This window comes from Malaclemys terrapin, chromosome 2 (assembly GCF_027887155.1).
Source record: "Malaclemys terrapin pileata isolate rMalTer1 chromosome 2, rMalTer1.hap1, whole genome shotgun sequence".
NCBI classification, from domain to species: Eukaryota; Metazoa; Chordata; order Testudines; family Emydidae; genus Malaclemys; species Malaclemys terrapin.
In genome coordinates this window covers 60,954,580-61,531,295 of record NC_071506.1, presented here as the reverse complement: position 1 = coordinate 61,531,295, position 576,716 = coordinate 60,954,580, and the positions used below count along the sequence as shown (strand labels likewise).

Here is a 576,716-nt window from a genome sequence, read left to right as displayed (position 1 = left end):
AGTACTTTATGTCACCTGAATCATAATTATCATCCCCCAATGTACATGTTTCTAAATACTGCAGAGCACCATTTATCAATAAGGCAAACCCTGTGTATATTCAACATGTCTTAATTGTGCAGAATAAACAGGGAATTACTGTGTAAATAATGCAGCATGGGTATGTCTTAAACCAGTCAGAACATAAAAACAGCCATAATGGGTCAGACCAATGGTCCCGCCAGCCCAGTATCCTGTCTTTCTACAGTGGCCAATGTCAGATGCTTTAGAAGGAATGAACAGAACTGTGCAATTATCAAGTGATCCATCCCTTGTCATCCAGTCCCGGCATCTGGCAGTCAGAGGCTTAGGGACACCCAAAGCATGGGGCCGCATCCCTGACCATCTTGGCTAATAGCCATTGATGGACCTATCCTCCATGTAGTTCTTCTTTGAACCCCATTATAGTTTTGGCCTTCACAACATCCCCTGACAACTAGTTCCACAGGGTGACTGTGCTCCTTTTGTTTTAAACCTGCTGCCTATTAATTTCATTGAGCAACCCCTAGTTTCTGTGTTAGGTGAAGGGGTAAATAACACTTCCTTATTCACTTTTTCCACGCCTTGTATGATTTCACAGACTTTTATCATATCCCCCCTCAGTCATCTCTTTTCCAAGATGAACAGTCCCAGTCTTTTTAATGTCTCCTCATATGGTTCCTAACATTCTTAACATTTTTTGACTGCCACAGCACATTGATGTTCTCAGAGAACTATCCAGAGTGACTCCAAGATCTCTTTCTTGAATGGTAACAGCTAATTTAGACCCCATCATTTTGTATGTATAGTTGGGATTATGTTTTCCAATATTCATTACTTTGCATTTATCAACACTGAATTTCATCTGCCATTTCGTTACCCAGTTTTGTGAGATCCCTTTGTAGCTCTTCACAGTCTGCCTTGGACTTAACTATATTGAGTAATTTTGTATTGTCTGCAAACTTTGCCCCCTCCCTATTCACCTCTTTTTCCAGATCTTTATGAATATGTTGAACAGCGCTGGTCCCAGATCAGATCCTTGGGAGACATTGCTATTTACCTGTTTCCATTCTGAAAACTGACAATTTATTTCTACCTTTTGTTTCCTGTCTTTTAACAAGTTACTAACCCATGAGAGAATCTTCCCTCTTATCTGCTTACTGTGCTTAAGAGCTTTTGATGAGGGACCCTGTCAAAGGCTTTCTGAAAGTCCCAGTACACTATATCTATGGGATCACCCTTGTCCATGTTTGTTGACTCTTCAAAGAATTCTAATAGATTGGTGAGGCATGATTTCCTCTTGTTTTTTGTTGGGGAAGAGCAGTATTGACTCTTCCCCAACAAATCATGTTCATCTATGTATCTGATAATTCTGTTCTTTACTGTAGTTTCAATCAATTTGCCTGGTACTGATATTAGACTTATTGGCATGTAATTGCCAGGTTGGCCTCTGGAGCCTTTTTTAAAAATTGGTGTCACATTAGCTATCCTCCAGTCATCTGGTACAGAAGCTGATTTAAGTGATAGGTTATATACCACAGTTAGTAATTCTGAAATTTCATATCTGAGTTCCATTAGAACTCTTGGATGAATACCGTCTGGGCCTAGTGACTTATGACTGTTTAATTTATCAATTTGCTCCAAAACCTCCCCAATCTGGAAAAGTTCCTCAGATCTGTTACCTAAAAATAATGGCTGAGGTGTGGGACTCTCCCTCACATCCTTTTCAGTGAAGACTGATATAAAGAACTCATTTATCTTCTCTGCAGCAGCCTTGTCTTCCTTGAGTGCTCCTTTAGCAGCTCAATTGTCCAGTGGCCCCACTGAATGTTTGGCTGGCTTCCTGCTTCTGATGTACTTAAAAAAATTGCTATTAATTTTTGTGTCTTTTGCTAGTTGCTCTTCAAATTCTTTTTTGGCCTGCCTAATTATACTTTTACACTTGACTTGCCAGATTTTATGCTCCTTTCTATTTTCTTCAGTCAGATTTGACTTCCAATTTTTAAAGGATGTACAAATGAATCTAGTGGAGGCCTGATTCTCTTCAGGGCTGCACGTGTCTAAAAGAGGCACAAAAGATGGGGAAGTGGAGCTTCTATGATGGTAATAAAAATGCATTTAATTAATTATAAACTTCAGAACAAGTCTAAAAAGTTTGGTTAATCATTTAGGATCTATCCTACTCCAGCCATAACTGACATGGCTCAACACTTATCTATCACATACCTGAAGATGTCAACTTAAGCAGCATTACTGAAGATATTTTTTTACAAGGCTGGCCTCATCTTGCACATTTACTGTAATGCCATCTGTACAGTCCTAAATTCCCCGAGTATATAATACAGTTTTATTCTTTGCCCATTCTTGTTTTACCTGACTTAAGTATTGGAGATAATTGTGATTTAATATGAAGAAAGTCATGGATCACTGAGAATGCAAGATCACATTCCACATGTACATCTTCTGTGGGATGCAGTTTAGGAATAAAGTTCCAATAATCTATTTTCACAATTCTCTCTCTCAAGAATTAAAGATTGCATTCCAAGAAGAAATGATCCAATGAATGGCTCTTGACCCATCTCCTAAAATGTTGTAGAAGTACCGATAGAAGATTGTCAAATGTGGGCAAAGTATTTAATCAGTTTAAGGAGACCCAGCTGGAACAGATTTTGCTGCGGGGGAGGCGCTGAAACCAATTGTTCCCTTGTAATCTCCAAAAACAGGAGTATTTACCTATTGATGAATAAAGACCAGCATAATGACATAAGGATTGAGATTGGTAGATACTGAAACACCTGAACTTCCAAGACACTAACTTTAGTATCACCAAAATACCCACAAGCAATGCCACCCATGCACTGCAATCCAACAAGTGTGGGTTGGGTACTCAGTCATCACTGGAGTTAATGGAAGACAGGACGTTACAGTACCTGTGACACACCAAACGTCAATGTTAGATTTTTATTTTATCATATTATGGAATATTTTTTTTAAAACCTCAGTGTTACTGTATCAGTAACATCCCTAAAACTTAATCTATTCACTGTGCCCTTGAAATAATGCCCCTACAAGCTTTAATCTGCAGCCCAGCCTGGAACAAACTAATTCACCCACCACAGATAAGCAAATTTGTTTAGAAATTTGAGGGCTATTAAACAAAGTGAATTTCCCCAGTGAATCAGCACAAATTTATTAATCCAGGTGTTGCTGTAATTGTGATTCATTGGGGAAATGTACACTGGTTCAGCAGCCATCAAACTCACATTTCCATTTAGGGATATGTGAACACACAGGACTGTAGGCTGCTGGCTGGCTTAAAACTCTGTATTTGCATTTGTTGCGTGCCGTTGTTTTTATTTATCTGGGTTTGTGATTCTATTTTTATTTATTTTTCAAGACATGAGAGATTTTATAAGGCTGGTTTTTCTCTTGGGAGCCTTCTAAGCCTCTTCTGGGTAAACCTATATTTATATACTAGTTGTGTTCCTTTATTGCTGCCATCATAACACTAACATTTAAATATGAATACATTTAAGTGATGATAAAAGAACAGCCTTCTGGCCCCATTTCCCATTACACCTTTGCTCATGCACTCTTAGCTTAGTGTATTTGTTATCTCCTCCATCTTAACACCACTGCCTTTTTTCAGGCTCCCCAGTATGCCAAAACAGCCTCCCTGATCTGGTGTACCAAGCACCCACACTCTACTCTCATGTCCCCCCTAAAAGCTGACTTCTCACCTAGCCTTCGTTTCTAATTATCCTTTTCCACTCTCTTGACTACAACATTATAAATAGAATCACACATACAATATATACACACAAAGTTTTGAAATAGCAGGACACAATAGGCCTGGTACACCTCAACAGCGCATAGTCACGTGACTGTAATACCAACTACCCCCGTCCATACATTTTCTGACTTCAATTGTAAGCATGTGTAGGCAAATGCTCTGTGTTGCAGATGCCTGTCAAATACGACATACGCCTCAACCACAGTAAAAATGTTTAAAAAATAATTATACGTCAAACAAGCACTTACCCCACAAGTCATAGGTGTCTACTGGAGACGTAGATGAAAATGGGATGGCAAAAGTTTTATACTTACCATCTATTCATCCCCAAGATTCTGTTTTGTTATAGGCTTAATCTTAGTTTTTGAGACATTGGACTGAAAAACATCTGCACCTAAGATGACCCAGATAAAAGTAGGGGAAAGCTACTGCTCACAAACAGGGAAGAATTGGTAGGGGAAGCAGAAGTGGGTGGCAACCTAGGCAGCAGGACCTGTCTGGTTTTAAGATTAAGCTAGATAAGTTTATGGAGGGAATGGTTTAATGGGAACATGATTTTAGTCAAAGGAACAGCGTGCCATCGCTGGTAAATAGTATAATGGCCAATGAGGGTCTGGCTGGAGAATCTTGCCTACATGCTCGGGGTTCTACTGATCGCCATATTTGGGGTCGGGAAGGAATTTTCCTCCAGGGTAGATTGGCAGAGACCCTGGAGGTTTTTCGCCTTCCTCCGCAGCATGGGACGGGGATCGCTAGCTGGAGAATTCTCTGCTAATTGAAGTCTCTAAACCACAGGATTTGGGGACTTCAACAGCAGAGTCAAGGGAAAGGGTTGGGACGGCTTTGTGGCCTGCATCATGCGGGAGGTCAGACTAGATGATCAGAATGGTCCCTTCTGACCTTAAAGTCTATGAGTCTATGAGTCTATGAGATGGTTGAGTTCAGGATCCTGACAAAAGGAAGAAAGGAGAAGAGCAGAATACAGCCTGGACTTTAGAAAAAGCAGACTTTGACTCCCTCAGGGAACTGTGAGGCTAATATGCGGGGTAAAGGAGTCCAGGAGATCTGGCTGTATTTTAAAGAAGCCTTATTGAGGGTGCAGGAACAAACCATCCCGATGTGCAGAAACAATAGCAAATATGGCAGGCGACCAGCTTGGCTTAACAGAGAATGCTTCAGTGAGCTTAAACATAAAAAGGAAGCTTACAAGAAGTGGAAACTTGGACAGATGACTAGGGAGGAGTATAAAAATATTGCTCGAGCATGCAGGGGTGTAATCAGGAATGCCAAAGCGTAATTGGAGTTACAGCTAGCAAGGAATGTGAAGGGTAACAGGAAGGGTTTATACAGATACGTTAGCAACAAGAAGGTGGTCAGGGACAGTGTGGGACCCTTACTGAATGGGGGAGGGAACTTAATGACAGATGATGTGGCAGAAGCTGAAGTACTCAATGCTTTTTTTGCCTCGGTCTTCACAGACAAGATCAGGTCCCAGACTGCTGCACTGGGCACGGGCAGTATAGTATGGGGAGGAAGTGATCAGCCCTCAGTGGTGAAAGAACAGGTTAAGGGCTATTTAGAAAAGCTGAACATGCATAAGTCCATGGGGCCAGATCTAATGCATCTCAGGGTGTTGAGCAGTGAGATGGCTGATGTGATTGCAGAGCCATTGGCCATCATCTTTGAAAACTCGTGGCAATTGGGGAAGGTCCCAGACAATTGGAAAAAGGCAAATATTGTGACCATCTTTAAAAAAGGGAAGAAGGAGAATCTGGGGAACTACAGACCGGTCAGCCTCACCTCAGTCCCTGGAAAAATCATGGAGCAGGTCCTCAAGGAATCCATTTTGAAGCACTTAGAGGAGAGGAAGGTGATCAGGAACAGTCAACATGGATTCACCAAGGGAAAGTCATGCCTGACCAAACTGATTGCCTTCTATGATGAGATAACTGGCTCTGTGGATATGAGGAAAGCGATGGACGTGATATATCTTGACTTTAGCAAAGCTTTTGATACGGTCTCCCACAGTATTCTTGCCAGCAAGTTAAAAAAGTCTGGATTGGATGAATGGACTATAAGGTGGATAGAAAGCTGACTAGATCATTGGGCTCAACGGGTAGTGATCAATGGCTCGATACCTCGTTGGCAGAAAGTATCAAGCGGAGTGTCTCTGGAGTCTGTCCAGGGGCCGGTTTTGTTCAACATCTTCATTAAAGATCTGGATGATAGGATGGATTGCACCCTCAGCAAGTTTGTGGGTGACACTAAGCTAGGGGGAGAGATAAATATGCTGAAGCGTAGGGATAGGGTCCAGAGTGACCTAGACAAATTGGAGGATTGGGCCAAAATAAATCCGATGAGGTTCAAGGAGGACAAGTGCAGAGTCCTGCACTTAGGCCAGAAGAATCCCATGCACTGCTGCAGGCTGGGGACCGACTGGCTAAGCAGCAGTTCTGCAGAAAAGGACCTGGGAATTACAGTGGACGAGAAGCTGGATATGAGTCAACAGTGTGCCCTTGTTGCCAAGAAGGCTAATGGCATATTGGGCTGCATTAGTAGGAGCATTGTCCGCAGATCAAGGGAAGTGATTATTCCCCTCTATTCGGCACTGGTGAGGCCACATCTGCAGTATTGTGTCCAGTATTTTGGGCCCCCCACTACAGAAAGGATGTGGACAATTTGGAGAGAGTCCATTGGAGGGCAACAAAAATTATTAGAAGGCTGGGGCATATGATTTATGAGGAGAGGCTGAGGGAACTGGGTTTATTTAGTCTGCAGAAGAGAAGAGTGAGGAGGGGATTTGATAGCAGCCTTCAACTACCTGAAGGGAGGTTCCAAAGAGGATTGAGTTAGGCTGTTCTCAGTGGTGACAGATGACAGAACAAGGAGCATTGGTCTCAAGTTGCAGTGGGGACGGTCTAGGTTGGATATTAGGAAAATCTATTTTACTCAGAGGGTGGTGAAGCACTGTAATAGGTTGCCTAAGGAGGTGGTGGAATCTCCATCCTTAGAGGTTTTTAAGGCTTGGCTTGACAAAGCCCTGGCTGGGATGTTTTCGTTGGGGTTGGTCTTGCATTGTGCAGGGGGTTGAACTAGATGATCTCCTGAGGTCTCTTCCAACCCTAATCTTCTATGATTCTATGATAGAGGTGCTATGCCAGGGTAATAAAGGCTATACAATATCTCATATATAAATGGACTCTGAACTTTTTAATGCAGTTTCTCTCTCCCCCACAAACGAATCCTTTCATCTCAATGGGATTTTATTTGCTATTAGATATGAAAATACTCCATGCTTCCTGACATGGGGTTTTCAGTTTTCCAAACCAATCCATCTATAACTCAGGATACAGTGGGGAGAGCTGGCTTATTACAGTCACTCTCAAATGATTAATCTATACTGCTCAAACCAACTGTGTAGGAAAACCCGTCAGAACAGAGATGAATCCACGAAGGTTAAATTCTGATGACTAGAACAAGAAGAGCTGGGGGTCTCTGTAATTGTGTGCATTAACTATATCATGCTGGAAGCAAGAAATTCCCAGGCTGATGCTCTGAATTCAGAATGCAATAGTGCTAAAATGAGCTAGCTCCACATCTCCTATCTATGGTTTCAAGCAATCCATAATTTTCAGGTTTCTTTCTAGTGTGTGTGGGGGGGGGGAGAGGGGATGTATTTTAAACATGTTATCTCATGTCATGAGTTCAATATAAAATCTACTATATCTTTGTTTGGGGGGCCTCCAATTTTCCCTCTTTAGTTTCCAGAGGGTTTATTTGGTGTAGAAGGCCAGATCAGTCTTTGAAACAGATTTTTAAACTTACTAGCTGTATCACGCAAATCAATGTTTTACTACAAAAAAGTAACTACCATAGATTTTTATTATATTTCAGCAGCACTGTGGTATCACGTAAAAACAAAGTATTAGAATTGTGTAACACAGAATGCTCCTCTATTTTGTTTCAAAGAGCATAGTAGTCCATTAAATCCTTCTTTGGCAGAAGTGGGCCAGGATGACCAAAACATCAAGGCCTACCTTGCAAATCGCCTGACACTTTTGCTTCGCAGGATTAAGCATTTGCTATGGAGTAGAAGAAATGGTGTGGAAAACTATCCACAACTATGGGGGGATATTTATATATACCACAGAGTAACAAGTATGGAGAATTGCTTAATGGCATATAATGAAGAGTAAACAGGGACGAAAATAAGAACAGGAAAACAAGCTGAATGTCAGGAAAAGCTTTGACAGTGAGATCTGTCAACCTCTGGCATAGTCTCTCAAAGGAAGTGGTTGAAGTTCCATTATTTAAGACACTTAAAACTAGTTTGGATAAATGCTAATAAATATAATATAGGAAATACCCTTGCACTGGCAGGGAGATGGGATAGATGAACCAATACTGCTTTTCTTTTCCACCTTTGATTTCTATGATTCTGTGACTGGAGAGGATGGTGGAGGTGAGGCAAGGAGAAAAGACAACTCCTGGTGGGGCAGGAGATCTGAACTTGGGAGTAGGGTGGCAACTGCTCAACCAGAGAACTTATACAGGTCTCTTATTTAAATTCCTATTCCAAGTCAGCTATGTCTTCTCATGTCATGTTAGTTTCTTTGGCTGGTAGTCAGATTGTCTTTGTTTTGTCTGTCACTGTCAGTTGATGTGGAAAACATTGCGGTTGTCTGGCCCAGAAATAAGTAGGAAGTCTCATCCTATTTCTTGCCTGAAGATCTGAAGTGTTCATTTTTAAGAGTATTTAGTAATAAAATTCCAGAGCTTGGGAACTAGAAATACTGTACAAAAGTCTAGCAAATTCTCTTAATCTCACTGACTCCTCAAACAGATGCTAGAAGAAGAGATCATTATGCAGATTAAAAAAATATGCAGTTCATGGACCACGTTGAATTGAAACAGAAAATTCTCAAAACCCCACAAAAAGAAGGACAATTTTCAGAACCTCTTGCAATCTCAGATACAAAATTAGAAAGCCAAATAACCTTAATGTGAAAAAGAGAGTTAGAATCATAGAAATGTAGGGGTGCAAGGGACATCGAGGGGTTATCAATTCCAGCCCCCTACACTGAGATAGGAACAAGTAAACCTGTTCATAAAAACCTCCAACAATGGGGATTCCATAACCTTCCTTGGAAGCCTATTCCAGAGCTTAATTACCCTAATAGTTGGAAAGTTTTTCCTAACATCTAACCTAAATCTCCATTGCTGTAGATAAAGCTCATTACTTTTTGTCCTACCCGCAGTAGACATGGAGAACAATTGATCATAGTCCTTCCTATAATAGCCCTTAACATAGCTGAAGACTGTTATCAGGTCTCCCCTCAGCCTTCTTTTCTCAAGACTAAACATGCCCAGTTTTTAACCTTTCCTCCTAGATCAGGATTTCTAAACCTATTATTATTTTTGTTGCTCTCCTCTGGATTCTTTCCCAATTTATCCACATCTTTCTTAAAATGTGGTGCCCACAACTGGATGCAGTAATCCAGCTAAGGCCTCACCAGTGCCAAGCAAGAGAGTTACATCCCGTGTCTTACATATGACATTCCTATTAATACATCTGTCGCGGGGCTGATACACCCATCACCCTTTGGGGGGCGGGGTGGGGGCGTTCCGGCCCCGTGGTTGTGCCTGTAGGGCTGCCCCCGGTCTCAGGGCTGTGTGGCCCTGTGACCTTAGTCCAATGATCCTTGTGATCAGGGCAGTACGGCCTGATGGCCGGAGTCAATGATACAGCCTCTGTTATCAGGGCAGTCTAGCCTAGTGGCCAAAGTCAGTACTACGGCCCCTGCTGTCGGGGCAATACAGCCCAGCGGCCAGAGTAAGTAATATAGCCGTTGTTCTCAGGGCAATGCGGCCTAGTGGCCAGAGTCCATAATGAGTGAGTGGGGTTACCACCCCAGTGTGGATGGTGGCCGGGATAGGGGGACCCGGGCCCGCCTTCTCCACCAGGTCCCAATCCAGGGCCCTATCAGTGGCAGGGTTGCCTGCCATCAGCTCAGTGGGGCTCCAACTGAAACACGCAGAGCCTTGCTCCAGTTCTGTGACTGTTTCCTCACAAAACCTCCCTGGGTTACTTCCTACCCAAATCTCTGGGATTGTCCGTCTCTGGGATTCACCAGTTTCGCCACTGTCTGCGCCGTCCCAAGCCAGTGTGTTGAGGTCCGTCTCGGACTGGCTGGCCTCCCTCAGGAGTGCAGGCGGTCCTCCCTCAGGAGCTAGCGATGCACCTTCTTCCCTGCCGGTGGTCAGCCCAGACTGGCTTTTGTACCCTGCTTCCGGCTGGAGCATGCCCAGCAGAGCCAGGGGTGTGTGGCCTCCTTGGCTAAAAGAGAAGGGTTAACACCTGCTGTACCAGTGGGGCAGTGATACACCCTGTCACAATGTGCCAGAATGATATTAGCCTTTTTTGCAACTGCACCACATTGTTGATTCACATTCAATTTGTGATCCACTATAGCCCCAAGATCCTTTTCAGCAGTATTACTGCCTAGCCAGTTGTTCACAATTTCATAGTTGTATATTTGATTTTTCCTTCCTAAGTCTAGTACTTTCCACTTGTCTTTATTGCAATTCGTCTTGTTAAATTCAGACCAATTTTCCAATTTTTCAAGGTCATTTTGAATTCTAGTCCTGTACTCCAAAATATTTGCAACCACACCCAGCTGGTGTCATCTGCAAATTTTATAAGCATATTCTCTACTCCATCATCAAAGTTATTAATGAAAATATTTTGTAGCACCAGACCCAGGACAGATCCATGCAGGACCCCACTGAATGCACCCTAGTCTGACAGCAAATCATTGATAACTACTCTTTGAGTATGATCTTTCAACCAGTAATGCACCCACCTTATAGTAATTTCATCTAGGCCACCTTTCCCTAGTTTGCTTAGGAGAATGTCATGTGGGACAGTCAGAAGCCTTACTAAAAATCAAGATATATCATATTTACTGCTTCTCCTCTATCTACTAGGCACAAAATGCTGTCAAAGAAGGAAATTAGGTTGGTTTGGCATGATTTGTTCTTGACAAATCTATTCTATCTATTATTATAACCCTATTATCCTCTACAGGATTACAAACTGATTATATAATAATTTGTTCCAGCATCTTTCCAAGTATAGAAGTTGGCAGACTGGTCTAGAATTTCCTGGGTCCTCTTTGTTCACTCTTTTAAAGATAGGTACTGTGTTTGCCCTTCCCCAGTGCTCTGGGACCTCACCCATCATCCATGAGTTCTTGAAGATGATTGCTAAGGGTTCTTGGATTACTTCAGCTAGTTCCTTAAGTACCCTAGAATGAATGTCATCAGGCCCTGATGACTTGAATACATCTAATTTATTTACATATTCTTTTAACATTTTTTTCCCTATTTTGACTTGTATTCTTTCCCTGGAAGAGAATATTATTAATTCTGTTGAGTATCAGGTCATTATTAGCCTTTTCAGTAAAGACTGAAGAAAAATAGGCATTAAACAACTCCGTCTTCTTGATGCAATCAGTTCAAGTTCTCTTTCCCTACTCAATAGAACATCTACACTTCCCTTTGTCTTTCTCTTACTCCTAATGTGCTTAAAGAACCTCCTCTTTTTGCCTTTTATGTCCCTTGTTAAATGTAACTCCTCTTGTGCCTTAACCTTTCTGATTTTGTCCCTACATACTTGTGCTCTTCTTTTGTAATTGTCCTTAACAATTTGTCCATGTTTTCATTTTTCTGCATTTTTCTGCAGAATTCCTTTTTGGAATATTGGCCTCTTACCTTCACATCGGGATATTTTGCAGTTGTGCATTTAATATTGTCTCCTTGAGAAACTACTACTCTCCAGAAATCCTTTATCTCTTAGATTTTCTTCCCATGGGACCTTACCTACCAGTTCTCCGAGGTTTGTTTAAGTTTGCTTTTTTGAAGTCCATTGTCCTTATTCTGCTGCTCTCATTCCTTCCTTTCCTTAGAAACATATTTCATGACCACTTTCACCCAACTGCCTCCCTCTTTCAGAGTCACAACCAATTCCTCCCTGACAGTCCGAATCAAGTCTAAAATAGTTGCCAACCTCAACTTGTAACAGGTGAAGTTGGGTAATTGTGGGGAGAGAGTTATCATCAGCTTTGGTGTTTTTTTATTTATATAAATTATTTTTGATTGATTTGACTTTTGTGCTTGAAAACAGGAATGCAAGATCTTCGGGGGGGGGAGGGAGGAGAGGCTGAATATTTGTCATTTTCTGTCATCCATTTTTTTACTCAGTAAAAGAAAGGTATTGACCTTGTCTGAGACTTATTTTCTATTTGCTATTCCTCCTCTTGTTGAGGACAGGAGGAACTTCCTGAAAGCTGACCAGCTCACAAGTGAAGTAATTCATATGCACATAGCATACATCAAGTGACACTGGATGAGCTTCTAACATTTGTTCATCAGTAAATTACTCAATTCAGTGCCTAAAAACTAGTTTAGGACAGTAATGATAACATGCTAACCTAAGTCAATACTTCTAATGCTTTGTCAGACAAGCGACTAGTCACAAGTCTTTCATCCAACAGTTTCTAGTTTGTATAACAAACTAAAACTATCAAGTGACAGTTAAAGATGCATTGGGACTCATCTTGAAAGCAAGAAAATAGGAAGTTAAGAAAAAATCTCCAGCATTATTTGCCACCATCACATCACCTACCATCCTCCTAATAAGACACTCCAGCATTCAATAAGGCATTAACTTCTGTCTCCAAGAGATAGTCAAAAGCAACTCTCATGTACAACCTTAAAAAGTGTATGACTATCACACCGTCCATTCATTTGGAAAGTTATTCTAACTTAACATCACTGTGGTCATGTAGAGAGGTTAGCCCGGGCTCGTCTCTCTCCAGAGCGACGGGGAACCACACCGCCTTACCACACTCTGTTTATGTATTGGGGAATTAGCTCGGCCGCGGGAGTCCTCCCCAGGCAGCCCTGGTTGGGGCAGAAGTAAGTACAGTTAGGCTGGGGCCCTAGGTCAGGGCAGGGCAACAATGACTCAGGCGCTCAGGCCCTCAGGCAGGGGCTGAGCAATAGCGCTATAGCAGTAGCAATATAAACAGCAGTAAGCCCCAGCCCTAGGGCAGGGCAGGGCAATAATGAGTCCAGAGCTCAGGCCCTCAGGCAGGGCTGAGCAATAACAATAGGCCCAAGCCTCCAAAAGGCCTGGGAGAGGGGGAGACTGCCACCCACGAGTTGGGTGGCAGGGGGGACGCAGACCCTCCCACTCCACTCGTCCCAGCCTGGGGCCCTAGCAGGGGCAGAAGATCTGGTGCTGTGTCAGTGGGGATCCTGGCTGCAACACACTGACATGGGCTCTGGCAGTGCTGCAGCCAGACTAGGGTCGGCTGCCCCCAGACTACTTCCTAACTCCCCCTCGTGTGGTATCTGGGTTGGGGTGGTTTCCTCTGGGGGGTCCAGCACCATGGGCTCCTCAGGGTAGGTGGCAAGAGGCAGGCCTGGCAACTCCTCCGGGTAGCGAGCGAGGGCAGGTAGGGCCAGTCCTTGCATGGACCGCGGATCACTGATGCTTCCCAGTTGCAGCCTAGGCCAGAGGCATCTGGCCTCTCCGGCGGCTTCTTCCCCAGTGAGCGTCTGAGGTCGAGCCTTTATACTTCCAGGGCACCATCTGACCCTCTGGGGGACGGGCTCAGAGCTCACTAGCTCCGCCCACTCTGGTGTCCGGAGGGGCTCGTCTGACTCCCACCCAGATCAAGGCTTGTATCACCACAGAGCATAAAGAGAAACAGCCTGTATTCATACTCTGAGCTAAACTAAGCTTGACTTTCCAAAAGTTGAGAGTTTCATTAAATTTAAATTAATGTAATGTTTTTCAGATTAATTTAAAATTAATTTGCATTCAGGCATTTGTGCAGCTTTAGCAGTATCTTCTCTTTCTGTCATTTCCATCATCTTACAGACAGTGGAAACGTGAAATGTATAGTTAAGATTTGCTGTGATAAAGTAAGTTAGGAAGATTTAATTACAGTAAGTCATTACATATCTTGCCTTTGCAAGCATGAAAAGAAGTAACATAAATTTGTCAATGATTAGAGATGTGAAATATTAGGAAATCCTAGATAAACGTAGTGTGTACTTTTGAGTGGCATAGCAAATCAGATTACTAGTATTAATGCTACAGCACTATATGTGCTGATAAGTGGGAGACTTAGGGCACATCTACACTGGCAAAGTTACAGCGCCGCTCAGAGAGCACAGAAGGGAAACCGCTGTTGTGTGTTCACACTGACAGCTGCCTGCGCAATAGCATGTTCATAGTGACGGCACTTGCAGCGGTATTCGGAGTGGTGCACTCTGGGCAGCGGCAGCTATCCCACAGAGCATCTCTTTCTCTTTTGCGCTAAGACTTGTGGAAAGGTCGGGGGGGTCACGGGGAATCCTGGGTCCTGTCTCAATGCCCCATGATGCATTGCTTTGCATCCCAGCAATCCCTGTGCTTCCGTCCGCATTTGGTGCTATCTTTCAACAGTTTGTGTACTGCACGCCCTGCCTCTTTTGGGCAGCAGGAATGGATCCCAAACTGCTGGCCAGTATGCTGCTCGCTCTGACCAACATGTCACGAATGGCAGTGGAGTTATTCCCAAAACTACAAAGGCAAGAGGAGTGCAACTTTGATCTCTCCACTCATAGTAGCTATGACACAAGATTGCTTGTGGCATTCACGGAGGTGCTGACCACAGTGGAATGCCACTTTTGGGCTCGGGAACAAGCACTGAGTGGTGGGATCACATAGTGATGCACATCTGAGATGACGAGCAGTGGCTGCAGAACTTTTGCATGAGGAAAGCCACATTCATGGGACTGTATGATGAGCTCACCCCAGCCCTGTGGCGCAAGGACACGAGAATGAGAGCTGCCCTGTTTCTGGAGAAGCACGTGGGACTGCACTGTGGAAGCTGGCTACTCCAGACTGCTACCACTCAGGCACTAACCAGTTCGGAGTGGGAAAGTCAACCGTTGCAGTTGTGTTGATGGAAGTGCAGGGCCATTAATTGCATCCTGCTCCAAAAGACCATGACACTGGGCAACATGCGTGACTTTGTGGATGGCTTTGCACAAATGGGCTTCCCTAACTCTGGGGGGAGATAGATGGCACGCACATTCCAATTCTGGCACTAGACCACCTAGTCACCAAGTACATTAATCGCAAGGGGTATTTCTCAATGGTTCTCCAGACACTTGTGGATCACCATGGGTGTTTCACAGACACTAACACAGGCTGTTCTGGAAAGGTGCATGACACATGCATCTTTCAGAACACTGGCCTGTTCAAGAAGTTGCAAGCAGGGACTTTCTTTCTGGACCAGAAGATCACCATAGGGGAAGTCAAAATGCCCATTGTGATCCTGGGAGACCCCGCCTACCCCTTAATGTTATGGCTTATGAAGCCATACACACGGCAACTTGACAGCAGCAAGGAGCAGTTCAACAACAGGCTGAGCAAGTGCAGAATGACTGTTGAGTGTGCATTTGACCATTTAAAAGCCCATTGGCGATGCCTGTATGGGAAACTGGACCTTGCCAATGACAATATTCCTATGCTTATAGCCGCGTGCTGTACTTTCCATAATATTTGTGAAGGTAAGGGTGAAAGCTTCACTCAAGGCTCGACCGCAGAAGCTCAGCTCCTGGAGGCTGAGTTTGAATAGCCAGAGACCAGGGCTATTAGAGGGGCACGCAGGGCCATAAGGATCAGGGATGCCTTGAGGCAGCAATTTGAAGCTGAAAGCCACTAATATTTGTTGCTATGCTCAGGATTGTAGTGTTTGTAATGCTAGGAGGTGATTGGTGCACATGATGCAAAAAGGGGGCTTAACATTATTGTATGTTGCTTTGCAGTGCTCTTTTTGCTTTCACTTCTAGAATAAAGATTGCTTTCAAACCAACACAATTCTTTTATTAAAAGACAACAACTGGAGGAGAGAGTCAAATGAAAACATTCATCAGTAGGGAAGGGTGGAAAGGGGGGAAGGGAAAGTCTCAAGAGGAGGAGGGGTCCCAGGACGGCTACAGATTTGTGTATGTTGAGAGATCATACCCAACCTTCTCCTTTGGAGTACAATGCAGTGGGTGTTGTACTTCAGCAGGTGGGTGTTGAGTGCAGTGGATAGTGGGAATCCACAGTGCTAGACTGTGAGGAGGGAGGAGTGGAATGCTGCTGGTAGAGAGTGGACCCGGGAGGTTGATAACAATGTTTTGGCAGTGTGTGGGGGGCACATGGGAAAGAATTTTGCGACAGCCACTGCAGGGGAGGGTGGGCACGGACCTCAGTTTGAAGAGCTAGTATCGCCTGGAGCATATCCACCGGGTGCTCGATAACATTTAAGAGCCGCTCCATGGCTTCTTTCTGGTGTGCCATGTTCTCCTTTCAGTCCCTCTTCTTGCTGTCCCGTCACTCCTTCACTTCCTGTTTCTCGGTGGTGGAGAGCATCATAACCTCATGAAGAAAGTTCTCCTTAGTTCTTCTTCGCCGCTTTCTAAATTTTGCACAGCTGTTTCGCTGCCAATAACAAAGAGGGAGTGTGGGCTCCCAAGGTCATCTCTGTGAAGTTTAATTGCAACATTTTACAGAAGCCGTGCTTTAAAACACAGCCAGTACTCACACACCTGTCACTAACTGGCTGACCCCAGGCAAGCACACATGAGCCACAGGACCCCCAAAATGATGAGTAGCTGCAGGGGCAGGGTAAATCACTCTTCCCGGACCCTGCTGTACACTGGGCATGTGGCTCTTGGGGAGAGCCAGCACTGTAGGGGGGGCCTGATAAGCATTCCTGTCCCCACACTTTCCACAGGATGTGATCATTATGGAAGATCTCTAGCTGCCAAGGGTGAGCAGGGAATCAATGGAGGGTCTTTTCCAAGCCTGCAGCTTCCGCCCTGGCTCCTATGTGGCTCGCCTGTGTGCAGCAATGCTCCCACCCCCCTCACCCCGTGACAGCAAAGTGGTGCAGGAAAGATGTGCTTTGCCTTTTTAAGAATAGCACCCTTACTTAATAAGCCAACCAAGCTATTCTGCTTGTGACAAAAACTAACTGACATATGTCACTGACTATAGGAAAAAGATTTCCTTGACTGGGGATTAGGGGAAAAGAGAACAAGAAAAATACATATCTAGCGCCTGGAGTACTGCTGCACCTGCTACAAAATAGTCTACTAAGAATGACAACTCATGCTAAATCATTTAGATCATCCTACCCAATGTGCTCTCTCATAACTCTCAAAATAAAACACTGTCAATCTGAGTAATAGAAAAAGCAAATATGGAAATCATACCACAATATTTACAAATGTAAAACAATCAACAAACTATTAGAATGGGCCTGTTGACTTGAGCAAATGGAATGTAGCAGAACAGCTGTTCGCTTTATCCTATCCATAAAGAAAAACCTTTGTGAGTCACTTAGGGCTTTATGAATTATGAGCTTTTTCTCATCACTGGTACAAATAGAATTCCTCAATCCCGTCCATTCTTTAACATATATTTAAATGATACGTGCATGTACTGGCAAGTCCTGTGGTATGCTAACTACCCTCTACAGAGAAATAAGAGGAGAAATTGACTAAACTATTTTCAAAATAGTTAATAGCCATTACGTGATTTATTTTTCACCAATAGGCAGAATGAACAAGAGTTTTGGGAGCCTTTTCAGCTTCCATATAAAATGTAAAGAAGCCCAGTGGGAGCACAAATGAAGTCCCACTGACTGACACCAGGAAACATTCTTACTCAAGTTTTCTGAAACAAAGGTCTTGTGCTAGGTGTGGCTCTGTGGAATAGTTCAACTTTAGATCAGTGTAGTGACCTCCATGTAGTCACCACTTTAGCCAATGATTTTAGTTTATTATCCATTTATTGTGTGATGCTATGATTAATCATGTTATATCATATATATTCATTGCATGTCAATTAGAGTTAATTTGTAGGATTATAAAAGTATAAGATTAATCAGTATTTAGAGGCACCAAATATTAGACATAAAACAGACAAGCTGAAACGCAAAAATCTGTAGGCTGAGGCCTGCAAGACTTTAGCTTAGCTATTTTAGGCCTTGGAAATGAGAAATGATGACATAAATTAATGATCGAGAAATGACCTGAAAGATTATGGGAAAAGAGGAACCAATTGGTAATATTGCAAAAGTCTAGCTGGGAAATTAAATTTTAAATTATAAAATGTTGTAATGGCAAATAGTGTCTCCAACATGTGTCTTAACCACACGATAAAGGCGGTACATCAATGTTAATGAGAACCTACACAGCCTATAGAATTCAGGATCCCTTGTGTTTCTATGGGACACAGACCAATAAGAAAGAAAGGGTTGACACTTTCATGTACATGCACAGAATGTAAGTATACACCAAATCACAGTATAAAAAAGGGTGCCCAGAGCAGGGAAAATTGAACTTCCTATGGGAAACTCCAGCAGAAACCACCCCTGTATTGATGATCAGCCCATAATCAACAGACCAACAGACTCTAACACCATCTAGGAGGATGTCAGTATATCTAGTTATAACTGGTACATAGATATATTTAGGAATTGTATATGCTGTGGTATTTATAACTTTGTTGGTAACTTTAATAAAACTGCTAAAAGGTAGTAGACCTTTGTTCTTGTGATTGTATGTGTTACTTGCCTGTGGTTCCATGTGTTCCTATGGGCTCTGGAACCAGAACAAACAGAGATAACTCTATTGAACTTGAGACTGTAGCTGCCAGAGCCTAACACACTGTAGTATATTAACATTTAATATTATATATTAACAATTAACATATTAACATATAACAATTAATATACTAACAATTAACATTAAATAAAAGGCTACACCACTGGGCCTATGTCTGTATACAATGAACAGTATTATAGAAATGCATAATAAAAATAGTTACAAAATCACCTCACATTTGGTCATAATTCTTTCTGCTCAGGATTGGCTATTCCTGGAATAGTAGAGAAGTTCCTTATCAAGTCAGATGTTTGAGGAAGTTTACATAGGGCCTATATGGACAGTATGATTCATTAGTGTTCCATCACTGGGGCGGTGATTTAGGGGAGAAAAGACTCTTCAAGTAACACCAATGAAAGAAAGAAAGACATATTTTAGTTCCTCTAAGGCTTCTACTTTTCTAGAAAAAAATAAGTTTGTTCTCAGGGTAAACCATTGGTTTCACTACTCAGACTGTGTTGAATATACTGTGTGCATGAACAGTCGAATAATCCTGAGTGTGTTGTGTAGTAAAATAGAATATATTAAAATTGCTCCATAATTTCAATAACCACAGGCACTTAGGGCAACAATGTTAGACCAGGAAAATGTATTTAACAAAGCACTTCTGTATTCCAGTGGGTAAAAGGAAGTCAAGGTTTCTGCCAAAAAAGCTTTTGTTGCATGACCTTCATTAGCACAATGAAGACCAACCATTGGCATAGATGATGACCTGGCCCCTACATTTTGAGAGTGCTGGGATCTGGCCCAGAAACTCTCAATGGGAGTTGTGTAGCTCAGTCACTGCACAGTGCTTTAAATTTTTAGGAAGAAGTTTTCCGGAGGAAGCTCGGGGAAACCAAATAGACTCACCAAGAAGCTCTTACAATGAGTATGAAAGACAAAAACCTTGCAAGAAACTGCAGGGCAAAAAAGAACCCCAATCTAAAAACAATATATACGATCTTCAACAAGTTAAAAAAAAGGGTGCCCAATTAACATGCTTTAGAGCATAAAGTGAGCTGCTACAGGAATCAGGAGGGAACTTTTCAATCTTCCATAGACAGCCAGTTGAATTGTGATATGGGAGTTCTTTCTTCCTCTGAGGCATCACTTGTTGGCTATTGCCAGAGGCTATATGTCACAATGGATAGATCAGGCACAATCTATTTTCTTATCCAACTGAGATCATTCCCAAGGCCCAATATCAACTTATAGGATTGTTTTTATTTTGGAGCTGGAGCCATTTGTGGGGAACAGAACAAGCACTAGTATAAATGTTATCCAAGAAGAAAATGGGTGTAGGTAGCATCAATACACACATTACATAAAGGGTTAAATTTGAATAAGATGCTGATACTAGAGTTTAAAAGCATACAAAGTGAGTAGTTGGTCAGCTAATAGCAGTGAGAACACAGATTTCTTCAAGCAGAGAAGACATGCTGTGCCTAATATTACTCATGCATTGTAATGATTCTCTGTGTCCTTATTCCTGTAGCTATCATGGCCTCAAACAGACCAAGTCACTGCAGGTCTTTCTAGTTTCTTAGTCTTCATTGTGCCTGGTATTAGGTAAAGAGAATGAGTGGGTCATCTCAGAGCATGACAGCGATCTCTTTCTGGAGACTGTTCAGCTAACATATTAGAGGAACTGGGAAGGGCTCCTAAAAGATTCAATTTAATAGAGCCATATTGCTGAATGGCACGTTCCAGACAGCATTTCCATGGGCTAGTACAAAAGTAGACTGCATGCTGTCACTAAGCAACAGCACATGCCAACTTAACTTGAATTAAATCCAATAGAATCAATAGAAACCAAAGGGCTGAAGAGCAGAAAGGCTCACACCCAGAATACCAACTTATGGCATCTTTCCTCCACTTTACGATCATTTTTTAACATTGCAGGAGTGAGTTTGATTGGAATGGACTCTGCATAAGTAACAGCAATTTTGCCAATTCTCCTTAATCCCACTTCATTGCATTGATTGGTAATGGTAACATATTAATTATAGGATTTGTTCATGAATTGTGAATTCAGCAAGAAGGAACACATTGCTGTACAAAATGTTCCACTCACACCAACATGTACTCACCCACCTACTTTCTTCCCATTTGAATATTATTTTCCATGTGTCTCCCAGTATTGCCTCTTTTTTAACATATTTGCAGATCATTCCTGCTGAAGGTCTCATGATAATACCATGGTTTTAAATGGACACTGGTCAAATATTAAAACTGACTTTGAGAATAAAAGCACTGCGTTTATTTGTTTTTGTGAGGCTATGCTGTTCACAAGCATTCAGAATGATCAAGGAACTCTTGAGTTTCATGAGGATTCTCCCAAGTATGTGAATTTTAACATAAATTGTTTGTCCAAATATCCATACCATGTGTTATTCACTATTAATCTGTTATTTTCTAGCTGTAATAGTTTTAGTCATCCTATCAGGGAGAAGAAACAAAACCATGTGATTTCAGTGATTGATCCCACATGAATGGCAAATAGTTTAAGTGAACAAGTTGATCCGCTCTGTTCATAGAATCATAGAAGATTAGGGTTAGAAAAGACCTCAGGAGGTCATCTAGTCCAACCCCCTACTCAAAGCAGGACCAACCCCAACTAAATCATCCCAGCCAGGGCTTTGTCAAACCGGGCCTTAAAAACTTAAGAAAATGTGGCAAAAGACCACCTTGGCTTAACCACGAGATCTTGCACGATCTAAAAAATAAAAAGGAGTCTCATAAAAAATGGAAACTAGGACAGATTACAAAGGATGAATATAGGCAAACAACACAGGAATGCAGGGGCAAGATTAGAAAGGCAAAGGCACAAAATGAGCTCAAACTAGCTACGGGAATAAAAGGAAACAAGAAGACTTTTTATCAATACATTAGAAGCAAGAGGAAGACCAAAGACAGGGTAGGCCCACTGCTTAGTGAAGAGGGAGAAACAGTAACAGGAAACTTGGAAATGGCAGAGATGCTTAATGACTTCTTTGTTTCGGTCTTCACCGAGAAGTCTGAAGGAATGCCTAACATAGTGAATACTAATGGGAAGGGGGTAGGTTTAGCGGATAAAATAAAAAAAGAACAAGTTAAAAATCACTTAGAAAAGTTAGATGCCTGCAAGTCACCCGGGCCTGATGAAATGCATCCTAGAATACTCAAGGAGCTAATAGAGGAGGTATCTGAGCCTCTAGCTATTATCTTTGGAAAGTCAAGGGAGACGGGAGAGATTCCAGAAGACTGGAAAAGGGCAAATATAGTGCCCATCTATAAAAAGGGAAATAAAAACAACCCAGGTAACTACAGACCAGTTAGTTTAACTTCTGTGCCAGGGAAGATAATGGAGCAAGTAATTAAGGAAATCATCTGCAAACACTTGGAAGGTGGTAAGGTGATAGGGAACAGCCAGCATGGATTTGTGAAGAACAAATCATGTCAAACCAATCTGATAGCTTTCTTTGATAGGATAACGAGCCTTGTGGATAAGGGTGAAGCGGTGGATGTGGTATACCTAGACTTTAGTAAGGCATTTGATACGGTCTCACATGATATTCTTATTGATAAACTAGGCAAATACAAATTAGATGGGGCTACTATAAGGTGGGTGCATAACTGGCTGGATAACCGTACTCAGAGAGTTGTTATTAATGGTTCCCAATCCTGCTGGAAAGGTGTAACGAGTGGGGTACCGCAGGGGTCTGTTTTGGGACCGGCTCTGTTCAATATCTTCATCAACGACTTAGATATTGGCATAGAAAGTACGCTTATTAAGTTTGCGGATGATACCAAACTGGGAGGGATTGCAACTACTTTGGAGGACAGGGTCATAATTCAAAATGATCTGGACAAATTGGAGAAATGGTCTGAGTTAAACAGGATGAAGTTTAACAAAGACAAATGCAAAGTGCTCCACTTAGGAAGGAAAAATCAATTTCACACATACAGAATGGGAAAAGACTGTCTAGGAAGGAGTACGGCAGAAAGGGATCTAGGGGTTATAGTGGACCACAAGCTAAATATGAGTCAACAGTGTGATGCTGTTGCAAAAAAAGCAAACATGATTCTGGGATGCATTAATAGGTGTGTTGTGAGCAAGACACGAGAAGTCATTCTTCCGCTCTACTCTGCTCTGGTTAGGCCTCAGCTGGAGTATTGTGTCCAGTTCTGGGCGCCACATTTTAAAAAAGATGTGGAGAAATTGGAAAGGGTCCAAAGAAGAGCAACAAGAATGATTAAAGGTCTTGAGAACATGACCTATGAAGGAAGGCTGAAAGAACTGGGTTTGTTTAGTTTGGAAAAGAGAAGACTGAGAGGGGACATGATAGCAGTTTTCAGGTATCTAAAAGGGTGCCATAAGGAGGAGGGAGAGAACTTGTTCACCTTAGCCTCTAAGGATAGAACCAGAAACAATGGGTTTAAACTGCAGCAAGGGAGGTCTAGGTTGGACATTAGGAAAAAGTTCCTAACTGTCAGGGTGGTTAAACACTGGAACAAATTGCCTAGGGAGGTTGTGGAATCTCCGTCTCTGGAGATATTTAAGAGTAGGTTAGATAAATGTCTATCAGGGATGGTCTAGACAGTATTTGGTCCTGCCATGCGGGCAGGGGACTGGACTCGATGACCTCTCGAGGTCCCTTCCAGTCCTATAATCTATGAATCTATGAATCTATGAAACTCTAAGGATGGAGATTCCACCACCTCCCCAGGTAACCCATTCCAGAGCTTCACCACCCTCCTAGTGAAATAGATTTTCCTAATATCCAATCTAGACCTCCCCCACAGCACCTTGAGACCATTGCTCCTTGTTCTGTCATCTTCCACCACTGAGAACAGCCTAGATCCATCCTCTTTGGAACCCCTGTGACACTCTGTACCACAGGGAAACACCCAGCACCCCCATATTCATCCTTGTAAAATGATTGTGTGGTATCCAATGCAAAGTTTGTCATGTCAGGTGTCTTTGGAAGGCTCATGATGCACTGATCATTGTTGTTATAGTAATGTTATAGTAAGGTTATAGGTTGTAATTTCATGTATGTAATTATGAGGCTGAAAATGTATCCTCATGGCTTAAAATAAGCCCAGGAAAAACTCTAAAAGAGCTGAAAGGCAGTTCACACATCATCAGGGCATATATGGGACAAACCTAGCCCAGCCTCACAGGAACAAAGGATGCTGGCCTAGGCAGCAACAAAAGAATCATTTGGGCTCTCGAGGGAGTCAGCCCCCTTCCTTTGGTCAGTTTGGAACTGTGATGAGGTAATGCTCACCTGACTCTGAAGTGGGGGGGCAAAGGCAAGAGGGAAGAAAGGACATGATAAAAGGGAGAGACATTTGCCAGGCTCTCTCTCTCTCTCTCTCTTCCACCTACATCTACAGACACCACCACCAAGCGACTGAAGCGCTGATCAAAGGGGACAGCCTGGCTGAAGAGCAACCAGCCAGCCTGTGGTGAGCAGCATCTAAGTTTGTAAAGGCATTGAAAGTGTTAAGATCAGCTTAGAATGCGTTTTGCTTTTATTTCATTTGACCAAACCTGACTGTTGTGCTTTGACTTATAATCACTTAAAATTTATCTTTGTAGTTAATAAATCTGTTTGTTTATTCTACCTGATGCAGTGCCTTTGGTTTGAAGTGTGTCAGAGACACCCCTTGGAATACCAAGCCTGGTACATATAAATTTCTTTGTTAAATTGATGAACTCATATAAGCTTGCATCGTCCAGCTGGCATAACTGGACACTGCAAGATGGAGGCTCCTAAGGTTGTGTCTGGGAACGGAGATATTGGCTAGTGTCATTAAGTTGCACAATCCAAGGAGCAGCTTACATGCCAGAGGCTGTGCATGAACAGCACAGGAGTGGAGGTTCTCACAGCAGAGCAGGGTAAGGCTGGCTCCCAGAGTCAAGGATTGGAGTGACCTAGCAGATCACCCGTCCAGACAACACCAAAGGGGAACGTCACAACTCCCCTTCATATAGTTGAAGGCTGCTATCAAATCCCCCCTCACTATTTCTCTTCTGCAGACTGAATAAGCCTGGTTCCCAGTAAATACAGTCATAGAAATCAGAATTAGTCACAAACAGAAAAAAGGGGATAAGCAGATAATGACCATTATTCACAATTATTAATTCAGCCAGCTCTAGTTCTAACCATTTCCCTTTGGTAAGGGCAACATTGAAAAGGTTTGATTAATATATTCCTCCTGGGATGTGCACATCACCCCCTGAAGGCCACAAGCTCGCAAGTGGTTGAGTGCCTTCAAGTGCTGTGGTAATTGTTGATGCTCAGCCTCATCCAACAGGATCAGGCCCTTATAAAGCAGCACAATTGACGACAGTAAATTCAGACTAGTGCAGTTAAGGAATTCCACTAAAAACCTTGCATTTCAGAATTTTCAAACTGAGTGATAAGTGTTTGCCTTGGACTGGACCATGAATTGCCAGGTCCTACAACATGGCACTAAACAGTTTTACTGTTTAAAAATCAAATCTGGGGTCATTGTACCCAAATCCCCAAATATGGCTGTGACACTTGGGATTAGAGGCAGTGAGAGTCTGTTTGAGACTCATCAAAATGAGTGGGTTTACTTCAGAAAATGCACCCCAAGCATTGAACTGATTTTTACTAGGCAACTGATCTGCTTGCTGAGTGTACTGACCAGAGATCACTAGCAATGCCTGGTCTTAGGCAGGGACATATTACCTTCCACTCGTTTGGGGAAGGGGTGCTCAGCAGTATTTTAACAGCCAGAATAATTGGGAGAATAGAAGACCCTTCACTACCACGTTGGACCGTACAAGTAAGAAGTAAAATTTAACATCTTCCCAAGGACCACATTGAGGGGGTGTTAGAGAACACCTACTTCTCCCCCCAATAATCCCGATCACTGTAAAAAGTAAGAGGAAAGGACTCAAAAGCGTAGTCAAATAGGGACTTGACTCTGAATCCCAATCTGCCCAATGTGACAGGTAGTTCATTTGAGTTCTCAGATTCCATTCCTGTGCACATTCCTCATCCAGACAATATGACACCATCAAAGAAGAATCAAGATGATGCAGTTAAATGTAGCCTTTGTGATCTATTGTTTCAACCTGTGTTTTGAAAAAATGCTTAAACTCGCAAATTTCTCACTAGGAACTTCCAAAATGAGTACAGCACTTACACCACAATGCAAGATTTGAAGGACAGATGATAACAATGGCAAAGATAAAATAAGGTAGAAGCATTAAAAAAATAGTACATGTAACAAAACACAGCTACCTATTGACTACAATAGCTGTTTTGGACCATCATACTATAATAATTTTATATATGCAACATCTTTATGGTTAGATGACTCAATACACTGTGTACAACTTAATGAAAATAGAATAAAAAGCCTAATAAGACCATTTCTTAATGAAAATAGAATACCACAATAAGGCTTTACACAAATCTAAATTCTTATTCACTTCACAACTTAGTTACCTTTTTAACAACATTTAAAAGCCAGTAGGAAATGTAAAGACAATATGACAGACGTAATAACAGTCTGATATAAAAGTTTAATGGGCACACCTGGAAGGTATGTACAGCACCTTGAAGGAGAAACACAGCAATTTATAGAATCCGAGTCACTAAATCTGTACATTAAATGCCCAATCCTGAAATCCCTACTCACAGAAGTAGTCCCACTGAGATACTTTTAAATAAATGTAAATGACAAACTTACAGCTAGACATTCCATTAGCCAGCTGGACTGGTCCTGTTAGTAAGGCTAGTTGCATGAGTAAAGGCTGAGGGACCAAGCCCTGAAAAATTATTACATTCAGATTTAATACTGACACAATTTCTTATTTCATCCTGGGATTGGCAACTTTCCCCAATGGGGAAAGTTACCAAATTGAATGGCAGTGAGCTAAGGGCAGAGTGGCAGCCTTATTTCTGAATTCACTGTTTTTTGTCAGTTTTTGTTACAATATTAAGATTATTTAAATGTAATGGGGTTTTGTCTGTGAAACAGACAGACCATTGACACTGTATGACATGGGTGACTGGGGGAGATTTTGCATGTCAGAATATATTTGCAGCTTGACTATTCTACCTATGGATAGATATGTTTTTTAAAGCTCTAGTTTAAGCCAAGTCCTGCAGGCCATTTCTTTGAGTCTGAAGAATGAGTTTTATAGGTTTTTTTGTTTGTTTTTTTTAAACATAACTTTTACCACCAACTTGCAAACATGAAGATGTTGTCAAAGATTGATTGGTGTTGATTTATGGATTTCCTTTTGAAGTTGTACAGAATTATCAACTAATGAGTTGATTTCTTTGATGGTTCTTTTATAGTTGGGGGCAGCTGGATGAGAATCAACCACAAAGGGATCTTTATTTTGTTCATCGTTAATTCTGACTTCAACAGATGAAGTCTGGCTACCATTATCACCTTCACAGTTTGCCTTTGTGTTATATGAAGCTCATATCCTCAATTAACAGACTAATTAGCAAGTTCTTTAATTCTTCAAGTAACTTTTTCCATTATTGCCAATACATCAAATCCAATGAGCGGACTATAAAGTATACTGGTTTTCTGCTTGCTATAACAAGATTGACAGTGCTAGTGTCAGTGAACACAACAGTGGACTTCTATGAACCTACAGATACAATTAGCAAAGCATCTGAACCAGGAAGGCAAGAGTAGAAGGCTAAATCACATTTTAAAATAATTTCAGGGAACAGTTAATATTTAACATTGTTTGACCTAGCATCAATTTTCTATATTCAATTGTATTACTAAAAAGGTTTCTTTGGTTTTGCTTATTTTGTCCAAAATCTGAAGTTCTTACATAAATAGAGGGGAGAGAGTTATGTGACATTTCATTGGAAATATGTAGTTTAATAAGCTATGAACAAATATGTTCACAGCAGAGATGAGCTCAAATCAGAATAGATAGCCCAACATTCCTGAATTTGGGGAAAGTTTAGACCTGGCTCTGAACTTGGCCACTCATACTAATCTCTATTTCACAATAAGTGTATGTCAGATCCTTACCCATTTCTCTTCTGTATCAGAACAAGTGAAGGCCAGTTGATGATGGGAACCTCACAAGGTTTGGAGGGCTGGTTCAGATAAGCTTGAGTTGTTATGATCAGAAGCTTGGATGTTGATTGGAATTCATGTGATCTAGATCTGAAGACGAAAACTATACTTAAAATAGTCTCTTGTGGTTCTAGCCAAACTGGAAATACAAAAATATCCTGTCTTGCATTATGTGGGTATGACTGCTTCTGATCTCAGACAAAACCAGGAAGCATGTGTGCATATGAAGATAGTTCAGATTTTTTACCAAGTTATTTCAAACCTTTAAAAAAAACAAACCAGGGGTTAGAGTATTTTTAGTTTAGTTTTGTTTTTTTCCCAAACACAGATATGAAATGAACCATCCAGCATTGTTCGGATATGCCAGAAAGGAGGTTATATACCAGCTTGCACACTAATCACCCATAGGTAAAAGTAAGACTTTCTTATTTTATTAGATTACCTTTATAAAACAACGTGTAAGAAGAGCTATGAACCTCTTCCCCATCCTCGCCTTTCTGAAAACTTTCCAGTTTGCCAAGCTGAAGGATCACTTTGTGACATCATGTCACATCTAGTTGCATTGTTAAATCATGTTCCCATAACACAATGTGAATGACCCCTGCTACCTTAGTGTCTGAAAGTTCAAATGCACAAAACTTTATTTCCAGTTCAGGGAAACTGATCTTTGGCTTCACACTGGTAGATGGAATTAGCCATGGAGGTATGTTTCTAGACTGAACTCTGCATGCATCATGCAGGGATCAGCAACCTTTGGCACACGGCTTGCTAGGGTAAGCACCCTGGTTGGCCGGGCCGGTTTGTTTACCTTCCGCGCCCACAGATTCGGCCAATTGCGGCTCCAGGCCAATGGGGGCTGCAGGAAGGGTGGACAGAGGATTCTGAATTCTTTGGAAAAACATGAAATGTCTTTTAAAAGGTGGTGAAAAGCAATCATGGTTTTTCAGGAAAATGCTAACACTTTTATTAGTGCTTCTAAAGGTGGTATACTTTTCACTTATATAGCACTATCTACCCAGAGGGATCCCATAATACTTTACAGATATTAATGAATTTAGTTCTGACACACCCTCATGAGGCAGGTAAATACTACTATCCTTACTATAAAGATAGAGCAGTGAGCCACAGACAGGTTAAGGGCCTAATCCAAAAGTCAATGGAAAGACAGAAACAGAACCCAAGGGTATGTCTACACTACGGGATTAATCCGAATTTACATAATTCGAATTTTGGAAACAGATTGTATAAAGTCGAATGTATGCAACCACACTAAGCACATTAATTCAGCGGTGTGCGTCCATTTACCGGGGCTAGCGTCGATTTCCGGAGCGTTGCACTGTGGGTAGTTATCCCATAGCTATCCCATAGTTCCCGCAGTCTCCCCCGCCCATTGGAATTCTGTGTTGAGATCCCAGTGCCTGATGGGGCAAAAAACATTGTCGCAGGTGGTTCTGGGTACAGCCTCACCCCTCCCTCCATGAAAGCAACGGCAGACAACCATTTCGCGCCTTTTTTCCTGGGTGAACACTGCAGACTCCATACCACGGCAAGCATGGAGCCCGCTCAGCTCAAGACAGCAGTCATGAACATTGTAAACACCTCGCATGTTCTCGTGCAATTTATGCTGAGCCAGGACCAAAAAAACGAGGTTAGGAGGAGGAGGCGATGGCAGCGCAGCGACAAGAGTGATGAGGACATGGACACAGAATTCTCTCAAACCACAGGCCCCGGTGCTTTGGAGATCACGTTGTTAATGGGGCAGGTTCTATCCGTGGAACACTGATTCTGGGCCGGGGAAACAAGCACAGACTGGTGGGACCACATAGTGTTGCAGGTGTGGGACGATTCCCAGTGGCTGCGAAATTTTCACATGCGTAAGGGCACTTTCATGGAACTTTGTGATTTGCTTTCCCCTGCCCTGAAGAGCCAGAATACCAAGATGAGAGCAGCCCTCACAGTTGAGAAGCAAGTGGTGATAGCCCTGTGGAAGCTTGCAACGCCAGACAGCTACCAGTCAGTCGGAAATCAATTTGGAGTGGGCAAATCTACTGTGGGGGCTGCTGTGATGCAAGTAGTCAAAGCAATCAATGAGCTGCTGCTATGAAAGGTAGTGACTCTTGGAAATGTGCAGGTCATAGTGGATGGCTTTGCTGCAATGGGATTCCCTAACTGTGGTGGGGCAACAGATGGAACCCATATCCCTATCTTGGCACCGGAGCACCAGGGTACCCAGTACATAAACTGCAAGGGGTACTTTTCAATGGTGCTGCAAGCACTTGTGGATCACAAGGGACGTTTCACCAACATCAACGTGGGCTGGCTGGGAAGGGTTCATGACACTCGCGTCTTCAGGAACACTAATCTGTTTAAACGGCTGCAGCAAGGGACTTATTTCCTGGACCAGAAAATAACCGTTGGGGATGTTGAAATGCCAATAGTTATTCTTGGGGACCCAGCCTACCCCTTAATGCCATGGCTCATGAAGCCATACACAGGCAGCCTGGACAGGAGTCAGGAGCTGTTTAACTACAGGCTGAGCAAGTGCAGAATGGTGGTAGAATGTGCATTTGGCCGTTTAAAAGGTTGCTGGCGATAGTTACTGACTCGCTCAGACCTCAGCCAAACCAATATCCCCATTGTTATTGCTGCTTCCTGTGTGCTCCACAATCTCTGTGAAAGTAAGGGGGAGACCTTTATGGCGGGGTGGGAGGCTGAGGCAAATCGCCTGGCTGCTGATTACGTGCAGCCAGACACCAGGGCGATTAGAAGAGCACACCAGGAAGTGCTGCGCATCAGAGAAGCTTTGAAAACCAGTTTCATGACTGGCCAGGCTACAGTGTGAAATTTCTGTTTGTTTCTCCTTCATGAAAACCCGCCCCCTTTATTGACTCATTCTCTGTAAGGAACCCACCCTCCCCTTTCCCCCAGCTTGCTTTCAAAGGAAATAAAGTCACTATCATTTAAAAATCATTTATTCTTTATTAATTGATTATAAAAAGAGGGAGAGAACCCGGGTGGGGTTTGGGAGGAGGATCGGAGGGAAGGAAAAGGCTACTAAAAAAAGGTTAAAAAAATGACAGCCTTTTGCTTGGGCTGTCTACTGGGGTGGAATGGGAGGGTGTACGGAGCACCCTCTCCCCCCCCCCGCGTTCTTACACGTCTGGGTGAGGAGGCTATGGAACATGGGGAGGGGGATTATACAGGGGCTGTAGTGGCACTCTGTTATCCTGCTGCCGTTCCTGAAGCTCCACCAGACGCCGGAGCATGTCTGTTTGCTCACGCAGCAGCCCCAGCGTTGCATTCTGCCTCCTCAGATCTTCCTGCCACCACCTCTCATCTCGAGCGTCTCTCCTCTCCTCACGTTGGTCCCTCCTGTCCTCACATTCACTGGCTTCTTTCCTATACTTTGAAACTGTGTCCTTCCACTCATTCTGATGAGCTCTTTCACTGCTGGTGGATTCCATGATTTCTGCGAACATCTTGTCTCACGTCTTCTTTTTCCGACGCCTTATCTGAGATAGCCTTCGGGACGGAGGAGGGAGGCTTGAAAAATTTGCAGCTGCTGTAGGGAGGGAAAAAAGGGGAGAAGTTTTTAAAAAGATACATTTTGCAGAACAATCCTTATACTCTTTCACGGAGACCAACACTATTCACATTACATAGCACATGTGATTTCTGTGCAAGGTCGCATTTTGCCTCTTAATATTGAGTGCTTGTGGCTTTGTTGCTAGAGATCACAGACGCAGGTCCAGGCAACAGAATTCGGCTTGCATGCGGCCATGGTAAGCCATTGTCTTTCGGCTTTTGCGCCCTCCTTTCCCACATACCAAGCAAAGCCTGTTGAGTGCTGCGGTTTTCCTGTTAACCTTCAGCAGCAGAAAACAAACTAACCTCCTCCCCCATCCAATTCTCTGGATGATCGCTTTATCCCTCCCCCCACCGCGTGGCTGGTATCAGGGAAGATCCCTGCAGGAACCAAACTAACAACCCCCACCCCGCCATGAGTTCTCTGGGATGATCGCTTTACCCCTCCCCCCACCACGTGGCTGGTATCAGGGAAGATCCCTGCAGGAACCAAACTAACAACCCCCACCCCGCCATGAGTTCTCTGGGATGATCGCTTTACCCCTCCCCCCACCACGTGGCTGGTATCAGGGAAGATCCCTGATAGCCAAACGTGAAAAGCTCAGGGCCAATTCCCCCCCCCCCCCCCGCCCCACGCTCGGCTAACTGCAGGGAAGGATTTCTTTTCAGCCACAGGCAAACAGGCCAGTAGGAACGGCCACCTCTGTCCCATTAATTAAATTCCCATATTTCAACCAGGTTACCATGAGCGATATCACTCTCCTGAGGATTACACAGCGAGATAAAGAACGGATGTTGCTTGAATGCCAGCAAACACCGGGACCATACGCTGCCAGGCTTTGTCATGCAATGATACCAGATTACTTGCTGCAAGCATGGCATGGTCAAGTGTCCTACCATGGAGGACGGAATAAGGCTGCACTGCCAAGAAACCTTGTGGCAAGGCTTTTGGAGTACCTCCAGGAGAGCTTCCCTGGAGGATTTCCGCTCCATCCCCAGACACATTAACAGACTTTTCCAGTAGCTGTACTGGCCGCGAATGCATCCCAAGTCCTCAGGGCAAAGTAATCATTAAAAAACGCTTGCTTTTAAAACAAGTTTTATATTTTAAAAGGTAAACTCACCTGAGGTCCCTTCCATGGGGTCATGGTCTTGAATACTGGCTTGGGAGGGTTGGGAGGGTACTTCAGTCAGGCTGAAAAAAAGATCCTGGCTGTTGGGGAGAATGGAGTGCTGTGTGCTCTCCACAAGCTCGTCCTCCTCCTCCTCCTCTTCCCCGTCCGCAGAATACTCAGGTGTAGCTGATGAGATTACCCCCTCCTCGGAATCCACGGTCAGAGGTGGGGTAGTGGTGGCGGCCCCCCCAGAACTGCATGCAGCTCGACGTAGAAGCAGCATGTCCGCGGATCTGACCCGGAGCGACCGTTTGCCTCCTTTGTTTTTTGATAGGCTTGTCTGAGCTCCTTGACTTTCACGCGGCACTGATCTGAGTCCCTATTGTGGCCTCTCTCCATCATGCCCTTGGAGATTTTTTCAAAAGTTTTGGCATTTCATCTTTTCGAATGAAGTTCTGCTAGCACTGAATCCTCTCCCCATATAGTGATCACATCCAGTACCTCCCATATGGTCCATGCTGGTGCTCTTTTTCGATTATTGGCCTGCATGGTTACCTGTGCTGATGAGCTATCTGTGGTCACCTGTGCTCTCCACACTGGGAAAACAGGAAATAAAATTCAAATGTTCGCGGGGCTTTTCCTGTCTACCTGGCCAGTGCATCTGAGTTCAGATTGCTGTCCAGAGCGGTCACAATGGTGCACTGTGGGATAGCTCCCGGAGGCCAATACCATTGAATTGCGGCCACACTAACCCTAATTCGAAACGACAATATCGATTTTGGCGCTACTCCGCTCGTCGAAATTGATTTTAAGAGCCCTTTATTTCGAAATAAATGGCTTCGTTGTGTGGACGGGTGCAGGGTTAATTCGATTTAACGCTGCTAAATCCAAATTAAAGTCATAGTGTAGACCAGGCCCAAGTCTCCTGTGCTGTGCCTTAACCACAGGCCATCCATCTGCCTTATAACACAGTAAGTATTAAAAAAAAATGGGCCTCCTTGTCCGTCACTCATCAAATCAATAAACAGATACCATGCAGATTCTAGAAATCACAAGGCTTCTGTCATTGATTAGCTGCAGGGCCGGCTCCAGGTTTTTTGCCGCTCCAAGCCGGAGTGCTGCCGCCGAAGAAAAAAAAAAAAGTCGAAGTGCCGCCCCTTGAAAAGGGCCACCCCAAGCACATGGAACGCTGGTGCCTAGAGCCAGCCCTGATTAGCTGCATCATATACATTTTAGCACATTAGGTCACAGGTCTTCTCAACACATAGGTTTTGCAATGAACAATATCAGAAAGCTGTACTGCCAGTAAATTAGATCTATGTGCCTTGGCGCCAAATCCTCAACCCAGGATGCAGACTGAGTAGCCCAGCTGTGTGCTGCGCTTCTTTGTGAGTGCAGGAAGCCTTCCCCACCCAAGTTATGGAGTAGCTGCTCCAAGGTTGCTATATAGCAACTTCATCGATACCCTCTCTCCCAATGCATACTGTGCTAGAGTGGCCAGTGGATCTGCATAGTTGGAGATTCAACCCATCCTCACTTCTTCTCAGCCTGTCCCTCCTCACTCCCCAAAAAATACCTGCATGATGCAGTCCAAGGAACACTCCTAGAACAGGGCTGTATGATAGGAAAGGAGGCTGCAGACTCCATATGGAAGGTCCCCAAACTTTGTCCTCTTTTCTATAGCAAAAGTTCATTACTTTCTCTGGTGCACAGCCCTCCATATAAACAGCTTAAGGAGTGGGATTTGGCCCTTGGACTTAAAGCTTTAGAAATAAATTTGAACCTGGGTATTTAGAACACTTTTTAACACTGGGTATTTAGAACACAAAGTGTTCATTCATGAATCAAGTTTCTTTGTCCAATAGAAACAGATCATCTTCTTTCCTCCATTCTTCAACAGAAGTTTGCATTTACCATCATATAAATTTACAAGAAGAGAGTCCATAACAGTGAACGATATCAGGTATATTACATCAAAACTGTATGACATATTTTGCACACAAAAGATAATTACCTGCTTATGAGACATAAATCCCTCAGAATAAACCTCACTCCTCTATTGATGCGTCTCTTCAACCTTTGAATATAGGTATAAAGCTTATTTTATAAACATTTTTCTTAAAATAATAGTATATTAGTAACCTTTGTCTATTTAAAGTAAACTAAAAAAAATTACTACAAAAGCCAGCTTCTTGGAAGTCATACACCAACTCTAGTGTGCATTTCATTCACCAAAATCCTGTACTGAGTCCAAAAGGTACAGTTAAAGCAACACATTTCCCTGAAATGGTAATGAAGTGCAGCCAAAATAGAGATAATTATTTTAATTAATGGTAATGATTTTAACGGTTGAACATTTTAACTAATTAATTATGATTGATTGCTTGTTACTAATCAAGGAATGTGATTCAAAGTTCTAATTGAAAAACTGAGCGCAATGGGTACTAAAGTGAGTATGATATACTTCTGCTGAGAGTAAAGGCATTTCCTTTTGCTATGAAACATTAACTAAAATTATTTCGCAATGTTTGAGATAGCCACAAAGTAATGTATGTTAGCTTTATTTTAATTTAGATTTTTTTTCACCCATAGAAATATGAATTTTAAAATAAATAGATGACCAACTACCATGAAAACTGAAAATTATTTCTGGCCACTTCTGAAATCTGCTTAACCCTTGAATGCTATGCTTACTGCTAAGATGGCATGGGTCATTCTTCTAATTATAAGCAATGGAGGAGCATGCTATATAATACCTTTTTCTTATATAAATCATTGAAGTTCCCCAAAATTAGGCTGTGGTAAAGATCCCAGTGATTCAATCAAAGAGTTTAAAAGGTCTTGTGATCCTTTTTTTAATATTCAATAAAGTGATCTGTCAACCACATACTGACTCTAACTACGCTAGTCATTTCTGAAAATCCCTCACCACTGCACTACTGCCATCATGGATGACTGCTAGCCTTTCTTCCACTGACTCATGAACCTTAGCTCAAAAATTCCAATAATAGCACTTCCTGTGTTGCTAACAAAAAGGTACTGCAACGGTGACAGAATTCCCAGAGTACTCAATGTAGCAAATAGATACTTATCAGATCAGAGCAGAAATGATAACACGTGGTACCTATGTGGCACTTCTTGTTGAAGCATCTCAAAGAACTTCACAAATACTAATCCTTATAACACTTCTGTGCGATAGCTCAGTATTGTCCTACAGATAGGGAAAGGGGGACACAGGGGACACAGGTCAAGTGATTAACCCAAGCTGCACAGATGGAAATAGAAACTCTCAGATCCCTGCTCTACACCTGTGGACCTCGCACTCTCCCAGGTAAACTTTAGAGGTTTGATTTTAAAGAATCACCCAAAAGCTTGAATGCTTAAACTATCTGAAACTCTTGGTTCTGAAAAAACTGAGATAAAAAGCTCAGACTCTCTTGTGAGATATCCTGTACTCCTTGCTCCCAGCCAGAAGTACCATGGAAACAGCCTTTCTGACAGTGTTTTGGCACTTACACTTTCTGTCTTGGCTGAAAACAGAAGAGCATAGCCATGCAAAAGAGCTAAATAGTCAAATTTGGGGTCAGGCTGTCTTTTGGGTAAAGGAGCAGGGGTGGTAGGAAGAAAGGGATTTTACCTAAGTCAGTTCCCCTATACCAAATCCTAAACATTTCCTTTTATCTGCTACAAACAAGCATCACAGGCTTAACAACAATTAATTTGTACCTACAACTTGTCTCCCTCTGTTTTGTGTTCCCTTGATAGTACTTCCCTAGTTAAAATAATGGTAAAAATTGTATACACTAAATGAAAAAACAAACATATGCGCTAGTTGTCTTTTGAATACATCACACAAATCATAGATTGGCACAACTTGATATGATTCTCCATTTCTGATCAAGAGAAGCCCAATACAGGAATGTCAAGGGAGTTGCAGGTAACAAGGGGTATATTGGTGGTGCTGTGTGGAAATTTGCACAGTGCTTTCCAATACTATGCCTCAGTTTCATTAGTACGACCCGATTTATTCACAATTTAATATGTACATATATAGATACTTATGTAAAAGTAACTAGTTCTAGGCAGATAGCTTTAAAATAGAAGCTAACTATAATTTCCAGTTGCAAATATTCAACAGTAAGCTAAACTCTGCCCCTAGTTACAATGATACAATTCCCAATGGATTCTTGTGCAGTTTCACCAGTTTAAGAGAGCCGAATTTTGCCCAATATGTAGAAGGTAAAATGTAGTGATATCTGCACATAATTTTATCTCAAAGGGAAACATGATGTCAGTTTCTACTCTGTAAGGAAAAGGTGTCTGGACTCAATTCGGATTAAATATTACTGAAAAATAGTGGCTAGTAAAATCAAATGTCTCTCACTGCTTTGTATTGCCCTGCATGCATGCGGAGAATGAGAAAGTTACCTGTAGTATCTTTTATAAATCTCATGCTGCATATGGAGAATGAGAGAGTTACATGTAGTATTTTTTTTTTTTTTAATCTCATATGCCCCTCGGGTTATCTGTTTCATACTAACCAGCCTGACTTCCAGAAATAAAATCAAAGGAGGCCATTAAGGGAGAAACCAACAGGAAATGAAACAATTGCAAGATAAGACACCTGGGATAAATGGCTTTAACTATGTCTGGGTCATTGATTGGGAAGTAGTTACCTATCTGGCTCCCTCCAGGCTGGCATGGTTTATTCTTCCCAGACCTCTCAGGAAGGATGGGGGCTGAGTGAGTTGTCAGCAGACTAAAGCGGACACCCTAACTGACAGAGACACAGGGACTACAGCAAGCAGGCTAACCGTCTCAGCCCAGAGATGGGAAAAAATTGGACCTACCTGAGCTATGGAGAGAGAGATTAAGCTTAAGTAAGGAGATATGCAGCGAGGGCTTTTGTTGTTTTTACCCTTTGTTCTCCAAATGCTATGTAACTTTGGAAAAATAAATAAAGAGTTCATTGTTTTGAAAAAGTTGGTTTTGAGTCACTTTAATCAGCTGATATCATGGGCTCCTGCAGAAAAAGGTACCAAACAAAGCTGGACCTGGGTGATTAACATGGTTGAGAAAGCTGGGGTTGGCACCCAGAGATGAAGTCCCAGAGTGGTTGGACTGTATGTTCCACCCAGAGAGGAGGAAGGTAGAGAAACCTGGCCCCAAAGAGGTGTAACTCGAGATGGACTGAAAGGGGTCTAAAGCATAGTTTGCACTGTAACATGACACTAACAGGCCTGGAGATTTGAAATGCCACCTATAGTTCACAGAAGAATTTAGAACTTTAAGAAGTTGTTTTTCAGGTTTGACAATGGGTTTGGTCCCACCCTTTCTTACTCAACATGAAGAATCCCCAGAGCACCATTTGGCACTTATTTTAAATCAAAATTGCAGGGGTAGTGCTGTATCTATAATCAAAGAATACACTAATCCTCACAATAAACCTTGAGGGGAGATATATGTGGAGCAGAATGAAGACAATCTGGGATCCCAGACATACCCTTATATAGTCCCATATATTAGTGGGACCTTCCAGGGCAACAAGGGCAGGCACTGCTCTGATGGTGGTGATGACGTCTAGTGGCTTCCTCCCTGAAAGCCTCCTGCACTTCCCTCTGCTGGAAGCTGTCTGCAGACTCAGAAAAACACCACTGCATTGATCTACACCTGGTTCATGATTTCAAGCTCTTCTTTGCGACCATAAACTTCTCTGCAAAGCTGCAGCATTTCTAGAAGGATCAGGAAGATCTGTGGTGAGGCAATGCCCTCTCTTGCCCCATTAGTAGGTTGGCTCAGGAGAGCGGGATTTCAACAGGTTTTCATATTGATTATTTTGTGTTTGAGTGAAGAGCAATTTCCTGACAGCTTTGATTCCAAATTTCAACATTATGTCACTTGGTAAAGTATCAGACACATCATTAACCAGCTCTAGCAGGTTTTGTTACATGATGAGTCAACATTGGCCTAGAGGATTTAACCCATTTGTTCCCCTTTGTACATTCTGAATGAGATCTGCCCTGAAAATTTCTGCCTTGTTTGTAAAGCAATTTCTATTTGAATCGCTAGAAACCCATTTCTATTAAACTCTGTGGATGTCTTAGTCCTTACTGAACACTTACTCTATTTAGTGCTTTACAATAGTCAAATTGCTTTGTACACCAACTTTAATCACAACACCTACTGAGGCAGCTAAATATTATTTTCCCTATTTAACTGATCGGGAAATGGAAGTAGAGGGATTAAAAGCCTGAGCATCTAAAATGCCCATTGACGTCAATTGGTGTTGCAAAGGGTCAGACCCTCTGAAAATCAGAGACACATTGCAATACAGTGGCAAAGCTGGGAGTGACTAGGACCTGGGTGTTCCTGACTGCTAATACTATGTTCATTCTTGTACTGTTCACTTCCTCTTTCATGATGTACACTCTCTACATTAACCAACTTTAAAAGGAAACCACAGTTGTTTTTTAAAGAAAGATTTAAAAAAAAAATCATATTCCGCCAAGGACAGATTGGATGTTTTAGATACCAAAGGTTGACATGCAGCCACACTTTTAAAGGATTTACTAGATGTGCTGGACATTATAGAAAGCTAAGATCAAGCTGATTTTTTTTTAACTGCATTTTTGACTTGTGAAAATAGCAGCTTTGCAGCCCAAGAACTGCTTAAACTAGAGATAGGCTGTTGTCACATTTGGCTTTATCAAACTCACTGATTTTGGTTTGGGATACACAGGGTATAGGAAAGTGTCTGAAACCTCATATTCCAAGTTTCTCCTGCTCATTTGTGGTGTTATCAAGCTAAATAAATCCCCAGTCCCCTGTGATATAACTTTTGCCCAGATTCTTGGGCTGAGACCACTGAACCAACACACACCTGGTTCAGCATTACTAATCCACATAGCAACACACAGTCAGTTCCCAGGATTGCTAAAATGCAAGCAGGAAAATGTGTTTTTGGTGGGGGAGGAAAAGGCAGTGTATTGTATGCTCCGTCACTAACCACTTTGTTGGCACTTTGAGACATAGAAAAACTGTTTAACTGGGTGAACTAGCATGGGACAGAAACAGTGCAGGGGCCTTGTTAGAAATAGGCTGAGGCAGTATGCTGACTTGGATTTGGGTTAGGTTAGGGACTGAATTATGGCTAGGATTTCAAGGCCCTGATGCAAAAATCTCTTGAGTACCTTCAAGAGTTTGCAGAAATCTTGTGAGATTGGGCCCAGTCTTAAAATCCGATATTTTTGACTGCATCTGAATTGTGAGAATGTGCCATGTCCTGAGGAATGAGAAAAGGAAAACGTAACAAAAGGTAAGAGTGCTTACCAACAATAAAAGAGGGAGACGCAACAAGCAGCAGCCAGTTACAGAATGGCCACTTTAGGTATGTTTGCTAAATTTAAAGAGCTAGCCACAGAAAGGCATGCTGGGAAAGTCCTGATAAAATGGCAATTCTGCATTAAGGAGCATCACTAGGGACTAGGCAGTCACCAAGGAAGGTGCTTCTGTGTAAAGAATTGTTTCCGTATTGTGCATATTATGTAAACTGAAACTGGAAAATAGGCCTCTACCATATTTAAATCTGGCTTAGAATCAATGAAAAACATGTTCTAACCTGGGGATATGAACCTTCCTCCATGACCCTCAAAATTCAAAGTGATCTAAATTCCATCACCAATCTCTATAGTTTACAGTAATCTCTATGTTTCTTGCTGGAGTTATTCCATTTTGTATAAATTAATTATTCATTGGGCCAGAGAGAGAGAGAAAAACTGACTCTATAGCCCAGTGTTTAGGGCAATCACTGCAGATGTAGAAGATCTAGAGTCAAGTGAAGATGAAAGAAACCCAAGATCAAGATACCATGGATTAAACAGATATGAAGACTGAAGCCTTTAACCCCTAGAGCAGTGTTTCCCAAACTCGGGACGCCACTTGTGTAGGGAAAGCCCCCGGTTTGTTTACCTGCCCCATCCGCAGGTTCTGCCGATCGCTGTTCCCACTAACCGTGGTTTGCTGCTCCAGGCCAATGGGAGCTGCTGGAAGTGGCGGCCAGCACGTCCCTCGGTCCGCGCTGCTTCCGGCAGCTCCCATTGGCCTAGATCAGCGAACTGCGGCCAGTGGGAGCTGGGATCGGCAGAACCTGACGACGGGGCAGGTAAACAAACCGGCCTGGCCCAGCCCGGCCCACCAGGGGCTTTCCCTACACAAGCGGCTCCCAAGTTTGGGAAACGCCCTAGAGGTAAATCCTCCAATGGAAAAACTGAAGTACACATGTGGGACAGCATGAGGAAGTTTTGGTTGTCACTGCCCGTGCTGTACCTATCCAAGGGATAGAAGACCTTCCAATCTCTATAGTTGTCAGTCTGACTCCCTTCTCAAGCAGTTTTTTCCTCCGGAAAATAGTGGCACAGCATGAAAGATATACAAGAATAGCATTCTAGTTGGTCCACACAGTGCTAGTTTTGGATCTCAAAGGCATAGTGGAAAGGTAAGATCTGATGGAAATAAATCACCATTTTGTGAAGCCTGAAGTGAAAATTCATGCAAACTGCATTGGTTTTTTGAATGATTTTGTTTTGTGGCAGATAGCAATTTTTGGAGTCTTCTTAGAGGTTAATTTCTCTCTCTTACTTTGGAAAAATAATTAATTTAGTCAATTAGGTGATACATATGGTATTAACCTCATGTTATGTATGTATATACCAGTTTAAGTAATCTCATTTAAAATATTCCAGTAAGAAAAGGGGGTTGTTTTTTTCTAAGAAAAAAGCAAGGAAGGTGAACTGGAAGGAGAAAAACTTACTGTGAGGAATGTGTTAGTCTCTTTGATTGTTTAATAGATAAGAATGAATGTTGCTGTTTAACTAGATCCAGTCTCTGAAATATCTAATTAAAACTGATGTGCTTATTTAGTTTCCAATTCATCACAGGTGGGCCCACATTAATGTGAAAATGAAAGTAAATTACCAGCATTTGGCAATCTCACTGAATGTCATTCACATTATTAGCTGAAATCTCAAAATGCATTTTAAAATATGGTTCATAGGTAGTGCTGTGTCTCAAGTAAAACTTTTGGTCTCCAGCTTTTAGTATTTTACCTTCCTTCATATATCAATCTCAACTTTATTGCAGGAGCTGCTAATTAATGTACATTACATGAACTGCAAAATCAAAAGTGCTTTTAGGCAGAACATTCTGGGGAAGTTTCACTCACTTTTCTATCACTAATGTCACCTGGGAATTGTTGTTTAGATTGGGCCAATTCTTGCTTACCCCTCCAACTAGAACCTCATAAAATTTTCAAAACATTTAATTGTAAACAGATTCCAAGATTACACATGGGAATGTTTCCCTCCCACCACGTTTCATTTTCTTTCAAACCTTTATGGAATTCATACAGATTTTTTTTATATCAAATAACTTTCATGTTTTGATCAGAATGTGTTTTACTAGCTTCATAACTGTACAGTAAGATGGGACAAATAGAGAATTACCATTTTTAATCATTCCAAATATATTAGGATATTTTACTAATATCTTAGCTTGTCTTTGTCCCAATCAATGAAATCAAAAATAATTTTACTATGTTTGGTTGTAGAAAATTCACATGAATCTTCAGAAACATGTTCACATATTATTTGAACCACACAGATTTGGATATTGAACATCCCAAGGTTCAGGAGTGATTGGATTTTACCATCAGGAATCATCTCTGAAAATTAGATGCAGGTCCAGAGCCAGTTTAAAAAACTACTCCAAAGTGCAGCAATGTTCTGATCCAGCTTTTAGGTTGGTCATTTCTAATAAACACATACATTTATTTCTGTGATGAGTGAAATCTTTAGAGTGGCTTATGTTACTATAATTCTTGCAACGTTGAAATAATTGGGCACGTGAAGCCTAGAGAAGGAAATGCTGAGGGCATGTGAACAGTCTTCAAATATGTAAAATGTTATAAAGAAGATGGTGATCAGTTGTTCTCCATGTCCACCAATGAGGTGAGGTTAGATCAGGGATAATCTAGGTATACTTATTCCTGCCTCAGCGCAGCAAGGGGATTAACTAGAGGACCTCTTGTGGTCCCTTCCAGCCGTACATTCTATGATTCTATCTTGTAAAAACAGCTGCTTTAGCACACAGGTGCTCAGTAAGAGATGGTATAAGATACACACTGGTGCAAAGCCATGTATATATGAGCATTGGATCAAGCCCTTCACATACAATTATTTTCTTTCAAACTTAAGCTCCTCAATGGATCAAGTATTAGTGGAACAATAGTAAATGGTAACATTGTCAAAAAATGCAAATCACTTTTTGCAAAAAAAATTGAAAAGTTCATAATTTCCCATTCTGTATGTTTCAGAAAGGCCTCAATACTTTTATTTTTCAAAAATGAAAAAAAAACTTATTCAAGTTACATTTTTAAAACATTTTCATTCCCTCCCTGCCATTTCCATTTTGCCATTGAAAAAAGGGGGAACAAGAGGGAAAACAAAAACAAAATGAGAAAATGAAAAACAAAGTAAAAACTGAGAAGATTTTGTTTTGTTAAAAAAAACCCAGAACATTTAAGGAAAAATATTTTTGCTTGTCTATGAAACTTTTCATTTTTAAAAAAGGCCATTTTCATTAAAAATATTTTGAACAAAAAAAACTGACCAGCTCTAATAGTACATTAGCGCAATGATTTAATTCCCAATACTCAAATATACTGGGCTTGCCTCAGACACACAAGATACTTAGAGTTGAGAGCCCGAGCTCCAGCCCAAGTCACAATGTCAAAGTAATGTCTACACAGCTATTTTTAGTCCACTAGCACAAGCCCACCAGCACAAATCCGTGGACCCAGGCTTGGAGTGTCACTCCCAGATGTAGAATAGACATACCTAAAGGGATGGAAGTACCCCTTGACATCTCCACTGGATTATGCACAGTACCTCAGCCTACAGTGGAGTTGGATAAATCACCTCTCTTCTCAGTGACTGACAGGTCAAGTGACTAGCTCAGGGATCTCAACTCACGTGCATTGACTGACACTTGTCAATCTTCCACTAGCTAACGATCTAGAACACCCACAACAGCTGAACAGGCCTTGTGCTCTAAATTGCTCCCTAAAACAACTAAAGGAGAGAGGGAGGAGCAAATGAGAGTAAATGGAGGGGAGTGAGGAAACATACTGAAGCTAAACATACAGAGAAGGAGAAGTCAAATTAGAAAAGAAAAAAATTCCTTGAAAACATTTTAGATAAAAAATGAAAATATAGAGAAGGTGAGATGTTACAGACAAGGACAGCAATGCAAGAGGAGGAGAACAGGAAAGGGAATAAACAAGCGAAATGTAGGATTTTGTTTATTTCCTTGGGATATTTTGGATCACCCTCATTTTGTTTGATCAGTTAGTTAGAGGCCACTGGCTGACTCTTTCACAAGACTGCAGCAAGAGCAGCCTGGCTAGAGGGCACGAAATGCAGTTTGAATGACAACAATGCAATGAATTTTTAGGTCCCTGCATTGTATATAGGCTCCGGCAAGCAAGAGGAGGAAGAAAAATTCACAGTACTACTAGCACTGACAGGACACTGATTAGGGATTAAGTTTTCTTCAATACTGTCTCCACCCAACCACAGAGTGTCATTTTGAAGAATCATTTGCAGTAAATGAAGGGAGAGGAGGTACAAGGCCAAGAAATTGGTGGAAAATAATAAGAAAGAAGTGCAGTAGTTTGATGAGGGTAATAGCCTTTCTAACCAGTGTCCTACAGCATTAAGTTTTCCATGAAATTACTTAAAACATCAGGGAATCCAACATCTCCACTTTATTAACCTCTAGCTTGTTGAAGAAAATCAGAAAGTTATTTATGGGTCTTGGGCAGCAGATGAACTTGGTGTCCCAAACTATGTCAGATGGAGCTATGGCACTTCAGGAACACTGCCTTGTGTTGATAAAGAACAGCACTCTAGTAAAGTCCCTGATTCAGTAGGACTGGAGGCCAAAGCCGCGTGTTGGCCACCAGGCTTTACTTTTTCCTTTTTTTGTCCAGTTGTACAATGAGCAGGAAACTCTGATTCATTCTGATAACAGAAATATGTAGAGCTGGTGATAAAATTCTAGTATTAGGACAGCTATTGCGGTATAGCAATACAGATGTGAGTAAAGTATACAAGTAGAGTTTATTACATGACTACTGCATTAGATTTGCCATATTCCTAGTACTTTTAAAGTCATAATGCAATCATTATTAGAGCTAGTGAAATATTTTCATCAACATTTTTTTTTTACCAAGCTAAAGAATATTTATGAAAACCCAGAAACCCCAAACTGAAATTTTTACAATAAAACTTTTCAGGTTTTGATTTTCAAATCTGACATTTTTTTTAACCTACAATGGTTAGAATTCATATCATAAGTGACAATTCACAAATAAAGTGACCAGGTCTAATCATATTTACTAAGTAAGCCTCTGAAATTATATCATGGTCAGGACCATCCATATTATCATTCAAATTATCCTTCCTTTTTGCTAGACTGCTTGTGAAGTAATTTGACACCACTTTCTTAACATCTTAATTATCATTAAGACTAACATGCAGTTTAGCAGGGAAAAGCACTGATTTAGTAATATCTGACAAAAAGTGAATTCAGATTTCAATATCAAAAGTTTTTCTGACATTCTTGGCTAGAAAAAAATGTGGTTTTCTTCATTGTTAAAATATATCCTTTCTTCCTGCAGGGAAATGTGTATGACTTCTTTATTTTTCAAGTTTAATAGGCTACAAAATATGGAGGATTTTTTTAAAAAATAAATGGAAGTCATTTAAATGTTAATTTTGAAATATTTGAACATTTGGAGGGCAGGTTCAAATTTATTATGGTTTATTTTTGATGTTTGTATAGATCTACATACATCAATTAATGGTAGCTCTGAATTCCAAAGCTAGAAATACAGAAAAGGGCTTTAGTGGCATCATAATGAACAGCTGTTTGTGGAGACTATGCCTTCCTCAACACCCAGAGGAAGAGAGGGAACGCTGAAGTGTTGCCTGAATATTCAAAAATATTCCAAAGACTAAAGCTCTCTGAAAACAAAATGTGAGTAGCACATTTTTGCTTCTAATTCTTTGTGGGTGAAACTGCAACCTGTATTTGATTGTGTATTTTATATTAATTATATGCACACATATACATGCATTTTCAAGAGAGGTTATTTTGTATGGCTGGTTTTGGTTTGTTTTATATATATAAAAAACTTATTACTATTTCAGTGTCCCTAAATGGCACTGGTGTCTCAGTGAGAACAGCACTGCACAATTGCTTAAGTGCATTATAGACGTTTTTGCCATCTTTTGAAGAATTACTTATTAGCCCTGGGGGGAAGGACACTGGACTTGACAAAATTATGAAATGACCTGGTAAGATAAAGTCTGGTGGCTGACATTTTTAAAAGAGCACAGAGGATTTGCCCACACATCTTCCAGCAGAAATTGCAGTTCACCACTTGAATGAGAAAGGCAGGAAATTTTAAATTGCTGTAAGATAATTTTTAAGAAATATATTACTGATTACTTACATTACGTTAGTAAAGAGGCTCCAGTCAAAGAACAGGGCCCTGCTCATGCTAGGTGCTTTATAGATATCTAGTGAAAAGGACAGATCCGACCCCAGATAGCTTACAAGCCAGGTTTATGACAAGACAACAGATGGATGTAACAGACAAATATGTAGGAGGGGGACTAGAAGATAACAATAAAATGAGCATATTTTTGCATAATAAAAAGTAAATTTAAGACTTGATTTAACAAATGATTTAACCAAAGTGCCTATGCAATAAATTATCTGACAACTTTGAAAGTACCTTGCCTTTCTCCTGTACTCATAAGTTTTAAGTCTCCATACAGTACACATTCTACTCCAGTATTTTACAAGAGCTAATTTATTTTTATGTAATGGTCACCATTAAAAAGTCAATACTTACCAATAGTCACTACCCAAGGGTATAGATACAGCAATTATTTACATTTCCTATAACTAGAACTATAAATTATGGCACTATTTCAGACTACCATGTGGTAGCCATTGGTAAATGCTAATTTTATAGGTGTCCATTGTACTGTCCTACATCAGTTCTCTATACCACTTCGTTATATTTTCACAGTGCTTTGGGGTACATTGGTATGAAAAGTACTAGGTACCTTAAGTATAAATTATTATTATTATTCTAAGTTATTTCTGTGGCGGAATGGGCAAAGCTAGAGCTGTCATTGGCAACAACAACAAAAAAGAATTAGTTCCACAAGGGATTGCATTTTCTCTGCATAAAGGTGTTTCAGAAACATTATACATAAAGGCAAGCTCTATGTTGGTTCACTCATGATTCAAATGAGATACTGATGTGGATAAATGTACAGTCCTTTACCTGCTTCCCTCAACTCCTGGTTTTACCCTTCACATAAAGATGTCCTTCCCTATAATTCAATTTCAGAAATATTCAGTCATCCCTGGCCAGAAAACTGGGTATTAATGTATTACTAAGTACACTTAATTCCACCTCAGAAGGTGAAATTAAATATGAGTCAGATTTTAGCTGCTGTCCCGTTAGGCCCCACAAGATACTTACTATCAGAGGAGGAGCAATCAGTACCCCATCCATACTGACACCAAGTTCACATTGAAATATATGCTGTAATTGGACGTGCTGCCAGAACTGATTTGGGTAGAATTGAAATTCATCTTGCAGATCCAAGATTTAAAGATATTGAAGCAAATTAATGCCTGATGTAAGCTGAACAAAGTAGGTAGAGTTAAGACAGAAATTAATTTGGCCCATTATTATTTTTAAGTGAACGTAGTGTTCTTGAAAGGTCCTATATTATATCAAGTCCTTTATTTATCCAAAGGGTACAACACGAGCAGCAATGTTGCCTCTGGGGACCAGCTCAATTGAAATCTTTGAGCCTATTAGGCTAGGCCAGTCAGCAAGAGCACCAGTTAGTGTCCTCTGTAATGGTGTTCTTTGTGATGTGGACATAGCCACAGAAATTTGTATGAGATCGATTGATTTCACACAGGCTGCTGAAATTCTAGTGGATGGTAACAACTTTCAGTCTTGACCAGTATGGTTCAGATTTGAACCTAATGATCTTTAAACTAAATCAAGAGCAAAAGGTAGGCTCATTCTTCAGAAAGTCTTTAATCCCTCACTCTTTGTTTGTATCAAGTTCAAGGCCCTACACAAACTCCGCCCCCTCTACTCATCCACTCTTGCCATTGATAACAACTACCATGTAATTACATGTTCCTGTAGATAACATGCACTTAAGAGAATTATAACCCTTTTAGAGAATTTTTAAGCCATCATTCTATAGGAGGGATATTATTCTCTATTACATTCCACAGGTTTTTTATGTAATTTCGATAGAAACCTATTAGTCTCATCCCTTTTAAGTTCTATAAAATATTTCTCCAAGGGAAGATGTAAAAGTAATTATTGGGTAACTGGTCATCAGCAAACTGGCCAGGTGTATACACATATACCTGACTTGTGAATGCACGCTTGATATTTATACCCATAAGATGTTGTGGTAAAAAAATATGCATATGTCTGACTTTGAAGCTCTGGCAGACTAGTGAAAAGGATGGCATACGGCAGTGGTTCTCAAACTGCAGCCTGCAGATCACTTGTGGCCCAATCAGTACAGAGCTGCAGCCCATGTGACATCCTTAGGGCCATACAGGTAGTATTAGATGTGGCCCACAACACACTGTGGGCCCACAATGGTAAATAGGTTGAGAACCACCGGCAGAAGGCATGCATCTGTGCCACCTGAACTTTTGGTTGGAGAGGTTATTCTAGCCCTAATGCATAGCACTGGGTTCCCTATAGTTGTGGAAAAATAACCAGGTATGTTTAATTGACACAGCCTTGGCTCTGGGGAGTGGAGAACCCATCTATATATCTGCAGAAACTAACAATTAATTTGAGATGCTTGCACAGCCTCCAACTTCACATGATAATTTCTAGGAATGGACAATCCTTGGGGTTCAACCTGCAAGCTCTCCACACCCAAAATTCCAGCTGAAGTCAATGAAAGTTTTGAGATCACAGGGGTCGCAGGATTGGGTCCCTTGTGAATGACTAGCTACACGAGCTAAATTCGGACCTTGGATAGAAGCCTGCATCCTTTTGGATGAGTGTCTGAGCATGGGTTTCAGGGTGGAATTCGGCTCTATCTTATTAATGAAGAGGAAGATGATTTACAAGATATTTTGCCCCGTTATCCATACTGCTTTTGGTGCATTACATGACACCTTTGAAAATACTGAATTCCATATAGTTTGTCCATTATTTTTCCAGAATTCAATCTAATAGGCAAAACATTTTGAACAGTAGTGGGTTATACTGCAACAGAAGAAATACCTCCATTCTTTTGTCAGTAACTTCTGCCTGGAACCTCTTAAATTTTTTCATTTATTACAGTGATATTTGCAAGCTTCAAAGAGCTAAAGGAGAATATCATTCAGATCATCCAAGGAAAGGACAAACTAAGCCAAATTCATCCTGGGTATAACTTGAATGAAATCAGCTGAGTTGCATCAGGGATGAATTTGGTCCACTATCGAGAAATACAGAGTTGACAAAAAGTAGGAATAAAAATGTGCTGGTTATGAACTCTGGAAGGAGGCTGTGGGTGGGGGGAAGGGGAGGAAGAAGGTTTCATAATTCAGAGAGTGGCATATGAAGCAGTGCTCAGAAAGCTGCCAGTGCACATTTGAGTTTCTTGCAGAAGCCATAAAATTCAAGCAGCTATTGAAAAAGCCAGGATAACAAAATGAGGGAAGAAATGCTGACCAACTACCTCAGGAAAAAAAGTAGAAAAGCAGGAAATTGAAAAGAAAGTATAAGAGTTTAATAATTGGTTGAAAGAGGAAGTAGAAGACAATTAAAGCTGGGCAGGAAACGGTTTTCCCATCGCTTGAGTATTTTCAAGAGCTAAAAAAATTTTCCCCGCCTCAAAATCATGACAAAAAGTCAAAATCTCAAATGTTCATAACCTGAGAAACCAGAAAAACTTTGGTTCAGGTAAAAACATATTTTGATTTTTGACTTTTTAAAAAACCTTTTTAGTCTAATTAGTATAAATTCTAAATGACTTTTCCTTGTGAATCAGAAAAGTGGAATTTGTTTCAATTTTGAAACTTATTTTCAACTTTGTTTCAAGTTGGGAGATTCACTCTGATTTGTAAACAGTTTTGGTTTAGACAAATCAGCTGTTTTCCATGAAAAAACATATCGTCAAAAAATTCCCAACCAATTCTAATGAGAAAAATTCTCCACCCCAAAAAAACATTTGTATGGTGCAATTATTTTTAATTAGGGTTTCCACACTTCTAGGAAGAGTAGGAAGTACTAAGGAGGACATTCTGCAGGGAAATACAACTTAATATCTAGTGCTTTCTCTCTGGAGATGCGTGAGAACACATTTAATAATCTATTTTAGCTGTGGTCAATGATAACAAAGGCACAAACAACAAGCTTCCAAAGTCTGTTATAAGAAGAACAGGAGTACTTGTGGCACCTTAGAGACTAACAAATTTATTAGAGCATAAGCTTTCGTGGACTACAGCCCACTTCTTCGGATGCATATGCATCCGAAGAAGTGGGCTGTAGTCCACGAAAGCTTATGCTCTAATAAATTTGTTAGTCTCTAAGGTGCCACAAGTACTCCTGTTCTTCTTTTTGCGGATACAGACTAACACGGCTGTTACTCTGAAAAAAGTCTGTTATGTATGTTGCAAATGCTATTAGAGATTTAGACTAGAAAGAAGACAATAATCTGTAATGATCACTGTGGAAAATAAAGTATCTAATATAAGATTATTGCAATTTTGATGGGGGAATGAGCCACTGACCATCCATACTCCTTCCCAAGTCAGCCAGGACAGCTAAAGCCAATGGTGCCAGAGGTGAATCCTAGCTTTCCAGCTCCTCACATGAGATGCAAGACCTACCAAGGGCACTGTGCTCACCAGTCCCCGCTTCCCACCACCACATCAGGGACTTCAACAGCAGTATTACTTTCACAGCCTCCTGACATCATACTCCCTTTATATACAACTTTCTCTTATGTAAACAATTCTGCCTCTTCCAAGCTGTATCTGTAATTCCCCCTTAAAAATTTTTTAAGGCTATGCCTTTGTACTGTAAATAAAAGCAAGGAATGAACAAGAGGTGTGTGCCAGCCACCACCCTGATCACTGGGTAAGTTTGTTATATGCATTCCCTCCTACAACTGGGCACTAGCTTTTTAGAATACAAGCTCTTCAAGAAAGAGGCTATCTTCCTCTCTGTTTGTTTTGGGTGCCACCATAACAGAAACACTTCTGTAGAAGGGTGCTGTACACTGGGAGAGTCCTTAGACCAACTTCTCCTTTCTCTTACACAAACACAGCCCCATTGAATTCAACACATGTCCTCAGTATAACTTAAGTGATACTTTGGCCTCTTCTGCTCCACTACTGTTTTCACTGATGAGCCCATACACAATTTTAATAATGATTATAGACCAAAACTTTCAGGCTTCCACAGTTTATGGGGTCAAGTTGTTTAGATGAAGCATTTTAACCTCATTTTTAATCAGATGTTTGATCTCTGTGCCTACATTAACCTCCCTTTTAAACAGAAGTGTGCTATGCATGTTACTTTCATATGCTGGTAAGGTGACGGTATCAGAATGTATGTAACATATGAAGTATTTATTCTTCTTACTTTAGTTTAAGCATATGCTTTCTCTTCCCTTGAGCATTAATCTTCCACCTTCTATAGAGATCACCCAGTGTAATATCTTTTCAATTAACACAAACAAAAATGCATCATCAATGGCATCATCAACAACAAATGGCAATTACGGCCTAGTTAAGCTACTTGTTCTGTCTTTTGGGTGGCATGCATACTCATGCTGATGATGATGATTACAACAGCAAAGGTCAGGCTTGTAGTCTCTCAGTACCCAGTCATCCAGGCTATTACCATAATTGACAGTTTTTGCCAGAAGCACATTTATTGAAAGCAATGTGAATGCCACAAGGACTGTGTATAAAAGTAGAGGAGATTTGTCTGCAGTCTTTCCTCATCTCCCGATTGCCAATTGTAATTAGATCTTCAGGCTGCTTTGTAATCAGCTATCAGTTTCAGAGTATAAAGACCTCTGCAACAGAATATGTGTTCTATGTCTTTATCAGCCTGCATCCCAAAGCCTCCGGAAATTGCCCACAATGTAAATTTCTGCTCAGTGTAACTTATGATGTATGTGAAAAGGGAATTATCACTACATGCACCAGAGTTTCCTCTAGTAGCACTAGCAAGAAATTGTTTGATTGAATACATAGTGTTATTGCTGTGTGGTGTTTGCCTTCAGAGATCTTTAAGGATAAGGATGGATTCTTAAAAACATGAATGCCATGTAAGCTATTATGGTGGAGTTTTAGGGAGGTCTCTTGCTTTTGTCTGGATGGCTTTGCCCCTCTTTGAAAAAAATTTATACATTTTGACCAGCAATCTATGAAACACAACCCTAAGTTAATGGAGGTGATAGAGGGATATAGAGTGAATCCTACATCATATGCCATAAAATCCCCACCTCTTTTTACATTATCAACAAATGTTGGGCCCTCCTTCAGAAAGTGTAATTACCATTTTGTATTAGTTCTGTTTATGTGCTAAATCCCTGGGTAAAGAGAGTTTTGTGTTTTCTCATGGTCTTTGTGGCTCTTATGTGGGTTTTTCTATATAAGGGTCTAATGATGAGCATGAAGATCCAGATCCAACTTTATTCCATTGTTCTAAGATGCAAGGTATCAACAAGATTTCAGACTGAGTTAAAAACAATTTGTGCATGAATGAAGAAGTGGGGCAGCTATAATTTCTTCTCCTAACTGATCAAGGTTCTCATATATCTAGCTATTTTATTGCTTGTTACTGAAAGAGCTGCATGTTCTGATTTGTACCTACATATATTGAGTTGGTTCACACCATATGGTTAGTTGTTTTGAGGGACATACACAAAAATCTTCTTATTGAATACAACAGAAAATCCAGCCTGCTTCCTTAATTTCCCCAAAAGGGGTCTCTTTGGATAAAAGAGCTCTCACTTATATCAGTTTCCTGACTCTCAGCAAAATGATATTGAATAAGGAGATCTGAAAACCTGATACTTGCCCAATCAATCACTTTCTCTTTTGAATTGTAGCCAGTAAGGCAGAAATCTATCCTAGTTGGTATCAGAAATTTACAATGGGATACTATTTGCCTTTGTCTGAAACTTCCAATCCACTCTTACCCTGGACGGAACTTTGATGAGAGAGAGCCAACAACATGACAAAGAAATTGGGAAAATATACACCTTCAATAAATAAATGCACTCAAAACTGACAAAAGCTATGGGGCCCACCTTTCTAATTTAAACTTTATTGTTTGTAACAGAGCAAATCTAACAGACGACATTCAGCAGATGACTATTGGGGGAAAGGGGTCTCTCTTTCTGTCATGCCTGTTCTGCAGTGTTGTTGGCAGGTCACACACACACCCCTCTCCTTGAATGGTGTCAACAGGGACTCTCCCTGTCCTCTGACAAAGACAAATCCCAGCCCCTTGGGACACAGAAGCTGCTGTGGTCAGGAAAGTCCTAGCCTACACAAACAGAAGTAGCAGCAGGTCCACAGACCAGCTGAGTACATGGCTCTTGTGTGAGGGCTCCTACCACTACACCCTCAAACAGGAGTGGGCTCAGAAGAGGCCATGTGACAGATTGCCTTAATCTGGCCCTGCTCCTCGGGTTTTATGGGCCTTGGCTGATGATGTCATTTTGGCAGCAGTGGTTGAACCTCACCAGCAGTAGTAGTGAACAGTAAAGCATTTAAGTAGGATCTCATAAGACTTAAAAAATGTAATGGCCAGCTCTTGGAGTAGAAATGTTAGTTTCAGTACATTCTCCTCCTGTTTCACTGTGCCCATCTGACTGTCCAGATTCATTAACTGAGCAGCCACATTTTCTAACAAATTTCCTGCAGTGATTGAAGTTTGTAACACTTCTATTTCTGCATATAGCAATTCCAACACTTCTCAGAATGATCCCTCAAAAGCCAGACTTGTGGCAGATTGTCTTTCCAGAGGGACAGCACAAGATGGGCTCTGATATGTGTCTTGATATAGTGGTAAAGTACATTAAAATAAATCAGCAACTTACATAGTGTCTTTCATCACAGCACCGTATGAGCTGTGCACTGTACAAACTAGGCCTTACAATACCAGTCTCTGGGGCAAGACTATGTAGAGTAACTCTGTGAGAATAACTGATTTCGCAGTTTTGTGGCAGCTCAAAATAATTGAAAAAAAAAAAGTTTCATGTCAACCGAAAACTGAACTTTTTTGGAATTTTCAGAAAATAAAAAATTCAAAATATTTGTTTCATTCAACCTGAAAAGCAGTTTCATTTTAATTTACAGTTAACAACAGGCTACAATTCCTTCCTCTCTTTTCCAGCACTAGGGCTGCAAGTTATGCCTACCATTGGCACCACAGTCCATGGGAGAACACAGTGCCAATTTTGCCAAGTTCCTTTAGGGAAAATGACATTACAGCAGCAGTTTCCAGATCTCTGGTAAGCTCCACATATTGTACAGACTGCTCTGAAGTTGCCTTTGGATCTGTCAGATGGCGCAAGCAGCTGGTGATGAGCAGGGCCGGTTCCAGGCACCAGCTTAACAAGCAAGTGCTTGGGGCAGCCAAGGGAGAGGGGCGGCACCTGCGGCAATTCGGGGGCAGCAGGTCCCTCACTCCCTCTAGGAGCGAAGGACCTGCGGCTGAATTGCCACCGCCAATCGCGGCTTTTTTTTTTTTTCCAATTGCCGCCGCCGATCGTGCCCTTTTTTTTTTTGCTTGGAGAGGCAGAAATGCTGGAGCCGGCCCTGGTGATGAGCCATATGAACTGTTTTGACCTCCTCAATGCCATTTTCCTTTGGCTTCCTTTCCCTAGAACTAGGCCTCTGTTACGCAGCTTATAGGATCACTACACACAAGTCCTTTTCCAGTTTGAAGGGATTGATTTTTGATCTTGGTGAATAGGAGTACAAATCAATAGTTTCTCTCCTTGACACATGGGAAATGCTTATTTTCAATGAGCTCCTTATTCAACCCTACGACCAATGCAGAGAGAACAGGATGGGTTCCATTAGTATTACATTGAGGATTTTCAGTCTCTGTTCCACTGTACTGTCCTTGTCCCATTTTCACATTGTCAAAACCTGGCAAACACGTACAACAAATGGTTTTACTTTCATTTAGAGAAGCAATTTAAATAAATAAAGCATTTGACTTTAGGAAGAGTTTAATTATATCCGGCATTCACAGGTAACAAGCCACTTGCCAACATTTTTACACATACAAAAGTGTCAAACTATACGATGCTGCAGAAGGTTTTTGGAGGACTTCTCCCTCAAACAAGAAACTGGGTCATCATTGTCTCATGCTGTGTTATAGCATTTCTGAGGTTTTTAGTTAGGGTCCTGTGGTCTCCTCAAATGTACAGTAGAATACTGTCCCTCAAAACCAAGTGGATTTCCAAGTGGACATTTTCAGAAGATGTGATGCTGCCTCTCTACAACCTACCCCACTAGAAAAGGATGCACAGGGGTGCACAGGGAAAGAAAGCATATAGAAGCATGGTTCTTGAGTAAGCCATGGCAAGAGGACACTGGTGAGCAGAGAAGAGCATCCACCCGTCCATATGGGAGGCCCAGAGATTTAGGGATGGAACTGAATTTCTATGTTAATACTCTACATCATTGCAAGATAAAGTCCACCTTCCCTATCTCTTCCTATATGATTATAAAATCTTCCCCGCACAGGGAAAAATGCTTCTGAAACTCCTTAAGTCTTAACTTGCAATGTTCAGATTACATATCCTATCCCACGTTTTCTAGGCAAGAAAAAAAAATACAGCTCTCATGGCCAAATTCTGTCCTAACTAAACAGCCTGTGTTGCCCACTGAAAACACTAAGGGCAAAATTTGATTCTTAGTCTTTAGGTTTAGAAACTTATGTTTTGTTTTAGATTTCCGATGTATGGAGTGATTGAGAGTTGATATTTCAAATCTTTTCCAAAATCTATTTTAAGGCATGGTACATTAATTCTGTATTGTTACATAAGGTTAGCAACATTTTTCAAGTTATCAATCAACTTGTTTAATCAAAGTTTGTAAAAGGTTTGTGCACCTTAGGAAGTGTCACACATGCTGAAGTACCTGTTGAATTGGGGCCTCTGCGAGCAACAAACATTTAAAATGAACAGGTGCCCAGTGACCTAGATGTATTCATTAGGGCTAGCTGGAAATACACCAATTCTGTTTGGGGGAAAATTTGGAGGTTTTGACATTTGTTTTTATTCTATTGCAACATGAAAGCGAGACCATTTGAAACTTTTCACAAAAAAATGACAACAGTAGACTAATGGTTAAGGCATTTTAGTAGGATGGGGGAGACCCACGTTCTAGTCCCTTTTCTGCCTGATTCAGAGTATGTATCTACAGAAATATGTGTATGAAGATTTAATTAATATGAGTAAACAGCTTTGAACTCATGTATGAAAAACACTATATACAGTAAGTGCAAAGTATTGTTTTGTTTATCCTAGATCCCAAGGGGTGATAGCCACCTTAGAAATACCTAGCTGCAGGCTTATTGTTATTCCCTTAAGTGATAGCCACAAAGAATATATTTCTAGTGCACTCAATCACAAAATTAAGATTCTTTCATTAAACCGGTTAAAGGATAAATCCTCAGAACATCAAGCTGTGACATCAATACAGGTAAGTTTTCTTAAACACTTATCTGACAAAGAACTAACCACTTGGGAGTATATTTACCACATATGTAACTATTTAAAAGTTTTCCACTGTATGTAAAAAAACAAAAAAAGCCACCCTAATAAATATATCTGATAAATAATGATGATAGTCTCCATATTTCTTTGTTTAATTCTCAGTTTTCTTGCAAGACCTTCTTGAAGTTTGGTTGTAATGGATCATTACGTCCATAATGTGCTCAATGTTGGAGTGAATTTTGAACAGTTTTTAGGCTGCATACTGTTTTCTTCCAGATAATTTACTGGATTAAAATTAGCAGTGTGAAAAGCTGTAGAGAAATCTAAATGCCTGCCAAATCAAAGAAATAATCACATTTTTATGAATATTTAATATCATAGTCATGGCAAATAAGGCAAGTAATTAGTACTTACCATAAATTTGCAAAGTATTATTTTATGTAAATGTTACATTCTACTAGTTTGATATGAATTATTCATTGTATTGCCAGACACTGACACAAACCAGTAAACATTTAAATCTATGTGTTATTAGTTTACTTACCTTTAATGATATTGTGTAGAGTGCATTTTTTTATATAGCTAAAAATTTTCCAAAAGGGGATGGAAACAAGAAGAAAGTCAAAGTCACTTAGTATACAGTCGAATATAGGAGAAGCTTAAGATGCAAATGTACAAAATGCAAGTTCTTTCATGTGTACAGATGAAGAGCCTCTCAGCTATGCCTCCAAAGACCGCACAGGGTCACATATTAATGAGATAGGGTACGGGATGTTTACAAAAATAATGGAGGTAGGAGAAGAGGAACAATTTAAAAAAAAACCTTCCCATAATACCTCCCAAACACAGGTCAGACTCCTTAGGTCAGTGGCAAGGTCATTAAAAGGAGGTCTAGATTCATCTTAACCAAGCAACATCAAAGTATCGTTTTAGGAGACGAGACCAATGCAGCCCATCTGTAAGTGCAACTACAGCATTGGACTGTTCACGCCCTCGCCCTGAGGCCCAGTCCTGTGAGCTGTTGAGCATCCTTGAGTCTCATTGAAGTCCTTTAGCTCTTCTGATTTGTGCCTTGCAACTAGTAACAATTGAAGGCATAATCCCTTTTGACATGTTCAGGCATACGCTCACTACTTAACTATATTAAATTGCATGAACCACTTTCAGCCCATGCCCCAGGTTAGATGCAAGCACATTCTTTTTGGTATTAGCAATTCCTTCCACCTTTGTGTCATTGGCAATTTTGCACATTTCACCACTATTCCTTCTTCAAAGCCATTGGTGTACAGTGTGAGTATGATCCAACACAGATTGTTAGAACACTCAAGTTTTCACCTCGCTGATAGGTAAGTAAGTAGCTACCCCCTGCATATGCCCTCTATTTACCAAGCCAGTCTTTATCTAATCTTTCATTAACAATACCATACTTTTTAGTCTTAGGCATTAATCTTATGCAGTACAGTATGGAAGCCTTTTTTAAAATCCAAGTAAACTAAATCTGCTACTTTGTGCCTGTCCACTGTCACTGTAAGCTCCCCCAACAAAATTTAATTAATTTGATGATTCTGTGTCCTTCCCGTTTGTAAGTCCATGGTGAGTCTCCAACCAATTTGAATCTATCCTCACATTCTCCTATAAAAAAAGCAACCCTTTCCTAGAATAGATCAATTATATCATTATTGTATCTTTCAGACAAACTGTATCTACTGGAGAGACAACCCCATTAGTTGGTACATTATAGATACTTAAGCCTTCCTATTGCATATGCAGACTTTGGGCTCTTGTATGACATTACAATCTGCATCCACCCTTTCTAAAGGATATTGACTTTCAATGGGGGTTGTGCACCTTGCTGCTTTAGTCTCCTTTGAAAAATCCAGCCTACATGGGGATCTTTGGCTCATTTTGAAAGGATGTGTACAGCACTGGAGTCTGTAGCCTATCGGTTCAGGGTACATATGGAAAAAGTTACTCTCTGTCTTGTATGCAGATTGACCAGTTTGGGTGGGGTGATTTGGGCAGGATGAAGTTTTCAGAAGCTAATGGAATAGTGGAGAGGGTCTTTGTGGACCACACATGGATGGCAATGTGAGACAGTCTCTGGCCAATATTCTGGAGGAATGGGTCCCCATAGCATAGCTGGGAGGTGAAATTTAGATTACAGGCCATTATGTACAGTTTTCTCTGGGCCAGTTGGTATCTGTCAATCAAACACAAAAGCTCTCTGGGGGATGATTGGTAGTATTAAAGGGGAACACAGTACATAAAAACATAAGAATGGCCATACTGGGTCAGTACTGGAAGATTAAAAGACAACTTTAACTGTGTCTCAAATATTTTTAATCTAAATACATATCAAATCTCTCCATTTTGTAGCACTTGGAGTTTTGATACAGAGAGGCAAATTCAACCCTAACGTAACACCATCAGAATCAATGGCATTACAGCAGGGATGAATTTGGTCCAGTAAGATTACTGGTTTACATGACTGGCTGACAATGAGACTTTGTAATGTCTATTTTAAAAAAAAAGTAAGAAAATCAGACTGAAAAGTTATTATAGCCCATTTGTTTGAGATCAGTATAAGAAATGTGTTTCTTTTAAACTGACCATCTTCAGGGGGTGGGGGTGAGGGTGGAAGGGGGGAAGGACTACAACACATAAGCAGAGTGAACTATTTGATGGTAACAAACACGTTAGTTCCACAAACATTTTTTTATGAGATTATTTAAGAGGGATGAAGCTAAATGGAAAGAGAAGGGAGGAGGGGTGAGGAGGAGAGGGCAAGAGAGAAGAGAGTAAAAGGGGCAGGTGTGGAATGAAACTGGGGTGAAGAGACTATGACAGAGGGTAAGAGAGAGGGTTGGAGCAAACAGACAATCAGCACAGGGCAGAGAAAGGCCAGGCAAAACTGTAGAAAGTTCTGTGAATACCCAGAGGTCCCTGCTTTCTGCTCCTACCAGCTGGAGTCTCTGGCTGGCTCCTCTGCAGTTTTACCTCAAGGTCACATGACAGGGCGAGAGGAGGCACCACCTGTGTGGCAGTGCCACCAGAATGGAGGGGGTCTCTCCCCTGCACAGTTCGGGGTCCAGGGGTCCTACTGGGGGGAGGCAGCAGTTCTGGATGGGTGCCCTAAGATGAATACAGGTGACTCCCACTGACCATAAAGGGAGTCTCATGTATGCATGTAACGGCTTAATATGGTTCCCTAGAAAAGCAGAAAGAAGATCATTGTAATGCTCAAAGGAATATGCTGAAGAAACCTTCTAACCCCTAATTCCTCCAACATTCTACACACAATCTCTTTGCTTTCCCCTTCTCCCCAGTTCCCCCATGCTAATTCTGAATAACTCATGTAATGCAGCCAAGGAAGGGAAGCACATTCCTTGCACAACCAAAACGATGGGTGAGAAGACATAAGAAGTCACCACTGGGGACCATAAAAATGTGGTTCACATAAATGTTTGTTTTTGCTTTAATATTTTAAACAAAGATTTCCTTCCATTTGGACTCATCCTGATCTGCAATCTCCACCTGGTGTTTTTCAAACCAGATGGAAATGTAAATTATTTAAAATCATGTACTTCCATTAGCAGTTGCGCTTAAAAAAAATTCCAGGATTCCAAAAAAGCAATTGTGATACCCCTGGGAGGAAACGAGGGATGCAGTGACCACAAAGGAGGATTTGTGAATCCTCTGCACACAACGACAGGGGTCTCCAAGCCCATGCTGATTAAGCTTTGAGCAGATCATAGAAGGACAACTGTATCCATATTTACGTTGATCTAGTGGCTCAGAACACCTGGTACTGGGGCAATGGCCACAGTTCATTATTATAATGGAAGTTGCAGAGAGGTTGTGATCCACTCTGTGTTCTGCAAGTTGGAAGACAATTCGATCCTCACCCTCCAAGCTCCTACTTTGGTCCCTAAACAAAGCCTATTTCCTTGGGTTCTGTGCAAGAACAGGGAGAGGATTTTGCCTGATGAAATACTCTCTCTCTCTCTCTCTCTCTCACTCTCTCTCACACACACACACACACACACACACACACACACACACACACACACACACACACAAATAAAAAAAACCTTGTTTTTTTCTAAAACCAACTAAATGCCTATAAGCCCAGCACTCAGCAGATCCAGCCTGCAATATAAAAGCCAAAGGTCAAATACCGGGGAGAGGGAGGAACACTTACATAAGAAAATATGCTGAAAACTTGAAAGGAGCAAATAGAAATAAATGACAGTGAAGAAAGTTATATTATTTCTTCCCGTGGAAAAAAATACCTGAAATATAAAAATACCCCCAGAACTTTGGCAATGTAATTTATTAATGTGATATTTGAACATTATGCTCACTTCCATCCCATTATTATCTGTTGAGCATTGTAAAATATATACATAAGCAAGCAACATACCATATGACAAATCATGTAATTATTCGAAGATATCCACAGGCTTCAGGTATCCCACAAAGACAGAAGATTGAAAGCTACTTGCATTCAGTGTGCTGAGAACTGGCACATTCCTGATTGATAGAGAATACAGCAAAGAATGGATTGAGTTAACAGAACATACCCACTCTCATATTCTCACTCCTATCAATGAGAAGATTGCTTCTCTTCTTGTTGGAGATGCTACTCTGTTCTCTTTGCGGAACATAACATTATCTTCTTGTAACTTTGAAATCTTCTGAACAATGGTTGGTTGGTTGGTTGGTTGGTTGGTTGTACTAGTTGTCCACCCCACATCAAGACAATTAGAGTTCCCCATGTACATGGTGTCTTCTGATTAAAATTGCTCAAGAGTTGATCTGAGTATTTTTCATTCTCACTCTCCTTCAGTAGCCATCTATACTGACATTCCATTTATAAAAATCACCACACCAGATTTCAGTTGCACCCACCAACTCCTAACCTCCCATATATTGGTCTCCTTTAAGTGGCAAAAACAGTGCCATTTTTAATCATGATTTCACCTAGCAAAGTTGTGCCACCAATGTGGATATGACATAACTTTGCAAAAATAGTTTTAAACAGGATCATTAAATGTAGAGTGTAGCCTAGTCTCAAGAAAAAAAAATTAAAACTATTAACAAAGTTAAGTGTCACACCTCTTTGGGGCATGGACTGAAGCTGATTATATGTTTGTACAGTGCCTAGCACAATGTGAGCCCACCCTGGTTTAACTCTCTAGGTGCTACTTCAACAAAAATGCTAACTAACAATAACCACATTAACAATGGAAATGGTTCATAAAAACATCTAAAATGAAGATTTTGCACTCTAAATGAAGTATATTAACTTCTCAGATCTTCTTGCTCAGATCCCATACTACTGCATTTCTGTAAGCACATTTAAGTATTTGACCTCTGAGCCAGTAAATTTGAACAGCATACATTTCCCTAGTGTGACTGAAGCTTACAAAACATAACCTCTGATTAGCTAACTGGAGACATAACATATCTTCCAATCATGCCTAAAACACTGGTTTGATGGCATGGGAGTTGTGCATGAGAATTAAAGGCACAATGCAAGCCATGGCATGTTTATCTAAAATTCTTGGTATTTCATGCCATAGCAAAGGCAACCTCTTTTTCTAGAGAAACTTTGTGCAATATTAACAAGAACTCCTTAAAAATACCAAGAAGTGGTGTACTACCAACAATAGGCAATTCTCCATATCTCAGCATTCGCAAGCTAAATTCAGTTTTCATAGCAAATGTTTCATGGAGGAGAAAAGCTGGTTGCTTCACACAGCTCTGCTTTTTCTTATTGCCTAATTGAAATGCAGGACATATTCATGTCATGGTCTTTTGACTTTGTGATTCCAAAGAAAGAAACCAGTGCCTTTGGTTACGGTGAAAAAGCTGAGAGAAAGATCATCCTTATAGTATATCTAATGGGAAAAATCACCTGGCCCTTTATGGCTGAAGTTGAAGTCAGACAAATTCAGACTGAAAATAAAGCATAATTTTTTAACAACGTGGGTAATTAACCATTGGGACAATTTATCAAGGGTTGTGGTGGATTCTCCATCAGTGCAATTTTAAAATCAAGATTGAGGGTGTATTTTTTAAAGAGATGCTCTAGTTGGAAAGGAATTACTTTGGGGGAGTTCTATAGTCTGTGTTTATAGGAGGTCAGACCAGATGATCACAATGGTCCCTTTTGGCCCTGAAAACTATGAACCTATGAAAAGAAACAGTGTTTTAGGTGCAAAAGAAGAAGCAACTTGGTGGTGGTAATATTTTAAGGTAACACACCACAGAAGTAATCTGAAATGAATCACAAATGGGTAAAATTTACTCCCACTGCAGTATAACAACCTCCTCTTTTTCCAGATGTAAGGCCTACATGCTTCCCTCGCACAGCAAGATCCAAGGAAGCAGGGGCATATAGTCTGAAATCTCCACGGTTTCATGCAGAGCATTTAAGTTTTTCCTTGTGGTTTGCAGCAGTTTGGTGGGGCTGCCCCATTAGCCCTTTGGAGCCCCTGAATGGACAGGCAATACTGGGCCCAACCCAATGGATCTGGGATGTCCATGAGGACAAGCTCTTCAATCCTCCCAGCCACTAGGCCTCACTCAGGAGAATTGCTTACATTAGCTTCCAGAGCTGAGTCCGTGTATTTCCTTCTCTCCAAGAGGAATTAGGGTTGCCAACCTCCAGGATTGTCCTGGAGTCTCCAGGAATCAAAGATTAATCTTTAATTAAAGATGATGTCATGTGATGAAACCTCCAGGAATATATCCAACCAAAATTGGCAACCCTAAGAGGAAGATGAGGAAAGAAAGAAACTAAGGTTTCTAAAAGCACTTTACAAAGGCAGGCAAACATTAGCCCCATTTACAGATGGAGATTTAAGCAAGGCCATATAGTGAGACAGCACCAGAGCTGGGGGAGGGGGGAAATTGTAGTCCCAGTCAGCTGCTCTAAATTTTGAACCATACTTCCTCCCGTGCTGCCATATAATACATTATTTTATAACATTTTTCTTCAGTAGATCTCAAAGTTCTTGACTAAGGCTTTGTATACTACCGCAGTAAGTTGAGTTAAGTTATGCTACTTCAGTTATGTGAATAACTGAACTGAAGTCAACATAGCTTTGGTCGACTTACCGCGGTGTCTACATTGCTCTGTGTGGACAGGAGACGCTCTTCTGCTGACTTACCTCACTCTTCTTGGGGAGGTGGAGTACAAGAGTCGATGGGAGGTGTTCTGCCATCGACTTACAGGGTCTTCACCAGACCTGCTCAATTGACACTGCTGCATCCATCGCAGCAGTGCCAATTTACCCATAAGTGTAGACATGCCCTAAGGAGGTAACCATCACTATCCCCATTCAACAAGATGGGGAAACTAAGGCATAGGGAGGTGCAAGTCACTTACACATGTTCACCCTGATGAGCTGGGACTAGAACCCAGGCCTCTGACATACCAATCGAGGGCTTTAGCCACTGGGTCATACTACCTCCATATAGAGATATACTCCCCTTCTACAGCCCCTATGGGGAAGAAATTGGACACCAAATGAGGAAAGAATGCCTCACAGTGAAGAACTATTGCTCATGCTCTTGGCTGGAACCTTTCTCCAAAAACAAAATGGATCCTCTCCAATGTTCAACACATCTAATTTTGGGACCAGGACAATTCAGGTCCAGATGAGACCCAGTTCAGGGCCAGTGGACTGCAGCAGTTTTCATTTATACAGAGACCATTCAGAGTTTATAAACAAGTCTCTAACTGGGGAAGAGGGGAATCAATCACTGAAGCTGCAGTAATAACTGAACAAAAAAACAAACTAATAATTCTCTGTGTCTGCCACAAGCTTCACTTTAACTAACTGAGACCTATTTGTAAAGAAATGATGTGAACCCCCTTCCTCCCCAGCTTCCCACACCAGGGACCATGTGGAGAGAAGAAGAAATCACGTTATTTCTAACATGATGCAGTAAAATATAAATACAATCAAAAGGGGTTAATCTAATCCTTTTGTGAAGCACTGAGTCAGAGAACAAGACAAAAACAAATCTGTGATCTGGAACTTCCTGAGCACCCACTCAGGGTGGATTAATGAGGAGTACACGGCTGTGAAATTACGTGCCCTCTGAGTCAGGAAAATGGTCCTAGTGGTGCATGACCTTGAAATGAGGGGAATCAAACTTCACCTGATCCACAATTATAAAGACCTAAAAGGAGGGGGAATAGGAGGAGGGAGAACACATTAAAAGCCTGGAAAATGTTCTGAATATGAAACCAACAAAATACTAAACAAATCCAAGGCTTGAAACGTGAATTAAATGTAGCATTAAAAAAAAATCAAGGGGCTTTACAAGGATAGTGGCATTTGTGCTTGAGCATTATGAGGAAAGCTTGTCTTCTTCATTTACATGAAGTAGATATTTTGTTGCTGTTGTGATGGACTTAGTGATGTTTGTCTCGGTTCAATTTTCTCTTTGCAATGAAAAATTGTTGCGAGATGATTTCTAGTCTTAGCAGCTTTACATGACAGTATTATCAAGGATTCATCAAGAGGCCATCTGTCGAATTTATGAAAAAAAATGCAAAAAACAAAACAGATGAAAAGGAAAGAGCAAGACAGAGACTGGTCCAGGGGAAGATCGATGTGGCAGCATGTGCCTCAGTGTGAAAATTACAACATTTAAATACTGTGGAATAAATTACTCTGCCGAAAAATTAGTGAGCTCTCCCACTTTAGATTCTGCCCTTACCATAGAAACATAATGAAATATATCACATACCAAATCACCCTTTCCTATGACTATTATTATATTATAATGAAAAATTAAAATGGGGTAGAGACCTCAACCCGTTAAGGAAAATCAAATAAGCTTATCTACTGAGTCAGTTGTTAGACAATCCCAAAATGTACATCTCATATGGAAACAATATATTCATATATATTTATACATGCATGATCAATTAATTGAACTTAGAAATAGACAGACATATGTGATAACATAGTAAATATATTGGAAATACTAAGAATGGGCCCATCTCATTATATCATGATTGGACAGTATAACAAAGTACAATTTAAATATAAAAATATATTACCAAGCAATATGTTTTACAAAATGAAACTTGCCCAGTTTATGTATTTTCTGAATTGGCTAATAGATATTTTTACATATTGTATATGTGAAATGAAGTTGAATCAAAATGTGCTAATTCATTGAAAATAAACAATTAGTTTCTCTTTGACCAGCATTCACTACTTACTGAGAAGGAGAAATGTAAGGGCTTATGTATAACTTTCAAAAACAATTCTAGTCTGAAATGCAGAAACAGAGGAGACACATACACATAATCTTGAATCTCAGTTCAGTTATGTGATATATAAACTGATGCAACATCCCAAGGATTGTTGCTTCTTGATTTATACAAGTTGTTGAATTCCAAAAACATTGCAGCCTTCTCTCCACAGCAAGCATGACTTTCTTTCTTGCTTCCTATGACTTCGGTTTGTAAGGACAAAATCACTACAGTCACGTATGTAAATAAACATAAACAAGAGAACTAACCTGAGTTATTTGGTTTTGGTTTGCACCAGAAAAAGGGGTGGGGAAGGAGAAGCTTCATAATTTTTTTCCACCATAACCCTGAAGACATTTACAATAAGCAGTCCTGCACATCTCCACCAAAAAACAAAAGCAAACAAAGCAAGAATCTAGCCCTATACCCAAGAACGGAGATGAGCTGAAGGCCTGCAGAAGTTCATTATGGACCTTTCCCCATGGGAGACAGTCAGGCACTATGATAATAAATGCCAGTACAAAATCCTGCTCTGACTAGCTAGAAATACAACGTGGCTACACAACTACACAAACACATGTTTCTGCAGATTGCTTGGTGATTATACTTGGTACATACAGAAGAAAATATCTTGCAAGCTTCAATTTACTTCAAAAATCAAAATAACTATTTCTTTTGCTTGGGATTACATTGCAACTACCAGAGAAATACTGATACATTTGTAGTTTAATGGTCAACAATCATCATGAAAACAAATTGTGCACATATTATGTTTGTACAATGTAAAAAGAAACTGCTTCCAATGCTTAAACTCTAATGGCCTCCCAATTCTGCAAAAGATTTTATGCATATGGACCCTTACACAATCCCACTAAAGTCCATGGGAGTCTGCATCAATTTCAGAGGTCTTGCCTTTATACAACTGAGGTCTTTGGGCCTGATCAGGCAACCAATTACTTATGTGCAGAGTAATTGCACTGATTTCAGTGGTACTCTGAGTGTGAGGGTCAGCCTATATGAATCTCTTTGGAAATTTTATGGCTCCAATCCTGCACTCTGAAACAGTGTCATTTTTACAATTATACAAATATATAAGCACACTGTAGTTTTATGATCAACTCTTTATTCACCTGATAAATATGATATAATTACATGCAGAGTGGATAGTTATGATTTTTAAATGAAGTGACCCTTTTTTCTTTTGAATGCACCAAATGCAAAGGCAAAGCAGTCTGAACTCACTAATCACACATTTAAAGTGATGTGAATGTTTGCAGGATTGGAGTCTTCATTTTTAATGAATTACGAATAAGTCAAGTCCTCCTTTATCTGAGCGGAGATGCCCAATAACAAAATCATAAGTACATGACTTGTCAGTGATCAGTATACTTGCTTGTGAAAATAAATAGTGTGTGAAACCTGAGCTATCAAATGCCTATAATGTGACAAAATATTCAACACTAAATTGCTACACTGTAACTGATGAGAAATAAAAGTACTAGTTGACACTATAGCACTGTAGGCATTTTGGGGCTTCATTTCATTTCATCGCTAGGAACAGAAATAACAAATGGTGCAACTGAAATATTGCAGCAAGCAATAGGTCTGCTTCCCTTCATTGGAAGAGGAGGGGAATTGGGATGGCTTTGTAAATATTCAGCACTTACATGTCCAGCTGCTCTGTTGACACCATTACCCATTTCCTTTTCTGTACAGGTTGCTAAATGCTGCAAAAACACATACGAAAAACTGACTGTGTTGGGGCAGAACTCCCATCAATTTCAGTGGATGCCCAATTGAGCCCTTATCCTTCACATACATGCAGAGCTTTGCAGCAGACAGATATATAGTATGTTCACCTCTCTCAACATGTCATTTATGTGCTTTACCTGTGGTAAACTGTTAAAGCTAAATTGTGCAAAAAAACTGCTTCAGGAACAATTGGCAAAGGAAGGTCTTATTGTTTATGTTCCTTATATATTTATGGTCCAGCTTTGGTCCCTTTGAAAGTAATGAATTGTTCTTAACCCTAATTAAACATATTCAAGTTAAAAGGCAGTGGTTTTGGTGGCGATGAGTTTAATTTGGGTGCTAGCTGTGTGAGCACCTGTGCTCCAGAACAATCTTGTCTTGGGAAATCATGAGCCCTTGTGTCCCTCCTCACCTGTCCTGCATTGCTCTGTACCTGACAGGAGAATTATTCAGCAAGAGGCCCGAGCAGAAGAACATGAAAATACATCCCATTAAATTAGTTACTCAAGTGTGTAACACGACCATACAATGGACTCAATTACCCTGATAGTACAGCTCTGCCCCACTCCCTATAACCATCTGACTTAAGATCCATTGTGTAGTAATAGCCTGCAATAAGGTGTCAAGGAAGGACAGTAGAGGTCCCTGAAGCAATGAGCATTAACTGGGTACAATATTTTCCCTAGGCCCAGTTTACTGGAATAATCTTTGAACTATTCAGATACATGAACTCCCATATGAAACAAATATCCTTCCATCTGCACAGACGTGGGTTCTGGAGAACAGGCTGAGAATATATGAGAGGTAGAGAGCTATTTTAAATAGCTGTTCCACAAAATAAATATTAAGCACACAGCTCAGCATTTCAAAAACTGTAAAATAAATCATCATCAAAAAGCTTATTTTATGAACCCATAAATCTCCTGAAAATAAACGTTTTCTCCATCTTCCTGTGTTTTAATAAAGAATTCCCCTTTTTACTCACTCAATTACAATATCACTATCAGTTCAAATTACAGGTCAGAGATATGGAGCTTAATGTATGTACAGCCAGTTCTCTTCTCCTAATAACCTGTCATTCCCAGGATTTGAATGTCAGAATACAGCCTGCTGTGGTAATGCTATTCGGCAGCACTGTGATGAAAACTTTGGACAAATCATGAAGAACATTCCAGATCCAAATCATCAGAAGGTTACTGGGGAGAGCCTTTCATTCCGCTTTGACCCCTTGATCTGACAAGTGACACCTACAAAATGAACAGCTCTCCAACTTAAATTGTTTAACTGTAGCCTGATCAGTTTTATTATCTTGCTAATCCGGATATCAGCCGTTTCATCAGAATGGAAGATATGCATATCATGAATTATTTTGACACCAAGACCTTTTAATTTTTGCCAGCAATATTTCACCACACCAATCAGGGCCTGCAGTCAGTGATGCTGCTCGCCTCCTGGGATGTCAGAGGACAGTGCACTCCTGACAGCACCAAATCATCTGGGAGCTGTAACGAGCTATTGCTGCAATTATTATTATCTCCTATACTCATGCATTTCATTACAGTGCAGGCAGACAGAGGTTTCAGTTTCAGGCCAGTCTTATTTAGGAATCTCTGCCATTTTATGGGCTGCAGGGCTCTGTAGGGTAATTTCTTTTCTCCTCAGTAGTCAAGGATAGGTGAATTTCTAATAAAAACAAAACACTAGCTAGGTACTATAGAAAGAGTGAGCACAAGACAGTACATTAACCAGTGGTGAAATAGTTTAAATGGCCCACTTGTAGTTTATGAAAGCAGTGGTTAATCTGCAATATGGTTTGCTACAGAGAGATTGAACAGTTTTTTTTATTTTTTATATATATATACACACACACACACACACTTTCTCTAAATTACTGAGCACTAAACTTTTTTTCAGTGTTATCTTGAATATTGAAGAGACAGTGATGTGGCTATTGAGGGGGATTTTGTGCTTCTTTATAAATATAAACTGAAATACTCCATTCAAAAATAATAAGTAGCCTGCTTTTGTGTATCTAAACTACACATGGGCCATTATGACTGTGCTTACAATATGTGTGTATGTGTGTGCACACGAGTGAAAGGAGACAGTTTTCTTGTTTTTATCATTTAAGGGTGATAAATGTTCAGAGATGGAATTTGCTGTGGGCCTTTGCTCAGCAAAGTAAAGCAATCATAATTTTACCTCACACCAAAATGGTGGCTCACAAGAGAATGCCACAGCAGACATGTGCTGAGTGTCCTTTGCGAGGTTTTGCCATTGACTTTCCTGGACCTAATTTTAAAAGAATGAAAAGTGATAAACACATTAATGGTGAAACAGACACTCATAAATGCAAGGCTGACATTTTCCTGGATACCAAGCTCTCCTCAGTCATTTGATATCTACCATCGGCTATATCTCTGTGCTTGCTCCTATTTCTCCTACTCTCATCCTTCTTTGGCCTCATCCTCTCATTTTCAAGGCCCTCTCCCACTCTCCTTCAGGACCTCTCTTCGTACAGGTCTCTCTTTCTCATTCTCAAATCCACCTATCTTTTCTTGCAACTCCAGGGCTAAATTGGCTTCACCTGACAAGGCAGTAGAAAGAAAAGAAGCACCAAGAGGAAGGGGAGTAGAATAAGGCTGTATCCATTCTCCCACGCTTTCAGTGATGCTACCTGCTACCCTGAATGAGAACATTCCTTCCACAAGTGTGGCAGGTTCTATTGGCAAGAAAAACACCTTTCAAGCTATTTGCATCCAATAGAGCATAGATATCAACCAAGGAAACTGACTGAGCATCTTGGGAGTTTAAAATTAAAGCACTATTTACATAGCAACCAGTTACTGCGGTAGGAAAAAAAAAAAGACATGCAAGGCGATTAATTTGAATGGGAGAAACAGAAGAAGCACAAATGAAAGAGAGGCTGAATTTAGCAATCTCCTATATGAAGTTTTCTCAGACCCCTTTTGCCTCCCACCCCTGAAAAAACCCAAACACACACTCACAGAGATTGGACACAGCAACTTCATTAGCTGAGGGTGTAGTAGACATCGACTACCGACAATCTGCACTCCCCTTTACAAGTATATTATTCTGGTGACAAGATTAACAGAGCTCTGCATATTAAATGGGAAGTAACATATTCTGCCACATCTTTTGTGTAAAGACAGATGATACTGTCAGAAAGTTTGGCACCAAAGGCCAAGTACCATATTTTCAACCGCCCACACACAAAGCCTTTCAATAAGATCACTAGAGACCCGACTGTGAAATTTTCAGACATTCATGGCTAGCAAAAACTAATAGTAACGTTCCCTGTTGTAGCCAATAACTTCATTTTACCATTCATTTATTGTGTGATGTTATGAACTAACATGTCGTATTACATACACATACATTCACAACAACATCTAATATTCTTTATCAATTTTATTAAAAAGTTACCAGCAAAGTTATGATTATCCAAGCATAAAAATTGTACACCATGAGGGACTCTCTTCATGAAAAAGCAATTCCTCAGCTTTTTTACCCCATCTATGTCATGAGAAGAGAGCCGAAAGGCTTTGCATCATCAAAGATAGACTGTGATGTCCAAAGGCAGAAAAACAGAAAACTGAGGTATGTAATGTTTTGTTTATTTAAGGATGTGATATGAATTCCTTGCTAGCTGAGGGTTAATGACTGAAATTAGTGGCCCTGATGCTGCAGACCCTTAGTCAGGTGAATTGTTCCACTGAAGTCAGTAGGACTTGCCAGAATAAGGATTACTTACATAAATCAGTTGTAGTAGGATTTGGCCCAATCCTGAGAGGTGCTGAACACCAGTTGCCATTGACTTCTATGGGAAGTTAAAGCCACTCAAACCCCATGCAGGATAGTGCAACAGAATATTGAGTAGTAGTTATAATTCAGCTTTGTGAAAATTATTTAATTGAGAGGTCTCTCAATGCTCTTTTAATCCCAATTCTACCCATGGATGTGTGCATTTCAGTGGGCGCTCTCCACATGCATTAAAGGGCAGAACATGGACCTACATACTCTGTTCAACTTACAGTTCTCTTAAAATTTCTCCTAAGATTAAATGTCTAGTCCTTTATAAATATACTATTAGTTCTTAGCACTTTTCCCTTTCAAAACAAGCATGAATTAACCTTTGCAACACCTCTGTGAGGCAGATAAATATGTATTATCCTCATTTTCACAGGCAGATAAAAATAAGGCAGAGAGATTTGAGCCTTATTTTGAAAGGTGTCCCAAGAAGACCTTCAACTGCATATCCACAATCAGTTGCAGCTGCAATTTGCAATCATAAAATTGGCACTTGGATGTCTAACTACCCAATTTGAGGATGCAATCAGATGCCTGAGCATCATTCCTAGCGCCTACAAAACTGTGGGTGAAAAGCTGGAGGCATCTGTAAAAATCTGGCTTTAAATTTGCCCTAGGCCATAACTGGAGTCAGTATAAGAGGCAGGGTTAGAGTTCAGTTCCAGCCTCCCAGACCTGTGCTTAAGCCATGCCTTCATTTTCCATGTAACTCATTCAAAATCTGTATACAAGAGCTCTCTTTCTCTTCCCCAAAATAAAGGTTTGTATCTATTCTTGCCAGGATACAAATTCAGGTATGTCCAGTGTATCTCAACAGCAAGAATAATTTTCATTTTTGTACTAATAAAACTTCATGCCTACGTAGGGTATGCAGTGTGTATAATCTTGCTTAAATTCCAAGTGCCCATACGTCTGGTGAATTTAACATGGAGACAATAAAATGTTTTGCAATTTATATTTTATACAAAAACTCATTTTAAAGGATTTTGCAGCTCATATCACACAGACGTGAGCAAACTCATTTTAAAGTAGAATCCAAAAATCTGTAATTCTAGAATGGCCTGAAAAGGCTTGGGTCAAAATTTTCAAACTTGATGCCTAAAGTTAGGCTTTTAACCATGGGGGGTCAGGATAGCTCAGTGGTTTGAACATCAACCTCCTAAACCCAAGGTTATGAGTTCAGTCCTTGAAGGAGCCACTTAGGGATTTGGGGCAAAATCAGTACTTAGTCCTGTTAGTGAAGGCAGGGTGCTGGACTCAATGACCTTTCAAGGTCCCTTCCAGTTCTAGGAGATAGGTATATCTCCTTTAATTTAAATATTTATTTAACCATTTACATAAAATGGTGTCATTTCCAGAGATGTTGAGCACCTGCAGTTCCCATTGATTTCAGTGGGCGCTAAAGTCACTTTTATAAAGGTGCCCAAATATGGATTTTAAAAGCCTAACAGGCAGAAGGTATAAACAGTTCTGCCTATAAACTTTGAGTGTATTGTTATTTTAAGTGCTCCTAAATCCATATTTCCTCTTTAAAACCTTGCTTTCTTTTTCTTTGAATATTTGAAGTGGTCCTCTGAATAGTGCTGAATTTATCATATAAAGATTAAGGTCATGATGATAAAACTATTTAAGTTCTTAACTTTACTCACATGAGTAGAGTAATCCCATTGACTTCATGAGATCAAACTATAGTAACTAGAATTATTTCAATTCATTGAGTAAAGTTTAACACATGAATACGTGTTTTCAGGCTTGGGGGCTAAACTGGGAAGAGCTAAAGTGACTTATTTTAACATTGCTGTCTGAAAGTAGAAAATCACTTATTAAATACTAGTAATAGTAGCCAACACTCACTTCTATGCTAAACCCTAAGGGGATTATCATAATTATTATTAACACTTAAAATGTAATAATTGAACAATCATTGCACCTGTAAAGTTTTGCAATATTTCCTTAAAAGCTTGCTGGGATCCAAACCCAATGGAATATTTTCAATCACTCTTACTTACACTTGAGGAGAAGGGCCCATCACGATTTAATAGGCTCTCCAGGGCTGGAAGATGCACCCAAGATTTGGGGCACAAGTTCTACGGGACAGCTAAGAAGAGAACTCAGGCGTATCCAACTTGAGCCAACTATTTGTGGAGCAGCTGTCATATTTACAGAACATTTGCTTTGTTCTGTATTTGCCAAAATTGCATTTTCCTGTTAAAACTAGAGTGTATAACATGCCTGTGAAACTGCTCAGGCATTGCATTGGACACAGAGGCTTATTGCCATAGTTCCTAAGAAGAGGGATCATTTGGCCCAGCTACTTTATATTCTAATGGAGGCCTCTGAATGCAGAGACCTATTTTTCTTGCTTGTAGTAATTCACTCAAGCTAGCTCTCTCTCTCTTTCCTGTCAGTCTGAATTAACTCATATACTACTGGGCAGACAAATTTGTAATTTTGTTTTACCCTGAACAATATGTTTCTCATTAATAATTAAAAACCCTCTGGGTTTTATGAACCTTGATTGGTATAAACCAGTTGGCCCGATTCACTGTCGTCAGTCTGTAGACAGTGTAGTCTTATCTAACTCCCTTAACTACCTTTTAAAAACTAAAGTTACTCCTGATGGGGGAGGAGTCTGTGTAACTGTAGGAAGTTAATTTTATAATACACATTAGAATCCTGAGAGAGGACTGTTTGCCTTTTTTGTATTCATTTGTATGTGGCAATCAACGTTTGTAACACCCATGCTGCAGGATCCAGTTTTTGCACAGAGAGGCCAATTCTATACGGCCTTGCACCTTGTGTAGGGTTGCCAGGAGTCTGGTTTTCAACTGGAACACCCAGTGAAAAAAGACCCTGGCAGTTCCAATCAGCACTGCTGTCTGGGTCATTAAAAGTCCAGTCGGCAGGGCTAAGGTAGGCTCCCTGCCTGCCATGGCTCCGCACAGTTCCCGGAGGTGGCCGGCATATCCCTGTAGTCCCTAGGCACAGGCACAGCCAGGGAGCCTCCACGCACTGCCCCTACCCCAAGCGCCAGCTCCGCAGCTCCCATTGGCCGGGACCACAGCCAATCAGAGCTGCAGGGGCAGTGCCTGCAGGCAAGGGCAGCGTGCAGAGCTGAGCCACCTGGCCACCCTTGTGCCTAGGAGCCAGAGATCATGTTGCCACTTCTGGGAGCTGCCTGAAGAAAGCGCCGCCCAGAGCCTGCACCACACCCTGAACCCCCTTCTGCAGCCCTGAGCTCCTCCCACAGCCCAACTCCCTCCTGGAGCCTGCACCCACTCCCGCACACCAACTGCCTGCCCCTGGCCTGAGTCCCCTCCCCTCCCACACCCAAACTCCCTCCCAGAGCCCACAACCTGCACCCCCCCATGAACCCCAACCCCTTGCCTGAGCCCGGTGAAAATGAGCATGTGAGCGAGGGTGGGGGAGAGCAAGCAACGGAAGGCAAGAGGGACAGAGTGAGTGGCGGAGGGGCCTCGGAGAAGGGGCGGGGCAGGAGGTGGGGCAAGGGTGTTTGGTTTTCTGCAATCAGAAAGTTGGCAACCTTAACCTTGTGTAGTCATTACATATGGGCCAAGTTAATGTATAACACTTCCAATCAAATCTGGCAGTGTTTTACATTCTTTTTTCACAGGTCAAAGGCCCTGATGTGCATGTACTCAACTGTATGAGTAGTAAAGTTGACTTTGATGAGACCACTCATGTTTAAAGTTAAGCACGTGCCTGTCTTTGTAAGAGCAGGATATAAATGACCACCTAAGGTGCCAGGCACTGGAGAATCAGCCCCTGTGCCTTTATTTTCTGTGTGAAGCTCCATGTGCGCCTATGAAACTAGATAGAAATGTTAAATAACAATTGTAACAAAATAATTGTATATTGCTTTTATTTGTGATGATACTGCCATATCTGGTTCACAGTTCTGTATTTTCATTAGCAAGCTCACAAATTACAAAGCTAAAGCATACAACCTTTCAAGATTTGAACTCAGTACCTTTGACATACAGGCCAAGCACCTCATCCAACACAATCTTTGGTTAGCATCTGTGAAAAATTTTACTAGGCTAAACAGCATTTTATTATGAACCATGGAATTGGTATGTGTTAACTTAGCTGCAGAAGGTCTTCCAGACCCTGAATGCAGAAACATATTGAGGATAGTAAGGAAAAAAATTATGAGGGACACAGAGTTCAAACAAAATTTGTTCTGTAGTTCATAGCAAGATTTATTTACATGCAAAAAATATGCAAATCAGACAGTCTACTGTGGGCCTATTTCTGCAAGAGTTCAGCACACAGAACTCCCTTTGAGAATGAGAATTATGGGCCAGAGAAGGCCACATCCTCCATGGAGTAAAGCCAGTTTTCACCACCTGAGAATCTGGCCCAGACTGTGTACAAGACTGGACCTGTTCTTCAGAAATTGAGTAAAAAAAGAATAATTTCCTTTTAATTTTACTTCAGGGTTTCCCCATTAGCGAGGCACATACTAAAGTGAGATATGTGGGTAACAAAGGGACATAACAATCAGATCAAGACAAAGCAAAAATAATAAAGGGCCCAAGTCTTTGGGGCAAGCTCTTCTACTCTTGGCACAGCCTGGGTTGTGAATGTGTGTAGAGAAGGTTTTAAGCCTTGGGTCACTGGGCACTAGGCTGGCCTTAGGAGCAACTTACAGCAGCCTTCGGGCTGCTTTAAACTGCACCATCTAATAGCCCAAAAACGCCAATATGATGGTGACAGATGCCTGTATAGTAGAGGACCAGGACTCTGGCAGCCAAGGTTCACAAGAGGGCAAGGGTGTTCTTACTACACTCCCTAAATGAGAGATGGGAAGGGATGGAGCTACTAAACTGACTTTGCACCACCCACAGATTGCCATAGACAGGGGAGAATCCCTGACTGGCTGGTTACTCCATTTTCAAGACTGCTTTGTGCTGCTGAAAGCAGCCTTAACAAGGCCAAGAATCCAACCCATTGTAGTCCAGTTTGTTGTTACACACAATGGGTGAGTCTACATATTGTGCATTGTATATTCTGTTTGATATCAGTTTGCAAATGCTGTTCTGCTGCCTCGTATCTGAGTATTGAACTTCAAGAACTGCAATAACACTGTATGTTGTGTTCAGCGATGGGTGTTGGTACTGTATTACTGCAGTCTATGAATGAGAGGTATTTTTTGTTAAGTGCACATTTCTCCCGGATTCTGGCCTTTTCTGAACTACTCCGCCCCTGCGAAGTTGGACTCCTATTATCATAACGATTCTAGGTGATGTAAAAGCAGTTTGATGAAGCATGAGGAAAGCTAATTGACACGGAAAAGGAAAATACACAGTCCATGCTTTCTCCTGTGGAAATTATGTAAAATTGTTGCTGCTGCCGTTATTTGTACAACAAGTCATTTTGATACATATACTTGTCTTTTCTTTGTGAGTATTTATTCAGACATCTTACTTGGTTTTTTTTTTTTTAAATGGACCTATTATTTCTTGCTATACATTGACAATCATTGTAGTAAGTTGGAAGTGCACCACAGAGGAGAACGTTTCCCCCTACACACACACATTGCTCCACAATCTAATATTACTGCGTGTTCACTGTTGTATATGTTCAAAACCATAATTTAAAAAAAAAGTTTTCAAATTGATTTGAGATTGGATTTTATTTTACAGACTCCAAAGATACATTTGACACATCTGCATCTATGAGAAACATATTAGCAGTGCTAAATAAGTGACACCTGGTAATCCAGACTATGTTCACATTTCTTCTTTTTTTCAGTACTTAGTCTACAATATACAGGAAGAGATTTCCATCAGTTAACGAGAGGCTAGATTATCCCTTCCCAAATCTCAGATGTTCTCCTTTTTGGCCCAACTGTAGCCATTGGGCACTTCACTGCCATGACACCCACACACCAATCTTGCGGGAATTTGTTACATTTCCTTATCTCAGCATATATCCTTAAATAGTTTACATACTAACTTAAATAGCAAAGCCCATTATACTTTTAGCACTGATCATATTAGTCATTTAGGACCAAATCTTGCACGGTGCTGATCCCCCCAATTCCCATTGAATACAGCAGAAGTTAGGGGCAGTTAACACCATGTAGAATTGAGTCCCAAACTTCTGCTAAGTGTCCCGACTAAATTTATCCAGTTGTCATTTTAGCACATTAGTTTATTGTTAGAATTATTTCAACAGGTCATTTCCCCATTCACAGCAAGTATATGAGGTATGCTGAAGTTTGCTCTGAGTAAAGCTAGAGTTCCTTTGATTCACCATGTCCTCAGAAATACCAAACATATTGAGCTATTTGCATCTTCATTTTAACCACTTTAAAATATTTAAGAGAAATGTCATGGAATATATATAGGAAATAGAACACAGTAAGTGTCTTTTTGGTAGTTCAGTAAGATGTTGGAATCTGGTCTTTGCAAAAGATGCACAGAATTAGAGGTGGGCTTAAGCAAAGAGATAATCATGATACGGTAGATTCAGAAGAAGGAGTAAATTCTGCAGCTGTGCACTTACGTTCTGTATTCTTGAATATTTGTGACTTTGAAAGAGGCCCCAAAGCCATGATACACCTCACGTGAGTGGTTCCTCTCGGGAGAAGTCCCACTGAGATAAACAGTGACTAAATTTCAGTAAAGAGCCTGGACCAGGTTTCTGACTCCTGTCTGGAAGCAAATTCCTGAGCTGATAATAAAGCCTACTGTACATTAATACAGTTTGCACCAGTGTCACTATATCAACATAGCTTACATTAGTGTGATTTAGGCTATGTCTACATTCTAGCTTATATCAGCAGAACTTATGTCGCTCGGGAGTGTGAATAAACCACCTCCCTGAGTGACATAAGTTACACCAACATAAGCGCCAGTGTGTCCTTAGTCTAGTTAATTACTGGAGTATGCGACACCAGAGTCAGACCCATTTTCCTTCTGTGCAGTATATTTATATTAGGGGCCAGCACTGCCAGCTTAGTGACACCAGTGCAAATTTCTCTAATGTAGACAACACCTAACATGCTATAGCCCTAGACTTTCTGAATACATCTCAGGTAAACAGGTGAAGCTTAAAAGGATGCTGGACTCACACAGGAATTTGCTGACTAGATGCCAGGATTAAGCAGGATAAGGAGAATGTGGCTATAGATTGGTTTTTTAAAAAAGAATTTGGTTGTGGGGAGGAGAGGGGGGAAGGTAAATTAATTTGAGAACTGAGTGTTAAGAGCTGCTGTGAAGATCAGCCTGAGGAAGTCATTTGCAGTGCACACAATAAGCTTTATTGGGCCTACAAAAGCAAGGAGCTATGCTGCATATTCTTGAGTGCCATCTACTGGCACTTTAATCTATTACCTATTTAAGTATACACTGATAGAGTTCCTGTAATAGTGAGGAGGGGTTTATCCCTGCCTTGCTTGGGAGTCCTGAGGAGTTTCTTTCCTGCTGCAAGAATCCTCACCCTGTCACACAGTGCACACGGAGTCTAAAAAGAAAAAAGGGTGGGTGTTACAGAAATGAAGTATGCACCACAAACGTATTAGGTGGAAAGGGCAACCAGGCGCTCTAGTCCTGGTTTTTTGAACATATCAGGCTAAGATGTTATGTTTATTTTTTTAACATATCTTCAAGGAAAACCAAATAAGGATATTCAAAAATAATGGTAATGCAAATATAGAAGCTTCCAAAAAGGGAGCACTAGCCAGGTCTGGCACAGATAGCTAATATGACAAACAAAGCAAACCACTGGCTAACATCATATCATACCTTAAAATCTTATCTTGTTTGATATTCATATCAACTCTTAGTTTGTTTCTAGAAGCATTGAAAGCAAGAGCTCAAGTGGCCTTTCTGTTCCATTGTTATCACAAAAGGAATAGGAGTGGCTTGATGAAACACAGTGGATCAAGATGAGTGGTAGCACACTTACAACCTTATGACTATAAATATACAGTAACAACTAATCACAATGACTTCCTGGCCTCAGATGGTTTACATCCACAAAGTAGAGATGCCCTTTATATCCTATATCCTAACATTTGCCCTAAATATTGAACCTCTGTCTGCTCTCATACATCACTTTAACCATATCATGAGAATACAAACTTCTATTAAAATCAGATTACGTGCGGCAGGTGTTCTCTTTTTGTTTTTATCTACAAGATAAAGCCACATTCTGTGGCTTTTTAGCAAATCAGAGAAATAAACTGGGTTGGACTGTTATATGTACAGAAATTAAGCAGCATACAAGAGAAATAGTACCCTTTATGGGAATGTTCCATAGAATTGAATAGAGAAGGATAGCATTGCTATGCAATTTTTAAACCAATTTACAGAGTTCTGCAGCAGGGATCGCCTTCTCTATTAAATTCTTCATGTTTTAGATAAATTTCTAAATAATTCATTTGGTTATAACTCTATTAAATGTGATCTGTTTCGTGAAGAACTGGGAGGTAATAGCATAACATTTGCCTTTCACTTTTTAGTATATGGATAACTACTGTTTGTCTTTCACAATCTTTTTATGTTCTACCATCTGACCAAAGACACAGGGGTAAACTTCTACCCTAAGGCTACATCTACACTATGAGCTAGGGTGTGATTCCCAGCTCACAGAGATACTCATGCTACCTTTCAACTGAGTTAGCATGCTAACCCAATGGGTCATGGTATGTTTAAAGATCATACAGTCACACAGGATCTCAGTTTTTAAGGTCTCATCTTTACTCTGAGCTTAAGCACACAAGTTCTGATCCTTCTCTAGACTCCATAAAGGTGGACTTCTGTACCCAGGTTAAACCTCATTGACTTCAGTGTGGATTCTCACAAGCAAAGGAGTCCAGCTACATAGACTTATGGATTGGGGCCCTAAAGTCGCTCCTGTCCCAGCAGCTGTGACAGACCCCTGCACTTTTGCTTTCAAGTAAAATTGCTTTCTGAATCATTTTTCTGACTGGCAAGTTGTGCATGAGTTGAGATGCGAAGGCAGACCACATAACGTGATCTGAAAAATATTTGCCTGAAAATAAAAATCTCACTGTTTTAATCTCTCATCTGTACCAGGGTTTGCTTTTAACAGCTGTCCAAGGATCCCAAAAGATCAAATAATCTTGTTCCATCTTCAAAACAAGCTGCCGCAATCAGAATGAATCCCCTGTTAAGATCCAGCTATTTATTTTCAGTGATTTCTATTTTTTTTTTCAGAGCACAAATAGTTTAATTCTATCCACCAAGCAATTAATATGTTCTACTAAACAAATCAGAACTGGAGAACCAAATTAACACCCTTCAAGAGTGATATATCAGTGCCTGATTTCACAGAATGCTTTATGACCCTTCCACCTACTCTAATGGAAAGATTTTAAACATGAGAAAGCCCTAACATGGCTTGAATATGAACATTTAGACTACTGGTAAGTATGTTGCACTGATTATATTGTATTTTTTATTAAACCAAGTGGTAACCTCTGTGTCTCAAAACATTTTTCTACTTCCTGAAAAACCTAGTGAAAGATTTTTATTAAACGATCGATTAATTGATTATTATACAGTGCATCTATGGATCTTTTTATTTAACCCAGTCCAGCAGAGGAATTTTTACTATATCAATATTGAGTACATATCAAAATTATTTATAATCCTAAAATAAACCAAATATTCAGCCTTTATTCAATATATAGCATTACCCAATCAAAATTGGAGAGACCAATCACTATTTTTTCCACCAGCCTTTCCTCCAAATTTATTAGCAGTTTTAACAAAAGGGAACATAGAATCAAAATAAATGATTCATAGGTAGGTATGTTCATTTAAGCAATAAAACTGTTCCTATGTAGCACTTAAGAAAATAAATGATTGATTAAACAATTAAACTCAAGCTTTAATCAATAGCAAAAACTGTTTTTTTTAATGTTTTTGAATTAATATAGTACAGTGTTGCCAACTCTCATAATTTTAGCACAAGTCTCATGATATTTGATGTTTTTGATTAGGCTCCACCTTCAAGAGTTAAGTGATTAGGAGAGATGGCTTTCATTTGTAGAAAATAGTTGGTTGCAAAGGGCAGCTTATAAACATGAGAAGAATAAGAACCCCAAATTATTTTTGTTTTAAATTTCATTATTTTAAACCAATCTAATGAGCTTTTTAGGCCTGGCTCATTATTTTTGACAATGCTGAAATTATACAAACACCTCTACCCCGCTATAACGCGGTCGTGGGGAGCCAAAAATCCCTACCGTGTTATAGCTGAATCCCTGTTATATAGGGGTAGGGGCGGCAGGGCTCCGGCGCTGATTTGAAGAGCTCTGGGCTTCGCTGCAGGGAGCCCCAGGCCCTTTAAATTGCCGGTGGAGCCCCGCTGCCACAGCCCCAGGGTAGTGGCGGCAGGGCTCCAGTGGTGAGTTAAAGGGCCCAGGGCTCCCCGCAGCAGCCAGAGCCCCGGAGCCTTTAAAGCGCTGCCGGAGCCCCGCTGCTACCACGCTATATGCGAACCCGTGTTATATCGGGTCGTGTTATAGCGGGGTAGAGATGTATATCCAAAACATCATGCAAGTAGCAGTGCTCATGACAGGTGCCAAATTGCATAGTAGACAAGTTTCCTATCAACACAAGATACAAAATGGGCCGCAGCAGTACAAGCACCTTACAATTGAAAAGGTGTTGTCACTTTAAGTATGCTTTCCTAGATAAATCAGCACCAGTTTCAAGTGTAGACCAGTCCCAAATAACTGTGTTTAGACAGATTTGAATCAATGACCTACAAAGTGGAAGGCTCTAAAATCTATTACCAAGACTCTGAGCCATTCAGTTCCTTGCAACAAAAAGTTTTACTAGATTTTAAGTGATCAGTAATAGGCAACAATCCATAATATCTAAATGAAAAAGCTGTTTCTCTCTTTCGAGCTAGTTTGAAAGTAGTCTGGTGCTAATAATGACCTATTTCTTGCACTAATTATGTATGTATTTGACATGCAGTTCAATTCTTTTGAGAAGGAGCAAAATTAAATAAACTGAGATTTTCCAAGCTGACATGGGGATTTCACTACACATTTAATTTAAATAGGAGTTGTGTGGCTAAATATTTGAGTCAGCTTTGAAAATCTCAGTAACAATGATCAAGAGCAGAATTTTAAAGAGAATTCCTAGACAAAAATCTTCATGAAGCTAAAGAGAAGGTTTTATATACATATTGATAATGTAAGCGTTAAAATAACTTAAGGCGCACTATTAAATAGTTAACATCTGAATACCAAAAAATACAAGGTTGAGGTTAAATTTTAAAAAATTCCCATGTTTGGAAGTATGGAGATGCAGAGTTAAGGCAGCAACAACCTTCCCCATTTACATACAAAAGCCAGGTATTCAGACAACCAAATACGGTATTTGAAAATATAAAAGGCTATTTGTAGAAACTCTGAATATTCTATTTTGGAGGCAGTAATTGACAATTTGGGCCATAATTTATATGGTATATCATGTCCTCCATTATAAGAAAGGAAAGAGGTTCTCCATCAGAGAGGCCATTTCTAGCTCATAATTTATAGAAAGCTTTAAGACTCACAAAGCTACTGCTGACATCATTGCAATCTTTATCAGAATCGCACAACCGAGAAATAAACTTCACACTGAATTCAGACCACAATAGTTTGTCACTCATGTTAGTCCTGGAGATGGGATATCATAATGTGATACAAATCTTTTAGAAGTCAAGATTTTACACACGGAAAAAAATTACTTTGTTAGACAGCTATGGCTTGTTTTATTAGTATTGGTTAGTTCTAAGTAGAGTGAGAAATGAAAAAAGAATTGTTTTTCACTTTTAACATTTCCTTCTCCAGTTAGTTCCCATCGTCAATTGCTGTGATCAATAATATTTTGACACACCATTTTTAATCTCAGGAGGGGGTTGTTTTACTTTTTTCCATGTTACTTTCTAGTCCAATACCAGTTTTGACAACCACATGTCCAGGTTTTTACCAAAAGTTATGACCTGACCATTCCTAGCATTGTTTACTTAATACAAAGTTGACATATGGCCGCTATTGTGCTTTTAATCGTGTAATTTTGTTTGTGCTGTGTTGTTGCTATCTCATCTCCTGAATTTTCTTCAGGCAATTACTGTCAAAGGCATTTAATTTCTTCTGTTATGTATTAGCTAATTGCCAACATTCCCTTTCTTACAGTATATGGAGACTTTTTAATGAGGCTGGAGTAATATTATCACAACATGTTTTAGGTATATGCAGCTATATGCAAAGTTACCTAAAAATATTCTGGTTATTCACTAAAGAGAGGTAAAGAAGCTGTGGAGATAATAAAGCTGTTCTTCCTCCCACCCTAAGATGTCATGTAGCCATAGAAAACATGCTGGGTTGCTTTTCAGCTCTAATATGTTGAATATTTGCCTGTGGTTAATTACACTGCATCGTGGAAAGTGCCACAATCAGACATAGGATTAAACCAGTTGAAAGTGATGTGAGGAAACAGGGGGAAATAACTCAGGTATTCACACAAAGCAAGTGCTAAGCCACTAACCAAATGTGGTGTAACATCACATAATTAACCACTTTGATGCTGTGCAGACAGCAAATATCCAGACAACAGACAACCATATGAGCTAGTGAATATACATTGTTCATTCTTCTATTTATTCACTCCAATGTAGTAAACAATAGATTTGCCTTTAGCAAGCAAGACTGTAGAAACTCAATAGCCATATTATAATACATATTTCAGTCCATTGTAATTTAGTCCAGCTATGACAAAACTGCAAATATAGAAAGATAATGTCACCATAACATAACTACGTTGTGCCCTCGTTTCTATTGCACGGTAAACCTCTATTTTACAGTTTCTCCATTTATAAAATGGAAATATGCCTTCCTTACCTCACAATGCTGTGAGAATTCAGGTAAATTTTCAGGTAGCTGGTCTCTTTTTTACAGGCATAATTTTTACCCGCAAAATTTGCATCTGCAAAATGGATTGCAGCCCCAAATCAGCTAGCTAGAACTATAAGTATCCAGATTTGTTCCCACTGTTCATTTTGCAAACAAAGTCCAAATTTTCAAATTGCACCCACCACAGACAGACAGGCAGGCCCCCAGCCCTACATAAAATGTACCTTTTGATTTGTTAGGTTAGATATTTGAATAGAAAGCAGGAGAGAAATGTAATATATTGCTATATTTCAAAGCCTGCCAAGTTTTGCGCTGAAATTTAGGAGGCCATTACTAAACCATAGCAGGACTCTGGATATTTACAGAAAATAAATGTTACTACTGATTTCTTTCAGAAATGCCAATATTTTTCTTCAAAAATAACCAAAGGAATATTAACATGTGAACATAGTGAGCATGGGTGGCAGTCAGACGGACACAACAGATATTGACAATATCATAAAAGCAGCAGTTATGCTTGAGCTGGGCAGTTATATGAAATGGTATCAATGTCAGCTAATCAGACAGCTGGGTACCAATTTATAAACCAGTTTATTCATAAAACAAAATGTATCATTAAAAACAAGCAGCTGTATGACTAGTATGTGATTATATTGGTTGAAGCAAATCCTACAATAAACCTGTTCTCAACGTGTATCAGAATTCAGCTATACAATAATGGTTCAGTCACCAACTGTCACTATTTTGCTCAGATATTGGTTGGACAAAATGACAGCCTGAACTAACTGGGACCTGTGAAAATTCACAGCTTGTTAGAATGGTGATTATAGAGCTAACTCCATTTCCTCCTTCCTCTCTCCCCTCCTTCCACTCCTCTTTTCCCTGTTCTGCTCTCTGATAACTTCTTTCTGCAGTGGTATGATTGACTGAGGTAAACTGGTGACAAACAACAGTCCAGGGTAGCATGTGATATACAAGTTTTATTAGCACCTATTTGTGATGGTCTGCAGAACTACACCTGGTTAAACCTTGGGAAAGGTGCAGTTCTGTAGACCAGGAGTTGTCAACCTTTTTCTCTCTGAACACCTCGCCCCCCCTCCCCCCAACATGCTATAAAAACTCCATGGCCCACCTGTGCCACAATAACTGGTTTTCTGAATATAAAAGCCAGGGCCAGTGTTAGGGTCTAGCAATCAGGGCAATTGCGAGGGGCCCCTATGAAGCTACATTGCTCAGGCTTTGGCTTCAGCCCCGGGTGCCAGGGCTCAGGGCCCCAGGCTTCAACCCCATACTGTGGGTCTTCAGCTTTATGTCCTGGGCCCCAGCGAGTCTAACGTTGGCCCTGCTTGGCGGACCCCCTGAAACCTGCTTGCGGCCCCCCAGGGGGCCCCGGACCCCTGGTTGAGAAACGCTGCTGTAGACCATCACAAATGGGTTCCAACAAAAATTGTAAACCATGTGCTACATAGTTTTTATATACGATATATATATATAAGTGAAAATCAGGCCCTGTTATTTTATTTCAAGAGAAGAAAGAGTCGCCTTAGGCCTGGTTTCTACATTTGGATTTCTCACTGGCTGGAATGTAAGGGCGTAACTGATTTAAACATCCTGTTTATACTCTGAAACCAAGTTTCAATATAAATTAAAAACACAACATTTGCCATAAACATTACTCTCTTCTACCACTGTCATATTCTTGTCTCCTAACTGAAATATTTGGTCTAATTTTTCTTGCCTCATTGAGCCATTTTAAGTGATACTTGATTATAAGGAAAGATACCACAAATTTGCTGAAAATAAAGTTTTTTTTCATTGAGGCAAACATTCTAATTTTAAAAAGGGACTAGAATGATCATTTAGTCACCTAACATCATCTGGTTAGTTTGAAAATTAATTTTTCATCAACTTCCATATCCTAGGTCATAAATACTCTGTTGCAGATTTTCCACTAAAGTTCCAACAGTACTAGTCATAACACGGCTCCTACTAAAAAACAAGTCTCTACATTACTATTGCTTTAATATAACCTCAAGGGATAAATAAAAGTTCTGAGGGAAAAAAGTCCATTTTCACCTTTTGAACAGAATCAACCAGAACTTCACCCATGGCTCTATTTTGAGCCACTAAATACAACTATACACATTACTATTACTAAAGCCCACTGAAGTCAATACGAGTCTCCAATAGGCTTTACACCAGGTCTTATTATTCATAGGTTTCAGAAACTCTGAAAGTAAACTGAAACTGTGGGCCAGACTGGTCAATTCAGTCCTCCCCACCCCAGCAAAAAAAGAAAACTTTAGAGATCCAAGTTGCAAAGCTGACTGTGGGGGAAAGGCAAGGAGAGTTCATGATAATAAACACCCAAAGTTACACACAACATGGGGATGCATTGGACTTAATTCTTATGCATGGCCCAGAGTAGAAGGAAGGATATTACCAGACTCTACCACACACTCCATACTTATATACGGGGCTCATACGCCCCCATCATAAGGAGTTCTTCAAAGAGGTCCCACAGCTTCATTGCTGCTGTTCCCCAGCATAGGATATTCTCTTTTGTGGGGGGAAAGCAGAGGAGTTTTCAGACTGCAAAGCATCATTTTTAATCTCCCTGGATAATTTTTTTTTTAAAGAAAAGAAAAAGGAACTTGGGTCAAAACCACTCTCTCATCTTCAGGCAGTCAGGGAATGGCTAAGTGGATCCCTTAACACCATTCCAAAGAGCTAATTTATAGAAATCGGGCTGGTTGGCCCTGGAAATGGCGAGACTGCAGAATGTCTGATATGTTATTCTGGGCTATTTTGTTACCCTTCAGAACTTTTCAGCTGCAGAGTCCAAGAAGCACACAGATGAATTTGGGCTGGCACAATAAAGAGCTAGTCTACACTAGAAGGGCTATAGCAGTGCAACTGAGCCACTGTAGCACATCTGCTGAAGACGCTCTATGCCAACGGGAGAGAGCTCTTCCGTCAGCATAATAAAACCACCTCCACAAGAGGCGGCAGCTATGTCAGCCGGAGAAGCTCTCCCGCCAACATAGCGCTGTCCACACTGGCGCTTAGGTTGGTATAACTTACATCACTCGGGGTGTGTGGTTTATTCACACCCTGGAGTGACATAAATTATACCAACATAACCTGCAATGTAAACAAGCCTGGATTACTGTCAGGGAATCTTCCTGACATGGTTGGAGCTGCTAGAGGAGATGGAAAAGGGTCAGGCCAATGGAAAGAACCATCACTGGGTTTAGCAGGAACAGCTCAGCCATCATGCTGAACAGTGGAAACAGTCAAATGGCTATTCTAGGGAAACTTAGCAAAAAGAAAGGTTAAAAAAAAGAAAGTGAGAAACTCCATTTATGGGTTTTCTATTTTTTCAGGACATAATAAATGTAAAGACTTAGTTATATCAATGAATTAGGACCTGGTTTCCATCAGCGTCTAGAATCCAATTTGAAATCATCATTCCATTTTCCAAGTAATAGATATAAAAGTTTACATAGGAGACAAAGCACCTGAACTTGAATCACATCATCAGTTTTGTGCTGATGAGACATTGGATGGATTTTCTATTACATATCTAAAGAGAGAACATCTGTCTTACCAGAGAGCTTATTCAACCTCAGCCAAAAGCCTTCATACTCAAGAATACATGTCATAATTTGAGACTACTGAACTGAAGATATTCCGGAGAGGAGACATGCCAGCAGGGTATATTTTAACACAGCTGAGATTAGTCTTACATGAAAAGGATACTTGGAGTTTCATTTTTTTTAAACTTAAATTTTTGCCCCGAGTTACTTCTATCTCTTTCCATTTTTAGCAGGTACTTAGTGCCCATTGTAGCACTAATAGTGGCAACACCATCCTGCAGAACAGATTTACAAAAAATTAAAAGATCCATAAATTGGCATGTTGCCATTTGGTGATTTGATGAGTTGCATCAGGAAGAAGACCATAAACCACCATAGAGTAGTCCTGCTAAAGCTAGAGCTACCTGCCAGTTAGTAGCAGCGAATGCTTGAAAAATGCCTACCTATTCATGGTCTGTATTTATGTGGCATGGCTGAGATACAACATGTCCATAAGGCAGGGCCTTCATGGAATGACATTATATTATAGGCCAACTAGCATTTCCAGCAGGGAAATTTCAAATGCAGAGATACATCTTCCAGGGCTAATATGTCCAGGAACAAAATAAACAAACATGATGGCATCCAAAGTTTGAAGGTAGGGTAGAACATGAAACACTCAACTACTCTCAGTACAGTGTTGGATTATCCCCTTGTCCTTGTGTTGCAAAGCCCAGTTGTCCAAAGCAATATGTCTAATTTCTGGCTATGGTACAGGCATGAAGTGGTAATGCATTCAATTAGGCTTTTTAAAATTGTTTTCTAAACACAATGTTTTTTAAAAAAGCATTGTAACCAGCAAGTCAGTGGCACACACACTCAATATTAAATTCCAGGCCTGCAATCCCTTCCTCACGTGAGTGGTCTCATTGATTTTAATGAGGCTACTTGTATGAGTAAGCGTTTTCAGACTGGTGTCTTTATTTCATACAGTGCCTTTCAAACAAATTGTACCCTAAAACGTTTTATGGAATTAAATAACCCAGAAAGTGGACAGTATATGACATTAATTATAGAAAGCAATGTCATAAAGACTGTGTGGTGAATAAATTAAGCCATTCAGTCATAAGGCCAACAACCAAGGGAGAGAGAAATTAAGAGACGTAGGCCAGGGAGAAAAAGATATGTTTTAAGATGAGATTTGAAAAGAGAGAGTCAATGAGGCAGAGAGATACATTCCTGCAAGAAGATTGCATACCAAGAAAAAACTTTCAGATGGCCAGATAAACCAAGCATGGACAGGTTTGAGTAGATGCATGGTACATGGAGGCGATCCCTACACAAACAGCAATTCTCACGTCACAAACTAATTACAAGGAGAAGCCTACTGCTTGACTGGTCTACTACTTGTAGTGTATCTAGTTTTTCAGTTCACTGCTCTATAAAAGTTATTTATACTAGCCCCTAGCCAGGAGAGATCAGAGGAACATCCACAACTCATAAACCAGAGCTCATCCACCCGTTTCTCCAGAGAAGGAACATTTGTGTTAGATTCACTACATCCCTATACAGATATTTACACAACTAGAAAACACTACACTTTAAAAACCTGAGCTTAACAGTACTATAAGTGGACAGTATTATTGTACACACACACACACACACACACACACACACACACCTCAAAGCACCGGGGTTCAATTCCCAGCTCTGCAACAAACTTGGTGTGTGACCTTGAGCAATTCACTAAATGTCTCTGTGCCTCAGCTCCCCAGCTGTAAAATGGGGATGTTGGTACTTCCCTGTCTTACAGGGTGATGTGACATTGATAAATGCAGAATGATTGTGAGGCACTCAGATACAACAGTGATGGGGGCTGTATAAAAACCTTCACAGGAATATCTTTTGTAACATGCACCTAATACATTCAAGATGGTAAAAAGTCAATGAAGAGACTAATAACCAAATGGCACAATTTGAGAAAGTGCAAGACTAGAGTCAAACGACTGCAATGATTATGAGCTGAGTCATGCACTTTAAGGCTTGAGGAGACTGAAAATTTCTACTAGATTTAAAGGAATCAGCTCTACTACTATAAAGCACCTTTACACTGACATAATTGCATCTACACTAGAGGATCACATTGGTTTAACTATATCTGTTTCTAAACTTGAGAAAATAAAACTGGTACAAAACCTGTGTGCAGATAAGCCCTTAGACGTGTACACATCTGATGCAGAACTACTTGGTTGACTCCTTTTTGCTGATGCCACCACCTTTTCAGACTGACTCATGTTCACATGGTACTTAAGTGAAGACTGATCAGTCACATGAAGGAAAAAAAACTGAGTCTTGGCACCACTTCACCCCTGCCTAAATTTCTGCTCTCATTCTCAGTCTACTTTCTTCCCAAGCCTCATGTTCCCTTTTTGTTCCCTTCTCCCACCTGTGCTTTCACATCTTTTTCCTTGCCACACCCTTTGATTTCAACTGGATGTGCGGGTGCTCAGATCATCTGAAAACCAGGCCCACGGTGTCTCAAGTTGATCACACAGAAATGGAAGCACAGAAAATCAGTGACTAATTTTGAAGATTTGGACCTTAACCTCTTCACTACTTAGGCTATGTCTACACTAGCACTTTTGTCAGTCAGGGGTGTGAAAAAAACCACACCCTTGACCGACATAAGTTTCATCGACAAAAGCACCAGTGTGGACAGCACTATGTTGGTGGGAGAAGCTCTCCCTCCAACATAGCTACCGCCACTCATTGGAGGGCACTTTAATTATGCCAATGGGAGAGCTCTCTCCCATCAGCATAGAGCAGCTACATGGGAGAACTTACAGCCGCACAGTTGCAGCAGTACAGCTGTGCCGCTGTAAGGTCTGTAGTGTAGATATAGCCTCAGTTTCCTCATCTTTAAAATTAAGGGAATTGCTGTCTAGCCTCAGAGAGGTGTTATGAGGCTGAACTCATTAATGTTTGCAATTATGTTAAGATCCTCAGATGAAGCTGCTACAGAGGTATTCTCAAATAACAAATTCTTCCTAGATGAAGAAACATAGGCAAGACACATGCTACTTCTTGCTGAGACTGACTGTTGAAATGAAATCCTGAAGATTGCATGGCATATGGAAATGTTATGCCTTTGCAAAACTGACACATTCTTAGAGTGTTCTTTAAATGGATGCTCACTAATTCTTCGTTAGCCTGCTGCTTCCTGTGCATTAAGGGATGAAAAGGGCTAAAGATTTTCCCATGTAGCCTGGGAACCACTAGGTCAGCCCTACTGAATGGAGTTATTGATAGAGTTAGAGTTCTAATTTATGTTGTGTGTTTTAACTAATAAGACTGCTCCTGTTTTAATTAGTGTTCTAGGATTAGGAGGTTATTCTTTTAAGTGAAGGAACTGAACTCACCTGCTGAGAGACAATCTAGAGCATTTCAATAAAACATTCATGGCTTCATGCCTCCTCTGTTGCACTTAAATCTATGTTAACTGTTTCCAAAAGCTAAGCAGCCAGGCCTATGCTCTACAGTGATCAATAGTCCCATGGTTAGATATTAGAGTATTGCGCTCAGTAGGATAAATGTTCAATCTTTGGTAGATTTAGTGGTGGGTGAAAATGACAGATGGAACGTAAGTCTTTTGTTCAAAAGCTTTGTTCTCGAGACTCTTTGGTATAAAGAATTTCTCTGTGATATTTCTCTCTCTTTTTAAGAAACAGGAAGCACCAAGCATTATGCTTTGTTCCCCTTAGGAAAGCCACTCTTGTTTTCCCAGGATAATTTATTAACAATGAGATTAGGTCAACTTAAAATAAAACAAGGCTCCACTCACTAACATTATTCTGAACCGTCAACGTTGCCACTGTCTGAATAAAACAACTGAAATATGTGACAAATGACCAAAATATGGATGTGACCCACACACCTCTTGGTGCCAATAACAGAGGGCACAGGGTTTTAGATCCTCTAGATTGGATATACACCTAATAGTTCACCAGAGGGTGGCATGTGAGGTCTCTACTGAGAACTAGGAGCCTACTGGTCATCAGAATCCTTGTGAAATGCATGTATGGATAATATTAAAGAAGTTAAGAATCTATACTAAAAATTGCATTCTTAAGGTCTTGGAGTTAAAGCAGGTCACCAGGAGGTGACATGCCTCTGACAGGTTCCTTTCAGGCAGGAGTTAACAAATGCTTACCTCCCTGTCTGATTGGGTGTGTGTTGTCTGCCTTACAATGGAGGCCTATTTGCTGGCTGAGCCAGGTACCAGTCAAAAGGTTGCAAAATCTACACAGAAGAAAATCTACACAAAGAAACAAAACAACAGGGATACGTCCTTTTATGAATGAAGACAAAGGATGGGACTTGTATATCTTGGGAGGCAAAGGAACACGCTGGATCCTTCCCCGAGGAGGCAAGCTAACAGCATGTTTGTTTTAGCAAAGGAGGGTCATAGCCAGCCTGGCTGTAAAATGCTGCAAGGATGAGCAACATTCTACAAGACCTGAGAGTATCTTAATTAAGTCTGGGCTCTAAAAAGCATGTTATGATTTTGTTTTACATTTAAACTATTTGTTTCTAATGCTTCTACTTGCTATTACTCGAATCTCTATGCTTTGTTAAATAAACATATACTCATTTCACTATAAATATATCTAAGTGTCGTGTGTGTTAAGCAAAGCAGCAATCTAAGATGAAACTGGTAAGCAGAGGTGTACTGTTTCTTTTGGATGCAGCAAATCTGTGAATACTGTGAGTGTCCAGTGGACTGGGTTTGGACACTTGAGGGAGATGCTTGGAGGGCCCAGAGATTGGAGTCTGCCTATTGTTAATCTGTAGAAAAACAGCAGGGCCTCTGTAGGCCTAGAGGGCAGTGCTTGTGTTGCCTGCCCATGGCTGGCAGAGTTGGGGAGCTGACCCCCCGTCAGGCACTTGGGGCTTCCTCATGATAAGGGCAGGTGGCAGTGATGTGTCTCGTAACCCTGGGGACCTCTGGAAAGCCTCAAGGATTGAACTCACAACCCTGGGTTTAGCAGGCCAATGCTCAAACCACTGAGCTATCCCTCCCCCACTTACAATTGAAAAGGTGTTGTCACTTTAATTGCTAGCAAAGCTAGGTATAGGATCCAGAACTCTTCATTTCCAGTCCTGTACCACACATCTGTACATCCATCCATCCATCCGTCCATCCAACTGACCCTGCCTAGATTATAATTGGCAATTGAAGGTTTTAAGAAACAGAATATACAGCTATAAGTGCTGTTAAGATTCAGACAGAGCTTTACAGGATGAAGCCATCATACAGTGGAAGCTTGCGTTGCTGTTGAGTAGCCCCTATTGGCCAGTTACACTATAGTATTAAACTCCAGAGCATAATGAACCCTTTAAGCAGCTGTTGACATAGGTAAGGAAGATTGGGGACCATAGCAGGCAAAACTGGTAAACTAGAGTGAATTTTCCTGCAGACATCCTACCAACCTACAGAGAATGTGGTATAGCTCTATAAATGCCACTTTGGAAATGTGAGAGCCTCCTATGCTGGATCAATGGACATGGGAGGTGGGGAGGCAGCACATGAAAACAATAAAAGAAGGGGCAATAGGTTCTTAATTCCACAAGCAAATGAGCAGTCTAGCCACAGCAGACGGTGAGTGTTTTCCCTCAGGAAAAGTGGAAGACAGGCTGCATTCCGCAAATAAACATGTTATTAGTATAGATCTTGCACTTACTATGATTTATTGGTGTCCTGTTTACCACGTGCATATTGTTACATTTTTCAAATTACTTCTTGGGGAAAAAAAGTGAGAAGAGTGGTTAATAGATTCTATATACATACCTCATGGATAGGTTTGTAAATTCTCAATCCCATCAATACCTTTTACATGTGCAGATATAAATTCAGATCTCTCACATTTGAGCGAAGAGAAATACCAACTAACCACCACTAATCCAAAATTGACCTAATAGAATTTTGCAGTTTGCCTGTTGTCAAGAAATAAACATATAAATTATGTTTTTTGCAAGCAGGGCCTCACGAAAGTCCATGGTGCCAGCAGTTTCCTGTTCAAGATCTGACATATCTTATCACTAGCACCTTCACAGTGATTGAAATTAAAGAAATCTTTCATTAAATCACTAAAGAGTATGTGACACTAGTTTCAGTATGTCTGTCTGAAATAATGCCAGCGTTGTATCCTGCCCATGTGATCTCCGCTTTATTGCGGGGAGCAAAGTGTCCAATTTTCAAGTTCTGCACTCTTAACAGTACCACAGGATTGTAACTCAGACTGTTTTTACACACTGGCCTCTCATGACAGAGTCTTAAAGAGAAAGGAATTGTGTTCCTGCCACCTCAGTACTCTGGGTTGCATGCTCTAAAGTGAGCCATTAAATAGAACTTTGAATATTTATAGACATGTGGTATACAAGTCATCAATAACAATAGTGGGCTTTACTTTATTGGGCCATTCATTCACACCGTGTTTTTAAAGCTTTTTCAGGTAATTCCGTGTTTGCAAATAGCAGAGACGTAGAAAAATTTACTGATACTGTACCAAGGAAAACATGAGGAATTGTGAAGACAGTTTAATCAGAGAAGGGTAATGATGTAAAATACAGTTTATGAGTTTTAATTTCAGTAAACACAAACCTGTGTCTATGGAACAAAAATCAATCAAGAGGCAGAATATGACTGAGTGGTAATTTACTAAAGGAAATTCAGAAGGAAAAGATCCTAGAGGTAACAGAAAACAGGTGCCCAGTTTTCAATGGCAAGAGAAAAAAAGAAGACAAATATAGTCCCAAGAAATTACTTGAAAATCTAAGAAAATTACAGTAAGTCCCTTTAAGAAGGCCACTCGTGAAGTAATTTGTTCAGTGCACTGACCCTGAAGACAGACATTCAGGTTTAAAAGCAAGTATATCAAAGGGCAACGAGGCTCATTTAGGGAGCAAGGATTTCAGCAGTGGAATAGGTTTGGCTCTGAGATAAGGTATCTAAGTGTGTGCAGTGCATCATTATTGTATTTCAAAATCAAAAGGAGGTCAAATAAGCATCTAAAAGACGCTGCATTTGACTCATCAGGAAGAGGTTGTCACGAGCAACATTTTTTAAATTGCTTTCTAATTTTGGGTGCCTCAGTAGGAAATGTGATCACTCAGCATCTTTGAAAATCATTCCCAAGCTGTCTAAAAACAGGCAGCCAAAATTAGAAAGCACTTGAAAATTTTGGCATACACGTGGCCATAATTGGAAATTGATGAGAGACAGGTTTAGGGTAAACATCAGGAGGGTTTTTTAGCTCAAGCTGACACAAAAACAATGTGCAATAAGTGAGTGATAAAAACTCACTAATCACCCTATTATATAGAGCATATGGGCATATCTCCCATAAGTCAAAAGTGAAAAGACACAAAGGGAGATGGCAAACCTAAGGAAGACAAATATTCTGCGAATGTATCTCTTTTACATGCAAGGCAAAGCGAAGAACAATATTGTTAAATATTTACTTATCACCCACTAGCTTATTAATCATTGTTGCATCAAATACAGCTGACAATATAGAGTGTGGGCAGGGATATTCTTTACCAGTAAAATGTCAGGAGTGAGCCTCATAGGTGAAAAATGCTGTAAGAAAAAGTGACTCAGCTGTATTAGGAGCAGTCAAATACCCAAACATGGGCTGGCATTCCAGAAAATACTTACATTCTCTTACCTTTTTGTTAATTTCCTTCATCCGATTCCCAATGTTGCCTTGTAGTGAAACATCCCAGAATTTGTATTTATATAGCACCAACACTGTGCTAGCTCTTGCCATGCACTAAGTTCTTGCTCCAACATGAACTAAGTGACAGCAGACCGTCAGCTGATCAGAGCTCAAGCAGGCACTTTAAAACTAACAGTAGAAAAAAGTGCATTAACTTTTATTCAACACTGAGTGTGGATTTCTATAGACCATCTAAGGGGCAGTTCCACCATTGTAGCACCCAGATCTTCCATTTTTGAAGAGCAGGTGCTGATGTCAAGTCCAGGCTGCTGCTCACAGCCGGATCATCAAGCAGCATTAGGATGGATTCTGACCTCTGAAGTCACTGAGACAAGTTTGAATGTCAAAACTTCATTGAAAAAAAGAGTTCTGGATAATATATGGCAAAACAAATGATATGTATATAGGGAGGAAAACGAGTTTTGTATTTATAGCACAAGACAGCAAGTCAGAAGAACAGAATCTATTACTCATTGGCTGCAACACAACCTCCTGCATGACTCTGGGCAAGTCACTTGGGTGGGAAAATTTAGACCCAATTTTGGGTGCCTCAGTTTTTGGATACCCAAACTTGAGGCGTCTAGGATATGTTTGTCAGAAGGGGTGAGTACTCGCCACTCCCAGTGAAGTCAACTGGACTTGTGAAAAATCTTACTTTACATTTTCATAACACTTTATATGTTCAAAGCACTGTTCAGATAATAACTAAGTGATGCTCACACACCTTTGTGAGAGGGTCTGGAAATATTTTTATTCCCATTTTATAGAAGGGAAATGAGACAAAAGGTGAAGGGATGTGCTCAAGACCACAGAGTGAATCGGGAAAGAGCCAGGGTTAGAACCCAGGACCTCCTAGGAGTCTCGGTAACAAACAGGAGGAAAATTTAATCTAGTTGGTATTACTGAAACCAATGGTTATACTGAAATCAATTATTATAACCTATTTAGGAAAAAAGTTGACAAACGGGGAGGGGGAGTATGTAAAAAATGGCATTACCTGTTTCCAAGTCACTGAAAACTCAAAAAAAAGTGATCTTGAATGCTTATAAATCAATGTTTTAACAGATAAAGCACAAGATGGGGTATTAATTACTGTCTGCAACAGACCACCAAATCACACTAGGGAACAGAATGACAGGCTCCTTACACACCTATATATAATGGGTAGGAAAAAAGCTCTATGATCATGGGGAACTTCAATACGAGCGACATATGCTAGAGGTCTCATGCTGCCAGTACTGAAACATCTTGGAAATTCTAAATGTTATAGATGACAATTTCTTAACTCAAGAAGTGTTGCATCCAACATGGGAGAATTCTATTTTAGGCCTTGTCTTGACAGATAAAGAGGAATTGATCGCAGAAGTAAAAATTAATGGTAGCTTAGGTACATGTGATCATGACTTGATCACACTTATAACGAGCAATCAGAAGGAAGTTCAGACCAGTAATATATCCACTTTTAAAAGGCCAGTTTCACAAAGCTGAAAATAATTATAAGCCAAATCATCTAGGAAGAATTTAATCAGAAAAATGTGAATGATAATTAGGAATTGTTTAAGAACACTTTATTAGAGACCATAATCCCACAATCAAGGAAGAAGGCTAAAAACACCCGACCTGGCTAGAGGAAAAGTGAAGGCAACTATAAAAAATATTAACAAATGGAAGAAAGAGGTGGTTGATAGTAATGAATATAAATCAGAAGCTAGGAATTGCAGAACACTAATAAGGGAAGCAAAGGGACACAAGGAGACATCTATAGCTAGCAAAGTTAAGGACTATAAGGAGGATTTTTTAAGTATATTAGGAACAAAAAGAATCCTAACAATGGTATTGGCCCATCACTACATGGATATCATAGAATTATCAGTAATAATGCAGAAAAGGCAGAAGTGTTTAATAAGTATTTCTGTTCAGTATTTGGGAAAACAGATGTAGTCTTTTCATATGATAACACTCTTCACGTTTCATTAGTATATCAGGAGGATGTTAAACAGCAGTTACTAAAGTTAGGCATTTCTAAAATCAGCAGGTCTGGATAACTTACATCCAAGAGTTTTAAAAGAACTGGCTGAGGAACATGCTGGACTGTTAATGGGATGTTCCAGAAGACTGCAAGAAAGCTAATGTTGTGTCAACATTTAAAAAGAGTAAATGGGATCACCTGAGTAATTATAGACCTGTCAGTCTGTCTTTGATCCGGAGCAAGTTGATGGAGTGGCTGATATAGGACTTGATTAATAGAGAATTAAAGAAGGATGATATAATTAATGCCAATCAACATGGATTTATGCAAAATAGAGCCTGAAAAACTAATTTGATATCTCATTTCTTAAATGAGATTAAAAATGTAGGTGATAAAAGGTAATAGTGCTGATATAATGTGCTTAGACTTGTGTAAGGCTTTTGACTTGGTACCACACCTTTTGATTAAAAAAAAACCAAGAAAGATATAACATTATCATGGCACACATTACATGGAGTAAAAGCTGGCTAACTGATATGTCTCATAATTAGAAAGATAAGGCGGGTGAAGTAATATATTTTATTGGACCAACTTTTGTTGGTGAAAGAGACAAGCTCTTTTGTTGAAGCTTGTCTCTTTCACCAACAGAAGTTGGTCCAACAAAAGATATTACCTCACTCACCTTGTCTCTCTAATATCCTGGGACCAACATGACTACAATTACACTGCAAACAATGGAAGTTCTCAAAATGTAATTGTAAATGGGGACTCATCAAATACATGTGTTTCTAATAGATTCCCACAAGCAGCTGTTCTTGGTCCTGAGCTATTTAATATTTTTATCAATGATCTGGAAGAAAACATAAAATCATCACTGATAAAGTTTTCAGAGGACACAAAAATCAGGAGAGTGGCAAATAATGAAGCTGACAGGTCACTGACAGAGAGATTTGGATTGCTTGGTAAGCTGAGTACAAGCAAATAATGTGTTTTATTTAGGCTAAATGTAAGTGTGTATATCTAGGAACAGAGAATGTAGGCCATACTTACAGGATGGGGGACTCTATCCTGGGAAGCAGTGACTCTGAAAAAGATTTGGGAGTCATGGTAGGTAATCAGCTGAACGTGAGCTCCCAGCGGGGCATGGTGGCCAAAAGGCCTAATGTGATCCTTGGATGCATTAACAGGGGAATCGCGACTAGGAGTAGAGAGGTTATTTTACCTCTGTATTTGGCACTGGTGCAACAGCTGCTGGCATTCTGTGTCCGATTCTGGTGCCCACAATTCAAGAAGGATATTGATTAATTGGAGAGGGTTCAGAGAAGAGCTATGAAAATGATTAAAGGATTAGAAGACATCCCTTATAGACTCAAAGAATTCAATCTATTTAGCTTACAGAAAAGGTTAAGAGGTGACTCAATTATAGTCTATAAGTACCTACCTGGGGAACAAATATTTGATAATTGGCCCTTCAATCTATCAGAGAAAGGTATAACACAATCTAATCGCTGGAAGTTGCTGCTAGACAAATTCAGATGGCAAATATAGCATACATTTTTTAACAGTGAGTGTAGTTAACCATTGGAACAATTTACCAAAGGTCGTGATGGTTATCACTGACAATGTTTAAATAAAGCTTGAATATTTTTTCAAAAGACATGTTCTAGGAATTACTTTGGGGATGTTCTATGCCTTGTGTTATACAGGGGAGTCAGACTAGATGTTCACAAAAGTCCTCTCTAGCCTTGGAATCTATGAATGACTCTTCTGACTCCCTATACTATGCTCATTCCTTCAGTAAGCTGGGAAACTGAAGTACAAGTCCACCCAATTTAGGCTAAATCAATTTTCAACTTTATTTATAAATGTTTAGACAGAATCATTGTCATTTATAGTTTCTGATCATATACATATGACAGGCAATAAGACAGATAAGTTGGAACAAGTAGGGCCCAAGTTACCGAGTTCTGGGATACCAGAAAGCACGCTACTTCATGATGGTCATCTCAGTTTCTGGACCACTGTTCTCCAACTTTGGCCCTTGTTCACTTGGGCTGTTTTTGTACATTAATATGTCCTTCTACACCATCTATCATTTCACAGACCCAGTTATACATTTTCCCAAAGTGTAATAATTTTTCATTCTCCATTCTATGTTATTATAAATCATTAATATTATATCATCTATTCTTTTACCATTCAACATATATTTTCACAAAATATTAACATTAAACTAATATTTAGCCTCTATTTTTACCATTCAGCCATTTTTTAAATATTATAGTTCAGTACAAGTGTATCATCCTAAATTATTTAATATAACTTTTATTTTCCTTATTTGAATAAAAAGGTTATTAAAAACACCATTACCTAATGTCAGCATATTCTTATCTTTTCCAGACATGGGTTTTCAGGGAACTTTTTGCTCAAAGCTTACCTATATTACTAAATCATTCTTCAGTTACCCCACGAAAGCCTGGCCAGCAATTTTGCCTGCATTTCTAAAGGTGCTTATTCAGTTATGAGTTATTCAGGGCCCAGTTGTTTAATTGTTCCCCAATGCTCCAAACCACACTGCCTTTCAAAATGAGTCCCTAGGTATCTACAATTGGGTGTTTAGGAATCTAGGCACCCTAAATGACTGGACACTTCTGAAAATTTGAATCTCCATTTGTGTTTTCTCCTTATTATACTGGGATGTTGAAAGGAGAACATGAGAGAGAATGTTTGACTGTTGCCAGAGTAAAACCCTTTTTCACGTCAGGAATGGCTGTAACTCAGTATAGCTGAGGAAAGCAAAGCGACAAATGAATTATGCATGGTCATCCCTATGGAATGAAAATAAGAAGTATATTATTACATTGCCTACCATTACATATTATATTTAATGATACCATGGCCAAGAGGGGATTTCTCTACAGCAAATGTAGATGTAAAATTTTTACTAATATGGTTGTAGGGATATTATAATTTATTGCATTTTTCCCATTGGTTAGGTTTAAATATATAAGAGAGAAATTAATGTACATGTTTCTGAAGGAGACAGACCCCGGGAAAATGCTTAGAAATAATCTGAAATGCGGCCACAGTATCTTTATTTTGTATCTAAGGCATCTTCCCAGTCAATGAACCTCTGTGAAAGATTAATGTAGTTTGAACTTTTATTGAGGAATATCATTCGTGTACTGTCACATTTAGCACAAATGGTGCTTCAGTCACAGTTCAGTAATATTCCAGCATATTATTTCCAAGGCATTTGAGAGTTTAGAGAATTATTGAAGGGCACACTGTACTCATTTGGTACTAAGGCAGAGTGCAGTTGCAGTCTCCATATGATTTCAGCAAATGGAATCATTGTTAATTTCATTGTACATAGCAAAATAATGGTGATAATAACCCAGGTGAAATATCCCACTGGAGAAAATAGATGGGCTATATAGTGCTCTATGAAATCTCCACTCAGAGTCCTAGGGGCAATATGGGAATGAGAAGAATTAGACTTCATTCCTATGCATTCTATGAAAAGCTAAACTATTTTGTTGTACAAACACACATGTCTCAGAATATCTTCATTTCCATTTTTTGAATGTGCTGCAGATGAAAAAATTCAAGTGCTACAAAAATCACTTGTCAGAAGGTAGGTTCAGATATTGCAACTTGGGGATCATTATTTGTATTAAATATATCTCAGGCTGATTCTGAAAATAAAGACCAAAGCCAAGATTTGAAAGAGATGTTGTCTTTACACCAGGAGTTGTGTGTTTACTCTGTCCTTATACATTGTAATAGAACTGGTCTAATTTTTAATTAAAATAAAACAAATGTAGTCCCTTTTCTAAATTGTTAAATCATTCACAAATTGAGTCTGATTTCTGTGAATGTGTTTGTTTTTTCCAAGTATTCACTGCATAGTTTAAGCAAACATATTTTAGCCTATTTACTATCTGTGGTGTGTGACTGGTCATCTAAATCACATGGGATTGCTTCTGCTTTCTGATTGGATGACAATCCTTTTAAACAGGAGAATAATGACAAACAATGAGCAGTGACTAACAAATACTCTTATTTGTGCACAAATATCCATCTTGGTACTTGTATTGCTTTCATCACCATAGCATCTGAAAGCCTTTTTCACATGCAAATACAGGTATTCATATGACAACAATAGCCATTCTCCAAATTTTCATGCAAACTAAAGTGAGTTGGTCTCAATTAACAGGCCACAAATTCTGTTGAACCAAAAAGCCATTGAGAATTCAGACGAACCAAAAAGCCATTGACAATTCAGACTAATGTTTTCACCTACTGTTTTCACAATTGTGGACCAGACATTATCTACATGAATCAACCCCGCTGATGTCACTGATAATTAGGGTAATATTTGGCCACGGCAATTTTTAAAAAAATTCACTGGAGGGCTATGGTAAGAGTCAAAAGTACTAAAAACACACACACTTTTAAAGAGTCCAAAGCTGCAGATATAGGTTTAAGATATAAGATACAACCGCATTTGCTCCAATCCCTTAGACAGAGACAAACACCTACAAGATCTCTATCAAGCAAGCATTCTTAAAACTACAATACCCACCTGGGGAAGTGAGGAAACAGATTGACAGAGCGAGATGGGTTCCCAGAAGTCACCTACTACAGGACAGGCCCAACAAGGAAAATAACAGAACATCACTGGCCATCACATAAAGCCCCCCAGCTAAAACCTCTCCAGCACATCATCAACAATCTACAACCTATCCTGGAAAACGATCCCTCACTCTCACAGGTCTTGGGAGGCAGGCCAGTCCTTGCTTACAGACAGCTCCCCAACCTGAAGCAAATACTCACCAGCAACTACACACCACACCATAGAAATACTAACCCAGGAACCAATCCCTGTAACAAAACCGTTGCCTTCTCTGCCCCATATCTACTCTAGTGACACCATCATCGGACCCAAACACACCAGCCACACCATCAGAGGCTCATTCACCTGCACATCTACTAATGTGATATATGCCATCATGTGCCAGCAATGTTCATTGGCCAAACAGGACAGTCTCTACGTAAAAGGATAAATGGACACAAATCAGACATCAGGAATGGTAACATACAAAAGCCAGTAGGAGAACGCTTCCCTGGACACTCAATAACAGATTTAAAAGTAGCCATTCTTCAACAAAAACTTCAAAAACAGACTTCAAAGAGAAACTCTGAGCTACAATTCATTTGCAAATTTAACACTGTCAATTTGGGCTTGACTAGGGACTGAGGGTAGTTGGCTCACTACGAAAGCAATTTTCCCTCTCTTGGTATTGACACCTCCTCATCAGTTATTGGGAGTAGGCCACATCCACCTAGACTAAATTGGACCTCGACATTGGTTCTCCATTTGTAAGGTAACTCCCTTCTCTTCATGTGTCAATATATGCCTGTTTCTGTAATTTTCACTCCATGTATCTGAAGAAGTGGGGTTTTTACCCACGAAAGCTTATGCCCAAATAAATCGGTTAGTCTTTAAGGTGCCACCGGACTCCTCGTTGTTTTTGTGGATACAGACTAACACGGTACCCCTCTGATATTAGATATGGGTTTGTACTCTATGCTCTTTGATTGTGTAATATTTAGAAGCTTGTGAAATATGCAGGTCTATTGACCAAAGTTGGGGAAAAGCCCCGGACAGGGTCCAGCTACAGAGATGACATTGTCCAACCACAAAAGAAGGGGAGAGATATGAAAGGTGCAGGACTGGCAGTTTTGGAGACTAGAGTCTTCTATGTATCCACAGAACAGAGAGCATTGCAGCCATGCAAGAACACCAAAATCACTGTGTTTGATTCAGCCCTGCTATAGCTTCCAGCAGCATATCCCAGGGTTACAGGACTACATTTAAGGGCAGTTTTCTGGGAGGGGTTGAAGGAGGCTGCAATGGAGCAAGATATCTCACTTCATTCTCCCCTCCCCCCGCAAATACTGGGATGAGTGTATCACAGGAATTTAGTTTTGAACGTAAAAATCAGAATCTATGAATCCAATGGCCACTGTGAGGTGGTAATCAAATCCACTTACACAAACACGTATTCCCCTCCTGTGCCTGCATTACGCCTAAGACTTCCTTGTCAGTCAAGTACAACGTTAAACAATAAAATAATTGCACATTGCTAGCACTCTTCCATATTAGTTCTCTACCTTGCATAGAAGACGGCATGCTGCTCACAACTATCTATGGGAATAGATGAGTGTTCTGGAGAGAATAATCTTCTTACTGAAGATTGCAAACTATAAAAATATGTGAACAGAAACTAAAGATCGGAAAAAAATCATTTTTTTTAAGTATAAAACAAATGTTTCCATTTGCCAGACCAAGTCATTTTTGTTGTGATTTTATTTTTTGGAGTCTTTCAACCTCATTCCCAAAGATGATCAGGACAAAGTCAGTGACTAAAAGCTTCTATAAGGTCCAAAGCAGCTTGAAATAAATGTCTGACCAAGCATATTATCAATAGGTCAAATCCTAAAGACCATAGTATTTAGTCAGACAACTGCCATTGAGGTCAATAGGATTTTTGCCAGAATACAGGATTTAGCCCTATGAATGGCCAGGAAACTAGTGTAATATTCCAATCAAGAAGTACAATGCTAGACTTCTGAACTAAACAGTTTCCATAATAAGGATCCATTTTGTTATATGGATGTTCACAAAAAAAATCCTCTCAGTTATAATTAGGGCTGATATGAAGATTTAGTAGATATGTAGAAAACTTCCATTTTAGTCTTTAAATATGTAGTACTGGCAATGGGAAACAGTTTTTGCCTTCATGCAGGTTTCAGATGGAAACTGTGAAAGTTTAATTTTGAAAATATTCATATTGCCGACTCTCCAAGCAGCAGGCTGGATTCAAATCATGTGATAATGATGTGTATATGGGACCCTCCAACCAAGGATCCCAAAGTGCTCCACAGACTACACTATATATATCACTTTGAAGAACATGACAACAATTTAACAATACCCAGTGATTCAGGGCAGGAGAGGAACACTACATTCATTTGAAACTACAGGTGAAGTTTTAAGATATACACACTGTAATTACACAAGCTGCATTGTCAACCAGGACATTAACTCCACTATTTCTGCTCTTGCAAAAGATACCATAGAAACTTCCATGGTTGCAAGTAGTCAGAACTTCAGTTTTATACCATACCTAAACGTCTTCATCTATACTATACAGTACCCCATACCTAATGTCATGCTGGGGTATCACCTACTAAATGTCCCACACAGTTTCCTTCACCATCTCAGGTTTTCCTTGAAGTTTTCCCCCCCAAATACTGTCCAAATCCAGCAGCTCTTACTTCAGGAGATCTGAGGAGATTACACCCAATGTGATCAGTAGCATTCTTTGGACTCACAAAGGAGAAAAAATTGAAAGGAAGAGATTTCAAGCCCAATCTTGAAAGAGATACTTTGAGAAAGTAACATAAATTGGTAAGGGTCAAAGTGAGGCACATTTCTTTGGTTCCCAACTAGTTTCTAAAGGTTTTCTGTGTGTTTTGTTGGGTGAAAGAGGTGATAAGGTAGTTGTGCATGGAGTGACCAGCACAGATTTTGTTTACATAGCCCTATTGTACTACACATCATGTTTAAACTTCTTGTCCTTGGCTTTGGTAACATTTTGACACACTGTCAGGTTGGTTTGCTTGAAGAATCTATAGGCAGTAGCTTTTTACATAAGAAGTCATTTCAGGCAGAGAGCGATTGAGGCAAAGAATCAGTGCTACTGGTGATATTATCAGCTTCTAAATAGAACTGCATCAACAGAACAAATTTCTTGAAGATCTAAATGTCTCTTTATTTGTTACCCTGTATCTGAGGGGTGTGTGTGCCCCAAGCTAATTGCAACCATATTATGTGCTTCAGCCACCATGAATTAATAAAAATAGAATACCACATGGTATATGGGTAATTTGAAAGCAGGCTTTTCAAGGCTAGGTCAAAACTAGTTGGGAATTTCTGCTAATGAGAATTGGAGGGGGGGGGGAGAAAAGTCAACAATTGAGATTTCATCCACCAAGTTATTCAAACCTTGGATTTAAGCACATGTGATATAGAAGTTTATTATGATTAAGATTGTTAGGAATGTTTGTTGATAAGTAATTTATTGAACATTAGAAAAAGTGATGATTTAGTAGGGGGTCACTATGACCTATGCGTTTTGTAGAAGTTATAAAAGACTAGTTAATATAGCGTACTATGAAGCAGTCCTCTGAAGCCATCTTGAGAGATGTTTTTCCTGACATCTTTTCTCCCCGGTGGGTGAGCAACTGGTCCCTGCAAACCTGTTGTTAATTACTCAATACCATTCCAGATTTTAGGTAAATATTTGGGATGTTCTAAACCTATTGCTTATGTCTGTGTGTGCTTAAATCTAATAGCAGTTCTAGATAGTGCACGCTTACTTGCATTAATCTTTTATCAGACAGAATTGCTGTGTTCCATTGATTTATTCCTGACACTGCCTGGAGTGAAACAGGTAAGTTACCACTTCTGTGAGTTCTGAAAACCCTGGGTAACACAAAAAAAAGTTTAAGCAAAAACTTGTTAGAACAATCTGGCAAATCCCAATATTATTATATTCAAGGCCTTCACACAGCCCTTGTCAACATCTCTGAGCTGGTCTTCTTTGGCATTCCCTGGCCTTTTCTGTTCCACTAATTATGTCAGTCTTAATACTACTGATCGTCTGTCAACCATCTCTATACCTTCTCCCAGGCTCCCCTTATATTTGGACTGCCCTCCATCCCGTTCAACTGAACCACTTATCCTGAACTCATCAAAATCCCTCCTATAAACTCACTTCTGTCATTGCATTGTGAAGCACAGGGATGAAAAAATAAGTAATGCAACGATGTGCACATGCCTCACTGAACTGAGTGATTATGTGATCTTACTGGTGTCATCCTGATCCCCCCTCTTTTTGCCTGTTTATTACTCTCCTCCGTTGTGTCCTGTCAATTGAGTCTGCTGCAGGAATTGCATTTTTATTTGCTCTTCTGAGGTACACCTCTACCTCAATATAACGCTGTCCTCGGGAGCCAAAAAATCTTACCATGTTATAGGTGAAACCGCGTTATATTGAACTTGCTTTGATCCACCAGAGTGCGCAGCCCCTTCTATCCCCCCTCTCCCGGAGCACTGCTTTACTGCATTATATCCAAATTCATGTTATATCGGGTCGCGTTGTATCGGGGTAGAGGTGTATTAAACATATTTTTGGGTGCTCAAAAAATAAATGAAATAGTGTCTGATATGGATACATCCTCAAATTTTAAAAAATGGAAAAGTAGATTAAGCTTGGGCCTGGTCCAGTTATAAGGACTTTAGGAGAAAGGAAAAGCTACCTAACTCTAAACTAGCTAGCTAAGGTACTTATATGCCACTATTACTGTAGTATCTGAACTTCTTTAAATGTATTTACCCCCCCCCAACACCCCTGAGACAGAGCAATGTACTGTTATCCCCCTTTTATGGATGGGCAACTGAGGCACAGAGGGACTTCAGCCCAGATCCTCAAATGTATTTAGGCACCTAACTCCCATTGACTTGCCTGAAGTCACACTGTATGAGCTGCTTCTATCATCTCTTCCTTTGCTTCTGGATGTAGTGAATGCCTGTGTTTCTGGAGACAAAGTGGATTGTGCTTGTACTCAGTTCTCATGGCTTCTTCTTGATCTTGCTATATTAACACAGAAAGGGTACGTTTTACATAGACACCCAGGATTTGCCAACCTTCTATATTGTGCTTTGATTGCTGTCTAGTGTTGGGAAAGGGACCATTATAGTTGGTGTGCCTACCAATTCTTTCATAGAATAACAGGGTTGGAAGGGACCTCATGGGGTCATCTAGTCCAACCCCCTGCTCAAAGCAGGACCAATCCCCAGACAGATTTTCTTTTTAACCCCAGTTCCCTAAATGGTCCCCTCAAGGATTGAATTCATAACCCTGGGTTTAGCAGGCCAATGCTCAAACCACTGAGCTATCCCTCCCCCCAGTTCTACATATGTGAAGTCATACATACACAATCCAGTGGAACATTTGGGGGGAGATTTTCCAAGTCACACACGGCATTGACTTTAAGTGGGATTTAGTAGCCTAATTGCCATTTGTGCCTTGGAAAATCTCCACCAGAGTTTATTTGACCCATATATATCTGAAAGGACTGTTGGGAACAAGACAATAAGATTTTCACTTTACTAATATATTACTGTTCTAGTTAAATAAAGAAAACTGAACAAAAGCATAAACATCGGGCTGTATAACTTCATTTAAGTCTCTGGATCACAAACTTCTTGACCTTTTGGTAACCACTGCCATTTTTTATTTAATGGCACTTCTTGCCATTTGGGGCATTTTTTGAAGTTATGGTTTAATTCTCTTTTCACTCTGCCTCTTGGGAGAAGATGGTCTCTTTTCTGTGATCCCTCAACCCAAAACGGGAGACCTGAACTTCCAACATCTACATAATATATAATGCTGTGCCCAGCCTTCCGAAATCATGTTCTGCTATGCATGCTGCTTTTCTATTCTACATCTGTTGTGGCACAAGCTCTTATCCTGACTTTCATTCTCTGACTCAGTATTTGTACTTCTGTCTCATATGGTGCTGAAAACATCTTTAGCTGCACTACACTGTAATTGGTATCAAAATATTTGGTAGCACAGTCAATAACACCCACAACTTTCATTTATTGCATCTGTCAGTATAGAATGATGGTGTCTTCATACACTTTTTGTGGTTTTGGCTTATTTTCTTCTAAGAAACAGATACATCTCTCTCATTTTAATGGTAGAAATGCTATTTCTGAGTAAGGGAATCTTCTCTCTCAAGTTTCTTTTCCAAAGAAGTGCTTTGGAGGACCATGATGAGCATTGGATCCCGGTGAAAGCAACAGCAGCAGCAGCAAGTGTACCTGCATGTTCATTTGTAGTCTCCAACAGTCAGTAGGTATGACATCAGTACAGAGTGGAAAAAGATAGATCATAATACAAAGACACACTGGGTTCTAATATGGAATATTGAAGCCTTTGCAAGTGTGGCAATCTGACGACGTACAAGAACCCTAAAATATCAGATAAGACTGGAGTAGAATGTTGGATTTAATATTTTGGAGACAAAACAGGTACACCGTACTTTACCAACCAGGGAAAGTCCAGACGACATCATGATGAGCTCTCTGAAATCTCTCTCACAGATGTGTGCATATGCACCCTGAGTAAAAGTTGCAGAACTGATCTCTCTGAAGCCCATTGTAAATGGTACCTGTACAAGCCCCAATAGGTAAATGCATATAAATAAGGTGGGCTAATTTCTCAGTGTTGGAGAATTCATTGTTTGGCATAGAATTTGTATATTATATTTGTCATGCTGTGTGGAATGGCTCAAGACTGAGTGCCTACCTCAGAGCAGACTGTCAAAAACAGGACAATTTGGTGGTGTGTGTTCTACTATTAGATTTCACCAAACCAGTAACAAACGTGAACTTCTGGATCACTATAATAGTCTTACCATTCACAGACAGTCCCCTTAGACTCTCCAGTCTATCTTGCCACCCGGACAAACCAAAAATTACACCACATTCAGGTTGCTTCCAGTCCCAAGAGACTCATCACTTACCCCAGCTCAACTGGTGCCCTAGTTCTTACAACATACCTGTAGCCAATCCTGTAATAAACTATCTAAAGGTGTATTAACTAGGAAAAGGGAATAAGAGTTATTTATAGGTTAAAGCAAACATATGCACACCAATGAATTACCATCTACAAAGCTGTAGTGATCTGTACATTCAAATTGTCTTTCGGGGCAGATCCAGGAGGCAGTCCCTGGGGCTCTCTGGCTTCAGTTTAGAGTCTCTGGCCCTTCAGAGTTCAAACGGCCAAAAAAGATGCAGTTTCTTCTTGTCAGGGATTTTTATTCCCTTCCCCCACAATTCAAGATGATGGGACAAGTTGACATGCACATCTCCTCTTCACAAGTGGTGGGGAGCAATCAATGAAGTCTTTTGCCCTCTGATGTTCCACAGTGTCTGGTGTCTATGGACCTTCTTTTGTTGGGCAGGAGATAACACCTCTTGGGGCAAACTAGTGTTTCACACTTGGTAATGTTTCTCTCCTGACTGTGGGGTTTACAGTTTCAGAGCAAGCACTTAAATATTAACTTATGACATGGAATATAGATATTACAAGTGAGATTAATACACACAGCAACACACAAACATTTCAAAGAGTCTAAACACTGAATATAATTCTTACAAGAATTATACCAATTTTGAGCAAAACTAACCTACAAGTGACCTGGTCTGGTCTCCAGCTATGAGGTTGTCAGTTCTTAGCTAATGCCTGCAGCCTCGGTAAGAGCTGGCATCTGGCCTGCCAGCGTCACAATATTGACAAGCAGAGATCAGCTCATCTACTCTGGGTCTAGCTGATACACTGCCAAAGCTAATTAAAATCCCTTACTGACTGCTGCAACATGCACTGCCAAAGAAAATGAAGAATTTGGTTTGCTCTGATTTCATAATTGAGGAACCCACTTTTCTTGAGTGCTGTCAGAGAGAAGTAATCTTTGAACATCACATACACAGCAGTGCAATCTCAATCTCAGGGCTTGTCTACACAAAAAAGTTGTATCACTTTAACCATACTGGTGTAGCTAAAGCAGTAAGATTCTTCCTAGTGTGGATGCAGTTACACTGGTATAAAAGAGGCTTGTATTGCTATAGTTGGCACCTCATAGGGAAGGGAGTAAGGTATACCAGTTGAAGCACGATTATACTGGCATAACTGCATCCACAGTAGGATACTAATATGTAACCAGGATACAAACCAGTATATAGGCAAAACCTTGGTGAAATGATTTCATCTGAGAAATACTATAAGATGCTGTGTGTGTGTGAACACACCCTCCTGCTCCCCTGGGTACCAAAGGCACAATCCCTCCTAGAGCTCTCCCCCAGGGTGGGGAGCAGCCCTACACTGCCCCCAATGCAGGCGAGTGACTTTATCAAAATAGGTACACACACAAAACCTGGACCTCAGTTGAGGTTTGGAAAAGTTTAATCCCCCATCCCATTGTTGTTGTTTTTAATGGCTTCATTTCCAGGTTCCCATCTGTACCACTTGAAGAGAGAGGAAGAGAGAGAGATTCTTTTCATGGTATAATGTTTCCAGTTCAACCAGAAGAAGGAAATTCCAGAAATAACATGAGAAGGGCCATTGCACAAGACTTACAGCTCAATTTTCCACACCCAAGACATATGGATTAGACAGCCAGACTTGTGGGTACTTATTTATATGAACTGAAACACCGTTGCAATCTTACTGGGCTTCACCAATCAAAGCTGTGACCTCAACACAAAGCATCAGTCTAGGGCTCAAAGGGTATGGTACCATTATCTTCATAATATCAAGATAATCCAGAACTTCAGTGTTTATTTACAAAGAGCCTGGGCTAAATTCTGCTCTCAGTTACACCTGTGTGAATCCAGAGACACTCCATAATATCAGCTGAGTTACTTTACATTTAGATTGGTGTAAATAAGATCAGATCAGGCCTTCTGCCACTAAAAGTAGATGGAATTTACAGCATGAACCCCCCCACCACCACCACCACACACACACACACACACACACACATATATACAAGCTTTTTACATTTACAAGATGATTCAAAACTTAGGTTAAAGAAAGTTAGTTTGCTTATAACTAAAAATACTACCTCTGTAATTAAAAAGAGAAACTCAAGTTAGATGAAGTTTGCCTCTGGCCCATGCAAGTTATCCATGTAAAAAATAAGACGGAGATCTAACAGTGAAGAACAAAGGAACTGAATATTCAATCACAATTGCACCAAAATTTAGTAGCTAAGCAAAGGCAACTATCAAAGGGAGTTAAAGATGGAAAGTAATCCACTACCTTACGTTAAAGATGAGAAAAATGGTCTAACAGTTCATAAAAATAACCCCTCTGCCACCTACACCCACACTTTTTTGGCATATCAAAATGCAAGGGAAAATTATACCATTCTAGAGTCAAGTTCCATATCCTCTAGTATTGTGACAGGGCTTGAAATAATATTTCTATGCTGCCATCTAGTGCACTGCTCAAAGAATACAGGCTTGTTGTGTCTGGCTAAAACTAATAAGGAGAAAAGCTCTCTCTGCCCCCTTTTCCACATATAAATGACTTATTTTCAGTGCCCACCAAACAACACAACTTTACAAGTTCCCTGCTATAGCAATTATTATGTATACGTTTCATTTGGCCAATAGTTATATTGAAGTCCATATTTTGATACAAAATTCATTAGTATTTCTTCATGCCCAGTTTTCAAAACAATATTTAAAAGAATGCTGAAATTCTTTTCTGTAAGTGTGCATGATTATTAACTGATTATAGTCAGTTCCTTGTATTAGGTAAAGATATTGTAAAGGTCCAGTCCTGCAGCCACTACTGAGTTCAATAGAACTATGCAAACAAGGAACAGCTATAGGATTGAGCCATGTGTAGAGAAATACAAATGTGGAGAAGTGGAAAAACCTGAAACTTGGTAGGCCCAAGCTGTTCCTTAAAATTAGAGTGTGTTTATACCCCATAGGAGATCAGCATAATCAGACAGTCAATAAAAAGAAGGCAAGAGGGAGGAGTACAAAGAGCTAAAGAAAGAGTGTGCCTTGGAGGAAGCAAGTATTTGCTTTACAAGTAACTGATTTTTCTGAATGTTTTGTCTGTGTGGATCCCATTTGTGGGGTGTGTGCACCTCACACAAGACTGGAATCTCTGACCAGCACAGTCTGTTGGGGCTGCATCTGCACTGTGTGTCTCTTCATGTCTCCCCACTCCAGAATACATAGGGCAGAATGGGCCTGATGGAGGCTCCTGATGGACTGTGAAGTAGCAGGAATGGTTGACTGGGCATAGGATCCACATAGGCTAAACATCTCAAAGCACCACAGTTACCTGAAGGAAAGAAACTGTTCTCTTCCTCTTCAAGTCTTTGTAGATCCCACATGTGGTGGCTAGTTGTCAGTACCCCTAGGAACAGAAGTGGAGGAGACCTCTCTCTGTAGCTAACTAAATAAGGATTGCAGAACTGCAATGCTAAATTTGGCCAGATCCAGGATATAATGCTTTGAAAAGTATGAGCTGAGCTCCGTGGAGCTGCTCTGAGAGAGCCAATAGGCAGTGCTTAATTTGTAATGAAAGAGGTGCTGGGGCTCAAGCAATTTTTTTACTTTCATACTTTTTACTGACATGCCAAGCCCAGAGGGGCTGGGGCTACGAACTGCCAAGCCTTGAGTTCCCATGGCTCAGCCCTGGCAAGCCTTGGCACAAGCCTTGGCTTCAGCCAGTGCTGAAGGATGCAAAAGGTCTGGCTCACTAACCAGCATGGATTGATCAGGTTTTTGGGGCTGAGATTTAAAACAGTCAGAATATTCATGACTCTATTCCTCCTCTTTGGTTTCTCATGCTCTGAGAAAGAGGGTCAATGCTGACAGTCACCCATGATACAACCTTCTGATCAGCTCAGTCTTAGTGAAGTGGAGGTGATACCAAGCTTCAGAGCTGAGATCCCAACTAGCGCAGAGCTTGATTTGGGGAACCAAAGGCAGCTTGTTGAAGGGGTGGAGGGTCCCTTCTCAGCACTGACCAAAGGACTCTTAGGGATAGAGGTCCCTACTTACTGGGGTGCTGAAAGAATGGGATTTTTGAGAGGATAGTCCCTTTGGGGGAATCAGAGGGACATCTTTCTAAATCTCCCTTCACTGACTGTTCCAACAGAAAAACAGTTTAGCCAGGTATCTCTGGAGTGAGGGGTTCTGTTGGAGGAAGACTGGCACAGCAAACAATGGTCTGGAACATGTCCCTTACCCAAACACAAAAGGCAACAGTTATGACCATCCAGAGAAGGAACAGACCATTGCAGGATGGGCAGGGCTTGATGCCCAAAGATTTGAGCTCAACCACTTGGTGGGAAGGTAGACACTGCTGAGTTTTCTCTCACTGCCACAGGCAGGAAGACAGCACTGAGCCAGGGCTTCTCTGTCCTAGATGTTCTCAGATGGGGAGATGAAGGCATGAAAGGTATAGGTGCAGCCCTAGAAACACTGATGGTCAAGAGATTCTGATCTCACAAGCATACATACCACAAGCAGAATCCCCATGGAGAAAGATTCCAAGAACTTTAGTGAAAGAAAGAGGCAAAATTAGAGGGGGCAGAAAGGAGGAAAAGGTGATAGCAGGAAAAACAGGGGGAGGGGGAAAAAAGAGGCAAAAAGGAGAGGACAGAGCAAGAGGAAAATGCAGGGGATGGGAACAAAGAGTAAACAGAAATCAGGAGATGGAAATGGAATAAGAAAAGAGACTCTGAAAAATTCATTTTAACTCTACATTATATAGTACTATAGTGATCCTACAGTAGTTAGAACCTTTAATGTAGGATTCTGTAGTATTATTAGATAAGTGCAAGTAGGCGATAAGAGTAAAGACTAGAGGAAAGGAGAAAGTTAGAGACACAAGAGAGGTTAACCAGGAGAAAAACTTGTCTGCTAAACTAAAAGTACAGAGCCCAGTCTTCAGTATGTTTGTAGCTACATATTTACATGGGGCTGAAAGCCAATAGCCGTTAAACCTGTTACTAAGGGGATAACAGGACCCACTATGGTTATTTCAACATCAGTCATTCTGGTACACATATTCTCTGTACTAGGCTTTGGGGGATGTGCCATGATAAAAGAGAAAACTAGAGAAAAACATAAGAGGAGTTAAAACTTACTGTGATGGAAGAATATGTTCTAGGAATTATTTTGGGGAAATTCTAATGGTTGTATTATACAGGAGATCTGTATAATTAGATTATCACAATGGTTCCTTCTGGTCTTGCAATCTATGACTCCATGAAAAGGCAATGCACCAAGCAGCCACTAATTACAAAATGGCTACTAAAGGGCTACAGCTGCTTTCCTCTGCAGGATTTAAAGGGCTAGTCCCAGAAAGGTATGCTGGAAAGAAGTTCCTACCAAAAGGCACTTCCGTGCTAGAGAGGGTTGATTCCAAAAGGAGTGATTGCTTTTATATACTATTACTGCATTGCAAAGTGTTATTTTATTAACAATCAATATAAGAATGGATCACAGGCGTGGACTCTAAAAAATTAAAAGGAACATTTATCAAGATGATCACGTTTATATTTCCTTATCTGTGTTACTGTTCAATTTTATATCATTAACATGAAAAGCATTTTTAAAACATAACTTGATATTCATCATTGTATTTGTTGCATATATTGCATTTGTTTAAGGATTTTACTCATATCAGATGGTGGAACTAGACCAGTCCGTTTTGCTTTCTGATTTTTATCAATTTGTAAGATGTTTCAGGTTTCCAGCACTGCAAGCTAATTTTGTCTGTTTTCCAATCACTGTTTTTATTTCTTTTATAAGTATTCATATTATATCATATGCCTAGTTACAGTCCCACGTATTTAAAAAGGAGTCACATTGGGCCCATTCTGAATAAAGCAATGGTCATTAAAAACAAATATGAAAAAATATAAAAATTACTTAAATATCTCAGTTGAGACTTTGACACTTGAATATATGTAAGCTACCAAAGGATCACAGCAACTAATGTGCTGTATTTGAAACCTGCTTCATAAATTAGTGTACAGGTCTAAATGCCACAACATAATTTGCATTATCTTTTAACCAAATACATACATCATTTTTAGTAGTGGAACATCATTTATTTCTACAGCAGAGAGTATTTCAATGGCAATGGGTCTTTTGTTTATATTACAGTGGAGGATATTGATAAATTAGCATACTTCTACTCCAACAGTTATGCTAAGGGACAACACTGCTATATGCAACAGCATTATATGTGGACATTTTCATCAGCACTGACAATTTTTAAACTGTGCAAATGTTAGTGTTTAATAAGGACATGCATTCTATACAGATGGAGGACTTATTTTGCATTAATGATGTAAAGGAAAATTGGACTGGGTCAGTAGTTGATATCCAAACTGATGCTAGCTACCACTTCTATCTAGAAGTAGGTAGGTACTAGAGATGGACTCAAGTCACAATGCCTGGATTCAGATACAAACTTAACAAAGTTCACTGATGTTTAAACCCAGGGTTCTAGTTTGACCCATTGTAGAAATGGGCTCAAACCATAAAGTTCAAAACCAGATCTTCATTTTCCCAAAGCTTTGGCTGTTCATCTGTAGGATTTTGGTTGAGACACACCTCTCGTACATCACCTGGTAGCATATATATTTTTACATCAGCCATTGACAGGAGACTTTGGCTCAGCCTAACTGGCCATGGTATGCTATTGTTCTTTCACTAGAAATACAGCTATTAGTGCTTTGATATTGATTGCCCATATGGTGACTCATAAATGCTCATTTTCTGAACTATGGACTTTATAAGCTGCCATGTTGACAGCTAGAATATTATTCCTAGTGGAAATAATGTCTGCAATGATCCAGCTAGCTCCCACCAATGCATTCTTCTTCATTCAATGGGAGTTGCACATGAGCAAAGTCTACAGGATTAGGCCTGTCCCCTCCTGTTTATGTTTTCTCCTCTCCAGTCACCCTGTGACAATTCTCTATCCCTTTGTATATATGACTCTGCATCTTCTGGTAACGCACCTGTATCGGCCAGGAAATTAGGAGTAGAGCTAAAGTACCGCTTTCCAAATAAGAAATGCAGTTAGGGCTTCATTCTATGCCAGGCCCAACTGATATCAGGGTTAGATGGGACTTTGTTCAGAAAATTGAGGCAGCCATTCGAGCTTGCTTCAGGAGGTTGTGTGTGAGAGATGGGGTCCCTAGAAGAGCAGGATCTAATGTAGTTATATCAGTCATACAGACTTAAGGCAGTTCCTGTTGAATTTTTCTCTCTGCTAATTTGATTTACTTAAATAATTCAGTTAACATTGCTTTGTACATAAGATATCTTTTCCTCTCCAATAATACTACCTAGTTCTTATATAACACTTTTCATCAGTAAACCTCAAAGTGCTTCACAAAGGTCCCTATCATTAGAATATATGATTTCCCCAGTGTAGGTTTGTCGAAATAGCTCAATAAAATATATTTTAACATATTTATAATCGCAGTTACTATTTTAAAAAATCTTAAGCCACTCAGTGTTCTCTCTGAGAACCACAGCTCACTTTTCATAGTTTACAAATGTCAAATTATATATATGATAATGGATGTACGATTTTCATCATTCAATTACACATAGGAACTGTTGCTCAATTCCTTATTGCCTATGAAATTACAGTGCTGCAGCACTGATATCAGATTCAAAACTCATTTTACTCCATAGGTTGAGAATGGCATTGTTAACTACTCATTTTATCAACTGTATGGGTTGATGAAATGCAAAACTGCAATAAAAGAAGCACTCAGATCCTCATCCCACCCCTGCCACACACACACACTATAAGTTGAAAAAAATTAGAATAGCACAATATACTAGAATCTTGGTTGACTGACATTGGACACACCAATCTAAGGCTTGGTCCACACTGGGGCGGGGGGATCGATCTAGGAAACGCAACTTCAGCTACGAGAATAGTGTAGCTGAAGTTGACATTTCCTAAATCGAACTAAGTTTACTTACTGCGGGTCCACGCGGCGCAGGCAAGATCCCCTGTCGCTAGTGCTTCCTCCTCTCGGTGAGCAGGAGTTCCGCAGTTGACGGGGGAGCGCTTCTGGGATCGATTTATCGCGTTCAGATGAGACGCGATAAATCAATTCCAGAAGATCGATCTCTACCCGCCGAATCAGGCAGGTAGTGTGGACCTAGCCCAAGTCACAAACAAGCCACTAAGGTCAGTATGTTTCCAGGAATTCCAGATTGGTGAATAGCCCTTACCAGGTTTAAGCTACAATGCATGCACACTAGAATGGATAAAATGTACCATTCTGTATTTTGTAATAAATAATGGAAGGTCTCATCTTAAGAAAGAAGTTATTTGAAAATAACTTACTTGTTATCTTACTGAAGGTTTCTATGTACAAGCACCATTTAATCAATTCTGTTTTTTCTTAGAACAAAATTTTTCAGGACGGCATGAATCTTCATTATTGAAATTGTTACTAATAAAAGCGGTTTCAACTATATAGTCTTTATTAACTTTATCTTTGTTTACTAAATTGAAGGGTTTGGATAAACCTTCATTTCAATCAGGCAAAATAGCCCTGCAGCTCATGTAATTTACTGTTACAAACAGCAATGCATATTATGTACCAATACATCTATATATATGCAGAAACAAAACTGGTTACATTCACTTTAATGAGATTGCTTCTCTAGCATAAATGATAGTAAATGCTCATCTATGTTAAATGACTGCTATTTTTCCCTCTTATAGTCAGAGATATGTCTTCATTGTTTCAGTAATGTAGCCAACGATTGAGAGTTAAGTAGTAGCCACTATTCACTATCAGTAAGCTTTACAGGTACTTTATACACCAAGAAATAGACTTTTTAAAATGTCATTTTACTATGTCTCACTGAATTACAGTATATAAACAATAATGGTTATTTGCTAAAACATAATAGCATATATTTATTGTAACAAAAGAGATAACACCATGAAAATGTATACATTCTTTATTTTATAAGCATGTAGAGAATTTGTAAAGGGATTACTATATCACTGTTAATCATGGCATTTTTGCATTTGCAGTATAATTTTGTAATCACTACGGTTCGTGTAGGCTTTTATAAGCCAGTGTTTTGAGGTAGTTCATGTTTTATTAGCAAAAGTAAATCTTGTAATAATACCAATTAAACATCATCTTTATACCATTCTTATGTAAGATTAAACTAACTTGGCTCCTGTGGCACAAAGTCTGCTAAAAGGGTAAAGCTCATGTGTACAGGCAATGGTGCTTTCTCTTAAATGCTGGTCCAAGAGTATACAACTTGCTCCTGCAGAATCCAAGGACCACCACAAACCTTGGCGCTTTTCATTCCAAGTCTTCAAGCTGACCTTAATAAATAAAAATCCATATACAATTTTCCCCCTAGGAAGAACGAAGAAAGAACCACATTACATATGCTAGTCACATTGCCTAATGCATCACTGGAAAGTGCTTAGATACCATGGTGATGGGGCACAGAATAAAAATCTTAATAGAAGAGATCAAAAGCCCTTTGAAATTTCTACCTACATTTACTGCTGATAAGGTAAATGCTGGTGTCCAAAGTGTCTGAAATACCCTAATTAGAGAATATGGAAAGGTACTGAGGGATCAGAACCACCATTTAGGGGAAATCATGGAGAGTGGAGTGGCTGTTGCCACAGATTCTTCCCTTCATAGAGCTTGAACAGCACAAGTGTCTAATTTGAGAAGAAAACTAGCTTTCGAGAATGTCTGTTTTGAAATGCAGCATACAATGATCATTCAGTAGGAAACATGTAGTCAGGCATACCAGTAAATGAATTTTTTCACCCTGGGCTCGAGTCTTCTGGGGAAAGTGAAGAAACCTAGGCCCTTTACATGGGAGACTGCCCACTGTGTGATCGTGGGTGAATTTCTTTAGGTACCTCAGTATCTCCATCAGTAAAATGAGGATAATACAAAAAGACAATTGTAAAGGACTTGGAGATCCTCAAATGGGAGGTGCTACATATAAAAAAAATATTATTGCATATTGGACCACTTCCCTATTCCAGGCATTTATGGTATGTTTATGACTATGCTATCTGAGCACCTGGTTACAAGATCAGTCAAGATGAAGGTGACAGCTGAAGAAGGCAGTGACCCCATAGAAGTATTATGGAAGGTTTTTGCGGTATTGACTTCTGCTTTGTTTCAGATCATGCATTTAAAAGAGCCGTTTGGGTAGCATGTGCACATTTTAACCATTCATTGCTCATATTAAAAATGCTTTCTATATATTAAAATTGATGCTAGACCCATTTTCACTATCACTCCCTGGAAATCCATAAGTACTGTATGTCATACTAGCATAAGCACTAAGTATTGGCTAGAGCCATGTGCATTAGCCCAATATTAAAATTAGGATAATGTTGTAAATTATTTAGATGTGGAGGCATTTTAACTCTCTAACAAATTGAAAACTATTCTGGGCAGGGACCACGTCCCTCCTTCTGTTTGTACACTGCTCGCTCCAGATTGTAGTCTTTGGGAACTACCCCAATAAAACAACCTGTACCGTTGCATTTACAAAAAGAAATGTGGTACAAGTTGGATATCCATTCACAGCTGTTTTCAAAGCATATCTTCAACATTCCCACTGACTAATTCAGCTGATCTAAGATTTATTTGGTGGAGAGGCTCAGCCTTACTTCTGCTCACGAAGGGGCTTGTCTACACACAGAGAATTGCACTGATTAACTTAAATCTGTTTAAAAATGGATTTAGTTTATGAAACACAAACCCTTGTGTGGACACCCATAACAGTTTAAATGTGGCTTATATAGATATAACTTGCACCTTAAATGGATATAAGGCAGATATAAACTGATACAAGTGTCAGCACACAAGGTTTAAAATCATGCTTTTAATTAGATTGCTACAAGTTTGTGTGTAAATTAGACATAATATCAGTGGTGTTTGCTCTATGTAAACTGTAAGAAATAAGGACAGATATATTTCATTCTTGTTTTAACTTAATGAAAGGCTATTGCACTAAGTTTTAGAACAGAGATTTGAGCAAGTCTCACCCTCATCCTAGTCAGATGCTGAACTTCACTGAAGCAGTGACCCTCCAACTAAATAATGTGCACTTAACTATTCCTGGAGAGTCACAGCCATCATCTATGTGAAAGGGGTGGGGTGTATTTTCTTCTCCATCATTTGTTTTCAATGCTTAGTTTTAATAATTTGTTGTGTTTGCATTTCTGGGCACTAGAAATAGTGGAGGATGCATGATTCAGGCCTCCACAAGGGAAATATAGCAAAGGCTGCTGCTGCTGCTAATTTTTATTAGATGTATTTGTAAACTCCACTAGTTGACAGCTGGAGAGTTGTTCTGGGGCAAAAAGGAGAACCCACATTTTATTTTCCTGTGTACACAGTTATAGGAATATTTCACACCTGCCAGTTTATATCTGCCCAGGTATTCAATGTTCACTTTCGAATTAGCCCCACACACTACTCTCCTCCTCAGCTTACATATCCTATGGCAAAACTAAGCAACATCAGCTATTTTTGTATAAAACAAGCCATAGGTGTTTGGGGAGTGGAGAAGCAACAGCCTATATTGTACTTCATTGTGCTGTAAACATTATACAGTATTTGACAGCTATCTACATGGAGGCACATTTATGGGTCTTGATTTTGCCTCTACCTACCCTATCAGCATTTATTCTCATTATGAAAGAATATGGTAGTGATTACTACACTACGCTAGCATAGGGCTACACCTTGAGACAACCCAGGCTCTTTAACTAGGACAGAAGGTAGCAGCCTGCTTGGTAAGCAGTGCTTTCCAAGGGGAGCACATGACACCTATACTCCTTAATACTTCTTTCCCAAGTTGAATTCTTTTCTGAGGCCCCTGATTTTGCAAGCTTTTTATTTTTATTTTAACTCCTTAACCCAGCTTTGAAGGACTTTCTTATCCCTCATTTAGGACCTAGGCAGTACAGGGAGCAACTCATAACTTCTAAAGTTGACAACCTTTACTCATTTCTTGCATTTTGCCAAAACTAGGGATTGGAAAGATTATCCAAACCTTTTATGAATTAAATGTGTTCTTTTCTGAATTCCTGTATCTGCTCCTGAGCTTCCCCTCATTATCAAAATCCTGGTTTAAAACCAAAAATGAGTTCCTTGAGCCCATGTCCTTACACTAACATGTGCCTGATTACTCTTTACAAAAAGGAAGGTTACTTACTTGTAACCGGAGTTCTTCAAGTTCTACATATTCACACTTAGGCATTTTGCGCCACCTGGTGCAGCTCACAGGTTGAACCTACTTCCAGCAGTGCCTGTTAGAACACATGTGAACCCACTCCTGTCCCTGCCCCCTCACATCTCCAAATGTTCTGAGGCACGGCTATATTATGGGCACTGCATACTCTACTACCTCAGCTCCTTCCACTGCCAACCCAGAAAAACCACAATAGGACTTTGAGAAAGAGGGGAAAGTTGGTGGGAAGTGTGAATATGCAGTCATCTCAGAGAACTCTTGGTACTAGTAATGTCATTTCTTCTTTGAGTGGCTCTGCCTATTCACACTTATGGGTAGTTCGGCAAGCAGTGCTGAAAACTCAGGAGGAGGGAAAGAGTCCTAATTAAATGACTGAAGCCCCAGTTGACCAAATCTAGCAACCGCTCTTGAAGGTAAATCCAAAGCATAATGTTTAGTAAAGATATGTATTGACTTCCAAGTTAGCAGCCTTACAGATTTCTCCAGTAGGAACATGCTGTTATTTGCCGAGACCTTACAAGAGTAGGCACAGGGACAGCTACTAAGTTGTTATATTCAATGACCTTGTTTAACTCATCTGGAAATAATCTGACCAGATACAGTATAGAGACAAAGTGAGGGAGGCAATATCTTTTATTGGACCAATTTCTAGTGGTGAAAGAGAAGCTTTCGAGCTCTCTTCTTCAGGTCAGGGAAAAGTACTCCGTGTCACAGCTAATACCAGGTGGAACAAATTGGTTAGCATAAAAGACGGTTACTCACCGTTGTAACTGTTGTTCTTCGAGATGTGTTGCTCATATCCATTCCATTAGGTGTGTGCGCGCCGCGTGCACGATCGTCGGAAGATTTTCTACCCTAGCAACACCGGCGGGTCGGCTGTGGAGCCCCCTAGAGTGGCGCCTTCATGGCGCTGAATATATACCCCAGCCGACCCGGCGCCCCCTCAGTTCCTTCTTGCCGGCTACTCCGACAGTGGGGACGGGGGGCGGGTTTGGAATGGATATGAGCAACACATCTCGAAGAACAACAGTTACAACGGTGAGTAACCGTCTTTTCTTCTTCGAGTGCTTGCTCATATCCATTCCATTAGGTGACTCCCAAGCCCAACTTAGGTGGTGGGGTCGGAGTGAGACATTGCTGTGTGCAAAACCGCTGATCCAAAAGCAGCATCGTCTCTGGACTGCTGCACTAGTGCATAGTGAGCTGTAAATGTGTGGACTGATGACCAAACCGCCGCTCTACAAATGTCCTGGATCGGAACATGTGCCAGGAAAGCAGTCGAGGAAGCTTGGGCCCTCGTGGAGTGAGCGGTGAGGTGCGGTGCTGAGACACCTGCCAGGTCATAGCAAGTCCGGATGCAAGACGTAATCCAGGAGGATAGGCGTTGTGAGGAGACCGGTGAGCCTTTCATTCGGTCGGCCACTGCAACGAAAAGTTGCGTCGTCTTTCTAAAGTGCTTTGTGCGGTCAATATAGAAGGCCAGGGCTCTGCGTACGTCCAGGGAATGCAAACGTTGATCCTGGCGAGTGGCATGTGGTTTAGGATGAAAGACCGGGAGAAATATATCCTGGTTGATATGAAAAGGAGAAACCACCTTAGAGAGAAAGGCAGGATGTGGACGAAGCTGCACTTTATCCTTATGAAAAACTGTGTAAGGGGGCTCAGATGTAAGCGCCCTGAGTTCAGAAACGCGCTTTGCTGAGGTGATGGCTACGAGGAAGGCTGTCTTCCAGGATAGGTACAGAAGTGAACAAGTGGCCAGTGGCTCGAATGGAGGACCTGTGAGCTTGGAAAGAACCAGGTTGAGGTCCCACGTCGGGACGGGCTGACGTTGTTGTGGGTACATCCGGTCTAAGCCCTTGAGGAATCTAACGACCATCGGGTTAGAGAATACCGAGGACGCGAGTTCCCCTGGGTGAAAGGCCGATATAGCGGCCAGGTGAACTCTAATTGAAGATATCGCCAACCCCTGCTGTTTTAGGGAGAGGAGATATTCCAAAATGAGAGGAATGGGTGCCTGCAACGGGGACGTGGCTCGTTGTTCGCACCAACAGGAGAACCGCTTCCACTTGGCCAGGTACGTGGTGCGTGTTGAGGGCTTCCTACTGCTCAGCAGAATCTGTTGGACAGAGTGCGAGCATTGCTGCTCTGCTTGGGTGAGCCATGGAGCAGCCACGCCGTGAGGTGGAGTGATTGCAGGTCGGGGTGACGCAGCCGGCCGTGGTCCTGAGAGATGAGATCCGGACATAATGGAAGCGGGATCGGTGTCTGAACCGAGAGCTCCAACAGTGTGGTGTACCAATGTTGTCTCGGCCACGCTGGAGCGATCAGAATTACCTGTGCCTGGTCTCTGCGCAATTTGAGCAGTACCTTGTGGACCAGAGGAAACGGAGGGAAGGCATAAAACAGGTGGTCTTTCCAGGGAAGGAGAAACGCATCCGAGAGGGAGCCCGGAGCTCGACCTTGTAGGGAGCAGAACACGTGGCACTTCCTGTTGCCTCGAGATGCAAACAGGTCTATCTGGGGAAACCCCCACTTCTGGAAGATGGAATGTATGATGTCCGGACGTATAGACCACTCGTGCGTCTGGAAGGACCTGCTGAGTCGGTCCGCTAGAGTGTTCTGGACTCCAGGGAGGAACGATGCCGTGAGATGGATTGAGTGGGCGATGCAGAAGTCCCACAGGCGAATGGCCTCTTGGCATAGAATTGACGAACGTGCTCCTCCTTGCTTGTTGATGTAAAACATGGCCGTGGTGTTGTCGATGAGAACTAACACACAACGGCCACGTAGGAGATTGAGAAATGCCTGGCACGCCAGGCGCACCGCCATCAGTTCCCGAACATTGATGTGCAGGGCTAACTGGGGTGCAGTCCATAGGCCCTGGGTATGGTGTTCGTTGAGATGGGCGCCCCAACCCAGAGATGAAGCGTCTGTGACCAGGTGCAGAGAGGGTTGTGGGGTGTGAAAAGGCATCCCCTCGCAGACCACATTGTGATCTAGCCACCAGGTGAGGGAGGTCAGGACCGAATTCGGGACCGTGACCACCATGTTCAGGCTGTCCCGATGTGGGCGGTATATTGATGACACCCAGGTTTGAAGTGGGCGAAGCCGAAGTCTGGCATGCCTGGTTACGTACGTGCAGGAAGCCATGTGACCCAGCAGGGTGAGGCACGACCTCACCGTGGTAGTTGGGAAGGTCTTGAGCCCTTGAATGAGGTTCTTGATGGTGCCAAAGCGGTTGTCTGGCAGGATGGCTTGTGCACGTCTGGAGTCTAGAACTGCGCCGATGAATTCTATTCTCTGGGTAGGTTCTAGAGTGGATTTGTCCTTGTTGAGGAGGATGCCCAACTCGTTGAATGTGTGCACTATTATGTGGACGTGAGCTTGAACTTGCTCCTTGGTGCGACCGCGTACCAGCCAGTCGTCTAGGTACGGGAACACCTGTATCCCTTGTCGACGAAGGTACGCTGCCACGACAGCCATACATTTCGTGAACACCCTTGGGGCCAAGGATAGGCCGAAGGGAAGGACTGCGAATTGGTAGTGCACCGTGTTTACCACGAATCGCAGGAAGCGTCTGTGAGGTGGGTAAATTGTGATGTGAAAATATGCGTCTTTCATGTCGAGGGCGGCGAACCAGTCTCCAGGATCGAGGGAAGGGATAATGGCCCCCAAAGAGACCATGAGGAACTTCAACTTTACTACGAATTTGTTGAGTCCGCGCAAGTCCAAGATGGGCCGCAGACCTCCTTTGGACTTGGGGATCAGGAAGTAACGGGAATAAAATCCCCTGCCCCTTAACTCTATCGGAACCTCCTCTATGGCCCCCATGGCCAGGAGCGTAGAAACCTCCTGTATAAGAAGTTGCTCGTGAGAAGGGTCCCTGAAGAGGGACGGGGAAGGGGGGTGGAGGGGGGGGGATAGAAGAAAACTGGATAGCGTATCCCCTCTCCACCGTGCGGAGGACCCAACGGTCCGAAGTTATAAGGGACCAAGCACGGTGGAAGTGGGAGAGGCGATCCCGAAAGGAGGGGGCTGGATCCTGGGGGATGACTGGGGCGCCGTCCTCGACCGCACCTTCAAAAGTTCTGCCTGGGGCCTGAAGGTGGTCTAGGTGGCCCCTGGTTCTGGCCGGGTTGAGGGCCGGTCCACCTTCTTCTACCACCTCGCCCTCGCCTCCGGGCCGAGTCCTGTCTCTGACGAGGCGGGGGGGGGTAGAAGCGCTGAGGCTGCGGCCTAAATGGTCTGCGCTGAGGGCCCGCAACATGCATCCCCAGGGAGCGCATGATTGTTCTCGAGTCCTTGAGGCTCTGCAGGCGAGAGTCCGTCTTGTCCGAGAACAATCCATGTCCCTCAAAGGGCAGATCCTGTAGGGTTTGCTGCAGCTCCGGAGGCAAACCCGAAACCTGAAGCCAGGAGATCCTGCGCATAGCGATACCCGAAGCCAGGGTCCTCGCAGCTGAGTCTGCTATGTCCAAGGAGGCCTGCAAGGAGGTCCGAGCCACCTTCTTACCCTCCTCTACCATGGCTCCAAACTCCTCCCTGGACTCTTGGGGAACCAACTCCTTAAACTTCCCCATAGAGTTCCAGGAGTTAAAGTTGTAGCGGCTCAGGAGCGCCTGCTGGTTCGCCGCTCTAAGTTGCAGCCCTCCGGCTGAGTAAACTTTACGGCCAAACAAATCGAGTCGCTTAGCCTCCTTTGATTTAGGCGCTGCAGCCTGCTGACCGTGGCGCTCTCTTGTGTTCACTGATGCCACCACCAGTGAACACGGTTGGGGGTGGGTATACAAGTACCCGTAGTCTTTAGACGGGACAAAGTATTTCCTTTCCACCCCTCTCGCTGTGGGTGGGATAGAGGCGGGAGTTTGCCATATCGTAGCTGCATTGGCCTGTATCGTGCGGATCAGGGGTAACGCCACCCTCGATGGGGCATCCGCTCCGAGGATGTTCACGATAGGGTCCTGCACCTCCACTATCTCCTCCGCCTGCAGGTCCATATTACGGGCCATCCTACGCAGGAGATCCTGGTGAGCCCGAAGATCTATCGGAGGTGGACCTGTACATGATGTGCCTGCCACTGCCTCATCCGGAGAGGAAGAGGAAGATGCCTCCGGTGGTACAGGATCCAAGGGAGGGTCCTGGTCCCCCTGCTCCTGGGCCGGAGCATCACCTGTGCTTGGGTCCATGGTGTCGGGTGGCGTGGACACGGAAGCCTCCATGCCCCCTGGCGGAGGCCGAGAGATGGTGGACTCCGGGGCCCTTCTAACGGAGTGGCCCGAGCGAGAGGTCGAGGGTATCGGAGCCCCTTGCTCCTGGTGGTACGCCCACGGGGTCCAAAACGACCAGTGAGATGGGCCATGAGAATGGTCCTCTGTCATCTCCTGCCAATGGCCCAAGTCCCGTTCCTCGGCTTGCCCTTGAGGGGGGTATGCCGATCTCGACAGGTCTTCCGAGGAGCGAGACACCGATCTTGATGGCCATGGCGGTGCCGAGATAGACGAAACGATCCCCGTGGGCTGCGGTGCCGCACGGTGCCGGTCCGGAGATGATCTATCTCTACGCGGTGCCGGCGAACGGTGCCGGGACCGCGATCGGTGCCGATGACCTCGTCGGTGCCGGGAGTCGGATCTGGACCTCGACGAGGACCTGGAGTATGCCCTGTGCCGGGAGCGGCCTCTCGACGCCGAGCGTCGACCGTAGCGGTGCCGAGAACTACGTCTCGACGTTGATCGGTGCCGACGATCATAGCGGTGCCGAGACGTAGAGCGGTGCCGCGACGAAGATCTTGGCCGCGAGTACGACCGGTGCCGAGGTGATATTCGGCGCCGGGACTGCGAGCGGCGTGGGGACCTGCTTCGGGACCTGGACCGGTGCCGAGGTTCCAGCCCTTGCGATGGAGGGCGCATCAAGGCAGGTTTCCCCCTCGACTGGACCGGGCGAGTCAACGGTGCCGTCGGTGCCGGTGGTTGAGGTGGTGCCGGCTCCGTGAGAGCTATCAAGTCTCTCGCCGCCGCGAAGGTCTCTGGAGTCGACGGGAGTTGTATCACCGCCGGTCTCGGTGGAGACGCTATCTGCACCGGACTCAACGGCCTCGGCGCCGGAGTCGACAGTGCTGGAGGCACCTGTTTTCGGTGCTCCACCGGCGGACTTGGCTCTACCCCCGGCACTGGGGGAGCCGGCGTCTTCGGCACGGAGGCCCCCGTCTTATGGGCTTTTTTATGCCCCGGGGATAATGACCGGCGTCGAGGCACTTGCTGCGCTTGCGGTGCCGACGAGGTCCGGTGCCGGGGAGGCTTGTCCGACGCCACTCGCGTGGTTGGCATGGCCGGTGCTGCCGGGGCACTGCGCACCGAGGCGCTAGGTGCCGGGGCCTGGCTTGTAGAGGGAGTGTCCGGACTAAGTGCCGCCTCCATCAGGAGTTGCCGGAGCCGAAAGTCCCGCTCTTTCTTGGTCCTTGGTCTGAAGGCCTTACAGATCTTGCACTTATCTGTTTGATGGGACTCTCCCAGGCACTTCAGACAGGAATCGTGCGGGTCGCTCGTGGGCATAGGCTTAGCGCAGGAGGTGCACTGCTTGAAGCCGGGAGCGTTGGGCATGAGCCCGGGCCCGCGGCCGGGGGAGAAAGGGGGAGACGACCCCCTTAATCCCCTGGACTACTATAACAACTATGACAACTTTTTTTTTTTAAAAACTATTTAACTATTTAACTATAAACACTAGAACTATAACTATAACTACAACTGCGAATAACTAACTAAGCTAGGGAGAGTGGAGAACAGCTATGCCGCGCTCCACAGTTCCAACGACCGTCAGGGGCGGTAAGAAGGAACTGAGGGGGCGCCGGGTCGGCTGGGGTATATATTCAGCGCCATGAAGGCGCCACTCTAGGGGGCTCCACAGCCGACCCGCCGGTGTTGCTAGGGTAGAAAATCTTCCGACGATCGTGCACGCGGCGCGCACACACCTAATGGAATGGATATGAGCAAGCACTCGAAGAAGAACTAGTTAATACATCTTCTAAGAGACCATTGAAAGTGAAGTGGCCCTCTGCAGTTAACTCCTCTCCAGACATTGGACAAAAAAAAAAAAAAAAAAAAGGAGGGCTAGTGGATTACAGATTGTTGTAATAAGCCATAAAACCAGTGTCTTTGTTAAGATCACAATATTTAGTGTCTAGCAAAGTTATACATTTAAGCTCCCAGGCTTGTCTTTTGACAGTGTTGTGCAGGTTTCCTTTGAGGAAGACAACTGAGAGGTTGGATATGGAGTCATCAATTTGTGAAAAGTATTCGCCCACAGGTAATAGGATCTTTTATCATTTTTCTGTGTGAGTTCATTCAAGAGCATAGTGATTGTCTAGTTTCATCCACATAGTTGTTGCAGGGGAATTTAGTGCACTGGATGAGGTACATTGCATGTTGTGACAGGCATGTGTAGGACCCTCTTCAAAAGACAAGCCTGGGAGTTTAAATTCATAACTTTGCTAGACATTAAAAATCATGGTCTTAATAAAGACACTGGATTTATGGCTTATTATAACAATCTAACTCACTAACGCTCTAGAGGTGTTAACTGCAGAGGGTCACTTAACATATATTTTAAGAGATCGTTCAAGGTGAACGACTTATTGTAAACAATCTGTTCTACCTTGTACTTGGCTGTGACAGTGAGTACTCTTCTCAAACCTGAAGAAGAGCTCTGTGTAGCTCAAACGCATGTCTCTTTCACCAACTGAAGTTGGTCCCATAAAAGATATTACCTCACCCACCTTGTCTCTCTAATATCTTGGGACCAACACAGCTACAACATCACCGCAACCGGATATACTATGACACACATGATTCTTAGCATAAGAAACTTAGATGATTTCTTAGAATTCTAGTTCTATTTAGACAACATGCTAGAATCTTTCTAGCATCTAAAATAAAGATTCCTATTTATTAGTATGCAACTTTGGGGAAAAATACCAGTAAATTAATAGTCTGATACGAAACTCACACTGTTTGTGGTAAAAAACCTTGGATCAGGTCTAAGAACCCCCTTGTTTGTATGGAAAATAGTAAATGGCAGATTAACCATCAAAGAAGGCAATTTGCTCACCCTTCTGGCTGATGTTACAGCAATAATAAACACAGTTTTAATAGATAAGTATAATAAAGAACACTCTGCCTAGGGTTCAAAAAGTGGCTTCATAAGTATAGATAAAACCAAATTAAGGTTCCATTTGGAACCAGATCCCTCAAAGGGGGATACATGTAGACAACCCCTCCATTAACCTTTGAACTATATCACAAACAAAGATTAAAACATGATAAACTAAAAGAGCTGCCCAATGAACTCTTATCTAATTCTTCTTAATCTTCTTCAGACTTTAAAATCATTAAATACTATAAAAACACAGGAACAGAAACTTTAACTGGTTAATCAGATTTTCCCCACATCCAAGAAACAAATTTAGTCCATTTCAAATAATACATTCTTGCAGATTATTTTCTAGAACTGAGCAATACATTTTGAACCAACAAGGAACAGGACTATTCAAGATCAGGCAAAGTCCGATAGATCAAGCTGTCAGATGGAAAGACTATGGATCTGGATGAAGGACCCTGTTCACTGCTGAAATATCAGGTGTGAGACAAAGTGAGACACTTGCAGACTCTGTCTGACATCTGAAGCAAGTCCATGTACTCCTACTGTGTTGGCCAATCTGGGGCAATCAGGATAATCCTTTCTCTGTCATGATTCATCTTCTTCCCTGCTTTCTGAACTAATGGAAAAGGAGGGAAAAGCATGCAGAAGGCCCTTTCCCCAATGCAGCAAGAAAACATCTGAGATGGACTGATTGTCCCTTTCTGCTCTTGAACAGCGCAGACGACACTTTGTATTGAACCTGGTTTCAGCCAAGTTTTCATTGGGCTGACCCCAGCTGGAAAAAAATTAATCCTTCAGGAACCATTCATGCATCTGAGAACTGTCCCTGCTGAAATGACAGCTAACATATTGTTCTCCTCTGCTAAATGCAGGGCTACCAGATGAGACATTGTGAAGAATGCACCAGTGCCATAAGTTGACTGCCTCTGCACATAACAGGGAAGAATAAATATCTCTTTCCTTGTTTATGTAATACATAGCAGTTGTATTGTTCACTGCTATCTGAACAACCTTCCCCTTTAGGTGAGGAAGAAAAGATCTGAGAGCCAAATAAATGGCTCCTAATTAAAAAATATATAAATTATATGTAAAGTACTTTTCTTGAGACCTCCAGTAGCCTTGAACTGTAAAATGATGTGGATGAGTTCCCGCATCCCTTGCCGGATACATTGGAAATTATTGTGACAGACAGCAAAGAGAGATTGAAAAGACACTTCTGAGAACATCTGATCTGTCTGTCCACCATATCAACAAATTTAGAACATCCTAAGACATGGGTGACAAACATCTGAAGCCTGTTCATATGGGGTCTGTAAACTTGTGACATCCAAATGCTCTCATTCTGAGAGTAATGTAAGTGGTCACTGACATAAGACCTATTAGACCCAAAGAGAAAATAATTTTTTGTGTGAAACACATTGAATCTTTGAAAAAGGCGGTTTTATCTTCAAAAAAATCTTTCTTCCCAAAGGAAAACTCTTCCAGCTACTGAGTCCAGTATACAGCCTTTTCAATGAATTCTCTCAGTCAAGTAGAGATTTGACTTTTGACATTCAGAAACAGTCCCAAAGCCGTAAGAAGGGACATTGTAAATTTGATGTGAAATAGGAGATCCTCCTGTGAAGATGACTTTAGCAGCCAATCATCCAATGTGGGTAAACAAAGACACTCTGTTTTCTTAAATGTGTTGCTTCTACTACAGAAAGGCACTTTGTAAAGACTCAATGTTGTAGAAACGTAAAATAGTAGGACTTTATACTGAAAACATCTTTGTGACATTACAAAACAAAAGGTACTTCTGATGATTTGGCTGGACAGAAATATGGAAATATGCATCCGTTAAATCGAGAGTTGTAAACCAATCCATAACTGGACAGTGAGGGAATTATGGAGGCTAGAGTTAGCATTCAAACCAAAACTTCTGAACAAACCTGTTCAATTTTTTAAAATCTAAAATTGGATGGAACCCACCCAATATTCCTTCTGCACTAGGTAGTACCTTGACTAAAACCCTTGACTCAACAGAGGTTTGAATACCTCTCAACAGCACCTATCAGGAGCAATTTCTGAAATTCTGATAGAAGAATGATCTCATGAGAAGGTTCCCTGAAAAGGGAAGGATAAGGGAAATTGAAAGGGGGTAACTTCTGCTTGTATTGCATTGACCTTTTCTATAACTTTTAGGATCCTCATGTCTGATGCAGTAAGCATGCATGAATAAAATCAGCTGGCATGTCTCCAGACGAAGAAAGGGATGCATTCTCACCAATTGGTCAACAACTGTTGATCCTCACATCAAATTTGAGGCCTTGTATTCAGCAAAGATGAAGAGGAAGGAACAAATTGTTTTGTTTTAGGTCTGGATTGGAGTTATTTCTTTTTATGCTGAGACTGTGATGAAGATGTAGTGTGTAGATGCTGTCCCTCCATCAATAATGCATTTGCCAAGCTCCTCTTATCATCTGAGAGATTCTGTACAAATAGTGTCCTCTTCTCCCACAGATGGAATTGGTAATGGGCTATCACCCTTCTGGTAATTAACCACACTAATTCGAAAAGATGAGGAAGAACAAAAATCTCTCCCCTCCCCAGGGCATCAATATTCTTTTCTTCCCTTCTCTGTCCACAGTTGAATGGGCCTCACCAGACTGGAGACTATTATTGGCAGCAGCAACCCCTAGAGAGTTGGGCACAGGGTGAGAATGAAAATACAATAACCCTTATAAGGGATCCAATACAACTTTTCAGCTTTCTAGATGCAGGCTGACAAGAAGCATGGGTAGCCCAAATAGTCTCAGCAGGCTGAAAAAGACCATCCAGGACAGATGGTAACACTCATCACCTGAAAATAGCACCAAAAACATTGAATACCAAATGTGACGTCTTTGCAACAAATGAAGGTAAGTTCAAAGTGGCTGCCATAGAATCCACAAGGTCACAGAATTGCAAAATGTTCCCAAAAGGAGATGCCACAGAAGCAATACCCATATGTTCATCAGGTGCCAAACCAGGATCAAACTCTGTATCCATCTGATAGCGTCTCTTGTTGAACAGTATCTCCTCCTCCTCTTTACGCTGAGAATCAGGCACTATTGCTGAGCTGTACATACACTCTAATGGGCACTGCTGGGAGAAGGTTCTACCATTTGGCTGCACCAGGTAGCAGAAAACCTATGTTAATATGCACAGTCACTCAAAGAATACTGTTTAAATAAAACCACATCCTAAAAATATTTGCCACATGCAGGACATAATACACTAAAGAAATGGTTGCGCATGGGTCATTTGATATCATGATGACGCATTTGTGTTTCTCTCTCTTGAAATCCAAAAATAAAGAGCATGAGCTTTTGGAAGTAGAAAACACAAGAACATAACTGAAGGCAATTGTCATTACTACATCCCAAAAACTACAGGACGCAGGAGTATGTTTAGTTGAGTTATATTACCCTTTATTATTTTACAATATATTTCAAAAACTCGTACAGATGCCTTAACTGTTCTACAAGACCTGCAATACTGTCAAAAAATAGCATACTTAAAGATTGAACACACAAACTGTAATACCTACTTGTACTGAACCATTAATATCCAAAGGGGTATAGTAATTTAGTAAGTAGATGTGCAGTAATGCAAAATGCAAACAAATGTTAACAGAGAAAAGTAAACTTTGCATTCATGGCTATAGAACAGAGAGCTTTTGAAACACATTTGGTATTGTAACATTCTAGACAGCAATATGAGTAACATTACATATTTAAAGCAATACATGCCCTGGAAAGCTTGTATTTTCAATCTGTGCGTGTAAACCTGAATCAAAATGAGCTAGATACATTAAAAAACAGAGACATCTAGTCTGCAAGTAAGCTTTTTCATCCCCAAATGACACTGAATTTGAGTGGGTCAACTCTGACTTTTGTTACTGTTGCTATTTTACACTATTCTTTCCTGTACACTGTTGCATTAATATGACAGCCTGTGAATGATTTTTATTCCCTGACCATGACACTGGGGAGTAACTTTTATGGACCAAATGTTTGTCTCACTCTCCAAATTGAAAATGTAGCCAATGTTATAGCATGGATGTCATCACAAAAACCACATTTTTTCATCAGTTTTATAATAGCATTACATTTTTTTAGCTGTATTCCTGTGAGGCAACAAAGCAGTACTGTAGTTTTCAGAACATTGGAAAATGCTTACTAATATTCCAAATATCTAATTTCATAGATTCTACCTAATTTTGTTATCTTTTCTGGTCACGAAACAGAGAGAAGATGTTAATGACCAAGACACCTTTAAACTTACACTGTCTGCAAGCAACAAGGCAAAGCCAATTGTTCAGGTATGGTTTTTGTCTTATCCACGTTGATGCGTTTTCGTGGGAAAATCATGAAAGGCAATATGAGGAAACAACAACTACCGATCAGATTTCTGCCAAGCAATAAAAGTTTAAAGACAAAATTTATGAGAGTGGCACTGTGGCAGAACAGGCATTCAATTTGTTTTATTTTTCAAGTTTATAAAGTTTCAGTTACCACTATATTCACTTATAGTGGACACTATGTGATAACTGAGTAAGGCCAACAAACCACCTTCTATCTCAGAAGAAACTGCAATAGATCATCACCTGAGCAGATCACAGCTGTTGGGCTATGATCTTCTTAACCAGCCTAAATGGCAGTCTGTAGCATCTGGTACTATATACACAAAGTCACTCACACCCATCATTGAAATGATTTTCCTACAGCAGTTTACTGTATAACATATGCATCATATTTCTTTCTGCTCATTTAATCCCTTATATCTCATAGCTCACCAGTGGTTTAAGGGCTGAAAAATATTTCAGAAAACATAAGGGGTTATACAGTTCAAGTGTGTAACAATTTTATTTTAATACAGAAAATTAATATGAAATGCTGGTTCTGAACATGGTTGGCAAAAATAAAAGGCAAAACAAAGGCAGGGTATATTTTCATCTGGAGTCAATGTCTAGAAAACCAAAAGAAATAAATCTGAAATAAGGCAAAGCAAAAAAGGCATTCTGATTCATGCACAACTAGTAGTAATAAGAATTTCCTTTCAGAGGTCCTGAGACTTGAGTTGAATGGGTTCTCCCTATCGCTTGCTTCGTGTGAAGTCAAATTTAAAGCTCCATAAGCATAAATGTTTGGTTTTTAATAATGGACCCATTTAAAAAAGGAGACAATAAAATGTACATGAAAGCAAACAAAAGCGACTTGATCTGAGGCCTCTGTCCTTTGACCCGCCTAACAGGCTAAATGGCCAATAAAATGTAAAATGCAGCATACATTTGTGTAATCTAAAATCTTTTCGTGATAATTTATTGCAAATTGCACTTGGCAGTTCCCCACACCAATGGAAAACTGGCCACCCTGTCGGTTGTTCATGCAGTCCTTTAACCCCAAACGCAAGTCACCAGTAGAAAGACCTGGACAGAAAGTTGGCCGCTGTGCTGAGCCAGCTGGCTGCACCTTCTGGGTGTGACCCAACCCGGGATACTGCTTTGTCTTGTTCCTTTGTAGGGCTTTCATCCTCTGGCAAATAGTCAGGTAGATCTGTATTTTGCTCTACTTCTACAGGAGTATCTTGGAATGGAACCAGCACCTGATTGAATAGAAGAGTTCAAGAAAATGTCAATGTTGTGAATCAAAATGAATTAAAAAAAAGATAAGGGCCTCGTCCTGAGAGGCAATGAACACCTCTTAGAGTCACTCCCTAAATAACTGCCAGGGTAGATATTAGGTATTGTCAATCATTTTATTTAGACCATATGCAAGAAAAGTACAGGTTTAAGGTAAAAACATACAACCAAAAAGACCATCTCTCTCTACAGCTGTGAAATAAAACCACATCATTGGTTTCTGTCAAGAAGGCAAATCTCAGTTTCCAGACTCATCTCTCCAGGTCAGGAGATTCTAGTGTCAGAAAGAGATGGCCGTCCTGTACGGTTACATCTCTTGCTAACAGTTCAACAGTAATTTCTAGCAATACTATTATATGGATGCACATCTTTGGGCAGGATACATTTTAACCTCTTTATGTTGTGTATGAATCTCTGAGAAGTACAACAATGTACTGTTCCTTAGGGACAGAAATGATGGGCATGGTAGTACAGGTATCAAAGATCCAAGCCAGATCCACCTCTATTTAGAATGAACTGTATCTCACCTCCTCTCCACTTTCACTTTTCACAACTTGCTGTGCTTTCATAACTTTGGTTGATGCTATTGCTGATGCCAAAGCCTACAAGAGGGAGAAAATACAAGGAAAATAAAGGCAGACACTTAGTGTTATAGAACTGCAACAGATGCATAGGTCTTAAAGCAAGCACAGTTGTAAGTACTTACTTCTGCTTTTAAGTCTGAGCGAATTCGGACCACACATCTTTGAACCGCCATTTGAAATGTAAAGCTAATAACGCCTTTAATTTTCAGCAAGGCTTCTTCACAAAGATTCCTTCGAGACTAAAAAAAAAAAAAAAAAAGTATTAACATGCAAAGGCCATATAAAAATATTAACCATGGATGTTATGACAAACTCCTGCATCTTTTAAGACAGCTGGTAAATAAGGTAATTTTGCAAAAGAAAAAAAATAGTGCAGGTTACAATTATTTTTAATACACATATACTGACATTTAATATTGCTACAAATCTTGTCATAACAAAATTTACAACATTTTTGCTTACATTTTAAACGTCAAACAAGGATAGAATCAACTGTAAATAATCAGGAAAAAGTGCTGAAAAGCAAAGAATGTTTTTCTCCGTATGATAAGCTAAACAGTCCCCTGAGGTTAAGTCCGGATTGAGTGGAGTGCTCATTGATGTGTAGTTAGTGTTTAAGTTGCTATTTATCAGACACCTTGTATCCATACTGACTGAATGCATCAAAGCAGCTGTTGTATCCTTCAGCTACCTCATCTGTGGCAGCTCATGGACATCAAAGCAAAGCATAATCTTAACTCTGATTTCAAGGGAAAAAATGTTTGCTTAAAAACAACAACGGAATGTTATGTTTAAAGCAAGTGACAATGCCTACTGTGCGATAACATTATATTGACCTATACCAGTTGCATCTATTCTACATTACCTTAACATGTTTTATTTCTCAATATTTAGAAAACAAGACGGTTATTACAAAAAGAGTAAAATATCTATTGGGAGATTGCTACCACAAACAAGCTACATTGTAGTGGATTACTATATATATATATGTGTGTGTGTGTGTATGTGTATATATATATTTATTATATATATATATATACACACACACACACACACACACACACACACACCCCTTGACAGTCTTATAGACTCAAGTGTTAGGTTCAAAATCAGATTTCTATATACCTTAGTATTTAATTTTAATTGAAAAGTGCTGTGAGATCTTTGAAAGAAAGGCACTATATAAGCATATTAATATTATTATACAGTAATTACTGCTCAATACTTAGATAATAGTGGTTTCAATATAGGAAGAAGCATATTCATTTCATCGATCTGCTAACAAATTGCTTCAGCTAGACTGGGGTGACCAACCTGTGGCTCCGGAGCCACATGTGGCTCTTCAGAAGTTAATATGCAGCTCCTTGTATAGGCACCGACTCCAGGGCTGGAACTACAGGCGCCAACTTTCCAATGTGCCGGGGGGTGCTCACTGCTCAACCCCTGGCTCTGCCACAGACCCTGCCCCCACTCCACCCCTTCCCGCCCCCTTCCGAGCCTGCTGTGCCCTCGCTCCTCTCCCCACCCTTCTCCCGATTCTCCTGCATGCCATGAAACAGCTGATTGGGAGGTGCGGGGAGGGAGGGGGATGCGCCAATCAGCAGGACTGCCAGTGGGTGGGAGGTGCTGGGAGAGCTAATGGGGGGCTGCTGACATATTACTGTGACTCTTTGGCAATGTACATTGGTAAATTCTGGCTCCTTCTCACACTCAGGTTGGCCACCCCTGGGCTAGACTACACAGAGGCAAAACTCAGCTTACTTCCATGCACATATGAATGTCAGAACATTTTTGACTATATTAAAGTACATTAATAATTAGAAGTATAGTAATACAGTAGGCCTGAGCTAAATATCTTAACACAAAACAGTGTGTATGAGAGAGAGAGAGAGAGAGAGAGGGAAAACGGCATTGTACAAGTGAAAGACAAATAAAACCACCTCTGGCCACAAGGAAGGAAGGCACAAGAGGGTGAGAGGCAACATGGTTTAGTAGACTAAAAAAGGGATGACTGCATGGATACATATATCAACTGATACAGTCTCCCCTTCTGAGAGCTTGGTCAAATCATATAATCTGTGCCTGTTTCCCTAAATGGGGTAATACCTATTCCACAGATACTTTACTACTTTAAGTTGTAAAACACTACATGAATGCTCAGCCTCACCAGAGTGTGTACAAATCCCTTCACTAGCTGGAGACTTGGCAACCTCCAGCTATTTGGACACCTGTCCTTTGCATTGACAGGTATGAACAAATCCCAGCTGGGCAATCCTTCTACCACAGCATGGAACCTAGGGTTGGGGAAAATAAAACCTAAAAGGTAAGTCAGGTATCCATGTTCTACATAATGAATCAGTTAAGTCTGAGATGCATATCAAAGACTCATCTTACCAACTGTTCCCAAAACCATCAGGCCAACTCTGTGTACTGTGAAGTAATTATTGTAGACAAGTCATTTACAGTTGGTGGGAGAGTGGGAGGGATAACAAAAACTGGCCCCAAAAGTGCTAAGGTTGCCTCTAGTGTAGTGTTCTTAAAAATTAATAAAATATTCTGATTATTTGGAGCTGACAAAAAATCCTGCCAACTCTGGCTAAAATTATATGGACTACCCATTTGTTACCACTATGAAATCTTATTGGGAAGATTAGACTGCAGTAGATCAATCAACGGACTTCTGTTGTATTGCTCTTTTTGTTTTTTGACTGAGATCATTATCAAACTCTATAGACTGTAGCTTTATTTTGAATGAACTGATCAAGAAGTACCTGAGGTCTCCAACAAGTCAAGAAAGATTTACAGGATTTCCAATTACAGAACATGAACTGCTCAAGAGCTTTAAGTAGGTCAACTCTGACATATGAATTCGCAGGCCCCCAAAAAATCAGAAAAGTCTATTCAAAACTTTGAATTCCTGCAGATGTGTTTGATAGATTAGATAGTGCTTAAGTTTAAAAAGAAAAACAGACTTTGCTATTTATTCATGTGACTAAACAGAAGTAGGTGATGGATCAAGAATCAATTATGGGGGCAGGGAAGAAGTATTGGAGACAGAAGTTGTTTTGTTTGCTTTAATTTTGGCAGGGATGAAGTTAGTTATTTGACAGCAAGAATGTTTCACAGGCCTGGAAAAAAATGCTAAGGCCAGCCATGCATATGCATACACATACATGAAGTTACACACTTAAAGGAGGTAAGTGCTATATAAAGTTAAGTTATTGTTCACATCCTCTGCCATTTTATAGTTCCCAACTTATTCTAACACTTAAAACTGCTTTGTAGGGATGTTTTACTGCTGCTGTGTTATACCAGGCACCTAGAATATCACTAGGGTTTCTTTGATAGTCTCATAAAACTCAGAACTGTGTACATTAGCTAATCCAGCCAGCACACAGCTAGATTCTTCTTTTCCTTTAATAATGAGCTGAGAAAACACGCTGGTGTACTCCAGGCAACCGGAGAAGCCTGAAGTTCTGCTCTCTGGATTCAAACATCTAAATACTTTGTTATACACTTTTTACTAGGATAGCAATGAATATCTTTGCAATTTCACTTTTTTAAGCATTGCGGCAACGCGCTGCATTAGCTCCATTTGTCAGGGTACACAAATAAATGGTCTTCAGACCTGCTGGCCTCAGTCCATTTACAGGATTGCATGTACTTGAATTGGCAGACAAAGGAGAAGTGGATAGAGTTTATCTGGGTTTTAGAGAAGCTTTAGAGACTCTGATGCACAAATGATCTACAATGTTAGTAAACTTCATAGGAGCACACTATTGGAATGGATTAAAAACTGGTTTGAAGATATTAAAGCAAGCGTTGCTGATAAAGTTTTGCCTGTCTATATCACGAACAAGTAAAGGGTTCCAAGGTAAGTATTAATTTCTTTACTACCCATGTAAATGACTTGGCATACAATCTAATTTCAAAAGAAGCTAAATGTACTCACAAGAAAATATGAGGAGGGAATGCTATTGATAAACTAGGTTCCAAGACATGCTTACTTGGCAAAATATAAAGCAACAAAACAAAGGATCAGGTTTGATCATTTAAAATGGGTACAAAGCTGAAGATACAGAGACCTGAGGGCACTTGTGAAGAACATGCTTAAACGATCTACATGCTGTTTGGCAGCCGTAAAAAGGCAAACATAGCCCTGGGGTGTTGTACACAGGGGTATGGTGAATAAATCTGTAGAAGTTATTTTGACATTACATAAAGACGCAGTGAGATCTCACTATCTGAAGTGCCAGTCTGGTCACTATAGTAGAAAACATCTCACGGACTACAAAAAGATGTAGCAAGAGGGAGCTAACAAAATTCAACATTCCTTACATTAGTTATAATAGAAGATTAGTCAGTGTCTAGACACTCTCGTGCTGTACAGGCAATTGTGAAAAATAAGGAATGATTTGATTCCAATGCTCTGACCACAGAGAGATATCATGAATCAAGATTGATAAAAGGCAGTACCTCATTTATTCTAAAGGTGATTGAAACAGGAAACAAAATTGGCAAAGATGGAAATGGAATTATTTAAAAATACAAAGTTACAAAGCAACTAGCCATAAATATTTCTTGTATTAAGCCTCTTGGGTGAATTTAAATTATATATCAGTATTTCAAAATATGATTCACAGGAGTTGCTGGCATACATGAAAGTAACACAAGCATTCCTTGAATGCCCTTCTTTTTTGGTGCGAAGTATGTTTGAATATAACATGCATGCACATTATCACAGTATTTCCCTATCATTTCCAGTCTGATTCCTAATGATCATAAGTACTTAAGATTTACTTACTGAATCATCAAGGCCATCTATATGTAAAACCACTGTTTTAGCACGTTTATTTGTACTGCCCAGGAAAAACTGAGCTTTCCGCCGGCAAGAATTCATTTCATTCACACGGTCCATGTCTGACATGTTGGAAGCTTGAAGGATGTCATAGATTTCAGAGGCTAAAAGTTTAGTCTCTCCTGGTGTAGTAGTCCTTAAAGAAAAAATAATAAATTGAGATTTATAACTATCTATTTTCACAGTGTTATTTCAAATAGCTGCCACATTTATGACTCAGTATCTTGAATGATCAGCACACTACGGAAGCATTTTATATAGCTAATATGCAGTTAGAAGAAAAGATTTCTTAATTAAAAAAAAATAAATAAAAGAGAGGGTCTACCAAAACCACTTCCATCATCCATATGCCAGTGCCATTACCAGCCTGAAACTGAAGCCAGAACCCTTGTGTCTATGTTAATTTTATACCTGCGAGCTTATTTTTAAACGATGTATCAAGAACTTTTTTAGTTTTTATTTCTCTCTCTGCTATGTGTCATATCTATTTAGAAACCTGCAAACACAATAATTAAACTGATTGACAAACTTTGATACCCCTCCCCCCACAACATGTTGATTAGGATACACAATGCAACCATGTTGTGTTCTAATTCCCTATTTGCTTAATAGCATAATTGATTAATCTCAGTTCCCAGAGCTATGTTGACATAGCTGGTGCTACAACAAGAAAGCAAATGCAGCTGTATATATGACATAAACAGTTGCCCCTTTAATCTTCTGTAGATCCTTGCACGAGAGGATATCAAAATGCCTTAGAGATAAGTATCCCATCTCTTACCTACCTTGTGGGGTACCATTCCCATTTTACCTGGAGTTTTACATTTTAAATAGAGTCGCAGAGATTAAGTAACAGGTCGAAAGTTATGCAGAAAGTCAACAGCAGAGCAGGGACTAAAACCCACAAGTTCAGACTCCCAGGTCCCTGCTCTAACCACCATTCCACACCCCTTCTTGACTGTGTATCTTTAAAGATAGCATTGTGGAGATATTCCCTATTAAATAAGTTAAAAGTAGGTCAAAATTGGTGGTATAAGCTATAGGGTTGTATTCCTTTAAAGGAAACGGATTTAGATATTAGACTGGACATCTTTCATTATTTTCTTATACTTAATCACAACTGAATTTAATGGGCCAAATTCATCATTGAAGTAATTTCACTAAGCTCAATGGAGGGCAGGATTTGACTCATCATTAATAAACTATAATATTTGGAATGAATAAAAGCAACACTACAGCAACATCATACAATTCATCTTACGGTGGCCAATCATAGTTTTGCTTGTAGGCATAAATATACTGGAGTAAATAGCTACATTTTGCCTTTGAAGCTTTCTTCCTTACTATTTCATCCCAATAACTAGCCTGGGTCAAACATCACCTCCATCCCAATTTCATATCATAGAAGAATAATGTTGGAGCAAAAATCTTAGTCAATTCCCTCCCTCTAGGTCTCCTACTGAGTCTTGTCTTCTCTTCCCTGTGACTGTCTTTTAGATTGTAAACTCTTCAGAGAAGAACTGTCGTATTTGAGTGTCTGTACAATGCTCAGCACGCCTGCGCTTAAATTAAAGTGATACTGTGAGGTTTATCTTAAAGATGATAAAAAACAAGACACTGGGGCCTGCATCAGTACAGCATTTAAGCAATAACTTTAAATTAGGCACGTGCTTAAGTCCATCCCTCTACAGGGAAGCACATACTTAAGTCAATCGGGGTCATATAAAAAAATGCATACTTTTTTTTCCATGATACTTAAATTCACTGGACAAAATGTGTACATGTGGTTTACAGCTTGAAGTTGAAGGATGGCATCTATATTTAGGTGCTAAAATTTGACAGCAGTGCCATGTGACCAGATGCCTCAAGGAACGATAAGTTAACTTTCAAGAAGATGACAGCTTAACAGGGCACCATAACACTAAACAGCCGTTTATTATGTTAAATTGTGTTCACCAAAATTAAAAGACACAAAAGCAAAGTTTTCTATAATACCTATTTCCTTTCAAATGTAGTTTGTTTTCCCCTGGTCAGTTCACAATCAGTATAACTTTTTTCCAAAAGCTTTTTCCTAAATACGGTAACTCCTCACTTAACGTCATCCTAGTTAACGTTGTTTTCTTGTTATGTTGCTGATCAATTAGAGAACATACTCATTTAATGTTGCACAATGTTTGCTTATAATGTTGTTTGGCTGTGGGGGCTTGGACCCAGAGTGGGCCAGCAGCTCCCCTCACCCCCCCCCCAGTGCCTCCCGCCAGCCAGCAGCCCTGCGGATCAGCAACTCCCCCCTCGCCTCCCGCCTGCAGCAATCAGACGTTTCGCAGAGTTCAGGAGGCTCTGGGGGGAGAAGCAAGGACGCGGCACGCAGCCTTCCCCCTCCCCCCTAGAGCCTCCTGAACGCCCAGAAACAGCTGATTGCTGCGGGCGGGACGCGCGGGGAGGAGCGAGAACGTGGCGCGCTTGGGAGGAGGAGGTAGAGCAGGGGCGGGAAAAGCCAGGGCGGGGGTGGAGCAGGGGCTGGAAGAGCTGGGGGTTGAGCACCCCCCGGCACTTTGGAAAGAACAGCAAGAGGAGCAGCTGGACAATCCACCCTCTTTCACCCTCTGACTCCACCACCTCAACCAAGCTTCACAATCATCGTTGCTGAGTACAGCATTAAATTGTTTGTTTAAAATATATACTGTATATGTATCTAATGTCTTTTGTCTGGCTAAAATTTTTCCCTGGAACCTAACCCCCCCCCCCAAATTTACATTAATTCTTATCGGGAAATTGGATCATCTTAACATCGTTTGGCTTAAAGTTGCATTTTTCAAGAACGTAACTACAACGTTAAGCAAGGAGTTACTGTACAAGTTTCTTAACTTAGCCTTAGAGTACATCATGGAACACAAAATAATCAGTTCAGAAAAGACAGAGACCACAATAATAAAAGTTAATTAAAAAAAAAATCCCACTAAAAACATTAGCCATAAGAAGGCACAGAAACTTAAAATTCAAAGTTGAATGGTATGCTATCTAATAATGAAATGGGACTTAATGTATAATGTAACAGTAAGCTGCATATATGTTTAGTGCTCCCAATATCACAGCTGGCAGGAATTCTGGTATAATTCCAGCTATCTTCATATAACTTCATTACTAAAATAACCTGCTAATTTGACAGCGTAAAAAGCAAAATCTGCTATTTTTTAAAGACACATTAAAAAAGTATTCTCTAGGTTGTCCCCAAAACAATCCTTTTTTAAAAAGTAATAAAACTGCTATGGAAAAACATTGAACAAATGTCTGGTTTGCAATTTCAGACAATTTATTATCATTAACAACTTCTACTCATCGCTCTGCAGGGGAACACAAACTATCTTCCCATTCAAGGTAATAGCAGTTGGGATTGGGTATCAGAGTCTCTGTTCACACAAAGATGATAAAACATAAGAGGAATTACTATTTTTCAGAAAAAGTTTAGACACTATTTTAATACTGAACTGTAAATCAATGCATTAAGAAAGCTTATTAGTATAAATTGTAGATAACTAATTTTCTAAAAATGTAAAGGGTTTGTAGCAGGTTGCCCGCAAACATAAGTATTACTCGATGGAGCCAGTTGCTCAACAAGATTCAGCTCACATCACGTATGTCCTATAACAGAAGCAGTAAAATGAAACTAAGTAAACAAACAGTCAAAGAGAGATAAGCTGAAGTGATACCACCATTGTATAAAATCAGAGACACAAGCCAGAAATAGGAATATCAGTCAAAGTAAAGTTATATGAAGTATCCATCTATATAATGCAATACTGCCAATACTTACAATAACTAAGTTACAAACAAAAACAGCATTATGCCAAATACGTTACAGTTTCTAATTTGCTGGTAAAATAAAGTAAAATCTAAGACTTGCACCAACCTGTTGCTGATTCATTAAAGGGACTAATAATATAACATCACCACATAATTAATTAAGGATGAAAGTATGAAAAACTAATACAATCATTACAAAATTAAACACTTTTTGGCAGAAAAATAGGTTGATCCTGATCAGGGAAATACACTCTATATATTGTAAAACCAGTACCATATTTAAAACTTCTATGTTCTTTTGTGTTTGTATGGAGCCTAGCACACTGTGGGTGCTACTGGAAAAATAAAAATAAAAAACATAAAAACGTAAACCACTAATACACAATATAAATACAGTAAAATGTAAACAGGCAAGACAGTCTAGCAAAGACTAAAATACAATGAAGTTAAATCAAAGCTCTAGCAGTACTGTCAACACTGGATCAAAGTAGTATGTGATATGTCAGGAGAGGATGTGTGAGATAATTGCAAATACAGTACACCGGATCTAAGGTTTTTTTAAACCCCAGAGCGATAGTGTATGCCAGAGGTGGGCAAACTATGGCCTGTGGACCGTCCTGTCTGGTCCCTGAGCTCCTGGCCTGGGAGGCTCGCCCCCAGGCCCTCCCCTGCTGTTCCCTCTCCCCCCTCAGCCTCAGCTCACTGCAAGGCCGGCGCAATGCTCTGGGCAGCGGAGCAGCGAGCTCCTGGGGCATCGCAGCTGCAAAGCCAGGGCCTGACCCAGTGCTCTGTGCTGTGCGGCGCGGCTGCCTGTCCTGGTGCAGCTGTGCCGCCAGCCATCGGTGCTCCAGGCACCGTGGTAAGGGAGCAGGGGGGTTGGATAGAGGGCAGGGGAGTTCGGGGTGGTGGTCAGGGGGCGGAGGTGGGGATAGGGGTCGGGGCGGTCAGAGGGCGGGGAACAGGGGGGTTGAATGGGAGCAGGGGTCCTGAGGGGGCAGTCAGGAAGGAGAGGAGGGGTTGGATAGGGTGGAAGGGAGCAGTTAGGGATGGGCGGCAGTTAGGGGCAGGGCATCTGGGGGCAGTCAGGGAGACGGGGTGGTTGGATGGGGCAGTGGTCCTGGTCGGGCAGTCAGGGAGGAGAGGGGGGGTTCGATGGGGCGGGGGCGGGCAGGGGACAGAGAGCAGGGGGGTGGATGGGGCAGGAGTCCCGGGGGGGCCGTCAGGAGGTGAGAAGCGGGTGGGGGTGGGGGGGTCAGATAGGGGGCAGGGGCCGGGCCACATCTGGCTGTTTGGGGAGGTACAGCCTCCCCTAACCAGCCCTCCATACAATTTCAGAAATCTGATGCAGCTGTCAGGCCAAAAAGGTTGCCCGTCCCTGGTGTATGTGCTCAACTGAATTTGTACAGTTCATCACAGGGTTCTTATCTTTCACATTGTGATGGGGTGTATCTATTTCACCCAGATTTTTCAAAGCCATTCATTCTACAGACAGACGCCTCAGAAGTGGGGTTTGGGGCCTTATTGTCACAGGAGCTGGATGGGGAGGAACGCCCCATGCTCTACCTGAGCCGGAAGCCGTTCCCCAGGGAGACTAAATATGCCACCATTGAGAAAGAGGGCTTAGCAGTGAAGTGGGCGATTGAGGCCCTAAGGTATTACCTAGTAGGTGGCCCCTTCCGCCTCATCACAGACCATGCACCTTTCCTTTGGATCAACACCATGAAGGACTCGAATATCCAGATTATGTGGTGATCAACCTCTCCCTCCAGCACTATAAGTTCAGTGTACTACACCATATAGGTAGAGCTCATGCTAATGCAGACTGCTTTTCCTGAATGGGAGGGGAGGATGAAGGAGAAGGACCCTTTCTGGGTCCTTGCTTGAGGGATAGGGTGTGTGGCAGGGTGTACCTACCCCGCACTGACCCCGCTCGGGTTAACCGCACTGTGGGCCGAAGAGGCCACACCCACTTACCTCTGCTGGGCATGCTCAATCAGGAGACAGGATATAAAAGGGAGTGGTCTAGCTCAGTCTAGGCTGGCTGAGGAGGAGAGTGGACGCACACTGCAGGCTCCTGCCAGGGAGTTGCAGGGGCTACAGATCATGGAGGTCAAGCTGCTGGGATCAACGGCGGAACCACTAGACCCTAGAGGATGAGAGTGAATCGGAAGGCTGACACCCCCAGAGTAGGAAGCAACCATGAGAACACAACTGTTAAAATAGGAAACTGAGACGAACTGCAGACTCCTGGTTTCACAGGGCCCTGGGTCAGGACCTGGTGGAGAAGGGTGGGCCAGGGTCCCCCTACCCTGCCCCATAGCTACCTCAGGGTGCAGGCACGAAGCCACACAGCCCTGCGGGCCAGGGCAGCCCCAAGGGCTCTGCCCACGAGGCCACGCTGCCTTGCTTTATAGGCTAGGACAGCAGTATCTACTCTAGCCACTTGAGCTGTAACCCATTATTTGTCGCACGCAACCTGACACCTGGTATTGGGGTGTATCTACCCCATTACACACACAAATATTTAAGAGGTTAGTGCGTAAATTTGATATACAGAGCAAGTAACGGATGAGTAAATTTGATATACAGAGCAAGTAACGGAACCTACAAACACTGTTGTCAATGGGATAACTTATGGTAATCAAAGCTATTCCAAATGGAAAGTGTCTGTATCCTAACATTTTAAAGGTAAGTTTCATTTAATGTAACCCCTCCTTTGCTACTCCATGAGTTTATATATTCATGGAAAACAGCACCTGTTATCAGTCCCAGGGAAGCTGTTTACGTTCATAGTACTGAACCGACTGAATTACTGTCTTAACCCTAAAATGAGAGCTAACAAGTGTGGTTTCTGCACAGGTCGATTTACAATCCATGTTACATATGGTCTGAGGAATCTTACTGAAAAGTCTGAAGCGTTGATATAAAAACCTCACATTTAACCTGCCCTTTTATCATTGAATGCTTCAACTGAAATCAGTAAAGAAATATATAATATGAAAGGACTCAGTAAAGCGTTCTCTCAATACATTTGGAGAAACCCATTCTTACAATGAACCTCACGAGTCTTTCCAAACAACATTTGGGAAAGTGTGTGTTTTGGTAGAAGTCAACATTTCCAGAGGATCACAATGCGTATTTTTATATTGAAATACAGTAATTAGAGACCTCAGGAATGGAGGTTGTTCATAAATATGAAATGTTCATAATTCTGAAAAAAAGTTAGGGTTCTTTCAAAAGTTTACAACTGAATACTGACATAATACAGCTTTGAAACTTTACTATGCAGAAGAAGAATGCTGCTTTCCCTTTATTTTTTAAGAGTTTACATTTAACACAGTACTGTATTTGCTTTTGGGGTACGGGCGGGGGGGGTGTCTCTGCAGCTATCTGATTGTGTACTTCTGGTTCCAACTGGGGTGTCGTAACTCTAGTGCTCATAACTCTGAGGTTCTACTGTATAAATATGCTTGACAGAGGCACTCTCCAGTTAAATATATGTATATAAATGTATAAAACAACACTTCAAATAAGGGTTATAATTTTGTTTTATTAAAATAATAGGATAACAAATCTTTCTATATACACTTTAAATATAGGCTTATATCAAGTATACCCAGCAGTCCCTCAATCTATTCATTTTCAGATGGCCAGTTTCTCGTAAGCTTCACTAGTCTTATGTTCAAGATAGTTTCAGTCAGTAGGATCGTTTTGATCAGCACTAAGGTGCACAAGATTGAATACTCCAGGGCATGTTGATGGCAATCAGCTAAATAGGGAAAAGTTGCCAATCCTTGTTTCCAGAAATGGATCTGTCACTAACATTCGCTTGGTGAAAACTTACAGCACAGATGACAATCCAAAAGGCAGAGCACAATACTGAAGACAACTTGCAAGACCAAACCATAGGTATTACTGCAGCTTGGGGATTATGTAAAAAGGAAGCAAGCATTTTGGAGGCTAAAATATTACTTGGTATAATTGCTAAGGACACTGAATTGGTGGACTCCATCTGGGGTCCAAATGGAACTCTAAGATAGGACAATCATTCTGAGATCTCTTTTCAATCAACAAAATTGATCAGGATTCTGAGAGTTTCTCATCATTGCCTCTATTGCTGAACAGGTACTGAATAATCTCTTTATATTGGATTTCTTCTCCAGGAGACAAGGAAGCAGGACAACAGGGAAAGATGCAGGAAGTAACTGCTTTTGACAACTGATCCAACTCTTCTGTCTTAAGAAATGACCCTCCACTAGTGTTGAAAGCAAAGAAGCACGTCTTCAATTTGAAGTATACTCAGGATACTAAAATAGTCAAAAGGATGTTGTGAAGGCCAAGACTAAAATAGGGTTCAAAAAAGAAATAAATACATTCATGGAAGATATGCCCATCAATGGCTATTAGCCAGGATGGGCAGGAATGGTGTCCCTAACCTCTGTTTGCCAGAAGCTGGGAATAAGGGACAGGGGATGGATCACTTGATGATTACCTATTCTGTTCATTCCCTCTGGGGCACCTGGCATTGGCCACTGTCGGAAGACAGGATACTGGGCTAGATGGACCTTTGGCTGACCCAGTATGGCTGTTTTTATGTTCTTATGACTTTTTATAGGACTGGTGATGGACACTGCCACCACAAGCAGTACCGCAGACCTGATAGGAATAGGAGCTTCTTATTCTTTCTGGTATATCAAAAGAGGAGGTATACCTGAAGTCTGGCTGGGCATGAAAATAAGAACTGGAAATGAAAGCTTCCAACTTTTCCTATGTGATAGGCATGTTATTCACCTTTTTATTTTCTTCAGGTCCTAGTCTAAAGGTTCCCTGAACAACTGGCTGCCACTATATGGGAGGGCCATGACGTCAAATTTAGCACAACTCATCAATGATCCAGTTATAACTTCAGTCATGATGGTGGGCTATCATGTGCCCAGCAATAAATCAGGTGGAAACATGGATGCCATCCTGCAAGCTATCAGGATACTCTACAAAGGGAAAGAGCCTCTCAGGAATGTAAAGAGCAGCTTTTCAAGAGGGTTGATCTCAGCAACATGGTCAATTAAATCTAAGAAGTGTAGAGGGAGTAAATTAAAAGGAGTAAGTTATGATGGGAAAATTAAAATAAAAAAATCTTACTCAATTCTTGTCCTAAGACTAAGATTTCAGTGGGTAAAGAATTGTTCAAACCTTGCCATGAGGAAGCCTGTATAGAGAATTAGCAAGTGGAATAGGTATGCTAGGCTGCAAAGAAGTTATTTATTTCTGGACCACTTGTTGGAGAGCAATTACATAACTCAAAAGTTACTAGTGTTTGAGATTCCCTATAGGAGACACTCCATATTATTCCTCCACAGAATCAGTAGGCTCTCCAAGAAAATAAAATTGTGATTTGTCTGGAACCGCTGCATGGAGACAGTTATTTGAGAAATCTGGTAATTCAAATCCAGCCAGGGCCTGGAGACAAGTCTGGAGTAGCTGACAGTTGAATCTAAAGGTACGTCTATACTTACCTCCGGGTCCGGCGGCAGGCAATCGATGTTCTGGGATCGATTTATCGTGTCTGGTCTAGACGCGATAAATCAATCCCGGATGTGCTTGCGTCGACGCCGGTACTCCAGCTCGGCGAGAGGAGTACGCGGCATCGACGGGGGAGCCTCCCTGCCGCATCTGGACCCGCGTTAAGTTCGGACTAAGGTACTTCGAATTCAGCTACGTTATTAACGTAGCTGAATTTGCGTACCTTAGTCCGAAGTGGGGGATTAGTGTGGACCAGGCCTAATGCTCTGGTACCCTTTTGAACCCAGTTCCTCAAAAGGTAAGTAACTTCTTAGAAGATATGGAAATCACTAGGAAATTTAGAGAATTAATTAACTTGAAATTAACTAGCATGTCAGAGGGGGATTTTTCAATAGCTTATTTGCCATCTGGCTCTTTGGATTTTCACCACAGTGGATAAAGGATCCCCCCACATAGTACTGGGAAGAAGAGAGGTCTGAATTAAAGGATGGAAAGGGAAGACAATATCCCATATGGTAACCAGACCCCCTTTGTATCTCACATTACCTGCTAGATTGACCATTGGCCTTTTGAACATGCTGTTGCTGATGTAAAAGTCCAGCCTCTCCCAAAGCCATGACTACCAGAAGATGATCTAGAGAGGTTTGACACATTAGGCAGAGAGATCTGGAGGGCCCAGATTGCATTGCTTCAGCAAGAGAGGAGCATTTGTTTTCCTCTTCACCTTCATCAGTCTGTCAGTAACTGCACAGCTGCCTAGGTTTGTTCAGCTCCATATGCTCATTAGATACCTTGAACAAAATGAGATATTTGCATATAACCAAAACCTCTAGCTTTAACAGTATGAGTACCCATACAGCCCTACTGAAAAAAGCCCTCTGCTTATCTATTGGGCAGAAGCAGAGCAACACACTGCCCAGCCGGCATACCTCAACCTTTAACTGGAGGAACTGTCTTTAGAAGTAACAGGTGGGACTTATTCCATGGCCCATGAAGTTCTTGGCCTCTCTGCTGAGTCTGCCAATCAATGCAAAGTGTGGTAGTTACTTTATGACCATATGGGAGCTGGAACTGAGACCCAAACTCATCTCATAAAGAGGGCTACCAAGCATCCATTAGAAAAGAACTTTTAATCCCTAACTGCATTGGGCTGGTGTAAGGAAGGAAGGAAAATATATATTTTGTAGTTTAACTAAAACAAAGGAGTTTTTAGCAACCATGGAAATGCTTTGAAAACGGAAGGGTGGGGTGGGGGAAGAGGGGGGAAAGACTGTAACAAGGCCTTGAAAATAATGGGTTTAAAAGGCTAGAAGGCATATGGCATCTAGCAAGACAAGTTTTGGGAAGAATGCGGAAATTAAAAGGTAACTGATAAGATAGGAGGAAAAGTCCTTGAAAAACACTCTAAATTATAGAAGATGGTCATGAACTGATTAAAGGTGTTCAGTAATGCACTGATAGTGTCCTTTAACATACCGATGTTATCTTGAAGAAAGCAACCCAGTTATAATTCTTGTCTAGTCCAGGCCTAAGAAAAGAGTCCAACCCCAGAGTGCCCAAATCTGTTTCATAGCTAAGGTCAGCAATTGGCAATGACATCACTTGTTTGTTAAAGAGTGAACTCTTGAAGGGTTTAAGCACCCAGGTCTAGCCCTTTCGTGAGTATCTTGATCAAATGCTTATGAATGATTGTTACTGTATGGAGGTAGGCATTGCTTATTATGTAGGATTTTTAGACATGTTTAGAGCAATTGTATAGATATCATTTGACCTTTGGATTTAATAAAGTAATTTATGGTTCAACTAGTTTTTGATGATATCCTGTATTGATAATATTAATTCCAGTGTCTGGATTCATATTGGTGACCTACAGGCAAAAGTCTCTGAAGCTCATTAGCAATGCCCAGAGGCATCCAGTGCCCTAATAAGTGCTACTATTACACCTTCAGGAGTGAAGTTTTCTGGAAAGAATATTTATTAAATCAAGATCTGACCTTTCCAGAGCTTACCCAGGCAGGGTCTGCACACACCACCACCATCTCCCATACACTGCTTTCAATCTTCTTCAAACATACCCTTATACATGCCCCCCCACCCTGTTCTTAAAAGCACTGCACTCATTAACCAAAATACACTAAAAATAAATATTAACTCAACATTCAAATATGTTTTGCAATGCAAAATCATTTCAAAAACTACACCGCTACCTCGATATAACACGACCCGATATAACACGAATTCGGATATAACACGGTAAAGCAGTGCTCCGGGGGGGGGGGGGGGGGGGGGGGGGGCTGCGCACTCTGGTGGATCAAAGAAAGTTCAATATAACACGGTTTCACCTATAACGCGGTAAGATTTTTTGGCTCCCGAGGACAGCGTTATATTGAGGTAGAGGTGTATATATTTTTCCTCAGGAGTCATCATCCAAATTTGAACCTACAACCTTCAGATGCACAACTCAGAGCTCTTCACTTCAGTTACAGGCATAAGTAATGGAAGCATGCTGTTGGGATGTATGAGGAGCATCCTAAAGAAGATGACAACTATTTGTGAACTAGCACTAGAATATTGGCTACCAGTATTCCAGGTTTCTACTCCTGACTCTGGGGACGGAATATGGGCCAGTGGTTTAAATACAGACAAGTGTAATGATACCCCCGAGTCAGCTGCTGAACCTGGGATCTCTAGAACTAAAACATGTACTATCACTTCAGCAAAAGGACCATTTTCACTAGCATGGAGGCAGTAACCAGACTCAAACATCTCTAATTTTGTGGGCTATTAGAGAGGGAAGAGAGCCACACTATGTTATTTCCTAGAGGAACCTAGCCTAATTTAGCTTATTTCTCCTAACAGGAAGCATGGCAACATGGATGAGACTTGGGTCTGTCACAGTAGAGATCTGAGTTCTATCCTAGCTCTGCCTGACATAACCTTGCCAAACCTCTCAGTTACATTAGCTGTATGCGTGACTGGTAGTTATACCTCCCCTAAGGTAGAGGCATGAAGTCTTGGCTAGGAAGGGTTGCAAAGTATACAGAAATATTAAAAGCAGTCAGTAGAAGAGCTAGGATTAACGTGCCTTCCCCGAGGCTACAGGGTATTGAAAAAGAGAAAATTTTACTGGTCACGAAGGAAAGGCATGACAGAACTGCAAGATGAATTAGAAGCAGCAGATCTGTTATCTCTTTACAATACTAACTTTACAAATTACCTATGATATCCTAACTAGGGAAAGTTTCAATAAGAGCATTTTAAACTGCATTTAAACTGTCCGTTTTGTCCAAGACAAAGACAGTGTGCTCAAGAAATATTTTATGACATTTACATAATCACTCTAAATTTCTGCAGTTTCATTGATCATCTGTTCCCGTTCTATTATGACATGAGTATTAAATTGTGAGATGAACCTGTACACTCAAAGAACCAAATGTAGGTTTTTTGTATGCTATATCTATATTCTTACAAATGCTCTTGAAAGCAATAAATTATTAATTCCCCTTCTTGTATAGCGTTAATAGTGCAAAACCATTAATCTCTTGTTATTGCAATGTAATTATGTTACTATTTAATAAAAATACACAACACTAACTAGGCATCAAGAGTGTTCTCTAGTTCAGCCTATTATCCTTTTATCACCAGAAAAGAACACAAACTTTAAACCATAGTGTAACAATAGATTTAAACAGATGCCATATGCTTATCCTAGCTATTTGTCCAATTTTATTTAACTCTTGCTATATACACACACTAAAAGGAAGGTCAGTATTTAAACTTCCACGGCTTGGTATCTACCATATAGACAAATTCCAACAAAATCAGGCCCTATTACTCAATGAAATTTCAGGCTTTTAGCATTTGCTAGATAAAATTGGGCCTAACAGACATAGAACTTCAGTGTTGTTGTAGCCATGTCAGTCCCAGGATATTGGAGGGACAAGGTGGGTGAGGTAATATCTTTTATTGGACCAATTTATGTTGGTGAGAGAGACAAGCTTTCAAAAAATATTACCTCACCTACCTTGTCTCTTTAATAGAACTTCATGCTGAGTTTCACAGTATTTAGTTCAAACAGCTTGTCCCAGTAGTGAACAGCAATCACTTAATGTAACATATGTTTATGCAAGAATCATTTTCATGGTACTTCTGCTATAATGATTCAATGGTAACATGAGGAGCACCTCCTCTACCTAGCCCTCCCCACTTCATAACATGAATGAACAGAAAAAGCCTGATACCAGCATGCAGTTATAATAGCAAGAAGCTGTGGGCTTTCAGAATCCTGAAGGATCAAGTTGTGGTACTACTACCAAGCATCAGCATCATGGTCTATTTCTATTCGTTCATGATGAAAGTGTCCACTTGGCTAGCTGTCACTGAAAAGAAAGGGCTTGTTATTTGCAGAAATATCTTTAAAAAAAAAAAAACAACAACACTGAATTTTAATTACTTCATTTCACACATGTATGTTGTAACTTTTGCTTATGTTGGGAGTTATTAGGCTAAATACTGTAGCTAGGATTTATTCAAAAAGACTTTCAATGTAGAAAACTCTGGAAAGAGTTAAATGCAGAAACAGATTCCGCATTTAAGTTTTCATGCTCCTGGAACATTGAATTGGAGCTCAGTTCCCACAAAATAAAGTCTTGCTCTCATAGAATTTAAAATTACCAGAAGAAGAAACTTGTGGTAAGGCAAGAGAGACAAATAGTTTTACAATCTAGAAAACTTTCAAATGGGTAGATGATTAACATTAATATATATATATATATATATACATATACATACACACACACATCTCATAGAACTAGAGGGGACCCTGAAAGGTCATCAAGTCCAGCTCCCTGCCTTCACTAAGTAGGACCAAGTACTAATTTTTGCCCCAGATCCCTAAGTGGCCCCTTCAAGGATTGAGCTCACAACCCTGGGTTTAGCAGGCCAATGCTCAAACCACTGAGCTATCCCTCCCCCCGATATGCAATATACAGAATGTACTTGAAAATGAAGATTGTTTAGGTAATAATATTATTTCCTGTTTCAGTGCTCCTAGAACTACTTCCACACTGATACCACAATGTGTACTTTTATGATAAACCTCACATTTCCAGCTTCACAGTTGGCCAAAAAGACTAAGGGAATGGATCTAGAGCAGCGGTTCTCAGCCTGTTTATCATTGTGGGCCGCATATGTGGTCCACAATGTGTTACGTGGGCTGCAGGTTGAGAACCACAGCGCCCTCCTCCCCCACCCAAAACCGCCCACAGTCCCCTATGCCTAGCACCCCCGCCCAGAGTGGGGCCATGAACGGAGCCCTGGGCACGGGCCAGGCGGCCAGACCCCGAACCCCGGCGCGCAGCACCAGCCAGTGGCCGGAATCCGCTGTGCGGTGCTGGGCAGCAGCCGGCCCCGGACCCTGCCATGCAGGGATGGGCAGCCGGGACTCAAGTGCTGCGGTGCACAGAGGGGCAGCCAGGACCCCTGGCACCGGGCCAAGAGCGGAGCACCCGGCACAGGCCAGCAGCCTGGATCCGAGAAGGGGGGCCAGGAGCAGAGCCTCACCTAAAATCTGGGGGTGCTGTTACACCCTGGAAAACCCTTAGCTCCCAGCGCCCCCAAAACCTTCCCACAGACCCACTCTCCCACTCTCTGTCCTCCCTATGGCACTCACCAGCCCTCTGATGGCAGGAGCGCTGGTGCAGACTGCAAGATGCTGTCTCCCCCTAAGCCAGCCCCGCTCCCTGCCAGACCAAAGAGGCAAATTTTTGATTTTTTTAAGCACGCAGCTGGGCCACAGCTGTGAGGTAATTGGGCCGCATGCGGCCTGCAGGTTGAGAACCGGTGATATAGAGAATGGAACATGAGCCAAAACTTCAAAAACCTTCTATACCCCTCGGTGGACTGGATGATTCTCAGAGGATTGAACGGTAATGGAACAATTTACTGACAGTTATGGAGGAATCTGTGTCACTGGCAATTTTAAAATTCAGATTGGCTGTTTTTCTAAAAGCCATACTCTAGGAATTATTTTCAGGAAGTTCCACGGTCTGTGCTCTGCAGGAGGTTAGACTAGAAGATCACAATGTTCCCTTTTGGCCCTAATGCATGAAAATAGGTCACCATTGTAATTTGTCCGAAGTTGTTACTTCGGGCTTCTCTACATGGGGAAATGGATTGGAATAACTATTGCAGAATACTTCAGTGTGTGTACACATTATTGAGGAATAAAAGTGTGTTCTTTCAGGAATAATTATTTCACTATAAACTCTCTATTCCAACATTAAAAATCACTTTATTCTGGAATAATTTGAGTGTCCACATGGGGAGCTATTCGAGAATACCACAATAGCTATTCTGGTCTGTTTCCCCATGTACACAAGCCCTTACACAACATTTCCATCATCATTTGCTGGGTTGTGTACAATAAATTAGTGATCTCAGTCCACTTCCTAGTAGACCTGCATCTGCTTCATAAAAACCAACACGACAACTGGCACTTTTGTTGGCCATCTCAACAAAAGGGGCCAAGGATTAATGGGGCATGGAGACTGGCATCACATGTGGAGATACTCCCCACAAGCTAGGGTTGGAGGCACAATACTTGCAAGGAAGGGTGGGGAAACTTGTACTGCCAACTGCCTGCGTTGTTCCTTTTTCACAGATAAGTGACTTTGGTCTCCAACACTATCAATCTGGCACCTTTCCTGGGTACTAAATTCACTAAAAAAAAAAATCAGCTGCCCCTTTTAAAAAAAGTATCTTGGCAATTTTTGTTCTGTAAGTCAGCATATCACAGAAGCAGTGTTGCCAACTCGTGATTTTGTCATGAGTCTCATGATAATTGTTTCAGAGTGGTAGCTGTGTTAGTCAGTATCAGCAAAAACAACTAGGAGTCCTTGTGGCACTTTAGAGACTAACAAATTTATTTGGGCATAAGCTTTCGTGGGCTAAAACCCACTTCATCAGATGCATGGAGTGAAAAATACAGTAAGCAGAATATATACTATAGCACATGAAAAGATTGGAGTTGCCTTACCAAGTGGGGAGTTAGTGCTAACAAGCCAATTCAATTAAGGTGGAAGTGGTCTATTCTCAACAGTTGACTACAAGGGGTGAATACCAAGGGAGGGAAAATTACTTTTGTAGTGCTAACTAGGCCAATGCAATCAAGATGGCCCATTTCCAACAGTTGTCAACAAGGTGTGAGTCTCAGCAGAGGGAAAATTACTTTTTGTAGTGACCTATCCACTCCCAGTCTTTATTCAGGCCTAATTTGATGGTGTCCAGTTTGCAAATTAATTGCATTTCTGCAGTTTCTCATTGGAGTCTGTTTTTTAAATTTTTTTGTTGAAGAATTGCCACTTTTAAGTCTGTTATTGAGTGTCCAGGGAGACTGAAGTGCTCTCCTACTGGTTTTTGAATGTTAAAATTCTTGATGTCCGATTTGTGTCCATTTATTCTTTTGCATAGAGACTGTCTGGTTTGGCCAATGTATATGGCAGAAGGGGATTGCTGGCACATATATATTATATTTTTTCTGCTTACTGTATTTTTCACTCCATGCATCTGATGAAGTGGATTTTAGCCCACGAAAGCTTATGCCCAAATAAATTTGTTAGTCTCTAAGGTGCCACAAGGACTCCTTGTTGTTTTTGATTATAATCATTGTTTTTCTTAAAGCCCCAGCTCCTGGAGTCAAGTGGATATGTGATGTTTTCAGCCTTCATTCTTAAAGAAAAAATAAGTTTTTAGCCCTTGTGGCTGTGAAGAAAGCTTCAAAATGTGACCCTATTTCACCCTAAAGGCTCAAAAAGCTGAAGGCAAATAAAAAGAACACCAAATCTATTATCTTTACATAATCTCATGATTTTCGGTGAGCCTGACTCCTGATTTTTTGCGTTGACAATAGTGCCGAAGAACCTGCCTCAGCATTTTGTCTTGTAAATTGAACAGCTACCAAGGAAGGACACTGTACTTCTATAATGTATTTGACATTGGCTGACTGCAAGGTTTAATTAGTGTTAAAGACACTCTGTGTTCCTGTCATTAAACCTTCCTCTCTGCCAATCTATATGAGTCTTCCCTTCTCTTCCACATTCCAATGTTGAATGCACAACCTTCCTTCTCCCCACAGAGACAGACAGAATGGATGCAGGTTTTAGAGATGCAAATAAGTCTTTTCCCTGGAATGCCTTTTAAAGTGAATCTTGACACATTAAATTCAGCACATTAGCAAGATGTTTCTTATATGATCAGCAATTAAAAGAGTTATTTAAATTGTTTGGTATCAGCTTTTACATTAAAGAGATGAATGGATTGTTCATATACATCAAAACTATTTCTTCAGTCTGTCCCTGAAGATTAGGGAAAACCGTATAACATTGATTACATGTAGAAAGAAAACTTCACAGATAAAAGGGGTAGACACTTGTTGTGATGTAAAATGAAAGATTAAATGCTGAAGAACACACTGAAAATTCCAAATTACATGGAGATCCCCTAAATTAATGCTACTGGTTGGTCCTTGTCAGTCGAGTTTCTAAAACAGCAGATTGAAATCATCAACAAGTTTATTTCTATTATACCAGTTCAGATTTAGTACTCTCTTGCAATAAATTTAAAATCTCACTTTTCTATTTTGAGATTATATTTAACCACTTCACAAAATTCCTTGATTGTGACCAAGGATTATGTTTAAGCTGCTAGTCCATTTTGCAATTCTATAGTCCTCTTTACATTTAAATATGAAGGCACAGAGCTCAAACTAAACAATATGAGCCTTTCTCTGCCAATAAGTGAATACAAGAATAATGTCCACTTTCTTCAGCAACCATCACAGAAAAAGCCTTTATTCATTTAGCATCATACAGCTTGATAAAATGGTTGAGCAACAGCTGTTTTGACCATAGTCATGGGATCGTCACAAACTGTTCCATTTTCAGATTTTGCCCAGTGATCACCTCTCAGTTTCAAACCTTGCTAATTTTTCATTTATTTTGAGATGCATAATTCAAGATATGGACAATAATGAAGGCAACTCAGATCTGTTATAATAATCCTTGCAAATACAAATAAACCTCTTTTAATCTTTATGAAGATATTAAATGAAGATCTAAAATTTCAACTGTCTACCATTTTAATGTGATTGCTCTTGCAGTCTACCTTTTATGCATCCATCCTTTTCTTTTTCAAATCCCTCCTCAAAAACCACACTCCTCCCATGAAACCTACTAGAGTTGGCTATCAAACCCTGAACTGTTAGGATTAACATAACACCTGTTGCACTACCAGGAATCTTCACTGCTTGGCTATTCAGTGCTTTACATATATAATTTTAGTCCTGTCATGTGTCTGCTTGAATTGTAAATGTGCTACGGCAGAGAGTGTGATTTTTTGTATGTTCTGCAGGAGCACTGAATGCAGAGACATAGCACACTGACAAGAAATATTACACAAACACTCCCTATGTCTCCAATGAGAGATACTGAACAAACGGATGTCACATATATTGCATGACATTTCACTGGGCTTTGATCACAGAGAACATGTGATTTTGCAACTGAACTTTAGCTTTGCAAAATTGTTATTATTTACCAGCCCAGCTACAAAATCTACTCTACAATGCTGACAAAAACAAAAGTATTTGATTCACTCTTCAAAACAGTTGTTCAATTCAGGTCTTATGAGGTTACTCTGCTTATGGTCAGAGACTAGTAATAGCAGCATCCTGGGAATACTTGACTAGACATTAAGTAAATGCATTTTAGGCATACCCCTGGATGACAAGAGCCTTACCTTCATTGATTTTGCCAATGATGTAGTGCTAGTTGTTGAATCAATGGACAAGCTGGTTGTGGCACTTTACCATGTGAAAAGTCCATGAGCAAAAGTCAGCCTGAAAATGAATTAGGGCAAAACCACAATTCTTTTGGTCAGCAATTTTGAACATGTGACCACACAGTTGAGAGTGCCGGTAATTTCACCTACCTCAGCTCTGTTACGGATAACACCGAGAAAGAATTGAAAGCTGCACTGCAAAAGCCTTGTTAACAGACATTTCATCAACAGCGTCTTTGCAAACTAAAGATTTTTATAAGCAGAGGACAAAATTGAGAATAATACAAAGGCTTCGGTGGTCAAGATTGAAAAGAAGTTGGACATTATTCAGATGAAGCATCTCTGAGTGATTTAAAACATTGCGTGGTTCAAATTTAAGCCACATGAAGAGATCCATCTTCTAACTAAAGAGGTCCAGCTCTCAGTCGTCCAAGGCTCTCTAATGTGGTAAGATCATTTGCTTGGAAAGTCTACCAACTTCCGTGCAAGAATCATCTTTGACTTTGACCCAATGATGGAAAGAGACATGCCAGAAGACCTAAAACATGATGGTTGGAAGACACCACCACACACCTGTTCCCTGAAAACAATCTACAAGTACAATCTCGTAATGAGCCAGTTTATGAGACAGATCATCACAGAAATGCCTAACATGTTTGCTGTCCTCTATGATGCCCAGACAGCCTGAGAGCCAACTAGCTTGGAACACTACTACATTTGAAGTCTTGAAAAACACTCTTTTTAATCCAATACCTGCCGTAATCAGTAGGCCTAAAATTTGACTTACTAGAGTTGGTTCCAATTAAAGATCAAACAAGTATACAGAGTGTCTTTCCAGCTCCTTGCTTTGACCAACTAATATTAACAGTTATGTTGCGATAGTACCTAAAGGCCTACTAGACAGGGTCTCCCATTGTGGAAAATGATCATCCCTGTCCCAAATAGGTGGATGAGACAAACAAACAGGTTAGGGTGTGGACCAAGAAAAGCAGAGTAATACGAATAGGGCAGTGGTTCTCAAACTTTTGTACTGGTGACCCCTTTCATATAGCAAGCCTCTGAGTGCGATGCCCCTTATAAATTAAAAACACTTTTTAATATATTTAACACCATTATAAATGCTGGAGGCAAAGCGGGGTTTAGGGTGGAGGCTGACAACTCGTGATCCCCCATGTAATAACCTCATGATTCCCTGGGGGGTCCCAACCTCCCAGTTTGAGAACCCCTGGAACAGGGTTTGCACATCTACATTATGCTTGTACAAGGTGATATGTTGTAATTACCAAACTTCAGCGTCAAGCATTTCAGAGAGCAGGTGCTTCATCAGTTTCTATATTCACAAGAATACTGAAGATGGAGATTTACAAACATGCAAGCTCCCACACAGAAAATGCAACAGTTTGTTAGTATATGCCCACAAACACTGCACAGTTTTGCTTTATCACCAACTAGTATTTGGACTTTACTCTGTGTTCCCCCCCTACCCCCAAGTGTTCTCCCCTTCTCACAAAATCAAGAGGAAGACATTATACAATGAACATAAATAAAACCGATGCGATTCTGTATCTCTTACTGTATCCGTTGCAGCAAATATTACGTGAATTACTTTTTTTTAAGCTAAACAGAATACATCTAAGCTTTGCCAGTTCCAGAGAGTAATTAAATTTTCAAAAACTATAGGTAATTAAGACTACCCAAAATTAAAATCGAATAAGAAGTAAGGAATTACAAAAGTGCATGCATTTCACCATATCTGCAAGGGGCTCTGTGTAATTAAACACATATTAATTGCCCTAATCGTCTTAGGCAAGTAATAAATTGGAAGAGCTGATTAATACCCTGGATTTAGTTCAGCTTGTTAAATCTGACACCCTGGCAAAGGAAGACTATCTTGAAAAGCTCTTTTAGCTAAGTAATTGGAATTTTACTCTCAGCAATTTGCCATTCTGTAATAAGAGCTATTTGGTATATTGATTCCCCATCAGTATTTTTTTTTAAATATGTCAGTTATATTGAAAGAGTACCATTATGATGCTCATAAAGATTATGAAATAATTGTGACCTTTAATCTTTACTGTCCATCAAGAGTCACTTTTATTCTGAACACAAAATGAGTATATTTTCTTGTAGGCTATAAATCCTAATTAATTCTAGAAGTTACTAATAACATTTTTATAAAGTCCAAGTAGATACCTTAAGTTCCCCACACCACGAAGCCAATGACTACATCAGTATGTAACATTAAAGAGCTGCTGATGCCTCCTGGAAAACTCTGAAACACTTTGTTTTGAGACAATTCTCCATTCCTCCTCTTTTTAATTATTGTTATTATTTTAAACACATACACACACTCACTCTCTCTCTCTCTCTCTCTACTTGGTAGAGATTGCTAAAGCTTTCCAGGACAGGAATCGTGTCTTCCTATGTATATGCATAATGTGCTACACAAGGGGGCCCTGGTCCTGCTGAGGACACTACCACTACAAAGAATAAACAAACTGAATGGAAACAAGATTTTCATTTAAAAGTGTTTGCTCCAGCTGCTTATTCATCACCTGAAAAGACCTCGATTTCCAATTATAACACAACTGGTTGCTGAGGAAAGAACAACATCACAAAGAATTAGGGCTACAAGGGCTGGATTCTCATCTCACTATGCTAATTTAAGTCCATTAAAATGAAGTTACTCTTGATTTACACAAGCATAAGGGAGTGGAAAAATCAAGCCACAGTACAGAACAATCAGCAGGAATAGAAGAACTACTGAGGAGCTAAAATATTGTTTTCATACAAATCTTACTAATACAGAAGAATGTAGAAAATATGGGACATGTAGACAGAAGTGTTTCTAAATACAATGGTTCTTCAAAGTTTTCTACGAAAACATGCAGGTTTAACCTGGATTTCCCATATGCTATTGCAACAAGCAGTATTTTATAACAAACTTCTTATGAAATATCCCAGAAAGCTTTATAAAACATATTCCAAATCAAGGTAAGTCTGAAAGAACCTAATAAACCCCAAACATGTCTTTAAACTCCACTTTACTATTCCACTGAGTTGACATTTCGGGTTTCTGCTGACATAGGACTCTAGAGCTGAATGACTCTAGTTCCCAACATTTACTATTATTTCTATGCTAGCAAGAGACTAGCAATTATGTACAGTGCAAAACAAAATAATAGCGAACCTAAAACACCTTTTCAGTTCCTTAATTGTGATGTAATATTAATAGTGAATCAGTACACTAGCCAGTTTAAGCAGTGGAATAACCTTAACAATTGAGATGTAATGCCTATTATTAAAAAAAAACAAAACACCTTCAAAATCTGAGCAGAGAATTCTACGGGCCCCGTAATTTGTGAAGTGAAGCATAACACAGACTTCTAAGAATGACAGTAAGCAAACTTGGATGTCTCACAAGCACACATGGGTGCACACATGCAAAAATATTTTCTACCCATTTTCTGTGATCCACTGATACCAATGTAGACTGTACAATCCTAATCAAGATTTCTCTTGCCCTCTCAGAGTTCCTAGGAGTTAGATTTCCTGTTTCTCTTCAGATGAGCACTTCCCTAGCTTGAAATGAACTCTTATTTAGATTGTCAATTCTTTGGGACAAGTGACCATCTTTTTGTTCCATGTTTGCACCTACACAAGGGGGCTCCTAGGCGTTACTACAATATAAATAAATAACCAACCACCGGAGGGATAGCTCAGTGGTTTGAGCATTGGCCTGCTAAACCCAGGGTTGTGAGTTCAGGGGCGATTTGGGGATTTAGTTGGTCCTGCTTTGAACAGGGGGTTGGACTAGATGACCTCCTGAGGTCCCTTCCAACTCTGATAATCTATGATCTATGAACTCAGAAATGTTTAACCATTGATATTAATGATTTGGAAGTTTGCAGAACACACTAATTTGCTGAGTTGTGGAGGGATCGTGGAACAGAAGATGATGTGGAACAGTGTTTCTGTGGTCTGGATGTCTCTGATGCAAATTTCAGAGTAGTACTCACTCAGACAACTAAAAAACTCACATGCACCTGAGTGTCAATTCATCTGAAAGCAGAAGAGAGCTGGAAGTCTGACTACACCTTTGTATGGATCAGAGTAATAGATTGGTCACAGGTCACTGAACAAATATCACATCCAACAAGACCCGTTGGATTTATAACTGCAGAATGAGTGTGCAGCCTTGTGGCTGCTTTTAAATAAACAACAAAACAAAAAACAAACCTGGCCCCCTTGCTCTGCCAATGATGCAATCTGGTAGACTGGGAAACTGAAAGGGGAGGGTTGGGAGTTATTTAGGGGAAAGGAGAAAGTAAAAAGGCAGTAGGTGAGAAATTACAAATCTTTTTTTAGATGAAAAAGTGAATTAGGTTCAGGCTCCCAACATTGAGGGCCTAACCTTATGTCAGTGATGAGAAGCCAAAGGGGCACTGCCTACAAATACCTGAACCTGAAGGATACTGATATCAAAACTTTCATTCAGTCCTACCTGCAGAATTTCCAGACTATTTGGGATGGCACCATTATTGTTCTCAGTTGCTGTGACATGACATGAATTCTGTCAAGATTGTATTGCATGCTACAAAAGTCTTATTTTTGAAAAGGAGTATGGAAAGACCCTTATCTGGGGTACCCAATTCTGGTTTAGCATATTCCTATTCACAAGTCAATCTGACAGCTTTAGTGAGGGGGCAGGAAAGAAGAGGCAGATTTGGATGCAGGAGAGTGCACAGAAACAAGTGGTCTGAGATTAGGGGAAGGAATATATAGAGTTCTAGCAGCGTTCTGACCCAATTCATGAAGGAGCACCTATGCCACTGGGATCAAGGTAATCTCTTTCACTTTTTAAAATTTTCAGCTGCTAGCAGGATGGGAGAACTTCCTTAAATTAGAAAGAATTTCCAAGAAACTGAAAACATACCCAGAGTTACAGTCTCAATATCACCAAGTAAAAGCTGCAGAAGATAGAGACCCATCTATTTCCTCTTTAGGCCTTTCTTCCTACATCTAAGCCTACCATAGTTTGGTGACAAAATAATATTTCATCTACTATCTTTCTCCACATTTCTCCAGGCAATAGAAAAAAAACCTTTGGCTTCAGCATTTTGTGTCAACACTATAGTTTCAATTCCTGACAAGAGAGAGACAATGACAGGCAACCTTGTTTGAAGATGCTCTGTATTTCAATTTTCATGATAATACAATTTCCAAATGCTATAATGATCCAAATCATTTTCCTTGCCTTGCCACAGGGCTACCCAGAAAAAAAAAACATCTGCAAGTTTTCCAGTGACTCACTTCCCCTTTTCTGCAACTGTCTGCAAGATCCTGAACCTGACCCTTTCTGTCCTTGAATTTTAATGATAAATTAATAGTGGATAATTTTTCCTGGCTTTAAGATTTCATTTCTTTAGACAACTTTTATACACCGTTTTGATTATACAATCACATTTCACAATAACGTCATGTTTTGTTTTTATCCTTAGTTATATTTCAAATTGTAAATCTTGAAACACTGATTACTTCTCTCCTCACACTAAATTCCTGTGAACAACATTCCCCACCCACTCAGTGGTATTTTATGGATGACCATCACCTGCTTTAACTAAATGTGGCAGATATACTAGTAGCTAGGGATAGAGGTGTATTGCCTTTCTTTTCTTTGCTGTGTGAAAACTGCCTCACACTTGGAAACCCTATTTTCCGTTACACACAATTTATAACACTATTACTGTTTTTCCCTCCTCTCCCGCAACTCGACTGTCAATCAATTTCTGCTATTCATAAGTAAGGCTATGATTTAATCACTGAGGTCACAGCAGTCATCGATTCCGTGACTTTACCGGATCTCTGTGACTTCTAGAGCTTCAGGAGGAGGCAGTGGGACTGTGCGCTCCTGCCCTGCAACTGGGGCTGGCTGGAACCAGGACTCTGCAGCCCCAGCCCCACTGCTTCCTCCGGGGAGCTGCAGCCGGGGCAGTGCGCCCCAGCCCCGTGTCCTCTGGGGCTTGGTGGGGGCTGAAGCAGGGGCTGTGTGCCCCAGACCCATGGCTTTTGCCAGGGGCTGCAGCCAGGGCCATGCACTCCAGCTCCGCCTTGTCCTGGGCTTGGCGGGGGCCGGGCATCCCAGCCCCAAGGGGTCCCAAGTGAGGCGGGGCTGCAGCCGGGGCCGTGCGTCCCAGCCCCACAGCTCTTGCCATGTGCCCCCCTGCAGTCAGGACTTGGCAGGGGCTGCACACCCCTGTCCCATAACTGGGCCAGCTCTGGAGCAGGGGCTGTGTGCACCCCATGGCTGCGCCCCCCACCTGCAGCCACTGGAGTCAGGGCTGTGACCCCCCCCAAGGTGGGGGGCTCAGCCTGTCAGTCCCCCCCATGGGACTCCATTCCTACCCCTACCTAGCCCTGCCGCTGGTTATTTGTAGTAAAGTAACAGACAAATCACGGGATCCAAGATTTATTGTGATTGCCTATGACCTGTTTGTGATTTTTACTAAAAATAATCATGAAAAAAATCTTAGCCTTATTCATCAGTGATTGCCCCTCAAAGTAGATTTTTCCCCCAAATTAATTTTTTTAGTCATGACCTTTTTTGTTCTGTTTGTTGACATTTCTCAATTGGTAGAACCACAGATACACAGTCTACTCCACATACATCTGCATATTTTCCACTATTTAGATACCAAATTTTATTTTTAAGATTACAAGAAGATCAAACACAACAGTAGGCATTCTCTTACTTTTATTGTTTTAGCATCCAGCATACATTTTCCAGACAAACTGAAAATTCTCTTTCCCTGCTTGGTTCCTTTTTGTATGCTTCTCCCCCACACTCCTCAACGCCTGTCCCTATGGATATGAACTGCAGTTACTCCTTTGTGGTGAATTCTTCTAATTATTAAATAGCAACAAGGAATTGGATCTTAATTTCACTAATGCCACAAGAGGTCACATTAGACAAAGTTCCTAAACCTTATAAATAAATGTCAACAACTTTGGTGTACTATGCAATGCACAGACCCAGGACGAGACACGTTGAAAATCTCTATATTACAGTTTGTTCTATACTTTGATAAAAAGTTAGTTTGCTGTAATCTGGCAGCACAAGGTCCAATTCGTAAAAAGTAATACACCCTTTATTCACTTTTGGGATAGGTAACATATCTCACTATAACTGGAATAATCTGATCTTCATGAGGACAGGACTTTGAAAGCTTAACTAATTAGATGATTTTTCCATCCTTTACAGAAAAGTCCTTCTCCATGAGCTTCATACAGTTATTTCATATAATTCTAGAGCTGAAGATCAACCAATTTTGGAAATGGTATGAGTCTTGTACAGCATCTGCCCCATGCAGTGATACTACCAAAAAACAAGAACACTACCACTACAAAAACATGGAAATTGTCATAATGGATCAGACCTGTAATTCATCTAGTCCGGTATCCTGTGTCCAATGGTGGCCAGTGCCAGATGCTTCAGAGGAAGGTGCAAATACCCTACAGTAGGCAGATATGACATAACCTGACCTGCAAAAAGGTCTCTCTCATCCTATCCCTAACAGCTCAAGACTGGTTTAAAGCCTAAATAATTCCTTTGACTATTTTACCAGTTGAGTATTAATAACAGACTTCCAATGGTTTATATGAAAAAAACTGGGTGGTTTCAGCTAACCATTTTCCAACCTTGTGAGTCGCTCATTTTAGTGAAATTTAAATTTAGAATATTCTCAAACAAATGCAACCAGTTGGCTCAAATATTTTTCTCCAAGAGTTTCTGGAAATGTTTCACTAGCTCTTTCTGAATTATCACTGTTGACAACTTCAACATTTATATTAATATTTATAACTTTGATATGACACAAAAGTATCACATTAAAGGTGTCCTGCTCAACTATGTCATTCTGAACAACTAAGACAGCATCATATCTTCGCAGGCAAATAACAATGGTATATGTGAATATGAGGGAACACTCACTTACTACACGGATTACAAATGTATTCCTGAAATAGTTGGATGACTACTACTAAATATCTCAACAATGAGATTTAGTAACTAGATAGAAGTATTCTTGTTAATAATAAAAGAATTCCCCCCCACCACCACCTCCACACAAAAAAAGAGAGATTTGACACCTGTACAACTTAAAGGTTATTCTGATTTCTTTTCTTTTTAAATAAGGACTGTTCAAATTCTGCAGCTCAAATTAACTTTCAATGGGTCCAGCATATCTAACAGATTCTCTAAAGTTCTAGGATGAATACAGTAGTCAACAACTCTGCTCCTGAGGCACAATGGAACTTTCTGCCATAAGGGTAAAGCTAATCGGTACAGGAGACACAGCCATCCCACAGGTTGGTCCAAGACCACGAACTAACGCCCACAGAAATTAAGGACTATCACAAATTTCACCACCTTCTGCTTCAAGTGCAAGGCACATTTCAACCTTGATTTCTCAAGAACATAACAGCAGGTACACAAAAACCCACTCAAACAAAACATGACACTGCACACACAAGTCTCCCTCTGGGGAGGCTACGAGGGAAAGAATGAACCACAAGTGACACATGTTAGTCAAGTCACTTAATTCACTACTGGAAGGCACTTGGATGCTACAGTGATGAAAGCGATACAAGAACCTATACTGTATAGAACAGAACTCTGAGCAGCTGAAACCTCCCTCAATAGGCAAGCTCCTTTCAACTGGGCATTTGTAGTGTACTAACATTTAATTGATCTGCTATACTGAATAAAATTCAAACTAGTAATAGCTTTAAACCATAAAATCCAAAGAGGAACAAATGCATACTATACGGTCATGAAATTCATTACATAAATTCAGGTAGTAGAGTTTTATTTGATATTAACTTGTTATTACACAAAAGAAGATGGCCTGACTGTTTTCAGATCTGGCAGCCTCTACAGACTTACCTTTGTATTACAGTTTGTAAGCTCAGCATCATACCCAGTTCACTTTTCATCTTTTCTCTGTTGGCCCGGCATTCTGCCAAATACCGGAGAGCCTAAAAGAAAAGAAAGACAATAGCCATCAGAAGCTGCTTCTGTTATTTCATCATTATTTTCTATTTCTGATGTCTCAAATAATTAACTATTTAACAATTCATAGTTTCTAAAAAAGAAAAAGGTGTTGGATAGTTAGAATATGCAATTTCAGTGCTCCAGCTCCACCTCAAAAGACATTTACCACATCGTGCCAGGTGCAAAAAAGAAGCAGCAATTACAGGCACAAGATGCCTCTTTAGAATATTCAGACAGTACCTGGAATAGAAGATTGCCACCGCTACCACCCTCTTTTGTGAGTATTAGGGAAAGTCTGAACATCGTTAATAAATACAAAGAAATAGTTGAAATATACCCTGAGATTCACAAATGCAATACCCATTCTGGAAGCGGGGTCCCAAGAAAAGAAAATCTTTCTGAGACACTCAAAGTTTGCATTTAAGAGTTCTTATACTGATTATTCCCATGGGTCTCCTCTTTCATGGAATACGGAAACAGTTGGCCGAACTCGTGAAAACCTTAAGCGTAACTCAATGGCATCTCTAGTTGTTCGTATGTATTTTTGAACACCGGATCCAATCAATTCCAAAATTTCAGAGAACGTTCTAGGCATCAGTGTCCAGAGCCCTGTTTGTTTGGTTTTTTGAGGGGATGGGGGGGGGGGGGGAAGGAGAGAAACTGGTGAACACATGATCATCTGTTTAGCACAGCTACAGCTTTAAAGCACCTCTGAAATTGTCTATAGATCTATCAATTGGTTGACAGCAGTCATTAAAACCTTCAGGTATAACAATACCGCATCTCATTTCTGCCTACCCCCAATAGAGTTTAACATGTTGATGCCCTGAATGAGTTATCTCTCAGACAAATAATAATGGTGGGGAGAGGAAGACGAATGTGAGTGTGTGCACAGACTCTAGCACGGGGGAGAGGGAGAATGGAGAAATGGGTGGGCACACAGAATCCCTGGAAGTGAGGGGGGAAGTTAGGGTACTCTGATATGTGGGGAGGGTGGCACCCAGAGTCCCTAGCATACAGGTGAATAGGGAAATGGGGGACACACAGAGATCCTACCATGGAGAGAGAACTAGGAATGGGGGGCACAGAGACCCTGCCATTGGGGCAGAATGGGGGACCATGATATGGAAGGAGAGAGGAAGCAGGGAAAGGGATGCACATAGAAACCCTGGTTTGACAGGGAAAATGGGAGACCCATGCTGCCCTTCATGCCCTTTGGAAAAGCTCCCCATAGATATTTGCAAAATTAACTCAGTATTCTCCTTCAAAGCCCTCCTTTAAACTTCAGTTTGCTCAGAGGCCTACATAAACTTTGACCACCAGTTATCACACTGACCAATACTGTCTCATTGCTTTGTTGTATCCCCCAATCTGGCTGTACCCAGCTGTTATCCCTTATCATACACTTAGATTGCAAGCTCTTTGGGGTAGGGATTGTCTTTTTGTTCTGTATTTGTACAGTGTTCTGTATTATAGGGTCCTAGTTCATGCCTGGGACTCCTGGCTGCTATGATAATACAAATGATAAATAACTGTAATAATGGTGGAGGGGTGAAATGAAGGATACAGACTCGCTGGTGGGAGGAAATTAGGGAAACTTGGTACAGGTGGAAGGGAGGAATGGGGGCACACTGAACCCCTATTACGAGAAAGATAGGGAGGAGTTTCAGGGACCCCCTGAAATAAAGGGGGATAGAAGGGTGGCACACAAGGAGCTTATCGGGGCATGGAGGAGTGCAATGAGCCCCTGGTGTATGCTATAAGCTCCCCCCCAAAGAAGTGTGTGACCCCCTAGTATATCTATTGGAAAAATGTGCCTGTTGGTGCAGGGGATTAGGAATCAAGGCTCACAGGGTTCTATGGAAGAAACATTGGTAAAGTCACTTGGTTTCTCTGTCCTTATTTCCATTTTATAAATGACAACACAGCTTAAGTATTTCACAGGGGTGCTGAAGGCTTGTTGTAAGACTGCATGTGCAACACCTTAACTCAGGCATTTCCTCACTTGTGCAAACTTACCCACAGAACTGTATTTTGATTAAATTCTGTTAAGGATATGCTACAGTATTTATGGCATTCCTTATAGATTTGTTATTTTCTCTTAAAAAAAAAAAGTATAATCTGGAATTGTTTGGCAAGGGGGATCTCCACCTTGTTTAATGTGTTCCTTGAACAGCAAGATACGGGTACCTGTGGAACCCTTCTTGGGAGCCTACATCTTGTGCCATTGCAATATAAAAAGCAAAATTTTCAGTGTTGTAGAAATATGGATGTGATGCACCGCCCACACTTTTCAGCTGTGCAAGCCAAAACACTTTGAACAAGGCAGGGCACCACAGAATCTCTGCCTCATTCAACGTGAAAGTTTCAACTAAATTTGAACTTTTAGAACACAACCAAATTAACTACAATATATGCACAAGGCAGCCTATCCTCCATACTAGAGAACTGCTGTAAGAAATATTACTAGAATATTAATCTACTGCCCAAGTGCAGTGTGCAACTTTTAAGGCTCAAAACTCAATGAAAATATAAACAACTTTCACCAGAAAACTCAAAGGGGCTTCTTCCCTAATAAGCTTCTGCCCTCAGTCACTTCACCATTACAGCCATAAAAAAAGCCATATTTAAAGAAAAAACTCTTAATGAGAGAAAGTAGTTTATGTATCTACTTTCTGAACACTCAACAGCAGCTCTACTGTTTATACTCATACTTCAAAAAAAGAACCAATATTTCAGAATAATAGTTTGACTCCAAACATAGATTTATCAAGGAAATCCTTGAGTAGCCTTAATCATTGCTGTTGCCAGGGATCCACTTCCAATAAAGAGTGATTTTGTAAGATTTTGTGCCTGCCACAAAGAGGATGTTTAGATCTTGCAGCCTCAAACTGAAGAAATAAATCAAAAGAAGAGCAGTAAAATGTGCCACAATGTACAGAATAGATATTGCTCTTTTATCAAAAAGCTGTTGAAGCAAAAAGAGGAGTACTGAAGTGGGATGGAAATACCAGACAAAAGAACTCTGATTTTTCAGCCTCCAAGTCTCAATCTATTTGTATTACATAGTTTCTCCATTTTTTTGGCCAACAGCTAGAAAGTGAAAGATGTATCTTGTTCCTGGGATTCCTGGATATTATATGTAATGTTCACCTGATGTGTTTGGAATCATTGTTCACGATGCCATAACTTTAACAGCAATTTCATTTTATTAAACTACCTAGAGGGCAGATTGCTAATTACTCTCCTACAACAAGAAAAAAAGAAAAATCTGAAAAAAGTTTTTAAGAAGAAGACTGCAGCAAAGCTTCAGAAGAACCTTACAGCTAATGATTTGATAGTTTTAATTTATTTTTATCCAAGTAGAGCCTCGAGATTGCTGTTCCCCAAGCCTGTGATATGGATTTGTTTGCTGCCCACGGTTTTGTTTTCTTGTCTTTACAGATGAAGTTTTCTGCAAAATTTGATACTGATGACTAGGGGTTTCCAGGAATTGAATATTGGCACTGCTTTGTTTGCAACACCACTTTCTTGGTTAAAATCTCAAATTTCTCAGTTGATGAGATGTATTGTATTTCCAGTGTTACCTTTTTTGGGGTGGGGGAGGAGGGAAGGGAGGTGGTTCCCAAGGTCAATATAGTATTGTGCTTGAAGGGTTTCTTCTATACACTGCTTATCTACCTGCATTCCAGGACTGCACATGATATACTGACACCTGAGATATACCCAGGTAGCTAAGGACCTTGCACTAGTACTCAGTGTGTTACATAATTGCTTTTGTGATAATAAATTATGAAAGTTTACTCATTCCCTAAATGGAATCAGACAACAGGTCTGTTGCTCAATGAACACCTCACAACAGTGTGCCTAGTCCCTTTCTCATTTTTATGGTAGCTATATATTGTTCTTTCCAAAGATGTATTTCTAACATTTATTCTTAAATCCTACCTTTATTTTTGCATGTTTTATAGTTAGAATGCAAGGCCATTTTATTGCCATCTGAGTAATCTAAAGTCCTGTAAAGTCTCTGGTTCTACATTTATGACAGTTTAATTACACCTTTGCTGTCAAGGTGTAGAGACTCATATACTTTTATCATACTCTACTAATCGTCTGAGTTTTCCTGCACCGCCATTCAAACACTTCTAGAAGTCTATCTAAACTGTCATTGGAATTAAAGATCTGAGCACAGTATTTCCATGTTGAGAAAAAACCATCTATTCGCAAAGCAATAGATTAATTGTTTTGCTTATATTAACCTCTCCTTTGGCTCACTATCAATATCACAGATTTTTAGTTCAAAGCACACCTTCTATAATACTACATGATTTGATACAAATGGGAGCTGCTGGATGTTCAGTCAGTACTTTCAAAAATTAGATCATTTAGGGCCTGATCCAAAGCCCACAGCGCTTGCCCACGCCACTTCTCGCCGCCCCCATTGGCCGGGACGGTGAACCGCAGCCACTGGGGGCCGCGATCGGCCGAACCTGCTGCGTCAGCAGGTAAATAAAACTGGCCCAGCCCGCCAGGGTGCTTACCCTGGCGAGCCGCATGCCGAACGTTGCCGACCCCTGAAGAAGAGACTCAAGATATCGCTCATTTTAAGCTCTTCACTCTTGGGTTGCTGTATTTCAATATTTATACAGCTTCTTCCATCTGAGGATATCAAGTCACTTTACAGATATTAACACACATTAATAGATACAATACTCCTATGAAGTAACTATAATCCCCCCCCTTTTGGCAGTGTTTTCAACATCAGGAGCTAAGATTGTATTAAAAACTTAGTGACATAAAATCTTTGTGACTTCAAATAGAAAGTGCTTCAGTGTTAACAATGAAAAGTTCTTTAGACTTTTAATACAGTTAGAGTGATTTTTTTAAATACATGCAGGCCAAATTTTTGAAGAAACAGGAACCCAAACTTATTCTCCAAAGACATTATGATGGCACCTGCAGGTGGAATTTTCAAAAGCACTTAATGGGACTTGTGGTCCTAAGTCATCTGACTTCAAATTGCAAACCTTGATGGAGAAGCATAGCAGGTGGAAGCATTTCAGGTTTCTTGACTTGTGGAAGTTCACTATATTTGAGGGTGAAGTTTGTTGCAAATGCAGCACAGACTATATTGATCTATGTTTATGAATTTGGTGTTTAAGTTTGTTTTGTTTTTATAATAAGGCCATGGAGTTCTCCTTTTCAGCACAGATGAGCTTTTAAAGTATGGAACTTCTTAGTAGGAAAAGAAATCTATTGTAAAATCTGAAACTCTTAACAACAATTAGGAAAACTAAAGAAACAATCTAAACAAAAGAAACAAAGAAGAAACAAAACTAAAAAAAACCATCCATTTTAGGAATTTAAAACTATAAAATGGGAAGACAGGAAAAAGCTAGCACTATATACATAATATAATATGAAGTAAAATTTAAAAAACTATTTAAATAAAAAAATTATGATTTAAAAAAAAAAAATCTTGATTTTTATTCACTCACTTCCAATCAAGAGAAAAGGCATTATGTCAGTGTAGTACTTAGATTTTAAGAGTCACATTGTCCACATTCATCACGTACAAGCAAAGTCTGAAGAGAAGCATGCATACAGTTACATGTGATAAGCTACATTATAGTTTTTCCCTCTGCATACCCAAAGTTAAAGGGCTATCTTCTAAAACACACAGACCCACACAGAGTAAATTAAGCTATAAAAACTTGTTCTCCAATTTCAGAATGATTTTGTCACTCATTAATTGTTGAAATGGGGGTGGCAGAAAATTAAGCACGACAATGACAATAATTTGACATGAGGTACAAGCAGCAAACAGAGCAAATAAAAAGCCCATTGATCTAAAAAAAAAAAAAAAAAAAAAAAAAAGATTACTTACTAGTAACGCTGAGTGAACAACTGGAGGGCTGGGGTGATCCATAAACAAAATAAGGCCTGGCAGACATCCCTGATCCTGAACGATGGCTCGTCTATTTAAGGGGTCAGCTGCTAGGTCTCGCAGTTGGTTAACTACTGCTAGCGCATCAGGCTCCTCACTCATAGTGGAATTCATTTTCCTATGCCAACACCTGTTAAAAAAATTCTGTATTAGTAACACTTCATTATTAATGAATATCTGATTAAACTGTAGTCAATATAGACTGCAACACTTTGTCTTGTTCTTAGGGGAATACAGACAAATAGAACTCACAAGATGTGGGCTCTATACCTGTGAAACTGGAAATTTAAGAGTCCATATATAGAGAATGAAAATTTTTGTTAATTGTTTACTGGTTCAATCTTCATGTATATTTTTTTGGCCTGACAACCTTTACAGAAGATACATAGACAATAACTGATAAAAGTATTGTCAAATAGTGCATAGACCAATTATGGTCATAGATGAAGAACCAACAGTTTATTAATGATGACACTGCCTATGGAAACCTAAAACATATAATCCCAATTCTGTATTATATCTAAAGTAAATCTGTAAAGAAACATACAATCCATGTTTCCATAATAAATGTTTTAAACTGCAAGTTTCAGCTTTCATATTAATCTCTTACACACAACAAAAGTGTACCAAAAAAGCAAACCAAAATTTGTATCCATGTCATCAGGCACTTCTAACGTTTTACTTCATTCTGGAATTACATATCAAATATGTATAACCCAGCACAAATTCAAGCCCCTTACAAAGTATCTTTGGTATTCTCTCTCTAATGAATATTTTTGGTATTCTCTGTCTTAAAATACATAAATAAGGTGTGGGCTTCATCTTGCTCCTACCAAAGACAAGGGGAACCAGTTTGATTTCAAATGAAGCAGATGTTGGGTTGTTGGGTGGACAGCACTGGACTCTAAAGCTGCCTAAAGAGAGAACAGTTACATCCTGGATAGCAACAGCACAAATTTCCCTACAGGATGCCCCTCAATAGTGGAGGAACCATATCTTGGGGCAAAAAGTTAGTTAAGATCAAAAGACAGATCCTCAATTGTTCTGAGACTGGTAAGTAGAGTACAGACAGCGGACCTGATTCTGCCAGCACTAACTCAAGTACTTAACTTTAATGCTCATGAATATGATTAAAGCAACATTGTCAACTTGACTTTTCTTTTTAAATGGATTGATTTTTTATACCAAAAAAAAATCCAAGTTTCTAACAGATCACTCTTTAAACAGTATGTCCTGTTTTTTAAAAAAAATATATGTTAAAAAAATTGTATAAAGTTTCTTCTGCTCTCATCTTGAAGTTTATAAAGACCTTTTCAGAAAAAAAAAATGTGGAGGAAAAAGTGAAACTGATCATATCAGGGTGGATTTGATTTAAATCAAATTGATTAAAATCATGATTTAAATCACAAGTCAGGAAGACTTGATTTAATCATGGATTTCTACGTAAAAGTTCTTGTTGGTTGTTATAACCTTAATATATATTCTTCCCAACTCAGAGATAGATGTAGGTTTCATTTTTAGAAGGTATAGACTATACATTTTTAAGTGATTTATTTTGAAAACTTTTCAGATTAATTTTATAGCTATATCAGAAAATGAATGATTGTTTGGTTATTTAATTTACCAAAGATAACTGAAGCAGATATTTATGAAGTCATTGGGAGGTGAACTATCTCCAATTCAACAGGTTAATCATTAATATTTGGAGGATTTTCTCCTAATACAGCAAGGCAAGGAGAACATCACCAGACAGACATTTAAATAGATTTATTTAACTAAAACAGCAATATTATGCATTCTGGTTTTTGTCAACAGCAAACATATAATATTTTAACAAAACAAGCATATGATTTTTTGAATTTAATTAAACATTCAAGTTTTTTAAAATCAGGTTTGTTTTTGTTAAAATTGTTTTTAACTAAGTTAAATGAAATATTTCAGTACATCCCTCGGCCTGCGCCGCTTCCAGCAGCTCTCATTGGCCTGGAGCAGCAAGCCAGTGGGAGCCGCGATCAGCCAGACCTGCAGATGCGGCAGGTAAACAAACCGGCCCAGCCCGCCAGGGGCTTTCCCTATACAAGCAGTGTCCCAAGTTTGGGAAAACACTGATCTAGGCCAATATCCTGTCTTCTGACAGTGGCCAGTGCCAGGTGCTTCAGAGGGAATGAACAGAATAGGTAATCATCAAGTAATCCATCCTCTGTCACCCATTCCCAGCTTCTGGCAAACACAGGCTAGGGACACCATCCCTGCCCATCCTGGCTAATTACCATTGATGGACCTATCCTCCATGAATTTACCTAGTTCTTTTTTGAACCCTGTTATAGACTTGGCCTTCACAACATCCTCTGCCAAAGAGTTCCACAGGTTGACTGTGTGTTGTGTGAAACAATACTTCCTTTTGTTTGTTTTAACCTTCCCTTTTACCCCATAACTGCTTACTTTGCTTAAAACAGTGTTTCTCAACCAGGGCTCCAGGGCCCCCTGAGGGGCTGCAAGCAGGTTTCAGGGTGACCACCAAACAGGGCCAGCATTAGACTTGCTGGAGCCCAGGGCAGAAAGCCAAAGCCCTGCCACCTGGGCAACATAGCTTTGCGGGGCCCCCTGTGGTGCGGGGCCCCAGGCAACTGCCGTGCTTGCCACCCCCTAACGCTGGCCCAGGCTTTTATATGCAGAAAAACAGTTGTCGTGGCAAAGATGGGCCATGGAGTTTTTGTAGAATGTTGGGGAGGCCTCAGAAAGAAAAAGGTTGAGAATCTTTGGTGACGGACCTTGTCAAAGGCTTTCTGAAAATCTAAGTACACTATATCCACTGGATCCCCCTTGTCCACAGGCTTGTTGACCCTCACAAAGAATTTTAGTAGATTGGTGAGGCATGATTTCCCTTTACAAAAACCAGGTTGACTCTTCCCCAACAAATCATGTTCACTTATGTGTCTGATAATTCTGTTCTTTCTGATAGTTTCAATCAGTTTGCCCGGTACTGAAGTTTTCAGACCAATGTGAGTTTCAGCGTGATGGTGTCCATTTATGTTACTAATATTTCCTTCACACAGAGTGTTAAAGTGAAGAACTGGTGCTAGTGACCAAACTCAAGGTTAATTTTTCATTAACACCATAAGATCTATACAGATCAAATAAGAAGCTACAATTTCACATAATAATTAGCATTTTACGTTTGCAAAGCCTTCTGCACACAATTTTCACAAAATCCCTGTAAACCAAGTAATTATTATCATTCCTATTTTATAGATGGAAAAACAGGCACAGATACTTTAAGTAACTTACCTAAAACCAGACATCAAGTCAATTACAGAGCTAAGACTGTAAACAGAGTGCTTTATTTCCAATCCCATGTTCAATGCATCAGATCATTCATACCCTTTTATTATACACAAATAATTATTTTATTGGACCAACTTCTGTTTGTGATAGAGACAAACTTTTGAACTTACACAGAGCTCTTCTTTCAGGTCTGAGAAACTAACTTAGGCCTGAAGAAGAGCTCTGAGTAAGCTCGGAAATTTGTTTCTCTCACCAACAGAAGCTAATCCAATAAAAGACAATACCTCACCCACCTTATCTTACTAACTTATTGGGACCAACAAGGCTACAACAACACTGCATACAAATAATTCTGTTATTTTTATGCAATGTTTTTAATTAAAAAAAGGCAAAGCCATGTTTCTAATTTTTTTCCCAGAAATAGCAAGAATTTGGGGATTAAGTTAGACAAATTGACTGGACATCATAACTCCTACATTATTTTCACATGGATTTTCTATGTGATCTCAGAAAATAACAATCTCACTCTGCTTTAGTTTCTTCATCATCTGTACACTGGGGATATTTACTGACCTCACATGGGTTTTGTGAGAATACATTAGTGTTTGTGAAGTGCTTTGAAATCCTTGGTTAGGGCATCCAGAATGTAGTGTTATTACTCATACTCTTAGAAAAGCATCCGTTTCAGGAACCCATCCCCAACACCGCTTTTTTAAAAAACCTCGTAATGCGGTAATGTAGAAACTAGTAAGGTTGTTGCATATAAGCACCCAATTTGCAAAAGCAGCAACAGATGTTTTAGTCCAGAATAACCCAGTTACTTTCTTCCCTCTTCGCTAGTGGGCGAAAGTGTTGCTCGAAGGAGCAAAAAAAAAAACCTCTAGGATTTGTATAGATCTTGCCACTGGACCTAGTTGGCTAACTCAGCAGCCCCCACCCAAGCCTTAAACTACAGATTCTGCGCCCCTGTCCATACCATGCTGCACAAAGGCCAACCCAACCCCTGCGGCGATCACTCTCCCCACACCCCTTCCAACCTGAAAAGTGTGTGCTCGGGCCACAGCCTTTAGACCCACTGCTCCCGCCTCACCGTCTCCAGCTGCCTCCTCAGCCGACCCGCTCCTTGGGCAACTTCGCTTCCCCTTGCGCCTGCCCCCTGCCCCATGTCCCCTCCAGCTGCTTCACCCTCTTCTCAGGACCCGACCCAAGCTCCTGCCTTGTTCCGCCGGGACAAGGCGCCTTGCCCAGCCACGACAGAGGGGGAGCGAGCTCGGCCCACTTACCGGGGCAGGAAGGTTTCACAGGCCCGGGCGGCTCAGCATCCTGCCGGGGCCGGGCTTTGCGTCGCTGAGGCCTGGTAACGGGGGACAATAAGGGGGGAAGGAATTCAGATGCTCTACACACACAGCACCCACCGGGACCACCTACCGCACCCCGATTGGCTGAAGCGAACAGCGCCCCTCCGCCATTCACAGCAAACGTTGTTACACCGCTGTCTGATTGGCCGCTCCCAGGGCATTGTGGGTACCTTAGAGTCAGCCCAGGGAAACTACACGTTCCAATGCCTGTGCCTGGCGCGCTCTGGCTCCCGCTGGAGAACTGCATGGTGGGATAGGTACTCTCGGTGGGGCTATGGCTCTAACAGGAGCAAGGCATGCTCCGCAGTGTAATTTGTTGGCCATTCTGGTCCAGCGGTGCCTTGCGTTTTGCTACCTGTCGTTTACTGACCACTTGCATGCAGCTGGAACATTGCATGCTGGGATCCGCAGTCTCTGTGAACCCTCAGGAACGTTGCATGCTAGTACCTGTAGTCTCTGCATGCTCAAACCCCTGAAGTTTGTATAAGTGGATTTCATCTAGGCAGTAGTGGGCTACTGTGGATAACCCTGATATGCACGGGAGGTTACTGCTTTTACTGAAAATGTCATGCAGGGCAATTTGTGGTACAAAAGGCTTTAATACAGTCAACCTTTCCATATATGGCAGGGGATGTGCTTCCGTTAAAGTGACTTAATTGTGATCATAGAACAGCTTCCAAGTAGGGGAAAGCATTCAGTGTCCTTTGTTCAGCTCTACAGAGGATGAAACAAAATCCCTGGTTTCATAGAACCAATCCTGACACAAAGAGTGCACTGCAAAACTAGAATAGATCCGGTAATCTAGAATCCTGTCAGAGATGCAATGTGCAAAACTACCTAATTTTAAGATCCGTCACTTTGCAGATCTAAGGAAAATTAATTTGATTGAAATGCCTCTTTAAAGACCACTGTCAACTAAACAAACAAAACTTTGCAGACAAATATCTTTACCTGTATTTCTAGATTTTAAAGTTAAATAATTTTACAAATCCTGTTTGCACTATTTATGCTTTTTGTTTGCTTCTGCACTTCTCTCAGCTTGTACAATGAAAAGTTTCAAATTTGAAACTGACAAGAAACAATCAGGCTCTTTTCTGCTATAACCATTGCAGGTGAATGTTAATTTTTTTAAACAAAAGTTTGCATTTTTGTTTGATTTTTTTTATTTGTGGAAACATTTGTAATTTTTTTTAGGTTTTATAAAAGCTTGTTTTATCAGCATTTAAATTTGCAGCTAAATTTAAATTGACTGTTTAATCCAATGTCCATGTGTTCCAAATTTTGGAAAGCTGAACCTCTCTCCTCTTTTTGGAAAATGAAACCAATTATGCCCCTCTTGCAACCTTGGTTTGTGATGATAGAGGCCTACCCATCTTAATGTATACATCATCTGCACCCTCACAGCTAGCTAGAACTTCATGGAAAAAACGTATGTAGATTTTCATAATATGATACTTCTTTCCTTTCTTACGTGCTTTCTTGTGCAGTGAAATTGTTAGCAATATTGACATATAAAGTATCACTGGCATTTCAGTTAGCACCTATTGAAAAGAATGGAGCAGTTCACACCCTTGCAGATTATATGGATATCCACTTAAAATTTTCCTTGCAAACCCTGATAGCTAGAAACCATTTTTTTTAATGACAGTTGAGATTCTGAACAAGTAAGGGATCTGTGTGTGCACCTCCTGCACCTATTAGCCCCCTCTCTCTCTCTAGTGGTAAGTCTTACACTTTGAAAAACTGCTTTACTCACAGCTCAGTATGTTGGGTTTAAGAAGTCCAGCAATACTATTAAACTGCATTTTTTTGTCTTATGAGTGGTGTCAGAACAGAATAACTTACACAATAACCTATGAAAAGGCCAATTTGAAGAGACAAAGAGGGATGCATTTTTCAATTCAATTAAAATAAAGCAGACCAAGAGAGCTGTCCTAGTTTCAGGGTGAACTGCACCTTTGATTCCCACCCCCACCTTCCTCCAGGGCACCTACTTAAGATTTCCGGCTCCAGCCATCACTTCTGTCAGGCACAGACCCACATCTCTCCCTTGGACCGGGGCTTTAGGCTTGCAGTGCCTCTGCACCTCACTGTGATTTCCTCAGCAGTTCTGACCAAGTCCCAGCACCTGTAGTTAACCTTTCTCCAGGACCTACAACAGTGTATGTACACCAGTTACCAGCCAACCTTCACAAAGCACAATACATTTATTCTTAGAGTCAAATCATCACAGAGAAAACATACAAAAAAACAGTAAACTGATTTAAACACATTAAATGTACCAGGAGTTATCAATCAGTCTTATGGAGCTCAGTAGACCACAGTCTTTCCAATCCTTCCCCTGTTCCCCTAGAGTTGCTCCCCTTCCTTGGAAAGGAACATTCTGTCTGTGCGGGGTCAAGCTCACCTTTTTATGCCAAAAAAACACAGTTTGAAACAATATATGGCGGTACCTCTCTCGAGGCATTTACAACTTTAATGACTCAACCTGAGTGACTCAAGCACTTGATTGAAGCACTTGGAGGAGAGGAAGGTGATCAGGAACAGTCAACATGGATTCACCAATGGCAAGTCATGCCTGACCAACCTGACTGCCTTCTATAATGAGATAACTGGCTCTGTGGATATGGGAAAAGTGGTGGATGTGATATATCTTGACTTTACCAAAGCTTTTGATACGGTCTCCCACGGTATTCTTGCCAGCAAGTTAAAGAAGTGTGCATTGGATGAATGGACTATAAGGTGGATAGAAAGCTGGCTAGATTGTCAGGCTCAACGGGTAGTGATCAATGGCTTGATGTCTAGTTGGTAGCAGGTATCAAGCAGAGTGCCCCAGGGGTCGGTCCTGGGGCCAGTTTTGTTCAACATCTTTATTAATGATCTACATGATGGGATGAATTGCACCCTCAGCAAGTTTGCAGATGACACTAAGCTGGGGGGAGAGGTAGATACGCTGGAGGGTAGGGATAGGGTCCAGAGTGACCTAGACAAATTGGAGGATTGGGCCAAAAGAAACCTGATGAGGTTCAACAAGGACAAGTGCAGAGTCCTGCACTTAGGAAGGAAGAATCCCATGCACCGCTACAGGCCGGGACTGATTGGCTAAGCAGCAGTTCTGCAGAAAAGGACCTGGGGATTACAGTGGATGAGAAACTGGATATGAGTCATCAGTGTGCCCTTGTTGCCAAGAAGGCCAATGGCATATTGGGCTGTATTAGTAGGAGCAGTGCCAGCAGATCGAGGGAAGTAATTATTCCTCTCTATTTGGCACTGGTGAGGCCACACCTGGAGTATTGTGTTCAGTTTTGGCCCCCCCCACTATAGAAGGGATGTGGACAAATTGGAGAATCCAGTGAAGGGCAACGAAAATGATTAGGTGGCTGGGGCACATGACTTACGAGGAGAGGCTGAGGGAACTGGAGTTATTTCGTCTGCAGAAGAGAAGAGTAAGGGGGGAGTTGATATCAGCATTCAACTACTTGAAGGGGGGTTCCAAAGAGGATGGAGCTAGGGTGTTCTCAGTGATGGCAGATGACAGAACAAGGAGCAGTGGTCTCAAGGTGCAGTGGGGGAGGTCTAGGTTGGCTATCAGGGAACACTATTTCACTAGGAGGGTGGTGAAGCACTGGAATGGGTTATCTAGGGAGGTGGTGGAATCTCCATCCTTAGATGTTTTTAAGGCTCGGTTTGACAAAGCCCTGGCTGGGATGATTTAGTTGGTGTTGGTCCTGCTTTGAACAGGGGATTGGACTAGATGACCTCCTGAGGTCTCTTCCAATCCTAATCTTCTATGAGTCTATGACTCAATTTAATCACTCCCTGCTGTTTTTATTTCTTAGAGAAGCTGTGGTCACCCTCCTGCCCTGCAGTTGCATATAATGCTCACAGTGATACATACATAAACATGGTCCCTAAAGATATCACATGCAGTTAAATATCTATCACAAGAGTTTTTAGAAGGGTCAAGAATAGATTTTTTTTGCTACCCATATAGATCAGCCTCCTTTAATTTATAACAAACATGCATGCATGCCGTTTCTCACCAACTAATGGATATATAAATCATCCCAAGCAGGGATGTATTCAATAGTAGTCAGAAAAAAGGATAAGCTCAACCGGGCTTCCTGTGGTACAAACCCAGTGTCACACCATGCCAATGAGCCATACAGTTACAGAGCAGACAAAATGCTTTGCTTTTCTGTGCACGCAAACCATGAATAGCGAAAGGGAGGGATTAATTTTAGCCCCCAGATTAATCTTTTGTTAAAATAATAATAAGACGAAGAGAAATATGTTATGGGTTTAGAATAAACCATTCACTGACTTTTTAAAAAATAATTATTTTTGTGCCTTGCTGGAAACCCAAACACAACAGCACCCAGCGCTGGAGGAGACCAACCCGCAGCAGAACTAGTCCCAGAGCGAAGCTGATCCGACAGGCGGGGACAGGACCAAACAGGCAACAAGGTCCATGTGCCCGCAGGGATCTCTGTGTCGGTGCCACCCCCAATGGGTGCTTTGCCCTTGAATCCTTCACCGAGGCCAGCAGCATGTCAGCACTGCGTACAGGATCTCAGGCCCGCGCGCACAGGCTGAACAACCAATCAAGGCTTGCCGGACCGCCCAGGAGACGACGTCACGGATTTGGCTCTTGGCAGGCGCCCTTCAATCACAGGGCGTGGGCGGGGGCAACTCGTCACACCCAGACCCGAGGCCGGCGGCTGCCGGTTAGGCCGCGGCGCCCTGTCCCACGAATGAGGTGCAGGTTAGGTCCCGCCTCTCGCAGGCGCGGCGGTGATTGGTCAGTACTGTGCCTGTACGGCTCGGGATTGGCTGTGCGGAGAGGGCGGAGCTCCGAGTGGAGCCTGAGCCGCTGGACCCGAGGAGCCGGTGACCGGCGAGTGAGCGCAGAGGCCCTGGCTAGGGAGCTGGTGAGTCTGGGCGGGGTTATTGGGCGCGGCCAGCTGTGCGGGGACCTCTCGGGGTCGGTGTGTGACTCCCGCTCCCGAGAGTCCGCACACGCTGCCGGGGCCGGGAGCCTGATGGTCCGGGGGGCGCGGCGCGTTCGCGGGAAGCAGCCGCGGGGCATCAGGGCCCGGAGCCACGGAGGTGGTGGGGACGCGGTACAGCCGGGTACTGGTGCAAGGGCGGGCAGCTCGGTTCGGAGCTCAGTCTGAGTGCCGATCCCCTCCCCACAGACTCTCCCTCCCGCTGAGCGGCGGGGGGAGCCGGGTCCGTACCCCCTGCACTGGTCCCCTACCACACGCTCCTTGGCCTGCCTGGGTCCGAGCAGACCTCCCGCTCCAAGCCCCTCTTTCTGCCCCCGGCGGGCGGATCCTTCAGGTCAGGCGAACTGGGGGGAGGGTAAACTCCGAGCCAGAGGGGCCCTCGGAGGATGTGCGCGGGGGTCCCCCGCTTCCGTGGCCCAAGGCGCGCTCCTTGGCTGACGGCACTTACATGGGACCCCGCCCTTACCAGTAACTGTTAGCACGGGGAGCGTCTGCGGCTTCTGCCCTCCCATAGTGCGTCCCTGTGTGAGCCATAGCAGAGCCCATCGGTGCTAGTAACAGCCACGTGTAGCCTCAGCTCACTGGAGCCTGCCTGATGTTTGCCTTTCTGATCAGCTGGTCAGGACGGCAGACTAGAAACGAACTTCACCTGCAACTCTAGGGAGCCCCTGCTTCAAGCATGGCTGTTGCTATTACAGCTCCAGCCTTAGGATGAATGGGACCTAAAGGCGATCCTGGATGAACAGTGTTTAATACAGGCATACACACCAGTTGTCTTCCTAAATTCCTATTGCTTCTTTGCTTACTAGAGTTACGGATCTTCTTTGCCTTCCCACTTTGCTGATCCCATGAGTGTTGACAGAGAGCTCTGTGTCACTGTGTAGGCGGAGCGGGGTCATGTGGTCACTGCCATAGAGACCTTGCAATCTAAATCAGATACAAGTACGAGATTGTAGGTAACTGTTAATATTTTAAAAAAGTAATAACCTTGAGTTAACATCTGCAAGTTCTAAGGAGGCCTTTGAAGGAAGGAAGGGAAATAAGTGAAAGGCATTATATGTGAAAGAAAGCGTAGAATCAAATAAAGTAAAAATCATAAATGAATCAAATTTGTTAGTCTCTAAGGTGCCACAAATACTCCTGTTCTTTTTTTAAATGAATCAAACTGTGCCATAGAATCTTTATGGATAGAAATTCCATGCTCTAATAAGAATATAGCGGTAGGAATATATTACCGACCACCTGACCAGGATGGTGATAGTGACTGTGAAATGCTCAGGGAGATTAGAAAAGCTATTAAAATAAAAAACTCAATAATAATTAATAATAATGTGGGATTTCAATTGTCCCCTTATTGACTGGGTACATGTCACCTCAGGATGGGATGCAGAGATATAGGGTATGTCTACACTACCCGCCGGATTGGTGGGTAGCGATCGATCTATCAGGGATCGATTTATCACATGTAGCGTAGGCGTGATAAATCGATTCCTGTCGACTGCTGAACTCCAGCAGTGCGAGAGGCAGAAGCAAAGTCGACTGGGGAGCCGCAGCCATCAATCCCATGCCGTGAGGATGCGAAGTAAGTAATTTTAATTCGATCTAAGATATGTCGACTTCAGCTACGCTATTCTCGTAACTGAAGTTGTGTATCTTTGATCAATTTCCCCTCTTTCGCCCCCCCTTCCCCCCAGTGTAGACCAGGCCAAAGTGTCTTGACATCTTAAATAACTGCTTCTTGGGGCAAGTGGTCCTGGAACCCACCAGAGGAGAGGCAATTCTTGATTTAGTCCTAAGTGGAGCACAGGATCTGGTCCAAGAGGTGAATATAGCTGGACCGCTTGGTAATAGTGACTATAATATAATTAAATTTAATATACCTGTGACAGGAAAAACACCACAGCGGCCCAACCCTGTAGCATTTAATTTCAGAAAGGGGAACTACACAAAAATGAGGAGGTTAGTTAAACAGAAATTAAAGGGTACAGTACCAAAAGTGAAATCTCTGCAAGCTGCATGGAAACTTTTTAAAGACACCATAATAGAGGCTCAACTTAAATGTATACCCCAAATTAATAAAACATTGTAAGAGAACCAAAAACGAGCCACTGTGGCTAAACAACAAAGTAAAAAAAGCAGTGAGGCAAAAAGGCATCCTTTAAAAAATGGAAGTTAAATCCTTATTAGGAAAATAGAAAGGTGCATAAATACTGGCAAATGAAGTGTAAAAATACAATTAGGAAGGCCAAAAAAGAATTTGAGGAACAGTTAGCCAAAGACTCAAAAAGTAAGTACATCAGAAGCAGGAAGCTTTCTAAACAACTAGTGGGGCTACTGGACGATTGAGGTGCTAAAGTATCACTCGAGCACGATAAGGCCATTGGGGAGAAACTAAATGAATTCTTTGCATCGGTCTTCATGGCTGAGGATGTGAAGGAGATTCCCAAACCTGAGTCATTCTTTTTAGGTGACAGATCTGAGGGACTGTTCCAGATTGAGGTATCATTAGAGGAGGTTTTGGAACAAATTGATAAATTAAACAGCAGTAAGTCACCAGGACCAGAGAGTATTCACCCAAGAGTTCTGAAGAAACTAAAATGTGAAATTGCAAAACTACTAACTGCTGTAGTCTGTAACATATATCATTTACATCAGCTTCTGTACCAGATGACTGGAGGATAGCTAATGTGACGCCAATTTTTAAAAAGGGCTCCAGATGTGATCCTGGCAATTACAGGCCTGTAACCCTGACTTACGTACCAAGCAAACTGTTGAAACTATAATAAAGAACAATATTGTCAGACATATAGATGAACATAATTTGTTGAGGAAGAGTCAACATGGTTTTTGTAAAGGGAAATCATGCCTCACCGAGCTACTAGAATTCTTTGAGGGGGTCAACAAGCATGTTGACCAAGGGGATCCAGTGAATATAGTGTACTTGGATTTTCAGAAAGCCTTTGACAAGGTCCCTCACCAAAGGCTCTTACACAAAGTAATCTGCCATGGGGTAGGAGGGAAGGTGCTCTCATGGATTGGTAACTGGTTAAAAGATAGGAAACAAAGTGGAGGTATAAATGGTCAGTTTTCAGAATGGAGAGAGGTAAATAGTGGTGTCCCGCAGGGGTCTGTTCTGGGACCAGTCCTATTCAACATATTCATAAATGATCTGGAAAAAGGTGTAAACAGTGAGGTGGCAAAATTTGCATATGATACAAAATTACTAAAGATAGTTAAGACCCAGGCAGACTGCAAAGAGCCTCAGAATGATCTCTCAAAATTGGGTGACTGGGCAACAAAATGGCAGATGAAATTTAATGTTGATAAATGCAAAGTAATGCACATTGGAAAACATAATCCTAACTATACATATAAAATGATGGGGTCTAAATTAGCTGTTACCACTCAAGAAAGAGATCTTGGAGTCATTGTGGCTAGTTCTCTGAAAACATCCACTCAGTTTGCAGCGGAAGTCAAAAAAGCAGAATAATTAAGAAAGAGATAGATAATAGGAGAGAAAATATCATGTTGCCTCTATATAAATCCATGGTACTTTCACATCTTGAATACCGAGTGCAGATGTGGTCGCCCCATCTCAAAAAAGATATATTAGAATTAGAAAAGGTTCAGAAAAGGGCAACAACAATGATTAGGGGTATGGAACAGCTTCTGCATGAGGAGAGATTAATAAGACTGGGACTTTTTAGCTTGGAAAAGAGACGGCTAAGGGGAGATATGATTGAGGTCTATAAAATCATGACTGGTGTAGAGAAAGTAAATAAGGAAGTGTTGTTTACTACTACTCATAACAAAAGAACTAGGGATCACCAAATGAAATTAATAGGCAGCAGGTTTAAAACAAATAAAAGGAAATATTTCTTCACACAAGGGACAATCAACCTGTGGGACTCCTTGCCAGAGGATGTTGTGAAGGCCAAGACCATAACAGGGTTCAAAAAAGAATTAGGTAAATTCATGGAGGATCAGTCCATCAATGGCTATTAGCCAGGATGGGCAGGAATGGTGTCCCTAGCCTCTGTTTGCCAGAAGCTGGGAATGAGCGACAGGGGATGGATCACTTGATGATTACCTGTTCTGTTCATTCCCTCTGGGGCACCTGGCACTGGCCACTGTCAGAAGACAGGACACTGGGCTAGATGGACCTTTGGTCTGACCCAGTAGGGCCGTTCTTATGTTACAAAAGCATTCCAAAATAGGAGGTTGCAGGCACAGTCATTTTTCCTGTCTGAGGACATCTGGAACCTTGTATGCAGATAGCAGTGTTTTATTTCAGTTTGCCATATGTAAGCACTACATGTGACTGCATCTAGCACAATTCAGATATGGAAGCTAGGTGACTTGAGATTCGTAACAGGATATGAGGGCTTTCACTAGCTTGATTCCAGTCCAGTTCATATAGATTTCAAAGTAATGACTAAGTTATTGCAAGTGGAAAATGATTGTGGCATGTTTTGTATGATCTCGCAACATGGTGTGGTGGTAATTTATAGATCATTAGTTAACTGCAGAAATTGAATTGTAGTTCTGTTGTGTTTGGAAAAAACAGATGCACTTGAGTGTAAAAGCAAGAGGAGGAGTCTCTTTATCAACATCAGATAGCAAAGTTTAGATCTGTGATGAGCAGATACTTCTGAAGACAAGTGGTCAAACGTCTAAATTCATATGGGTTTTTCTTTAAATTGCTCTTTGTAGCTAGCAAAATATGACACTGTCATTCTTCTGTACTTTGAGGTACACTAACATGACTGTTATGCTTCTGTTTTATAAAACTTTAACATAAATATCTTACTGTTTAAAATATATTGGAACACTTGTTTTTATTGGTTGGAATCTCTCTGGAAACTAGAGTATAAATAGACACCAAGACTGTTACTCTGGTGCTCAGATATAAATAGATCCTACCGGTAGTAGTGACTGTGCAAACTCTGCCTACCAGTCATGTCACCCTTTATAAATATCTAGTCTGCACTAGTTTGGGAAATGGATAGTCTTCAAGCTGGTCCTACATTAAAAGATTCTTGATGGCTCTTTAGTTTACTGCTGCAGTGAGTTTTTTGTCTGAAATATTGTTCTTTCTTTGACACTCAGGCCTGGTTTACGCTTAAAATTTAGGTCAGGGGTCGGCAACCTCTGGCACACGGCTCACCAGGGTAAGCACCCTGGCGGGCCGGGCCAGTTTTACCTGCCGCGTCAGCAGGTTCGGCATCCCAGGCCAATGGGGGCTGAAGGAAGCGGCGCAGGTGAGGGATGTGCTGACTGTGGCTTCCTGCCACCCCCATTGGCCTGGGACGGCAAACTGCAGCCAGTGGGAGCAGCGATCGGCCAAACCTGCCAAACGTGCTTACCCTGGCGAGCCGCGTGCCAGAGGTTGCCGACCCCTGATTTAGGTAAATGTAGCTACGGTGCTCATGAGTGTGGAAAAATCCATACCCCCAAGCACCGTAGCTATGCAGACCTAACTCCTAGTATAGACACAGCTAAGTTCATGGAAGCATTCTTCTGTTGACCTAGCTATCATCTCTTGGGGAGGTGATGTTCCTACAGGAAAACCCCATCTGGTGCTGTAGGCAGTGTCTGCCTTATGGGGTTATGTGGCATAGCTACGGCGCTGTAGGTAAGCTGCTATAGTTCCCGAGGTAGACATGACCTCGGTATACACCTCTACCCCGATATAACGCTGTCCTCGGGAGCCAAAAAATCTTACTGCGTTATAGGAGAAACCGCATTATATTGAGCTTGCTTTGATCTGCCGGAGTACGCAGCCCCCTCGGAGCACTGCTTTACCGCGTTATATCTGAATTCATGTTATATCGGGTCGCGTTATATTGGGGTAGAGGTGTACTTGCTTTTATAGGTGTCATTTCATCAGATGTTGTTAGGGCATATGCCAGCATTAACAACTGCAGACATGCATTCCTGCTAAAGTGGGTAAACCTGATTTTTAAGGTGCTTTAAAGGGAGACTGCCTTCTTCAAGATCATATTTCTCTTAATCTTATACCTTCAAGTAACACCTCTGTTCTCTATAAGGGATTAGAGAGGTTTTCCTCTATTTTTTTTCTTTTTGTTTAATTTGTGCATTTGACAACACTTTATACAAATACAGTAAATTGATTGTATGTAGTCAGTTTCTTCTGTTGCCTGCATAGCTTTCACATAAATGGGTGTGAGGGGGACATTTTTTAGGAAGGAAAATGTGACTATTTCACTTTAAAAGGTGGAAAATGACAACTGTGGACAGAGACTCGGATAGATAAAAGACTTGAAGCTACTTTTTTCATAAATGTGTCTGTCAAGTTGGTGTCTGTTTTAATTTTTTTTTCTTCTCTCCATTTCTGTGTAGCACTGTAAGGGCTTGGTTGAGTGTTTCATTATAACTTTTCTCCATGGTTCATTGTTTTCTGTTTGAATCTGAAAAGTGCTTTTAGATTTACTCCTCTAGCTTGTTATTAAATAATCAGTATTATTTCCCTAACTTATAAATCAGTGTCTGATATAAAGGCAAATGTGAAAAATGTGGGAAGCGGCGCATAGCAAGGCTCGTGTGAAAAATACAGCCCTCCCTAGGGAGTAGAAGTGTGTCTGGATTTCCTTCCAGGATAGGGTCACTGAACATTGTGTCAGTTTCTGGCTAATCAGGTGTCTATAAAGGAGGAGTTCCTGCTGTTGTGGGGAAGAGGGGGAGAATTTCCCTCTCTTTCCCTCCAAATTTACTTAGTTGGGGTGGGATATTAATCTGCATTAATTCTCTCCCAGTTCTGTTAAGAGTCTTCCTTCTCTGAGACAACCTGCTTATAGCGTTCACAACCTGAATTAATAACTACCAATGAAGCGCTGCATCTTACAGCAGTGGTATTGCAGTATTCTGAATTACTGTAAATATAAAGGAAAAATTGACATGATTCTTGTCAGTTTATCTGCAGTCCCCAAGGTTGTGAATGCCCTTTGTCAGACTGACCAGTCTCTCTTCACTTGCTTGAGAAAGCTATGAGCAGCAGCAGTCCTTGAATCATTTTGTTTGCTAACTTAATACTTAGAGGGTTATTTTGCAAACATAAAAGCTAGAAACTTTTTAAATGAACACCCAAAGTCTGTAAAAACAGGTTGCTTGAGTTTCTCCTCTCATGAAGGGTAAGTTGAGTAGACTCTCAGTGTATTACTTTTATTTCTTAGGCACTTGGCAGCAGGAGTTTCTAAACTGTAACCTACATTTAGGAGGTGACTGTCACTTGGTCATGCTGATAAGTATGTCAGCATTAAATATTATCCATGTCTGTAGTTTCAAGAGAAAAGATAAGATAGAAAACTGTGCTAAGTAACTTTTGTTCTTTAAGATAATACTTTAAGTAGCAGCAAGATATTTCAAATGAAGATTTTTGCTAGGGTTGGTAAAATGAACAAATGTTGAATTTCTCCTTCTGAAATTTGGCAGCTACATAAAGTACAGGTGAGACACATTCTAGGAATTTCCATTATTGCTGTCTAGCAATTTCATTGAGGATTAATTCTTGGGATATCAGTAGATTGTGGAAGGGTTGTGATTCTACTGCACTCTACCCTTCTTCATAAATGGTATGAAGAAGGGTCGAGTGCAGTAGAATCTAGGTAAAACAAATGTCTTTAGGGTGGTTGTGATAACTCTAGAAAACAAATGAATCTCATAAAAACATCAAGGTGAAATATTTTTTGAGTATTTTGTCTTAGATGACATCTTAATTGGAGATTATGAAAACATTAAGATTGTCTGTTCTGGGTTAATGTAGTGTTCTAGAGAGGGATACTCAATGCTAGCATGCAGTACATCTGAAACAGACTTTCATGCTTTAATGGTTCTGATTCTGTTGATGTAAATGGTACAATTTGCATTAACTTCTGAGAGAGCCAGATCAAGACCTTCTTTAGCAGGGAATTAAATGATGTGAAATTGGTACCCTCAACCCTAGAATGCCTTATTAAGTATCTAAATTGGTGATACTCAGACTGAGGCTTGAGTGCTGCAAGTGGCTCTTTAATGTGTCTCCTGTGGCTCTTTGTAACATGTGATATTAAAACGTTGTGTGATTTAACTATTAATCAGCATGCTTTTACTATGTTATTTTATCAGTGGCAATTGGTTAATAAAACTTGGTCAGTCACTTTGCTGTGATAATTATGAATATGTAAAATAGTAAATAAAACAATGAATTCACACTACTGTGGTTCTTTTGAGTAACATTGATCGCTAATGTGGCTCCTGAACCACTGAGGTCTGAGTATCACTGATCTAGACATTGCTTAAAACCAAAGTGCTTACACCCTGAATTATGAATAGCCAACTTCTCTAAATAGAACAATTATTCTACAGCAGAGCTATCAAACTTAATTTCTTTCCAAGCGCTAAAAAAATCTTAAACATCTAAGCTACTTGTGGTGGTGGTGAGGAACTCAGTCAAACCAGCTTTTTTTAACCTTGCCTTAAAAAAATCTTTAGAGCTGAGTTCTTGGTAATAACTCCATATGGAAACTTGGCATTGGAGTTGTAAACTGTTGGGGAAAAAAACATGTTTGTAATGGAAACACTGGCAGTCCTAACTGTTGTAATGCTTGCAGGCATTCTCAGGTCTCTTCTAATCCTATGACTTGAGCATATTTCCTGCATATCATTTCTTTCCCATTACTTAAGCATTTTTTTTTTTTTTTTTTTTTTTTTTTTTTTTTTAGATGGTGACTAAGGAATTTTACTAGCTTCCAACAAATCAATATGTATAGTTCATACTACAATATTCCAGTTCAGGATGATTCAGTGACTTAGACTCTGCATATAAACTGTCAGATGAAGCTAAAAATGATCCTGAATCTACAGTGATAACTAATTATTGTTGAGTGACAGCACAAACACTTCTGTGATAAAAGAATGAGGTTTGGGTTGGACTTTTGTTCATCTTCTACTCTGGCCTTTGAAGCAAACTTAAAACAACACAGAGTAACACAGTAAACAAGATTGTGAGGATAAATACTTGTTTCTCTAATCTATTTACTGTAATCTTAGTTGTAACACTTACTAGGGAAGGGATTTGACAGATGTTATTTTTAAGCTGATGGTGTCCAAAATGCTATTCGTTGTTTACAGATGTTCCCAAGTGACCCTTGCTCACTTACTAACTATCAGATAATTATGTTTAGGACCTTCTCCTGCTTATTGCTGAAGTAAAGTCATGGAAATGGTTACTGCATTCTGCAACAGCAGTTTTAGTACCTTAAATGTGACATGTATATAATTTTTAAAATCTAGAACTATATAGAAGAAGTGGCTATTGTGAAAGTACCGGGAACAGTTGTTGCTGAAAAAGTCTGCATTCAGAGACAATTTGTACTGATCATTGTTGGAATTGGACTTCAAGAAAGCCTTTTACAATGTTTGCCTTTTATTTCAGAGGGACTATGGAACCTCAGCAGCCCGGGAGGTTTGGAAGGTTTAAATACCAGTTTGTGAAGACTTTTTGCCACTCCAGATGATCTGCTGGATTAAACGTGTAATTAGGATGGCTTTTGCACAAGTTGGACTAAACATGGAATCAGTAAGTGTTTCAGCTTCACTGAAATTCTATCGAGTTCAAATATTTCAAATGTAATCCACTTAAATATAGAGTTCACACTGAGAGCATATGGGACTACATTTAAAATTTTATGCCATGTTGGTATAATTCTTACATTAATTAATCTAACTTGACTGGCATAAGGTTATGAAACTTAATGCTTGGGTATATGATCATAGTTGCTATATAAAAAGTTAAAACAGGCTGTTGCGTTCCTGCTGGCTTTAATGACAAAATATATAACTTATAATGTAACCTTGCCATTCAGAGTGCACAAATTAATTCCTGAAATGCTTGTAAACACAGTGGTACTTAGCAGATCTTTGAGGGTATGTCTACATGTCAAAAAAAAATACCTGCAGCAATGAGTCTGAGCTCTGGACTACAGACTCAGGCTCTTACTAAGGGCATGTCTTCACTGGCAATGTTAAAGCGCTACTGTAGCCGCACTTTAACGTGGCTTGTAGTCGCGGCATAGCGCTGGGAGAGCTCTCTGAGGTAAAAAAACCACCCTCACGAAGGGAATAGCTGGTGCACTGTCTACACTGCCACTTTACAGCACTGAAACTTGCAGCGCTCAGGGGGGTGTTTTTCACACCCCTGAATGAGAAAGTTGCAGCACTGTAAAGTGCCAGTGTAGACAAGCCCTGAGATGCTAAAAATAGCCATGTGAGATGTTCAGACTCTGAAGCCCAGGAAAGTGGTTGGGTTTCAGAGTGCAAGAACGTCTGCATGATTTTTTTTACTGCTGTAGCATGAGCCTGAGTCTGTAGACCTGAGCTCAGACTCACTGCTGCCGTGTAGACATATCTGTAGTCTGTTCAGTAACATCCCTTTCTCCCATTCTAGTAGGTCTGAGAGCTGCAGAAGTGGTACTCTTCTGGCTTCATCTATCCCAAAACCTTTCCCCACCTCAAGGGAGGGGCAATGGTGATAGAGACCATTCTTGACCTTGTTTTGCACATGCTGTCAATCAGCCAGCCAGCCAACCACACCATATACTTTTCCCCTTTGCCCCTCCTCCACACCCCATAAAATTTCCTGTTTCATTGTAACCTTTCTCTCCTTTCCCTCCTTCCAGGAGCCCATAACATATTCTTATTCCTGACATAATTTCCAAGCCACCAGCAAAGCACCTCAAAACTACTGTGATCCTAATTTTGTTGTCCCTGTTTCTCTTTTTGAAGGCTGTGCTATGTGCAAGAGCAGCAGAGCTGCACTCTCTGATGGGAAGCAGAAAGCTTTATTGTACTTGTGACTTTTTGTTTGCTCAGAATCCTGCATGTGGTTTTGGACATAAGGACTTTTATTGCTATAAATTGAAAATATTCCACCTCCTTGGAATATTTTAAAAGGTCTGGTCATCTTCTTTTTTTAACAATATAGAATATTGTTGAATCAAACCAATGCAAAGTCCCCATGGAAGAATACAAAAGGAAGAAACCTGATTAAACTGCAGCAGAAAGCAGTTCAAATGAACAGATGTGCTGAAATACTATGCACACCTTCATGTTCACTAGGTATGATGAGAGACTTGTCATGATTGGAAGCATCCTGTTCTCTTCCTAGAAGTCTTTTCTCCTTCCCTTCCCATCACCTGCTTGCCATTTTTTTTTCATAAACTGTAAAGGAATCCCACAACTGCTTGGCCAATCTGCTTGGCCACTTGCTGCTAGTTGGTAGTGATCCTAGCAGCATCAGTGTGCCTTGTGCTATATGATACACAAGTAAAGGCAGTCCCTGGCCCAAAGAGCTTTCATTCTAAGGTAAGAAAGAGAATGTGCTGGGAAACAGAGCTAGGGATAACTCTAGAGTTTTTTATAATTATTAAACTCTGGTTTTGTCCATGTCTTGGAACAAGGTATTTGACCTACTTCAAATTCTTTTTCCTCCCCAAGTTAACATCCTTCATCTATTTAAAAAAAAAAAAATTAAAAATAGCTCTGTTCTGAGTGTTTCAATGTGTTGTGACTTGAGGTCTGTCACATAGAATGTGAATTCCTTAGGGCAGAAGACTGTCTTTGAATAGCACTGAACATGCTGCAAATACTTAAAATCAATTATTTGTGCTGATGCAAGCAAGTTAAAATATGACTTTCAAAATAGTGTGGGTGACCAGTATGAATTTGAGTTCATAGCATGTCTTCCATGCTGCAGGGGAATATGTAATTTTGGTATGTGTACACTTAAACATTTTACAGTACAAATATTGCTGGATGGAGCAAAATATACAATTAAGATACAATAAAATTATTGGGTAAATGATCTAACAAATACTATAACAGTTCACCTAATTTTTTTTCTTCAGGTGCTCTGGTCAGGCAAGTCTTATGGTTCATCTCGAAGTATTGTAAGGAAAATTGGTACTAACCTCTCTCTTATCCAGTGCCCAAGAGTTCAGTTTCAGGTAGGAATTCTGCACAGTTTAAAATCCTTCTTAAAATACTTTTCCATTTTTCTCTATGGCATTTGTTTTGTGTTAGAGGACTTTAAAGTTGATTTGCAGGTGCATTTAAAACTAAATGTGTAGGTTGTCTTGGATGCTTCAAATAAGCAGAGTAGAAGAGGCCCCTCGTTCATACCAAAGAGAGTTTTCCTCCCTCCTCCTCACTGTCTACCCCATGTCTTGCCAAAGTCTAGTCTCTTCAGTTTCTATTGATACCCCAGCAAATGTTACATTGCTGTTACACCATGAAACTTCCAACAGACTTCATCCAGCCTGTAAGAATGTTAATTTGTAAAATAGCACTGTGTGGCTCTTGTAGAGCTTTGTCTGTAAAATGGTCACTGCTTTTAAAACTAAGCAGTATTTCAAAGAGCCCTACTTCAACTGGTCTGCTCCAATCTGATGTTCTGTGGTAGTGGAGCTGTGGTAAAATTGCTACTGCAGGGTATGATAGCTCATCACAAAAGTGGGAGTCCTCTGGGTTGACTTCTAAGGATGTAAAAGGCAAGTTCATAATTTCCTGAATGCCTTTATTGTCTGGGGCATTCACCACAGAAGAGACTACAATTTATTGTATGTTGCTCTTTTAAAAAAACAAAACAAAAAACCTCTTCAGGAAAACTTAACAGCTTGACATTCTTGACTGCTTTCTTCCAAGGCAAGAGACGTGTTTGGTTACAAAAGGAAAAAGCAAACTCCGCTGTGGACAAAAAATAAGTAACATCAGAAATAACTTCCAACGCCATTTTTAACTGATAAACCTGAGTAATGGAAGTGCAAACAATGTTACTTAAGAATGAGTGGAAAGTAAATACATGTTGCTTATGCACATGATACAAATTCTCTGAAGGTGAACACGGTAAACAAGATAGTGTGAGCTCGCTATTTGTTTAGTCTTTAAATATAGACTTGAACTGTGTAGGTAAAAGAATGTCAAATTCTGTGCTGCACTCTGAATTGTGCACTTCTTATGTGAACAGATTAGAAAGTTAGGGGTGGTGGTAATGACATAAACAAGAGGTGGTTATTTCCTCCTCCTTGTGTTGTAACAACAAGTCTTTCTGAAACAGATGGAAAATACAGAAACTGCAACACATGCTTTCTAAAACTCTGTTCTGGATAGCAAAGAAAAGTTTCCAAATAGGATAATTTGGAGGGGCTGCAATTCTTGAGCTGAGAAAGAAACCGCATCAATCTTTTTTGAGAGATGTGGGAAGAGGGGAAGAAGGCTTTGTGTAAAAAGTTTGCTGATTGGGAAATGTGTCCATTTTAAGGCTTGGTAATGCAAACAAATGTAGGCTTTTCACTTCTTAAAACAGTGGTTCTCAAACTTTTGGCCTGGTGACCCCTTTCAGATAGCAAGCCTCTGAGTGCAATCCCCCCTTATAAATTAAAATGTTTTTATATATTTAACACCATTATAAATGCTGGAGGCAAAGCGGGGTTTGTGGTGGAGGCTGACAGCTCACGACCCCCCATTTAATAACCTCATGACCCCCTGAGAGGTCCTGACCTCCAGTTTGAGAACTCCTGACTTAAATTACACCTCTACCCCGCTATAACGCGGTCGTGGGGAGCCAAAAATCCCTACCGCGTTATAGGTGAAACCCCATTATATCAGGGTAGTGGCGGCAGGGCTCCAGCAGTGATTTAAAGAGCCCAGGGCTCCGGCCACGGGGAGCCCCAGGCCCTTTAAATCATCGGCCGAGCCCTGCTGCCGCAGCCCTGGGGTAGCAGCGGCAGGGCTCCAGTGGTGATTTAAACGGCCCGGGGCTCCCCACAGCAGCTGGAGCCCCGGACCGTTTAAAGCGCCGCCAGAGCCCAGCTGCTACCGCGCTATATGCGAACCTGTATTATATTGGGTCGCGTTATAGTGGGGTAGAGGTGTATATTTGCTTCTCTAATTTTCTTTAATAGCATAGGAGTTAATTTCATGTGTGATGTTGATAGGAAGATCTCCCTCTGCTATTAAAGAGAAAGTAAGTTCCTTACCATTTTATTAGCCAGATAACTTCATTTCTTGTAGCGTGAGAGAAAACCCTGTGTCTTGTATTGTCTTCTTACAATAACACTATGCCTGTAGGAGCCCTAACTTGACTTTCCTGCTTCTTATATGAATCAAATATTAATATCTCAATCTAGACTTTGCATTATTATTAATGAAGTGTTTGGCATTTCCCAGACATTTTGAAGAATAAACTACTTCAGGAATAAAGTCACTCAAGTTAAAAATTTGTATTTACCTTTAGTATATAAATCTGATTGTGATAATACAGTGAATGAAAGATGATGATCTGAAGAAGTAGAAGCACAACTGTTCTAGTGAACTGACTTCGAAATCTTGTAAATACCTGAGCTTTAGTCAACAAATTAAACCTTAAATCCCATTAAAGTTGTTTGTTTAAAGCACTGTATACAAGCCTTTTGCTCTTGTCCAACGTGTTAGAGATGCATAAGTATGGTTTCTATGTGTTTGACTCAAAAGATGGAATTCTGAGTGTTCTTTTCAGCATCTGTCTTGACTGTTTTCCTTTGAGACTGTTGCTATGCTGAAACTTTCCTATAGATATCTCTCTCCCTTTTTTCTTTCCTGCTAGCATTAGCTATAGTATGAAAGGAACATGCACTGAACCTGCTGTAAGTTAATTTTTTTTTAATTAATTGCTTCAGCCATTAGTGCATGCCTATAATCAGTGTGTCTTAACTCCAGCTAAGAACCATAACCCATATTTTCTACAAGTCTTCATTTCACCTTGAACTTCTGATAAACAGGTTGGAGATATGTTACTGCCTTGTTCATATGTGCTTTACCACATGACAAGCTTTTATTCCACCAATCTTAAAACAGTAGAAACTGACATAGCCTAAATTTTTATTTGAGGGTTTAATATCTTAGGGCAGAGGTGGGCAAACTACAGCCTGCGGGCCACGTCCGGCCTGGAGGACCGTTCCCCCCTGGCCCTTGAACTCCTGGCCGGGGAGGCTAGCCCTGGCCCCTCCCCTGCTGTCCTCCCTCCCCCGCAGCCTCACCTCGCTGTGCTGCCAGCGCTTTAGCACGCTGCTCCTGTCGGGCAGCACGGGTGGCATGGCTGGCTCCAGCTGGGCGGTGGGGCTGTGAGCTCCTGCTGCTCTGAGCAGCATGGTAAGGGAGTGGGGGTGGGTGGGTTGGATAAGGGGCAGGAGGTTCCGGCGGGCAGTCAGGGGACAGGGGGCAGTTGAATGGGGTGGAGGTTCTGGGGGGAGCAGTCAGGGGACAGGGAACAGGGGGTTGGATAGGGGGTGGGATCCCGGGGGGGCAGTTAGGGGTGGGGGATCCTGGGAGGGGGCAGCCAGGAGATAAGGAGCAGTGGGGGTTGGATGGGTGGGGGATTCTGAGGTGGGCAGTCAGGGGGTAGAATGTGGGAGGGGGCAGATAGGGGGAAGGGGCCAGGCTGTTTGTTTGGGGGGGGCACAGCCTTTCCTACCTGGCCCTCCATACAGTTTCGCAACTCTGATGTGGCCCTCGGGCCAAAAAGTTTGCCCACCCCTGTCTTAGGGGTTAGCTATTGCAGTAGCTTTCCTTTCTAGTGGTCTCGGACGATTTCACTGGAATTAAAAAAACAAGTAATGGCAGATGCAGTTGACTTTCCATATTTGTATGCGAGGCTCATAGTATTGAGTAACCTATAATGTCGCAGCTTAATAAGGCAATACAACAGAACCTATTTTATAAGCAGTTTGAATTTGTTTGGTACGGGGCTCACAGGGACAGACAATTCATTAAAACCTTAGTGTCGTGTCCCCATTCCCTCCCGTCTCTTCCCTCCCTCTTGTACGAAAAGACTTGTATTTGTTGGACTGGGAAGTATCAGTAACTTGCTCACTTGTGCCAGTTGTTTTCAGTTTTCTAATTTCTGCAGTGGGCATGTAAATACTAACTTCTTTCAAGCCCTGACATTTGCAGAGAGAACATCAGTTTTGAAAGGTGGAAGGGGCGAGTACCATAATTAACTTAAAATATTTCACTTTCAAAATAAATTACATTAAATAAATCTGATCAAAATAGGAAGTTCTAGTGACCCTATTAAAACGTTTGATTTAGTATAATTAATTGAGTGGTGACTGTTTGTAGACTTAGAATACTTTGACTACCTGTGCAAGTGAAATACTTTGTTGCTTATCTCCTATATAACAAATAACTTACATTGGCTTTATAGTGCTAAATAAGCTGGTTATATACCCTAGGAAACTTGCCTTTTAAACCTTTTAAATAGCAAAAATAATCTCTGTAAAAACAAGGGGCGTGATCCAATGGAAGTCATTGACTTCAGTGACAGGTTCAGAATGGTAGCTGTGTTATTCTGTATCAGCAAAAACAGAGAGGAGTTCATGTGGCACCTTAGAGACTAACACATTTATTTGGGCATAAGCTTTCGTGGGCCCACAAAAACTTATGCCCAAATAAATTTGCTAGTCTCTAAGGTGCCACAAGGACTCCTCTTTGTTTTTATTGACTTCAGTGGGCTTTGTATACTATCTTAGATAGTGCCAAGTATGCTAAGATCCCTGGTGTCTTGTGTGTATTCTTAATAGCTACATGCAGTATCAAGCTATTGTACTCTTTCAAATATAACTGTAAAATAGGTTGGAGAGTGCTTTCAAAAGCAACAATCCCTTATTAACTTTTAAAAAATGCAATTTTGTCTTTAAAATTCTAGGTTACCTCTCACTCTGCAGAAGGAAACCATTCTAAGCAGCTCAGAGAAGACTCAGTAGCCTCTTTTGCAGATGTGAGATGGGTTGCTCAAGAAGAAGGTGAAGTCTCTACAAGGCTCAGGTATGTTTGTTAAATCTCCTTGATTTCATCATAGGTTCCCCTCAAATCGTAGCACTTGCTATCTAGCGTATTTAACACTATAGGTGTGCAAGCATTTCAGTATTGTGGAGGAAATGGAGGGAAGGAACTGAAGTCAGGTTAACAGGATTATGAATGGAAGGACCAAAATTTGAGAGCGGATATGGGACTTTGATCCAGGGAAGGAAGGTTCTGCACTAGATAATTCTAGCATTGCAGGCGCCCATATCACTGATGTGTCCCCACACAAATTCTCACTGTGATATGGGACCATTGTCAGCACTCTTGTTTTTTTTTTTGTTGTTGCTGCACTTGCTTGAGCAGGGGTTATCGCTGCTGGTCCTGAACCATGTCTCTGTGGGATCACAGTGCTAAACAAGCTTCATTAGGGCAATTGATCCTTCTGGTGATGTCTCACAATATCTGACCTACCTCTACTGACCATTCTGGTTAAGGCTCTGCAGTGCAGAGCAGAGACACTTTTACTTGTAAAACAAACACACACACACTCTCTTGCATTTTGTATTTAATTTTTATAAGCATGAAAATGGGTAGGCAGTGAATAGGGAGCTGCACCTATAGCTATCGGACAGGTACTACTGCAATGGGCAGGGAGTGTTTTTATGGGTATAGTGCTCTGAATACGCCTGGAATGAGATAGCTAATGTGGACACTGTATTATTACAGTTTGCACTGGTTTAGTCATGCTGGTGCAGGCTTCAGTGGCATAAGCTTTCTAGAATAGACAAGGTTTCTGTTTACTTTAAGTAGGGAGCATCTGAGGGCCGTGATTGATGGCTTTGGTATTCACAGATGTAGTAGGTTCCTCCAAAGGACACCTATTTTAAAAGCATGCATTTAGTGATGACCTCAGTGCCCTCCAACACAACTTGCTATAGTGAAATATTGCATAATAGGAATATGGTTGCAAGCCACTGTTGTTTTCAGTAACTCAAAAGGGAGTAGCAGAAATCCATCAACTTGACTTTTCAGGGCTAAACCCCTTTGATAGGTGCATTCCAGCACAAGGAGTGGCTGTTCAACTCCTGTGTAAGAGCTGAGTTATACAGTCATTCAGCTGTATAGTGTCAATGGGAAGACTAGCTCTTTGCTTCAAGGAAGCACCTATAGATTGTTGTGGGACTTGGGTATTGTTAGTTAAGATTGCTATTTGGGGAGAACTCGCTAAGATCATCATGTAAAGTGGTCTTCTCCTTGAACTCAGAAGTTGATAGTTGGATAGCAAACCGTGAGTTTACAGGGTAGTTCTAAAAATTACTTCATTAGGCAGGGTCTTAAATTTGGCTTGTTACTTGTATGTGTGAAATATTTAACATTAATTACAGTAATGTCCAGTAGGTGCTTTCAAACACTCTATAAGGGCAATCCCTGGTCCAAGAAGCCCACGCAAATAAATATCTTTATTTATAAGATCTACTTCCCATAAAATTCTTAACAAGTAGTCCACTATGCAGGCTTATATGCCTATGCAAATACATACACACGCTTACAGAGGATGAGATCAACTTTATCTACACTGTCAAAAATAGATTTATTAACATCCTTGCAGAACTAAACTGCACATCATTTTGTTCCCCTGTACACTGAATGCTACAGTCACATTTCAGACCTGTATTTTTCAAGTGGTAAATTCCAAATGTTCTACTGAAACAAATACATTTCAATAAACTTACTGTGCATCAATGTACCTATAATATAAAGCCCCTTTTCAACAGTATTTAAATAAGCTTTTTAAAGAAACAAATCAATTTGAAGTATTATTGAATGTCTCATTTAATCTGTGTGAATAAACTGCTGTTAATTCAAAAATTCAGTGGCATGATTTAAGTCAGCACTGAAGGAAGTAAAAATAACTTGGCAATAATAGCCCCAGGCCAGACAATGAGATTCATCACCTACGACACTGAGATATGTTGACTCTTAAGCAGATATTTTATCAGTATGGATTAATTATGTCGAATAAATACTTCACATTCCAGTTGTACATAGCTAGTGTTCAACTGTTCTTTTGCAATACAAAATGAAGCTTTAAAAGCTGTGAGGGGAACCAAGGGGACAGGGTCCTCGGGAATAAATCCAAGTTGCTACCCAGGATTTATGGTTCCAGGAACCCTATGAAAATCCTGCATTCTGTCCTGGGAGGATACAGCATTTATTTATTTTAATTTGCATTACCTTAAAAATAAGAACAGTCCTAAAACTATTAACATAAAATGTGCAATCTGTAAAGTAGTGGTCCCCAGTTCAAACGTCAAAGTAATAATATTAAACAGGCAGGAACTGGGTCTTGCAGATGGCTGGTAATAGGATTTGAAACCTCCCCACCTCTAGGTCACCAGTTCAAATGCTGAATGAAAGGAGGAGTGTTTTGTCTTAGTACAGCTCTGGGTGGACAGACATCCATGAATCCCAAAAAACTGCACCTGCTCCTGTCTAGGCAGTATGTCTTCTGTGGATGTTGTTTCCATTGCTGTCAATACAGCACTTCTCAATAGTAATAAACATACAAATATAGTACGAATTACAGATATTGCAATAAACAGCAATTGGGGATTCTTTTGTCTGCAGTTAATTTACTTTTCTATGAAGGATGGACTAGCTGCAAAGCCTGCAACTTCCACCTTGTTTGCCTGTTATCCCTGGGTGGGTGAAATTCTATGGCCTGTTAGGCAGGAGGTAAGATCCTAATGGGCCCCTTTTAACCTCAAAAGACCCTAAGAATCTCATGTATGGGTTCTCTCCATTTAAATAGGAGCAAGTGCTGCAGATATATTGGTTGGGCAGCCAATACTACTATAAGAGTACAACTGAAACGGTGATTAAGCCAGGGCCATGAATTGTGTAACTCAAAGCACATTCTGCAGATGAAGTATTTCCAAAAGTCATATTTCTATTCAAAATTCTTGCCTCAGTGTTTGACCAAGCAGTGCCACAGAAACCCAATATCCTGATATGCTTGAGGAATTGTAAGAATTCAAGTGGGAGTTAGTTAAATATATGGGCATTTCTTCTGCAGCTACAGTATCTTAGTTCATTCTCGTAATCCTCTAGCTCAGTAATTAGCATTAGTTGTACTATGGCCTTGAACAACATTTCTGGTACCTTGGTATCTAGCTTTCCTGCTTATTTGATAACTTCAGATCTTGAAACTTCCTATATTTTAATATCACGGTGTTAAAATATTCTGGGTTTCTTTGCAAGGTACAAGATGGAATGCAGCAAACATAGTCTGTGTTTTCATTCCTTTACTGGTTTCATGCCATGAAGGCAGAGACTCATATATATATATATATATATATACAAATTTTTTAGTGCATGAGGCTTCTCTTCTCCCCTGTTGTTGTTATAATGATACATGATTCTCCTACTAAACAGCTTTTGTAACATTAAACTTTGCTGCAAAGCTTCATGCCCCTTGACAATTTGAGAACAAGAATCTGAAGAATCTATCAAACTAGGGTTGTCCATGCAGCGAGACAGTATAGGTGGAAAGTGGACTTTGTAGACCATGGAAAGCTATTCCATCTCAAAAGGGAACAAATTGCATACAAAAGAATTCTCAGAGGTGGAAAAAATCTAAAATTGTCAATGATGGGCAAGTTTTTAAAGAAGCTTCATTCCAACATCAAAGCAAATAAATGTGAAAACTTAGAAGTAACTGCTGGCACACGGCATTTAAAGGAAAAACAGATTGGAGCTAGAAAAATTAGTACGCCTCTACCCCGATATAACGCTGTCCTCGGGAGCCAAAAAAACTAACCGCGTTATATCGAACTTGCTTTGATCTGCTGGAGTGCGCAGCCCCGCCCCCGCGGAGCACTGCTTTACCATGGTATATCGGGTCGCGTTATGTCGGGGTAGAGGTGTATTTATACCTATAGAGTTTCAAATTGTCCTGCCAAGAGCTGAGTAATAGACTAGATAAGACTATTTTATACACTGAATGTCAAAAACCCTATTATCTCTAACTTTTTAGTCTAACCCGTGGGGTTGCTAAAATTTGTCTTGCTCGTAATTTAACACTTCAGATTTAACTGAAAGTATTCTAAGTATGCTTTTTCATCTTAAATCATTGTGCAGTACATTAGTGCTGCAATATCAGGTTGTAAACACTGCAGGGGAACGTGTAAATTCCATTGGAAAGCTTTTTAATCACACAAAGCTTTTATAAAACAGGTCTCTCTTGGTTTATTAATAAAAGCTTACTTTTACCAAATCTTAATTTTGGGCCTAACTTAACTTGATAGTGTCCCTTTTAACAGTAGTATTTACTATTTTGTTAGGCCGATTCACATCCTAATTACTTTGATGATGAGCCCTTCCTGATATCTAGCCTGAATCTTGCCTTAGCTTAAATGTTTGTTCTCTTAATCACACTATTAAACCAAAGGTGGAATGTGTTCATATCAAGCTCTTTGTCACTTATCTAACTTGTATACCATAATTACTAGTAAATAAATGTCTGTAGTGCTACTAGGCTCTCAGTGTTTCTGAGGCAGCATTCCCTTTCTCCCCCCTAAAAAAACTTAAAACCAATGCCACTTCAACTTTAGGTTTTAGGGATCTATGAGTCAGATTCTGCCAGACATTACTTGCAAGTATTCCATTGTGGGAAGAGGGAGATGATGTTTACCTAAGGGTTTTTTGGTTTCTTCTTAAAAGGCCAAAAGTAAGTAGTTTGGTTTTAAGGTCAGGTCTTAATGTTTGGCTCAATGCTTACACTTAACTGTTTTGCTTTCTCCTCTTAGCTGCTTGGTACAAGCACTTACTACAGACCAGTCCCGTGTGACAATTGTGTTGCTTTGTTACAGATCAGAAGTTTGGTCAAAATCGGCGCCACCTCTTCCTCATGAACCATATTGCTCTGGAAGACCACCAAGTAGACAAGTATCCTTACCAAACCTATTACAAGAAGAGCCAGCTGCCAAGGTTGTGGTGACCAAGAATGATGAAGCTCTGCAAAAGATTAATGCTCTAGAAAATGAACTTGCCAGTTTAAGGGCACAAATAGCCAAAATTGTAATCTTGCAAGAACAGCAGAATCTGCCAGCAGGTATTAAACTCTCTCACTTTCATATCAAATTAGCTAAAAGGAATCTGCTCCTTTAAAACTGATTGCCCGACGTGTAGGTATACTGAAGTCAGTTTTGTGAGGTCAGTAATGATATGCCATGAGGTCTAGTGTCACTGAGATACTAATTATGCTTTTGGAATACAGTACATATTTCAAATGGCTTATGAAACAGTGACAACATGTAGCTAGAAATGTTTGTCAGCAGAAATCTCTAACAAACTTCAATGCTTATTACATGACTAAGAATAAATAAGCACAGTACTTGTGATATCTTCTCAGAGCTTATAACAGACCTAGTACTCTTCAGAGAATTGTAACTTGTTACAGTGGCTGCTTATTTCTTAGGATTGGCTTCTAATACCATTGACTCCATTGTCTCTGCGGCAGAAGTTCACAAATTAAATCCTCTACATGAAAATGGGCTCATATCGGTCAGTGCAATAACACACAAGAACTTTGGGGCAGGAGGAAAGGCTTGAATTGTTACAGGAGCCATTCTTGGGATCAGATGTTGGTCGGAAGGCTCTTGAGTGCCAATTTCTGTTCAGATGGAAGCTAAAAATCATACAGGGCCCCTGATAGTGAATGTCCTAACCTCAGTCTGCATCCCTCCGACCCCCAACAATACTTTGTATTATATAGCACCTTCCACTGAGATACTTGGCATGCTTTACAAACTTGAATTGTTGCAGCTCACAAGGATAGTAGGGCCTATTCTGTACCCCTTACAGATAGGAATGAAGGGTGAGAAACTGCAACGGAGGTTAAGTGGCTTGGCCACAGTCACCTAGCAAGTGCATGGGAAAGCTGGGAATAGGTATACTGATTCTCTCCTGGGCTTTAACCATTATATCATGAATGCTGGCTCTCCTGAAGAGGTTGTAGTTCAGTATCCAAATCTGTGAGTGAATAGGGAAATAATGTGACCACTATATGTGCCATTAACTCAGTGCACTGAAATAGTTTGAAAGAGAATTCAGTACCATTCCTCCTTTTTGAAAGCAACAGTAGCTTGAAATTAACACACTTCTAAACATACCAAATTGCTAGAATGCTAATAATGACCTAAATAGCAAATGTCCTTGATTAATATTTTTGTAGGTGTGATTTTTCCTTCTGTTCATTAGAGGGCTTCCAATCTAGATTTCAGTTTAAATAGCGTTTTCCTTTACCCCCCTCTTCTGGTAGAATATGGCAACTACTTTAAATATGTCAACGTTATACATCTGTCTGTCCCAGATAGTTGGTTTGGTTCACTTTTAAGATTAAGGGTGGGTGGGTGAAGATTTTTGTTAAATAAAAATAAGGTCCCGATTTGCATGAGCAGAGTCAGTGACTGAAAATTCCATAGTCTTTTTTTTTTTTTTTTTTTTTTTTAGAAACAAAACATTTGTGAAGTTCTCTCTGCCAGGACCAGTGTAATATCTTTGACTCCTGTAATACTGACTTAATATTCACCTAAAGTGTGCAAGAAGCTTTAATTTAAGCTTTTTGTTACAAACTAATTGGTTCAGACAGTCGCCAGATTCTGCTCTTGAGTCTTAGGAAGGCTTTCAAAAACCAAAGAAAAACAGGAGTGGTAACAGAAACAAGGTGAAGACTTTTTAACTGGGATTCACACAACTTTTTGAACTTTGCCATTCAAGTTTAAGACTCTTATGTGAGAAGTCCTTCATTTCTGAAAATAATTAGCACAAATAACTACTGCTTATATAGGGGTTGTGATTACAGTCAATAAGCAATTTCATTTAGAATCTTGTCTTGACAAATGACAAGTATAATTGGAATTTTTACTTGGGATGCATTCATTGCTGTTGTCTGGCCAAACTGTTGTTTAATGTGTGTAATTTATTTCTAAACAGTGACTTCTTCCAGGCACAGTGGCTTCCTTAAGAATGTAACTTAGCCTTTCAAACTATCTCCAAGCATCATGAAATACTGATAGACCCCAAAAGGGGGCAGAGTTGGTGGAAACAGATCCTGGTGTTGAACAAGTTTTATAGGTTTGACATGGATGTGCATCTGCTGTTAGTATCTCAACTGGGAACTGAACATCCTTTTGGAACAGTAATTAGCTGAGGTGGTTTTAATGCTCTCATTTTTAGGTGGTTTAGGACTTAAACCGGGCCAGTAGTCTTGTGTCAAGAACCTTTTGAGGAAAAATAAATTGATATGCAGTAAATCTGTTCCTTTTCAAAACACTTGATGTACCAAGCTTTTTTTAAAAGGGCATTTAGTTCTTACTGGGAATGAATGTCTTGGTATGTTTTAGCTGGATTAAGTCCTACTGCATCAGCTCCTTCACCAGCGCCGCCGCCACCTCCTCCTCCTCCTCCTCCTCCTCCACCTCCACCACCTCTTCCACCTTCTGGGGTACATCGGAGTATGTCTGCTATTGATCTCATTAAGGAGCGGAAAGGCAAGAAAATAAATGTAGGACAGACTTCGATAGATAATGGTCCAAAGAAGCCTGAAATACCAAACATGCTAGAGATCCTCAAAGACATGAACAGTGTCAAACTGCGTGCAGTGAAAAGGTGAGTACACAATAACTTGTGTAATTTTATTAATGCAAAGTGTAAAGCCTTACTCAGTTGTTTTCATGGAGAAACATTTGAATTTTCGACTGTTGCTGATCTAGCATTTGAAAGGCAACACAGGAATGCAAAGATGCTCTAACTTCATTCTAAAGACTTGCTGTGTGACTGTTAGTTTCCCTTTCCCTTTGAAGACCAGTGGAAGGCACAAAATGCAAATCACCTGACCCGACTGATCCCGTAGCACTAATAGCTGAAGCTCTCAAAAAGAAATTTGCTTATCGATACAGAAGTGATAACCAAAGTGAAACTGAAAAACAGATTCCAGAGTCTGAAACAAAGGCAACGTCAGAAATGATGCAGGTGAGTATTGAAATTTTTGACACATCATAGGGTTCAGTCCTACATACATTGAAGCCAATGTTAATATCTCTTCAGAAACCTTAGATGGCTGTCAGACCATCTCCATCTCCACAAAACCCCAATAAGCATTCCCAGGTGTGCCACAAATTGCAACATAGACATGGGCAATGTAGCCAATTCTCATTCTTTTGTATTATAAATCTCAGAGTATTTGTGTATCCGGGAGCTAGGACTTTATATGAGAGACTTCATTTTTTTTTTTTTAAATGAAAGTTTTGAGCCCTCATAGTTGTAGAGAGAATCCATAAAATATCAACCATAAGGATTACATCAGAGGCAACCTGAAATGTGTGTGTGCTTTTTCTGTTTGTGTGTGTTAAATGACTTTGGGGCCTGACTTGTGATTTTTGAATGCTTAGTGTTGGCAATACTGCATGTGCCTATTGGGAATAGGTAGACAATTTAATGAGAATCCAGAAAGCTTGATCTGTTCATCAGCAGTGCTGGGGAGTGGAGAGACGGTTTTCATTCAAAGCACTGCAGGGGGCAAGTTTATCTACGGCTTCTGCTGACCAGGTAAACCATGAGCAGGCTAGAGAGGTTTTATTGCATCTGTCGGAGAATAACAGAGTTCTCACTTTTTGTTTGGGTACAGCAAGTCAGATACTTTATTTTCTCTTTATGCAATTGCATAGAGGGAGAGAGCTAAACAGGTCTCTCAACAGGTAAATAATTTCAGCAAACATTTATACCTTTTGTTACAGACAATGAGCAACAGCTACATTTTGTTTATACATAGGTCATTCTGATATCTTGTTTTGCTCACTAATGTAGACTCTTAGTCTACATTCCATATTATCTACACGTTATCTACACAAGGTCACAACAACTTCTCACACAGTTCTTTCTCACTCGCCTCACACATTCCTCGCTTCTACAAATCTCGCGTTATTAGGGTTACAGTTAGCCTGACTCTTGCTAACAAACTGTCATGCATTGCAATCCCCTTCCTGTCAGTTCTTTCTCTGCTTCCACAACCCCCCCCCTTTTGTACTACTAGTACAACAAACCTTCTCAAATCTCTATTTGCATTAAGTCTTGGAATTCAGATTCTACATCAGATGCTTCAACCTTAGGTGTTTTGATTGGATGTAATGACAATGCATGATGAGCATGGACATGAAAGGTATTACTATTATTATGTCCTTTACAACAACAATAACATAATCCTAAATTAACTAATAGCAACACAAGCAATAACATTCCCATAGCAATAATATGATGGGGTTGTTGTACAGTTTTAGTCATAAAGCACAATGCATCATACTTAGTACATAAAGTGGACACTATAAGCTGTATGAAAGGCATACTTTTCAACTTGAGATATATATATATTAAAGCATGTGAATTTGCCCTTGTATTTCAGAGATTCTCTGAACCTCTGGTAACAGTGAAAGCAAATTCTGAAATTGATCAGGCACTAAACTAGTCCAATTAAAGGGTATCTGGAACCTAAGGGCTACTTGCAAAATTCTGTCTGCAGGCCAGTAAATAATATGATTGCCTGCAGTGGTAATGAGATTAAAATGTATGTCTTGCAATGTGGTGGTTTTAATATACACACAGCTATCATTAGCTTAAAAAAAGTAAGTGTCTTGTCAGGGTAGTTCCTTGTCCCCTATCCTTCCAGCAAACGTAGACATGAACAGTAACAACTTCTCCTGGCTTCAGTTTACGAATACATTGAAGCTGTGGGGGTTCTAATGGCCAAAATGTCCATTGACTCCCTAACCCCATCCAAATGTCAGGTGTAATCCCAGGAGCACTGACTAAAAATCGATTGGGCATACCAGGTAGTCTAATTTCCCAGATGTCTCGGTGAATTACCCAATCCCACATGCATCCTCCCCATGGACCCGGCAGGATTCGGTATGTGGGAGCCCACAACCCTCCAACCGGTCCATATGCTTGGAAGGAGCACTGTGAATGTCCGCACTTCCACCCAGAAAGTCTCCAAGTATGTCTCCATGGCCACAGATCAGATGGTACTCCTGATGTGTCTGTAAGGGCAGTGGGCCAAGTCTGATGCTCTAGATCATTCCGAATGGCCATTACCTGGTCATTCAGGAAATCCTGAATTTCTGAATATGCTAGATCCCACTGCAATGCCGTCCCAGCCTCAATGATATTCAATACCATCTCTGTCAGCAACTTCTGGGTCATAGAACTAAGGGCGGAGATAACATGTAACTCACCAACTCCAGCCTGTACCTGGGTTAGCTGTGCCCCAGAAATAAGGCTAGTGGTCTTCTCTAGTTGCCCCAATTTCTCATGATGTTCTTGGTTCTTAAAAATATTCCAAACTGCTGCTGCACTATTGGCATCATCCCAAAGGGATCCGGTCACGTCTCTCTTCTTTTAAGAGGAAATAGCCCAAGCCCTGTGTTGTGTTAATCTAATGGCAGCCCTCTTTGAACAATTTGGGTATGTAGAGGTGATCTGGAAACTGGATAAGGGCAATAAAATTTAACAGTCCCTAGTATAGTGTTAATCACAGTCCATTGATATCCTAATACATCTCTCTTTGGTGTAGTACTATACCACATCTGTTGGTTGAACACCTTTATGTATTTCCGTGAGGCATGATATTAATGGCATAAGAAGGGGTGTATTGCAATAAGGTACAGGTCACATTATTAGTCACTGGAATAATTTCTATGCAGTTAAAATGTCCAGTGGCAAAACAAACTCTTTGGGTATTCGTTTAATTGTTCACTAATTAGGTGACCAAATAACAATAAGGGCCTCTCTCATTTAATACAGTGCAAATTCCAGGAACAGCCATCATATCTACTTCACTATAGAACCCATCAATTGCAATTACAGATTCTTGGGGTTCACTGGTAGTGATATCATGTATTTTTATCTCCACTGATCCATTTGTTTTCCATTCAATTGTTCGCTTATATGGGATATCCTGAACCTTTAAAAATAATTTTTTTTCAAACAATATTTAAATAAATCACTAAAGTGTGAAAGCCTTGGCCAATGGCTTTATCAAATATATGGCATTGTCTGTATTTGGATGTGTTACAGGGGTAATAGTGTAATGGAGGAGATGGCAGGGGCAATGGCAACAAGGTGCCTTTGGTAGTTATCATTTAAAATCCAATTAGGGAGGGCAATCCATGCTGAAGGACTTATCCAAAACACAGGGCGCAGCCTGTAGAATAAACCCCAAAATCCAATCAATACCACATTCCCAAGCATGGGTCCCACAAGTTTCTTTCTGCCAGTGTATAATGCTTTGTTTCTTCACCAGGGTCAGTTCTTAATGTCTTTTGTAGTCCGGAATCCCTGGACTTTTGTGGTTTCAATGAAGCAAGTGTTCCTTCTTCTCTTTTCCTGAAACAGTCATGGTTCAGCATCATACAAGGGAGAAGTTACTAGCACTTCAGTGTCTCCCCCCCCCCTTTTTTTTTCCTGCTGTCCAGAAGGCACAGCAGAGCTAGAAGGAGAAATAGGCTTATCAGTCGGAGAGTCCTCCTGAGGTGGAGGGGTCTTTTTCCAGTGCGAAGCATGGGTCCAGGTAGGCAGTCCTTGGCACTTCACAGCGGTGTTGGTGGTTAACAGGACTTGGAAAGGGCCTTTCCAGCATGGAGCCAAAGCAGTCTTTCGTTGATGGACTTTACGTAGACTGAGTCTCCTGGTTTCAATGAATGGCAGGGCTACTAGGGTCTTTGGGTAGCACTTCCTTTATCCATGAGAAAAGAAACCTAACACATTTCATTAATGCCTGGCAGTGTTTTGCAGATCTCATAGTTGCTTGGGCACATTCAGGCCCCCCTTTTCTTGGCTGTCAGCCAAGTCTTAGCTGTGGGCAGTGTCCTTGGATGGGGCCAGCGTCTTATCTTTGGACTGAGCTTGCTAGCTATTTTTTCCAGTTAACTCGTTCTGTTCTTTTTCCTTCTTCCCCTCTTGGCTTCTTTTAACCTACAAAGGAAACTTCCACTCTTCACTCACACACCTTTTCCCAACAATGAACACATACACATTGCCATTACACAGTACATTAGTCTTATTCAATGTATGCCATATACACCCTTCCAGTAAAATAACTTTATTACAGAGCTTTGGAGCAACAAACTAGGACAAGCACACCTACTTTTGAGGAGTCCACTCGGTACAACCTCTGGTGTCCAATAGCTTTCCTCCCTCCCCAGACCTCTGGCTAGAAATCTGAGGTAGCCAGAAGGATCCCATGTGCAATATGGGGAGTGGGTTAACCTTCCATGTCCTTGCTTCCAAAGACTGTTGGTATGCAAATTTTAACAACAATTTTTCAATTAAAAAAATCTGGCCAATGAAGTTTCTTTTTCTTACTTAAGCAAATGTATTAGACTTTAGTATATCACATTTTCCTGATTTATCCAAACACTTTGTATTCCAAGTTGAATAAAACAAGTATCTGCTTTTTGATTTAACCCTTCTATTTAATTTTGAACTAGACTGTCTTATAAAAATATTAAACACAACAATTCTGGCCACAAGACAAACACCACAAGACAGGACATAGAACACAAAAATAATTCCTATTGTACCAGTAAATGCATGGTACGTTGAATGCTGTTCAGCTGGCATCTGTTTTCTCTGATCTGAAAGACAAAAGAACAGAAGTCTACCCCTTCTGGGCAGTCAGTCATTGCTTAAAATATTTCCTTTATATACAAATACTCTTGTTGATTTTAGGCAAAACAGAGGAATTACCCCATATTTCCTTGTATTTGTTTATCTACTTATCAGGTAGATAATTTGCATTAGTACAGATGCTTTCTGGCTTGCTTCTGGATCCAAAGCTATCCACAGCTTAGACTCTTACTTAAAAAGGACACAATTAACTTTTAACTCCTGTTTTCAAACACACAGTGATCTGAAAAAGACAACACCACCTATTTTGGTAGGTTTGCATTTCTTTTACCTCTACTACAATATACACTGCATATGTTCTGGAGAAAATGCACATCCTCTCCACAATTCAATTTCCACAACACTAGCAGCATCAATTTCTACACAAGGTGTAAATATTTCTTTTGTGCTTACAAAATCTCCATGCACCTCTAGTAAAACAGTTCGACCATACAGAGTCAGGGGCACTGTCCTTCTTTCTCTCTACCAGATCTTTTATCTGCTATTTTGTTACCCAAAAACAAATTAAAATCTTTTATTCTCCTGGCTTTGACTACCCTGCTGCAGCCACAACCTTTGGTTTTTAATTAAAACATTTTAAATCTTGTAAAGCATTAAGTCACCTTAAGGATTAAATGCTAAATACCTTAAACAACACTAGTTTCCTGTGTCTGGCAAAAGTATTCTCAGTTTTGCAACTTTAAAACAATACCAATTCATCTCAAACTTATAAAACACAGATTGTACACAGCAGGAGTGTTCTTCAGCAAATTAGACTAAGGTTTTCATAGTCGAATAATTCCACTTAAATAACCTCTTTCCTGGATTACTTACAGACATTCCTACCAAGTTTCACTGCTTGATTCCCTCTAGCAACTACAGAGTTAACTTCTCACTCTCTTTTCTTCCACTATGCCCTCAAAGTTTCCAACCTGTTTTCCAATCTCTCTGTTGCCTGCCCGCTTGGGCCCGATCCTGCTTTTCTCGCTGAACCGTCCCTTCCATGGGCAGCTGCTTGTTCCACTACCAATTTAGCTAGGAGGGTGGGCTTCTCAACTAGCCTCCACCCTTCCTGGTCTCTTCCTTAAACATTCTTACTCACAAGGCTACCCGAATCCTCCCTCGTGAGGCTTACCACTTGGGCAAAACGCATGGCTCATTGGCGTTTAACTATTCAATTTTCTCTTGTGGCAAACACGCTGCTGTTACAGCATATATTGAGCTCAAATAATTAAATTTTGACAAGTCCCTGAAGGACCGGTACTTGCTTAGCCAGTGCTTCCTTTTCTGCGTAGAAGTCCTGTCTCAAGGCTTGCAACTTGCCCTGGGCGTAGGTTTGAGTTGCTGCCTGGTTCATGATCTATGCTCTTAATTACTCAATTCTAGTTATCAAGTACACAACTCTTCCCATTACTCCAACTTCTCTATTGCCCAGTCCTGCTACGACTGGGGTAGATCCACCTGACACCCTTCCCGGTCAACCGGGGTGGAGAGAGGAATGCTAAACCCCTCTCCGGTTCTCAGACTTACTCTGCATCTGAGAGTAGGCGCACTTTCATACTCACACACGTACGTCCAGACTGGCCACGTCTGTGTATAACGTTCAGAGAAGGCGCTGTGCAATCTCCAACTTGCTTCCTCTCTTGGGAGGGCAGTTTTTATGCCCTGGGGTCTCCTGGGGCGTCTTTTCAGAGATTCCAGTCCAGGCCAGCTGCTTGTGGTTTCTTCAGCGTCCCCAAACCACGCCGGCTCCAGGGTCGCAAAGGCAGACTGTTGGATCTCACTGGACAGTTAAGCTTTGCAAATGTAATCTCAGTACTGTAACTTGTATTGCCTTTGGTTTGACTCTGTCTATATTTTTTCACAGCCAGCTGGGGCCGAAATCAGTTTTTCTTTGTACTTAGCCTGGTCTGCGTTGATTCTTGATCTTGAACGCAGATCAACTTTCTCTTTAGCTGAATTTCAAATTAACCCGTTCCTTTCCTCAATAGACAAATTGCTCCCATTGTGTGTCAGAGGCTTTTTGGTGATTAAAAGCTCCTCTGAGATGTATGATCTTATTTAGATTGAAGGTACTAAACAATAGTGGGCATTGTTTAGATGGATTTGCTCGCGTGTAAAAGATTCCAATTATCTAAATACCTGCAGGTTGTCGGACCGTAATGTACGTACATGAAATAAGCTGGGGTACCCTTAGGGGGTGAGAGGGAATGCTTAGACTGTCCCCCACCCATTTTCCAATCACACACATACAGGGGGGATGCCCTGTCCGCACATAAACTAAGGATCTCTCCCTACAGGGCACTCACACAGGAGAGGCTAACGAGGATGGCCACGACCCTCCTACACCTCCCTTCAGCAAAGAGCGTCGGCTAGTCTCAGAGAGACGGCGCCGCTTACTCTCGTTGCATCCAGTGAGATGATCTGACTGTCAGTGGCTCACACAGAGAGGAAAGGGGAGGGAAGATGGGTTCACACACTCCTAGACCCAGGTAGCTTCCTCGCCGGACAGTGCCAGGCCAAGTTAGCCCACCGTGGGTCGGATCTCCTAAAAGATCCTCTAGTTACCGGGCTTGCGTTAGAGTAGTTCTGGTCACGAGCCAAAAGACTTCGCAGAGTACTCTGGGCGTCTTCCGGTAACTCTCAATTCACACTGATGTACACACACACACACCAAGGCCTCTATTTTCAGGTACCACAATGCATCTACACTATGAGGTAGTAACAACCCCCCTTGAGGCGGTAAAAACCCCTCAGCACCTGTGCATACCTATGCATCTCTCTTATGCATATGGGGGCGGCCAAACTAACAGGTCCCCAGAACCGCATACAACTACCTTATTGGGGGCGGCAAAACAATTCCCCAGAACCGCTCTGCACCTGACCTTGCTGCACAGTCAATAAGTTCGGATGGCGTGAGCCCAACAGGGACTGATGGCCCCACGGACAGTCCTCCTCCGACACCCCAATATAGATTTCAAAAGGTCTCCTACCTCTATTGTGGCGCCATGGGATTCGAAGGGGAATGATCCATCCGTAGCAGCTGCCGCTGCCTCTGCGGGCGTTGCCGTCCCAGACGAGCCCCCAAATTGTCGGAGAATAACAGAGTTCTCACTTTTTGTTTGGGTACAGCAAGTCAGATACTTTATTTTCTCTCTATCAATTGCATAGAGGGAGAGAGCTAAACAGGTCTCTCAACAGGTAAACAATTACAGCAAACATTTATACCTTTTGTTACAGACAATGAGCAACAGCTGCATTTTGTTTATACATGGGTCATTCTGATATCTTGTTTTGCTCACTAATGTAGACTCTTAGTCTACATTCCGTGTTATCTACACAAGGTCGCAACAACTTCTCACACAGTTCTTTCCCACTCGCCTCACACATTCTTTGCTTCTACAAATCTCGCATTATTAGGGTTACAGTTAGCTTGACTCTTGCTAACAAACTGTCATGCATTGCAATCCCCTTCCTGTCAGTTCTTTCTCTGCTTCCACATATCACTAAGACTTTAAAAGGCAACCGGGTTCCATTTTAAAAATAATGACTTTTCCCAGCACCATGTTTAAATTTATTTAAGTTGTGTTTAAAAAAGATTGAAGTAAAAGGGTTTTTCTCCCACGATCAGTTTCAAGTAGTTCATGCAATGCATCTATCAGCATTTCTAGTTACAAAACTTAGAATAGGAATCCTTTCATGTTTCTCCTTTTTATTCCCGTGAAATCCAGTTTTGTTGGGCAGTAAACTTTGCCTACAGTCTGGTAAACAGTCACTGAGCATTGTGGGCCAGAAAAGAACAAATAAATAATCAGATTAATCTCTTGCACTTCACTCAGCTGGGAAAACAAATAGCAAAAGAGGCAGAAAGTATAATAACCTTACTCATACAGCTGGATGTGTTCTGGGTCTGATTGGGGAAGAACTAGATTACCAACCATAAGCATTCAAAAATCAGGTGACTTAAAGGTTGTTTTTTGGTTTTCTGGCTTGAGTTTTTGGGGTGCATTCAGGTAACATTTGCAGGTTCTTTTCTACAACCATGAGGGCTATATTTTTTTGTAACAAGGGCTGAGATTCTTACTTGATTACTTGCCTCCAGAAGTTGGGAATTTTAAGAGAACAAATCTCACAAGACTTGAGAGAAAATCATGAGTTAATATATGACTTGTGGCATGGAATGTTCATTACTACTTCCACTTTGAGATTGTGGTCCATCTTTTGTTGGGGCAAGGGACTTGATTGGATAGTAAACGTCAGAGGCTAATGGAACCGGAGAGTTGCTGGAAGCCTTTGGTAGAGAATGTTGTGGTGATGACAAATACTAGTTGTGGTCTAATAACATTTTTAACCATAGGCAGCCTTTTCTCCCCTCGCTCTCTCTCCCCGTCCCCCACTCCCTCCCCCCCCCCCCAAGTCTGGTCCTCACATTTCATTATACGTGATTTACAGAGGACTTGCAACAGATGAGATTGTTAGCACTAATGGCAAGAGTGCCTTTGTGGATTCTGTGGTGCAGGAAAAGTCTCAGTCAGCAGACTTGTTCTGGGAGCGGAGTCATCTGGTTAATTTGAGTAACTTCACTTGGTTCCTGATATGAGTTTTCCCCTGTGAGACAATTTCTAGTTACTTTGTGGGTAAGATTCATCTAAATCAAATCCAGTTTGCATCCATGGCACCAAGGCAAAGCAGACAAATGATGGGTGGCCTCTGCTTGAGTTCCCGGGGCACTTATGAATTTGGATTATAAAATGATGCTACAATTTCCAGATCTGTACATATTGTAACATACTTGTTTTTCATTTTCAGTTTGGACCACACATGCTGAAGCCTACAGGAAAAATGAAGACTTTAATTGAAAAATCTTAACTACTTTTATATCACTACAAGAGACTATTCAGCTACTTTTATTAGAAATCAATGTTATGTAGTCAGTGTCTCTTGGTATTTAGTGCCCTCCTACAAAACCAACCAAAAAAAAAATACTGACCTAAAATTATAAAAACATAGTGCCTTTGTTTTACATGTTGAATTCTAGAGGTATTTGTCCTTATGTGACTTTTAACAAGGGGGTTGAGTTGAGAGACAGTACAAGTTTTTAAACCTATAAACTTTAAAATCTAGCTTTCAATACCTAAAATACTAAGACTTTTCTGTGGTAGTTTTATTTTAACACTAATTTATCTGTACAAATGTTTTTATATGTATGACTGACTGTCTTCAGACAGTTTGTGTAAATGATAATAATGGGAATGAAGTACTGTCAAGTTACTGTCAGTCATTTACCTCTCATGTAATACCTGATGTAACAAGTTTCTTGCACTGCAGCATTTAGTTTGAGACTAGCAACTTCTGTTCCAAATGAGATCTCATTAGTTTAACACAGCTTTCGCTGGTTTTAGCCTGAAAAGCATAAACAGCTCATGCAGGGGTATGTTTAGTTAATAATGAAGGAGAAACAGATAATCTTCTAATAAGCTTCACTGATTTTACTTGTTACGAAGCTGAGTGGTATGGAATAGAGCATTTGAAAAATAGCAAGATTTCTCAACTGAGACTGCCCTTCTCTCAATGCAGAATGTTCCATTTTCCTCCCTCCGGTCCCCCCCAATATATATAGTGCCTTAAAGGTGAACTTGATCATCTTGAGCAACTGGCCACAGCTAGCTTTAGGTTCAGTTCTCTGTCAACAGGTAGAGCAATGTGTGTGAAATAGGGTAGAATAGCAGTGTAAATTAAAATACTTCAGACAGACTGTCAGGGTATGTGTTTGAGTGAGCAAATGTGGAAGTCTGGGAAGTTACAAAGTAGTAGAGATGAGAAGAAATGGAGTGCTTATAAATGAACTATAGGGTGTTTGTCAGTAAAATCTTACTGCTTTCGGAGGCCCTGATCTCAGTTGCAGCTGGGGAGTGCTTGACACACAGGAGAGATGTCTTTACCCTCTACACAGTTAATGGGGAGGTCTTGTGCTGGGTAAGCCCCCAGCATAAAGCAGAAGAGACTGAAGGCTACCCTTATTTGTGCTAACTGCCCATGGCCCCAAGGTAATATTTCAGCAGGCAGGAATATCCTGACTACAATCCCTGCACTAGCTCCAGGGAAGCACTGGTTTAGGAGATCCTAGACAGGCTGGGTCACCTGAAGATCACCTAGGGAAATCCTCTAGGCACCTTTTTATATTGCAGCTTTGTCCTGCGTGATCAGCACCAAGGTGGATCATCAGGGGGAAACAATATGAGTCTTTTTGTACACAAATGCAATCCAGTTTTCTCAAGTGTTGAAAAATTGGGTAGAAAACATTCTGGCATTCACAGGACTAACAAGCAGGAACACACCAGAACTAGCTTGGCTACATATCAAGTAAACTGACAGCAAGTTTTTTTTGAATGTGGATAAATACAAGTAGAGAAGGTGGGTCAGCAATCTCATTCTAAAGGAACAGTTGGCTACTGGAGTTGTGATGCAAGTGCTTGTTCTTGAAACTTCATTTTTTTTTTTCTTCAACTACTGGAAAAGTGCAGCATTTTCCATCCACCAAGAGCCACTTTGATATAAGTTATTGAAGATGTATAAAGCATGCTAGTCAGTATTAACAAATTGAGATTTAAATAGTATGATCAACAAGGACTTTATTTCTGATGTAATACTTGAAAGTGCTGTATTATTTACAAAGCTGTTAAAGTAAAAAAAAAAAAAATGGATAAATGTTTTAACTAAAAATTGCTCTTTGTTCTTCTAAATACTTCGAACAGTATTTTTTTCCAAAGTCACATTACTTGGTCTCCAAAGAGTTATTTGTATTTAGTGCTACACTGAGATGTACAAAATAGAAAAAAACAAAATGCTGACTTGACTTTGGCAGTGTCTGCCTTGATCACATGTGCATTAGTTGGCTGGCTGAGGGGAAAATGGTCAGTTGAAAACAAATTCAGAAGTGGTAGAGATCTGAAGGGAGTCTAGGTGCATCCTCCTAGGATATTTAAAAGTACCCAGCTCCAGTATTGCACTTTACTCCTATGTCACAGCATTAGAGTGTATGCTGTGAAAAACGCTACTCCTGCACAGCAGCATGGTGGAAATAGTCTGGGAAAAGCTGTGTGAGTATTTTAATTTAAAGTGCAGGTGCTTGTTCTGTTCAAGCAGTGGAGTTGTGGAAGCAAGTGAGCAAAGGATACTTCATTTTTACTCTTGGTGCCTAAGTATGGATTCTTCCAGACTTCCTTCCTCTTAGTTATGTAGAGGAGTTCAGAGATCCATTCCTCAATAACTTTGCTTAGCATTTCCTTCTTCTCCTCCTCCACAAGACTTTTTTTTTCTTCCAGACCCCTCATACTCGTCAGTAACCAAGCTTTCAGGTGGGTTAGCCTGTTTTTCTTGGCTTGACACATGTAGAGGTTTGCAAGTAAGCAGGTTCTAACCAATGCTATACAATCCAAGGTACCTTTCAATGGATCATTCTATCTCTTCCATCCAGCACTTAAGTGCCCCCGGAACTCACAAATCCTGTGTTTTGGCACCTAAACTCAGTGCCTAATTTTTTGTTGAAAAAGTTCTTAAGTTTTTGCATCTGGGTATGTGCACTGGTGCCTCATTCTAGGCAGCCAGACACTTATGCCCTGGCATGATCCACAAAGCAGGGGAAGATAAGCATTCATCTGCAGGGCCCAATCCAGAAGGCATGCTCTGAGGCCACCTAGCAGTTCAGGGCCCATTCAGACTCTCTGGGAGGACATGCTTGTGAGCCCAGTAGTTAGATCACTCCTGCAGGACTATATAGCTCAATTTCCCCCTCTACCTGATTGGAGGGGGCTATGGGGAAAAGAAGGATTTGAACAGTTTATCTCCAACCTCTCCAGAAAGTGGGTTATTCTGATGTAGGTCTTCCTCATGCTCTCCTGTTGAAACTATCCAGGGTGTATAAAGTCATGGGGCCAGAGAGAGAAGAGAATGAGTAATGCTGGTGGTTAGGACACTCCCAGGTGGGTGACCCAGGAGCCAGTTCCCCTAGTCCAGTGAGTATGTATTTATACACAGTAGAACAGCTTCAACCAGAGATTTGAGGAAGACCCATGGCAGACTAGGTCATTCTCAAATGGTTAGGGCACTGAGAGGTGAAAGACCCCTCCTCAGATCTTTTCTCCCTCTGCAGGCAGGAATCAACCCAGGCCTTGCACATACAGGGGGAGTGCTCTGACAACTAGGTTAAGTTAAGGTGGGCAGCAATCCTCCTTATTTCCACCCTTCTCCCTCCCCCCCACCCCCCACTCCAAAAAAATGTGCCTGACTCCAGGCGCGGGGCAGGGCTTAGGAAACATAGCTCTAGTCAGCATCTCTCATTGAGTAGTTCAGGCAGGCAGCTGCCTATCGTGGTGGCTTCCAGGTGTCTAACCTAGACTTTAGGAATCCCAGTGTTTTTCTAGGTGCCTACAAGTTAGGCACTGTAATGCCTATATCCCATTATGAAGCTAGTCCATATTGTTAACCTTGCATTTTGCTTCCTCACACCCACCAAAATCAGGTTAATATTTACCTTCATCTTGCATTGCCTAGGGAAACAGTATCTTAAGGTTTGTAACATGGTTCCTACCTTACTAATTTCATAACCCATGAGAATCAAATTGTCAAATGAGATATTTCAGTTGTAATCACAATTTATTCAACCTATAGCACATGTAACTAACATGATGAAAGTTTACAAAAGGGCGTTTAAATGTTTTGCACTTGTAATGCACAGAGACAAGGCTTAGGGGTCAAAACTGAACTCTGAACCTTCCCTTCCACCAAACAAGTCCAGTTAACTTGTTTGTTTAGATTAGTTAACTGAGGGCTATAATAAAAATTTTAGGCTGGGATTTTCAAAGTACTGAAAGCTGTCCTTCCACTACATCGAAGGCTGGACTGGTGGTTTCAAAGGAAGCTACAGGTGCCCCCCACTCCTGAACCGTAACTCATGTTTTTTTTGCAATCAAATGTAAGGTGCTATTTTTCACACACTCATCTACAACTGAGGAAGGTGCATCATTGGCAAGTGACTTCCTCTATGATCAAACAGCAAATGGGTTCTATGCCTAGAGTCAAGCACAAAACTAACAAAGGCTAGACTTGTATTCCCTGCTTTTACATCCTTCCCCCTCACACAGTGATACATATACAAGCAAGTGTGACAGAGTCAGAGCTAAGCATTAAGTATGAGAGTTCAAATTAAGGAAATTCACTGTGGACCTCACCATACAGAGATACCGCCTTATATCTAAAGATTGGATTTAGCTCTACATGCAAATTTTCCAAAGCTTAGGGGCAACTGGATCTGGTGTTTGGCATTAGCCCAGCAGTTCTCAAACTGTGGGTTGGGACCCCAAAGTGGATTGTGACCCCATTTTAATGGGGTTGCTGGGACCATCGTTAGACTTGCTGGGGTCCAGGCTTCAGCAGCAGGGCTCAGATTACAGTGCTTCCCCCAGCCCAGGGCTGAACCTCTTGCACTTTGCCTCACTCCCTCCCCCCTCAGGGTGCCAGGGCTTGGGGGCCTGCCACACCCAGGGTCATGTAGTAATTTTTTTGTCAGAAGGGGGTTGCAGCTCACTGAAGTATGAGAATCATTAGCTTAGCCCATTGGAAAGTTTGGAATCAAGGTTTTGTTTGGGCCTGTTTCCAGTTTCAAATGGGTAAAAGACTACACTCCTTCTAGAGTTGGAAAAAAGCTTCCCTTAGTACTACTGGAACTTAACAACTTAATTGGGGGGAGATTGGAAAGTAACTGTCTTAGGATAAAAACTGAACAGGAGATTCAGAAAGGGGAAGTAAGGTACTAAGTGTTGTAGCACTTACTTACCTTTTTGGCACTTATTACCATTCACATCCTTGAGTTAAGCACCCAGCTTCTTTATACAATGCATGGGGAGATCTAGGCTGCTAAGAATAGGGTTCACAAAAGCTAGCCTGCTGAGCAAGGAGCTGCCTAAGCCAAATACTAGGAAATGCCAAGGAGAGGGGTGTAGCATAAGACCCACCACTCAAAGGGATTTAGAAGCATAAGTCTTGGCAACAGGGAGCCATCTCCCTCCACTTGGTATTCAGAGTCATGAACCCTCTATGGGAGTTAAGTATGTAAACTGTCCCCCTCACTCACTCACCATGTGGGAGATCCAGGTTGACGTTCCCCCCCCTACTGTGCACCATAGAGAACGGATTAGAACTTGGGTCTCTCACTTCATTGTCCAGTGGCTAGGGTACTTGGCAGAGAAGTATTCTGGGCTCACATTGGTCAGTGAAACCATTCCACTATGTATAAATAACTATTCATTGAATCAGGGGGGTCTCAGCTGAGCACCCTAACCACCAGTTACTCTGAATATTCATTGGGCCAGAGACCAAAGTATATGCAGTGGGGCACCTCCAACAGGAGACACAGAAACCAGCTCCAGAATACCCCAGAGCCCAGGAGTTAGGGCACTTTCCTGGAAGGTGGGAGACCCTATTCCACATCAGACATGGTGGGAATTTGAACCTCAGTCTTCAGCCTCTTAGCATGCTAATCACTGTGATAAAAGTAAAGGCAGAGTGCACCACCTCCTCCAGCATCTTTTGTGCTGGTTTGTGTGCGCTCTAAGCACATCTTCCAGATCAGGCCATGAATGCAAGAGAGGAAGGGACAGAGATGGAAGGTTGCCTGTAACTGAAGGTTCTTTGAGATGTATGGTCTCTCTCTCTCTATTCCAAGGGCTATGCACCAGCACCATGTGCCGGAGTCAGAGCTTTTCAGAGTAGTAGCATTTGTTGATCCATGCATGCGCCCTTGCATTGCCTCGTATTTTCACCTGAGACAACAAAGGGCAGGGTGGACTGACCGCATCTTCAGTTCCTTCTCCTGAACTGAGGAAGGAGGTTGGAAGTGGAATACAGATAGGGACCACATGTCTTGAAGAACTTCCAGTTACAGGTAAGTAACCGCCCCTGCTTCTTTGAGTGATGGTCCTTATTGTATTTCATTGAGGGTGATTAATAAGCAGTACCTAGGTAGGAGGAGAGTGCAAGGAAGATGATGGAACTGTGGAAGGGAGAACTGCTGTGCCAAACAGAATCATGCACTAGAGCATAATGAGCAGAAAAGGTGTGTACTAAACTCTACATGGCCACCTTACATATGTCTGCTAGGGACTCGTCATGAAACACCATGGTACTTAATGCCTGCGCTCTCGTGGAATGGGCTCAGATCCCATCTGGTGGGAACCGTCCTAATAGTTGATAGCAGAGCATAATGGACCCTGAGGCCCACTTTGAGCTTCTCTGGGTGGAGATGGCCTGTTCTTTAATTCTTTCTGCTATAGTCTGGAAGACTTTTGCGAGAGCTTCCTCCTTTGTAGGTAAAAGGTCAAGACCCTCTGGCAAAAAGGGAGTGAAACTGCCTTTCCTCATTCGATGCATGTCGTTTAGGAAAGGAGGTTGGCAAATGTATGGGTTAGTTGAGGTGGAAGCAAGAAACCACTTTCAATAGAAATGGGATGGAAGCGCAGCAAAACTTTATCCTTATGAAATGTGGTGAAAGGGAGGTTTGCCTTCCTGGCTCCCAGTTCGTCAACCCTCCTTGCAGAGGTGATAGCCACCAGGAAGGCAATTTTATGGAAAGAAGAGAAAGGGGGCAGGAGGCCAGGGGTTCACAAAGGGCGAGTTCATTCATGACACAAGGACTAGATTGAGGTCCCACTGAGGAGCGACAGGTTGAATGGGCCTTCCAGAATTGGACAGTTAAAGGGTGGGTAAAAACTGAGAGGGTGAAGAGCGCCAATAGCCACAGTGTTGAGTTGAGAGCGAGTCAAAAGGCCTTCAGATCTCCCAGGCCTCCTGAGCAGGAACTTCCATCAGGACCACAGATGGGAGTTCAACAATTCTGTCTTCCATCGCATCTGCCAAACCTGAGGTCTCCCAGAGGCATACCTCTTTGCTTCTCCATGCAATGCAAAATGTTGCCTTTTCTGCTCCAAGGGAGGAAACAGTCACAATTCATTGGGAGATGCCCTGATAACACCATAGCCCCATATCCTGCCATATGCTTACCCACCTCTACCTCTGATTCTCAAAACCTTACTCAAACTGTGACAAGTAAGAACAATGATTATCCTTGTAGCACTCTCCTGGCCAAGGTAAGTGTGTACTCAAACCTCCTTCTGGCAGTGCTTCTCTGAGTTCATCTCATGAAGGATCTCCTGTCACAGAACTCTGAGACCCTGATCCATCCCAACCCCTTTTTCCTGAACCTGAGCGCATGGTTCCTAGATGATTCTCGAGGATGGCGCTAACCTGTTTGGATAAGATCCAGTCAGTTCTCCTATCAGGAAACCTAGTACTTGCGAAACTTACCTTCAAAAGTGGAAACGCTTCAATTTCTGGTGTTCTCTTCACTATTCTCAAGCATCAGACATTCTGCTCTCCAGAATCCTGTACTTACCTGTTTAATTTGAAGATGAAGTCTATCAATGAGCTCAGTCAGAGTACATTTGGCTGCTATCACAGCCTTCCAGTTGCCTATCGATAGCATCTCAGTTTTTGCACTTCCCACTAGCTCCAAATTCCTCGAGGGCTTACACAACTTGTTTCCCCGGTATGGCCCCTGGCCACCCAGTGGGACCTTAATTTGATTTTCAGTGGCCTGAAGAAACCTTCATTTGAAACAATGACTGCCTGTTTTCTCCTCCACTTCTCCCTTAGACTTGGTTCCATATAGCTATCACTTCAGCTTGAAAAGTGACAGACCCTGCTCTTACGGGAGACTTGCCATTAACCACCTTCTATAAAGACAAGATTATGCTGTGTCCCTATCCTCGCTTCCTCCCTAAGGTCTCTTTGTAATTCCATATTAATCAAGAGATCCATCTATAAGTACTTTACGCAAAGCCTCACGCCTCCAGAGAGGAGGCAGCCTACATACACTAGATGTCAGAAGGACTCTCACCATGTACCTTGACAGAACTAAGGCCTTCCAGGCCTCTCCTAGATTATTTGTATCATTTGCAGAGAGGATGAAGGGACAACCCAATTCCACTCAAAGACAGTCAAAGTGGGGTTTGGGTTGCATTTTACCCTGTTACAAATCTGCTGGGATATAGCCCTCCTCAGAGTAACAGTGCACTCCATTAGAGCCCAATCCGTATCTATAGCTCTACTAAAAGACAATCCCATAACAGAAATCTGTAGGACTGCAACTAGGTCTTTCATCCTTACCTTTGCCAAGCATTACGCCATCTTACCTGCTTCCAGGGATGATACTACTTTTGGCAGTCCTTTGAACAGTCGAACCTCCTCACTGAGTTACTGCCTGGGAGTCTCATACAGTGGAGCACCCATAGGAACATATACTCAGAAAGGTTACTTGCCTTACAGTAATTTGAGTTCTTTGAGGTGTTTTGTCCCTATGGGTGTTCCACCTCCCTGCCCTCTTTCCCCTTTGCTGTGGAGGCTCTACTTCGTGGTCAAAAAGGAACTGAGTGGTGGTGGGTCCAACATGCCTCCTTACATGCCCTCATTGGAGGCACAAGGTGCTGCTGTGTCTGCAGGCCTGCAGAAACTGCTCTGCATTCTCCGGTAGAGAGTACATGGGTGTGCATGCAAGCTATGGTAGAGCATCCATAGGGACAAAACATCTTGAAGAAATCACGTTACTGTAAGGTAAGTAAGCTTTCCTTCCTTTGAATTGCTCAGTGTTGTGTCTCACTTTCAAATAGCTTTTTCGCAAGCACTTTTTAACTCTAATGACTAATCAACAGTGGGCAGAAACAAGGCGAGATTTCAGTGCACATTGAAGGCGAGATTTCAGTGCACATTGTCAGAGATCTCCAGGAAAAAACAGACCTTCCTTAGGTTAAAAAAATACTCTCTCCATTCCCCTTTTAATCATGAAGTAAACAGCAATGCCATTAAAAAATTCTCTTCAGGTCACTCAATGTTGAAAATCAGTGGTTCCTAAACTTTACTGGTTCATATACCACCTTCCTAAAAATTGGTATTTGAAGTACCACATGCAAATTTCACTTAGTGAACATTTACTTCAAGCCTAATAGGCTTAACTGAAGTATTTCTGGACTCTATAGTAAAATAAATGCCTAAGAAAACCTAAAATATTCTATTATAACTAAGGGTGGCCAGAAAACAAAAATCCATTTTGCAAAAAACTTGGTTTTGACATTTGTTTTCAGTCTGATGCAGAATAAAACTGAGACCCTTTGAGGTTTTTCATTGAAAAACATAGATCCCACTCAGTAATAACCATAGCCCAGTGGTTAGAGCACTCAGCAGAGATGTGGGAGACCCATGTTCAAGTCCCTAATCTAAATCAGGCAGAGCAGGAACTTAAACCTGAGTCTCCTGCATATCCCTGGTAAGTGCCCTAACCACTGCGTTATTGGATATTCTGGGGTAGGAATATACTCATTCTGGAATTGATCAGAAATTCCATTGTGAAAGAAACCTTCCCAATGGAAGTTTCATTTAAAAATACATATCCTCAAAATTTTCATTTAGACAAGTCATCATTTTCCAGCTAAAAGCATTTAAAAAAGTTCTTGACCAGCTCTAATTATAACATCCTTTTTAAACATCTCTGGTTTTTAGACAGCACATCACAAAGCAACATGATGAATCAGCCATTATTATGTCTTTCACATTACTCAAATTACAAGAAACAATTAAATATGTCATAAATGATGTGGTGATATATTTTGGTATGTGCCACTGAACTATATTCCATGGCCCAACTTTAACTTGTCTAAAGTACATTCGAAGTTCCTGGTAATTCTTATCTGGATTGTTGTTGAACACAAGCCACAGTTCATTTTGCTTCCCATTTACAAAATGTAAATCAGTGGTCTCCAATCTTTTTATGCCCAAGATCACTTTTTAAATTTAAGGGCAACCCAGGACCTACCCCACCCCTTCCCCAAAGCCCCGCCCCACTCACTCCATCCCCGCCTCTCTCTGTCACTCGCTCTCCCCCCACCCTCACTTTCACCGGGCTGGGGTAGGGGTTTGGGAGGAGATGTGGGCTCTGGGCTGGGGCCGAGGGGTTCGCAGTGTAGGAGGGGGCAGAGGGATGGGGTGCGGGGTGCAAGCTCAGGGAGGGAATTTGGGTGCAGGAGGGGGCTCCGGGCTGAAGCAGAGTGTTGGGGTGCAGGAAGGGGTGCAAGATGTGGGCTCTGGGAGGGAGTTTGGGTGCAGGAGGAGCTCCAGGCTGAGGCAGAGTGTTGGGGTGCAGGAGGGGGTACAGGGTGCTGGCTCTGGGAAGAGGGGTCAGGGCTGGGGGTTGGGGTGCAGGAGGGGGCTTGGGGTGCCGGCTCCAGGAGGGGGCTCAGGGCTGGGAGTTGGGATGCTGTCTCCCGCCGGGCAGCACTTACCTCCGTCGGCTCCCGGTCAGCGGCGCAGCAAGGCTAAGGCAGGCTCCCTGCCTACCCCGGCCCCACACCGCTCCCGGAAGGAGCCAACGCGCCACTGCCCCTCTCTACAAGCACTGCCCCCACAGCTCCACACTTCCGGGAGCGGCGTGGGGCAAGGGCAGGCAGGGAGCCTGTCTTAGTGGCTGCCCCACTGCACCATCGGAGATCGCGATCGACTGGAAGATCCTCTAGGATCGAGCAGTCGATTGCGATCGACCAGTTGATGACCACTGCTTTAAATCAACAACATTTTGAGTAGCAACTGGAGAAAATGAGAAAAGTGCGACTAACAAGAAGTTTGTGTGTGTGTGTGTGTGTGTGTGTGAGAGAAAAAGGGATGGGGGTGGGGTCTATAGTGGGTTTGTTATTTAGACAAAAGGAAATCAATCTTTAACAATTTAGTTAAATGCCATCAGTAGCATGTCCAACATACCTTAGTGGATGATACTGTAACAACCCCTGTAAGAGTGGCGGTGTGGGATCTGGCAGGAGGATCTGTTAAGGCTTTACATTAGAAATGGTGGTTCTAGAATTCAAGACCTGTGCATGTTCTTCCCCAGACCAAGGGAGCGTACAAATGGACAGGTTTCAGAGTAGTAGCCATGTTAGTCTGTATCTGCAAAAAGAACAGGAGTACTTGTGGCACCTTAGAGACTAACAAATTTATAAATTTATAAATTTGTTAGTCTCTAAGGTGCCACAAGTACTCCTGTTCTTTTTACAAATGGACAGTGATTTTAGGGAAATTTAACAAAATGTGGAGAATTTGAAGGGATAACAAGCCACTTTTAACCTAGAGGGAGACAAACACACAAGTTAGGATCATTTTTAAGTGAGCTCTAGTTCTAACTGCAGGCAAAAGTTGCAGAAGTGAGTAAGTTTGACAATTTGCGGGACAAACATTTTAAAATACATATAATGGGGTTAAAATAAGGTTTTATAATGGAAGTTAATTGCAAGCTTAACTACTTCTCCATAATAACAGACTCAAATGTACAAGAGCATAATGTGAAAAGTTATTTTTTATTCATCAAAAGTTAAGAGCAACAAGCACATATTAAAATGAGTATGGTAAAGCCTTTACAAGTGGCTTTACACTGAAGCTCTCTCCCAAAAATGGCTGTTGCAACAAACTGTAAACAGAATTAATAAACAGTCTTTTACAGAAATAACACGGGAAATACAAATGAACTAAAAGAAAGCACCGGTTTCTCTTAAACTCTATAACAGTTGTGCTTACTGTACTTAAAACAATGTAAAACAGATTACAAAAATGGAATGTTTGAAGTTTAAAATTAGTCCTTAAATTTTATCCTTAAAAACATTTCTCCTTTTCACATCAAAAACCCGTAAATGGGTAATGTTTCAGTAGAGGGAGGAATAAGTAAACAATGCACTTTTTTTCAATCAAAAACAAATTTGGTCACTTAGCTTTGTGCATAGTTTAAGGCATCTGTAGCAATTTGTTACAGTTCCCTCCAATGTGGCTGTTCATTACACTGTCACATTCTAAAAGAATAAATAAAAAATGTTGCAGTTGAAACCCTTCCCACTCCCTCCCCACATAACCCCAAACACTCTCACACCCACACGTACATACACACTGCAGCGAAAGGGGCATTTGTACCCTTGTTCGGAAGGACACAGTTCCCATCCCACTTTATTTCAGATTGGCAAATACCCTGAGTTGAATATGGTGTTTATAGACATTCTACCTTTTTCTTGCATATGCAGTTCAAATGTACAATAGTGAAAACAACATGCAACATTTTCACTGCAGAATTGCAACACAGTTAGGGACAGTGTTCCCCCCACCCACCCCCTACTCTGCAAATTCAGAAGCATTTTCAAAAACTGCATTCCCATACAGCACTGGAGTAAAGCTTGGCTGTGCTCTATGATGAACGCTCAGTTCCCAGTGCACAAACAAAATAATGACAAATGGAGTCTTTTCTGGCATCCAAAGGAAAAAATGCTGCAGTCTCAAATTTGACCTTTTCTTTTCTTTTTCTAAAAGAAAACCCAAAGTTAGTGGTTCTTTCACAGCCATGCGTAAAGATAAGTCTGGAACCAATAGTTTCAGAGTACATTTGTAAACATCAAGTCTTGCCAGAGGCAGCAGAGGATGGGCACTTCACATTTCCATATTTTAAACAAGGACTGAATGGAAGGTATGCTTTGAACATGTTTATGTAAGACTTGCTAAATCCCAAGAAAATGGAATAGTTCATATCAAGTCTCAGTTCTGAAGACCTTATTTCAAACTTTTTAAAAAAAACCATGTGGCACCTTGTATTGTTCCTTCAAGATTCAGTCACTGCTGTGCTTTGCATATTCAAGGTTCCAAACAAAAGCCAACTGAGGCATATGCATATTGCTCTATGTTCCAATCTTGTAAATAAAAATTGGGTTCAAGTGATCTGTAAAGGAAAACTTGGAAATAAATAATGCTGGCATCATTTACACTGAACCTTGAGCAGTCATAACAAGTTTTTCCTCAAACCCCCTTGTGCAGATACCTACGTAAGAGGCAATTTTGTCATGCAGATTCTGGGGTCAAGACAATCGAGTTTCCTGAGGTAATACATCTGAGTCCATTTCCTCAAATGCAGGATCAGTATCATCACCACTGCTCGACTGTTCTCTTTGCAGTCCCTTCCAACTAGCTTTATTCAGTCCCAGATGACCAAGCATCGTCTGTGATAACCTGGTATTTGAAAACCGGGCCCACTCTGAAAATAATGGCTCCACTAAGTAGGTCATAAAACCTTTAAAGAAGAAAGCTTTAGATTAAAAACAGGAAAGAATATGCATTTTTAATGTAAAGGTTTTAAAGGATTTAGGAAGTGCTATAAAAGATTAACAATGCATTAGCAACTCTTCTCCAACTTGTACCTAAAAAGCGTCATCTTTCAATATTTCTAACACTATGGCACTTTATTAAAATATAGAAGTGTAATCTATAGAAATGTTACAGGTTTGACAGTCAAAAGGATAGCATAATATCGTATTAAGAAGTAGCTGATGAATCTCATTTGTTCCCTTTTGGGGCAGTGGAGAAATAAAGGGAAAAAACTGTTGGAGAGGAGAAAAAGGAGGAAATCAACCATCAGATTTGAATTAAGCCACATAAACTAGACTAAAAAGCCTGAAAGTCTAACAGACACAAGCTCATATATAATAAATTATCCTACAAACAAGTTGAGTTGTGTTACAAAGAAAATACACATTCAAATTCCCTCGGCATCACTAGACCAGTTAAGTGTATTGAAGTATGACCAGGCAAATTTGTGTCTAATTCAAGGCAACGATCACTAATGGCCTCCACAATTTAAAGGGCTCCCAGTGTTGTGCAGCAAATGATAGCTTGAAATAAGCAACTGCCCTATATACACACACACACAACAGTATTTTGTCTATGTCTAAGATTTTTAAGGGTATTCAGGTGCCTAACTCCCATTGATTTCAATGGCTGTGAGATGCCTAAATACCTTTAAAAATCTGGCTCTATATAGGCAAACAAAAATTTAAAGATAAGGTTGCCAGAACTATACTTTTGCCTTATTTAAAAAAATATATATATATTTTTAAAAAAATCAAAATTATGGTCAGCTATTCAGCAATCTGATTGGTTATAATTGATGTAATTTAGTATAATTTGTGAGAACCAAAGTCACAATTTTTTTTACATTTCCAATTTTATATGAAATAAAAAAATTCAAATTATGACTGAGGTTAAAATTTATTTATCTGCTTAATATAGTAGAACATAATTTTTCATTCATTCCCATTCAATCTATACGAAAAGAAAACTTTTTTTGAAAAAAGTCAATGTTTATTAATGGGAAAATCCTTTCACTTCTGTCTCTGGTATAAATCTAGCCCAGGCTGGCAGTGATCAAAAATAATCTAACAGCTGTCCATTGGCCTACATGAAATTTTGTGCTTTAAGACTATCTTTAAACCAGTTCCCAGTGAATAGGTGTCCACATTCCAAAAGGCTAAGTCAACTGGCAGCTTCACTAGAGGCACCAAGGACTGAATGGGTAGGTGAATGAAATGTCCTCTAACTCTGGAGTTTGTCATTCCAGGTTAGGATTAAGGCACATTGGAGAAGTAGTATGGGAAAGGCTGCATTGCTGCTGCCTATTCTGTACCTGCTCTATGGATACAGGACTTCAGTCTCCAGGACTATCAATCGAGCACCTTTCACGAGTACTAAATTCAAAGGAAAAATTTTAAAGCAAAGAAAAAAATTGCTCGTGGTGAAGGAGCATTGCCAAATGAACACAAAAAAGAAGACAAATAAAGTGCAAATTTTAAGATTTATAGGCAAAGATAGCTTTCCTTCCTCTAAAAATTGTCATTAAAGGGAACCACTGAAAGATTTTAAACTGTTCATATACATATATTTGTAGTTACCAATCTGGATGTTGGCAATGGTTTCTGACTGTCGATCACACAGTGGACTCACACCCAAGTGATATTTTTTTTCAACATCTCCTAAAGAGAGAAAAGACGGTTACTCACCGTTGTAACTGTTGTTCTTCGAGATGTGTTGCTCATATCCATTCATTAGGTGTGTGCGCGCCGCGTGCACGATCGTCGGAAGATTTTCTACCCTAGCAACACCGGCGGGTTGGCTGTGGAGCCCCCTAGAGTGGCGCCTTCATGGCGCTGAATATATACCCCAGCCGACCCGGCGCCCCCTCAGTTCCTTCTTGCCGGCTACTCCGACAGTGGGGACGGGGGGCGGGTTTGGAATGGATATGAGCAACACATCTCGAAGAACAACAGTTACAACGGTGAGTAACCGTCTTTTCTTCTTCGAGTGCTTGCTCATATCCATTCCATTAGGTGACTCCCAAGCCCAACTTAGGTGGTGGGGTCGGAGTGAGACATTGCTGTGTGCAAAACCGCTGATCCAAAAGCAGCATCGTCTCTGGACTGCTGCACTAGTGCATAGTGAGCTGTAAATGTGTGGACTGATGACCAAACCGCTGCTCTACAAATGTCCTGGATCGGAACTTGTGCCAGGAAAGCCGTCGAGGAAGCCTGGGCCCTCGTGGAGTGAGCGGTGAGGTGCGGTGCTGAGACACCTGCCAGGTCATAGCAAGTCCGGATGCAAGACGTAATCCAGGAGGATAGGCGTTGTGAGGAGACCGGTGAGCCTTTCATTCGGTCGGCCACTGCAACGAAGAGTTGCGTCGTCTTTCTAAAGTGCTTTGTGCGGTCAATATAGAAGGCCAGGGCCCTTCGTACGTCCAGGGAATGCAAACGTTGATCCTGGCGAGTGGCATGTGGTTTGGGATGAAAGACCGGGAGAAAGATGTCCTGGTTGATGTGAAAAGGAGAAACCACCTTAGGGAGAAAGGCAGGATGTGGACGAAGCTGCACTTTATCCTTATGGAAAACTGTATAAGGGGGCTCGGATGTAAGCGCCCTGAGTTCAGAAACGCGCCTTGCTGAGGTGATGGCTACAAGGAAGGCTGTCTTCCAGGATAGGTACAAAAGTGAACAGGTGGCCAGTGGCTCGAATGGAGGACCTGTGAGCTTGGAGAGAACCAGGTTGAGGTCCCACGTCTGAACGGGCTGACGTTGTTGTGGGTACATCCGGTCTAAGCCCTTGAGGAATCTAACGACCATCGGGTTAGAGAATACCGAGGACGCGAGTTCCCCTGGGTGAAAGGCTGATATAGCGGCCAGGTGAACTCTAATTGAAGATATCGCCAACCCCTGCTGTTTTAGGGAGAGGAGATATTCCAAAATGAGAGGAATGGGTGCCTGCAACGGGGACATGGCTCGTTGTTCGCACCAACAGGAGAACCGCTTCCACTTGGCCAGGTACGTGGTGCGTGTTGAGGGCTTCCTACTGCTCAGCAGAATCTGTTGGACAGAGTGTGAGCATTGCTGCTCTGCCTGGGTGAACCATGGAGCAGCCACGCCGTGAGGTGGAGTGATTGCAGGTCGGGGTGACGCAGCCGGCCGTGGTCCTGAGAGATGAGATCCGGACACAACGGAAGCGGGATCGGTGTCTGAACCGAGAGTTCCAACAGTGTGGTGTACCAATGTTGTCTCGGCCACGCTGGAGCGACCAGAATTACCTGTGCCTGGTCTCTGCGCAATTTTAACAGTACCTTGTGGACCAGAGGAAACGGAGGGAAGGCATAAAACAGGTGGTCTTTCCAGGGAAGGAGAAACGCATCCGAGAGGGAGCCCGGAGCTCGACCTTGTAGGGAGCAGAACACGTGGCACTTCCTGTTGTCTCGAGATGCAAACAGGTCTATCTGGGGAAACCCCCACCTCCGGAAGATGGAATGTATGATGTCCGGACGGATAGACCACTCGTGCGTCTGGAAGGACCTGCTGAGTCGGTCCGCTAGAGTGTTCTGGACTCCAGGGAGGAACGATGCCGTGAGATGGATTGAGTGGGCGATGCAGAAGTCCCACAGGCGAATGGCCTCTTGGCATAGAATTGATGAACGTGCTCCTCCTTGCTTGTTGATGTAAAACATGGCCGTGGTGTTGTCGATGAGAACTAACACACATCGGCCACGTAGGAGGTTGAGAAATGCCTGGCACGCCAGGCGCACCGCCATCAGTTCCCGAACATTGATGTGCAGGGCTAGCTGGGGTGCAGTCCACAGGCCCTGGGTATGGTGTTCGTTGAGATGGGCGCCCCAACCCAGAGATGAAGCGTCTGTGACCAGGTGCAGAGAGGGTTGTGGGGCGTGAAATGGCATCCCCTCGCAGACCACATTGTGATCTAGCCACCAGGTGAGGGAGGTCAGGACCGAGATCGGGACCGTGACCACCATGTTCAGGCTGTCCCGATTTGGTCGATATATTGACGACACCCAGGTCTGGAGTGGGCGAAGCCGAAGTCTGGCATGCCTGGTTACGTACGTGCAGGAGGCCATGTGACCCAGCAGGGTAAGGCACGACCTCACCGTGGTAGTTGGGAACGCCTGGAGCCCTTGAATGAGGCTCGTGATGGTGCCAAATCGGTTGTCTGGCAGGGTGGCTTGTGCACGTCTGGAGTCTAGAACTGCGCCTATGAATTCTATTCTCTGGGTAGGTTCTAGAGTGGATTTGTCCTTGTTGAGTAGGATGCCCAACTCGTTGAATGTGTGCACTATTATGTGGACGTGAGCTTGAACTTGCTCCTTGGTGCGACCGCGTACCAGCCAGTCGTCTAGGTACGGGAACACCTGTATCCCCTGCCGACGAAGGTACGCTGCCACGACAGCCATACATTTCGTGAACACTCTTGGGGCCGAGGATAGGCCGAATGGAAGGACTGCAAATTGGTAGTGCACCATGTTTACCACGAATCGCAGGAAGCGTCTGTGAGGTGGGTAAATTGAGATGTGAAAGTATGCGTCTTTCATGTCGAGGGCGGCGAACCAGTCTCCAGGATCGAGGGAAGGGATAATGGCCCCCAAAGAGACCATGCGGAACTTCAACTTTACTACGAATTTGTTGAGTCCGCGCAAGTCCAAGATGGGCCGCAGGCCTCCTTTGGACTTGGGGATCAGGAAGTAACGGGAATAAAATCCCCTGCCCCTTAACTCTACTGGAACCTCCTCTATGGCCCCCATAGCAAGGAGCGTGGAAACCTCCTGTATAAGAAGTTGCTCGTGAGAAGGGTCCCTGAAGAGGGACGGGGAAGGGGGGTGAGAGGGGGGGATAGAAGAAAAATGGATAGTGTATCCCCTCTCCACTGTGCGGAGGACCCAACGGTCCGAAGTTATAAGGGACCAAGCACGGTGGAAGTGGGAGAGACGATCCCGAAAGGAGGGGGCTGGATCCTGGGGGATGACTGGGGCGCCGTCCTCGACCGCACCTTCAAAAGTTCTGCCTGGGGCCTGAAGGTGGTCTAGGTGGCCCTTGGTTCTGGCCGGGTTGAGGGCCGGCCCACCTTCTTCTACCACCTCGCCCTCGCCTCCGGGTCGAGTCCTGTCTCTGACGAGGCGGGGGGGGGTAGAAGCGCTGAGGCTGCGGCCTAAATGGCCTGCGCTGAGGGCCCACAACATGCATCCCCAGGGAGCGCATGATTGTTCTCGAGTCCTTGAGGCTCTGCAGGCGAGAGTCCGTCTTGTCCGAGAACAATCCATGTCCCTCAAAGGGCAGATCCTGTAGGGTTTGCTGTAGCTCCGGAGGCAAACCCGAAACTTGAAGCCAGGAGATCCTCCGCATAGCGATACCCGAAGCCAGGGTCCTCGCAGCTGAGTCTGCTATGTCCAAGGAGGCCTGCAAGGAGGTCCGAGCCACCTTCTTACCCTCCTCTACCATGGCTCCAAACTCTTCCCTGGACTCTTGGGGAATCAACTCCTTAAACTTCCCCATAGAGTTCCAGAAGTTAAAATTGTAACGGCTCAATAGCGCCTGTTGGTTCGCCGCTCTAAGTTGCAGCCCTCCGGCTGAGTAAACCTTACGGCCAAACAAATCGAGCCGCTTAGCCTCTTTTGATTTAGGCGCTGCAGCCTGCTGGCTGTGGCGCTCTCGTGCGTTCACTGATTCCACCACCAGTGAACACGGTTGGGGGTGGGTATACAAGTACCCGTAGTCCTTAGACGGGACAAAGTACTTCCTTTCCACCCCTCTCGCTGTGGGTGGGATAGAGGCAGGAGTTTGCCATATCGTATCCGCATTGGTTTGTATCGTGCGGATCAGGGGTAGCGCCACCCTCGATGGGGCATCCGCTCCGAGGATGTTCACGATAGGGTCCTGTACTTCCACTATCTCCTCCGCCTGCAGGTCCATATTACGGGCCATCCTACGCAGGAGATCCTGGTGAGCCCGAAGATCTATCGGAGGGGGACCCGTACATGAAGTGCCCGCCACTGCCTCATCCGGAGAGGAGGAGGAAGACGCCTCCGGTGGTACTGGATCCAAGGGGGGGTCCTGATCCCCTTGCTCTTGGGCCGGAGCATCACCTGTACTCGGGTCTATGGTGTCAGGTGGCGTGGACACGGAAGCTTCCATGCACCCTGGCGGAGGCCGAGAGATGGTGGATTCTGGGGCCCTTCTAACCGAGTGACCCGAGCGAGAGGTCGATGGTATTGGAGCCCCTTGCTCCTGGTGGTACGCCCACGGGGTCCAAAATGACCAGTGAGATGGTCCATGAGAGTGGTCCTCTGCCATCTCCTGCCAATGGCCCAAGTTCCGTTCCTCGGCTTGCCCTTGAGGGGGGTATGCCGATCTCGACAGGTCCTCCGAGGAGCGAGACACCGATCTTGACGGCCATGGCGGTGCCAAGAGAGATGAAACGATCTCCGTGGGCTGCGGTGCCGCACGGTACCGGTCCGGAGATGATCTATCTCTGCGCGGTGCCGGCGAACGGTGCCGGGACCGCGATCGGTGCCGATGACCTCGTCGGTGCCGGGAGCCGGATCTGGACCTCGACGAGGACCTGGAGTATGCCCGGTGCCGGGAGTGGCCTCTCGACGTCGAGCGTCGACCGTAGCGGTGCCGAGAACTACGTCTCGACGTTGATCGGTGCCGACGATCATAGCGGTGCCGAGACGTAGACCGGTGCCGAGACGAAGATCTTGGCCGCGAGTACGACCGGTGCCGAGGTGATATTCGGTGCCGGGACTGCGAGCGGCGTGGGGACCTGCTTCTGGACCTGGACCGGTGCCGAGGTTCCAGCCCTTGTGATGGAGGGCGCATCAAGGCAGGTTTCCCCCTTGACTGGACCGGGCGGGTCAACGGTGCCGTCGGTGCCAGTGGTTGAGGCGGTGCCGGCTCCGTGAGAGCTATCAAGTCTCTCGCCGCCACGAAGGTCTCCGGAGTCGACGGGAGTTGTATTACCGCCGGTCTCGGTGGAGACGCTATCTGCACCGGACTCAACGGCCTCGGTGCCGGAGTCGACAGTGCTGGAGGCACCTGTTTCCGGTGCTCCACCGGCGCACTCGGCTCTACCCCCGGCACTGGGGGAGCCGGCGTCTTCGGTATAGAGGTCCCCGTCTTATGGGCTTTTTTATGCCCCGGGGATAATGACCGGCGCCGAGGTGCCTGCTGCGGTGCCGACGAGGTCCGGTGCCGGGGAGGTTTGTCCGACACCGCCCGCGTTGTCGGCATTGCCGGTGCTGCTGGGGCACTGCGCACCGAGGCGCTAGGTGCCTGGGCCTGGCTCGTAGAAGGAGTGTCCGGGCTAAGTGCCGCCTCCATCAGGAGTTGCCGGAGCCGAAAGTCCCGCTCTTTCTTGGTCCTTGGTCTGAAGGCCTTACAGATCTTGCACTTATCTGTTTGGTGGGACTCTCCCAGGCACTTCAGACAGGAGTCGTGCGGGTCGCTCGTGGGCATAGGTTTAGCGCAGGAGGCGCACTGCTTGAAGCCGGGAGCTCTGGGCATGAGCCCGGGCCCGCGGCCGGGGGAGAAAGGGGGCGACGACCCCCTTAGTCCCCTGGACTATTATAACAAATCTAACAACTTTAAAACTATTTAACTATTAAACTACAAACACTAGAACTATAACTATAACTACAACTGCGAATAACTAACTAAGCTAGGGAGAGTGGAGAACAGCTATGCCGCGCTCCACAGTTCCAACGACCGTCAGGGGCGGTAAGAAGGAACTGAGGGGGCGCCGGGTCGGCTGGGGTATATATTCAGCGCCATGAAGGCGCCACTCTAGGGGGCTCCACAGCCGACCCGCCGGTGTTGCTAGGGTAGAAAATCTTCCGACGATCGTGCACGTGGCGCGCACACACCTAATGGAATGGATATGAGCAAGCACTCGAAGAAGAACAATTACTTAGAAAAGTAATTTTTAACTGTAAGCATTCTGGAATTGTTAATTCATAATATACACAACCAAATCTGTTTTAGGCAACCATTCAAGGAAGGCAAGTCACCTTGAGAGAATAGATTCTATGTATTACAACTGAATCTTTACTTTTAAAATGCATTCTGCAAAAATATAATCCAATATAAGAGCAGATATAAATATTAGGGCTGTCAATTAATTGCAGTTAACTCGCACAATTCAAAACAATTAATCACGATTAATTAATTGCAGTTTTAACTGCATTGTTATACAATTGAATACTAAATTTATTAAATATTTTAGATGTTTTTCTACATTTTCAAATAGACTGATTTCAATTACAATACAGCATACAAAGTGTACAGTGCTTTATATAATTTTATTACAAATATTTGCACTGTAAAAATGATAAACAAAATAAATTGTATTTTTCAATTCACCTCATACAAGTACGGTAAGTGCAATCTCTTTATCGTGAAAGCACAAATGTAGATTTTTTTGTGTGTGACATTACTGCACACAAAAACAAAACAATGCAAAACTTTAGAGCAGGGGTAGGCAACCTATGGCACGCATGCAAAAGGCAGCACGTGAGCTGATTTTCAGTGGCACTCACACTGCCTGAGTCCTGGCCACCGGTCTAGGGGGCTCTGCATTTTAATGTAATTTTAAATGAAGCTTCTTAAACATTTTAAAAAAAGACGGTTACTCACCGTTGTAACTGTTGTTCTTCGAGATGTGTTGCTCATATCCATTCCATTAGGTGTGCGCGCGCCGCGTGCACGATCGTCGGAAGATTTTTACCCTAGCAACACCGGCGGGTCGGCTGTGGAGCCCCCTAGAGTGGCGCCTTCATGGCGCTGAATATATACCCCAGCCGACCCGGCGCCCCCTCAGTTCCTTCTTGCCGGCTACTCCGACAGTGGGGACGGGGGGCGGGTTTGGAATGGATATGAGCAACACATCTCGAAGAACAACAGTTACAACGGTGAGTAACCGTCTTTTCTTCTTCGAGTGCTTGCTCATATCCATTCCATTAGGTGACTCCCAAGCCCAACTTAGGTGGTGGGGTCGGAGTGAGACATTGTTGTGTGCAAAACCGCTGATCCGAAAGCAGCATCGTCTCTGGACTGCTGCACTAGTGCATAGTGAGCTATAAATGTGTGGACTGATGACCAAACCGCTGCTCTACAAATGTCCTGAATCGGAACTTGTGCCAGGAAAGCCGTCGAGGAAGCCTGGGCCCTCGTGGAGTGAGCGGTGAGGTGCGGTGCTGAGACACCTGCCAGGTCATAGCAAGTCCGGATGCAAGACGTAATCCAGGAGGATAGGCGTTGTGAGGAGACCGGTGAGCCTTTCATTCGGTCGGCCACTGCAACGAAGAGTTGCGTCGTCTTTCTAAAGTGCTTTGTGCGGTCAATATAGAAGGCCAGGGCCCTTCGTACGTCCAGGGAATGCAAACGTTGATCCTGGCGAGTGGCATGTGGTTTGGGATGAAAGACCGGGAGAAAGATGTCCTGGTTGATATGAAAAGGAGAAACCACCTTAGGGAGAAAGGCAGGATGTGGACGAAGCTGCACTTTATCCTTATGGAAAACTGTATAAGGGGGCTCGGATGTAAGCGCCCTGAGTTCAGAAACGCGCCTTGCTGAGGTGATGGCTACAAGGAAGGCTGTCTTCCAGGATAGGTACAAAAGAGAACAGGTGGCCAGTGGCTCGAATGGAGGACCTGTGAGCTTGGAGAGAACCAGGTTGAGGTCCCACGTCTGAACGGGCTGACGTTGTTGTGGGTACATCCGGTCTAAGCCCTTGAGGAATCTAACGACCATCGGGTTAGAGAATACCGAGGACGCGAGTTCCCCTGGGTGAAAGGCCGATATAGCGGCCAGGTGAACTCTAATTGAAGATATCGCCAACCCCTGCTATTTTAGGGAGAGGAGATATTCCAAAATGAGAGGAATGGGTGCCTGCAACGGGGACATGGCTCGTTGTTCGCACCAACAAGAGAACCGCTTCCACTTGGCCAGGTACGTGGTGCGTGTTGAGGGCTTCCTACTGCTCAGCAGAATCTGTTGGACAGAGTGCGAGCATTGCTGCTCTGCCTGGGTGAACCATGGAGCAGCCACGCCGTGAGGTGGAGTGATTGGAGGTCGGGGTGACGCAACCGGCCGTGGTCCTGAGAGATGAGATCCGGATCCAACGGAAGCGGGATCGGTGTCTGAACCGAGAGCTCCAACAGTGTGGTGTACCAATGTTGTCTTGGCCATGCAGGAGCGATCAGAATTACCTGTGCCTGGTCTCTGCGCAGTTTGAGCAGTACCTTGTGGACCAGAGGAAACGGAGGGAAGGCATAAAACAGGTGGTCTTTCCAGGGAAGCAGAAAGGCGTCCGAGAGGGAGCCCGGAGCTCGACCTTGTAGGGAGCAGAACACGTGGCACTTCCTGTTGTCTCGAGATGCAAACAGGTCTATCTGGGGAAACCCCCACCTCTGGAAGATGGAATGTATAATGTCCGGACGGATAGACCACTCGTGCGTTTGGAAGGACCTGCTGAGTCGGTCCGCTAGAGTGTTCTGGACTCCAGGGAGGAACGATGCCGTGAGATGGATTGAGTGGGCGATGCAGAAGTCCCACAGGCGAATGGCCTCTTGGCATAGAATTGACGAACGTGCTCCTCCTTGCTTGTTGATGTAGAACATGGCCGTGGTGTTGTCGATGAGAACTAACACACAGCGGCCACGTAGGAGATTGAGGAATGCCTGGCACGCCAGGCGCACCGCCATCAGCTCCCGAACATTGATGTGCAGGGCTAACTGGGGTGCAGTCCACAGGCCCTGGGTATGGTGTTCGTTGAGATGGGCGCCCCAACCCAGAGATGACGCGTCTGTGACCAGGTGCAGAGAGGGTTGTGGGGCGTGAAATGGCATCCCCTCGCAGACCACATTGCGATCTAGCCACCAGGTGAGGGAGGCCAGGACCGAGTTCGGGACCGTGACCACCATGTTCAGGCTGTCTCGATGTGGACGGTATATTGATGACACCCAGGTTTGAAGTGGGCGAAGCCGAAGTCTGGCATGCCTGGTTACGTACGTGCAGGAAGCCATGTGACCCAGCAGGGTAAGGCACGACCTCACCGTGGTAGTTGGGAAGGCCTTGAGCCCTTGAATGAGGTTCGTGATGGTGCCAAAGCGGTTGTCTGGCAGGATGGCTTGTGCACGCCCGGAGTCTAGAACTGCGCCGATGAATTCTATTCTCTGGGTAGGTTCTAGAGTGGATTTGTCCTTGTTGAGTAGGATGCCCAACTCGTTGAATATGTGCACTATTCTGTGGACGTGAGCTTGAACTTGCTCCTTGGTGCGACCGCGCACCAGCCAGTCGTCTAGGTACGGGAACACCTGTATTCCTTGCCGACGAAGGTACGCTGCCACGACAGCCATACATTTCGTGAACACTCTTGGGGCCGAGGATAGGCCGAAGGGAAGGACTGTAAATTGGTAGTGCACCATGTTTACCACGAATCGCAGGAAGCGTCTGTGAGGTGGGTAAATTGCAATATGAAAGTATGCGTCTTTCATGTCGAGGGCGGCGAACCAGTCTCCAGGATCGAGGGAAGGGATAATGGCCCCCAAAGAGACCATGCGGAACTTCAACTTTACTACGAATTTGTTGAGTCCGCGCAAGTCCAAGATGGGCCGCAGACCTCCCTTGGACTTGGGGATCAGGAAGTAACGGGAATAAAATCCCCTGCCCCTTAACTCTATCGGAACCTCCTCGATGGCCCCCATGGCAAGGAGCGTAGAAACCTCCTGTGTAAGAAGTTGCTCGTGAGAAGGGTCCCTGAAGAGGGACGGGGAAGGGGGGTGGGAGGGGGGGATAGAAGAAAACTGGATAGCGTATCCCCTCTCCACCGTGCGGAGGACCCAACGGTCCGAAGTTATAAGGGACCAAGCACGGTGGAAGTGGGAGAGGCGATCCCGAAAGGAGGGAGCTGGATCCTGGGGGATGACTGGGGCGCCGTCCTTGACCGCACCTTCAAAAGTTCTGTCTAGGACCTGAAGGTGGTCTTGGTGGCCCTTGGTTCTGACCGGGTTGAGGGCCAGCCCATCTTCTCCTACCACCTCGCCCTCGCCTTCTGGCAGGGTCCTGTCTCTGACGAGGTGGAGGGGGGTAAAAACGTTGAGGCTGCGGCCTAAATGGTCTGCGCTGGGGACCCGCAACATGCATCCCCAAGGAGCGCATGATTGTCCTGGAGTCTTTGAGGCTCTGCAATCGAGAGTCCGTCTTCTCCGAGAACAGCCCCTGTCCTTCAAAGGGCAAATCCTGTAGGGTCTGCTGTAATTCAGGGGGCAAACCCGAAACTTGGAGCCAGGAGGTCCTGCGCATAGCGATACCTGCGGCCAGGGTCCTTGCGGCCGAGTCCGCTATGTCCAGGGAGGCCTGTAAGGAGGTCCGAGCCACCTTCTTACCCTCCTCAACCATGGCTCCAAACTCTTCCCTGGACTCTTGGGGAATCAACTCCTTAAACTTCCCCATAGAGTTCCAGGAGTTGAAATTGTAGCGGCTCAGTAGCGCCTGTTGATTCGCCGCTCTAAGTTGTAGCCCTCCGGCTGAGTAAACCTTACGGCCAAACAGATCAAGCCGCTTAGCCTCTTTTGATTTTGGCGCTGCAGCCTGCTGGCCGTGGCGCTCTCGTGCATTCACTGATTCCACCACCAGTGAACACGGTTGGGGGTGTGTGTACAAGTACCCATAGTCCTTAGATGGGACAAAGTATTTCCTTTCCACCCCTCTCGCTGTAGGTGGAATGGAGGCAGGAGTCTGCCATATCGTATCCGCGTTCGTTTGGATCGTGCGGATCAAGGGTAACGCCACCCTCGATGGGGCATCCGATCCAAGGATATTCACGATCGGGTCGTGCACCTCCACTATCTCCTCCGTCTGCAGGTCCATATTACGGGCCATCCTGCGCAGGAGATCCTGGTGAGCCCGAAGATCTATCGGAGGGGGACCCGTGCATGAAGTGCCCGCCACTGCCTCATCCGGAGAGGAGGAGGAGGACGCCTCCGGTGGTAGTGGATCCAAGGGGGGGTCCCGGTCCCCCTGGTCTTGGGTCGGAGCGTCACCTGCACTTGGGTCCACGGTGTCGGGTGGTGTGGACACAGAAGCCTCCATGCCTCCAGGCGGAGGCCGAGAGATGGTGGATTCTGGGGCTCTTCTGACCGAGTGACCCGAGCGAGAGGTCGATGGTAATGAAGCCCCTTGCTCCTGGTGATACGCCCACGGGGTCCAAAACGACCAGTGAGATGGTCCATGAGAGTGGTCCTCTGCCCTCTCCTGCCAATGGCCCAAGTCTCGTTCCTCGGCCATGGCGGTGCCGCGAAAGATGAAACGATCCCCGTGGTCTGCGGTGCCGCACGGTGCCGGTCCGGAGATGATCTATCTCTGTGCGGTGCCGGCGATCGGTGCCGGGACCGCGACCGGTGCCGATGACCTCGTCGGTGCCGGGAGTCAGATCTGGACCTCGACGAGGACCTAGAGTATGCCCGGTGCCGGGAGCGGCCTCTCGACGTCGAGCGTCGAGCGTGGCGGTGCCGAGAACTACGTCTCGACGTTGATCGGTGCCGACGATCATAGCGGTGCCGAGACGTAGACCGGTGCCGCGACGAGGATCTTGGCCGCGAGTACGACCGGTGCCGAGACGATATTCGGTGCCGGGACTGCGAGCGGCGTGGGGACCTGCTTCGGGACCTGGATCGGCGCCGAGGTTCCAGCCCTTGTGATGGAGGGCGCATCAAGGCAGGTTTCCCTCTTGACTGTACCGGGCGAGTCAACGGTACAGTCGGTGCCGGTGGTTGAGGCGGTGCCGGCTCCGTGAGAGCTATCAAGTCTCTCGCCGCCGCGAAGGTCTCTGGAGTCGACGGGAGACACTGTATCACCGCCGGCCTCGGTGGAGACGCTATTTGTACCGGACTCGACGGCCTCGGCGCCGGAGTCGACGGTGCTGGAGGCGCCTGTTTCCGTTGCTCCACCGGCGGACGCGGCTCTACCCCCGGCACTGGGGGAGCCGGCGTCTTCGGCACGGACGTCCCCGTCTTATGGGCTTTTTTATGCCCTGGGGATAATGACCGGCGCCGCGGCACTTGCTGTGTTTGCGGTGCCGACGAGGTCCGGTGCCGGGGAGGCTTGTCTGACGCCACTCGCGTGGTCGTCATAGCCGGTGCCGCCGGGGCACTGCGCACCGAAGTGCTAGGCGTCGGAGTCTGGCCTGTGGAAGGAGTGTCCGGGCTAAGTGCCGCCTCCATTAGGAGTTGCCTGAGCCGAAAGTCCCGCTCCTTCTTGGTTCTTGGTTTGAAGGCCTTACAGATCTTGCATTTGTCTGTTTGGTGGGACTCTCCCAGGCACTTCAAACAGGAGTCGTGCGGGTCGCTCGTTGGCATAGGCTTAGCGCAGGAGGCGCACTGCTTGAAGCCGGGAGCGTTGGGCATGAGCCCGGGCCCGCGGCCGGGGGAGAAAGGGGGAGACGACCCCCTTAACCCGCTGAACTACAATAACAACTATAACAACTTTAAAACTATTTAACTATAAACACTAGAACTACAACTATAACTATAACTTTGAATGACTAAGTAAGCTAGGGAGAGTGGAGGACAGCTATGCCGCGCTCCACAGTTCCAACGACCGTCAGGGGCGGTAAGAAGGAACTGAGGGGGCGCCGGGTCGGCTGGGGTATATATTCAGCGCCATGAAGGCGCCACTCTAGGGGGCTCCACAGCCGACCCGCCGGTGTTGCTAGGGTAAAAATCTTCCAACGATCGTGCACGCGGCGCGCGCACACCTAATGGAATGGATATGAGCAAGCACTCGAAGAAGAACCTTATTTACTTTACATACAAAAATAGTTTAGTTATATATTATAGAGAGAGACCTTCTAAAAATGTTAAAATGTATTACTGGCAGGCGAAACTTTAAATCAGAGTGAATAAATGAAGACTTAGCACACCACTTCTGAAAGGCTGCTGACCCCTACTGTAGAGCCTACAAGTCCACTCAGTCCTACTTCTTGTTCAGCCAATCACTAAGACAAACAAATTTGTTTACATTTATGGGCTATAATGCCTACTTCTTATTTACAATGTCACCTGAAAGTGAGAACAGATGTTCGCATGGCACTTTTGTAGCCGGCATTGCAAGGTATTTATGTGCCAGATATGCTAAATATTCGTATGCCCATTCATGCTTTGGCCACCATTCCAGAGGACATGCTTCCATGCTGATGATGTTTGTTAAAAAAAAAATGCGTTAATTAAATTTGTGACTGAACTCCTTGGGGGAGAATTGTATGTCTACCGCTCTATGTTTTACCCACATTCTGCCATATATTTCATGTTATAGCAGTCTCGGATGATGACCCAGCACATGTTGTTCGTTTTAAGAACACTTTCACTGCAGATCTGACAAAACACAAAGAAGGTGCCAATGTGAGATTTTTAAAGATAGCTACAGCACTCGACCCAAGGTTTAAGAATCTGAAGTGCCTTCCAAAATCTGAGAGGGACGGGGCGTACAGTACGCTTTCGAAGTCTTACAAGAGCAACACTCTGATGCGGAAACTACAGAACTCGAACTACCAAAAAATAAAATCAACCTTCTGCTGATGGCATCTGACTGAGATGATGAAAATGAACATGTCAGTCCACTCTGCTTTGGCCTGTTATCGAACAGAACCAGTCATCAGCATGGACACAAGTCCTCTGGAATGGTGGCTGAAGCATGAAGGGACATATAAATCTTTAGCGCATCTGGCACATAAATATCTTGCAACGCCAGCTACAACAGTGCCATGAGAATACCTGTTCACACTTTCAGGTGACATTGTAAACAAGGAGCAGGCAGCATTATCTCCTGCAAATGTAAACAAACTTCTTTGTCTGAGTGATTGGCTGAACAAGAAGTAGGACTGAGTCGACTTGTAGGCTCGAAAGTTTTACATTGTTTTATTTTTGAATGCATTTATGTTTTGTACATAATTCTATATTTATAAGTTCAACTTTCCTGATAAAGAGACTGCACAATAGTACTTGTATTAAGGGAATTAAAAATACTATTTCTTTTATTTTTACAGGGCTAATATTTATATTTAAAAATAAATATAAAGTGAGCACTGTACACTTTATATTCTGTGTTGTAATTGATATTAATATATTTGAAAATGTGGAAAACATCCAAAATATTTATATAAATGGTATTTCATTATTAACAGAGTGATTAATTATGTGATTAATCATGATTAATTTTTTTAATCGCTTGACAGCCCTATATATATATATATACACACACACACACACAAAACAGGCAATCCTTCATTTAAAGTATCTTTAATAGTGAGGAATACATTTCAACTAGAATCTGAAACTTTTGGGTGTACTGAGTTAAAGCAGATTCTTCATCAGCTGTTAGTAGAAGCAGCAGCCTCTTTCAAGAATGTAGCCAACAGAAGAAAAGGATTATTTGAACCCTCCTTTAGGCCTAAATTTATAGCCCTTCATCTCACAAAGTCACTATGACTCTCAGATATTCATTTTATGATACATTTACACATTCATTGGTATGAGATTAGACTATTTCTATTCTTTTGCTTGCCTTGATGGAAGAATTCCTCTGTTACTTTTTCACTCCATTGCTTGCTCAGTTCCCAGGTCCGGCATGGATTACAAATATCAGCACACTTCAAAGCCATCTGGTGAATTACATATACTGGGTTACACTACTTTCAATTTTTTTCTACATGCAAAAACATGAATACAAAAAAGCAGCATAATTTCTAGAGTCGCTACTACTGTATTCCATAACGTCTCATGCATTTTTCTAATCAGGGTAACAAACCCAACCACTTGCATTTCACTCTAAAATTATATACCATAGTTAAGGCTGCAATTTAGTCACATAGGTCGCCGAAGTCAGAATACGTGAATTCCAGCGTCCTCCGTGACTTCAGCCTGAGATGGTTGGGAGCTGCAGGGTCCCCCGCTGGGGCAGGAAGCTGTGGGGTACCCCTGCCGCCTGTGGTGGCCCCTGCAGCTCCCTCCCGCCAGGGATGGTGGGGAACCCCCTGAGCTCCTGGAGAGCAGCAGTGGGGGACCCCCACGAACTCCCTGCCGCCACCGGGGAAACCCCCAAGCTCTCTGCCACTGGTGGCGGTGGTGGAGGAACCACCTGACGCCCAGGGCAGCACTATGGGGGAACCCCCGAGCTCCCGGACACTGGGGGTGGCAGGGAATCCCCAAGCTCCCAGCCCCGGCGGGCAGCGAGGGACGCCCGGAGCTGCAGGTAGCAGGGCACCCCGCAGCCCCCAGCTGCTACAGGCAGCTCCTAGTCCCTGCAGCTGCCCCACTTGAAGTAGTGTGGGGATCCGCAGATCCCCATTTTGTCAGGTATAATTTTAGTAAAAGTTAGGGACAGGTTACGGCTTCCGTGACTTTTTGTGTTTTGCCCGTGACCTGTCTGTGACTTTTACTAAAAATATCAGTGACAAAATCTTAGCCTTAACCATAGTACACTAACAGAATGCTATTTGGAGAATTATAAGAGGTCATGAACAGAGCTAAGTAAAACTGAAGGCAAACAGATGTCTATCCTGGACAAAGTGAATGAGAGTTAAATACAAAGTACCTCTCAAGGGCACTGTATGCAGAACATTCAATATAAAGACATTTAAATACAAAATAAAATTACAAAACAGTATTTATTTTAAATTAAATCTAACCAAAAATTAAGTTATCTGTTAGGAAAACACTATCTTAAAGCCATTTCACATCCCCGCACCCCATTTTATAACTGCAATAAGACATTTTAAAGAATTAACTGATAGCATAGTTTCAATGCCAGAGATCCTAGTAGGACTGAGTTAATATAGTTCAGTTTAGTATCAGAGGGGTAGCCGTGCTAGTCTGGATCTGTAAAAAGCGACAAAGAGTCCTGTGGCACCTTATCTGCATCTGACAAAGTGGGTATTCACCCACAAAAGCTTATGCGCCAATACTTCTGTTAGTCTATAAGATGCCACAGAACTCTTTGTCGCTTTTTATAGTTCAGTTTACTTCCTTGCATTACTTATTTTTGAAAAACAAAATATAAGTCCCCACTGAACAGAAAATTTGTTGTTTATGGCTTGGTCAGGACAGGTCAAACACTGGGTTCTTACTATTCATTGACTTTTGTAGACAGGATGACCAATTGAAATCACAGGATTTCTGCACTCTAACAGTTTAATGTTCCTCTTTCTCAAAGGAAGTGTTTTAGCCTTCTGTATGCCTCCCTATCAAGAGGTATCTTACAGCACAAACCAAGGCTTCATAACAATACAGCAGTACCCCACAATATACCTTAGAGTATTGATCAAGGGACCCAAAGCTAACTCTAAAACAGTCTTAACCAGTCTCTTAGGGATTTTCATTAGAGGGAGGAGCAAAAAACTTGCACCTCAATGGAAGATTTGTTAACCCAGTTTCTGATTGCTGGGATCAGTGACAAACTGAAAACCTTAACCTCCATTTCTAATTCCCCCTCCTCTGCTTCTGACTCATCTGTTCCTTCCTCTGCTTCATTGAGAAAGCTCCTCTCTAACATGTGCAGGCAGAAAGGGCTAGTTTTGCCCTCTACAGAGTGAGGATCTTGTGGAGCCTCAGCAGGTCTTGCTGGTACTCCATCTCATTGTGTAAGCAGGCCTTGTGCACACTAAGCACAACTAAAGAATAAAAACATCCCCTCTTCACTGGTCACCCATGGCAGATGAAGACCATTTTCCTGGGAGGAAAAAAAAAGTACGATATTTGAAGCAATTTACTTCTGAAACTTTCGAAACAGTCACCTGTAAAATGAAGTGGCGATGGTCTGCCTCCTCTAAACATAGGTCTCCTCTGTCCAAATGGGTTCTAAACAGGGATAGGTATTCATTTTGCCGACTTATGTCTGTGGCAAGAATCAGAGCACCTATCTGACTTTCCATCAGCTTCCTGAAATTAGTGATATAAAATACCCAAAGACACGAAAATATGAGGAAAAAAATTAGGCATCATATTGACACATTTAAGTTGAATGTAGCAACTGTATACGAATGTATACATAAACTGTACGCCATGACGGCGGTAAGTGCAGCACTTTCAAATGTTTATATAAAATGTTTTAAAACTACAATATTTATAAAAATACTCTGAAATTTCACAGGTAGCTCTCAGGAAGAGAGAAACCTACTGCAAATATTTGTAAGCTAAATTATTCTAGCTATTGTTAAAGAAGATGAAAAGAGCTGCAATTTAAAAATACAGAACATGAGTTACTGTTTAGGTCACAGAATACAATTATCTCTTACTAGTCAGTCAATATTTTCTTTCAATCTAATCAAATGTTTGTATAATGAATACACTTCCATCACACAGTGTTCACAATAAATACTAGTTTCCAAGCAGTATACTGAATAATTAACTGTTCCTGCAAGGCTCATAGCACCCATTAAATCTTTAAATGATCTGAATATTCAGCTAGGATTATGAATTGCTATGTAATATTTTAACAGAACACTTGTTTACAAAGTTGTCTGATGCCATGGATAATACATTTTGTGTAACTTCATATAGTGTATACTCTCTGTATAAAAAATACATACCTGTTTTCTAATGACATATGTGCAAATAAACCAGACTCTCTCAACAACCCCACTGCTGATCTCCAGTGGTGGTTTTCTAATACTGAGATATTCTGCAAAACAGAAACAAAATTATTGCTGTTATTTTAAAAGATTTGATTAGTCTTACACTACAGTCTATATGCCTCTTAAAAAGTTCATGATTTTCAAACTTTTTAACACTTCTATTATGTTAATAGCTTGTATTTATTGTTTTCACTCAATGGGATAAACATCCTAGGTTCAAGTCTACCATTAAATGAGTACATTAGCAATTTCACTGTTAATATAATTCTTCTATACTGAAAAGATACTCAAACCTGGTTCTGATAAGTATGATATTTTCACTTACCTTATATAAAGTTGCTAAGTAATGGTTTGTTTTAATAAGGAAAGGCTGATTAACACCTGGATGATCCAAATCATGTGTGACAGCTGCAATTAAACTGAGCAGAACATCCCATGGAGTTAGAGATTTGGAAAGCTGTAATAAATGTAACAGTATTATTCATGGGAACATTCACAGGTGAAAATATTCTGATTGGCTTTCCATAGCTTTCAGTCCCTGGAAAAAGGTCCCAAAAATGACCAATCAATTTCATCTTTCATACAGTGCTTTGAAGGAAGTGCACCATCACAGAAAGGTGAATGCGGAGAACGGGGTGAGGGTACTAGTAGAACTTTTTTTTTTTTTTAAAGTTTAATAGCAACCATGGTACAGGGAAATCCAGGAGTAATTACTCTACAGGAGTTAAAGGCTCAAGATCAATTTAATCTGACCTTATCAATAATATCTAGATAGATGCAATAACTATTTAAATATTTATGGTAGTTAGAACTGTCACTCAAATTGTTAGCTACTCCATTACCAACCAGAGAGTATTTCAAAATCCCTGTTTAAATTAAAAATCCTTGCATCTGACGAAGTGGGTATTCACCCACAAAAGCTTATGCTCCAATGCATCTGACTCTGTCACTTTATGCAAGAGTAGTGTAGACCACTATTACTATACAAGAATAAACCAAACCAATAAAAAAATCAGTGTTGAACTAGATAGCTGGTTTCCAACTGGCTACAGTACACCATGGATCTTCTCTAATCTAATCAGAAAGTTGCATTTTCCCCTGAAATTTCCTGTTTAGAGTGTAGCCTATACCTGAGTACCAGCAATTCAAGTCACCTCTGACAACTGTTAGCTTTGCTCAGCTCCTAATGTAGAACTCTCTTTGCTAGATATCTCCCTTTCATAATGTGCATTTTAGAAAGAAGAAAGGACAGACAACTCTTGTACATTGCTACAACCTGCATCTGGCAGAGGAGATTTGTTCATTAGTATCCAAGGTGAACTAAGCATAAGTGATATATCAGCTTTTGAAAAACTGAGTTATTTGGGTCTCCAGCTTCTAACTCAATGATGTGCATACTTCTTGGAGCAAAGTTTTTTTTTCCCAGTAGCTTAAAATCTTTATGGTTTTACAGAACATTAAGAAAAATACAAACATTATAGTTGTACTTTTACACGTTACGTAAAACAAATTACCTTAGGTTCTTCTAAATAACAGTGCATGGCCTGAGTCACATCTGCAGCATGAACTGCATTATGATAAGGGTTTTGACTATGATAATCTTCTTGAACCATAACTATATAAAGAAAACAAACATCTGGGTTTAATTAAAATGGCAATTTAAAAAAAAAAGCAATATAAATATCACAAATTGACATTTTTGATAAGACATATATAAACGCCACATATCAAATTTGTTTAAGTAGAACCATCTCCAGTACTCTCACACAAAGGTTTTATGTGGTGACACAATATTTTTTAAGCTAACGCAAGATTTAGTATAAATTCATCCTGGAGATGAAGTTATTTAACTCTAACCAAAATTTTATGATCTGGAATATTATGATTTTGACTGAGCAACCACCTCCTTAGCAGGAGTCTCTCTCTCTGCTAAGCCAGTCTGCCTGAACATTGAGGCAACCTGGAACACACACAGGAAGTTGATTTTATTCATCAGAACAGCAGGGCTGACACCTCTGCTAACCTTTTGCATCGCTCATAGATAATTTAGGCAATCCACACATCACACTGGCGGGCCTTGATCAGAAAACGGTACCCTACAGCAACCCATCAAGGACAGAAGAGCTAGCTATTCTGCTTTTAGTTTCAGTACATGTGAAGAAGTCTTTCCTTCCTGACCACTGTCCAGCCACCAGCCCCATAAGAACCAGACTTTTGTCTTTGCTTGCCTTTCCAAGTCCTTCTTGCTTTCCTTAAGCACTGCAATTACAATATGTGGAAGGTCACTTGAGTAGAATCAGTACAAGGGAACTAGTTTGCAGCAAAAACAAAAGAAAACTGGTTAGTAATCTATTCTATAATTTTACTTTAACTGAGCACTGGGTTCCCACAAACCTGTTGGAGATTTTTCCCTTAACGGTAACCCACTGGGGCGGCACAAGCCCTCTGCTACCTCGTGCCATCACATGAAGGTATAAAGAGCGGAGACACCCCTAACCACTTCCTCAGCCCTTCTCGCCAGACAGAGTCTGACAGAAACAGAAAGAAGAGTGGGTTGTGGAATGGACATGTGTAACGCATCTCAAGGAACAACCATTACAGAATAGGTTAGTAACCGTTTTCTCTTCAAGTGATTGCATATGTCCATTCCATTTCATTCAGAAGCTGTTTGATCTGGCAGTGGGATCAGAATCTACCTAAATAAGGATTGCAGGACCACATGCCCAAATCTGGAATAATCTCTAGAACAATGAAAGATGGCATGATGTGAAGCAAAGGTTTGTACTGAAGACCAAGTCACTGCTTTGCAAATGTCCAAAATAGTCACCTGGGCCACAAAGGCTGCACGAGATCTTGTGCATGTGTTAACACCCTACTCTGTGGAGTTATACTAGCCAAGTCAGAACACAAACAAATGCAAGTAGAGAGCCACAACAAAATCCTCAGATAACCAGGGGATGACCAAGGAGACAAGACAAACAATTTGTCACAGTGACAAACTGGACAGCCTAAAATAAGAGGTTTGTCTAGATACTCCCTTCACTTTCCAGTCTACAGGTTTCTAAGGACAGCTGATATGTTTGTTTGGATGACAGACCCTGAATTCACTTAAGGAGACATCAGTCATTTATTAGGAGAAACTGCTAGGGAACTTGTAAAACAGAGCTTGCATTTGAACAGACTGATGAACAGACTGGACTCCTGCCTGTCCTTTCTGTCTGGGGGAGGGGAGAAATCCCCATAGTCCCATTTATCCTTGCTTTTTCAAACTTAATTACCACAAAAACATGCTTTGTATCAAACAGATCAAGCCTTCTGAGAAACCCTGCCAAAGGGAACAGAGAGCTGCTTCTCCTGGCTCAATCAAGAATTATTCTTCCCTTCAGACTGAGCTGGAGGATATAGGAGAAAACAGGCAATGTGAGGGATGAGTCTTTGGTCTTCGTGCAACAAGTCATGGTAAAGGCATCCCAGGACATCACTGACAAGTGAGATGTTGCACCACATGGTGACTCTTGTGTGAAAACAAGAAGGAACTATCATTCCAGGGACTGTGCCAAGGACATTAGGATACAGAAATTTAAGTCCATAAACAATTAAACAGATCTGCTCTCCCACTGTCAAATAAAAGTAATATTAATTTACACCTTTCTCCAAGGATACACAATACAGCATCACCTCATGAAGGTCCCAAACATTCCTGTACAGCTTTAAGGAGAGTAGCTTCAATTCCTAAATCAGTGGAGCAAGACTGGATCCTTTTCTATACTACTAAAAAGATCTGAGCAGAAATTGGTGTCAGCAGCTGGTACTACTGAACTGGCGATGACTACAGGTTAGATAAGGACAAACTATGTTTCTTATCAGAAACCAAGATCAAAACCAACATTATATTTCAATAATATTCTCACTATCTCCTCTTCCCTCATTTGTGATGTGAAATTCAGCCTTCATAATCCGCTGCATACAACCGTGACGCATCATGAAATTCATACATTCTTGGGCAAAATCAAATTTTTCTGCCAAAATTAATTTTACTGCTTTTAGTAGAATTTTTTTTCCTTCACCTCCCTAATGCTATTATTAAAACTAAGCTATTTCCAAAATTTGTAAGTGCACACAGTATCACAATACTACCATTATAGGAACCAGCTTCAAATTAGTGCAATTCAAACTTTCTTGCTAAACTGTAAGCAGTACTTCAAATGGTATCTTTTAAAATGCAGTTAAGGAGTAATGTTCACTTTAACAAAAGGCTATAATATATTTACCTAAAAATCTACGAAGTTTCATCGTATCTAAATGGAAGTGTTCTATCAGTCCATGAAGATTAAACAGGTGGAAGGTTAAGCTGACTAGACTGTTTCCTAAAAATAAAATACAAATATTAATTCATTTTAAAAAAGATTAAATTAGTGCTTCCATCACAAGGGAAAAATTATTTAAAAGTTTTTGTATTCAAAAGTTATGCAAACAGATTGAAATGTATAAGAATTCTATAAGCATTAATTGGTCTAGTCCAATAATAATTTCCCCCAGTGATTCTCAATATGTCCACTACCAGCAATAAACTATGCAATGAGGAGTCTCACTCAGTGGCACTGTACCTTTAAAAACAATAAACCTGCAATCCACCTAAGTAGGTTTATTGCTTAAAATGGAACACAGAGGTAATTAAGCCAAAAAACTAGTCAATGTTGGCAACTGCCCCAAGTTGAACACCTTACATTTAGTTTCCACCATGTGTTCTTTTTTGCAAAAGTACTCCTTGCTGAAACCAGAAATCAAAGAAAATACAAATGTGCAATTTGCTATGAAATTTGTAGTACTACAAAGCAACTGCTATAATCATTCATTTACTAGGAGCTGAAATATTCCATATCATACATTTGATTTCTTTTTTTTTTTTTAAATTTCAGAGGCAGTAAGGAAAGGCTTGCAAATTAAACATACATAATATTGACAACTAGATCAGTTTTTGGCATATTTACTTTGACAGTGTCACTTTAACAACTAATTACACAGCCACTCAGTGTGCTAGGTGCTTTACTCAGAAGCACAACATTTCCCACCTCATATAAGAGGAGGTTACTCACCCTGTGCAGTAACTGATGTTCTTCGAGATGAGTGTCCCTGTGGGTGCTCCACTACAGGTGTTGGTGCGTCCCTGCGCCTTCGCCCGGAGATTTTTGCAGCAGTACTCATAGCGGCCACGCATGCTCAGAATCTGCCCCCCCGCTGTGACTCTAGGGTAATAGAACGCATGCGTGGCCGGTCTCCTCAGTTCCTTCTCTACCACGGAGGCCCCCCAACTCCGAAGTAGAGGGGAGGAGGGTGGGTAGTGGAGCACCCACAGGGACACTCATCTCGAAGAACGTCAGTTACTGCACAGGGTGAGTAACCTCCTCTTCTTCTTCGAGAGATGTCCCTGTGGGTGCTCCACTACAGGTGACTTAAAAGCAGTGTATCTTAAGGAGGTAGGGACTTCGGATCTGGTAGGAACGCCGTCGAGAGTACCGCCCTGCCCAAGCGTATGTCAGATAAAGGGCCTTGAATAAGGGCATAGTGTTTAACAAAAGTATGGTCAGATGACCAGGTGGCTGCTTTACAAATGTCAGCCAAGGGGACTTTGCGTAAGAACGCGATGGAGGCAGCCAGAGATCTAGTGGAGTGTGTTCTAATGCCATCTGGAGGTGCAACCCCTTTCATCTGATAGCACAGTCGGATACACTGGGAGATCCAGTTCGAGAGTCTCTGGGTAGAAATAGGCATGCCCTTGGAGCGCTCTGCAACAGAGACAAAAAGTCTAGAGGAGGTTCTAAAGGGTTTGGTTCTATCCAAATAGAATGACAAGGCTCTGCGAACATCTAGTGTATGCATTGAGGCTTCAAAGGAGTTTGCATGTGGTTTCGGGAAAAAAGTCGGGAGGTGTATGGGTTCATTAATATGGAATGATGAGTGAACCTTTGGAAGAAATTTGGGATGCAATCTGAGGGTAACCTTGTCTTTAAAAAATATCGTATATGGTGGATGAGCCATGAGAGCTGCTATTTCTCCTGCCCGTCTGGCAGAAGTAATTGCCACTAGAAACGCTGTTTTCATGGAGAGGTGTAAAAGGGAGCACGTGGCTAGGGGTTCGAAGGGTTGCTGAGTTAGGGCAGACAGTACCAGATGAAGGTCCCAGGGGATGGTCGGTTGTTTAATGTCTGGATATAAGGTTTGTAGGCCCTTGAGGAAACGCTTCGTAGTAGCGTGAGCAAAGACAGACGTATCATCAATTTTGTCGTGGAAAGTCGTAATAGCAGCTAAATGGACCCTGATGGAGCTGAAAGAAAGGCCGGATCGCTTAAGGCCCAAGAGATAGTCCAATATAAACGGAAGAGGTACCGAGGTAGGAGAAAGATGTTTGGCAGAACACCAATGTGTGAATCGTTTCCACTTTTGAAGATAGGTCTTGCGAGTAGCTTGCGTTCTGCTATGTAGGAGCACCTCCTGAACTTGTTCGGAGCAATCTAATTCGCGTTGGGAGAACCACGTAGGAACCAGGCCTTGAGGTGAAGCATGGACAGGTTGGGGTGGAGAAAACGACCGTGCTGCTGAGATAGAAGGTTCGGAATAAGCGGCAGGGAGATTGGTGGTTGGATTGACATTCTGGTGAGGAAGGGAAACCATGGTTGTCTGGGCCACGATGGGGGCAATGAGGATCACCTTGGCTCGATCCGTTCGTATTTTTATCAGAACCCTGTTGAGAACTGGTATCGGGGGAAACGCATAGAATAGGTTTCGGTGCCATGAGATCATGAATGCGTCCCCCAGGGAATGTTTGCCCAGTCCTGCTCTGGAGCAGAAATTGAGACATTTCTTGTTCTTTGGAGTTGCAAAGAGGTCTATTGTTGGGTAACCCCAGATGCTGAATACGTTGTGAATGGTTTTCTCGTCTATCTCCCACTCGTGGTCCCATGGGAAGCGTCTGCTCAGTTCGTTCGCTGTGGTGTTCATGATTCCGGGAAGATAAGCAGCTGATACCCGGATGTTGTTCACAATGCACCAATTCCAGAGCTTCATAGCCTCTGTGCACAGCGAATGGGAACGAGCTCCGCCCTGCCTGTTTACGTAAAACATGCAAGCAATGTTGTCCGTCATTATGCGTACGTGATGATGTTTGATTAGTGGCAGGAAGTGACGGCACGCGTTGCGAATGGCTCGAAGTTCTAGTACATTTATGTGCAGGGAGGTCTCGGTTGGTGACCATAGTCCCTGTACTGTGTGATGAGACATATGTGCACCCCACCCTGTCATAGATGCATCGGTGGTCAGAATGCGTGATGGAGCCTGTTGAAGAAACGGGACTCCAGAACAAAGGTTGGAGTGGACGGTCCACCAACGTAGCGAGTCTTTGACTGGAGTAGGCAGGGAGAGAGTCTTGTTTAAAGAATGCATATTCGGTTTGTAAACCGTTGCCAGCCACGCTTGGAAGCACCTCATGTGTAGGCGTGCATTCTGGACGACAAAAGTGCACGAGGCCATGTGACCTAGCAGTTGCAGGCAGTCTCGGGCAGTTACCTGAGGGCTGTTGCGAATAGTTGTGGTCAGTTGTTTTATGGAATTGTAGCGATCGGGTGGGAGCGATGCTAGCCCGGTCCGAGAGTCGAGGTCTGCGCCTATGAACTGAAGGTGCTGGGTGGGGCGTAATGTGGATTTGTCTCTGTTTATTTGTAGGCCGAGAGAAAGAAAGCACTCGACTGTGAGTCGTGTGAACCGGAGCGCCTCGTCGAATGTTGAAGCTTTGAGGAGGCAATCGTCGAGGTACGGAAATATTATTACCCCTTGTCTCCTGAGGTGAGCAGTGACTACGGCTAGAAGTTTGGAAAAAGCACGGGGGGCTGTAGATAGTCCGAAGGGGAGTACCCTGTATTGGAAATGTGTGGAACCAAGGGTAAATCGGAGGAAACGTCTGTGGGCCGGATGTATAGTGACGTGGAAATAGGCATCTTGTAGGTCGAGGGCAGAAAACCAGTCGCCCTGCTCCAGCGCTGGGATTATGGTATTGAGGGTCACCATCTTGAACTTTTGCTTTTTGATGAATCTGTTGAGCCGCCTGAGATCGAGGATTGGTCGCCATCCCCCATTTTTCTTCTCCGTTAAGAAATAATGGGAGTAAAAACCCTTCCCTCTGTGTCGCTCTGGCACGATTTCTACTGCTCCCAGATGAAGGAGATGTTGCACCTCTTGGAGGAGTAGCTGCTCGTGAGAAGGGTCCCTGAAGAGGGACGGGGAGGGTGGGTGGGTGGGAGGTAAGGAGAGGAAGGGGATGACGTATCCAATTGTAACTACCTCTAAGACCCACTTGTCGGAGGTAATCTTCCTCCATTGTTGGAAAAAAGGTCGTAGGCGGTGTCCAAAGACTGGTGTGCCGGCTGAAGTGAGGGCATTGCTTTCTAAACCCTCGACCAAGTTTTCAAATCTGCCTATTAGCTGGTGGGGGTTGAGGCGCCCCTGTAGAGTTTGGGCGACGTCGCTGGAATCTTGGTCGTGGACGTTGCGGCTGTTGCTGTTCCTGCGGTCTATGGGAAGGTTGTGTAAATGCGGGATAACGTGGCCGGTGGTATGGTTGGTATCGATATTGTCGTCTTCTTGCCGTAGGTGTCTGGAGACCTAAAGACCGAAGGGTTGTTCTGGAGTCTTTCATTGAATGAAGCACTTCATTCGTGTTAGCAGCAAAGAGTTTGTCACCGTCGAAGGGAAGATCTTCAATTGTGTTCTGAACTTCGCGAGGAAAAAAGGAAGAGGAGAGCCATGAGCCCCGTCGCATGACTATCGCTGTAGCGGTAGATCTTGCCGCTGTGTTGGCTACATCGAGGGCTGCTTGGAGAGCGGTGCGTGAAATGGCTTGGCCCTCAGAAACTATAGCTCTGAACTGTTGTTTTCTTTGTTCTGGAATGTCATCAATAAAGTCCATTAACTTATTATAGTGTTTATGGTCGTATTTTGCCAGGACTGCAGTATAATTAGCTATGCGAAATTGGAGGGTGGAGGATGCATAGACCTTGCGACCAAACAGGTCCAGTCGTTTGCTATCCTTGTTAGGTGGGGCAGAACGAGAATACTGTTGTCTGGCCCTCTGGTTCGCAGCGTCCACTACCAATGAGTTTGGTGCTGGGTGGGTAAAAAGGAATTCAGAGTCCTTTGGAGAAATAAAATACTTCTTGTCCGCTTGCTTGCAGGTAGGCTTGTCGCTGGAGTCTGCCAGATGGACTTAGCGGGTTCTAAAAGGGCTGCGTTAATTGGAAGTGCCACTCTGGAGGAAGAAGGGGGCTGTAGGATGTTCGTTAGCTCATGCTGTTGTTCGGGAACCACTTCCAAGTTAATGTTCAGGTCACTAGCAACTCTCTTAAAGAGGTCCTGGAATTTTGTATATTCATCAGAGGGAGTGGGAGGAAGGGGAAGTAATGCTTCCTCCGGTGCTAATTCCGGATCTGTTGGACCAGGAGAAGGGCTAGGTTTATCCTGGGAACGTGGCCAGGCGTCTCGTGTCACTAGCATATGCATTAGGAGACGGCACTGGATCAGTGTTGCGCCTGGTCGAATGGCCACGGGGCATGTGTTCCCGAGGGTATGATGTCCATGGTGTCCAGTATTGCCATGGTGGCGGGTAGGGCATAGGTGGTGCCATCCAGGGGTTCATCCCCCAAGGGGCAGGGTCCTGAGAGTGGGATGAGGTAGTATTTCCATAGCCCTTATTGCTCTGGGTCCGGGGCTGGGAGTCATGATATGGGGAAAAAACTCCCTGTGGATCTGCTTCCTCCTCACTGGAGGAAAACTGCTCAGATCCTGACTCAGGCATCGAAACAGAATATGCATTCATGAGCGGAGACTGCAAGGTAGGTGATACTAGCAGATCAGCTGTCTGGGTAAAATGAGTGAAAGCAGCTCCTGCGGGAGATGAAAGCTGAGCCGACAGAGGCTGCTGCACAAGAGCATTCCTGCGATCGGGGCTTCTGGCTGTGATGTGTGTGTCAGAATGCCCCGCAGGCGTCGGTGCCGCGGTCGGTGCCGGGCGAGAAATGTCGGGCTGCCTCGGGTGAGGCGTGCTGTAGAATGTCGGCACCGTCTCATTCGCGGTGCCGAACGGTGCCGTCCCTGAGGCAGGCAACTGGAAGCCTGATGCCTCGGCACCGGAGCTTCTCGGCGGCGCTGAAGCCTCAGGCGGCTTTTGCGCTGTTCCGGAGGAGCCTGGCTCGTGAAAATTGCTGAGGCGAGGAATCACAGGCAGAGAGATCGTTGATCTGCCTGGAGAAACTTTATGCCTCATAGTCTTGCTCGGTGAGGAAAGGTGCCCCTTTTTCGTAGACTTCTTGAGCTTTTTTGAGGGGGGGGGGGGGCTGTGTCGGGTAGCGGAGCCGGCTTCAATGCCTGGGTCTGAAACTGACCCGATAGATTTTTGAAGCAGGAGCAGTTTGAGTTTAAGCTCCCTGTCTTTCCGTGCCCTGGAGCTGAGTTTACAGCAGTGGGCACATTTTTGGGGAATGTGAGCTTCCCCCAAACATTTTATACACTTTGAGTGCCCGTCCGATGACGGGATAGCTTCCTTACAAATAGCACAGCGCTTGAAACCGGTGGAGCCCGGCATAGCCGCGGCTGACAGGAAAATTTTTTTTTTTTTTTTTTTTTTTTTTTTTTTTTTTTTTTTAAGATAAACTGGGTAAGTAACTATTTTAACAGAGAAAACTGACAGAAAAAACTGGTTTCTAAAGGATAATTAAGGCAATAGTGAAGGATTCTCTAATGAGTCTGCTGAGCTCCGTCTCAGGCCGGGGACGGTTGAGAAGGAACTGAGGAGACCGGCCACGCATGCGTTCTATTACCCTAGAGTCACAGCGGGGGGGCAGATTCTGAGCATGCGTGGCCGCTATGAGTACTGCTGCAAAAATCTCCGGGCGAAGGCGCAGGGACGCACCAACACCTGTAGTGGAGCACCCACAGGGACATCTCTCGAAGAAGAACTTACTGTCATGCTTCACCACATGCATGCATGTCATTTTGGTACCACTTCCCCCAAAAGCTGTTATTCCCAACACTAAGGCAAGATGTTCTTCAGAAGTTTATTCCTTTAAGAGGTATTTATGCAGAAGTACCACATAGTGTGCATCTACATATCAGCATAGCTATGTGTGACAGAATCCCATAGTCTATTGGCTAGTCTACACCTGAAACACTACAGTGACACAGCTGCAGCTGGGCTGCTATAGCACTTCATTGTAGACACTACAGCGATGGGAGAGATTCTCCCATTGCTGTAATTAATCCACCTCCCCAAGAGGGAGTAGCTAGGTTGATGGAAGAATTCTTTTGTCCACCTATTACTGTTTATGCTGGGGGTTAGGTTGGCTTAACTACATCACTCAGGGATGTGGATTTTTCACAACAGAGTGATGTAGCTGGGTCGATTTAACTTTTGCATGTACACCTGGCCTATATCAAAGGAAGGGTTTTTTCCATCAGGGTAAGAATAGCACCTCCCCAAAGTTAGTTATGTTGATGGAAGTATTCTTCCATCAACACAGCTGCACCTACACTGGGGGTTAGGTTGACATAGCTATGTCAGTCAGGGATGTGTTTTTTTCATATCTCTGACCAATTTAGCTATGTTAACCTAACTCAAGTACAGCCACAGCCACAGCTTTTTGCACCACATTAACTTTACAGTAACTCCTCACTTAAAGTCGTCCCGGTTAACGTCCTTTCGTTGTTATGTTGCTGATCTATTAGAGAACATGCTCGTTTAAAGTTGTGCAATGCTCCCTTCTAACGTTGTTTGGCAGCTGCCTGCTTTGTCCACTGCTTGCAGAAAGAGCAGCCCACTGGAGCTAGCTGGTGGAGGCTTGGAACCAGGGTGGACGGGCAGCACCCGCATCAGCTCCTCACTCCCTTAAGTTCCCTGTGCCACAGCCGCCCAGCAGGCTATCAATTGCAGGGGAGGTCAGCTGTCCCTCCCCCCACTGCCATGTGCTGCTCCTGCCCTCTGCCTTGGAGCTGCTCCCGGGAGCCTCCTGCCTGCTGTGCAAAGGGGGGGGGGAAGAGGGCTGCTAATGTCAAGGTGTCCCCCTCCCCCCCCGCCGCTCCTGTACCCCCATCTCCACAGAGCCGGGGGGTAGCGGGGAACACTACAGGGCTCAGGACAGAGGTAGCTTGCTGGCAGCAGCTGCAGTCTCAACTTGCTGATCTACTTAAAAAGGCAATGTACTTAGAGTGGGGTCAGTGTAATTAAAGGGGCAATGTTCGTCTCTCTCTCTCTGTCTCACACACACACAGTGTGTGTCTCGGTCTCGTTCTGCTATGCTGCCTCCCCATCCCTCCATTCGTGCTGCCTTGTAGAGTGTGAGGCTACATTAACAACAATGTGTTAACCCTTGAGGGCTCAGCCTCATTTAGCAGTAAAGGATTCCCTGGGAAATATCCCACCCTCTGACTTCACCACCTCAACCAAGCTTCACAATCATCACTGCTGTGTACATTATACTGTGTATGTGTGTGTATGTATAAAAAAATATAGCTTTTGTCTGGCAAAAAAAAATTCCCTGGAACCTAACCCCCCCACATTTACATTCATTCTTATGGGGAAATTAGATTCACTTAACATCGTTTTGTTTAAAGTAGTATTTTTCAGGAACATAACTACAACGTTAAGCGAGGAGTTACTGTATCTATTTAAATTTTCACTTTAAATTACACGAGTGCAACTTTCTCATGTAGAAAAGCTCTCAGGTTCCTTGTCTTAATGAGACTCACTTTTGAGACAAATGAAACCATAACAAGAATGGATAAAAGGTAAACTGATTCTCTTCCACTAGGTGAAAATATAAAATATGATGCCCAGAACTTTCCTTCAACAAAAGAAAGACAGAATACTGTTCTTTGGGGGTTGCCCCTGACCTTGCTGGGTTGCTTCTTTAATGTTTCTTTTCAAAGTCTAACCCTCTGACAAGGTCCCTCAGATTGCTGTGCCTGTCCTTTTCTTCTTCAATCTCTCTTTCGTGGTCCCATATACTACCAGCCCTTCTTCTTCAACCCAGTTCCACATTTCTCTAGGGTGTCCCAACACAAACAAAATATTATTAAGAAAGAGCTCATATTTCCCCACAAACTCTCTCCTCTTCTCCTTTATTTCATCATTGTTACCATCACAACTATCCCTCCTTCTATTTCCCAGACATGAAAGCTTGGTGTCATCTTCGATTCTTCTTTCCCCCAACTACTCCTTCACCACCAATTCCTTTCCAATATTTTAAAAATTCATCCCTTTCTCTCCTTTTGTATGACAAGATGTTAAGTCATGCTATAACAATTACTTGCATTGACTACCATAATCTCCTACTTGCTGGTTTCTCACATGCCCATCTTTCTTTCCTCCAATCTACTGACAACCCTACCCTACCTCCACCTGATTCCTTACATTGGCTTTACTACTTTTGCATCAAGCTCCATGTCTACTCTCCAATTACTAAGCTACCCATAACTTCATTATACCTTTTCTCTGCCAGCAACTCTTTCTACAGTCCCCCAACAAACCTCTCTGCTCTTTAAAGTCTTTATACTCATGTATTCCAATAATTTCCTTTGCCCACTGTTGATTTATTGCTTTCTTCTATTGTGCCCCTATACCTAGAGCAGCCTCCCACCTTATGGATGCCTAAATCCTACTCTCCTTCAAAACCTTCTAAAGCTCCATCTCTTCTATAAAGTTTCCTGGCTATAATGCATAATTCTGCTTTTTGTACTGTATTCTATTATACTGTAACTATTCTGCCTTTACACTAAATTCCTCAGGGGAAGAGACATGTTTGGCATAATTCACCTATTGGACAGAATCCATATACACTAATGGCTTTCTAAAACTAAGCAGCACAGATTTTAGGGGTTGAGTTTCAAACATTTTTAAAGATCTTTGATAAAGAAAAAGAATAATTAGGCTATCAAGCAACTACTTGAGGGGGTCTATTACACCAACTCAAGGATATGGTGATGTAAGTAGTAATACTACTGCAATGTAACTAAGACTAGATTTCAGGTCATAGAGTCTAGGCTTTCAAACTAAAAGTGCCAACAGTCCAAAAACCTTTCATAAGGGCTTGGCTACACTTGCAGATGTAGAGCGCTGGAAGTTAAACCAACCTTCTGAGACAGCAGCAGGGAAGACAGCAGCCGTGTATTTACACTGTCAGCTGCAAGCGCGGTGGCGTGGCCACATTAGCAGCTCTTGCAACGCCACAGAGAGCAGTGCATTGTGATAGCTATCCCAGTGTGCAAGTGTCTGCAGCGTGCTTTTCAAATGGGTGGGAGGAGCATGACAGGGAGTGTGTTGTGTGTATGTGGGGGGGGGAGAGACTGTGTTTTGGGGGGCAGAGAGTGTGTCAGCATGCAGTCTTGTAAGTTCAGACAGCAGCAGACCTTTCTTCCCCTCCCCCCCTCCCTGCCTCTCTCACACACACGCACGCACAAATGCCTGCCTCGGCAGCAACAGCATTCCACAGTAATGGTTTGCTTTGTGTCCTGTAGCAGATAAGCATGCCGGCTGTCAGAAACGGAGCTTTGAAAGGGGATATCCGCATGCCTGCAGTCGAGTTCAAAACAATGACCAGAGTGGCCACTTGACTTCAGGGGATTTTGGGACATTTCCAGAGGCCAATCACAGCGCAGTAATGCAACACGTCGTCCACACTGACACCCGGGCATTTCAGCCAAGGCGCAGCAAGTTTCTCGTGGAGGTGGATTACCAGAAGCACTCCAGCTGCAGAGTCCAGGTGTTCTAAGTGCTTTGCCAGTGTGGACACCTCAGGAGTTAGGGCGTCCGGGGCTGATTTAATACGCTCTAACTTGCAAGTGTAGCCAAGCCCTTAGTCACAATACTAGGATAATAAATTTGTACTTTTTAAAGTATAATCAAGCAGTAAGATTCCTCCACACAGAAAATGAAATGAAATGTTATGGATAGTTTATGGTAGAATGAAATCTACCTAAGAACAGTACAGCATGCTTAGAAGAATATCCGCAATAAAAGTGAACTTACCATTTGTTAGCCTATCAAGAAGAAAGATATCAAAATTCCATTTTCCAACTTTCTCCAGCATACACTGAAAGCAAATAAAAACATTTCTACTGTAACATTGTCATTCTGTATGTGATTAGCATCAAATTATAGCCCACAAAAAAAGCTATTGCCTTCTGAGCCAGCTGTGGATTTTAACATCTATTATTGAAAACAGATTAAAGGTTTACAACTTGTAAACCACATTTCTGTCTGATTGTAACTATATTAGCTAGAAAAACAAACTGTTTAACACTTGTAAATGTTATAAATAAAATCACTGTAACTGAAATATTAGATATCTTTTTGACAGAACGGGGCAGTCAGCTTTGCTCTTTCCCCTTTTGGTCAAACAAGGAAGAGAAAAATATTTTAAAAGAAGAGTGGTCACAAAATTGATACTTCAGTACATATCTGAGCCAAAATTTATAACCCAGAGTTTTCATGCCCCTCCCTAAACAAAACTGGAGTGAATTCTAAAATGAATTCTAAGACAGAGAACTTATGCTTATTTCATTTACAATATGTGAATAATAAGCTTTTATTTGGTAGCCAATGAGCAGTCCAGTTTCACACTGAATCAGAATTACTGCTCTATTTTTTTAAGATGATTACATTAAATAAATACTATTGATGTTTAAAAGGGCTGACAAAAGGAGCAATCTGACTGAATTGGTTCCAATATATCCAGATTTGGGACAACAAAGTTGCACTGCAGAAATTATTAGCCACACAAAGCTCTCCAAATGATTACTCTCAGAGGCAAAAAGCCCCCATTAAAGTAGCATAGAGAAAACAGAAATCTAAGATATTTTGTTAAAATAGTCATTTTACCACAAGTAACATTTTTGTTCTTAACTTCAGAAAAAAGTTCAATACGAATACACTGCATTAAGGATAAAAGCATACATAAAAAGGGTTTCCATTCACCTCATTAGATTAAGAGGCTGTGTATATAATAAATATGCACTGTATGCAGACGTGCATCTAGTTTGTTTCATAAATGCATTTGTCTGGAACACTGTACCTGACAAAAGACACTATTAAAGTTTAGCCACCTCCAGTGTTTTTTAAATCACATTTGGTATGATCTGCTGCTTTTATAAACAGAGAATCAATAGATGTCGGTCTCAAAAAATTAAATGCCTCATAAGATTTGGATATTCAAATAACTAGCATCTCCCAGCACAGAAGTTGTTCTTCCTTACTGCCTATGATTCATCTACCATACTGTTCCTTTTTTTTTTTTTTCCTTTTTTTCTTTCGTTTGGTTGGGTTGGTTTTGGTTTTACAGGCTAAACTGCATAATCCTGAAGCAAAATTATTTTGGGTTTTTGTTGGGTTTTTTTTTTTGCACACAATACATACTCAGTATAAGCTCACATTTACTTGCATATATCTGTTTCTATACTGTTACAATATGGAAGATATTTGTATTGCTATAACGCATTCAACTTTTTCTGATAAAAAATTAGGAACAATTTTTAAAAACACACCTTTGCTTGTCCATTATAATCATCATCTAAAATGTTTGAGGAACTTGGAATAGTAATACCACGGAAGAAACGAGACGATCTCAAGTACCGCTGGAAACTAAGTAATCTTCGGATATTCCTTGCAGACACAGACACTTCAATTTCAGAGTTTGCTAGAAAATACAAGAAAATAAAGTCTTTCTTAAAATAAGAGAAAAATCTGTGCAAAAAATAAATATTACAACTTCTTTATTTTACCAGTGTTCAGTATTAGATGAGGTAACAGTTGCATCTAGAATAGCTACATCCTCATCACTAAGTAGTCCCTGAGCTATGTTTCAGAACAAATGTTTCCTATTTAAGCTTATTGCAAAGAGAAATAGATCTATAAACTGTACGCTGGTCATATGTCTTTTAACTAAAAATACAAAGTATTCTAAGGAACACTGAAGAATAACCGCATGTTGCACCAGCACTGTCAGGTTAGACAGCAGACCTATTGAAAACGGACTATCACAAAACAGTGTTGCAAATGACAGTGTTTTCCAAAAATAACAAGTGTAAATATGTAATGACTGCCACCAACCATTTATAAGATACTTGCACACTAGGAACTGAAGTATATCAACAGCAATGTAGTGGGATATGATTTCACTGACATTATATGAAGAAGCCATGATTGTCCAAAAATAACATATACAAGAACCAAAACCGTGAGACTTTCTTACCCTATAATTAGGAATTGTGTTAATTTTTCAAAAGCATCTGTGACTTAGGTGCTTTTGAGAAATGTTACCCAGAACAACTAATTTTTCCAAACAAGCACCCAAATTTCTACTTATTCTGTGATGTTCTCTGTGAAAATATGAACATAGTACCTTATCAGAACACCATTCTTAGCCTGTTTTCAGAGAACAATCCAAAATACCGCCCAAGTATTCTACTCCACCTTTATTAGAAGATAACTTTTAGTAAAACAACTGATTTTTGCTTATCCTCAACCCCAGTTACACTGTGTAATATACCAACAGGCGATATCAGGTGGTTTATTTCAGGAACTTCAAGATCAAAGTATGGCTTAAGTCAGTGGTTCTCAAACTTGTACTGGTGACCCCTTTCACATAGCAAGCCTCTGAGTGTGACGACCCCCCCCCCCTATAAATTAAAACCACTTTTTTACATATTTAACACCATTATAAATGCTGGAGGCAAAGCGGGGTTTGAGGTGGAGGCTGACAGCTCATGCCCCCCATGTAATAACCTCGCGATCCCCTGAGGGGTCCCAACCCCCAGTTTGAGAACCCCTGGCTTAAGTTCTCTAAAATGATTTATATATTTTCATCCTTAAACCGTAATGGTCAAATTCTGCCTTGGGTTTCTTTTGTACAATACCTCTACAGGCAGCTTCATATATTAAGAAAAAATTGACTATTCTTATACTCAAACTGTCAATTTTCTCAGAGACGTGATCAATAAAATCATTACAAACAAGTTTAAGAAGCTGAGGGTTACTACTCCTATTCCCAAAATACATAAGCTTGAAAGCAGCAAAAACCAAAATGTACAATTTATACCTTTGTCTTTGCCAAAGGGTGGACAGATTAATTTCAGAAACCACTGATACAATGCAGTTGAATATTTGTTCCTAAAAATCAAACATTCTAACAATATTTTGTAAATGAAGGTAGACGGCCCTTTAAAAAGTCAATTTTAGTAATCTACTAAAGCCCAAGAAAGTTACAAGATCATATACACTCTTGTTTAGTTTGATTTATCAAATATGTTATAGTGGCTTTGAAATGCAATATAAGATCCTTGTAAATATTTTTTTAAGAATCAAAACAGTATAAAGATTTTTTTTTAAATTACAGAAAAGCTACATATTTCCCAAACAAAAATATGATCTCAGGGAAACATGTCTTTCAACCCTCTAGTCTTGGCTTCCCTTTTTTAAAAAGTAATTTGTCTCTTTAGACACATTTGTCTGAGAATCAAATCTTTTCACCTCTTAAAGTTGTCATAATGCAGAGGAGAGTGAGCAGATCAACGGATATTCAGAACCTAACATTCTTTTCACCTTACATTCTAGAACAGAGATTTTAAAAACAACGGAGCTGTGTTGTTTCTTTTGATTATGAAGGCCTTAAAGATGATTCATGTTGTTTTTTTTAAATATAGCTTTTTCTTGTTTTACTTTTACTTTTTTAAAATTATGCTGTTTAAGAATATAAAATAAGAATATATACTGATTTAGACCAGTCATCTATCAAGTACACTACTGTACTAGATGTTCCAGAGGAAGCACAAGAAATCCTCAGATAGATAGATTATTCCATAATTGTGCACGGGAAAGTTTCTTCCTTACCACCTAAATTTTAAACCTCGTTAATTTTATGTTTCAGCCGTCTGGTTCCACCTTGAATAGGGGGGAGCCCATTGCTTTTGAATCAGATCTCTCTTCTCCAATAAGTTTCCCAATGTCTTTTCTCTTTACATCATCTTATCAATGCACTTAGGCCTGCGATGCACTAAAAAATATTACATTTGAACAATCATAACAACAGTCTATACTGAAGGTTTAAGGCCATTCATCATTGCATCAAGTAACTGTGATTAAACTTCCAAAGTTGGCAAACTTCTTCAGATGTGGTAAAATTTTGTAGTCCAGACTACGACCAAGACACTTAAATTCCTCAAAGCTGCTTCTGCACATGGAACTGGAAACATTTCAGATAGCTACCTCAGAACCTTGAACCTAAACTTTTTTTTCTAGTAATCTAAATTTAGATTCCAGGTCCTCCCTTCTACATCTCCCTAAGTCACTACATAGCGCAACTACACAACTTTCTGCCCAGGATGCACTAGAAGTTTGCCTAGATATCCCAACATATCCAGTAGGCAAGTCATCAGTTGGCTCTGTCACCACATTTCAACCTATTAATATTTCTAATAATCAAATTTCCTGTCACCACATTTTGTGCCTCAGACCTGTAACCCATCTCCTGAAGCAATGCCAGTGCATGAGGAATAAGCCTTCTCTACCATTATTGGAAGTTAGCTTCCAGATAAGGGAATTTTTCCCCTCCTTCTTGGTCCTCCTCCCATCATAACACCAATTCTCCAATATTTACTTGAATGTGATATACACAGAATAACCATCTTAAAAGTACTCAAATTCAAATACGAAATCCAGGAATTTCAGGATAATCCTTGGTAAAAGAACATATACTATGCATCAAAAAGCTGAAAATTCAGATCTCATATAACAATTCAAACATTATTCCTAATCAATATACATAGTTGTGGCTATAGAACGTAACAGTTAACAAAGACACTTGTCATCCCACAAGCCAATGTGGCTATCTGTAATGGGAATGAGGTATTACCCTTTAAATTCATGTAACTTGATTCATTTAAAGGTAGCACAGCAGAAATGGGTCTTTGGGGGTATGTCTACACTGCATTGTAAACCCAGGTCTGTGGGACCCTAGCCCATGGATTCTGTTTGCAAGCCTGGGCTTAAGAAACCACAGTGCACTGTATGCCCATGTTTACAACTGCTGGACCTAAGTCTCACAGCTGTGCTAACATATCCATGCTGCCCTACACAAACACTGACACAGATCTGCGGCTTGACCTCCATCCACACTGCAAAATGACAGGATTTGGACGTAAGTCACAGCAAGACTCAGGATCTTGAGTCTTGAGTGTTTGCTGACCCAAGCTGAATTGATTTGTTTGTGGCTAGAATGGGGACCTGGACTCAAACCTGAGTCAAAGCCCAGGCTTAGTGACATACCCCAAGAAGGACCTAAATGAGGGCAACTAGGGGCGTTCAGGATGAACTCAAAGAGTATGTACAATACACAAGGGGCTGCATTGAGGAAAGCCAGGAGATGACTGTCTGAAAAGTCTGGCAAAGTGGTAGATGAGGTTGGGAACAATGCTGGAGGTGATTGGGGCAATACAATGCTTGACAAAGGTGGATAAGAATTGAGGGACAGAATATTAGTTTTGAAGGTGATGACAAGAAGCTTAAACTTAATACAATATTGGACGTGAAGCCAAAAGGAGGAATTCAAGTAAGAGAGTTACATGATCAAAAAAGTAGACAAGGAACAGGAGTTTAAAAAGCATCATTTTGTATGCACTAAATGGGGGCACTGCATATGCCAGGGAAACCACAGAGGAATCAAGGCAGGTATGAGGCAGTGAATGAGAGATTTGGATGTCTGAATGGAAGGAAAAGAATGGGTCTTGGAGATGTGGAAAGAAAAAGGCTACAGGATTTGGAAATGGCCTGGATGTGTGGAGCAAGGGAGAGGAAAGTGTCAGAAATGACTCCCAGGTTGTGGGCCTTTGTTCCATGTACTGGTGAATTTGCCAGTATGTCATGTTTCTTCCTGCCTACTTAGGTCTCCCTCTCAGTTACTTTTATTAAAAAGAATAGGAGTACTTGTGGCACCTTAGAGACTAACAAATTTATTAGAGCATAAGCTTTCGTGGGCTGTAGCTGTAGCCCACGAAAGCTTATGCTCTAATAAATTTGTTAGTCTCTAAGGTGCCACAAGTACTCCTGTTCTTTTTGCGGATACAGACTAACACGGCTGCTACTCTGAAACTTTTATTAAAGAAGTCTTATATCCAAAATTGAGTGTATTTCAAGATTGTTCCCTGTTCATTGTTTTCTTTGAGATATTCAATACTTCATGTACTTTTGTTTCATAAACATCTTAATAATGGGAGCAATATCAATAGGGAAAGAAGAAAGACTTCTTTCAAAAATAAAAAAATTACTGCTCTGCTCAATGAAATTTTAGTATGTACGACATACGCCATTTTGTTAAACAGAAGTATCTATATTAGATAGTGCAAAGAGCTAGAGGAAAGTCAGCATTTTGGAATTCTGGACATATGTCAACAAATTTGTCTTTGTAGGGACATCAAAATATTATTCTTTTCTTCTTGTTAAAATTTCAGGTATTGAACGTGAAGGGATACATTAGACAAGATGTTCAGATCAAAGCATCTGCACAATCACAATTTAATATATCCAATCCACAATGTCCATGTCTTCAGTTTCAGCATTTTTAAATATCAGTATCTTTAGGGATGCATTTCTTTAAGCTCCCTTATGATGCATTAGAAAACATGTTAAACAGTGTTATACACTAGTAAATCATTTTTTACAAAATTGAATCTGGTTGTCTTTAAAGAAAGAAGTGGGTCCTACGGTCGGATGTATTGTTTCAGAGCCCTCAGATGTCAAACACTGACCAGACAAGGAAACCAATATTACCTTAATTTTTGTGTCCTGATTACCTCTTGCTCAGGGAACCAAGAACACAGGAATTGAACACCTTTAAATCTTCAAGATATTTTAAAATAACTTTACATTCTAGTTTGTTACTGACATTGTGCTGCTCCATGAAACCCAGGTGCTTTTGGGACCTATTTATTTATCCAGGCTCCTATATTGCCACCAACTACCATAACAAATAAGATATGCATTTATGGACTGTAGGAGGGAAGAAGTTAATGCTGTATCTAAAGTTACTTAGTGGTAATATCAAAATAAAGTATTAACCTGGGAGCATGTGTAATTCTGTGGGCAAGTTAATGATAGGTAAGGGAGGTGTCAGTTGATTCATAAAAATCTACCAAACTATAATTTCAGTGGTGTCACCTTCTGAGGCATGCCAGCAGAGATTTGCTGCCCAAGCTCACAGCTTCAGGTCCTCCAGTTGGTAGAAATTTTGATAATACAATGTTGTCAGAAATGGTTCGAGTTGGGTATAATTCAAAAGTCTCTTCTCCCATGAACGCAATGGTACTAAACACAACAAACCTAGACCAATTATGTAGATATGTATTAGAGAAAATGTTTAAAAATCAACTTTTTAAATTATACTTTAACACAGATATGTCAACCTTGTAGCCTTCACAAAGTTAAATTGTGGCCCTTGACTGACTGTACTGTGTTATCAGTTAATGCTCAGAACATGATACCCAATTAATATTTTTTTAAGGATTACAGATTACTATCAATGGAAGGAGTGCTTCAAGTTGATTTGTCATCATTGGCAAAAAGTAAGCAGTTCAGTGGGACGGATTATCAGCTCTGTTTATTATGCCAAGAGTTGTAATGAGGCACTGGTTAAGATGTCAGCAGAAATCACTGGAATTTATCTGCAAATGGTGTGCACATAGTTATATAAAACATACATAAAATACTTTTGACTTGTAATTATTACAAAATCCTTATTTTTACTTTGGTCTTGACCATTTTTAGGCATCAATGGGGAGACAAAGAGTACCAACTAGCAGTTGAATCTTTGCAGAATATCACCATGGAGGAGTTGGTTAAACACAATGCCTGATTGTGCTATAAGAAGTGCACCCATAAACTGAACTTGGCAAGGTTGGAGAGGAAATACATGAGCATCAGGAAAAAGCTGAAGATGCTGGGACAAGAGCCAGCCGGGGTAGAGACTCACCTTACAGTAAGTCCCATGGCACACATTTAGAGAACACCTGCTTCTTCTGTGGTAAGCCGGAAGCCTGAAGGCATCCATAAAGCGCAGTTTCAACACATGAGACAAGTGAAAAACTGCATGAAGCAGTCACTCTTAGAGAGAACTGTATGGAAAGTAAAGTGGGTGCACTGACCTAAAAGACACTTACGCATACAACACCGCATATCTCTTCGAGAGATGCACCAAGAATGTATGTGATGAGTTGCAAAAAAAGGAAAAAGCAACAGAAACGAATACCGATTTTACTACTGCAACTCAGCTGGAGTTCATAAATTGCCTTTCAGAGGCACTAATGGATAGGAAAGTGGCAGCGATGACTGATGAAGAGGCTAAGTACAGAGAGATATTTGCTTTGAATGGGATTGAAGAGGAACAAATGCTTAGCAGAAAGGCTCTTAGAGCACTTATGGAAGTTGAATTGAAATATGAACATTGTTTTTAGCAATTTATCCACAAAAATGAATAATAGTGCATACCTTAAAAGCTGGAAAAGACAAGGTGTTATAAAAAGCGGAAGAAAGCGCTGATGTCCCAGTGAAGAAGCTACTGTCTCATACTCACACAAAGGACAAGTTAATCACATACCTTGCGGAAAAAATGCTCCAGTATGTGGAGAATTGCTTGAAGAATTCCGTCATCACGTAGCACAATGAAGTTGCTGCTTCACACTGTTCGGCTGAGTTTCTTTGCAGTTCCCAAGATAAGGCTGACACTAAGGGCTGGTCTATACTAAAGCTGTATGTCAACCTAAGCTACACTAACTGTTACACTAAGTTACGTAACCGAAGTCACCATAACTTAGGTCGACTTACAGCAGTGTCAACACCACGCTGTGTCGACAGGAGATGCTCTTCCGCCGACTTACCTTCCGCCTCTCGGGGAGGTGGAGTACAGATGTCGAAGAGAGAACGCTCTCCCATCGACTTAGCAGGTCTTCACCAGACCTGCTAAATCTACACTGCTGCACCGATCGCAGCAGTGCCGATTTAGCTGTAAGTATAGACAAGCCCTAAAATTATCTTGCATGCCATCAATGGCACAGAGATGCTACTAAACTCCAGATTTTTGCACAAGACACAGATGTTCTAATGCCCTCTGTGAGACACTACCAAAGACATCTGCAAAATTTTGGTTTTGTGCTTGCTACTGGGAACAGAATCGCTGTTTATCCCTCAGGGATGTGTTCCTGTCACTGGGACCATTGTCACCACACTGCTAGGTTTCCATGCTGTGTCAGGGTGTGACCCTACTGGAAAGTTGGCTGGAAAGACCAAATTATCTTGCTGGAAGGTATTTGATTCAGCCTCCAAAGGCTCTCTCACTCTGAAGGTGCTCAGAATGTCTGATGCCATCACTGATGGAGGTCATAAAGGCCCTGGAGGCATTCACATGCCGAGTTTACCATTTGAAGACCAACATTATGACACTTGCAGAGTTACATTGGTAGAGGTTTTCCAAGAAGCAGATAAATAGAGAAAAACTGCCACTAACAAGGGGTGTATATATACATGCTATCAAGAGGGCAAATTATCAAGCAATGGATTGGCTCCGGATGATTTAGCAAATCCAAAACTACCCTCCCCTATCAGATATGAACAGATCTTGGAGGATGGACTGATCACACCAGTGATGTGTGAAATACCACGTGCTCTCGAATCAATCCTTCAGCTAATTAAATGCTCATGTGCAAAGACCAGATGTTCACCACCCTGCAAACATTTGAAAAGCAGCCTGCCTTGTATGGAGATGTGAGAGTACGGTGTGGATGAAGATCGGTGTGACAATGTGTCTTAGTAGTGGTGCCCTAGATGGAGATGATACTGATGATGACGTTGATTAATAAATGTTTTCAGTTCCACATGTCAAGGCTCAATTCCTTAGGATTACCAAAGATCAATGTCTTTTATGTAAGCAATGCATCCCTGTGTTAAAGCAGAATTAAAAAAACATTGATTTATAAACATTTTCTTGAATATGTATCTACATAATGATTCTAGCTTTGTCATGTTTGATACCATTGTGTTCACAGGAGAAAGGGCTTTCGCCTGATATCAAACTCAACCGATTTCAACTGTACTATCAAGAATTCCACCAACTGGAGGACCTGGAGCTGGAGGCAGCAAGGGGGAAGCGAGTCCTTGCTGTCATGCCACAGAGGGTAACACCATTTAAATTATGATTCTGTAGATTTTTACCAATCAAATGACACCTCCCTTACCTTTCTATCAATAGCTTGTACATGTTGCTCCCAAACTATAAAATAAAATCCTAAAATTAAATGCTTAACTTGGAATCTTACAGAGACTGTTGTCACCAACAGAAAGAGGAACAGTTGGAACATTCATACTTGTGGATCAGAGTATGTAGCCCTCAAGAGTTATCTTTAAGTTACTCCAAGACCTATAAAGAATACCTTGCAGCTTCTACTGTGGGGATCTTCAAAGGAAATCCTATCAAGGAGACTGGGGAAAGATTTTTTTTTTTGGTAGAAGTATTAATCTCTTAAATGTAGGGTTTATAGTGAATAGCAAACACTGCCCTTAACTACTCTGTGCTCTCCCCACTCATTTTTTGAAAGAATGAATTCTCTCTCTCTCTCTTTCTCTCTCTCACACACACACACACTCCCCTCCACTCCGATTATAAAACTGAGGAGAATACCACAAACTTTCTGATTAATACACGGATATCATATTTGAAAAGAGCACACTGTTTCATAGGCGAATTTCAATCTTGTTTAGAAAGTGTTTTGGAATAAAGATAACTTTACAGTTCTAGTACCAGAATTTAAATATAAGAGTTTATCATTTTACTACAGTCGACTAAACAGAGTTCTGTTATCAACATATCCCAATCACCAATCCAGTCTGATCAAAGATATTCGGAAATTCATCATTACCATCTTAAAACCAAACATAGTAAAAGATTAAAATATGCTTTGTTATTTAGCAATTCCTGGAAACCCAAAATGGCCTTTTTGTTTATACTGGCGCACAAAGCACTTTTAAATATATTTTTATATATGTTCAATATGTAAATGTCACATTGTTCTTTAAGTAACGTGAAAAAATTCCAAATTATTACATTTTTAACATTAAAGCTAAAAGATTAAAAGATAAAGAATTATCAATATCTTTAATATTTTTAGCTGTACTGATGTGACTATAAAAAGACCTTCACCTGTCATCCCACTTTTGATGTTCACTTTTGTTTACAGCACAGAAATGGAAAGATAGAAGCAACTGCAGCTGAAATGGTAATTTTGAATCAATATCACCAGAAAGCATAAGAAAGACCAGGATACAGCTGCTTCAGTCAAACAAAAGACAAACACACAGGTTAGGCAAGCCCTCTGGCCAGGCAAGCTTCTTCAATACTTTTCCCGATGCACTGGACAATGGTCTGGAAGGCTTTTTCTTGGCAAAAGTTCAGAGAAAAGTTCTTGAGTGTCCTGGAACTTTTTAGTCCTATAAAAGTAGAACTATAGAGCCCTGAAGATAACACAGGTCCTTTCTCTTGCCTTTCTGTTGTTTTTTGCAGATGGCAACAGAACTAAGGTCCACATCATGGTTGACAGGGAAGGAGGACATGGTCTTAATAACTGCATAAACTTCTCATTATGAAACACCAACTAAGGAGTAGGGGGTGAGAAAAACCATACTTCCAGACAAAGTGAAGGCCATCAGGAAAATGGCTTTCAGAGTAAATCAGGGGAAGAGATCTCAAGGGTTCAAAGGAAATTAAATGAAGCTAGATTGTGGGCATACTCCCTATCAGAAGAGCCAGTTTAATTAATTTCAGTGATAGACCCACAGAACTAACTCTAGATCTTATACTAAAAAGTGTAAGAAAGTATAGACTCTGCTGAACAACGTATATGTGCCCTTTTTTGGGGGGGAAGGGGGAAAGGTGTAAAGACGGGGACCCATTCCGAAACAGGTTCCTAGGAAGATACCCAGCAAAAGGAGCAGAAAATCTGACATTAGAAGGCTCTCAAAAAAGTTCCATGTTCTAAAAAAGATCTCAGGGTAGAAGCTGCCAATTAACTATGTCAGGGATATTATATTAATTCTAACTATTTTTGCTGGCTTCTTTAGAATAGGATTGTGCAGAGAAGGTGTTCAAAACGTAGAAGATTAATTAGGTTTTGTGACATGTATGACTCCATCCTCAAGCTCCATGGAGCAAGAGTCGAGAAATCTTCCCTTAAAAGAGGGAAAGTGAACTTTATCTTATTTATTTCAAATCTTCATAATCCAATTCTGGATTACTGTATGGGACACAACTTCCGACTGGCTCTTTCAACGAAAGACAGTTACTTAAAAAGTCTCCTGAATGCAAGACTTTTACTCTTCTGCACCCTTTCAGTACTTTTATTGGGAAAATAAAACATCATCATAACCTTTGATCACTCAGAAATCTTCCTGTGTGACCCCACTGATTGTGAACTTTACCCTAACTTCTTAATGGGGCACACACATGCAAGTTTACTTATTCCTAAAAGGTTTGGCTCATTCACTCTTCCATTTTCTCCAATGAAGAGGGGTTCCGAGGTTCTCCTATCTGTGTTTGATGCACCTTACCTCATCTTTGAGGATAGGAGAGATTAATTGGGGCATGTTGTGCAAAGGCCTATCTGTTTGTACCAGTTTTTCTTCCCATTTGCTTATTTTTATAAATTTAAAAAGTCTTCAAAGCTTCTAGTAACATCCCAGGTTGACATAAACTAAGAGTTTAGAAAAGGCAGGTGATGTTTATAATTGAAAGCACCAAAGATGGGTTTAGATTGCTTAATTTTTAATAGAATGACGTTGCCACCCCTTTCTGGACATTGCTTATCTGGGGGTACAGCTCAGCAGGTGGACCGAAAGGAGTTCAGCTTCACCATCATGGCTGGAGACACATCCTATATCTGCTGCATCTTCAGAATCTGCCATCAAACCTTTGGGCCTTCATCATCCTGATCATGAAAGTTGCCTTCATCAGACCAGGGCAAAAAGAAGGAGACAAATTACACCATCACCTCCATCAGGTTTGGCTAAATCCTCATCAAATACCAAAGATGTGAACCTTGTACAGTAACTCCTCACTTAAAGTCATCCCGGTTAACGTTGTATCGTTGGTACGTTGCTGATCAATTAGGGAACATGCTCATTTAAAGTTGTGCAATGCTCCGTTCTAACATTGTTTGGCAGCCGCCTGCTTTGTCCACTGCTTGCAGGGAAGAGCAGCCTGTTGCAGTAGCTGGTGGGGTGTAACCAGCAGCCCCCCTATCAGCTCCCCGCTCCCCTAAGTTCCCTGTGCTGCAGCCGCTCAGCAGGCTATCAATTGCAGGGGAGGTCAGCTGTCCCTTCCCACACTGTCATGTGCTGCTCCTGCCCTCTGCCTTGGAGCTGCTCCCAGAGACTCCTGCTTGCTGTGCAGGGGAGAAAAGGGGGGTGGGGGGGCTAATGTCCCCCTCCCCCCTGCTCCTGCACCCCGCTTACCTCTTCTCCATATACAGCAGGGAGGGGACATGGACGGAGAGAGACGGATAGAGCCTGGGGCAGCAGCTGCTGTCTCAACTTCCTGATCCACTTAAAAAGACAATGCACTTAAGAGTGGGTCAGCTTACTTAAAGGGGCAGTGTGCCTCTCTCTCTCTCTCCCTCCCACTCTGTTTGCAATGCTGTCTCCCATCCCTCGTGTTCGTGCTGCCTTGTGTGAGAGGCTACATTAACAACGTGTTAACCCTTGAGGGCTCAGCCGAATGCTAGTTCATCATTAGGCAGCAAGGCATTTTCTGGGAAATATCCCGCCCTCTTCCACCCTCTAACTTCACCATCTCAACCAAGCTTCACAATCATCATAGCTGTGAACAGCATTAAATTGTTGTTTAAAACATACACACAGTATATATCTATATAATATATAGGTTTTTTGTCTGGTGAAAAAAATCTCCCTGGAACTTAACCCCCCTCCCCCCATTTAAATGAATTCTTATGGGGATATTGGATTCGCTTAACATCATTTCGCTTAAAGTGACATTTTTCAGGAACATAACTACAACGTTAAGCGAGGAGTTACTGTATTACTGTTGTCACCTCCTCCCTCATGTTCCATTTTCTTTTAACACCTTGTTTCTCCTCTTTCCCATCTTCTTTTTATGCCTTCTGTCTCTGAAGAAATTTTAGCTGTCCAAGACAAATCCGCCTTTTGCAACTCTGATATTGATATGAACCTATGACCAGAAAGGAAAACTAAAAACAATGCCTTAAACAGAGTTTGTCAGATCTCTGAGTGCTTGATAAGGCCACATGCTATGCCTTGCAATTTCCCAGCAGCTATTTTGCAAGCAAGAAAGCAAGACAGAATACCATTTTCTTCCTCCCTTCATGTTTTGGTGTCTTGTTTTTACTTAAAGGGAAGAGAGTAAGATTTAAATAACAACCTCTGAAGACCATCTAAACTGACTTTCTTCTTACCAAAAAGGACAGTTAGTATCTCTGAGGCATATTAAAGGAAAAGACTACTTTCCAGAAAGATAGACAGTCATTTTGCTGTTCTCCTCTCCTCCCCGCAACTTCCAACTTTGAATGGGTCGTTGTGTCTGTGCCTACACTTCCAACCACACATGATCTAGAGCCCAGCTTAACTGATGAGTTAATGCTGACAGGGTAAAATACAATACTCAGATAGTGTAAATATTGTTATTATAAAACCAGAAATTTAAGAGTGAAGTGTAAAAGAAATCCAAACATATTAAGGTATGGAAATGCACAGTTAGGGCATCCAAACAAACTTAACTTGGTCCTATAATGACAACATGAGGAAAAAGAAGGTAAAATCTAATGTATCTTTAAAAGCGAGTTTAATCTAACCTAGGATCACAAAGACTAAATAAATAAATAAATACTGTTACTGCAGGGTGTTGCTAAAGGACAGAATTAAGGTTGTTTGGGTGCCCAGAAAGCCTTTTAATGGTTATGGACAAAGGGCAATCAATGCAGAAACTATTAGATCTATCAGACACTGAAAACCCATTTTAGGGATGGATAGTCACATCAAGCTAGTTTCACCTCATTCATCTCAGATTCCAGAGGGTCATGATAGGAAGTTGGCTTCTTGCCTAGATGAAGGAGCATCAGCTAAGGTAGAGCAAGATGTTCTCTCTTCCAAGACCTGGTGTTCTAAACAAGGATCTTTTCTAGGAATTTGGGACTCTAAAAGATAACATATGAGTGATCTTCAAAAAATGTCACCAGGACACCAAAGCAAAAACGATAGTGTAGTGTGTGTCAGAATGCAGGATCTTAATAAACTGGCCCCAAGGAGAATAAAATCCTGGAACATGTTATACAAATTAACTTCCACCAAGCACTTTGACAGGTTCTTGAAGATGGCTTTTTCTGACTGGGTTTCTTATGTCAGTGGAGGTGCAGTTGTAATAGGCATTTGTATCAATTAGCATCTTCGCCACTTCATTCTTTAAGTTCCTAACAAAAATGTGCAATCAGTAGCAAGTGTTGTACTTAGGTGTTTTTTTTTTTTAATTTGTTTGTTTGTTTTGTTTTGTTTTTATTCATTTTTCTTAATAGGAACAAGAGGAGATCCCAAGAGTTATTGGCCAATAAGTTTTACCTTAGTACTAGGTCAAACTGGTTGAAATGATAACAATTATAAATTGTTGAATTATAAAACATGATTATGTTCTGATAGGGATAAACAACAGCAGCTTCCCTACAGGAAAATTGTGCCTCTAAAACTGTTTGAATTCTTTGAACCTGTCAAGAAAAGAACAAGTAAAAGAACAAGTTGACAATTTGTTAAAAGGTTTGTTTTGAAGTCCAAATAAAATTCTTCACAAAAGACTATCAAAGAAACATAAGTTATCACAGGAAGTACTGGCACAGAACAAATTGGTTAACAGAAAAAACAAAGCAGTAATAAAAGGTCATCATGGCAAAAGATTAACAGTGGGACGATCCAAAGTTCTGAACTAGGACCAGTGTAATTATTTAATATGATATGGAAAAATGAGTAAGTAATGATAATGGCAAAATTTGCAGATGACAAAATGGAGGTTAGTTAATGCAAGAGAAGATGAGGAATATCAGAGAGGCCTAATGAAGCTGGTTGAATTGGCAACTCAAACTGGCAATTCAAATTCAATTTTGACAAATACAACCTTGAAAGAAATAATTGGGTCATACACATTGCTGAGTTCTAACTGATTAACCATTCAGGAAAAAGACCTGAATGTCACTGTGGATAGCTCAACCTTCAGAAGTTGTGAAAAAAGGAAACTAAAAACATTTGGATGGCTAGAATGATAAGGAAAATAATTGTGAAACTATTATGATGCCTATGCATAAATCTGTGTTATGCCCTCACCTGATATACCATCTTCACTTCATTCCTCTTTTAGAAAAGGTCTGGCAATTCTTATATTCCATATATGTGAGTACTTTCCAAATCAAAAGCTCTTCTCACTACTTATCCTTGCAGTTTAAGCAGATTCAGAGGATTGATGCTAAAAACATGGTAGTCTCTTTAAAGTAAAGATTGGCTGTTTTTGAGCGGGATGTGAACCCAAGTCCACCTTCAGCCATGAAAGGTCAAATCAAACATTCAGATTTGGGGGGATGGAAGGAAACTTCTTGGGAGGGTGACAAAGGCACCCAGTGGCAACAGATGGAGAGCGAATACAGCCTGTTTTCAAACATCTTTATTATAGAAAAATGAACTGGAATCTCTTCAAATTTGCCCAAGGCAAAAAGATGGCAAGCTTGTCTTCTCCTCTTGAATGGTAGTTTATATTCAATTGGGGAAATTTTTCAGGGTTTTCGTCATATGTGACGCTAAATACAGATATTCTTCCTACAAAATCCTCCTGGAATCCCAGAGAAAGAAAATGAGGGGGCTGAGAAGAAGAGGTCAAAGCTAGTCTCCCCCAGAGACTGAATTGGTGGTAAGATACAGTGCATCTTTGCTTGAAGAGGGTTAAGGGGGAAAAAACCCTGAACAGGACTGCAGAGAGGAAAGAAAGAAGGATTTACTTTCAATTGATACATGGCAGGATTACAAGTGAAGAAAAACCGGGCTGGAATCCACCCATTTGCAGGGGAATTACAGGGAAAAAAACTGTTCCATGGGGTAGGGGCCTGAAACAAAGTACAGCTTCCCATTTTGGCCTCACACCTGCATTCCTAGGAAGGGCTGGGGAATTGTGCACACAACAGTTGGCTCAAGAAAAAGTTGTAGCCAAGACATTTCTTGGTACCAAGTTTAATGCTACTAAAAGTTGGGTTCTCAGCCTCAGTGAGCAGAAGCTCTGATCGACAAATATTAGACTGATGACACAGTGATGAGCACAGTACATAAATCCAGATAGCAATGCCAGACAGAGGTGGCTTTTTTTGAACTATACCCTCTTTGTATCAATTTGTCTATAAGAACATGAAGAATGTCAATGACTTGCATTCATAAAATGTGTTTTAAAACTTAACATTAATAAATTGTGAATTATTTCTGCAATTTCTTATTTTGCTGAACACTGGGAGGATTACCAATTTTTAAAAGGAATGCTTTTGTGACAAAATCTAAAGTCCCCTTCACTGGAGAATTCAGTACCTCATACTCTTCAAACTTTGTTTTCTCACTTGTTTTGTGTAACTTTAATAACTAGTTTTAAGGGTTTTAGACCACTAATTAGACCTACTTTAAAAATAAGTTAGTGCAATGGAGGGAATAACTGGAACAGGTTTTGGGGTTTTTTTTCTGCCACTGTCATTTAAGTCATTATAACAGCCACATTTTAATTAGAGCCAACAGAAGATTTTTTCCACCTTCTCCCATATTCACAGAACTGTACTGATATCTGTGACACTAATGTACATGGATACCTTGTAACAAGACATTTAAAATGCCTTTCATATTCGTACATTTAATTTATTAGTGATTTTAAAAGAGTTACAATTTAAATTACCTGCATATTTACTGAATGTTCATGTTATAGTGTATAAAAATAAATAATAATGACTATTTCTTATATAGCTGTTTTCATCAGTAGATCTCAAAAAGTTTCATAATCTTTCAACGTATTATCCTCACAATACCCTTGTGAGCTAGAGAATCATTATCATCCCCATTTTACACATGGAGAACAGAGGCGTAGAGAGGCTAAATGGCTTGCCCAAGGTCACACAGGAAGTCCATGGCAGAGAAGCAAACTGAACCTAAGTCTCCCACATCCTATGTCACTGCCCTAACCATTGGACTATCCTGTGGATACTGCAGCTTTTGTACCATAGTATTGGGATGTTTAATCATAAGAAAAATGGAGGGGGGGGGAGTCAAATTCTGACTGAAGTTTACAGTACTTTTTTTTAAAGACTAATTATGTTTCCTAACACATTTCCAATTAAACAAATTGTTTAAAAACTCATTATTTTCTTATGCTGCTTTAAGTTTCATTTTAGGTTTGATTCCCTCCCACCCACATTTTTCAGCATTGTCTGCATGTGCTAAATTAATGGAGCCTTTCAAAAGATTAAGATCTCTTCAGGGACACTGAAACCTACTGCAGATCTTTTCAATTTTCATCGTATGTGTAAGGTCTCCACTTCCAGACCCATCTAACTCTTTGTAAAAGCTGGAAAAGTACTCTTCTTGTCTCTTCCAAGCAAATAATAAGTGCATCCATTGCTGGACACAAGATGATACCTCATTTCATTCAAAAACCTGTGTCTAGTCTTGATGTATTCATAAGTTTAAACTACACTTTTCAGAATATAAAGTAATATTGAGCATTGGGATTCTTCTGTACTATTTTTGGGATAACAAGGATGAAGTGGTGGAAAGATTTTTTTTGAAAAGTTCAAGAATAGTTTCTTGTTACATAAGCAGCTAATAGCATTAATTTTTAGAGGCCCAGAAGTTAGAATTAATGGAAGCCTTCATGTATTTGTCATTTATCTGCTTTCAAATACTTACAGTGAAAAATACGGAAATCAATGTATGGATGAGAACCTCTTCTTTCTGTTTCAAATCCTGCCCGACTTCTTACTCGCACATCTCCTAGAAATAGGGTCAAGAGTGAAATAAGAGTGGAAGAGCAGCAGAGATAAAATGCAATTGAACATAGCTGCAAGGGGGATAAAAAGTCATGTTCTTAATGGAGTAGGGTTATTCATAGGATAAACCTACTCAATGCTTTTTGTTTTAGAGGTGATGTTTCAAAACAAAGTTTGAAGATTTGTTAAACATGCAACTGCATGCTTTTTGTCAACCTCTTTCCTGCCTAAACATATGTGGCCAAAAGCATTCAGATGAAATTAAAAACATTTGGCTACACCATTATGATAAAAAAATGCATCTTAATATGATAGGAAACAAGAATGTTAAAAGTTGATTTGTCCCTCAATTAACACATGAAGCAGGAATATTTGTATAGTTCAAAAGATTCAACTTCGAGAAATTGTAGCTTTTAGCAAATAAACTAGTTACCATCTGTTCTCATATTAAATAACAGAACATTTTCCCATTAGCATTTACTTAACTTGTGCTCAGCTGTTTGAACATTACACAAGAGCCTATTAAAATACCCGAACTCAGTATTAAAATTTTAAAGCATCAGTATGTTTCTACGTATTTGCTACTGCAACTTAAACAATTAACACTATACTGTATTTCTTAACATATTAGTTGATTTCTGCATTTGTGTTTTACCAATTGAAAGCTGATCACTGTAAGTAATTAATTCATTCATTGAGACAAGAGAATTCACCTGAATTTTAAAAAATCCCTTTAGCTCTTACAAATAGGAGATCAATTTAATATTATGTTTGTCTCAAGTTTAATTCAATGTTAAAACATTAGAACATTCTCAGAATTGCTATATTTCCATTAATGAAATCCTGAATGTATATTACAGCCATCTCTCCAAAGAGAGTAGTTTTCATGTAAGTCATAATTAGGGATTTAATGGGGATGACAAAGACTATAGTTTAAAAAACTGTGAGCACTAAAGAAAAATCTGTAGCTATTTAAATTCCTGTAACTGCCACCATTCCACTGTGTTGAAATTGTTTCATCTCTCCCTGTCTGCTTCTCCAACTAATTTATTCATAGTACTAAATTAAACACATTATTAAACCAAGTAGCAAATCACTTTACTAAGATTAGCATTGTAGCTGAAGATACAAAAATGTTGTGAATAGTAATACATTTAAAAGTATTCATCCTACAACACTATGTATGATGGATAGTTTTGCAGAAATTTTATACATTTAAACACTACTGTTTGGCTATACATATAATAATATACTAGTATCTTGAGAGGTACAATGTGTAAGTACTACAAAGATGAGGAGATCCAAGCACTCGCTGTATATTATAATGAAGTATTTATATATTCACACAGTCTTGAGGGGTATGAAATGTTTTCAGTTATTTTTTCCTTATACACCTCTACCCCGATATAACGATGTCCTCAGGAGCCAAAAAAATCTTACTGCGTTATTTTGAACTTGCTTTGATCCACCGGAAAGCACAGCCCCCCTCCCCCCGGAGCACTGCTTTACCACGTTATATCCGAATTCATGTTATATTGGGTCGCGTTATTTCGGGGTAGAGGTGTATATGTTTTTAAAGGTCTGAAAATCCTTTGTGAAACTGCTAGTAGAAGGTTTCAGCAAAAGCAAAGCTAACTTCACCACCACCCATGCAGTAATCCTCACCTCTCAGGCTAACAAAGACTATGTCAAATTATAAGACTCTCCAAGATGTTCAGCTAACAGAGTGGTTCATTCCACTCTCTAGAACAGGGGTAGGCAACCTATGGCACGCGTGCCAAAGGCAGCACGCAAGCTGATTTTCAGTGGCACTCACACAGCCCGGGTCCTGGCCACTGGTCCGGGGGGCTCTGCATTTTAATTTAATTTTAAATGAAGCTTCTTAAACATTTTAAAAACCTTATTTATTTTATATACAACAATAGTTTAGTTATATATTATAGACTTATAGAAAGAGACCTTCTAAAAACGTTAAAATGTATTACTGGCACGCAAAATCTTAAATTAGAGTGAATAAATGAAAGACTCGGCACACCACTTCTGAAAGGTTGCCGACCCCTGTTCTAGAAGCTGCAGAGGCAACACTGCAGAACTCTTCTGCTAGACACTAGAACTGGTGATTCGTTGGATAAGTAATGTGACCATAGGAAATACTTCTAAAAAAAAGTTTAGTAAAAGAAAAACTTTAGAGAGAAAAAGTCAAAAGATGGAGAAGAGGGAGGGAACTCGGCTTGTACATTGATATTTTCATATGAAACTGGCAAATAGGACAGTGCTGTCCCCCATTCTCAGGCAGAGTGCAGCTTCCAAACTTGAGTCACATCATCATGTAACAAAAAACAGGTCAAGAATAAAAGGGAAAGCAAAGGAAAATAGGAGGAGGAGCTCGGAGAGAACCACCACCTGAAGACTTCCTTGGGAGTTTCCTGTTAATAACTGAAACTAATGGGTATCACGCCTCAGCAAAACCTATATAAAAAAATATTTTCTACTGATTTTGAGTTCCCACTAACCAGGATCTGGAGTTTGACAGCTGAGCCAGTCTATTCAATTGCCCATATTTCTTCCAAACATTATGAAGCCATGGCCTTTGAATGGTAGAAAATTTTGAAGACTTCATACCTGAGGAGGTCACTTTTAATTTTCCTTTGAAAATGTCAGTAACCTACAGGTTCCATTGTTGTATTCTACCAAAATGGGCTAGATATAGAGGAAGGAATAGTTTAACTATTAAACTGATCATCAACGTTAAAGGATTATAGCAAAGAAGATATGCCTGATGACCATTTCCTTTCACTGAATCTATGCAACATATTTCACCAGCCACAAAAGCCCACAGTGGCAAAGATGTTGATGGCAAAGGGCTCTTCAAGTTATTTGTTTGAGAGCAATTTTGTTTGCAAGTTCACCAAGTGAAACACAGCAATAGGTTTACAAAGAAGGGCACTGTTTCTGACTGAAAGAATGAAACACACATGATGGGGTGGGTAGCGGAAAAGAAAGAGCAACATACTAGTGATGCATATGGCCAACAATGAAACAGAGGTAACTGTATTGAGATAGTACAGGGGTAGGAAGGTATGCTTTTATATCTACAGTACAGAGTAGAAATTTCCCAAATGAACAGAAAAGAGTCTGTGGAAAAGAGAGATTTTCACTGAGCAGCTGAGAAGGTAAAGATCTAGTACCCATCAAAAACCTTCTGTTTTTTTTTTTATACATTAAAATACCTAAAGCATTTGCCCCAGAAATATTGGAAAAAGTAGAGTGCTGCAAGGTGCCTAAAGGTTCTGAACTGTAGTTCAAAATAAAAAGACCATCTCCTGGCTGAACTGGAAGGAAGGGAGGACTTTATTAAGAATGGAGGGGAGTATAGAGGAACCCTGGAAACCAGTACTGTAGACTGTATAATCTATAGAGACCATCTGTCTGTAATAGTTCAGTTCCATTCTTAGAAGAAACAGCAATGCTTGTCTTTTACAGGCAGTCCTCTTGGGATGACAAGCCTTCATTGTCACTTCTTGGACCTCATTTTAGGGGAAGACTGCTCCCAATACACAGAAAACCAGAAACGACAAATACCTGTTGGCCCTGGTGGGACCAATGGGCTGTCTCCATTACCACTGGGAGACACCCAGGTATTTACAAATGGAATGTGTTTAGCATCTTGTGCAATTCACACTTTCTTTAAATCTGAAGCATCTTTATTGATTTTTTTCAAAGCAGCTTTATTCAAAACAAAGGGAGCCTTCATGAATCTTTAAGACCTAGAAAAATGTCCAGTATGAAAGCCAAATAATTCTTCTGGGAACTAAAGCAAAGTTACACCTCCAATAAGAGAAACAAATGATATTACAAAGAGTACTGCAAAAGTACTGTTCCTTTCATCCCTTTATTTTGTTCAGTTCAAGATTGGCTCTAGCCTTTTAAAATGCTTCATCAGGGGATATCTGAACTATGGTAACAATCACTACAGAATCCTTTAAGTCTGTTATAAAAGCTTCATAATCCTTTTTCCAGTAATTTTCTATTTGCTTATTGGCAAGATTTTTGGAAGCAGCAGCCCAGACTACAAGAACAAGAGTCTTTATTAACTGAGAAATGCAATCATCCTCTTCAGGGGGATTAGCTTAAACATCTTCTGTCTTTCCATGTTTTTTTCTGAAATTCATGACAAACCCTGCTGAAACTACTCTTTTCAGAATAAGTCAACACACATCTCTAGTGACTGCTGAATGGTAGTCCCTAATCACCACTGCACTCATTTTAAAGTGATTTTTTTAAAATCCACCAATTCAAAGAGGACCAAAAAGATAAAGAAGAAACTTCAACCTCTTCAAAGGAGAACGAAGGAAAAATCTTCTTTGTTGAAATCTCCGATTTAGTGTGCATGTATGACATGCACATTCTTAGCTATTTTTGTTGGCTCAGTGTGCTAAACTCTGGTTTTCTCCTAGAATTGTTGGAGAGCTTGTATGATTTGCAGTCTGTGACAAAAGACATCAAGGTACCAGCAAAGGGAGAGACTAGCTTGAAAAAGATGGTGAAAGAACAGGAAGGAATGAAGAGACTGCTCCCTTGGCTAACTAGTTGAAATTGCAGAGGGCATGATTGCCAGAGGAATGCCCCAGTTTAGGGGAAGAGAATCAAACTCAGAATTTAAATGGAAAAGGGAGAATAGCCTGCATATATTAGAAGTAAAACAAAAGGAATCAGGGGATAACTGTTGCTGAGGGGAGGTTGCTAATTTTCTAACTTTGTTGGCTTTTTTGCTTTTTCTTCCTCCATAGTGATGATGATGAGCTATTGTAACACCGACAGACCCCGGTCGACAGGATCGAACTTGGGACCTCGAGCTAAATCAGGGGTGGGCAAACTACGGCCTGGGGGCCACAATTGGCCCTTCAGATGTTTTAATCCGGCTCTCGAGCTCCTGCCTGGGAACGGGGTCCAGGGCTTGCCCCACTCTAGCACTCCAGCTGGGGGCTTGCCCGGCTCCACATGTGCTGTGCTCAGCGCAGCTCCCGGAAGCAGCAGCATGTCCCCGCTCCGGCTCCTATGCATAGGGTCAGCCAAGGGGCTCCACAGCTCCAATTGGCCAGGAACCATGGCCAATGGGAGCTGCAGGGGTGGCGCCTGCGGACGGGGCAGCATGCCGAGCTGCACCTCTGTGTAGGAGCCGGAGGGGGGACATGCTTCCAGAGGCTGCTTGAGGTAAGCGCCACCTGGAGCCTGTACCCTGGAGCCTGTACCCCGACCCCCTCCCACAACCCAACCCCCTGCCCTGATCCCCCTCCCACCCTCCAAACCCCTAGGTCCCAGCCCAGAGCACCCACCTGCAACCCCAATGCCTCATCCCCAGCCCCACCCCAGAGTCCATACCCCCAGCCAGAGCCCTCACCCCCCCTCCGCACTTCAACCCACTGCTCCAGCCCGGAACCCCCTCCCTCACCCTGAACTCCTCATTTTTGGCCCCACCCCAGAGCCTGCACCCCCAGTCAGAGCCCTCAGCCCCTCCTACACCCCAAACCCCAATTTCATGAGCATTCATGGCCCGCCATACAATTTCCATACCCAGATGTGGCCCTCGGGCCAAAAAATTTGCCCATCCCTGAGCTAAATGCATGAGCCTTTACTGCATGAGTCAAAAGCTACATGGCCCTTAGCTAAGGCTATAGCAGACTCATCAATATCTAAGTGGTCTCGGTGCCCCTAGAGGGGACAGAGCACCACACCCAGGAGGTGTGTGGGTCAGGGCCGGCTCCAGCGTTTTTGCCGCCCCAAGCAGCGGGGGGGGGGGGGGCCACAAAGCTAAATTGCTCGGGTTTTGGCTTAAGCCCTGGGTGGCAGGGCTCTGGCTTTGGTTTTCTGCCCTGGACCCTAGCGAGAGTGAGTCTAACGCTGGCCCTGCTCTCTGGTTTATTTTGGCAGACTCTCTGAACCCTACTTGCGCTCCCTCCTCCCCCCTGAGAACCCCAGGCCCCTGTTTGAGAATTGCTGATTTAGGTATCCATAAGGTTATGTTTTAGGTAGGATTTGGAAATACTGCTGTACCACAGTAACGTCACTCCAATTGGGGTCACTTGAACCTCTATTCAAGACCTGGATTCCAACAGCCTGCACATTTTAGGGAAAGCAATTTCACAATCATTACAGCCAAACAAAGTCCAGTAGAATAAGTTCTAAGTAGTCTTTCGGATAATTGTATAACAATTTTATAGGGCTGTCGATTAATCGCAGTTATCTCATGCAATCAACTCCAAAAAATTAATTGTGATTAATCACAGTTTTAATCGATCACAGTTTTAAACTGCACTGTTAAACAATAGCGTATCAATTGAAATTTATTAAATATTTTGGATGTTTTTCTACATTTTCATATATGTTGTATTCTGTGTTGTAATTGAAATCAATGTGTATATTATTTTTATTACAAATATTTGCACTGTAAAAATGATAAACAAAAGAAATAGTATTTTTCAATTCACTTCATACAAGTACTGCAGTGCAATCTGTCATGAAAGTGCAACTTACAAATGTAGATTTTTTTTTGCTACATAACTGCACTCAAAAACAAAACAAAGTAAAACTTCAGAGCCTACAAGTTCACTCAGTCCTACTTCTTGTTCAGCCAATCGTTAAGACTAACAAGTTTGTTTACATTTACAGGAGATAATGCTGCCCTCTTCTTATTTACGTCACCAGAAAGTGAGAACAGGCATTTGCAGGGCACTTTTGAAGCCAGCATTGCAAGGTATTTATTTCCCAGATACTTGCAGGCTCTAAAATTTTACATTGTTTTATTTTTGAATGCAGTGTTTTTGTATATAATTCTATATTTGTAAGTTCAACTTTCATGATAAAGAGACTGCACTACAGTACTTGTTTTAGGTGAATTGAAAAATACTATTTCTTTTGTTTTTTACAGTGGAAATACTTATAGTCAAAAATAAATATAAAGTGAGCACTATGCACTTGATATATTGAAATCAATACATTTGAAAATGTAGAAAACATCCAAAATATTTAAATAAATGGTATTCTATTATTTTTTTAATTGTGCAATTAATCGTGATTAATTTTTTTAATCGTGCGATTAATCGCGATTTTTTTACTCGCTTGACAGCCCTACTATTTTAACACCCTCCAAAATTATGTTATTCAGTCACATTTAATTGTTATATATGGTTCATTTGGAGTATCAACTGATTAATCAAATTAAAGGTAAACCATATTATTATGTTTTTTACCTCTGTTGCTATGGAATTACACTTAAGCAAAGCAGTTCTGTGATTGTATACTTATTTGTACGATGCAAAAGTGTGCAGAAGTCTGCCTAACAATATTTGTATTCCTGTAAGGAAGACACTATATTACCTTTTTCTTATCGATTAACAGTTTAAAATTAAATCAAAATTTGAGTTTTATCTGAATCACAGCTAGAATCTACATTTATAACTGTTCTATAGGAAGTTTAATGCAACTTTAATGGGTTTCTCCCAAGTCTATTCATAAGACAACGCTAATGAAAAAAGTAGTTACTAATTTGTACAAATAAGGTGAGCTTAACGTTTGGGAATACAGAATGACCACCAACCAATGAGAAAGTAGCAATGTGTATTATAATAGTGATACAAGTATCCAGGCAGTAAGATTCGGAGTACACTGAATGTAAAACAGGGCAACTCTTCTTTTAAGGACTTAGTTCATTTGACAAGTTAGCAATTAAATACAATAAAATACAGGCAAGGGAGTTATGCTCATCATAGTAAGTCAGTTTCAGGTGTTCTACAACATGCAAATGAATTCTAAATATGTACAAAATTAAAATTAAGAATACAATATTGAATGTTTTTATAGATCTCATTTTATTCCAGTTCTGGCCTTTCAAAAGAAAAATAATAAACATATCATAGGAAGTTAGATATTGCCTTCAAGTTGATTGTACAGTATTCAAATGGCAGTGATGAGTCATGTTTTGTGTTCCAAAACTGCATTTTGGTACATCACCACACCACTTCTATCCTCTTGAGAAATTATGGGTTTGATAATCTGCTACTACAATTCCATATTTTTCCATAAAATTCCAGAAACTAGTAAGAAAGCCAGAAACCAAATCCTTATCCCCATTAGAATAGAATCTATGGTACCTCAATCTTCTTGCAGACTTAAAATATAATCCTAATGATAATAGCTATCATCAATTTAATGTCAATTTACATTTCTAGTCCTTTTCATCCAAGCATCTCAGAGCAAAGCTGGATACGTATTATCATTCCCATTTTAGGGAATAAGCTATTCATTTTTATGCTTTGGAAACAGTAAGCTTCACTTTGCTAAATGAAAAGAAGCAGCACTAAGTATCACATCACAATTAAATCACAAAAATAAAGTAAAATTCACTAACGGTAAGGGACAAAAATCCCCAAAGTGAGAAAATTCATATTACAGAAACTCAGACCTGAATTTACTTTCTTGTACCTAAGTAGAGGAACACAAACTATATACAATAAGATAACCCGGCACTTTGGAGAACCCTGCAATGCATGCCGCAAAAAAGTATGAGTATAGAGTTTCAGTCCTAAAAACAAAATAAGGAAAAACATTCCAACATATAAGTAACAGAATTGGAAAACAAATCAGTCATTTTCAACAAGCTTTTAAAAATAAGCATCTTTTTTCCACTCAAGAGCTCTCTGAAGTATTTGCTCTGTGCTTTCCCAGTCTTAGAAACCTGAGCCTTTGGAAGCAGACACCAGTATCACAGTATATTACAAATTCATAAGTCCAAAAGACAGAGGTTACTTACCTATAACTGGAGGTTCTTCAAGATGCGGAATCCCTATCTGTATTCCACAAGTGGGATATGCATGCTCACCATGCACCTGAGTCTGGAATTAGTTATAAGCAGTGTCCATTGGCTCACACATGCACCGTAGCTCTCCTCGAGCTGCCAACCAAGTGCATAAAGGGTGGTGCAAGCCAATGCCTCTCCAGATTCCTATTCTTACCACAGTGTAATCAATCCACAGCAGAGGAAATAGAGGGGGGGTAGTGGAATACAGATAGGGACCACACATCACGAAGAACTTCCAGTTACAGGTAAGTAACTTCCATTTCTTCTTCAAGTGATGGTCCCTATGTGAATACTACATGTGGGAGATTAACAAGCAGTAGTCAAACAAGTGGTGGGTGCGAGGACGCAGAAGTAATTGACTGTAGTACTGCTGTCCCGATAATCATAATTGCAGCTGATGACTGTACCAAGGTGTAATGTCTTGTGAAGGTACGCAAAGAGCTCCAAGTAGCTGCCCTACACATCTCTAGTATGGGTACGTCTCTCAGAGATGCAGCTAAAGTAGCTTGCCCCTTGGGGAAATGAGCCTTTACCCCTTCTAGGGGCAGGGAGAGAGGAATGTGCCAATATAGGTTGACCTCGATTGCTCTGCTATGGAAACAAATAATTTAGGTGTCCTTCTACCATCCTTTGTTTTTTACAGATAAAAGACCAAAGCCCTCCAGACATTCAGAGAATGTGGTCTTCTCTCTTCTTCTGAGGCATGTGGTTTAGGAAAAGATACAGGTAAGTGGATGGCCTGATTTGTACAAAACTTGGAAACTACTCTGGGTATGAATCTGGAGTAGGAGAATAGCAAGAGCTTTTCTTTATATAAGGTAGAATATGGTGGGTCCACCATAAGCACTCCCAGCTCTCTGGCTCTTCTGGCTGATGTTACAGCTACCTTCATGGACATTGAGCATATGGCCAGCTGCTCAAAGGGAGACTTAGTGAGAGACTAAAGAACAAAATCGAGGTCACACAGAGGTGTGGACTTCATCACTGGTGGAAAGGATCTGAGAATCCCCTTCAAAAATCTATCTGTGACAGGGTTTGTGAGAGATACAGTTATCCACTGGAGGATGGAAAGCACCTACGGCTGCTAAATGCCCCTGCAGGGAACTGAATGCAAGACCCGAAGACCTAAAGGCAAGTAAGATACTCTAAGATATCAGGATTCCAGTGGAGTCTGGAGACAAACTGAGTTGATGAGCCTAAGTGGAGCGCAATTCCATTTAGCTGAGTAACAGCTTCTTGTAGAGTCTTTTCTACTTCGGTCAAGGATGAATTGCAACCTCTTGGAACATGAGCTTTCTGTCTTTTACGCCATCCAAATACCAGGCTCTGAGTTGCAGTGGCCCTGGACTGGGTGATGACCTTGCCCCTGTGTTGGGTTTGCAGGGTGGCATGTTCATGGGAGGTTACAATGAAAGCTTGAACAGACCCATGAACCAGAACTGTCTCAGCCAGTTCGGTGTGATGAGGAGGACTTAAGCTCTGTGTTGGTGGATCTTCTGTAAAACCTATGGTATCAAAAGAACTGGAAGGAAAGCATACCCCAGGCACCCTTCCACAACATCAGGAGGGCATCTCTCAACAAGTCTTTGCTCAGGGTTGCTCTAGAGCAGCGGTTCTCAAACTGTGGGTCGGGACCCCAAAGTGGGTTCCGACCCCCTTTGAATGGGGTCATCAGGGCTGGTTTAGACTTGCTGTGGCCCAGGGCTGAAGCCCAAGCCCCACTACCCAGGGCTGAAGCCAAAACCCGAGGGGTTCAGCCCTGGGCAGCAGGACTCAAGTTGCAGGCCCCCTGCCTGGGGCTGAAGCCCTTGAGCATCAGCTTTCGCCCCCCCTCACCCAGGGAAGTGGGGTTTGGGCAGGCTCAGGTTTTGGTCCCCCCTCCTGGGGTCATGAAGTAATTTTTGTTGACAGAAGGGGGTCGCAGTGCAATGACGTTTGAGAACCCCTGCTCTAAAGAAGTACCAGGGAAGCTTCCTGCTCACCTGTGAGTGGGGCTCATCAGGGAGGACTTCTGAGTGGGGGGTGAGGGGTGAGAGAGTGAGGCTCAGCAGGAGGGTCTGGGTTTGAGGGGTCTGGATGCAGATGGGGTGATCCCTCCCTGTGCAGCTCAGGAGTGATGGGTGCAGGAAGTGGGTGGAGAGGGACAGTTTGCAGAGCTTCCTGCAGCCGGGGAAAAAATCTGGGGGTGGGTCTGACCCAGCCCCAGATGCCAAGCAAGGGAAGAGGAAGTCCCGTCCTCCCCAGCCCAGCCGGGACTAGCAGTTGAGCATGGCGCATGTTGGAGCTACCAGCCGGGTCTTCTCCAGTCCCACCTCCTCCCCACAGTGATTTACGTCTCTGCTGGCTGCCCTGGCTCCCGAAACATACTGCTGGGAAGGGCTGCATGACTGCTCTTGTGCCTTCCCTGTGCTTCCCATCAGAAAGTAATTTTTCTGCGTGGAAGCAAAGAAATCTGTGGGGGACAAATTCTGCGCATACGCAGAATTCCCCCAGAAGTATGTGGATTTGTCAAAATGTGGATTTTTCATGATTGACATAGATACCTTGGAAAAGCAAAAGATTGAGCAGAATATGGGTCACGATGTGGACCTCCTTATAGGAGTTTCCTGTGAGAAGCCAGTCACTGAGGTATGGGAAAACTGTAAATCCTCTTCTTGTCCCAGCAGCCACCACTGAAAAAACCCTGGGTGCTGTGAACAGACCGAAGGGGAGGACTCTGAATTGGTAATGGTTTTGGTCTAAGAAGAACCTGTAGAACCGCCTGTGGGCTGAATGGATATCTATATGAAAATATGCATCTTTCATGTTGAGAGCCATGAACCATGTGCCATTCTCTAACAAGAGAATTACTGATGCCAAGGGTATCATGTGGAATTTTATTTTTTTGATAAGCTGGTTTAACTGACATAGATCAAGAAGTAAGGAGCATAGACTCCCTTTCCAGTGTGTTGAGGTGGAACCTTTTCTATGGCTCCCCTGAGGAGCAGGGAGTTCACACCTCCTGTCATAAAATCTCCTCATAAGAGTGGTCTCTGAAGAGCAATCGGGAAAGGGGTTTGGAGAAGGAGTAGTCAGAAACTTGTTTAGACAGCCCCCATGGGTACTCTCTAATACCCATTTGTCTGTAGCTAGGGCCCTCCAGTTTTTGACTAATTGGGTAAAGCAGCCTTCAAACATATGAATAGGGGAATGAAGCAGCAGCAATAAAGGGATGTGGATGAAAAACTCTTCACCAGGGGTTAGAATATGACATGGTGGTGAATGTTGCAGAGGGTGGGTTCCTGCGTCTATACACCCTCAATCTCTTGCAATGTGGCTCCTGAGAACACTGATGATAAAAGGGCTGAAGAGGTGGGTCTTGCCCTATATACCTATTTATGATGCTTCCTCTTGAGGACAGGGGTATAAACACCCAGCTGGTGAAGAATTGTTCTTGTGTCTTTGAGAGAATGGAGAGACTTCATCCATTTTCTCATGGAACAGGTTAACAATGTCAAAGGGCAGATCTTGGATGGAACTCTGCCTCGCTCTAGGGAAACCTGAGGATTGTTGTCATCGTTGATCCCTCAAGGTCGAGGATGATCTCTTTCATAGGTTTTATTTTTTAGGGGTCCTTTGGTGACTGAGGAGTCTGATCCTTGAGCCACAGACCCATTGGTAGGTGTTGCAGGTGGTGTTGGAAGTCAGGGTTGGGCTATGATTGCTGCGTGACAGTTGTCTGTCCTTTATTTTATGGCGTTTTTCTGCTACCAGAGCAAGACGATTTTCCTCAAAAGTGGACGTTCCTTCTCTGACAAGTCTCCGACAGTTATCCCTATCCTGGACTACTGTCTTCCAGTGTGTAGTATTGATGCCATATCTCTTGATGTTTATCTTGAGGATGTCTTTGAAGTTTTTCTTTTGGCTTCCCCCTTTCCTTTCTCCTTTGGTGAGTTGGGCGTATAGCAATCGTTTTGGTTAGCGTACATCAGGCATGAACACACAGTGCCTGCTCTACCTCAGCTGGTGCCTGATAATCAGGGCCTCAACACAAGAGATGTTGACCTCTGTGAGGACACTGACATTAGTGTGGTGATCCTCCCACTTTATGTTGAGGATCTTCCTAATAAAATGCTGGTGTTCCAGGTCTTTCAAGTGTTTTCTATAGGTCATCCAATTCTCACATCTGTAGAGGAGAGTTGGGATTACTATCGCTTTATAAACTAAAAGTCTCGTGTGTGTTCTGATGTCATGATTGTTGAACACCTGGTGAGACAGTCTGCCAAAGGTAAGGCTGGCACAGCAGATTCTGTGCTGAATCTCAAGGTCTATGTCTGCCCTCTCTGAGAGATGGCTGCCAAGATAGGCAAAGTATTCTATATTTTCCAATTCTTCTCTGTCAATGTAGATCTTCCTTGCTGCATCTGATAATTGACCAGGAGCTGACTGGTGGAGAACTTTTGTTTTGCTGATGTTCAGAGTTAGCCCTAGGCTTTTGTAAGCTTCAGAGAAGCAATTAAGGACTGTTTGTAGATCCTCCTTTCAGTGTGCAAGTACAACACAATCATCTACGTACTGGAGTTCGGTAACTGTTGACGATATTACTTTAGTTCTGGCATGGAGATGATAAAGGTTGAAGAGGTTGCTATCAGTTTTATATTGGATGCCAATACCACGTTGTAGATGGTCCTGGGTTAATGTTTTCATAGCTGCTAAGAAAATGGAGAAAAGGATGGGTGCCAGTACACAACCTTGTTTTACACCAGGTCAAATGAGAAAAGGCTCACAGGTAGAATCACTGCACAGGGTGGACACAGTCACCTGGTCAAGGAGAAGTCTTACAATGGTGATAAATTTTCTTGGGCGGCTAAGCTTTGACATGATTTTCCACATAGACTCACAGTTGACAGAGTCAAAGGCTTTGGTCAGATCAATAAAGGCCATAATTAGCTCCTGGTGTTGTTCTTGACATCTTTCCTGGATCTGCCTGGCTGAGAAAATCATGTCGATGGTGCCTCGTGATGGTCTGAAGCCACACTGGGACTCTGGAAGTACTTCCTCTTCAAGAGGGAGCCGGTGATTCAGTAAAATTCTAGCAAGAATCTTCCCTGCGATGGAGAGAAGGGAAATGCCTCGATAGTTGCCACAGTCGGCCCTATCTCCCTTTTTGAAAATGTTAACATTAGTGCTATGTAAATCAGCAGGGATTTCTTCAGTGTGCCAGATTTTGAGGAGCAGCAAATGAAGCTTGTTAGTCAGTGTTTCCCCCCACACTTTCAGTACTTCATCTGGTATGCCATCAGGACCTGGTGCTTTATTGTTCTTTATTTGCTTAATTGCTTTGAGGACCTCCTCAGGTGTTGGTGGGTTGGCAAGAGTTTCCAAATTGGGTGCTGAGGGATGGAGTCAATGGTGTCATCAATCACAGTCGATTCTCAATTTAGAAGCTTTTGGTAGTGTTCCTTCCAGCACTCTTTGATGGATTCGTTATCTTTAAGAAGGGTACTAACATTTTTGGATCTCAAAGATGTGAGGCCACATGAGGTTGGTTCATACAGGGTCTTTGTCTCACAAAAGAAGTTCCACAGATGTCTGTCAGAGAATGCTTGGGTTTCTTTTGCCTTGTCCTCCCACCATTTTTTTTTTTTTTTGCTGGGTTTTTTTTTTGTTGATTTCTTGGATCCTCCTTTGAACTTCAGCTTTGAGCTGATGGAAAGACCTCTGTTTCTGAAAGGATGATGCATGGTTTTGCCAGTCACAGAAAGCTTTTCTCTTCAGGTTAAAAAGGGCTGTGATCACAACGTTCTCATTGTCAAACCAGTTCTGATGCTGGTGGGTAGCAAGGCTGATGGATTCCTCACAAGCCTCATGGATGGTAACCACGGTTCTGTCCTCATGACAATGGCCATAGCCATCCTCCTGGATGTGGTATCTGCCACGTCCACCACAGCTTAGAGTGAAATTTTGGCCACCAATTTGCCCTCATCCACTAAGGCCTGAAAGCAGGCTCTATTCTCCTCAGAGAGCTTGTCCTTAAACTCTAGAAATCTAGCATAATTGATAAAATCATGTTTGGCCAAGGGGGCCTAATAATTAGAGATCCTGAACTGGAGAGAGATGGAACAGAATATCTTTCTTCCGAAAAGGTCAAGTCTCTTATGTCCCTTACCAGAGGAAGGAGCCTTTGGGTGCTGATGCCTGGACCACTCTGTGGCTGCATGCTTCTCCCCCTCCCCGCCCCCACAGGGAGTTTGGTGGATAGTGAGAAAAGAAGAACTCTCGCCCCTTGGATGGGACAAAGTAGTGTTTCTCAGCCTTCTCAGAGGTGGGAGCACAAGTAGTAAGAGCGTGCCAAACCATATTTGCTAGTTCCATGATGACCTCATTGATGGGGAGGGCCACTCTGCTGGGACCAGAGGGCTGCAGAATGTCTAGTAAGCTGTGCTGAGGCTCCTGAATTTCCTCCAGCTGGATTTATAGCTCTGCTACTACCCTGTGCATGACCTCTTGGTATTGTTTAAAGTAATCCGGGGAGACGGAGAAGATGGGGTGACCACCTCACCCAATGACAGTGACGAGATTGCTCCTGGAACCATCAGATCTGGCTCACCTTACTCCTCCGAATACTCTGACAGGGCCAGTTGCATATAGCTGGGTGATAGCAAGAAGGACTTATGCACAGATCCTAGGTATCTGGGGTAGGGCTCCTGCGATCCCAGAATCTCCAATAGATGGATCCATCAGCGGAGGGGAACCCCATGGAAGAGGGTACCGCCTGTCTCTTGACCAATCAGGTCTTGTGGAAGATCAGAACCCTGAACTTCTAGGGGTTCTGTCTGAGGCCGCCTGTCCTCAGTGCAGCAGAGTCTCCTACAGAGCCTCTGACTCATTGGAAGAGAAGGCCAGATCCCTGATCACGAGTGGCTTCGACAGTAATGATGGTTGTGCTTCAAGACTAGCAGGGAGAATGGGAGAATAACTCCATCTCCTTGAGATAGACTCCTCCTCCATTGTAACAACATCCCTGAAGATAGATGGAACCCGTAGACTGGTGAACTTGGACACAGAGAGCAAAGACATCTTCTGGGAAGACATATTTCTCCATCCACCCTGAAGAATGAAGAGAATCCAGGGATAGAGCTGGAGCCTCTCTGGTTACTGTGGTTGTTGGCTCACTCTGCGGCCGCATCGCTATTGGTACTCCCTGGGTTCCCGCAGTAAATGGAGGCACCAGGAACGGTCTATTCTGCATCTTCACCACCATCAGATCCATGACCTCACATGCCCCCTTCTCTCGTTGAGAAGATTTAGTCCTAAGACTTTAGTGCCCATGCATGCTGGCTCTCCCAACTTTGATGGGGTAAGGAAGTGATCCCTGTGATTAATGTGCATAAGTCTTGTCAAGTAGTGTCAGGCTAAGCACTGTTAGGCCTCAACCTTCCGGCAACCTTCCGGAAGTTGTAAGAAGCGAGTACAGTTGAATCCTGCAAGCATAAGCATAATCTAGCTAGGAAGCTTTATAAACTAAAAAGGAAACTCTGTAAAGATAGATACAGACTTGTGGTTACTATGCTCTGCAACCAAATAAAGTTTTAAGCTGACTCGAGCATTTTTGAATCTAGCAAATTGACCACAATTAGCCGCATAGAGATGAGATGAGCACAGGTGCACAGTTCATAAGTTCAAAACAACCGCAAATACCACACTGAAACATTTGGCTACCTTCATTGGTTGACCTGTTTTGAAACACGGCCAGCAAATACCATATAAAAAAGGTGCAAAGACGCAAGTGTGTGTGTGTGTGTGTGTGTGTGTGTGTGTGTGTGTGTGTGTGTGTGTGTGTGTGTTGACCTAAAAGAGATCACTCTATGTCAGGCTCACATACACCCCCTGAACCAAAGGGACTTGCACTTCACCGACTATCTGTGCCTGGCCAGTGCAGGAAACGGTCGACTGAAGGTAATGTATCTTTGGAAGAATGCAGGGTAAGGTTTTGGAGTGAAGAAGTCTGGTTGTGCTCGAGCTAGTTAATCTTAAGTCTGTATTACTACTATAGTTTAATTATATTAGTAAATTGTTTTAAGTTGTTTAAAAATAGTAGTCAATAGTTAATCAATATATAATAACTGTATATGTTTTGGCCTTGCTGGAAGCAGGTACAGCGCTGGTGAAGCTAGTAGTTTATAAACCATAATAGCTTTACAAGTTGCTGTGCCTGTCTTCAGTATAAGTTACCATCAAGTTTATCATAAAAGTCAATAAAAGTTTATAAATTGTTATATAAGGTTATAGGTAGGTTAAAGTTAGTAAAAATATAGTTAATCAATGTATTAGTATTGCATTTAGAATTGTATTTGTTGAGGGTGGTTACAGTACATGTGAAGTTGCTAGGCAATCAGTAATACTAGCGTTGCATGTGCTTGTGATTATTTTCAATATTATTTACCCTTTATATGTGCACTTATAGGAACAGGTAGTTAATGCATAATATTACTTGTACTTGTGCTTGTCTCCAGTATAACTTGCCATTTGTATTAATCCTCACTCAGTGCTGGTCTTTAATTCTGTTTTTCTTATTCTGCCTGTGTTGCCTTTATAGTCGTAAGTCATTAAAAACCTTTCTTGAGGAATAATTAGTTGTTTAGTTTCTCTTTTGCGGACACTACTCAACCTCATTACATCTGTGTTGGGTGGTGGGAAGTAGCGATCACCCAGAGCCCCACTAGGGCCCTGACATGAGCCCCCTTAGGGCTCTGACATGTGCCTCCTCCTTCCATTAATCTCCACAATCCCTTCTTTTCAGGATAGTTTTAGACATAGATGACTTGCCTTTCCATCTAAGAGAGTGCCCCTTACTCTAGTGTGAAAACCTACCCTCCGTTCCTGAGCTTGTGGTCGGATGGGTGCTACTTGCTTGTTGAGACTGATGTACAGGGTGGGTCCCCAGCCCAAATCTGACCAAGGCTTCATTGCCTTCTCCATGAGGTGTTTTCTGAGTCTCGACCCTCATGAGTCAAGGGGGGAAAGGAGTGAGAGGCTGTACTTGTCAGAAATGTGAACCTCACCCAGGCAGTAGAGGAAGTGTTGATGTTTGTCGTTAACAGAAAAGGAGCTAGAGAAGGAAACAGTTTTTGAACCCTGGGCATAATCCCAGACTTCTCAGGGGGGGAAAAAATGCTATCTAGCTATGCTGCACTAATCTATTAAAACTAAAAAACTAACTACATATGATGCTTATAGGAATGACACAATAAAAAGGAGCTGAGAACACCAAAAATTCTGATGCAAACCATGTGGTGGTAAGAAGGAACTGGAAAGGCTTTGGCCCACATTGCCCTTTATGACCTTGGTTAGGAGCATAAAGAGAGCTACTGCACGTGTGCAAGCCAATGGACAATGCCTACAAGAAATTCCGGACACAGGCACATGATGCACATGCATATCTCACATATGAATACACATAGGGATCATCACTCAAAGAAGAATCATGATACCCAAAAAAAAAAAGAAAATCCTCACGATTTTTAAGCAAGTTATATTACTTTTTTGGTCTGGTACCTGACTTTTGAATTCTTAGGGGGAATTTCCCCTTTGTGTAGGAGCATTTCAGAAAAAAGTTAGCCTGAAATGCACAATCTGGGAGACGTCCTCTTCCTTTTACTTCTGGTTGATAGGTAGGACACTTCAATATCATCCCTTCCCTAGGCACTGATCTCAGCACCCTCTTCTGTGCCCTACACCCTGCAGCCCTCTCTAATAGGCACTAACCACAATCTTACTGTACTTTCTCTAGGCACTGCCCCATCCAGCTCTCACCTGTTGATACAGTCTCCTGCCCCCGCAACTGGCTGCTGGCCCTGCCATTTCCCTGGATGCTGCACATCCCCAGTTCTAGGAGAGTGAAGTCAAGCTGGGGCTGACTCTCAGAAGGTTGAAGAAGAGGAAGACACTCCTGGGATACTTTCACCACCCCACCCCTTCACCTCCTTAGGGCTGAACAAAGGAACAGGACGGGAAAGAGCTAACCCCCCAAGCTAGCACCCTCAGCACTTTCCCAGCTCCATGGGCTGCTCTTCCCATCCTAAGCCCAGGCAGCACATGCAGGAAAGCAGAGAAGTCCTGCTTCAGTTACTCCATTTTAATTCACATCATTATTTCAAGATTAAGACTTAAGACAGTTACTATAATGAACTTTAGAAGTGTAAGACAAAACTATTCTTATATGCAAATATTTACTCTGTTATAAACCATTCAATTTTAATTATAACAAAAAAATGACAGGTGTAAAATGTTCTGCTATATGCATACTGAATGAGGGACAACAAAAAGTACTGCAATACAAATAAAGACTTTACATAATATTGTTTAAAAATGAACATACAAAGGTAATTGCCACCCATTAAATCTATTTTTTCTACAGATTTAAGTGAGGTACACAAAACATAAGCCTATGCAAACCTGTAAGATTCTTCTCCTGTTAAATATTTTTCCTTAAATCCAAAACTAATGAGGAAACACTGCCTTCAGTATCTTAATACATTTTGTGACAGTAACCATGGTTTCCTTTTATATATATATCTATATATATATATCTTTACAGCACTTTGCACAATGGAGCCTCAATCCCAAATACAATACTTGGGTGGAATACCTTTTTTTGCAGCAGTTAGTAAATGGCAAAATAAGTTGTCTAAAATAGTGACAGCAGAAAAAAGGACAAACTGAAAAGATTTTAAATACTGTATTTATAAATTACGTTACAGTTCACCACACCATTTTAAAGCAAATAGTCACAAATATAGATCAGTGCTACAATACAAAAGTTGCCATGCTTACCTAGCATACGAATGTACAATGCAGTTTGATCAGAGCTGTCATAGGAAATTGCTCCACGTCTCTGTAAAAAATAAAGACAAACATCAATCTATTTTACGGATGATAATTAGTCTGACCCTTAAGTTGCATCTCTTGTAAAGAGCCATGGTCAACTTATTCTTTTAAAATTGACTAATTAAAAAAAAAATTCAGTTCTTGACAGTGCATCCTAATTTTATCTTGGCAAGAGCAGAGAAGTGCCAAGAGAAGGAGGGAACTAATAACAGAGAAGCCAGGAGAGGAGAACTGATAGCACAGGGTCTATGACAGTAGTCCCCAAACTTTTCACATCACGCTCCTTCTTATCCCATCCGTGCCTCCCCCCCATGAGCCACTGTTGGAATCACGTGCAGCGGCACCCCTGGGCTGGCAGCCGGGGCCATGGCCGCGTGCAGAGCCACGGTCATATGCAGGGCGGAGCAGAGTTGGGGATAGGGACGGAGCAGAGCTCGGAATGGGGTGGGGCTGGGTGATGCTTCCTTCCCACCAGCTCCCATGGAGGCTGGCCTGGGCCCCACTGCACCGCCCGAACCTTCCTCCGCGTCCCTCTTTAAGGGGGTGTGTCCCACAGTTTGGGAACCACTAGTCTATGAGGAGTGCTGAAACTCCCTCCCCTCTCCTCGCACATTCCTTCTCCAGCTGCCTCGCAAAATCATGTCCTCCCTCTCCACTAGTACAACAAAAATAAGGAAAAATGGACACATGCAAAACTTTGGTTATGTTATAGGCTGCAGACACCTCAGCAGTGGCCTGTGCTCCTCATGCTCATCTAGAATGTTAAAGCTTAGTTCTCAGAACAAACATTTGCATTTTCTGCTTTTCAATTTTTCTTGTAACTAGAGGCAAATAACAGATTTTTAAGTTCATTGCAATTTTGAAAAGTTTAAAAAATAATTCATTTTGGGCCAGACAGAAAATTAAAGTGTAAAGTTTTCAGCAAATCAAAGAAAAAAATCATTATGGGTCAAATAAAATATTTTGTTCACACCCAACACTAAATGTTTCATTTCAATTTCCTGATTTTTTTAATGCAAAATTAAAAGTAATTTCAAAATGAAAAATCACTTTATATAAAAAAAATCAAAATGTTTCATTTAGAAAATGTCAAAAATGTGCAGCTTGCTGCAGGATTTCAAAAGGGAAAATTCTGTCTAACTGGTCAATTTTCATTTAAAGGGCATGTCTACTCTTAAAACGCTAGTGTTTAAGTTGAAGACGCTCCTTTGCCGATGGGAGACCTTCTCCTGTCAGCGTAGTTAATCCACCTCCCCAAGAAGCAGTAGCTATGTCAACAGGAGAAGCTCAACTAGGGAGTTAAGTTAGTACGGATTTTTCACACCCCTGAGCGATGTAGTTATATCGATATAGGTCTGAAGTGTACACCTGGTCTAAAACTCACCATGTCAGACAGTCTTCACAGTGGGTCATGCCCTGACAACTGGGGGCAGACCAGTGTGATGTTTATGGAAATATACTTATGAGTGTAAATATAATGTAAATGGAATATGCTTTACGCAAAAGCTCCCTTGTAAGGTATCATTACAAAGCTTATGATGTACTGAGTGTGTTGATCCTATTTGTATAAATGTATCATTCTTGTACCTGAAGCTAGAAATATGAAGTGTTACTCCGAACTCCTATTGTAACTATGCCAAGTGTGGGCCATTAATGGTGGCTTGGAATCTTGATGGCTCCGATCAACTAGGACAATTGGTGGTAAGTAAATGGCTCTGTTTACTTGCAATCCTCCACGACATACATGCGGGCCAATCCTGGAGGAATGGAGGGGGGCTCACAGGACATGTGACTATGTCACCTACTTCTGGAATCCATCTTTACCTTGGTGCTTTTCCATTTAGAAGAAGGAGTGGGAACCCAGAGAGAGACACAAAGGATTCCTTCCTTGTGCCAAAGCTATATAAGGGGGTAGAACAAAACAAAGGAGGCTGCAGTCATGAGAAATCCCCTACCTATTACCTGAGCTGGAACAAGGACTGTACCAGGGGAAAAGATTGGGCCCAGACTAGAAAGGAGTTTAGTCTGTGAAAGAAACTTATTGGAACATCTCTGAGGGTGAGATTTACCTGTATTCAGTTTCTTAAATGTATTAGGCTTAGACTTGCGTGTTTTGATTTATTTTGTTGTGTGACTTACTTTGTTCTGTCTGTTATTACTTGAAACCACTTAAATCCTACTTTTTATATTTAATAAAATCACTTTTGTTTATTATTGAACCCAGAGTAAGTAAGTAATACCTGGGGGAGCAAACAGCTGTGCATCTCTCTCTATCAGTGTTATAGAGGGTGGACAATTTATGAGTTTACCCTGTATAAGCTTTATACAGAGTAAAATGGATTCATTTGGGGTTTGGATCCCATTGAGAGCTGGATGTCTGGGTGCTAGAGACAGGAGCACTTGCTAAGCCGTTTTCAGTTAAGTCTGCAGCTTTGGGGGCGTGGGTCAGACCCTGGGTCTGTGTTGCAGCAGATTCGCATATCTGGCTCAACAAGACAGGGTTCTGGAGGCCCAAACTGGCAGAGAAAACAGCCTCAGAGATAGTCTCAGCACATAAGATGACAGTCCTAAGGGCGTCTCTGTGACCAAACCCGTACCAACCAGATCTTTACTCTGAAATTGAGCTAGGACTATCACTCTGGAAGAACTCCCCAGAACAATATCTTACAACACAGAGAAATATTAACTATATAAAAGTTTATTCAACTCAAACCATTTGCAGCAAAGCCTTGAGATGAAGTTTACGGATCTCCTGAGGGATCTCTGTTCCTTTTCAAGCTACTTAAACAAGTGAGCATTAGCCAGAAAAAACCCTGGACATAATGCAGTCCTCTGAGGGATGGGTCATACTGTCTGACATGAAGAATTCTAGAATGAAAACTCACAGGTAAGACAGAATTTTCCCTCCCAATTCCCTTCACATCAGGCAGGCTTCACAGTGGGATGCAAAAGAGCAGTAAATCATCCCTAAGGAGGGATGGAGGATTCAGTTTAACCACGTAAGATTTAGAAGGAATTTAAGAGTTACTGGGCACCCTGTTTCATAACACCCTTCTACGAGCAAGGCTAAGGTGGTGACTCTATAGTGCTTGAGAGCATGAACAGAAGGCCCCATAGTAATATTGCAGACCTCAGAAGACGTATGATTTTTACACCCACAAAGTCATTGCTCTTTTCACAGAGTGTATGGTCATGAGAGGAATTACACCTGAAAGTACTATATACACCTTTATTCTCTGAAACCTTTGTTCACATCTAACTTATGCATTTTCCTTCCTTCAGATATTTGGATTAATCCAGGACAATACCACCACTTCCTATTATATGAAGATTGTGGGGATGGAAAACAATCATGTTTGACAGATCATGTAACTGAGGTTTCACTGATAGCATGGCAAACTCTGAAATTTAATCAGACAAAGAGTTGGTGAGTCGGCAAGATGCTTTCAATGAGAAGAGGAAGACACCTACCAACTGTGAAGCTGAAAGGTGGTTTTAATAGGATTTATAGCACACAGAGCAAGAACACGACAGGAATATGCGTATTGCCAGAGGATTAAAAGATTGATGGTCCCTCAGGAATCTGTTAAGTGACTAACAAGAGTCTCATGGGTTTCTTACAGTGCAATATACTTGCAGTTGTTGACTTCTCTTTCCAAGAAGTGTTAGCCTTAAGCCCAATGAACATAGCATCTTGTAAAAACACTAGAATGTCATTTGCCTTTGTCCAGATGTGTATCCCCTGTAATACCAATATCTAAACCACAAGTGATACTTTTAATTTGGATAACATTTAAGAATTTCTCCTGAGATACTAGGAAGGTGTTCACTGCCTTTGATTAAATGACTGTAGTTCCTTCCTTCCAGCTTTGAAACAGTTGGGCTGGTCAGCACTGAATTTTGGCTAAAAGACAGTCCATGTTGCATTGTTTTGTGTGCATGTTGGGAGTGGGAAACAAAGTTCCAGTTACATTTAAATCTACTCTGAGAACCAAGATATGAGGGTTAATGAGAAGGTGATTATAATGACTGGCCTGTTCCTACACAATCTTTATTATCTTTACCCTTAGTGGCTGAGGAAAGGAAAGGAGCAAAGGAGGCCTTTCAGCTCACTTCAGAGATAAGGGGCCCATGGCCTCCCCTTTTGAGTGTCTCTTCCTCACATGGTACCTTTTTTGATTTTCCAAGTAAACTTGGATATATATAGGTTCAAATGCGTCCAACTTGGCCTGTGTGTGGCATTACACTCCATATTCTTCATAGAGATATTGTTATGATGTGATTATGACCTCCTGAGGTCCCTTCCAACTTTGATATTCTATGATTCTATGATATTCTATGGCATAACTGTGATGTATTTTTATACAAGCTAGGTCATGCGACATTGTTGAAAAGGTTATGAATTACTGAATATGATTATCCTATTTGGATAGATATATCATTTTTGTATCTTGAGTTAGGAATATTGTCTATGCATCTATTACAAATGTGTTTACACCTGGGGAATGCCCACTAGGCAGAATGCAATAAGTCTAAATGGCTGGTTGGGAAGGGCCATTAGGGAGAATAATAGGTCTCAGAAGATGCTAATCTCCCACTGGGGAGCCTTCCTGGGGATGCTGGAAACAGCCTCCGAGTCATGGCTGCAGTGGCCCTACAGGGACATGTGACCAAGTCACCTAGTACTGAACTCCATGATAATACTAGTGTTTTTCCACGGACCTGGTGTGGGAATTGAACTGGGAGACAAAGGGTTCCCACTGTATGTTAAATCTATTTAAGGCACGGGAGTGACATCATCGTTGTTCGTTCTTCACTGACTCCCCCCTCCAAGAAAAAAGACTGCTGGAAACACTTAAGAAAAAAAACACCGAACTAGGGGAGAATGGCTGAACCCAGGCTAGAGGATTGTCTAGCTTGTGAAAGGAATAACGGGAGTTTTAAGCTGCAAGTAAGTGCAGCTTGCCTTCAAGAATCTCTACAATCTGTCTAAAACAACATTTAGGGTAAGAATTTGCTACACATAACCAATTTCTTTAGTATATTAAGCTTAGATTTCGTGTTTGTTTTATTTGCTAAGTAATCTGCTTTGATCAGTTTGCTTTCCCTTAAAATCTATCTTTTGTAGTTAATAAACTTATTTTATTTTGTCTAAGACCACTGGGTGGAAAACATTATTGGGGGGCAAAAGCTGTTGCATATCTTCCCCCACATTGAGGGAGGGGGCGAATTTCATGAGTTTACACTGTACAGATCCTTGTGCAGCGCAAGATGGTATAATGGTGGGTTTATTCTCGGGGGGGAGGGTGCACTTGAGTACTGGGCAATTCCTTAGCTGAGCCTTCCCCTGCAAAGCTGATTTCAGCATGTGTTTTGTTTCTGCAGCTGGGTGTGTCCCTAATGAAAACATGCATTGTTTATTATATGGCTGTGGTGTTTAATACTCTAATATGTACTGACAAATTGAATTTGTTCATTGTTCTCAATCCAGAGAAGCTAGTCATAAGTACAAATACCAGACACCCATGTAGGGGTGGGGAAACATATCTGTACTTTTGTATGATTCAGGGGGACAGGGCTGGGGGTTGTAATGTAGCTCAAGGACACATGGAGTATAACTTGCCTTGTGCTAGGGACCACCAAGCTCACCTCTCCATTTCCAGCCCATGATTCTTCAGAACCATGTTAACGGCTAAGAAGGCAGAAAACCTTCAGAATTACTTACTGAAGTAGTCTTGTTCATGTACTGGATGGAAGCTTTCACTTTATTCCTCAGAGTTCTATCCCAAGAAGGAAAGTAATGGTCAGCTGACTTTTCAAGACTGTATATCTCTTTTGAGATGGGGCGATCATATCTGCATGCAGTATTCAAGATGTGAGCATACCAGGGATTCTTTCTGATAGTAGTCAACATGTTAAACTTTTAATTTTTCAAGTATCTACTAGCCCGAGTCTGATGGAGCCCAAAGCAGGGTCCAGGAAAGTCCCAGGACTTGTAGGTTAGTGATGCACCTAGGTTTCTCACCAGGGCATTACTTCTGGAATTCATTAATGAAATAACTCCTCCTTGTGTTTTGTATCTTTCCATGGATAGGAAGGTGACTGGTAAGTTTGTCAAACCACCCTCCTTTGGTCCATCATGTTTTAAAAATCAATGAGATATTGTCTCACTGACTGTTATATTTCTTTAATGAAGCTTCAAACACCCTTAACCACAGAAGTGTTGGGCAGTAATTTTGTTTAAGCCTTCCCTCCCAAAAATATTAAAATGTTTTCTTAAGTATTACCCTCTCCCTTCTATAGTTATTATTCCTGCCAATATTCCTGACAGGAAGTTATCCTGGGTAATATTGCAAGATTTTACATCCTTTTTTACTTCTCATGTTCTAAATTCACATGAGAAACTACATTAAAAGAACATTAAGTTTGCAAAATCAGCCATTCAAAATTTAGGAAATGCCAGAATTGAGGATGCCTGTGCAACCTTAATTTGGCTCCTTTGTGCATATGCATTATGATATAGGCTTTAGCTACATGGTCACATACTAATTTTTTTCCCACTGGACCCCTCCCTGATTCAATGCACATGATAGATGGTGTGCAGTTAGTGAGCTGCACACCAATTCAATACCCTATTTCATCCTCATTGTTCAACATATGGCCAGGGTCATCCCTAAGGCGGTGTGGGGACTGGGACAAATCAGCCTCCCCACTAGTCTCCTCACCGTCTGCCCGGTGCACCCTCCTTCCCCCCACCCACCGCTCTCCTCCTCGCCATCTATCCACCTGCCCACTGCTTACCTCTCTGCAAGTCTCCTCGCCGTCCATCTGGCGCACGCCCCCATCCACCCTCCCGCCTCTCTCTCATGCCCACCTGCTGCTCACCTCCCCTTTCGCCTCCTCACACCGCTCACCCACCTCCCTCCTCACCTCCACGCCCACCTCCTCACCTGAACATCGGGACAAATGGCATCCAGATCGTATATTGGTCAGGACGCACGACAAAGGGCTAAATATCGGGACAGTCCTGATTTTATTGAAGCGCAGGGGCCCCCAGAGTGCGGGGCCTGGTGCGTTTGCCCTGATTTGCCCTACCCAAGGGACAGCTCTGCATATGGCCTTAGTCTTTATTTACTACATACAATTCAAACCCTGCTCTGAAGAGAGATTATTAATTTCTGCCTGAGCTTTTCTATGACATTCATCACTGAATCTGAGTGCTTCACAAACACTAATTTAACTTTATAGAACATCTGGGAGGTAAGGGAGTGGTATTACCCTTATTTTACAGGGGGGATTTTATATGTCCAAAGCACAGTTCCCATTGACTTCAAATGCAGCCGTGAGTGCTCAGCACTTCTGCAAACCAGATCCCAGTGTCTCAAGTTGGGCATCCAGAAAATGAGACGCACACAATCAGTACCTACCTGTGAAAAGTTCAGTTTAAGTGACTTGCTTTTATCACAGAGGAAATCTGTGGCACAGGCAGGAACAGAATTCAGTTCTCCATGGCAGCATTTCTCTACCTTAACCACCAGACAGTCCCCTATCTGCCTACAATCCCTGCCTCATTCACTACACACCTTTCAACTTCTGTAACAAAATAAAGCAAGGGTCTTATAGATATCAGCCTGCTTCATTACACAACCCCAATTCATCCCCAGAGCATGTCCTTCCTTTGCAATGAATGAGGGTCCTATGGAAAAAGTAGTATGTGCTCATTTAATTAAAACTTGTATCATAATGCATACACCCATGGGTGCCAAATTAAGGTTGCACACAGCCAACTTAATCCTGGCATTTTCCAACTTCTGAGTGCTTGACTTTACACAAAACACTAAGATAAAAACAGTGAGGTTGCAATATCCTAGATCCTTGTAAGGCCTGTCTCATGGTCCCTTTCCCCTGCTCAGCCAGCACCAGCCACTGCAGAAGTCATGGAAAGTCACGGAATCAGTTACTTCCGTGACCGATGATGCATAATTCAGTCATGAATAGTTCAGTCCCAAGAAGGAGCAATGAAGGGATGGAGCATGCTCAGGGGATGCTGTATACACAGTCTGATTTGCACTAGAAGCTGTGAGGCAGTTGAGCACACTCAGCAAGGGAAGAATCTTCAGAGACTTTATCTTCAGTTTTAGCAACTTGTTGACTAAGCATGATTTTTCAAAGGCTTATATCTTGGCCAAATTTGGATAGATTTTCAGGGGGATGGTACAAGGCACATTCCTGGCCCAAGGCCACCTCCCTGCCAAATTTCAGAGCCTCTAAAGCAGGGGTGGCCAACCTGTGGCTCTGGGGGAGCTGATGGGGGGGATGCTGACATATTACTATGGCTCTTTGGCAATGTACATTGGTACATTCTGGCTTCTTCTCAGGCTCAAGTTGGCCACCCATGCTGTAAAGCATGGGGGCACTAAGATAAGGACTCAAGAATTTAACATTGGTTTTGCTGAGGTGTTTTTCTCTAGCCTTGTTCTCAGAAACGGCTGAACCATTTTGGCTGAAATCTTCCCAAAAGTTCAGCCCGAGGCAGAAACCGTGCATGGAAAATTTCTTCCAACACAGTTAGATTCTGACAAAGGTATAAGCTATTGAAAAGAATGTCTTATAATGGGAAGTGTTGGGCAACCTTAATCGGCCATGCTACCAGCCCTGCCTATAATATTGACCAAACCTTGATGTTTCCTTTAATTTCCAGAGATATAAAGCAGTTACTTGTTTTTAAAACTGCCTATTCAAAAAGAGTCCACAGAAAAACTTACACAGAGGACAACTTTCTAATCAACCTTTATAGAACAAGTTACAATATTTTTAAACTACTCTATATGCAACCACCATAGTTTCTCTTCCACTTGGATACAATTGTTCATAAACAGGCAAACTCCAATTGAAACCAGGTCCTTATGATAACTCTTCAGAGGCACAAGATCATGACTTTCAGTTTATTTAACCCCAAGACAGAGTCTGTTACATTTTCATTACTATGAGTTACTGCTGCTTCCATTTAAGAAATATTAAGAAATTAAAAGCTTCATAATTTTTACGTTTTTGAATTATGCTAAGACACTTCACTGTACAGATAAATGATAAAAGTGTTATGGGAAGCACAAACAGTAAACAGTAACAAAAAGTATGGCTTGCCTTAGGACAGGAGCAAAAGATTCTGTCTCCAAGCATTAACCTAAACTTATCCTTATCCTGGCCAAAGCAACATCTGGGGCTGAAATTCTTTCAACGCTCGGTGGAGGTGAAACACAGTAGCCTATGGTAAGAGAAATATCACTGCTGTTTCAGTGGCTGCAAGAGCAAGTAATGGTTACCAGTGACCACAGATGGATGCACAAGTTATCTACTGCAGTAGGGTTCAAGATTCCCCACACATTTGCATGTTTGGCATCAAGCACCTTTATTCTCTTCACAGACTAATACTAAAAAGGAGGAAATGGTGCAATTCCTTCTGTCACTATCCCTAAAAGTCAAAAAAATAACTAGGAAAAAGGATGTTGTGACAGAAGTGCGACATCTAGAACCTGGACATGACAACCATGACATCAAGAAAACTTACAATTTTGGAAAAACTTCTGGCCCAACACATCTTCAGTCCGAATTATGCTGAATATAATATATTATTTTTGGCATACAAATTCCTCACATTTCAAAGATTGAATCATACGCCAGTGTAATTTAGAAACAAACTGAAAAGGGCCCCCACGTCAATTAACTCCTATGTTACTGAATAACCATTAAAAAAATCAAATTAGATGCTGCATTAATACAAAAATGACCTAAATGTATTATTTCAGATGAGTATTTCACTTTTAAATTTCTTTTTTGGCTACAAAGCCCTAATATAAGTATTTAATTTAATTTCAGCTCACACAGTACAAATAATATACTTGGCTAATTAAAGGAAACAATGGTTGAACATTTTAAGCCTCAAATTTAATCTGCTTTGTTACCATCACATCTGGAAAGTCTCTCCTTCAGAGCAGACTGTCTATACACAATATCCTCTCCAGCCCTCATGTCTTTTTTAAAATGACTATAACCAGTGAAAGTTTGAAAAGAAACTAACTCCGAAAGTTAAAAACTTCCAGTGTGGGATATCCACCAACTGAGTAACAATGAGCCTAACCATTAATCAAGTTCCTTTGAAATGATGAAAACATACATAAAATGAACTCCAGAGGCCATTTGTTTTTGAAGGTAATGTTTTTTCAGAGTTTCAAGCTTTCATGGCTCTTCCCTGCTCCCCAGCCTAAGGGCCTGCCTATACTTCCCCCCAGTTCAAATTATAGGGGTGTAAATAACAGTGCACCCTAAAATGCTGCTCTTTAACTTCCCTTGTGGATGTTCTGGGTACAAACTAAAGGTTCCTACTTCACCTTAACATAGTCCTGTTTGAAGAGGATTACTTTAATACAAACTAGGAACTTTTTAGTCCACATCTGCAGCATCCACATAGAAGAGTTACAGCACAGCACTCGGTGCACAATGATATTCAGACCCCAGTCGTATGGACTGCGAGGCAGTGCAGACATACCTTAAATTACATATACTTCTCTCTAAACAGATCCGATCTTTCTTCATTACACCTACCTCACCAAACCAATTGGACTTATTTCTTTCCTCAACTCCCTACCCCAAGCAGACCAATAAATCTTTAGAACCCTTAGCTTTTTCTAAATCTGTTTAAATAGTTTGGTCCTATCCACGTAACATGCCAAAGTTTTAACAGTTACAATTCAACACTCCACTTGAGCCCAAGTGTGGCCAGGGCCTCAGGGCCAATAGTTTCGCCACATAGGGCAGTCAGTTGAGTGTCCTAAGTAAATCAAGTGTGCAATGCATTCTCAAGAGCCTTTACTACTAAAACCCTGGAACATGTTACATCTGAAATCACTAGCCAGAAAGGCCCAGCAGAAAGCCTGGGAACTTGCTAAAACCTGAAACCGTAATTATAATGGGAATGTAGCACCACTATTGTTAAGTTTGGAATGAGTTTCCTGTTTAATAGCTAATTTTTCAAGGTCTCCAAAACCCACATTTACTCAGATTGTCTTGAAAAACTGCTGTGCTTTGTCAGGACCTGAGGGCAAGTTTAGTGGTACAGTAACTCCTCACTTAACGTTGTAGATATGTTCCTGAAAAATGTGACTTTAAGCGGAACGATGTTAAGTGAATCCAATTTCCACATAAGAATTAATATAAAATAGGGGGGGGTTAAGTTCCAGGGAAATTTTTTTCACCAGACAAAAAAAACTATATATATATATATATATATACACACACACACACACACACACATATATACACACAGTATACGTTTTAAACAAACAATTTAATACTGTTCACAGCTATGATGCTTGTGAAGCTTGGTTGAGGTGGTGAAGTTAGAGCGTGGAAGATGGTGGGATATTTCTCAGGGAATGCCTTGCTGCTAAATCAGTGGTTCTCAAACTTTTGTACTGGTGACCCCTTTCACATAGCAACCTCTGAGTGCGACCCCCCCTCCCAATATAAATTAAAAGCCCTTTTTTATACATTTAACACCATTATAAATGCTGGAGGCAAAGCAGGGTTTGGGGTAGAGGCTGACAGCTCGGGCCCTCCCATATAATAACCTCATGAGCCCCGAGGGGTCCCGACCCCCAGTTTGAGAACCCCTGTGCTAAATGATGAACTAGCACTCGGCTGAGCCCTCAAGGGTTAACAAGTTGTTAATGTAGCCTCTCACACAAGGCAGCATGAACAAGAGGGAGGGGAGACAGCCTAGCAGAAAGAGACAGACACACACCTTGTGTGTGGGAGAGAGAGAGAAATGCACACTGCCCCTTTAAGTAAGCTGACCCACTTTTAAGTGCATTGTCTTTTTAAGTGGATCAGGAAGTTGAGAGAGCAACTGCGGCCCCAGGCTCTCTCTGTCTCTCAGTCCATGTCCCCACCCTGCTCTATATGGAGAAGGGGTAAGTGGGGTGTAGGAACAGGGGGGAGGGGGACACCCTGACATTAGCCCCTCCTCTTCCTCCTTCTCCTCCCCCCACCCCCAGCACAGCAAGCAGGAGGCTCAGGGAGCACCTCCAAGGCAGAGAGCAGGAGCAGCACATGACAGTGGGGGGAGGGATAGATGCAATTGCTAGCCTGCTGGGCAGCTGCAGCACAGGGAACTTAGGGGAGCTGGGAGCGGATAGGGGGGCTGCCGGTCCACCCTGGTTCCAAGCCCCCACCAGCTAGCTGCAACAGGCTGCTTTTCCTGCAAGCAGTGGACAAAGCAAGCGGCTGCCAAAAGCCGTTAGAAAGGAGCATTGCACAACTTTAAACGAGCATGTTCCCTAATTGATCAGCAAGGTAACAGCGAAACAACATTAACAGGGACGACTTTAAGTGAGGAGTTACTGTACAGATTTGGAGTCATTTGGTCAAGGCTTTACAAGATATTGACAGATCCTTTTTCTGAGGGGAACACTAAAATTTCCTGGGTCTTATAACTTTTCTGGAGCCACCTAGGCTATCATATTGATCTGCCCTAAATTACATCAATCATGACTGCACTCTGCTCAAGTCCAGCATCCACTGTCACTTTAGAGAAGCAATGTTTAAGCTACTCAAGTTAGTTTTACAAACTGGATCATGCTTGGGCAATGCATAACAGACAGTGATTCATGCTGCAGGACTGTTATTCATATGCTCTGTGGCTGCAGTGCTCCCTATCATCTGAAAGGGAAGAGTACTATGTCATCTGTCAGGGGCAAGTTGGAATGTTGCTCAATGAGAGCAAAGTTAAGGTTGCAATGCAGGGCTGATGTGTCATAATGCATTTCCCAGCTTTCATAGGTTTACATTAGTTTTAGCTCAACTGTAATTCATCCTTCTGAGAGGTTTAAATATAGTGCCACTTGACATTAGTGGCACTTGACATTCTGGAATTAACTCTGCTAAAAAGTGTTTTTGGCAGTAAATTTCCCTTGTTTTGACCAAGCAAGCTGGTATGATTAAGTTTTCAGAGTGGTAGCTGTGTTAGTCTGTATCAGCAAAAACGACGAGGAGTCCTTGTGGCACCTTAGAGACTAAGTGGCTGGGTCATTACAAAACCTAAACTTAATTTCCCAAATACTAATTTCTCCCTACTGTTACTCAGACCTTCTTGTCAACCGTCTGTAATGGGCCACTCTCTTACCACTTCAAAAGTTATTTTTCCTCTCTTGGTATCCTGCTGTTAAATTGCTTTATCTCGTTAGACTGACCTCACACTTGGTAAAGAAACCTCCATCCTTTCATATATTTATACCTCCTCCTGTATTTTTCACTTCATGCATCTGATGAAGTGGGTTCTAGCCCACAAAAGCTTATGCCCAAATAAATTTGTTAGTCTCTAAGGTGCCACAAGGACTTCTCCCTGTTTTTGCTGGTATGAATTAAGAGGCACCTGTTGGTGGGGGAAAAGGGATCTTCCTGGCCCATATTTTGCTGCCATTCACCTACAAACTCTGTGGTCCTCCCTAGCCCAGCAGAAAAAGTCAGATATTTGCCTGGCACTAAGGTGGTACTCCTTTATTTACTGCCTGCCTAGAAATGTTATGAGACACAGAGGCTGTAGGCCACACTATGCACAACAGGGCAGGGTTGCTTCAGAGGAGAGCAAGATCCAAGCTATTGGCTATCAGTAGTGACACGGGGTGCCTGTTATGCCTTGCTGAAACTGACTAATGAAAACAGCTATTAGTCAAGTATCTCAGCTCTCCAAGGCTCAAGAAGGTGAGGCCATCTTTACATTAGACACTAAGATTTGGCTCTTTGAGAGGATCTAGGAACTAACCTACACGAGAGTTGTATTTAACCGAATGTGCTCTTACAGGAAGTTTTTTCATTTAACCTGCTGAAATGTGGTGTCCTCTGTAAAGTGTTTTAAAATGGTGTGCTGTTCCATTTTTGTGTTTAATTTGCAAATAAAAGAGGTTCAATTTTTTTATTTTAAGAAAAATGGCAGCCCTCACCCTGCAATATGAAAGTCGATCTAGGTTATTTCTTCCTCATACACTATTTATTCTTCCTGCACAGAGGACAGAATGACTGATGTAAAGACAGGAAGTTGAAATAACACACCAGTACCAGAAAGGTTCTCCAAACTTAGCAAGACTTAAAGCAACAGGTACAAAAACTAGAAGAGTTTAAAACTGACTATGTCAGAAGTCATTTAGCTGAAACTTTGTTTATACTAATGTTCCAAATTCAGTTCCTGGCTAACTGCAGTAGAGGCTTTTAGATAAATCACTATCTGAATTGTCTCCACCCATAGGTACCTCTAACATTTTTGTTCCAATGATATGTTTTGTACTTGACAAGATGATCATGGTCTAATATTTTCTGTACATTTTGCAGCATAAACACAGGACATCTTAGGAAACCATTGGGATGTAACACTGGTATTTGGTTTTGTTTTATTTTAACCCTGTCAAATTAGCTTCTTGTGAGTAACACAGAAGAGGCTTAAATAGACATTTAAGAAAGAGACGGTGTGGTTGCGTGGTTCATTTAGCTTTTGCAAATGATGGGGGGAAACCTGCAAGTATTACATTGAAACCACCTCTGGTGCATCCTGGCTGAATCTAAAAATATAACATGAGGTTTCAACAAAAGAAACATTTCTCCTTACCACCTAATTATATATTTTTTTAAAAGGGACACCAACTTGAAATTATATTTTTTCCTCTGAAGATTTTTGCATACGTCTTACAAGTAGCAAATATGGTTAACTTAAAATAAAAGTTCTCTTTTTCCACTTTTACAATATGCATTTGACAGCATTTTATGTACAGTTAGTTTCACTGTTTTACTGACTGTTTCACTTCCTGCCTTATGCATGAGCAAGAAAGACATAACCCTTAAGCAGGATTGTAGGTGGTGTTCATATGCATGCTCTTTGCACTCTGCAAGGTGAAGTTATTTGGTAACCCAAGCAGAGCTACTCCTGCTCTTTGTAGTTTCATGCTGGAGAATCACCTTTTATCTGGACCCCTGCAATTGACTAAAGAGCACTGGGAGCCTGAAAATTCTTATTCACTCCCCAGACACCTACTCAGGACAAGAAACCTGAAAAGGAGACTGGGGGAGCCTCCTTCAATTGCTGGACCTTGAAATGGTGCCCCAAAAGCTTTTAGCAGAAGCTGGAAGAAACAATCCACACAGCCATCTTCAGGACTTAAGGGAGAAGTAGGGATTAGAAAAACCAGGTGAACCCAGGAAGGAATGGAGAAGCCCCACCCATCCCAAAGATCCAAGAATAATCAAGAACAGCTTGCCCTAGAGAGAGGTCATCTCCCACACACAGGTCTATGAGTCTTCACTTGGGGGCACACTATCCTCATAGGAGAGGTGGAGCTATTGAAGGGCTAGAAGAGACACCCAATTAGCTTTCTTTAGACAGAGTTGGAAAAAGAAGTGACATCAAAACAGATTCATCGGGGGTTTCCCCATTTCAGTTCACAGGGACAGGGAGATTAAATTCACGTGACATTGTAAACAAGAAGCGAGCAGCATTATCTCCTGCAAGTGTAACCAAACTTGTTTGTCTGAACCAGAAGTAGGACTGAGTGGACTTGTAGGATCTAAAGTTTTACATTGTTTTATTTTTGAATGCAGTTATTTTTGTTTATAATTCTACATTTGTAAGTTCAACTTTCATGATCAAGAGATTGCACTATAGTACGTGTATTAGGTGAATTAGAAAATACTATTTCTTTTGTTCTTTTACAGTGCAAATATTTGTAATAAAAAATAAATATAAAGTGTGCACTTTGTATTGTGTTGTAATTGAAATCAATATATTTGAAAATGTAGAAAACATCCAAAAATATTTAAATAAACGGTATTCTATTATTAACAGCACGATTAATCACAATTTTTTTAATCGCTTGAAAGCCCTAATTTTTAGCACAAACTGTTTTGTTTGAACTGTGACAAAAACAAAATTGGTAAGCATATTGCACTGTAGCGGAGTGGTTACTCCACTCCTGCCCTGAAGGGCTTAAAATAGCCCTGCGGAGGGCTGTGGCTGGGAGAAATCAGCTACTAGGCTGACTGGGGAAGTAACCGCAGTAGGGCATGACCCAATCAGGCCACAGCTAGCCTGTATAAAAAGGCTGTGAGCCAGAGACCCAAAAGAAGTCTCTCTCCAGGCTGGGACAGAGCAGGGCCTGGCTGCCTGCAGAAAGGGTACTGAGAGTGAAGCAGGGCTGGGCAGAGCCAGAGGAGCAGGGGAGCTCCAGGCTGGCAACTCCCCAGGCTGCAGGGCCTGGTCCAAGGCCCATAGAGGTACTGGGAGGCAGAGGAAGGCAGCAAGTCCGAACCCCCTTGCCTATGATGAGCGGCTTTTTCACTGCAGTCTGCCCCAGGGAGCAGGGGCTTGGTGATGACTGACAGTAGCCCAGACTGAGGCAAAGTGGGGATGATAGGGTTTGGGGGTTCCCAGAGAGGGGAGACCCACAGAGACCAGTGGGGGTATTGCCAGGGGGCAGCCCATGGGTAAAGGGGCACCAGGTCCAGGAGGGACATGGGGGGCCAGTGGCAGCAGGACTCCGGCCTGCAGAGGGCGCTCTGAGGGCTGGAGAGCTAATTCCCTGAGACAACCAGCAGGAGGTGCTGCAGGGGTGAGTCCCGCACCTTTACATGCACACACAAAAGAATTGTAGATTTCACTAGTTAACATTGAATTCTGTGTTCTTGTTTTTTACTTAACTGTAAACTATTGATTTTAGAGGTGTGATCTCTTTGGTATTTGAAGAATAAATATGCTTAAGTATGTCACCTAGTCTGTGATATGCTTCATTTCATAGGAATATCATGTATTTCAGTTAGTTATTCAGATTTACAACAACCCAGCCTTCAGTGCTTCAGTTTGATTTGAGAAATAAACAGGGATCCAAAGCGTTAGTAGATTAACTGTGCTCTGGTCATTAAAATCTAAGTTTCTGCATTTTTAAATAAAGCACTTGAGAAGTCTGACAGTCTTAAGACCAAGAAGACTGAGATGACCTGAAGTCATCCAGAGACCTTTATTTTTTCCAACATATCACTATGGGCATTATGGAGATCCAGGCCAATAAGGTGTTCAAGTATGGTGTGGAGATTAGAGTGATCTTTACTCCCATCCTTTCAGATTGTTAAATGCAATGTAGTGCCCAAGAAAGCTACCTCAAATAATAATATATCTAGGAGTGCTGTAAAGTAATATTCAGTAAGGTAAACATTTTCCCTGAAAGATTTGTCTCAGGTTTTTATGGTGGCAAGAGAGGACTCTTCCCCCTCCATCCCCCACATGATAATTTGTGCAGTATCTGTACAACTTATTAATAGTGGTTGATACAGCAATTTCATGGTAACTTCACAGTATCACGGAAAGCCTTTGTATGTGTGAGCTATGGAGGGGCATAGGACATTTGCGTTCTTGATGATCTGTATGTTTGTGCTCTAATCTGTTAAGCATAAAAGAACAATATGTTGGAATCTGTGTTATGCTTCTATGTATTATATTCTTGACTCCTGGGGGAATACGTAAAATTTTGCAGAAATTTTATTTGCCAAAATAACTATATAACCAAGCCAGTTTCAATTATTTTGGTAATTTATTTCAAAATACTGTCAGCAAGTATGTCTGTAACAATACAGACCAAAAAAAAAGATTCAGGAGATATTTTTTGACAAATAGATTCCTTACTAGGCATATTAAAACAGAGCTCTGAGTAATAACACACAAACTACAATACAGAAATGTTTTTCCCACACCCCTTAGAAGCAGTGCAAAAGCTTGGGGGAAGTCAGGGGTAATGGAGAAGGTGAGGGAGAAGGAAGTAATTGCTTGGAAGGAGACTGAGTGAACCTGGAGGGTTGTCGGGTATGGATAGGAGAAGTATGGAAGAGGGATAGTTGGAGGGAGGGAGAGCCTCCCTCTGCAGACCCTGCTAACCCCTAGCCTCTCCCAGTCAGGCACATCTGTCCCATGTGTCCCTGCCCCCCCCCCACTCAACCACTCCCTCCCTATGTCACTGCCTTCCCATGCAGCCCCATCCGTTTGTGGCCCTGCATCCACACCTCAGCCACCCTCCTCCCCCATGGGTCCTTGCACCCACACTCCCATTCAGCCCCTGGCTCAATACTGTCACCCCACTAGCTCCTGGGTCCATGCGCCAATCTGTCTGTCCCATCCCCGCCACTAGCCTTTCTGAACGTTGGTCTGATCTCCCAGCAGTCCCGCATACTCCGCGCGGTCAATTCCGCCCCCCCCCCATATCCCACGTGGCTGCACCTGGACTCATGGGCAGGGTGCTGTGAGGAATGCAGCCGCTGCCCCCTCCCTATCTGTGGCTGGCTGCTCTGGCCCATTAGCTGATTGAAAGGTGTAATTACAACACCTCTCCAGCAGAATCCATTTTCTGCTGTGGGGGGTGAGACTCTTCGGGGCACATGAATTCTGCAGATGTGAATTCCCTCCAGAAGTAGTTCTTCACAACTGTCACGTGCCTCCTAAAAGAGTTTAACTGTAACCCAGAAGATCTCGTCTGCAGTGAGATTCTAGGAGAAGGTGTGTTTAGATTAATGAGGTATCTTGGGGGAGTCAGCACTGGTCCTGGGGGCCTAAATTAGGTGAGTTGAGGGACTCTGTTTCTGTGAAGGGCTAGCAGACAGAGTCAGTGCTCTAAGAAGCATGCCAGAGAGGTCAAGGAAGGAAACAGGGTTGCAACGTTGAAGACTCAGGGAAGCTTAAACACCTGGCAATCCAGATGCTTCAACTCCCCTCAGCAGTCTGAGTGGTCACAATGGAGTGCTTGACTAGGATTTTTCACACCCAAACTGCTGATTCATTTTTGCTAATTTTTTTTTAATTCACTCTGAGACCAGATCTGGAAAATTTCAGTCTGAAAGGCGAGTCTGAAATATGTCCAGTAACTGAAAGAGAACCCTTTGAAATGAAAATGCTTAGGTTCTTTACCCTAAAGTAAGTGTGGTTCTTTGAGATGGTGCCATTATAGGTAAACAGGCACCCCATGCATGTGAGGCTGGAGGCGTTGTGTTGATTTGGATAAACACATGTCCATCACGGCTATGCACGTGCTCTGTGCCTCTTCATGTTCCAATACAAGGGTATAAATGATGGGTTGTTTGCAACAATTCAAAGCCAGGCTGGCTGAGACTTCAGAAAGCAGGGATGGAGGACAGGTTGTGGGATTCACACCAACTACAACATCCTGAAGAAACAGTTACTGTAGGGTAACTGTTCTTTCTTCAAATGTGTGTCTGTATGGGTCCCACTCTAGGGGACTGGCAAACAGTATTCTCCCTGACTGGATGGTGGGAGTGTAGAGTTTTAGCTGTATCAGTCAAAAAAATTATTGCAATACTGCTTTTCCTGACACTGACATCTGACCTGGCTGCCATTATGTCAAGGACATACGTTTGACAAATGTCAGTGGATTGCTCTAAATTGCAGATCTCAGATTGGAATGTTCCTGAAGCAGGTAGAAGATGTTGCTTGCATGCTGGTAGAGCATGCCTTGATGTTTGAAGGAAGCAGTTCACCAATGATAAGTGAAAATGCACCATTTATTCACTTGGAGATTCACTTGGCTTTTAGATGAGCCAGAAAATGGCCACAAAGAAGCAAGGGGACAGCTGGAAAGGTCTGGCCTTAGTAAGGTATTAGAACAAAGCTCTAGGCATGTCCAAAGTACAGTTTTTGCTCTTCTGGCATAGTGCATGACTTCGAGAAGACGACTGGCAAAATGATTAATTAAAATACAAGTCCAAGACTATCTTCAGGCTGAATTTGGGATGTAGTCTCAACACCATCTTATCCCTTAGGTAGGACATGTAAGGCAGTCTTGGCACACATTGATTCTCCGTGCTGAGGTGATGGCAACCAGGAAGAATATCTTGACGACAAAAGGGATCTAATGTTCACTCCAACAGTGTTTCCAAGGGAGTGATTCCACAAGTTTTAGGAGGAGGATGTTGAGATCCCACTTGTGAGTCAGACCCCTAACCAGAAGATAAAGATGAAGGAGGTTTTCTGAGGAATTTTCCATACCATCAGATGAGAGAAAAAGTATGACTGTACCAGAAAGTACTCTTGTTCTTTGTACCAGAGAATGACATGCCAATATTGCTGCCAGGTGGACCTTGAGTGTGTTAAATGCCAGTCCTACTACCTGCTTCAGGAGCAACATACAGTCAAGGATCCTTGGTATTGAGGCTACTACTGGGTCCATATTGCTTTGGGCTCCCCATATGAAAAATCTTTTCCATTTCAGAGAGTAAGTCATCCTGATGGAAGGTTTTCTGCTGTGTAGAACTTCCTGAACCTGTAAGGAGCAATCTATAAGTAATGCTCAACCAGACAACATCCAGGCCTTCAGGTGTGATGACTGCAGGCTCTAAGTGCAGTATCTGACCATGGTTCTGAGATATTATGTCCAGGCAGACTGGGAGGTATACAGGAAGCTGCTTGGACATCTGCAATAGATCCAATAGCCAAAAGTGTGTCAGCCACGAAGGGGCTACCAGGATGACCATAGCCTTGTCCTTTCTGATTTTTGATATCCCAAGGATCAAAAGAATTGGTGGGAAGGCATACAGAAGTCCTTAAGACCACCAAAAAACAAACAAACAAACAAAAATCTAGAGGTGAGCCCAGATTCATGCCCCCTGTGAAGCAGATATTTGGACATTTTGTATTGTGCTTTGGAATGAATATGTCTGTCACCGTGCCTTCATGGATCACAACTGAGAATACAAAATTCAGGACAAACTGCTGAGAAATAGGGTAGACACCCCAAAACTGGTGGTTATTCTCCCATAAGATATACCAAACCAGCAACAAAATTAAACTTCTGTTTCACCACACTGGCTAACAAGAAGTCAGAAAAGCAGTTTCCTTAGGTATTCCAGTCCTTCTATCACCACCAAAAACACTAGACTTACAGATGAGTGGTTCTTTAAAACCAAATTCAAACAAAAGGGTTCTTCGGATCCCAAAGGACCAGCCACACATCCAGGTCAATATATAACTAAGATCTTACCCAATAATCACGCTGTTGCCAATCCTTTAGTATCTAAAATCTAAAGGTTTATTTATAACAAGAAAGGTAAGAGCTAAAATTGGTTAAAGAAATCAAATACATACAAGAATTGCAAAGTTCTTGGTTCAGGCTTGTAGCAGTGATGGAATAAACTGTTGGCTTGTTAAGTCTCTGGTTGCTTCTAGATCTTCAGTCCCTTTGATAGAATGTTCCCTATGGTATAAGTTCATAATCCTGAGGTTTGAGCAGGAAAGAGGCAAAATTGAGATATTTCCAGGGCCTTTTATAGCCTTTGCCATGTGGAGGGAAATCCATTGTTTCAAACAAAACCCTCCGCACAGCTAGTGGAAATTTACAGGGAACAAGATGGTGTTTGGAGTCACATGGGTAAGTCACATGTCCATGAATGATTTTGCTTAGTCATAGTAGAGGCCATTACCTATATTTCAGATGGAACGTTCATACGAAAGTCCATTCAGTGTAGATGGGCATCTTCCACTGTGAGCTAAGCGTTCTTTTGACAGGCCATTTAACTTGAATAGTCCAAAATGTGCAGGCTAAATACCTTGTGGGCATTACCACTAGCAGCTTACCTGAAAGGAGGTTGTGTAAAAATCCTCCTAATGGGCCAGAGATGATTCTGTGTGTAAGGCCCGGGCTACACTGAGTTTAGTTCGAATTTAGCAGCGATAAATCAAATTAACCCTGCACCCATTCACACAACGAAGCCATTTACTTCGACATAAAGGACTCTTAAAATCGATTTCTGTACTCCTCCCCGACGAGGGGAGTAGCGCCGAAATCGACATTGCCATTTCGAATTAGGGTTAGTGTGGCCGCAATTCGATGCTATTGGCCTCCAGGAGCTATCCCACAGCGCACCATTGTGACCACTCTGGACAGCAATCTGAACTTGGATGCACTGGCCAGGTAGGCAGGAAAAGCCCCGCGAACTTTTGAATTGCATTTCTTGTTTGCCCAGCGTGCAGAGCACAGGTGACCACGCAGAGCTCATCAGCACAGGTAACCATGCAGTCAGAGAATTGAAAAAGAGCACCAGCATGGACCGTATGGGAGGTACTGGATCTGATTGCTATATAGGGAGAGGATTCTGTGCTAGCAGAACTATGTTCCAAAAGACAAAATGCCAAAACATTTGAAAACAAAATCTCCAAGGGCATGATGGAGAGAGGCCACAATAGGGACTCACTACAATGCTGGGTGAAAGTTAAGGAGCTCAGACAAGCCTACCAGAAAACCAAAGAAGTAAACGGAAGGTCCGGGTCAGAGCCACAGACATGTCGCTTCTACGCTGAGCTGCATGCTATTCTAAGGGGAGCTGCCACCACAATCCCACCCCTAACGGTGAATTCCGAGGAGGGAGTAATCTCAGCCATGTCTGAGGATTCTGCGGACGGGGAAGATGACGACGACGATAACGAGCTTGAGGAGAGCACACAGCACTCCATTCTCCCCAACAGCCAGGATCTTTTTCTCAGCCTGACTGAAGTACCCTCCCAAGGCATTATCCCAGACCATGAAGCCATGGAAGGGACCTCTGGCGAGTGTACCTTTGTAAATATAAAATATGGTTTAAAAACAAGATTTTTTTAATGATTAATTTGGCCTGAGGACTTGGGATGCATTTGCGGCCAGTATACCTACAGGAAAAGTCTGTTAACTTGTCTGGGGATGGAGCGGAAATCCTCCAGGGACATCTCCATGAAGCTCTCCTGGAGGTACTCCAAAAGCCTTTCCAGAAGGTTCTGGGCAGTGCAGCCTTATTCCGTCCTCCATGGTAGGACACTTGACCACGCCATGCTAGTAGCAAGTAATCTGGTATCATTGCATGACAAAGCCTGGCAGTGTATGGTCCCGGTGTTTGCTGGCATTCAAGCAACATCCATTCTTTATCTCACTGTGTTATCCTCAGGAGAGTGATATCGCTCATGGTAACCTGGTTGAAATATGGGAATTTAATTAATGGGACAGAGGTGGTCATTCCTACTGGGCTGTTTGCCTGTGGCTGAAAAGAAATCCTTCCCTGCAGTTAGCCAAGCCGGAGGGAGAAGAGATCATTGGCGCTGAGCTTTTCGCATTTGGCTAGCAGGGATCTTCCCTGATACCAGCCACGCGGTGGGGGAAGGGATAAAGCGATCATCCCAGAGAACTGGATGGGGGGGGGGTTAAGTTTGGTTTCTGCTGCTGCACGTTAACAGGAAAACCTCAGCACTCAATGGGCTTTGCTTGGTATGTGGGAAAGGAGGGTGCTGCTTTTAGGAAGGTTGCAAAAGCCGAAAGACAATGGCCTACCATGGCCGCATGCAAGCCGAATTCTGTTGCCTGGACCTGCGTCTGTGATCTCTAACACCAAAGCCGCAGGCACTCAATATTAAGATGCAAAATGCGACCTTGTACCGAAATCACATGTGCTGTGTAATGTGAATAGTGTTGTTCACCATGAAAGAGTATAAGCATTGTTCTGTAAAATATATCTTTTTAAAATACTTCTCTCCCTTTTTTCCCTCCCTCCCACAGCTGCAAATTTTTCAAGCCTCCCTCCTCCGTCCCGAAGGCTATCTCAGGTAAGGCGGCGAAAAAAACGGACGCGAGACAACATGTTCTTGGAAATCATGCAATCAACCCACAATGAAAGAGCTCATCTGAATAGTGGAAGGATACAGTATCAAAGCACAGGAAAGATGTCAGTGAACGTGAGGACAGGAGGGACTAACGTGAGGACAGGAGGGACCAACGTGAGGACAGGAGGGACGCTCGAGATGAGAGGTGGCGGGATGCAACGCTGCTGCTGCATGAGCAAACGGACATGCTTCAGTGTCTGGTGGAGCTTCAGGAACGGCAGCAGGATCACAGAGTGCCGCTGCAGCCTCTGTATAACTACCCTCCCCCCTCACCATGTTCCATAGCCTCCTCACCCAGCCGTGTAAGAACACGGGGGGCGGGTGGGGTTGGCTCCGTGCACCCTCCCACTCCACCTCAGTGGACAGCCCAAGCAAAAGGCTGTCATTATTTTGAATTTTAGTGGCCTTTTCCTTCCCTCCTATCCTCCTCCCAAACCCCATCCGGGCTACCTTGTCAGTTCTCTCCCTCTTTTTATAATCAATTAATAAAGAATACATGATTTTTAAATGATAGTGACTTTATTTCCTTTTGAAAGCAAGCTGTGATCGAAGGGGGAGGGTGGGTTGCTTACAGAGAATGAGTCAATCAAGGGGGTGGGTCTTCATCAAGGAGAAACAAACAACTTTCACACTGTAGCCTGGCCAGTCATGAAACTAGTTTTCAAAGCTTCTCTTATGCGCAGCGCTTCCTGGTGTGCTCTTCTAATAGCCCTGGTGTCTGGCTGCGCGTAATCAGCAGCCAGGCGATTTTGCCTCAGCCTCTCACCCCACCATAAAGGTCTCCTCCTTACTCTCCGAGATTGTGGAGCACACAGCAAGCAGCAATAACAATGGGAATATTGGTTTGGCTGAGGTCTGAGTGAGTCAGTAACGTGCGCCAGCGACCCTTTAAACGTCCAAATGCACATTCTACCACCATTCTGCATTTGCTCAGCCTGTAGCTGAACAGCTCCTGACTACTGTTCAGGCTGCCTGTGTATGACTTCATGAGCCATGGCATTAAGGGATAGGCTGGGTCCCCAAGGATAACTACAGGCATTTCAACATCCCCAGTGGTTATTTTCTGGTCTGGGAAGTAAATCCCTTGCTGCAGCCGTTTAAACAGAGTAGTGTTCCTGAAGATGCGAGCGTCATGAACCCTTCCCGGCCATCCCACGTTGATGTTGGTGAAACGTCCCTTGTGATCCACAAGGGCTTGCAGCACCATTGAGAAGTACCCCTTGCGGTTTATGTACTGGCTGCCCTGGTGCTTCGGTGCCAAGATAGGGATATGGGTTCCATCTATCGCCCCACCACAGTTTGGGAAATGTGCAGGTCATAGTGGATGGCTGTGCTGCAATGGGATTCCCTGAGTCACCACCTTCGGTAGCAGCAGCTCAGTGATTGCTTTGGCTACTTGCATCACAGCAACCCCCACAGTAGATTTGCCCACTCCAAATTGATTCCCGACTGACCGGTAGCTGTCTGGCGTTGCAAGCTTCCACAGGGCTATTGCCACTCACTTCTCAACTGTGAGGGCTGCTCTCATCTTGGTATTCTGGTGCTTCAGGGCAGGGGACACCAAGTCACAAAGTTCCACGAAGGTGCCCTTGCGCATGTGAAAGTTTCGCAGCCACTGGGACTCGTCCCACCCTTGCAACACTATGCGGTCCCACCCAGTCTGTGCTTGTTTCCCGGGCCCAGAATCGACGTTCCTCAGCTAGAACCTGCCCCATTAACAACATGATCTCCAAAGTGCCGGGGCCCGCGGTTTGAGAGAATTCTGTGTCCATGTCCTCATCGCCACGCTGCCGTAGCCACCGCATCCTCGCCTGGTTTTTCAGGTCCTGGTTCAGCGTAAACTGCACGATAATGCGTGAGGTGTTTACAATGTTCATGACTGCTGTCTTGAGCTGAGCAGGCTCCATGCTTGCTGTGGTATGGCATCTGTGCAGTTCACCCAGGAAAAAAGGCGCGAAACAGTTGTCTGCCATTGCTTTCATGGAGGGAGGGCGAGGATGTACCCAGAACCACCCGCGACAATGTTTTTTGCCCCATCAGGCATTGGGATCTCAACCCAGAATTCCAATGGGCAGGGGAGACTGCGGGAACTATGGGATAGCTACCCATAGTGCAACGCTCCAGAAGTCAACGCTAGCCTCGGTACATGGACGCACACCGCCGAATTAATGTGCTTAGTGTGGCCGCCTGCACTCGACTTTATACAATTGGTTGCCCAAAATCTAATTCTGTAAATTCAGAGTAATCCCATAGTAGAGACATACCCTAAGTGAAACTCAGGAGTTGGTGGTGGCTCAGCAGAGCAATGTTTCTGTGGAGCAAGATAAAGGTGAATTGTTGCTTAAAGAAGCTTATTAGGAGAAGAAGCCTCATGGCAGTTTTTGCACGCTATTTGCTGTAACTGAAGGGTGTGGAAGTGAATTAGTTGAGGTAGATCAGGATGATTTTCTGTCCATAGAAGGCAACAGTTTATTTTTTGAGAGATTTGTTTCAGTTCCAAACAGCCAGAATTTTTCTGTTGAAAAAGGATCCACTGACTCAGCTTTAGAAAGACCCAGTATAGATAGGTTTAAGAGGGTTTTAGATGGAATGAAAATTGTTAGGGAATTTGAACAGCCCTATAAGCTTGACTAGCTTGTTGGGGAGACAATGTTGTTGGAACATAAATGTCTCCATACAGGTTCTTTAAGTGAACAGTCTGTGTCTCAGGTTCAGAGGGAAGACTGGGTAGCTGAATCTGCAGAGCACGACAGGTGTGCAATTAAGCTCTCGAGAATACAGGAGATGGAGGCAAACTTTCATCTCTAGACACTTTGGATATGTCTTGTAGTCTTAGTGGACTTGACATCTGATTCCATATGGAAGCAGAGGTTGGTAATGGAAGGGCAAGAGAACCTTGAATCTAATATGCTAGTGAAAATGAATGGTATCTCTTTAAGACCGAGTCCAGCCTTGGAATCAGTAATGGTTAAGAATTTGAAAACTGGTAAACAAGCTAGTGTCTGTGCTGATGCAAATTACCTGACAGGGGAGAGAAAGACTTGCCCATAGCTGTTAGTAGGGAAGACGCACCTAACCAGCCAATGGATTCTGTTAATCAAGAATGCTCAGAATTTGACCCCACAGGACAGGAAGGAAGGGAAAAATTTTATCCTGCAAATGGAAGCCATGGGTTAACCCTAAAATGCCAAAACCACAATGGTATTAAGCCAAAGACCTGACAAAAATGATTGTAAAAAGGTACGCTTGTAATAGATTTGATGTTAATATTAATGCTAATGTTAACTCTTGTGACTAGTTTGTTGCTGATACCAAAAACTGTAAAAATGTACAAGATGCATGATCTTTTGGAAAAACCCTTGAACATGTTGGGAGTGATACATACAACTCATTATGTGCTAAAAGCCTTTATGGTTCTACTGTTTCATTACATGACAACACACTTCATGTTAAAAGGCCTTGTGATACTGATATTTTGCAGTTAGTGCCTGTAACTAGTCTTGAAACTGTACACAGGAGAAAAGACATTACACACCTAATATGCTTGTGGAATGGGAAACTGAGGAACATCACCTCCTGGCTTTAGTGGCTACATGCTCAGAGACCTATACTCTAGAACAGGGGTTCTCAACCTTTTTCTTTCCAAGGCCCCCCCACCCCAAACATAGTATAAAAACTTCACGGCCCACCTGTGCCACAACAACTGGTTTTCTGCATATAAAAGCCAGAGCAAGCATTAAGGAGTAGCAAGCAGGACAAGTGCCCGAGGCCCCAGCCACAGGGGCCCCCACAAAGCTAAGTTCGGCTTCAGCTTCAGGTGGCGGGGCTCACGGCCCTGGACTTCAGCTCCATGTGGTGGGGCTTTGGCTTTCTGCCCTGGGCCCCAGCAAGGCTAACACTAGCACTGCTTGACAGCCCCCCTCTGCTTTGGATCGTTATCGAGCAGAACCCATCATCAGCATGGACACGTCCTCTGGAATGGTGGTTGAAGCATCAAGGGACATATGAATCTTTAGCGCATTTGGCATATAAATATCTTGCAACGCCTGTTACAACAGTGCCATGCACACACTTGTTCTCACTTTCAGGTGAAATCGTAAACAAGAAGCAGGCAGCATTGTTTACATTTGCAGAAGATAAACTTGTTCGTCTGAGCGATTGGCTGAACAAGAAGTAGGACTGGACTTGCAGGCTCTAAAGTTTTACATTGTTTTGGTTTTGAATGCAGGAGTTTTTTTATACATAATTCTACATTTGTAAGTTCAACTTTCATGATAAAGAGATTGAACTACAGGAGAATTGAAAAATACTATTTTTGTTTTTTATAGTTCAAATATTTGTAATAAAAATATAAAGTGAGCACTGTACACTTTGTATTCTGTGTTGTAATTGAAAGCAATATATTTGAAAATGTAGAAAACATCCAAAAATATTTAAATAAATGGTATTCTATTATTGTTTAGCAGCACGATTAATCACGATAAATTTTTTTAATCACTTGACAGCCTTATCTACATTGTTAAAACAATGTTGTACCTTAGAAGTCTTTCAGGCAACTTAGGAAAAGGCACCCAGAACTTGGTAAAAACATCTGTGGGCGTCACTATAATTTTTGGTAAAAACTAAGAAATTAGATAACCAAAAACTAAAGAGAATTTTAGGCACACTGCCTTCGCATGGGTCAGTGACCAACCCTCTGGCCATAATCTAAGGGGAGTGGAGTGACATTACACCCCACATTCTTCATAGAAATATTGTTATGATATAAATATGGCATAACTAATATGTTTTATGCAAGGAGGATCATGTGAGGTATCATTGAAAAGGTTATGATCTACTAAATGTGCTCATTAAATTTGTATGCATGTATCATTTCTGTATCTGAAGTAAGGAATATTGACTACATAACAATTACAACTGTGTGTGTACTTGGGGGAACGCCCACCAGACAGTAGGCAATCAGCCTGAATGAGCCATCTGAGGAGGACAATAGAACTTTGAAGATACTAATTTCCCACCTTCCTGGGATGTTGCTTTGACACGGTAGGGTCATCTGATGTCACCTGGTACGGGGTACCACCTTGGACACTGCTGGTATTTTTCCAATGGAAACAAAGGATTCCAGTCTTATGTAGATCCTACTTAAGGCTGGGAAGTAAGTCAATCAGGGCTCTTCTCCATTGCCTCCCTGCCCAAGAAGGAAGACTGCTGAAAGCACCTGAAGAGACAAAGAAACTAAGTTGGGGAAAGGCAAGGGCTGAGTCCAGGCTGAGACAGGGGTCTAGTATGTAAAGAGAAATAACTGGAACTCTAAGCTGCAGAAACTCTGCAACCTGACAAAAATATCATTTAGGGTGAAAAATTACATTTTGTAACCCATTTCTTTAGTGAATTAAGCTTAGGCCTGGTCTACACAGGGAAGAGGTGGGGGTGGGGAGGACAGGGAATTGATCTAAGTTACGCAACTTGACGTACTTACCGCGGTGTCTTCACTACGGTGAGCCGACTGCTGCCGCTCCCCCGTCGACTCTGCCTGCACCGCTCACTGAGCTGGAATACAGGAGTCGATGGGAGAGCATTCAGGGATCGATTTATCGTGTCTAGACTAGACACAATAAATTGATCCCCGCTGAATCAATCGCTGCCCACCAATCCGGCTGGTAGTGAAGACATACCCTGAGGTTGCGTTTTTTGTTTTATTTGCTCAGTAATCTCCTTTGTTCTGTTTGCTATCCCTTATAATCACTTAAAATTTACCTTTTGAAGTTAAAGTTTATTTCTTGTTTATTCCAAAACCCAGTTTGTGCAATTCATATCTGGGGCCGGGGAGCAAGCAGAAAGCTGTGCATACCTCCCTCCATATTGAGGGAGGGAGCGATTTTTATGAGCTTGCGCTGTACAGATCTCTATACAGCGCAAGAAAATGTTATTTTGGGGTTTACACTTCAGATGGTGTGCGCACCAGAGTGCTGGCCATTCCCCTAGCTGAATCCTCCTACACAGAGCTGATTTCAGTCTGTGTCTATAGCTAGGTGTGGCTTTGCTTGGGTGTGTGCTGAAAAGGGGCTTGAGAGCCTGGCACAGTAACCCAGTGCAAGGGAAACCCAGGCTGGTAAGACTGGCGGGCTCAGTGGGAGCCCAGCACATCAGGTAGCACCCTGATAGAGGGGTCCAATATGTCACAATGTCTATTACAGGAGTCCTCCATTGAAAGAGTACTGGCTCTAGGATGGACTTTTACAGTGACTACTTATAGCATATGTGATAAGCACTATAGTCAAAAAGCGGAGAATGGAACCCTTTTTCTGCATGTTCACTGGGTCCAGCCGCCAGCAAGAGAGCTCTTCCAAGACTTGAGGTGCAACTATGACCCTTTTGTTCATGTGGTATATGGACAGAGTATATGGACCTCCGCCATAGCTGTAAGGGCCAAAGATTGAGTCTAGCAAGTGGCAACATGTACCTATGTGCCAACATTTGGCCTAAGTCTCAGACATGTACACGTTGTTGCATTCAATTTTAGGTCATTTGCCACTGACTGCAGAGATCTGAATCTGTCCTCAGCAGATGTACTCTATCAAGTCTTGACTGGCCAGAGACTATCATCTGAGATAGTATGAGAGAAGATTTCTCAGATCATAAATGAGCCCAGGTTGAGAGGAAAAGACGGTTACTCACCGTTGTAACTGTTGTTCTTCGAGATGTGTTGCTCATATCCATTCCATTAGGTGTGCGCGCACCGCGTGCACGATCGTCGGAAGATTTTTACCCTAGCAACACCGGCGGGTCGGCTGTGGAGCCCCCTAGAGTGGCGCCTTCATGGCGCTGAATATATACCCCAGCCGACCCGGCGCCCCCTCAGTTCCTTCTTGCCGGCTACTCCGACAGTGGGGACGGGGGGCGGGTTTGGAATGGATATGAGCAACACATCTCGAAGAACAACAGTTACAACGGTGAGTAACCGTCTTTTCTTCTTCGAGTGCTTGCTCATATCCATTCCATTAGGTGACTCCCAAGCCCAACTTAGGTGGTGGGGTCGGAGTGAGACATTGCTGTGTGCAAAACCGCTGATCCGAATGCAGCATCGTCCCTGGACTGTTGCACTAGTGCATAGTGAGCTGTAAACGTGTGGACTGATGACCAAACCGCCGCTCTACAAATGTCCTGGATCGGAACTTGTGCCAGGAAAGCAGTCGAGGAAGCTTGGGCCCTCGTGGAGTGAGCGGTGAGGTGCGGTGCTGAGACACCTGCCAGGTCATAGCAAGTCCGGATGCAAGACGTAATCCAGGAGGATAGGCGTTGTGAGGAGACCGGTGAGCCTTTCATTCGGTCGGCCACTGCAACGAAGAGTTGCGTCGTCTTTCTAAAGTGCTTTGTGCGGTCAATATAGAAGGCCAGGGCCCTTCGTACGTCCAGGGAATGCAAACGTTGATCCTGGCGAGTGGCATGTGGTTTAGGATGAAAGACCGGGAGAAATATATCCTGGTTGATATGAAAAGGAGAAACCACCTTAGGGAGAAAGGCAGGATGTGGACGAAGCTGCACTTTATCCTTGTGAAAAACTGTGTAAGGGGGCTCAGATGTAAGCGCCCTGAGTTCAGAAACACGCCTTGCTGAGGTGATGGCTACGAGGAAGGCTGTCTTCCAGGATAGGTACAGAAGTGAACAGGTGGCCAGTGGCTCGAATGGAGGACCTGTGAGCTTGGAGAGAACCAGGTTGAGGTCCCACGTCGGGACGGGCTGACGTTGTTGTGGGTACATCCGGTCTAAGCCCTTGAGGAATCTAACGACCATCGGGTTAGAGAATACCGAGGACGCGAGTTCCCCTGGGTGAAAGGCCGATATAGCGGCCAGGTGAACTCTAATTGAAGATATCGCCAACCCCTGCTGTTTTAGGGAGAGGAGATATTCCAAAATGAGGGGAATGGGTGCCTGCAACGGGGACGTGGCTCGTTGTTCGCACCAACAGGAGAACCGCTTCCACTTGGCCAGGTACGTGGTGCGTGTTGAGGGCTTCCTACTGCTCAGCAGAATCTGTTGGACAGAGTGCGAGCATTGCTGCTCTGCCTGGGTGAACCATGGAGCAGCCACGCCGTGAGGTGGAGTGATTGCAGGTCGGGGTGACGCAGCCGGCCGTGGTCCTGAGAGATGAGATCCGGACACAACGGAAGCGGGATCGGTGTCTGAACCGAGAGTTCCAACAGTGTGGTGTACCAATGTTGTCTCGGCCACGCTGGAGCGACCAGAATTACCTGTGCCTGGTCTCTGCGCAGTTTGAGCAGTACCTTGTGGACCAGAGGAAACGGAGGGAAGGCATAAAACAGGTGGTCTTTCCAGGGAAGCAGAAAGGCGTCCGAGAGGGAGCCCGGAGCTCGACCTTGTAGGGAGCAGAACACGTGGCACTTCCTGTTGTCTCGAGATGCAAACAGGTCTATCTGGGGAAACCCCCACCTCTGGAAGATGGAATGTATGATGTCCGGACGGATAGACCACTCGTGCGTTTGGAAGGACCTGCTGAGTCGGTCCGCTAGAGTGTTCTGGACTCCAGGGAGGAACGATGCCGTGAGATGGATTGAGTGGGCGATGCAGAAGTCCCACAGGCGAATGGCCTCTTGGCATAGAATTGACGAACGTGCTCCTCCTTGCTTGTTGATGTAGAACATGGCCGTGGTGTTGTCGATGAGAACTAACACACAGCGGCCACGTAGGAGATTGAGGAATGCCTGGCACGCCAGGCGCACCGCCATCAGTTCCCGAACATTGATGTGTAGGGCTAACTGGGATGCAGTCCACAGGCCCTGGGTATGGTGTTCGTTGAGATGGGCGCCCCACCCCAGAGATGACGCGTCTGTGACCAGGTGCAGGGAGGGTTGTGGGGCGTGAAATGGCATCCCCTCGCAGACTACAGTGTGATCTAGCCACCAGGTGAGGGAGGCCAGGACCGAGTTCGGGACCGTGACCACCATGTTCAGGCTGTCCCGATGTGGACGGTATATTGATGACACCCAGGTTTGAAGCGGGCGAAGTCGAAGTCTGGCATGCCTGGTTACGTACGTGCAGGAAGCCATGTGACCCAGCAGGGTAAGGCACGACCTCACCGTGGTAGTTGGGAAGGCCTTGAGCCCTTGAATGAGGTTCGTGATGGTGCCAAATCGGTTGTCTGGCAGGATGGCTTGTGCACGTCTGGAGTCTAGAACTGCGCCGATGAATTCTATTCTCTGGGTAGGTTCTAGAGTGGATTTGTCCTTGTTGAGTAGGATGCCCAACTTGTTGAATGTGTGCACTATTCTGTGGACGTGAGCTTGAACTTGCTCCTTGGTGCGACCGCGCACCAGCCAGTCGTCTAGGTACGGGAACACCTGTATCCCTCGCCGACGAAGGTACGCTGCCACGACAGCCATACATTTCGTGAACACCCTTGGGGCCGAGGATAGGCCGAAGGGAAGGACTGTAAATTGGCAGTGCACCGTGTTTACCACGAATCGCAGGAAGCGTCTGTGAGGTGGGTAAATTGAGATGTGAAAGTATGCGTCTTTCATGTCGAGGGCGGCGAACCAGTCTCCAGGATCGAGGGAAGGGATAATGGCCCCCAAAGAGACCATGCGGAACTTCAACTTTACTACGAATTTGTTGAGTCCGCGCAAGTCCAAGATGGGCCGCAGACCTCCTTTGGACTTGGGGATCAGGAAGTAACGGGAATAAAATCCCCTGCCCCTTAAGTCTATCGGAACCTCCTCTATGGCTCCCATGGCCAGGAGCGTAGAAACCTCCTGTATAAGAAGTTGCTCGTGAGAAGGGTCCCTGAAGAGGGACGGGGAAGGGGGGTGAGAGGGGGGGATAGAAGAAAACTGGATAGCGTATCCCCTCTCCACCGTGCGGAGGACCCAACGGTCCGAAGTTATAAGGGACCAAGCACGGTGGAAGTGGGAGAGGCGATCCCGAAAGGAGGGAGCTGGATCCTGGGGGATGACTGGGGCGCCGTCCTCGACCGCACCTTCAAAAGTTCTGTCTAGGACCTGAAGGTGGTCTTGGTGGCCCTTGGTTCTGACCGGGTTGAGGGCCAGCCCATCTTCTCCTACCACCTCGCCCTCGCCTTCTGGCAGGGTCCTGTCTCTGACGAGGTGGAGGGGGGTAAAAACGTTGAGGCTGCGGCCTAAATGGTCTGCGCTGGGGACCCGCAACATGCATCCCCAAGGAGCGCATGATTGTCCTGGAGTCTTTGAGGCTCTGCAATCGAGAGTCCGTCTTCTCCGAGAACAGCCCCTGTCCTTCAAAGGGCAAATCCTGTAGGGTCTGCTGTAATTCAGGGGGCAAACCCGAAACTTGGAGCCAGGAGGTCCTGCGCATAGCGATACCTGCGGCCAGGGTCCTTGCGGCCGAGTCCGCTATGTCCAGGGAGGCCTGTAAGGAGGTCCGAGCCACCTTCTTACCCTCCTCAACCATGGCTCCAAACTCTTCCCTGGACTCTTGGGGAATCAACTCCTTAAACTTCCCCATAGAGTTCCAGGAGTTGAAATTGTAGCGGCTCAGTAGCGCCTGTTGATTCGCCGCTCTAAGTTGTAGCCCTCCGGCTGAGTAAACCTTACGGCCAAACAGATCAAGCCGCTTAGCCTCTTTTGATTTTGGCGCTGCAGCCTGCTGGCCGTGGCGCTCTCGTGCATTCACTGATTCCACCACCAGTGAACACGGTTGGGGGTGTGTGTACAAGTACCCATAGTCCTTAGATGGGACAAAGTATTTCCTTTCCACCCCTCTCGCTGTGGGTGGAATGGAGGCAGGAGTCTGCCATATCGTATCCGCGTTCGTTTGGATCGTGCGGATCAAGGGTAACGCCACCCTCGATGGGGCATCCGATCCAAGGATATTCACGATCGGGTCGTGCACCTCCACTATCTCCTCCGTCTGCAGGTCCATATTACGGGCCATCCTGCGCAGGAGATCCTGGTGAGCCCGAAGATCTATCGGAGGGGGACCCGTGCATGAAGTGCCCGCCACTGCCTCATCCGGAGAGGAGGAGGAGGACGCCTCCGGTGGTAGTGGATCCAAGGGGGGGTCCCGGTCCCCCTGGTCTTGGGTCGGAGCGTCACCTGCACTTGGGTCCACGGTGTCGGGTGGTGTGGACACAGAAGCCTCCACGCCTCCAGGCGGAGGCCGAGAGATGGTGGATTCTGGGGCCCTTCTGACCGAGTGACCCGAGCGAGAGGTCGATGGTAATGAAGCCCCTTGCTCCTGGTGATACGCCCACGGGGTCCAAAACGACCAGTGAGATGGTCCATGAGAGTGGTCCTCTGCCCTCTCCTGCCAATGGCCCAAGTCTCGTTCCTCGGCCTGCCCCTGAGGGGGGTATGCTGATCTCGACAGGTCCTCCGAGGAGCGAGACGCCGATCTTGACGGCCATGGCGGTGCCGCGAAAGATGAAACGATCCCCGTGGTCTGCGGTGCCGCACGGTGCCGGTCCGGAGATGATCTATCTCTGTGCGGTGCCGGCGATCGGTGCCGGGACCGCGACCGGTGCCGATGACCTCGTCGGTGCCGGGAGTCAGATCTGGACCTCGACGAGGACCTAGAGTATGCCCGGTGCCGGGATCGGCCCCTCGGCGTCGAGCGTCGAGCGTGGCGGTGCCGAGAACTACGTCTCGACGTTGACCGGTGCCGACGATCATATCGGTGCCGAGACGTAGAGCGGTGCCGCGAAGAAGATCTTGACCGCGAGTACGACCGGTGCCGAGACGATATTCGGTGCCGGGACTGCGAGCGGCGTGGGGACCTGCTTCGGGACCTGGATCGGCGCCGAGGTTCCAGCCCTTGTGATGGAGGGCGCATCAAGGCAGGTTTCCCTCTTGACTGTACCGGGCGAGTCAACGGTACAGTCGGTGCCGGTGGTTGAGGCGGTGCCGGCTCCGTGAGAGCTATCAAGTCTCTCGCCGCCGCGAAGGTCTCTGGAGTCGACGGGAGACACTGTATCACCGCCGGCCTCGGTGGAGACGCTATTTGTACCGGACTCGACGGCCTCGGTGCCGGAGTCGACGGTGCTGGAGGCGCCTGTTTCCGTTGCTCCACCGGCGGACGCGGCTCTACCCCCGGCACTGGGGGAGCCAGCGTCTTCGGCACGGACGTCCCCGTCTTATGGGCTTTTTTATGCCCTGGGGATAATGACCGGCGCCGCGGCACTTGCTGTGTTTGCGGTGCCGACGAGGTCCGGTGCCGGGGAGGCTTGTCTGACGCCACTCGCGTGGTCGTCATAGCCGGTGCCGCCGGGGCACTGCGCACCGAAGTGCTAGGCGTCGGAGTCTGGCCCATGGAAGGAGTGTCCGGGCTAAGTGCCGCCTCCATTAGGAGTTGCCTGAGCCGAAAGTCCCGCTCCTTCTTGGTTCTTGGTTTGAAGGCCTTACAGATCTTGCATTTGTCTGTTTGGTGGGACTCTCCCAGGCACTTCAAACAGGAGTCGTGCGGGTCGCTCGTTGGCATAGGCTTAGCGCAGGAGGCGCACTGCTTGAAGCCGGGAGCGTTGGGCATGAGCCCGGGCCCGCGGCCGGGGGAGTAAGGGGGAGACGACCCCCTTAACCCCCTGAACTACAATAACAACTATAACAACTTTAAAACTATTTAACTATAAACACTAGAACTACAACTATAACTATAACTTTGAATGACTAAGTAAGCTAGGGAGAGTGGAGGACAGCTATGCCGCGCTCCACAGTTCCAACGACCGTCAGGGGCGGTAAGAAGGAACTGAGGGGGCGCCGGGTCAGCTGGGGTATATATTCAGCGCCATGAAGGCGCCACTCTAGGGGGCTCCACAGCCGACCCGCCGGTGTTGCTAGGGTAAAAATCTTCCGACGATCGTGCAAGCGGCGCGCGCACACCTAATGGAATGGATATGAGCAAGCACTCGAAGAAGAAAGGACATATTCTAAGGCTGCTGTAGTCTCCTATTGGAGCATATCTCTGATCAGCCAGTTGTCCTGGTACAGGTAGACATGGATTCCCTGCCACCTTAAATATGCTACCATTAAATTCAAAATGGATCTGGACTAACTGGAGAAATGTTTTGAAGTAAATAGGATGAAATTCAATAAGACAAATGCAAACTACTCCATTTAGGAAGGAACTATCAGTTGCACACATACAAAATAGTAAATGACTGCTTAGGAAGGAGTACTGCAGAAAGGGATCTGGTGGTCATAGGGGATCACAAGCTAAAGATTAATCAACAGTGTAATCTTGTTGCAAAAAATAAAAAAGGAAACAGCATTCTGGGATGTATTAGTGGGAGTGTTGTAAGAAAGACACGAGAAGTAATTCTTTCACTCTACTCCATTGATTAGGCCTGAACTGGAGTACTGTGTCCAGTTCCAGGCACCACATTTTAGGAAAGATGTGAACAAACTAGAGAAAGTCGAGAAAAGAGCAAAAATTATTAAAAGTCTAGAAAATGTGACCTGTGAGGAAAGATTGAAAAAAAATTGGGTTTGTTCAGTCTGGAAAAGAGAAGATTGAGAGGGGACATAAGTTTTCAAGTACATAAAAGGTTGTTACAAGGAGGAGGGTGGAAAATTGTTCTCCTTAACCGCTGAGGATAGGACAAGAAGGGATTAAGAATGGACTTAAATTGCAGCAAGGGCATTTAAGTTGGACATTAGGAAAAATTTCCTACAGGGTAGTTAAGCACTAGAATATATTGCTTAAGGAGCTGGTGGAATCTCTGTCATTGGAGATTTTTAAGAGCAGGTTAGGCAAACACCTGTTAGGGGTGGTCCAGAGAATACATAGCCCTGGTCTATACTACAGGGTTAGGTAGAATTTAGCATGTTAGGTCAATTTTATAATTAATGCGTCTACACAAGCAACCCTGTTCCGTTGACCTAAAGGACTCTTAAAATCGACTTCTGTACTCCTCCCTGGCGAGGGGTGTAGTGCTAAAATTGACCTTGCTGGGTCGAATTTGGGGTAGTGTGGACGCAACTCGACATTACTGGCCTCCAGGAGCTATTCTATAGTGCTCCAATGTGATCGCTCTGGACAGCGCTTTCAACTCCAATGCACTAACCAGGTACACAGGAAAAGCCCTGGGAACTTTTGAATTTCATTTCCTGTTTTGTCAGCGTAGCACGCTCAGCAGCACAGGTGACCATGCGGTCCCCCCAGAATCACAAACAAGCTCCAGCATGGAACGAACAGGAGACACTGGATCTGATTGCTGTATGGAGAGAAAAATCTGTGCAGGCTGAACTCCGATCAAAGTCAAGGAGCTCAGGCAAGCCTACCAAAAGACAAAGGAGGCAAACAGTTGCTCTGGGTCAGAGCCCCATACATGCCGCTTCTATGATCAGCTGCATGGCATTCTGGGGGGGGGGGGGGCCTACCACTACCCCACCGTCAGTGGACACCTGCAAGGGGGGAGTCTCATGCAACACTGAGGAGGAGGAGAATGCACAGCAAGCAAGCAGTGAATCTGTTCTCCCTGGCAGCCAGGGCCTTTTCATCACCCTGGAGACAATATCCTCCCAAGGCGGGATCCCTGACCCTGAAGGCGGAGAATGCACCTCTGGGAGTGCACATTTTTAACTACAGTACAGTTTAAAAGCAATAGTGTTTAATGTTTGATTTGCCCTGAAAACTTGGGATGCATTTGTGGCCAGTACAGCTATTGGAAAAGTCTGTTAATGTGTCTGGCGATGGAGCGGGAATCCTCCAGGGACATCTCCATGAAGCTCTCCTGGAGGTACTCTGAAAGCCTTTGCAGAAGGTTTCTGGGGAGGGCTGCCTTATTTCATCCTCCATGGTAGGACACTACTACGCCAAGCCAGTAGCAAGTAAACTGGAATCATTGCAGCACAAAGCATGGCAGCGAATGGTCCTGGGTTTTGGTCGCATTCAAGCAACATTTGGTCTATATCTTCTGTGTTAGCCTCAGCAGAGTGATATCATTCATGGTCACCTGGTTGAAATAGGGGAATTTTTGTAAGGGAACAGTAAAAGGACCCCATTCATGCTGGGCTGTTTGCACTTGGCTAAAAGGGATCATCCCTGAGAATAGCCATGCAGCAGGGGGAGGGGTGAAGGGATCATCCCAAATAGCCACGCGGAAGAGTGAGGGGAGGTATGTGCTGCACATCCACCCGAAAACCGCAGTCTCTCCTTTTAAATGGCAACCCCAACAGGAATTACTTGCTATAGGAAAGGAGGGTGCTGCAGTTTGAAAATATTCCCACATGTTATGAAGGGGTTAGAAGCCAAACCCGCGTACCCTTTGGCTTACCATGGCTGCCTGGAAACTGAACTCTGTTGCCCAGCTGTGTGTGATGTGTCACCATACTGGCAGGCACTCAATATAAAAGATAAAAATGTGACCCTGTACCTAAAGCACACGTGCTGTCTGCTGTGAATTCCTTGATTCACTGTGAAAGAACCTCCCTTTTGGTCTCAGAAATGTATCATCTTAAATTTTACTCTCCCTTTTTATCCCCCCCGCAGCTGCAAATGTTTCTGTGCTCCCCCTATCATCTCTGTCCCTGAGGTTATCGCAGATTAGAAGGCAGAAAAAAAAAAAAAAAAGAAAAAGAAAAAGAAAAAACTGCACTCGCGATGACATGTTTTCCGACCTCATGGAGTTCACCCGCACTGATAGGGCACAGCTGAATGCACGGAGATATTCAGTGGCAGAGTCCAGGAAAGTATTAAGTGAGCGCGATGAGAAGAGGCAGGATGCAATGCCGAGGATAATGGGGGAGCAAACGGACATGCTCAGGCATCTGGTGGAGCTGCAGGAAAGCCAACAAGATCACAGACCTCCACTGCATCCACTGTACAATTGCCTGCCCTCCTCCCCAAGTTCCATATCCTCCTCACCCAGACGCCCAAAAACGTGTGGGGGGGGGGGGTCCTGAGCACCCAGCCACTCCAGAGGATGGCCCAAGCAACAGAAGGCTGTCATTCAAACAGTTTTGATTTGTAGTGTGGCTACAATAAGCAATGTGGCCTTGTCCTTCCCTCCTCCACCACCCCACCCAGGCTACCTTATCAGTTATCTCCCTTTTTTTAATTAATAAGGGAAGAATGCATGGTTTCAAAACAATAGTGACTTTATTTCCTTTGCCAGCTGTGATAGAAGGGGGGAGGGTGGTTGGCTTACAGGGAATTAAAAAAAATCAACAAAGGGGGCGGGTTTGCATCAAGGAGAAACACACACAACTGTCACACCGTAACCTGGCCAGTCATGAAACTGGTTTTCAAAGCCTCTCTGATGTGCAGTGCGCCTGTGCTCTTCTAATTGCCCTGGTGTCTGGCTGTTCAAAATTGGCAGCCAGGTGATTTGCCTCAACCTCCCACCCTGCCATAAACGTCTCCCCCTTACTTTCACAGATATGGAGCACACAACAAGCAGTAATACCAAGGGAAATATCGGTTGCGCTGAGGTCTAATTTAGTCAGCAAACAACGCCGGCGAGCTTTTAAACGTCCAAAGACTCATTCTACCACCATTCTGCATTTGCTCAGCCTATATTTGAACTGCTCCTTACTACTATCCAGGCTGCCTGCGTATGGCTTCATGAGCCATGGGAGCAAGGGGTAAGTCTCCAAACAGGTTGGATCTCCAAGGATAACTACTGGCATTTCAACATCCCCAACAGTAATTTTCTGGTCTGGGAAGTAAGTCCCTTCTTGCAGCTGTTCAAACAGCCCGGAGTTCCTAAAGATGCGAGCGTCATGCACCTTTCCCGGCCATCCCACATTGATGTCGGTGAAACGTCCCTTGTGATCCACCAGTGCTTTCAGCACCAGTGAGAACTACCCCTTGTGGTTTATGTACTGGTTAGCAAGGTGGTCCAGTGCCAAGATAGGGATATGCATTCCGTCTCTCGCCCCACCAACAGTTAGGGAAACCCACTGTAGCAAAGCCATCCACTATGATCTGCACATTTCCCAGAGTCACTACCCTTGATAGCAGAACGTCAATGATTGCATTGGCTCCTTGAATCACAGCAGTCCCCACAGTAGATTTGCCAACTCCAAATTGATTCCCAACTGCTAGCGCCACTCACTGCTCAACTGTCAGGGCAGCTCTCATCTTGGTATTCCTGTGCTTCAGGCTGGGGGAAAGCAACTCACAGAGTTCCAGGAAAGTGGCCTTACGCATGCGAAAGTTTCACAGCCACTGGGAATCATCCCATACCTGTAACACTATGCAGTCCCAGTCTGTACTTGTTTGCCTGGCCCAGAATCAGCATTCCACTGTATCAACCAGCCCCAGTGCCGCCATGATGCCCCAAGAGCCACATCCCGTGCTTTCAGGAATGTCTGTGTCCATGTCCTCCTCACAATTGTCCTCGTGCTGCCATCTCTTAGCCAGGTTCTGCACATACTGCAGTATAATGCGCGAGGTGTTTACAATGCTCGCAACAGCAGCGGTGAGCTGAGTGGGCTCCATGCTTGCGTTGCTATGGCGTCTGCACAGGTAACCCAGGTAAAAAGGAGTGAAATGATTGTCTGCAGTTGCTTTCACAGAGGGAGGGAGGGGAGACTGACGACATATACCCAAAACCCACCTGTGACAATGTTTTTGCCCCATCAGGCATTGGGAGGTTAACCCAGAATTCCAATGGGCAGCGAAGACTGCGGGATGCACTCCGCCGACTTAATGCTATTAGTGGGGATATACACAATCAACTGTATAAAATTGATTTCTAAAAATCAACTTCTATAAAATAGACCTAATTTCGTAGTGTAGACATACCCTTAGTCCTGCCCTGAGTGCAGGGGACTGGCTTAGATGACCTCTTGAGGTCCCTTCCAATCCTATGATTACTGCTAGTCATTTTATAAATATTCTGTGCTGTGGAGTATCCAAGGGACAGAATCCTGTATTGGTAATGGTTGGGCCCTACTGTAAATCTTGGGTACTTCCTGGGGACCAGAATGATAGCAATGTGGAAATACACATCCTGCAAGTCAAGAGACACAAGCCACAAATCAGTCTTGGGCATGGAGAGATGAAATAATGGCACCAAGCCGTATCATCCTGAACCTGAGACAATGTATATATTTGCCAAGTCTCCTCAGGTATAGGACAGAACAAAGACCCCTTTTCTTCTTCAGAATGAGGAAATAACAGAGTAAAAGCCTCTTCCCCTGAACTCTGGTAGAACCTTCACTGTGGCTCCAAAGAAAAGCAAAAAGGTCACTTCTGCTTGCAATAGGCTCTCATGAGACAGGTCCCTGAAGGATGGGGAAGGGAAGTGGGTAGGGTATAAAGAGTGGAACTGAACTTGTAGCCATAGGCGATAATCTCAGACTCAGACTCTAGGGTCAGAAGGGACCATTATGATCATCTAGTCTGACCTCCCGCATGATGCGGGCAACAAAAGCTGACCCACCCACTCCTGGAAGAATTCTCTCCCTTGACTCAGCTGCTGAAGTCCCCAAATCATGAATTAAAGACTTCAAGTCACTGAGAATCCTCCAGCAAGCGACCCCTGCCCCATGCTGCGGAGGAAGGCGAAAAACCTCCAGGGCCTCTGCCAATCTACCCTGGAGGAAAATTCCTTCCCAACCCCAAATATGGCGATCAGCTGAACCCCGAGCATGCGGGCAAGATTCTCTAGCCAGACCCTCTGGAAAAAGTTCTCTGTAGTAACTTTTAATATCCCATCATTGACCACTGTTACTAATTACCAGCGAAGGCACGTTATTGACCTATTGACTAAAATCACTTTATCCCATCAAACCATCCCCTCCATAAACTTATCAAGCTTAATCTTAAAGCCAGAGAGATCTTTCGCCCCCACTGTTTCCCTTGGAAGGCTGTTCCAAAACTTCACCCTTCTGATGGTTAGAAACCTTCGTCTAATTTCAAGCCTAAACTTCCCGACGGCCAGTTTATATCCATTTGTTCTCGTGTCCACCCGTGTCTCGTGTATCTCTTACACCCATACATCCAATATCATGGCAGACCATGATCTGTGAAATGGGGTAAGGTGGCTTCCAAAGGTAATGTTCATGTGACTAGATCTGATGCGGTTCTTAACAGTCCTGTCAAATTTGTTGCGTTGGGTGCATTGCCAAAAAGGAAGGTTAGTACCCTCTGATGTATCTTAGTTTTTCTTGGTGGCACCTGGGTTGCCTGTGATGGCAGGACAGCATCTACGGCCTCAACCGGGGTTGAGGACGGTACAGCTTGTGCTTCAGGGCTGGGGTGTAAATCCCTTGGGAGCACAGAGCGGCCTTTGAGCCTTAGTGCAGAGCACTGCCTGTTTGCTTGCCCTTTGATGGCAAAGAAGAGCTATTTAGCAAGTCCTCAATCATGGCCTGTATTATCTCAGGAAACCCAATGCTTGAAGTCATGATGCACTATGCATAGAACTTGCCATCTTGTCACAGGTGTCCATAGCCACCTGTAAGGCCACCAGTTGATCTTCCTTAGTTATGTCTCTAAGTGCCTCCCTGTAATGCAACAGCATCTTGAGGGCATCACTGTCCTAGGTCAGGAAGTCATACTTGACACGCAAGTCCCAGCATTTAGCCACAAGGAACGGTAGAGAGGACAGAGGAAAAGGATTTTCCTTCCAGATGGATTGATCTATTTGGGTCCTTCTCCTTGGGGGTACTCAGGAGATTTCTCTTGTACCACTGACATGACTAAGGAGCCCAAGTTGAGGTGAATACAGAGGTACTCAAGCCCTATTGGAAGTACTTGAAACCTCTTCTCCACCCAATTTGCAATGGGCATTATGGTTGGCATCTGCCATAGCCTTAGCCAGGTCAAGCAATCCCACATTTATGGGAAGGGCACTCCTAGCTGGACCAGAGGCAGACAAGATCATCAGATACCTTGAATTTCTCTGATATGCCTGGTCGCTATTTCCAGAATCTCTGCAATCCTCATAAGAAACTCTTGAAATGATTCAAAGTCATCAGGCTCCAGTACTGGTGTTGAGGATACCACTCCATCAAGCAGTGAAGACAAGTGCCTCTGGTGGCAATATGGGGCATTGATGATGCTCTGTCCCTGGATCCAGCTCCTCCTGGTACTCGATGTACATGGATTGGCCAGTGGCATTAATGGGGAGAGTGATTTCTCTCTCGTGTGTAGTGCAAACCAGCTTCAACGCCAGAGATGGTGAAGCCCAGTTACCTCCAATAGTGTCAGAATGGCACACAACAGGTATGTGGCTGGCTTGCTGGGTATTGGCAAGCTAGCAGCAGCTGAGCCCTGTAGAAGTCAGCAGATCCTTCCATGGTGCCAACCACTGACTTCAGAAGAGAGGGTTCTCTACTCAAAGATGGGAAGAATGTATGCCCTTGTAATGATGAGAAGCACTAGACTTCCTCAAAGGGCAAAACCAAAATGTATGGCACTTTTAGTATTGGGGTTTTTACTGTACCAGTAGGTACTTCAGTACCCTGGTTCTCCCTAGGCTCATCCTCCACAGTAGGCATCAAGCCAAGGAATGCATCACCAGACCTGGGGTTGGTGCCAGGATGGGTCAGAGTCTGTTGTGCTATAGGCTGCTCCTTCTCCCCAGCCCTCAACACAATGCAGATTCTGGGGAATTTCTCTCTGGAGTTTTTATGCTGTCTTCCCTTATGGGAGGACAGCGAGTTCAGCCTGGAGTCTTTGCCTCTGTGTTTGCAGCAGCCTTCTTGATGCCAGACTTCAACACTGGGATGTTAGTGCTGGCTTTAATGTCAATATTGGGGTCAGTTTCTGTGCTGGGGCATTGGTGCCAGTCTTCTCTATGTGCTGGTCTTCGGTGTTGCTTATCTCCCCAAGGTGGTACTAGATGATGTGGGCTTGTCCATTAGCAAAACTGCAGAGTTTATCTTCTCAGGGTCTGATGAGACCTTTGTGTATTGTTCCAGAAGATGTAGCTTCAGCCTTGCATCTCACAACTTATGTGCCCCTGTGGAGAATGATTGGCACACAACGTGTATGCTGGGTATATGTGAATCTCAAACAGAAGAGATGTCTGTGTCCCATCTTTTCAGAGGAATTAATCCATTGTAGAATGGGCAAGGCTTGAAGCGGAGAGGTTTCAAGTCCACCATGTGAAGTAACCTTGTACAGCGAGGGATCTGTCAATACTCAGGCCACATAATTTGATATAGCTCAGAGGTTGTGTGTTAAAAAACCTTCAGAACTCTTCTGATTCTTGAAGATTTGAGAAGGTTTGGCTAAAGTTAAGAACTAATGGAGAGTTGGACACTCACCAATTCCATGTCACTGCCAGGGGCTGTAAGGAGAGACAGAAGGAGAGTCATGACCACGCTGACCTTTATTCCTTTGCATTCATGGTAACATGATGCAGCACAAGACGCATGCATAGCCCCAATGGACACTGCTATTCAAAAAGACTCCAGTCTTGTGTGCACAAGATGCATATGCACCTACAGTGGAATCCACACAGATGCATACTCTAAGAACAACCTTAATTACAGGTACTGCCACACACTTCAGCTATGCTTTCTACTAGTTCCGTACATTCATATGAAGTAATCTTCCTCTTTTCCTGCTCCCCAAATACGCCACCTTTAGGTATTAAACATTATCATACGGAACATTAGCATGTAGTATATGTGAGAACTGTAATTTGCTAATAGCAAAATTACTTTTACTATTGAGTTTTCTTTGTCACCTCACGAACGTCAGCTGCTGAGGACCCTAAAGAAGAAAAGTTTCATCTAATGCATTAACATTTTGAGATAATAAATGACGAACCATTTGTGGTTTTAGTAACATCCTGCTACAATAAAAAGAAAAATTCAAATGTAATAAAGTCAACTCTTATTTTTCTAATCAGTATTCAGATACAAACATCACTCACGTGCTTTAAATGACAGTTGTTTAGCAACCCTTCATTCTCACCTTTAAATGAAAATCCCCCCTGGCAGAAAAGCTATTAAAAACTGACAAATAAAATATTTTAGTACCAACAGTGTGCTCATGCACCACATAAATGTGAGCATTTACAAAACAATAAAAAACAAATCCCTGGCAGAGAAGACACCATAGACAAAGTCAATAACATTCACAGAATGGTATAAAAGACTGTTGTAGTCCAAAGCCTACCAGGCTGGGAAGAGAGCCCTTCCTCCCTTCCCTCCGGCCCCCAAAAACCAAGAAGCTGAAACCAAGGCAATACCTTTTGTAACAAAAAAGGTGCTTAGTAACCAGGAAGCTGTCTGAATATTTAAATAAGAGTTCACATTAAGGTGGTGCAGGCCTAAGCCCAAAAACGAACACCAGGAACAGGACTACTAGCTACCTCCCAACATAGGTCAGCACAACTACACATCAATGATTTCTTTTAACAGTAGATGGTTACCTCAAAGTGTTCAAAGTACATTTCTAGATACTGTTAATAGCTAACTAGTATATGGCTGAATATGTATTCTCCTAATTCAGAATTGCAAAGCAGAAAAACCACTTATGGGAGAAAAGAATGTGTACATGGAGGTATGCATGCTGCAGAATCAGTAAGTATTCAAGATAGGCCACCTAAATTACAGATATTAAAAATTTCTGTAATTTTTGGATTGCAAAACCTCTTTATCATTGATAGACAAGTCAGCATAATATAAAGACTTCAGAATTCCAGAGCCAACCAACCTAGTAAAAGATCCTACATTCAAGTTACAAAAAAAGCTCAAGATTTTGCAACAATCTTGTAGCCAGCAACATGTCTCAGATTTAAAGCAAAGTCAATTGGAGGATATTATTAGGCTCAACCACTGAGAATTGGAGAAAGCTAAACAATTACATTCTCCACAATATAGTTTCTACATACCTTAGCAGGTTATTCACAGTACTTGCACCACAGTATTTGAAGAATTTATTTAGCACATTATTGGCACTAGATAATTTTATTTATTGTTTTAAACAGCTCTTCGCCCACAGCAAGTTTTCTTTCAAAGGGGAAAGATTAATCAAAGGAGAACAAGTTAGCAGTCTACATTGATCTGTAAAGCTCTAGACACAACCAGAAATACTAAAACACTGTACTGATATCCTATGTATCATTGATATTGCGGACGCTAAAAGGAAGAGAATTTTGACTAATGCTGTATTTTCATCTTTTGTTTCTGCAAACATGTCTAGACTTTGCACCCAACTGACTGACACTCTAAACGCTTTTCTGGAGACAATGATGGGGTGGATTTTACCCTCTTCCAAAATGTCCTATTCTGGCATATGTCCTGTGTAGCTATAGTCATCAGGGGTCCTTCATTACTTTTCAGAGTCAATAAGACACAGAAAAGCAGTAGGGAAGGGGGCTTTTTATTCCCTAGGAAATTGATTTTTTTTTTTTAATTTATAAACTATTTCTAAATACAATAGTCATGAAATTGTGCATACAAACTAAAATCTTCAGATATGATACCAAGCTTAGTAACCAAATGTATACAATAAAGTGCACACTTCATAAAAAAATTATTCAAATTTACCACAACCTGTCATAAGTATACTACAAACATTTGTTTAATACCATATTTAATACCCTTTAAAAAAATACTAGCATTGTACAAAAACAAAATCACAATTGTATCCAGTGTCTAGACATAAGAAATATCACAGCCTGAGAATGTGTTACATTTTTAATCCACAACACATGGTGGATGAGATCTCCGATAAGTTTTCTGCCAAAACAAAAAACAACCAAAACACAAAACAAAAACACAAGAGTGGGTTGATGAGCTTACTGCAAAGTTATTCAACGTTAGGACAAGCAAATAAAGAATCAGAAAAAAATTAAACGATGTAATAGATATGAGAGTATGAAAAACTTAGGATATCACTCAACTAAAGCAAAAATAAAGGTGCAATTACAACGTGGTGGAGGGCTTATAGAAAAATACTGACATACAACAGACTTTGTGCACAAGAAAAGCAAAAGAAGCCTTCAAAAAACTAAAACAGCAAATGCACTGTTATCAGAAAAGCAGCAGCAATGTATTAGTTAAATATACACTGTTTACCACAGACCCAGAATGAACACCAATCTTACCCTGTGGATTCCTTTCAATGGCATGATCCTGACCCTATTTAAATATAATTATTTATTTAATCAGTGCAAAGTAATGCACATTGGAAAACATAATCCCAACTATACATCTAAAATGATGAGGTCTAAATTGGCTGTTACCACTCAAGAAAGATCTTGGAGTCATCGTGGATAGTTCTCTAAAAACATCCACTCAATGTGCAGCAGCAGTAGTCAAAAAAAGCTAAAAGAATGTTGGGAATTATTAGGAAAGAGATAGGTGGTAAGATGGAAAATATCAGATTGCCTCTATATAAATCCCATGGTACCCCCACCTCTTGAATACTGTGTGCAGATGTAGTCGCCCCATGTAAAAAAAAAAAGATATACTGGAATGGAGGTGGTTTGAGCACCTGATAAAGGATACCCCTGGGGAGGCTTCCTTTGGAACTCTACCAGGCATATCCCACTGGGAGGAGGCCTCAAGGCTGACCTACTAGAAGCTGTAGGTATATCTCCCAGGTAGCCTGGGAATGTTTGGGAATCCCCCAGGAGGAGCTGGAATCTGTTGCAGAGGAAATGGAGGTCTGGTTCTCCCAACTCTCCATGCTGCTGCTGAGACCCTCACCAGCGGCATAAAGGAAAGAAGCAAGAAGAATTGGAAAAGGTACAGAAAAGAGCAACAGAAATGATTAGGGGTATGAAACAGCTTCCGTATGAAGAGAGATTAATAAGACTAGGATTTTTCAGCTTGGAAAAGATACAACTAATGGAGGGATATGACAGAAGTCTATAAAATCATGACTGGTGTGGAGAAAGTAAATAAGAAAGTGTTATTTACTCTTTCATAACACAAGAACTGTGTGTGAAAAAAAGACGGTTACTCACCGTTGTAACTGTTGTTCTTCGAGATGTGTTGCTCATATCCATTCCATTAGGTGTGTGCGCGCCGCGTGCACGATCGTCGGAAGATTTTCTACCCTAGCAACACCGGCGGGTCGGCTGTGGAGCCCCCTAGAGTGGCGCCTTCATGGCGCTGAATATATACCCCAGCCGACCCGGGGCCCCCTCAGTTCCTTCTTGCCGGCTACTCCGACAGTAGGGACGGGGGGCGGGTTTGGAATGGATATGAGCAACACATCTCGAAGAACAACAGTTACAACGGTGAGTAACCGTCTTTTCTTCCTCGAGTGCTTGCTCATATCCATTCCATTAGGTGATTCCCAAGCCCAACTTAGGTGGTGGGGTCGGAGTGAGACATTGCTGTGTGCAAAACCGCTGATACGAAAGCAGCATCGTCTCTGGACTGCTGCACTAGTGCATAGTGAGCTGTAAATGTGTGGACTGATGACCAAACCGCTGCTCTACAAATGTCCTGGATCGGAACTTGTGCCAGGAAAGCCGTCGAGGAAGCCTGGGCCCTCGTGGAGTGAGCGGTGAGGTGCGGTGCTGAGACACCTGCCAGGTCATAGCAAGTCCGGATGCAAGACGTAATCCAGGAGGATAGGCGTTGTGAGGAGACCGGTGAGCCTTTCATTCGGTCGGCCACTGCAACGAAGAGTTGCGTCGTCTTTCTAAAGTGCTTTGTGCGGTCAATATAGAAGGCCAGGGCCCTTCGTACGTCCAGGGAATGCAAACGTTGATCCTGGCGAGTGGCATGTGGTTTGGGATGAAAGACCGGGAGAAAGATGTCCTGGTTGATATGAAAAGGAGAAACCACCTTAGGGAGAAAGGCAGGATGTGGACGAAGCTGCACTTTATCCTTATGGAAAACTGTATAAGGGGGCTCGGATGTAAGCGCCCTGAGTTCAGAAACGCGCCTTGCTGAGGTGATGGCTACAAGGAAGGCTGTCTTCCAGGATAGGTACAAAAGTGAACAGGTGGCCAGTGGCTCGAATGGAGGACCTGTGAGCTTGGAGAGAACCAGGTTGAGGTCCCACGTCTGAACGGGCTGACGTTGTTGTGGGTACATCCGGTCTAAGCCCTTGAGGAATCTAACGACCATCGGGTTAGAGAATACCGAGGACGCGAGTTCCCCTGGGTGAAAGGCCGATATAGCGGCCAGGTGAACTCTAATTGAAGATATCGCCAACCCCTGCTGTTTTAGGGAGAGGAGATATTCCAAAATGAGAGGAATGGGTGCCTGCAACGGGGACATGGCTCGTTGTTCGCACCAACAGGAGAACCGCTTCCACTTGGCCAGGTACGTGGTGCGTGTTGAGGGCTTCCTACTGCTCAGCAGAATCTGTTGGACAGAGTGCGAGCATTGCTGCTCTGCCTGGGTGGAGCAGCCACGCCGTGAGGTGGAGTGATTGTAGGTCGGGGTGACGCAGCCGGCCGTGGTCCTGAGAGATGAGATCCGGACACAATGGAAGCGGGATCGGTGTCTGAACCGAGAGTTCCAACAGTGTGGTGTACCAATGTTGTCTCGGCCACGCTGGAGCGATCAGAATTACCTGTGCCTGGTCTCTGCGCAATTTGAGCAGTACCTTGTGGACCAGAGGAAACGGAGGGAAGGCATAAAACAGGTGGTCTTTCCAGGGAAGGAGAAACGCATCCGAGAGGGAGCCCGGAGCTCGACCTTGTAGGGAGCAGAACACGTGGCACTTCCTGTTGTCTCGAGATGCAAACAGGTCTATCTGGGGAAACCCCCACTTTTGGAAAATGGAATGTATGATGTCCGGACGGATAGACCACTCGTGCGTCTGGAAGGACCTGCTGAGTCGGTCCGCTAGAGTGTTCTGGACTCCAGGGAGGAACGATGCCGTGAGATGGATTGAGTGGGTGATGCAGAAGTCCCACAGGCGAATGGCCTCTTGGCATAGAATTGACGAACGTGCTCCTCCTTGCTTGTTGATGTAAAACATGGCCGTGGTGTTGTCGATGAGAACTAACACACATCGGCCACGTAGGAGGTTGAGAAATGCCTGGCACGCCAGGCGCACCGCCATCAGTTCCCGAACATTGATGTGCAGGGCTAGCTGGGGTGCAGTCCACAGGCCCTGGGTATGGTGTTCGTTGAGATGGGCGCCCCAACCCAGAGATGAAGCGTCTGTGACCAGGTGCAGAGAGGGTTGTGGGGCGTGAAATGGCATCCCCTCGCAGACCACATTGTGATCTAGCCACCAGGTGAGGGAGGTCAGGACCGAGATCGGGACCGTGACCACCATGTTCAGGCTGTCTCGATGTGGTCGATATATTGACGACACCCAGGTCTGGAGTGGGCGAAGCCGAAGTCTGGCATGCCTGGTTACGTACGTGCAGGAAGCCATGTGACCCAGCAGGGTAAGGCACGACCTCACCGTGGTAGTTGGGAAGGCCTGGAGCCCTTGAATGAGGCTCGTGATGGTGCCAAAGCGGTTGTCTGGCAGGATGGCTTGTGCACGTCTGGAGTCTAGAACTGCGCCGATGAAATCTATTCTCTGGGTAGGTTCTAGAGTGGATTTGTCCTTGTTGAGTAGGATGCCCAACTCGTTGAATGTGTGCACTATTATGTGGACATGAGCTTGAACTTGGTCCTTGGTGCGACCGCGTACCAGCCAGTCGTCTAGGTACGGGAACACCTGTATCCCTTGCCGACGAAGGTACGCTGCCACGACAGCCATACATTTCGTGAACACTCTTGGGGCCGAGGATAGGCCGAAGGGAAGGACTGCAAATTGGTAGTGCACCGCGTTTACCACGAATCGCAGGAAGCGTCTGTGAGGTGGGTAAATTGAGATGTGAAAGTATGCGTCTTTCATGTCGAGGGCGGCGAACCAGTCTCCAGGATCGAGGGAAGGGATAATGGCCCCCAAAGAGACCATGCGGAACTTCAACTTTACTACGAATTTGTTGAGTCCGCGCAAGTCCAAGATGGGCCGCAGACCTCCTTTGGACTTGGGGATCAGGAAGTAACGGGAATAAAATCCCCTGCCCCTTAACTCTATCGGAACCTCCTCTATGGCCCCCATGGCCAGGAGCGTAGAAAGCTCCTGTATAAGAAGTTGCTCGTGAGAAGGGTCCCTGAAGAGGGACGGGGAAGGGGGGTGAGAGGGGGGGATAGAAGAAAACTGGATAGCGTATCCCTTCTCCACTGTGCGGAGGACCCAGCGGTCCGAAGTTATAAGGGACCAAGCACGGTGGAAGTGGGAGAGGCGATCCCGGAAGGAGGGGGCTGGATCCTGGGGGATGACTGGGGCGCCGTCCTCGACCGCACCTTCAAAAGTTCTGCCTGGGGCCTGAAGGTGGTCTAGGTGGCCCTTGGTTTTGGCCGGGTTGAGGGCCGGTCCACCTTCTTCTACCACCTCGCCCTCGCCTCCGGGTCGAGTCCTGTCTCTGACGAGGCGGGGGGGGGGGGTAGAAGCGCTGAGGCTGCGGCCTAAATGGTCTGCGCTGAGGGCCCACAACATGCATCCCCAGGGAGCGCATGATTGTTCTCGAGTCCTTGAGGCTCTGCAGGCGAGAGTCCGTCTTGTCCGAGAACAATCCATGTCCCTCAAAGGGCAGATCCTGTAGGGTTTGCTGCAGCTCCGGAGGCAAACCCGAAACTTGAAGCCAGGAGATCCTCCGCATAGCGATACCCGAAGCCAGGGTCCTCGCAGCTGAGTCTGCTATGTCCAAGGAGGCCTGCAAGGAGGTCCGAGCCACCTTCTTACCCTCCTCAACCATGGCTCCAAACTCCTCCCTGGACTCTTGGGGAATCAACTCCTTAAACTTCCCCATAGAGTTCCAGGAGTTAAAATTGTAACGGCTCAGTAGCGCCTGTTGGTTCGCCGCTCTAAGTTGCAGCCCTCCGGCTGAGTAAACCTTACGGCCAAACAAATCGAGCCGCTTAGCCTCTTTTGATTTAGGCGCTGCAGCCTGCTGGCCGTGGCGCTCTCGTGCGTTCACTGATGCCACCACCAGTGAACACGGTTGGGGGTGGGTATACAAGTACCCGTAGTCCTTAGACGGGACAAAGTACTTCCTTTCCACCCCTCTCGCTGTGGGTGGGATAGAGGCAGGAGTTTGCCATATCGTATCCGCATTGGTTTGTATCGTGCGGATCAGGGGTAGCGCCACCCTCGATGGGGCATCCGCTCCTAGGATGTTCACGATAGGGTCCTGTACTTCCACTATCTCCTCCGCCTGCAGGTCCATATTACGGGCCATCCTACGCAGGAGATCCTGGTGAGCCCGAAGATCTATCGGAGGGGGACCCGTACATGAAGTGCCCGCCACTGCCTCATCCGGAGAGGAGGAAGAAGATGCCTCCGGTGGTACTGGATCCAAGGGGGGGTCCTGATCCCCCTGCTCTTGGGCCGGCGCATCACCTGTACTTGGGTCTATGGTGTCAGGTGGCGTGGACACGGAAGCCTCCATGCCCCCTGGCGGAGGCCGAGAGATGGTGGATTCTGGGGCCCTTCTAACCGAGTGACCCGAGCGAGAGGTCGATGGTATTGGAGCCCCTTGCTCCTGGTGGTACGCCCACGGGGTCCAAAATGACCAGTGAGATGGTCCATGAGAGTGGTCCTCTGCCATCTCCTGCCAATGGCCCAAGTTCCGTTCCTCGGCTTGCCCTTGAGGGGGGTATGCCGATCTCGACAGGTCCTCCGAGGAGCGAGACACCGATCTTGACGGCCATGGCGGTGCCGAGAGAGATGAAACGATCCCCGTGGGCTGCGGTGCCGCACGGTACCGGTCCGGAGATGATCTATCTCTGCGCGGTGCCGGCGAACGGTGCCGGGACCGCGATCGGTGCCGATGACCTCGTCGGTGCCGGGAGTCGGATCTGGACCTCGACGAGGACCTGGAGTATGCCCGGTGCCGGGAGCGGCCTCTCGACGTCGAGCGTCGACCGTAGCGGTGCCGAGAACTACGTCTCGACGTTGATCGGTGCCGACGATCATAGCGGTGCCGAGACGTAGAACGGTGCCGCGACGAAGATCTTGGCCGCGAGTACGACCGGTGCCGAGGTGATATTCGGTGCCGGGACTGCGAGCGGCGTGGGGACCCGCTTCTGGACCTGGACCGGTGCCGAGGTTCCAGCCCTTGTGATGGAGGGCGCATCAAGGAAGGTTTCCCCCTCGACTGGACCGGGCGAGTCAACGGTGCAGTCGGTGCCGGTGGTTGAGGCGGTGCCGGCTCCGTGAGAGCTATTAAGTCTCTCGCCGCCGCGAAGGTCTCTGGAGTCGACGGGAGGCACTGTATCACCGCCGGTCTCGGTGGAGACGCTATCTGCACCGGACTCAACGGCCTCGGCGCCGGAGTCGACGGTGCTGGAGGCACCTGTTTCCGGTGCTCCACCGGCGGACGCGGCTCTACCCCCGGCACTGGGGGAGCCGGCGTCTTCGGCACGGATGTCCCCGTCTTATGGGCTTTTTTATGCCCGGGGGATAATGACCGGCGCCGAGGTGCCTGCTGCGGTGCCGACGAGGTCCGGTGCCGGGGAGGCTTGTCTGACGCCACTCGCGTGGTCGTCATAGCCGGTGCCGCCGGGGCACTGCGCACCGAGGTGCTAGGTGCCGGGGCCTGACTTGTAGATGGAGCGTCCGGACTAAGTGCCGCCTCCATCAGGAGTTGCCGGAGCCGAAAGTCCCGCTCCTTCTTGGTCCTTGGTCTGAAGGCCTTACAGATCTTGCACTTGTCTGTTTGATGGGACTCTCCCAGGCACTTCAGACAGGAGTCGTGCGGGTCGCTCGTGGGCATAGGCTTAGCGCAGGAGGCGCACTGCTTGAAGCCGGGAGCGTTGGGCATGAGCCCGGCCCGCGGCCGGGGGAGAAAGGGGGAGACGACCCCCTTAATCCCCTGAACTACTTAGAACAACTAGAACAACTTTTAAACTATTTAACTATTTAACTATAAACACTAGAACTATAACTATAACTATAACTGTGATACAAGAAACTAAGCTAGGGAGAGTGGAGAACAGCTAAGCAGCGCTCCACAGTTCCAACGACCGTCAGGGGCGGTAAGAAGGAACTGAGGGGGCACCGGGTCGGCTGGGGTATATATTCAGCGCCATGAAGGCGCCACTCTAGGGGGCTCCACAGCCGACCCGCCGGTGTTGCTAGGGTAGAAAATCTTCCGACGATCGTGCACGCGGCGCGCACACACCTAATGGAATGGATATGAGCAAGCACTCGAAGAAGAAGTATTTTTTCACACAACGCACATTCAACCTGTGGAACTCTTTGCCAGAGGATGTTGTGAAGGCCAAGACTATAACAGGGTTCAAAAAAGAGCTAGATACGTTCTAGATAGGTCCATCAATGGCTATTAGCCAGGATTGGAAGGGATGCAAAACCATGCTCTGAAGTGTCCCTAGCCTCTGCTTGCCAGAAGTGGAAATGGATCACTTGATGATTACCTGTTCTGTTCATTCCCTCTGGGGCACCTGGCATTGGCCACTGTTGGAAGACAGGATACTGGGCTAGATGGACCACTGGTCTGACTCGGTATGGCTGTTCTTATGAGTGACATCTCAAGTGGGTGGTATTTGTCTGTGGACCAACCTAGGAAGAGTACCACTAATTTTTCCTTTTTATATCTAATCTATTCCATGGTCTTCCAAAGAATGCCCAACAGAAAATGTAATTTAAACACCCGTTAGCTTCCACTTCAGTTTAAACAGCATAAGTCCAACAGTGTAACAACCTTATAGCAAAGAACATACATGTTTGGAGACATTCAGCAACCCTACAACAAGATAACTTCTATAGCATCACAATCAATTAGGGCTCTAATCAAAATGCCATCACTGTTTCTTGTGGGGAAAAAAAAATCTTCGTGAAGTAAAGAAATTGGAGTTTTCTGTTACATATTCTTAATATCATCTCACTGAAACCTATACTATAAACAAGCTGTAACTGGAAACAATTGGCAAGGAACATTGCAAGAGAAAAAAAAATTCTGAGTTAAGGTGGCACCCTGTTTATGGCTCAAAATTAACAGATGTATCTGCCCAGTATAATTTTTTTTTTTAAATGTTTGTGACCTGCAGAGTAACAAATTCAGTTGTGCTGGTATTTTCTGTCTCAGCTACCCCAACTTTCCTACATACCATAGTCCACTCATGCCCCTCCATCCCTACACGTTCCAACTCTCCTGTGCTGATTCCCACCCCCACCCAAAGCAGTTTTCCACACCTCACTCCTACATTGCTCAGTTCTGCTCACGATTTTGACAAGTTACATTTTGCAGCCCACAGAATACAAAGAATAAAAGAAATCAGTAAAGTGGAGTTACATAACAGACAATCAAGGAAGAAGGAAGGGTGGGAAGGTGCATAAGAATAAAAAAGTTAAGAAAATTTAAAAGAGGCATAGGGTAGAAACAGAACATGAACATGTGACTGCTCTGGTCTGAAATACAAGTTGTTTTTTCAAAACAAAAGAAAAAAGTTAGTTCATACATTACTGCTCCCTCTGGGGGAAAAATAAATGATTGGAAAGATAAGCAGTGGTAACCACAGCGAGAGAATGAGAAAGAAGAGCAAGAAGAGATGATCACAGCCTGAACACCATTTATGTAGGGGAAGAAGCAGCATACCATTCCACTGGAAAACATCACTGTGAAGAAGGAACAAAACCTGGTTGTCAGGGGTTCTCAAACTGATACTGAATTGTGATTTTTACCTAAGTTTAAGGAGCTGACGGATTTTTCAGTAACATATGACCAAACACTCATTTTAGAATTCTGATATTTATTTAACCCAGGGGTCTGCAACGTTTGGCACGCGGCTCGCCAGGGTAAGCACCCTGGCGGGCCGGGCCAGTTTATTTACCTGCTGACGCGGCAGGTTCGGCCGATCGCGGCCCCCACTGGCCGCGGTTCGCCGTCCCAGGCCAATGGGGGCGGCGGGAAGCCGCAGCCAGCATGAAGCCGCAGCCAGCACATCGCTCGCCCACACTGCTTCCCGCTGCCCCCATTGGCCTGGGACGGTGAACCGCGGCCAGTGGAGGCCGCGATCGGCCGAACCTGCCGCGTCAGCAGGTAAATAAACTGGCCCAGCCCGCCAGGGTGCTTACCCTGGCGAGCCGCGTGCCAAACGTTGCCGACTCCTGATTTAACCTTTGAAATCATTTAGAGAAAATTAATAAAGAGCTGGAGCTCTCCACAAACACTATCCGAGCACAGTGACATTTTGCACCAAAGATAGGACAAGAAACAGAATGTTTGTGTTGGCCTTTTACTTCTTCATACCATATTACATACAAAGACTATGTTAAAAGAATGTTATGGCTGTAAATTCAAATACTCAGAAGTTGCGAAGCGTCAGAATTAAGGTTGCCCATGCAACCTTAATTCAGCCTCCTTGTGTGCTTGCATTTTAAGCCAGAACTAAGAAATTTGGCATTACGACCGTTTTTAATTACATGTAAAAAAAAAAAAAAGTGTGTGATAAAGACCTCTGCTTTATTCATTGCATAGGCAAATGAACACAGACATCTTGGCTCAAACTAGTTTTGTTAAGATGAAAATAAATTTGAATCTAGGTCCCCATCATTAAAAAAACCACACAAGCTCCCTTCATGTGTAAGCTTTTAGCTTGAGCACTGGTGATCTCAAATTGTCATAATACTGCAAGAGAGTGAGAATCAAGGTTGTTAGAGCCCAAACAACTTAGCCTTCTGTAAGCTAAAACCCACACTTCAAATGCACCTGGAAAACTGAAAAGCAAGTTCAGATCAATGAGCACAGGTGCAATGTGATCCTTGCAAGACACTATTAAAGCAGCTGGTAACTGCACTCTGTGCTAACTGGAATTTCTGGTCTTCAATTATAGTACAGAGCAGAATTCATTAAAATAATCTATTCTGATATGACAAACGTGTGAACAACAGTAGTGATCATAATAAATCATATAATACCGAGCTCTCATAGCCCTTTTTCCATCAGTAGATTTCAAAGCACTTCACAATCTTGTATGTATTTATGCTAACAACACCCGTGAGGTAGGCAAGTATTGTCCATTTTATAGATGGGGAACTGAGGCACAGAGAGGCAAAGACTGTCTACACTGGCACTTTTGTTGGTCAGGGGTGTGAAAAAAAAAAAACAAAAACACCCCCAACCGACAAAAGCACTGGTGTGGACAGCACTATGTCAGCAGAAGATGTTCTCCCAACGCTATAGCTACCGCCGCTCATTAGGGGTGGTTTAATTATGTCAGTGAGAAAGCTCTCTTCTGCTGGCATAGAGTGGCTACATGGGAGACCTTACAGCCGCAGCAGTAGAGCTGTGCCGCTGTAAGGTCTGTAGTGTATACATAGCCTAAGTGATTTGCCCAAGGTTACACAGAAATCTGGGGCAGGGAAAGGAATTGAACCCTATCATCCAAGCCCTAGGCTAGTGTCCTAACCACGGGACCATCTTTCCTCACTCTCCTCTAGAAAGAAAGTTATAACCTTATTGTTTAAACACAGATGAGGAAAAAATAGCTGTTATGTGGACTTCCTGTGCATCTCAGGATTCAAGGTGGCCCAACACACAAACCTAAGTACACTTTGTACTCCTGGGGAAATTCTCTGCCAAAAAATTAAAAATTCTGCAAAATTATATATTATGTCAAAATAACACTATATAATCATGTCAATTTCAATTATTTTGGGAATTTATTTCAAAATACCTATCAACAAGTATGTCTAACAATACAAACAAAAAAGATTCAGGAAAATGTTTTTAGACAAATACATTCCTTACTAGGCATATTAATACAGAACTTTCAGTAATAATACATTTAAACTATCTACTAGAAAGTAGATAAGGAAGTGTTGTTTACTACTTCTCATAACACAAGAACTAGGGGTTATCAAATGAAATTAGTATGCAGCAGGTTTAAAACAAAAAAAGAAAGTATTTCTTCACACAACACACAGTCAATCTGTGGAACTCCTTGCCAGAGGATGTTGTGAAGGCCAAGACCATAACAGGGTTCAAAAAAGAACTAGATAAATTCATGGAGGATAGGTCCATCAATGGCTATTAGCCAAGATGGGCAGGAATGGTGTCCCTACCTTCTGTTTGCCAGAAGCTGGGCATGAGCAAAAGGGGATGGATCACTTGATGACTACCTGATCTGTTCATTCCCTCTGGGGCATCTGGCACTATTCACTGTCGGAAGATGGACCTTTGGTCTGGGCTAGATGAACCTTTGGTCTGACCCAGTAGGGCCATTCTTATGTAAACTACAATACAGAAACATATTTCCTGCACCCCTCAGAAGCAGTGCAGAAGCTTGGAGGAGTCAGGGGTAACAGAGGAGCTGACGGAAAGGGAAGTAATTGCTCGGAAGGAGCCTGGTAATGAACCTGGAGGGTTGTTGGGTGTGTGTGCGGGAGAAGTACGGAACAGGATTTTTTTGGGAGGGTTGGGGGGCGGAAGGGAGGAGAGGGAGACACATGACTGTTAGGGATTTGGAAAGCCTCCCCCATGCAGACCTTGGCTGACCCCTAGCCTCTTCTATTCAGTCAGGCACATCTACCCCTGTCCCCGCATCCCCCCTCCCTCTATCCCCATGCACCTCCCTTCCCCATCCTCATGTGTCCCTGTAACCCCAGTGATCCCCTGCCCCCATGCACCTCCGCCCCCATTGTCCCTGCACCCACACTCTGCCATCCCCTGTCCCCATGTGGCTCTGCACTCACATTCAGCCCCCGCGCACTAGCCTTTTTGAATCCCAGTCTGACACTCTCCAGCAACCCAGTGCACCCCACTCTATCTGTCCCCACCATATCCAGTGCCTCCTCACCTGGCCGGACACGTGGGCAGTGCGCTGTGAGGAATGCAGCCTCTTGTCCTCCCTATCAGCTGCTGACTGCTATGACCAGTGAGCCAGCTGCCCTCTGTTCTGGCACCATAGCAGCCCCTGGTGAACAAAAGGCGTAACTGCAGTGCCTCTCTGGCAGAATGTATTCTCTGCAGAGAAAAAAAAAAAATCTGCAGGGGATGTGAATTCTGCACATGCACAGGTAACAGAATTCCCCCAAGAGTAACTTTGCTAGTATCTCCTTCAGTTCAGGAAACATATAAAATTGACTACTTCCACTGGTGCTTCCCTTGCACTCCTAATCCAACCGATAACCTGTTTTATCTGGACCGAGCTTCATTCAGCTTACTCATCCAAACTGCTGTCTCTGTTCAGGAAATCTGATGCACTGTCTAGGCTAGTGGTGGACAACCTGCGGCACGTCAAGGTAATCCACTGGCAGGCCGCAAGACAGTTTGTTTACATTGACTGTCCTCAGGCACAGCTGCCCGCAGCTCCCAGTGGCCGCGGTTCACCGTTCCCAGCTACTGGGAGCTGTGGGCGGCTGTGCCTGTGGACAATCAACGTAAACAAACTGTCTCGCGGGCCGCCAGCAGACTGGCCTGACGGGCCACATGCGGCCTGTGGGCTGCAGGTTGCCCACCACTGGTCTAGGCCCAGTGAAAAATGATACTGTCATTCATCACACTGAAAGTGGTGTAGCTTAAGCCACAAGGTCTTATCTCCCCAATGGCTCTGTAACACAAGTTGAACAGGAGTGCCAGTCCAGAACTCTGCAGTATTCTACAGGACAGCACTCTTGCTATAAATGAGAAATTGATCAAAACTACCCTCTAGATCTGTGCTGACAAGCAAGACCCAAGCCACCTAAGGAAAACTGTCTGTCATTACAAGGGCTCGTAGATGTCAACAATACCCTAGAGTTCGCAGTTTCAAAGACTAGGAATGCAGAACAATCAGCATAGATACTAGATTTTTGTGTACACTAGAAAGAGCTAAACTAGTGTGATCACGACACTATTCATACCATAATCAGGCATGGAACTCTACCAACGTTGTTCCAGGAAATCTAAGGTGTCTTGAGATTGTGCAAGTTGCTTTGCTGCAAACCTCTCATCCATCCCAAAAATGGAGTTAAGACAAGGTAACAGTTAACAGGGTTCCTACACAAGGGCTTAATTTTAAAAGGTGCTAACATCATGCCCTCTGAAATGTTGATAATCTCATCCATCAGCACAGTGCAGTGACCTAAAAACAAAGGAAACAATAGTTTGCACATGACAAGCTTGAAATCTCTACCCTCATGACTTCAATCCTAACAATACGATCTAGAATATATCAAACTGCATGCCTAAAGCCAGAAACAACTAGAAACAGTACCACTATCATGAAAATCACAGTCCTTTCCCAGACTGCAAACACAGTAAGTATACACTAAGTAAAAAACTTTGTAATCTAATAATTGCAAAATGAGTAAAGTTATTCTGCATATTAAATATAGGGGAATTTCTTGAGAAGTAATTTGTTTATATCCAGCCATGCTTCTTATTGTGCTCTATTCTGAAGAAAGACTAAATTATTCCCAAAGCTTCTTGGGAAGGAGACTGCATACACATGAGCTTCTTCTACAGGAACAGCATCACCACCCAACTTCCCGTCTGTAAGAGCCTACCGTAACCAATCTTGTTTCTTTCCTCTTAGTGTTGGAGCAGATTCTTTGTGTTCTTCTCCATCCTTGATATTAAGTGGAGTATGAATTTTTTACTCTTTGCAATTAGGTTTCAGCTTTTGGTAGTGGAGTTCCCCCAGCTTGGTCTGCAGCAAAGGAATTCTGTTGGTAAAGAGGAAGCTTTCTCCATCACCCCCCCCCCCCCCAAATCATTTTTGGTGGGAAAAGGAGTAGCAATATTATTCTGTGGACTACATGGCCATCTTTCTGAATATAACAGGTACTTATCTGGAGCTTAGCCAGGGAGAACCTATTTCAGGCTGTGGCCCCTGTAAACTTCCTCTTTGGATAACTAATGAGTCAGGTAAAACTCTTCCTCTTCATTAGTACAAACAGGGACCTGGGTCTGATTAGTTATATCATCCTCTCCCTGACCTCATTCCCATAAGCTAGATTGCCATATGTACAATGGTAGTTGCGTATGTGTTTCACTCTCAGAAGAGGGGGAGGGTCAGTCTTGGAGTCATTCTAAGATTGCAGGAGAGACATCAATATGCTCTTGAAAAAGGAAGCAGCAACCACAGAAGCAATTTTTGGACCGGATATGAACCAAAATGTTTGTCTGCAAGTTTCCTGCAGTTAAAGTCTACTACATTTTATAATGCAATTAAGTATCAGATGGGAATCATGTCTCTGATATGATAACTACAATACTTTTGTAATTAACTTTTTGATATCAAACATTGTCTTTGGCATGGAGGTTTGTTGAGTTACCTTGGGTGCTTGCTTACATTGCAGGTATTATTGGCATAAGCAGAACAATGCTGAAAACTTCACATTCTCAGACTAATGAAATAAACTACACTTCTAAATTCAGCTATAAGGATTTTTGTGCATAATTCTGGACTGGAATTTGAGAAGTTTGAGTTCAATTTCCGGGCTCTGATGTAGGCTTCCTGTATGATCTTGCACAATTCACTCAAGCCTTGCGTAGACTACAAGTTTCCCATTCTCAACAATGAGTGCAGATGTAATGGTACTGAACATGGGTTAACTATAAGTGTAGATCAAGGACAAACAGTATTCAACATTTCATAAGAACATAAACGTAAGAACATAAGATTGGTCTGACTCGGTACGGCCATAGGTCCATCTAGCCCAGTATCCTGTCTACCCACGGTGGCCAATGCCAGGTGCCCTAGAGGGAGCGGCCCAACAGGCAATGATCAAGTGATCTCTCTCCTGCCATCCATCTCCATCCTCTGACAAACAGAGGCTAGGGACACCATTCCTTACCCATCCTGGCTAATAGCCATTAATGGACTTAACCACCATGAATTTATCCAGTTCTCTTTTAAACGCTGTTATAGTCCTATCCTTTACAACCTCCTCAGGTAAGGAGTTCCACAAGTTGACTGTGCACTGCGTGAAGAAGAACTTCCTTATATTTGTTTTAAACCTGCTGCCTATTAATTTCATTTGGTGATCCCTAGTTCTTGTATTATGGGAATAAGTAAACAACTTTTCCTTATCCACTTTCTCCACATCACTCGTGATTTTATATACCTCTATCATATCCCCCCTTAGTCTCCCCTCTTTTCCAAGCTGAAGAGTCCTAGCCTCTCATCTCTCCTCATATGAAACCCGTTCCAAACCCCTAATCATTTTAGTTGCCCTTTTCTGAACCTTTTCTAGTGCCAGTATATCTTTTTTTAGATGAGGAGACCACATCTGTACGCAGTATTCGATATGTGGGTATACCATCGATTTATATAAGGGCAATAATATATTCTCAGTCTTATTCTCTATCCCCTTTTGAATGATCCTTAACATCCTGTTTGCTTTTTTGACCGCCTCCGCACACTGTGCGGACATCTTCAGAGAACTATCCACGATGACTCCAAGATCTTTTTCCTGACTTCCTGTAGCTAAATTAGCCCCCATCATATTGTATGTATAATTGGGGTTATTTTTTCCCCCAATGTGCATTACTTTACATTTATCCGCATTAAATTTCATTTGCCATTTTGTTGCCCAATCACTTAGTTTTGTGAGATCTTTTTGAAGTTCATCACAGTCTGCTTTGGTCTTAACTATCTTGAGCAATTTAGTATCAAAAAACAAAAGCTAAATCCTTAAAGCCCTTAATCTCTCTGTGACTCAAACCTCATCTGTAAAATAAGGATTGTGATGTTGCACTCTATATGTTTTATGGAAATATGTTTATAAGTGTGAATATGATGTAACTGGAATATGCTTTGTGCAAAAGGTCTCTTGTAAGGTATCATTACAAAGCTTATAATCTACTGAGTGTGTTCATCCTATTCATATGAATGTATCATTCTTATATCTGAAGCTAGAAATATGAAGTATTACTCTGAAGTCCTATTGTAATTATGCAAAGTGTGGGCCATTAATGGTGGTTTAGAATCTTGATGACTCCCATTGACCAGGACAATTGTTTGTAAATGGCTCTTTACTTGTAAGCTTTCCTGTGTTCACGTGAGTCGGGCCGGAAAGAATGGAGGCTTGGGATCTCACAGGACATGTGACCATGTTACCTGGTACTGGAATTCATCTTAAACCTGGTGCTTTGCCATTTAGAAGGAGGGATGGGGACCCAGAGAGACAAAAGATTCCCACCTTATGCCAAAGCTATAAAGGGGGTGGAACAGAACAAAGGGGTCTGCAGTCATGAGAAAACCCCTGGTTACCACCTGAGCTGGAACTAACAAGAACCGTACCAGGGAAAGTATTGGGCCCAGACTAAGAAGTCTAGTCTGTGAAAGAAGCTTACTGGAACATCTGAGGGTGAGATTTACCTATAGTCAGTTTCATAAATGTATTAGGCTTAGACTTGCCTGTTTTGTTTTTGTTTTGCTTGGTAATTTACTTTGTTCTGTTATTACTTGAAACCACTTAAATCCTACTTTTTATACTTAAAATCACATTTATTAGTAAACCCAGAGTAAGTGATTAATACATGGGGGAGCAAACAGCTGTGCATATCTCTCTCTGAGTGTTCTAGAGGGTGGACAATTTATGAGTTTACCCTGTATAAGCTTTATACAGAGTAAAACTGATTTATTTGGGGTTTGGATCCCATTGGGAGCTGGGTGTCTGGGTGCTGGAGATAGGTGACTTGCTGAGCAGTTTTTGGTTAAAGTCTGCAGCTTTGGGAGCATGGACCAGACCTGGGTCTGCGTTGCAGCAGACTAGCGTGTCTGGCTCAACAAGGCAGGGTTCTGGAGTCCCAAGCTGGCAGTGGAAAACGGGCTCAGAGGTAATTACAGCATGTCAGGTGACAAGCCTCAAAGGGGTCTCTGTGACCAAACCCGTCACAGGGATAATGCTCTCCTACCTCACAGGAGGTCGAGAAGATAAATTCATTAATGTCTGAGATGCTCAGATACTGATGATGATGGCCTCTACTAGTATTTAAGATTGTAATTTCATAGCATCAGAATTTACTAAGAGCTTGTGTAATACAGAACTGAGTTAAATAAGTGTCGCTCATTTATGAGCTCGAGACATTTCAAATTTTAGCTGCCACATTTGCATATGTAATGACTGGGGGGGGGGGAGAAGGGCAAAAGAAGACTATACAGATACAATAGATTTCATCTAGTTCAGAAGATGTTAGGAGCATTTGCCATAAAAGACATTATATATATTGCAGTGGTACCCAGGAAGCCCAGTCATGGGCCAGCATCTCATTGAGCTAGGCACTGCACAAAGAAAGTCCCTGTCCAACAAAGCTTACAATTTAAATATAGGAGAAGAGACAGCATTCAGATACAGACAGATGGGGGAGCACAAGGAAACAATGAGAGAATGCTAGTCAGCACGATGGACAGTAGTGTCAGCATACCAACTTCCTAAACATTTGTCAATACCCTGATAAGCTCCCTGTGCTGGACACTTTCCAGACCACTATGAGGGGATCCATATGCTGGATCCCAGAGTCTGAACAGAATCACTTGCCCCTGGTTTGGGATCCCTACACACACATTCAGGGTGCAGATCCTCTATCTAGCACTCCATCTTAAGAGTTTAGGATATATGGCCAACTGCCCAGTACTCTGAAATCAGTGCTGAAATTGTGTTACAGTTTAACTATCTCAGGTGGTACAGGACAAGGTGAAGCATATAACACATACAGCCTCTCCACAGGACTCACACAGCACTGTTCTTTCTTTAATGGTGTGAGAAATACACAGATCTATACAAAAATAATAAACTCTATACACATTTCATTGCCTCAATTTCCTCAGTGCTCTTTGGGCATTATTTGGGTTGTGGTCAGTGTCATCTGGGGTCATCCAAAGTCCTTCTGTTGTAGTGCATGGCTTGGGCTCTGAAACACAGAGAGCCTTCTCTCTAGTTGGCTTCCTCTAACCTTGGCCAATACATTCCCTTCCCCTGTCCTGCCCAAACTTCCTGTATCTCGCCCCCAAGTTTATATGCCCCTCTTCTATACCAGGCTTCTTTGTTCTGTCTTTAATAACTTTTCACAGTTCCAAACCTCCTCCCTGCAAACCAACTTAGCCAAATTGATTTCCTTGCTCAGGCACGCTCCTTAACGCAACTATTGTGTTGTCAGAGTGTAGCCGTTAAAGTTGACAACTCTCCATTGTCCTTGGTCTGGGGAAAACATAGCCCTTAACAGCCCATGGTGGATTCCACATTTACACAGAGGTGTTCAGTGATACAGCAATTTTCATAGTATCAACCATAATTCATAAATTGTATATAGGTTCCCCAAATCACCATACCACTGTCAAACTGGGGTAGTTTTTGTTTATGTTTATGTTTGGAGGGCATCACAGCCAAGGAGAGTTTTAAGAAGAAATCTGAAGGAAAACAATGAAGTGGCTTTGCAGATGTCTGTTGGGAGCTCCTCCCATGCCTGATGGGCAGCATGGGAGAACAAACTTAAGGTGCCTTTTTGAGACACTTTTAAATGTCATCTAATTTCTTCAACAGACTAAGCATTTTATTTGTACTGACTTTTTGAATGTTTGTTTGTTACCCAACTTTTCATTTCTCTCAAATGTCATCTGAAAAGACTATGCTATTACTTAATAGATAAGGTTGTTTTGTTTTTCTTAAAATAAAAGGGGAGTTTTTGAAACAGTCATAAATGCTGAGTAAGAATTCAGAAAAAAATTGTGTCTAGCATAAGGAAGAGGACTGTTCAGTTTATCATCTTTTACTTACCCCAATTATAAGTACACCTCTACCCCGATATAACGTGACCCGATATAACACGAATTGGGATATAACACAGTAAAACAGTGCTCCAGGGGGCCAGGGCTGCGCACTCCGGTGGATCATAGCAAGTTTGATACAACGCGGTTTCACTTAGAACACGGTAAGATTTTTTGGCTCCCAAAGACAGCGTTATATCGAGGTAGAGGTGTATCACTAATTCCAGTTAATTTGAGCAATTTTGAATATTCAAGACAAATACATCAAATTGAAATGAGTTAAAATTTTTTATCACTACAGACTTGTTTTAGGGTTGAAGCAGACTACTTTACAACTAAAAGTTTGTTGTTGATTTTTTTAAATTAAAACCAGTTTCCTTTGAAACATGGCATAAAACCTGGTATTACTATCTATACCGATGACAAAAAGGTAATAAAGACAATAGAGCAGAATTGATTTTTGGTGACTGTAGCCAAATTATACTGAAATTAATGAAGATTTTAATCTACTAGTCTAGCCACTCAGATTTTATGCAGGCAATGAGAACAATTAGGTCCATGAAACAAGTAATCATGCTCCTTACAAAGAGTAGCAAATACCAACATCTCAAGTGTGGCCTGATACCACAATTTTAGGACATATGCACAAATAATTTACACTTAAAATTAGGAAATTTGAAGAATGTCATACGGCCACTTTATTATGATCATAACACACAAAGGCCCCAATCAGGATTGGTCCCCATTTTGCTTAGCACTGTAAAAAATCATATGAAGACAGTCTCTGCCTCAAAGCACTTAACTAATTTTACACTTTAAGTGGGTGCAACAAAGAGGAGGAAGAGGATATGGGGAAAGACCTGAGTAACAGTAATAAGATGAAGTCATCCCACACAAGAAACTTGGACAACTTGATGGTTCCAAATACTTCATTATTTCAATTTTTAAAATATATGGGGACAGATGAGGGGTGAGAATAATGGCATTAATAAAAGAGGAGGAGTTAATAAACATAGGGGAGGAAGAGAGAAGGATGGAGAGAGAGGAAAAAGGACAGTGGAGGTTGAAGGAGAGAAGTCAGGGCATTCAGCTAGTCAACAGATAATTACGCCCAAAATTCAAACCATAAAAGTTAGTCTGCAGACTGGCATGTGAATGTGCCTCACCCTTTGCCCTACTTCTGCAAATGGTGCTTACTGGGCAAGCTCTGGTGCTACTGGAAACTGACTTAACCCCCAGAAGTGTTATCTTTCCCAGCCCACATGGAGTTTACTGGTGTTTGGAACCCCAAGTGGGGAGTTGTGTCCCTGGAAGCAGGGAAGGAGGAGGAGGCAACGTTTCTAACGTCTGAATAAATAAATAAAGTGAAATAGGAGGGGGTGGGGTCCCAACGAACATGATGTACCAGGGTCCCAAATTGCTCTAGAGCAGTGGTGAGCAACCTGCGACCCATCAGGGTAATCCGCTGGTGGGCCAAGAGACAGTTGGTTTACCTTGACCGTCCATAGGCACGGCCACTCGCAGCTTCCAGTGGCCGCGGTTCTCGGTTCCCAGCCAACGGGAGCTGTGGGTGGCCGTGCCTGTGTACGGTCAATGTAAACCATCTCGTGGCCCACCATCAGATTACCCTGACAGGCCGCAGGTTGTCCACCGTTGCTGTAGAGGGGCCTGCCTGGAAAGGATTCCCCCTCATCAAGTCACAACAGAGGGGTGGCTGCACCAAACTGAAAAGATGATCCTTGCCTAGGCACCCTGTGTGCATTGGTTGATCCAGGGTTGATTTCTGTTGGCGCGACTGCACACATTGACCCTACTTAAAGCCACCCCTGCTATTCAGGCAAGAGACTCATTCTATATTTGCACAGGGCATACATAGCATTACAGGGCATTGAAGTTGGAGACTTTGGCAGCTACCGCAATGAGAATATTTTTAGATTTATTTGTAATCTCTACTCCTTAAAGGTGCCAACTCTATTAGTGACAAAACAGTTATTACTAAAATTATAGAAAAAGCGGTTGATGGAAGAATTACAATGAAAAATAATTTTTCATACAAACAAGAAATTTGCATTCCTTTAAACTGCATGCATAATGGATACAATCAACATTATACCAAACAATGACCTACTTTGTTTCCTTACAGCTATTCTCTTTATGTTTAATTCCACATAATTCTTAATTTGTGTATTCCTTTAATCCCACTACCAACACTATTCCCACACACAAAAAAACAATGCATTGCTATTAGGGCTGTCGATTACTCGCAGTTAACGTATGCAATTGACTCAAAAAATTAATTGCAATTAATCGCACTGTTTCAAATATATCTATTTCAATTACAACACAGAATACAAAGAGTACAGTGCTCACTTTGTTGATTACAAATATTTGCACTGTAAAAAAACAAAAGAAATAGTATTTTTCAATTCACCCAATACCAGTACTGTAGTGCAATCTCTATCTTGAAAGTTGAATGTACAAATGTAGAATTATGTACAAAAAAATCTGCATTCAAAAATAAAACGTAAAAGTTTAGAGCCAGTAAGTCCTCTCAGTTCTACTTCTTGTTCAGTCAATCGCTCAGACAAACAAGTTTGTTTACATTTCCAGAAGATAATGCTGCCTGCTTCTTGTTTACAATGTCACCTGAAAGTGAGAACAGGTGTTTGCATGGCACTGTTGTAGCCCACGTCACAAAATATTTACATGCCAGATGCACTAAAGATTCATATGTCCCTTAATGCTTCAATCACCATTCCAGAGGACATGCATCCATGCTGATGATGGGTTCTGCTCAATAACAATCCAAAGCAGTGCGGACTGCTGCATGTTCATTTTCATTATCTGAGTCAGATGCCACCAGCAAAAGATTGATCTTTTTGGTGGTTTGGGTTCTGTGATTTCCGCATTGACGTGTTGCTCTTTTAAGACTTCTGAAAGCATGCTCCACACCTCATTCCTCTCAGATTTTGGAAGGCACTTCAGATCCTTAAACCTTGGGTCGAGTGCTGTATTTATCTTTAGAAATTTCACATTGGTATCTTCTCTGCATTTTGTCAAATTTGCAGTGAAAGTGTTCTTAAAACGAACAACACGTGCTGGATCATCATCCAAGACAGCTATAACGGGAAATATATGGCAGAATGCAGGTAAAACAGAGCAGGAGAAATATAATTCTCCCCCAAGGAGTTCAGTCACAAATTTAATTAATGCACTATTTTTTTTTAAACAAGCGTCATCAGCATGGAAGTATGTCCTCTGGAACGATGGCCGAAGCAAGGAGAGGCATATGAATCTTTAGCACATTTGGCATGTAAATATCATGCGACACCAGCTACAACAATGCCATGTGAATACCTGTTCTCACTTTCAGGTGACATTGTAAACAAGAAGCAGGTAGCATTATCTTCTGTAAATGTAAACAAACTTGTATGTCTGAGCGATTGACTGAACAAGAAGTAGGATTGAGTGGACTTACTGGCTCTAAACTTTTACGTTGTTTTATTTTTGAATGCAGATTTTTTTGTACATAATTCTACATTTGTACATTCAACTTCCATGATAAAGAGATTGCACTACAGTACTTGTATTAGGTGAACTGAAAAATACTATTTCTTTTGTTTTTTACAGTGCAAATATTTGTAATAAAAAAAAAATAAAGTGAGCACTGTACACTTAGTATTCTGTGTTGTAATTGAAATCAATATATTTGAAAATGTAGAAAACATCCAAAATCATTTAAATAAATGGTATTCTATTATTGTTTAATCGTGATTTTTTTTTTTTAAATCGCTTGACAGCCCGAATTGCTATTAAACAAAAAGAGACCAGCAACCCTACTCTCCAAAAGCACTTGCACAAACTAGAGCTGTCTTGGTAAGGGATAGGAAAGCAGTTTTCTTTTAATATATGAAAACATGCAAACAAGTGACAGTGTTTTAAGGGGGGGGGGGGGGGGGGGGGAAGAGTTACCTAAACACAACTCAAACATATTTACCTTTTCTATTATAATTCCACCTCTGAAGTCTGAATAAAGTCCCTTTGAAAATGCAAAGGTCTGTTTATCACAATTTGCAGGAAAACTTCACCAGCATATTGATAGAAACAAAAAGATCAGTAGAAAGGAAAACCTATTTTCTCATATCACCTGTATTGAATGTTTTTATAAACAGATCCTCTTCAAAATTTTGTTTTTTAACTCTGATTGTTATTCATCTTGTGAATCCTTAATATGCACAGGGAAGATGCCATGAGAATTAAAAAGCCAAAGATGGTCTTACTGCAACTAGACCTCTAAGGCTTGACTCTTACAGAAAAAAAGGAGAAATGCTTACCATTACAGCAATGTTTTACTCTGAACATACACTGCTCAATATAATACTGCCAAAAAAAAAAAAATGTAAACCTCGCCAAAAACTTTTGGCTTTTTGAGGAAAGGAAAACTTAAGAACTGTTCAAACCTACTTTGAAAATAACTAAAGAAAGCAAAAGGCTCACTGACTCTGGAAAGCCACTTATATAAGAATGTACTGCAAGCTCTGAAATCAATTAGGAAAAGATAACAGTGGTAACTAGCAACAGGAAATATAGAATATAGGTAGTATTTTCTTTTCACCACCATAGATATTTGAAGGGATAAATGAATAGGCTACTGATGGGGTAATTTAACAGGAAGGTAATTTGTTGCCATCAAACCTTAAATAGCTCAAGGAAGCTTCCAAGCTTGGTTGCACATTTGTAATGTCGACCAAAACTGGGCATAAACGCGAATTTTATCAACTTGCGGGCATTGCTTTCTCTAAATGGTAGCAGATACCTTTGCAAGAAACAACATATACAGCTACAAATACACAAGTCCCCATGCAAAGGAAGGGATGGAGAGAAGGAGCCTAAGTGACTGAGGTATCTTGGTGGGGGAGCACGGAGTGTAGCCCGATGATTGAGTAAACCGGTTGTGGGAGGTCTTGCGAGAGAAAAAAGGTGTGTGATACTGTGTGTAGCCCAGTGACCTCCCGAGCCAGCCCAGGGGCGAAGGGAGCGCGCAACCCAGTGACTGCCCGAGCCTGATGGGGGGAGGAGATGGCGTTAAGGGTGTAAACTGAGACTGACTGACCCGGGTGGTCACCGAGCCGGCTCTGGGAGGGCGGCGGGGGCCTTACCTGAGACAGCTGCCTGGGGTTGGGGCAACCGAAGAGTGCGGAGCTGGAGCTGAAGCTGATGGCCCCTCTGCGGCTGAGGACATGCTGCGGGACCGGCCTGTCCAGGGGCAGCACCGGTAGCTGGTAACATACTTCCATTGAAGAGCCGCGGCGCTCCGAGCCGCGCCAGGGCACCGGCCGCCGCACCTGCCTGCGCCGGGAATCGCCGCAGCGCAATGGGGGGGCGGGGGCGCAAACGTGCTAGAAGAGCCAAACCCCGCAATTAAAACACAGAGGGGCCCGGCTCCGCCTCACCACCCTCTCCCCGGCGTCGGGTCTGGCCGGGCCCCCCCTCCTCAGCCCCCAAGATAGGGTGACTAGATGTCCCGATTTTACAGGGACAGTCCTGATATTTGAGGCTTTGTCTTTTATGGGTGCCTATTACCCCCCACCCCCGTCCCGATTTTTTCACTTGCTCTCTGGTCACCCTACCCCAAGAGTCACGTCTGGGCGGGCCGGTTCCTCCCCGGAGCCCGCAGGGGTCCTTGAGCAGCAGCCGCCGCAGGGGGGCGGGGAAGCGGGGCCGGCAGTTGAGTGCTGTCAAGGAAGGAGGCGGCGAGCCCCGGGCCGCTGCCTCCCGCTGTCTCTGCTGCCGGAGGGAGCCGCTGTCGCTCCTAGCCCCGCAGCCGGGCCGTCCGGGCGCCGCTCATGGAGGTGGGCGCTGGTGCCCGGGGGACCGCTTTGGGTGAGACACACTCGGCACTGCTATTGTCCAGCACGAGGAGGCGGCGCGCGCTCCTGGCGGGAGGGGCCGGGGCGCTGCGGTCCCGAGCGAGCCGAGGGTGAGGGTGGAGCCGCGGGAAGGAGGGATCCTGCGCCCGTGCCGCCCCCACTGAGAACAGCCCCGAGCGCAGTCGCCCAGGAGGAGGCACGAGCCGGACGGACTCTGTGTGTGCGTGTGTGTATCTCCGCAACGCGCAAGCCCGGCCGGCTCCACGCAAACCGTCATCACGTAACGGCGAGGGGGGGATGTTTTGGAGGCGAACGGTGCGGTCCGGGCCAGTTCGTCTCTCTTGTGCGCCTGCGCGATATTTTCGCGCCTTGGAATGTTTTTGCCCTGTTAGGGAGGGTTGCAAGTGGAGCGCGCGCCTAGCCCCATTGGTGAAGGGGGGATGAGGGAGGGGGAAGAGACACAAGAACGTTTCATGCACGTGGTAGCGGCCCTTCTAATCTCAGCCCAGGCGCGCGCCTGCTCTCGACGTGCGGCCCAGGCCCGAGTTCGGGGGTGTGAACCAGGCGGGCATCAGGGCTGCCAGTCAGATATGGGGCAGCTCTGGGGGCACCTCTGTTCTGCAGCATCTCAAGCCTGTCGGATTCCAGTGGGAAACAGCAACCCGCTGAGCTGGAGCCGCAGGTACAGCCCTGGCAGGTGACCATAGGCCCTTGTTTTCTGGGGACAGTCCCTGACTGAGGTACTGTATCCCTAGGCAAACAATGTCCCCAGAAGAGTCCCCAGTTCACAAAACTTGTCCCCGAATACTGTTGTGATGTGAATACCCTTTCATATGTTGGTTATTTGGTTAATATGTCCAATGCATAAATAGTTAGAAATATCCAGAACATTTCTATTGTTATTATTACTATTAGCTATGATATAGATGGTACAGCACTATTGCAGTTGCCATAGCTATGACGATGGCTGAATGCTGTATGATATAGAACACAATTGAGATTCAGTGTAAAGTGAAAATGGAGTTGTCGAAAAAGCATAAATGCTGCTTTAACAACCCAGCTTCCAAAGGATTTTCCATATTTATGACCAACTGGAAAAGAAACATCAGTATTATATTCAATATGCTAGGCAGTATTTTCCATTTTGAGTGGAGGCAGGACATCTATAAAAAAACAGGAAGGTGCCATTAGACGCAAAACTGCTCTGACAGCACATGCTAGTTCAACTTCTGTTACCAAATTTTTTCACAAAAGTTGAGCAAACACAGTGAGTATGACTTTGCTTTTCCAAAAGGAATATATGCATATCATACTATTAGACATAATCACAGTTTCAAATTCATGGACTGTACTTCCAATTTAAATAAAAAAATTCAGCAACCCCAAATTCTCGTGTGCCCTGACAAAGTGTGAAGCAATAGTTGCAAATGTTTTTGTTCCATGGGCAAATGATGAACTACCTGAAGTATGTTGAATATGTGTCAGTGTCTGCAAACATCGAATCACAAACATAAAATTGCTTCCTGTCTTAGTTTACTATTTCAAGGTTTATGAAGGCTTTTCATGTGTGCAAACTAAATTTGTGGATTTTGTTGAACTTTTGTTGAAGGAGAGACATCAGAACTTATTGCAGCTGAGATAAAAATATTATGAATATAATATAATATAATATAAGTATGGAATCGAAAGTAAGGTGGTGGCATTCTAAGAAGATAATACAAACAGAAACTTTGGCAGCATATACAGATGTATGTGGGGGGGTGGAATTTACACACCACAGTAAAGGCAAGCTTTAAAAGTGAAGTGGTAGGCCTTGGATGCGTTGCTCACAACTATGCCCCAACAGCAAGAGATGCAATCCCAGTAGACGTTGAGAGCATTCCAATTAAGATTTTTGGATATTTTCATGTATTCACTGTTCGGGTGGAAAGACTGAAAAGTTTCTAAGAGTATGAGGGACAAGAATATCAGAGTGTACTGGGATACAGTAATGTCAGATGGCTGTTGATATTATTTGCTTTAGAGAGGATCCTTCAACATTATGAGTCGTTGAAGTCATTTTACTTGTCAGATGAAAGGTGTCCAGAAGTTCTTCAAAAAATATTTGAAGACCCATGTACCAAACTCTGGCTTGCTTTTAGCCATGCAAACATGACATTTTTTCATCTCACAATCAAATCACTTGAGGGACATGATCACTATGCAGTAGAGTCAGACGGTATCTTAAACAATCTTGAAAAGAAGCTGGTTACAAGGGATGAAGAAGACTTTGTGTCTGGTTTAGTGAGAAAACTACTTAGAGCAGTGGTCCCCAAACTTTTTACCTCATGCCACCTTACCACTCCACACCCCCACCCCTGAGCCAGGGCCAGGAGCAGGGCCATGGTTCCGGAATAGGGGGATGTGGACAGGGATAAGGGGGCCAATGCTATGGCCACAGCTGAGGGCGGGGCCGGGAGTGGAACAGGGGCTGGGGCCAGGAGCAGAGCTGGGTGGTGTGGGGGCTGGCCCAGGCCCCATCTATGCACCCCCCAGTTTGGGGACCTCTGACTTAGAGACCTAGAAGAAGCAGACATCATGCTACCTTAATGTGTCAAGATCTTTCCTCAGTGCAGCCATAAAATACATACATGCATGGGGAAAGCATACAGATGATTTGAGAGATTTGAAGTGTCTACTTTTAAAGAAAGTTCCTTTACAATCTGCGATTGAAACAGCAGCTGAGTTACTGCTGAAGAAATGCCAGAATGTGACAATTAATGGGGATGCACTGTTTGATGAAGTAACTCTGTTAAATGAGTTTGTGACAGGGAAACTGTGAATGGAATGACACAACTACAGCGATCACAGTATGTGGCAGATGGGATGAAGTAAACAAGCATTTCAGGGAATCCTCAGTACCACACACAAATATATATTTAAAAAATGGCAGAACTGATCCTGGGCCTGCCTGCAGTAGTGCTTCAGTTGAGAGGGTGTTTTCTGTCATGAATGACCTGTAGACAGCAGAAAAATCCAGGTGCAACATTGAAATTGTGAAAGCCATTCTCATTGTCAAAACAATCTCTATTTTGCCCTGTCTTGAGTTCTTCAACAAACTGAGCAAGAACATTAAAATTCTAAAACAAATACACTCATCAGAGAAATACAGCTATTAATCCAGCAAGCTTTTCTGGTGCTGCCAGCATCGGGAATACTGGTGAGTACAATTTCTTATGTGGGTCCCAGGGTGGGAGTTTTCCATCTATAAACTATTTCTATATCCTAGCCATTTTGGGGGAACTCAGAAAAATTAAGAGGGACTCTTGTATTACTATACATATAAACTGTTTAAAACCATTGTGTTTGTAGTTTTATAATGTGCCACTAGGTGGTGAATGTCATTTCTGTTAATTCTCATTTCAATTATTGCACTCTTTATATCCACATTATTGTCGATTGTGTGGCTGTGTGATGGTTGATGGAGGTTAATCTCTACGTGGAATCTACTAGCAGAAGCAATAAAGTCATACTGGTTTTCTTGAAATATGGAGATAACACTGCACTCATTGATAAATCTGTGAAACATAAATGGCTTTGGCAGTGGTGTGACAAAAGAGATTCTTTAAATAGTCTGTATGGACATTGGATACAGAAAACTCACGTTCCTGAACGGTGTTTCTGTATCTTTTGGAACTGGTGTCTGAATGCGCTTCTTTAGTAATGTCACTCCACAGTGATTATATACATATTTGTTTTGTATTTGTAGTTTATATGTGCAACTGTTAAAATATAAGCTGCTAAAAAATTTGCTTCGCTAAGTTCCACAACTTAAATTTTCAGTCTTGGCTACTTTGCTCTGCTCCCACCCCTGTGTGTCTCCAGATTGGTTTACAAAATATGGTCACCTCTAGAGCCCACTATAGGGTAAGCCCCTGTTAGGAGGCAGAATCAGCAACTAAGTGAGAATTGAAGGGGGCTGAATGGGGGAGGGTCTTGAAATGGACAGAATGGGGCCCAGAGACTACTACAAAGGAACAGAAGGGAATGGGGGAGGCTGCCCTAAACCCCTCAGGCCCAGGTGCCCGCTACCCCCCAGATCTCAGACTGTCCCACCTTGTTTTCCCAAGAAGACATTCCCTCACCCAAAAGCCTCTGTTAGAGAGCTTATTCCTTCACTCTCCCACTTCCCTGGTCCTTCTCGCATGAACAGAGAGCAACAGTACCCGAAGTCCGAAGGTTTATTGGGGTGAACTTTCAGCAAGCTTAAATCCAAGTTCCTTTTTCCTTATTTTTGAATCCCAACTACTTCCTGTTTGCCCTTAATTTATATAGTAATATTCTTAGCTATACCTTAACCAATCATTCTACTAAAATTTACCTAACCAATCCGAACATATTGTAACATGATTAGCTAACCAATTATATCCCACCACCTTAATTAGTTTACACCCAGCAAAATTAATTATACAGCAGACAGAAACAATCACAGAACCAGACAGAGACCATGCAAATAAACATACAAAACAATACAGAAGTGAGGATTTCACAACTACATCTAAACAAACATAAGGGTTTCCCAGCTGTCTATTGATAAGTGAGTTCTTACCAGACAGAAAACAATCAAACTAAATTTCCTTTTACATCTTCTAGGCTCTTCCCTTTCTCTGGAGTTGATAGATCGGATCACCTTCCTAACAGCCCCAGATTGCCTTATTTCAGTATGACTAAACAGGGCCTCAGACTGTCACAGTGAGAGAAGGCCCTTACACAGATTCTTTCTTTTATACCTCTATAAATAATAAACATACCTAAATTCTTAAATTATAGGCCTTTAGAGACAGGCTTGAATATCTATATCCTAACAGCCTCTTCCCCAACATAGGAGGGGTGATGAATGCTGGCTGGGCAGCATAGGAGTGAAAGTTTCCCATTGGTGACCTGTAAAAAAAAAATGGAGGGTTCTGTTTTCCAGAGCTGTTGAGTAGGCTAACACCTTCACCATCACTAAGTCCGCACTATTTTTAAGGTGAAATTTGTGTTTATATGAAAATTATTTTCAAATATGCAAATCAGTTCATTAAATTAGTGCATAAAATGTCACATATGGAGCTGAATGAAACTCAGAAGCTGGAAGGGTGACCACTGACTCCATTAGTTAACTTCCCTAAAATAGTTCCTGGGTCCTACATCCTATCTTAGATCAATATAAGGCTGTCCTCTGTTGCTTCAGCAGTAGACACTGCGGCACACAGTGATATGTCAAAAGAACAGGAGTACTTGTGGCACCTTAGAGATTAACAAATTTATTAGAGCATAAACTTTCGTGGACTACAGCCCACTTCTTCGGATGCATATAGAGTGGAATAAATATTGAGGAGATATATATACACACATACAGAAAGAATGAACAGGTGGGAGTTGTCTTACCAACATCTGAGAGGCCAATTAAGTAAGAGAAAAAAAACTTTTGAAGTGATAATCAAGATAGCCCAGTACAGACAGTTTGATAAGAAGTGTGAGAATACTTACAAGGGGAGATAGATTCAATGTTTGTAATGGCTCAGCCATTCCCAGTCCTTATTCAATCCTGAGTTGATTGAGTCTAGTTTGCATATCAATTCCAGCTCAGCAGTCTCTCGTTGGAGTCTGTTTTTGAAGCTTTTCTGTTGTAATATAGCTACCCGCAGGTCTGACATTGACTGGCCAGACAGGTTAAAGTGTTCTCCCACTGGTTTTTGAGTATTATGACTTCCTCTCCCCAATAAAATGGTCAGAAATGGGCAGCTTTTAGTACTGCCATTTCTCCCTCCCCCCCCCCCAAAGCATTCAACAATCTTGAATCAAACACAAGAAATCACAAGTTTGTCTTTAAAATCATGATATTTTTAAAAAGTAATATATTTTGGAAGAGGTAATAATAATCACAGGATTCCAGTAGCTGGGACTTTAAGAAAAACATATTGAAAATATGATAGCTACATAGATTAGATTACATTAGACAGGACAGATAAAGCTGTATTCATTTGTTGTTTCACTTATAGAGAACAACTTTTTTTCTCCCTCCCTCCCTGGAGCTGTTTTTTTAATATTCAGCTTTTATTTCTCTATAGTGAAAATTCATATATATATCCTTATAGAGAAGGCAACATTTCTGGGTTTTGAGTATCATATTTTACATTCATTTAATATTTATAGTATATATTTTGATATTACAAGTGTCAAAAATAAATACAATGATATGTGCTTCAAAATTCCTTTCAGCTCCATGCACATTTCCTCTCACTGGCTGAAAGTGGGCCTTTAAGAGGCCAGCAGTACTCATATTGAGCCAGAATTCCTCTGAATGGGGTATCACCACTTTTTTTTTTTTTTACTAATAACATCTTTGAGGTTTAGCTAATGTTACTTACACCCCTGTTAACAGTGATGAGCTGCTAAAATCTTAACAACCAGTTCCCTATAAAAAGTTCTGATTTAAGGGATGTGCCACAGTATGTATTTTTTGTACCAATAGGGTTACCATACGTCCGTATTTTCCCGGGAGGAATTTTTAAATTTTAAAACTTCTGCCCGGATGGCGATTTAAGAACCAAAAAGCCTAACATCTTCACGATGTATGTTAACCCTGCCTAAAGTTCTTTTTTAAAAAGATGGGCCTGAACTAGAAATGAGCTCTGTTTCACATGTGTGGGTCCCACCATTCTCTGGGGGTGTGCTAGGGTGAGCAGATGTCCCAATTTTATAGGGACAATCTCAATTTTGGGGTCTTTTTCTTATATAGGCTCCTATTACCCCCCCACCCCGTCCCGATTTTTCACACTTGGGTCCCAGCTGTTCCCTGCCCCCCTCATTGAAGCAGGTATGCAGGGTTACTGCCCTGGGAACTGCAGGCACCAGTGGACGTGGGGCTGCCTGCAGACAGGGGCGTGGGGCAGGGCTAGCTGGAGGCAGGAAGTGCGACTCGGGCTGGCTGCAGGCAGGGGTTGGCTGTGGGCAGGGGGTACAGCATTGGCTGGCTGTGGGCAGGGGCTGGCTGCGGGCAGGGGGTGCAGCAGGGGCTGGCTGTGGGCAGCATGGTGGGTACTCAGACAGGGGCAGCAGCTCGGAGCAGCAGGACACAGGCCAAGCCCAGCAGAGCAGCCAGGGACCCACCAGGCAGCAGCAGGAGCCCCAGGGACAGAGGTCCGAGGAGCAGCAGCAGCAACAGGGCCAGGAGCCAGCCCACATGGCTCCCTCAGCGCAGCGCCCCCCGGTGGGCGGGAGGAGGAATTACACGCTTCCCGGCCGGAGCCCATCAAAGCTTCCCTCGCAGGGAAGCCAGTTAACAAGCGGTTCTAAAACCGCTTCAAAATTTAACAGCCGGTTCGTGTGAACCGGCTCCCGCTCACCACTGCCTGTTAAGAAGTCTTACCTTGAAATTAACTCTTATGAAATAAACTTAGATATTCTAGATAATGAGTGTTTTCTTAAGTGTCCTGTTCTAAGAATATACAATAATGATATATTCTGTAATTAATACATTGCTACTAGTATTATCTGGGCAAATTTGATCACTACAAAATTAGTAGTACAGAATCCCAGTGAACCCATATACAATCAAGTTAAAGATAGTTAATTTGTAACTGGTGGATTAAAAACTGTTAAAATTGTGATCTGTCACTAAATTCTCAGGTTTTTTACTGATCCTGCTTGCAGGCAGGGGCTTCTGTAGTGAAGTGTGTGATCTGGGCCTAGCAGCAGTCAGTCTTCAGACATGGCCAGCTTAGGCCATGTCTATGCTACACAGGTTTCTTGACAAAAGGCAGTGGAGATGTACACATTGCAATGCTCTTCCCACCAATTTAACTCTTCTGCTACACCGACATAATAAAACCACCTTGATGAGAGGCATAGAGTTTTTTATGACGGTTAGAGCGATGCTGTGTCAGTGTAGACACTGTGTTGTTTATGTATGTAGGAAATAGTAATGTTTGTATAGCTGTTTAGTAAAAATTTATTTATAGAACTAAAATGAATCTTTAATTGTCTCCTATACACACGGGTTGCTGCTGAAATTCACACACATTTGCAAACTACAATTAATGCTTACACAGCAATCATTACAAGGGTCACTCAATGGTACTAGAAAACAATGCCTGGCCCAATGCATTACAGAAAAACACGTTATTGGGGCTGATTGTCAAAATGCTCCTTCGAAGCCTTCCTGATTCAAATAGCCCCCATTATGCCCCTCTAACTGCTCTGGTATCTGGCTGCTCAAAAGCAGCCACCAGCCGATCCAACTCAACACTCCACCTCTGCAGAAACTTTTCCCTCTTAGCTTCACAGATGTTAAGCAGAGCACAGCAGGCTGCAATGACCATGGGAATATTTTCCTCATTGAGGTCTAACATGCCAGAAAGGCAGCATCTGTGACCCTTTAATCTGCCAAAGGCACATTCAGTGGTCATTCTGGCCCTGCTGAGCCTGATGTTGAAGCACTCCTGGCTACAATCAAGGTTTCCAGTATAAAGCGTCATGGGCCACAGGGCAAGGGGTAGGCTTGGTCTCCCAGAATCACAATTGGCATTTCTACATCCCCAATTGGAATCTTCTGATCTGGAAACAAAGTCCCTGCTTGCAGCATACTATACAGGTCAGTGTTCCTGAAGATGCATGTGCCATGCACTACCCCATGTTGATGTCAGTGAAATGACCATGGTGATCCTCCAGTGCTTGCAATACCAGAGAGAAGTAGCCCTTTCTGTTGATGTACTCCGTCACTCCCCCCCGTCCCTCCCGCAGCGCGGCTCGATTCCTGGGGGCGGGGCTTGCAGCAAGCCCCGCCCCCATGAATCGGGCCCCGCTCTTGCTAAAGCCGGCCCTGCAGACAGAGATGGCTTCCTGCCTCATTCTGGGCAACATATTAATCAGATTGCCTTCTGTCTCCCTTTGTTCTTGTTACCCAGGATTTTCAGAACCCAAAGCAGTGGTAACTTAACTGTTTCACTCCTGGCATCATCAGGAATAAATCAATGGGAACACAGCGCTTCTGGCAGATGACAGATTGATACAAGTAAGCGTGCTCTTATCTAAAACTACTATTTATTAGAGTTAAGCACACACAGACATCCCAAATAATTACCTAAAATCTGAGATGCTATAGAGTAATTAGCAGCAAGTCAGCGATGGCCAGTCGCTTCCCTACTGGGGAGTGTGGTGTCAGGGAAAAGTCTCTCTGGATAGCTTCAGAGAACTGCTCCAAAGTACATTCTATTATCTAGTCTTTTTATAATTAATTTTTACAAAACACATAGTTCATAGTGACCCCTACTGGATCATCACTTCTCCTAACTTCAGCAAACTACTTATCCACAAAACATTCCTAAAAATCTTAATCATAATAAGCTTCTATATCAAAGGTGCCCAAACTCAGTGTCTCCACCCACTTATTTTCTTTCAGTCTCATAATTTGTTGACTCTTTTCTCCCCGCCTCCTATTCTGATTAGCAGAAACTGCAAGTCTGCAGCTAGTATTTGACCTTGCCTCCAAAAGCCCTGCTAGTCCAAATTAACCCTTAACTATGTGGCATTCTGTTTGATGAATTCATGGTGGGAGAATGCACACAATATGGCAACAATTAGCTTGATCAAATTCTGGGGTAACACACCCTTCAATTCCATGGTAACAGTCTCGCTTCACCTCTTGTCACCAGGATCCCAAGACTTCCACATCCAAGTTAAGGTCATCATCCTCCCACTCTGCATCACCCAGTGAACGATATTAATGGATTCTTATGGTCCCCAAGATTGGCACGTGCCTCATGGTCGGAAGAGAGGCCCTTGTCAGGTGCCTACTGGCCATCAATGCCTTAACCACATCAGTGGCCTCCTTGGAATCAGTGGGATGGCCCTTGTTCATGGCAGTCCTGTTCTTTGTCTGATTCAAAAGCAAAAGCACCCGCCAGATCTGCAGTCGTGTCCACAGATCAGCAACGGGCTGAGACTCCAGCTGTTTTCCTCCCCATGGAGCCTCCAGAGCCTTCTTGTCCGGGTGTGTTATCCCTGGAGCAAGATCCGGTCTTGGCTCAATTACATGCCTCATCCTCATCTCTGGACAAGGCTGTACTACCAGGTCCATCCTCCCCTTCAATGGTGAAGGACTTTAAGGCATATCAAGACCTTTTGCGCCATGTGGCTGCATCCTTGAGCATCCTGCGTGAGAATCCCCACAAGCTGGTGGACATTTTGCAGTCATCTGCCCCTTGGAGAGTTGCCCTCTGTTACCGTGCCTCAGTGGGTCACAACTGAGAATACCAAATTCAGGACAAACTGCTGAGAAATAGGGCAGACACACCCCAAACTGGTGGTTATTCCTCCATAAGATATACCAAACCAGCAACAAAAGTAAACTTCTGTTTCACCACACTGGCTAATAAGAAGTCAGGTAAGCAGTTTCCTTAGATATTCCAGTGCTTGTAGCACCCCCAAAAACACTGGATTTAAAGACAAGTGGTTCTTTAAAACCAGGTTCATCAAACATAAGGTTCTTCTGATCCCAAAGGACAAGCCACACACCCAGGTCAATATATAACTCAGATCTTACCCGAAAAGCATGCTGTTGCCAATCCTTTAGTATCTAAAATCTAAAGATTTATTTATAAAAAGAAAGAAAGGTGAGGGTGACCAGATGTCCCGATTTTATAGGGACTGTCCTGATATTTGGGGCTTTTTCTTATATAGGTGCCAATTACCCCCCACCCCCCGTCCCAATTTTTCACACTTGCTATCTGGTCACCCTAGGTGAGACTTAAAATTGTTTAAAGGAATCAAATACATACAATAAATGCAAAGTTCCTGGTTCAGGCTTGTAGCAGTAACAGAATAAACTGCTGGCTTAAGTCAAGTCTCTGGTTGCTTCCAAATCACTGGAAGGTCCTCAGTCCATTGTTTAGAATGTTCCCATTAGTATAAGTCCATAGTCCAGAAGCTGGAGCAGGATAGAGGCTGGAGCATGATAGAGGCAAAATGGAGGTGTTTCCAGGGCCTTTTATAGCTTCTGCCATGTGGAGGGAAACCCATTGTTTCAAACAAAGCCCTCAGCACAGCTAGTGGAAAAGCATAGGTGACAAGATAGTGTTTGGAGTCACATGGGCAAGTCACATGTCCATGCATGATTCCACCTAGACACAGTATAAGCCATTACCTATACCTCAAACAGCATGTTCACAGGAAAGTCCATTCAGAGTAGATGGGCATCTTTCATTGTGAGTTAAATCATCTTTTGATGGGCCACTCAATTTGAATAGTCCTTCCAAGATATGCAGGCTAAATACCTTGTGGGCGTTACCCCAGGAGCAAATATTTGAAATCCAGGTATACAGCCAATACTCATTTTTGTATTTAAAGCTATGATACATTCATACAACTAGCATAATCATATTCAGCAAATCATAACCTTTCCATAGATACCTTACTTGACAACCTTTGTACAAGATTTGTTGCAAATATATAACCGTGGTTGCAACAATGATCTACATGGTCATATTTAAGCAGATAACGTCACAGGTCCCATGAGCCAAGGACCACATGGAAAACCATTTCCAATTTGCCAAGTAGGCTGTTCTAGTGGAAGGTTTCCTACTGTTAAGTAGGACCTGTTGGACAGCCTCCAAGCAATGCCCTTCCTCCTCGTTCAGCCATGCAGTAGCCATGCCATAAGGTGCAGGGAACTGGTCGCCGTATGCTGGGTGCGACTGTGATTCTGGGTGAGGACATCAGGAAGGAGAGGAAGTGGCATGGGAGGCTGAACCTACAGCACAGGGAGATCCAAGAACCAGTGCTGCCTTAGCCATGCCAAGGCAATGAGAATGAGTCTGGCTTGATCCACCTTGGCCATGACCTGAGGAAGGACTGTGACAGGAGGAAATGTATACAACAGAGTTGACTTCCAGCTTCAGTGGAAAGTATCAGAGAGGGAGCCCGGGCTGGGCCCCTCTCAAGAGCTGACTAGGCAACACTTTGTTTTCTATTGTCGCAAAGATGTTGATCATGGGGATGCCACGTAGTGAACACCATCTGAAGAACTTCCGTCTTTAAGGACCACTCATGACTCAAGGAAAAAACCTGTTGAGATAATCCGCAAGATGGTTCTGGACCCCTGGTAAGCAGACTGCTATTGGGGTGAGGTCCTCTTTGATACAGAACTGCCATAGGTTGATTACCTCCAGACAGAGTGCTCTGGAATGAGGTCCCCCTTTTTTGTTCATACAGTATATCGCAGTGGTATCGTCCGTGAGTATATGAACCACTGAATTCCTGATCCAATCCCAGAAGGTATGACACATGTTGTGGATGGTTCGAAGTTCCAAAACTTGGTGTGGCCTCCTGTTCTGACCACAGATCCTGCACTTTCAGCAAGTCAGGATGCACTCCCCAACCCAGAAGGGACACATTGGTAACCTCTGACTTAGTGGGAAAGGGCTGAGCGATGGGGACCCTTTGGCACACATTGTGTGCAGACTCCCATCAGCACAAAGATTCCATGCCTGATGGAGGAACGCAAAGCAACCTGTCTAGAGAATGCAGGAAAGGGACATAAAGTGTACTGAACCACATCTGAAGAGGACAAAGACATAACCTGGCAAGATGGACCATCTGGGTACAAGCGGATGTGTGGCCCAACAGGCTCAGGCACATGTGCCATGGATGGTTGTGATTGCAAACTGAGGAATAGCTTTCAAATAATCTGGAAGTGGTTGGTCAGCAGGAATGCCCTTGATGTCATGGAATCTAACAGGGCCCCAATGAACTATATTTGAATGGAGGATAAAGTTGACTTGACATTGTTTAGAATGAGTACCAAATGGTCGAGCAAACATAGCATGCTGTCAACATGGGTGAGAACCTCCTCTCTGGAGTTGCCCTTCAGCAACCAGCCATCAAGGCAAGGGAAAATATGGATTCCCTTCCTTCTGAGGTACTCCATGACCACCATCATGCATTTGGTCAAGACTCAGGGGGCAGAAAAGAGACCAAATGGGAGAACAGTGTACTGAAACTGATGGTCTCCTACCATGAAGTGAAGATACTTCCTGTAACTTGGTAGAATGGCCACATGAAAGTAGGGGTCTTGAAGATCCAGAGCAGCAAACCAATCATTCTGAGACAAAGGAGGAGAGCTGATGAGGTTCCAAATGGACACTCTAAATATCTGATGAACTTGTTGAGTCTGCAAAGGTCAAGGATGGGCCGCATCCCACCCTTGGATTTTGGTATCAGGAAATACCAGGAGTAGAACTCACGACCGCACTGTTCTCACAGCGTTGGGAATGGTGGAGGAGGTTCTATCAGAGAGCTGACCTGCTCAAAGAGCAGTATCTTATGAAAGGGATCCCTGAAGAGGAACAGGGTGAGGGTGATGAGGGGGGCATGGATTGGAACTGGATGGCATAGCCCAATCTGACAGTGTCTAGGGGACAGGTCCTGCTCCTGGGGCAGCACCTCCAGATGCAGAAGTTGTGGTGGCTCCATGGGCAGGGGAACAACACGTGTCTGGACTTGTGTCTGGTCCACACCCACCAATGCCACATGAGCAGGGGACCTTGCTCTTGACTTCGACTATGAGCGAGACCTCCGAGAGTGAGGAGCCTCTCACTGTGCCCAAGGCTGCCACTGGTATGGGTAAGGCATTGGTGACCTATAGGTGCTGGGCCAGGGACCTCCATCCTGGCCTTGAGGTACATGCCAACCTTGATAGCTGTAGCAGTACACCAGGGACAAGCAGACTCTCTCAGGTGAAGTTGCCACAGGCCCAAGGATTCCCTCCCTCAGGGGGTCCCATGGGGAGGCAAATTAGCATTGTATGTTGCTAACACGGTTGCAAGCATTGCAAGGCATTAAAGGGAGGATCAAAGGTGTGTGAGTGTGAAGTGGAAGATTCCTTTGCAGGTTGCGAGAGGCCAAAGGGGGAAGAAGGAAGAGAGCAGAGAACAGGTTAACTCGACACTTCAGCGAGCTCCATCTGAAGATAAGATGCTGGCCCCGGTCCAAGGCCATGGGCTCGACAAGAAGTTTACAGCTGCATTCACATCTGCCCAACACCGGCCAGCCGTGAGAAAAGGAGAGCTGAGCAGAGCAGGGCTGCAGAAATTGCAAAACGAGAGAGACGGCGAAGGCCAACAGCGGGGAAAACAAAGTCTCTGGAGCCGGTGTGTTTTGGGAAAGCCGAAGAGGCCACGGCGAGCCGGTTTGGACTGGTACAAAGAGCACCAGGAGCAGAGGTCCCTGAACGAAATACCCCCAAAAGAACCCAGGACTTAAAAACCCTCCTGAGAGCCAAAGCAAGTTGGAGATCACAGCAGACGCTGGACGACCCGTGCACAGGAAAAGAACTCCCATCCACTCTTCCCCCTCCCCTTCTTCTTATGTTACACCCAGGCTTGGCCAGCCTCAGGTAGTGTGGGTGTGAAAGTGGGTTAGAGCTTGGGGCACTAACACTTTGCTTTTTCCTTCCTCTGAGTGACATGGGGGATCCCCAGCACTCTACACTGTTATTTTATTATTTTATTAATAAAGCTTTAAAATTCAGACACTTGGTGTGCTCTTTCATCTCCTCCCCTAAAGATCCTGTGGCCTCAGCCTGATCACCTGACACCACAGGCAGATTGGTAACATAAATCTGTCACAAAGTGGAGCGGGAGAATGAGGAGCTCAACTCTCAAGCAGAGGAGTCTCGGGACCTCAGAGACACGGGAGGGGGGGACAACTCCAGAGGGAGCCAATAGGTTATCTGACTCATCCATAGCCCAGAACGAGGTCAGGTTCAGTGCTCCCATAGTAGCTGGCACCACCAGTACCGAAATGATTGGTGCCACAGGCAAGGTTGATCCTGGTGTAAGTTTCAGTACCGGAGCCTCTGCGTGCCTTGATGTTGACTGTGGCAACAACCTCCATGGAACCATCTGAGGGGTCAATTTTGTTGGTGCTGAGGAAAAGCCAACTACCAAAGAGCCTTGTACTGTCTCTGGTATTGTGTCCCATACCAATTCCCAGAAGAGGTGCTTTGTGGCGCAGTACTGAAACTTCAGCAGCACTTTCCAACTAGGGTCCCACTGTGAGTGCCAGCCTTGCAAAGTCCTGGACATGCAGCGAGGATAGAACCAAAAGGTACAGCAGGTCCACCGCAGTCTGGTATCCCAAAGTCACTGATACTATTGGTACTGACATCATTCCCATCAGTACTGGACTCAATAGATGCCCAGAGACCAGAACCAGAGTCAATAATACAGGGTGTCTGCCTTCCCTACCCTGTACCGAAGGAGGGTCAGAAGCACCCACACCATCCTTTGTGCCAGAACCAGCACCATGTTGGGCTGTGCTCTTCTTACAGGAGGCAGAAGAATTGCCCCAAGACCTGGGGTGCTCTTGATCGATCTTATGTGACTTCTTCTTTGGAGCCAATGACGGAGAACAACTGCGCTTCTTCAAAGAGGTCCCTGCCCTGGAATGGGACTTTGGAGCACTTTCTGAGCCAGAGGGCAATCTGAGGCCTGAGGAAGGCCTCAGTACTGGGTCAGGCCTCATTGCCTGCTCAAGCAGGTGCTGCTTAAGGCAAAATTCCCACACCACCTGAGTTACTTCTTGAATCATCTGCAGATCAAGTAATACTCCTTAAGGTGGCTTTGCCAAGGCAGAGCAAGCACCATGCGTGGGGGTCACTCCACACAAAGGGCAATGCTCGAACCCCAGTGACAGCATCCCTGGTGAGCACTACCACAACTTTTAACTAAAACTAACTAATTATTAACTATATACAACAAACTAGGCTAAGATATAAATTTGCAAAGCTGTGAAGCAACCACTGCACAAAGTTCCAACTGCAGCTGATGGGCAGTAAGAAGGAACTGAGGGAGATTGAGACGCCGCCGCTTCATATAGCCAGAGGAGGAATTACAGGCACAGGACACGAGCGCCACCCCTCTACAGGTGCTGCTAGGGAAAAGTCTCTGGCTCCAGTGTGCAGGGCGCACACACTTACTTGGAATACATGTCTGCGTTTACTCAAAGAAGAAACTAAATGGTTATATCAATCAATTTTCTAATTTATGTAGCCAAATCATAGTCCAATACCATTTTTGCCTTCTTATATCCTATACTATTATAGTTGCTATTGTTAAGGATATTTAATGAACTCTAAAACTAATTTCAACTGAGTCATTTTTTTTTAGCTAAACAATTGAAATTAAAAGAACTAAGAAAGGTGATATGGGGAATCAGTTAAGCAGTTGCTTAACAAAGGTTTATTTGATACCTTATCTTTCTTACATCCTTCTAAAAAACAAACACTTTTAAGGCCACTTTCAAGACAACATCCAACAGAGATTCTCAAAGCACTTTACAAACATTAAAGCATTTAGCTTCATAACACTTCTGTAAGGTGGGAAGCATAACCATTTCCAATTTGCACACAGTGTAACTAAGGCACAGAGGTGAAATGGTTTGCCAAAGGTTACAAATGTGGCAGAGTTGAATAGAATCCAATTTTCTTCTTCTTAATGTACCTCCAATAGTGTCTGATAGTGCAGTGTATACTTTTAAGGCAAGTACAAAGGGAAGAAGATAAGATCTTTGCCCTTAAGAGTTTAGCACCTAAATAGAAAATGTACAGCTGTAGGCTGCAGAATGAAAAACAACAACAACAATAATCCAAAGTGAATAATTGTGACAATAATGGTGGAGGCTCCGTTTTAAAAATTAGGCTTGATCATTTAAAATAGTGTCACTATTAGAATTGAACAAATACATAATTTGTCTGATGAATCCTGCTTTTTTTCCTATTTGAAAATTGTCTACAAGCAGCTAGTGACCGTGGATTCCGAGGCGGGGGTAATCTCATCAGCTACACCTGAGGATTCTGCGGATGGGGAAGAGGAGGAGGAGGAGGAGGAGGACGAGCTTGCAGAGAGCACCCAGCACTCCGTTCTCCCCAACAGCCAGGATCTTTTTCTCAGCCTGACTGAAGTACCCTCCCAACCCTCCCAAGCCAGTATCCAAGACCATGACCCCATGGAAAGGACCTCAGGTGAGTTTACCTTTTAAAATATAAAACTTGTTTTAAAAGCAAGCGTTTTTTTAATGATTACTTTGCCCTGAGGACTTGGGATGCATTCGCAGCCAGTACAGCTACTGGAAAAGTCTGTTAACGTGTCTGGGGATGGAGCGGAAATCCTCCAGGGACATCTCCATGAAGCTCTCCTGGAGGTACCCCAAAAGCCTTGCCACAAGGTTTCTGGGTAGTGCAGCCTTATTCCGTCCTCCATGGTAGGACACTTGACCACGCCATGCTTGCAGCAAGTAATCTGGTATCATTGCCTGACAAAGCCTGGCAGCGTATGGTCCCAGTGTTTGCTGGCATTCAAGCAACATCCGCTCTTTATCTTGCTGTGTAATCCTCAGGAGAGTGATATCGCTCATGGTAACCTGGTTGAAATACGGGAACTTAATTAAGGGGACAGAGGTGGCCGTTGTAATGATAATCAAGATGGCCCATTTCCAACAGTTGACAAGAAGGTGTGAGTAACAGTAGAGGGAAAAAAATAGCAAGGGGAAATAGGTTTTACTTTGTGTAATGACCCATCCACTCCCAGTCTTTATTCAAGCCTAATTTAATGGTGTCAAGTTTGCAAATTAATTCCAATTCTGCAGTTTCTCATTGGAATCTGTTTTTGAAGTTTTTTGTTGGAGTATTGAGACTCCTCATTCTTTTTGCTGATACAGACTAACATGGTTACCACTCTGAAACCTATTCAAATTGAGTGGCCCATCAAAAGGACACTTAACTCACAATGGACCATGAGAGATGCCTATCTACAGATAATGGACTTTCCTGCTGTGACTAAGCAAAATTATGGATGGATATGTGACTCCAAACTCCCATCTTTTACCTGTAATTTTCCACTAGCTGTGCTGAGGGCTTTGTTTGAAACAATGGGTTTCCCTCCACATGGCAGAAGCTATAAAAGGCCCTGGAAACACCTCCATTTTGCCTCTTTCCTGCTCCTGCAGCCCATCACTTCTTGAAAGTCAAAAACACCTGGACCTAGGTCCTGAGCTCGCCACCTGGGAGTCCTGGTGACATCAAATATCTAGCTTGGATAGGCACATTTAACTGTCTCTATTTTCCAGCAATTCAGGTTGCCCACTAGCACTTCAGGAAAATACTGTAGTCGTGATCATCCTTCACTCCACCTGTGTTTGCCGTGTCAACTCCTACTGTGAACAATAACTGAGATGAACGCTGATGGCTGAGCAAAGATCTGGTGATAAGTAACACACAAACTTTCACTTGGATGATGACCCAAATCAGTCAACTGACTACTTCCTGAAACTAAATACCTAATTAGAAAGAAAGCACATATGCTTGTGTATGTATTTTACAGATGGTCACAGAGTTACACTGTATGTCTTTAAAAACAACATGACCACTGGCCATGGAATCTGTTCCCCTTAAGATTGTTATCCAAGGGCATTGAGCCCTACAGTTCAGTGCTCTCCATTACCCAAGATCAGAGGGACATGCGGGGATCTCTTGGCTGGCCACCCACACACCACCTTATCAACTAGCATGAACTAAAAGTTGAATTTTTCTCAGAATTCTGCCAGCAGCACTGCTTGACCCCAGGAAATGGGCAGTGTGCAGTAGTTCCCCAGCAGTCACATGCCAGGGAGCTGACTAGGCAGAGCCATCCACTATTTTTGTCCTCGATTTCCATCCAAATACAGAGGATGTCTTAAAAGAAACCAACCAACCAAAACCAAAATCAAACCTTGCCCCCCCAGCAGGATTACAAATGTGCAGTTGAGCTACAATCAAGGGCAAACATTCAGTTCAGGCATATATATGCCATGTCCAAGCCCGAACTAGCCACACTATGCATCTTCCTTTGGGTTAACCTAGGCAAGGGCTTTATTCGTAAGTCCACTTCATCTGCCAGGGTGCCAGTCGTCTTTGTTAAAAAGGATGGAAGCCTCTGATTATGTGTAGACTATTGAGCCCCGAGTTAGGTCACCATTAAAAAATGATACCTGTTACCACTAATCCCCAAGCTAATGGACCATGTGAGCACTGCCTGGGTATGCACAAAACTACACCTCTGGGGTGGAGCATACAATTTAGCATATGTTAGAGCGAGGATGAATGGAAGACCACCTTTCAAATGCATTACTATCACTTGGAATATCTCATGATGCCCTGTGGTTTGACAAACATGCCTCTCAATTTCTAACATTTTATTAATGATGTACTCTGGGACTTTCTAGACCAATATGTGGTAGCATATCTGGATGACATAGTTATTTTTTCAGACAATGCTGAACAACACACCATGCAAGTCTATTCTGTCCTGAAGAGTCTAAACTAACATGGACCCTATGCTAAGCTAGAAAAATGTGCCTTTGAACAGTCCTCTGTAGAATTCCTAGGGTTCATCCTATCTCCTGCTGGTATTGAAATAGACCTGTGCAAGGTAAAGGCAGTCCTTAAGTTAGGAGCACTATGTAATGTTCATGAACTACACCATTTCTAGTGGTGGTTCATCCTGAAGTTCTCAGAGTGGATTGCTCCTCTCACTGCCCTGCTCCGCAAAAACACCAGGTTCCTCTTGTTTCCCAAGGCCCAGCAGGCCTTTGAGCAACTAAAACTTGCACTTACCACCACTCCTATATTAGTCCACCTTGACATCTTGCAAGCCTTCAATCACTGAAGCGGATGCTTCCAACTTGGCAATCGAATTAGTGCTTCCCCAAAGGCACAGTCCTCAACACTTGCCACATTCATTAGCCTTTTAGTCTAGGAAACTCACACCCATGGAGCAAAATTCAAAATTTTGGACAAAGAACTCTTGGCAATTAAGACAGCCTTCAAAGAATGGCACTGCTATCTAGAAGGGGTCCAGTACCTCACCATGCGTACACCAATCATAAGAAACTTGAATATCTGTGTAGGGCCAAAGATCTCAACCAGCAACTTTGATGGGCCTTATTCTTTTTTGTGCTTTGATTTTGTAATCTCTTTTCATCCAGGAACCAAAAATAGCTAGGCTGATGCATTGTCCCAGAAGAGCAAATATTACACTGACCAAAATGACTTGAACCCTAAAATCTTCTGCATCCTCAAGCCTCATAATTTTCTGGACATGGCTCACTACCAAGATCTGCTCACCTTCAAACAATAAGCCTCAGTCCATGAGATCCTTCCTGATGAGCAGGAAGTCATAAGAAAGGAATACCACGACATCCAAGATTGAGTAGCCTATCTAAAAAGACATATATATGTCCCTCCCAGGACTCTTAGGACTATCCCCTTTGGCAGGACATTTTGGCTGTTTTAAAACTCAGCACCTAGTCTCTCATGTCTTCTGGTGGCCTTGCATGTGGGCTACAGTACCTGTCTGGCTTCTTGCAACATATGTGTCCACTCCAAGATGCCACACAATAAAGATCTCAGACTCCTGTAATCCCTCAAGACTCCACCTGGCCCCTGAAAAGTCACCATCTTAGATTTTGTAGTTGATTTACCTGAATCCATGACCATTCTGATAGTAGTGGACCACCTCACAAAGATGGCATACTTCATCCTCTGTACTGGCCTACTCTCTTCTCAGAAAACTGCCCAACTGTGGGTGGACTAAGTTGTCCATCTACATGGCTTCCTGGAATGCATCATCTCAGACTGTGGTCTTCAACCTCCATCCCACTTCTGATGATACTCTATTTGTATTTTGGGCATCTGCTCCTGCTTCTCCTCTGCCTATCACCCTCAGACAAACAATCATGCAAAGAGAACCAAGCAGATCCTGGAGCAGTATCTTCGATGATACATAAGCTTCCACCAGAATTACTAGTCCTTGCTGCTACCTTCTACAGAGTTTGTATGCAATAATGCAGAACATGCTTCTGTGGGGCAAAGCCTTTTTTATTAAACATGGGTGTGTCACTCTGAACCTCAGAGTAGCACCCTGGCACCCCCATATTCACCATGGTGATATGATTATGTTTTATACAAAATATTCTTTGTGAGTAAATATGACTTTAAAAGTCTTGATCTGTTGAACATTAATATCGTGTTGGATTGTATGTGCTATCATCTATGTGAAGTTATGAAGTTTAGCTATATGCGTGTTATTGAAATATGTTGTGAGGTTGGGAACACCCTCAACCAGCCTTTCAGGTATAACAATGGAGTAGCCAGACGTGTTGATGGCCCATTAAAGAAAATCCACTATCCCAGGAACTATACAATGGAGACTTCTCAGAGAGAGCATGTAGACAATGGAGGCTGCTTGGCTAATGGGGGTGAACCCCAACATCACAAGCATAGATCTTTCCATCAAGCTGGAAGAAACTATAAAAGAAGGGGAAGTGACATCATGACATGGTCTTACACCCCCCACAACTCAACACCTGGAAACACTCTGGAGGACAAAGATTTTGAACTGGGGAGGGTGGTCCAGGGCTGGAAGAGAGTTCCAGGCTGTGTATTGAAGATCTGTGACCTGTTTATACCATCAGGGTGCGACACTTCTTGATTCAAATCCTATTTAGTTTATAGAACTCCGATTGTGAATTTACTTTTATTTGTTAGGTAACCAACTTTGATCTTTACACTTACTACTTATAATCACTTAAAATCTTTCTGTAGTTAATAAATCTGTTTTATATTTTACCTAAAATATTGTGTTTTGGTTGAAGTCTTTGGGAAATCTCAGTTCAGGTTACAAAGGCTAGTGTGTGTGTTCTCCACATCAAGGGAGGGGTGGACTGGGCAAGATGGTATATTCCACAGGTGCAAGGCTGGGGAGCTGGGGGGAATTGGCTGGAGCCTCTCTATTGTTGGTTCATGAGTGGCTGGTAGAAGCATTCATGTAACTCAGTTGGTTGTATCCTTACCCGTGGATGTCTGTGTAAGTGCAGTATCTCCCAGAGATTTGTAGCTTGTCACAGCACCACAGGTTAGTGGGACAGAGGGCTCAATGGTCCCACAGTTCAGGTTGCACCCCAGGAACCCCATCACAATGGGGTCCATCCTTGGTTCTACTCAGAGCTACCTGCAACTTCCCACAATGCAGCAGCCTTTGACTGGATACAACAAACATGTCAAACCCACCATGACTGAAAAGTTCACCTGGATGGTGCCAAGAAGAGATGCAAACAATATAGAGACCATCAATGACAGGAGTGGCCTGCCATTTTGTGGGCCAGAAGGTATGGCTCTTGATGAAAAACAACACACAAATAGACCATCTCGTAAATTAGACTACTGGTTACCCGGCCCCTACCGAGTTCACGGCAAATTAACCCCATCACCTTTGAACTCGATGTACCCCATTCTCTCTGTATACACCCAATTTTCCATATATCACTTGTGAAGATCCACATTCATAACCCATTCCCTCACCACACCCAACCACCCTGTCAGCATATATTCAAGACCTGAATGAGTACGTTGTCCACGAGATCCTTGATGCCAGAATCAGGTGGATAGATTCTGATATCTCATGGATTGGGAAGGCAACAGTTCTGAAAAGCACTTCTGGGAATCATCAGAGAATGTACTCACTCCTGTCCTGGTAAATGTCTTCCACAAAACCCCACCGTGGAAAACCTGGCCCACTAACATCTGGAGGGCATCCTTAGGAAATGGGGTAAAAAGAATGATTACGGACCTTGTACCCAAGCCTGTAGGTCCCCAGGCATCCACCCAGCAGCTCACCTGAACCACTAGAGAAGGGGCCCAGTGAAACACTAGCTCACATAGGGCCCTGGAGGCACAGGAAGTTCTTAACAACTAGGTGAATCTCTTGTTGGCTATTACAGTGGACCCTGCCTACTTGCCTGACTCCTGAGCCCTGCCTTCCCATCCATTCCTGGCTCCTGCCTCCCAGCCTGTTACTGTCGTTCTTATTCCAGATGCCCATCTGTTCCCTGTTCCTCCTCCTCCTGCCTCACTCCAGGTCTGCTCCTGTGCACTACCCCTGATGCTGATTCCAGCTTTGACCCCTGGCTTGGTACCTGACTCTGACTCTGACCTTCAGCTTGACTCCTGACTCTGACCACAACTTCAGTTCAAGGTTCCTGATTTTAGCCATTAGCCATGACTGCCCATGCCCTGCTCTCTATATTATGCTTGCTTAAGTTGTAGTTTCTCCGTAAACAATCTGCTAGCTGCTGAAATGTCCAGTTTAAAGTTCATATAAATTATATAAAATCCTCCATATTCTTTGACACTCTTTAACCTTGTTTTAACAGTCCATTACACAATGCAAAGTCACTTCAAGAACTATTGTTCTCCAGCAGGGCGGAAAAGTTGTATACATTTTCCATTTCTGTTCCCCTTGTTTTAACAAGAGCAAGACTGTAGTATGTACAAGTACGGCTGAGCTGAGTTTGTGCATTATTAACCAGATAGTTACATGTCTGATTATTCCACACTAGTCAAGTGTCCTTATAAACACAAGTATCAGGGGATAGCGATGTTAGTCTGTATCCACAAAAACAACAAGGAGTCCGGTGACACCTTAAAAACGAACAGATTTATTTGGGCATAAGCTTTCGTGGGTAAAAAAAATACTTCTTCAGATGATAAGGCAGAAAGCTTATGCCCAAATAAAACTGTTAGTCTTTAAAGTGCCACCGGATTCCTTGTTGTTCTTATAAACACAGTCACAATTTATTTACTGCTTCTTTGATCATATCACACATGCATAGTCTTCTGAGGACCATTGCGACAGCCAGGGTGACCACAGTCGATGGTGTCAGGTTACCCACGAGGTATTGTGTAGTGAAGTTCCTAGATCCAGGCTAATCCTGTGGATTGCCTCTTTCAGCACAGTTGTATTTCACTAACATGATAGAATAAGCATGCTTGATTGAAAATGAGTGCATTACTTCTTCACTTTATGACAAAACTAAAAGAAATCAATATGAATGCCACCTCTTTATTTCCTAATAGGATTGCCCATGAGGTAAACCTTATAATTAAAGTTTACCATATTTTGGCCAATCTCTATTACTTATTGTTTACTTCTCTTTTATAAGAAATACAAGGTGGGAGAGGTAATATCTTTTATTAGACCAACTTCTGTTGGTGAAACTTGCTGTTCAGCTGTGCAGCTTGAAAGCTTGTCTCTTTCACCAACAGAAGTTGGTCCTCACCCACCTTGGCTCTCTCATATCCTGGGATCAACATGTCTACAACAACAATAGAAGATATTGAATTTTTCTCTTTTATATACATTTTAATTATAATATTAGATTCCATCAAGCTTCCTATTTTACTACTGTTTGGCACATCATCTAATATCATCAGTGTTTGATATCAATGTTGTATGATTTTTAATTCATTCACTGACAGTGAAAAAGGGAAGTCTCTTTAGCTGTACCAGTGGTACACTCTTAGGAAAGGCTCAGCAACTCTGAATTTCCTCAGACTGTTGAAGAAATCTAGCTGTTAGACCTTGGGTTTTTATGCTCTCAGACTTCTGTTATATCTTTATTAAAAGATCTTGATATCTGGGGAATTCTTAAATTGTAATAACTCATAATTTTGGGGCCTTAGTTACTTCAAAGAAAACAGATCAACACAGCCTTCCTTCTCCTGAGGTGACTCTTCCCAGGGACACACCTCTTACAGGAAAAACCCTATAGGGTTTAATCAGGATTAAACTAATAAGATTCTACAGAAATGAGTAGGGTTCTAAAAAAATTACTCTAAAACCCCGTAGGGTGAAATCCTGCCCCACCAAAATCAGTAGGAGTTTTGCCATTGACTTCAATGGGGTCAAGATTTCACCCACTGAAGGTAATAGAGAATGAGATTATTTCTACACGTTTTGTTAAAACACTGCAGATTTTATAGCACACATAAAACTCTCTATTAAATTCTATAAGATGTCCCAAAGTTATCCATTCCTATTAAATTTCTATAGGATCTTTCCATATGAGAGAATCCTTCACTGTTTCAGGAAGATGCCATTTGCCTTTGCCTGTACTAGCAAGGTTGAATTTTACCCAGTAATGTACACATTCACATTCAAAGTTAGTTTCTTGATAATAGTATTATATTTTTCAATAACAATTGTAATTTAATTACAGTATATTGCCCTGAATTCTCTATTTCAATCAAGAAAGTTCAGAAATCATTAAGTTCAGAAGTGTATAATGTGCCTCACCTGGAGAAAATCTTTGCTCTCTATATCTTTATGATTTTATAAGCATGTTTATTTTTTTTTATAAAGGAGAAATAGTTTAACTTGGAAGTAGGCCAATTTTTAAATTTAATTCTTGCTAGTATCTTGCTTTAAAAGACAGCCTATGTCCTGTTGTCATTGTTGCATAACTGAAATTTCTGTCACACAGCTTGTTCATACACCAATAATCACTATAGCTTTGGCAACTGGTTATTGTTGTTACACTAATACTTTGTTGTTCAATCATACATTGTACTCAAATTAAATCAGACAGCTGGAACATCAGCAGTGAATTGTGTTAATTAAATCTTCCCAGTATGAGAAATAAAGAAACAAAATAGAAAATGACGTTGTTTAGTCTTAAACAGTTCTTATTAAAGATAAAATAGACTAAGTTCTTTCTTTTATTTCTGTAATAGACTTGCTAAAGAGAAGTGTCTCACAAATCTGATTTCTTTTTTCTCCATATAATCCCTCCACTGAGGAGCTAATCCTTCATAGAAGGGAAAAAGAATGTATGACAATAGAATTATGCTGTGGTTTTGCAGGAGCCATGCCATGGAGATAGGTTTGTGGGTCAGGGAAAGGACTGAGGGACACAGTGGATCTATAACTATGCAAATCCACTAGTTAAAATCCCATGTAGGTTCAACTATAGAGGGTACTTCAGCCCTGAGATTTCAGTAGCAGCTGCAGAGCTAGCTGAAAGAGGATTCAATTTCTGTATTCCTGTGGTTTTCCCCAGCACATAGTCCATTTGCTTGGGCTGTATTTTGGGTTTAGGATGTGGGCCTGTTAGTCTCTGACTTTTAAGATCAGTTATGCATCATTTATAGCTGAATTGCCATTTCACAATAAGCATTAGGAATTGGTTCTATTGAATTCCAGTTGCACAATGTTATTTAGAAACCAGTCAGTAAATATTTCCTATGATAAATTCTGTATTTCCTAATCCTTAAAGTTTGGGAAGCAGGTTACATTATGCAATAGGATCTCTGCTTTAAAATTTTTCAATACATAAAAATTGGTTACACAAAGCTAGTAACTTTATCAGATATTTTCTTTTACCAATGAAAAGGTGGATATTTTTATGGGATGGACCACCATTTCCTGAATAAATTGTCATTTACAAATATTCACACATTTTTTCAATAATTAGCAATAATTTTAATTTTTACCTGCCAGTACCTCATTTCTTAATTATATTGTAAACAAAACAGATTCCCAGGACCTTCTACTTCCATTCATACCTGTGCAACCCCATTAAAGTCAAGGAAGTTACTCTAACTTTACTCTGGTTAAATCTAGAAATTGGCCTAATGGGCTTTCATTGGGTATCTTGAGGTACAAAATGAGGTTGAATCTGAGACAAAAATAGGGAAAGAACAAGTTAAAAATTACTTAGACAAATTAGATGTCTTCAAGTCACCAGGGCCTGATGAAATACATCCTAGAATTCTCAAGAAGCTGAGCCATTAGCGATTATCTTCGAACAGTCATGGAAGATGGGTGAGATTCCAGAGGACTGGAAAAGGGCAAATATAGTGCCAATCTATAAAAAGGGGAATAAGGACAACCCGGGGAATTACAGACCAGTCAGCTTAACTTCAGTACCCGGAAAGATAATGGAGAAAATAATCAAGTAATCAAATTGCAAACACCTAGAAGATAATAAAGTGATAAGTAACAGTCAGCAGGGATGGCCTTAGGGATGGGCCAAATGGGCGACCGCCCAAGGTGCTGTAGTCAGGAGGGCACCATGTGGTAGCCCAGAGGTGTGCACTACCAGCTGGCAGGGGAACTCTGCAGTCTCGCAGAGGTGATGTGTGTGTGGGGGGGGGACGACGACGATAGATTTCTTCCTGCTTCCTCCCAGAAGAGGAATGGTGCAGGACAAGTGGTGACACACAGATACTGCTCTCCCGCAATGTTCCTCCGCACCCCCCTAGGGAGTTGTGACATGGGGAGTGAGGAGCAATGTCAGGCACTCCCTGCATCCAGGTCACTTTCCCTACCTGGGCTGTGTTGTGAGGCAAGTATCAGGAGCTGCTGCTCTCCTGCCCTCCCCTTACACAGCCCAGGTGAGGAAAATGATCTTGATGCAGGGATCACCTGATGTTGCTTCTCCCTCCCCCTCTCACAGCCCCTTAGGGGTGCGTGAAGGAGCATTCGAGGGGGGGAGCGAGCAGCAATGCCAAACATTCCATGTATCCAGGTCAGTTTCCCCATGTGGGCGCAGAAGTGAGGTGCAGGAATTAGGGGTGAAGGAGGCACCGTGCAGCGGTTAGAGGCAAAGGGGTTAATCATTATTATTGTTGTTGTGTATTTTACAAATAATTTCAGACAAGTTCATGTGGTGTTGCTGCCCAAACGGTTTGATGGGGCTGTCAAAGTTTCTGGGGGGTTTCTTGCAACAATGCAGGCTGCTCTTCCTGCTTTGCCCCACAGACCAGACGAGGGTAGAGCTAGCAGTCAGCTTCTCGCCGGCAAAGCACTCGATTGGGCTTCCACTCTATTGGAGCAGAACAGCCCAGTGGTCTCCAACTGGGATGCCTTCCCGCAAGCCTTCTCAATCATTTTTGATGATCCACATCACATCCACTCCACAAAGGCTGCCCTCCAGAAGCTTCACTTAGGGCGAGGGCCAGCCACTTACTAGGCCGCTCACTTCTGACAGCGTGCAGCTGATGTCAAATGGAATGAGGCAGCCCAACTATACCAATTCCGATAGGTTTCAGAGTAACAGCCGTGTTAGTCTGTATCCGCAAAAAGAAGAACAGGAGTACTTGTGGCACCTTAGAGACTAACAAATTTATTAGAGCATAAGCTTTCGTGGACTACAGCCCACTTCTTCGGATGCATATAGAATGGAACATATAATGAGGAGATATATATACACACATACAGAGAGCATAAACAGGTGGGAGTTGTCTTACTAACTCTGAGAGGCCAATTAATTAAGAGAAAAAAAAAAAAAAAAAAACCTTTTGAAGTGATAATCAAGCTAGCCGAGTACAGACAGTGTGATAAGAAGTGTGAGAGTACTTACAAGGGGAGATAGTCAACGTTTGTAATGGCTCAGCCATTCCCAGTCCTTATTCAAACCGGAGTTGATTGTGTCTAGTTTGCATATCAATTCTAGCTCTGCAGTCTCTCTTTGGAGTCTGTTTTTGAAGTTTTTCTGTTGTAATATAGCCACCCGCAGGTCTGTCACTGAATGACCAGACAGGTTAAAGTGTTCTCCCACTGGTTTTTGAGTATTTTGATTCCTGATGTCAGATTTGTGTCCATTAATTCTTTTGCGTAGAGACTGTCCGGTTTGGCCAATGTACATGGCAGAGGGGCATTGCTGGCACATGATGGCATAGATCACATTGGTAGATGTGCAGGTGAACGAGCCCCTGATGGTATGGCTGATGTGATTAGGTCCTATGATGATGTCACTTGAATAGATATGTGGACAGAGTTGGCATCGGGGTTTGTTACAAGGATAGGTTCCTGGGTTAGTGGTTTTGTTCAGTGATGTGTGGTTGCTGGTGAGTATTTGCTTTAGGTTGGGGGGTTGTCTGTAAGCGAGGACAGGTCTGTCTCCCAAGATCTGTGAGAGTAAAGGATCATCTTTCAGGATAGGTTGTAGATCTCTGATGATGCGCTGGAGAGGTTTTAGTTGGGGGCTGAAGGTGACAGCTAGTGGTGTTCTGTTATTTTCTTTGTTGGGCCTGTCTTGTAGGAGGTGACTTCTGGGTACTCGTCTGGCTCTGTCAATCTGTTTTTTCACTTCAGCAGGTGGGTATTGTAGTTTTAAGAATGCTTGATAGAGATCTTGTAGGTGCTTGTCTCTATCCGAGGGATAGAGACAATTCTATTCCGATAGGGACTCAGTGAGGATGTAAAAAGATGAGCTAGCCCATATTGAAATCCCCAGAGGCCTTTATTGATCTTGCCCTACTCATCTGCTTTCAGCTGCACAAGAGGATGGAGGAAAGAAGGGGCAGCCAGATGTTCACCCACTACAACAAAGCCTGTAGAACTGAATCTTGAATCCATGCTGGTTGACCTGGGTTGCTGATGCCTGACCTCAGAGAAGAAAGAATTTCAATAGCCGCTGAATCTGTTTTTACTCTGGGGCATAAGGACATGTCCTCACTTCCTTTCTAGCTCAAAAGAGCTCTGGATACAGACCAGCCCAGGCCCAGTAAGGGGGATATAGCATGGGCATCATCAGAGCTCCATGCTCTGGAGCCTGCCCTTAAGTAGAACCTGATCCTGGAACCATAGGGTCTCCCTGCATTTCCAATTGCCACTGCACTTGCAGGTTTTGAGGCAGACAAAGCTGATTCCCCCCGTCCCTCCGGCAATTGGTGATGATAGACTCCAGGGCTGCTGCCAACTTTATGGATGCCCAAACCCTCCAGATCCATCTCTGACCAAAAACCACACCCAACCTGGTGGAGATGATTGACGGGTTGCTCCTATCATCAGGACCAGTGACTCAAGAGACCATCACCATAGAGGCTGTAGGGAAATGGCACTGGGTAATAATATGCTTTAGTGTGATCCGCTCTCCGTTTTTCCTGGTAGTTCTTGTTTGGAGCAGCATGACCCATGTATCTCCTGGTGGTGGAGGTGTATTAGCTTTTCCTCTGAATATGGCCAGAAAGCTTGTCTCCAACAAAATTGATTAACCTGCAGGTGACCTGCACTTGGGGCCTTAGGGTTGCATTAGACTCTCAGGAATGAGACCCCAGATGGCGGGGGCTAACCAGAAGGGAGTAGCTCTAGACCAGAATCCCAGTCTCCCTGACAAGTACTGGGACTACCTGGATGTGTCTGAAAGGAAAAACATGGATTCACTACCCCCACACAGGGACTATGACTGTCCAACAAAACAACAACCCATGGCAAAGGTACCTTATGGATGGATATAAACCATGTCTGAACCAGAACTAGATGCACTGTGCATGTATATCCAGGAAAATATCACAAAGGGCTTAATTTGGGGATCCACCTCTCCAGTAGGAGCACCATTCCTATTTGTGTGAAAAAAGGATGGGTCACTACACCTCTGCATACTCTTGCACATTGAATCTGGTGATTACTTGTAATAGTACTCCCTGTTCCTCATCCCAGAATTGTTGGACCACCTGAGGACTTCCAGGATCTTCACTAAGCTAAATCTTTGGGGAGCATATCATCTAATTTGCATAAGGCTGGGAATGAATGGAAGACTGCTTTTCACACTCAAGATGGGCACTTTGAACATTTAGTAATGTCGTTTGGCTTCACCAGCACCCCCACAGTGTTTCAATATTTCATAAACCATGTGTTCAGGGACATCCTGGTGCCCAGAAAATCAAAATAGGAAAGCTGACCCTCTATCATGAAAGGGGGAATATGACCAGGAAAACAGGGAGCCTATTTCCGAGCCCCCCTACCTCCTCAATTCTAGTATCTTTGTCAATGCCACAGTTCATCAAGACCTGGTCTCCCTCATACAATCCACCTTGAAAGAAGACACATTTGCCCAAGGAACAGTCTATGACATTAGGGGTTAAGATGCACTGTTACAATGCTGGATGGAATAACATACTTTCACAAACACATATGTGTCCCCCCAGGTTGCCTCCAACTGGAAGTGGTACGACTGTGCCATGACGCTCTGTTAGTGGGTCATTTTGGCAATCTTTAGACCACCTGCATGGTTGCCCAGTTTTTTTTCTGGTGGCCTTGCATGTGGGCTGAAATCCAAGCTTACGTGGACTCCTATGAGTGCTGTACCTTAATACCCCTGGAGACTCCAGATAGGCCTTGGTCTGCCATCAGCCTAGATTTCAGAACTCTCAGCATCCAGTGACCATACAGTAGTCTTAAAGGTTGTGGATCATCTGACTAAAATGGCCCACTTCATCCCCTGAAACAATCTGCCCTTTGTCGAGGCTACAGCCCAACTCCTGGTATAAACACGGTTTCTCTCCATGGCATTCCAAACCATATAGTTTTAGATTGAGCCCCACAATTTACATCTTGCTTCTGGCATGAAGTGCTCTGGTTACTGGATGCCCACATATGCACCTGCACCGTGTACTACCCCCAAATAGACAGGCAAACTGAAAGGATGAACTAAGTACAAGATCAGTACTTGAGCTGTTTCATGAACTATCAGCAAGATAACTGTACATGCTCCTGCCATATGCAGAGTTTTCATATAACAGCACCGACCATGCTTCTATAGGTTGGAGCCCCTTCTTTGCGAGTTATGGGTTCCACCCCTGTTTTCACCTGGTGCTACCAGAAGCCTCTCTGAACGCAGGCACCACCAACTGACTCCAACAGATCTATCCCTTTGTCATGGGGTGCATCATTCACAACTGGGCTGACGCCTCCTCCTGGTCACTCTGGGGATTAGCTCCCAAGGCCAACGCCCCTGTCCATGGTTTGCACGCTGCCACTTCGACTCTGGTCTGCAGCTCCTCTGACTCCAGGACCTTCAGCGTCTCATTCATGACTTAGTCCTCAGGCTAGGTCACTCAGCGTTCCCCCTTCTGGGGTACAGTCCATCAGCAGTCCTAGGCAGTCTTCCCGTTCACTGCCTCATTTCTATACCATGCCCTTGGTGGCTGGCAGGAGAACCGGGGCCCGTCCTCTTCTCCAAGTTCCAGTGCAGGGACCCTCAGCACAGCAGTTCTGGACATCCTCCCTCTACCCTCACAGCTCCTTCCCAGGATTGCTTCCTACTGTTCCTGGTGGTTCCCCCACTTCTCTGGGAGTACCAGCTGCAAATCAACTCACTCCTCCCAGGGAGTAACAGCAGACTATCTCCTTGCAGCCCCCAAATACTCCTCCCTCTTCCCAGGAAGTGACTGCTTCCTACAGCCTTTCCCAGCCTCCCCTGTCTATAGTCAGCTTCCTAGCTTTAAAGCGCCTGCCTGTTCCTGTACAGGTGAGATTCTCTCTGAGTAGGTGCCTCCAGCCAAAAGCTCCCCTGTTTGCAGCCTAACTAGCTGATTGGGTCCACCAAGCCCAACTCAGCTTATGCGGGGCTAGTGTGGGGAGCTCTAACCCCATCACACTCATCCAGAAGGAGCTCAAGAATCTCGCAGAAGAGGCAAAAAAGGCTTACAAGAGGGATGCAGACTGTTGGTGACAGTGAGCTCCAGTATTCACAGTAGGCCAGAAGGTATGACTTGCTACAAAGGGTCTCCAGACCAGTCGACCCATCAGTTCCTGGAACCCTTCCAAATATGCCAGCAGATCAACCTGGTTAACTTTAAACTACAGCTTCCCCAGTCCCTCAAACTATATGCAGTTTTTCTGAAATCCTATGCTGAGAATCCATCTCCTGACTGAACCATACCACTACCTCTACCAGTCAAAATCCAGGGTCATGAGGAGTACAAAGGGCATGCCATCCTTAATTTCTAATGGATGGATGTCTGCCTGTACTATCTGGTGGACTGGGAAGGCTATGGCCCTAAGGAGTACACTTGGGAACCTGCTTGCTATGTCTGTCCCCCTGGGGAGGGGCTGAACTGGCATCACCATGAAGGGGGGCCTAATGTAAGAATGTGTGGGACTGGGACCAGGGAGGTTCATGACTGCTGATGCATCTGCATTGCCAATGGAAGCTCAGGCCAAGTTTTCGCTGGAGGACCCTGTGAAGGTAAACACTGGAGGAAGTACCTCTGAACAGGGCATTCTTACTCCTGGGGGCATTCTGCACCAAAAAAATAAAAATTCTGCAAAATTCTGCAAATGTTATTTGTCAAAATAACACTACATAATCATGCCAGTTTCAATTATTTTGGTGATTTATTTCAAAATACCTGTCAGCAAATAAGTCTGTAACAATACAGACACACACAAAAATTCCCCCAGGAGTAGAGAGTTAAAGAAACCTCTATGATAACACAGTTCCTGTTTCTCTGCCCCCTTCCCATGCAGAGCCCAGCCAGGGGGGAGGGCAGACCCCCACAACCCCTCCCCCGCAGAGCCCATCTGCAGCCCCCCACCACCAATAGACCCATACCCCATCCCCCCCAGAGCCAAGCTGTGGGCCCCCCCCAGCCAATACACCCGCATCCCCTCCCCCCCAGAGCCCTGCTATGCCCCTCCTTCCCCAGACATCCGTTCCCCTCCCCTCTCAGAACCCAGGAATCCAGAGGGAGAAACAGCCTCACGCTTGGTCCCAGGCTTGCATGGAGTTTCCTGCGCACCGCCCTCTCCTTCCCTAAGGGCTTGCTGGGAACTGCAGCTGCCAGGAACTGTCTAGTCCCTCTCCCTCCCACAGCAGTGTCTTCTATGGGTAAGCTGGGCTCTGCCCAGTCCAGTGGCCCCTACTGGAGGCTAGCAGCATTGCAGCCCATTTCTGTGGGGGAAAGGAAATTCTGCGCGGACAACATTAATTTCTGCAAAATTCTGCATTGTGCAGTGGCACAGAATTCCCCCAGGGGTAAGGGCCTGAATGACTCTTCCCGCCCCTGCCCAGACCACAGATAAACCAGGAAGCCCTCATGGGGAGCTGTCTGAGCAATGCTGCAGACTTCCTGCTTGCATCTCCTCTAAACCTTACCTTGATTGAACCTTGACTCTGGCTCCTGACCTGGCTTGACCCTGACTCTGCTACTTGCCTACTGTCTGTAATCTGGTACCTGACTCTGACGTCTAGGTATCCTGACCCAGCTTGATTTGATCCTGACCCCACTACTCACCTCCTGGTGACGTAACTGATTGGTGCACACAGGCCACCCACATCCCAGCTCTGACAGGTTCTTGAAAACTTCTTGTCTAAGTGTCAAACTTTGCTTTCATTTCCAGGAAAAATATATATTGGATAGAGTACATGCCAGGCAGTCCAACAGCTTTTGAACTAATTTTATATGGATTATCTAAGAAGATGCACTGTGAATCACTTTTTGAGTAAAATTATGGCGATCATGTCATGAGAAATTTAAACATATAGCAGATTGTTCATGCAAAGTTAATATTCCTTCATTTTACCAAATTTTTATACAATTTATTTGTTCTGAAGGATTATTAAAAACTTGCTGTTCATCTGAATTGAGACATTCTGCATGAATAGTAGCACAAGTACGTCACAATATGTTCAGAGAATTCAAAGACCTGAATGGTCCTTTACGCATAATTACTTCTTTTGCATGGATATGATTGCAGATGGGTTATCAGACAGAGTGCCTTCTTTCTAATGACATAGAATAGAGAGATTATATATAGCTGCTTTAAAAATCAGCCATTCATTAAATGATGGAATTGTTTTTGAAGCCATAATATAGTAAGTAACCATTCTGTAATAGACAAAGCTTTGGTAATAAAAGCCTCATTTCTAGTATAATTACAGAATTTACCAAGATGACACGGGGGCTAAAGAAGTTCCTCAGATAAGTGCCTTAGAATAATTCTCCGTTTTCAGAGGATTTTGAGATAATCTCCTAAATAACTTGCAATATAATTCAGTAAGAGCACAAACACTCAAGCACATCTTAGGCACAGCTCAGCTGAAGAGGGGAATTTTTTTTTTAAAAAGGGCAGCTAATCATAGCCACGATGAACTTCCTTGCTTTGCAGACCCATCATTGTCTGTAAAGCCAAACAGGGTTCCTAGGCCAGGGTCAGGGTTTAGTGGGCCTGAGACAAAAGTGCAAAAGTGAGATCCTCATTCCATTTTTTCATCAATCTCCACCATTTGCCATCTTCTCCTTATTTATTTTTAACAAACTTGTTTAATAAGCATTTGTCAAATAGATGTTTTTAATTTCTTTAATAGTTCTGTCACCATTATAATAAATTTTGATCATTTTCTTTTATATTCATATATATTTTACCAGAAGACCCAAGGCAAAGTAACGGAAGTAGGAGCAACAATGCAGGCGAGTGAGTGAGTAACTGAGATAGGGAAAGGAGGCTGGTAAGACCAGTAGGAAGCTCCAAAAGTATCCTGTCAATTATAGCTTCCAGTCTAGGAATCTGGTTGTTGAAGTAATTAGTACACAGCATCAGTGCATACTCCATTCCCCCATATTCTCACTCTCTTAGGAGTCAACCTCATCATGACTTATGCCACTCATGCTTCAGTCATTTTTTCCACAGAAACCACCATTTATCACCTGCAAAAATCCACCTATCCACTCACTTTCCCAGCTCAGCCACCCCCCACACTCATGCAGATCACTTCCTCTCCAAGTCACCTCACACGTACCACCACCATTACCTCTTATCTCACTCTTCAGATTCCTGTCTCTGTAAAACCAAGGGTATCTTCTCTCCTTTTTATCATAGGACTGGGAGAAGAAACCAGGAGTAGGAAGGCCTGGGATTGTCTATCATAGAATCATAGAATCATAGAATATCAGGGTTGGAAGGGACCTCAAGAGGTCATCTAGTCCAACCCCCTGCTCAAAGCAGGACCAATTCCCAACTAAATCATCCCAGCCAGGGCTTTGTCAAGCCGGGCCTTAAAAACCTCCAAGGAAGGAGACTCCACCACCTCCCTAGGTAACGCATTCCAGTGCTTCACCACCCTCCTAGTGAAATAGTGTTTCCTAATATCCAACCTGGACCTCCCCCACTGCAACTTGAGACCATTGCTCCTTGTTCTGTCATCTGCCACGACTGAGAACAGCCGAGCTCCATCCTCTTTGGAACCCCCCTTCAGGTAGTTGAAGGCTGCTATCAAGTCCCCCCTCATTCTTCTCTTCTGGAGACTAAACAATCCCAGTTCCCTCAGCCTCTCCTCATAAGTCATGTGCTCCAGACCCCTAATCATTTTTGTTGCCATCCGTTGGACTCTTTCCAATTTTTCCACATCCTTCTTGTACTGTGGGGCCCAAAACTGGACACAGTATTCCAGATGAGGCCTCACCAATGTCGAATAAAGGGGAACAATCACGTTCCTCGATCTGCTGGAAATGCCCCTACTTATACAGCCCAAAATGCCACTAGCCTTCTTGGCAACAAGAGCACACTGTTGACTCATATCCAGCTTCTCGTCCACTGTGACCCCTAGGTCCTTTTCTGCAGAACTGCTACCTAGCCATTCGGTCCCTAGTCTGTAGCAGTGCATGGGATTCTTCCGTCCTAAGTGCAGGACTCTGCACTTGTCCTTGTTGAACCTCATCAGGTTTTTTTTGGCCCAATCCTCTAATTTGTATAGGTCCCTCTGTATCCGATCCCTACCCTCTAGTGTATCTACCACGCCCCCTAGTTTAGTGTCATCTGCAAACTTGCTGAGAGTCTAGTCCACACCATCCTCCAGATCATTAATAAAGATATTAAACATGTCTATCAGGCATGCTGAGAAAACTGAGGTAAAAGCTGGCCTTTTTCTCTTCTCTCCTTGCCCATGGAGAATGGCGTAAGGGTTCAGCCAGGCAGTGGGCATGCAATACATGATGCCATACATGATGAGACTTTCTATCTCTCTTACCAGGTCCAGGCTCATACCCTATTAGTCTGTTACAAACCAGGGAAAGTGTAGGGAAAGTGGAAGGGCCAGGCTGGAACAGGATTCAGCTTGATTTGCTCTGATTCTGCTTGTATGACACTGCATTTGTCAGAGGCTACCCAAAGCCAGTTTTGGCCACATTTCAAACTTGTCAGAAGTTAATATGCAAATGAGAGTCTCCTATTATGTCTAATTTGAAATATAAGTAAGATATTAGACTACATGTCTTACACTTCAAAGTGGTGTATCTTATCTAAAGAGCTAAAGAGCTTTGATAGATTATGAAATGCTGAGTGGTCCAAAGATTATAGAGACAGTGATTGGGATATACGACATTTCCAGTGGGAAAATCCTAGACTTGTAAGGGCTAGGTTTGTTCTGGTGGGAGATCCATCACAAAAACTAAACAAAACAAAAAACACCTAAAAATGGTGTTAAAAAGAAACAACTATTAAAGTTTACAAAGGAAGATTTTAACACTAGAGGGAGCTGTAAACACACAGAATAATATGTTTAACTTTTAACCCAGAATAATGGTAATATTTTTCTTGATAACGGGATGTATGAAGAAACTCACAGGATTTCAACGATTTCTGGCAAAATGTATTTATGTGATAAGGTATGTTATTCTGACCAGCGCAATGGATAACCAGTTTGTTAAACTCTTTTTCTTTCTTTCTTTCTTTCTTTCTTTCTTTCTTTCTTTCTTTCTATAGTAATTGTCTTTACATAAAATCATTTGAAATTTGAGAACAAGCAAGCTGAATGGACAAGCTAGTTTTGTGTGTTTATACAAAATAACAGGAGTGGCAGCATCTGCTGTAGTTAAAGTTTTTAAAAAAATCATTCCAACAATATTATACTTTGTGCTTGAAAAATATATAGAGTATAGCTCTATTCCTGCAGTTGGATCCAGGCAGATAGATCTTTGTGTACGTCTTACTACCCGCCGTATCAGCGGGTAGCAATCGATTTATCCGGGATCGATATATCGCGTCTCGTTAACATGTGATATATCGATCCCCGAACGCGCTCACCGTCGACTCCGGAACTCCACCAGAGCGAGCGGCGGTAGCGCAGTTGACGGGGGAGCCGTGGCCGTCGATCCCGTGCCGTCTGGACCCCAGGTAATTCGATCCCCCTCCAGTGTAGACCAGCCCTTTTGTCTGCACTGGCCTATGACCTCAGTGGGGCTCCATGAATCCATTTGCAAGGCTAACCTGTGTTTCATATAGTTCGGTCTATATAATATATACGAGGGGTGAAGACCTTTCAGGGAGTTCAAGGATGCCCTCCTTTGAGAATTTATTTATTTATTTGTGTACCTGACATTTGGTTCAATCTGCTCCATTCCAAAGACAAACTAATAGCTCTTCAGACTTTTTTTAACGTGCTCCAGGGGAAAAGGTATCTCTGGCAAACAAGAGGTGAGCTCCAACAGAGGCAGCGAAGTCACCCCAAACCTCCTTTCTGTTTGGTTATGGAGTTTTAATGAGGAGCACCCCTATAGCACATCACCAGTGTTGTTTTGGAAGTGAATATATGGTGAAATTATACCGCTAACATTAGAAAAATGAGTCTTAAAGTGAGGGTTCAGTGTCTAGACAACTTGAAAACACTGATGGAGGAAATCCAACAAACTCAATACATCTATTAGAGTTGGACACAGCAGAACGAGGGGTTTGAAACATAATCAAACATGAATGTAGTATATTTTTGGTGTCATAGGCTGTCACGTAATAGCAACCTTTATGTTCATGAATTTTTTATTCATTCTTTCATAGGTCTTCCAGAGGGAGAACCAATTGGATACTAGACTAACAAAAAAAGTAGTAACCAGACTCCAGTGACCTGTTTAACCCTGAATGTGAGGGATGAAAAGCAGCAGCCTTCTTGAATGGGACAGTGCTTCAGGTACGGAAACACTTTCTTCTGTTGGTTCTTGCTTTCTTTCCTTCTGAGTTAGCATATCACTAACAAAAACTGTCAAGACACTGAGTTGATCAAGTTGTCTAGATAAGACTTTGTTCCAGCAGTTTTAGAAACATATCTGTTATTAGAACCACAATAGCTTATTTTTGTTATACTTAACATAAATCTAAATGAGTTGAAAATGTAGTAATTTAAAAGTCGTATTATCTTAAATGAGAATGAGATATGTAATTGTTTACCAATATTTCACTCGTCTTTTTAAATATTGTGTCAGCTTTCATGGAAGTAAACAATATTCTCCTTTCTTTACTAAAAATAGGATTCTAATGTATCTCAGCGATAGGGTATAGGATCTGGTACTGAAATAGGAACTGTGCCTACCTTTATCTTTATTAACAAAGAAACTTTAACTTGCTCTAGAAAACTCGATTTGACTGTTTATAATCATCTATTATTATTCTAATCATATTTTTATAGGATAACTAAAAGTAAGTAGGCAAAACTCCCATTGATTACAACTGAAGGATGATCAGGATGACTTTGTTAGTGTCTCAAAGTTTGCACAGCTGATCAACTTCTTGAAAATTTAGTGACAATAACAAAATATTAAAAACAGTGCTTTGTGAGAAAGTACAAATTATGTTAGTTTGCTGTCCTTTAAAGTAAGATCCATCTTAATTTACCTTTGGTTTTTGCCTCTGCTCTGGTGCAATGTATCCAGCTTTGGGTAATGGAATTTTTAAATTGTGGTGTAGTTCAGTGACTTTATATTGTTGTCTGGTTATGAGAGGTTTGATAATGTCAGTGTGCCAGATCCTTCTCCCATTGACTCGAGCGTGAGCAGGATGGGTCCCAATGCTAGTGTCATGTTAAACATGTTACAGCCATGTAATTCTTAACAAATAGAACTGTAATGCAGCTGGTAAATTAATATTTTAGGCCTGAAATAACATAATTCTTAATGATTAATTTTTTTAGTATGTTTAATTCATTTAATGGGTACTTTTGCACTATGACATTTATTTCAGCTGGATGTGTGAATTTCAGTAATTCACAGGATCTTGAATCTTGCTTTTATTTATTAGAATAAGAAGTCATGAAAAAAAATCATAAATGTAAATAATGTTTCCTTAAAGAAATCAAATAGGTTTTGCCAAAGTTACATAGGTTAGTTTACTTTTGTGTGTAATCTCGTGTAACTTTTTGACCAACATGATGGTTTGGGTTTTTTTGTTTGTTTGTTTTTAATGGCATGCTTGCTCTTATTTTACAACTGACTACAGATAAAGAGTTTGAATTTGTTACAAAGCTGAATCTAAACCAAAATGTGGCCTAGTAAATAATATATGAAGAAAGGCAGGATAATGTTTCTAGCTCAGCAGTGAGAAGAGAGAAATGTCAGAGTAGTAGTTTTATTTGACACACTAGTCTTTTAGTTCTCAGAAATGTCTGTCTCCAAAGCATGCCCACAACTCACTGTAGATTTTTCCTATGGTTATATTCTGCTGTGATCAGAGCTTTGTTGTGGCTGTTCTGTTGTCAAAGAGGCAGATCTTTCCCTCAACACCAAATTCAAGTATAGGTGCCAACAGCATATAAAGAAATTCTTCAGGTATCACGAGCATTCCTCCTCATACACTGCAAAGCGGTAGTGGAGCCACTCTGTGGGTGGTAGTTTGGCTGCCAGTTCCACCTGCAGGAGGAATGAGATTATGGCTGATTGATCTGCGCAGCAGTGTATCCAATGATTAGTCTACATTTAACCTTCATTCATGCCATGCAACTGAGGGGCCCTGTAGCAAATTTATCAAAGACTTCTTATGAATTCTGCTAGAATTATTGCACTATAAGATAAAACCATGACATCTGAATGTGAGACCCTACTTCACTTCAGCTTTTCACACACATAAGATTATTATAGAAGCAGGGCCGGCTCCAGGCACCAGCGTAGCAAGCAGGTGCCTGAGGCAGCCAATGAGGAGGGGAGTGGCACGTCCGGCCGTTCTGTGGCAATTCGGCGGCAGAGCCGTTACTCCCTCTGGGAGTGGAGGACCAGCCGCCAAATTGCTGCCATAGAATGAAGTGGCGGTAGAGCTGCCGCTGATCGCGATTGCGGCTTTTTTTTTTTTTTTTTGCTGCTTGGGGTGGCAAAAACACTAGAACCAGCCATGTATAGAAGGTTAATTCTATAATATAGTCCATTGGGCTTAATCCTTGGCCTCTAGTCCAGTCACTTTGTGCTGCTCAGGAAGCAAAAAGTGGGCAGAAATCTGCTCTAAAAGGGGTGACTTAGGTGATATAAAGCTGACAACCCATTGAAAGAAGCCAATGATCTTATTGGAAGATTCAATTATATGTGTAGGACTTGAAAGAGAAGGGGAAAACAAACTAAACAATTATCCTGAAATGTCCTTTTACTCTGTTCAGGCCTGATTCTGCATGAAGTTAATGAGAATTTTGCTATTAATTTAACTGAAAGTAGGATCAGGCCTTTTATTTGGGACATTCGGCACCTAACCCAAGCATTTTTTGTGTGTGGCCATTTTGAAAATCACTTTAAAATAATATATTTTGGGGGAGAGGAAGTGTCTGTGGCTTTTTTGGAAAGGTATATACTTTTCTAATTTTACTTACATGTAAAATAGTTCAGAAAGTAACTTAACAAACTAATTAAACCGTATTAAAATTAACAATAAGAAATATTATCCTTACATCTGCAATCCCAGTTGTTCTTTTTTCCCCCTCAGTAGTCTTGGTAATGCACAGATAAGATGGCTGAACAAAGGCAACGGGCTTTATCCACATCAGGAGAAGCATTATATGAAATTCTGGCTCTGGAGAAGGGGGCAACACATGAAGAAATTAAGAAATCTTACAGGTATTTAAGAAATGTCTAAAACACAGGCAACAAAAATGTTTTATGTCACAGCAACATAGATTTTACTGTGCTGAGATATTATATGTACTGTCCAGGGAACAGCTCCTACAAACAGCAGCTATTCAAAGGAGTGTAAATCAGGAATAACTGCACTGACGTCCATTATTGCATGTTTGAATTTAATAATGATTTGAGATTGTCAAATAACAGGCTCAAATGTAATTATTAAATCAAAGATTAATACAGCACTATACAGAATACAGAAAGAATAGATACATTACTACCTTTGGTGTAAGGTAAAAAGCTGGCCTCTGTGTCTCTCTTCTCTGTAACTGGTGGGATACTGGCAATCTAACCTGCACTCCCCAAAGTAACTTCCCAGCCCTCTATCCTTTCATAGGGTGTGAGACAAACCCCATTTTGGAGGGGAAAATACTTTCCCATCCTTATTTTTACCATGTATTCTGTTTTCCTAATTACTAATGGAATGTCTTTTATGGTCCACAGTTTACCTGACTGATGAGCAACAAGGAATCTCTAATCTGGTCATAAGTACTAACTGCTATGACAACTGACAGTTCTTAATGAGTTAAAAACATCCTTCAATGGGGTCATTATTTCAGCCATTACAGAACACATCTGCATTCAGAAGTATCCCTTATCAATCATTCAGTTTTGCTTATAACATACTTGTGCAGACACTTTTTCATTAGTTTGAGGGGTCTCTTCCTTGGACACCTGGACTGCATTAAAATCAGAGTAAACAATAGGGTTAAAAGATTAAACACATTCCATTATTGAATTTATTTTCCCATCACCCATTAGTTTCAATTGAAAGACAAAGAACTTTTTAGTTTCATAGATGTAGGACACTAAACGTATCAATACACAACATAAAAAGGATTTTGGGTAGCATATAAAATTATAATCGTTTATCGTACAAAATCATTAAAAATTAATATTTACTAACACCATGGAGTTCCATGGTGTAAATTGGGGTGTAAAAGTGAGAGTAAAATCAGGCCCTCCAACATCAATAACTTACTGTATGGCCAAAATGTTCAAAAATAGTCTTTTATTGGACCAACTTCTGTGGGTGAGAGAGACAAGCTTTCGAGCTACACAGAGGTCTTCCTCAGGTCTGGGAAAGGTACTCAAAGTGTCACAGCTAAATATAAGATCAAACAGGTAGTTTAGCACAGGGGTCGGCAATCTTTCAGAAGTGGTGTGCTGAGTCTTCATTTATTCACTCTAATTTAAGGTTTCGCGTGCCAGTAATACATTTTAATGTTTTTAGAAGGTCTCTTTCTATAAGTCTATAATATATAACTAAGCTATTATTGTATGTAAAGTAAATAAGGTTTTTAAAATGTTTAAGAAGCTTCATTTAAAATTAAATTAAAATGAAGAGCCCCCCGGATTGGTGACCAGGACCCAGGCAGTGAGAGTGCCACTGAAAATCAGCTCGTGTGTCGCCTTTGACACGCGTGCCATAGGTTGCCTACACCTGGTTTAGCATAAGTAGTTATCACATATCTAAGGGACCATTCAGGGTGAAGTGGCCTGTTAATACCCCTGTAGGTATAGGACAAAAAGAGGGGTTAGTGGGTTACAGATTGTTGTAATAAGCCTTAAATAAATAAGACTGTGGTCTTAATAAAGACATTGGATTTGGCCAGGAACCCATCCTGGCAAGGGTCTTCCTGGAACACTGATCGCCTGCCAAGTGGGGATTGTCGCCTCCAGAGCCTGTGCCAGATCTGTTGAGGCTAGGGTGACCAGTCAGCAAGTGTGAAAAATCAGGACAGGGAGTGGGGGGTACTAGGAGGCTATATAAGAAAAAGACCCAAAAATCAGGACTGTCCCTATAAAATTGGGACATCTGGTCACCCTAGTTGAGGCTATCCCCTGAAAGACTTTTGCCAAGCCATGAGACGGTGCTGTTCCCAAGCACCCCGGAGCCGCAAGGGACCTGTTCAGCCTCCCAGTAGTGGTATCACCAGCAGAAGAAGGTCTGCCACTGGTATTAATGGCCGCAGCTCACACTTCAATGCATCTAGATCCTGTGGTACTGCTATCGAAGGCCTCTGTGAAAGCGTATGCTGTCAAGAGGAAAGCCTACAATGATTTCCCCAATACCACTGTGATGGGTTAGATCACAGAAACCCTCTTGGGAGCTGCCACCTGATGTGCCAAGACTACTTCTACCCCTGCTTTCCTTGCCAGCTCAGGACTCCAGCACTCTGTCTTGCTGAGCCAGACACTCCCGTCTGCTCCAACACAGACCCAGGGTCTGAATTACTTACCCCAAAGCTGCAGGTTTACCTGAAAGCAGCTAACAGAAGTGTTCCTGTCTTTAACACTCAGATGCCCAACTCCCAATGGGGTCTAAACCCAAATAAATTTGTTTTTCCCTGTATAAAGCTTATATAACACTCTCCCTCTATAACACTGATAGAGAGATATGCACAGTTGTTTGCTTCCCCAGGTATCAATACATACTCTGAGTTAATTAATAAGTAAAAAGTGTTTTTATTAAATACAGAAAGTAGGATTTAAGTGGTTCCAAGTAGTAACAGACAGAACAAAATAAGTCACCAAGCAAAATTAAATTAAATACGCAAATCTATGTCTAATCAAACTGAATACAGATAAGATTCTCACCAGTTCCAGAATGCTCCCTTTTACAGACTAATCTCCTTTTAGCCTGGGTCCAGCAATCACTCACTCCCCCTGTAGTTACTGTCCTTTGTTCCAGTTTTTTTCAAGTATCCTGGGGGGTGGAGAGGCTCCCTCTTTAGCCAGTTGAAGACAAAATGGAGGGGTCTTCCAGGGGTTTAAATAGATTTTCTCTTGTGGGTGGAGACCCCCTCCTCACTCCTATGCAAAGTCCAGCTCCAAGATGGAGTTTTGGAGTCACCTGACAAGTCACATGTCCATGCATGACTCAGTTTTTACAGGTAGCATCCATTGTTTACATGCTACCTTGAACGTCCTCAAGTAGACTTCTTATGTGGATTGAAGCATTCCAAGATCCATTGTCCTTTAAGTGTTTCTTGATTAGGTACTTAATTTCAACATTCCTTTCTCCAGGAACTGACCAAATGCTCTACTAAGGTTATTTAGAAATCAAGCCAGTACATAGCCAACGTTCATAACATTCATAACTTCGAATACAAAAATGACACATGCATCCAAATAGGATTAATACATTCAGTAGATCATAACCTTTATGTTACATGGCATATGTAGCATAAAACACATTCTAAGCATATTTCCATAAAACCTTATGGGAGGTACCATCACAACCACCATCCCTGGACTCGGGCTACCTCTCATCAATCCCAACTGAATCTGTCCCTTCATTGTCAGAAGTATCTGGCTCTTCTTCACACTTGGAGATGAGGTCACTTGTATCCCATTCAGGACAGGAAGCATACCCCCACCATCAAAAGCTTTGGGAGCATGGGCCATGAAGCAACCTCAGCGTTGGCATCCTTCTAAGGTTCAATGGTCCAGGCTAGGATGGGTTTCCAGCACATACCAGTGGCATTTTGGACATCATGGGGCCTCCCCCATGCCAGTTAGGACCTCCCCTCAATGGTCCTGCTTGCTATCATAGAGAACGCACCGGAGACATCAGCATCAAGAGCATCATTCCCTGGTACCTGGTACCAAGACCAGTACTGAGCATCCAGAAGTCACTCTGGCAGCTTCACCACCACAAGTCAGATACCAACCACCACCTCAGATGCCTGTTGCATTCTTGTCCTTGTCACCAGATGAGGCTATTGACTCACCACTGTGAGAGGACCACAGGGCTCATCAAAATCTTTTGAGAAGGATGGCCTCTCTACTTAACATTCAGGCAGAAGGTGTGTGTGAAAGCTCTGACAAGTTGGTGGACATTCTGGTATCGGCAACTCCCGGTCAGTGTGGCTCTGCCAATTAATGAAGCCATCATGGAGCCAGTCAAAGATCTTTGGCAGGCACCCTCCTCCTTGCCCCCCACAAAAAAGCAAGCTGAGAGGAGGTACTTTGTGCTCTCTAAGGCGTATGAACATTTTTACTCTCATCTCCCCCACCTCCAGTTCTCTTGTGGCGGCAGCTGCCAATGAGTGGGAAAGACAGGGACAACAAGCATCGACACCGAAAGGCAAAGACTCAAAGAGACTGGATCTGTTTGGTTGCAAATTTTATTCCTCAGAGAGTCTACAGCTCAGAATTGCAAACCAAAAGCCACTCCTGAGTCACTATGATTTCACCCTCTGTGAGAACATTATAAAATTTAAGGCCAGTTACCAGAGAACTGTAGATAGGAGTTTGCAGTAATGGCGGAAGAGCATAAGCTGGTCACTAGGTCTGCTCTCCAGGACAGTATGGATAGTGCAGACTTGACTGTTTGAATCATGGCATCAGCTATTGCTATGAGAAGGTATTCATGGTTGCTGTCACTTGGGCTACCCCTAGACATCCAACAGACTATCCAAGACCTCGCTTTTGAAGGTCCCTTGCTTTTTTGGGGGAAAAAATGGATGACAGGCTTCATAGCCTTAAGGATTCCAGGGTGAAACTCAAATCCCTGGGAATTTATACCCCAGCCACAAAAAGAAAGTGGTTTCATCCACAGCAGCCATACAGTCACCAAGTTTTTGCTCCCTGACCCCAAGATCTGCTAAGAAAAAGGGCAGGGATTATGGAAAACACCCTCCAATGCCCTTCTCTTCAGCATAAGTGGGCTCATTCTGTGCAGCCATCTCATCCAAATAGGCATTTTCATGGGGTTGGTCGAAGGCAATGTACCAGTTTCCATAGTTCCATCAATTCCCCACCTTTTGTTTACCAATCACTTGTCCCAGAAGAAGTCCAGAGGTACTTCAGGGAAAAGGCTTCTATTCCTTCTACTTCCTCATTCCTGAGGCAAAAGGAGGCCTCAGGCCTATTTTAGATCTAAGAAATCTGAACAAATTCCTGAAGAAAATAAAATTCCGCATGATTACCCTAGCTTCAATTATTCTTTCCCTGGAACAGGGGGACTAGTTTGCTGCCTTCGACTTAAAGAACATTTACTTCCACGTGACAATACATAACGACCATCGGAATTTTATCAGATTTGTGGTGAATAGTTGCCATTATCAGTTCACAGTGCTTCTGTTTGGTCTGCCAGCTGCTCCTTGGGTGTTCATGAAGTGCATGGTGGTTGCGGCAGTGCATCTACAAAAATTAGGTGTCCATGTGTTCCTGTACCTGGACGCCTGGTTGAGCAGAGGTCAGGCCAAGACTCCAGTCCTATCCAGCATATCCACCATCCTGTCCACATACAACGCACTGGGACTCTGATGTAAATTGGGACAAATTGCTCCTAAAACCTCTACAGATAATAGAGTTCACTGGGGCAGTCTTAGACTCCTCGAAGGCCAAGGCCTTTCTATTGCAAACTAGATTCAAAATGTTATGGGATCTAGGTCTGTGGCCGAAAGCATATCCTCTCACCATGGCATGCAGCTGCATCAGTCTCCCGAGTCACATGGCAGCTATGTAGTTCAGCATGCAGGCTGCATCTCAGAAAGCTGCAGGCATGGCTAGCATCAGCGTATGCCCTGAGTTGTCACCATGTGTAAAAAGTGGTTTGAGTGCCAACGTTAGTTTTGTCATTTCTGTATTGATGGATGGACCCTCTGAAAGTTTCCATGGACGTTCCTTTTGTCCTGCAGCCAGGGCCAGCTCTGGCTTTTTGGCCGCCCCAAGCAAAAAAAAAAAAAACGGGGCGGCCGGAGCGCAGGTGAAGGGGAACTGGGGGGGGAGGGGGAGAGAGTGGGCAGGAGAGCGAGAGAAGGGGGTGGCCAGGGCTATAGCAGGGGTGCTGCCACGCGGCCCCTCCTGCTGCACCGCCTCCTGCCACCTGCCGTGAGGGCTCTGCTCTGGTCGGTGGGGAGGGAAGGAAGAGGACTGCCCTGCAGGGTGCTCTGGTTCTCCACACCACCGCCCCTTACAGGGCGGCTGGAGCAGAACCAAAAAAAAAAAAGCAGTCGTGCCGCCCTAGGATTGGGCAGAATGCCGTCTCGAACAATCTGCCACCCTACGCACCAGCTTGCTCAGCTGGTGCCTGGAGCCGGCCCTGCCTGCAGCTACTATCCCTCACTCTAGTCACAGATGCATCATCCCTGAATAGGGTAGCTCATATGGGATCCCTGCAGACTGAGGATCTCTGATTGTCTCAAGCTCTAAAGACTCATGTAAATGTCAGGGCATTCAGAGTGGCACGTCTAGTCTGCTCGGCCTTCCTCCCCCACACAGTAAGAAAGAATTTATGAATTCTAACAGACAATTTGGCAACCATGTTTTACAGTGAGGAGCACGGTTGACTCAGCTGTGCCGGGAGGCAATTCGCCTCTGGGACTTTTGTACAAACAACTCAATTAATCTCAAGGCTGCTTACCTTCCAGAGCAACTGAATGCTTCTCTGATCACCACGAGTGATAACTATATCCAGATGTGGCCAGGTCTGGGGGACTCCACAAGTGGAACTGTTTGCAACAAGAACAACAGAAAATGTCATCAGTTCTGTTCCTGAGGAGGGATCAGCTCAGGCTCACAGACAGATGCGTTTTTCCTACCTTGGAAGAATTTTCTCCTGTTTACCTTCCTCCAACTCCTTTACCTTCCAGGGTAATATTTAAAGTCAAACAAGACCATGCTCACCTCATCCTTATAGCACCAGTGTGGCCTTGTCAATATCAGTACATGATCCTATTAGCCATGTCAATCAAGCCTCAGCTATCTCTCCCATTGGATCCAGACATAATTTCCCAGGACCATGAGCACCAGCTTCATCCCAACTCCAAGCCCTCCATCTGACAGCATGGACACTTTATGGCTGACACCCTTTGAAAGGTCGTGCTCGAATGTTGTTCAGAAAGTGCTTCTGAATAGCAGAAAACCCTCAACTAGGAACATTAACCTGGCTAAGTGGAAGCACTTCTCCATATGGTCTCGTCAAAAAGATGTATCCCCAGAGTGGGCACCCTGAACTTTGTACTGGACTGTTTTCTATATCTAAAACAGAGTTTGGCTATTAGCTCTATAAGGGTGCATCTGTCATCTATTTCAGCCTTTCATGTCTCGGTGGATAGTAGATCTCTTTTCTCCAACCCCATCATCATCCAATTCCTAAAGGGCTTAGTAAGATTGTATCCACACATACAAGATCCCATCTCTCCTTGGGATCTGAACTTAGTCTTAGCAAAATTGATGGGACCACCCTTAGAGTCCCTTGCAACTTGCTCTCTCCTACACCTTTCTATGGCAGTAGCATTTCAAGTGGCAATTACCTCAGCTGATAGGGTTATATTAGCCAGTTGGTAGCATAAATTAATGCACAAAGAGATCCAGGATGAGATTATTGAGTGGAAACTGGTAGGCCACTATAACCACTGGTGCATTCTAGTAGAGCACAGGCAATTTCAACGGCTTTCTTAGCACAAGTGCAGATCATAGATGTTTGTAAAGCAGCAATTTCATCATCAGTGAATGCTTTTGCTTCTCATTATGCCATTTTCCATCAGTCCAGAAATGATGCCTGTTTTGGAGAGGCTATCTTACAATCACTGTTCCGGTAGACTCGGGCCCACTTCCATGCATGTTTGCTTGTGAGTCACCTACAGTGGAATGGACATGTACAATCACATGAAAAAGAAAAACTGTAACTGTTGTTCTTTGAGATGTCTTGCACTTGTCCATTCCATGACCTACCCATCATCCCCTCTCTTTTGGAGTCTATCCTGTACAAAGGAACTGAGGAGGGCGAGGGCGGCCCCATCATCTTATTCCAGCATGCAGGATGCATGGTGACAGAGGGTACTCAAGCCACCCAGACAGGTACCGCTGAGGGAAAAAATCTCTGACAATTGTGCATGAGGCGTGCACACATCTACAATGGAATGGACATGTGCAACACATCTTGAAGGACGACAGTTACAGAAAGGTAGGTAACCATTTTTTTCAGATAATTGAGGTCTGGATAACTGAGAATACACTGTGTAGGTTTCTGGACAGTGGTGATTATGAAATATCCATGGCTGAAAGAAACTCAGAACTCTGGGTCAGCTTCTTTTAAAATATCTGAACAAATTACAGAGGTATTTCCTGTGTTTTATTAAGAAAGGATAGAAATGTCACATGGTTACATGTCACAATGGAACAAGATTTTGAGAATCAACTTCTTGACACCTTTAACAATTGCTTCTTGCCAAGTAAATCTACAACATGGAAGAGAAAAGACTATTCTTGACTTAGTTCTAAATAACACAGAGAAATTAATTAAGTAAATATTTAATTATCATCAGTACCCAGGGCATACATTTAGAACTACATTCTCCCCTCAGAAGTCCACAGCCCATTGATGCCAGTGGGAGGTTTTTACAAAAATCAAGACTAGAATATGGCTTGTATTTAATACTTACATTTTTAGTTATCATAATTTTTATTATTTGTTCAGTACTTATTATCTCAACATCGCTCAATGAAAAAATAACCTCATCTTTAGGGTCGCCACTGTCACTCCTTGTTTCTCTTCTTTCCCCATCTGCTTGTCTCTCTTTCTCTCTCTTTTCCTTTTGTGTGTATTTCCTCTACTCTTCCCTCTGCATTTCCTTACCATCAGGGCTTAATTTCTCCCCGAGTATTTCCCAGAGCAGCGGGGCTCAGGGCTTCTGCCCCGCAGGGCACACCGGGGCTCCCGCACATTTAAAAATATTTACCAGCCTCAGGCAAACATTACTGCAATGGTTTTTGCATTGTGTGTTTGAGTGGGGTGGGACATGGGATAAGTGTCTGTGAATCCATCTGTCTCACCACACAATGAATCTATGCATTTGATAGTGATGACCCAAATCAATACTATATTATGTGATATGGATCAACACACACTGGAAAACCCTTTATCACCCTGAGGGGATTTGGGAGTTGCGAGTAGCAGAAAAACACGGGCAATATGGTTCCTAAAAGTGTCATGGACACTGGGTGTGGAAACACAAAAGAGTGAAATCCTGATTCCACTGAAGTCAGTGGCAAAACTCTCATTGACTTCAGTGGGACCAGGATTTCACCCAGAGTCCCTACATGGATGGCTCTAGCCTTGACGAATATCCTGAGATCTGTGTGGTTTAGGGGGCCAAAAACTATGTTAATTCCAAAGGTGAGGGGAAGCCTTTCCCCCTGAGGGTACAAAGCTGGATAAACTCTGTGGGTGGGAACTCCTGTCTCCTAAGTGTTTTTTTTTCTCAAGCAAGAAATGATTCACATATGGTGGATAAGCATGTTAGTTTAATTACAGGCTCCAGACCATTATAAATAATAATGAATATCTGTGAAACCAGAAAAAAATAAGGGGAAATTGCATGGCAGTCGCCCATCTGGTCTGCAAAAAACAAAGCCCTTCCACAAGTCCCCTCCACTGACTTCTATCAAAACTATAATTAAAATGCCATTTGTAATTTACATTCATTTCTATGAATGAAATATAATTTGTGTAATTGTTTTATTATCTGAGATTTGTTTTATTTACAGAAAAATACAATATCTTCCAAGCATAGGTTGTATAAAGTTTATTTAAACACCAGATCTACAGCATTTTCATACAACAATCAGTATGTTACACTTAGTTTTTTATTAATATTCCCCACATTTTTTCTCTGCTGATTAGGGTAATAGAATGCTGCAGAAGGCATTCAGATCCATCTAACTGACACATTTGTATTCTGTTAGTTATTCAAAATGTTTAATCAGGCTGAAAGCCCACGGAGAATATCATTCTTGTACTCAGGGAGGTGGAATAAAGCCATCACAACATTGTTAAATTAAAAACCTGTGAAATGTAATGAAACTGCAAGGCTCTTTACTCACAGTTTTTCAGACCACTTCACTAGAGTTTGTGTAACTATTGTCACTGTATGTCAGATGCCTCATAAAAAGAGGAAACTGGCGTATGCTACCATGACTCAGATACCACAATAATGCAAATTTTGGTTTCATAAGAACCATTAAAATGCCAGATTGCATTAGGGTTATAGGTTTGTCTTGGTACATGCAGGAAAAAGTCAAGAATTAAGAAAACTCATCTCAGACTGTTCTAGACCAATAAAACTGGAATGTGTTTTAATTAAATGGTAAAAAATAATAAGCCATATTCATTGGGTAAGAATAGTATGTATAATGTCAAAGATAGTTTACCATCACTCATCTGGTAGAACTTTTACTGAACAACAATGTACATGATGCAATATATTACTGTGGTTGTAAAATGACTTTTTTAAGGCATTTGACTTAGTGCTGCATGACATTTTCATTAAAAATGTAGTCCTAAAAATATCAATGAAACACACATTAAATGGATTACTAGCTGGCTAACTGACAGATTTCAAAAAGTAGTTGTCAATGGGAAATCACTGAATGCTAGTGTTTCTGCAGGGATCAGTTCTAAGTCTGACACAATTCCACATTTTATCAGTGATCTGGAAATAAATATAAAATCCCTGCTGGTAAAATGTGCAGATGACACAAATACTAGCAAAGTGGTAAATAATGATGAGGATAAAGCAGTCATATGAAGTGTGGTAAACTGGACCCATTCAAACAAAATGTGTTTTAATATAACAGACTACAAGGTCATACCAATAGGAACAGAGAAGGCAGGCCAGACCTACATGCTGGAAACCAGTGACTCTGAAAAGGATTATGGGGTCAGAGTGGACAAACAACTCTATTGTTGTGTGATGCTGTGGCAAAAAAGGCTAATGGGATCCTTGGATGTATAAACAAGAGAATAGTGAGTAGGAGCAGGAAGGTGATTTTACCACTGTGTATGGCATTGGTAAGACCAATGAGTCCAGTTCTGGTGTCCACATTTGGTTGTTGAAAAATTGGAGAGGGTGCAGAAAACAGCCACAAAAATTATCTGAGGGCTGGAGAAAATGTCTTTCAGGGAGAGACTTTTAAAGAATTCAATCTGTTTAGCTTTTCAAAAGAAGACTGAGAGGTGACTTGATTCCACCTTCGCTGGGAGAAAATATCAAGTACTAAAGGGGTCTTTAATCTTATGGAGAAAGGCATAAAATGTACCAATGGCTGGAAGCTGAAGAAGACAATTTAAAATGAGAATTAAGGCACAAATTTTTAATTGTGAGGGTGACTAAACATTGGAATAAACTACCAAGGGGAGTGCTGGATTCTCCATACCTTGATGTCTACAGTTCAAAACTGGCTGCTTTTCTGGTAGTTAAACTCTAGCCCTGCCAGGTGCAAGTTATTGGGCTCAATTTAGGGGTAAATGGGTGAAATTTAATGGCCTATGATATACAGAAGGTCAGACTAGCTGATCTAGTCCCTTCTGGCATTAACGTCTATGAGTCTGTTATGTTTTTATTAAAACAAGAAAGGGTGTTAAATGTCCAGTGTAAAATAACTGTTATTGAAATATGAATATAAATATTATAGTACAGGCCAGTTTAGGCAGTATCACAGTTACAATATTTGTGCTTAAGGGGCTTGATGCATATTAACATATATATAATGCACATAATACATATTATTTATATTTCCCATGTATCCCATAACTCCTTGCATTTTCTGCAGTAAGCATTTGATAGATAGGAAACTTGTTAAAATCAAGATACATTCATTCTATGTCTTAGTACAAGCTAGGGAAATACCTTCATGGATCAGTAGCTCGAATGTGTAACTTATAAAATCATATAAATAATACCAGCTGAAATGTGTAACTCAGGGAGCACACCATGTGCATCAGGTGAATGTAATATTGCTGCACAGGACTGGTATTATGTGCACCATATATATATGTTAATATGCATCAAGAACCAATAACTTTAATCACAAATATTGTAACTGTGATACTGCCTAAATTGGCATATATATCTATATCTATCTATCTAGATATAGATATAGATATATATGTTAGCCAGCATATATTAGTCAACACATCATACCGGAAGTCAACTACTTTTAGTCACTCACATGTGACAATGTGACTCAGTCTCATTTTTGCAGGTAACACATGGCCAGCTTCTCCCTTATGCCGAGTATCCCATCATTGGCCTATCATGTGATGTTTAATACTCCCATCTACTCTTGCTACTCAGAGAGGTGACAATTTTTGGAAGGGTCTCCAAGCAAAAACTTGAAGTGAGGCCCCCATGTCATTTCTTTCCATCCCCTGCCACTCTCTCTCTTTCCACTATTCTTCCTGGATGTGTACACCACATGCATGCCTGCGGATTCCACTCACACCCCAATGTCAGTGCATACACTTGCGCACCAATCCCACATCATCACTATAAGCAGTAACACACAACCCTACACGATTAGCATCCACACCAGCCTCCATAGGTAATCCATAGAGTCAGCTGCACTTTCTTTATTTTATACAAATGAGGGCCTGATCCTGCAATTAACTCCACAATTGCTAGATCAGGGTTTAGCTGTGGTAGCCTTCAGCTGGACAAAATAAAGATGTCACTGTGCATGAATAAAGTCTCTACCCCATTTTTACTCTTCCAAAATATTCATGGGGGGAGGAGAGGTGGGAGGATGAGAATGTCCACAGCTTTCAAAGTAAGAAAAGGACAGTTACCTGTTCCATAACTGGCGTTCTTCGAGATGTGTTGCTCAGGTGTATTCCACTATAGGTGTGCGTGCTCGCCACGTGCACCGGTGCTGGAAGTTTTTCCCCTAGCAGTATCCGTAGTGGGGGAGCACCGCTGCGACCCCTGGAGTGGCGCCGGTATATCGCGCCATAAAGGGGGCTGCGTGCTCCCCCCACCCTCAGTTCCTTCTTGCCAGACAACTCCGACAGAGGGGAAGGAGGGTGGGACGTGGAACGGAACAGGTAACTGTCCTTTCTTCTTCGAGTGATTGCTCATGTGTATTCCACTATAGGTAACTCCAAGCTATCCTTGATGGAGGTGGGTAGGAGTTTCAAGTGTAAAAAAATTTCTAGGGGTTACCCGGGCGGAGCACCGCCCTACCAAACCCGGCGACATCCCTTGTCTGGGAGACGATCGCACAGTGCGATGAAAAAGTGTGGACAGAGGACCATGTAGCAGCCGTACATATGTCCTGAACAGGGACATGAGTGACATAGGCCGCGGACGAGGCCTGGGCTCTCGTCGAATGAGCCTTCAGTATAGGAGGTGGGGAAAGCCGTGCCAGGTCATAACAGGCCCTGTGAGGCGGGAGAGTACCACGTTTAGATCCCAGAGTGGGACCGGGGGTCTGGCGTAGGGGAATGCCCGATCTAACCCTTTCAGAAACCTGGCCATCATGTGATATGAGAACACAGACAGGCCCTGCATTGGGGGATGGAAGGCCAAAATGGCTGCCAGGTGCACCCTGATGGAGGAGGGTGCCAGGCCTTGGGTCCGAATTGACAAGAGGTAATCGAGGACAAGCTGGATAGGTGCGGAAGAGGAAGAGAAACCTCTATCCCTTGCCCACACAGAGAACCTATACCACTTATCGCCGCATGGAGGGTTTCCTACTTTCCAGCAGGACCCTTTTCACATCCTCAGAACACCTCCCCTCCTCCTCATTCAACCATGAAGCAGCCACGCTGTCAGATGGAGCATGGCTAGGTTGGGATGGAGGAGGCGACCTTCCTCCTGGGAGAGGAGGTCCGGACGTAGCGGCAGCCTGCAAGGAGGGGCCGCTAACAGTTGCAGCAGGGACCCGTACCAATGCTGACGGCCCAATCCGGGGGTATGAGGATCATCCTTGCACCATCTGACTTCACCTTCTGTAGGACCCTGTCTATTAAGGGGAAGGGCGGGAAGGCGTACAAGAGGGGCCCCGACCATGGGAGCAGGAACACATCTGATATGGCCCCTTCGCCCTCTCCCACTCTGGAGCAGAATCGAGGACACTGTCGATTCTGGGCGGTGGTGAACAGGTCTACCTGGGGAGCACCCCACTGTAGGAAGATCCACCTGGTCACCTCCTTGTGCAGGGACCACTCATGTTGCTGGGAGAATACCCTGCTCAAGCGGTCTGCGAGTGTGTTGCTCTTGCTGGGCAGGTAAAAGGCCCACAGGAGTATACTGTGGACTATACAAAACTCCCACAGGAGCTGGGCTTCCTGGCATAAGGCCCGGGAATGCGTGCCCCCCTATTTGTTGATGTAGTACATGGCAGTAGTGTTGTCCGTGAGGACTCTGACCACTTTCCCTTGTATGTGCTGGCGAAATGCCATGCACGCCAGGCGTACGGCTCTGAGCTCCCTGACATTTATATGTAGGATTAGCTCATCTGGTGACCACATACCCTGGGTCCTGAAATCCCCCACATGGGCTCCTCAGCCCAGGTCTGAGGCGTCCGACACTAGATCCAGTGAGGGATGGGGCTCTTGGAAGGGGATACCCCGGAGCATGTTGCTCGGGAGGGACCACCATTAGAGGTCTGCCACCACCCTGGGCGGCACTGTGACAACCTTGTCCAGGCCGTCCCTGGCCTGGGAGTACCGGGAGGCCAGCCAAAGCTGGAGGGGCCTCATCCAAAGCCTGGCATGTCGCACCACATAAGTGCATGCTGCCATATGGCCTAGCATTTGAAGGCACACACGTGCTGTGGTTATCGGAAAAGCCGTGATGGAGGCGATGAAAGCCTTGAGCGTCTCGAACCTGTCCCGTGGCAGGGAGGCCGTGGCTACTCGGGAATCTAGCAGTGCCCCTATGAATTCTATGCGCTGAACTGGAAGCAACGTGGATTTCTCATTTACCAGTAGGCCTAGAGCCCCGCAGGTGTCTAGCAGGAAGGTCGTCTGCTGTTGCACCAGAGCGTGAGACAGGCCCTTGAGTAGCCAGTCGTCGAGGTAGGGGAAGATCTGCAGCCCGTTCCTCCTGAGGTGGGCCGCCACCACCGCCATACACTTTGTAAATACCCTGGGGGCAGTAGAAAGGCCAAAGGAGAGGACCGTAAATTGGAAGTGGTCCTGACTCACCAGGAAACGGAGGTAGCGCCTGTGACCCTCGAAAATGTGGATGTGAAAGTACGCATCCTGGAGGTCCAGCGCCGTAAACCAATCCCCCTGGTCTAGGGATGGAATAATAGAGGCCAGGGACACCATGCGGAATTTGCAACGCACCAGAAACTGCAGGTCGAGAATGGGGCGAAGCCTGCCCTTCACCTTGGGGTTGAGGAAATACCTGAAGTAAAAACCCTTGCCCTGGTATTCCTGAGGTACCCTTTCCACCACTCCCAGTGAGGAGGCGCTCTACTTCCTGGTAGAGGAGTAGGGCATGCTCCGGAGCCCCGTCCGGCCGCCCAGACGGGGGACAGGCGGAGGGCTGAAACAAACTGCAGCTTGTACCCTTGGGAGATGGTACTGAGGACTCATTGGTCCGACGTGATATGGGACCACCGCAGTCGGAAGTGCGATAAACGGTTTAGAAAAGGTAACTTTATTAACTGGGTGGGGGGTACACTGGCAACAAGCCTGGTGACCCCCCTCAACGAGTCAAAAATGCCATTTTCCCTGCCGTTTGGCCTTCGAGGCCCCAGGCCGTGGGGCCGAGCGGGATTGGCGTTGGGACCGACGTCTTTGATCCCTCTGCCGCTTAGGCGGGGGTTCATATCTGCCCCTAGCGTGTGGAGCAGAGGGTTGAGGCCTGGGTTTGTCCTTAGCAGGCGGGACGTAGAGGCCTAGTGTTTGCAGGGTGGTACGGAAGTCCTTCATCCCGTGCAGACGGGTGTCTGTCTGGTCTGTGAAAAGGGCCTTGCCATCAAACAGCAGGTCCTGCATTATGGACTGGGATTCTGACGAAAGCGAGAGCCACGCCACCCGTCGCATGAAGACAGCGGTAGCCATCGAACGATCGGCTGTGTCCGCCGCGTCTGAAGCCGCCTGGAGAGCCGCTTTGGTGGCGGTCGCACCCTCCTCAACCAACGCTCTGAACTCCTTCACCTCCTTCTCAGGAATGAGGGGCTCAAATTTGGGGAGTGATCCCCACAGGTTAAACTCGTAGCGCCTCAGAAGCGCCTGATGGTTGGCCGCTCTGAGCTGGAAACTCATTGACGAATAAACCTTTTTACCAAAGGCATCAAGTCTACAAGCATCCTTGTCCTTTGGCGTGGGCGCGGGCTGGCCATTCCGCTCGCGGTGGTGGACCGATTCAACCACTAGGGAGTTTGGAGCTGGGTGGGTATAAAGGTACTTGAGACCCCTCGCAGGGACGAAGTACTTCCTCTCGGCCTTCTTGGAAATAGGCCCAAGAGAGGCCGGGGTCTGCCAAAGGCCAATGGTGATGTTGGCAATTCCCTGATGGATGGAAAGGGAGCGCCACACGCTCCAGTACCAAGGAGGTGAGGACATTGAAGAGGGTGTCAGAGGGCTCCTCCATCTCCTCGGCCCAGAGCTCGAGGTTGGCTGCTGCCCTCCGAAGCAGCTCTTGGTGGACTTTAAAGTTCTCCTGGGAAGAGGGAGGTGGTACCGCAACCGAATCACTCTGCGCCGACGAGGTGGACGGAGCGGCGCCTTCAGCGGCTAACGGCACCATGGGCTCCACAACCCGGTTCGGTGCTAGAGTCGGTGCCTGGGGTTCGGCACCCACGACTTGATCTCAGTGCCAGGAAGGTGACCCGGTTCGGCACTGAGAGGCTCCAGCCACAGAGCAATGACCTGGCAGTGCAGGTGCCTGAGGCCATGGTGCCCACTGGCACCACTGTCCTTGCCAGGGCACGGCCTGAAGCAGAGGCGCATCAGGCACCAGCAGGGCAGCAAGAAGGAATTGAGGGTGGGGGGAGCACGCAGCCCCCTTTATGGCGTGATATACCGGCGCCACTCCAGGGGTCGAAGCGGTGCTCCCCCACTATGGATACTGCTAGGGGGAAAACTTCCGGCACCAGTGCACGTGGCAAGCACGCACACCTATAGTGGAATATACATGAGCAATCACTCGAAGAAGAAGCTAGACTTTTGACATCCTGGGTGAACAGACCTATAAGGTCAAATTCAGTGCTGACTTATACCCTATGTATTCCCATTGATGTCATAACAGCTTATGTGATTAATGTAATTTATTATATACATTTGACATAATACATTTTGGCTCCAGAAGTCATCAAATGACTTGTACATCAAACCTCATGTTGTTGTTTTTACATTTAACTTTCTGGAAAGGAAACATTCTTTAGTCCCAGAAGGGGAGAGTTGTCATGGAAGAATGCAAAGTGAGGTGGATTTTATTTTGCACTGAACATAAATAAGGATGGTAAAACTGACAGTGGTGCTTTACCCATCTTTATTAGTAATTACAGGAAAACAGAGACTGCTTCTGAATAAAGTGGAAATGTCAGAGGGATTCACATTTAATGGAATAGTTGTAAATACTTGCAAGATAAAATGATGAGTCAGGCTCTTAGATTTGTTTTAATTAAACTTTTATCTTATGCTAATTTGTTTCATGAGTCCAAAAACCTGCTGTTGAACTAGTCTTCAGTGCAGTGTAAAAAACCAGCAATACCTGATTGTAAGTTTCTTGCCATTATTAATTAAGTTGGTATTCACCATAATGACACCGCCTAGGGGAAAATTTTGTTTTAATAAACATGACATAGATACCGCTCCATGATTTTCTTTGCAATTTAGCATCAGCTAATTTACCAGGGAAATAAAGAGTTAGCAAGGTTTCTAATTAAAAAGAACTTGTTTATATTTCTGGGGTCTAGGGTAGACCCTAAAACAAATATTTTTTTAAACAAATCATGGGATGGTTCCTTTAAAACAGACATTGGGGCTTGGGTTTCATAATGGCAATGAAGTCACTTGTGGTTGATGGTTACCGTATTTTCCAGGGTGTTTTCTTTTTAATTGTGAAGAAATGTAATATTGGTGAAAGGAGCCAGATTGATAGACCTGAATACTGAGATCTCCTTCTGATTATCTACGGGACAGCTACAGCACAGACATTAGCTGGGAAAGCTTCTGCACATCGTCCTGCCAATGTAACTCTACCCTGACCTACAGTTAGGGATGAGAAGACAGATTAACCCATTCATAACAATGGGAAATTCCCATTAAGATCTTGGAAAAAGACCACCAAGTTTTTCAATATTTTTAGATTCTGGTCCTTCAGTAGCTACCACATAAGTAATAAAGCCCAGATTGTAACCCTTCCTGTGTGTCTGTATAGGTTAATTAGAGGGTGTAAGGAGACCCCTTCTTCTCTGGGCTTCCTACCTATATTCATGGGTCGCAGCTCTGAAGGAGTAAAAGGCAGGTACTCCAGCACAATCACACCTTCCATGTGCATAGCTATTTCAATGACAAAGCAACAAAAGCAGGGCTGGTCAAAACTGCATTTGATCCAAAAAATTTCCACAAAGCGAAATACACTGCAAGAAGTGTGGAAATTTTTAATATTTCCTTACAATGCCGAAACCAAAATATTTCAATTCAAAATGGTGCAGCTCTGCCTCAGGGGAGTTGTAGTCTTGGTGCCTTTTGCTCCTGTTCTCCGATACGATGGACTCACTGGAAGACAGCCACACTCCACAATGCACCACTTTCTTCCCTCTCTAGAGGGGTGGGAAGAGGATGCATCGCAAGAATCCCAGGCCAAGATGCATCATGGGAGATGTAGTCTGGCCAGAGATCTCAGTCCCTAATGGAGAATGGGCACATAGGGCACCAGAACTATAACTTCCATGAACACTGCAGTGACATTTTGAATTGAATTATTTCAGGTTTTAGTCAAAATGTTTTGTAGAAAAGTTGAAAATGTTGTGGAAATAAATCCTATTTTCTCAGCAGCTCTAAATGCAAACCCTTCCTTTCCTTCTCAAAGCTCCTGAACACTAAGTAATAGGGGTACATTATAGGAGTCCCGAGCCATGGTGCATCTCGGGCGATGTAGTCTATCCACAGATTTTAGGTTTTGTGCTTGTCTAGTCTGAACGTCTCTTTTGAAAGTCCCATGTGATGTGATTGTTTTATGTTTAGTGAACTGCAAAGTAAATAGTTATCTTAGAATAGGAAATAAGTTATCAGCATTTAGGCATATTTGACCATCCATCTGCACTAATATATTAATTGCAGTGAATATATTTTATCTAAATCAAGAGTCAAATTCTGACAGAGTCTGTGTTGATATAGAAGGCAGAGGGAGGTAGTGAAAGGAGAATCCTTCATCCCTTTGAAATCAGAAGAAATTTTGTCCAAATAAGGGCTCCAGGACTCAGCCCTTAATTTGTATAATTTTGCTTAAGAAGTACAGGGAGGGTGGAAATGTCTACAGATATATTAGTGCAAAAACCATGGAAGCCAATAAAGTGTTTAGTGTTATCCTTAGAACCAGCCACCAATTTCCAAGAAATACCTCAATCAGTATTCATCTTAATAGCCTGGGCCTTTCCCCCCACTTAACAAAAAAGAACAGATCCCATATGCAACCTAAGGTCTTAGACACCATGGAATGTCATTAGACATGTAAAGTCAGCCTGTTTATTCAGTCTACATATTTCAGTGTTTAATATTATTTAATACTATGTTTAAGTATAGGATGCATGGTCTACTAAATACATTAATGATATTAAAGGTATGATTTTACAAATATATTTAAGGCATGCAAGAGGAGATATTATTAAGTTAAAGGTATAAGACTAAATTTCCCACTGGTATAAATGCCAGCAGAAGTGTGTTCACAGGCTTATGTCAGTATAAAAGATGACAGAGTGCCTCCAGGCCAGCAACCGTACTCCAAAAAAAGGGTTGGCCAGTGGAAATCGGCTTTATTGTCTCCTGATGGCAATTTTACCGTGCAGCTCCTGTGAAAAATAAAGCTGTACTCCAGCCTCAGTGTAAAATTGAGGAAGGAGCACTGCTTGCACTCTAATGGAGACATCTCTCCTTTGGTGCAGTTAGGGTCCCAATATTAGGAGCTTTGTCTTATATAGGCAATTATACCCCTCTCTGAAAAACAAGTGTCCTGATTTTTCACACTTGCTATCTGGTCACCCTCAGCGCAGTGGGCTTTCTAAGCTCAGGGTATTTTACAGCTCCCTGCACCAGCCTTGCTGAACTTGGTTTGTACATTAGAATCATGTAATGTAACAAGACATAAATCACTTTTATTGCCACAAGAGGGCACCTCCTGTCATTTAATAATTATACTAAGGAAACGACTTGTGTTAGTCCCTCAAAAGAGAGTACAGTCTTCCAAAATACAAAGCAGATATAAACATGAGCAAAACAAAAATACTGTCTCTGAAACCCCCCTACTTGAGTTATGAATGGGACCTAGTTATCATGTCAACAGACTTGATATATATAGTAACTTTGATACCAGTATGTTGTGTTTTGGGTGGGCCTGGGCATGAGCTCTACTGCAGTATGATCTGGTCATGGGGAGAGCTCCCTGCAGGTCTCACTTCTTTCCCTACCAATTCCTTAAAATCTTTATAGCATCTCAGAAGCTGCTGTACCTCAAAAATATAACCAGCTCATATTAAGTTTTAGAAGTGCAACTCTTGGAAGTCACAGTTTCAGGGTTGACTGCACCTTTGACAGCCCCCAGGTATCCACTTAAAGGTTTCAGGCTTCCTAGCAATCCCCTCTCTCAGATAGAAACTAATGTCTCCCTACAATAGGCATGCGCAGCACATTTCATTAGGGTGTGCACCCAGGGAGCCCTGCCCTAGCCCCACCCTGCCCCCATCCATTCCCTCCTACTTCCCGCCCCCTGACTGCCCCCCTCAGAGCCCCCAACCTCCCCCGCTCCTTGTCCCCTGACTACCCCCGCCTGGGACCCCTGCCCCTAACTGCCGCCCAGGACCCTACCCCCTATCTAAGCCTCCCTGCTCCTTGTCCCCTGACTGCCCTCCTAGGACCCTACCCCCTACCTGTCCCCTGACTGCCCCGACCCTTATCCACAGCCCTGCCCCCTCAGACAGGCCCCTGGGGCTCCCTGCCCCCTGACAGGACCCCAGAATTCCCGACTCATACAACCCCCCATGCTCCCTGCCTGCCCCAACCCCCTCCAGAGACCCCCCACCCTAACTGCCCACCCAGGACATTCCTTGCTCCCTGTCCCCTGACTGCCCTGACTCCTATCCACCCCCCGCCCCCTGACAGACCCCGGGACTCCCATGCCCCATCCAACCTCCCCTGCTCCCTGATTGCCCCCTCTAGAGGCCCCCCACCCCTAACCACTCCCCTCGGGATCCCACCCCCTATCCAACCCACCCTGCTCCCTGTCTCCTGACTGCCCTCACCCCTTATCCTCCCCCCCGGCTCCGGACCCCTTACCATTAGGCTCCTAGCAGCATGTTCTGCTCCGCGCATGAGTGGCAGGTTTGTAGAAATTTTGGTGGTGCACAGAACCCGCCCCCCCCAACTCTGCCCCCCACCTGCCTAAGGCTCTGGGAGGGAGTTTGGGTGGAGGGAGGAGGTCTGGGGTGCAGGTCCTGGGCTGGGATTAGGGTGCAGGGGGGGTGCAGGGTGCAGGCTCTGGGATGAAGTTTGGGTGGGGGAGGGGGTCGGGGTGCAGGCTCTGGGATGGAGTTTGGCTGCTGGGTGCAGGCTCCGGGCTGGGGCAGGGGGTGGGTGTGCAGGAGGGGGTGAGGGGTGCAGGCTCTGGGAGAGAGTTTGGGGTCTGGAAGGGGTGTCTGGGAAGGGGAGAGGGTGCATGCTCTGGAGGGGGTTTGGGGATAGGAGGGGGTGCAGGGGTGAGGGCTGTGGGGCTGAGAATGACGGGTTCATGATGCAGGAGGGGTCTGAGGGCTGGGGCAGAGGATTAGGGTGCGAGGGGACGAGGGCTCTGGCTGGGCCTGGAGATGAGGGGTTTGGGGTGTGGGAGGGGGCTCAGGGCTAGGCCAGAGGGTTGAGGTGTGGGGTGAAGGCTGTGGGGCTGAGGATGAGGGGTTCATGATGCAGGAGGGGTCTCAGGGCTGGGGCAGAGGATTAGGGTGCAGTGGAATGAGGGGTTCATGATTCAGGAGGGGCTCAGGGCTTGGGCAGAGGATTAGGGTGCAGGGGGATTGGGGCTGGGGCTGAGGGGTTTGGGGCATTGGAGAGGCTCAGGGCTAGGGCGGAAGGGCAGGGCAAGGGCAGCCTGCCCTGCCAGTAGGGGATTGGGGGCACTAGGACCCTGGGGCAGCAGACACACCAGCAGCACAAGCAGGCATGGGAGAGGTGCGCACTGCTTTCTTCCAGGCAGGGACGTGGCGGGGTGGGGGGGAGACCCATGGGGGGGCAGGCGGGGGCCGGGGGAGAGACCCAGCTCCAGATATTGGTGGAGCAGCAGAGCCCCCAGCCCTGAATATTCCTGGAGCCTGGCTCCAGGAGAGGGGGAAGGGGCCAGCAGCTTGCTGCGCCGGGGAGAGTGGAACCATTTGCCCACCCCTGCATTAGGGTGTGCCTGGGCACACCCAGCATACCCCGTGTGCACGCCTGTGCTCCCTACCTCCAGGCTGGGGGTTTAGGCTTGCAGTCCCTCTGCAACTCACTGTGACATAATTTCCCCTGTCTGTCCAGCAGTTGTGATTAAATTTTCTCCAGGGGCTACAACAGTGTATACCAACCAGCCTTCACAAAGCAAAATACATTTATTGGTAGGACAAAAGCATTAGAGAGAAAACGTACAAAAAATACAATAAAAGTTCCTATACACGTGTTAAAAGCTTATCAGAGGTCACCCATCAGCCTTATGGGGCCAGGTAAGCCAAGGACCTTCCAACTTTTCTGCAAAGGTTGTTGGGGCCCTCCTTGGACAAAATGTCCTTTTCATTTTCTGAATCATAAAGAAGGTGTGGTGTCAGTTTAAACACAGCCTTTTTATACTAAAAGCCCTTTCTTTGTCTGTTGGTCTGTGGAACACCCACCTTGACCATGTACATGCAAACCACACCAGAGGGAGATAACTCTCTAGAGTTGTTTACAGTTTCAGCAACTATCCTTAATCACCCCCACTATTTTTAGCTCCTGGAGGAGCAGTGGTAACCCTCCCCTGCTGCAGTTGCAAACAATCCCTGGCCCAAGATGTTACATTAAGCCATTTATAAACTTAAGACGGTATGGTCCCCCAAAGATACTGCATATGGTTGCAGTATCTGTGAGAGTGACATCAAAGCGAGAGGAAAATACCTTACTTAAATATTTTATGCATTTTTCCTGTTTGGAAATATGTCAGCTATTTAAATACCATGGTGTTGGGTGCAGTAGAAATGGAAAGACAGAGCCAAGTGCTGTCCCAGCAGAGACATAAATAAAGTTATTAGAGAGACAAGGTGAGTGAGGTAATATCTTTTATTGAACCAACTTCTGTTGCTGAGAGAGGCAAGCTTTCAAGCTCACACAGAGCTCTTTTTCAGCCCAGACCTTGAAAACTGCTCTGTTTCACCAACAGAAGTTGGTCTAATAATAGATGTTATCTCATCCACCTTCTCTCTCTAATATCCTGAGGACAACCCAGCTACAACAACACTGCATAAAGAAAGATAGGTAACTAGCTCAGCTCTTTGCTAACACAGCTGGTATTACGCGTAGAAGGTTGTAAAGGTACTTCCTGCAGAAAGCCTTATATTGTTGATTTGATTCTAGCTTGAAGGAGAATTGAGGTTTTTTTGCATTCAGATCCTGGTAACAGATACAATAACAGGAACAATATAAGAACCTGAACAGAATAGTTAGAAACATATAGAAAATTACATGTGCATGCATCCTCCACGGAGAGGCCCGAGGGAAGATTCTAGCTAGTTCTACAGTGAAGCAGAGAGAAAATTTAGGAATAAAATTGCCTTCATTACTCTCATAAAGTTTCTTCTTTGGTATAAGAAGACAGTGGTTGTTTCTGTAATTCAGCCTATGATCATGAATAGATGACAAAGTTGTAAAAAAGCCTGACCCCTGTCTGTGCTATCATGGTAGTCAATGGAATTTCTCCAGAATTTCTCACTGGTGTACATGAAATTAGAATCTGGCCCAGTGTGTGCATGTTGAGCTATAAACATGTGGACACTCCAGTTACCCTATTACCACCTCTATCATATACTAGCCAGGTTAGTGTTTACATTTTTATGAACGTACCATCTTCTATCTAGACATAGTAACATGGTATCCAGTACTTGCACTTATCTAATTTCCTTTGGTATTGACATCAGACACTGTCTCTGGACTTACACTGAATTTCCCATGAGATCATAGTAACAGTATTAACTCATTTCAAGGGAATAAGGGAAGTTTAACACTGTGTAATGGCATATATGAAGAGAAATAGCGGAAGCACAGGTTCAGCAATTTGTAAATGGATCAAAAGTTTTTATTCAAAGCATCGAATGAGGTCAGCCCACTTTAAAGACCAACCCCGTGCAATTTCATTATTTTAAAAACAACGGGCCCAATTCACAATTGTTATACACCTTTAGTCATTTACATCAGAACAAAGTGGATGTAAAATGCTACCAGATCCAAACAGTAGCATTTTAAACCCCATTTGCACCAGTGTAAAATATTGCATATGGTATAGGCAATAGTGAATCAGGTCCAAAGATTGCTTTTGCCTGGAGCTTGGCAAAAGGGCGTTTGAAACTGACTCTATTCAAAACCACTATTGTTTTCCCATTCTGTTCTTCAGAAGGATGCCCCCATTCTATTGGAGCTTCTGAATTTCTTTTTCTTTACTGTTGTTAGGGTTTCTGAAAGCCTACCTCCTGTATATAATACCTTGAGGTAGCTATTGATCCATGAGATCATCAGATATGTTGTATAGTATTTCCCTTCCTTTAAGGAAGGTAATTTTGAGGGAATTGAAAAGTTGTTATATTTGATACATTTGCTTTAAAACGGACTTGTTAAAATCATTTTTGGAAAGAAGAATAAGAATCTGTGTTTTTAGCATGTATCAATTTTCTGCCTAGAGGGTTTTGTAACTGACAAGGTATCAATGCCTAACACATATTAAATAAAATATAAAACATAGAGTCAGCCTTAACTACAGCAGTGCCATGTTAAGGGAAGACTTCTTTTTTCTCTCACATTAGAGCGATACTTAGGGGCCTCACAAAACTTCCTCTGACTTCAGTGGAAGCAAGACTGGGCTTGTAATCTCTACAGTTAAAGAAAAATTATGCCCCTTTTCCTCAGATGGAAAGTCAAAAAGTTTGAGAGGTAAGAAGCCCATGTCTTTACAAATTAAGAGTAAGGCGTATTTTAAGGGTGACCTCCTGGCCCTATTTAATGCATTGTGACTTTTGCCACTGACTGCAATGGGGCCAGCATTTTACCCTAAAGGTAAAATTACTCCAAGTGTTACAAATGTCAATACAGCCATGTGAATTACTTCTACTGAGGAAAGGATGTTTATTTAATATTTATCCCTATTTAGGAGAATATTTATTATTTTTCTTTCAGAAACTCTCCTATTCACCTTGCTGCCATCTTTCAAATCTGTCTTAGAAACTTACCTCTTTCTGTCATCTTTGCACCATTATCCATTATCAGTTGCTATAGAGCCTCGCACTGACATCCTCTCATTTAGCTCATGCTACAGTAAAGCTGTAACTAACAAGACTCAGGCCAGACCTTCTGCTCAGAACAAAAATGCATCAACTAAAATATTTTGTAAATATTTATAGCAAAAACGCTCTTTTCCTTCTCTTTCTTTCATGTTTAAGAAAATTGGCTCTGAAATATCATCCTGACAAGAATCCTGACAATCCAGAGGCTGCTGAAAAATTTAAAGAGATCAACAATGCTCATGCGATACTGACTGACCTGTCCAAGAGAAACATATACGATAAGTATGGATCATTAGGGCTATATGTGGCGGAACAATTTGGAGAAGAAAATGTTAATGCATACTTCATGCTTTCAAGCTGGTGGGCAAAGGTGAGTGGGTAAAATAAAATCCTCTATTCTCTTTTTTAAAATGTACTGAGCAAGCTAGGAAATCATGCAGTCTTCTAACTTAGTTTGGCCTTGGTTCTGCAAAGTGCTCCATGTGAATGGACTTTTACACTCATGTGGAGTCCCATGGGAGTTCATGGGGCTCTGCATGGGACTAGGAGTCCCCCGATGTGAAACAATTTTGAGGATCAGGGCCTTAAGTCATAGCAGCTTTATTAAACAATGGCATGTCTTGAATGATTAGAAACTGGCAAAAATATAATTAAGCACCTCTCCAGAAAAGTGATAATGAAGGATTTTTCCTTTAATTTACTAAATAATTAAATACACTTCATGTCTGGTAACACTTAGAGGCATAAATTATATTTGAAACTGGAGCTCCAGGTTAATTTTGATTTTCTTTTCAGTAATGACTAAATAAAAATGACTCATTGCTCAAAAATGAGAAGTCCTACTTGTGTGACAACCAGCTAATAAGTTACCGTACAAATTTAGCCATGTTCTTTGCTATATATAGCACACAGCATACGTAAGCAATAATAATACATAACACAGTGTGTGATTATGGTGTCATATAGGTGCACCTTGGGTACATTGTGAGGGGGCAGGGGAAAGGAAGTGGAAGAAGAGGTGAGAACTGCAGAGTGGAGGAAGAAAGTAGGAAAGGGAGAGCATGATATCTCAAGTCAGCAAATTGAACGAGGAAAAACCCCTGGTGGGGATTCTGAAGACATAAGAGCTCTGTTCATTTGGTTTATTATGTAACTATAATCCTTTGCTATTTATGTATATATTGCAAACCCTAGCATTGCAATCAGTGTGTCAGTGAATGTAACAAGCCTATGACATCACAAATGTGGAAAATCCCACACTTTGGATTTTATTCTTAATGCTATTTCCAGCAACAAAATGTTGGGGCAGCAAAGAGTCCATTGGAATAAATAGAAAAAATATCTTTATGTGAACCAAATACACTGTGATGACAGGAGAAATGACAGATCTGATTTAGGAACATGGGAATCTCCATCCTGGATCAGACTAGTGGTCCATCTAGCTCAGTATCCTGTCTCCAACAGTGGTCAGTGCAAGGTCAGTTCCATGTGTCTGGGAAAGCATACTTTATATACTACTTCAGGTGGGAATAGAAGCAGCTCAAATACAAATTAATGGACTACATTTTCAAAACTGGGCAGCTAAATCATATTGGCAAAATTTGTATCCACACCAGCAAAAACAATTATACTAGTATAAAGGTGTTTATACTGACATATCTTATTCCCATAAATTTAGGGAAATAATCTATGCCATTTTAAAGAACCTTTATATGGGTATAACTGCATTCACACTTGGGAGTGTGTGTACCAATTTATCTATTTTTCAGTAAAAGTCACACCCTAACCCAAATAGTTAAACCAGTACAAAATCTAGGTTTGCTGTGAAAGAAGGCACAACATTCTGAAATAACTTCAACTCAGCATAAATCTGGCCAGTCTTTTGAAAACATCTGGAGGTATTTGTGCGCTTAACCTGGTACAGGTATTACCATTGGCCTTGAGCCTCAACACTTGCTCAGATGGTTAACTTTAAACATGTGAATCATTCCCCTGACTTCAAATGGGCCATAATTGCACCCATGCTAACATTTTATCATTTAATTCACATAGTCACTTCCATACTATTAACCTGATACCTATCCTCACACATGTCACAATCCTGCGATGGATTTGGGGTGGTGGAGGGGAGATTGTTTTATTATTAATTAATATTATTATCAAGCCATATATTTTATTTTTGAATACATTAAACTATTGGTGAGAGCACTTTTTCTGAGTTAAGCTGTACGTGTTAAATCATTCTTGACAGTGGCCTTTTAACTATAATCTATTCTAAGGGCTAAATTGAGCCTCCTTGATGAAAGCAGATTTGTGCCTGAAGGCCATAGAATCTGCACTGACCAAGGAAGCCTTTTTCTCCTCTACATACACCTGAGTAACTTCACTTGATTTATCCCAGTATGTGCAAGAGGAAAATTAAATGTTTCATCTTAGCCACTCCAGCCTATGGACTCCTTATTTTGTTTTTTTTTTCTCACATACTTGGCTATTATCAACACTCTATCAATGAATAAGAATTTACACAGAAATCTACTGTAATGAACCATTTTTAAGGGAGGTGGGGGTTTTGCACTATGTTTGGAATTTCTGGAAGGCCTCACTCAGCACTCATAACTGGGGCCAGATTTGCAAGATCCCAGCATATTGGGTGCATGTTGGGTGCTGAACCCTTGAAAATCTAGCCATAAATGTCATAATGACAGAGGGTGGGTGGGGTGGTGAGTGGTCTGGAAATCTCCCCATATTTAGGTTTTTGAGTGGCAGCTAAACTCTTGACAATCTGGCTCTGATTGTGGGTGTGGAGCACTTTACTCCTGGGGGAATTCTGCACCACTACATGTGTGCAGAATTCATGTCCCCCGCAGATTTCTTCACTTCCCCCACAGAAAAATGACTTTCTGACAGGGAAGCAAAGGGAAGCTGCAAGAGCAGTTATGCACCACTCCCTAGCTACGCAGGTACATTATTTCAGGCACCCAGAGCAGCCATCAGAGAGGTAAATCACCACAGGGCTGGGGACACCCCAGGTAGTGGCTCCTACCCTGAGCTGGGATCAGCTGCTAGTTCCGGCTGGGCTGGAGACGGCGGAGGATGGGATTTCCTCTTCCCCTGCAAGGAGTGGTTTGGGCTGTGTCAGACCCACCCCTAGAAACCTCCCCCAGTTGCAGGAAGCTCAGCATCATCCCCTGCTTCCTGCCCCCATTGATCCTCAGCTACAGGGGGAAGGGTCACTGTATGGGGAGCTGCTTGCCCATCCACCCAACCCCCATGCATCTGAACCTCCCATACCCAGACACCCCACCAAGCCTCTCCCCGTACACCCAGAACCCCCCTAGCCTTTAATACTGAAACCCCACCCCACTGAACCTCAACCCCTGTCTCTGGAGCCCCAACCCTAAACCCAGACTACCTCCCACTAAACTCCCTGCACTCAAACCCCATCCTGATGAGCCCCACCCTCCAGCACCACCCTGAGCCCCCACATCCAGACCCTCATGCCACTGACCCCCAACTAGCTGCACTCAGACCCCCAGCCCACCAAGTCCCACTTTCCCAGCACCCAGACCCCCTGCTGAGACCCCCACACCCAGACCTCTCTGCTGAGCCCCAACCATTTTCACCTGGAAGCCCCTGCAGAGTCCCATTGCCCCAGCAACTCTCTTTGCATGCAGATCCCCCCACACTTAGACCCCCCACTGATCTGCCTGCACCCAGATTGTTCAACACAGAATCCTCTCACCCCACACCCGGATCCTCCCACAGTGAGTCCTTCCACACTTGGATCCTGCCTGGTTGAGCCTGCCTGTCCCACATCTGGTGCACCTGGTGCAGAGGGGCAGGGCCCCAGGGTGTTTCTGGGGTAGGCCCAGACCTTGTGCTGTGTCAGGGTTGGGTGCAGCCTCACCACTGAGTCCGTGTCCCGGGGGTGGGGCTGGGGAGACTGCAGGGTGATTTTCTACCTTCATACAACCAGTGGCCTGTGCTTCCCACTTCCATGCTGGAGCCTCTGCATTTATTTATTGACAAATAAAACTTGCAGAATTTTAAAATATTGTGCACAGAATTTTTAATTTTTTGGCACAGAATGCCCTCAGGAGTGGCACACGCAAATCTGGTCCTGAGCTCTTTTGAAAAACTGACACTATGTGCCTTAAGCAACAAAGAGTCCTGTGGCACCTTAAAGACTAACAGACGTATTGGAGCATAAGCTTTCGTGGGTGAAAGCCCACTTCGTCAGTCACATGTGTCTGACGAAGTGGGCATTCACCCACGAAAGCTTATGCTCCAATACGTCTGTTAGTCTTTAAGGTGCCACAGGACTCTTTGTTGCTTTTTACAGATCCAGACGAACACGGCTACCCCTCTGATACTTGACACTATGTGCCTTACGTCTGTTACAAACTGTCATTAATTAAAGGAAGTTCATGTGGTAATAGGGGTTTCTCCCCCATTTTATCTAGGCCCTGTTTGCAGTTTGTGGCCTCTTGACAGGCTGCTACTTTTGCTGCTGCCTGTGCTGCTGTTTCAATTGCTGTTGTGGACAGTGTAAACCCAAGCCACCAGGAGGGGAAGAACATGAGTTCTGCATGTCTCCTGAGGATTTGGAAGAGCAAATTAAGACAGACATGGAACAAGGTACTGATTGTAGAGACTTATGTATAGTGAAAATATACAAAACCATTAAAAAAACTATTGATCAGGTCCTCTGCTGGTGTTAACTGGTGTAGCTCCATTGATGTCAATGGAGATATGCTGATTTACAGCTACAGAGTATCTGGTCCTACAAATCTTCTATACGGCAACTAAGCCAAAAGCAAAGTACAGTAGAACCTCAGAGTTATGAACACCACAGTTAAGAACTGATCGGTCAACCACATACTTCATTTGGAACCAGAAATATGCAATCAGGAAGCTGCAGAGACAACAAAACAAATACAGTACAGTACTGTGTTAAAAGTAAACTACTAAAAAAGGGAAAGTTTAAAAAAAGATTTGACAAGGTAAAGAAAATGTTTCTTTTCTTGTTTCATTTAAATTAAGATAGTCAAAAATAGCATTTTTCTTCTGCATAGTAAAGCTTCAAAGCTGTATTAAATCAATATTAAGTTGTACACTTTTGAAAGAACAACCATAACATTTTGTTCAGAGTTACGAACATTTCAGAGTTATGAACAACTTCCATTTCCGAGGTGTTCATAACTCTGAGTTTCTACTCTATATTGCATATAGAAATGACAGTTTCTTTGGATCTGTTATTGTCTTGATTACGCAGAAGTGTGTAGCAGTATCAGTCCCAGTATATTGCAGACACAAGGTGGGTGAGGTCATATATTTTATTGGACCTGCTTCTGTTAGTGAGAGAGACAAGCTTTTGAGTTTACATAGAGCTCTTCTTCGGAATGGAATTGATTAGACACATGGACATTAAAGATCCCGTGACACCTTGTGTAGGAGAGGAGATTTGCTATATTGTGAATGGCCTATATATCCTATTTCACCCTTATGTCACGTGCTGTCCCTGATCTGCTGCTTTCCCCCAAGAGCTATCTGAATGCCAGTGGGCTTGATTGTGTAACCTTTATTTATGGAAACAGTCCTATTGACTTTGATGGGTCTACTCACTTGAGAAAGGGCTGCAAGATAAGGCTTATTCTTTTAAAGTGTTTTGGATCTTTTGTGGTAAGGGTTATAAAAGTATTTTCATTATACCTAGAACCACCATGTCAAAGCGCACACCTGCCCTGTAGCACTCCCTTCTGGCCAATTGTGGCTCTGCAGTAGCGCTGCCTCCATTTTTCCTTAACTCATTCTCCTTTTAAAAAGTCCACACAGGCCAGATAGTCAAAAAATTCCGCTTCCTGGGGTCCAAGTTATTTACAACACAGTGTTTCAAAAGAAAACTCGAACTTTCAAAATCCCAGAATTGGGCCTAGCCCCTCCCCCAAGAGGGTCTTTCCACACTTTAACAATTCATTTATTTTGCTCTATCACACTGATGTCTGACATTACTGAGATACCCGTTTCCCGTTTATTCAGAATGTTCACTAATTTGCCAGTTTTAAAAATGAATAAAACATAGATTTGGATTTTGTAAATCCAGATTTCACAGGGAGGGCCTGAAATAAACTAGGACTTTTCCAGGTCTCTTATCCCTCTTGTCACTTTTGTTACACTTTTCATAAATCAAAAGCAACAGTATAATTTCAGTCAGAACTGCTTTTATTTTATATTAACAAAGCAAGAACAACAACAAAAATCAAGAACAAAAGTAAGGTCTCCACGTGACAGGACAATGAATGCATTTCCTCTGCATCTGAACACAAATAGCATCTGCCTCCCTTTAAATTTGTACTTCAAAGAAAACAAGTGATAACAGACCCAAGCTGCACACACAAGTTGTATGGATGCTGGTTGAAAAGATGTAACTGAATGAAAATGGCATAGATTGGTATTAGCATTGGCTCTTCAAGCAGACAATTCAAACTTAATTGTCCTAGATAGGCAGGTTCAGACTTTTCTGCACCCCCATAGGTTTATGTAAGCTAGCTTCTAGAGAAAGGTTCCATCAGGTAATTCAGAAAACAAATGTAAATTCTCCTGCAGCAGGCTGCTTTGGAAGAGAAATCCACATTTTGAGCCAAATTCCTTATAGGTCGCCTGCCCACAGTGGGATCATTCTCTCTAGTAATTAATCTCTTTGTCTCTCACTGTTCTCAGCATAAATAGCATTATTCAAAATTTTGCTACAAGGTCAAAATGTAGATCCTCAACCCAAAGTCAAAGTTTAACTAAATAATTTATTGTCGTGTTTTGTACATAATAAGTCATTTCTTTTCCGAAGAGCTCAATATGCAAAAAAATACATGATTCTTGGTTTACTTCATGATATCTATCTCTGAGTACTGTGCACATTATCAGCCACATTATCACCACACCCAGCAGTTCCTGTTGCTTTCAAAGGGAGCGCTAGGTGCTGAGTAGAGCTGTGTGAGAACTGGAATTTCTGTGTCACAGGAAATTCCATGATTTTGAAAATTGTTTGTGTTGCAAAAATGTCAAATTTTGAAATTTCCAACATTTAGTTTTGATAAAATCAAAATGATTTGTTTGGATTTTGACTTTATCTTTTGTTGTTTTTTTATAATATACAATATATTTCTAAAGGAAAAATCGAAACATTCCATTCTGAGAATGTGGGAATAAAATGAAATTTTTTTCCCATTGACGTCCCACAGAAGGTTTGGTTTTGACAAAACAGCATTTTCTGATGAAAATTTTCAAATAGCTCTAGTGGTGAGCTACTTTGAACACCTGGCCCAGTGGGATGAATCTTGCAACCTTTACTCCTATGAGTAGTCAACCAAAAGAACTAAAGAAACTTATCCATGAATAAGGTTTGCAGGACCTGCCCTTTACTCTTATTATAGTCAAGAGATTGATTTGTTTCCACTAGCAGAAGTTCTAATAACTAGGGACCCGATCCTGCTTCCACTGAAATTAATGATAGTTTTGCCTTGATTATTACAACATTGGACCAGTTTCTAAATGTTTTTATGTAACCATTGTGCCCTAAAACCAACATATTTTAAGAGTCAGAATAAGACAATAAATAAAAAGTATATTGCAATGCCTGCAGTAACCACACTGTTTCAAATGCTTTGAGAAAAGGCACAGCAGAAGAGAAGGAAGTAATTATTTCTGTACAGCTGGGACCTATGCTCCTGCTTTGGAGCCCAGTCACGCAATGTTCTCACTCACATAAACAGTTTCATTTAAGTTAGTGGGCCCAATTCTGCTCCCATTGGAGTCAGTGTCATATCTCCCACCGACTCTCCTGGTGCTGAATGAGGCACTGTTTGAGTTTGGACTGCTCATGTGAGTAAGGTGTCAGGCACTTGGTATGTTAGACTGTGGTGATGTTCTCCAACTGTTTGTCAGTGGGTTTTTTCCTGGCTGGTTATCATCATAAGAACAAAATGATACATTTCCAAACAATGTTCAATTTTAAAGCAAATGTAATCAGAAAAGTGTGGGGGGAGGGGGGAAAGAACTGGAATGAGCTGAACTACTTTCCAGATTCATAAGCAATAAGTATTTAGCACATCATTGTCTCCTCCGCACTCCATATGATATCAACGTAGGCGAAGAGCGAACATGAGCTATCTATAGAAAACAATTTCAGCTGTGAATTCTGCTGCACCTCCATTCTGCATCTCTCTGTTAAAAGGCTATATTTGTGTAGCTTATTATACCCTGGGTATCCACTCTGATGACACCCAGAATAAATCCTAGAGGTGTGCAGACAGCAAAGTATTTGGATAAGCTGCCAGCCTCCTGAAGTGTTTTCAGATTAGTTTGAAACAATGTAGTATATTTCTAATAGATCCCCCTCTCTTGTAGTCACTGAGTTCCTAGCCTTGACATGCACTGTTTCTGGATGCAAATGACTGCCCATAAAATTAAAAACTCTCACACACACAAAACCCCATCAATTTACATGAAAATCCAGAAAATATTTTGCTTTTCTAAAAGGCCTTAAAAATGAATGTGAACTCCCAATCTAATCTAAACCAGAGTCATGTTTTAAAAAGTAATTACTTGTAAACTTTGTATAAGTGCTAATAGTGAGAAACAGTGCCTCTTTTTGACCTTGTGTCGAAATATGGAATTTTCCATACAGAGAAGCTGCTTGCAGTCTAATCACTCTTGCCTTTCACATTGACAAAATCAAACTCGTTCCACAGCCACTGAGGTGATGCCATCTGGCATGCAATTAGATGCCTGCTCCTGGTCCAGTTATTACTGTATGTTATGTTTTGTGTCCATAATTCATCCCATTTACTGCCCAGAAAAAGAATCACAACAGTATTCATCTTACTCCCAATCCCAAAGGACCGGTCCCTTACTCCAAGTCAGTTGCACTTTAGATGTTTGTAGCCAATCCTATAATAAATTAACTAAAGATTTATTAACTAAGAAAAAGAAATGAGAGTTATTTACAAGGTTAAAGCAGGTAAATATACACATACAAATAAGTTATAGTCTTAGGTTCCAAAAGGTAATAGAAGCTGCCTTAATATGCAAGCTCTAGGGATAACCCGGACTAAGCAGCTGGGGATCCCTTGCTTATGCTTAGAAATATTGCCCTCCCAAAGTCCAAGGGGCATAGAGATAAAAATCTCTAACAAGAAAAAATTGTATCTCCCTCTCCCTAAAGTTCAAGCTGATGGGATGAGTTCATGCACATATCTCCTCTTCATGGAGGACTGGAGGAAGGACTTCGTTCTTTGATGTTTCACAATAGGCTCATTTGGTTTCAATGAGCCTTCTTGGTGGGCAGGACCTAAAATCTGCTGTAAGAAGCCAGCACTTTACATTAACTAAAGCTTCTTTCCTGTTGAACTTACACAATTACAGAGGAGTACAATGCAAACACTGTCACCTTATAACATGGGGCACAGATGTTATAAGTGAGATTAATACATGCAGCATCCTCCAAGCATTTCATAAAGTCTAAACACTTAAACACATTCTTATAAACTTAGCATCTCTTCTAACAATACTAACATACTGGTGAGCCAGACTGGTTTCCAGCTATGTATTGGTCAGTGTTCAGTCGAGGCCTAAGGCTCTTGGCAGAAGTTGGCACCTGGTCTGCCAGCCTCACAGCCACTCTAGAGGCATGCACTTATATCAAGACATAAAAGCATCATATTGAGATTGCCCTGCCTTTAGGAGCCAGATCATGAGCCCTGCACCAGCTTGAGGAGCTGTGCCAGGGAGATTCATAGAAGAGACAACGAAACCTTGTATGTTGTAGAAACTGAACACAACAATCTGTGGACTGACTGCAGCTTTCCAAGGTCCTAGCTTTTCCCCATCACAGCCCCTCTGACAAGAAAACATAGGCATCTTTTTTACTGATGTACTTTGAAAGCAAAAAAGCAGAATCTATACTGAATGACAATATACAAAACATTAGGGATTAATCTAGTTATATGAATCTTTGCCAGCCCCAAACTGTTTTGGACAGTAGTTCTCAAACACCTATTGTAAATGTGTTACATGGGATTTCAAAAGACAGTTTATCATTTGAATATAGCCTAGTGGCCTTCAGAATGTATATAATTTTATTTCTACTGAATATATGCCTGCTCACTGCTTTTCATTTTAATCCTCATTCTTTCTTTCTCTACCATTATCTTCATATTCTTAAGTTCTTTCTAATTCAAGGCCCAGTCCTGAAAACACTATCAGTAGGGCCCTACCAATTCACGATCCATTTTGGTCAGTTTCACGGTCATAGAATTTTAAAAATAGAAATTTCATGATTTCAGCTATTTAAATCTGACATTTCACCGTGTTGTAATTGTAGGGGTCCTGACCCAAAAAGGAGTTGTGTGTGGTGGAGGGGTGCTGCAAGGTTATTATAAGGGGGGGTTGTGATACTGCTACCCTTAATGCTGCGCTGCTGCAGGCTGTGACACTGCCTTCAGAGCTGGGCAGCTGGAAAGTGGCGGCTGCTGGCCGGGACCTCAGTTCTGAAGGCAGAACCGCTGGCAGCAGCAGTGCAGAAATAAAGATTTCATGGTATGGTATTGACACCCTTACTTCTGTGCTGCTGCTAGTGGGGCACTGCCTGCAAAGCTGGGCGCCCGACCAATAGCTGCCACTATTCGGCCATCCAGCTCTGAAGGCAGCGCAGAAGTAAGGGTGGCAATACCATGATCCCCCCTAAAATAACCTTGTGACTCCCCTACAACTCCCTTTTGGGTCAAGATCCCCAATTTGAGAAAGTCTGGTCTCTCCTGTGAAATCGGTATAGTATAGGATAAAAGCACACAAAAGACCAGATTTCACGGGGGGAGACCAGATTTCACGGTCCATGGCACATTTTTCATTAATTTGGTAGGGTCCTAATTATCATGGTAGTATTCACTATAGTCAGTCTAAAGAACTCACAGTAGTAATCATTACACCTAATAGTATTTGCAGGAGCAGGCACTTAGATTGTAAATGTTAGGGGCAAGGATCATGGTCTTTTTAATCTCTGTAAAGCATCAGGTAAAATGATGGTGTAATAATAATAATAATTAATACTGGTTTATATAGCAACATAACTTCCTATGTGAACATTTGGGTAAAGTATACATAGGCTTAGTGTAAGTATTACATTGATGGTAAACATAGAATTCTGTTTAGTGTGCATACGGCTGTTTAGAGCTCTATCCTGCAGCCCTTACTCATCCAGGATTGGACCCTAAAAGGGTTGTAGATGAAAGATTGTTTGAAAGATCATTCTACAGTACACTAGATCTTACTATTTTTGCTAAGTCATTCTATCAAGAAAGGCAGCGTGACTTTTGTATCAAATCAATGGTGCTTAGAGAGGGTTGTTTTTTCTGTTTGATTTAGATGGAGAAACTCCAATCATACTTCAGCCGACAAATGCAAATGAGAAAACTCAACTAATCGGAGATGGCCATCGCAGCTATCACACAGACTCATAAAGCAAGAGCAAGTACACTCTGACTGCAGTTCGCTCTCTAAGTAGGAACGCCACAAAGAGGGTTCAGAAAAGCTAATTGAAAAGCACTGTAATTTTTTTCCATATTTGTATTTGATTTTTAAGTTAGGCAAAGATCATTTGAATGTAATTTCCTGTGGACGCAGACTCTTTAACTCATGGGGCCTTCAAAATGAACAGTCCCATTCTCTGTGTTCTGCACTGAGATACTTACCGTTAGCATACTGTTATACTGATTAGCATATTGCCCTTGAAGGGGGTTAACACTTTTGAGCTCAAGCTATCCCTTCAATACAATAATATTCCTCTTTCTCATCTCCCCTTAAACGGAGCTCCTTTTCCTCACCTAAGCAAGAACTTTCCCTGATTAGGGCTTTGAGTCCACTTAAGAAGGCACCAGTTCTGTCATTGTCTGACAATGTAATGTTCTTAGTTTGCCACACAGTTTTAGGGTAGAGACCATTTATAATGCTATTGCTTCCTTTGTGGAAATGATGCAAGTGTTTTCAATAGACAGCAAAGGAACGGTAGGTATCAGAAAGGGTCTGACTTTGCCAAAGAGGGAGTGTTGCATGACAGCACTAGTCTGCCTAGTAGACTGGGGATGGGACCAGAGCAGTAAAGAAGCTGAGTCAGCTGTTCTCTGATTGGCACAGGGCATGATTACCAACCCTAAGAGCTTAACGGTCAGAAGGCAGTTCAGCCTAAACCCAGGAGACTAAACTCCTAATTGCAATGCACATGATCTCTGTGTCTTGATTCTGTGCATGTGCATTACAGCACCTGCACAGGAGCAGAAGCAGGAGACCGGCAGAAAAATACCACACAGATGTGGATGGTTGATGCTCCCTATTTACCAGTTGTTAGACTTGGCGGCAGCAGCATCTCTCCCTCATCTTGGACTGACCAATTTGAGACACATATCAAAGTTCTGTTGTTGTTGTTTTTTTAATTGGGAGTATGCCTGTGACCTCATGCAACCCTGGGCTCCTCAAACTCCCTACCTTTCGGCTCCCTAACTCCTTTGGAATGGGATGGAAGATGACCCTCAGCCGAGTCAATAGACAATTGCCTGCCTGCCTACTTATTCCCCTTACTGATGGCTTTATACTTGTTCTTTCCCAACTGTCCTACTGACATGCAAAAAATGGGCTGAGGGGTGGGGTCAGGAATTGACAGGAAGAGAAGGAGGCAGTCATGCTGAAAGGACAAGAGGTAGCTTCCTGGCAGAGGGAGGCAGAGCAAGATAGAACTTGCTTCTCTTAATAATCTTGCCTTGATCCAGTGACCATTTCTTCCACCCTCTGCTTTGCTACAAGTCTATAATACATGTATTGCACTTCAAATCATATAATTATTACCCAATCAGGTTTAAATTGTATTCCAGAAGCAGGCTTTCTTTGCTTTGTTTAACCAGCACACTTTTAAGGTATTTCCAGCCCTGATTCCGTGGTACTGACACGTCTTAGACATGTAAACCATTCTGTATAGACAAATTTCGGGCAAGTTGTATGTTAATAATAAATGTGTCCTTTAATACACTTAAAGTTCCATTTTAAGTCAAAATATAGTCTTTACTAGCAGTGCACTGCTGCACAAAACTCTTGTGGTTGAAATTGTAATTTATGAATGTGTAATTTATGAATGTCTCATCAGAGAGACAAGAAAATATTGTATGGTTTTAATTTAAAATCTAGAGTCTGATTCTTCTCTCTTCATTGAAGCAAATGAAGTACATCTCTTTAGAAGGCAACGGATTTATACCAAGGTAAAACTGGAGCAGGTGGGAGGAGAATCAGACCCCTAGTTTGTAAGAGCTAAAGCACTAGCTCAGAAATCTTGAACTTAGCACTGCGCTGGTTTGACATATTAGCTTCGTCCTTCTGCAGTTTATATTCTCCTTACTGAAAATATTCCATCAATCATTGTTCTGTGCATTTGCTATTGTGGTTCCTCTTTTCACAATTCAGTCTTGGGGAGGATGTAATACGCTACTAAATTATAGAACCCAGGGAATATATTGTTTGTCAAAAGTTTAAATGGTTTCCATCTTAAAAATTGGATTCTGTAGTTGTGAAACATTTTCTTCCTCCTCTCCCCACCTTTCACATCAAATGCCATTCAGCTGCAGCTAAACATAAAGCTAAAATCAGTAACTATAATTCCAAAGTCATTAAATACTACCTTCTTTAAAGCTCCTTTAAAGTTCCTATGATACACTGATATTTTAAAACCCCTTAATACTCAGTTAGTATATATCTCCATAAAGCTGTGCAGGTATTATAGCTACTTCTACCCTTGTAATCAGAGATAGTACTCCAATTTACTTCTATCAGGCCCTATGCTACCTGCACATATACAGCACATACTTACTTCCCTTGCTCTAATGCGTCAAGTTCTGTCCCAAGGAATGCACATTCAACTTCAACTGATTTTAGTGGGAGATGTATACGCATGTATCTTATGGATAGAATGCAGCCCACTGTATTTATATACATTCATACATCATCAAACATACACACACACATATCTGTGGGCCTTATGTTCTACTCCTTTACACTGATTTTATGCTGGTGTAACACTACTGAAGCCAATATAAACCCACTGTGCTGGAATGGAGAATCTAACCCTATACAGATACATATTACACATGCAGTGTAAATGATTTTCTAAGTACACTTTTTCAAATTTATTTCAATAATTTACTGTGAAAGTGTGAAAATGCTAGTGACTGTTTCCTGTATAGAGTTAAATGTGAAAATGTATCCAGTTAAAAGTCTAGATGAAAGTTACACATGGTATATAAAAATCATCTTACAGGTGCTGCTCCCATAGAAATCAATGGGAATTTCACCACTGATTATTGTGGTTGCAGCAAATCAGACCCAAAGGTAATAATTCATTGATTTCAGTGGACTTTGGATCAGGCACTCAGGCCTAGATCTTCAAAGGTATTTATTTTTATTTTTATTTTTATTTTTATGTTATTTAAACAAGGGCTAAAGCCCAGACTGGGAGTTAGGCTCCTAAATACCTTTGAAGATCTAGGCCTGAGTGCCTGATCCAAAGTCCACTGAAATCAATGAAAGATTCCCAATGACTTCAAAGGGTTTGGGCTCTTGGCTTAAATCCTGTAATTTTTACTACATTCTTAATGGAGAAAGGATGCCTGAGAAAGAATGTAGGCCCCAATCCCGCATTGTGATCCACACAGACAACTGCTACATCTGCAGGGAGCCCCACTGTCTTAAGCGGGGCTCTGTCTACAAGGATCACTATGCACTGTTACAGCCTTTGTCAAAAAAAAAAAACCCCAGCAACTCTGAATACAGGCTTCAGGATAGGTCTCTGAAAGAATGTGGCTTTGCTAAAATGACACTATTAGACTGATAAAATCTATGGTCAACCTTTCTAAAGTTGGTTCCCTAAATCCACATTTAGGCAGTTAAACAAAGGCAATCTGATTTTCAGAGGTGTTGGGCACCTGTAGGTCCCAGTGAAGTCAGAGAGTCTGCTTATCTGAGGACATAATAAAAACTGAATAAGGATGTCCAGATTTGGTCCATAAATATGAATTTAATTTTCTTTTGCTTTTGTTTGCTTTTAGAAGGTGTTCTAAAGTGGAAACAATGATTACATGATTTGCTTCCATGTAAAGTCCCGTTGAAATACTATTAATCTTTTGAAAGCATATAGTTGCAAATATTTTGCTCTATGGTGTTGCATTTATTTGTATGAAAAATACTATGTATTTGAAATCTACCTTTGCTGTCAAACACTCTCTGAATAATAAAGACTCCCTATGTGTAAGAATTACAGCATACCTTTATGTTTCTACCCTAAGAAAAAGTTGTTCTAGTAACAGCCAAAATAACCAATAAGATCCTGACCATACACAATGTCTATGGTGACTTTCCAAACTGGTAAATTCTGAAAGAACTTTGTTTTCCCAAGAGGAGCTACTTGGCAGAAAAGTTGGCATGTGGCTAATGAACCTACCCAATGCAGTAAAAACAAAACAAAACAAAACAGAACTTCAGCTGCAAATGCCTTCTTTTTTCTACAGTGCAGGATGCTACTTATCTAGATGGGGAAATCTGGCAAATTTCCCACGTAGACAATCGCTTAGATTGTTTAAAGTTCTCACCTACACTGTGCATCATGAGATGTGTTACTCCATCTCTTTCCTGAGTTACTGGTTGTGGGGAGTCAATGGCCCATGCAATAATGCTTGGGATTGGCTGGCAGAATCCCGCAACGTTTTTCTCATGAAAAGAGCCTGAAGAGTCAGGTGGTGAAATCCTGGATCTATAGAAGTCAATGGCAAAACTCCTATTGTCTTCAGTGAACAAAGGCTTTCACATAGGGAACTCTGCCCTTGTGAAGGTGGCAGCACAAGATGCCAAACATTTCTATGCCTGCTAAAGTGAGGGATTTTTTTCCCCCTACAATGTTACTTAGTCCAATCAAGTGATTGGAAATTACCCAAGCAGCAACTGTTTTGGCTGGATCTATTATATGAGATTTGTTCTATTGAATGTTTGGAGAATGATTCAGACCCAGGGCACACAAAACAGAAAACGGGAGAAATATTTTTAAAGATTAAAATCTAGCAAAAACTTAACCTGCTGTTTAAACTTTTTGTGCACTTTACTCCCCTGTAACATAAATACATAATAAAATAAACTGTTTAATAGGAGACATTTTTCAAACATGCCTGTGGGCTTTAATTTCATTATTTTACCTTTCCTTAAGATTTCATATCCAAGATACTGATGTAATTTTAGTCAAGAATTTTTATGTTTTTTTTCCCATTTTCAGAATTAGAGCCATCAAGGAAGATGGAATGACAAAACATATGCACAATTAAATATATACTTGGCATTGCTGATTTATTGTATAAAATTCAAATGAAAAAGCTGTCTGGTGCATTGATGCTAAGTGGCAAGGAAGACCAAAGCGTGGGTGTAGCATCTGTAGTTTTTTTTTCTCATGAGCTATTAGGTTTGATATACATCTAACACTTAGGTCAACCCAGGTACGTCGCTCAGGGATATAAAAAATTTACACCCCTGGCTGAGAAACGTAGTTAAGGAGACTTAAGTCCCAATGTAGCCACATCTAGGTTGTCAGAAGAATTTTTCTATCAACCTAGCTACTGCCCCTTGAGGGGGTGGAGTTACTACAGTGACAGAAAACCCCTTCTGTTAGGGTTACCATTCGTCCGGATTTACCCGGACATGTCCTCCTTTTTGTGCTAAAAATAGCGTCCGGGGGGGAATTTGTAAATCACTCAAAATGTCCGGGATTTCCCCCCTCCCCGGCAGAGCAGAGCGAGCGGCTGGGAGGGCTGCAGGAAAGTCAGGGGCTGGACTCTGGAGCAGCTGTAGAGGAGCTCCTCCTCCCCCCCCCTCCCTCCCTCACTCCCTCCCTCCCTGCATTCTGAGCAGGCAGCTCCTCCTCCCCTGCAGCCCAGTGTCCCGGTCCGGCAGCACTGTGCAGGGCCAGGGACCGGGTTGTGTGTTGTGCTGGGGAGCGCAGCCACGTCCGGCTCGCACAGAGCCCAACACCCTGTTCTGAGCAGCAGGGTAAGGAGGCCAGGGGGCAGGAGAAGGGGCAGGGAGGTTCTGGAGGGGGCAGTCAAGAAACGGGGGGGGGGGGGTTGGGAGTTCAGGGGGGGGCTTTTTGGGGGGAGTGGAGAAAGTTTTGGGCAGTCAGGGTACAGGTAGGGGGTAGGGTCCTGGGGGGCAGTTGGGGGGGGTCTTAGGAGGGGGCAGTTAGGGGACAAGGAACAGGGAGTCTTAGGTAGGGGGTGGAGTCCTGGGGGGCAGTTAGGAGCAGGGGTCCCAGGAGGGGGCAGTTAGGGGACAAGCAGCGGGGGGGTGGGGGGCTGGGAGTTCTGGGGGGGAGCTGTCAGGGGGCAGGAGTGGGGAGAGGAATCGGAGCAGTCAGGGGACAGGGAGCAGAGGGGTTTAGATGGGTTGGGAGTTCTGGGGGGGAGCTGTCAGGGGGCAGGAGTGGGGAGAGGAATCGGAGCAGTCAGGGGACAGGGAGCAGAGGGGTTTAGATGGGTTGGGAGTTCTGGGGGCGGCTGTCAGGGGGTGGGGAGTGGTTGGATGGGGCGTGGGAGTCCCAGGGGTCTGTCTGGGGGTGGGGGTGTGGATAAGGGTTGGGGCAGTCAGGGGACAAGAGGCAGGGAGGCTTAGATAGGGGGTGGAGTCCTGGGGGGCAGTTAGGGGTAGGGGTCCCAGGAGGGGGCAGTCAGGGGACAAGGAACGGGGGGAGGGTTGGGGGTTCTGGGGGGGCGGGAAGTGGGAGGGGCAGGGGCGGGGCTCCTCCCGTCCTCTTTTTTGCTTGCTGAAATATGGTAACCCTACCTTCTGTTGCTACAGCAAGTGTCTACATTACAGCAGGGTAGTTGCAACACTGCAGCGCTCGTCATGTAGATATACCCTTAGAGCTCACTTAGTTTAGATTACAACATACTCTTCCACTTTGGGAGGAGATGAACAGATACTCGCTTCCAAAGCTCCTCGGAGTAAGACTGATAGCCATAGAACAAGTAGCTTGTTCATATTTGATGGCCATCTTCAAGGAAGGAACCAAAGAAATGATGATCTGCAGAACTGTTAGTTTTTATGGTTAACAAAGGAGAATCCACCAATAATAACAGAGATAAGAAAACAGAATGTATTATTATAGCACTCACAGTGTGCACGCCCAGACTCTGTCCTGAAGAATTTACTATTAAAGGCCTCAATCCTGCAAGTTATTTTGTGTAGGCAGACTACTGCCTCTGCTGAGTCTCTTTATCTAGACTAGGATTTGAAAGATGTTACCTGACGAGTTAATTAACATTTGTTAGCTAACCCGAGTTCAGAGACTAGAGTAAGCAAGGCACTCTCTCTTAGTCTACACTAGGCTGTTAACAAATTAGCTAATTTAATATACATATTAACACCTTTCAAATCCTAATCTAGATAAAAATACAGAGTTTCCACATAGGTGTAGGAATTTGCCTGGAGCAATTTGCCTCATCAGGGCATATAACATGGCACAAAAACACTATTGCTTTTTTTTCCTTTCAACAAATTATTAGATTTTGATTTTCACAGAAAGGTAGCACAACATCCATTTTTACCACCACCTTTTTGCTTGTTGGTTTGGAGCAGATCCTAGTGAAAGTAGAGCTGGGCCTAAACAAAATCACTGGATGCAAGCTTTCCCTCGTTTTACAAAAGTTTGGATTGGGACTGAAATTTGCATTGGGAGTCCATCTGTAATTACAAGTGCTGAGCAGCGTGAAGGTACAAGTTAAATGATATCTGCCTGCCTCTGTGAACAAGAGATCCAAAAATGTCCTTTTCCAGCACAAAAAAAAGCAGTTCTGTCTTATTTTGATAAAATATTTAAAACTATTATCTATTTCCTATAACTTTTCACAGGTATTACATATGTCATATGTTGGAACACAGAGATCATTCCGACTACCTGAGCCAGTATTGTAAGCCGCAACATTAAAACAATGTCCTAAAGCGCAAATAAAGATGGATGGGGGAAAAAATACAAGTCTCCTTCGAGCCGGAATCGAACCAGCGACCTAAGGATTCCCGCAGGCAACTCCTCTACAGTCCTCCGCTCTACCAGCTGAGCTATCGAAGGGACATGAAGCAGCAGGCCCTGAGTAACACACTAGAACTGAGAGAGTCGGTATTAACGTAGCGCGTGCGCAAACCGTTTTGCTAGTGCTACACGGCGCATGTGCATGGCCGCTGAGCTGGCCTGGTGACCCAGGGCGGTGCGCCAGGTGGTCCAATCTGGGCCCCCCCAGACCCCGGCTGGGCACTAGTCGCTCCCGGCTGGGGGCCCTGCGCCGAGCCGAGAGACTGCGGGCTGGGGCGAGGCCCACGGCTCCGTGCTTGGCCGCAGGGTGTGTGTGTCTGGGAGTCCCGTGACTGGCAGTGCAGTGTGCGTGGCCCCGCGGTGCCGGGTGTGTGCCCGGGGGAGCCGAGCCCGGCCCCGCGGTGCCGGATGTGTGCCCGGGCGAGCCGTGCCCGGCCCCGCGGTGCCGGGTGTGTGCCCGGGGGAGCCGAGCCCGGCCCCGCGGTGCCGGATGTGTGCCCGGGGGAGCCGTGCCCGGCCCCGCGGTGCCGGATGTGTGCCCGGGCGAGCCGTGCCCGGCCCCGCGGTGCCGGATGTGTGCCCGGGGGAGCCGTGCCCGGCCCCGCGGTGCCGGGTGTGTGCCCGGGGGAGCCGTGCCCGGCCCCGCGGTGCCGGGTGTGTGCCCGGGGGAGCCGAGCCCGGCCCCGCGGTGCCGGATGTGTGCCCGGGCGAGCCGTGCCCGGCCCCGCGGTGCCGGGTGTGTGCCCGGGGGAGCCGTGCCCGGCCCCGCGGTGCCGGGTGTGTGCCCGGGGGAGCCGAGCCCGGCCCTGCGGTGCCGGGTGTGTGCCCGGGGGAGCCGTGCCCGGCCCCGCGGTGCCGGGTGTGTGCCCGGGGGAGCCGAGCCCGGCCCCGCGGTGCCGGGTGTGTGCCCGGGGGAGCCGAGCCCGGCCCTGCGGTGCCGGGTGTGTGCCCGGGGAGCCGAGCCCGGCCCTGCGGTGCCGGGTGTGCGCGCCTTGGGGTGTGTTAGTGAGACCGGCCCTTGCTGTGCAGAGTGTGTGTGTCGGGAGGGGGCTGCCTGGTAGTGCAGTTCTGCAGCGGGGGTGGGGCTGTGCTGGACTGTGTGCCAGGGGAGCTGATGGGCTTGCCTGGTGCTGCCGTGCAGTTTGCGGGAGGGGCTGTTCATGGCCTTCACAGTGTTCGGGGCGGGGGGGCGGAGCCTTCTCAAGCAGTGCTTCTATCTGCAGGGCTCGGAGTGTGGGGTGTGGGGGGATAGTCTGGACCTTGCACCACAGTTATGTCCAGGGTGGTTGGGGAGAGAATGGACACTACTAGCATCTTTCCTCATCCCTTTACTTGGTACTCAGATATTTTTTACTTTTGTCGTGGGCCAGTGGCGCAATGGATAACGCGTCTGACTACGGATCAGAAGATTGTAGGTTCGACTCCTGCCTGGCTCGACAGTGTGTGTTTTGTTCTGTCTGATAAAATTCAGTCTTACAGGCATATTAAAGAAACACTTGTTTTAAATATGAGGAGGAAACACATAGTTGTTTGGCTGAACAGCCATGCTACCTTTATGCCTGCATGTCCAACAGAACTCCCAGCTCACAGTTGAACAGTGGCCTGCTAAATTAGAACTGGTAAATTGGAATTGCAAGAAATATTCAAGTATTTTTACCCCATTTATAGTTAACCTTTTGAAATAATTACAAATGTGCATTCTTTCAAACAATTAAATTCAGGGATTGCATAATGAGCTGTGAAATGGTGAAAATTTTAAAAGCATATCAAATCCCTCTAGAAAAGTCAGCTGCCTAAGAGCGGTACTTATTTTTGGGAAATGTAGGGGAAAATATGGGCTTCTTTTAGGTAGCAGTTAAAAAAATACTAACATGGGAACTCTTGACCTAATAGAAAATGAATATTAGGAATATGTATTGTTAAAAACAAAAGTATTGCTTTTCAGGGAGCAACAACCTATTAAAGTTCACCTACAAGTGGTGAGTACTGGATTTCATTTTTTCCCCAGCTATTTTATGAAAATAAATTTTTTTAGGCCAGATCCTAAAAAAGTATAGGTCCATTCATTGACTGATCTTTGATCTGGCCTATCATCTTTAATTAAACAAAGTATAGCGGGAAATAATTAGGTCTGGGAATCCAGTAACTGATATTCATATGATAAATTATTTTCCATGGTGATGATGTTATACTTTAGAAATATCAGACCATATTATATATTTACTAACCTGCAGTTTACTTTTTCATTCCTAGACCCCCCATTCACTATCTGATCTTTGTTTTATGTTATGAAAATTACTCTAAGAAGTCTAGTTAATATAGAAGTATTTTGCAAATTATTTTTGTTTATTGCCTGTGACCTGTCCCTGACTTTTACTAAAAATAACTGTGACAAAATGTGGAGGGAGGAGGGTTCAGCACCCACTGCTGCTGGTGCTCCCCCCGACTGCCCATAGTGGCTGAGTGTGCTAGGGTCTCCCCTGCCACCCATGGTAGCTCAGAGCTGCAGGGCCAGCAGCTTAAAGCTCTCGGAAGCCCCCCCTGCTGCACACTATGGCTGGGAGCTCGGGGTACCCTGTTGCCCCATAGCTCAGAGATGCAGGGGTCCCTACCAACACCCATGGTGGCTGGGAGCTCTGGGGTACCCTGTTGCCCCATGGCTCGGAGATGCAGGGTTCCCCACTGTTGGTGTCACTGGGCATAGCTACCAGGTAACTCGGGGGATGGAAGGCCATAAGTGCCGATGAAACCCCCCTGCTCTGGGTCTAAGTGAGCTACAGTAACTCCATCTTGTGAACTTTCACTAGCCTCCATGCTAACAGCCAAAAATGCTGAAGCAGAATATGTAATGGTCAGCTTTTTAGCAGACAGCTGCAGTTTCGCTCACATTAGCAGAAGCAGTAGTGAGAAGAAGGGAGAAAGGAGGAGGGAAAGGCCTACTACGTAGAGCTTGCAAGGTCGAAGATAAGCGTGTGGACGAGAACTTTTCTAACACGCCACAATGTAATGCTTGTTGTCGGGAAGGGAGGGGTAAGGGAGAAACAGAACAAAGGCTTGTACACAAACAGCTTGGAATATAAAATGGGAAACTTGCTTGTATTTGCTGCGCTTGATTTGAGACATGCTGGTCTCCTAGTGCCTATTCAGAGCTCTTGAATAAATTTGGTTTGCTTCTCCACCCTGGTGTGTCTATTGGTGCGATGCACACCGGGCAACGAACCCTGTTGCCCCCCTCGGGTCCTTTGGGCCGGCAACACCACCACCTGGCTGACAGCTCCAGCCCCATGGCCCCAGGGCTGAAGCAGAAAATGTCATAGAGTTCTCTGGAAGTCACAGATTCCGTGACCTCTGTGACAAAATCTTAGCCTTAATTCTAAGATATTTTTAAAGTATATGTGATATTTTCAGTATGTTTAAAGAAGAATAATTTTTGATCAGGAAGCTAACATAATTGAAATGGTAAGAAATACTCAAAATACCAAATATTTGTAGATTTAATAAAATTTTCCATAAATTTACAGTGAACAAGCCCCATGATCACTGATAAATGTTGTAGTTAGAGCTTTAATTTTAGCACTCTATCATCTTTACATCAAGATCATAGCTTTTTTTTTCTTTTACAAGTTTAGTAAGTTGCACTCTCAGCAAGTTTGCAGATGACACTAAACTGGGTGGAGTGGTAGATACGTTGGAGGGTAGGGATAAGATACAGAGGGACCTAGACAAATTAGAGGATTGGGCCAAAAGAAACCTGATGAGGTTCAACAAGGACAAGTGCAGAGTCCTGCACTTAGGACGGAAGAATCCCATTCACTGTTACAGACTAGGGACCGAGTGGCTAGGCAGCAGTTCTGCAGAAAAGGACCTAGGGGTTACGGTGGACAAGTAGCTGGATATGAGTCAACAGTGTGCCCTTGTTGCCAAGAAGGCTAACGGCATTTTGGGCTGTATAAGTAGGGGCATTGCCAGCAGATCGAGGGACGTGATCGTTTCCCTCTATTCGACATTGGTGAGGCCTCACCTGGAGTACTGTGTCCAGTTTTGGGCCCCACAGTACAAGAAGGATGTGGAAAAATTGGAAAGAGTCCAGCGGAGGGCAACAAAAATGATTAGGGGGCTGGAGCATATGAGTTATGAGGAGAGGCTGAGGGAACTGGGATTGTTTAGTCTGCAGAAGAGAAGAATGAGGGGGGATTTGATAGCTGCTTTCAACTACCTGAAAGGGGGTTCCAAAGAGGATGGATCTATACTGTTCTCAGTGGTACCATATGACAGAACAAGGAGTAATGGTCTCAAGTTGCAGTGGGGGAGGTTTAGATTGGATATTAGGAAAAACTTTTTCACTAGGAGTGGTGAAGCACTGGAATGGGTTACCTAAGGAGGAGGTGGAATCTCCTTCCTTAGAGGTTTTTAAGGTCAGGCTTGACAAAGCCCTGGCTGGGATGATTTAGTTGGGATTAGGTCCTGCTTTGAGCAGGGGGTTGGACTAGAAGATCTCCTGAGGTCTCTTCCAACCCTGATATTCTATGATTCTAAATTGTCCACTGTACTAAGTGCAGTATCATTATCTGAATAGAACAGAACTCTCACTCCAGAGTAAGCCATGCTGCAGATGGAAGCGAGCACTATGAAGTAGTTTGGAATGGCAAGCTCTCTGTTTGAAGTCCTGATTTACTGCATGTCCACAAAACCCAGTTCAAGTATTTATAACTTCATAAAGTTATTTTTTCAAATTCTCATGACTTATTGGGAACTTGTGCTGCTCGATTTGAATATGTGATGGCTGAAATATGAAAATGTAACTGTAAAGGGCAAAAATGCCAAATTTAAAGTAAAAAAGTGCAAAAGAGAAATTAAAAAAACAGCAGAAAGTATTTTACAGAAACCAAAAGGTTTTCCAGTGGTCTGACACCAAGAAAGGAAGCTTCAGGTCAGAAGGAGAAGTTTGGGGTTTTTAAGAGTGTTGTGGAGTGAAACTAGTAAATTATAATGAAAGTCGTTTTGCAACATTAGCTATAACAGCAGTTTCTCCCAGGCAAGCTATAATCAATTAGTAAAATATCAGAAAGAAAACAATTCAGGAGACTTGTTTTTCAGAAAAGAATACCCAAGCCAGGCAGGAGTCGAACCTACAATCTTCTGATCCGTAGTCAGACGCGTTATCCATTGCGCCACTGGCCCTGAATATTGACTTTTGATTATGAATAGAGGGACATATAGTATTATTCTACCCAAACTTATAAATATGGCATTAGGGTAACAGTATACAGAGGCTAGGTCTATATTACAAACTTACATCAGTAGAACTACATCACTCCTGATCGATTCGGTTATACCAACCTAATCCCCGGTGTAAAGAGTGCTATGTTGACAGGAGAAACACTCCCATCAACATAGCTATCGCCACTTGCTAAGGTGGATTAACTACACTGACAGGAGAAGCTCTCCTGTTGGCATAGTAATGTCTTCATTACAGCTGCACTGAGCCAGCCTTTTAAGTTTAAACCTGCCTTTAGGGTGGATAATGTAGAAGGGAGCACGAACAGCTAGAGGATACTTATATAGTATCAAAAGTGTGGAAGGTTATTTAAAGGCAATTATGAGATCAGCTCTTTGCCCCAAAGAGCTTGCAATCTAAACAGCTGATTTTACAGAGGGGTGTGCAAAAGCAGACACTTGGGGCTTAGCTAGACTACTACTTTAATTATGCTGGTATTGATAAAGTGATATGACCCCACCTACTGCGAGCACAGTTATACTGATATAAAAGTGCTTTGTAGCAGTATAGCTTTTTCCATATGGAAAGGGGAATAGCTATACTGGCATAAGTCATATGGGATGCATCAGGCGAGGTATTTCCAGTAAAGATAAGGAGGTGTTAGTACCGTTATACAAGGCACTGGTGAGACCTCATCTGGAATATTGTGTGCAGTTCTAGTCTCTCATGTTTAAGAAGGATGAATTCAAACTGGAACAGGTACAGAGAAGGGCTACTAGGATGATCTGAGAAATGGAAAACCTGTCTTATGAAAGGTGACTCAAAGAGCTGGGCTTGTTTAGCCTAACCAAAAGAAGGCTGAGGGGAGATATGATTGCTCTTTATAAATATATCAGAGGGATAAATATCAGGGAGGGAGACGAATTATTTAAAATTAATACCAATGTGGACACAAGAACAAATGGCTATAAACTGGACATTAGGAAGTTTAGACTTGAAATTAAACAAAGGTTTCTAACCATTAGGAGTGAAGTTCTGGAACAGCCTTCCAAGGGGAGTAGTGGGGGCAAAAGACATATCTGGCTTCAAGACTAAGCTTGATAAGTTTATGGAGGGGATGGTATGATAGGATAGCCTAATTTTGGCAATTAATTGATCGTTGATTATTAGCAGGTAAATATGCCCAATGGTCTGTGATGGGATGTTAGATGGGGTGGGATCTGAGTTACTACAGAGAATTCTTTCCTGGGTGCTGGCTGGTGACTCTTGCCCACATGCAGGGCCGGATCTAGCATTTTTGCCGCCCCAAGCAGCAAAAAAAAAAAAAAAAAAAAAGCACCGCGATCGCCAGCAGGTCCTTTGCTCCGAGAGGGAGTACCAGCCCCTCTGCTGAATTGCCGCCGAACAACCGGACGTGCCGCTGCCCTCTTCATTGGCTGCCCCAGGCACCTGCTTGCTATTTGGGGTCGGGAAGGAATTTTCCTCCAGGGCAGATTGGCAGAGGCCCTGGAGGTTTTTCGCCTTCCTCGCAGCGTGGGGCACGGGTCACTTGCTGGAGGATTCTCTGCACCTTGAGGTCTTTAAATGACGATTTGAGGACCTCAATAACTCAGGCATAGGTTAGGGGTTTGTTACAGGAGTGGGTGGGTGAGGTTCTGTGGCCTGCGTTGTGCAAGAGGTCAGACTAGATGATCATAATGGTCCCTTCTGACCTTAATAACTATGAGTCTATAAGTCACCACTACAGTCATGTCCATGGTAGGGCTTTGACTGGTATATTGGTAAATAGTTATACCTAGGGTTACCATATTTTGAGTGTCCAAAAAGAGGACACGCCACGGGGCCCCGGCCCCGCCCCCACTCCACCCCTTTCCCACAGTCCCCGCCCCAACTCCGCCCACTCCCCTGCTTCCCGCGAACATTTGATTCGCGGGAAGCCTGAAGCAGGCAGCAGGTAAGCGGGGGTGGGGTGGGGGGAGGAGGCGCGGCCCAGTCTGGCCCCCCCGGCGTCTCCAGCCTGGCTTGGCTCGGGCCCTGGGGTGCCGGCCCCGGGCTAGCCCCTGGCCGAGCACTCCCGGCCCGCCCAGCACCGCCGGCCCAGCCCCGGCCCCTGGCCGAACACCGCCGGCCTGGCTCCAGCCCCCGGCCCAGCACCGCCGGCCCAGCACCGCCGGCCCAGCCCTGGCCCCCGGCTCAGCACTGCCAGCTCAGCCCCGGCCCCCGGCTCAGCATCGACCCCCGGCCTGGCCCCTGGCTCAGCACCGCCGGCCCGGCCCCCGGCCCCCGGCCCCCCACTCCCGGCCCGGCCCCCGGCCCAGCACTGCCGGCCCGGCCCCCGGCTCAGCACCGCCGGCCCCGGCCCCCGGCTCAGCACCGCCGGCCCCGGCCCCGGGCCCAGCACCGCCGGGCCCGACGCAGCCCCCGGCCCAGCACCCCTGGCCCCGCATGTCCCGATTTTCCCGGACATGTTCGGCTTTTTGGGATTTCCCTCCGGACGGGGATTTGAGGCCCAAAAAGCCAGACATGTCTGGGAAAATCCGGACGTATGGTAACCCTAGTTATACCACTACAAAAGCTCTGTGTAGGCCAGGCCTTACTCCCACCCAGAAATCCATGGCAGCCCAAGGGATACTGCACAGGACAGGAGTAAAGGCTCTTCCTTCAAAGGACCGGACGCAGTGAAAGGCAAGTGCTAAAACAATGGTCCACACGTGAGAATTTGGAGCCATGATTTAAAAAAACCCTATCTTGACAAACACTTGTCAACTCTGTGGGGCAGATGAAAACATGGGCCCTGCAAACCTAACAAGGGGGAGAAAGACAGAGCTGAGCTGTGGAGAAGCAGAGGCAGCGCTGGGGGTAGGGCACGGGGTACTGCCAGGGCTGTCAGACCATACGGCGCAGGAGTCAACAAGCCAACAGCCTTGGGGTAGTGAGGGACAGGGCAGGGATGAGCGGGGAAGGGAGGAGGTGGTGGGGGCAGGGAAAGAGCCGCGAGAGCGGGCAGAGTCTGGGGTCTTTCTCTTCCCCCAGCTTTCCTGCCCCTGGGGAAGCGCGCTCCGGAGCCGCGGGTGCGGGACTCGCTGGGCCACTGGTGCAGTTAGCGAGTCTGAGACCGCGAGTCTGACCAGGCGCCGAGCGGAGCCCATGGCAAGTAGCGGGCCTTGGCCCTGATGTTTCTGCTCCATCTTGCACCGCTCTCTTGTAGTGCGCATGCTCGGAGTTAGAACTCGCTCGTCTGAGACTCTTGTATGTGTCTGGGGAAGCTTTTTCCATGTCCCTTCGATAGCTCAGCTGGTAGAGCGGAGGACTGTAGAGGAACGGGCTGCGGGAATCCTTAGGTCGCTGGTTCGATTCCGGCTCGAAGGAGACTAAGTTTTTATTTTCTCTCTCTTCATATTTTGAATGGTTTTGTTCCCAAGATCCAGTTACTAGAGGAGGGAGGCGCGCGGAAACCGCCCCAGCGCAGGTTGCATCCCTGGCCCGGCCACTGCTTGCTCTGCCACCGAACTGGGAGCCAGGTGCGGGGCCGGGTGGTTCCTGCCTTCCCCCCGGAAGCCTGGTCACGCCTGCCCGCCCAGCCCCGGTCACTGCCCGCGCTCAGGCGGGGGCGGGCTGCCGCGCACAGCGGTGGTGCAGGCCAGGCTAAAGCAGCGTGACCCACCTCCCCCGTGGGGGGTCCCCAGGGGCAGTTATCCACCTCTTGCCTTTCATCTCTAGGGCCCTGAGCCACGTTGTTTTATGGACAGTCCCTGAACAGGCTGCAAAGGAGCAGGCCCTTGGGTGCTTTCAGCCTGTGGGGGTTTTTGTTACTGTGATTAGGTTTGTTACAGAGCAGTAGGCAGCGCTAGAACTGTACATGGAGCATTACCAAAATAGCCAGGCTGTGATTAGTTAGTATGTGACCTAGAAATCTAGCTAAAACTACATCATCTTGCCTGGCTGTATCCAGCACCGTGGTAAAGAATCCCCTTCATAGTCATTTATAATTTGTCTAATATAAATTATACCCCCAAAATCGTCATTTTCTTTCCATCCCCAAATAGGGTAATAATGTGCCAGATGTCACCCAAGTAACAGTAAGTGGCTCTGCTTGATGCTACATAGTTTTTGTACCAGCACATTTATTTTGGCTAGTTTATGGTGTTTACTGAAATAGTTATACTCAGGGCAGCTCCAGGCACCAGTGAAGGAAGCAGGTGCTTGGGGCGGCCAATGGAAAGGGGCAGCACATCCGGGTCTTCGGCGGCGGGTCCCTCAGTCCCTCTCGGAGCGAAGGACCCACTGCCAAATTGCTGCCGAAGAATGAAGCGGCGCAGTTGAGCTGCCGCCAAAGTGCCTCCAATCGCAGCTTTATCTTTTTTTTTCCGCTTCGCTGGTTGGGGTGGCAAAAAAGCTGGAGCCGGCCCTGGTTATACAGTATAATCTCTGCAGCTAGATGTGTAATTTCCAGCTCAAGTAGATATATATGTGCTAGCTTTAATCAAGCTAGCATGCTAAAAATAGCCTGTGTGGTTCACAATATAGGCTAGCCACCAGAGTATGTAGTTAGGGTACCTGGGACGGCCAGCCTGTCTCACTGCCCCCACAGCCACATGCATATATGTGCTCAGGCTGGAAATTACATCTCCAGCTCAAGGGTAGGCATATCCTCATTCCCTGTGGTGGGAGGACTTCCAACCCGATTTTGCTATTCATGGAAGCCCCAAGAGAGAGCAACTCCTAATAGCAGCTGGGAGGGAAATCACCCACAAAATACATCTGGTTTGGTTCTCAAGGATTCAGCAGTTCTTAAAATTATTTGCATATGTTCAGAGAATATTTCATCTTGCAACATTCTGCAGGAGCCTGTGCCAAACCTGGTCAAATATAAGGAGATCTTATGGGTTAAGCATTAGCATAACACTCAGAAAATCTATGTTCAGTTCTGCCTCAGAATTCTTTTATGACCATGGGAAAGACATTAAACTTCTTATCCTACCATATATGTATACACTGCAATGAGGAGCCTACTAGATCAAAGCTACCTCAGGTATGTCTACATGTGCTTCAATCACACCTCCCAGTTGCTGTATAGACATAAAGCTGTGGGGATAAATTCATGAATGCCATTGATGCTCAGATCAAACATTAGGAGTAGGGAAATGATTTTACCTCTGTCTATGACATTAGTGAGACCAGTACTAGAATATTGCACACAGTTCATGGGTCCACATTTGAAAAATCAGAGAAGGTGCAAAAAGATATATAAAAATAATTTGAGGACTAGGGAAAATGCTGTATAAAGACTTAAAGACCACAAACTGTTTAGCTTATCAAAAAAAAAAAAATAGAGAGGGGACTTGATTACAGACTTTAAATATCTTTACAGGGAGAACATTCCAGGTACAAAAGGCCTCTTTAATCTAGCTCAGAAAGGGATACCAAGAACAAAAGGCTGGAAGCTGAAGCCAGACAAACTCAATTGAGAAATAAGACACAATTTTTTAAATAGGTTAATTAACCATTGAAAAAAACATACAAGAAAAGTGCTAGATTCTTCATCTCTCAATATCTTCAAATCAAGACTGGATAGCTTTCTAGAATGTATGCTTTAGAAAAACACAATTTACTGGTCTTACTGGGATAACTGGATGAACTTAAAAAGCCTGTGATATATAAGGAAGTCAGACTAGTTGATCTATCCCTTCTGGCCATACTATCTGTTAACTGTTGTATGCCAGTTTTTATTTGTTTTCCTGGGAAAGGTAATTTATGCTTTTCTCCTTCTTTAGCTGAAGTCCAAGATATTTTTTTGACTGCAAAACAGAGCAGTATGTGGTAGGATGCAGTGGACCTGTAGCATCTTTGAAGAAAAAAAGTGCAAACTATATTCTGCTATGTACACTGTACTTGCTGAGTGGAGGTCCTTTCCAAGGTGTTGTGTAAGTAAGTATGAAGGTAATTTGTTATACACTATAAAGATGAAATCTCTGGACGAGGTTTGTGGAGTTATGACAGGGTAGGGTGGAATTGGCTCAAGTGACCAAAGGCTTCCTTATTATATAAATAATAACAGGATTGGTGCCTGCATTCTCTAAGATGTAGGGTTTTTTTTTTCTTCTCTCTTTTTTTCTTCTACCTTCTATCTCTTCGGTTGCTGGTTTGACTGCAGCTTGAAGGAAATTTTTGCCTTCGCTGCACACTCTTCTTTCGAGCTTGGATTGTGGCCATTACCATATTTTATTCATTTCATGGGCCACTGGCAATTGGAAATGTACTTGAGTTAAAACACAACTTGCAACTACTTTCATCTGCCACACCTGCTTCTGAGTACCTTGGACACCTTTTATAGGCAGAGTTCCTTTTTCTTTGCCCTCCCGCACCCACAGTGCAAGCAGTATCGATTTTAAGGCTTAGAAGTTCCATTCATTATCGCCCTCATCTTGGGGCAACTTTGATACAAAATAGACTGGCCATACTAATTACTGTAGCATGGCTATACTTCATGGAGTCTCTGGCTTCTCTCCACTGTTGGCTTAGATAAAAGCTGTTTGCTTTTGTTTTTCTCCCACTTGTTTTTGTTGTTGTTGTTTTTTTTTTTCTGAGTGGTAGGGTAGAGGTGCAGGGGAGTTAGGTTTTGCTGCCTGGGAAGAAGCAGAATGGGGGGTGAGCAAAAAGCCTGCTGCTCTGTGCTGTTATTGTAAAAATTGTAGCAAAGTGTTTGTTTTTGAGAGTGTTTCAAACATTAGATTCCATTTTGTCTACCTTTCATCCGTGAGCTCTATTAATCAAGTACTGGCAGGAAGCAATTCCATTTCCCTGAGTCTTGGGTTTTTGTCCATCACATTGGTAGTGTACGTATTTATTTTTACCACTGTCATTGCTCAATGTACGTAAAACCTTTCTGGTTGAGAATGGTTACAAGCCCCAGCTCAAGGATTTTCTTGTAATGAGTTACTGGACTATCCCATAGATAATCTGAAGAGTTGCTGCCCTTGCCCTATGCAATGAATACACAGACAGGCAGGCAGCTTGTCCAATTTACTTTGGAATTTTTTCTCTTCTTCTCATTAAACTGAGGTACTAGGTATAGTTAAGGCTAAGACCAGCTTTCTGTTTAAAGGGCAGCTCTGCTAAGTGCTCTATAATTGACATGCTTACTTGGTTTGCCTTGACATTTGGTGTGTTTCAGGGGGTGCTATGCTCTGTTAATGATCCAAATTTGGTGCCCTTTGACTAAGGAGTTCTTGATATACAAGAATTTAGGAAGCAAATAGAGACATAATTGTAGCTATAGGCAATAGCATACACATTGGGCAGTTAGTTACTTGCTGCTGCTGACCTTAAAAGCAGGCCTGCTGGCTTCCTTCAGCCAATCAGGCAGGCTGATTAATCAGGTGGTCCTACCACAACCCAGCTGAGCTAATTAATCCACCTGGAAAGGTTGACCTGGCTAGTTTTAAGGCTCAGCAGAAAGAACTTGCTGCTGTGGTGATCTTGACAAGGCAACCTTATTTTACTCACACAGGTAGAGCTTAAACCAGGACTCAGACCACACCAGAGTCTCCAATGCTTGGGGGTTACCCAACAGAATGCATGGCACTCGCTAGTCCATGAGGGAAGATCAATTAAAGTATAATTTTAAAAAGATGTTCTTTCTCCAGTTAGGTTTGTTATGAGCCTCATGTGCTTATTCACATACCTAATAGATATCACTGATCATAACTATCAGAAGCTAACTATCTGGAAAACTATTTCTTCATCACAGGACCTGGCAATGTGTGCGTTTCAATGGTTTGCTCTCTCTTTGTCCATTTTTCCTCAGCGTCATAGAGCTCAATTGATGGAGTAGTGTGAGGGAGTGGTTCCATTTCTTTCCGTTTGGGGCTTTTGTCCATCCCATTTGTAGAGCTGGGATTTCTTTGGGCAACCGTGATTGCACATAGTGTGTAAAAGGCTTCTGGCGGAGAATTGCTACAAGCCCGATCTGGCGGAATTTCTGGCTGTCCGTAGATAATCTGAAGTTTTGCTGTCCTCGAGCTGTGCGCTGATTACGCGGGCAGAGAGGCAACTGGTCCCTTTTCCTTTGCAGTTTTTGCTCTTCTTGTTGTCATGAACAGAGGTGTTAGGTATGGGTGCGTGTGCAAGGCAGAGGCGTTTGTATGTTTCTCTGATGGTCTCTGGAAAGGTGTATTTTTTTTAAAGTTAAGGAACCGGGAACAGCGTAGTTTGCTCTGTCACCTTTCCTTGTTGAGTTGAGGTACTTTCGTATTCTTAGTTCCTTTGGTTTGGGGTGTTTGTCGTCCTCCTGGTATGTGCTCTGAGCTGTAATCTCTGCTTAGAATAGGAGTCCATTTCTATGTCTCATCTTCACGGTGAAAACAACAAAGAGTCTGGTGGCACCTTAAAGACTAACAGATTTATTTGGGCATAAGCTTTCGTGAGTAAAAACCTCACTTCTTCGGATGCAGTGAGGTTTTTACTCACGAAAGCTTATGCCCAAATAAATCTGTTAGTCTTTAAGGTGCCACCAGACTCTTTGTTGTTTTTGTAGATACAGACTAACACGGCTACCCCCTGATACTTCACGGTGAAGAGAGCATAAGAACAACAAGAGTCTTTAATCTTTTGTTGACAGGTTCTCTATGAAAATGTATTGAATTTCCAGTTATAGGAGGGAAACTGAGTCTAGACAGAAATAATGGGTCTCCTATTGGGAGGGTGTAACAATTTCGGTAGAAGAGCATCTCTTCACACTAATTAATGTTCCGCTTCTCTATGATTATTCATACAGTGACAGAGGCTCACAGTACAACCACACACATCAGGTTGTAATTTGGAATACAGATATTAGAATTAAGATTAATGCATGGAGCAAATCACAAGCATTCAATAGAGTGTAAACTCTGTACACTTGCTCATAATTCTAATACCTGTTTTATCAATATTAACTTACAAGTCAGACAGACAGCTTCCAGCTATGCATCATTGAGTGTTCAGTGTAAACTTTGTGACCTTAGTTTGAGCTGGCACCTGGCTTCCCGGTTTCACAAAAGCTAGCATCAGAGTCAATTAAGTGATGATTAAGAATGATCATAAGAACACTGCATTGCGATGTTAATCTGATTTCATTTTGTTGTGTGGGCAAGGAGCCATATCTAGAGCTAATTTCTGTGGACTGGATCATTCCTTCTGTATCTGTGAGTGGAGGCGACTAAGGCCATGTCTATACGTACAGTGCTGAAGTGGCACCACTGTGTTGGTACGGTTAGGGTATGTCTACACTGTCAGAGTTAGAGCACTAACAGTTACAGAGCCGTTCAGAGAATGCTGAAGGGAAACCACTGTCGTGTGTTCACACTATCAGTTGCCTGTGCAATAGCGTGTTCACACTTGCGGCACTTGAATCAGTATTCGGAGCAGTGCACTCTGGGCAGCTTCCCACAGAGCATCTCTTCCTCTTTTGCCACTAAGAGTTCTGGGAAGGCGGAGGGGGTCACGGGGCATCCTGGGTCCTGTCCCAATGCCCTGCGATGCATTGCTTTGCAACCCAGCAGTCCCTGTGCTTTCGTCCGCATTTAGCACCATATTTCAATGGTTTGTGTACTCCGCGTTCTGCCTCTTCGGTCTGCAGAAATGGATCCCGCACTGTTGACCAGTATGCTGCTTACTCTGACTAACACGTCACAAGTGGCAGTGGAGTTATTCCTTAAACTACAAAGGCAAGAGGAGTGTGACATTGATCTCACCACGCGTAGTAGCTACGACACAAGATTGCTTGTGGCATTCACAGAGGTGCTGACCACAGTGAAACACTGCTTTTAGGCTGGGGAAACCAGCACTGAGTGGTGGGATCACATCATCATGCACGTCTGGGATGAACAGTGGCTGCAGAACTTTCAGATGAGGAAAACCACATTCATGGGACTATGTGATGAGCTCGCTCCAGCCCTGCGGCACAAGGACATGAGAATGAGAGCTGCCCTGCTGTTGGAGAGGCACGTGGCGATTACACTGTGGAAGCTGGCTACTCCAGACTGTTACCGATCAGTCACTAACCAGTTTGGAGTGGGAAAGTCGACCGTTGGACTCGTGTTGACGGAAGTGTGCAGGGCCATTAATCGCATACTGCTCCAAAAGACCGTGACTCTGGGCAACGTTTGTGACACTGTGGATGGCTTTGCACAAATGGGCTTCCCTAACTGTGGAGGGGTGATAGACGGCACGCATATTCCAATTCTGGCACCAGATCACCTAACCACTGAGTACGTTAATCGGAAGGGGTATTTCTCTATGGTTCTCCAGGAGCTTGTGGATCACTGTGGGCATTTCATGGACATTAACGCTGGCTGGTCTGGAAAGGTGCCTGACGCACTCATCTTTCAGAACACAGGCCTGTTCAGGGAGCTGCAAGCAGGGACTTTCTTCCCAGACCAGAAGCTCATTGAAGGGGAAGTCAAAATGCCCATTGTGATCCTGGGAGACCCTGCCTACCCCTTAATTCCGTGGCTTATGAAGCCATACACGGGGCACCTTGACAGCAGCAAGAAACGGTTCAACAAGAGGCTGAGCAAGTGCAGAATAACTGTTGAGTGTGCTTTTGGCCATTTAAATGCCCTCTGGTGCTGCCTATGTGGGAGGCTGGACCTGGCCGATAACAATATTCCTATGCTTATAGCCATGTGCTGTACACTCCATAATATTTGTGAAGGGAAGGGTGAAAACTTCACTCAGGGCTGGACCGCTGAGGCTCAGTACCTGGAGGCTGAATTTGACCAGCCAGAGACCAGGGCTATTAGAGGGGTGCAGCGCAGGGCTAAAAGGATCAGGGATGCCTTGAGGCAGCAATTTGAAGCTGAAAGCCACTAATAATTGTTGCAATGCTCGGGAGTGCAGTGCTTGTAATGCTGGAAGGTGATTGTGATTGGTACAGACGATGCAACATGAAGGTTTAAAATAATTGTCTGTTGCTTTGCAGGGCTCTGTTTGCTTTCAATTAATGGAATAAAGATTGCTTTCAAACCAACACAATTCTTTTATTAAAAAACAACCAGTGGAGAGAGACAAACAAAAAAACACATCAGCACTGAGTGGGATGGGGGAAGGGAGGGTCCTCGGAGGAGGTGGGGTCCCAGGATGGTTAAAGATTTGTGTATGTCCAGGTATCATATGCTACCTTGTCCTCTGGAGTACAGTGCAGCGGGTACTGTACTTCAGCAGGGCTAAACTGCAGAGGGATGGGTGCTGAGTGCAGTGGGTACTGGGAGTCTGCAGTGCTGGACTGTGGCAGGGGAGGAGTGGAATGCCGCAAGTACAGACTGGAGCCAGGAGGTTGATAAGAGTGTGTTGGCGGTATCTGGGGGGTGCATGGTGTAACGATGCTCGTTCTGGTGGGACCCAACTGAGAGTGCCAATTTAGGACAAATTGCTCAAACAGGGGAGTTACAGCCCAAGCCTGGGGTTGTTCCACCTCTAAGGCAAACCAGACCAGCCAGACAAAGAGGACTTTGGTCTCACTCCACTGGCTAACCACAAGTCACACAAGCAATTCCCTTAGACACTCCAGTTTCCCAGTATCACCACCACTACCACTCGTAATGGGGACAAATGGTTATGAAAACCAATACCCCAGTAAAAGAAAAAGGTTCTCCTGATCCCAAAGGATCAAGCCCCAGATCCAGGTCAATATACAAATTAGATCTTACCCACAAATCACGCTGTTGCCAATCCTTTAGAATCTAAAATCTAAAGGTTTATTCATAAAAGGAAAAAGATACAGATGAGAGCTATCAATTACATACAGTAATGGCAAAGTTCTTGGTTCAGGCTTGTAGCAGTGATAGAATAAACTGCAGGTTTAAAATCAAGTCTCTGGAGTACATCCACAGCTGGGATGGGTCATTCAGTCCATTGTTCAGAGCATCAGTTTGTAGCAAAATCCCTCCAGAAGTAAGAAGCAAGATTGAAGACAAGATGGAGGAGAGGTCTTTTATAGTCTTTTCCAGGTGTAAGAACACCTCTTTGTCCTTACTGTGGAAAATTACAGCAAAATGGAGTCTGGAGTCACATGGGCCAGTCCCTGCATACTTTGCTGAGTTGCAAGGCGTATTTGCCTTCTCTCAATGGGTCAGTTGTATAGCTGATGGTTCTTAATGGGCCAACAAGCAGGCTAGGCAGAGCTAACACCAACTTGTCTGGGATGTTTCCCAGAAGCATAGCATAAGTTTGAAATACAGACAGTATAGAGCCAATATTCATAACTTCGACTACAAAATTGATACACACATATAGACAGCATAATCATAACCAGTAAACCATAACCTTGTCTTAGACACCTCATTTGACCCCCTTTATGCAAGATTTGGTGCCACTACAGGACCTTGGTTGCAACAATGATCTATATGGTTCCAGATTATATCAATAACGTCACACATGGGAAAGAGTTTTGTGACAGCGGCTGCAGGGGAGGGCGGACGCGGAGCTGCTCAGTTTGCAGTGCTAGTAGCGCCTGGAACATGTCCACTTGGTGCTCTATAATGTTTTAAAAAGGGAAGAAAGAGAACCTGGGGAACTACAGACTGGTCAGCCTCACTTCAGTCCCTGGCAAAATCATGGAGCCGGTCCTCAAAGAATCCATTTTGAAGCACTTGGAGGAGAGCAAGGTGATCGGGAACAGTCAACATGGATTCACCAAGGGCAAGTCATGCCTGACCAACCTGATTGCCTTCTATGATGAGATAACTGGCTCTGTGGATATGGGAAAAGTGATAGATGTGATATATCTTGACTTTAGAACATAAGAACATAAAAACATAAGAAAGGCCATACTGGGTCAGACCAAAGGTCCATCTAGCCCAGTATCCTGTCTACCGACAGTGGCCAATACCAGGTGCCCCAGGGGGAGTGAACCTAACAGGCAATGATCAAGTGATTTAGCAAAGCTTTTGATACGGTCTCCCACAGTATTCTTGCCATCAAGTTAAAGAAGTATGGATTGGATGAATGGACTATAAGGTGGATAGAAAGCTGGTTAGATTGTCAGGCTCAACAGGTAGTGATATCTAGTTGGCAGCCGGTATCAAGCGGAGTTTTGTTCAACATCTTTATTAATGATCTGGATGATGGGATAAATTGCACCCTCACCAAGTTCACAGATGACACTAAGCTGGGGGGAGAGGTAGATACGCTGGAGGGTAGGGATAGGGTCCAGAGTGACCTAGACAAATTGGAGGATTGGGCCAAAAGAAATCTGATGAGGTTCAACAAGGACAAGTGCAGAGACCTGCACTTCGGAAGGAAGAATCCCATGCACCGCTACAGGCTGGGGACCAACTTCCTAAGCAGCAGTTCTGCAGAAAAGGACCTGGGGATTACAGTGGACAAGAAGCTGGATATGAGTCAGCAGTGTGCCCTTCTTGCCAAGAAGGCCAACTGCATATTGGGCTGTATTAGTAGGAGCATTGCCAGCAGATTGAAGGAAGTGATTATTCCCCTCTATTCGGCACTGGTGAGGCCACAACTGAAGTATTGCGTACAGTTTTGGTCCTTCCGACTACAGAAGGGACGTGGACAAATTGGAGAGAGTCCAGCAGAGGGCAACAAAAATGATTAGGGGGCTGAGGCACTTGATTTATGAGGAGAGGCTGAGGGAACTGGGTTATTTAATCTGCAGAGGAGAAGAGTGAGGGGGATTTGATAGCAGCCTTCAACTATCTGAAGGGGGGTTCCAAAGAGGATGGAGCTAGTCTGTTCTCAGTGGTGGCAGATGACAGAACAAGAAGCAATGGTCTCAAGTTGCAGTGGGGGAGGTCTAGGTTGGATATTAGGAAACACTATTTCACTAGGAGGGTGGTGAAGCACTGGAATAGGTTACCTAGGGAGGTGGTGGAATCTCCATCCTTAGAGGTTTTTAAGGCCCGGCTTGACAAAGCCCTGGCTGGGATGATTTAGTTGGTGTTGGTCCTGCTTTGTGCAGGGGATTGGACTAGATGACCTCCTGAGGTCTCTTCCAACCCTAATATTCTATGATTCTAAGATCCGCTCCGTGGCTTCGTTCTAGCATGCCGCGTTCTCCTTTTTCAGTCCTTCTTCTTGCTATCCTGCCACTCCTTCAATTCTTGTTTTTTGGCCGCAGAGTGCATCATGACCTTACACAGAAAGTCCTCCTTAGTTCTTCGTAGCCACTTTCTAATTCTGCTCAGCCGTTCAACCAGCAATAACAAAGAGGGAGGCTAGGCTCACAGGGTCATATCTGTGAAGCCAAAATGCAACATTTTACAGAAGCAATATTGTTTGCAACACAGAGACTACTGATTCAGTGATTTAAAACACAGCCACTAGTCACATACTTATCACTAACTGGTTGACCCAGACAAGCACACATGAGCCACAAGATCCCCAAAATGGGGAGTAGCTGCAGGGGCAGTGTTCCAGGACCATGCTGTACACTGAGAACGTGGCTCTGGGGGAGAGCCAGCACTATGGGGGGGGGGGAGAGCTTATAAGCATTCTGGTCCCCACATTTTCCACAGGCTGTGTTCATTATGGAAGATGTCTCGCTGATGAGGGTGAGCAGGGAATCAAGGGAGGGTCTTCTCCAAGACTGCGGCTTCCGCCCTGGCCCTTATGCAGCTCACCTGTGTGCAGCAATGGACCTCCTCCCCCCAGTGACGGCACAGTGACGCGGGAAAGTTACGCTTAATGGGGCAAGAAACAAAGCAGCTCTGCCAAAGAACCTGCGGCAGTGGATTGCCCAGTATCTCCATGAGAGTTTCTTGGAGATCTCTGAGGCAGATTCCTTTGAAGTGAGGGAGTTAATCAACACCCTGTTCCGCCGCTCACAATAGGCACGTTGTGGTACGTGTATCATGCAGACACAAGCCTGCTTTCTGCAACCCTCCTGCCACCAACAACTCACTTCAGCGATTCCTAAAATCAAAGCCACTTACCAGGGGCCTCCTCTCCTGTTTGCGCTTCGCCAAGATCCGACTGCTGTGACTGGCTAGCCTCCTCCGGGGTAGAGAAGAGCTCCTGGCTGCATGCATCTCTGTCCTCCGAGTCGTCCTCTGCCTCTGGATCCCTCTCCCCCCTCACATCCTCAGCCAAGATTTCCTCCTCCTGGCTCGGTCCACTCTCGACTGGAACGCAAGCCATCGAAGTATCCACAGTGGCCTTCGCAGTGGAGGTGGGGTCACCACTGAGTATCGCATCCAGCTCTTCGTAGAACCGGCAGCTCGTGGGCTCAGCACTGGAGCATCGGTTTGCCTCCCACAGCTTGTGGTGGTGTTCCGCAGCTCCTTCACTTTGACCCTGCACTACAATGTGTTCCGGTCATGGCCCCTTTCTGTCATGCATCATGAAATCTGTCCATAGGTATCATAATTCCTATGGCTGGAGCACAGCTGGAACTGGAACTTGAGCTTCCTCTCCTCAAATGCTGATGAGGTCCAGCAGCTCGGCATTGCTCCAAGCAGGGGATCGCCTGGTGTGTGGAGCAGGCATGGTCACCTGGAAAGATGAGCTGAGACCACTGCATGTGTCACCGAGCAAACAGGAAGAGGACTTTCAAAATTCCCCAGGAATTGTGAGTTGGGATGACGGTTGGTCACCTGAGGGCAGGGCAGTAGAGTTCAAACCGATGACCAGAGAGACAAGAAGAGGCATTGTGGGACACCTCCCAGAGGCCAATCACAGCACTGTAACTGACCATGGTGTCTACACTGGCAGCACACTGCTCTGCCTCTGGCTCAGAAAGCTGTATGCCTCTCGTCAGGGTGGTTTTTTTACAGTGCTGCAACTGTTCAGTTTCTGCTCTCTAAGTGGCTTGGTAGTGTGTACACCTCGGGAGTTACAACGTGGAAAGCTGTTTTACTGTGCAGAAACTTGCCAGTGTAGACAAGGCCTTAGTGAAGACGCTTCATGCTGACAGGAGAGAGCTTGCCCATCAGAATAAAAAACCCACCTCGGTGAGTGGCTGAAGCTATGTTGGTGAGAGAAACTCTCCTACCAACACAGTTCTGTGCTTACAAGCCCTTATGTCAATGTAACTTATGTTTCTCGTGGGGGTGGAATATTCACACCCCTGAACAATGTAAGTTTTGCAACATAGGCTGTAGTGTAGACATAGTCTTAGATCCAGTTGATCCCCAGTTCATGGGCATAGAAGTGGTGGAGTATCACTTCCAGACATCATCCCTACTTGCTGGGGCCCCTGTGGGGCTTCTCGGCTGCAGCCCCATGGCACTGGCACTGCATTTATTCAGAGCAGTTGAGAATGTTGCTACTAGCTAAGGAGTAAAAGAATGTAAAACAGCCATTTAATGATGATAAATGATGGGGACATTGTATAAAGAAAGACTTAGGCTTTGTCTTCACTGACTCAAAGATGTTTCTTTTTTTATATAGAGAGAACTAATGCGTGGTAGTTATCTTGCTGTAAAATCCTAAGTGGAGACACGGTGTTTATAGTGTTTACTGTGAGGTAGGTAGGTCAGATCAGTGCTATACCCGTACCTGGGACTGGCCTGGCCTAGTTTATCTCATGGAATGCCTTCTTTACACTGTGTTTTTGCAGCAGGATAGCTAATGGATGTTAATTATCCTGTGCTAAAAACACACCTTTTTTGTCAGTGAAGATGCAGCCTTAGAGGCAGTTGCTTCTGCCGTAGATGGTAATAGGGCAGAATTTACAGGGGAGACATTGAGGAATGTTGTGTAATGTAAGTTCAAGATAGGAAACTATAAAATAAGAGAATTCTCTGAACTTGAAACCCATGATACCACACAACCTCACCCTACTCCATCAAATCCCTTTAAGCTCATTGCGTTCTGTTAGTCTTCCATGGGTGACTTCCTCCCCAGCTTCCACTCCACAGGCCTCAAATTTTAATATATTACAAATATAGAGGCTCTTACAGCTATTTCAGTGATATCAAGAATATCTTATTCCACTGCAACAAGTCGCTTCTTCGATAATTCCTGCTTGGGTTCAACAACACACATGACATTCCTTGGGTACAAGACTCTCCTCTAAAATAAAATCTATTTATTTAGTGCTTTAGCATGTAAACCCCCAGTTGGGACTGAGGTTTGGTAAAGCTAGGCTCTGCACAAACACATGGAAAGACATGGTCCATTGCTTGAAGACGAGGTAGGACAGGGGTAACAATATTAAGATCATGTGGTTACACTGGCTAGTTATATGCCCAGCTAGATGGCTTTGAATCATATGATTCTTTTTCCTTAATAAACTAACTTAAATCAGCCCTCCAAGATGACTGCTCCGTGTAGCCATCACTGCTAGACCAATTTCTTGTAGGTGTCACAGCAGAAATGGGTCTTCAGGAGGATTTGGAGGGGTTGAGGGACTGGTTTTCTGGATTAAATTGGGGTGAATATTTTATGCACAACAGCTGGTATGGAATGAAGCCTGGAGATGTTTAAAGGTGAAACACACAAATAGGTTTTCAAGAGTGGTATCATTGGTGGACTGGGGTAGGGGATGGGGAGTAGATCCTGTGTGTTGATGGGCTGGATAGTTAGAGGAATGGGTCTTCTTTGGTTTTTGAGGAGGGCAGTTCTATCCTGACTGCTGGTGGTCTTCCCTAGCTGGTGTCAGGGACTGGGTTTCCTCTGGGTGTTGGTGGGAGTCAGGGAGAGGTAGTGAGGCTCCAGGCTCCCTCTCAGTAGAGGTTCTTCAGAATCTAGGTGGAGCTGGTCCCGTTGGCACTGACAGGGAGAGGGGTGGGTTGCCAGACTGTCACTTAGTGCAGAAGCAGGTTGACTCTGCCTGCTTTGCTGCTGCAGCAGCTAACAGGGAGGGCTTGGTTGTGGGGACGAGGTGGTACATCTTCCATGTGCTCCTTAAGATTCCCTTGCGGCATCTGCTACAACCACTGCAATAGCAGGCACCCATGCAGTGTGAAGGCTGCCAAGTGTGTAGTCCCAGACTTAAAAGGCAGAACATTTTAACAAGCAGAGCTGGGCTTAGTATATGTGGGTGGGCTTGTGAAACAGTTTTTTGCCATCTCCTCTCTGCTACAATGTAACTGACTCCCGCCCACCATTATCAGACCATTGCACACAGGGCCAGCCTGCAGATTTAAAGGAGGGTTCGCTAGATGGTTCTTTGGGACTACATTTCAGATGTAACTGATTTATTTCACCTAAAAATGTGTTTAGGGTGGCATCTGTAGGTTCCCTCAGACTCCTGCTGCAGAAGTAGTAGGCTTACCATACGTCCGGATTTTCCCGGACATGTCTGGCTTTTTGGGCCTCAAATCCCTGTCCAGGAGGAAATCCCAAAAAGCCGGACGTGTCCAGGAAAATAGGGAGAGAGGGAGGAAGGGGCCAGAGGTGCGGAGCCGGGGGTGCTCGGCTGGGGCCAGGGGTGCGGGGCTGGGAGCTAGGCCGGGGCCGGCAGTGCGGAGCTGGGGGCCGGGCCGGGGCCGGTGGTGCTCGGCCGGGGCCGGGGGTGCGGGGCCAGCGGTGCGGGGCTGGGCCGGAGCAGGGGGCAGAGCGTTCAGGGGACTGGGCAGAGTTGGGACGGGGACTTTGGGAAGGGGCGGGGCTGGGGGTGGAATTGGGGCGGGGCCAGGGCCCCGTGGAGTGTCCTCCTTTTTTTAAATTAAATTATGGTAACCCTAAGAAGTAGAGCCCTTACTTCTTGCCACCATAGCTGAGATTCTCCTTACCATCAAAGGCCTATTAACAAGAGGGTCCTGTGAGCCACTTCTGCCTCCTCAGTGAGTTTCTACTAAAATAATTCCACCCCCACTCTCTTCTGCAGCTTATTGGCAGCATAAACGTTTCTACACAGAACACCTTGTCTTCCCTCTCAGTCTTGGCTGCTTAGAGATTATACCCATCTATACTGACATTCCATCAAATTCCAGTTACGCCACTGCATCATAGTCTCCATCATTTAGTAGCCCTTCCAGTTTGGCTTGCTTGTTTCTGTGCAGTTGTGTACAAACATTTTAGTACATCGATACTTGTATTATTTAGCTTTTGTTTCAGAAGATCATCATCTTCTGCTTTACTTCATAGGCTAGAAGAACAGGCCTAGTCATTTGCGTAAAGCAAAAGCTCCCTTTCTCCCCTTTTTCTACTGAGTTTAAAGGAAGTAGAAGGGAGGGATGCAGAAGGGACAAGCTGGTTGAGGGCTGGGGGAGAGGGAATGAGACTTCAAACTTCCATAGACACTAACAGTCATCTCTGACTCTGCCACGGAGGGAAGGGAAAGAGATGCATCTCTTCCCTATTGCCAGAAACTTCCCTTTCCACCATCCTCTGCCTGGTGCCAAAACTCCCTGCTGTCCCCAATTCAGCTGCAAAAACAACTTCCCCCTGACAACTTTTAAGGCCTTGTCTGCACAAGAAAGTTGCACCGGTTTCATTAAAGGTGTGATCTGAAACTGATTTTGTCAAACTGGTGCAACTTTCTTGTGTAGACAAGGTCTCATATATTTATACATTTTGGGTGAAATCCTGGCCCCATTGACTTTACCTTGAAAATCAACAGCAGACTAAAATTAATTGAATTTAACGTGATTCGCTTACTTTGCATACAAAGTGTATTACTTATTTTCATATGTATATCAGCAAAAACCTCCATTTTTTTTTTAATTCACCAGAATCTGCTGCAGAGTTTCCAGACCGCTGCCTTGGTGTTGCATGAAAACTAGATGTCGTGCTATTGAATTTAGGTCCATCTTGTCCCAGAGAACACCACGTTTGTTAATAGCCTATAGCACATGTATAGCACTTTTCCTATTCAAAACACTTCATGAACATTAACTATTGTAAACAATAAGGCCATCTATAAGGTACTTTACTGATCAATTATTCTGTATTCCTCTAATTATTCTTATAGTTAAATAACACTGAAGATAATATGTTAATTGCATGTACAGTATGTAAGCAGACAGTGCAATTCCTTACAGTATGTTTGGGGATTGGGCTTAAATTTGGAGATGGAATATGTATTGTTTGTACAGTTGTGTGATAAATTACTGGCAAATAGAAGCACAGATGGCTTTGCCCTAAGATCAGGCATCACATGCCAGAAATTATCTGGGAAATTGTCATTTTAAAAATAACTCTAGAACAAGTGCCAAGTTTTGAAGGATCCATGTGTCTAATAAACAGATATAAACATCAGCAGTGTCCAAAGCTTAAGTATATTTGGATTATATTATGGATATGGAAAACATGCACAATTATCACCTATCTGCTAGTAAAAATTAAATCTCTTCATGTATCTTTTGTGCTTTTAATCAGGAACTGGAATTCTTTAATTGCTATGGAATGAATGGACCAAATAGTCACTCTAAATTAAGTTCTAGTACCTAAGGAAGTTCAAGCAATTATAAAGTCAGGAGAATTTTTGTATTAGTTGTTTAAAGTTATTACACTTTATTCACAGCTCTTATTGTCTTCCATCAGATTTGTGAGTACTCAGCGCTACTGAAATTCAGGCTTTGAGTTTATTAATACTTCAAAGTCAAATTATTACAGTTTATTAAAGTTGTTGTAACTTTGCAGTTTATTAAAATTGTATTTATTACATAAAGTAATTAAACAATGGTTGTTACATAACTATTCCTGATAATAGTCTTTTGCTTCACCAGAAAGTGACATCAGGTTATTCAGGGCCCTATAATTTTCACTATGGTGCAGAGATAAGAATGAACTAGATTGCATTCACTGTGCAGTTAACACTTGTGCTTCTCCAAGGGGTGAGTGCTGCCATGTGTCAGTGACAACTGTCAACTCCTCTCCCCTTCCTCCGCCTCCTCCTCTCTCTGAGACAGGAATGTTGATCTCTCATCTCTGTAATCCATCACCTGTCTGAATCTGTCCTTGTGTCACTTGCATATATGGACAAGTTAGAATGGCAACTTGTGACGTTGTGCTGCTAAAAACGGCTCCAGCTCCCTTCAGCTCTTTGTTTTAACAATGTCCTCCAGTGAAAGAAATTCAAAGGACATTTGATCACACAAGCTGTGGAATTATTTCAAGGAAACTAACCCGGAAACTGATCGACGGTACCCTTTTATTCTGGACATATGCACCTTGGAACAGCTAGGAGATGAGCACTTCTCTGAATTACAAGTCCTTTTCCAAAGAGCAGCAAACCATGGATAACCTGGAGAAACAACTTATTTGTCCCATCTGTTTAGAGATGTTTACTAAACCTGTGGTCATCCTTCCCTGTCAGCATAACCTGTGTAGAAAATGTGCCAGCGATATTTTCCAGGTAGGTTTATTTCAGTATGAAGATTTGCAGGTATAAATATCATTTCCCCAAGGCAAAAGGGAGGGGAGAATTTACACGATCAGTTTATTTGCTGTTAAGAATTTGCAAGTTTTTTAAAAAGGCATAAATAGAAGCTACTTAGACAGGAAACATCTCTGTTTGTCTCTCTCCGCCTGGAGATCTGTGGGGGAAGATCCTCTGCTGCTGTGAGTTGTCATATGGTGTTTACATGTATGGTATCCATATATAGAGGCAACTTGTACCAGCAGAGGATCTGCCCCCTTGTCTTTTACATTTTGACCTATTTTTTGCATTTATTTTTATTCAGACTGAATTTTTAATTTCAAGTATTTAGAGCCAGGAAGATGTATCAGAGCCAGGGCCACCTTGGGTTGAGGGGAGCGTAAACGGGACAGTTTGCCTCCGGCCCCCAAAATGATGGAGAAGTGGCCGGGACGAATCTGAGTGAGAGCATTGTGACCTGGTGCCCTGGGTGGCAGTGCCACTCATGTTTGGTGCCTGCCATTGACAGTGCGGGGAGCCACTTTCCCAGTTTGACCAGGTCCAGATACCACCACTGCCACTGGGCTCACTGCGCCGGGCCCAAGGGAATGCACCAGGCCTGGAGCCCGAAGTAGGAACCAGATCAGAGATACTGCTCCAGAGCTCAGGGAGAGGTGGGATTTGGAACAGCCCCCTAGCTGCATGCAGGGCAGACCCCTCACAAGCCTGGGCCTTCTATGGCACCGTCTCACCCCACCTCCTTAAACTCTTTTGTCTCCATAATAATTTTTTTGGAAGGATGGGGGAGGGGCTTCACTTTCAGATTTTGCCCAGGGCCCCCCAAAATCTCTGTGCAGCCCTGAAAAATGTTTACAAGTATTTAATTTCAAAATCATTTTTGTTCTAGCACTATAGAATGGTATGTTTATCTGTAGCACAGGTTGTTGCAATATTATTAGCTGGCAGGTGCTAAGTGAAGTGATGTTGGGCAATAACTTTCATCTTGGGATTTTTAAGTCAATTGAGAGTCCTTCTTTAAGGGCCTGATCCAAAGATCATTGGAGTCCTGAGAGTGTTTTCACTGACTTCAGTGGGCTTTTGGTTAGATCTGAAATAGGTGGCCTGATATGTGCCTTGTTTTGTGAAAATTAAGACCATTATTAGAATAACCACAGTGTTAAAAAAAAAAGTTAGACATGGCCTTATTCACCTGTAATTTTACTGCTTGGCAAGAACAGGCCTCTAACCCATATCTGCCAACCAGAGGAGGCACCACTATGGCATCAGGTGGTCGATTTCGCTGTCCCTCCTGCAGACATGAAGTAGTTCTGGACAGACATGGTGTGTATGGACTTCAAAGGAACCTATTAGTGGAAAATATCATTGACATATACAAGCAGGAGTCCACCAGGTAACATACTAATTTGTATCCTTAAAATAATATTTACCATACAAGATGATGCAGCTTATGACATTCTCGTAGTCTACCTTTCTTTCCTTTGCTTTGTGAGTTGTTAGTTCTGTTTATTTTATTTTATCTTTTGGAGCTGGTGGAGGTTTACTATACTGAGAGACTGGAATGATATCATAAGTGCCTCTATCTTTATTATCAGAGGGGTAGCCGTGTTAGTCTGAATCTGTAAAAAGCAACAGAGGGTCCTGTGGCACCTTTGAGACTAACAGAAGTACTGGCAGCATAAGCTTTCGTGGGTAAGAACCTCACTTCTTCAGATGCAAGTAATGGAAATCTCCAGAGGCAGGTACTTATGCTCCCAGTACTTCTGTTAGTCTCAAAGGTGCCACAGGACCCTCTGTTGCTTCTATCTTTATTGTGGAATGAAATCAGCCCTCACTTATTATTCTATATCACTTGACAGAATGCAATGTTAAAATAGGTGCTGATTTTTTGCTTCCCACATATGGAATCTGATTCTGCAGTCCTTATTCACGTGCATGATCCTTAGTCATGCAAGCAGAGTCCTCGAAGTCAATTGGGTTAGTCACATGAGTAAGGAAAGAAGGATCTCACCCATTTACCCGTCTTACAAATTTTTCAAAACTTGGATGTTCCACAGTTTGTTTTCAGTCCATGTATTCCTGTCTGTAAAAGGTGCCAGCACTTGTTAGGAAGCCCTCACAAATAGAGTGAGAACAAATATATCTGAATTATACTCAGAAGCCATTCTGCATCAGAATACTGAATCATCAATATTTTAAAAAAACACTCCTGTAAGCTTGGGATGTGAACTCATGAAATCAAGTTTTATTTAGGCCTCACTTTCTGTGCAGAAGAGAATGAAAAGGCCAAAAATAACAGTTCATGACAACACAGTGTACCTATGCAAAGGAAAACCAAAATCCTGGAGGGGAAGCATGAGTTAACCCTAAAAAGTAAGATTAACACTAAGTCACAACTAGTGGATGCATAGCTGAGCCAGCAGTAGAACATTACCATTTTCTTTCTTACCAAGTGATAAGCAGGAAAGGTGCTCACACGTCACTGATCATACTTCCGTTTAAATCACAGAGAAGAAAATCTAAATAGCAAACCCAGTCCTACAGTCTTGCTCAAGCCAGTAATCCTTATCAATTCAAGCAGACTTCAGTGTGAGTGAGGGGCTGCTTGCAGCATTGGTTTCATGCTGAATGCTGCCTTTTAGAGGCAGGCTGGTTGGTTATTGTTTTCCCTTATTAATTACCAGCTTACAAACCTTTTTGTCAACGAGACCATGCAAGACAGTTTGAGTAGAAAATCACAAGTCAACCACAAAGAATGCCAACAAAGAATAGCACATATCCACTGAGTTAGTGGAAACTTTGTCAAATATTTACTTTATGTATCAAACTGTGCCCAGCCCTGTGATGGTGTACAAGGGGAGGAAGGGTAAGGAGACCCAGTTGCAGTTGTTGTATTCCCTTCTGCACAAAAACAGCTCCTGGCTAGTGAATCTAACTACACCAAATGATGCAGGAAGGCAGAGGAGGAGGCAGGGTCATGGTCTTGCATCCTATTCTCCCAACACACACCATTAACTCTGAACGTAGTGACACAGGAGCTGTGCTCCCTGCCAGAGGCACAATGTCTCCCAGTGCAGCATTATGGTGCCTTCATGCCTCCTTAAGTACAAGGCTATGGCTACAAGGCATAATGGAACCCTGCATGCCCAATTCACAGCCCCACTCCACCCCTTTTGCACTACTCCGGTGTAGCAAAGGGGCCATAAACTGGCTAGGTTTGGCTCCTAGAAAATACCCCTGATGTAAAGATGTTCTTCAATTGGTGCAGGCTCCTCTACGCTGTCCTTCATCGCAACCCCATGTTGAAGCATGGGTAGAGAGAGGAGTGTGAGGCTGGAGCACTGGCTATCCTTGGCTGTAGAATGGCCCCATGGAACTGCCCCAAACCAAGAAGCTGGGGAGCACAAAGTTGATTGAGAGCTGTATTTCCCTTCCCCTAGAGCTCAGCTATTCCCATGAATCTCTGTCCCTGAATGTGTCAGTGATATACAAATAATTAGCAGGGAAAATCACAGAGGAAATGAATCAGCAAAGCTACTTCACTGGCTGTAGCAGGCAACAGAACAAGCTGATCATATGCGGGTCTTTAAGTTCTTTTTGCATTTTTCTATACAGTGTGAGGTTAACTTTAATACTATGGACATTACTCTTTTTTCCCCATGGCTTTATTCTGAAGCCATTGCAGCAAGAATAGGTAAAAGATCATAAGAGATTTGGTGATTCTTATTTTTTTTAACTTCACAAATATAAGATGCAATAAACTGAATTGAAGAAGAGAACAAAAATATGCATATAAATGTACATTGTCTCTGTTATTTCTCTGGAAGGATTATTTTTAATATATGAAGGTATTTTTAACCTTCCCTTATGTCCTTAGAGTTACACTAATTATCAGGGCTATCCTGGCAACAGTAATGCATCACAGCATTATCTAAGCTATTTGACACGTTGTATGCCTCAGCTGCTTATCTCCCTCACCCTAACTTTTCTAAAGCCATCATGAGTATGTTGCCAGGAGTCACATTGCCTTATTCTATGCTGGTGTCACCCCATTGAAATCAGTGGCATTACCTGCCCAAAAAACGGGGGCAATTTAGGCCTATTACCTTTCCTACATATCTGCCACCTTATTGAGTGATCTACAGTAACTACTCCGCTTTCTTTATAAGGCTCTGTAATATAACACCTTCTTTGTCTCATTACTTCCCAAATTAAAGGCTAGGTTTTGCCAGGCCCTTGCACAGGAGGAGAATGCCAAGAGCCTTCTTCATATCCTTTCCCAGTGCCCCTCTTCACCATTGCAATCCCTGAGCTTTCTTGACCATGGGAACCTCCCACCTAGTGTCCTTTGGGGGATGTCACCCCAAAGGTGGATGCAAGGAGAGGGGCCCATGGCTCCCAGCTGCACTCCACACAAGCCAGTGGAGCTGGCTGGGTGCACAAAGGGGAGCATCCTAAGGGACTGTGTTCCTGGTACGCTCAGCCAATGCTCGCCGGGGTGTGATGGCGCTACAAAGCCCCCAACATGGGCCACTGCCTTACAGGCACAGTCTGGCCTTTATGGAGGCGAATGTTACTTTTTCAGTATTAAATTAAATGACTGGCATTGTTACCAAGTAAAACACTGCATAGTGTGGGAGTCTGAATTTCAATAGAACATTTCAACTGAAGCTTTTTGGCATTGTATAAATGCTGAGACAGTCGCTCATGACTAAACAGTTCCTCCTCTATTCTGGTAATGTAGTACCCATTCCTGTAAACCTTTATTCAAGTAAGTATTTTTTTCCTTTAGATTTGCACTGGTGTAGTGGAGAGCAGAATCTGGCCCAGAAAGCTTACACATACTATAAGGCGGCATTTATTAGAACAACCATTCTTTATCAGGCTCAATCAATTTTTCCTTTGAATGACAGTGACATGAAAATATAAAATGAGTACACAATGGTCCATATCCTCAACTCACGTAAATCAACATAGCTCCACTTCTGGCCCTAATGATACTAACAGCATATTTGCTAATTTATTATTCCACTTAATTAAACAGTTCATCTTCTCATGCATTAGCTTTGTTTTTAGTTTTGGTTTTGCTTTTTTGTTCCATAAACCCAACACATCAATGATGCAAAGCGCTCTCTGCTTTAAGGGACAAATCCTATCCATGCGCAAAGCAACAGTAAGGAGGCTCTATTCAGGGGATCCAGGAGCGTGGGATCCAAGATGCATCCCAAGTCAGATCAGGAGCTTCAATACTATTTGTGGATTCTCTCTGAGTTGTAGTTTTAGTGTCTGATCCAACAAGCCATATGCACAGGCATTCTCATGGAAGTCAGTGGAGTATATAATACATGTGTGTCTCTCATAACTCTAGATGCTAGATCAGTTTAGCTACCAACAGCTTCTTCAATAGGTTTATGATTAATCTTTTACTACTAAAACTAAACTATTTTCCTACTGACTAGTATTTAAATTTTTATTTCAGGAGAATCTGACTTCTGTTACACCAATTTAAATCCAGATGATCTACTTTGAAGTCAGTGGAGTGACTTCGGATTTATGCTGGTATAAAAGAGATCAGAATGTGGCCCATGGGGCTCTGGTAAAAGTCTCTCTTCTTTTGCAGGGAAGAGGCTTGTAAATTAACAGTATATCAGTTTGTTTCCAGTTTGCTATGCTAGTTTTGAAGGTCTCATTGGTTCAGAGATTTCTGCCGTGGTTTCTTTGAACTCTTTATGATACCTTTTGAAGATTGGCTACTTCTGACAGAGGGTCCCTCAGGTCATTGTTGGGTCTACTTGATACCTTTACCTTTTTGACCCTTCTTGTCTGAGTCACATGTTATTGGTCATGATTTCAATAACAGATGATATGCTGATGGTTTCTAGTCTTGCAAATATTTTCAGGAAGTGCAGGCATTTCAGTCGTCTTGCCATTTCGATGTTTGCTGTCCATCCACCCAGGTGTGCAGAAACTCCTGCTGCTGCCCCACGGTATACATAGGGAGTTGGGTGTTTTGGAATCATCTGCACACAATTTAAAGCATCCTTTACAATGTATGTGTTATGCAACTGCCTGGTAGAAAATTGATCCTAATAATATAGAATATTTCTAGAAATCTTGTTACTTCATCTCATTATTACTGGGAGGGGAGGGATAGCTCGGTGGTTTGAGCATTGGCCTGCTAAACTTAGGGTTGTGAGTTTAGTCCTTGAGAGGGCCATTTAGGGATCGGGGGCAAAAATCTGTTTGGAGATTGGTCCTGCTTTGAGCAGGGGTTTGGACTAGATGACCTCCTGAGGTCCCTTTCAACCCTGATATTCTATGTATCCTGTTATATTGCAGGGCATAGATTTTGCTTACTGTACGAACAGACTCCTATAACTTTTGTTTCAAAACCACATGAAATTAAAAACATGGAAGCAGAAAATATTTTCTTTTCAGCTCTTTTTTTCCAACTTTTTAATTTAATTTATCTTGATTTCCCTTTCAAGTAGCGCAAAAGAGAAATCATGCCTGGTATCCATGAAAAGGAGTAGTTATCCCCACTGTACTAATCTGTATGGAAGAGTCTTATATCATTGAATAGAAATGATAATCTTGTTATTAGTTTTTGAAGCATCTAATAGAATGTTATGGACAGTTGTTTCCCTACCACAGAATTCTGTACAACGGTTTAAAAGTATGAAAACTAACTCATTCTTTGTTCAGTTCTATAGGTTTTTAGAGTAGTTTCTATAAACTATTAAATGTCTGTGGAGCAATTGTCTTCATCTCTGTTAAATTCTATAGGACTTTTCTATAAGGGAAGCATTGGGAATATGGAATGTGTTAAACAGAAACCCCATTTACACTTGATCAGGACTCAAATTAAAGAAATAGTTTAAATATGGTTCCAACTAAACTGACTCGTTATGCAGACAGATTGGCTAGTTTGGCTGAGGCAAGCCATGCTAAAATGATATTAAAAGTTGTGTTGTAGCCTATGTAGCCCTCCTGTAAAGGGGCATTTTTTATGTAAGCTCTATCCTCAGTGGCTAGTATAGCAGTGTTAACTACTCTACAAAGTCCATGTTAGAAACTTGTTGAGTTAAGCTCATTTTAAATACAGTTCCAAACATGATTCTTTAATTTGGTTCCCAGGCTAGTATGGACGGGGCCCAAGGTCTCAATCTTGCATGGTGCCAAGCACAGTGTCTTTAAATTCTTTAATTTGTAACAGGGACTTAATTTGAAGTATATGAAGTTCCTTTGACGCCTATGGGACTACTTGTGTAAAATTAAGACCCTGCTTAAGTGTTTTACCAGATCAAGGCCAGATTGCTCAACTTTTTGTATGACTGAGCCCTGAAGACCTCAAGCATGTAGGTGCTGATTCAGAGAGATGTTAAACAACATGCCTAACTTAAGTGCATGAGTAGCCTCACTGACTTCAATAGGTTTACATACTCAGGCACTTTCCCGAATAAGGGCCATACAATGAAGTCATGCTTCCCAGCTTGTCATATTGTGTCAGGAAAGATTAAAAGTACCTGCACTTGTTTATTCACCACTGGTTGGCAGGTTTAAACTATTTTGTGGTTATGGACTGAAATCTCAGGTACTGTTTTTATCCCTTTGTTTGTGTTGAAGGACACAGGTGTTGTTATCAAGATCGGTAAAGCAAGTAAGCAAGTGACTATTTTAATGTGTTTAATGATAACTTTCACAGACCTGAAAGAAAATCTGAGCAGCCAATGTGTGAAGAGCATGAGGATGAGAAAATTAATATCTATTGTTTAAACTGTGAAATACCCACATGTTCAATGTGCAAAGTTTTTGGTGCCCATAAAGACTGCCAGGTTGCTCCTCTCAAAAACGTTTATCAGCGACAAAAGGTAAATATCTTTTTGCTTCTAATCATAATGACCCCCTCAATTTAAAGGGACACTGTCTACATGAAATCTAGTCAGCTAAAAAAAAGAAAGTTCAAAGTGCAAAATCTTCCCCTCAGCTGCCCTGCCAATTTTGTGGTTTTACAATTCATATTTCTGTGGTGTCGGTTTTTGGTTGTTTTGTTTTTTTAAGTTGTTTTCTCCCCTCTTGCCATGTGAAAGACCCAGACAAATCGCCAGAGAAACCGACTCTACAGAGTGAAATATTTTACAAGAAATTGAGAAAAGTTATATTTTTCCTGTCTAATTTCTTTCACTTATAATTACATACATATTAGCTGTAATAATAGTAAGGAAATACTTTCAGACAGACGTGTGATTTTTAAGCTGATCTCCCTTTACATTTCTCAGACTCTGTTTTCAGTCCTTTTAGACCATGAGCACAGGCAGGATTGCCAGCAGAAGTGAGGGAGAGAGCAACCCCACTCAAGTCTAATAGTTTTATATTGGATGCTTCTCTTGTTTCTGTTTAAATAGGGATCTTTAGGGGGAAAACCCTCTTTCGCTAGGAATGTTAAATAGCTGGCAGCTCTTTGTGTGCCCTGTATCCTCTGCCATTACTGTCACTAGTAAAAGACTTGGTTATTTATTTTTAATACAGTATTCATTTAAAGACTGACTCACTGGGATATCTACACGAGATAAGGAGCTCTGTGTTCCCTCACATTCCTGGGTCCCCCATTCACCCCATGCCAGCAGTTCTGTATGCTCTCCCATTTCCCCCATACCAGGGTCCTCCATCTGTCATCGTCCCCCCCGCACACACACACCAGGGGTTCTGTCTGCCCCCTCATTTCCTGCCCCCCCATTCCAGGGGCTCTGTGTGGGACACAATTCCTCCTTCCTTCATGCCTCTCCATTGCTCCCTTGCCTTGCACCATTCTTCTTTCTTCTTTTTTTCTCATTCAGTGTGTAAACCTTTTTAAACTTTGTTGGGAGGATGGGCAGAGCTAAGATGAGGGGTGTTGTGTTAGGAGGGATGTATGGCTGCCATCAACCAGCAATTACAGAGGTGGTTGAACATGGTAGCTCTGCTAACTGGATGCCAGGGGCTCCATCTATCCCCCATTTCCCTCTTTTTTTTGTTTTTGTTTTTTCTGGTTTTCACCATAGTCAATGGGGTTCCTGCCCACTGATTCCTCACATATTCCCAGACATTTGGAATGGATTGGGTGTGGCATTCAGAAGTTATCATGTTATAGCTAAATGCTAGCACGGTGAGTGTAAGGCCGTGCAAGCTTGGCCAGTTAACAAATTCATACAAATTATAATTTATTCACAGATAACTCAGGAACAGAAAGAGGAGCTAAATTAATGAATAATTTATTCACTGTGAATAGCTTGCCTGAGACTGCTGCAAAACCAAATTTTTGTATCTAATTACCCACATTGCCTGCTCAAAAGGTGCTTTATGCATGTACAAATGGATATGCCTGTACATTTTTTCCAGTGCATTTTTAGAGGCTTTCAAGGCATCTCACAATTTTTTAGAAATTTTCATTCCAGGAAAAGTTTCAAATTTTCATTCTAGCTCAGGATGGAAACAAAATGTCAAAATACCAGAATTTTCCATAGGATGGAAATTCAATTTTTTCAATCAGCTCTAGATCTGAGCCTTGTGTAGCCCACTCATCCACTGTCTTTGCATCTCAGGTTAATGTGCTATTTTGTGAACAGCGCATGAGAAGAAAGCATATAAAGTAAAACTGCAGACAGTGCATATTATTAACTCTGCATATGCTCATTCTCCTACTCCTGTTTAGTCTGAACTCAGTGATGGCATTGCAGTGCTTGTGGGCAGTAATGACAGAGTGCAAGGAATAGTAGGTCAACTGGAGGAGACCTGCAGGACAGTAGAGGTAAGTAATGCAGCTTCAGTTATGTGTTGAATGTGACATGCAGGAACATATCTGGTTGTTAATGATAATTTTCATGCATTTACATAATTTGCTTCTTCCAACAGGTTCCCAAATTATTTTGCCAAATGACTGTATATATTACAACAGTGCTGCCAAGTCTGATGATACTGTATTGAGTTTCACATTTGCAGGAATTTTTTTTAAGCTTCTCATGATTTCCTCACATCCTGTAGCAATCTCACAAACTATTCCCCTGATTTGTGGCTGTCTCCCGTTACGCGTTGGTTAACATAAAACATAAAACAAGTTTATTAACTACAGAAAGGTAGATTTTAAGTGATTATAAGTGACAGGAAATAGATCAAAGCAGGCTACCTAGCAAGTAAACAAAACTGCAAGCTAAGCATAATATACTAGATAGATGGGCTTTGAATTAGCAATTTCTCACCCTGACTGATGATACAAGCAGGCTTGCAGATTCTTAAGGCACAAGCTACATCTGCCTTGCATCTTGGATTCCCTTTCTCCGTTCCAAGTTCTTTGTCTTCCGGAGCTTCTTTCAGGTGCTGAGCTGTGGGGGAGTGAAGGCCAGTCATGATGTCACTCCCCACTTTATATAGTCTCTCCATATTGCAGGAACCCTTTGTTTTAAGCTAAGTTCCCAGCCTAGTTTGTGGAAAAATACAGGTACCAAAATGGAATTCAGTGTCATGTGGTCTGGTCACATGCCCATGCATGCCTTGCTGAGTCATAGCAGCCATTATCCATAGGCTGTCTGAAGCATTCCCAGGAAGGCTAAGTTCTTCTACGGTTTATTGTCTTTGTTGATGAGCCATCAGCGCCGTCTAGATTCTTCATTGTTGTACCTGAAATGCTAGTTCTTCTTCGAGTGATTGTTCACGTCCATTACACATTAGGTGTGTGCGCGTTGCGTGCACGGACATTGGAAACTTTTTCTCTCAGGGGCTCCTGTCGGGCCGGCAGGGCCCCCTCCACCCCCGCCAGAGCGGCGCCCCGCTCTAGCGTATATATATCCCTGTGGGCCCGACCCTCCCTCGGTTCCTTCTTACCGTCCGTGACGGCGTTGGAACAACTCTGTCTCTTGCTTGAGAGTGTCCCTTAGTGTTAATAGTTAGTGTTCTTCTTAGCAGTATCAGTTCTTTCGTACCTAGTGTTAATCTTAGTAGTTAACAGTTCTTTAGTAGTAGTTAAGCTCCTTTGTGTTAGGTGTTTGGTCGATCCCAACACCGGCCCTGGGCGGCGGGGCATGCCACATGCCCAAGGCTTCAAGGCTTGTGCCATGTGCCACAAGCCTATGCCGATAAGCGATCCCCATGACTCGTGCCTCCGTTGCCTGGGGGAAGCACACCAAAAAGTGTGCTGCAAGATCTGTAAGGCCTTCAAGCCCAGGACTAAGAAAGAGACGGACTTTCGCCTTAAGCAGCTGCTCATGGAGGCTGCATTACAGCCCTCCATTTCGAATCAGGCCACGGCACCGTCAACTTCGGTACGGAGTGCCCCGGCATCGGTTTGTGATCCGGCACCGGTGGGACACCATAAGCTGACGGCACCGTCACAGCAAGACCACCCCCGGCACCGGTCATCTTCGCCGGCAAAATCGAAGGGCCAACCCAAGGCCCGAGGACACTCCCCACATAAGAGGGCAGCGCCTGCGAAGACCTCGAATGCGCCTAAGGGAGTGACGACCCCAGAACAGATCCCTGTGCCAGTGGCTCCGGCGCTGAGGGGCCCGTCGAGCCCCAGGATAGGTGCATCGAGTGAGGAGAAAGGGCTGGAAGAGCTTTTGGAACAGCCCTCCACCCCGGACATGTTTGAGGCAGCAAAGGACCTCATCGAATTGTCCGCTGTGGGCCCCCTCCAAGCCAAAGATAATCCACCAAGACGGCCGTCCAGAGGCAAGCCAGCAATGGCGCGCCCATCACGGTCACCATCTCGGCACCGTTCACGGCACCGTTCCCGGTTGAACTCCACCTCAGTGGACTCCCGGCTACCCTCGGCGCAGAGGGCCACACAGCCGTTGGGCCCCTACAAGCGCCCGGCACCGACCCAGCAGCCCTACTCGAGTGGGCACTGGGACGTGTCAGCCACGCAATCCCCGAGACCGACCACTTGCAGTCGTTCCCGGTCCCGAGGTCATCGGTACCGCTCCAGGTCCAGGTCGGCAAGACGTTACTCCCAGTCCCGGTCACGGAGGTACTACTCTCCGACCCCGGACCGGCACCACCGTGGCCATTCAGGTCACCGTCTGTGGTTTCGGAGGCAGACTTGGGCCAGTCCAGCAGATTTGCCCACAGAGCACCGGCCGGTAGGGAACATGACGCCGCTTGGCACCAACAGTGGGGCCAGCCAAGACAATAGCCATTCTGGACCCCTTGGGCCTATCACCAACAAGGCCCCTCGTCCAGGACTTCGAGATCTGGCCCCTCGAGACACTGGTCCCGCTCCCCGCAAGGGCGCCCCTCCTTGCGCAAGGAGGCTACGGTCTCCAGACCACCGGAGCAAGAAAGAGCCGACTCGGCACCGAGCCCGGCACCGTCTCAGGCCCTCACTATAGGACAAATCCCAGAGGAGCGCCCACTAGGTGAGGAGTTGCTGGAAGAGGAGGACACACAGAAGGCCCTAACCTCTTCCTCCTCACCAGATGAGGCCGTGGCAGGCATGACAGTGTCCGGCCCTCCCCTGATTGACCATCGGGCACACCAGGATTTGCTCCGCCGGGTAGCCCTCAATCTGGGTTGCAGGCGGAGGAGACTGTAGAGCAGGAGGACCCCATGGTTGACATCCTAATCCTGGAAGGCCCCTCCAGGATTGCACTCCCGCTCATAAAAACAGTACAGTCGAATTGTAAGACAGTGTGGCAAACACCGGCCTCCAGCGCACCAACTGCGAAAGGCGTAGAGAGGAAGTACTTCGCCCCCTCCAAGGTGTTTGACTTCCTTTTTTCTCACCCAGCACCCTGTTCGCAGGTTGTCTCTGCGGTCAACAAAAGAGAGCGGCATGGCCAGCAAGCCCCGGCCCCCAAGGCCAAGGAGGCAAAGCGCTTGGACTTATTTGGGAGGAAGGTCTACTCATCCAGGGGCCTCCAGTTGAGGATCGCTAACCAATAAGCGATTCTGAACAGACACATTTTCAATTCTTGGGCATCAGTCTCCAAGTTTAAGGACTCCCTGCCCCAGGGTTCACAACCAGAGTTCGCTGCCCTGGTGGACGAAGGGAAGGCGGTGGCCAAAACCTCTTTGCAGGCCTCCCTTGACTCCGCGGACGCAACAGCCAGGACAATCGCGTCAGGAGTGGTGATGAGGCACTCGGCATGGCTACAGGCCTCCGGCCTTCCCCCAGAAGTACAAAACACCTTGCAAGACATCCCGTTCGAAGGGGCAGGCTTGTTCTCAGACCAGACGGATGCCCGATTGCATAGCCTCAAAGACTCTCAAGCAACCCTCAAGTCGTTGGGAATGCACACCCCAGTGACACAGAGGAAACCCATTAAGCCCCAACCGCTGCAGAGGCAATACCACCCTCATCCTAGACCGGAACCGTACCGCAGAAGGGGCAGGGATAACAGGCGTAGATGTAACAACATGCCTAACCAGGGCCAAAACCACGGCCAAGGCAAGCCGCAGCCGGGAAATAAGCAAGGGTTTTGAAGCTGCATTCGAGGACAGCGTACCGACCCTTATACCGGATCCTCCTATATGTTTTAGGGACCGCCTGTCCCATTTTTACCGTGCTTGGTCCCGTATAACATCAGACCGCTGGGTCCTTCGCACGGTGGAGGCGGGATACACCCTTCAGTTCTCCTCGCCTCCTCCCTCCCACCACCCATCCCCGTCCCTCTTCAGGGACCCCTCTCACGAGCAACTCCTTATGCAGGAGGTGCGGACCCACCTCAAAGTAGGAGCAGTGGAAGAGGGCCTTCCGGACCTAAGAGGGAAAGGGTTTTACTCCAGATATTTCCTCATTCCCAAAGCAAAAGGGGGCCTCCATCCCATTTTGGACCTACACAAACTAAACAAATTCTTGGTCAAGGCACGTTTTCGTATGGTCTCCCATGGCGCTATTATCCCATCCCTGGATCCGGGGGATCGGTACGCTGCCCTCGATATGAAAGATGCGTATTTTCACATCGCCATCCGCCCGGCCCACCAGCGGTTCCTGCGCTTCACCATCAACCAACACCATTTCCAATTTACGGTCTTGCCCTTCAGCCTAGCAACAGCCCCGCGAGTGTTCACGAAATGCATGTCCGTGGTGGCAGCCTTTCTTCAAAAAAGAAAGATGTGGGTATACCCATACTTGGATGACTAGCTCCTCACGGGCAGGTCAGAGGACGAAGTCCGCTCCCACGTGGCACTGGCGTTACAGGTATTCCACAAGCTCGGTCTACTGGTCAATGTACCCAAGTCCTCACTGATCCCCACACAGAGACTGGATTTCATAGGAGCAGTCCTGGACTCGGTGGCGGCACGGGCAAGCCTTCCAGTGTCACGGTTCCTGGCCATTCAAAGGGTCGTAAGCTCCATCCAACAATTCCCCACGACCACGGCCAGATGCTGTATGCAACTCTTGGGATACATAGCGGCTTGCATACATGTAGTCAGACATGCCCACCTAAGACTCAGACTGTTACAGTCGTGGCTGGCCCAAATGTATCGCCCCAACAGAGACCCCTTAGACCTAGTAGTGACAATCCCAGCTCAGGTGTCGAACTCCCTCCGCTGGTGGCTCGATCAGCAGCAGATTTGCGAAGGAGTCCCTTTCCCCACCCCGCAACCCATTCTGACGTTAGTAACAGATGCATCGGACCTGGGCTGGGGGGGCGCACCTTGGGGACCTGCGGACCCAGGGCTTATGGTCCAGGGAGGAAAAGTTGCTTCACATCAATCTGAAGGAGTTAAGGGCAATTCGCCTTGCCTGCCAGACCTTTCACGCTACCATAGAAGGCCACAGCATGTCAGTTCTGACGGACAACACTACCGCCATGTTCTACATAAACAAGCAGGGCGGGTCCCGATCCTCTCCCCTCTGTCACGAGGCGCTCCTCCTATGGGACTTCTGTATAGCCCATTCAGTCCACCTGCTGGCAGCATATCTTCCAGGGGTCCAAAACGGGTTAGCGGACCAACTCAGCAGGTCCTACCGCATGCACGAATGGACTCTGAGAGAGGACGTCCTACATTCAATCTTCCAGAGGTGGGGGTTTCCCCAGGTGGATCTCTTCCACCAAGGACAACAGCCAATGCCTGCAGTTTTGTTCATTCCCAGAACCTCAGCCCGGGCTCATTGGCAGATGCCTTCGCGATTCAGTGGGGCGGGAGCCTGAGGTATGCCTTCCCACCATTCCCGCTCATCCACAGGGTTCTGCTCAAGACCCGCAGGGACAAGGCGACAGTCATCCTCATCGCACCGGCGTGGCCACGCCAGCATTGGTTCACGACCCTGCTGGAACTGTCTGTAACCGCCCCGATTGCCCTCCCCCTCCATTATGACCTCATCACGCAGGACCGTGGTCGCCTACTCCATCCAAACCTACCGTCGCTACATCTCACAGCGTGGTATCTCTCTAGCTAAACACTACAGAACACAGGTGCTCCCACCAGGTCCAGCAAATTCTTCTTGGTAGTAGGAAGCCCTCCACAAGAGCGACCTACCTTGCCAAATGGAAGAGGTTCTCCCACTGGTGTGAGCCTCATCACATACAGCCTCTACAGGCCTCCGTCCCATCAATACTGGACTACTTGCTGCACCTCAAGCATCAAGGGCTCACCCCCGCCTCAATTAAAGTACATCTGGCTGCCATATCGGCATTCCACCCCAGAGAGTTGGGGGTTTCGGTGTTCTCCAACCCCACGGTAGTCCGATTCCTCAAGGGGCTGGAAAGGGTCTTTCCCTACTTGCGCCCGCCGATCCCTGCATGGAATCTTAACCTGGTCCTAACTAAACTCATGGGGCCGCCCTTTGAACCCCTAGCCTCTTGCTCCCTCATGCACCTCTCATGGAAGGGGAAGGTAGCATTTCTAGTGGCCATCACATCGGCTAGGAGGGTATCGGAATTGAGAGCCCTCACTTCGAATCCCCCTTATACAGTTTTATATAAGGATAGGGTGCAACTGAGGCCGCACCCCAAATTCCTTCCGAAGGTGGTCACGCAATTTCATATGGGGCAGGACATTTGTTTACTGGTGTTCTTCCCTAAGCCCCATACGGACCCAAGCCACCGCAGCCTGCATACCCTCGATGTCCGTAGAGCCTTGGCATTCTATCTGGAACGGACCAGGCCATTCCGCAAGTCGATGCAACTGTTCATTGCCATTGCAGAGAGAATAAAAGGCCAGCCTATCTCAGCGCAACGCTTGTCAGCATGGATTGTGCTTTGCATACGCACATGCTATGAGCTCGCCAACGTACCAGCCCCGGAGATCAGGGCTCACTCGACTAGGACCCAAGCGTCCTCGGCGGCCTTCTTGGCACAGGTTCCACTCCAGGAAATCTGTAAAGCAGCGATCTGGTCGTCGGTGCATACATTCACAGCCCACTACGCAATCCATCATCAGACCAGAGAAGACACGGTGGTCGGCAGGGCTGTGCTTTAATCAATTGTTACTTGACTCCTACCCTCCTCCAATGGTAAGCTTGTGAGTCACCTAATGTGTAATGGACGTGAACAATCACTCGAAGAAGAAAAAACGGTTACCTACCTTCTGTAACTGTTGTTCTTCGAGATGTGTTGTTCACGTCCATTACACTTCCCACCCTCCTTCCCCTCTGTCGGAGTCACCGGCAAGAAGGAACCGAGGGAGGGTCAGGCCCACAGGGATATATATACGCTAGAGCGGGGCGCCGCTCTGGTGGGCGGGTGGGGGCCCATGCCGGCCCGACAGGAGCCACTGAGGGAAAAAGTTTCCGACGTCCATGCATGTGACGCGCGCACACCTAATGTGTAATGGACGTGAACAACACATCTCGAAGTATAACAGTTACAGAAGGTAGGTAACCGTTTTTTGTGGGTGTTTTCAACTTCACATCATCTTTCAGTAACACATACATAGCAAAACTTTATAACTTGATAGCACAAACAATCCAACGAGATATTAATGTTTGACAGATTAAGATTTTTAGAATGATACCTCACAAGGCATACTTTGTACAAAATGCCACATAATTATATCATAATCATACCATAATCATATTACTGTGGTGAATGTGGGGTGCACTACCTTCAGTGGACATGGAAAAGAGTCGATCACAGTCCTGTTTAACAGCTCTTTGCATATTTGAAGACTGTTATCAGGTTCTCCCTCCATCTTCTTTTCTCAAGACTAACATGCCCAGTTTTTTAACCTTTCCTCATAGGTCAGCTTTTCTAAACCTTTTATAATTTTTGTTGCTCTCCTCCAGACTATCTTCAATTTGTCTACCTCTTTCCTAAAGTGTGGTGCCCAGAATTGGATGCAGTAATCCAGCTGAAGCCAAACCAGTGCCAAGTGGAGCAGGACAATTACTTCCTGTGTCTTATATGTGATATATATATATATCTGTTAGTATACCCTAGAATTATATTAGGCTTTTTTGCAACTGCATCATTGTTGACTCATATTCAATCTGTCATTCACTATAACCCTCGGATCCTTTTCAGCAGTACTACCACCTAACCAGTTATTCCCCATTTTCTAGTTGTGCATTTGGTTTTTACTTCCTAAGTGTAGTACTTTTCATTTGTCTTTATTGAATTTCATCTTGTGGATTTCAGGCCAATTCTTCAATTTTGTTAAGGTCATTTTGAATTCTAATCTTGTCTTTCAAAATGGTTGCAACCCCTCCCAGTTTGGTGTCATCTGAAAATTTTATAAGCATACCATCAGCCATTATCCGTGTCATCAGTGAAAATCCTGAGTAGTACCAGACTCGGGACTGATCCCTGTGGGACTCACTAGGTACATCCCCAGTTTGGCAGTGAACCATTGATAACTGCTCTTTGAGTACCGTCTTTCAACTCATGGAGAGCTGCCTTCTTCTGTTATGTGAGCCAAAGGGCAGGTAGAGGTCAAGCACATGTAGGTGGGAAAGAGCACATATTTGATCACAGAACAATGGTTAGATACACTGTTAGGGTACTGCAAAAAGGATAGTCTTAGCAAAAGCCCATTTACTCTGGCAGATTAGAGACCTCAATATGGTTGATGTGAAAGGGAGAAGAAACTCATGCCTGGCAACTCCTAATTACATTTGTGTATTATATTAGACCGAAGGGTGTCTTTGTAGACTGAAATAGTTAGAGACATTGTTGCTTTAACTTAGTAGCATAGGAACATGACTGAGATGTTAGGGTCCAATCCTGGAAAGTATTGCGTGCCATCATCTCTCAGTGAAATCAGCACATAGGATCAGGAACACAGCATCTCCCAGGATTGGGGTGTAAGAGATTGATATTCATCTGCAGACTCATCCTATCCATTGAAGCCAAGAGGAGAACAGATCCCTACTTTCACCAGTAGTTTATCTCCCCAGACATTTCAGGAGTGTGTGTATTTATTTACCTTGCTTTAGGTATACTGAAAGTAAACTACTTGTTCATGAGTTGTACTGTAAGGAGACCACTTTTTTTTTTTTTTTTTTTTTTTTTTGTAAGGCTTTTGCTCTGAGAGAGCTGGGATGGATTTCATTCTTTTGCTAGCACAAGTGTCTTTCATGCAGTTCTTCCAAGATGTTTGTATCAATAGAGCAAATAAAGATCACTATTCTGGTCAGTTTGGGAGCAGCACAGTTTGACGGGCCGTGGAAGGAGCCCATATGGAGAGTCACTTTAAGGTCAGACCCTGATGAAACACCCAGTGAACCAATCGCACACCAAAAGAAGGGGGGGAAATTAAAAACCTCCTGATCCCTCCAAATAGGAGAAATAAATAGCAGTAAATAACATTTAAAGACAATATTTATAGGTTCTAACTGGCAAAAAAAAAATGAATTCCACAGTCCAATGCATAATTGCCAAGGGCACCTATTTCCCTGTGCAACCAGAGTAAGGAAGAACAGATAATGTCCAGAATTTGGTTTAAAGAATATAAAACCGTTAACCCACGGAAATGAGAGAGGGTGTAAGCGGCAAAATCAAAACTTTGTAGTCAAGAAGCCTTTGCATTGCAAGGATGAAATTGGCTGCTATCGGGAGTTTGCAGACAGAAATGAGCCTTTCAAGTAAGTTCAGTGTAGAAATTAAAATAGTACAAAAGCTTAGATTTCTTTCCCTTCAGATTTGACTAGTTAATCCAAAACCAAGACTTCAAACATCTAAACTGAAGTTTACAGAGAACACTCCATTAAAAAATACATAAATAAATACAGCAATATCTGAAATTAGCTTTCTCAGAGTCATTCACTCATATGTAGAACCCACCTTTTGAACTACAAATCACAAATAGAGATTGATAGAACAAGAAGTGCAGAGCGCGTCTACCTTCACACACCTTAACAGGCTTTGCATCCGTAAAATCAGAGATTACAGAAAACAGAGATTACAACTTTACATAGTGCTTCCACTTCTCATTGCAGACAAATCATACTTCTTGCCATCACATGACCTTCATTTGAATTTGACCTTGAAGGCTCAGATGAACAGGTGGAACCAAGACACCCCAGAATCAGGCTTGCTGGTTTTTCCTATCCTCTACTTAAGTCGACACATTGCACTACTTACACTACTTTAGAGTGAGCAATACAGAAAGTACGTGGTTAGGTTGCTTTTAGCTCTTGTAAACAGTAAGCCCACAGTTCTAAATTTAGCTACAGTTTCTATGCAAAGTTTTAAAAAACAGGCCAATATATATTCAAATTACAACAAACTACCAAAAAGTAACACAATTTCACGTATTCTACTGAGAGCCACAATGAAGTATAAAAATCTATATAATGGTAAACCATAATGAAAAAAGAAACAAATATTTAGGACTATAAAATGTGAGAGTCAAATAATAAATAAAATAGGAATTTCCATAATCCTGTCTATATTTGTATAGATATGATACTTACCATAGTATACAATTTTCAAATGCTCAGAATTTTGGTCAATCAAGCCAATATTTTTCAAAACAAGCAATGGCACTAGTACTTAATGATGAGTGTTCCAGGTCTCATCTCGTAGCTCTTTTTAATGTAGCTGTTTTTAAAAAAGTGTGGTGAAAATTTTTACAATTAGAGAGTGTATTTTTTTTTACTTACTCATAACTCAAAAAACTGATGAGGTGGTTTGGTCAGACTTAAAAAAACTGTTCACACAGATTAAATACGAAAAATTTCAACACAAAATGTGAATATTTTGGAAAACAGGGCATAGTGGAAACTGTTTTGCAACCTGGACATACAGAGTTTACTACCGATGACCTCTGTAATAGATGCTGATTGCAAATTTTAATGTAATAAAATACCAGATTATATATATAGAGAGAAGGACCTCTTAGGTCATCCAATCCCCCAACCCATAGTGATATGAAGAATGTTTAACACCCCCCTGTTGTGGAATGATGCTTGATGCTATGTCCACTAGCAAATGACCTACTTTAAGGTTCAGGGAACGTAGTTGTAGACAGTCTGAAATGGAGGACAAGGGTGGAACAAGAGGAAGGAGAGATACACTAGGTAGGAAAAAGAATGGGGTGGGGGGACTGCAAAAGGATGTACAAAGGGAAGAGGAAAGAGACTGAAAAGGAGGAAGGGAAAACACAATGGTACTCAACAACTGTTTATTTGATTTTGGCACATCTGTCATAAACCCCTAACTACTGCAAAAAATCATGTGGGATCTTTAACTATCACAAGGGATCAGGAGCTAAGTTTTATGTCTCATTTGAAAGATGTCAGCAACATAGTGGCCCCAAATCTTCATGGGGAGTTCGTTCAGTCACTACTCCTAGGGAAGAGCACCACATATAACTTCTCCAACACTACTTCCCACTGCACGTTATGTTCAATCCAAACATGCATCAACCCCAACCTTTTTTTAGCCTGTGAGTTCTGCTAAAATGACAACATGAACGACCATAGGTACAGCACAGGCATATTTACTACAGTAAAAATAACTATACTAAAGAAATATTATTTAGGTTGCAAAGTCAACTGTTTGAAAGTTAGGAAAAGCTAGAATTTAGGTTGGAACCTTAATTTGCTCCTATTTTGTGCATTATTATGATAACATGACCACATGTTATTTTTGGCACAGGACCTCTGCCTCATTCAGTGCACAGTAAAAGTAGTATAATTGACACCCATTTTAAGCCCCTTCATGCTACCTGAGTGATGTAAAGGGGCCTTAAGTGTAAAGGATAAATAGGACCTCACAGTCTCAGTAGCATTTTAGGAGCTCTGGTAGTGATGGAATTTTTTTCTAGAACTCATTTTTGCTGATCTGTCCTGTTCTGCTCATTTGGCTGTTAATATAACAATTATCTTCCTGATTTTCCTATGAACTCTTAAGTATTACTACAAACATAGCACAAATGTCTTTCACCTTTTTTAGAATGCTGGAAATGAAATAGTCTATTTGTTTTTAAAAATATTCACAAGTATTCACAAAACTTTTTGTTCAAACAGATTTAACTTAGAAAATTACAAAAGTCTCTGGGGTCTTTAAAAAAACCTTGTATTGTTCAGAAAAGAATTTATTTGATGAAAACACTTCCAAGTAATTGTAAAAATAGAAACACTTTTAAGCCACATAACACTTTTAACATAAAACAAATGATTCACAGGAATGCTGCAGAAGACAAAAAGAGCAACTGTGTGAAAAATTTGATTATCTGTATGCAATACTGGAAGAAAGGAAAAATGAGATGACACAAATAATCACTAGAAACCAAGAGGAGAAACTGGAACATGTCCGCTCCCTGATGAAAAAGTATGCAGATCACTTGGAGACAGTGTCTAAGCTAGTTGAATCAGGAATCCAGTTCATGGAAGAGCCAGAAATGGCAGTGTTTTTGCAGGTATATTTCAGAGGATTCTAAACAGAGGTAGGAAAAGAGTGGGGGAAATTAATCACAAACAAATTGTGACTCACTTTTCAATTCAAGCACAATCCCTGTTTGTTCACTTCCCAGTGAACATACACACACACAAGTTTTCATTCACAACAATGTGCAGAAATGATTTTTCTTCATTTGAATAACATGCAAGCAAAGGGTAAGCACGAGAATACGAGCATTTTCTATTCACACCAAAATTGCTGTCCTGTTTATAAGTTTTCAGTCATCCAACCAGGAAGCAGAAATAATATTTTCATATATATTTATATGATCCCCAGCACTGCAATATTTGAGCACCCCCCAATTCTATATATGGATTTAGCCATTTCACCTCTGTGAGGTAGTAGAGTATTATTATCCCTATTTTGCCTATGGGCAGTTGAGGCGCAGAGAGGTTAAGTGACTTGCACAAGGTCACACAGGCTATGGCAGGGCCAAGAAGTTTTAGGTTACATTCCAATTCCTTAACTATAAAACTATTCTTCCTTCTTACTATGGGTTTGGACCTGCTACCACTGAAACCAGTGGCAAGCTTCCCATTGATTTTAGTCAAGTAGGATTTGGTCTCATGTGACTTTCCATCCTGGAATCTTAAAATCCCATCTGACCCCCCAGCAGGGAGGACTTTTTTACAAGAACAATGTGCAGGAACAGGAATTCATCCTGAAGGGCAGAAAACCCTCTGTAGGATATGTGGAACTGTAAGGCGTCAGAACGAGAGGTGACCAATCACACACTGTGAATAGTCAGTCATAGTCCGAGAAAGAAATATGCTAGAGTGAAATGTTCACGGAACAGTTATGAATAATGATAACTTTGTAAAAATTCAAAAGTCTATCCTCAGTTAATTTACACATAGCAAAAGGGCACAATGCATTGGATAAATTAGTCTGTAGGAAAAGTTTACCCAGTCCAATTTCTAGGAAACAGAAGTCACTGTCAAGGAGAGCAGGAGTAAGTGGGTCGTGTCCGGGAGGGAATATTGGTTGGGCTGGTCAGCTTCAGTTTTGCCACTGTGTGTGCACAGCATATGAGCCTATGTATCTATCTCAATAAAAGCAGATATTAAGGGCCTGATTCTCATTTATACATTACACTTCCAGAAAAGTATAAAGGGGTCTTAATGTAAATGAGAATTAGGGCCTAAAACACTCTGTTGTTCACATGTAAGCTTGTTCTAACCTCAGTCTAATCTTATTCATAGGCCTCAGAGCTCTCATTTATCATGAGAGCTCAAGCTAGCATATTTAGAAACAGCACATGTAAGAATCAGGTATCAAAGTATAAAACCTGTTTAATAAAACAAACCTTTTAAGCATTCAGTCATTTCACTTTTGTTTTCACAGAATGTCAAAGCATTGCTACAAAAGTAAGTACTTCCCATTTGAAAGGAAGTGTATGTTTTTGATATTTATCATAAATTATCCATTTTGTAAACATTTATTTGCCAACCCAAATGCAAATGTAAATGACAAAATATCTCTATTTTAGAATTACTGAAGCATCTAACGCATTTCAGATGGAAAAAATAGAGCCTGGCTATGAAAATATGAGCCATTTCACAGTCAATCTCAATAGAGAAGAAAAGATAATAAGAGAAATTGACTTTTACAGAGGTATGTTACTGATGTGACCAAAACTGCTTTCTTTCTTTTCAGCTGTGTGCAATTTACATGAAGATACCATGTAAGGAAAATTCAAATCAGATATTCCCTTCTATCCACCAATGTACCTAGATCATTTAACATAAATTTTAATCAAAAGTAAAACCCACCACGGTTTAGAATCATGTAACATGTTGATTCTTATTTTCCTTTAATATAGCCTAGTTCTTTCCTAAGGACCTGATCCTTCAGCCCTTACTCGTTGATTGCTCATGTAAAAGAGCTGTAGGATTGGGCCTGTATAGGTACTAGTCTGTCATTACAATGAGAAACAGCAGTTTTATGGACCGTCTGATATAGAAAATCATTAAAGAAATAGAATAACACAAACTAATAAAAGTAACTATGAATAATATATTTTTCTTTTTAATTATATCAGAGAAATTTCATTGAAAATGTAAATGGAGTTCAAGATCATACATTTATGGAGACGAACAAGGATGCCATTATTTCTTATACATTTAGAGATCTCCCCTGGTGTCATTTATATGCCTGATATTTCAGAATAGATGAAATAGTACACAGTTACTATTCTATGCTTAACTAAGTAGCATGCAAACGGGGCACCGTTATGCTTCAGCTTACAAAATGATGGGAAATCAGAGGGTCTGAATAGTTGAAATAAACAGATTTCTCTCTTAAAATCTTGAACATCTGAAAATATAGAGAATCACAAAGCTGGTCCTCTATTCTTTACCTACTAACCTTGGGCTTTACTGTTACATTTATTTTTCATATGATAGTAACACCATTACTAGGATGTATGTTAATATATAGTGTCAACATAAGAAGGTTAATCCTGAACTCCTAGTACATCTAACACTCCCACTGAAGTCAATGGGGCCTCTGTTTTCAGAGGGCTTTCAAGATCAGGCTCAAGATGACTTTGTGTATCAGTATATAAGAAAATTCCTCATTGTTATAACTTTGTCTAGTTTGCAATTCGTTCTTGGTATCTTCTTAGTCATACAAAACATGTAAGCCAAGGAAAAGGTTTAGTAAAATCTTCCTGAGTGAAAGATAAGACTCTCCCTACCTTTACAAAATATATGGTCAGTTTGAAACTACAGTTAATACATCATGGGATCATAGAAATGTAGGGCAGGAAAGGGACCTCAAAGTCATCTAGACCAGTGGTTCTCAAAGCCAGTCCGCCGCTTGTTCAGGGAAAGCCCCTGGTGGGCCAGGCTGGTTTGTTTACCTGCCACATCCACAAATTTGGCCGATCGCAGCTCCCACTGGCCACGGTTCGCCTTTCCAGGCCAATGGGGGCTGCGGGAAGCGGCACGGGCCGAGGGATGTGCTGTTCGCCCTCTGATTTCCTAGTTGACTATCATATTGCCATTTAATTCCCATGTTGTTGATTACTCTAGACCCTTTGTATTAATTCTGTATCCTCACTGGTATTTAAAGCTCCTCTCAATTTAGTGTAATCTGTGCAGATTTTATTAACTTGCTGTATATTCCTTCCTCTACAAAGATGTTACTTGAGATCAGGACTAAAACAAATGTCTGAGGTTGACCACTAGACACATCCCTTCAAGTTAATAGTCTGTCATCTATCATAAGACTTTCTTTACAGTCCTTCAGCCAGTTTTCAATCCATGCTGACAGTGTTAATATCCAAGCTGATTTGAACTGATTTTGAGAGGAAGATTTCATGGAACACTGTGTCAAATGCTTTAATAAATCCAAATATAGTACATCTACTAATTTCCCTTCAGCCACTAATTTTGTATTCCTGACCGGGCCATTAAAAGTCCAGTTGGCCACCTGCAGTGGGGCAGGCAGGCTCCCTACCCAGCTCCTTGTGGTTCCCAGAAGTGGCCGGCATGTCCCTCTGGCTCCTAGGCTGAGGGGCGGCCACGGGAGCTCCGTGCACTGCCACTGCCCCAAACGCCAGCTCCGCAGTTCCCGTTGGCCTGGAGCTATGGCCAATGGGGGCTGCAGGGGCGGTGCCTGCAGGCAGGGGCAGCATGCGGAGCTGAGTCACCTGGCCACCCCTGCGACTAGAAGACAAAGGGACATGCTGGCTGCGTCTGGAAGCTGCCTGAGGTAAGCGCTGCCCAGAGCCTACACCCTGCACCTCCTCCCGCACCCTAACCCCTGCTCTAGCCCTGAGTCCACTCCTGCACCAAACTCCCTCCCAGAGCCTGCACCCCCTCCCACAGCCCAACTCCCTGCCCCAGCTTGGCCACCCGGAGCCTGAACCCTGACCCCCTCCTGCAGCCCAATCTCCTGCCCCAGCTCAGCCGCCTGGAGTCCACACTCCAACCCCCTGCCCCAGCCCTGAGTCCCCTCCCACACCCAAACTCCCTCCTGGAGCCTGCACCACACATCTCCTCCAACACCCCAACCCCCTGCCCCATCCCAGAGCCCCTTCCCGCACTCCAAACCCCTCATCCCCGGTCCAGAGCCCCCTCCTGCAGTCCAAACACCTCATCCCTGGCCCCATACCAGAGCCCACACCCCTATCAGGAGCCCGAACCCCCTCCCGAACCCCAGTCCCCCACCCCAGCCCAGAGTCCCCTCCCACACCCTAACCTCTCATTTCTGGCCCCACTCCAGAGCTCGCACCCTCCAGCCCAGAACCTATACCTTATCCCACACTCCAACCCCCTGCCCCAGCCCGGAGCCCGCTCCCACACTCTGAAATCCTTGGCCCCAGCCCAGAGCCCACATGCTGAACCCCTCATCCCCGGTCCCACCCCAGAACCAACACCCCCAGCTGGAGCCCTCACCCCCTTCTGCACCGCAACCCTCTGCTCCAGACTGGTGAAAATGAGCGAGTGAGCAACGGTGGGGCAGACCAAGTGACAGATGGAGGGGGAATGGAGTGAGCACGGGTGGGGCCTCGGAGAAGGGACGGGGCAGGGGCATGGCCTTGGGGAAGGGTCAGGGAAGGGGGCGGGGCAAGAGTGTTTGATTTTCTGCAAATACAAAGTTGGCAACCCTATGCCCTAGGGGAGCTTCTGGAGGCTATTTACTAGGGCTGTCAAGCGATTAAAAAAAATTAATTGCGATTAATTACGCAGTTAAACAATAATAGAATGCCATTTATTTAAATATTTTTGGATGTTTTCTACATTTTCAAATATATTGATTTCAATTATAACACAGAATTCACTTTATATTTATTTTTTATTACAAATATTTGCACTGTAAAAAACAAAAGAAATATCATTTTTCAATTCACCTAATGCAAGTACTGTAGTGCAATCTCTTTATATGAAAGTTGAGCTTACAAATGTAGAATTATGTACAAAAAATAACTGCATTCAAAAATAAAACAGTGTAAAACTTTAGAGCCTACAAGTCCACTCAGTCCTCTTTCTTCTTCAGCTAAATCGCTCAACCATTTGCAGGAGATAATGCTGCCCACTTCTTGTTCACAATGTCACCTGAAAGTGTGAACAGGTATTCTCATGGCATTGTTGTAGCCGGCATCGCAAGATATTTATGTGCAAGATGCGATAAAGATTTATATGTCCCTTCATGCTTCAACCACTATTCCAGAGGACAGTTGCTCTTTTAAGACTCCTGAAAGCATGTTCCACAACTCATCCCTCAGATTTTGGAATGCACTTCAGATTCTTAAACTTTGGGTTGAGTGCTGTGCTTTAGAAATCTCTCAATCCCACAATCTTCTTTGTGTTTTGTCAGATCTGCAGTGAAAGTATTCTTAAAATGAACATGTGCTGGGTCATCATCCGAGACTGCTATAACATGAAATATATGGCAAAATGCAGGTAAAACAGAGCAGGACACATACATTTCTCCCCCAAGGAGTTCAGTTACAAATCTAATTAATGCATTATTTTTAACGAACGTCAGATGCATGAAAGCATGTCCTCTGGAATGATGGCTGAAGCATGAAGGGACATACGAATGTTTAGCATATCTGGCACATAAATACCTTGAAATGCCGGCTACAAAGGTCCCATGCAAACGCCTGTTCTCACTTTCTGCTGACATTGTAAATAAGAAGTGGGCAGCATTATCTCCCGTAAATGTAAACAAACTTGTTTGTCTTAGCAATTGGCTGAACGAGAAGTAGGACTGAGTGGACTTGTAGGCTCTGAAGTTTTACATTGTTTTGTTTTTGAGTGCAGTTATGGAACAAAAAAAATCTACATTTGTAAGTTGCACTTTTACGATAAACAGATTGCACTACAGTACTTGTATGAGGTGAACTGAAAAATGCTGTTTCTTTTGTTTATCATTTTACAGTGCAAATATTTGTAATCAATAATATAAAGTGAGCACTGTACACTTTGTATTCTATGTTGTAATTGAAATCAATATATTTGAAAATGTAGAAAAACATCCCAAAATATTTAATAAATTTCAATTGGTATTCTGCTGTTTAACAATGTGATTAAAAATGTGATTAATCACGATTAATTTTTTTAATCACAATTAATTGTTTTGAGTTAATTGCGTGAGTTAACTGCGATTAATTGCCAGCACTACTTTTTTACCTCAGGCAGGGGGAATGCAACTGCTACAACACCCTGTGGCAGAATACAGTGTGTGTTCCTGTCCCCAGCACCTGTGGGGAGCCTACACTGTTGGTGGCACTGGCCGGCTTGCCCAGTCCTTGTGCTGAAGGCCTGTGCACAGAGATGCAACATGTGGGGAGACGGCTCCTCCTTGGTCTCTGTCTCTCTCTTGCATCATCTTCCTTCCTTTCGCATGCATCCAGGGCAGATTCCAGTCTTGGCCCTGTGGGCGTCAGCTGAAATTAAAGCTGTACTGTCCCTTGAGAAAACCGTCACTGTGGGTCCCTTTAGCTATCAGTAGACCTACTGTATAGTTACCATAGTAACTTCATATTTCTAAATCTCTGTGTTGTATAAAGAGCGTACCCCATGTATTGTTGTGTTAACCTAGTGCTGTGCTTACATGTATGTTTATTAGAGGAGGAGGGTAATGAGGAAGATGAGGTGATGGAAGGTGAAGAGTTTGATGAAGTCCGCACAGAGTCATCTGGTGAGGAGGAAGAGGTAGCTGAGAAAGTATCTCAGCTAGACTCAGAACCCAAGAGCACAACAGGAGGCCCTCAGACTGAATCAGCCCCATCATTACCACCAGCTGCCTCAGTTAGTCAGGTAATTGCATCCAACTATTCTCCGGCCCATCAGCTATGCTGAATGTTTCCTCCATTCTAGAGCACTATGAATGATCTAATCTGACCCGATAGATGCTGAAACATATGTCAGAAACATGTCAAAAATATAGCCCATTCAAGGAAGAAAGCAAAGATTTTACTGCCATTGCTTATATTCAAGCTGTGTATGTGTGTGAGTTCATTGGTTTAAAAAAACAAACAGTGTTCTCTTATGTAAATCAAGGAACATTTGGTTACTAAGATTTCATTTTGGAGCAAAACCCTTAAGGACTGACAACTCGACGCTCGGTTTTGTTGTTTGTTCTTTTGCTTAGTAGAAACTAACAGTTATAACTGAGATGAGAAGTAAAAACATGTATACCAAGAGAACTTCACATTTAGCATGCCTTCTGAAGAATTCATAAGCCATATTACCTGACCTCTCTAAACTTTTGTTCCTATGAATGACATTTACCTTCCTTTGGTGGTCTTGTCACTGGGGATATCATTTAGAAGTTCACGTCTCATAGTGTTAGATGCAGAGAAGTAAGTCTGTTTGTTATGGAATGGCAGCCCAAACACGTTCTGGATTTGAAATATCTTTATATTTGAAGCCATGTATTTAGGATATGTTTGATATCTTTGTACTTTCTCTCCTGGAATACAATTAAAATAAAACACCAATGACTGATACTTTGTGAGATCTACACCAAAACAATACCTGCTAATATCCTTCAGCTATCAATATCGGCAATTAACTTACCAAGCAGGACAACTTAATCTCTTCTGCAACTCCAGTTAAGTCCTGACTCCAGCACCATGCTGAGGTCATTGACAATGGTGCACAAACAAGGAAGCAAATAAAGAGTCCGTGTTTATGGCAAAGTTCTGATTTAACAGAACCAGGGTGGGAGGGGGGAATAAATTATCTAGATGTATGCCTTCTTTGATCTATTTGAGGGCTTACACAGGTTTGTGCCTGTTCTCTGTGGATATTCTTAAATCAGTTTAGAAATGGCATATATCTATTTAACTTGATTCTTTACCAACTTAATCTAAATCTAAATAAGCAAATTTAAACTGATTTAAGAGTGTTCACATGCAGAGTTGCACTAATTTAACTTCATATGTAGACCAGGCCTAATTAGAAACTGAACTGCCTCATAATTTTGTGAAGTCCGACACCTCCTGAGTGAAAAAGAATATAGAGACATGCTGGTCTAGCCCATTAGTAATTTTAAAAAGCCATTATGAGTTGGTCAGACTGGCATGTGGGGGATGCAGTGTGCAGGATGCTTGCAGTTTAGCTTTTTCCTGTTGGCCTAGGGAAAGCAAAGTAAAAATGTTGTAATATCTAGTCATCTGTACTAATGGTACCATGTGGTCAAAACCTGCAGTTGGCTAGTCTGGAAAGACTTGACATTGATAGAGAGGGTGCAGTTCTGTCAGCTGCTCCAGTCATCGATAGGTATAATTACAGTCAACTATTATATATAAACAGTTGTGTGGTGGGCAAGCATTTATCTCTATTGTCATTATAGTCTGTTTATTCTACCTGCTCATGTCAACAGAATCAATGTTGAGTGATACAATTCTGTATATTTATTTTTAAAAATAAATTATTGTCCCAATCCCAGACCCAAGGAAATGATTTAAAAGACTCCAATTGACTTCAGTAGGCAGTGGGTAAGACCCCACATATGTCATCTTCAATGTGTGAGGCCAGTACTGGAAGTTCTTACGCATTGTGTAATATAGTTTAGCTCAGTGATTACACAGAGATGGGAGCTCACTTGAGTATGAAGTCAGGTAACTGAGTAAGAACCTCCAGATTGGCACTTAGACATTTCTGTACACTAGGTAGTTTTTAGGCAATATCTCTAAAATAAAGAACCTCATTCTCCTCTCAGACCATTTTTAACTATCATGTGACTTCACTGACTTCGGTGGAGTTATTCCTAATTTATACTTGAGAAGAGAATCAGGCCCAAAGTGTGTAATGAAATTAATGAAAGGAACATCTCCTTCAGTCTTTTCTCAACCAAGGTTCCCTTTGAAGCTAATGGGAAGTTTTGCTGAGTGGGGCTGCAGGATTTGACCCAGTGTTTGTATTTTCCATACATATATTATCCAAATGCTAGACACTTTTGCTCTGTATTTCAGTTATAATTCTTTTGGACCTCAAACAATAAATTCTTTGCAGTGAGATAAAAACAAACATGGCATGCAGAGAAATACGGGCTGAACACAGGAAGGTAACATAGTGCACTCTGCTTGTGTGTTTTTTTGTTTTTACTTTATCTATCCTGATGAAGGGTGAGGTTGTGCCAAGTGGTGCTCGACAGACTGCGGAGTCTGAAACACAAATGCCATCAACAGCAGAAACCATCGATCCCTTGTTTTACCCTAGTTGGTATAAGGCCAAATCACGGCAAGCAAGCGGCCCAAGTTTGACCCAACTGAGTGATGGGTTGGGCCAAGTAGGGCCGTCCGTTTCTCTGGAAATGAATGTAAAGAAGGCAGAAACTACAGAAGCAGCAACAAGCAATGAGTGTGAACCTGGGAGTGGTAAGGAAATTAGCACAACTGCAGCTACTTCCCAGGTTAGTGTTAATGATATCTCAAAGTGTATTTGCATGCAGCTGGGGTCCAAATGGGATATAATATTGAAGGAAATTTTGTTTTAAAAAAAATGCAGAGGCAAACCATTATCTCAGAAATATGGAAACACAACTCAGTGTGATTTCAATAAAGTCCATGAATTAATACATTTGATTAAAAATGTATTGTGGGCCAGACTCTCAAACTTAGGAATCCACAGGCGTGTGCATATATTTTCTTGTGCCTAACTTATGTGCCAGTGCACCCAATATGTGGAAGCAAATACCTGAGGCGCTCATGCATGTGGTCAGCTAGATATCAGACACATGTCTAATTGGCCATGTCTGCACACATCAGGTATTTACACATTAGTGGCAAACAAATCCACACAGTTACCTTTATGCAATGTTGAAAATCTGAATCTATATGTCACATGCAATTTACAACCATTGCATAGGCAGCTGTTGCTTGAGACTTACCTACTGTAGTTTTACTGCCGTATCTGTCACACATCTGGAATGTACGGTTGCTCTTGGTTAGCCTTTTCTCTATGCACACTGGGCTATGCAAGCGTCAGGGTTCTTTTGTTTGTCTGACGGCAATTCTAAAAGCATGGTGTGATTTAAGTTAATTTTGCATTGTGAATAACTGTTCCAAAAGTTTTCTTTCAAGAGTGTTTGCAATATGATCAAAGATCAGTATGAGCATCAGAAATGCTAGCCCTGTATTAGACTATCACTATTATGACATCGGCGTTGATGGAATAATGGGATGTCATGTGTTTTTTATTTTTCTTCTTAAAAGGACACTGTCAGAGTTTGGCAGACCCCAAATTTGACTTTTTCCTCTCTGTTTGTTTGAAAAGTCCATGTAATTCTTAATGGGCCAAAGATTCATGGAGTGGAGCTGAGGAACATGTGAAAAATGTGCACAACACACATGCGCCTGCATTTGTGTGTGTAAATTGGTTAAGGCCTAAATTTAAAAAGTATCCACTAATTTGGAATGGCTCCATTTCTGGGTGCCAAACTCAAGAGATGTAGGTTTTTGAAGATTGTAGACCTCCTGTTTTTGAAAATTACTTGTGTGCATGCTTGTGTGTGCTGTGTACGTGTGTGCCTGAGCATGTATGTAGCAAATACTTCAATGCTATGTTTTTTCTTTAAAAAAAAAAAAAAAATCAGTGTCAGCAGTTTGGCACTCATGAGCAACCCTACAACAATAAACCAGTGTGTGGCGGGGCGGGAAAGATAAAGAAACAAAAGTAAATTCAGATATGACATATGAGGACAAAGCTCTAATGACTGAGGGCCCTCTCCAATAACCACTGAATTCAGTGGAAAGATTTTCATTGATGTAAGTCATAATGAAGGCTAAAATTGGCCTACAGTTTTCAGTGTTAATCCTTCCAGGCCGGGACTTTATTTATGAACAAGGGTAGAGTAAAAATATTTTTTTAAATTATGAAACCTACCATGACAATGTCGTCTTAAGTGTGTTCTAGACAAGATATCAAAAGCAGGTACTATTCAAAATGAAACTTCTTGTTGCTGTTGTTTCAACAGAACTGTTACAAAGAATTAGGGCCGCATCCTGCACGCCACACTCAGGTAAAATGCCCATTTACTTATCTTAGTGGGAGATTTGCCTGTGTAAGGACTGTAGTTTCCGGCCCTTATTATCAGGAGCAGTAAAATAGCAGAAATAAATGTTTGATGTGACTTTTACTTTTTGGAAACCCTACTGCAGTGGCTTTCAAGCAAACCAAGGAAGCAAACTGAAGCAATTAGGGAAAGTAGAAATACAAGAGTAAACAAGGGGGAAAGAATATTTTTTTAGAGTTGGGACAATTCCTGATGGTTGTGAATCATTGTGCACTGGTTACCATGCTTCAATATTTGTTGGAAATAAGTATGATGTGTATGTACACTGCTGGAGGGGTAGCAGGTGAGCAAATAATGGGGGTGTGGTTCTGGGGCTGGGAGGAATTATGGGTGAGATTCACAAAGGAAGGTGGGTAGTCATGGTTTTGTAGGTCAGAAGGGTTGGTGGGAATGTGTTTTTAATGGAAGAGTGGTGAAGCAGTGCTTGGACAAGGAGAAATGGCAAGGTCATATGTAAAATGGCCTCTGCCATGTGGCAGTGATCATGTTAAGTAGGCAAACTTTAGTTTGTTTCCTGCCTATGATTTTAACAAAGACCAATCTGGCATAGTTTCTAGAGTCATTGATAAACCAAATAGAGACTGGGTATATTCATCATGTCCCTGTTTTCATCAATCTCTTAAGTTAAATAATGACATGTAAAAGAATAACTGAAAAAAATGTTCTGAAAACTGAATCTCTTCACCAAACCTGGTGTTGACCAGCCCAGTTTACTATGACAACATTAGTGAAGCATTCTTCTTATTTCCTCACAGGAGTTAGCATTCTGCATATCAGTTTTGGCTTTTCTTATCATACTGCATCATCTCTGGAGTCAGATTCAATACATGATTTTTACTTTAATGGGTAGGAAATGTTTTGTTTTACCATTAACTAACAGCACAAGTAGTTTCTCTGGTAATGTTTCTAGGTGGTCTATAAAGGATTTTTTCTCTTTCTGCCATCTAAAAAGAACCATGCTAGCTTATAATACCTGCTGCCTAAAGCTTTTTCTCCTCACACTCCCAAAATGCCATCCTAGAGTTTAATCCCGCATGGTTAAAAATTAAATATCCTTGATTAAAAAATGAGGGAAACCCTGCATCAAATTCATGGGCTCATATTTCAGTTGTTTTTAGGCATTTCAGTAGCTATTTGAAACTATAAATCAATAATAACAACAAACTACCACTATTTTTGTGATCTTTATATAACATAGTCATGCAAACTTACCCAATGAGTAGTTAGTTTTGTTACAGTCTTAAAGGTATCACTTTGTATGAGAAAGGGTTTCTTTAGGAGCTACAATGCAGATGAAAGACTCTACATATAGATTTAAAATTCTGCTCCTTACCTCTCATGACAGCAAACTATTTATTATGTGAAAGAAACAATTGTCATTCGTAAGGTCATAGACCATTTTGTCATAGATCTTTCTCACTTTGTCCTAGGAGTTTGGAGGGTTGTTTTGGTTTAGTTTTTGAGGTCCCTGAGGCTGAATACTTTTGGGTCAGTTTCCCCCCTCTGTGCATGCGTGTAACTCCTGTTGTCACCAATGATAAGAACACTATTGGTGAGAACAGATTCATAATAAAATATCAAGTCGTACATTTTACAGCACTGGGCACTGGTCTGTTCTGGAAAAGGTACTAAGACTTTGGACTGAATAGTTTTTTGAGTAGTGTCATTTCTCATAGTAGTTAAGGAAGAAAAATGATCTTCCTTTAGAATAACATATGAGCCAGATTCAGCCCTGCCAACACAGTAAGTGTAATGTGTACCCTCTGCAGTGGACTGGGCTATTATTCCCCTGGGGGATTCCACCCCAACATCTCTCTGGGTTTTCAGTGTGGGAGGGCAACAGGAATTCACTGAAACTGCTCATTTCCTTGCTATGGGGGCTATGTCCTCTTCCCCTGCCAACACTGTCTGTTTCTGGGGTATTCTGCCTGCCTGCCTGCAGGTCCACTTAGATCTTCAGCAGACGGAAGGTTGCCGCTACTTTTCTCCTTTGTTGCCTCCCTCCCAGGCCTGGTCCACACTAACCCCCCACTTCGAACTAAGATACGCAACTTCAGCTACGTGAATAACGTAGGTGAAGTCGAAATACCTTAGTTCGAACTTACTGCGGGTCCAGACGCAGCAAGCAGGCTCCCCCGTCGATTCTGGGTACTCCTCTCACGGAGCAGGAGTACCGGCGTCGATGGCGAGCACTTCCGGGATCGATCCCAGAAGATCGATTGCTTACCACCGGACCCAGAGGTAAGTATAGACCTACCCTAAGTCAACATTTTGCTTCTGTTGTTCTGTGCCTGAGTTTATGCCAGGAGAAGCTGGGAATTAATCTGGTTCTGAAAATAACACGGAGCAAAATCATTCCTACCTGAGGCTGAAATATTTCTATCCTGTTTGGCTGAGGGCCTTCTTTTGATGGGATTGTTAATAGAACCTGAAAATTTCCAGAGAGCTCTAGTGAACTACTGGATATACTGGTTTGCTGACAGACCACAGTATCAAACGCCAGGTGGAATTTTGCAATACATGCTCTTTGCAACCACTATTGCAGTAACCCCAAATGCCTTCTTGCCTGGCCTTCACTCTGGGGGCACCATGGCTTACACATGATTTGCAACAAATAAAGCAAAATAGAAGGTCACTATAACATTGGTGGTGGACGTCTTGGCAGAGCTTGAGCAACTGAAATTTTTGAAGCCTTATTCTCTTATCTGCTGTTAAAGGTACAGAAAGTGTTCTATGCCTCCATCACAGGCTCTGTGAAACTTGAACACCAGACCTTTTGTGGCTTGCCTCCGTCCAGCAATCTGGGCTGAGCAATCAGCTATTGAGATTTCAGAGCAATACACTCAGGGGTCAACTGCAGCATCTTCTAGGTTTCAGTTTCAGCCAGTATATCTTGATGCAGTGCTGAATTGTGTTGGGCCACATCACATATCTGGTTCATGTCTGTTTTGTCTGGTTCAGACCAGCAAGGAAACATTGGGCCCTCTGTGAGAGTAAGTTGCCAGGTGTGCTCAACAGGGCACTGATTAAATCCTGTTCAATAAACTGTCATTCAACACTGATAATCTTGCGAGCTACTGACAAAGATTTAATCTCCCATATTTAGGAGTGATTACTGAGAAGATTACAACAAAGCAACTCTGATAATATCTAAATAATATCCTTGACTCTGGTTAGCTTAATTTCAGACCTGGATATGGAAAACGAACAGATTTAGTAGCACTGTTGATGATCTCCTCTTAGAGCTGAATAAGCCACGTGGCCCAGGTGATATTAAATCTAGCAGCCACCTTTGATACCATTTAGCCATAAGGTATTGTTGATACAACTTCTACATCAGACTGGAATGAATGGATTAGCCCTTGAGTTGCTAATCCTTTACTCCTTCATGAATAAATGATTACAGTGGGTGATGTTGGGTAGTTTTTCTTCTACTCCACATGCCCTTGTATACAGAGTACTGAAAGGGTCTATCTCATCCCTGCCACTATGTCCTCCTCAAATTATTGATAAATATATTGTATAATTCCAATGGAGTTAATGTAACTCATTGACTTTGTCCAGACCTTCATCAACTTAATCTGTCCTTTCCGATTTCTATCCATCGGGTTTTTGCCATATTCCATTGATATTTAATCATTTCACAATGTCTCTTCTCAAGCCCAGCTACCTTTATTTCTAATAACTGAATCTCCTACAGCCCTCCCTAACTCTCATTGCTACTTACCACAACCCTTCCGGCATCTGGAAGGATTTTCTTGATGCGTAAGTAATGGCCATCCTCCTGTGTATCTGCTGGAAGAAAGGGATCGCCTCCAAGACCGGTAACATTTTTTACTAATTCCTAAGGATAGTTTGCCACAATCCGGACTACTGCACCTGAGAAAGAGACATGCATCTTTGAATAGACATACCCTATTAAAATAGACTGAAAGTGGTAAATTACACAACTTCCTGTAGGCCACAAATGATATCTGGATTGATTTATTTGTATTATAATTAGTTTAGAATAATTTCTGTATTTCAGTTGCAATGGTCACCAACATAGTGTGGTCCAAAGAGCAGCAACCCGATCTCCCATATGAAAAATAAAGAATAGATGCATAAATCACCAAAAGCAGCAAAGAGTCCTGTGGCACCTTATAGACTAACAGAGCATGAGCATGAGCTTTCGTGGGTGAATACCCACTTCGTCGGATGCATTCGACGAAGTGGGTATTCACCCACAAAAGCTCATGCTCCAATTCGTCTGTTAGTCTATAAGGTGCCACAGGACTCTTTGCTGCTTTTACAGATCCAGACTAACAGGGCTACCCCTCTGATACATAAATAACCAAGTAATTACATATGGATGATAAAATAGTTTTTATGCAAATGACCTTAGAGACCAACATGTCCCTATCCTTTACCCACTTCTTATGGCATGATTAAATAAATAGTCAAGTAGCCACGAGAGACCATGTGCCCTGAGACCTCAAATGCTGGAAATGCTGATAGCTTTCTGCATTCAATTATTTTTAATTTCAAAAGGTATTTTGAAGAAAATAAACCATAAGAAAAAGAGCATAATGTTATTCTCATGCTTAATTTCCCATGAGCACAAATACACTTTATGTATTATTGTAATAGTATATTTAAATTTCAGAAACAAACAGAAATAAATGAAAATTAAGCTGTGTTCTGTACATTTAATTGAGAGACTCATAGTGTCAGATTCTATTCAAATTACTACCACACCAGTGCATCTTTTAGCATAAATTATACAGATAAAGTACAAATAACAGCCTGTTTTGTGTATCAATATCTGCACTTCTCTCACAGTGCTGGAATTTCAGTATGCAAAAAGCAAGTGATAATTCACCATTGCTCATGTTTGTCATACATGCACAATAAAACATTTTACAGTGCTTATTAATGCAGTAAAGATCATGTGTTCTTTAAACAGTTAAAAAGCTGGCATCTTTGTATTTTTAAATGATACACCAAAGTAGATTTTTCTGTTTTGTCAGTATATCATACAGGCAAAGATGGGTATTGCTGTGTTGTGTTTACGGTCTTGGCTCCTTAATAAATAAGGTTTACTAGTCAGATCATAAAATGCAGGTCTCCATACTTTAGCCGTCCCATTCTTGAGTTTGAATAAAAACTGAGGGCTTGTCTATATAGGGAAGCAATTCTGAAGTAAGATAAGGTATAAATTTAAAGTGCTATAGCTTTTCTGGAATAACTGCCTATATAGACACTTATACTGGAAGAGTCCACACACACAGTTTTTCCACAATAACTATTCCAATCAATTTCCTTGTATAGACAAGCTCTTAGTCCCTGGTCCAGTGAAACACTTAAACAGTTCCATTAACTACGGTGCCTTCAGTGGGAATGCTCATGTGCCCAAAGTTAAGCATAAGCCCAAAGTACTTAATTAAATGCTTTGCTGGATTAGGCCCTAATTAAGATCCCCAGGATTTGGCCCTGGAGATGGGCAGAAAGAAAAAAAACCTGGATACAAACACCTCTGACATTGGAGTACTGTATTCAAAAGTCTGCACTCGGATCCAAATTTTGTGACGGAGCCCTATATATCTCATTTGCCAAACTAAAAACTTGATCCAAATACCAGGGGAACAGGCTTACCATCATTATTAGTAAAGCCTAAGGCCAAACATTTTTATAGGTGGGTGTCTAAAGTTAGACATCTAAATCGCCGTTTAAGCACCTATTTAAGTGCTACTTATTTTCAGAGGTGCTGTATATCTGCTGCTTCCACTGAAGTAAGTGCTAAGTACTTCTAAACATCAAGCTACTTATTTATGTTACTAAATATGGATCTAGCTACCTAACTTTAGGCAAAGAAGCTTGACTTCTTCTTCGAGTGCTTGCTCATATCCATTCCATTAGGTGTGTGCGCGCCGCGTGCACGATCGTCGGAAGATTTTCTACCCTAGCAACACCGGCGGGTCGGCTGTGGAGCCCCCTAGAGTGGCGCCTTCATGGCGCTGAATACATACCCCAGCCGACCCGGCGCCCCCTCAGTTCCTTCTTACCGCCCCTGACGGTCGTTGGAACTGTGGAGCGCTGCTTAGCTGTTCTCCACTCTCCCTAGCTTAGTTTGTTGTATCACAGTGATAGTTATAGTTATAGTTCTAGTGTTTATAGTTAAATAGTTAAATAGTTTAAAAGTTGTTTTAGTTGTTCTAAGTAGTTCAGGGGATTAAGGGGGTCATCTCCCCCTTTCTCCCCCGGCCGCGGGGCCGGGCTCATGCCCAACGCTCCCGGCTTCAAGCAGTGCGCCTCCTGCGCTAAGCCTATGCCCACGAGCGACCCGCACGACTCCTGTCTGAAGTGCCTGGGAGAGTCCCATCAAACAGATAAGTGCAAGATCTGTAAGGCCTTCAGACCAAGGACCAAGAAGGAGCGGGACTTTCGACTCCGGCAACTCCTGATGGAGGCGGCACTTAGTCCGGACGCTCCATCTACAAGTCAGGCCCCGGCACCTAGCACCTCGGTGCGCAGTGCCCCGGCGGCACCGGCTATGACGACCACGCGAGTGGCGTCAGACAAGCCTCCCCGGCACCGGACCTCGTCGGCACCGCAAGCAGTGCCTCGGCGCCGGTCATTATCCCCGGGGCATAAAAAAGCCCATAAGACGGGGACATCCGTGCCGAAGACGCCGGCTCCCCCAGTGCCGGGGGTAGAGCCGCGTCCGCCGGTGGAGCACCGGAAACAGGTGCCTCCAGCACCGTCGACTCCGGCGCCGAGGCCGTTGAGTCCGGTGCAGATAGCGTCTCCACCGAGACCGGCGGTGATACAGTGCCTCCCGTCGACTCCAGAGACCTTCGCGGCGGCGAGAGACTTAATAGCTCTCACGGAGCCGGCACCGCCTCAACCACCGGCACCGACTGCACCGTTGACTCGCCCGGTCCAGTCGAGGGGGAAACCTGCCTTGATGCGCCCTCCATCGCAAGGGCTGGAACCTCGGCACCGATCCAGGTCCCGAAGCAGGTCCCCACGCCGCTCGCAGTCCCGGCACCGAATATCGCCTCAGCACCGGTCGTACTCGCAGCCAAGATCTTCTTCGCGGCATCGCTCTACGTCTCGGCACCGATATGATCGTCGGCACCGATCAACGTCGAGACGTAGTTCTCGGCACCGCTACGGTCGACACTCGACGTCGAGAGGCCGCTCCCGGCACCGGGCATACTCCAGGTCCTCGTCGAGGTCCAGATCCGGCTCCCGGCACCGACGAGGTCATCAGCACCGATCGCGGTCCCGGCACCGTTCGCCGGCACCGCGCAGAGATAGATCATCTCCGGACCGGTACCGTGCGGCACCACAGCACACGGGGATCGTTTCATCTCTCTCGGCACCGCCATGGCCGTCAAGATCGGTGTCTCGCTCCTCGGAGGACCTGTCGAGATCGGCATACCCCCCTCAAGGGCAAGCCGAGGAACGGAACTTGGGCCATTGGCAGGAGTTGGCAGAGGACCACTCCCATGGACCATCTCACTGGTCATTTTGGACCCCGTGGGCGTACCACCAGGAGCAAGGGGCTCCAATACCATCGACCTCTCGCTCGGGTCACTCGGTTAGAAGGGCCCCAGAATCCACCATCTCTCGACCTCCGCCAGGGGGCATGGAGGCTTCCGTGTCCACGCCACCTGACACCATAGACCCGAGTACAGGTGATGCTCCGGCCCAAGAGCAGGGGGATCAGGACCCCCCCTTGGATCCAGTACCACCGGAGGCGTCTTCCTCCTCCTCTCCGGATGAGGCAGTGGCGGGCACTTCATGTACGGGTCCCCCTCCGATAGATCTTCGGGCTCACCAGGATCTTCTGCGTAGGATGGCCCGTAATATGGACCTGCAGGCGGAGGAGATAGTGGAAGTACAGGACCCTATCGTGAACATCCTCGGAGCGGATGCCCCATCGAGGGTGGCGCTACCCCTGATCCGCACGATACAAACCAATGCGGATATGATATGGCAAACTCCTGCCTCTATCCCACCCACAGCGAGAGGGGTGGAAAGGAAGTACTTTGTCCCGTCTAAGGACTACGGGTACTTGTATACCCACCCCCAACCGTGTTCACTGGTGGTGGCATCAGTGAACGCACGAGAGCGCCACGGCCAGCAGGCTGCAGCGCCTAAATCAAAAGAGGCTAAGCGGCTCGATTTGTTTGGCCGTAAGGTTTACTCAGCCGGAGGGCTGCAACTTAGAGCGGCGAACCAACAGGCGCTATTGAGCCGTTACAATTTCAACTCCTGGAACTCTATGGGGAAGTTTAAGGAGTTGATTCCCCAAGAGTCCAGGGAAGAGTTTGGAGCCATGGTAGAGGAGGGTAAGAAGGTGGCTCGGACCTCCTTGCAGGCCTCCTTGGACATAGCAGACTCAGCTGCGAGGACCCTGGCTTCGGGTATCGCTATGCGGAGGATCTCCTGGCTTCAGGTTTCGGGTTTGCCTCCGGAGCTGCAGCAAACCCTACAGGATCTGCCCTTTGAGGGACATGGATTGTTCTCGGACAAGACGGACTCTCGTCTGCAGAGCCTCAAGGACTCGAGAACAATCATGCGCTCCCTGGGGATGCATGTTGTGGGCCCTCAGCGCAGACCATTTAGGCCGCAGCCTCAGCGCTTCTACCCCCCCCCCCCGCCTCGTCAGAGACAGGACTCGACCCGGAGGCGAGGGCGAGGTGGTAGAAGAAGGTGGGCCGGCCCTCAACCCGGCCAGAATCAGGGGCCACCTAGACCACCTTCAGGCCCCAGGCAGAACTTTTGAAGGTGCGGTCGAGGACGGCGCCCCAGTCATCCCCCAGGATCCAGCCCCCTCCTTTCGGGATCGTCTCTCCCACTTCCACCGTGCTTGGTCCCTTATAACTTCGGACCGTTGGGTCCTCCGCACAGTGGAGAGGGGATACACTATCCAGTTTTCTTCTATTCCCCCCTCCCACCCCCCTTCCCCGTCCCTCTTCAGGGACCCTTCTCACGAGCAACTTCTTATACAGGAGGTTTCCACGCTCCTTGCTATGGGGGCCATAGAGGAGGTTCCAGTAGAGTTAAGGGGCAGGGGATTTTATTCCCGTTACTTCCTGATCCCCAAGTCCAAAGGAGGCCTGCGGCCCATCTTGGACTTGCGCGGACTCAACAAATTCGTAGTAAAGTTGAAGTTCCGCATGGTCTCTTTGGGGGCCATTATCCCCTCCCTCGATCCTGGAGACTGGTTCGCCGCCCTCGACATGAAAGACGCATACTTTCACATCTCAATTTACCCACCTCACAGACGCTTCCTGCGATTCGTGGTAAACTTGGTGCACTACCAATTTGCAGTCCTTCCCTTCGGCCTATCCTCGGCCCCAAGAGTGTTCACGAAATGTATGGCTGTCGTGGCAGCGTACCTTCGTCGGCAAGGGATACAGGTGTTCCCGTACCTAGACGACTGGCTGGTACGCGGTCGCACCAAAGAGCAAGTTCAAGCTCACGTCCACAGAATAGTGCACACATTCAACGAGTTGGGCATCCTACTCAACAAGGACAAATCTACTCTAGAACCTACCCAGAGAATAGATTTCATCGGCGCAGTTCTAGACTCCAGACGTGCACAAGCCATCCTGCCAGACAACCGCTTTGGCACCATCACGAGCCTCATTCAAGGGCTCCAGGCCTTCCCAACTACCACGGTGAGGTCGTGCCTTACCCTGCTGGGTCACATGGCTTCCTGCACGTACGTAACCAGGCATGCCAGACTTCGGCTTCGCCCACTCCAGACCTGGGTGTCATCAATATACCGTCCACATCGGGACAGCCTGAACATGGTGGTCACGGTCCCGAACTCGGTCCTGACCTCCCTCACCTGGTGGCTAGATCACAATGTGGTCTGCGAGGGGATGCCTTTTCACACCCCACAACCCTCTCTGCACCTGGTCACAGACGCTTCATCTCTGGGTTGGGGCGCCCATCTCAACGGACACCATACCCAGGGCCTGTGGACTGCACCCCAGTTAGCCCTGCACATCAATGTTCGGGAGCTGATGGCGGTGCGCCTGGCGTGCCAGGCATTTCTCAATCAACTACGTGGCCGTTGTGTGTTAGTTCTCATCGACAACACCACGGCCATGTTTTACATCAACAAGCAAGGAGGAGCACGTTCATCAGTTCTATGCCAAGAGGCCATTCGCCTGTGGGACTTCTGCATCGCCCACTCAATCCATCTCACGGCATCGTTCCTCCCTGGAGTCCAGAACACTCTAGCGGACCGACTCAGCAGGTCCTTCCAGACACACGAGTGGTCTATCCGTCCGGACATCATACATTCCATCTTCCGGAGGTGGGGGTTTCCCCAGATAGACCTGTTTGCATCCCGAGACAACAGGAAGTGCCACGTGTTCTGCTCCCTACAAGGTCGAGCTCCGGGCTCCCTCTCGGATGCGTTTCTCCTTCCCTGGAAAGACCACCTGTTTTATGCCTTCCCTCCGTTTCCTCTGGTCCACAAGGTACTGCTCAAATTGCGCAGAGACCAGGCACAGGTAATTCTGATCGCTCCAGCGTGGCCGAGACAACATTGGTACACCACACTGTTGGAACTCTCGGTTCAGACTCCGATCCCGCTTCCGTTATGTCCGGATCTCATCTCTCAGGACCACGGCCGGTTGCGTCACCCCGACCTGCAATCACTCCACCTCACGGCGTGGCTGCTCCATGGTTCACCCAGGCAGAGCAGCAATGCTCGCTCTCTGTCCAACAGATTCTGCTGAGCAGTAGGAAGCCCTCAACACGCACCACGTACCTGGCCAAGTGGAAGCGGTTCTCCTGTTGGTGCGAACAACGAGCCACGTCCCCGTTGCAGGCACCCATTCCCCTCATTTTGGAATATCTCCTCTCCCTAAAACAGCAGGGGTTGGCGATATCTTCAATTAGAGTTCACCTGGCCGCTATATCGGCCTTTCACCCAGGGGAACTCGCGTCCTCGGTATTCTCTAACCCGATGGTCGTTAGATTCCTCAAGGGCTTAGACCGGATGTACCCACAACAACGTCAGCCCGTCCCGACGTGGGACCTCAACCTGGTTCTCTCCAAGCTCACAGGTCCTCCATTCGAGCCACTGGCCACCTGTTCACTTCTGTACCTATCCTGGAAGACAGCCTTCCTCGTAGCCACCACCTCAGCAAGGCGCGTTTCTGAACTCAGGGCGCTTACATCTGAGCCCCCTTACACAGTTTTTCACAAGGATAAAGTGCAGCTTCGTCCACATCCTGCCTTTCTCCCTAAGGTGGTTTCTCCTTTTCATATCAACCAGGATATATTTCTCCCGGTCTTTCATCCTAAACCACATGCCACTCGCCAGGATCAACGTTTGCATTCCCTGGACGTACGTAGGGCCCTGGCCTTCTATATTGACCGCACAAAGCACTTTAGAAAGACGACGCAACTCTTCGTTGCAGTGGCCGACCGAATGAAAGGCTCACCGGTCTCCTCACAACGCCTATCCTCCTGGATTACGTCTTGCATCCGGACTTGCTATGACCTGGCAGGTGTCTCAGCACCGCACCTCACCGCTCACTCCACGAGGGCCCAAGCTTCCTCGACTGCTTTCCTGGCACATGTTCCGATCCAGGACATTTGTAGAGCGGCGGTTTGGTCATCAGTCCACACGTTTACAGCTCACTATGCACTAGTGCAGCAGTCCAGAGACGATGCTGCTTTCGGATCAGCGGTTTTGCACACAGCAATGTCTCACTCCGACCCCACCACCTAAGTTGGGCTTGGGAGTCACCTAATGGAATGGATATGAGCAAGCACTCGAAGAAGAAAAGACGGTTACTCACCGTTGTAACTGTTGTTCTTCGAGATGTGTTGCTCATATCCATTCCAAACCCGCCCCCCGTCCCCACTGTCGGAGTAGCCGGCAAGAAGGAACTGAGGGGGCGCCGGGTCGGCTGGGGTATATATTCAGCGCCATGAAGGCGCCACTCTAGGGGGCTCCACAGCCGACCCGCCAGTGTTGCTAGGGTAGAAAATCTTCCGACGATCGTGCACGCGGCGCGCACACACCTAATGGAATGGATATGAGCAACACATCTCGAAGAACAACAGTTACAACGGTGAGTAACCGTCTTTTTTGGGGTCTAAATTCTCTCCTTTGATTTACTCATGCAGATATCTGATAGCTGGTCCAATCCATGCACTTTAGGATCAAGTATCAGAGGGGTAGCTGTGTTAGTTTGAATCTGTAAAAAGCAACAGAGGATCCTGTGGCACCTTTAAGACTAACAGAAGTATTGGGAGCATAAGCTTTCGTGGGTAAGAACCTCACTTCTTGCATCTGAAGAAGTGAGGTTCTTACCCACGAAAGCTTATGCTCCCAATACTTCTGTTAGTCTTAAAGGTGCCACAGGATCCTCTGTTACTTTAGGATCAGCGTCTGTCTGGGTCTCTGGTTGCTCCAGTTATTTTGTCTAAGATGAGGTAGAGAGTGCAATATTTTGTAGTCCAAATGAGTTACTTACTAGCAATACGTCATAGAGCCAAGAGTCTAAAGAAATACCATAGTTCAAAGGGACTAAGCCATATGTGTCTAGCTGAAAAGGAAATTCAAGTTAAATCATCCACAAACCGTACTCGATTTCATTTCCCTTTGCAGTCAGTATCTACAGTGCTGTAATTCTGTGAGGATATAACCTATAATAAAGATTGAGCTGTTTGGGGAGAGAAATGCTAATTGAATGACCTATGTTATTCTTGTTTCATGGGTTTTAAAATTTTCCATTACTTGGTTGTAACCTTATGCTATCTACTAGAATTACCATAGGGACATTTCTGTCTGTATTCACATACTTGTAGTTATATCTGCCCCTGTTGCTGAATACTTTTATTTCTTTCAGCTGTGGATTCTCAATGTATTTGCCCATGACATAGTATTAAATCAAATGTCAGAGAGGCCTGTAACTGGTTACGTTTTAGCTAATTGCTAGTCATGTAAAAGTATTTTAAGTATGCAATGTAGACAGAGCATGGACAAAACAGATTATTAAAAGAAATGTGAGATCACACACTGACTTACTGCTCCTATACATTTGGTTTTCAGTTGTATTTATATACTCTGTGAAGGGGCATTTCTAAATGTCAGTGTAGTGATCCTTTAGAATTATTTTAGCCCTTTGTTGAAGACATAAATGATTTTCTCCCCCCACCCTCCGCCATAATATCAAGACTCAGCCCTGCAAGCCTTGCTCACCTCAATAGTTCTTTTGAAGTCAATGGGACTACTATTGTCAGTAAGACTTACTCATGAGAGTTTAGCTTTGGAGGACTGGATCTTATGCAAAAAACATCTAGAGGCAAAGTCTTCCTCTCAGTGCCACATAGTATCTTGATTCCAACATGCTCTCTTCACCAGAATGAACTTTAATGGACCCCAACAGCAACCCTAATACAGGCAAAAAAAAATCCCGTCAGATCCTCAAGGCAGCTCTCAGCTCCATTAGTCTGCTCTCCCTATATGAATACATGCATATAGCATCAGCATGAAATATGCATAAAGGGAGAACAAAATATCAGACTTGAGCTCTGCCTTGTGGATCTGAATATCCTTGTATATAGGTCTATAATAAGACTGATGGATGGATGGATAGATATATAATATATGTCAAATGACTGAGCTGAATGACCAGAGGAATCAGTTCACTGTAAGTGATATTCCCCCCTATGCAGTAGACCTGTGCACTGCTTAAGTGACAATTAAACCCTGTTTTGAGGCTCCTCTCTACAGGGCTGAATTTCAGTAGTGTAGCAAAACCAGAGGAAATATCAGGTGCGGAAGACTCATAGGCGAAAAACACTCCAAAAATGTATGATTCTGTTTCTCTCTAACTTTATTACAGAGCTGGGTCTTAGTTTTAAAGTTCAGGTCAGTGGTCATTTGGTTTTGAGATTTAGTTTAGGATGGTTTCTTCTAGATTTCCGTTTTGCACTATGCTTTTATGCTTATTGCTAGATTTCGTTTAACAAATACATTCAACTAATGCAGGGAAATCCTGACTGATCTTCTCTTAGCATCTCTGTTTCCCCTTGCTCCTGACAGTTGTGTGATTCAGTAGTGCTGGTGACGAGTCGTGGTGACAATACATTGAGAGCAGTCTCAGACAACTGTGTTCTTGTTATTAATTTGAGTGGCAAATAAAAAACCTGAAGTTTTGCATTTTAATAGTCGGGTCTGTGAATTGTCTGATTAGTCATGAGTATCTTCTTGTCTGTGGGTATTTCAATTTTGTTCCATTTTAAGTAATAATAGATCATAAGAATCACAGAGTGGACAAAATGATTTCTTCTGTTCCGATTGTTGTAATTACCTAATTTAAAAGCTGAACAGACTTGAATTCTGATCTCCATTAAACTGCCTTTTCAGAGCATTTCTCATTTGGTTGTTTAATAAAAAAAATTCTGAAAGGAAAATTATCACCTTCAAAAAAAGTATTATTTTCTTCTGTGTCACAGCTGAATTGCTGCTGTTTTATATCATATCACAGCAGATTCGCTTCACAACGGCACAACCCACCTGTTTGAAAAATTATTGTGTAGATCTCATCCTAATCCTGTGAAATACATCAGCTTTTCTGTTTAACAGTAAATGAGTCCATGCTAAGTAGTACTTGGTGATGTGTACCCATTACAGGTGGGTGAGCATTGAAATATTAGCCTACCTGGCTGCAAATATGTACCGCTGAAATTCCCTTTGACAGTAGGATAATTATGACTGTGAGCTTGTGTTTACACACTGCTTCATCCTGCTGCTCAACCTCCCTAGGTTATGAACAAGCAGGTATTGAAATGTGAAAGAATTAACAGCATACTGGATATTTCAGTGCCTGCCTACTTACAAGAATAGCCCAATTCATTAGAATGGAGGGATAGGGTGGATGTGCACATGCAATTTCACAAACCAACACAAATTTAGGGCTGATTGTTAAACACAGAGTGTCCATTAAAATACTCATGGTGCAGTAACCGTGTACACAAAGGGAGCAGCTATTGTTCACTATTCAATAGTTCACACCCAACTGTACATATTACAAAATGGTTTATTGATGGATGTTGCTGTTTATCATTCTGATGGGGTATATTAGACCCGGAGACCCCCTGTTGGAAGGCTGTCAGTCCTGCCACACCCTGTCCCCAAAAGAGCAATAGAGGAGAAGCTTAGAGTGGCTGCTTGGGATGCAGCTAATCAGAAAGAGGCTGCAGGGAAGCAGCCAATCAGGGTCCAGCATGCTCATATAAAAGGAGCTGCAGGAACAGTGTGAATTCAGTCTTCTGGCAGAGATTGGGGGAGCAAAGAAGGTGTTCCTGGCTGGCTGATGGGACTCAAGGAAGATACAGGCCATGGGGAAGTGGCTCAAGGAAACACTTGAGGGACATGGCATGTGGCTGCTACTTAGAAGGTCCCTAGAGTATTGGGTGGGCTTGGGTCTCCCCCAACAGCCAGTGGAGAAGTGGCTGCACCCTGAGAGAAGGAAGTTTAGACAGGCCTAGGGAAGGGACTGTACGTGGAACTGTTACCCCCAAGAAGGGGGCTGAACTGAGACTGACCCAGCTAGAGAGCTGGGGTCACAGGACTAAAGGGCATGCAAAGAGTCTCCAGGGAGGAAGCCCTGTGGCCATAGGCACCAACTCCATGGGTGCTCTGGGGCTTGAGCACTCATGGGAAAAAAATAGTGGGTGCTTAGCATCTACCAGCAGCCCTGCCTATCAGCTCCTCCCTCTCCCCCTCAGCGCCTCCCAGCGGCCCACCAATCAGCTCCTCCCCCTTCCTCCCAACGCCTCCAGCACACTATGATCAGCTGTTCAGCAGCATGCTGGGGAGGAGGAGGTGGAGCGAGGGCGAGGTGCACTCGGGGGAGGGAGCAGAATGGGGGCGGGAAGAGATGGGGTAGAGTGGGGGCAGGAAGAGGCCGGGGGGGGGGTGTTGGGGGAAGTGATGGAGTGGGGGCAGGGCCTGGGGTGAAGTGAGGGTCGAGCACCCCCAGGGAAATGAGGAAGCCGGCACCTATGCCTGGGGCGCTGCTCCATCCCAGAGCAGGAACCTTCACACATAAGCTGGCCAACTAAGGCAGTGGTTCTCAACCAGGGATCTGCAGAGATCTTCCAAGGGGTACATCAACTCATCTAGATATTTGCCTAGTTTTACAATACGCTACATAAAAAGCACTAGTGCAGTCCATACAAGCTAAAATTTCATACAATGACTTGTTTATAGTGCTCTATATACTATACACTGAAATGTAAGTATTATATTTATATTCCAGTTGATTTTTTATAATTATATAGTAAAAATGAGAAAAGAAGCAATTTTTCAGTAAAAGTGTGCTGTGACACTTTTGTATTTTTATGTCTGATTTTTGTAAGCAAGTAGTTTTTAAGTGAGCTGAAACTTGGGGTTATGCAAGACAAATCAGACTCCTGAAAGGGGTACAGCAATCTGGAAAGGTAGAGAGCCACTGAACTAGGGTACTGAGATAGGGCCTGTTGGTCAGACTGAGGACCAGAGTCTGAGGAGGGCTACATAGACATTGCCAATGGAGGGGTACCGTGATGGGTCTTGTTGTACTGTTGAAGGACTGAGCCTGGGGAGGGCTACAGAGAAAGGACACACCCAACTGAGGGGTACTATGATAGGCCCTGTTGGACTGTTAAAGACTGAGCTGAGGGAGGGCTGCATGACATTACCAAGGGCCCTGAAATAGGCCCAGTTGGATGGTATACCCCAGAAGGGGTTTGTTTTGCTGTGCACATGGACTGAATGTGACATGGATGGAAGGCTGAGTCACCAAAGACCTTCCTGATGAGTGCAGTGGCCGACCAGGGGCACCATGAGTGGAGAATTTGACAAAAATTGCAGGCGTGCACACACTCGCCAGGGGTCCACTCACATGAGGTGAGCCCCACCCTGTTACAATCATCTACTCTTTTTTAATAATTGCTAGTCAATGGGAGTTGCACCTGTTTCGCCAAAAGGAGGATTATCAGAATCTTTAACCTTCCCCTGGAAAGCCACCTGAGGTGGGCAGAAGGGGCCTTGGTTTCTCATCTTATCTAAAGGGTGGCACTTCTCTCAGTTCAGCAGAGTACTGCACTGTAATGCCACCATTGCCCACACCAGAGTGCAGAGCAGAGAGTGGGACTTAATTCCACAATCATCTATCTGTCTAAGAAGTGATAGTGTTATCAGTTGAGTTATATTATTGTTCTTAGGGTGTGAACACCTTTTGGCTGTCAGCGCTCAGTATCACTGTCCTAGCAAGGAGAAAACACCTACACTCACAGATCCAGACCAACAAGCACATAGCTGAGAAGATGTAGAAACATGAGATCAGGGCAAAGAAAAATGTTTAACTGTGCCATGGAATTTCTCTTTCCATTGCATGGTAGCTCCAAGAAATTAGAACTTGCTGCTTCAGCTGACATTTCAGCAAGTTGTTTTCTTCCTCGAGCGCTCTCAGTATTTTTCTGGCCTTCATAGAATGTGCAACATGTCCACAGCTCTTACGTGCCACCCCCAACATATTTACAATAACACAGCTAAGCCATTCATTCATGACTAAGTTAAAGTAGCATTCAAACCTTCAAAGCATGCTGTGTCTATAAACCCCATAAATTATGCTGGCTCTGTTATCTGATACAATGAATCAAATTCTTGGGTGAGTCACAATCTGAATTGGTGGGGTGTCTCATTCATCAGGTTTACCACAGCATCCATTTAAAAAAAATCTTTAATTTACAGCACTATGTATTTCCCAGTGGAACAGCTAGGCAGCATAGCCAAACTTGACTGATCCACTATTAGATTTTCTATCTATCCCTGGAGCAAAGTAGGAAAGTTTCTTTTGGCTGGAATTAGATGGGCCATGTCCTGTAAGGTAACACTTGGAAGTTTTGTATATTTTAATTCAGTTCTTGGTTGTTTCTCCCTGCTTATCTGCTGGGAGAGAAAACTGGAGGAAGAGAGAACCTTTGGGGGCAGGCAGTAGTGTGAGTACTAGATTTCTCACATTGGCAATCAGTACTCATTCATTGCTGGCGGGGGGGGGGAGGTTAGAGGATTTTTTTTTTATTGGACTAGTCTCTGGTGCAATTGGAAAAGGAGCAGGACCAGAAATGATCAGGGATAGTTGATTAACTAGAAAAGCCTCCAGAGATTTACTATGGGAGTATCAAAGAATGATGGATGGGTAAGTCCAGAAAAGACCCGTCAGCTTGAACACCTGCATTTTTGTAAAACTGCTTCCTTCACTTTCTCCCACTGAGTAGGGCCCTGTAACTTATAAGTTGGAGTTGTGATCCACTTTTCCTTATAATTTTTTCCTTTCTGTTTTCTCTGACAGCAAGACTAGGCTTTGATCCAGACTGAAAGCTAATTGCTCTCAGTAGAGAGAGTAAACGTCTTTGGTATACATAAAGAAGCTGGATGGAAAGTTAAAAGGGTGTGCTTTTGTTAGATTTTGGCCGAGGCATTGAGATCGATTAGGAATGAAGTGAATGAAGGGTTTTGTTTGTCCCAAAAGACCTTTCAGACAATACCAACACAAGGAAGCTTTTATTTAAGATACTCTTCCCCAGAACTGGCTTCAACATTTGTTCAGACTCCCAGACCTGTGGTTTACTTAATATTCTGCAGGGAATGTATGCAGCCTACGCAAAAATAAGCAAATCTGAACTGTTTTTGCTCAGAACTAAATTTGGTATTGTTATGTCCCATGCGGGCAGGGGACTGGACTCGATGACCTCTCGAGGTCCCTTCCAGTCCTAGAATCTATGAATCTATGAATCTATGAATCTATGAAAGGTCCTGAGTAAGTGACATTGCATTATCCGTTTGCCATACAGCACTAATTGTAAGTAATGAAAATCCATTCAAATAAAACATTTAGTCCCAATGGACTTTTAAAGTACACTACTGGCCACCATTCAAAGAATGACACAGCTAGTATTATAATTGATGGAGTCTGCCTATGCATATGCTGTCTGCTTCGTATATAGCTGAACAGTTTTTTTTTTCAGATAATATTCTGTTGGTTCACCCTGATTTTTTTTTTAAAGGAAACATTTAATAAAAGCAATCTCTCATCTTGAAGCAGTATGGTGATAAGGGTGACAGCTGCCAGGTATTCTGCTGAAGCAGCTATGTTGCATAAACAGACATTCTTTAACTAAAGTTTAAACTATTTAAAAATAACCTCTTGCATTCCCTTTATTTTCACTACCTGAATATGGTTAGTGTCAGGGGTGTAGAACCTGACAGTTGAGGCACCAACTAGAGCCTACAGATTATGGGATAGGTATGTGACCAATTAACATGTTTTTAAGCATGACCATTTTTGTCAACACTGGGTGCTAGTGGTGTTTTAAAATGTTAGTTAAAACTAGTTAATTAACACACCACTCAATTTCCTTGTCTAGACAAGCCCTTAGAGGCAGGATGCATGCATTGTTACTGCTCATTTTCCACTTTTTCCCCAAACATACATCCTTGCAATCCTCCCCCCCCCCCCCAACCTCCAATCAAAAGAAGCCAGCAGAAGACACCCTGCAGTCAGTGGGGTTGCTCAAGTGTAACTCAGAGCAGAAAGTGGCACACTGACTTAAGAAATAAACAGCTTTCTAAGGTCAGATTTAGAACTTTTGGCCCAAATTTTTCTTCTGCTGTATCAGGGTAAATCAAGAGCAACCTTCATTGAGTCAATGAAACTGAGAGGGGAATTTGGCCCAAGATCAATTTAAGAGCCATAGGCTGTATCCTCACTGCAAAGAAAACCAACAGCACGGTGTCTCAGAACCTGGGTCAATTGACTCAGCCACACTGGACTCAGGCTGCAAGGCTAAAAATAGTAGTGTAGACATTCCCGCTTGGGCAGGAGCAGATGCTCCGAGACTCTCCACCCTTGCCAGGTTTCATAGCCCGGGCCCCTGCCTGAGCAGGAATGTCTACACTGCTATTTGTAGCCCTGAACCCCGAGCCCTGTGAGCCTGAGTCAATAGATCTGGGCTCTGAGATTCAGTTTTTCTTTGCAGACATATCCTTCAGTTAATGGAGTTACTGTGGGAAATGGGTTATTTTGGAGATTTTACCTTACTAGCAGCAGCAATAAAAAAAAAAAAGGTCAAATACTGAGATTTTTTTACTTGATCCTTACTCAAGCAAACTCCCTCTGATTGGCTGAGTAAGGGCTAATTTGATTAAAAACTGAAAAAAACATGTCATGATTTCAGTCATATTCTAAAATGTCAGTAACTGTATTTTCCTATGTAGCCACGTAACCAATATGGGTGAACTTCACTCTTATGCAGAGGTCTAGCTCCAGGCCTATGCACCACTTAAATCCCTCAAAACAGGGCATAGCTGGGACTATTTTGACGTCTTAAATGAATGTAAGAGGCACAGAGACCTTGAGCTGCCTTCTGCACAGGAAGAGTTTCACTCAGTGTAAAGAAAACGTACTGATTTCTGCTTTATTCATGTATAGGCCTTTTTGGTTTTTTTGCTCTTGGGCCATGAATATAGTCTTTGGAGGGACATGAAATTGTCGAGTAGCGGCCTGCATAAAGCAGCAGGGAGACTGCAGATTACTAAACTGGCTGTCACACAGAAGCCCTGATGTCATAGGTAGCATTCTAAGGAAAGCTTTTTACTGAGTGTTAGGTATTATATAAAAGAGCAGAGATGTAGAGATAGGAAATTAGGGTGACCAGATGTCCTGATTTTATTGGGGCAGTCCTGATATTTGGGGCTTTGTCTTATATAGGCACCTATTACCCCCCACCCCATCCCGATTTTTCACACTTGCTATCTGATCACCCTATAGGAAATGGGCTGTAGTCCACGAAAGCTTATGCTCTAATAAATTTGTTAGTCTCTAAGGTGCCACAAGTACTCCTGTTCTTCTTTTTGCAAATTCTACTCTGTATCTGATGTGTTTTTATAGCCTTAGGGAGATGAAGCTATTTCACCCCTCACTTTTCATTATGTTACATCATTCTGCAAATAGCCTGATGTAACCTTACACAATCCAGTACCCATGTAATAGTACAGCAAAGATCTGTAGAAGAAAGTAGGATTTTACACAATGAGATATCAAAAATATGCACAGCTACCAAAAAAGATAGTTATTTACTGACTTTGTAAAAAATGGTAAGTAAGACAAAGTTCTTAATTCCAGTAAAGCTTGTTTATGATATACTGAAGTTTTTGTGTGTGGACGTTATGGAGACTGGTTGGTGGCTGTAAGCAGAAAGCGGAATGTAAAACTTTGAAATATTCCAGGTAACTAATATGCACTAGCAGTCTATCCACTTTCCACTCCCCTCCCCCCAATATAAATCAAACAACTGCAGGACAAAGACAGGACTAGCAAAGTCAATTTTCCTGTATTAATGTGAACCTTGTAAAGATTTAACTGATGCTTATGTCTAGTGCTCAATGAACCGAATCCTGAGAGGTGCTGAGTACCTGCAACTCATCAGATTAAATAAACCCTGAGGGTCTTAATTTTACTCAATCCTTACTCAGGCAAACTGTGTGCACCAGAGCAGCTGCTGAATTCAGTAGGAGTTGCAGCTGGTCAGCACTTCTCAGGATATGGCCTGTTGACTTCCGCTATAATTTTGCTTGAGTAAAACCTGAATTAAGACCAGGTGCTCAGCTCTGATCATGATTTGACCCAATAGGAATTCCTGGTGTTTACTGAGGGCACAATCCAGTGCCTCCTGAAGTCAGTGAGGAAAGTCTGAATCATACCCTAGGTGTTTAGCACGTCTCCAAAATTGCTTTAATGTGATTAATATGATCTGAAGTGAATGTTTTAGTTATTCATTATTATTTTTAGTAAAGGCCCCAATCAAGGCATGGGACCCCATTATGCTTTGTACTGTATAAATACACAATCCCTGCCCCCAGAAAGAGCCCTAGTCTAGGAGATAAATTTCAGATAAAGGTTCATTACTTAATATCAACAGGAAGACATTATAAAGTGTTGAATCGACTTTAGACACCATTTGAAAGGCATACGGTATAGACTGCTACAACCTGGAGAAAGCTGCCCTTTTTCTGAGTAGCAGTACACTCCGTTACGGGGGAGTGTTTCAAAGGCACAAGGGGAAGTTAGTTGCCCAACTTCCATTGACTTTCAGTTGTGTGCCAGACTCCCCTTTCTGCCTTTGAAAGTCTCTCCCTACCACTCTATTTTTAAAAGCTCTTTTTCAATGAATACTGGAGCGGAAAAGTTTGTCCTGAAATATCCTAATGATACAATATAGTTTTGCAGTGCACAGTCAGGCTGCTGTTACAAAGGGCTGGTCCACACTAACCCCCCACTTCGAACTAAGATACGCAACTTCAGCTATGTTATTCACGTAGCTGAAGTCGAAGTATCTTAGTTCGAACTTACTGCGGGTCCACACGCGGCAGGCAGGCTCCCCCGTCGACTCCGCATATTCCTCTCGCAGAGCAGGAGTACCGGCATCGACGGCAAGCACTTCCGGGATCAATTTATCGCATCTAGACAAGACGCGATAAATCGATCCCAGAAGATCGATTGCTTACCGCCTGACCCGGAGATAAGTATAGACGTAGTCAAAGGGAAGTGAGTTGAGTTATACAAGCAACAACTTTCTCTGGGAGTTGAAGTAGAATTTAAGAATTTCCCTTTTTACCAATCTGATGATAATAGGTCTAAATGATTGTATGACTCAGTGAGTGTCAGATCTTAAAACATTCCAGGTCCAAAAATGCAAGTTTACAAGTCTGTGCAGAGCTGCATTCTCAGTATTGTCTCTACTCCACCCACAGCTAATTGTGGTGTCTATTAATGACTCTTGAAAAGACTCATGGCTGGCCCAGATCAGCTGACTCGGGCTCAGAGGACTTGGGCTGCAGGGCTATAAAATTGCAGTGCAGATGTTCATGAAAGGGGAGGGTGCTAGAGCCAGGGCTCCAGCCCGAGCCCAAATGTTTACACTGCACTTGTAAAGCCCCACAGCATCAGCCCCACGAACCTGAGTCAGTTGACCCAGGGCAGCTGCAGCTGTGCTGGGGGTCTTCTATCGCAGTGTAGACGTACTCTCTGAGGTTTTCACCAAGCAGAGAGCTAGTAGCCTGGAGTTCTGTTGAGCCTGGCGAAATGCATGGAGTAAACACTTAATACATCCGAAACCAAAGATGGGTTGTAGGAGTCTTGAAGTTTGTGCCTAAACTGGGAAATACCATCATGTTATAACATGTATTAGCCTGCACAATGTTAGATCTGATTTAGTACTCGATGTAGTGCCATAGGGCTGCCCCCCGCCTGGAGTGCTCTCTTGTGGCAGACTGCAGTATAACAAGCAGGCCTGCCTCAATTCCCCTCCTTCAGAGTCCCCAGAAATAGTCCGCAGAGTGTTCCCAAGTATAAATATAGCCCTTGCGGGACTCATTTATTACAGAATCCCATGCACATAAATCAGAACAAAAGTCCCACAAGAATAGTCCAGACTGCCCCCAGCATAATCCAAACACTATAGGTAACATCCAGCCCCAGTGTCCCTCTCCAGGCCCTGGCTCCAGTAGTCTGATGGAGCTAAAAGACACTGGAACAGCGTTCCAGCTCCACTACACCACTGTGCCCCATTCCCTGCAGCCTGGGGACAGAGATGCTGCAGTTTAGGACTACACCACTGCCTGGCTCTCCAGCACAGCTCTGGTGTCCTCACCATGCCCTAGCTATCCAGTATAACCCAGCCCTGTCCTTGTACCAGGACAGCCCTTCCAACTGGAATGTAACTAGGCTTTTCCCAATGGGAACCCCCCACAGCCTCTCTGCTGGGAACATCCTTGCCAGTGCACCTTCCTTCATTCTCCCTGACCCTTTCACTCTGGGCTAAGCTCTCTGGCCCTGAGATGTCAGTTGGTAAATTCCTCTGCTGCTCCCCTGCCTTCAGCTGTCTCCATCCCTGGTTCTCTGGCTTGGGGATAACAGCCAGCAAACCATTCTCACTGCTCTTCTGCCTTCAGCCTTTTCCCTGGTCCCAGACATACAGTCTCCTAGTTCATTCCTTCCTCTTCCCAGAAAGGGCCTGCAAAGATCTTTCTGCAACTTTCCCCAAGACTCCTCCAGTCTCCTGACCAACGCTCACCAGGACTCTCCCTCGGTAGGTCTCTCCCTGACCTTTTATAGCCCCCAGGTGCTGCCTCACTCTCATAATTGGCTAAATGGGAGCACCAGCTCTGGCACAGGGGAACTGGACCTACGTCATTTACTGGGGCCAGCCACCCTGTGACATATAGACAAAAGATTATTGGGTTTAAACTTGTGTCAGCAGGGAAGGTCTACCATGTGTTAATTAATGTGTATCTCCTAATGTAGAGAAGACCGAGTAATTATTCTTTTAGGACCCAATCCACCAAAGCACTTATGCGTATGCTTAAATTTAAGCTTGTGAGGTGTCCTGTTGATTTAAAGTTAAGTATGTGCTTAAGGTCCTGATCCACAAAGTTAGTTAGGATCCTAACCTTCATTGTGTCAGTGAAAGTTAGGAGCCTACGTACCTTTGTGGATCTAGGCCTAAGTGCTTTGCTGGATCAAGCCCATAGTCTGAAAACCAAAATGAAATAGCTGTTGGAACATCAAGTGGAAGTGATCCATCGGGCTGATTCTGTACAGTAAGATAAATGATAGAATAATAAGGCAGCTTTAGAGAAGAAATCAGAGGTGAGGTGGGTGTTTTTATTAATCATTTGCCAGACATTTAAGACTATGTGCACTAAGGTTGTATATTAAGTGCCCTACTGGGGACTTGGGTGCACAAAAACGTGCATGCATAATGTTAATTATTTTTAGCTGTTCTAGGCATTTCAGTTGCACATTTGAAAGTAAAAGGCAAACTTTTCAAATGTGGATTCCCTAAATTTAGGCATCTCAATCTACATAACAAACCCAAACAAATGGCTTTATTTTCAGAAGTGCTGAGCACTTACCACACCAATTGAAGTCAAGCAAAGGGAAGTGCTCGGTGCTCAACACTTATAAAAATCAGGCCACTTATTTACTGTTGTCATCTAACTTTAGGAACCCACATAAGAAGTTTTGGACAAAAGATTTTATACACATTATTCTTCAGGCCTGTGGGCCAGAACTTCAGCTGAGGATCTGGCTGTTGTGTGTCTAATTCTTTAAAATGTGCAAATTTGAGAGAGACTAGGAGGGTTAGGTAATATATTTTATTGGACCAATTTCTGTTGGTAGAAGGTACAATCTTTCAAGCTTCACAGAGCTCTTCAAGTCTGGGGAAGTAACCAGAGTGTCTGAGCTAAATATAAGTTGGGTTCTTGCATTTGCTCAGGAAGTAATGTTTAGTCTGGCTTCCTTCTCCTTCATATTGTGAAGTTTCTAGAAGTTGATCCAATAAAAGATATTACCTCATCTACGTTGTCTGTCTCATATCCTGGGATCAACATGGCCACAACAATGCGGCAGTCAAACCTGTTTACTAAGTTTAGGAGACAAATTTTCTCTACAACCTTGCTGAAAAGGAACTCTGGTGCTTAAATAGGTAATTATTCCTCCAGATCTTCCACTAATTTTTGCACTCTCATTCAAGTGCACAATAGGTTTACTCACTGGAAAGCATTAGCCATTGAAAATTTAAATTTAAATAATATGACCAAATTTGCACACCACATTTTGAACCTGCAACAGAGATGCATCATTTTGATAATCTTGTCCAAATTAAGAGGCTAGATTAATCTGTCTTTCAAGTTTTAGGGACAGATTCTTAGCTGGTGTAAATTACCCCTATTGAAACCACTGGGGCTATGTCAATGAATACTAATTAAGGATCTAGGCCCTTAAAAATAAACTGAAAACTTCAATTAGATATAGGAAAAGAAACAGGAAACTACTTGTGTTCATGTTCAGGAGACTTTAGGACTTGTTCTATAGTGGTATGACATTGTCCAACTAGACAGTAACTGGAATGAAGCCCATTAGCCAACTTACACATAACAGACCATCATTTCTCACTAATTCCAGTATGGATTTTAACATTACATACTTACAAAAATTGCTTGGAAAATGCCAAATAATCATCCATCCTATGCTGTAGTTCCTCATGAGTATCTGTGATATGTTGTCAATACCTGTACATATGTTTGCACCATGATTTTGATAACTTTACATTATGCAACTGTTATAAATGGTTGAGACATATTTAGTGTTAAAGGACACGATTCTACCATCCTTACTCATTTTAAATAATACCTTACTTGCAAACAGTCCCAATGAAATCAAGTACGTATATTTCCCACAGTAAGATACCCTTACTCACATTGTGTAGTATCCTACTGTGGGAAATATACTTGATTTCATGTAAGAATTGGAGGCCTTTTGAGCTATGCAAACACATGGGGTGAAATCCTGGCCCTATTGAAGTCAATGGCAAAACTCCCATTGGCTTCAGTAGGCCAGGATTTCATTCATGGCCCCTGCCCCCAAAGGCTTTTCATGTTCCTTCTTTCTACTTCCTGTCAAACTTTATTGATAGAAAGAAGCCAGTATTATAGAACTGTATTGCAAACATAATCCCAGCTTTAAAAGATGAGCTTTTCTTCTTCCCCTTGTAAACATTTCCTTCTCATACAGACTGGGTCTGAACCATCCCCTCAAGGACAAGTGGAAGACGTTCCAGTGAGCAGTGAAAGACCTGATGAGCCGGCTCGTCATGTCTTCTCTTTCTCCTGGTTAAACTCATTGAATGAATGATGACGATCATTCCGGCTGGCTTTGGATGTGCTTACCTGAGAGGAGCTATGAGGCAGCAAGTGACCTGGCTGGAACCAACAAGAAATAGTTCATATAAGAGACATCTTGATCAGGTTTAATTCCAAGGGCCTTATTTGAATTCCATTATACTGTATCTGATACTTTTAGATTAGAGTGATGTTTGGAAATAGCTGAATAAAGGGAGTGGGAAAACTGGACTAATAGATGTCTTGATGAAATACTATATTAAGTTTGACTGTGTGTTCAAGTAAAACCTGTTTCAGAAAGGAGAATGTTGAACAGAAGCTTCATGCTATAATTACAGTTGCAAAATTAGTGAGCACTATGATTGTCTGTAGCCAGCCTGGGTGTCCTGTTGTATTTTTGTAAGTGCTTACCCAACACTGTTAGTTGAAATATGACTAATGGCATCATTTGTCAATGAAAATATGAAAACCCCCTCACTACTCTTAATTACTCCAGTTGGAGTAACTCCATCTTTTCAACTTATTGATAACGCTTGTGGCAAATCCTTGACGAAAGCTACAAAATTCAAAGGTAAGTCTAAAACTCCACTCAACACAACCACTGTGCTGCATTACTCCAGCACAAGTGGTGCTACTGCATGCTGATGTGTAAAACCTGAGCATAAATGGGGATGGCAAGAGGAGCATTTCACCCTTAGATTTGTATTTTCCAGCTGAGGTTCATAGGTCACAATGAATAACACTCGAACCATTCAGAAATGTTATTTGGTGTTACATTTGATATAGCTGTAGACAATAAAGATATAGCTATAGGAAGCACTGGATTGGAACCCTTCCCAAATGATGTGGGATATGGATCAGTATGTGGTTTATTATCTGTACTTCCTCAAAAGGCAAGGAGAGGGTTCTGGATGAGTATGTCAGCTTGTGCCTGTCTATATCCATATCTGTTATACCTATAGCGTCTCAACTTCCTTTAATACATGAAATCAACACTCACTTTTATCATACTGAGCAATTTGATAGTAAAAGGGCAAGACCTTTGAAACCACAAAAGACCATTCTGAGCTGAACTGTGATGAGTTTATTGCAAGTATCTGCTAAAGATTGCATTTAAAAGATTATAAACCCATGGAAAAGGCTACCACAGTGCAGAGAGAAGTGTACTACAGATATTTAACTAATGAAACTGATTACATAAACTGACATGCCTTTTAAAATGGTGAGCAGATTGACATTGCATTTGATTCTGAAGGTGAAATCCTGGGAGTTTTCCCACTGACTTCCATGGGGTCAGGATTTCACCCTAACACTCTAAGGACAGTTAGAAAAATGATTACAGAATTGAATACTGTATTTCCTAATGGGTGCTGACTGTCATCATCTCTGAAAGAGTTCAATAGTCTTTGAGAGTGATCAATATCTTACAGGGTTAGGGTCTAAGAGAGGGATCCAAAGGCCAAGGGGAATCTTTCCACTGACTTCAATGGGTTTTGGATCAGGCCCTGAATACGTAGCTCTTCTTATAGTACCATGACTGACCATGAAGACAAGCTTTTTTTTTCATGGTACTGTAGTCAATAGCATGAAATGGTTGATTAATACATGCTAGAAGGCAATATAGTCTAAGGTGGGAGCCAAGTAATTCAGGAATACAAAAGCCCAATTCTGACAACAGTTTGCAATGTAGCCTTTGGAAAGCCACTTACTATCTATGTTGTTTCTGTTTTTCTTCCTGTAAAATGGGACTATGAAGGATGGATTTGAGGATCAATTAGTTAATGTTTGTAAAGAGCTTTGAAATAACAAAGCATTTGTTAAGAGTTATATCTTCACGGAACAGCAGTAAAATTCATCACCGCATCCAGTTGTGTTTTTTCCACAAGCTTTTGTTCTTGTTTTTTGACAAGAAATTCCTAATGAATATTTGCAACCAGGACTCAGATTTGTCTTCATTGGTTTCACAAAATCCTTCTCTGATCTCTTTTTTCCCCTGATGATTCATAAGATAATAGGAGAAAGCTGATTTCATAAATATGGCAGCTGTATGAATTCAGTAAGGAACTGTCCGTTTCACGTACTCATGCGAATATGAGAATTTAAAGTGTTTAACAAAATCAATAGCACTTGAGTGATTGCCTTAAACCAAACATTTTAAAAATCAGTTTCATGACACCATAAAGTGCATTTCTCTGCTAGAGCGCAGTCTGCACACAGATGCATCCCCGAACTCAACGCTCACTTAATTAATGTTAATTACAGGCCCACCAGATCCTGCCATCTCTCCATTCACAAAACTCCAGCTGTATTCAATGGGAAGTTCTTACCTACAAGGCTGGCAGTGTAGGGTCCAAGGAGGAGAATATACTCCAGAGACTGAACCCTCCTTTTAGAGCAATTTAATTCTTTGGGGTTAAATTCCCATTCGGCCAGTCACACTATAGACCCTTCGGGGCACGTTACAGAGTGTGAGGTGTAATCCCTAATTAGAGACTCATAAAAGTGCGTGCTCCACCCAAGAGATTGGAACATCTGCTTTGAAGTTAACACAGGACCTATTGTGCTAATAATGGGAGCCCAGTTCTCCGTTCCCCACGCCCCCAAACTCCCACTGGTGTGAGTGAGTTAGTGTGTTAGTGCAGGATTGGGTGTGTTTAGACAGTTCAAAAAGGCGTCCAGTCTTCCCTAGTGGCTGTTGTGGCATTATACCCTGCGTCACAAGTGTTTACTCGTGCAGGGGATGGTTGAGTTGCTGGACACACAGCAGCTCGCTCAAATCTGGCCTCTCGATAGACTGTATGGCGAGGTTAGCGAGAAGGAGGCGAGTACATTTATGTTAAAGCGTTTTGTAGAAACGTTCCTTCTCGTGAACAGAATTGTTTTTTCAACATTAAGCATTCAACTTTACAAAGCAATCACCAGTGGCATTGCCAAGCGCGTGGCTTAATCCCCGCAAAACTTCATGTAAAATAGTTGTCAGGTGCAAAAATCTTCCAGCTCCTTGGTTTGTTTTAAATTGCATTCCTGTAAACCCAGCACAGCCGCGCTCATTGTGTTTAAATGGGAGACAATAAAAATGGAGAGGGGGATAGACTGGCTGTTTGAACGACAGGTTTTAGATTGGAGTCATTTTCTTTTAACAGAGCTGAGTTAAACAATTGAATTTGGGAGCGGAGAGTGAAAATGCTGCTAAGTACCCTGAAGGATGCATTTTCTGTACATGTAGCGCATGAGGTGTTAAAGAATGTAACCGGGAGAAAGCATAAATATCCCAGAGACCCTTGAACTGCACTGAAGTCCTTGTACAGACCCATACCCTTAGCTGTATCCTCAGGACATACCCTTAGCTGTGTCCTATAATTTACATACACTCATCTTACACCTCTCTCTTCTTGAGCTATCCGCGTGCAGTTATTGACCAATCCTCCGTTTCATTTCAGCGCTGTTACGGGTGGGTGTCTGTAAAAAAAAACCCAAACAAATAGCTCAGGAAAAGCTTTTTATATATACAGAAAGGAAACCTCTGCTGAATCTAGAAGACCCTAAGGCAAGAAAGTCTATAAAACCACAGTTACTTTGCAGCTTTTATTAAAAATATAAATATTAAACATTCTCTTACACAACAAAATTGACCGAGCGCTGAAAAGATGTTTTATTACGGAAATGGTACAGAAAAGAGTTGAGTCGCAGTAGTTTACAGAGATCCCCCCACACACACACAAACACACACCTTTTCCCACAAGAAAAGTATCTCTCTTGTCCAACGGCTTCTTTGAAACCTTTCTTCCGCTGTCCCCCTCCTAAGTAGCGATGTCACTAGAACAACTTTGAAATGGAAAAATAAAGGTGGGAAAGTTACAAATGACACTTTTCTCGTCACTGCACGGGAATACACTGCTGTGCATGCTAACCAAGGGACATGGGCTCTGTTCAGCGTACACCCTCTATGTTTAAAGCTATAGAAAAATAAAGAGATGACATCAGAGCAGCACTATGGTATATAATACTGTATCATTTTGTGCTAACTGCAGAATCTCTTTGGCAAGGCGAGGCCGCTTCATTTCCCGATGATCTCCATCAGTTTCCTGTTGCTGTGAGCCTGCTGCGCTAACTGTTCGGCTCTGGCCATTTCCAAGACTTCTCGGAGGAGGTGGAAAGTCAGATCCAGGGAGATCGGGGGCTCCTCGGATCGCTTCTCCCTCTCCATCGCGTCTCGGGGCAGGCTCTCGGCTTCCCCCTCCCCGGGGCCCGCCGCACTCTCTAGCGAGCGCTCGGGGAGCTGCTGCAGCTGTTGCACCGCTGCTCGGAAAAAGTTGGTGGCGGGGGCGCCAGGCGGTAGGCGGCTGCTGCTGCTGGAGGCGAAGAAGGAGGCGGCGGGGCTCTTGTTGAGGTTGCCCAGCCGCAGGAAATACTCTTCTCCCATGCGGAGCAGCACGGGCAGGCTCGGCGGCGGCTGGAGGAAATCGGGCGGCAGGGGAGCGCCGGCGGCGGCGGGGGGGCTCTTGCCGAGGGCTCTGCATTCATGGTAGGGCAGGAGAGCAACCAGCAGGATCCCTGTGGAGACCAACAGCTGGAGCTTCATGATCAACGCCCGGATCTGCAACTGGGGACAGAAGCGGGGGGAGGAGGGAGGGAAAGGCGCGGGGCGGGGAGAGAAAACCTGCCGCGTTGGAGTTAGACGGTCGGGACAGGGGCGCTCGCAGCCCGGGCGGTGCGGCTGGCTGCCGGCCGACCCCAGGGAGGGAGCTGCTCGAGCCGCTGTCCGAGGTGCTGAATGGATCAGCCGCCCCCGGCGCCCCCCAGTCTCTGGCCCTGCCCCAGGCGCGGGGGAGATGTTTCCTTCTCCGGCTGGTTTACAGCGCTGCCCGGGCGTCTCAGAGGCGCTGAAAGGAGCAAGCCCCCGACGGGCCCAGGCTCTGGCTACAGAGGAGAAAGCCCCGGCGCTGGACCACGGCCAGCAACCGAGGGACGACAGCCAGCTGGTGCTGGGCAGGGAGCAAGTGTCCCGTTTAAAGACGTACAGCGGCTTGGCTGCTTCCCAGGCAATATTACACCCGGCCCCGCGGCCCCGAAGTCATTGCTCCCTCCCGCGGGACCCCCACGGAGCTGGTTAGCCAGGCTCGTTGGAAGTATCTGAAGCCATTCGCCCCCCAGCCACGCGTTTGTCAGTCCGAGCAGCACAGCTGCACCCGGGCAGGCAGAAGTTTGCTCGGTTGCGGCTCACGCCGGTGATCGCTGCCTACCTTAGAGATGCCGCTGCCGGTTCGTAGGGCAGGTGGAGTCTGTCCGGAGTGGGGGCTTGCCGAGGTCCCGCTGTCACTCTGTCCGCGACGTCTCTTCCACAACTTGTGATCAGATTTTCTCCTAATCAGAGCCCGGGTGCGTGATTTTTATAGCATAGACCCTCTTCTGGAATCACGCAGCACTTGCCTAATAAGCTGACGCTTTCTTGACAGCTCGATTGCGTGCCCCGATCCACTGCTGAATAAATCATGGGGGCCCTTTCGGAGCAGCAATGGGCAGAGTTTTGCTATCACAACACAGAATCTCACATCCAATTATATCAACAGATATTTATCGCCTCGTTAGTGACGTCAGCCGGAGCTGGGTCGGGGGAGTTGAGCAGGGCGCTCTCCCATTGACAAAAATCCTTGAATGAGATTTCCCAACGGGAGCGGAAAGCAACAGCGACCGACTTCTTACTATGAAAGGCCAAGCGGGTAGAAAACTTTCCACTCTAGTCCCGCATGAGAGGTACCTGCTGTCAACCCGGATCCAGAGCCGGGCAAGGCTGCTAATCAGATTCAGAGATTGCAACCTGGCTTTGTCAACCTCCCGAGCCCTTCCCGAGCGAGTTTATAGTCAGAATGATGAACTAGAGACAGAGTTTGTTCTAATGCCAACGCATCTCATCTCCATTACCAAGTTATATGTAAAAAGCAACAAAGAGTCCCGTGGCACCTTAAAGACTAATAGATGTATTGGAGCATAAGCTTTCGTGGGTGAATGTATATGTAAGAACACACAAGAACAAAAAGTAAAACACCCCCATAGAAAAATCCCGATAAAGGACCCTGACGCGATATTTTACCAAGAAGATTTCCCATCACTATCTTGATGAGAGGTGCTACTCTCCAGTTGAATATCTTAGCACACTTAAGTACTCCTGTTCTTTTAACACACTTATCTGTTCTGAACATTTAATAATTGGTAACATACACTCAAGTTAAATTTCCAGTAAAGCGGTAGGTAAAATCCAGCCAATGAGAGTCACGTACTAATGTGTTTTTATGGGAAACCTACTGTTTGAAAACACATAAGCGACATCAAACTGTGATACACAAGATCTGTTGTCTGGGGTGTCAGGTTTGCTGGTGTCTGTGTTTGCAAGTCGTAGGGCTAACGTTACCGCTCCAGGGCGCTTACTGTTAGAGAAATCAACGTGTGCATTTGAAATTAACTTGAGACGATCAGATGGGTGGCAGGTAGGAAGTGTTATAACTAAGTCTGTTGAAGTGTCTCACTCAAAACCCCCCTGCAAACGCGACAGTTGCCATTAGGTTGTACATTAACCGTGTGATCCGAATTTCTGTATTAACAGTGAGTCAATCAACCTACATATAACGATCGGGATTTATTAGAAACTTCCCCTTTTCTCATCCCTTGTTTTCTGCTTCATCGGTGAGCTGTTACACGCCTTGCAATCTATCTGCAGAGTCTCCTCCTGTGTATACCACGCTGACATTATTTTCCTATTGAAAAAATGTTGGCAGTTTCACGAGACCCTTGGTTTTGCCGTCTAGAAATTAAAAGCACACGAGTGAATGGCTGTTAAAACGCATTCAATGGCATTTGAGGGCAGTTGTCTGCATGAAAATGATACTATTGTGTTTGATGATACACTTGTTTCTTTGCTGCGCGGTAATCAAAAGAGCTCTTCAAGCCTTTATGCGGTTGATCAGAACTCAGGCGGGCTCTGAGGAAGGGCTGTGAAGGGGTGCAGTGTACGTTTCATCGCAGGCACTGCCGCGAGCGGGATGCTGCTGTAATGCTTCAAACAAAAACTAGAGACCCATGAATTTATGGTAAGAAAAAGAAGAAGCCTCGATAAACTCGGGCTTAAATGATGCAGTTGATTAACTGTTGCTCAGACAGAAACGGCTTGGTATGTGGAGGTTCATGACAAATAACGTCGTTTTAATGGATTAAACAATAAAATTATTTAGATGTATAACAAAAAAGGGGGGTAACGTGCTCTAGGCATCATTGTAAAACTTCAGTAACAATGGAAACCGTAACCACACACGCCCCTTCTAAAAGTCAATTTAATGTTATTATTGTAGCACGTCAATACTGGGTAGTGTCAAATACCATCCCCCTGGGGGAAAGTGATTTCAGTCCCGAGTCAGTGAGTTTTTTCAATCCCCCGGTGTATTATTTTATTTGATTGTGTTTGTATTACTGTAGCACTTAGGAGCCCTAGTCATGAACCAGCACCTCATTGTGCTAGGCGCTGTACAAAGACTGTAGAAAAGGAAGACTGGATTCTCTAAAAGCCAAAAATCTAATCTGAATACATCTTATGCTGGTGAAATTACAACTAATATTAAAGTGCATATCACTATATTAAGATTATATTAAAGGAGAACTTTCATATTGCAGCAATTTTGGGGAAATAGATCACTGACTCAAAAAGATACTGGCAAATATTTTTCTGAGTTCCTGGTGTTGGTTCACCTACTTCCTCACAGATGGAATTCTCTTTTTGCATGATTCTGCAGCAACAAAACTTGCTCTTATGGAAATGTGTGCAATTAATTTGTGATATCAGCTTGGGTCAAATTCTGATCTCATTTACATGAATTCAGTCCCCACTGACAACACACTTTGGCCCTATCAGGATCCCATTGGAGGTGCAGTAGGGCTGCAAGAGACTTAAATACAAGGGACCAAATGCTGCCCTCTAAACTGTGTGGAGAACCCCACTGATATCAGTGCATATTTGAGGGCAAAACTTGCCCCAAATACTGTAGCTTTATTGGGCTCCAGTGCAGGAAAGCCCTTAAGCAGTTGCTTTTCTGAATCAAGGTCGTAATTAGCAATGGAGGTAGGAACATCATGAAAAACATCTGAATGGTAAATGGATTTAAGTTTCCAGTTGGATGTATGAAAAAGCCTAGCTATGAGGCATAAACATACCAAAAGAAGGCAAGTTTTGATGGTGTAAGTTGGCACAGCTCCATTAACGTCAATTGCACTATGCTGATTTCCACCAGCTGATGATCTGGCCTTCAGAGTTTAGAATTCCACTGACTGCAGCTTCAAACCCATTACTCTCTAGAGGAACATGCCTGAACTTTGCAGGTGTTTGAAATCCAAACTCAGACCTGAATTCAAATTTCACAAGTGGACCTTACCTTTATAAAGGGTAGAACCAAAACCCCACCCCACATCCAAGACATTTTTGTTGGTTCAAACTGCTGATCAGATCTTGGGCCCTTCCATAATTATAGTTCAGAATTGCAACTTGACCTTAGGTATTGCAACTTGCCAGCCCTCTGTCTTTGTTTATCTTGTGTAGATTGTAAGCTCTTTGAGGCAAGGCCTGTCTCTTCCTGTATGTTTGGCTGGCATCTAGCACAGTCTTGCCCCCAATCTTAGTTGCCCCCCTATATATTACTGTTAATAACTCATATAAACATTTATGAGAGTTTCATAACAATAGGAATATCTTGCCCCAAAAGTAAGTTTGTAAAATAATAAGCAATGCACAGAATTATTATATGAGGTCAGATCCAGCAAGAAGCGGAACATCTTCTGAGAGGCACTACACATCCTTAGCTCCCATTGTGTCTATCCACTAAGCTATTTTTCAAAACGTATATAATAAACAACTGGAAAAACAGAAATAACAACATAACACAGGCAATTTTGCATGCCCATTAATGTGTGTTAACTCAGGCAGTCATGAACTGAAACACATATTATGACAAAAACAGAAAGGCACACATCTTGTAAATAGAAGAGAAGCTATTTGGATGTTTTTATAGTATGCTAGCACAACCTACACTGATGTTTGCAAGTGGTTCACAGAAACAGGAGCTAAGTTTGATCAAATGATAGCAGATGTAAGATGCACTCTTTAAAATGGACTCTAGACGCAAGCTGGGGTGTTTGTTGTCATAACATCACCATTTTCAGTCTGTGATATATTTGAAAAGGACATGAAGCCTATTATAGTGTGGTCACAGAACTAAAGGAGATGAAGTGCTGATATGAATGAGGTTCCAAGTACAATGGATGAGCTCCAATGGAATTATGCAAATTGAAACCAGCTCAAGATCTGACCCAATAGATTTTATATTTGATAGCTTTTAAGTTAGATATTGCAGCCAATGTTATCCCCCTGCCCCTCATAAGAATGCTAGTGACAGTGAAAATAGCAGGTAGATTGGGAAAGGTTGCTCAATTTTGGCATAAGCCTGCACCTTGCAAGTGTACTGCACCTTGGCTTGCTCTTTAGATCAGCGATTCTCAACTGGGGGTACATATACCGCTCGGGGTACACAGAGGTCTTCTAATGGGTACATCAACTAATCTAGATATTTGCCTAGTTTTACAACAGGCTACATAAAAAGCACTAGTGAGGTCAGTACAAACTAAAATTTGTTTCATCAATGACTTATTCATCCTGCTCTATATACTATACACTGAAATGTATGTATGATTTTTATATTCCAAATGATTTATTTTATAATTATATTGTTAAAAATGAGAGCGTAAGTAATTTTACAGTATTACAATATTACAGTAATACAGTGCTGTAGAACTTTTGTATTTTTGTGTCTGATTTTGTAAGCAAGTACTTTTTAAGTGAGGTGAAACTTGGGGGTACACAAGAAAATCTGACTCCTGAAAGGGGTACAGTAGTCTGGAAAGATTGAGAGCCACTGCTTTAGATGATCCTTCCCTTTGAGTAAGGTTTGTATTTTCACACATACTTGCTACCGAGCAAATATGGTCATATTTAACCCATATTTTCCCCTGAGATGGGTCTTTAATTATGTGTTGTAGGTCTTACAAATGTTTAAATACATGAAAGATTGTGACGATTGTACCGTGATGGAGACCATAAAAGTACCTATGATATCCAAATAGATGACAAACCACCTCCTTCAATCTTTCAAATACAGAATTGGCTTCCTAAGTGCAAATAGCAGAGATTATTTAGTTCCTGGGTGAAACACATGGCTCTCCACAGTTAATCCTTAAAAAGATTAGTCCATGAGACACCCTGGATACTATTTGGAGTGTTCAAATATAGGAACAAGGCAAATATCAGTTATATCATATTCATGAGTTTCCTTTTTTTCCCCTATGGCTACTATATGAAAAGCTTTAATATTATACTAATTCTGCCATTATGGGGTCAGACGTGCCATTTTCAAAGTTCTGAATCATAAAAGAATAATAATATCTACAAATGGAAAAGACATAATAAGTTATCAAGTCCATCTTTTGGCTAGCTTCAATAAGCACAGACACAGTAAATGGTCTTAAAAAAACATGGATCTGAAAATATATGGACCAAATTTAAACGTGATGTAACTACTGAAGTTAATGGGGTCTGACCCCATATATTTTGGGAGATGGTAGAATTTAAGTCTATCACAACATGCTAGAAGGTTGATTTGCCTTTCAATTGTTTAGTTTACTACAAAAAAAAGAATATTTTCCTTATCATTACCAAGCTAGGGGCAGAATTTAGCTGTTATTCATAGCAAACGTTTTCGTCATCTCATATTACTATGGCCCATGAGCATGGATTTTACATTTCATAGTTGTGCTAAGTCCATACAGTCAAATCTCTAACACGCAATACAACACAGCTGAGTGACAAGAAGGCAATTCTAAAGCATTATATCCAATAAGACATATTACTTTCAGGTGAGTGCCGTATATCTCTTCATGTTTTTGTTGTGTCTGCATTAATTGATATACAATGATGTATGAGTAAGCTAAGTTTTCGTATGTTGTTGTTTTTTTATGTCCACTATTGATATTAGTGCTCACAAATCTAAAATGTAGTGGATTTCCAGATAGACTAGGGGAAAAAAGACTAAGATACAAAATATTTTATTATGCAGTGAGGGTGATAAGTCATTTTAAAGGGACGGCATCTGCCCATTCTTCAGGTTTTAGCTTATGGGGAGGAGTTTTCCAAGCTACTCTTAGAGCAATTTGATTAAAGAGACACTGTCAAGGTAAAGACTGAGTCAAATCTGAGTCAGGACCTCAGGGTTTGGCCCCTTGTCTTTTCACCTGAGAGCAATGGGGCTTGGGAATGCTCCCGCTCTTGTCCAGTTTTAAACCATTTTAAAGCCAATTTAAAATAATTTCATTTTGGAAAGGCTTTATTTTGGGCATTTCCTAGGATTATCTACGGTGCACCTCCCCCCAGTATCAGAGCTCCACCTGTGTTTTAAATAACATATCCTCACAACATCCCTGCCAGGTAGAGAAGTCTGATTCCCATTTTTCCAATGGAGAACTGAGGCATAGGAAGATTAAGTGATTTATCCAAGATCACACAGGTGGTCTGTGGCAGCACTCAGATTTCCTGAGCTTATGTCCAGTGTCTCGACCAAAAGATTGTCCTCCCTCACAGGATGATGTTTGTTTTGATGGTTTTATAATGTCCCCACGGAAGGGCAGGTCTGGTGGAGGCCCCACTGAAAATCAGATTCAAAATGTCCTTGATCCATGACAGCTGGAGTAATTGTTGGGTGGGATAAACCCTTGCTGCAGTTCATAGATTTGAAAGCCAGAAAGGACCATGATGATCATCTAGTCTGGCCAGAGAACCTCACCCAGAAATTTCTGAATCAAGCCCATAATGTCTCTTTGGGCTCTAGCATGCCCTGTGCACAGAGCCACCAGAGCAGAAGGCTTACCATGTCTTTGTGCAATTCCCTTTAGTGTTCATGGGAGTCATGTGCTTAGTTCCCTTGCACCATGATAAGAATACCAGGGCCTCACAGTACCCAGCTAATTCTGACTGGCAAAAGGAGGATGTAAAATTAGGTGGGAAAAAGACTCAGCCTCTGAGCATTGGAAAGGGATATGTCTTTACCCTCTTGACAGCCCCTATCTAGAGAGGCAGCAGCTGACCTTTATACTTACCTCACAAGGAATTGAATTTGCTATTCTTGCACTCAGATAATGGATAGGGAAGGTGTTGAGGGTACATTTGTGAGCTTTCACAGCCATTACTGATAATTCTGCAGGAACTAATCATTTTACGGTTACTGATAATAGCAAAAGGATCCATCAAGTAAGTGTCCCGTGAAAGCATGAAAGCCATTTGTATTCAGGGCTTGCTTTTGTGTCTGCAGATATTTTACAATAAGGCAAATCTTGCTTCATGTTTGCAACCTCAGGGCCCAAACCATCAGACTTTTGTTGGGCCACACTCCCATAGATGCCAGCGTAAGGCATAAGTGCTGAATACTAATGTCAGTTACACTGATGTAAATCTGGAACAACCCCACTGAAATCCATGGCATTACTCCAGTTTACACCGATGTAACTGAGTTCATAATCTGACCCATTGTAACAACTGCAGGGTGTGGGCTGATGTATCTAACAAGGGGAGCTGCTCAAGAAGAAATGTCAGCTGTAGAAGTGACCAAAGCATGCTCACTTTTTTAACTAGCAAGGCCTGAGCATCAGCTATGATGTTCTCAATCTGAAGGTAAGAAGGGAGGTGCACTTTACAATACTTTGAGCAGATGCTAGACATTGATTTTGGGTCAATATTTTAACATTAAAAGGCATCAGGTGCAACAAGTGGAAACAGCATTTTTTTCTGAGCATGTGCAGCAAATTAAGGGGGAGGAAAGGTGGAATAATATGGGGAACTCTGGGCTGGAAATGACGAGCTAGATGAAAATCTGAAATTGTCTCCTCCCAGGCCTATCACAATCTTAAATTTCTGCCACAGGGAGGTAAGGATCCCTTAATAGTCTCCCTCCCCACCACACACACGCACACTATTGTGGCTGGGGGGGAGGGGGCAGGGCTGAGTAAGAGGGGAGCCTACACTTAGCTCATAGAGTTCCCACATTGCAAAAACAAATCAGCATGATTGTTCCTGGGCGAGCAAGATAAATGACTGAACACCATAAAACCATAGAGAAATGATACATTTTCTATCCTGTTAAAACATCTGGATGAAAAATAGTCATCACTTAAGGGTCATTGGCCGGTTTGTGCCACCAGTTACTTCTGTGACTTCCAATGATTTCAAATGGGGCAGAATTTGGTCCATTATCTTTTGACAACGAGTTAAGTAATTGGTCCAATTTTCAAAGCTGGGTAACTTAACAGAGCTCTTAAATCTGGGAGTTTGGACAGTTACACACTCTGGCTCCCAGATTTTACAGAGCGTGGGTGCCTGCTTGGGTGCTTACATCCATGTCTGTAAATAGAGCTTCCCATCTGATCCCCAAATATATTTTAAAAATGTATGTCTTTAAGAACCAATGCCCCCTTTCCAGCCCCTGCTGCCACACTCAAAGCCCTGTTCTCAGCACTGGGATAAATTAAAGACCCTTGCTAATGCATCACACCGGACTTCTGCCACTAGAGACAACTGTGATTAGCTTGGACAATCTCCCACCAACCCCCAAATAGGTAAAAAAAAACTGTTCAATAAGAAAACATCTGTGCCTTGGTCAAACTGATACACAGAACTATCTAAATTAGATTTGGAGATCCATAACTTATGCCTCCTTGCACACTCAATTTCCAGAAATAATTTGCTATCTCCCTATTGGGTCCTTTTCTGGTCTGGGGCAGGGACCATATCTTTTTACATATGTGTTCAGGACCAAGCATGCTAGTAGAGCTCTGTTAGTTGGTAATAACAGTGGCATTTATTGTATTTATCTGTAAGACAGGTTGTCACATTACAAATGTGGGAATGACTACGCTATTGAGATGATATCATGCCTGTATGGGAGTAACTTTGCTAATACTCATGATAAACTTCTGAGCGTGGTGACCTCACATTTTCCAGAAGCTGAGCAGACTCATTCTGAACTGGCTGCTTGAGCTGTGTTTTCTCACCTACCAACATACCTCCTTAGAGTGCTTACCAAACATTGCAGATATCTTGAAAGAACAATTATAGCAGATCAGATTGGCTTGTAAGGAAATTTTGGATGAGAATTTGAAGAGTTCCAAACTGTGACATTGCCCCAGAGGAGTGAAAGACCGAAAAAGATTCTGGAAACAACGTGAAATAAATGTGACATTTACACAGAGAGAGAGAGAGAGAGAGAGAGAGAGAGAGAGACATGCAAATAAAGATAGTACTGGCTGTACTGAAAAACTCACATCGACTTTGGTGGGGCCAAGATTTCACCCCGGAGTGTAATATATGATATATATAATATAGTGCACACAGAAAGAGGGAGAGAGGCTGGGAAGTAAAGAAGAGAATATAGGTAAACACACACAGCACTGGTAATTCTTGTGATTTTTATTGTGAAGCTTGGGAAATGTGGTGTTTCCCTTAAAGCCCCAGCCCCTGGAATCTTGTGATTATGTGAGAATCTCAACTTTCATCTACAAAAACTGATAACTTTCTAGCCCTTGTGACTGTAGAGAAAAGCTTGAATACACGACCAGAGTGCACCCTCAAGGCTCAAAAGGCAAATAAAAAAAAACCCTACATTTATTATCTTTTTAAAACCTTGTGATTTTTAAGCCAATCTCATGATTGGGGTAGGGAGAGGCTGCATCATGATTTTTGAACACTTGGGGTTGGCAGTATGACAACTGACATCTCCCTTCTTTTAAATGAGCAAATAGAGGAGGAAATATAAACACACTATCTTTTTTGAATGGCTAGGCAGTGAACTATATATAGCATCGCCTCTGTCCTACTTAACTTATGACTAATGCTAAACAATTAGAAATTCAGATGCCTGCATATTGAAAGGAGCAAACCTCTCTCATGCACTATTTGTTGTTTGTTAAAAAATAGAAGGATCAAAGTCTCTCTGTGCTCAGACTAGCGTGCATTCAGCAACAGGTGCATGTTGCTGAAAGTGGAGTCTCAGGAGACTAATTGCAAAGGACCATGAACAAGGCATTTCTGGAAAAAGATTGTTGTCTTCCCACTCATGCCACAGATTGTAACCTCTTTAGGAGACAGGCTGGCTTTTTGTTCCATGTTTGTACAATGGAGTCCCAGTTCATGACTGGAGCTACTAGGTGCTACTACAGTACAAATAAATAATAATTAATAATAAATACATAAACTGAGTAGCAAGAAGGTAACTGGCGGCTGCTTTACCTTATGGTCTCTGATGTAGAGGATCATCAGACATCTATTTAAGCCAGTTGCCTATGTAAAAGTCAATAATTTTTTGAAACACTGAATTTTTATGTCAAGAAAACAAAGCTAGCACAACTTGAAGATCCCCTCTGCAGGATTTTTTTTAATGAGAACCTTTGACATCTGAAGTATTGGTGTAGGTTATAATAGGAAGAAAATAAATGAAAGGATACCAGAGACATAGTACAATATAGAAAAACAAAAGAACAACAGATAAACGGAAAGAAACGATCAATATCCAAACATCTCAAAGTATTTCCATTTTCACTGAGCTTATTGTGGGGCTTTACTGTGTGCCTAAGCTATTTTATGTAACCATCAACATGGTGCTGCTGTCAAAGCATTTAAAACTCAATAACAAATAATCTGTGGGCCCAATCCTGAAGTCAGTGGCAAAACTCCAGGGTATGTGAAGTGCTGCACTAAGTAACATATCAGAAAACAGTATTTTTGCCATTCATTACCCTGATATCAAACAGAAAGTGACTAAGTGTATTCACCAGCTATAGTGATTCTGCTCTGATGTTACACGGTTCTACATGACATTTCTCCTCCCTGGCATATCCTCTCTCTTGCATCAGTGATGACAGTTCGGGCCCTTCTGGCTTCTCTGCTATTTTCAGCCGATCTAGTATCTTTACAAACTTTCTTCCTGTTCCAATCCTCCCCGCCCCCCCCTCCACACACACACATACAAATCTAACATTTCTGCTGTGCCTTCAAACCTGTCTAGACTCAGGGCCAGCGCAACCCATTAGGCTACCTAGGCGGTCGCCTAGAGCACTAACATTTGGGGGGTGGCAACCGCGGTGGCCAGATCTTCAGTCGCCCCGGTCAGGGGCGGCATTTCGGGGGCGGGACCTTCCGCCAGCTAGGGCGGCAAAAAAGCTGGCGGCGCTCCTGTCTAGACTTATGGTATTAGAAAACCTAGTAAGTTTAGCCATCTTGTGTTTAATGAGTTTAATGGCTTTCCTAAATTTCCCTAATGCGCCAAAGTAATAATGGTCAATCATAACTTTAGGGCCAGGGTAATCAGATGGCGCTGTTACACACAGCCTTACAAGGTCTTTTTCTTAGTGTGTGATCAAGTTTTTAGCACTGGAAGAAATTCTGCATTGTTGTTGGTTTGCTGATGCTGTTCTTTTTTGGTGGCGATCTGCAGCAAGCAGCAAAGGAGCTTTGTCTCTGACTTAATCTCTCTAACAAGAGGTAATTCTTGAGGTAGAGTTTTTCTCTGGGACACAGGCATTGGTGAGATCGTTGAGCTGAGACCCTGGAAGGATATTCGCATGATGTTTGTGACCACCTTTGCTACAGAACTGGTACATTATGTGTAAATATACCCAGACTCTGTATCACATATTTCCCCTCCAGCAGGAAGTTGAGCTGCAAGGACCCAACATTTTCAACTGGTCAGCAGAGGGACAACAATAAAAAGAAGAAAAGTTTGAATGTCTATAGCCACCTTCCATCCGAGGACTTCAGTTTGTTTTGCAAATATTGATCAGTTGAAGTAGGGAAGGGACATAGAAGGCAGGGATGAAAGTAATTTAAAGGACTTACCGGTACTCCGGAGTCCTGAGCACGGGGCGTGGAAGAGGCGTGGTCTCAACCGGAAGAGCCGGGGCCTTTAAATTCCCCAGGCCCTTTAAATCAAGATTTAAAGGCCCCAGGGCTCCGGCTGCGGCTGGGAGCCCCAGGGCCTTTAAATCACCCTCTGAGCTCCCAGCTGCCCCGGGGCTCACGGGCAATTTAAAGGGCCCGGGGCTCCCGCCGCTACCACAACGGAACTCCAGGCCTTTTAAATCACCATGGGAGCCCTGCCGCCGCTACCCCAGGGCTCTGACAGCGGGGCTCAGGAGGCGATTTAAAGGGACTGGGGCTCTGGCCGCTGTGGGGAGCCTCAGGCCCTTTAAATCACCAGCCGGTCTGGTCCAGCATGGAGTACTGGCTCTTGCCGGTACGTCGTACCAGGCTGTACCAGCTTACTTTCACCTCTGATAGAAGGATAACTTTACCCACCCTTGAAATGTACCCACAGCAGATGCTGAAGGGCCCAATCCTGCAAAGTGCTGAGCATCCCCAGAAAGGTGCTGACAATCCCTGGAAAGGTGCTGATGACTACCCTCAATTTCCACAGAGGTCAAAGAGAGTCAGCATGTCCTGCATCCCCCAGCATCAAGCCCTCTCCAATGGGTAAAAGTCTAGATGGGGAAATGAAGATGAATACTGTATCCAATTGAAACTGCTGGGGGATGGAGATGACAACTGAGCTAGAATTTGGCCAGAACCCCAGGGTTAATGTCAAGAGCACAGAGGTGTCCCATACTCTGAGGTATCTGAATCAGCCTGCCTCCTCTGGATGAGGGTTTTGGTGGAGCTTTGGACTGAGCTTGTGAGGTGATGGGTACATCTCAGAAAGGGCCAAGCACCTTCAGCTCCCATCACGGATTGGCTGCGCTCAGCACCTCCCAGAATCAGGCCTTTGTCCCTAGACAGGAGGGTTTGGAAGCTGAGAAAGTGGCCAAGGTTTTTTCCTTTAAAAAAGTACATTGAAAGCATCATTGATTTCCCATCTTTTAAAAGAGACTAATTTGGATTCCTACTTGAGATGATAGTGCCGACTAAATGCTTCACTTACTACCTGTAAGAGTAGCTGCTGCTTCAACGGTACCTTCCAGTCAAGGATCTAAAAACTGTTAGCAAATGAACAACACTACTGTGCAAAAACCACAACTGTCAGTGAGTATTCACTCATTTGGTTCAGCTGTGCTCAGATTCATATTTAATATGCTACCACTTGAGCAAGAGGCTCTAATTGGACATGCTTTCATGGAAAATAAATCTTAAGCTTGCATGATTGACTACTTGAAGATTCCAATCCACTTAAACCCACTGCATTGCGTTATCTTTCATGAGACGGAGCAGTAAGAGATACACCAGAAGGCCACTTCTCCCAAAACTCTCTGGAACCATGCCACACCAAAAGTTAAAACAAGACAGCTGGGCTTTGCCTGTGCATGCCCTTTCCAATAAACACTCTGACCTGTGCTATGTGAGATGATGAGAAAATTGGACTTAGATTGAAGGGCAAGTTGTAGAATTTATCAGGAACCTGGTTCTTCTAGGAAAATGTCTTTGTGGCTGTTGGCTTTTTTGGGAAGACTTGGCACCTTTTAAGCCCCAACCGCCGTGGAAGAGACAGTACCACCCTCGCCCCAGGCAGGAACCGTACCGCAGAAGGGGCAGGGACAACAGGCGTAGGCGAAACAACACGCCTAACCAAGGCCAAGGCCAAGGCAAGCCACAGCCTGGCAACAAGCACGGATTTTGAAGTTGCGATCGAGGACAGCGTACCGACCCTCATACCGGATCCTCCCCTATGTTTCAGGGACCGTTTGTCCCATTTCTACCGTGCTTCTACCGGACCGTTGGGTTCTTCGCACGGTGGGGGTGGGATACACTCTTCAGTTCTCCTTGCCCCCTCCCTCCCACCCCCCATCCCCATCCCTCTTCAGGGACCCCTCTCACGAGCAGCTCCTTATACAGGAGGTGCAGGCCCTCCTCAGAGCAGGGGCGGTGGAAGAGGTCCCTCCAGACCTAAGAGGGAAAGGGTTCTACTCCAGATATTTCCTTATTCCCAAAGCTAAAGGGGATCTCTGCCCTATTTTGGACCTTCGCAAACTAAACAAATTCTTAGTGAAGGCCCACTTTCGCATGGTCTCCCTTGGTGCTATTATCCCATCCCTGGATCTGGGGGATCGGTACGCTGCCCTCGATATGAAAGATGCGTACTTTCACATCGCCATCCGCCCTGCTCACCAGCGGTTCCTGCGTTTCATCATCAACCAACACCATTTCCAATTTACGGTCTTGCCCTTCGGCCTAGCAACGGCCCCTCAAGTGTTCACGAAATGCATGTCTGGGGTGGCAGCCTTTCTTCGAAAAAGAAAGATGCGGGTATACCCGTACTTGGACGACTGGCTCCTCACGGGCAGGTCAGAGGACGAGGTCTGCTCCCACGTGGCACTGGCGTTACAGGTGTTCCACAAGCTTGGTCTACTGGTCAATGTGCCCAAGTACTCACTGATCCCCATGCAGAGACTGGACTTCATAGGGGCAGTCCTGGACTCGGTGGAGGTACGAGCAAGTCTTCCAGTTCCCAGTTTCCTGGCCATTCAAAGTGCCGTAACCTCCATTCAACAATTTCCAATGACCACAGCCAGATGCTGTATGCAACTCCTGGGACACATGGCGGCTTGCACACACGTAGTCAGACATGCCCGCCTGAGTCTCAGACCGTTACAGCTGTGGCTAGCCCAAATGTATCGTCCCAGCAGAGACCCCTTGGACCTGGTAGTGACAATCCCAGCTCGGGTGTCGAACTCCCTCTGCTGGTGGCTCGATCAACAGCAAGTTTGCGAAGGGGTCCCTTTCACTGCACCGCAGCCCACCCTGACGCTAGTAACAGATGCATCAGACCTGGGCTGGGAGGCACACTTAGGGGACCTACGGACCCAGGGCTTATGGTCCAGGGAGGAAAAGTTGCTCCACATCAATGTGAAGGAGTTAAGGGCAGTTCGCCTCGCTTGCCAGACCTTTCACGCTACCATAGAAGGCCACAGCGTGTCAGTTCTGACGGACAACACAACCGCCATCTTCTACATAAACAAGCAGGGTGGGTCCCAATCCTCTCCCCTCTGTCATGAGGCGCTCCTCCTATGGGACTTCTGTATAGCCCACTCAGTCCAACTGGTGGCAGCATATCTTCCGGGGGTCCAAAACGGGTTAGCAGACCGCCTCAGCAGGTCGTACCACCTGCACGAATGGGCACTGAGAAAGGACATTCTGCATTCAATTTTCCAGAGGTGGGGGTTTCCCCAGGTGGATCTCTTCGCCACCAAGGACAACAGCCAATGCCCGCAGTTTTGTTCATTCCAGAACCTCAGCCCGGGCTCATTGGCAGATGCCTTCGCGATTCAGTGGGGCGGGAGCCTGGGGTATGCCTTCCCACCATTCCCGCTCATCCACAGGGTCCTGCTCAAGACCCGCAGGGACAAAGCGACAATTATTCTCATCGCACCGGCATGGCCGCGCTAGCATTGGTTTACGACCCTGATGGAACTGTCATCGACCACCCCGATTGCCCTACCCCTGCACTGAGACCTCATCACGCAGGACCGGGGTCGCCTACTCCACCCAAACCTACCGTTGCTACATCTCACGGTGTGGAATCTCTCTGGCTAAATGCTACGGAGAATATGTGCTCCCACCAGGTCCAACAAATTCTCCTTGGTAGTAGGAAGCCCTCCACAAGAGCGACCTACCTTGCCAAATGGAAGAGGTTCTCCCACTGGTGTGAGCCTAATCACATACAGCCTCTGCAGCCCTCCATCCCATCAATACTGGACTACTTGCTACACCTCAAGCATCAAGTGCTCACCCCCTCCTCAATTAAAGTGCATCTGGCCGCCATATTGGCGTTCCACCCGGGAAAGTTGGGTTTTTCGGTATTTTCCAACCCCACAGTAGTCCGATTCCTCGAGGGGCTGGAAAGGGTGTTTTCCTACTCACACCCACCGATCCCTACATGGAACCTTAATCTGGTCCTAACTAAACTCATGGGACCACCCTTTGAACCCCTAGCCTCTTGCTCTCTCATGCACCTCTCATGCAAGGTAGCGTTTCTAGTGGCCATTACATCGGTTAGGAGGGTATTGGAGTTGAGAGCCCTCACTTCGGAACCCCCTTATACAGTTTTTTATAAGGACAAGGTACAGCTGAGACTGCACCCCAAATTCCTCCCTAAAGTGGTCTCACAATTTCATATGGGGCAGGACATTTGTTTACCGGTGTTCTTCCCCAAACCCTATACGGACCCAAGCCACCGCAGCCTGCATACCCTCGATGTCTGTAGAGCCTTGGCATTCTATCTGGAACGTACCAGGCCATTTCGCAAGTCGACACAACTGTTCATTGCCATTGAGGAGAGAATGAAAGGCCGGCCTATCTCGGCTCAACGATTATCATCATGGATTTTGCTTTGCATCCGCACATGCTATGAACTCGCCAAAGTACCAGCCCCGGCGATCAGGGCTCACTCGACTAGGGCCCAAGCATCCTCGGCGGCTTTCTTGGCACAGGTTCCACTCCAGGAAATCTGTAAAGCGGCCACCTGGTTGTCGGTACATACATTCACAGCCCATTACACAGTCCATCATCAGACCAGAGAGGACGCGGTGGTCAGCAGGGCTGTGCTTCAATCAATTGTTACTTGACTCCTACCCTCCTCCAATGGTAAGCTTGTGAGTCACCTAATGTGTAATGGACGTGAACAATCACTTGAAGAAGAAAAAACGGTTACCTACCTTTCGTAACTGTTGTTCTTCGAGATGTGTTGTTCACGTCCATTACACTTCCCACCCTCCTTCCCCTCTGTCGGAGTCACCGGCAAGAAGGAACCGAGGGAGGGTCGGGCTCGCAGGTATATATATACGCTAGAGCGGGGCGCCGCGCTGGCGGGGGGGGGAGGGGGACCCCTGCTGGCCCAACGGGAGCCGCTGAGGGAAAAAGTTTCCATCATCCGTGCACGCGACGCGCGCACACCTAATGTGTAATGGACGTGAACAACACATCTCGAAGAACAACAGTTATGAAAGGTAGGTAACCGTTTTTTCTTGCTAGAGCACACCTTCCAACATTTTTGAAACACTTTACTCAGCTGCAGGCAGAACTACTTGCCTCTCCTAACTATATAATCAAAACAGCTACATAATACACAAATATTCATGAGTTAATCTTGCTGCATTGTTCCTAAATTGAACACTAGAGCAACACACTCCAAAAAATGCCTGAATCATATCATGCTTAGAACCAGACCTCCATCGCTACCAGACTTTTGGCTATGAGGCTATTTTTATTAGCTGCTGTGCCAGCTACATTTCTAAATGTACTAGATGCTGAATACCAGTTAACTGTAGGCCAGAATGGAAGTAAAGGAATTGCTTTGCTTACTCCTTGTTTCTGATTGGCTAGAGTCTTTGGGAAGAAGGTGGAGATAGCACTACAAAGTAAACAATAGTAGGGTTATTGTCAGAGGAAGTTGCTATAATACCCTGAATCTGCCTTAGCTCTGCTCCTGTAGAGTCTATTGGAAATGGGCAATCTAGCTACTTAGAGCTGCTTCCAGTCCTGTAGCTGCCACCCAGAAGACAGCTCCACTTCCAATGGAAGTGTAAGGGAACTCTAGCAACCATGAGCAGGGAAGCTATTTCTCTGCTGAGAGAGCAAACAAGGTGAGCATTGGGAGTGGCCTTGTGACATGGATTTATCGAAAGCAAACTGGGCAGAGACCGCACCCTCTGCTTACAGAGGAAGATGAACAACCATCAGCTGAGAACTTTAGGTTACTAGTTACTTGTACCAGCTATCTGCTGATGGTTTTAAAGAAGAACCTGGAAGGAAAGATCGCCTTTGTGTGTGAAGTCTCCATCACCAGCTTCGTTTATTCTACAAAAACAGCCCTCTAAAGACTTTTACTCAAGAACTGAGAGCAAGCTAATAGGGCATAACATCATGATTAATGGTCAGGGAATTGTCGGAAGAGCTCTTGAACAATCAGGTAATAATGCACTCCAAATGAAATGTGGCTGATGAATGAGCCTATTTTTACTTTCCCACATACAATAGCAGGTTTTATTGTAGTAAGCAGACAAAATGCTAGGGTATTACTGAGTTTAAACTAAGAAATATGCTGTATTGTGTCATATTTTTATCTATAGTGTGACATAGTCAGGCTGCACGGCTGCAAGAGAGTGGTCCCATTGGGTTCTGGAAACTGGATGGGCGCATTTGCTCTAGAATGATAAAGGCCCTTTCTCCTATAAGCTGAGGGGTTACCTCAGGGCAATTAGAGACACCTGAGTCCCATTAAGGGCTGCCTGAGACCTTTAAAAGCCCATCCTGTGGTGAGAGAGGGAGAAGAGATACAAGCTGCTGTAGGGCTAGTAGCAGCAGGGAGACAGGTTTCTCTAGGGTCAGAGGCAGCTCTTCTCCCTACAGGGGGAAGCAACCAAAACTGAGTGCCCGCTTTGGGGTAGGACTGACACCGTGAGGCCAACAGCAGGACAACACCACTCCTGCAAGGGGGCAGGGAAAGGTATCCCCTTTTTTTGTGTTTGTAAATTGGTTTTTTTTTGTTGGCTGGAGGAGCACTCCTTAGGCCTGCCCAGAGGCCTACCTTGAAAATACTGATCAGAGAATACGGGGGGGAAGGGGAAGACAAATGCTCTCCAGCGTGGGGCTGATTTACCCTGCCAGAGGGGAAAATGCAAAGTGCGGGGAGACAGAGGAGGTGCCTTGCCACAGTAGTAAAACATTTCACTTGCAATCATTCATCTAGCAACATACATGGGAGTCTTATAATGGTAAGCAGAGCACCTCACCCTCCCTGATTGAACTAATCTCGTTATCTCCATACTGATTTATACCTGCCTCTGGAAATTTCCATTACTTGCGTCTGACGAAGTGGGCATTCACCCACGAAAGCTTATGCTCCAATACTTCTGTTAGTCTTAAAGGTGCCACAGGACCCTCTGTTGCTTTTTATAATGGTAAGATTCTTTAGCACAGTTCATCATGTCCAGTAAAGACTGAAATAAAGCCACAACACCTTTCATATCAGCACTGAACAGCCATCTTGCAGCAGAGTCTTTTGATCACTTAGGGCCCATCCCTCTGCCACAAAACATACAAGGAAAATCAAATCACGCACTTGTAAGGAATCTTTTTCTTAAAACCATGTATTTCAGTGGCCTGAGGCCTAATTTCTAAATCTGCTCTGGTACTGGACCAGATTGTGAGAGCCTTGCCCAGTTTTTAGCTTACTCAGGTGAAATCTCATTGGCTTCAATGGAGCTTTGCCTTTGTAAAAAGCTGGGGCTTGTCTAAATGAACACTTAATTCACGCACGTTTGGCTTGTAAATCTACCCCACACTAGCCTGCTGTGCACTAAGTTTCTGGGTGGACCCTCCTGCCACACATTAAAAGCCCCCTAGTGTGCTTCAATAATTTGGACTAGATTAAAGTGCACTAGGGAACTTTTAGTGCATGGAAGCAGCATCCACAAGGCTACTTAGTGCCCGGCACACTAGTGCGGGGTAGATTTACTGCCATGCCAGTGTTCAGTTAGACAATCCTTCACCTGCAGCCATTTAAGGTTTGTCCAAGGCTCGGGCTAGGGCAAACTACAAAAGTTTGCATTGTGGATGAAATATCTGTGGAGTGTTTTGGACTAACACTTACAATCAATTAACCTGAGTTAAAACAGAACCATACAATCTAGTCTATTATAGCCCAAAGCCACCTGAGGGGGCAGCCAGGAGTGATCCTTTAGTTCCTGGGATTGCAGAGGTGGTATGCCCACTCCTAAATCCTTCTGTGGGATGCAGTTTATTCTCCACCCCAATGTAACCCACTGGCCGGTATATAGGGAGGATGTAAACGTGGCCCCATATAAGTCTTCCTGCATTATGATCTCTGCTTTCTTTGTACCATGTTTGTTTGGTGTCTCTTGGAGCTCACAGATGGATATCACCAGAGAGTGCTTCTAATCAGCCATCTTTTTTTTTTTTTTGGCATGTATTTAATCATTCGCAGGGGACTCTACATCTCTAATGGTTCAGATTCTTCTAATTAATGTTTTCAGCATGATTGTATTTACAGTAATTGGGACTGATTTGAAGTACAGTAAAAGCTGTCATCTCATTCCCGACTAAAGAACCCAATTACCTTGATTTGTTAGCAAATTCATGCAAACACTTGGCTTTATTACACTTGAAAACATGAGGCCAGTTCCTCAGCTGATGTAAAGCAGCATAGCTCCATCGGATTCAATGTACACTGCTTGACAATTTGGCTCAGAGATCCCAATTCTAATCTTAGAGGCAGAGGTACAGATTCTTTCCTGATTGATACCCATACAACCTCAATGAAGTCAAGGAAAAACTTGACCCAAGGACAAGGATTTCCCTTGTGTATTTGTGTGTTGAGCAAGATGGTACCTTTTATACCAGTCACTTCTCAGACCATTCATGCACTTTAAAGACTTACTAGGTCTTTTCAGGCCTTATTCTGTCTTCGTTTACACCAGTGTAACTCTACTGATGTCAGTGGAGTTACTCTTTAGTTATTGAAGCCTCGTCGACACTTAAAAATTAGATGGACCTAGCCACATTGCTCAGGGCTGTGAAAAAGTGTGCGCCCTGAGTGCCATAGTTAGATTGACTTAACCCCCAGTGTAGACATGGCTAGGTTGCTAGGAGAATTCTTCCATTGACTTAACTACTGCTTCTTGGAGAGATGGATTAACTACCAGTACATTCTACATGGACGGAAAAAACCCTTCTGTTGATGTAAGAGGTGCCTACACTACAGCATTACACAGGCTCTAGGTTTTTTGCCGCCCCAAGCAAAAAAACAAAAAACAAAACAAAACAAGCACCTGCTTGGTTTGCTGGTGCCTAGAGCCGGTCCTGCTAACTGTCACGCTGAACTTCACTCTGGAGATCCATAAACCAGCTATTTGATCTCTCCCCTCAGATGCCTTATTGCGTTCTTACATTAAAACCATTGTAGTTACAAGGTATCCCAGTGAAGGGACCCTGCATTGGCTGACACTTCTGTGCTAGCCCCTATGTGCTCTCCTCTTTCCAGATGTGCTGGCCCCTTGCACACCCCCGAAATTCAGGACTGAGGGCTTCTGAGTTTGATGCAAACTGGTTAGTGTGGAAACGGTACCGATTTCCATTTAAACCCTACATGGATTCGAGCCCGGAGAGGCAAACCTGATTAGAAACTGTGAGGTCTGCGCTCGGAGAGGTTCTTGATTTCAGCTCCATTGGGATTTTGAGAGTGGCCCTGCAAACCCTTCCTAGCCTGAGTAATCCTTACCCCACAAATTGTTCCACTGGAGCCAGTGGGGTCAGTCCCATTAGTAAGGATGGCAAGATCTTAAAGAGAACTAGACCCTGCAGAAGTTTGTCTGGGCCAGCCCTGGGCTCTGTTCCCAGCACCTGAGCTCCCTCTAGCTTTCCATATGCCCAGCTTCTCTTTTCTAGCGGGCAATTGTACAGTAAACCCCATGAATCTCGAGTA

General features: G+C 43.2%; 6 protein-coding genes, 1 long non-coding RNA gene and 4 other non-coding genes across 27 annotated transcripts; 6 read left to right on the top strand and 5 right to left on the bottom strand.

The window, feature by feature from the left end:
* Positions 1 to 132,898: 132,898 nt before the first annotated feature.
* On the bottom strand, positions 132,899 to 183,866 carry ARMC1 (armadillo repeat containing 1). 4 transcript variants are annotated; one of them, XM_054018921.1, is made up of 9 exons: positions 183,782 to 183,861; positions 181,377 to 181,534; positions 179,308 to 179,378; positions 174,680 to 174,869; positions 168,685 to 168,776; positions 140,526 to 140,715; positions 135,844 to 135,960; positions 135,665 to 135,739; positions 132,899 to 135,100 (listed from the first exon to the last, which is right to left on the bottom strand). In XM_054018921.1, the coding sequence occupies exons 4-9, from the start codon at positions 174,851 to 174,853 to the stop codon at positions 134,909 to 134,911; spliced, it is 840 nt and encodes a 279-aa protein (XP_053874896.1). In that variant the 5' UTR covers positions 174,854 to 174,869; positions 179,308 to 179,378; positions 181,377 to 181,534; positions 183,782 to 183,861; the 3' UTR covers positions 132,899 to 134,908. The 4 variants fall into 4 exon arrangements, with proteins under 4 accessions (XP_053874896.1, XP_053874893.1, XP_053874897.1 ...); XM_054018918.1 differs by lacking the exon at positions 179,308 to 179,378 and having other exon boundaries at positions 183,782 to 183,866; XM_054018922.1 differs by lacking the exons at positions 179,308 to 179,378; positions 181,377 to 181,534; positions 183,782 to 183,861 and adding an exon at positions 179,458 to 179,543.
* A 253-nt stretch (positions 183,867 to 184,119) lies between these two features.
* Positions 184,120 to 260,818, top strand: MTFR1 (mitochondrial fission regulator 1). Of its 5 annotated transcripts, none has more exons than XM_054021096.1 (8): positions 184,120 to 184,313; positions 193,825 to 193,968; positions 196,295 to 196,393; positions 201,130 to 201,248; positions 206,099 to 206,340; positions 208,634 to 208,898; positions 259,572 to 259,658; positions 260,496 to 260,818. In XM_054021096.1, the coding sequence occupies exons 2-8, from the start codon at positions 193,903 to 193,905 to the stop codon at positions 260,509 to 260,511; spliced, it is 894 nt and encodes a 297-aa protein (XP_053877071.1). In that variant the 5' UTR covers positions 184,120 to 184,313; positions 193,825 to 193,902; the 3' UTR covers positions 260,512 to 260,818. The 5 variants fall into 5 exon arrangements, with proteins under 5 accessions (XP_053877071.1, XP_053877069.1, XP_053877070.1 ...); XM_054021094.1 differs by lacking the exons at positions 259,572 to 259,658; positions 260,496 to 260,818 and adding exons at positions 209,093 to 209,261; positions 218,757 to 220,672; XM_054021095.1 differs by lacking the exons at positions 184,120 to 184,313; positions 259,572 to 259,658; positions 260,496 to 260,818 and adding exons at positions 184,486 to 184,505; positions 209,093 to 209,261; positions 218,757 to 220,672.
* PDE7A (phosphodiesterase 7A) lies at positions 230,377 to 377,795 on the bottom strand. 4 transcript variants are annotated; one of them, XM_054021091.1, is made up of 15 exons: positions 377,664 to 377,795; positions 377,193 to 377,432; positions 305,674 to 305,734; positions 285,922 to 286,005; positions 268,434 to 268,585; positions 266,920 to 266,983; positions 256,124 to 256,219; positions 253,367 to 253,467; positions 252,178 to 252,309; positions 251,808 to 251,899; positions 251,013 to 251,157; positions 248,786 to 248,882; positions 233,795 to 233,875; positions 231,896 to 232,140; positions 230,377 to 231,792 (listed from the first exon to the last, which is right to left on the bottom strand). In XM_054021091.1, exons 2-14 carry the CDS (start codon positions 377,328 to 377,330, stop codon positions 231,929 to 231,931), a joined length of 1,455 nt encoding a protein of 484 aa, XP_053877066.1. In that variant the 5' UTR covers positions 377,331 to 377,432; positions 377,664 to 377,795; the 3' UTR covers positions 230,377 to 231,792; positions 231,896 to 231,928. The 4 variants fall into 4 exon arrangements, with proteins under 4 accessions (XP_053877066.1, XP_053877065.1, XP_053877067.1 ...); XM_054021093.1 differs by lacking the exon at positions 230,377 to 231,792 and adding an exon at positions 233,530 to 233,590 and having other exon boundaries at positions 232,080 to 232,140; XM_054021090.1 differs by having other exon boundaries at positions 230,377 to 232,140.
* Positions 377,279 to 456,490, top strand: DNAJC5B (DnaJ heat shock protein family (Hsp40) member C5 beta). Its single transcript, XM_054021099.1, has 8 exons — positions 377,279 to 377,308; positions 386,834 to 386,940; positions 394,725 to 394,947; positions 416,354 to 416,483; positions 419,249 to 419,379; positions 445,054 to 445,267; positions 449,361 to 449,535; positions 456,316 to 456,490. Exons 5-8 carry the CDS (start codon positions 419,273 to 419,275, stop codon positions 456,408 to 456,410), a joined length of 591 nt encoding a protein of 196 aa, XP_053877074.1. The 5' UTR covers positions 377,279 to 377,308; positions 386,834 to 386,940; positions 394,725 to 394,947; positions 416,354 to 416,483; positions 419,249 to 419,272; the 3' UTR covers positions 456,411 to 456,490.
* A 7,509-nt stretch (positions 456,491 to 463,999) lies between these two features.
* Positions 464,000 to 464,089, bottom strand: TRNAY-GUA (transfer RNA tyrosine (anticodon GUA)). Its single transcript is given in 2 exon segments — positions 464,000 to 464,035; positions 464,053 to 464,089. It is a non-coding gene; the product is annotated as a tRNA-Tyr (tRNA).
* A 1,324-nt stretch (positions 464,090 to 465,413) lies between these two features.
* Positions 465,414 to 465,486, top strand: TRNAR-ACG (transfer RNA arginine (anticodon ACG)). Its single transcript has one exon. It is a non-coding gene; the product is annotated as a tRNA-Arg (tRNA).
* Positions 465,487 to 469,158: 3,672 nt separating this feature from the next.
* Positions 469,159 to 469,231, bottom strand: TRNAR-ACG (transfer RNA arginine (anticodon ACG)). The gene has a single exon. It is a non-coding gene; the product is annotated as a tRNA-Arg (tRNA).
* A 3,289-nt stretch (positions 469,232 to 472,520) lies between these two features.
* Positions 472,521 to 489,722, top strand: LOC128831917 (uncharacterized). 2 transcript variants are annotated; one of them, XR_008443865.1, is made up of 3 exons: positions 472,521 to 472,609; positions 475,043 to 475,196; positions 488,885 to 489,722. It is a non-coding gene; the product is annotated as an uncharacterized LOC128831917 (long non-coding RNA). The 2 variants fall into 2 exon arrangements; XR_008443866.1 differs by lacking the exon at positions 472,521 to 472,609 and adding an exon at positions 472,811 to 474,300.
* Positions 472,548 to 472,637, top strand: TRNAY-GUA (transfer RNA tyrosine (anticodon GUA)). Its single transcript is given in 2 exon segments — positions 472,548 to 472,584; positions 472,602 to 472,637. It is a non-coding gene; the product is annotated as a tRNA-Tyr (tRNA).
* Positions 489,723 to 490,091: 369 nt separating the features above from the next.
* TRIM55 (tripartite motif containing 55) lies at positions 490,092 to 552,094 on the top strand. 6 transcript variants are annotated; one of them, XM_054018817.1, is made up of 12 exons: positions 490,092 to 490,509; positions 491,751 to 491,923; positions 498,236 to 498,401; positions 500,222 to 500,317; positions 512,080 to 512,313; positions 513,699 to 513,721; positions 513,844 to 513,968; positions 518,937 to 519,127; positions 521,442 to 521,729; positions 523,293 to 523,337; positions 524,147 to 524,237; positions 550,049 to 550,141. In XM_054018817.1, exons 1-12 carry the CDS (start codon positions 490,342 to 490,344, stop codon positions 550,057 to 550,059), a joined length of 1,611 nt encoding a protein of 536 aa, XP_053874792.1. In that variant the 5' UTR covers positions 490,092 to 490,341; the 3' UTR covers positions 550,060 to 550,141. The 6 variants fall into 6 exon arrangements, with proteins under 6 accessions (XP_053874792.1, XP_053874794.1, XP_053874791.1 ...); XM_054018819.1 differs by lacking the exon at positions 523,293 to 523,337 and having other exon boundaries at positions 490,093 to 490,509; XM_054018816.1 differs by lacking the exon at positions 524,147 to 524,237 and having other exon boundaries at positions 490,094 to 490,509; positions 550,049 to 552,094.
* A 1,632-nt stretch (positions 552,095 to 553,726) lies between these two features.
* CRH (corticotropin releasing hormone) lies at positions 553,727 to 556,404 on the bottom strand. Its single transcript, XM_054018982.1, has 2 exons — positions 555,399 to 556,404; positions 553,727 to 554,758 (listed from the first exon to the last, which is right to left on the bottom strand). Exon 2 carries the CDS (start codon positions 554,735 to 554,737, stop codon positions 554,213 to 554,215), a length of 525 nt encoding a protein of 174 aa, XP_053874957.1. The 5' UTR covers positions 554,738 to 554,758; positions 555,399 to 556,404; the 3' UTR covers positions 553,727 to 554,212.
* Positions 556,405 to 576,716: the final 20,312 nt, after the last annotated feature.

What these genes read in the sequence shown, in the direction of transcription:
- ARMC1 (XM_054018922.1), bottom strand. Translation starts at nt 179,543, where the DNA reads ATGCCCTGGGAGCGGCCAATCAGACAGCGGTGTAACAACGTTTGCTGT. An exon ending in TTACAAACTGTAATACAAAG is followed by an intron (nt 140,716 to 168,684) that starts GTAAGTCTGTAG and finishes TTTTTCTTTAAG; the next exon opens with GACTACTACACCAGGAGAGA. An exon ending in TAGATGGCCTTGATGATTCA is followed by an intron (nt 135,961 to 140,525) that starts GTAAGTAAATCT and finishes TTTTTTTTTTAG; the next exon opens with TCTCGAAGGAATCTTTGTGA.
- PDE7A (XM_054021090.1), bottom strand. Translation starts at nt 377,330, where the DNA reads ATGGAAGTATGTTACCAGCTACCGGTGCTGCCCCTGGACAGGCCGGTC. An exon ending in TGATTTCCGTATTTTTCACT is followed by an intron (nt 268,586 to 285,921) that starts GTAAGTATTTGA and finishes TGTATTTTCTAG; the next exon opens with CAAACTCTGAAATTGAAGTG. An exon ending in ATCGCCACTTCATTTTACAG is followed by an intron (nt 248,883 to 251,012) that starts GTGACTGTTTCG and finishes GTAATTCACCAG; the next exon opens with ATGGCTTTGAAGTGTGCTGA.
- MTFR1 (XM_054021094.1), top strand. Translation starts at nt 193,903, where the DNA reads ATGATCTGCTGGATTAAACGTGTAATTAGGATGGCTTTTGCACAAGTT. An exon ending in GAAGTCTCTACAAGGCTCAG is followed by an intron (nt 201,249 to 206,098) that starts GTATGTTTGTTA and finishes GCTTTGTTACAG; the next exon opens with ATCAGAAGTTTGGTCAAAAT. An exon ending in CAACGTCAGAAATGATGCAG is followed by an intron (nt 209,262 to 218,756) that starts GTGAGTATTGAA and finishes TTTCATTTTCAG; the next exon opens with TTTGGACCACACATGCTGAA.
- TRIM55 (XM_054018816.1), top strand. Translation starts at nt 490,342, where the DNA reads ATGAGCACTTCTCTGAATTACAAGTCCTTTTCCAAAGAGCAGCAAACC. An exon ending in CAGCTGCCTCAGTTAGTCAG is followed by an intron (nt 519,128 to 521,441) that starts GTAATTGCATCC and finishes ATCCTGATGAAG; the next exon opens with GGTGAGGTTGTGCCAAGTGG. An exon ending in ATCCTGCACGCCACACTCAG is followed by an intron (nt 523,338 to 550,048) that starts GTAAAATGCCCA and finishes CTTCTCATACAG; the next exon opens with ACTGGGTCTGAACCATCCCC.
- CRH (XM_054018982.1), bottom strand. Translation starts at nt 554,737, where the DNA reads ATGAAGCTCCAGCTGTTGGTCTCCACAGGGATCCTGCTGGTTGCTCTC.
- DNAJC5B (XM_054021099.1), top strand. Translation starts at nt 419,273, where the DNA reads ATGGCTGAACAAAGGCAACGGGCTTTATCCACATCAGGAGAAGCATTA. An exon ending in GAAATTAAGAAATCTTACAG is followed by an intron (nt 419,380 to 445,053) that starts GTATTTAAGAAA and finishes TTCATGTTTAAG; the next exon opens with AAAATTGGCTCTGAAATATC. An exon ending in TTTCAAGCTGGTGGGCAAAG is followed by an intron (nt 445,268 to 449,360) that starts GTGAGTGGGTAA and finishes CATTTTATCTAG; the next exon opens with GCCCTGTTTGCAGTTTGTGG.